This window comes from Chlorocebus sabaeus, chromosome 24 (assembly GCF_047675955.1).
Source record: "Chlorocebus sabaeus isolate Y175 chromosome 24, mChlSab1.0.hap1, whole genome shotgun sequence".
Lineage (NCBI taxonomy): Eukaryota > Metazoa > Chordata > Mammalia > Primates > Cercopithecidae > Chlorocebus > Chlorocebus sabaeus.
Genome location: NC_132927.1, coordinates 49,498,160 through 49,940,996, shown reverse-complemented (window position 1 = coordinate 49,940,996; position 442,837 = coordinate 49,498,160). Strand labels below are relative to the sequence as shown.

The window sequence follows — 442,837 nt, the reverse complement described above, 5'->3', positions numbered from 1 at the left end:
GGTTCACGCCTGTAATCCCAGCAATTTGGGAGGCCGAGGCAGGTGGATCACCTGAGGTCAGGAGTTTGAGACCAGCCTGGGCAACATGGTGAAACCCTGTCTCTACTAAAAATACAAAAATTACCCAGGCGTGGTGACGGGCGCCTGTAATCCCAGCTCCTCGGGAGGCTGAGGCAGGAGAATCGCTTGAATCTGGGAGGCAGAGGTTGCAGTGAGCCAAGATTGCACCACTGCACTCCAGCCTGGGCAACAGAGCAAGATGCAGTATCAAAAAAAAAAAAAAAATTTGTAGAAATGGGGTTTCACTATGTTGTCTAGGCTGGTCCTAAACTCCTGGTCCCAAGCAATCGTCCCACCTCAACCTCCCAAAATGTTGGGATTACAGGCATGAGCCACTGGCCCTGGTCACAAAGAGGTTTATTTGGCTCACGGTTCTGCAGGCTGTACAAGAAGCGCAGTGCCCGCATCTGCTTCTGGTAAGGGCCTCAGACTGCTTCCACTCACCACAGAAGGGACAGAGCCCTAGTGTGTGCAGATCGCATGGCGAGAGAGAAGCAGGAAAGAGGGGAAGGAAGTGCCAGGCTCTTTTCCACAATCAGCTCTCAGGGGAACTCTTGTGGGAACTCACAGAGAGGACTGCACCAAGACATTCCTGAGGGGTTGGCCCTCATGACCCAAACACCACCCATTAGGCCCCACCTCCAACACTGGGATTCAAATTTCTCTTTATTGTTTAGAGATAGGATCTTGCTCTGTCACCTAGGCTGGAATGCAGTGGCATCATCAGAGCTAGAATTCCTCGGCTCAACCAATCCTCCTGCCTCAGCCTCCCAAGTAGCTGGGACTACAGGTGTTCGCTACCATGCCTGGTTAATTTTAAAAACATTTTTAGTAGAAACAGGGTCTTGCTACTTTGCTCAAGCTGGTCTCAAACTCCTGGCCTTGAGCAATCCTCCTACCTGGGCCTCTCAAAGTGTTGGGATTACAGGCATGAGCCACCATGCCCACCTGTGGATCAAATTCCAACATAGGATTTGGAGAGGACAACATCTAAACTATAGCACCACCCTTTATATCACTTGTTTCTTAGTTCGACTATCTTTGGAAGAAACTGATTTCTAAGTTTGGCTTTTATTTTATGAAAGTTGTAAATTTTGCATAACTAATTAGGTTTCCTTCTTTGCATAAACCACTATAAGGCTGGGCGTGGTGGCTCATGCCTGTAATCCCAGCACTTTGGGAGGCTGAGGCGAGCAGATCACCTGAGGTCAGGAGTTCGAGATCAGCCTGACCAACATGGTGAAACTCAGTATCTACTGAAAAAATACAAAATTAGCCAGGCATGGTGGTGCATGCCTGTAATCCCAGCTACAGGGAGGCTGAGGCAGGAGGATCGCTTGAACCTGGGAAGCAGAGGTTGCAGTGAGCCGAAGTTGCACCACTGCACTCCAGCCTGGGCAACAAGAGTGAAACTCTGTCTCAAAAAAAGCAAAAAACAAACAAACAAACAAAAAACCCACTATAAAATACATGACTGAATGAGTTGTCAATCCAGGCAAGGGCGTAGGATTCCATAAGCACTGTTATTGTTAAGCCTCATTTCCAGTTTAACTTTATGGATAACTTTTCTCTTTCTCCCTTCTACTTCATATTGCTTTACTCCATTTTGAATGGCTTGATAACAACCTGAGATTCTTTTTGAAATAAAAATCTCAAACCAGGCGCGGTGGCTCATGGCTGTAATCCCAGCACTTTGGGAGGCCAAGGCGGGCAGATCACCTGAGGTCAGGAGTTCGAGACCAGCCTGACCAACATGGAGAAACCCTGTCTCTACTAAAAATACAAAATTAGCCAGGTATGCTGGTGCATGCCTGTAATCCCAGCTACTAGGGAGGCTGAGGCAGGAGAATCACTTGAACCCGGGAGGCAGAGGTTGCAGTGAGCTGAGATTGCACCACTGCACTCCAGGCTGGGCAACAGCAGCGAAACTCCATCTCAAAAAAAAAAAAATCTTGGAGACAGGTGGCCACATACAGTCACCTCTCAGGGAAAAGCAAGCAAATATCTTTAGTCAGTGTATGCCATTTCTAGGTTGCTTTATCTGTAAGGAAGAAATTGAGGTCTAGGGCTGTCCTGCCCTAGTGCTTTAATACATATAGATGTAGAGTCATCATCCTTCTGCATGACTTCTGGGACTACCTTTTTGGCCTTTGCTTCCTTATACTCCCTACCACTTTCCTCCTATATTCCTCCTGTGATCTCACACCCCAAGAGCATCTCTACAGTAGCAGATCCACTTGGGAGTGAGTTTAAAGCACAGGCTCCCAGAATTCACATCATAGAAAATTAGACTACACAGTCCAGGGGCAGTGGCTCATGCCTGTAATCCCAGCACTTTGGGAGGCCTAGGGGGACAGTTCGCTTGAGCCCAGGAGTTGGAGACCAGCCTGGGCAACATAATAAGACCTCATCTCTACAAAAAATAAAAAGTTAGCCAGGTGTGGTGGTGCTTGCCTGTAGTCCCAGCCACTCGGGAAGTTGAGGTGAGAGGATCGTTTGAGCCCAGGAGGTTGAGGCTGCAGTGAGCCGTGATCATGCCACTGTACTCCAGCCTGGATGACAGAGTGAGACTGAAGAAAGAAAAGAAAAGAAAAGGGAAGGAAAAGGAAAGGAAAATTATACTACATGGTGAATGACTATACTTAACACAGAGTTTAACAACTGATCAAAATTAAGTTACCTCTAAGGAACTTTTCTTTTCATCGTTAAGATCTAATGGGCACTTGCTTGGATAGACTCAAATTGGTGAAGGATTTTGTACGTACTCAGAAAATCATGGCATGTGCCATGAAATCACAGGAAAACTTTCTTATGCTCAAAGAAGACTCTCTGCTCTGGTCTGTTATGACTCTAGATAGTTCCCAGTATATTGCAGTGGGTTGAGGCAGACAGGTCCCCGTCCTTCTCAGGAGGAGGGTAATTGGACTAGATGGTTGTGGGATGAAGTCCGATTTGGTAGGTATAACATGACATCAAAGATGAAGGCCATTGCCTGCAAAGTATTGTCCTGAAAATCTTGGCAGCAAGGCATTCCTCCAGGCAAGCAATGACCACATAGTGACTGGGAATCCCCTGGCAAACATAAAGGAAGTATATCCACAGGTATAATGCTCCTGGTCTTCAGACTGAGGTTCAGAGACAAGTGTTTTTTGTTTTTTGAGACAGAGTTTTGCTCTTGTTGCCCAGGCTGGAGTGCAGTGGCGCGATCTTGGCTCACTGCAACCTCCACCTCCTGAGTTCAAGCGATTCTCCTGCCTCAGCCTCCCAAGTAGCTGGGATTACAGACGCCCGCCACCTTGCCCGGCTAATTTTTTGTATTTTCAGTAGACACTAGGTTTCATCATTTCATCATGTTGGCCAGGCTGGTCTTGAAATCCTGACCTCAGGTGACCCACATGCCTTGGCCTCCCAAAGTGCTGGGACTACAGGCATGAGCCACCATGCCCAGCCCAGGGAGAAGTCTTGAGTAAACATTCAGCAATGTGTATGGGCAAGAATGAAGTAGAGCCAGGCGTTGTGGTTCAGACCCGTAATCCCAGCACTTTGGGAGGCTGAGGTAGGTGGATCACCTGACATCAAGAGTTCGAGACTAGCCTGGCCAACATGGTGAAACCCCATCTCTACTGAAAATACAAAAATTAGCTGGGCATGGTGGTGTGAGCCTGTAGTCCCAACTACTTGGGAGGCTGAGGCAGGAGAATCGCTTGAACCTGGGAGGCGGAGGTTGCAGTGAGCCAAGCTCATACCATTGCACTCCAGCCTGGGTAACAAAAGCGAGATTCCATCTCAAAAAAAAAAAAAAAAAAGAGAGAGAGAGAGAATGAGGCAGAGTCCATTCCTTAAGGCACTCGTGTGGGCAGGTTCCCAAGACTCAGACATGGTCAGTTAGGGCCAAAGGGGATATGAGACTCCAGAGCAATACCAAAGGTCAGTCCTCAGAAAGGGGACACGAGGCCAAAGCTGGGCCAGCAACTGGGAATTGGGAAAGCACTTCTTACATCTCTCTTGCTTAAGGTGAAGACCGGTCCTACAAATAAGATCAAGGTTAAGCCTATGTGGACCCAGTGGTGAAGGAAGGCAGGTTGCAAAGGTTGAGAATCAGGGAGAACCAGACAAAGAAGCTGAGATGGTTGCTTCGTCACAAAAAAGGTTGCTACGGGCTCTGGGAAACCCAACACAGGCTGGGTGTGGTGGCTTACACCTGTAACCCCAGCACTTTGGGAGGCTGAGGTGGGCAGATCACCTGAAGCCAGGAGTTCAAGACCAGACTGGCCAACATGGCGAAACCTTGTCTCTACTAAAAATACAAAAATTAGCTGGGTGCCGTGGCGTGCGCCTGTAATCCCAGCTACTCGGGAGGCTGAGGTCAGAGAATAGCTTGGACCTGGGAGGTGGAGGTTACAGTGAGCCAAGATGACGCCACTGTACTCCAGCCTATGTGACACAGTGAGACTTGGAAGGAAGGAAGGAAGGAAGGAAGGAAGGAAGGAAGGAAGCCCGCCCAACATGAGTTGTATGAATAGGATTTTTATTAATGGTATCTGGTCTGTGGCTACAATGTTATATTTTGCTGTGCTTGACACATTTTTTACCATTGAGATGTTTACAGAAGAAAGTTTGAATTTGCTGCCAGGCATCTACCTGTGCCTTTGAGTGAGCCTTTGGCTCACCTCCATAGAATACTGTCTCACCCAAAACAGCATGCACAGAGGCTCTAGAAGGAGGAAAATAAGGTGGGTCAATACAGTGACCTGTTTCTGGGTAACAGATTATCTGGGGTCTTTCTTTTCCGTGAGCTTGTAGCCTTTCAGAGGCTATCTGAGCGTAGAATTCACTCTTCCAGTTTTGATCATCCATGCCAACAATAAACAAGAAGGGGCCCTGGGCCTTTTCCAATGGAATAAGACTTTGGTGATTGCGTTCCTCCAGTGGATTGCTCCAAGTGTCCATAAAAGTGAGAAATCCTGACTTCGTGATTTTTACTTTTCCTAGATCATCTACAAGTTTAGGAATAATCATATCCTTGTAATGTAGAGGAGTTATGGTGTTGGCTACACAGGCATTGATAAGAACAGTGGCTGTGATGCCCTTCAAGAAAGAAGCCATTGAGAGACACAGGTCACCTCCTTTGGAAAATCCAAGAAGCCCAATACTAGGACCTTTCACCTGTTGAGGAAAAAGAGAAGGAAACAAGCTTAGAGTTCACAAATGGAGGACACAGACAGTGATTTTACATTCTCCAAGTAGCTTTCTTTTTTTTTTTTTTTTTTTTTTCTTTTTTGAGATGGAGTCTCGCTCTGTCACCCAGGCTGGAGTGCAGTGGTGCAATCTTGGCTCACTGCAACTTCCGCCTCCCGGGTTCAAGTGATTCTCCTGCCTCAGCCTCCCGAGTAGCTGGGATTACAGGTGCCCGCCATCACGCCTGGCTAATTTTTGTATTTTTAGTAGAGACAGGGTTTCACCATGTTGATCCGGCTGGTCTCAAACTTCTGACCTCAAGTGATCCACCCGCCTTGGCCTCCCAAAGTGCTGGGATTATAGGCACGAGCCACCATGCCCTGACAGTAGCTTTCTTAACTATCATTTGCTTTCCTTCCTTATCCAACAATCTGCAAAGTTCAAATATGTCTTCTAATAAGCAAATCAACTGATTTCCTAGTAATGGATCATCGCCTAATATTTATGAGGACTGGGTCAGGAGTACACACAGAGGCCCAGACACCCGATACCTAAATATTTCAAAATTATAAATCAAATGAACAAACTGTTAAATACAGTATATTATTTTCTTCTGCCTTGATAAATATACCACCATAACAATTCATAAGGTCAGGCTCAAATTTAAAATCTTGGAATCCACTGGAGTTCTGTACTGGAACGTGACATACAGGAGAGGCCTGCCCCTGGGCCCTGCACCACACTCCTTCTCTTCCATCACTGGCTCCTTCATGGACCTTAAGGGGCCTCTCACACATGTGTGTGGACACCCCAGCCTGCATGTTTAAGGCCTAGGTGTATACACACTGACGAACCCAGAAAAGAGGCTTAGTGCCTGGAAGCAGGATCACAGCTGTTTGGCAGAGAATTCTGGGGTGCCAGATCCCAAGAGCATTGGGGGTTATAGGGGAAAGAACCCTGAAGAACATCTTAATATCTTAACATTAGAATGTCTGAGTCTCTTTAAACTTGGATGATAACAAAGAGTATATATCATTCAATTTTTAGTTATACCAAAATTTTTTGTTGTTGTGGTTGCTGGGTTTTTTTTTGTTTTTTTTGTTTTTTTTTTTTGAGATGGGGTTTAACTCTTGTTGCCCAGTCTGGAGTACAATGGTGTAATCTCGACTCACTGCAAACTCTGCCTCCTGGGTTCAAGCAATTATCCTGCCTCAGCCTCCCAAGTAGCTGGGATTACAGGTGTGCACCACCATGCCCAACTAATTTTTGTATTTTTAGTAGAGACGGGGTTTCAACATGTTGGCCAGGTTGGTCTCAAACTCCTGACCTCAGTGATCTGCCTGCCTTAGCCTCCCAAAGTGCTGGATTACAGACGTGAGCCACCACACCTGGCCAAAATGTTTTTTTTTTTTGAGACGGAGTCTCGCTCTATCGCCCAGGCTGGAGTGCAGTGGCGTGATCTCGGCTCACTGCAAGCTCCGCTTCCTGGGTTCAAGCGATTCTCCTGCCTCAGCCTCCCGAGTAGCTGGGACTACAGGTGCCCGCCACCACGCCAGGCTAATTTTTGTATTTTTAGTAGAGACGGGGTTTCATCATGTTGGCCAGGCTGGTCTCGATCTCCTGACCTCAAGTGATCCGCTCGCCTCTGCCTCCCAAAGTGCTGGGATTACAGGCGTGAGCCACCGCGCCCGGCCCAAAATGTTTTAATTAATTGATTATTTCTGTTATCAGATAAAGACTTTCTGTACAAAACCATAATACCATTATCATACCCAACAAAATTAATAATGATTACTTCATATAATCAAATATACCATTCCTATTCAAATGTCTCCAGTTGTCTCAAAAAATATCTCTTTATGGTCATTTTCTCTATATACATTTATGTTAATCTTATTAAGGAGGAAAATTGAACTCCAGAGAGAGTAACTGCTTTATTCAAAATCATAAGGCCACTCTGTGGTAGACATAGAGCCAGAAATCTTTTTAGTCCTGTGCTCTTTGAATTTTGGTACACAATTACAAAGACAACTAAATAGTCAAGTCTTAAGGGATCAGAGAGAGATGGGAGAAAATGGAAATAATAATCCTAGTATAAAAACTTCTTTTGAGACAGGGGTCTCACTAAATGTTGCCCAGGCTGGTCTTGAACTCCTGGAGTCAAGCAATCCCTCAGCCTCAGCCTCCCAGGTAGCTGGGACTACAGGTGCACATCACCATGCCCAGCTTCCATCCTAGTAATTTTTGAAGGAGACTTGGTATTTCCTGGCATGTTTCTAGTTCCCAGTGTTCTGGCAGGGCTTTTGGATTCCGCCCTGCGTCAGCTCTATCCCCTGTCTTCTACACTCAGGTGATCACCAGAACACACCTCTGGATGCTGCAGCATAAAGTCCACGGCTTCTTCAAAGTACTCCAGATGTACATCATTCAGATCTTCAGGGAGGTCTTCAAATCTGAAATAAGCCAGGGCAAGCACAGCAAAACCGTGTCCGGCCAGGAGGCTGGCCCTGTATTCACAAAGGCCACCGCCACTCCCAAACAGATCAATGACCCCAGGAAAGGGCCCCTCGCCTGGAGAACATCACAAATCACAAGGAGCTTTAGAGTCTCAAAAGACAGCAAGCAAACAAGTTTTTGAAGCCAAGGAGATTGGGGGTAGACAGATTGGCAGAAAAAGAACAAAATGTCTTATTTTCTCAAACAATAATAATAATATAGAGGGATAAAAAACTGCATATTGGGTACAATGTACACTACTCAGGTGACAGGTGCACTAAAATCTCAGTGTTCATCACTGTACAGTTCGTCCATGTAACCCCAAACCACTTGTACACCAAAAGGTATTGAAATTAATTTTTTTTTTTGACAGTCTCACTCTGTCGCCCAGGCTGAAGCGCAGTGGCGCAATCTTGGCTCACTGCAACCTCTGCCTCCTGAGTTCAAGCAATTCTCCTGCCTCAGCCTCCCAAGTAGCTGGAATTACAGGCATGCACCAGACACCCGGCTAATTTTTTTATATTTTCAGTAGAGACGGGTTTTGCCATGTTGGCCAGGTTGGTCTTGAACTCCTGACCTCAGGTGATCTGCCCACCTTGGCCTCCCAAAGTGCTGGGATTACAGGCATGAGCCACCGCAACCGGCCTAAAAATTTTTGATGATATAAATTATTATCACACCACTGCACTCCAGCCTGGGTGACAGAGCGAGACTCTGTCTCAATAATAATAATAATAATAATAATTATTATTATTATTATTATTTTCACAAACAAAAATAAAACAAGTTAGAAATAACATAATGAGGCCAGGCGTGGTGGTTCATGCCTATAATCTCAGTGCTCTGGGAGGTCAAGATAAGAGGATCACTTGAGGCTGGGAATTCAAGACCAGCCTGGGCAACATAACAAGACCCCTGTCTCTACAAAAAATTTTAAAAAACTAGGCTGGGCGTGGTGGCTCAAGCCTGTAATCCCAGCACTTTGGGAGGCCGAGACGGGAGGATCACGAGGTCAGGAGATCGAGACCATGCTGGCTAACACAGTGAAACCCCGTCTCTACTAAAAAATACAAAAAAATAGCCGGGTGAGGTGGCGGGCGCCTGTAGTCCCAGCTACTCAGGAGGCTGAGGCAGGAGAATGGCGTGAACCTGGGAGGCGGAGCTTGCAGTGAGCCGAAATCCGGCCACTGCACTCCAGCCTGGGCGACAGAGCGAGACTCCGTCTCAAAAAAAAAAAAAAAAAAAAAAAAAAAATTTAAAAAAACTAGTTGGACATGATGGCACATGCCTATAGTCTTAGCTACTCAGGAGGCAGAGGCGGGAGGATCATCTGAGCCCAAGAGTTCCAGTTTGTGGTGAACTATGATCACACCACTGCACTGTAGCCTGTAGATCACTGTACCCTTGAATCCCTGGGCTCGAGTGACCCTCCAGCCTCAAGTAGCTACCCTCCCAAATAGCTAGGCCCCATTTTTAATTTTTTGTAGAAACAGGGTCTCACTATGCTTCCTGGGCTAGTCTCGAACTCCTGGCCTCAAGCAATCTTCCCATCGCAATGCTCCCACCTTGACCTCTTCAAGTTCTGGGATTTTAAGTGTGAGCCACTGCACTCAGCCTGTTTTTTTTTTGCTTGTTTGTTTTTTTGTTTTTGTTTTTCTTGAGACAGGGTTTCACTCTTGTTGCCCAGGCTGCAGTGCAATGGTGCGATCTCACCTCACTGCAACCTCTGTCTCCCCCCAGGTTCAAGTGATTCTCCTGCCTCAGCCTCCCAAGTAGTTGGGACTACAGGTATGTGCCACCACACCGGGCAAATTTTGTATTTTTAGTAGAGATGGGGTTTCACCATGTTGGTCAGGCTGGTCTCAAACTCCCAACCTCAGGTGATCCGCCTACCTCAGCCTCCCGAAGTGTTGGGATTACAGGCGTGAGCCACTGCGCCCAGACTTGTTTGTTTCTTTTTGTTTCGTTTGTTTTTTGTTTTCTATCTGACAGAGTCTCTCAATGTTGCCCAGGCTGGAGTGATGTGGTATGATCTCGGCTCACTGCAACCTCTGCCTCCTGAGTTCAAGTAATTCTCCTGCCTCAGCCTCCCAAGTAGCTGGGATTACAGGCGCCTGCCACCATGCCCGGCTAATTTTTTGTATTTTTAGTAGAGATGAGGTTTCACCATCTTCGCCAGGCTGGTCTTGAACTCCTGACCTCGTGATCCACCCACCTCAGCCTCCCAAAGTGCTGGGATTAGAGGCATTAGCCACTACGCCTGGCTGCCTTGTTTGTTTTTAATGAAAGGTTTTAGTTGATTCTTAGTCAATATGTGTTCTTTTTTGTGTTTTTGTGTTTTTTTTTTTTTTTTTGAGACGGCCTCGCTCTGTTGCCTAGGCTGAAGTGTAGTGGCGTGATCTTGGCTCACTGCAACCTCGGCCTCCGTTTCAAGCAATTCTCTCACCTCAGCCTCCCTAGTAGCTGGGACTACATGTGTGAGCCACTATGCCTGGCTAATTTTTTTTGTATTATATTATTAGTAGAGGTGGGGTTTTGCCATGTTGGCCAGGCTGGTCTTGAACTCCTGGCCTCAAGTGATCCACCCGCCACAGCCTCCCAAAGTGCTAGGATTACAGGTGTAAGCCACTGTGCCTGGCCCAGATACTATGATTTATTGAACTCCTACTATAACCTTGCAAAAGCCTCTAGGAACATGGATATTTAGAAACCTGTAAGACCCAATTCCAGCCCCAGGAATTCACAGTGTAGTGGGCAGCCACGAGTTAAGGCTAAGAATTGCTGAAGAGCTGTAAAAATAAAGCAAGTTTTCTTGTTTTTGGAGAATCATCACAGAATTCAGTTTAAGGATTCTGTGTGCTGTTGCAACTCTAGAATTTTTTGTTGTTGTTGCTGTTTGAGGCAGGGTTTCACTCTGGTGTCCAGGCTGGAATGCAGTGGCGTGATCTCGGCGCACTGCAACCTCTACTTCCTGATATCAAACAATCCTCCCACCTCAGCCTCCCAAGTAGCTGAGACTACAGGCGTGCACCACCATGCCTCCCTCAATTTTTTTTTTTTTTTTTTTTTTTTTTTTTTTGTAGAGACAGAGTTTCACCATGTTACCCAGGCTGGTCTTGAACTCCTGGGCTCAAGTGATCTGCCCACCTCAGTCTCCCAAAGTGCTGGGATTACAGGCCTGAGCCACTGTGCCCGGCTCAGCATTTTTATATGGTAGAGGTTTAAGTCAGGAATTTAGTTAGAAGGGATTAATCAGGAGCCTTCTTTCTGGGCTACCTTTACCTAGCAAATATCTTGTGTTTACTTAGACTAGGGTTCCTCAACCTCAGTAGTACAGACACTTTGAGCAAGATAATTCTTTGTTCTGGCGGTTGTCTCGTGCATTGTGGAATGTTTAGCAGCATCCCTGGCCTCTGTCTGCTAGATGCCAATAGCACCTCTCCCTTCAGGAATGACAACCACAAATGTCTCCAGATATTGCCAAATTTCCCCCAGGGAAGGCGGCAAAATCACTGCAGGTTGAGAACCAAGTTCAGCAATGTTTATGATAGAAGGGAGAGGACTGTCAGGCAGTTTTGTGTGTGTTTTTAAACAATTAAAGGGTATTGCCACTATTGTGGATTTTAGCTTCTTTGGAATTTTGATGTGAACTGAGGCAAAAATCATTCTTGCACATCAGCTTAAGGTTTTGCCCATATCGTATTCAAACAAAACCACACGGCTGGCACATAGTGGCTCTCAATAAATATATAATAAGTTGAATGTACTATTCAGCACAGAGCGAAAGTGGCAGTGCCTCCAGGAAGGGACGTGAAACTTAAAAAAGAAAGACTGGAGCAGCTACTCAGGAGGCTGAGGCGAGAAGACTTGAGCCCAGGAGTTCGAGGCTGCAGTGTGAGCTACGACCCAGCCACGGCACTCCAGCCTGGGCAACAGTGGGAGCCCAGAGACTCAGAATCCATGACAGACTCTGGAGCGAAGGAAAAAGTTCAGGGATGTTCCACAATCACGTGATTCCCAGGACAGGAAAGGGGCAGGTGGGGGTCGCAGAGCTCGACCAAGTTTTGGGCAGACTACTCACCCGGCGGCAGGAAGAGCGCGGCGCGCACCCGGCCCGCGCGCACCGGCTCGCGCCGCACCCCCGGCTGGAGAAAGTCGCGCTTGTTCTGCGCCCGACACAGCAGCCGCCCGGGCTCAGGGCCGTGGCCGTCCAGCACTTCCAGCTCCACGGCAAAGGGCGTCCGCACGTCGCGCTTCACCAGCCGCACCAAGGCTTTCTCGGGCTCCAACGCCCAGAGCAGCCCCATGGGCTCGAGCCCCGCGAAGCTGCCGCCCAGTGCGGGCGCGCGCTCCAGGTCCAGCTCGCCGCGGGCGTCGGCGCGGTAGCGCGCGTGGGCCCGGAAGAGCGCGCCCTTCTCGTCGTGCAGGGACGTGCGCAGCGTGACCCGCTGTTCCGGGGCCAGGCCGCGCACGGCGATGCGCACGGGCTCGTCCCAGCAGCAGCGGCCCGCGGGCTCCAGGATCAGCGTCGCTGCCATCCCGACTTGGGTAGAACAGGGACGACTCAGCTCCCCGGAGTCAGTGGGCGGGCCTGGCGGCTTTGCCCGGTGCTTGAAAGGAGTCGAGGGCGGAACCCTTAACACTACTCCCATTGGTTGGACTTGGGGACAGGCTCCAGGCCGCTGCGTGGAGCGCCTAGAATTTGTGCAAATACACCAGTGTCCCAAATGAAGGAGTATCTGTTGAAATAAGAGTTAATGACCAATCCGGCCGGGCGCGGTGGCTCATGCCTGTAATCCTAGAATTTTTGGGAGGCCCAGGTGGGTGGATCACACCTCAGGTTAGGAGTTCGAGACCAGCCTGACCAACACAATGAAACCCCATCTCTACTAAAAATACAGAATAGCCGGGTGTGGTGGCGCATGCCTGTAATCCCGGCTACTTGGGAGGCTGAGGCAAGAGAATTGCTTGAACCCAGGAGGCAAAGGTTGCACTGAGCCAAGATCGCACCATTGTACTCCAGCCTGGGCAACAAGGGCAAAACTCCGTCTGGGGGAAAAAAAAAAAAAAAAAAGAGCGAGTTAGTGGCTATTCCTTATTCCTGCAATCCAATGTCGTGAGTGTCGAAATAGAGGCACAAAAACCACTGAGAACTAAAGGACTGAGAGAGATACAGTTCAAGAATCAAGATTGTGAAAAAGCATCCCAGCTGATTGTTCTCAGGTGACCCCTTGGAGAAACATGGTCGTAATCCATCCTTTACCCCTCAGTCCCTTACCAAGCCTTTTTTCCAGAGCTAATGGTACCTGGAGCAAAGCTGATGTTTACGGAGGCAGACCTAGCCGAGTTCCGGTCTGACCCTGATCCTTAATACCTGGTGATCTTTAGCAAGAAACATAACCCTCTAAATATCAGTTTTCTTATCTGAAAAGGCTTATTGTGACCATTAAATGCACTAATGTGTAAAAACACTACACTGACACACCTGTAGGGTTAGTACCCAGTGAAAGTTTTGTTTCTTATCTCACAAATCTAATCACTGGCAGAGTCCCTTTTGGGTTGTGTGCATACAGAGTTCTGGCAATAAGCAAGTGGCACTCTCAGCCTGTGTAATTGAGGAGAGTTTTATAAAGGTACTATCTACAAAGGCACGGGCAAGATTCAGAAACAAAAACAATGAAACAAGATTCGGTGTAGAACCCTGAATCTGAAGGTTCAAGGGAAGGGGGCAGTCTGATAGGAGATGTAGCTTTTCTAGAAGGAACCTATGGTTCGTGGCAGGAAGGAGGAGACTATAATATCCCTTGACTCTCCTCTTGTTTTTCATTATCTTGCTAATGCCTCTCTTTGGCCAAACCCAACCACACAGCTCAGCCTAGCTGGGAACATAGCAGGGTGGAGAAGGAAGAAGAGCATATAGTGATGGCCAGCTCAGTAAACATGTATACACTGAGCAAAAAGGTATTAGATTATATGAAGCAAGTTCACTGTATGCTGGTTACCAACTTGTCTGAGTCCAGTGAGAAAACACATTCATATATTTAATACAACAATTTACATGAACCGGATTTATTACTTACAGATAGGCAGCAAAGAATGACAGAAGCCTAAGAATCATTGGAAACCAGTCCCCCAAGACTCAGGAATGCTGCCTGGGTGATGGAGTCTCATGTGCGTGTGCCCCACTTGCACTGCAGCTGCCCTGAGTTTTGTACTCTGGGGTCAGGTGACTGCTGGGCTAAAGCATTGAAAGACATCCTGTTTGTAGGGAGGGGCTGAAACAGAGCCAGGGCTATTCTAGTCAGTCCGTCCCTATCTCAGGATGTTACATTCCCAGCACATTCTATGCTTGAAAACTACTAGTGAGAAAGGGGAGAACTGAGTTAGTCCAAGACCAACCAGAGAACTGCCCTGAAGTCCATCCCCAACCCAGATATCTGCTTTAGCAAACCTAGTACATTTCATATGCCCTCCAGACCCCCAGGATCTGGAAGCAGAGGTTTGATCATATTAATATGGCACCTTGGTTGGGCACGGTGGCTTATGCCTATAATCCCAGCACTTTGGGAGGCCGTGGGGGGCGGATGACTGGGGGTCAAGAGTTTGAGGCCAGCCTGGCCAACATGGTGAAACCCTGTCTCTACTAAAAATACAAACATTAGCTGAATGTGGCGGCATGCACCTGTAATCCCAGCGATTCAGGAGGCCGAGGCAGGAGAACTGCTTGAACCCAGGAGGTGGCAATTATAGTGAGCCGAGATCTCGCCACTGCTCTCCAGCCTCAGCGATAGAGCAAGACTCTGTCTTAAAAAAAAAAAAAAAAAAAGCGACACCTTGACTGACACAATCTCAGTGCAACATTATTAAACCATGGCCAGAATACATTGCACTAGGCCCAGGAGACTACTATAATAAGCGGGATGATCAGGCTTGTTTGGAGCTGTGGCCTATCCCCAAGTCCTAGTGATCCAGGTAAGAAGTTGTTAAAGAGGTCCAAGAAAGATTCTTTAGGTAGCCACTCTGACTGCAACCAGTAGGCCTGCTTCCAGATCTCCTCTACCCATGTCTCCACCATGCCTGAGGTGTTTATCCAGGTATGCCAGGAGGTGTTGGCAGTGGCACACACTTCTCCCAATTAGTCTAAAAAAAAAAAAAAGGCTAGAGGAATTCTGTTGTTTAAAACAACACAGCCGGGTGCGGTGGCTCATGCCTGTAATTCCAGCACTTTGGGAGGCTAAGGCGGGTGGATCACGAGGTCAGGAGTTTGAGACCAGTCTGGCCAACATGGTGAAACCCCGTCTCTACTAAAAATACAAAAAAATTAGCCTGGAGTGGTGATGCGTGCCTGTAGTCCCAGCTACTCAGGAGGCTGAGGCAGGAGAATCGCTTGAACCCGGGAGGCAGAGGTTGTGGTGAGCCGAGACCGCACCACTGCATTCCAGCCTGGGCAACAGAGTGAGACTCCGTCTCAAAAATAAATAAATAAATAATAAAAAATAAAAATAAATAATAAAACAACCTTCCAAAGGGAGTTGAAGGATGTCCCTGGGCTGCCAAGGCAGTGGCACTGGAAGCAGCAATATCAAGCACAGTTTTCCTATCATTTTCTTCATGAGCACTGACTCCTGTGTATGGTGCCAAAAATGTCATAGAGGACCTAAACCTAGAATCAGCCATGACCTGACAGGTTCCTAACAAGCATGGTGCAAACTTTTAGGCTACTGGCCCAATAATATGTCTTGTACACAGGGGTAATATGCAGGAGCACCCCCAGCATGCCCCATGTCCAGGATCCCATCATCTGCCAACTTTCCAGGTATGACATTGTCCATCCCATGTTTGGCTCACTCCCAGATCACCCACAGAGAAAGAGGCAGCTTTCGGATGCACACTGCATCATTTTATTCAGCGACCCAGTCATGGCTATGGAGGATTGGTATTCACCAGCCAGTTCTCACTGATGGCATAGTGACATGAGCTCAGTCTCCCCCATACAATCAATATCGTTCACGAAACCTGTACACAGAGGGCTAGCATTACATCTGATACGACTTGGCTGTGTCCCCACCCAAATCTCATCTTGAATTATAGTTCCCATAATCCCCACATGTCCTGTGAGGGACCTGGTGGGAGGAAATTGAATCATGGGGGTGGTTAATCTCACATTGTTCTGGTGATAGTGAGTGAGTTCTCGTGTGATCTGATGGTTTTATAAAGGCTTTCCCCCTTTTGCTCAGCACTTTTTGTTGCCACCATGTGAAGAAGGACATATTTGCTTCCCCTTCTGCCATGATTGTAAGTTTCCTGAGGCCTCCTCAGCCATGCTGAACTGTGAGTCAATTAAATCTCTTTCCTTTGTAAATTACCCCATCTCAGGTATGTCTTTATTAGCAGCGTGAGAAAAGACTAATACAGTAAGTTGGTACCACAGAGAGTGGGGCACTGCTGTAAAGATACCCAAAAATGTGGAAGCAACTTTGGAACTGGGTAACAGGCAGAGGTTGGCACCGTTTGCAGGGCTCAGAAGAAGACAGGAAAGCTTGGAAAAGTCTGGAACTGCCTAGAGACTTGGAGGGCTCAGAAGTAAGAAAGATGTGAGATGGCTTTCACCAAAATGCTGATAGTGATATGAATAATGAAGTCCAGGCTGAGGTGGTCTCAGATGGAGATGGGGAACTTGCTGGGAACTGAAGTAAAGGTCACTCTTGCTATGCAAAGAGACTGGTGGCATTTTGCCCCTGCCCCAAAGATCTGTGGAACTTTTAACTTAAGAGAAATGATTTAGGGTAACTGGCAGAAGAAATATGTAAGCAGCAAAGCGTTCAAGAGGAAGCAGAGCATAAAAGTTTGGAAAATTGCAGACTGACTATGCTATGGAAAAGAAAAACCCTGACTGGGCACAGTGGCTCATGCCTGTAATCCCAGCACTTTGGGAGGCCAAGGCAGGTGGATCACGAGGTCAGAAGTTCAAGATCAGCCTGGCCAAGATGGTGAAACCCCCGTCTCTACTAAAAATACAAAAATTAGCCAGGTGCGGTGGCAGGTGCCTGTAATCCCAGCTACTCGGGAGGCTGAGACAGGTGAATCGCTTGAACCCGGGAGGCGGAGGTTGCAGTGAGCCGAGATCGCACCACTGTACTCCAGCCTGGGCAACAGGGTGAGACTCTGTCTCAAAAGAAAAAAAGAAAAAGAAAAAAGAAAACCCTGCCGGGCATGGTGGCTCACGCCTATAATCCCAGCACTTTGGGAGGCCAAGGCAGGTGGATCACCTGAGTTCAGGAGTTCGAGACCAGCCTGGCGAACATGGTGAAACCCCGCCTCTACTAATAATACAAAAATTAGCCAGGCGTGGTGGTGCATGCCTGTAATCCTAGCCACTTGGGAGGCTGAGGCAGAATTGCTTGAACCCGGGAGGCAGAGGTTGCAGTGAGCCCAGATCGCAACATTGCACTCCAGCCTGGGTGATAAGAGCGAAACTCTGTCTCTAAAAAAAAAAAAGAAAGAAAGAAAAGAAAAGAAAACCCTATTTGCTGGGGAGAAAATCAAGCTGGCTGCAGAAACTTGCATAAGTAATGAGGAGCCTAATGATAATCACCAAGACAATGGGGAAAATGTCTCCAGGGCATGTCACAGAACTTCATGGCAGCCCCTCCCATCACAGGCCTGGAGGCCTAGAAGTGAAAAATGATTTCTTGGTCTGGGTCTAGAGTTCCCCTGCTGTGTGCAGCCTTGTGACTTGGTGCCCTGTGTCCCAGTCACTCCACCTCTGGCTAAAAGGGCCAAGGTACAGAGATTGAGCCACTGCAGTCCAGCCTGGGTTATAGAGCGAGACTCCATCTCAAAAAAAAAAAAAAAGAAACTAGCAAATGAAAAATCTTACAACTACTGGATTTTCTTCTGTCTGTGTAGTTGTATATATGTGTTATGTGTGTGATGTTTGCATAAAAGGACTCTAATTAATTGGCTTAAAGAAAAATAAGCACCTGCTGAGCACGGTGGCTCCCGCCTGTAATCCCAGCACTTTGGGAGGCCAAGGCAGGCACATCACGAGGTCAAGAGATCCAGACCATCCTGGCCAAAATGGCGAAACCCCGTCTCTACTAAAAATACAAAAGTTAGCTGGGTGTGGTGCTGCGCACCTGTAGTCCCAGCTACTCAGGAGACTGAGGCAGGAGAATTGCTTGAACCCAGGATGCAGAGGTTGCAGTGAGCCGATATCAGGCCATTGCACTCTAGCCTGGGTGACACAGCAAGACTCCGTCTCAAAAAAACAAACAAAAACAAAAACAAAAACCAAACAAAAAACACGGATTGAGACTCTGTCTCAAAAAAAATGAAATAAGATTTTTAAAAAAGCATAATTATATTGTTATTGTAGACCACAGAAATAACCAGATCTCCTTGTCAAAAGTGTTTTAACTATTACTATTTAAAGTCATTTGAATTCCATGGTCTAAGACAAATTACCTGTAAAAACCCGCTGGTTATCAGTGCTATGCACCTAAATTAGAGAAATAGCTGGTATTCAAGAGGACATAAGTCCAGTGTTAAGCATGGACTCATGGAGAACCAGGACGGCTGCCTTGTCCTTCCTGAGTCCCTAAAGATTTTGTTATTAAAAGTTATGCTTTCTATGATTCATCATGGAAAAGACAAAATGATCCAATTTAAATATATATTGGTGTGCTGACTTATAAATTGCTAAAGTAGTTCTGTTTTGAGACAGAGTCTCACTCTGTTGCCCAGGTTGGAGTGCAGTGGCACAATCTCAGTTCATGCAACCTCCGCCTCCCAGGTTCCAGTAATTCTCCTGCTTTAGCCTCCTAAGTAGCGGGGATTACAGGCATGCACCACCTTGCCCGGATAATTTGTGTATTTTTAGTAGAGATGGGGTTTTGCCATGTTGGCCAGGCTGGTCTCGAACTCCTGATCTCAACTGATCTATCCGCCTCGGCCTCCCAAAGTGCTGGGATTACAGGCCTGAGCCACTACACCTGACTTGCTAAAGTAGTTTATAACCAATGTTTGGTTTGTCACATCCATATTTTTGGGAAGACAGTCAAAGCTTCAGGTACATTTACCTGATGGGCCATTTAAACATTTACAAAAAGATTGCATTTAATTGTCATTTTCTTTTTTTTGGAGAAGAGTCTCGCTCTGTCATCCAGGCTGGAGTGCAGTGGTACAATCTCCGCTCACTGCAATTTCCACCTCCTGGGTTCAAGCAACTCTCCTGCCTCAGCCTCCTAAGTAGCTGGGATTATAGGCATGCACCACCACACCCGGCTAATTTTTGTATTTTTAGTAGAGAAGGGGTTTCGCCATGTTGGCCAGGCTGGTCTCGAACTCCTGACCTCAGGTGATCCGCTACCTTGACCTCTCAAAGTGCTGGGACTACAGGCGTGAGCCAGCACGCCTGGCCAAGAAGTTCTTAAACAGATTTCTAGAGGTGTATTTTGTCTAGTGGAGTGAAACCCACTGAGATTTTTAGAAAACCCCACAAAGTTTTTAAGAAAATTGTTCTGGCTGGCTGGGTGCAGTAGCTCATGCCTGTAATCCCAGCATTTTAGGAGGCCTAGGCAGGTGGATCACCTGAGGTCAGGAGTTCGACACCAGATTGGCCAACATGGTGAAACCCTGTCTCTACTAAAAATACAAAAATTAGCCAGGCGTGGTGGTGGGTGCCTGTAATCCCAGCTACTTGGGAGGCTGAGGCAGGAGAATCGCTTGAACCCGGAAGGCAGAGGTTGCAGTGAGCTGAGATTACATCATTGCACTCCAGCCTGGAAAACAACAGCAAAACTCAGTCTCAGAAAAAAAAAAAAAAAGAAAATTGTTCTGGCTGAAGAAAACTCCAGTTCCACTGTGAGCTGGAACTTAAAAGGTAGAGAATACAAAATTAAAAGAGAACTTTGAACTCCCCTTTTCCATGTAGGAGGCAGGTTAATTTAATCGCTAATTCATTTTCTTATGGAAAATAAAGGTTTCGACTCAGGAGGCAGAACCAAAAGCTACAGAGAGCAACTCACAGAGAGTAAATTGAACGCTAATGAAGGAATTGGCAGCATGTTCTCAGGTGTGTTTCAGAGTCGCTACAGGCTAGTGACAGCTGTGTGCCACATTTTCCCCATTTTTGAACAGAAGTGTCTATAGGAGTTATCTTACACTTCTCCCACCATTGTATTATGAACATGCTTCTGCGAGGATAGCTAACTTGTTTGTTTCAAAGCTGTTCAGATTGAGAAGAATGCTATTCAAGGAGCTATACCCAAGGGACTGTTCTGAGCCTCATCTATACCTGGATCTGATATAAATGATGAAATCTTGGACCTTCAGCCTGAGTGTGATGCTATAATGAAATGAGGGATTTTGCAGGGAGAGGGTTTAGAAGAGAGATGGGTGTATTTTACACGTGGAGGAATGTATGGCCAGAAGGCAGACTTATTTTCCAAAGATGGTTACAATTATTTCCCATTCCACATGCTCTTCTCCAGAACCTTTCCACTCTTCTTTCAAGAGGCAGACTATGTTCTCCTTGAACTTTGGTTAGCCTTTGACTGCCTTGTTCAATAGAGCATGGCAGACTGATAGTACCTATAATAGCTTCCAAGACAAAGCTGAACAAAGGTCAATGCAAGTCTGCCTTACTTGGTGTGCTCACGCTTGGAGACTCTACTTTTATGGCAGGGAGGTTGGTGCTGGCTGTCAATTGGGAACTCAGGAAGGGATATGATTTAGGGGTTCTCAGTTTCTCTCCATCTGGGCCTTCTTGCTAATTACTTGGGCTGAGTTTCAACTCCTCAGTCAAATTGCCCCAGCCCGTGCCACTTGGAACAGTGGTGATCCATTCCTACCAAGTCCTGTCCCATTTGCAGACTCCTGAGAAAAATACATGGTTAGTGTTTTAAGCTGCTGTTTTAGGGTGTTTGCTACACAACAATAGATAACTGAAACACACCTGAAAACAGTCACATAAAACAAAAACGATCTATTTTGCTCACAAATCTGCAGTTTGGACAGGGCTTGAGAGGGACGTCACTGCTCAGTGGAGGTTATGTGAAGTCTCCACTGAGATTTAAATGGCTGGGGGCTAGAATGATCTGGAGGTGCTTTTCACTCTTATGTTTGGCACTTGGGCTGAGATAACTGAGATGCTGACCACAACTGAGACTGTCACAGGAGTGCCTGTGGTTGGCTTATACATGTATTTTAAGCTTCCTCACAGCATCACAGCATCACATCCTCAAGGTTGTCAAACTTCTTTTGGTTTTTTTCTTTTGAGACAGTCTCGCTGTGTTGCCCATGCTGGAGTGCAGTGGTGTGATCTTGACTCATTGCAACCTCTGCCTCTCAGGTTCAAGAGATTCTCCTGCCTCAGCCTCCTGAGTAGCTGAGATTACAGGTACCCGACACCACACCTGGTTAATTTTTTGTATTTTTAGTAGAGATGGGGTTTCACCATGTTGGTCAGGCTGGTGTCGAACTCTAGACCTCAGGTGATCTGCCCTCCTCGGCCTCTCAAAGTGCTGGGATTATAGGCATGAGCCACGGCGCCTGGCCCAAACTTCTTACATAGTGGCTCAAGTTCCAAAGGCAGGTGTTCCTGGCAAACAAGGTGGAATCCTCATGGCCTTATATGACCTCGCCTGCAAAGTCAGGTAGCATCACTGCCGCTCTGCTCTACTGACTGAAATAGTCACAAGTTCATCCAGATTTGAAGGGAGGGGACGTAGGTCTCCCATCTCTTGATGAGGGAAATGCCAATGAATTTACAGCTATGTTTTAAAATTACCATAAACAAGCCTGGTGCAGTGGCTCACACCTGTAATCCCAGCACTTTGGGAGGCTGAGGCAGGTGGATCACTTGAGGTCAGGAGTTCAAGACCAGCCTGGCCAATATGGCGAAGCCCCATCTCTACTAAAGAAATACAAGGCCAGGTGCGGTGGCTCATGCCTGTAATCCCAGCACTTTGGGAAGCTGAGGCGGATGGATCACGAGGTCAGGAATTTGAGACCAGCCTGGCCAATATGGTAAAACTCTGTCTCTACTAAAAATAGAAAAATTAGCCAGGCATGGTGGCAGGCACCTGTAGTTCCAGCTACTCGAGAGGCTAAGGCAGGAGAATTGCTTGAACCCAGGAGGCGGAGGTTGTGGTGAGCTGAGATCGCACCATTGCACTCCAGCCTGGGCTACAGAGTGAGACTCTGTCTCAGAAAAAAAAAAAAAAGAAAGAAAGAAAAAGAAATACAAAAATTAGCTGGGTGTGCTGGCACATGCCTATAGTCTGAGCTACTTGGGAGGCTGAGGCAGGAGGATCACTTGAACCCGGGAGACAGAGCTTGCAGTGAGCTGAGATTGTGCCACTGCACTCCAGCCTGGCCAACACAGCAGGACTCTGTCTCAAATAAATAAATAAATAATGGCCGGTCATGGTGGCTCACGCCTGTAATCCCAGCACTTTGGGATGCCCAGGCGGGCAGATCACGAGGTCAGGAGATCGAGACCATCCTGGCTAACATGGCAAAACCCTGTCTCTACTAAAAATACAAAAAATTAGCCGGGCATGGTGGCGGGCGCCACCAGCTACTCGGGAGGCAGAGGCAGGAGAATGGCATGAACCCGGGAGGCGGAGCTTGCAGTGAGCCGAGATTGTGCCACTGCACTCCAGCCTCGGCGACAAAGCGAGACTCCATCTCAAAAAAATAATACTAATAAATAAATAAATAGATAAATAAATAATAAAATTACCATAAACAGTTTTACTGTGATAAGCATGGTTTGTCTTTGTATTTATTCTGCCTGGCATTTACAGTTCTTCTTGAATATGTGGCTTGATGTCTTTTACATCAGTTTTGGAAATTTCTCAGTCATTATCTTTTCAAATACACTTATATTAAATGCTACGTAAGCCGGGCGAGTGGCTTATGCCTGTAATCCCAGTAATTTGGGAGACTGAGGCAGGTGGATCACTTGAGGTCAGGAGTTAGAGACCAGCCCGGCCAGCATAGTGAAACCCCGTCTCTACTAAAAATACAAAAATTAGCCAGGCGTGGTGGCACATGCCTGTAGTCCCAGCTGCTCAGGAGGATGAGGCAGGAGAATTGCTTGAACCCAGGAGGCAGAGGTTGCAGTGAGCTGAGATCGTGTCACTGTACTCCAGCCTGGGCAACAGAGTGATTCTGTCTCAAAAAAAAAAAATAATAATAATAAATGCTACGTAGTGTTGATATCAAGGAGAGAAAGGAATGATTCCTCCAGGATTACCACAGTATGATTTTCCAAGGTCTATTTTTTTGAAACAAGGTCTCACTCTGTTGCCCAGGCTAGAGTACAGAGATGCAATCATGGCTCACTGCACCAACCTTGACCTCCTGGGCTCAAGCAATCCTCCCACCTCAGTCTCTCGAGTAGCTGGGACTACAGGTGTGCACCATGTTTGGCTAATTTTTGTAGGGATTGGGTTTTGCCATGTTGCCTAGGCTGGTCATGAAATCCTGAGCTCAAGCGATCTGCCCACTTTGACTTCCCAAAGTACTGGATTATAGGTGTGAGCCACTGTACTCTGCCCCAAGGTCTGCTCTTAGAGACAGGAAGTGAGAGGGAAAATAGATCGTAGTCATTCACCCTTGGAAGAGAGTATAGACTTAACTATTCTAGAGACAGGTCTCATCTCCTCCTGTCAAAGAATTCTTCTCTGACCTTTATAATGAAAAGATCAGCTGCATTTCCTCATATTAACACCCCTCTGTATGTTTCTGGCCAAAGAAAATTCTACCCTGCTACTGAAGGTTGAACAGCAAACATTAGGTGACCATTCTTTCACAGTGATGGAAAAAGTCACCAGCTTTAAAGCTCACCTATGACTTAAAGCATTAACTAAAAAAATCTAGAAGGAAACACAAATGTTAACTGGTGGGAATGCTTTTCACTTATATGTGTCATACGCCTCTTAATCTTCTACAACAAGCAAGTTACATTAGTAAAACTAATGACAAAGCTTATTCAACAAAGTTACGTAAAATACACCACTAATGACAAGGACATGGCTTTAATGTTATCCAGGAGACAGCTGATTCACATAGGGTTACTGAACACTAGAACCTGATCTGAATCTCTCATGTCAGCAATAGACAAATGCATTACAATTTAGGGAAAGCTGTTTTCTGGGTACCTCCCAGGTGTTTGCAGAAGAAGGCTAGAATCTGCTTCCAGGCATCTACCTGGGCCTTAGAATGAGCCCTGGGCTCCCCACCCCATATCACATGTTTGTTCACTAATTTGTGAAGGGAAGCTGGGCACAGGGGGAAGTAAGGAGGCTCGATGTAATGCCCAGTCCCAGGGTAACAGATGATATGGGGTTTTTCCTTTCCATGGGCCTGTAACCGTTCAGAGACTTTTTGGGCATACAACTCACTCCTCCAGTTATGGTCATCCTGACCGACGATGAGCAGGATGGGTCCCTGGGCCTTCTCTACTGGAATCATGCTGGAGTTCTCATACCCTCCTACGAGATCATTCCTTATATCCACGATGTCCATGAGGCCCGAGAAAGCTACCCTGATTCTCCTCAGGTCATAGCCCAATGGTGGAATGCTACTGTGCTTATAGTTGATGGCTTTGTTCCCACTGATCCCAGATCCATTGATGGAAACCGTGGCTGAGACATTCTTCAAGAATGAGGCCATTGAGAGACAAATATCAGCTCCTAAAGAAATGCCCAAAAGCCCAATGCCTGGGCCTTTTACCTGGAAGAAAAGAAGAGAGAAGAATCGAGTCAATAATTTATCCAGACTGGGCGCGGTGGCTCACGCCTGTAATCCCAACACCTTGGGAGGCGGAGGCGGGCGGATCACTTGAGGTCAGGAGTTTGAGACCAGCCTGGCCAACATGGTAGAACCCTGTCTCTATTAAAAATACAAAAAAAAAAAAAAAAAAAAATTAGCAGAGTGTGGTGGCATGCGCCTCTAATCCCAGTTACCCGGGAGGCTGAGGCAGGAGAATTGCTTGAGCCTGAGAGGCAGAGGTTGCAGTGAGCCGAGATCGCGCCAGTGTGCTCCAGCTCGGGTGACAGAGCAAGACTCTGTCTTTAAAAAAACAAACAAACAAAAAAAAACAACTTATCCAATTCAAAAACATTTTCCTAAAATGCAAACAGAGATGCTGCTAGCTTTAATCTGGGAATTATCCACAAGAAAATCAACCTCAGCTGACAGGGGAGTTTCTTCCCATGTGCAGAATATCTGGCTGAACACATGGTAAACAAATCTTAAAATCACTGAAAACCTTGGAAACTGATTTATAAACATTTCAGAGAATTATCCACTAGAAAATGCTGAGCCACGGAGCCCATCAAGTTCAGGACCACATTCAGGTAGGTCTGACTGAAGTCTTCATGTGGCAATGCATCCAATAGTGTGGAACCAAGTTCTGTTCCAAGATGTGAATCATTTATCAGATCATTTGCCATATGTATTGGCAAATGATTACAAAGCCAGACTTCAGAGCAAGTAAGTAAGTTCGTTCTTGGCTTCTGAAAGGGGTGGACAAGTTCTGACCAAAATCTGAGAACATACTCTGACATCAGGAAATTAAAATTAAAAAACAAGCATGCGGCCAGGTGCGGTGGCTCAAGCCTGTAATCCCAGCACTTTGGGATGCCAAGATGTGCGGATCACGAGGTCAGGAGATTGAGACCATCCTGGCTAACACGGTGAAACCCCGTCTCTACTAAAAAATACAAAAAAAAAAAAACTAGCCGGGCGAGGTGGTGGGCGCCTGTAGTCCCAGCTACTCGGGAGGCTGAGGCAGGAGAATGGCATAAGCCCGGGAGGCAGAGCTTGCAGTGAGCTGAGATCCAGCCACTGCACTCCAGCCTGGGTGACAGAGCGAGACTCCGTCTAAAAAAAAAAAAAAAAAAAAAAAAAAAAAAAAATTCATGCAAAGACAATAGATTAGAAATTCAATTTGCAATATACAGATAATATTTAATATTACTAAATAAAATCTCACGTGGATTTTACAATTAATTCTATACCACAAATTCATCTGACAGAAAAAGTGGAAATGGGCACCTTAAGCCAAGGAAGTCTCCAGAAGAAATCTTTGTGAAAGAGAAACAGAGCAGCATTTCTGCACATGGTACAGGTTACACTCTCTATGGAGATATTTTTAGAGAGACTGATTAAATAAAGGACATGAGGAGAACCTGGGGATGTTGAAGCATGTAGCATAGGGCTTCTTCGAAGTATTCCAGGGATATGTTGTCCATGTTCTTGGGGAGATCTTCAAAGTTATAATAAGCTAGAGCCAACGTGGCAAAGCCATGGCCAGCAAGGAGGCTGGCTCGATATTCCAGCAGGCCCCCTCCAATACCAAAGATGTCAATGATCCCTGGGAAGGGTCCAGGTCCTAGAGAACAAAATATTATAAATGTAAGCCATTATACAATTTAAAAAATGTTCTTTCCTGGCTGGACACAGTGGTTCATGCTTATAATCTCAGCACTTTAGGAGACCAAGGCAGGAGGATTGCTTGAGGCCAGGAGTTCAAGACCAGCCTGGACAATGTAGTGAGATGCTTTAAAAAAAAAAAAAAAATTAGTCGAGTGTGGTGGTGCATGCCTGTAGTCCTGCCTACTTGGGAGGCAATGGAGGGAGGATCACTTGAGTCCTGGAGGTCGAGGCTGCAGTGAGCTATGACCACACCACTGCACTCCAGCCTGGGCAACAGAGACAGACACTGTCTCAGGGAAAAAAAAAAAAAAAAAGAAAAGAAAAAATTGAAACGAAATTTTATGTTCTGTTGCATCAGCCCTCTGGTTTTTAGTGTACTGATATTTCAGATGTCTATGTAGAAAGGGAGGAAAGAAAAAGAAATACCCAGAGACGGTTTTAGGTGAGAAAGGCAGTGGAGTCTGAAGTATGACCTGTGATAAAGCAGGACATGAAGAAGTGGAGAAGAGACTCAGTGTGCCTAGAACACTAAAGAAGGCGACATTGGTAATAGCCTCATTCACTGTCATCATTCTGCCTTAGACAAGTCAGGCTGATGCCTGTAGAGATCTGTAGGGTAGTGATTAATAGCAAAGTGGATAATGTACCTGATGACCTGAACCTGCTTTTTCATCTGCAGAATAACAATACCAACTTCATTGGAATATTATAGAGACTAATAAAATGCAAGTAAAAACCGTAGTACACAGCCTAACAAAAAATTCTTCTTTTTCTTTTCTGTTTTCTTTTTTTTTTGTGACAGAGTCTGACTCTGTCGCCCAGGCTGGAGCGCAGTGGTGCGATCTCGGCTCACTGCAACCTCTGTCTCTCGGGTTCAAGTGATTCTCGTGCCTCAGCCTCCCTAGTGGCTGGGACTACAGGCGTGTGCCACCATGCCGGACTAATTTTTGTATTTTCAGTAGAGTCGGGGTTTCACCATGTTGGCCAGGCTGGTCTCGAACTCCTGATCTCAAGTGATCCGCCCATCTCGGCCTCCAAAGTGCTGGGATTACAGGCGTGAGACACCACGCCCAGTACCAAATCCTCTATTTTGGTGGAGTGGCCACTGACATAGTCAATGCTAGCTTCTCTGACCTTGCTCCGGAACCAAATCAGTGCTAAATCAGCCCTGGAAAGAAAGCAACGGAGACTCAGGCCACTGACGCTCACACCTCCCGCCAGCATCCCAGCTCACCTGGCGGCAGGAAGAGCGTGGCGCGCACCCGGCCCGCGCGCACCGACTCGCGCCGCACCCCCGGAGGGAGGAAGAGGCGCTCGTGCCGCGCCTGGCACAGCAGCCGTCCAGGTTCGGGGTCGTGGCCGTCTAGTACTTCCAACTCCACGACAAAGGGAATCTCTACATCCCGTTTCAGGAAGCGCCAAAAAGGCTTCTCGGGTTCCAGGGCCCAGAGCAGTCCCATGGGCTCGAGCCCCGCGAAGCTGCCGCCCAGCGCGGGCGCGCGCTCCAGGTCCAGTTCGCCCCGGGCGTCGGCGCAGTAGCGCGCGTGGGCCCGGAAGAGCGCGCCCTTCTCGTCGCGCAGGGACGCGCGCAGCGTGACCCGCTGCTCCGGGGCCAGGCCGCGCACTGCAATGCGCACCGGCTCGTTCCAGCAGCAGCGGCCCGGGGGCTCCAGGATCAGCGTTGCTGACATCTTGGAGCCGGAGCGGGGAATCCAAAGGTCGAGGCCCGAGGCCCGTCCAAGATCGTGGCAACCGCGCCGAATGTCCAGAGGGCGTCCGGCGTCCCCTGGTGCCGGGAGCTGCCGGTGGCTGAGCAGTCCCAGAAAGCGCTTGGGACTTCAGACTGGTTAACCCGGCGCTCTGGACTCGTCTGAGGCAAAAGTAGCCAGGCTGCTCTCCAGGATCGTCTCCTCGGGCCCCGGGGCGCGCAAGGTGTGGCGCCCAACCCACCCCTTAGAAAGCCTCTCTGCCTCACAGCACCCTCGGTTGTTGGAATGAAAGTTGTTGGATGATCGATTTGTGGTGAAACCAGAGGTGAATGAGATCAAGCCAAATTCCAGCCATTCATGGGTTCCATGGAAGGTTTTGTTTAACTTTTTTTTTTTTTTGAAATGGGAATCTCACTCTGTCGCCCAGGCTGGAGTGCAGTGGCGCTTCGGCTCACTGCAACCTCCGCCTCCCAGGTTCAGGCTATTCTCCTGCCTCAGCCTCCTGAGTAGCTGGGATTACAGGCGCGCGCCATCACGCCCGGCTAATTTTTATATTTTTAGCAAAGACAGCGTTACACCATGTTGGCCAGGCTGGTCTTGAACTCCTGACTTCAAGTGATCTTCCCGCCTCAGCCTCCCAAAGTGCTAGGGATTACAGGCGTGAGCCGATGCGCCCTGCCTGCTTCTTGTTGTTGTTGTTTTTATTTGAGACAGGGTCGTTGTCATCCAGGCTGCAAAGCGGTGGCTCGATCTCGGGTCACTGCAGCCTCGACCTCCCAGGCTCAACTGATCCTCCTGTCTCAGCCTTTGCAGTATCTGTGACTACAGACAGCGCACCACCAATGCGGCGCTAATTTTTAAATATTTATTTTTAGAGAGGAGGTGTCACCCTGATTCCTAGGCTGGTCTCGAACTCCTGAGCACAAACTATCCTCCCGCCTCTAATCCCAAAGTGCTAGGACTGTAGGTGTGAGCTACCTACCGTGCCTGGCCCTCCATGTCAGTTTATTTAAAAAGCTTTTTAATGAAATATAGGCCGGGCACAGTGGCTCACGCCTGTAATCCCAGCACTTTGGGAGGCCGAGGCAGGCAGATCACTTGAGGTCAGGAGATCAAGACCAGCCTGGCCAACATGGTGAAACCCTGTCTCTACTAAAAATACAAAAAATAGCGGGGCGTGATGGTGCACATCTGTAGTCTCAGCTACAGGGGGAGGCTGAGGCAGAAGAATTGCTTGAACCTGGCAGGCAGAGGTTGCAGTAAGCTGAGATCACACACCACTGCACTCCAGCCTGGGTGACAGAGCGAAACTCTGTCTCAAAAAAAAAAAAAAAGAAGAGGAAAGAGAAGAAAGGAAGGAAGGAAGGAAAAAAAAGAAAAGAAAAGAGAAAAGAAGGAAAGAAAAAGAAAGGAAGGAAGGAGGAAGGAAAGAGAAAAAGAGAAAGGGAAAGAAAGGAGAGGGAAAGAAGGAAGGGAAAGAAAGAAAGGAAGGAAGCAAGCAAGCAAGCAAGCAAGCAAAACTATTGGAGATAGTAAAAAGATAAGTAATTGCCAGGGGTTGTGGGAAGGGAAGGATGAATAGTTGGAACACAGACAATTTTTAGGGCAGTGAAACTATTCTATATGATACTATAATGGTGGATACATGTCATTATATGTTTGTCCAAAACTATAGATGTAGAACAATCACCAAGAGTGAACCCTAAAGCAAACTAGAGATTTGGGGTGATAATGATATGTCAGTGAAGGTTAATCAGTTGTAACAGGTGGACCATTCTGGTGGGGGATGTTGATAGTGGAGGTGAGGGAACTATGCATGTCTTGGGGGGCACAGGGAGTATATGGGAAATCTCTACCTTCTGCTCAATTTTGCTATGAACCTAAAACTGCTTTAAAATATAAGAGGAAAAAAAAAAAAAAAAAGTAAACCACCCAGATAGCTCAGTTGGTAGAGCATCAGACTTTTAATCTGAGGGTCCAGGGTTCATGTTCCTGTTCCTTAATTTTTTTAATCTTTTTAATTAAACACAAAAAAGAAAAGTAAATGTATTGGATGGAAAATCAAGAGTAGGTGTGGCTTAACATTTGATTGATCCAATGGCTAAATGATGACACCAGGAACCTCTTCTTTCTGTCTTCTCTGCCATTAATAACATCATAAAGTGGCTGTCAGCTAATTGTGGCCTCATCCTTTTTTGCTCATATTGAGTAGGAGGGAGAAGATTCAGATTTCTAAGAAAGGTCTAAGTCACATTTTCTCCTGTCATGGAATGTTGAAATTGGCTTAAACCAAATGGAGATTGCCACCATTGCCCCTGGGATCAGGGTGGAGTTAGCATTCCCCGGAACCCACAGCTGCAGGGGGAGGGGCAATAAAATCAGGAATTCTCCTAAAAGAGAGAAGTGTAATATATGCTGAGCAGGTACCTGACTATATGAGTGTGGCGGAGGAACTTCTCATGACGGTACTGATGGCTTTTTGAAATCCAGGGCAAGAAAGGACACTTTTAAAATTTAGAGAAATAGGCTGGGCTCGGTGGCTCACACCTGTAATCCCAGCACCTTGGGAGGCTGAAGCTGGTGGAACACTTGAGGTCAGGAGTTCAAGACCAGCCTGGCCAACATGGTGAAACCCCGTCTCTACTAAAAATACAAAAATTAGCCAGCGTGGTGGTGTGCATCTTTAATCCCAGCTACTCGAGAGGCTGAGGCAGGAGAATCGCTTGAACCCAGGAAGCAGAGGTTGCAGTGAGCTGAGATCACTCCATTGCACTCCAGCCTGGGCAACAAAAATGAAACTCCGTCTCAAAACAAAAACAAAAACAAAAACAAATTAGAGAAATAAAATATGAGTCTAATAGGAGTTATGATTATTAATGGGGCAAATTAAGGAATTTGGAAGTTGGAGACTGACTTTGACAAGACTGGTATATTTAGATTTGAACACAGAATTTGACGTAAAATATATGTTGGAAAACAAGAAAATAATTAAAGACATTAGCAGTATTTTGCTGCTAGATAATTCTCCCCCAGTTTATCTTCAATCCTCAAAATCAAGTGGGAATGGGAGGTCCCGTGGAAACAAGTCAGGGGAGATAAGGTAAATCCACTGGTGTTCCTAGCAGAAATTTTACTGATAATCAGAATAGTAATAAGTATTGAAATAAAGCAAAAATGAGTGGATGGGCCAGGTGTGGTGGCTCATTCCTGTAATCCTAGCACTTTGGGAGGCCAAGGCGGGCAGATCACTTGAGGCCAGGAGTTCGAGACCAACCTGGCCAATGTGGCAAAACCCTGTCTCTACTAAAAATGCAAAAAGTAACCGGGTGTGGTGGCCCACGCCTGTAGTCCCAGCAATGTCCCAGGAGGCTAAGGCAAGAAGATTCCTTGAACCCAGGAGGCAGAGGTGGCAGTGAACTAAGATGGCGTCACTACACTCCAGCTAGGGTGACAGAGCAAGATTCTGTCTCAAAAAAAAAAAAAAGTGGACGTTGCCAAAAGGGGAGCGGGGGGAGCAAGAAGTCTGTGTCAAAATATATCTTATTTTTGATAAATCTCCAAACAAGTGTGCAAATACTCCTGTCAGTAGGTTCAATCAACAGTCTATCTTGACACCCTGAAGCTAATGCAGAGAAAAAATGCCCAAGAATGACTGGCAGCTGATCTATTTGTTTTTTTTTTTTACACTAGGCAGAGAACCATCTAATTTTTCTATATTAGGGAGGAAATTGAGTAAACTCAATATTCTGTGGTAATATCACCATAAAATTGAGACAAAAATAGAAACAAATAATTGAACACTCGTGGACTTCAGTATGGAACTAAAAAATAAAATGTTTTGCCGGGCATGGTGGCTCACACTTGTAATCCCAGCACTTTGGGAGACCCAGATGGGAAGACTGCTTGAGGCCAGAAGTTTGAAACCAGCCTGGGCAACAGAGCAAGATTCCAGCTCTACAAAAAATTAGGCAGGTGTGATAGTGCATACCTGCAGTCTCAGCTACTCAGGAAGGCTGGGATGGGAAGATGGCTTGAGCCCAGAAATTTGAGGCTGCAATTGAGCTATGATCACACCAATACACTGCAGCTCTGGGCATCAGAGCAAGACTCTGTCCCTAAAACAATTTTTTTTCTTTTCTTTTTTTTTTTTTTGAGACAGCATCTCACTGTGTGGCCCAGGTTGGAGTGCAGTGGTGCAACTTGGGTCACTGCAACCTCCACCTTCTGGGTTGAAGCAACTCTCGTGTCTCAGCCTCCCAAGTAGCTGGGACTACAGGTGCATGCCACCACGCCCAGCTAATTTTTTGTATTTTTAGTAGAGGCGGGGTTTTACCATGTTGGCTGGTCTGGTCTCCAACTCCCGACCTCAGATGATCTGCCTGCCTCGGCCTCCCAAAGTGCTGGGATTACAGGCATGAACCACTGAGCCTGGCCTCTAAAAAAAAATTTTTTTTTCTTTTTGAGACGGAGTTTCGCTCTTATTACCCAGGCTGGAGTGCAATGGCACGATCTCGGCTCACCGCAACCTCTGCCTCCTGGGGTCAAGTGATTCTCTTGCCTCAGCCTTCCTGAGTAGCTGGGATTACAGGCATGCGCCACCACGCCCAGCTAATTTCGTATGTTTAGTAGAGACAGGGTTTCTCCATGTTGGTCAGGCTGGTCTCCAACTCCCAACCTCAGATGATCCATCTGCCTCGGCCTCCCAAAGTGCTGGGATTACAGGAGTGAGCCAATGTGCCCAGCCTAAAAAAATTATTTTAAGTAAAAATAAAAACTAAATGTTTTCCTTGAGAAAAGAAGAAATCACACTGGTTTGGCAGTTTACATGTTCTTTTTTTTTTTTTTTTTGAGACAGAGCCTCACTGTGTCGCCCAGGCCGGAACGCAGTGGCACAATCTCGGCTCACTGCAACTTCTGCCTCCTGAGTTCAAGCAATTCTCCTGCCTTAGCCTCCCAAGTAGCTAGGATTACAGGCACCCACCACCACACCCATCTAATTTTTGTATTTTTAGTAAAGGCAGGTTTCACCATGTTGGCCAGGCTGGTTTCAAACTCCTGACCTCAGGTGATCCACCTCTCTCGGCCTCCCAAAGATTATAATAAAAGTAATCTTTTTACTATAGATAAAAAGCCTTTGGGCTGGGTGCCGTGGCTCACACCTAGAATCCCAGCACTTTGGGAGGCAGAGGCGGGCAGATTGCTTGAGGTCGGGAGTTTCAGACCAGCCTGGCCAACAGGATGAAATCCCATCTCTACTAAAAATATAAAACTTAGCCAGATGTGGTGGTGGGTGCCTGTGATCCCAGCTGCTTGGGAGGCTGACACAGGAGAATTGCTTGAACCCAGGTGGTGACGGTTGCAGTGAGCCGAGATCGTGCCACAGCATTCCAGCCTGGGTCATAGAGTGAGACTCTGTCTCAAAAACAAACAAAAAACAAGGCCTATAAACTAAAGCTGACCTCTTGCCTGTGTAACTGGAGTTGGTTATGTATTTCACTGACAGGCAATGGTCATAAACCTGTTTGTTTATCAGTGTTTTCAGATGCAGAACAGAGTGGAATGAATGATCTCTATCAGACCCTAAAATGCCTAACCTTTGTCCCCACCTCATAGTCATCTTAGCTTAGCTACAGCCTCACTGAACAGCAATGAGAATCTTAAGAATGTAACTGCTGCTTCCCCAACTGCTTCTCCCACCTTTTGTGCCACACGTATCCCCGTTAGAAAATGGTGCCTCACTGAACCTCCTTCACGACATATTCTTGGTCTATGTGGAGTCTGTGTTCCTCAGCTTAAGTCCTGAAACTTGGCTCAGAATAAATCTAACTGTGATTTCTCTAAGTTCTAATGCTGTTATTTTACTTTTCAATCAACATTATAAAAGTTGTTTGTCAGAGGCCAGGCATGGTGGCTTACACCTGTAATCCCAGCACTTTAGGAAGCTGAGGTGGGATCACTTGAGCCCAGGAGTTCAAGACTAGCCTGCGTAACATAGGGAGACCCCATATCTACAAAAAAAACCACACACACACACACACACACATATTAGCTGGGCATGGTGGTACACCTGTAGTCCCAGTTACTAGGGAGGCTGAGGTGAGAGGATCGTCTGACCCCGGGAGTTCAAGACTGCAGTGAACCGTGATGGCACCACTCCACTCCAGCCTGGGCAACAGTGAGACCCTGTCTCAAAAAGAAGAAGAAAAAAAAAAAAAAAAAAAAAAAGGCCAGGTGCAGTGGCTCATGCCTGTAATCACTTCAGGAGGCTGAGGCGGGTGGATCATGAGGTCAGGAGATCGAGATCATCCTGGCTAACACAATGAAACCCGGTCTCTACTAAAAATACAAAAATTAGCTGGATGTGGTGGCCCACTCCTGTAGTCCTAGCTACTTGGGAGGCTGAGGCAGGAGAATTGCTCGAACCTGAGAGGCGGAGGTTGCAGTGAGCCGAGATCACAGCACTGCACTCCAGTCTGGGCGACAGAGTGAAACTCCATCTAAAAAACAAACAAACAAAAATTAGCAGGGCGTGGTAGTGGGCACCTGTAATCCCAGATACTCGGGAGGCTGAGGCAGGAGAATAGCTTGAATCTGGAAGGCAGAGGTTGCAGTGAGCCAAGACCACACCAACACTGCACCATTGCACTCCAGCCTGGATGACAGAGCCAGACTCCGGAAAGAAAAAGAAGTTGTTTGTCAGGAATTCTCATTGGTTTAGAGATATAACATCATTTAGTGATTGGCTATATACTGTTTAACTCTAGAGTGTATGGCATTTCTCTCTTCTCTTGAGGAGTCTCACTCTGTCACCCAGGCTGAAATGCAGTGGTGCGATCTCAGCTCACTGCAACCTCTGCCTCCCAGGTTCAAGCGATTTTCGTGCCTCAGCCTCCCAAGTAGCTGGGACTACAGGCATGCACCACTATGCCCAGCTAATTTTTTTTCTTTTTTTCTTCAAGATGGAGTTGGGATTATAGGCGTGAGCCACTGCGCCCGGCCAAAACTGCATTCTTTAGTGAGTTCCTGTGGGGTCCTTCTGACAGCATCAGCTGTCTCATTGGTGGCTGATGTGACACCTCAGTTCTTGTCTTCTTGATTTAAAAGAATTTAAACGAGACACACAGCGAAAGAAGTGCAGCATAGAGTAATTTATTGCAAAGGAAAAAGAATATTTTGAAAGTTACGTGCAGAATGGATGGCATACCATGAGAGAGAGAGGATTCAAGGCAGGCTGCTCATAAGGGTGAGCCAGCAGACACTGGCTGTAGGGAGACTCCCTATATGGGAGTCTTACATGATTATTCATAAGGTGGTGGGAAGAGGTGTTGCTAGTAGGCATATTCTGGGTGCACATGCGCAGTAGCTGTACATGCTTGTTCATATGTCACATGCCTCACTAGCATATTACATCTCCACGTAGGGCTGTCTTCTACTATTATAATGAGCAAAATATCCGTTTGAGGACAGGTAACATCAAAATGCTCATGCTGTCTATGGGGGAAATTCCCTACTGAAGATAGCTTTGCTTGAATGAGCTCAATTACAATGCGAATGCTGAGGCTCACTGTGTTGACTGTACGGGTGCCATGGTCGCTGCATCCCGAGAACACGGTCACTTCCTTAACTACCTATCCTGCCTCAGTTTCACTGGTGCGCAGGACCTGAAGAATATCTCGAATGGAAAAGTTAACGTTTTATAATGTTCAAGTTGTTATCTATAGAGTAGTGAAGGGGAACTATGACCTTGTGACAGAGTCTATGTGACTCTGGTGCAACAGGCAGCAAACAACTCTGAGCAAGTGGGTCAGAGAGCAGCTGACCCCATGACCAATGCTGTGTGTGCGACAAGCTGGGCTGATTTCCATGTTGCCCCCTCCCTTCTTCCCTGAGTAATTTTATAAAGTTGATAGGGAAGGTTTCAGTGGGATCTTGGCCAGTCTCACAAAGGAGGCTGTTCTGAGGGGCTGGGAAGGAGGCCTCAAGAGAGGAGGAAGGGCTCCCAGGGAAGGGCTTGGGCCAGGGTGCCTGATACTGGGGTGGAGTGGAGGGCACTATTAGCTTCAGCATGTGCAAAGAAGGCGGCTTGGGGATTCTGAGTGGTTGGGGTGGTACTGTGGGAGGGAGGTCACCTGCAGAGAAGGGGCAACAGGAGGCGGGAGGCCCTGGTAAAGATTCAGTTCCCCAAGTGGCCCAGATGCTCTCAAAATGGCTTGCCTCAGGGACTGTCCACCACCAAAAAAATCTCAACACTCTCTCTTGCTATTTAATCAGATAAAGCCCCAGGATCTGAAGCCCCAGGTTCAGATCCTGCCTTGCCATTGGCTTGCAGGATCTATGACCTTGGCAAATGGCTTTGCCCCCTGCTTCAATTTCTTTTTCTGCAGAATGTGACAGGAATGTTCTCTACTTCCCGGGGATGTTTAAAACGTTAAATAATCATCAGCTCTCCACGTGGTACACTTGAAATATGCCTTTAAAAACCATGCCCATTGGACTTGGGTATTGGTTACGTGGTGTTTCCCTCTAAAATTATTCATGATAGCCAGGTGCAGTGGTGCATGCCTGTAATCCCAGCACTCTGGGAGAGGACAAGGTGGGAAGATTGCCTGAGCCCAGGAGTTTAAGACCATCAGGGGCAACATAGAGAGACACCATCTCTTTTTTTTTTTTTGAGACGGAGTTTCGCCCTTTCGCCCAGGCTGGAGTGCGATGGCATGATCTCGGCTCACCACAACCTCCACCTTCCGGTTTCAAGTCATTCGCCCACCACAGCATCCCAAGTAGCTGGGATTACAGGTGCCCGGCACTGCGCCCAGCACCACACCTGGCTATTGTTTGTATTTTTAGTAGAAATGGGGTTTCACCATGTTGGCCAAGTTGGTCTCAAACTCCCGACCTCATGATCAGCTCGCCTGGGCCTCTCAAAGGGTTGGGATTACAGGTGTGAGCCACTGCATCCGGCCTTTTCATTTTTATTTTTTGAGACGGTGTTTCGTTCTTGTTGCCTAGGCTGGAGTGCAATGGTGTGATCTCGGCTCACTGCAACCTCCGCCTCCTGGGTTCAAGAGATTCTCCTATCTTAGCCTCCCAAGTAGCTGGGATTACAGGAGCATGCCACCACACCTGGATTTTTTTTTTTTTTTTTTCTTTTTTTGAGACGGAGTATCGCTCTGTCGCCCAGGCTAGAGTGCAGTGACATGATCTCGGCTCACTGCAAGCTCCGTCTCCCAGGTTCACGCCATTCTCTTGTCTCAGTCTCCCAAGTAGCTGGGACTACAGGAGCCTGCCACCACACCCCGCTAATTTTTTGTATTTTTAGTAGAGACGGGATTTCATCATATTGGTCAGGCTGGTCTCCAACTCTTGACCTCAGGTGATCTGCCCGCCTTGGCCTCCCAAAGCACCGGGATTACGGGCATAAGCGACCACACCCGGCCTCTATTTTAAAATAAATAAATCAACCATTGTGGAGCATGTGAGTTTAATGAACTTTTCTGTATATTTTACAAAGTTCACAGCGTGCATGGGTTGAAAACGAAAAGAAAGATGCCTGTCAAATAACTAATAAAGACTAACTAGCCTGGGCCCGGTTGCTCATGCCTGTAATCCAAGCAGTTTGGTAGGCCAAGATGGGCGGATTGCTTGAGCCCAGAAGTTGAGACCAGCCTGGGCAACATGGTGAAACCCTGTCTCTGCGAAAATACAAAAATGAACTGGGCATGGTGGCATGTGTCTGCAGTCCCAGCTACTCAGGGGGCTGAGGTGGGAAGACCACTTGAGTCTTAGAGATCGAGCCTGTAGTGAGCCGCGATCATGTCACTGCCACTGCACTCTAGCCTGGGTGACAGTTAGATCCTGTCTCAAAAAAAAAAAAAAAAAAAAAAAAGACAAAATATCAAGAGGCTGATAGGTAATGTGAACCCCTGTGGTGCTTAAAAAATTTTTTCATGTTATTAAAACATTTTTTTTGCCAGGTACAGTGGATCACGCCTATAATTCCAGCACTTTGGGAGGCTAAGCCGGGTGGATCACCTGAGGTCAGGAGTTCAAGACCAGCCTGACCAACATGGCAAAACCCCATCTCTACTAAAAACACAAAATTTAGCTGGGTGTGGTGGTGGGCGCCTGTAATCTCGGCTACTTGGGAGACTGAGACAGGAGAATCACTTGAACCTAGGAGGCAGAGGTTGCAGTGAGCCAAGATCAAGCCATTGTAGTATAACCTAGGCAACACAGTGAGACTCCATCTCAAAAAAAAATTGTTTTTATAAGATGGTGTCCCACTATGTTACCCAGGCTGGTCTTGAACTCCTGCACTCAAGCAGTCCTACTGCCTCAGCCTCCCATGTAGCTGGGATTACAGTCATGTGCTTCTATACCCATCAATTCATCTGTGGTGCTTCTGAATCTAAAATTCGCAAGCCCAAATTTCTAAGAATGGGCAACAGGGTCCCTAAGGTCTCAAAAGGGCTTCAGCAGACTCAAGTTTGGGATCCAGCATCTACTAATAAACTTTTGCACTTTTCTAAGAGAGTCATATATTATATAATCGCAAGGGAAAAGATAAAACAGTATGAACTGAAATTTTGTGTTGTGCCCTGGCATCTTGGGGTGGGACGTGGCCAGGCCAGCTATGGGAACTGTCCCAGATTGCATCATCTCTAAGAGTTCTCAGAGTCTCGGGTCATGTGTACTCTAAATGGGGCTCCGTGCCCAGCACTGGCATTCTTGTGGAAATTTGGACAGACAAGGCACCAGCTGCATTCCTAGGTTGCAGAGTACCACAGGAGGTAGCTTCATCTCAGGATATCAGCTCTCTACTGTGGATCTGGTTATATTCTACTGCTACAAAACCATGAATTCCTTCAGAAAAAAGGTGCCTGAAGCTGGCAGCGGTGGCTCACACCTGTAATTTCAGCACTTTGGGAGGCTGAGGCAGGAGGATTGTTTGAGCTCAGTAATTCAAGACTAGCCTGGGTAACACTGGGAGACCCCATCTGTACAAAAAATTAAAAATTAGCCACGCATGGTAGTGTATGCCTGTGGTCTCAGTTGCTAGGGAAGCTGAGGTGGGAGGATTGCTTAAACCTACAAGGTTGAGGCTGCAGTGAGCCGTGACTGTGCCACTGCACTCCAGCCTGGGCAACAGAGTGAGACCCTGCCTCCAAAAAAAAAAAAAAAGAAAGAAAGAAAAGAAAATAAAGGGTTTTTTTCCTTTAAATACAACTAAGGTTTAAGAAAACCAAGTTTATTGTGGAACTAGTTATATCAAGTGTTATAAAGATTGTCTTTTCTTTTTTTTTTTGTGACAGTGTCTTGCTGTCGCCCGGGCTGGAGCGCAGTAGCACGATCTCGGCTCACTGTAATCTCTGACTCCCGGGTTCAAGCATTTCTCCCATCTCAGCCTCCCAAGTAGCTGGGACTATAGACATGCGCCACCATGTCTGGCTATTTGTTTGTAGAGACAGGGTTTTGCCATGTTGCCCAGGCTTGTCTTGAACTCCTGAGCTCATGTAATCCACTGGTCTTGGCTTCCCAAAGTGCTGGCATTACAAGTGTGAGCCACCACGCCAAGCCTAAATTGTTTTCACATGTGCCATTATTAAAATCACTTATGTAATTCATCTAAATAATGTTTTATCAGCTTTTGAAACAATTAAATCCTGAAGGCCGTTATGTATAAACAGAAACGTAGAATTTATTTGCACTAGGAGAATCCTAATTAATTGAAGGAGAAGGTATCAAAGAACTAAATATGTATTTGTTTTGAAAATTTTTAGTGGTTTTATATCTAACTAGTAATTAGTTTATAGGCAAGATGTTAACTTCCATTCTTAAAGGAGAAACTCAAACCTGATATATTTTTTATATTATGTGCTTTTCTTCCACAGTAGGTAATCATTAAATTAATTAATTAATTAATTTGTGAGGCAGAGTCTTGCTCTGTTGCCCAGGCTGGAGGGTAGTAGTGCAATCTCTTCTCACTATAACCTCCACCTCCTGGGTTCAAGCAATTCTCCTGCCTCAGCCTCCCGAGTACCTAGGACTATAGGTGCATACCACTACGCCCGGCTCATTTTTTGTATTTTAGTAGAGACAGGGTTTCACCCCGTTGGCCAGGCTAGTCTCAAACTCCTGACCTCAAGTGATCCGCCCACCTTGGCCTCCCAAAGCGCTAGGATTACAGGTGTGAGCCACCACGCCTGGCTCATGTATACACATTCAGCAAATAACTATTGAACTCCATTTATGTACCAGACACTGTTAATTGAAGTTACTCACTTTTCCTTTCAGAACTAAAGCCTTATCAGTTGTGTGTTCAGATAGGAAGAAGAGACTTTTTCCATTTCTTGTGTTTTCTACAGTTACTCCCTTCCCAAACTGATCAAGTGTACAGTTTATAAAAATCTTAAAAACTTATTCTTACTGGTAAATTCATTTTAATAATGAGGGGGAGAAACTTTAAGTAGTTATTAAAAAGAAAAGAATGAATACACATACACTAAATGTGGCCGATGTTTTCAGGAGAGATTAGTAAGAGAGGCCACATGATCAAATAAAAATTACAGTTTTGCTGGGATTGTCCCCTCCTGGCCACCCAAGTGTTTGTGGAAGAAAGTCTGGAGTTGTTTCCAAGCATCCACCTGAGCCATGGCATGAGCCCTGGGCTCCCCTCCGAAGATAATAGCACTGCCCACCAAGGCATGCAGGGAAGCCCGGCACAGTGGGAAGTAAGGAGGCTCAATATAGTGTCCCGCCCCTGCGTAACAGATGATCTGGGGCTTTCTCCTCCCATGGGCCTGCAAGCGTTTACAAGCCTCATTAGCATAGAACTCACTCTTCCAGTTGTGGTCATCCTGACCTACCAGGAACAGGAAGGTGCTCTCTGCCCTTTCCACAGGAATGAAGCTCTTCTGGTCAGGTCCTTCCAAAGGGCTGTTCAGGACATCCACAATGTCTGCATAGCCATCTTTGGTCACCTTGATGCGATTTCTGTTGACGCCCACAGGGGGCAGGGTCTCACCCTTGTAGTGTAAGGTTCCCCCAACATTGGCCACAGAGCCGTTGATGATGACAGCAGCTGTGATGCCCTTCAGGAAAGAGGCCATGGAAAGGCAGAGCTCACCCCCTTTGGAAATTCCAAGCAGCCCAACTCCTGGACCTTTTACCTGAGAAAGGGACAAGGAAAAAGAAGAAGAATGACTCCACAAACAGTGGAATACAGTGAGTTGTGCCCACCCTGGAAGTTACTTGAACCTGAGTCTGAATCTGAGTTCTACGATTTACCACTTTGGGAATTTACCTCCCCTCTATCTCTTCCCTTCCACAATTTCTCCATCACCACTCTTGTTGATGGCCATGTGGAAGATCTATCAACTAACCACTCTGGTTTCTCAGTTCCTTAATCTCGTATCTCCCATGATCTTTTTCTCTCTCCCACCTGAGCCACCCATTCCCACTGTCATAACTAAACTGAGTCATCATCAACAAGTACATCATTTCATGGCTGGCTGTGGAGGCTCACACCTATAATCCCAACACTTTGGGAGGCTGAGGCGGGTGGATCACTTGAGGTCAGGAGTTTGAGACCAGCCTGGCCAATATGGTGAAACCCCATCACTACTACAAATACAAAAATTAGCCAGGCAGTAGTGGCATGCACCTGTAGTCCCAGCTACTCGGGAGGCTGAGGCAGGAGAATCGATTGAACCTGGGAGGTGCAGGTTACAGTAAGCCTAGATCATGCCATTGTACTCCAGCCTAGGTGACACAGCAAGACTCCATCTCGAAAAAAAAAAAAAGAAAGAAAAACATACTGGAATTAAAAATTGTATAATGCCAACTATGAGAATATTTACTAGCAGAAAATATAGTAATATAGAATTGCATAGAAACTGTCTTTAAGAGGCCAAGTGTGGTAGCTCACGCCTGTAATTCCAGCACTGTGGGAGGCCAAGGTGGGCAGATCACTTGAGGTCAGGAGTTTGAGACCAGCGTGGCCAACATGGCAAAACCCTATCTCTACTAAAAAAAAAAAAAAAAAAAAATACAAAAATTAGGCCAGGCATAGTGGCTCATGCCTGTAAACCAGCACTTTGGGAGGCCAAAGCGGGTGGATCATTTCAAGTCAGGAGTTCAAGACCAGCCTGACCAATATTGTGAAACCCCACTTCTACTAAAAACACAAAATTAGCCGGGCATGATGGCAGGTGCCTGTAATCCCAGCTACTCGGGAAGCTGAGGCACAAGAATCACTTGAACTTGGGATGTGGAGGCTGCAGTAAGCCAAGATCACAACACTGGACTCCAGCCTGGCAACAGAGTGAGACTCCATCTCAAAAAAAAAAAAAAGAAACTGTAAGAAGTGACTTAAAAAGGTAGTGTGTGTTGGGGTAGGGAATGGCTGTCATGAATGGGCCAACTTCTGTGAACACACAGACCATTCAAGAAGAGACCTGATACATCATAGACCATAAATCTGAGAGAAGAACTAACCTCAGGATGACTGAGCAAGTAGTTCACAGCTTCTTCAAAGTACTCCAGATGGAGGACGTCCATGGTCTTGGGGAGGTCTTCATAGTTATAATAAGCCAGAGCCATCACAGCAAAACCCTTCCCAGCCAGCAGACTAGCCCGATACTCCAGCAGGCCACCTCCAGTTCCGAACATGTCCACAATCCCAGGAAAGGGCCCAGGTTCTTGAGAAGAAACAAAACAAAATGCAAAGCTAAGCTATTCCTGAAACAGCTGGATGGTTTCTTATCAAGTTAAATACACACTTACCATACATGTGACCCAGCAATCCCACTCCTAGGTTATATTCCCACGAGAAATGAAAACCTGTGTTCATCCAGAAACTTCTGGCAAGTGTTGATAGTGACTTTACTCATTATAGCCAAACACTGGAAACAACCCATATGTCCTTTGACTGGTGAATGAATCCATTTAATGGTGCACCACCAAGAAACAGCAAGAAAGACTGCTACGTACAAGACACAAATGCCTCTCCAGTGCACTCAACAGAATGCACTTATTCAACAGACTCAAAAGGGTACTCATTCCGAATGACTCCACCTACTGAATATTTTTACCATTTAAAGGTTTGTATTTCATACAAGAAAAATAAATAACGCAGACCGGGTGCAGTGGCTCACTCCTGTAATCCCAGCCCTTTGGGAGGCTGAGACCGGTGGGTCACCTGAGATCAGGAATTCGAGACCAGCCTGGCCAACATGATGAAACCGTCTCTACTAGAAACACAAAAATTAACCGGGTGTGGTGGTGGGCACCTGTAATCCCAGCTACTCGGGAGGCTGAGGGAGGAGAATCACTTGAACCCAGGAGGCAGAGGTTGCAGTGAGCTAAGATTGCACCACTGCACTCCAGCCTGGGGGAAAGAGCCAGATGCTGTCTCAAGAGAAAAAAAAAAAAAAAAAGAATGTAAACACCTTATGGGCAACACTTCAAGAAATAGTTAAGTGCTGATACCCTCAAGCCATCAAAGTCCCACAGGCCCCCTACCCCCTGTGCCCTTTCCTCACTTTCCAGTATCCTGGACTTTCTATGTATCACTCTCTTGGTTTTTATAGTATTAACACTTAGATATGTACCTTAATATTTTATTTTGCCTGTTTTTTGAATTGTATCTAAATGGAATGATACTGAATGTGTTCGCCTAGGGTTTGACTGTTTCACTCAACAGTGGTTTGGAGATTCATCCATGTTCTTTTTTTCCTTTTATTTTGTATATCTTGATAGATGTTGATTCTTGTAGCTGTAGTTCAATCACTTTGACTGCTGGAAATATACCTCAGTTTATTAATCTGTTCTATTGTTGATGGACATTTGGGCTGTTTCCAGTTGGCTTTGCTCTTTTTTAAAATTAATCCAGACTGCTCATCTGCAATGGCTTTCCTCTTATAAGGAATATGTCTCCTGGTGCACATGTACCAGTAGAATAAGAGATTTAACTGTGTAAGTTAAGACACATTGTTTCCCAGAGTAGATGAATATGTTGACTCCTTCTAACAGTGAGTTTTATTTCCTCCACACACTGGTCAGCAATTGGTAATGCTGGCTTCTAAAAGTCTGCCGCCTCTGAGGGTGTGAAATGTACTCTGTTGTTTTATTTTGCATTGCTTTATTAATAAGGATAAGCATCATTTCATTTTTACATTGGCTGATTGCTCTTTATGTAATAAAAGTATCCAGTAACCTCAAATTTCCACTGGACAGCAAGAGGCCTTCATATTGTAAATGCTAATTTACATAAACCTGAACATACTGTGGGAGTTGAAAGAAAAGTTGCAAAAATGAGAAACTTTTAAAAGAGCATTTGTGGGCCCCATGCCCCTAGGATCCCCAGAAACCCCAGTGCCCCAGCAGCCATGAGCATAGCCCATGCGTGTGCTGATGGACAGGGACCGCGTGCTGGCAGCTTCTAGACGGCCTCCTGCGGGGCTTCGCCGCCCCTCCTCGGGAAGCTGCCTGTGACACTGCAGCAGCGCCGCAGCTTCCTGGCCTGGAAGCAGTACCGCACCCTGCTGCCGGACCTGGTGGATAAAGAGGCCCATGGGTGTGAAGCCCTAGGCTTTTCCCTAGACGTGGAGCCCAATCACGGAGGGCCTTGCGAGAGATGAAGCACATGCAAAACACAGAGGTCTACATACTGCACCAGCCCCTGCCCAAGTATGACCACTGTGTGCGTGAGAAGCACCACTGGGTAGAGCAGCACCTGGAGCCCCAGCTTGTGGAACAAATTATCCTGACAATGGACAAGACCGTGGTCTTTGGAGACTTGCTCACTGATGACAACCATACCATTCGAGGCCAAGAGGAGAGGCCACAATCAGTACCTGGTCCTACCCTGCACAAGGAGGCGGCTGCCCTCCTGGAGTGACAACAGGAGGGAGATCATAGACAGCCAGCGGGGAGCTAGGCAGCAGGAACGAACACGCCCTGCAGGGGGCAGCATCTGCAGCTGGAGCAAGGGCGGGCAGGCAGGCACCATAACCTCCGCGCCCTCACAGGCCCAGCCACCTGGCACCTCCTGGCTGCCATACAGTGAGAAAACCAGTGTATTTCCTCCTGGATATACAGTGAGAAAACCAGTCGGAATTCTTTTTGTTTAAAAAAAAAAAAAAAAAAATTGGTGGCTTCCTGGTCAATACATAAGAACATTAAAAAATTGAAACTACCCTTTTTTTTGGTGGTTGTGGTTGTTTTTGTTTTTTTTTTTAGATGGAGATTCACTGTTTCTTGTCCCCCAGGCTGGAGTGCAATGGTGTGATCTTGGTTCACTGCAATCTCTGCCTCCCGGGTTCTAGCGATTCTCCCGCCTCAGTCTCCTGACTGTCTGGGACTACAGGCGTTGCACTACCACGCCCGGCTAATTTTTGTATTTTTAGTAAAGACAGGGTTTTCACCACGTTGGCCAGGCTGGTCTTGAACTCCTGACCTCAGGTGATCCTCCTGCCTCAGCCTCCCAAAGTGCTACAGGCGTTAGCCACCAGGCACGGCCTGTTTTTTGTTTGTTTTGTTTGTTTTTAATATTGTAAGAGTCTTTTCCCTTTCCTTACAATTTTTTTTTTTTTTTTTTTTTTTTTTTTTGGAGACGGAGTCTTGCTCTGCCACCCAGGCTGGAGTACAGTGGCACGATCTTGGCTCACTGCAAACTCTGCCTCCCGGGTTCAAGTCATTCTCCTGCCTCAGCCTCCTGAGTAGCTGGGACTACAGGCTCCCGCTACAACGCCCGGCTAATTTTTTGTATTTTTAGTAGAGACCGGGTTTCACGGTGGTAGCCAGGATGGCCTCTATCTCTTCATCTCAAAACCCGCGCACCTGGGCCTCCCAAAGTGCTGGGATTACAGGCCTGAGCCACCGCGCCCCGCCGTTACAATGTCTTTTAACTGAACACTAGGTTGAGGGACCTCTCAGTTTTGGAGCGGCAGGGGCAGTCCCCAACCAGCCTTTCATTCCATTCCTGTCTCCTCACACTAACCTTCGGAATGTTGGAAGCTACATCCTTTCTCCGTGTGAAAAGCGCAGGCACGAAAATATAAGAAATAAAAAAGTAAGTGTAACTCCCCTCAGAGGGCCGGGCGCGGTGGCTCACCCTGTAATCCCAGCTCTTAGGGAGGCAGAGGTGGGAGGATAGCTTGAGACCAGGAGTTCAAGACCCGCCTGGGCAATATAGTCCGGGGGTGTGTGTTGGGGGGGGAGAGACACAAACAAAGTGAAAAGAACAGGGGGAAGGCGGGGGGCGACACACACACACACACACACACACACACAAAGTGAAAAGCACAGAACAGGGTTGGGCAGACGGGAACAATTAGCAGAGGTGACTCACCTGGCGGTAGGAAAAGAGTCCCGCGCACCCGGCCCGCGCGCACCGGCTCGCGCCGCACCCCTGGCGGGAGGAAGTCGCGCTCCTGCCGCGCCCGGCACAGCAGCCGCCCGGGCTCGGGGTCGTGGCCCTCCAGCACCTCCAGCTCCACCGCCAAGGGAGTTCGCACGTCGCGCTTCACCAGCCGCAGCAAGGGTTTCTCGGGCTCCAAAGCCCAGAGCAGCCCCATGGGCTCAAGCCCCGCGAAGCTGCCGCCCAGCGCGGGCGCGCGCTCCAGGTCCAGCTCGCCGTGGGCGTCGGCGCGGTAGCGCGCGTGGGCCTGGAAAAGCGCGCCCTTCTCGTCTCGCAGGGACGCGCGCAGCGTGACCGGCTGCTCCGGGGCTAGGCCGCGCACGGCGATTCGCACCGGCTCGTCCCAGCAGCAGCGGCCAGCGGGCTCCAGGATCAGCGTCGCCGCCATCCGAGCAGGAACCCTAATGATCCGGCCAACCTGCTTCATCTGTGGAGACCTCAGCAACTGCGCCCAACTCTTCAGGCTCCATGGGTACAGCCGGGACGCTCGAAGGACAGCAGGAGATGAGGCCATTTTGAATTTGACCTGGGAACAACTGAACGGGGGTGAGGAGAAAGAAGCTTGTTAGAGATCATCTAAGGCTACCGTCGCAGGCTAAGCGCCCACTAGGGCAGAGGAGTCTGCTAATCTGAGCTGGGAAGGCCAGAGTCCAGCCGATCAGCCCGACCAAATACAGACACACTTGAACTTGCTTCAAGTCTGCTGTGTTGAAACCTCCACCTTATGTTGGAAAGCAACTTCCTAGTTTTGCTTTTCAGAAGCTTGCTGGCCGGCGGAATGGGCAGTCTCGAGGCGCCAAACTCCTGAGGGCGAAGAGGAATGCAGGACTGAAGTTGGTTTTGATCACTTTGTTGAAGAATTCACACTCATTACCAATCATAGATAGAGCTTTTCTGTCAAAATCTGCACCCTGGTGTTTGGCTTGTGTGTTCTCTGTATATGCCTATCCTCCACATCAATCCCACACCGAAGGATTCTGCTGGCTTCTTCCTGTGTGACTTCTGAGCTTCATTCCTTACAGGTGTAAAAATAGTCAAATGAGGTAATAGTTATTTCTCGAACTCCTGACTTTGTGATCCGCCCGCCTCAGCCTCCCAAAGTGCTGGGATTTTCAGGCGTGAGCCACTGCGCTCGGCCAGTAGTTATTATCTTCTTACACTGCTTTCTCATTTTTGTTCCAGTCAGTCAACTTTTTAAAAAAAAAAAGAAATTAAAAAAAAAAAAAAAAAAAAAAAAAACAGGGTCGGCTGGGCGCGGTGGCTCACGCCTGTAATCCCAGCACTTTGGGAGGCCGAGGCAGGCGGATCACGGGGTCAGGAGATCGAGACCATCCTTGCTAACACGGTGAAACCCCATCTCTAATAAAAACACAAAAAAATTAGCCGGGTGTGGTGGCGGGCGCCTGTAGTCCCAGCTACTTGGGAGGCTGAGGCAGGAGAATGGCGTGAACCCAGGAGGCGGAGCTTGCAGTGAGCCGAGATCGCGCCACCGCACTCCAACCTGGGCGACAGAGAGACTCGGTCTCAAAAAAAAAAAAAAAAAAAAAAAAGACAGTCTCACTACTTTGCCAGCCTGGAGTACAGCGGCGGTTTACCATCACTGCACACTTACAAGCCCCAAACTCCTGGGCTCAAGCCATCTTCCTGCCTCAGCCTCTCTATACCTCAAGGGACTACCGGCGCTCCCCATGCATCGGGCTTTTTTCTACTTTTTCATAAGCTATTGGTTTCAACCAGAGGGTTGTTTGTTTTTTTCCATCAAACTTAAGCTTTAGACCCCTCCCAAGCCCTTGTACCTGATTTTATAATGTCCTATCTTTTTAATTAGAGAAACCTATAAATGCGTAAGCTTCAAACCCACAAAACCTGTTTGCCTCTGCTTCTAATACAGCTGTCCTCAAGGTAAGCCTTTTATATCTCATTCCAAATGCTCATGTCCCATGTCATTAATCTTACAATTTCCTGTTTGTTCTAATTACCTTTGTATAGGTTCTGTGGCACACCAAGTATATTCGGTGCACAGAAGTCTCAGGAACTAAAGAAAGTAAATAATAGTGTGTCCGGAATTGGTTCCTTCCAGTGGGTTCTTGGTCTCGCTGACTTCAAGAATGAAGTTGCAAACCCTCGCAGTGAATGTTACAGTTCTTAAAGATGGTGTATCCGGAGCTTGTTCCTTCTGATGTTCAGACGTGTCCCGAGTTTCTTCCTTCTAGTGGGTTCGTGATCTCGCTGACTTCAGGAGTAAAGCCACAGACCTTCACAGTGAGTGTTAAGAGCTCATAAAGGCGGGGCACTCCAGAGTTGTTTGTTCCTCCCAGTGGGTTCGTAGTCTCACTGGCTTCAGGATTGAAGCTGCAGACCTTCGGGGTGTTACAGCTCTTAAACGCAGTACGAACCCAAGAGTAAGCAAGAGCAACATTTACTGCGTAACACCGAAAGGACCCCACAGCAAAGAAAACCCACTCTCCTTGGGGCTGCTAGCTGGGCAAACCGATGCTGGTGACAGGGCAAGCTTTTATTTCCTTATTTGGCCCTGCCCACATCCTGCTGATTGGCCCGTTTTCCAGAGCACTGACTGGTCCGTTTTACAGAGTTCTTATTGGTCCATTTTACAGAGTGCTGATTGGTCCATTTTTTACCAAGTGCTGATTGGTGTGTTTACAAACCTTTAGCTAGACACAGAGTGCTGATTGGTGCGTTTACAATCCTTTAGCTAGACAGAGAAGTTCTCCAAGTCCTCCTAACCCAGAAGCCCACCTTCTTCACCTGTCAATAGTAACTAATTGTTAATACTTACAAGAATCCTATTAGTAAATTAAGGCCCAGATAATTTAACTAATTTTCTGAAGATCGCACAGCTAGAAAGTGGAAATTGGCCGGGCGCGGTGGCTCAAGCCTGTAATCCCAGCACTTTGGGAGGCCGAGACGGGCAGATCACGAGGTCAGGAGATCCAGACCATCCTGGCTAACACAGTGAAACCCCGTCTCTACTAAAACATACAAAAAAACTAGCCAGGCGAGGTGGTGGGTACCTGTAATCCCAGCTACTCGGGAGGCTGAGGCAGGAGAATGGCATAAACCCGGGAGGGTTGCAGTGAGCTGAGATCCGGCCACTGCACTCCAGCCTGGGCGACAGAGCGAGACTCCGTCTCAAAAAAAAAAAAAAAAAAAAAAAAGGCCGGGCGCGGTGGCTCAAGCCTGTAAATCCCAGCACTTTGGGAGGCCAAGAGGGGCAGATCACGAGGTCAGGAGATCGAGACCATCCTGGCTAACACGGTGAAACCCCGTCTCTACTAAAGAATACAAAAAACTAGCCGGGCGAGGTGGCGGGCGCTTGTAGTCGCAGCTACTCAGGAGGCTGAGGCAGGAGAATGGCGTAAACCCAGGAGGCGGAGCTTGCAGTGAGCTGAGATCTGGCCACTGCACTCCAGCCTGGGAGACAAGGCGAGACTCCGTCTCAAAAAAAAAAAAAAAAAGAAAGAAAGAAAGTGGAAATTGGGCGAGGTGCTCCTGCCTGCAATTCCAGTTTACTTGGAGGCTGAGGTGGCAGGATTGCTTAAGGCCAGGAGTTTGAGACCAACCTGGACAACATAGCAAGACTCTGTCTCTAAAAAGCAAAAGGGGCCAGGCGGGGTGGCTCACGCCTGTAAACCCAGCACTTTGGGAGGCCAAGGGAGGCGGATCATGAGGTCAGGAGATCAACATCATTCTGGCTAACACGGTGAAACCCCATCTCTATTGAAAAAAAGGAAATACAAAAAATTAGCCAGGCGTGGTGGCAGGCACCTGTAGTCCCAGCTACTCGGGAGGGTGAGGCAGGAGAACGGCGTGAACCCGGGAGGCAGAGCTTGCAGTGAGCCAAGATCGCGCCAATGCACTGCAGCCTGGGCGACAGAGCGAGACTCCGTCTCAAAAAAAAAAAAGAAAGGAAGGATAAAGAAAAACGGAGAGGATTCATACCTTTGAAATCTGATTCTCAGGCCTGGGCTCTGAACAACTATGCTTTAACTGTCTCTCACAGGATGTTGAAGAAGATTTGGAAAAGAAACTCATATATTGGTGGATGTATAAACTGGTATGACCTTTTCATGGCAATCTATGCAAAAATATATAAAAGATCCATTCTCTCTGACTCACAGTTCCACGTCTAGGAATTTCTTTTAAGTAAAGCTTCATGAATTGTGTAAATATTTGGCTACAAGGATGCTTATCATATCATTTTAATAGAGAAAAGTTAGAAACAAGTTAGCAATATGAATTTGGTTTAACTGGTTTAATTGTGATGTCATAAAGGAAAGCAGTGTAACCGTTTAAAGTTATATAGCATAAGAATATATGATGAGCATTTTTCCATGAAACTGATGAAAAAAGGTTAGAGAACAGTATAAATATACTTTTTGCCAAGATATTAACATATTTTTAAAAAAGACTAGTCAAACACTACCCCAGTTGCTGGGTGCAGTGGTGCATGCCTGTAGTTCCAGCTGTTAGGAGGGAGGCCTAGGCAGGAGATTGCTTGAGCCCAGGAGGAGCCCAATACCAGCTTGGGCAACAGAGCAATACCTCATCTCTTAAAAAAAAAAAAAAAAAAAAGCAAAATAGATGAGACATGAAAATCAAAGAACACACACATCTAACTACTTCAAACTGTTGTTTCTTGAGCCTTGCAGTTTTATGCATAGTATTTGTTTGTTTGTTTGTTTAAGACGGGTGTCTCACTGTGTTATCCAGGCTGGAGTGCAGTGGTGCAATCATAGCTCACTACAGCCTCCACCTCCCAGGCTTAGGCAGTCCTCCCACCTCAGCCTCCTGAGTACCTGGGACCACAGGCATGCACCACCACACCTGGCTAATTTTTTAGACTGTTTGTACAGACAGGGTCTCCCTATGTTGCCTGGTCTCAAAACTCCTGGCTTAAGCAATCCTCCCACCTTGGCCTCCCTGAGTTTTGGGATTATAGGCGTGAGCCACCCCACACTCAGCCACCTTTCTTTTTTTAATTCTTTTTTTTCTTCAAGACAGAGTCTTGCTCTGTCGCCCAGGCTGGAGTGCAGTGGTCTGATCTCAGCTCACTGCAACCTCTGGCTCCCGGGTTCCAGCTATTCTCCTGCCTCATCCTCTTGAGTAGCTGGGATTATAGTCACGCACCACCATGGCCAGTGATTTTTGTATTTTTAGTAGAGTCAGGGTTTCACCATGGCGGCGCATCACTTGAGGTTAGGAGTTCAAGAACAGCCTGGCCAAAGTGGTGAAACCCCGTCTCTACTAAAAGTACAAAAATTAGTGGGGTGTGGTGGTGTGACCTGTAATGGGAGGCTGAGACAGGAGAATTGCTTGAACCCGGGAGGCAGAGGTTGCAGTGAGCCGAGATCACACCACTGCACTCCAGCCTGGGCGACAAAGTGAGACTCTGTCTCAAAAAAAAAAAAAAAAAAAGACCAAAAAATCCATGAAACCACCATAAATAAGATGCAATTTCACAAAGCTCAGTTTACAAAGAAGGAAATTTAATAAATAGTTGAAGATACCCCTGACTGAACCCATAAGTTCTCTGAGTAGACTCATGGAATTCTAAAGAGTTGGTTGCTTGGAGACTGATAGAAACAGCTTTGGAACCTAAGAAACCAAGGAAGGCTTAAGATGCAGAACCTTGCTTCTCTCTGAGGACTGCCTTGTAGGAGGCCATTTGGAAAGTAATTTTGAAACACTGCTCCTTTGCCAGTGTCTGAAAGGTGCTGGATGGCGTCCCCTGGAAGATGAGAGGCAACCTGAGGTAGCTGAAAAACCTTTGGATTAGGTGTGAAAAGAGTCAGTATTACTTCAGATACTAACCAGTATGGTGATCTTAATTTTGTCTCTTCTCTCTGGGCCCCCGTTTTGGGATTTATAAAATCAGGACATTAGGCCTGGTGCAGTGGCTCATGCCTATATTCTCAGCATTTTGGGAGGCCAAGGTGGGAGGATCGTTTGAGTCCAGCAGTTCAAGACCAGCCTGAGCAACATAGTGAGACTCTATCTCTACAAAAAAAAAAAAACAGAAAAAATTTAACCGAGAGTGGTGCTATGTCCCTATAATCCCAGCTATGTGGGAGGATCGCTTGATCCCAGGAGGTCAAGGCTGCAGTGAGCCCTGATTGTGCCACTGTACTCCAGGAGAGTGAGACCCTGTCTCAAAAAAAAAAAGAAAAAAAAAATCAAGGCATTAGACCAGGTCATCTTTATAGCAGAGTTTCCAGAGCAATCTCTAGACACAGCCGTATAGCTGTGTGAGTGCGTGGTGAGACATTAGAAAGTAGAGGGGGAAAATGAGGGGAACTTTTTGAGGGCATAAAACGGAGAAAGGGGGATTTGAAACAAGCCAGGTTAAGCAGCTATTCCCTAATCCCACTCTCTCCACTAACCAGGCTTCCTTCATACACCCCACTGACACCCTTTGGGCTGTGCTTTCTTTAAATGTAATGTGTATTAAACCTGAGAGCCTGTGAAAATGCAGATTTCTAGGTCTCACTTGCAGCATACTGAATCAACATTCTAGGAGCAGGACACAAACGTCTGATGCAAAAGGTTCCTTACCCATATCTATTCCAGGCGCAGTCCCAGCATTTCGGGAGGCCAAGGCAGGAAGATCGCTTGAGTCCAGGAGTTTGAAACCAGCCTGGACAACATAGTAAGACCCTGTCTCTACAAAAAAAAGTTTTAAAACATTAGCCAGGCATGGTGGTGGGCACCTGTTGTCCCAGCTACTGAGGACGCTGAGGCAGGAGGATTGCTTGACACTGGGAGACAAGGCTACAGTGAACCATGATTGTGCCACCGCACTCCAGCTTGGGTGACAGATTGAGGCCCTGTCTCAAAAATAAATAAATAAACAAAAAACTATATCTAACAAACGCCACCCCAGAAGCTGACTGCACACTCTTGGACTCCACCTCAGAACTTTAGAATCAAAATCTGTTGGTAAAGATGAGAGTATTATCATTTATTATTATTATTATTATTTTTTTTGAGACGGAGTCTTGCTCTGTCACCCAGGCTGGAGTGCAGTGGCCGGATCTTAGCTCACTGCAAGCTCTGCCTCCCGGGTTTTACGCCATTCTCCTGCTTCAGCCTCCTGAGTAGCTGGGACTACAGGCGCCCGCCACCACGCCTGGCTAGTTTTTTGTATTTTTTAGTAGAGACGGGGTTTCACCGAGTTAGTCAGGATGGTCTCGATCTCCTGACCTTGTGATCTGCCCATCTCGGCCTCCCAAAGTGCTGGGATTAGAGGCTACTCCATAGGCAGAGCAGACTTTCTGCTTGATTTTTATGATTTCAATCTCTTTTTGAAATTGACAGAATTCTGAATTTCTTCTCTGTGTTATCTCAAAGTTTGAGCTTCTTCAATACCACAATTTTGAATTCCCTGTCTGGAAAGCTCACATATCTCTGTCACTCCTGGATTATTTAGTCCATTTCCATCCAGGAAAATAAAGTTTTCCTGGATGTTCTTGATGCTGTGGATGGTCATCAATGTCTGGACATTGAAGAGTTAGGTATTTATTCCAATCTTTACAGTCTGGACTTATTTGTACCCATCCTCCTTGACAAGGCTTTCTATATATTCAAAGGGGATTAAGTGTTGTGACTTAAGCCTATGGTCTCTGTAGCTGATGTGTGCCAGGGGGTGCCCTAAGCCTATGACCCCTGCAACTGTTGCCAACTCCTAGATACTCCTGGATCCTTGGTGGCTTTGGGTAAGATAACGGAGAATTCCCTGGTTACCCAGGCAACATCTCTCTCTTTCTTGTCTTTCCCCCAATCAGGAATCTCTCCCCCCACTGGGCTGCCTGGAGTTGGGGGAGGGGTCACATGAGCACTCCCATGGCCACCACAGATGGTAGTGCACTGAGTCACACCTGAAGCTTTGCAGACCAGTACAGTATTGGATCCTGCCCAAGACCTGTGGCCAGAACTGCTTAGTTACCACTGATATTTACTCAAAGTCCAAGGGCACTTTAGTCAGCAGGTGGTGAATCCTGCCAGGATAAATCTGACCCATCAGAGCAGTGGATTCACTTCTGGCGCAGGGTAGGTCTGGAAACGTAGTGTAGGAGCAAAGGCCTGGAATCAGGAGCCTCGGGATTCTGCCTGGTGCTTTATTTTCCTGTGGTTGAGTTGCTACTCAGGCTGCAAGACAAAGTCTCCTGAGTTTGTACTCCTTGAGTACTCTTCCCTCTCCTTTCCCCAAGCGGAAGGACTCTCTCCCTGAGCTGCCCTGCCTGGAGTTGGGGGAGGAATGATGCAGGCACTCCTTTGGCCACCACAGCTGGTGTCACTTGGGGTCATACACACCCAAAGTCCCCTGCCTCCATGACCAGTGCAGCTCCAGGGTTTGCCTAAGGAATATAGTCTTGTGACCTGACTGTCACTCGTGTATTCGGGGCCCCAGGCCACTTTGGTCAGCTGGTGGCAGAACCAGCTGGGGACTCAGGTCTGTCCCACTCTGGCTGAGGATTCTCCTCTGGCCCAGAGCTGATCTAAATGCGTCCTCTGTGGGAGCCAGCAGAATTCTATTCAGTGTAGTGCTGTGCTGTGACAGGGCAGCAGTGAGTTCCAATGCAAAATCCCACACTCCTCTCCCTCCCCCACATGCACAGATTCTCTCTCCCAGCTGTTGTGCCAGGGGTGAGGGAGGGGGGCATAGGCGATGCAGGACTGTCTTTCCCACCCTCTTCAGTGCCTGTTTTCTTGATACGATGTGAAAACCAGGTACTGTGATCACTCATTTTTTGTTTCTTATGAAGATGCCTTTTTTTTTTTTTTTTTTTTTTTTTAAAATAAGGAGTCTCACTGTTGCCCGGGCTGGAGCACAGTGGCACTATTTCATCTCATTGGAACCTCTGCTTCCCAGGTTCAAGTGATTCTCCTGCCTCAGCCTCCCAAGTAGCTGGGATTATAGGCCCCCACCACCACACCCAGCTAATTTTTGTATTTTTAGTAGAGATGGGGTTTCTCCATGTTGACCAGGCCAATCTTGAACTCTTGACTGCAAGTGATTTGCCTGCCTTAGCCTCCCAAAGTTCTGGGATTATAGGCGTGAGCCACAGCATCCAGCCTAAAGGTGCTTTTCTTGCAGGGACAGTTGTTCAGTTTGGTGTTCCTGCATGGAGACAATCGCTGGAGGGGTCTGTTTGGCCATCTTGCTCCAGCCTTTCCATTTTTAGCCAGTGGGAGTAGCCACTGTTTCAGGAGAAAACATCATCTTGTGACCACCCTCTTTCTCTTAACTTGCCTTCATGAAGACATTGCCTTCATGGTTGTGAAGAGATGAAGCAATTACATTTAGCCTTATGTACAAAAAGTCCTGGAGTGATAGCATATTAATCATGTGTCACTTAATTTGAGGGAGGTTATCGATTCTGGCCTAATAGCATCTAGATGAAAGTGGAGCCTTCGCTGAGCACTGTAGCTCACACCTGTAATTGCAGCACTTTGAGAGGCCAAAGCAGGCAGATTGTTGACCCCAGAAGTTTGAGACCAGCCAGGGCAACATAGTGAGACCCCATCTCTATTAAAAATATAAAACAGATAGCTGGGTGTGGTGGTGCATGCACCTGTAGTCCCAGCTACTTGGGAGGCTGAAGTAGGAGGATTACTTGAGCCCAGGACATTGAGGCTGCAGTGAACTATGATCATGCCAGTGCTGCACTCCAGCCTGAGTGACAGAACTACAGCCTGTCTCAAAAAAATAAAACAAAACAAAAACAAAAAAACACACACACACACACACAAAAAGAACTTGCCCTTAACAGAAAGAAATACAATATGGTCACTTTTACACATGGAAGACAATAAGAGAAATCATGCCCTAGGGAGAGAGGCTATGTGCTGGGTGTTAAGGAGGAAAGAGAAACAAGTCAGATCTGGTCTGTGTGGGCACCTGGGATGCAGGGCAGGAGTTGACACTAGCAGGATAGAAAGACATGGAATAATGGTCTCTCCTTCATCCTTATACGTAAGGATGCCTACCTGCTCCTTGGAGAGGCAAGGCCAACAAAGTGAGTGGTAGGGAGTGGTGCTTGGGCCATGGCCAGTGTGGCATGGAGGTTAAGTGCTCCAGAGTTGTGATTTAGCAGGCTAGGTTTGAAACCTGACTCCTCTGCTTACGGGCTATGTGATCTGAAGCAATTTACCTACCTCTCTGAACCTCAGCTTCTTAAAATAGGAAATGAAGATCATAATATCTTCCCTACATAAAACCCTCAGCGAGGTATTCCAAAACTATCATTATTAGGCCAAGCGAATGCTTCAAAAGGAAAACAAAACAAAACTAAACTAACATTAAATCTAAGCATTTGTTATCTACAATGTTTGCCATGCTAGCTAAAATCTGGAAACAACCCATCCAATAATTCATGAAGAGTCAAAACCATTTACCTATTTGATAAAATACGTTACAGCTATTAAATATATATACACATACATACATATATATATTTTATTTATTTATTTATTTATTTATTTATTTATTTTTTGAGACGGAGTTTGGCTCTTATTGCCCAGGCTGGAGTGCAATGGCATGATCTTGGCTCACTGAATCTCCCCCGCCCTGGGTTCAAGTGATTGTCCTGCCTCAGTCTCCCAAGTAGCTGGGATTATAGGCACATGCCACCACGCCCGGCTAATTTTTTGTAATTTTAGTAGAAACGGGGTTTCACCATGTTGGCCAGGCTGGTCTCACACTCCAGACCTCAGGTGACCCACCCGCCTCGGCCTCCCAAAGTGCTGGGATTATAGGCGTGAGCCACTGTGCCCGGCCTACAGCTATTAAATATTTTAACAATAAAAACTATGTAGCAATAGGTGTGCTGGATGACTCTGAAAGACAGAAGACATGGGAGACATGGTCACTGGGCAATGGAGTTAGAGTCTCAAATATTTAACAATGCAAGGTGTCATAGGATTAACAGTTAAAGTAAGTGGTACAGAACAGGAGTAATTTATAAACTTGGGTATGACCTGGTGGCCTGGATAGGTCAAGAAAGAGTTATGGAGCAGGACAAATTGAGCTGGGCCTGGAAATTGGATAGAATTTGTGTCAAGTATGAAAGGCCATTTCATGTGGAGGACACAGAAGGAAGCTCCATTATGTGGAGAGAGGATACTCAGAGAACAGCCAGGAGACTGGACTGGCTCAAGCAGAGGTTATACGCCAGGACAGAGTCATACACTGAGGCCAAAGTCATGGAGAACACTGAATGCCATGCTGAATAGTCTGAACTTTATGCTATAAGCCTTTTGAACAAAAGAAAGCAACATTTGAAGACAAACTGGAAGCATGGGACACTGCTGAAAAGCAGTCATCCCTCACACGGAGATGAGGGTCTGAGCTTTGGGAACAAGTGTAAGAACCAGAAACAAGGGTCTGATACATGAAATATTTAGGATGTACCATTTTCTTCTTTTGTTCTTCTAACTCACATGGCTTTTCCTTACCCCCTTCCCATCTGTTTTTCAAGTTATTCTCTTTCTGAACTGCTATGGGCTACCAATTTCGGCTGCCCTAGAGCTCTCATCAGTTCCTCCCATTCCCTTAACAGGTGCCAGGTCTCATCTCCAGGCCTTGCCTCTAGGCCAGGCAGCGTGGAAGGAGGCATTTGCTACAACGCAGTATGACCAGGACCCAGAAGGGAAAGATCTTTCTCCCCCATTGCTTCTATCAGTCACTGCCCCCACGGCTGGGATGGGGCATGATTTTAAACTACTCAAAACTGAAAGGCAAGGAGGAGTATGCCTCTGTCTCCAATGTGCCTATGGTCTTCTTCAGCTCACAGTACTGTCTACACCGCAAGAGCCAATATTTGAAAATGGCTGCTGCAAACCTTACCTTCTCTCAGGAGGTGGTGTGGCAGCGAGGACTGCCCAGCATTCCTTATAGCCAGTACAGCTTTGACCACCTCTACAACACCAATGACATCATCCATACTCCCCGGATCAGGAAGGCCCAGCCTCGGAAACCCGTTCGCTTCAAGTTCCTGGGTTCCTCGAGTCCCTTAACAGAAGACACCTCCCTGGCTGTGAAGACAGAAAGCTCTGCCAATCCTGAAAAGAAGCTGAAGAAATCAAAGCCAGCCAGCACCGTCCGGGAAGCACCCCGCCCTCTCATCCATCATCCTTGCATGCATCCAGATATGCTGGGTCGGCCACCTTCTCCAGATGTGAACCTGGAGGAAAGAGAAGCCTGGCTTCTGCCTCCTGAGAAGGAGGCCAGAGCATGGGAGGCCACTGTGCTGGAAAAGCTGAACAAGCGCACAGCCCGATGGATCCAGAACAAGCGTCCTCAAAGGCCTGGGGCATCCCCCAACAAGTGGCAGAGCTTCCTGCGACAGCAGTATGACTGGAGTCACATCCGGGATGAACTTACCTCTGCCAGCGACCTGGAGCTCCTGAAACAGCTGGAGGCAGAAGAGGCAGCAGAGTTTGAGGATCAAAGTGTCATCCTGCCCCCACAGGAAAAGAAGAAACCAGAACTGCTACTTCCTGTTTACTACAGGTATACTGGCCAGGGCCTCAAGTGCACCCTTGATAATCCCTGACTCCCCTTCAGGGACTCCCAGGGGGACTCACACTCCCAATTTTAGAATGCACTCTCCCATCAATTTCATGTTCTCCACCACCGGCCTGCTCTCTGAGAGCTCTGCAAAGTAAGGTTTCTCAATCTGCACTGCTGACATTCTGGGTTGGATAATTTTTGTTGTGGGAACCGCCCTGTTCATTATGGGATGCTAGCAGCATCCCTGGCTCATACCCACCAGTGCACAACCTCCTAGCTGTGACAACCAAAGATGTCTCAGACACTGCCAAATGTCTCCAAGAGGGACAAAGTCATTCCCAGCTGGGAACCACTGCTCTTAAAGGGATTGGTTCTCAACCTTCTCCAGCAGACTTTGCCATCAGACTGCTGGTGTAGTTACCAACCAAGTGCTCCCAGAAATGTATCCTTGGTGGAGTGAGGAAGGCAGGAACCTCATAGCATTGAGGTTTGGTCCTGCCTCACTCTGAATAAGGAACCAGTGTGTCACTGACTCAAACACTGACTAGCTGCAGGACAGAGAACCAGACAACCTGAGAGAAGAAGATGACTACATGTTTCTTAGATTGCTTCCACCTCATTTATAGTTAGAGGAAACACCGGAGCTATTACACTATCCCTGATTTCCAAGAGTGAATGAAAAATCAGTGGAAATCCATTTATTTATTCATTTATTGGACAAATATAAATTATGTTCTTGCTACTTTCCAGGTACTCTGCAAAGTGCTAGGAATACAATGTAAAAGCAATAGACACAGACATGTACCTTTAAGGAGCTTACAGCCTGTTCACAAGCAGGTAGACGGACGTTAAATAACCACACACAGAATAGACAGAGTGAGATGACGAAGGAGGGAGGATCCCTTCCCCAAGGCCATGCGGCCTCCAAGGGTATGAATGTTTAAAAAGGGTTATGCTGGAGCACAGCCACTCTGCCATGCTGCTTGGTGGATGCAGAAGGTGTGGATCCTTCAGGAGCCAGGCAGGGCGGCTGTAGACAAGCCCTTCTGACAGCTCCACATTCAACTGGCACCATGGCGACAAGGCTAAAAGTTAAACATTGGTGTTCTGCGACGCTCACGTGTATAGCAGCGGAGCTTAAAGAGGAAAGGGAACAAGCTGTGGATTTAATGGAAAAGGGGATCCACCTCCTACTCTTTCCCCCTTTTCCCTCCTTTCTCACCCCTGCCAAGATTGCCCAGTTACTTCCAACAAGCAGAGACAGTTGAAATCATGCCTGACAAGAAGACCACTGAGGATATCCATGAAAAGAGGAGCCTCTCCCAGCCCCAAACCCAGGGCCACTTTCGCCAGGTGACTCCCCGAGCTGGAAAGTTTGCCTACTGCACAGATAACACCTTTGAACAGGAGATTTACTTTGGTAATAGAGCTGGGCCCCTGTGGTAGGGGCACAGGGGAACATGGGCCAGGGAGGTGGAAGATCGCTGGGGGATGGAAACAGTTATGGGTATGGAGAGGCCCTGGATGACCCAGGTTTTCATGTCATGACCCACACCCACACCAGCACAGGAGTTGGGTCGGGGAGTGATAGCTAATAGGGAGGGCACTGCTCTCTCTCCCTGCTTTCTCTATCCCTCCATCTTACTGAAGAGGCAATGAAGGGTGGAACTGTAAAGTAGGCAAGATTTTGGGAACAATCCATCTCTTCTCTGTCCACCCTTCTCCCTTCTCTCACTTCAAGATATGATCCCACTAAGGTGCGATGTTGGAAAAAATCAGGGCTTTGGAGTCAGGCACATTTGAGTTTAAATCCTGGCTCAGTATTTTTTTAGTAAACTTCAGTAAATTACATAATTCCTCTCAGCCACAAGTACCTTATTTGTGAAGTGATGTTAAGAAAAATGCACTTTGAGTACAGTAGATGAGAAAGCATCTGTAATGCTTCTTGCCCAGTGTCTGTTTAAGGTGTTCAGTAAATGTTCGCCACCTTCTCCTTCGCTACTGCTGTCCCTTAGATGCCTGGGCTTCCGGGATACCCGATCTAGGTCTTTGTGTTCCTAGCTGTTTCTCCTTCCCAAGCCCCATCTTGTTCCTAAACTGCTGCAGCTGAAAGTCTTCTCAAAGTGTTTAACAAAATTACTCTAAGGTATTCATCACTGATGGGATTAATTAGGTGCCTCTTTTTTAGTATCTAGCTTTTCATAAGGGATAAGGCCTCTAAGTGGTTACATAGGTTCTTCTCTTTTCTTTTTCTTTTTTTATTTTTTGAGACGGAGTCTTGCTCTGTCGCCAGGCCAGAGTGCAGTGACACAATCTTGGCTCACTGCAACCTCTGCCTCCACCTCCCAAGTAGCTGGGATTATAAGTGCGCATCACCACGCCCAGCTAATTTTTGTATTTTTAGTAGAGACGAGGTTTCACCATGTTGGCCAGAATGGTCGCAATCTCTTGACCTTGTGATCTGCCCTCCTCAGCCTCCCAAAGTGCTGGGATTACAGGCGTGAGCCACCACTCCTGGCCGGTTCTTTTCTTATTTTTGAAATGGTTTCACTCCCATTGCCTAGGCTGGAGTGCAGTGGTGCTATCTCCACTGCAACCTCCACCTCTCAGGCTCAATTGATTCTCCTGCCTCAGCCTCCCGAGTAGCTGTACCCAGCTAATTTTTGTATTTTTGTAGAGATGGAGTCTTACAATGTTGCCTAGGCTGGTCTTGAACTCCTGACCATGTGATCCACCCACCTCGGCCTCCCAAAGTGCTGAGATTACAGGTGTGAGCCACCGCACCCAGCCATAGGTTCTGCCTTAGGAAGGAAAGCACCATCCTTGGCTCCCAGGCCTCTAATGAGGTGACTAGCTATGACATTTCTTTTTTTTTTCCCCACTGACACTACGGTGACTTATCACTGTGATATTTCCAAGCAATGGTCACCTTCAAGGGAAGCCCCAGAGTATGGCAGTCATGGATCCTAGGGGCTTAGATTAGTGCAAATGGAAGTTGGGTCTGATCCTGGTGATTGGGAACCCGGGGAGAAAGGAAAGAGGGAGGTCACAGGGGACTCATTGTTTCTTTGTTCACAGATGAAGTACAGATCATCCACCAGATTGGTGCAAAGAGAGACCAGATTGTCCTGGAAAACCTAAATCGGTACAATAAGCAGCTATCTAAGGTCTTCCCTGAAACTCCAGAAAAGTGGAGTGCCCAGGCAATTCCTGAAGCACGTAAGCAGGAAGCTAACAGGGAAGGCAGGGGTTAATAATGGGAATGGGGCTACTTCCCATCATTACCCACTATTCATGTGCTAGAGCTCCCAGTTCATGGGCTGAAGCACCATTAGCATCTAGGCAATCCCCTTTCTACGTACTAAAAATAATCTCACAAAATTATAAAATACTAACTGTAACTAGGAAGAGCCTCACAGGAACATACAATCATTTGAGATCTGATATAACTTAGGTATAACCAAGTGGTTTAGGGCCAATAGTTACCAATAAGGCAGCTCCTATCTCAATGCTAACAGGGAAAGTGCAGCTAACGGGGAAAGTGCATCAAACTCCTGACCCAGCACTCTGCCCTTTTCCCTGGGGCTGGCTTTACCCTCCCACTCCACACTCAGCCCACCCATACCTGAACTTTCACAAGTTCATCATTCTTCACTCTGTAAGACAAAGAGGGAAAGGAGGTGGCCAAGAAATTAGCTTATGAAACAAAATGTGCACATCCTCCACAAGACTCCATTTCCCATAACTCTTTGCAGGATTACTGTTCAGATGGGCCCAGTGGTGTGCAGAAACTAACAGCAGCTGTCACCCATTCTTTTTTTTTTTTTTTTCTTTTTTTGGAGACAGAGTCTTGCTCTGTCGCCCAGGCTGGAGTGCAGTGGCATGATCTCGGCTCACTGCAACCTCCATCTTCCTGGTTCAAGCAATTCCCCTGCCTCAGCCTCCAGAGTAGCTGGAATTACAGGTGCATGCCACCACGCCTGGCTGACAGGGTTGCCTGGCCTCCTAGCTGTGCCTTTGCACCCACTTGGCAAGAAGTCCTTCCCTGGGCCCAGTCTACCCTTGGAGGCACAGGCACATTCTGCCCCGCCAGACAGCTGTGGATAGCCACAGGATTTCCACACAAGCTGGCTTTTTTTGTTTGTTTGTTTTTGAGACAAAGTCTCACTCTGTTGCCCAGGCTGGAGTGCAGTGGCGTGATCTTGGCTCACTGCAACCTCCATCTTCCTGGTTCAAGCAATTCCCCTGCCTCAGCCTCCAGAGTAGCTGAGACTATAGGCGCGTGCCACCATGCCCAGCTAATTTTTGTATTTTTAGTAGAGACGGGGTTCACCATGTTGGTCAGGATGGTCTCGGTCTCTTGACCTCGTGATCTGTCCACCTTGGCCTTCCAAAGTGCTAGGATTACAGGCGTGAGCCACTGTGCCCAGCCTCTTTTTCTTTTCTCTCCCCTTCCTTCCTTCCTTCCTTCCTTCCTTCCTTCCTTCCTTCCTTCCTTCCTTTCCTTCCTTTCCTTCCTTTCCTTCCTTTCCTTCCTTTCCTTCCTTTACTTCTCCCTTTCCTTCCTTTCTCTCTGTCTCCCTCTCCTCTCCTGTCCTCTCCTCCCTCCCCCTCTCCCTCTCCCTCCCCTTCCCTCTCCCTCTTCTCTTCTTTTCTTGACAGGCTGAACGCGGTGGTACAATCATGGCTCACTGCAGCCTTTACCTGCCTGAGTTCAAGCGATCCTTCCACCTCACTCTCCTGAGTAGCTGGAACTATAGGTGCACACCACTATACCCAGCAAATTTTTGTAGAGACAAGGTCTTACTGTGTTGCCCAGGCTGGTCTCAAACTTCTGGGCTCAAGTGATGCACCCTGTTCAGACTCCCAAAGTGTTGCAACTACAGGCATGAGCCACTCTCCCAGCCAGGGGATTCCTTTTCAATAACAGCTTTATTGAGCTTGAATTTACATACTATAAAATTAATCCTGTCAAACCATACAATTTGATGAGGCAGGCACATCACTTGAGCCTAGCAGTTTAAGACTAGCCTAGGCAACAAGGTGAGACCCCGTCTCTACGAAAAAATACAAAAATTAGTGGGGCGTGGTGGCATGCACCTGGAGTCCCAGTCACTCGCGAGGCTGATGCAGGAGGATCAGGGCATAGGGTCTCACTATGTTGCCCAGGCTGGTCTCAAACTCCTGGCCACAAGGGATCCTCCCACCTCAGCCTCCCAAATAAAGATCTGGGATTATAGGCACGAGCCACTGTGCCCCGCCAAGAGTCATTACTTTGTGTGCTCCCTTTAGATCAGCAGTCCTCAACCTTTTTGGCACTAGGGACTGGTTTCGGGGAAGACAATTTCTCCACAGACCAGCGGGGTGGGGATGGTTTCAAGATGAAACGGTTCCACCTCAGATCATCAGGCAGTAGATTATCATAAAGGGTGCGCAACCTATATCCCTCACATGTGCAGTTCACAATAAGGTTCATGCTCCTATGTGACTCTAAGGCCACTGCTGATCTGACAGGAGGCAGAGCTCAGCGGTAATGCTTGCCTGCCCACCGCTCACCTCCTGTTGTGGTGGCCCGGTTCCTTACAGGCCATGAACTGGTATAGGCCCATGGCCTGGGAGTTAGGGACCCCGGCTTTAGATGACTGTTGATGTGGAAGGTGACTAGTGGATGTGTTTCTATCCATCTATAACCCAAAGGACTGGAACTAAAGTCAATGTTGGCAGTTGTATTTTTTATTCCCATGGGGTTAAACATCAGAGATCTAAGACTTGCTCACCACAAATCCATTTTAACTCCTTGAGCAGAGGGATATAGGAGAAATGGGGTTAATTCAGCTATTTCTCACCTCTTCAGGAGGGATTTCAAGTCGGCTGAGAGAAGTCGGGGAGGGTCACATGGCAAAGTGTGAGCTGGCCTGTCAGAGGTGGTTCCACAGCTCCTAGTTGCACATACCCTACCCTACAAAGGAGGGAGGCCTCAGTAGAGCGGCTGAGTCCCCCAGCATGTCCCAAGCTGGTGGGGACCATGTGGAGGAGATGCACTATATGGGCATCTTTGCTAAACTGCCCTGGAGTCTCACAGAAATCTTTTTTTCTTTTTTTTTTTTTTTTTGAGATGGAGTCTCTCTTTGTCACCCAGGTTGGAGCACAATCTCAGCTCACTGCAACCTCTGCCTTCCCAGTTCGAGTGATTCTTCTGCTTCAGCCTCCAAGTAGCTGGGATTACATGTGCCCACCACCACGCCTGGCAAGTTTTTGTATTTTTAGTAGAGATGGGGTTTCACCATGTTGGTCAGGCTGGTCTCTAACTCCTGACCTCAAGTGATCCACCTGCTTTAGCCTCCCAAAGTGCTGGGATTACAGGTGTGAGCCACTGCACCACGCCTCACAGGACTCTTTTTACATCAGAAGAAAGAAATGTTATGCCTTCCTTGCTCAAAGGAAAGAATTGATTCAGAGCAAATCTAAACGTGTTAAGAGTTGGAATGAAATCTTGGAAAAAACCAGGAATGGCTGATAGTGACTGATTAGAACATGAGACTAATAGGCAGTGTGAATAATGAATTTAGTATGTCTGGAAATGTTTTTATCATTTTCCCTTCCTCTTCTCCCTACAGCTTTTTTTCTGAGAAAGAGGCTTTCTAAATTTGACACCATGAAAAACATTAAGTTCAGAAAATGTAACTATAGCTTTTTTTTTTTTTTTTTAAAGAATGGAGTCTCGCCCTGTCATCCAGGCTGGAGTGCAGTGGCATGATCTTGGCTCACTGCAACCTCTGCCTCTCGGGTTCAAGCGATTCTCCTACCTCAGCCTCCCAAGTAGCTGGGACTATAAGCACATGCCACCACGCCCGGCTAATTTTTTGTATTTTATTTTATTTTATTTTTATTTATTTATTTTTTTTTTGGAGACGGAGTCTCGCTCTGTCGCCCAGGCTGGAGTGCAGTGGCCGATCTCAGCTCACTGCAAGCTCCGCCTCCCGGGTTTACGCCATTCTCCTGCCTCAGCCTCCCGAGTAGTTGGGACTATAGGCGCCCGCCACCTCGCCCGGCTAGTTTTTTTGTATTTTTTAGTAGAGACGGGGTTTCACCGTGTTAGCCAGGATGGTCTCGATCTCCTGACCTCATGATCCGCCCGTCTCGGCCTCCCAAAGTGCTGGGATTACAGGCGTGAGCCACCGCGCCCGGCCTTTTTTGTATTTTAGTAGAGACAGGGTTTTCACTGTGTTAGCCAGGATGATCTCGATTTCCTGACCTCACGATCCACTCACCTCGGCCTCCCAAAGTGCAGCGATTACAGGCGTGAGCCACCGCGCCCGGCCAACTATAGCTTTTCTAACTATATTTAATATTTATGGTTTCTTCTGTTCTCAAATTTCTGTTGTCATGAGGAAAAACTCAGAGATGTTAAAATCTTTAAATTTGCACAGCTTATAGCACCATTACTCTCCCCAAATTAAAAACATTAAAAGGAAAACTTAATACTTTAGAAATAATGGCCAATGACACTAAATTGCAATGTATCAAATATTGAATTTTATGAGCAAATCTCGTTACGTATAAACATATTTATGTTCCTAAAGATTTAGGTTCCTAAAGATAACCCTTAAACTTATAAAAAGGTTTGTGGATATCTCAATGTCCCCCCACAAATCTCTCGCCCCCATCATCATCATGGCTTACCATGTCTGTAGTCAGGACTTTCCATAATTCCCTGTGTGTTTGTACTCAGTTCCCCATATAATTATGGGGAAATTCACTCTTGAGGGTTTTGCTTTGGTATTAGTCAGGAATCAGAATGGGATGCAAGCTGGGGCCACTGTGTGGCAGGGCCTAAGGCAGTGGGGTAAGAAGACCTCACACTGCCATGTTGCACAGCTTGCAGACCCGTGCAAGGAGCCCTGCGCTGGACTGCTTTGCCCACCCCCGCCAAGGATATGCTGCAGCAGGTGGGTGAGGAGGATGTGCCTATTAAGACCAGGAGATTGAAGCAGCAGGCAAAATCACTGCAGGAGGATGTGACCTGGGAACTGGTGGTCCTGCGGAGGATGCTGAAGGAATGGAAGACTGCCTGGGCTCTGAGTGAGTGAAGGGAGGTCCTGAGATACTGTATGTTTGTGAGAAGTGGTTCTCATCTGGGACTAGGCTTTCTCAGTCTTTGAAAAATCCATCCCTCCTTTGTGAAATGTAAAAATCTGGTTGCCTCATTAAGGCTAGACAAGAGCCTTTCACACATTGGGTGTTAGATGAACTTCAGTTGACATATATCTGGGTGCTTTTTGCATGGGTGGGTATTACTTCAGTAATTTGTAGAAACTCATTACACTGAAGACTCTTCAGAGGCAGGGATCCTATCTTTTTTTTTTTTTTTTTTTTTTTGAGACAGAGTTTCACTCTTGTTGCCTCGGCTGGAGTGCAATGGTGGGATCTCAGTTTACTGAAACCTCGGCTTCCTGGGTTCAAATGATTCTCCTGCCTCAGCCTCCTGAGTAGCTAGGATTATAGGCACCCACCACCACGCTTGGTTAACTTTTTGTATTTTTAGTAGAGATGGGGTTTCACCATGTTGGCCAGACTGGTCTCGAACTCCTGACCTCGGGTGATCTGCCTGCCTTGGCCACCGCGCCAGCCCTTTTTTTTTTTCCAAGATGGAATTTCACTCTGTCTCCCAGGCTGGAGTGCAATGGCACTTGATTTTGGCTCACTGCAACCTCTACCTCCCAGGCTCAAGCGATTCTCCTGCCTCAGCCTCCCGAGTAGCTGGGACTATGGGCATGTGCCACGATGTCTGGCTAATTTCTGTATTTTTAGTAGAAACAGGGTTTCACTATGTTGGCCAGGCTGGTCTCGAACTCCTGACTTCAGGTGATCTCCTGGCCTTGGCCTCCCAAAGTGCTGGGATTACAAGCGTAAGCCACTACACCCAGGCGACCCTATCTTATTGATTTCCAAACTTTATGTAAATGATGCATGAAGGGAAGAACAAAATATGCTGTCCAACCGTTGTCCATGTTGTAGTTGACTGTGGTATCAGTAACCCCTCTCCAAAATTCATTCGTAGAGTTGGGGCTATCCTATACTTACTTTGCCTTCAAAGATAGGAGAGTAGAAGTCTGAGTGCCTGGGACAAAGTAATGGCCTGGCAAGGACTGTTGAAAGCTATGGTATTTGAGAACTCAACAGCTGTTGGCTTTCAGAACATGATAGACAAGTTTAGTTAGTGCAGGAAAAAGAGAGGCGATCCATTAGGTAAACTGGATCAGATAAACAACAACAAAAAAGACTGAAGGAAGCACCTACAGATAGTAGGAGCTTTGAAATAAAAGTCTGATACCTGCCAAAAGAGTAGTTAGCAACTAAAATGAAGAAGATGTCGAAAGCCAAAGGGAAGTGCCCTCAAAGACAAAGATCCTAATGAAAACCACAATAATTAACACTTATTGGACCTTCATTATCTTGTCAGGCATTTTGCTAAACACTTTGTCTAGTTAACTCATTTAACACTAAGAGTAACTCAATATGTGGATTCTAGTATTATGCCCGTATTACAAATAAGAAATCTCAGGCTCAGGGTTAAGTAACTTATCCACAGTCACACAGCTAATAACTGCGATCCCAAACCAGGTATGTCTGAAAACAAAGTACCCTTAACTACTTTGTTTTATTGTCCCTTTTATTTCCTAGATGGTTACAACAAAAACTTATTTAACGAAAGCGAGATAGATACGATGGGGTTGGCAGAAGTTTTGTCAGGGAACTTACCTGAAGAGGGTACATGGATCATCAGAGAAATAACTCCCTAAAGACCCCATCTCTGGGCCCTTTATTCTTCTGACCTAATGTTTTGCTTGAATTATTCTGGGTGAAGGGCAGACTTCTTGTCACCTGCCTGCAGCACAATATCTAATCCTAACTAGGTGGTTCTCTTTTTATTTCCCTCACTGTGGCTCAGTCATAGAATGGCACCATGAGACAGTGGAGAACCTGCTTCGGAGCTTGGGAGACCTGCATGATGACGTTCGGATCCAAGCTATCACCACATGTGCCACAGCTGCTTTGGAACGGCCCCGGATTGCCACCAGCCAGAGGGACTCAGGTGAGAGCTAAAGCTGAACTGCTTGAGAACATAAGCAACTCATAAAGCCATGGAACATCTGGACTGGTAGGGACCTAGGGCTTATCTGAGATTATTTTACAAATGTGGAAACCAAGACTCAGAGACTGGCCTATATATACATGCTTATCAGCAATAGACATGAGATTAAAATTCCAGACTTCTAGTCCAGTAATTTTTGAACTACATTTCATCACCTTTTGTTTGCTCAGTGGCCTGCAGGGAAGTTAACATTTCCCACCTTGAAGATCTCATTCTTTTCTTTTGTTGGTAGAGACTGTGTCTTGCTATGTTGACCAGGTTAGTCTTGAACTCATGGCCTCAAGTAATCCTCCCACCTCAACCTCCCAAATTGCTGGGATTACAGGCATAAGCCACTGTGCCCAGCCAAGATCCCATGCTTTATTGATTGACTGATTGATTGATTGATTGATTTAGAGACAGAGTCTTGCTCTGTCGCCCAGGCTGGAGTGCAGTGGCACGATCTCTGCTCACTGCAACCTCCGCCTCCCAGGTTCAAGCAATTCTCCTGCCTTAGTCTCCCGAGTAGCTGGGACTACAGGCATATGCCACCATGCCCGGCTAATTTTTTTGTATTTTTAGTAGAGACAGGGTTTCACCACGTTGGCCAGGCTAGTCTTGAACTCCTAACCTCAAGTGACCCACACACCTCAGCCTCCCAAAGTGCTGGGATTACAGGCATGAGCCACCACGCCTGACAAAATCTTAAAATATGATTCACGGGCTCAGCTGTGCCATTCCTTGGGCAGTTAGCTAACCTCTCTGAGCTTCAATTTCCTTATCTATAAAATGAGAGTAGTGGCAGACAAAGGGATAACAAACCTTTCCCATTCCTACTTGAGAATTTGAAGTTCAGTTAAATGCCCACCTGTTCCCCTAAAAACCTGATAAGAACACCTTTATAGGCAACATTGGTTATGATATAAACCCTGATTGATAAATTACATTGGGACTGAGAAGAGTTATAAGTGAAATATAAATACTTGATAGGGACACTATAGTTTGGGCCTCCCTGGATACTATAACTTATAACAGGCCGGCCCTTTGTGGACCCTAGAATTGTGTCTATGGAATTTTTATAAGAGATATTAGTTCCTGTAAAGCATAATTTCACCCAGTGAATAAACAATATGCTCCTGTGCTGTCCCCAAGACTCTGTGGAATGCTCAAGACAGCCTTAAGAACTCCAGCCAAGGCCAGGCGTGGTGGCTCACGCTTGTAATCCCAGCACTTCGGAAAGCCGAGGCAGGTGGATCACCTGAGGTCAAGAGTTCAAGACCAGCCTGGCCAACATGGTGAAACCTCGTCTCTACTAAAAGTACAAAAATTAGCCAGGCATGGTGACAGGTGCCTGTAGTCTCAGATACTCGGGAGGCTGAGGCAGAAGCATCGCCTGAACCCAGGAAGCAGAGGTTGCAGTGAGTCAAGATTGTGCCATTGCACTCCAGCCTGGGCAACAGAGCAAAAACTGTATCCCAAAAAACAACAACAACAAAAAACAAAAAAACAACTCCAGCCAATAGGGATGTCTGATGCTGCTGCCCTGTTGACAAACTATGCTCCTGTCCCATATCCTTCTGGTGCCATGCATGGCCCATGACAGTCTTATGAACCTTAATGTTTAGTTGAACCAAAAAAGACTCCCTGGTGAGCTCTACGATACCTACCTTGCCTAATTCAACCAACATTGAAAGACAATTAGATAATCAATGTGAAAACACTATATTATAAAGCACTACCTAAATATAATTGTTCTTACAAATATAAAGGCTTGGCTGGGCACAGGGGCTCACGCCTGTAATCCCAGCACTTTGGGAGGGCAAGGAAGGTGGATCACAAGGTCAGGAGATTGAGACCATGCTGGCTAACACCGTGAAACCCCGTCTCTACTAAACATACAAAAAATTAGCCGTGCGTGGTGGTGGGTGCCTGTAGTCCCAGCTACTTGGGAGGCTGAGGCAGGAGAATGGCGTGAACCCAGGAGGCGGAGCTTGCAGTGAGCGGAGATCACACCACTGCACTCCAGCCCAGGCGACAGAGTGAGACTCCGTCTCAAAAAATATATTAAATAAATAAATAAATAAATATCTCTATCTATCTATCTATATATATAAAGGCTCATGGGGCAAATTGGTTGCTTTAAATCACTAAAACTAATGGTGTAGTTCACTGTAGCATAGCTGGAAACATTCTCCTTCAGCTTGAATATAGCTGTTTAGAGGCCAGATGATGAAGGACTGGGAACTGGCATACCAGCACAGAGTTGAGCTTTAACACCTTGAGCATAAAATCCTGCCCATCTCAAGGGTTCAGCTAAACTGTAATTATATTATATAGCACTAAGCCAACTGCAACTGGGACTGAGGTTGGCCACCACGTGGCTGTAGAAAGGAAGCTGTGTGTGAGAAAAGCAAAGGGGCTAGTACTCTCTTACCCAGCTCTTTTGATCACAGACCAGACCATCCAGGACTTGCCGGAGGTTCTACTGCCTGCCCTAGAGGCTGCTCTTTGTGACAAGAATGCCAATGTGCGGATGGCAGCAGCAATATGCCAATATGCCATACAGTCACATAATCCCCTTGCCCAGAACATCATGCAGACTGCCCTTCTGAAGGGTGAGTAACTCTGTTACTTCTGACTTGGAAATATGGGATAGACATCACACTATCAGCTTTCCCAGTCCTTTCCTCTCCACTGTCATGCTCTGCAATGTCTGCTATATTGGGTTTAGATTTATGTCAGACCATTTGAAAATTAAGGCCAGACGCTGTCGCTCACACCTGTAATCCCAACACTTTGGGAGGCCAAGGTGAGAGGATCACCTGAGCATAGGAGTTCTAAACCAGCCTAAGCAATATAAGAAGACCCCATCTCTTTAAAAAATTTTAAAATTAGCCAGGTGTGGTGGTGTGCTCCTGTAGACCCAGCTACCTAGGCGGCTGAGGCAGACCTATGTATACATGCTTATCAGAGTCAGCTTGAGCCCAGGGGGTTGAAGTTGCAGTAAGCCATGACGGTGCCACTGTACTCCAACCTGGGTGACAGAGCAAGACCCTGTCTCTAAAAGAAAAAGGAAAAAAAGAAAATTTGCCCTTTCTAGGTACTTTAACAAAACAGATATACTGCCACCAAGTGGTAGCTGGACTAAATTTTTTTTTTAGACAGAGTTTCACTCTTGTTGCCCAGGCTGGAGTGCAATGGTGGGATCTCGGCTCACTGCAACCTCCACCTCCTGGGTTCAAGCAATTCTCCAGCCTCCCAAATAGCTGGGATTACAGGCGCGTGCCACCATGCCTGGCTGATTTTTGTATTTTTAGTAGAGATGGGGTTTCACCATGTTGGCCAGGCTGGTCTCGAACTCCTGACCTTAGGTGATCCGCCCACTTTGGCCTCCCAAAGTGTAGGGATTACAGGTGTTAGCCACCGTGCCCAGCCAATATGATTCTTCTAAATATGGTTTAAATAAGGAATTGTATTTCTAGACTGAGTGGGGTACAAGGAAGTGAGATATCAGGTGGCTAGCAGCCTTGGGTATCAATCCAAAGGCTGTTCTTTAGGGGGAAAACACATCACCATTCTGAACTCTTTTTTACCCAACTGTGGCAGGTAACAGTGTGGATAGCTGGGCTGCAGCTCAGTGCTTGGCTCTGGAAGGTACTGCCACTTACCCTGTGATTAAGAGGATCCTCTACCAGCTGTTTACAAAGAGGAATGAGGACACTGAGGAACAGTCTTATATCCTCCTGAGCCATCTGAGTGAGAAGACAGTATGTGTCCATTACCGGGTCAGAGAAACAGTTTTGGGGAGCAATTAGGTCTTCGAGGTCAGTGAATGTAAGCCATCTAAAATGCAGCTGGGGCCGGGGCAGTGGCTCATGCCTGTAATCCCAACACTTCAGGAGGCTGAGGCAGGTGGATCACTTGAGGTCAGGAGTTTGAGACCAGACTGGCCAACATGGGTGAAACCCCATATCTACTAAAATTACTAAAAATTAGCCAGGTGCAGTCGTACACACCTGTAGTCCCAGCTATTTGGGAGGCTGAAGCATGAGAATCACTTGAGCCTGGGAGGTGGAGGTTGCAGTGAGCTGAGATCACGCCACTACACTCCAGCCTAGGTGATAGAACAAGATTCTGTCTCAAACAAATAAAATAAAATAAAATGCAGCTGGGCTGGGCATTGTCACTCACGCCTTTAATCCCAGCACTTTGGGAGGCTGAGGTGGGAGTATCCCTTCGGTCCAGGAGTTCAAGAGCAGCCTGGACAATATAGTGAGACTCTGTCTCTACAAAAAAAGAAATAAAATTAGCCAGGCATGGTGGTGTGTGCCTGTAATCCTAGCTACTCAGGAGGCTGAGGTGGGAGGATCACTTGAGCCTGGCAGGTTGAGGCTGCAGCAAGCTGAGATTACACCACTGTACTCCATTCTGAGTGACAAAGCAGGACCCTGTCTCAAAAAATTAATTAAACAATTAATTAATTAGATAAAATGTAGCCGGTTGGGTTGATGATCTCAAGCATAAGGTAGAATAAGCATGAGTAAACCTGGGTGTAGAGGTGTATACAAGGGGAAGTCACAACAGTTAGCTGAGAGAAAAGTCAGAATTAGGTTGCAAATGATCTCTATTTGCATATGCAAGAAGAGTTGTGACATGTAGAATTTGCTTCTGCTAGAAGTTTACCATTGAAAACTGCAGAGACCTACATTTGTGTTTAGTTACTTTCAGTAGTAATGTGAAAGTCATAAGCTTGAGGTATATAAAAATCACTTTAGTGGTAAAAACAAAGTTAGGAAAGGAAGGTCCCAGTTTTCTGTTTAGGTTATTAAATTTGTATTTTGTTCCCCAATTTATGATCCCAGAGTCAGTTGGCTGAGATGGAAACATGCCCCATCTCTTGTAAGTCCACTGGTGACATTAATTATGCAGGATGCCATGTAAGAATGTACTTCAAGGTTCTAGTACCTCTAAAAGTGATTGTGAATATCCATACAAGTCTTCCATTTCCTCAGACCCTGATACACACCATGCTTGCTGTGGAGCTGAACAGCTGTCAATGGAAGAACCGGATTGTGGCCTGCCAGGTTTTCTCCCAGATCAGTGGAAACGTCTGCTTGGTAAACCTCTTTCTTTTCCTCCAGGACAGAAAGCCTAAGAGAGGCTGAGCTACAGAGGCCTTCTACTTTTTGCTATGTAGTATCCCATTCTTACCAAACAGATCTCTGTTCCCACATCACTACTTCTTACTTCTAGCCCAGAATTATCTTCAAATGCCAACATGTCTGTCTAGAAGCCAATGCTTCTCAGTGCAGTGGTGGTCCACAAACTCCTGGTAACTGATCCACAATGAAATAGCACAAAAACTGACAGGAGATTAGAAATGTTTATAGTAGGCTGAGTGCGGTGACTCACATCTGTAATCCCAGCACTTGGGGAGGCCAAGGCGGGGGGATCACGAGGTCAGGAGCTTGAGACAAGCCTGACCAACATGGTAAAAACTCCATCTCTACTAAAAATACAAAAATTAGCTGGGTGTGGTGGTGGGCGCCTATAATCCCAGCTACTCGGGAGGCTGAGGCAGGAGAAATGCTTGAACCTAGGAGGCTGAGGTTGCAGTGAGCCAAGATCTCACCACTGCACTCTAGCCTGGGTGACAGAAGGAGACTCCATCTCAAAAAAAAAAAGAAAGAAAGAAAGAAAGAAACATTTATAGTAATTTGATATTGCCTCAATATCAACAGACTTTATCAGTCAATGGCGTATTTTCCTCCCCCTAAAATTGGTTCTTCATCAAAGATCATTCGAGAAGCACTGACTTAAACCACCCAAAAACCCATCTAAATGAGTGTCTGTGCTGGTTCTCTGAGTGTTTGGCACACACATATAACACATAGTCCCGGCTGGGCATGGTGGCTCACACCTGTAATCCCAGCACTTTGGGAGGCCAAGGCAGGTGGATCAGAGCTCAGGAGTTTGAGACCAGCCTGGCCAACACGGTGAAACCCCATCTCTACTAAAATACAAAAATTAGCTAGGTGTGGTGGCTGGCACCTGTAATCCTAACTACTTGGGAGGCTGAGGCACAAGAATTACTTGAACCTGGAAGGGAGAGGTTGCAGTGAACCGAGATCGCACCACTACACTCCAGCCTGGGTGGCAGTGCGAGAGTCTGTCTCAAAAAACAAACAAACAAACAAAAAACCATCATCCCAGCTTTCACAAAATTAACACTATGGTAGGAATACGACTAATATATACAGATGATTCAAGAACAAGCAATAAATATAAGGTACTCTTTTAAAACTTTTCGGAGAGAGAGATTAGTTTGGGTTAAATTTATTGTTTAAAGTTCTGGGAAGGGGTCTGGTGCAGTGGTTCATGCCTGTAATCCCAGCACCTTGGGAGGCTGAGGCGGGTGGATCACTTGAGACCAGGAGTTCGAAACCAGTCTGGTCATCATGGTGAAACCCTGTCTCTACTAAAAATACAAAAATTAGCTGGGCATGGTGGCACACGCCTGTAATCCCAGCTATTTGGGGAGGAGAATCGCTTGAACCTGGGAGACGGAGGTTTCAGTGAGCCAAGATCACGCTACCGCACTCCAGCCTGGGCGACAGAGTAAGACTCCATCTGAGAAAAAAAAAAAAAAAAAAAACCAACTGTCAGTGAAGATGGTGGGGGTCAGCTAGAACTGAAGAGGGAATTCCAGGCAACACTTCGTTTTTTCCATTATTTCCCAATCATCTTCAGGTGTCCAAATGGGCACTTTCCCTTCTTCCTATGTGCTACTTCATCTTTTCCTTATAACTTTGGGTATCTCCAGAATAGCCTAGAACATTGCCATTCCCATGATAAGTGAACACCCTCCACTCTGTAACCCTGACATTTTGATATGGGAAGCACAAAATCTGGCCACTCAATAATCACCTGAAAACGTTTTGGACTTGAGTTAGTTCTGTCTCAAGTGCTATAGCACCCTGCTGCTAAAGTTGTGGACCAGCAGTACAGGCATCACCTAGGAGCTTATTAGAAATGCAAAAATCGGCCGGGCACGGTGGCTCACACCTACAATCTCAGCACTTCAGGAGGCTGAGGAGGGCAGATCACCTGAGGTTGAGAGTTTGAGACCAGGCTGACTAACATGGAGAAAATCCGTCTCTACTAAAAAAAACACAAAATTAGGCTGGGCGCGGTGGCTCACGCCTGTAATCCCAGCACTTTGGGAGGCCGAGACGGGCAGATCACAAGGTCAGGAGATCGAGACCATCCTGGCCAACACAGTGAAACCCTGTCTCTACTAAAAATACAAAAAATTAGCTGGGCGTGGTGGCAGGTGCCTGTAGTCCCAGCTACTCGGGAGGCTGAGGCAGAATGGTGTGAACCCGGGAGGCGGAGGTTGCAGTGAGCTGAGATCGCGCCGCTGCACTCCAGCCTGGGCGACAGAGCGAGACTCCGTCTCAAAAAAAAAAATTAGCCAGGTGTGGTGGCACATGCCCATAATCCCAGCTACTCAGGAGGCTAAGACAGGAGAATCACTTGAACCCTGGAGTTGGAGGTTGCAGTGAGCCAAGATCGTGCCATTGCACTTCAGCCTAAGCAACAAGAGTGAGACTCCATCTCAAAAAAAAAAAAAAAAAAAAAAAAAAAAGAAATGCAAAAATCTCATCTTAGGCCAGCTCAATCCGAAACTGCATCTTAACAATATCACTTTAACAACATCCGATTCATTTGTACCTTCACCTCCTTGGCACTTGGCACTTAGAATTGTCAACTGAAAGTAAAAAGACATGCAGAGCTAGCAGGGGCTGTGGTAAAGATGATGAGGACTTCATGGCAGACTGCTGAAGCTAAGAAATGCAGTATGTCAGGCCGGGCGCAATGGCTCAAGCCTATAATCCCAGCACTTTGGGAGGCCGAGACAGGCGGATCACAAGGTCAGGAGATCAAGACCATCCTGGCTAACACGGTGAAACCCCGTCTCTACCAAAAAAATACAAAAAACTAGCCGGGCGAGGTGGCGGGCGCCTGTAGTCCCAGCTACTCAGGAGGCTGAGGCAGGAGAATGGCGTAAACCCGGGAGGCGGAGCTTGCAGTGAGCTGAGATCCGGCCACTGCACTCCAGCCTGGGCGATACAGCGAGACTCCGTCTCAAAAAAAAAAAAAAAAAAAAAAAGAAAGGCAGTATGTCTATAAGTCTTTTCACTCATTCAGTAAGCATGCAGTTTCTGACCACGTCTGGCGTGCTAGGCACTATGCTACCACTGGGGTGCAGGGATAAGTCTTCCCTTAGTAAATGTTATAAGTAGCTAGAACAGAAGCAGCTATGAGGTGTTGTGGGGATTTCCTATGCTTACAAGGGGCAAAGAAGACTTCACTAAGGAGATGTTTTTATTTTTTAAAATTTTTAATAAAAGATCAGTGTGATAGGAAGGGGATGCTTTTGAGCTAAATCGTAAAGGAAGAGTACAAAGACATCAAGTACCAGGTAGGAGTAGAGAAGGGAGATACTTCTAGCAGGGAGAACAGCATGGGCACGTTTACGCAATCATCGTGTAGTAATCTTTGCCCATTCTTCTCTGAGAGAAGTGCACTTATAGAGTGACCAACTATTCTGGTTTGTCCAGGCAATGGGACTTTCAGTACCAAAACCAGGAGAGTCCCAGGCAAACTGCAATGAGCTGGTCACCTCATCAAGTATGATTTTCAAATTTTAAGTCTCCCAGGTACAGATTATGTTTGCACTGATACTATATAGTTCAAAGGATGAGCTTGGGAGAGAGAGCTGGGTTTGAGTCCTGGTTCCAGCACTCACCAGGTTAACCTTGGACAAGTTGATCAAAGCCTCCATTCTGTCATCTGTAAATGGTAGCAATATCTGCCCCGCTGGATTCTTTGGGAGAGTAAGGGATGGGAAAAAACACTCACCACAATCCTTATTAGTACAGTGATGGGTAACAAAAGAAAAAACAGCACAACGCCAAGCACAAAATTAATGTTCAGTAAGTGATAGCTAACGATCATATCTACTTATAGGATATGAAACATAAGTTGATCCAGCTGATGTGGAATGACTGGAATAAGGAAGTGAGGCGAGCAGCTGCACAGGCGCTGGGGCAAATGAGCCTTGGGAAAGAGGTGCACGACATAATCAGGTAAGACCCAGTCAACATGAGGAGACGCTCTTCTAAATTCTTAGAAGTGTTTAGGAGGCAGGCCGGGCACGGTGGCTCCCAACACTTTGGGAAGCTGAGGATGGCAGATCACGAGGTCAGGAGATTGAGACCATCCTGGCTAACACAGTAAAACCCTGTCTTTACTAAAAATACAAAAAAATTAGCTGGGCGTGGTGGCACGCACCTGTTGTCACAGCTACTTGGGAGGCTGAGGCAGGAGAATCACTTCAACCAGGGAGGCGGAGGTTGCAGTGAGCAGAGATAGTGCCACTGCACTCCAGCCTGGTGACAGAGCAAGACTCTGTCTCAAAAAAAGAAAGAAAGGAAAAAGTGCTTAGGAGGCCTGGGATCCAGCCACCCAGCATTTGTTGAGCTCCTCTGTACAGACCCTGGACCAGGTCCCACTGTAAAAAATTAACAGTCCCTACAAACTAACAATGTGACTAGAGAAAGAATCATTGAGTGCCCAGTAGGCATGAGGCAATGGTTTGGGTGTTGGAGGGTGTTCGAAAGTATGATGCAATTCTGATGACCACATGCAAAATATACAAACACCTAATTAAAAATACCAAATCATTAAAAACTAGAACAAATGGCGTATACCATAACTGCTGGAGCAGAAAAATGGAATACTTAGTGTGGCTAGAGGTGTAAGGCCAAGTTTCATAGAGGGATTGCACAGGAGGGCCAGTCCAGTGGCACACATCTATAATCCCAACACTTTGAGACTCCAAAGCAGGAGGATCAATTGAGCCCAGGAATTCGAGACCAGCCTGGGCAACATAGCAAGACCTTGTCTCTACTAAAAATAAAAATAAAAAAAATTGGCTGGGCGCGGAGGCTCATGCCTGTAATCCCAGCACTTTGGGAGGCCGAAACGGGCGGATCATGAGCGCAGGAGATCGAGACCATCCTGGCTAACACGGTGAAACCCCGTCTCTACTAAAAATATAAAATGGCGTGGTGGTGGGCGCCTGAAGTCCCAGCTATTCAGGAGGCTGAGGCAGGAGAATGGCGTGAACCCAGGAGGCGGAGCTTGCAGTGAGCGGAGATCGTGCCACTGCACTCCAGCCTGGGCGACAGAGTGAGACTCCGTCTCAAAAATAATAATAAAAAATAAAAATAAAAATAAATTAGCCAATGTGGTGGTGTATGCCTGTAGTCCCAGCTACTTGGGAGGCTGAAGCAAGAGGATTGCCGGGGTCCAGGAAGTCCAAGGCTGTCATGAGCCATCATCATGCCACTGCATTCTAGCCTGGGCAACAGAGAAAGACCCTACCTCAAAAAAAAAAAAAAAAAGAGAAACTGCATAGGAGCCAGGCAGAGTGGGTAAGTGCCTATAATCCCAGCTACTCAGGCTGAGGCAGGAGAATCACTTGAGGTCAGGAGTTCAAGACCAGCCTGGGCAACATAGCAAGACTCCTTCTCTAAAAATAATTTAAGGCCGGGCACAGTGGCTCACACCTGTAATCGCAGCACTTCAGGAGGCTGAGACAGGAGGATCACGAGGTCAGGAGATTGAGACCACCCTGGCTAACCCCGTGAAAACTAAAGTGAAACCCCGTCTCTACTAAAAATACAAAAAAAATTAGCCGGGTGTGGTTGTGGGCGCCTGTAGTCCCAGTTACTCGGGAGGCTGAGGCAGGAGAATGGCGTGAACCCGGGAGGTGGAGCTTGCAGTGAGCCGAGATTGCACCACTGCACTCCAGCCTGGGAGCCAGAGCAAGACTCCATCTCCAAATAATAATAATAATAAAATAAATAAAAACAATTTAAACAAACAAAAAGACTACATAGGCATTCTAGGCTGGAAGCTAAATGCAGAAATAATCATGGCACACGTGAGGGCGAAGGAGAAGAGAACTTGACTGTGAAAAGAGGTGCAAGTTGACGTTTTCCTTTATTCAGTCATTCAATGTAACTGAAAGCCCTGCATTACCTAATTACCGAAGAGCTATGAATTAGGGATTCAAGTAAAGAAGACAATCGAGCTCTGTACCCAGTAAAACTTACCTCATGAGCATAAGGCTAAATGGGATTGACAGCCTACAGAACTCGGATTTTATCAGGAGGGCCTACATTGGGGTTGGGGGTTAGGTACTGAAAGTTTAAGGAAGCGAAAGAAAAGCAACTTGTGCCTTACAGGATCAAGCTGGGTCAAGGAAATTCCCAGGAACGTGTGGAAGCTCTCTCCCTGATAGGTGAGCTCAAGCTTATGACCGCCAAGCTTCTCCCAAGCTTCCTGCACTGCTTCTCTGATGACTTCACAGCAGTTCGGCGGGCAGCCTGTTTGGCAGCTGGTGCCCTGCAAATCCGCGACAAGATGGTGAGTCAGGGAAACATATTCTTATCGTACCTGATTGACCTGAAGAGGGCATTACCTTCCCTGGTTGTGCACAGTATGCTCAACATTCTGCAGGGACACAGAATGAGAGATCGGAATTGGGAAGGGGGTACATAAGCCACCTCAAACAGGACCATTTCAGGGGCGTCCAATCTTTTGGTTTCCCTGGGCCACACTGGAAGAATTGTCTTGGGCCACACATAAAGTACACTAACACTAATGATAGTTGATGAGCTTAAAAAAAAAAAAGGTCCATGCATAAATCTCATGTTTTAAGAAAGTTTACGAACTTGTGTTGGGTCACATTCAAGGTCGTTCCGGGCCACATATTGGACAAGCTTGGTTTAGCTCCCAGCCAGCCCAGACTTCAGTTCTAGAGCACACCCCTGAATCCTGTTCTCACCTCAGTTAACTAGCTTCTCATTACCTGGGTGCTGATGGGCTTTAGGATCAACTCTCATAAATGGAGTTATAATTCCGTTATTAGGGAAAAATCTATTTGAAGTGTTCAAGAGAAGCCATGTGGCCACAGATCTGTAGACTGAGAAAATCAATAGCAGATAATTCAGCTAATCTACTCACTATGCATACAGGTTGGTACTTTAGGCTCCAGCTCATTTGTCACCAGAATTGATAGGTCATTTTTCAATTATAGCTCCTTTTAGAGATAAATGGTGTCCTGTTTCTGATTCATTATTTTGCTTTGTTTTGTTTTTTTTGCTTTTTTGAGATGGAGTCTCACTCTGTCACCCAGGTTGGAGTACAGTGGCACGATCTCAGCTTACTACAACCTCCACCTCCCGGGTTCAAGCAATTCTCCTGCCTCAGCCTCCAAGTAGCTGGGATTACAGGTGTGTGACACCATGCCCGGCTAATTTTTATATTTTTAGTAGAAACAAGGTTTCACCACGTTGGCCAGGCTGGTCTCAAACTCCTGACCTCAAGTGATCCGCCCACCTTGGCATCCCAAAATGCTGGGATTACAGGTGTGCGCCACTGCACCCAGTTGCTTCTGGTTCATTCTTGCTCTGGTCCTCCCCACTTAACACTGCCTTTTATCCATCCCAGGTGCTTGAATGCCTCCTGAACCTGATGCAGAGAGATCCTTACTGGAAAATCAAGGCTTTTGCCATTCGAGGTATTATAGAAGTAGTGTCCCAAACTCTTAAACCTTAAATACCTTTCCCTATGCAAGTATAAATGATCCCCAGAAACTCTCTAATAAAGGGGTGAAGTGCAGGAGAGGTAATGATCTTAGCTTTTCAGAAGTTCCTTGTCTGAGAAGAGAAAGATAATTTTCTTCTTCAATTTTTAGTGAAAGATCCTGAGTCTAGGTATATGTCAATCTTAAGTTAAAGACAGGGCTGACAAGACAGTCCCAGCCAACAGAATTAAGGATAAGATCCAAGTATGTATCCACTGCTGGATGCATCTTGCTTTCCTTGGATATCTCAACTATTACGCTCTGTAAGTCTGATCAGTTTCAAGACTCCTACAGCCCTAAAACCCTGCCCCTTAATCAGCCTAGTTTCTTTTTAGAATCTTTGGCATTGCTTCTCTTTTTGACATAGATAAATAATTGTGCCTCCTTTCCCCATCACCCTGCTGGGACTAGGTGGATCTTCCATGTTATCTGTTCTATATTTCATCCCCAAAATAGACAAATATCCTAATGGGCAAGGATGGGATGGAACATCCCTCTTCTAGGAATTCTTTGGAGGTAATGTCCCACTCTAACCTATCCTTAAAATTATAATGGTGATTACCATCCAAAAGGGAAAGTACTGTTTGCAAAACTCAATTTATTTCTGGATGCTAGAATATAGTAAGCTCAGTCTTCAGGGACATGCTGCCCTCTCATCTCTGCAGCTTTGGGACAGATTGGGCAAGTAAGTCCCAAGCTGACGGATCTTCTGCTCTGGGCTATTCACTATGAAGAGTCACCAGGTGTACGGCTGGAAGCTTGCCGTAGCATCCTAGCCCTGAAACTTCAAGGGGACCGGGTCAGGGACACCTTCCTAGACGTGCTGCTCCTGGAGAACCACGATGCTGTTCTAAAGTAAGTACTAAACCTCTGGCTCCCACCATGACCTTATACGGCCAACTCTCACATCTTTGCTCATTGAATATATTCCTGACTTTCCAGGCTGCCTAATGGCAGTAAAAGCACAGTCTCACCTGCACATTCACCACTCACCCATGTAGGTAACAGAAAAACTGGCCTAAATTAGATTGAAAGTCAAACTTACGTAGTTCATGCATCTTTTCTCCCCACCAGGATGGTTTTAAGTTGTTCATACATTCAACTAACATTTATCAAGTGCCTATTGGGACAACAAGTTTTAGAGTAAAAAAGACCAGGGTTTGAATTCCAGCTCTGGCATGCAAGAGCTATGTGAGCCTGTGTAAGGTATTTAAACTCTGTGAGCCCATTTTTTTCAATCTATCAAATGCAGGTGATAGTCTACATTATAGAGTTGTGGTGACAAGTAATGAGATGACATGTTTAGCGCCTGTCATAAAGGTGTTCAGTAAATGGTACCTATTGGCACCTTTAAATATATTGTCTTGGCCAGATGCGGTGGCTCACATCTGTAATCCCAACACTTTGGGAGGCCGAGGCAGATGGATCACCTGAGGTCAGGAGTTTGAGACCAGCCTGGCCAACATTGCAAAACCCATCTCTACTAAAAATACAAAAATTAGACGGGCATGGCCAGGTGCGGTGGCTTACACCTGTAGCCCCAACACTTTGGGAGGCCAAGGTGGGTGGATCACCTGAGGTCAGGAGTTCTAGACCAGCCTGGTCAACATGGTAAAACCCCATCTCTACTAAAAATATAAAAATTAGCTGGGCATGGTAGTGCACACCTATAATCCCAGCTACTCAGGAGGCTGAGGCAGGAGAATCGTTTGAACCTGGGAGGCGGAGGTTGCAGTGAGCCGAGATCACGCCATTGCACTCCAGCTCTGGGCAACAGAGCAAGACTCCATCTCAGAAAAACAAAAAACAAACAAAAAAACCCACAAGTATATTGTCTCAAAAACTGTGTAGTATTCCTATAAGCTAAGCATTACACCATTTTTGCATATAAGGCTCAGAAAACTGCACAGTTAGGATTGGAACTTGGGATTCTTAACTGATTCCAAGTCCTATATTTTCTACTCCCATACTTCTTTAAAGGGCAGGGTAGAATAATCTAAGAAGTCCTTCTTATCTTTCAGGGAAGTGTACCAGACAATGAAGATACTCAACTTAGGAAATGAAGGAAACCAAGAAATGCTTCAGGAGATCAAGAACAGGGTAAATAAGTGTAAGCTCTGTTTTCAAGAGAAAATTCAGGGCTCTCAAGAGTTCCTCAGACCTTGTCCCCCTCAAATATGTACATACCCTTTTTCCCACCATAGAAATACTTTCAAAAACCCCAGACACAGATGCCACATCATTTGAAGATGCAAAGCACCTGTGCAAGATTGGGTTATAAGGTCCTACTAGTAAAGACAAAAACAAAACAAAAATCCTATTAGTCCTATCAAGTAGCGCTCAAAAATCAGTTTATTGTTATTGTTTCAGAAATACTATTTCCCTCCCTTCCTGTTTTCTCCCTATCATCCCCAAACCCAAGTTGTTTATTTTTCCTTTTTTGCAAATAGGCATAGAGAAGGAATAAGGGACAGGAGCTGGCCCCCTAGATTTTCTTTTTAATTTTTCTGAATTCCTAATCTGGGTTCTCTCACCAAAGAAAATCTCTAGCTAAAAGGATTAATATAATTTTTCCTTTTTTTTTTGGAGTGGGGGATAGTCTCGCTCTGTCGCCTAGGCTGGAGTGCAGTGGTGTGATCTTGGCTCACTGCAACCTCCACCTCCTGGGTTCAAGTGATTCTCATGCCTCAGTCACCAAAGTAGCTGGGATTATAGGCATGTGCCACCATGCCCAACTAATTTTTTTGTGTTTTTAGTGGAGACAAGGTTTTGCTGTGTTGGCCAGGCTGGTCTTGAACTCCTGGCCTCAAGTGATCCACCCGCCTCAGCCTCCCAAAGTGCTTACAGGCATGAGCCATTACGCCTGGCCTGGATTGTTTTAATTTTTCAAAACTGTTAGATGAGATGAAGGAATAGAGGAGAAAGGACTTTGAAAAGGTAATTCAAGAAACCAACTTCACACCAAGCAAACATCTTTTTTTTTTTTTTTTTTTTTTGAGACGGAATCTTGCTCTGTCCCCCAGGCTGGAGTGCAGTGGCCGGATCTCAGCTCACTGCAAGCTCCGCCTCCCGGGTTCAGGCCATTCTCCTGCCTTAGCCTCCCGAGTAGCTGGGACTACAGGCACCAGCCACCTCGCCCGGCTACTTTTTTTGTATTTTTTAGTACAGACGGGGTTTCACCGTCTTAGCAAAGATGGTCTTGATCACCTGACCTCGTGATCCGCCCGTCTCAGCCTCCCAAAGTGCTAGGATTACAGGCTTGAGCCACCGCACCCGGCCTCAAGCAAACATTTCTTAGCAGGTTCCTTTCATCATGCCCAAAAAGCTGAAGTAAAATTTTTTTTTTTTTGAGACGGAGTCTCGCTCTGTCGCCCAGCCTGGAGTGCAGTGGCCGGATCTCAGCTCACTGCAAGCTCCGCCTCCCGGGTTTACGCCATTCTCCTGCCTCAGCCTCCCGAGTAGCTGGGACTATAGGCGCCAGCCACCTCGCCCGGCTAGTTTTTTGTATTTTTTAGTAGAGACGGAGTTTCACTGTGTTAGCCAGGATGGTCTCAATCTCCTGACCTCGTGATCCGCCCGTTTCGGCCTCCCAAAGTGCTGGGATTACAGGCTTGAGCCACCGCGCCCGGCCCTAAAGTAAAATTTTCATGAACAGGTATAAAAAATCTCCAACCAATATCATAAGAGAACAATGTTCTCAGGCATTTATGTACCACCTACTACTGATAAACATATGCAATTAGTTACTTCTTTTTTTTCTAGAGACAGGGTCTCACTTTGTTGCCCAGGCTGGAGTGCAGTGGCATGATCACAGCTCACTGTAGCCTTGAACTGTTGAGCTCAAGTGATCCTCCCTCCTCAGCCTCCCACAATTATTTTATTAATTTTTTTTGTTCTTTGAAAATTTGCTGCCTAGTACAGGTGTTTTGTTTTGCATTATTTGTTCGTTTTTTGATAATTTGCTGCCGAGTACAGGTGTTTTGTTTTGCATTATTTGTTCTAATTTAGATTAAAACACTAAGCCAAAAGGACTTGCTGATACAGAAAATACTCAAGCTGGAGATAGTCATGGGAAAAGTGAGGGAGGAAGCAAAACGTGTTTACTTGAAACCCAAAGGAGAACAAGAACCACTAACACTCCAAACTTTACTCCAAGAAACTTTTCAGGGTAGGTTTCCTAGGGGTGAGTTCTATGCCTTGATTCCTTTAATAAGCCTCTTCCAGGATCTGGATATTTTGGGACTTAGTAGCAAGGCTTGGGGGAAGAAAGAGTCAGGAAAGGGTCCTTCCCTCTTGGCTACCATCCACTCAGTCTTTGTTATTTTTTTTTGTTCCCCAGGTTTTTATTCATATATTTTCTCCCTTTAAAAAAAAAAGTTATCTCTACTTGAACTGATTTAAAGAGGGACATATCAGAAAAACACGAGTCTTTATAAAACAATACTACCATGTATGTTTGATTAAGCACCCAAAAAAGCCTTATGAGCTTAACCTTAATAGTGGTAGTGGCTGGTGGTCGGGCATGGTGGTGCACACCTGAAATCCCAGTGCTTTGGGAGGCCACGATGGGAGGATCACCCCAGGCCAGGAGTTCAAAACCAGTCTGGGCGGCCGGGCGCGGTGGCTCAAGCCTGTAATCCCAGCACTTTGGGAGGCCGAGACGGGCGGATCACGAGGTCAGGAGATCGAGACCATCCTGGCTAACACGGTGAAACCCCGTCTCTACTGAAAAACAATACAAAAAAACTAGCCGGGCGAGGTGGCAGGCGCCTGTAGTCCCAGCTACTCGGGAGGCTGAGGCAGGAGAATGGCGTAAACCCGGGAGGCGGAGCTTGCAGTGAGCAGAGATCCGGCCATCGCACTCCAGCCTGGGTGACAGAGCAAGACTCCCTCTCAAAAAAAAAAAAAAAAAAAAAAAAAAAACCAGTCTGGGCAACATAGCAAGACCCCTCCATCTCTACAAAAATAAATAAATAAATAAATAAAAATTATCTGGGTGTGGTGGCACACACCGGAAGTCCTATCTACTAAGAAGGCTGAGGTGGGAGGATTGCTTGAGCCCAGGAGGTTGGGGCTGCAGTAACCCAAGATCTCACCACTGCACCCCAGCCTGGGCAACAGAGTGGGACCCTGTCTCAAACAAACAAAAAATAGTGCTTATCTCTGGAAAGTGGGGTTGGGGGGAGAACTATCATTTTTACTTAATGTATGTCTATGCTTTTGTAACTTTTTTAAAAAAACCTTATAAAGTTCTCAACTTTAAACAACAGAAAACTATCCATTATGGTGATAGACTCTTAGGAGTCCCAGACACAACCTAAATGATGAAGGTGCAGAAATCAAGCTGTATCAAAATATACTTACAAAATCTGTGTGTCCGAGCATAGCAGCAACCTCAGGTCACTCAGCCAGCTGCCTACCAGCTACCACCCCAAACCCAGGTCTTCTGGTTCCAAGTCCAGTGCTCTTTCTGGTACATCAGGCACTTTTCCACCAACCATGAGAATATTCACTTGTCAGATTTGGGGAAGTTTCTTCCAACTGCCAGAATAAAAATGAGAGTGGAAAGTAACTTGAACACCAGCCTTCCTTTATGGCCAGCTGGCTAAAAGTTGGTTGCCAAAGGTCCATGAAGGCACAACTAGGTGACATGCTGCCCTTATGACAGCAGTGCCAGCCATGGATGCAAGCAAACAGTGAGCAAAAACATACCATGCTCTTAAAACTGAACTAGCTAGTATGAAATAATTTTTCTATTAGAATTGGGTTGCATAATTAAATAGCATAAATTATCCCCAAAGTTAGTGAACTGGTCCCAATCAGATGAGATTTTTGAGATCGAGTCTCGCTCTGTTGCCCAGGCTGGAGTGCAGTGGCACGATCTCAGCTCACTGCAACTTCCGCCTCCCAGGTTCAAGCGATCCTCCTGCCTCAGTCCCCTAATAGCTGGGATTACAGGCACGTGCCACCATGCCTGGCTAATTTTTGTATTTTTACTAGAGATGGGGTTTTGCCATGTTGGCCAGGCTGGTCTCAAACTGCTGACCTCAGGTGATCCACCTGCCTTGGCCTCCCAAAGTGCTGGGATTACAGGTATGAGCACTGCACCCAGCCTGCGATTCTCTTCCTTAAGAGATTAACGTGCTCCTTTTACATTCTACAACCACCCCAAGTTGCTTTTCACTTCAGCCATTATAGATTTTCCCTATCTTCCTCCTGCTCCTGCATTTCTTCAAACCATCCCACATAATAATCTAGCCTTAGAAAAGGGAAACATTCTTTGGCACTTTAATAACTTTTCTAAGGTTCATACAAATTTAACAATAACAGGATACTGACCCCAACCCTCCCCCCAAACAATGAAAAAGAACTCAGATGAAAGATCCAAATTCCAAAAAAAATCTAATGTCGGTCTCAAGCAGAATGACATGGTCAGTGCCACCCAGTACACTGAAGCCTGAGGGTGATGAAGTTGGTGCTCTGAAATGATCACGGATCAAGGGTTTTTTTCCACCTCCAACTTCTCATTTTCCTTTTGTACCTAGATGAGATGGTTCTTCCTAGAAGACCTTCTGAGGTTTGCGACATTGAAGCAGTCATAAAGGTAAATGTGAGCACACTGATGGTTATCAAGGTAAGAACATGAGTTTCAAAAAAAGAAAAAAAAAAAAGTAGCAGTGGCAGGGGAGAATCACTACTGCCTTGTTTCCAGCAATCAGCAAGAAACTAATTTAGGGCTAGAGGCATCTTGGTGAGCAGCAGCCCCTTATCATACAACATGGTTGCCAAGGAAAGCTGGTCCTCCACACTGTCACAGGGCAGGTCCCCCACTCTCACAAACTCTGGGTAAGAACGAAGCAACAGTTCCATGGCATCAGCTTGCTGGGGGTATATTTCCAAGCATTTGGGTTCTTCCAGATGATACACACGGGAGTTTTCCACTGTGTAATAGAGAAACAAATGGCCCCCCTCACCCACCAGCCGAGCTATCCCATCCTGAAGCATGTGGACTTCTGTTTCTGTTGTCAACTGGGCCCCCACGTTTACAGGTTCTCCAGCCTCCCAGCGAATTGGAAGCCCATAAACACTTAGTGCCCTCTCCCTATCAGTCAAAACAGGGGGCAGAGAATCGTGGATGAAGTCTTTGGCCCGCTGGTCGGCCACAGCATCGACAGGAGCAAAGTGTCCCAGGCGGGCAACCAAGACCCGCACCTTCTCCATGAAAGCGGTTCTTCGCGGATCCTTAGAATCTGAATGCTGGGCCCCCATGTAATCCATGAAGTCTCGGGGCAGACCCCTCCGAAACTCCACATTTTCTTCCATTGCAGCCTGCACGGCCAGAGGCAGTATGGCCTCTAAGAAGTCACCCCAGGTATTGCGCTGGTACGTGGACAAGGTGAGGTGCAGAGAGTGGACTCCATCCTGGCATTCAGCTTGGTGAATGAAGCCCCGAGGAAAATACAGCAAATCTCCAGGTTCCAGCACGGTCTGCAGCACCGGCTCACCGAGGTCGTCCTGACTGAAGTTGGGGCTGGATGTCAGAGCCAGTTCCTCGGTTGGGACTCGGGGTCGGTATACACGCCAGAGTTTCCTACCTTCCAGCTGCAGCACGAAGGCCTCGATGTCGTCGTAGTGGGGGGCAAAGCCCTGCGAGTTAGGTGGCGTGAGGTAAACGTTGGAGCCTGCCATGCTTCCAAACTGCTCTTGAAGCACAGCCAAAAACTGCCACACAGTGGTAGAGAAAGCCTGCGGACAGAGGAGGCGCAGGGAGCAGCCGGCCTGGTACAGGGACCACGCGGCGGCGGGCAGCGCGCGGCCGGGTGGGTTCAGGGTCTCGCGTCGCCCGTTGATGTAGCGAGCGGCGTCCAAGTGCTGGCCGAATTGCACCTCCTCGTTGCGCAGCATCAAGTCCAGGTCGGCGGTAGAGAAAAGTCCCTGGTAGTAGGTGTGGTCCTGCCGCCGCACCAGCACTGCCTCCCGCTCCCATAGGCGCCGGTAGAAGTGATCTGGCGGCATGGGCGCGATGAGCCACTCAAAGAGGCGCGCCGCTCGCCGCCGGCTGCTGGGGATGCGGTTCAGCTCGGCCAAGACGCGCCGCAGCGGGGAGTCCCAAGCCGGCTCCCCACCCGTGTTATCCACCTGCGGCCCTGACGCCGTCGCAGAAGCCCCGGACGACTGGGCGGCCGCCAAGTGCTGCGCGGTGCACAGCAGGGCCGAAGTCTCCATCACCCGGGCCGGCGCGGCGGGCACCTCCACCAGGCCTGCGGGCGGCGCGGAAGCCGGCACCAGGCGTGCCGGCGGGGTCTGCAGGGAGCGCGCGGCGGGCGAGGCCTCCAGCAGCTCTGCGGGCCCCAGGTGGCCGTATGGCTCTCGCCGGGCTGCGTCCGAGACGGCCGCCACCGCCGCCCCACCGGGTAGCGTGTCCCCCAGGTCGTCGGCCGTCGACTCCACCCTCGAGTCCTCCGAGTCCTTGCTAGGCAGCGTCTGCGCCCTCAGCACCTGCGCCATGGTGGGTACAACACCTCTCCATTGCCTTCGTATCTTCCTGGGCCTCAAGGGCAGGGCCAGGACCGACCCGCTGTGTGGCTGAGACTTGCGCCGGCGCCTTGGCCGCCCGCGCCTCAACGGCCCTGCACTGGCCTGGAGCCCATCCATGGCGAGATCAGACTAGATCGTCTTCCCCGCCCGGCCGGGGCCGACGCTATAGAGGTTCCTGAATGCAGCGGCTGCGGTGCACTCTGGGAAGGGGGCGCGGCCTCCAGCCACCTAGGGGTTGGCCACGCCCACCATTCTTCTATTCGGTCCCTCCCGCTCTCTTTCTTTAAATGTTTGGCTTCAAACTATAGCGGCAAGAACCCTTGCCAAACAAACAAGGAATCTACACTCAGAGAGCAATTTAAAAATCAAGTTGCGGCCAAGCGCGGTGGTTCACGCCTGTAATCTTAGCACTTCCGGAGACCGAGGTGTGTGGATCTCCTGAGGACAGGAGTTCGAGACCAACCTGACCAATATGGTGGAACCCCGTCTCTACTAAAATTACAAGAATTGCTCAGGCGCGGTGGCTCACGCCTGTAATCCCAGCACTTTGGGAGGCCTAGGCGGGCGGATCACGAGCTCAGGAGATCGAGACCATCCTGGCTAACAAGGTGAAACTCCGTCTCTACTAAAAAAGAAAAATACAAAAAATTAGCCGGGCGTGGTGGTGGGCGCCTGTAGTCCCAGCTACTCGGGAGGCTGAGGCAGGAGAATGGCGTGAACCCAGGAGGCAGAGCTTGCAGTGAGCCAAGATGGCACCACTGCACTCCAGCCTGGGCGACAGAGCAAGACTCCACCTCAAAAAAAAAATAAAAAATAATAATAATAATTACAAAAATTAGCCAGGTGTGTTGGCTTGCACCTGTAGTCCCAGCTACTTGGGAGGCTGATACAGGAGAATTGCTTGAACCCGGGAGGTGGAGGTTGTAGTGAGCTGAGGTCACGCCACCACACTGCGTCTCAAAAAACAACAAGAAGCACAAAATCAAGTTACTAGAGACTCCCCAGGAGAAATGGCTACTTAACTGTTCTTTCCTTCTAGTCTTTGCATATTGCAGTGTTCCTTAGATGTCCTGATTTCTGAACAGGATGTTCCACCGGCAACTTCTCACCAAAAAGTGCAGAATTCTTGTTTTCAAGGAATGCCCCCAGGCAGTTTGAGTTCGGCATAAACTTCTGCTCTGCAGATGAATTCGCTGACTGAAGCCCTATCTAGGAGTTCCTCCACCTAACTTCTCTCCCTCCTTTCTCCAATACAAATTCTCAAATTCATTGTCCTCTCTCCGAAAAAGAAGTTATGTTTCCTCTACTTGCATTCTTGATATCTGCCCTTCCTGCCCCTCTGGGATTTTGTTTCTTTAGCTGCAACTTCTCTGGCTCTTAAATTCGAGTTCTTAAATCTGGGCCTCTAATTTAACAGGCAATGTGGTGGCATGAGGGTGTAATTTTTGAGAACATGGTCACTGTCTGTCATGCAACTAATTGCTTTGTACATAAAGATTCCTTGTCTTCATTTGAATCATTTAAGAAATAAAAGTGCTGGGTCAAAAAGTAAGATACTTTTTGTGATTATTAATAGGTTTTACCAAACTGCCTTCCAAGAGGGTTTACAATGTTTCAAGCAATGATAAGCATATTAGACTACAGTACATGGCCTCTAGGACCTTCCTCTGTTTGAGCTTTCAACACTCCCTCTTTCTGAGTTGCACGCCTATCCAAACACTTGCCAAGGCTTTTAGATTTTGCCCTTACCCATGTCTAACATCCACCCTTTTTTATTTCTCACATGGTCTATTAAACACACAGTTCTCAACTGGGGGTGATATTGCCTCCTGAGAGACATTTGGCAATGTCATATGGGGGGCGAGGGGTTGTCTAACATCTAGTAAATAGGCACTAGAGACACTGCTAAACATTCTACAATACTAAGGACGACCCTCCCACAACAAATAATTATCCGATGCAAAATGTCAGTAGTGTAGTGTTGAGACAGAAATCCTGGTTTATTACAAATAGCCTCCCAACTAGTCTCTTTACCTTTATTTTTTATTTTTTTTTATTTTTTTTGAGACAGGATCTTGCTGTGTGACCCAATCTTGGCTCAGCGCAACCTCTGCCTCCCAAGTTCAAGTGATTCTCCTGCCTCAGCCTCCCAGGTAGCTGGGATTATAAGCACCTGCTACCACCGAAGCTAATTTTTGTATTTTTAGTAGAGATGGGGTTTCACCATGTTGGTCAGGTTGGTCTCAAACTCCTGACCTCAGGTGATCCACCCATCTCGGCCTCCCAAAGTGCTGGGATTACAGGCATGAACTATGGCGCCTAGCCATCTCTTTACCGTTAATTGCTCCTGTATTAGCCATTCTCACATTGCTATAAAGAACTACCTGAGACTGAGTAATTTATAAAGAAAAGAGGTTTAATTGGCTCGCAGTTCCTCAGGCTGTACAGGAAGCATGGTTGGGGAGGCCTAAAGAAACTTAAAATCATGGTGGAAGGTGAAGGGGAAGCAAGCTCACGCCTGAAATCCGAGCATTTCAGGAGGCTGAGGTGGGTGGATCACGAGGTCAGGAGATTAAGACCATCCTGGCTAACATGGTAAAACCCCATCTCTACTAAAAATACAAAAAATTAGCCAAGCATGATGGCACACGCCTGTAGTCCCAGCTATTCTGGAGGCTGAGGCAGGAGAATTGCATGAACCCAGGAGGTGGAGGTCGCAGTGAGTCCAGATCGCGTCACTACACTCCAGCCTGGGTGACAGAGCGAGACTCCATCTCAAACAAAAACAAAACCAACCAGATCTTGTGAGAACTCAACCACCATCATTGAAAGCAGCAAGGGAGAAATCTGCCTCCATGATCCAATCACCTCCCACCGGGTCCCTCCCCCAACATTGGGGATTAGAAATCCCCACATGAGATTTGGGTGGGGACCCAGAGCCACACCATATCATCTCCCAGGCCAATTTATACCACAGATAGCTACAAGATTAATTTTCTCAAGTTGAGGCCCCAAGCTTGTCGTCACCCTACTCAAAATCTACCCATGTGCCCCACTGACTAATCCAAGTTCCTCAGCTAGGTACTGAAGTCACATAACGTTATAGCCTATCATCCCCAACCCCTATAAACTCTACTTCTACAAGATAGACTGTTTGCTGTTGCTTACCTATATCGTCCTTCATATGTTTTCTCAGGCTGTTTCCTCTGCATGCTGTCCTCCAATTATCTTTTGTCAAAACCCTAACTAAAGCCCATTTCACATTCCGTCTCCTCTCCAAAGGCCCTACCATCTCCTTCATCTCAAGAGAATTTTGACTCTTTCACATTAATTTAACACATTGTGCTGATAATTCGTGCTCTTGTCATATTCCTTCCTAAAATTCAAGGAAAAGACTTCCTTATGCCTTTTTCTATCCTGTCTTGCATTTAGCACACTGCCCTGGGATTACAAGCATGAGCCACCATGCCCTGCTAAAAATATAGACTTTGTTTGTGTGTTTGTTTTGAGATGTAGTCTTGCTCTGTCACCCAGACTGGAGTGCGGTGGTGCTACCTTGGCACACTGCAACCTCTGCCTCCCAGATTCAAGCAATTTTCCTGTCTCAGCCTCCCGAGTAGCTGGGATTATAGGCACCCCCTACCACACCTGACTAATTTTTATATTTTTAGTAGAGACGGGATTTCCCATGTTGGCCAGGCTGGTCTCAAACTCCTGACCCAGGTGATCTGCCCGCCTCAGCCTCCCAAAGAGATGGGATTACAGGTGTGAGCCACTGCGCCCAGCCAAAATACAGTATATTTTAAACAATAAACTTTCTCTAATTCATCTCATTTTTCTTGATTTTTAAGCTTTGCTTGCCTTACTCTTCTGTTTTTTGTTTTGAATCAATAGAATTCCCTTTAAAAAAATCAAAGGAACTTGACATTCTGAATATAGATGTTAATCATTGTTATTCAGAGAAACTGCTACAGAAAAGAAGAGCCAACAGTATGTTTAAGTATACATAGTATGATTTAAAGCCTATCAGGAAAGTACCCCAAATTATCTCTCCCATCAAAATTCATCTCATCATTAGATAGTTATTCTTGAATTAGTCATTGTCACTTTCACTTCATCTATATCTAAAATGTAAATATACTGGGAAGGGTGATATATACTAAATTATAAGTTCCTTTTTTTTTTTTTTTTTTCAAGACAGAGTCTCACTCTTGTCACCCAGGCTGGAGTGCAATGGCACGATCTCGGCTCTCTGCAATCTCCGCCTCCTGGGTTCAAGTGATTCTCCCGTCTCCTGTCTCCACCTCCCAAGTAGCTGGGATTACAGGTGCACGCCACCACGCCTGGTTAATTTTTGTATTTTCACTAGATGGGGTTTCGCCACGTTGGTCAAGCTGGTCTTGAACTCCTGAGCTCAGGCAAGCCACCCGCCTCAGTCTCCCAAAGTACTGGGATTACAGGTGTGAGCCACCGCACCTGGCCTCATAAATTCCTTTAAGTGTCTTTTCTTAAAGAAGGAAGGATAGCATGAGTTGTTGAAAGGGAGATGGTGAGAAAGAAATAAAAGGAAAGTAAAAGAAAGCAAATGTCTGAGGCAGTGGTTCTGAACCTGGGGCTATTTTGCACCCCCAGGGGTCATTTAGCAATATCTAGAGATATTTTTGGTTGTCCAACAGTGGGGATGCTACTAGCATCTAGGGATGCTGTAAAACATTCTACAATGTACAATGAAGCCCCATAACAAAGGACTATCTGGCCCCAAATGTCAATAAAAACTTTCAGATGGCAATTCATCAATACAAAATTTTGATATCCTTGACCCAGTAGTAATTCTACATCTAGAAATCTATCCTTAAAAAATATTCACTGGCCAGATGCAGTGGCTAGCACCTATAATCCCAATGCTTTGGGAGGCTGAGGTGGGTGGATTGCTTGAGCTCAGGAGTTCCAGACCAGCCTGAACAACATGGCGAGACACCGTCACTATGAAAAATCAGCACTTTTTTCTTTCTATCTTTTTTTTTTGTTTTTGAGACAGAGTCTTGCTTTGTCACCTAACCTGGAATGCAGTGGCATGATCTTGGCTCACTGCAACCTCTGCCTACCCAGGTTCAAGTGATTCTTGTACCTCACCTGAGTAGCTTGGATTACAGTCATGTGCCACAATGACCAACTAATTTTTGTATTTTTAGTTGAGATAGGGTTTTGCCATGTTGGCCAGGCTGGTCTCGAACTCCTGGCCCTAAGTGATCCAACTGCCTTGGCCTCCCAAAGTGCTGGGATTACACGAATGAGCCACCATGCCAAGCTGAAAAATTTTAAATACAAAAATTAGCCAGGCGTCGTGATGTACACCTGTGGTCCCAGCTACTAGGGAGGCTAAGGTGGGAGGATGGCTTGAGCCTGGGATGCAGAGGTTGCAGTGAGCTGAGATGCTGCCACTGCACTCCAGCCTGGGCAATAGAGCCAAACCTTGTCTCAAAAAAACAAACAAAAAAAATCACCCATGTGTACAAAGGTATTTATACATAGATGCTTGTTGCTTATAATTTCAAAACTGGAAATTACTCAAATATGTACCAATTGGCAGTTATTTAAAAGAATGACAAGGAAATGTCTATAATGTGTTAAAAAATCAAATTATAGAACAATATGTTGTCCCATTTTTTGCTAAAAAATGCAGCCCATATATATAATGTATACATTTCTTTTACTTTTTTTTTCCTTTTCCCTCTCCTCCCCCCTCCCCTCCCCTTCCTTCCCCTCCCCTTCCCTCCCCTCCCCTTTCCTTCATTTTCTTCTCTTTTCCTTTTTGAGACAGTTTCCCTCTCTCACCCAGGTGGGAGTACAGTGGTGCAATCTTGGTTCACTGCACCCTCCACCTCCCAGGTTCAAGTGATTCTCCTGCTTCAGCCTCCCTAGCAGTTGGGATTACAGGTGCCTGCCACCATGCCCAGCCAATTTTTCTATTTTTAGCAAAGACAGGGTTTCACCATATTGGCTAAGCTGGTCTCAAACTGCTGACCTCAGGTGATCCACCTGCCTCACCCTTCCAAAGTGCTGGGATTACAGGCATGAGCCTACATTATATATAATTTCTTTAAAACCATGTATGTTTTGTGTGTGTGTGTGTGTGTGTGTGTGTGTGTGTTTGTCTGCCTGCACACACACACACACACAACTGTGTGTGTTATATCTGGAAAGATATAAACCAAACTGAAGACAGAATTTCCCTCTGGGTAATGGGATTATTTGTTATAGAAGAACTTTCTTGTTTAACTTTAGGATGTTAATATAAAGCTTAGGCTGGGTGTGGTGGCTCATGCCTGTAATCCCAGCACTTTGTGAGGCGGAGGCGGCCAGATCACTTGAGACCAGGAGTTTGAGACCAGCCTGGCCAACATGGTGAAACCCTGTCTCTACTAAAAAATACAAAATTTAGCCAGGTGTGGTGGCATGTACCTGTAATCCCAGTTACTCAGGTGGCTAAGGCATGAGAATTGTTTAAACCCGGGAGACAGAGGTTGCAGTGAGACGAGATCACACCACTGCACTCCAGCCTGGGCAACAGCGCAAGACTCCATCTCAATAACAAACAAACAAACAAACAAACAAAATCACAGTTTGAATAGGCCATCTGGACCCAAAAGCCTGAAATATCTGCTATTTGGCCTTTTACAGAACAAGTTGGCTGAGTCCTGCTATATCATAAAAGATGCTATCTGGGATGTTGAATTTCAACTTTTTTTTTTTTTTTTTTTTTTTTTTTTTAATATTTTGAGACGGAGTCTCGCTCTGTCGCCCAGGCTGGAGTGCAGTGGCCGGATCTCAGCTCACTGCAAGCTCCGCCTCCCAGGTTCACACCATTCTCCTGCCTCAGCCTCCTGAGTAGCTGGAACTACAGACGCCCGCCACCTCGCCCGGCTAGTTTTTTGTATTTTTCAGTAGAGACGGGGTTTCACTGTGTTAGCCAGGATGGTCTTGATCTCCTGACCTCGTGATCCGCCTGTCTCGGCCTCCCAAAGTGCTGGGATTACAGGCTTGAGCCACCGCGCCCGGCCGAATTTCCAACTTTTTTGCTTGTTCATATAACCTATAAAATAATTTTGAAAAACGATGTCACCTCTTTACCTTCTTAAATTGACATCTAAAATGAGGCCAGACACAATGGCTCACGGCTGTAATCCCAGCACTTTGGGAGGCTGAGGCAGATGGATCACTTGAGGTCGGGAGTTTGAGACCAGCTTGGCTAACATGGTAAAACCCGTCTCTTCTGAAAATAGAGAAAAATTAGCCAGGTATGGTGGTGCATGCCTGTAATCCCAGACACTCGGGAGGCTGAGACAGGAAAATCACTTGAACCTGGGAGGTGGAGGTTGCAGTGAGCTGAGATCGAGCCACTGCACTACAACCTGGGTAACAGAGACGAGACTCTGTCTTAAAAAAAAAAAAAAAAAAAAAAATTGACATCTGAAATGTTTTCATTTTAAATAGAAGCAGAGTTTAATTTCAAACATGTAAGTATTCCAGCTTTGTATATTGATATTTTAAGTTCAAAACTGAATTTAAATGCATCCATTTGAATCTAAATGCCATAACAGTTTGATAACTACCATCATCCATTTTAAAAAGTAATAAAATTTGTAAACTCTTCTTTAAAATTAAAAATATTACGTCTTAAAAGAACCGCTCACATTTCCTTTATGAAGTAACTTCCACACAGATTTTTATCCTAATATTCAATTGTGCTTGAAAGTATTTATTTTTCATCATCACATCTGCAACAAAAATCTGTATTTAAACTGAGGTTTGGGGCATGATGGTACATGTAGTTTTAGCTACATGTGAGGCCAGAGACAGGAGGATCACTTGAGCCCAGGAGTTTAAGGTTATAGTGAGCTATGATCGTGCCTGTGAAAGGTACTAGCTACTGCACTCTGGCAGCTGGGGCAACATAGTAAAAAACAAAAAAACAAACAAAACACACTTGATGTAAAAAAAGAAGGTTTAAAATGTATTTTCCATGACTAGAAGACTGTCTATATTTCTTTCAGGTAATCGTTACAATTATTATTAGTATACTTTATGTTTCAATTTTCCATACATAAATCAGAAATATTAACCCACACTCCCTTGGGAAACAATTTTATTAACTAGAGTACAGTGCTATGTGCAATTCCTGTTATATTTAGTCTTACAGATTCCACACATTTCCAAAGTTTTTCCCACTCCCTTCACTGAAGTTGTTCTATACATTTGTTTCTCTTGCTACATACAGTTCGTATTCCTTCCTAGATCCCCTTACTTCCTAAATTATTATTATTATTAATTTTTGCCTACATTTACTCTGGCTGGGTGGGGTGACTCATGCCTGCAATCCCAGCACTGTGGGAGGCTGAGGTGGGTGGATCACCTGAGGGTCAGGAGTTCGAAACCAGCCTGGCCAACATGGTGAAACCCCATCTCTACTAAAAATACAAAAACTAGCTGGGCATGGTGGTGCGTGCCTGTAATCCCAGCTACTTGGGTTGCTGAGGCATTTAAAAGAAGCTTGAATTTGGGAGGCAGAGGTTACAGTGAGCCGAGATTGCACCATTGCACTCTACCTGGGTGACAAGAGTGAAACTCTGTCTCAAAAAATAAGGTTCACTCTTCGTGTTGTAAAGTTCTATGTGTTTTAATAAATGAATAATGTCATGTATCCATCATATATTATACAGAATATTCAGAATAGTTTCACCACCTTAAAAAGTCTCCTCTGCTTCCCTTTTTTTTTTTTGAATGGAGTCTCGAAGTCTGGCTCTGTTGCCCAGGCTGGAGTGCAGTGGCGCAGTCTTGGCTCACTGCAGTCTCTGCCTCCTAGGTTCAAGTGATTCTCCTGCCTCAGCCTCCCAAGTAGCTGGGATTACAGGCACCTGCACTATGTCCATCTAATTTTTGTATTTTTAGTTGAGATGGGGTTTCACCATGTTGGCCAGGCTGGTCTTGAACTCCCGACCTCAAGTGATCTGCCTGCCTCAGCCTCCCAAAGTGCTAGGATTACAGGTGTGAGCCACCGTGCCCAGTCAATTATTCATTTTTTAAGTAATGAAAAACAAGATAAATAATACATTGGTTTTATTACTTAACTGGTAATGCAATATAATATATAACTGAAATTATAACTTATTAGTGAAGTAAAGAATATTATAAGAGATATTGCGTTCGTTCTACAAATGTGTGAGTGGACATATATCAAACTCTGGTGTTAGGCTTTTATTTTTATTTTTTAATGGGCAGCTTTTAAAGCCAGAGTAGGCTCAGAGAGACTCCCCTGGTGTTAGACTTTTGAGATTAATTAAAGAATAATCTCCGGGCGCGGTGGCTCATGCCTGTAATCTCAGCACTTTGGGAAGCCAAGGCAGGCAGATCACGAGGCCAGGAGTTCAAGAACAGCCTGACCAACATGGTGAAACCCTGTTTCTACTAAAAATACAAAAAAATTAGCGGGGCGTGGCCAGGCATGGTGGCTCACGCCTGTAATCCCAGCACATTGGCAGGCCGAGGCCAGTGGATCACCTGAGGTCAGGAGTTCCAGACCAGTCTGGCCAACATGGAGAAACCCCATCTCTACTAAAAATACAAAATTAGCAGAGTGTGGTGGCCTATGCCTGTAATCCCAGCTACTTGGGAGGCTGAGGCAGGAGAATCCCTTGAACTTTGGGGGCAGAGGTTGAGGTGAGCTGAGATCCTGCCATTGCACTCCAGCCTGGGCAACAAGAGCGAAACTCCGACTCAAAAAAAAAAAAAAAAAAAAAAGAAAAGAAAAGAAAGAAAGAAAAAAGGCCGGGCGCGGTGGCTGATGCCTATAATCCCAGTACTTTGGGAGGCCTAGGTGAGTGGGTCACAAGGTCAGGAGATCCAGACCATCCTGACTAACATGGTGAAACCTCGTCTCTACTAAAAATACCAAAAAATTATCGGGGCATGGTGGTGGGCGCATGCAGTCCCAGCTACTCGGGAGGCTGAGGCAGGATAATGGCGTGAACCCGGGAGGGAGAGCTTGCAGTGAGCGGAGACTGCGCCACTGCACTCCAGCCTGGGCGAGAGTGCAAGACTCTGTCTCAAAAAAATAAATAAATAAATAAATAAATAAATAAATAAATAAATAAATAAAAAAAAATTAGCTGGGCGTGGTGGCGGGCGCCTGTAATCCCAGCTGCTTCAGAGGCTGAGGCAAGAGAATCACTTGAACCCAGGAGTCGGAGGTTGCAGTGAGCCAAGATTGCACCACTGAACTCCAGCCTGGGCAACAGAGTAGGACTCTCTCAAAAAAAAGGAGACATACTATGGCCAAAGACGCCTTCACTTCATCTCTGTCACTCACATGAGACACGTTTGGCATATGCACTCATGTTTGCATGTTTCTCTGCAGCCTGTGAAGCCCCGCACACCAAATCCCTGGATACAAAGTTCAGTCCCAGGCCTAACCACACGAAGCAGAGTTCGTTCACCACTTGTCAAAGATCTACGCACCTCCCGGGAGAAAAGGATTGCTGTGGGACCATTTAGATCGGACTACCCAGCTCTTTAGCTGGGTAAATTCTCAGAGAGAACATTTTTTCCACATTTTTTTCTAGAGAACATTTTCTGTAAGCTGAACACTTCTCTTACTTCAAGATGCAGAAAGCAGTGGACCTGGTCACGTGGGGTCTTTTTAATTGATACTGTACAATCTTGTTGTCACTATGTTTATAAAGAAAAATTGTTTAACAGCAGACCTCATGTCTTAATGCGCACTATTTACACGGAAGGTTAAAGAAAATTGACATCACATTAGACGACAAAGCATATTTTTCCACGCCCCAGAAAGGTCATGTACTAAATATGGGTCAGAATTCCAAATCTTTCTAAAGCGGAAGGATCCAGCGTCTTTTGCAAGCAGTGCAAATTGCCCTCTGAAACCCAAATTAGGGCTGGGCACCATGGCTTATGCCTGTAATCCCAGCACTCTGAGAGGCCAAGCAAGGTGGGTGAATCACATGAGGCCAGGAGTTTGAAACCATCCTGGCCAACATGATGAAACCGCGTTTCTACTAAAAATACAAAAAAATTAGCTGAGTGTGGTGGCACACACCTGTAATCCCAGCTACTAGGTAGGCTGAGGAAGGAGAATAGCTTGAACACAGGAGGCGGTGTTTGCAGTGAGCCAAGATTGCGCCACAGCATTCCAGCCTGGATGACAGAATGAGATTCTGTCTCAAAAAAATAATAAAATAAAATCCAAACTAGAATCCCATTTGTCTAGGAAAGAAACAGCTTAGGTGACTTTTTAAATCTACCAGTCTAGTCTTGTTCTAGATTAGGTTCTTTAACTGTAGTCCACAGAGCAATGTGGAAGCCATGTCAGGGAACTATTACAAAAAAACCAGACCAGCATAATCATTTCCCCTTTTGTGTGGGTGGGTGTGAATGCATCTCTACCTCTGGGAAACAACTCCACAGTTTCACAAGGCCAATTAGCAATTCTGATGAGCCTCAATGTACTTAATATTTGAAATACTCAGGCGGATCATAGAACAGCTGTAAACTGAATCTATATCATAAGATGGGATTCTGTAAGAGCACATGATACCCAAAAATTGCCATGGAGGAGGAAAGACCCAGATTTCCAAATAGTGTGAATCCAGCTTCCTTTCCTAAATACTGATTACTGTTTACATTACACCCTAAAATGTTTGAGATATTCGTTAATGAAAATAAAGACAACGTGAACCTCTCCCCTTTTTTCTTCCCCTAATCACATCCTCTCTTCCCATGGCACTGTTACTGTGAAAAATATAAAAGGCAAGGCCAGGCATGGTGGCTCACGCCTGTAATCCCAGCACTTTGGGAGGCCGAGGCAGGTGGATCACCTGAGGTCAGGATTTCGAGACCAGCCTGGCCAACATAGTGAAACCTCGTCTCTACTAAAAATACAAAAATTAGCGGGGCGTGGTGGCAGGCACCTGTAATCCCAGTTACTTGGGAGGCTGAGGCAGGAGAATAACTTGAACCTGGGAGGCGGAGGTTGCAGTGAGCCGAGATCCTGACACTGCGCTCTGGCCTGAGACACAGAGTAAGACTCCACCATCTCAGTGTATATATATATATATATATATATAGAGAGAGAGAGAGAGAGAGAGAGAGAGAACGTGAGCGTAATATTTTCTCCTATAAATTCCTAACTGCTATGAAACACAGTGAAGGGAATCTTTGGGGATATGAGTTAACTTCGTAACAGAAACTCTTCCCTTTCCTTGACTCATGTAACCCATGGAATGAGTTACTTTCCTTCTAAGTGAAATACTAATCTAAAAAGCACTATCACATGGATCAAAGTTACTTCCTCATCCAACCTGAGGATTCTGGGATCTGGCTACTATGAGACATTCAAGACAATGAATAATTCTGTATGAGCACTTTCTCAGCCCCTCTATCTTTGAATTTGTCATTTCATAGTGAAAGGACTTTATTGTGCACTCTTCGCTTTGCTGGCAAGGGAGCCTAACTGAACCCTTCAGTCAGTCAGCCAGCAAGACCATACAGAGGGTCTGTTAGGCCATCAGCACTGTGGGAGACGGAGCAGCAGCAGAAGAAGTGGCCCTTGTCCTCGAGGAGTTTACAAGGGGTTTTAGAAGACAGACACACAAGAACCTTTCAAAGACAATATGCTTAATTTAGTGAGAATTGTGTGGTACACAGCAGATGTGCTGTAGGAGTTCAGGGAAGGAGGGCAGAAGTCGTCATGGAGACATGCAAATTTGCGTTGGATCTGAGAGGGCACAAGATTTAGGCAGAGAGGAGTAGGGAGGACCTTCCAGGTAAAGGGAGGGAAGGGAGAAAAGGCTGGGGGAAGGAAGGAGCTCAGCAAGAGTCCATGACAGTTCCTTTCCCCTCTCCTGTTTTCACAGTAGTTCGCAAGTTTCTTCACCACAGAGAGGCAGGCATCTGCTCTCCTTACCATCACGGTTTTGTTTTTTTGTGTTTTTGTTTTTGTTTTTGAGACGGATTCTCACTCTGTTGCCCATGCTGAAGTGTGGTGGTGAGATCTCGGCCCACTACAACCTCAATCTCCTGGGCTCAAGTGACCCTCCCACCTCAACCTCCTCAGTAGATGGGACCACAGGCATGCACCACAATGCCTGGCTAATTTTTATATTTTTTGTAGAGATGGGGTCTCGCTATGTTGCCTAGGTCAGTCCCAAATTCCTGGCTCAAGTGATCTGCCCTCCTAATGTGCTGGAACTACAGGCATGAGTCACTGTGCCCCGCCATGTTTCTGTTAATCTTTTTTTTTTTTTTTTTGAGGTGGAGTCTTGCTCTGTTGTCCAGTCTGGAGTCAGGGTGGCATGATCTCAGTTCACTGCAACCTCCGCCTCCCAGGTTCAAGCGATTCTCCTGCCCCAGCCTCCCAAGTAGCTGGGATTATAGGCACATACCACCATGCCCAGATAATTTTTTGTATTTTTAGTAGAGACAGGGTTTAACCATGATAGCCAAGCTGGTTTCCAACTCCTGACCTCAAGTGAATCTCCACCTGCCTCGGCCTCCCAAAGTGCTAGGATTATAGGCATGAACTACCACGCCCAGACTTGTTAATCTATTAACAAAATGTAATGAGAAAATACTCCAGAAGTTCCACAAATCCTTTATAAAGGGCCCTACTTGTCCTTCCTAGCTGAGGCATTTACAGGCGATTCTCACTTTTCACAAAGATAAATGTGTCAGGTGTTTCCTTTTCATTGCTCCTTTTGTCATCTTTCCTCTACCTTGCTTCTGCCACACTCATTAACTCCACTGGTTGATTAGACAAGGGACTGATCCCTATCCTGCCATAAAAGAAAGCTTCTGTTTGGGCCAGCATGTGGGAGAAACATGCCGACCTTCCCTTAGTCAGGATCTAGATAAATTTTTCATTTTTCAATCAAGATTCATGTTTCCATTGGTTTACACGTTCCATCTAAGTTACCATCCCCCTCGTGAACCACGTCAGCCAGACCAACAGCAAAGTGGGGGTTGTGGGTCAGAAGGAAAGCACCTCTGTTAGAATTTCCTCTCCCCCACCTGTCCCATCGTTTCTTTCTTTCTTTCTTTTTTATTTTTTAAGAGACAGAGTTTCTTGCTCTTTCATCCAGACTGGAGTACAGTGTTGCAACCTAGGCTCACTGCAACCTCTGCCTCTGGTTTTCAAGTGATTCTCGTGCCTCAGCCTCCTGAGTAGCTGGGATTACAGGTGTGAGCCACCACACCCAGCTAATATTAATTTTTTTTAGTAAAGATGGGGTTTCACTATGTTAGCCAAGCTGGTCTCAAACTCCTGGCCTCAAGTGATCCACCTGCCTCAGCCTCCCAAAGTGCTGGGATTACAGGCATGAGCCACCGCACCCGGCCTTCCCATCATTTTTTGATGGGCTATATTGTCAGCAAACATTTACCAAATACATAATTAGTAGTCACCATGGATATGCCAGCAAATATCACGTGTTTTTTCTGACTTTGGGAATTTGTTGTCTAATTGGATAAAATGGGCTTTTCTTGTTGGAGGCAGCAACAGAGCCTTTCAGAGGTCAAGAGCAATCTGGTTAGTCCTTTATTTATTTATTTTTTTGAGACGGAGTCTTTGTTCCTCAGGCTGGAGTGCAGTGGCGCGATCTCGGCTCACTGCAAGCTCCACCTCCCGGGTTCATGCCATTCTTCTGCCTAGCTGGGACTACAGGCGCCCGCCACCATACCCAGCTAATTTTTTGTATTTTTGTAGTAGAGACGGGGTTTCACCGTGTTAACCAGGGTGGTCTCGATCTTCTGACCTCGTGATCCGCCCGCCTCAACCTCCCAAAGTGCTGGGATTATAGGCGTGAGCCACCGCGCCTGGCCTGGTTACTCTTTTTTGAGACCCCAGTTATAATTTTAAAAATGAAGTGCCAAAACTGAATTTTAAAAAGTTTTGGTAGATTTTTAATGTGTATGCTTAAGGTTTTTTTGTTTGTTTTTGAGACAGAGTCGTATTGTGTCGCCCAGGCTGGAGTACAGTGGCACAATCTTGGCTCACTGCAACCTCCACCTCCCAGGTTCAAGCCATTCTCCTGCCTCAGCCTCCTGAGTAGCTGGGATTACAGATACCCACTACCATGCCCAGCTAATTTTTGTATTTTCAGTGTAGATGGGTTTTGCCATGTTGGTCAGGCTGGTCTCAAACTCCTGACCTCAAGTAATCCACTCGCTTCAGCCTTCCAAAGTGCTGAGATTACAGGCGTGAGCCACTGCACCCAGGCAAGTTATCATTTTTTTTAAAACACAAACAATTACAATGAGTTTCTTTTGAAATAATGTTAAAAAAATCGAAATTGACATGAATGCATGAATGTGTATAGCAACAGAGGGAGACCCCCATCTCTACAAAACATAAAAAATACTAGCCTGAGCAACATGGCAAAACCCCATCTCTACAAAAAATACAAAGATAGCTGGGCATGGTGGCATGTGCCTCTGGTCCTAGCTGAGCCCAGGAGTTCAAGGCTACAGTGAGCTATTATCATGCCATTGGATTCCAGCCTAGGCAACAAAGCAAGACCTTGTCTTAAAAAAAAGAATCTGGAGAGAGGATCAGGCAGTTAGTGCCTTCATTAGACCACACTATCCCATCAACACCAAACTGTTGTTTGGAGGGCTTCAGCTCACAGCACCATGCAATTCCCTAATGCTTCTGAGTTTGAGACTCCCCCACGCAGAAACTAAGTGGAGCACATCAGACTTCCAAAAGCCTCTGCAAAGCAATATGGTATTGCGGGAAAATGGTAGACGCAAGTTCAAGTTACCTACTGCTAATAATAAATGTGTGAGTTTGTGCAACTTACTTTATTCTTCTGACTTTTACTTTCATCAATTGCAAAACGAGAAGACTATCTCATGGGTCTCTTGCATGTGGTTCCCAACCAGGTTGCATGTTAAAATCGCAGTTTAAAAATGTCACAGCCTGAGTCACACCTCCTGCAACTTAAATCGGCGTCTCCAAGGGTGAGATCCAGACACGAGTAGATTTTTAAAGCTTCACATGTCATTCTAATATGCATCCAGGGTTGAAAATCACGGTGAAGCCAGGCGCGATGGCTCACGCCTGTAATCCCAGCACTTTCGGAGGCTGAGGTGGGCGGATCATCTAAGGTTGGGAGTTTGAGACCAGCCTGACCAAGGTGAAACCCCATTTCTACTAAAAATACAAAAATTAGCCTTGCATGGTGGCCGGCACCTGTAGTCCCAGCTACATGGGAGGCTGAGGCAGGATAATTGCTTGAACCTGGGAGGCGGAGGTAGCAGTGAGCCGAGATCGCACCACTGCACTCCAGCCTCGGCAACAAAGCGAGACTCCGTCTCAAAAAAAAAAAAAAAAAAAAGAAAGAAAAAAGAAAATCACTGGTGAGAATTAAATAATGTTACTGTACTTATGTAAATCAGGTGCCCTGTTAGTTCCTAGTCATTTCTCAATTTAAATATCAAACCAGCAATGGACTGTGCTTTTGGTGTGTGTTCTAAAATTTTACCACTAGATGTCACTTTGACCATACAAGTTGGTTCTTGGACGCTTCTGCTTCTCGGTTCTCAGAGTAACAACTATATAGCATCATCACAACCATTTGTTGAGCACCTGCTGAATGCCAGGCAAAGTGCCAATTTTCTTTCTTTTTCTTTTCTTTTTTTTTTTTTGAGACAGGGTCTCACTCTGTCGCCCAGGCTGGAGTGCAGTGCTGCAATCATGGCTCACTGTAGGCTTGACCTCCTGGGCTGAAATGATCCTCTTGCCTCAGCCTTCCCAGTAGCTGGAACTATAGGCATGTACCACGGCACCCAGCTAGTTTTTAATTTTTTTTGTGGAGATGAGGTATCCCTCTGTTTCCCAGGCTGGTCTCAAACTTGTGGGCGCAAGTGATCCTCCCATCTCAGCCTCCCAAAATGTTGGGATTACAGGCCACCATGCCCAACTGCCAATGATTCTTAGAACACATGACTTCCAGTCACATAACAACAAATAAGCAAAGTAGTTATTATCCCAGTCATGAAGAAAGAATCTGTGAAAGAAAGAAAGAAAGTAAGTTACAAAGAATCTGTGACTTGTACAAAGATACACAGTTAGTGGCAGAACTGGGATTCCAGCTTCATTCATTCATTCACTCATTCAAAAACACTGAACAGGCTGGGTGTGGTGGCTCATGCCTGCAATTACTGCAGTTTGGGAGGCCGAGGTGGGAGGATTACTTGAGCTCAAGAGTTCGAGACCAGCCTAGGCAACATGGTGAGACCCCCATCTCTACCAAAATAAATAAATAAATAAAAAATAATTAGCCAGGCATGATGGCACGTGCCTATAGTGCCCATATACTCAGAGCCTGAGGTGGGAGGATCACTTGAGTTCAGGAGGCAGAGGTTACAGTGAGCCGAGGTAGGGCCAATGCACTCCAGCCTGGGTGACAGAGCCAGACCCTGTCTTAAAATTAATTAATTAATTAAAATTTTAAAACACTGGACCAGGCACAGTGGCTCACGCCTGTAATCCTAGCACTTTGGGAGGCTGAGGCAGGTGCATTGCCTGAGCTCAGGAGTTCGAGACCAGCCTGGGCAACACGGTGAAACTCCATCTCTGCTAAAATACAAAAAATTAGCTGCATGTGGTGGCAGGCGCCTGTAGCCCCAGCTACTCGAGAGGCTGAGGCAGGGGAGTCGCTTGAACCCGGGAGGCAGAAGTTGCAGTGAGCCGAGATTGCGCCACTCCACTCCAGCCTAGGTGACAGAGCGAGACTCTGTCTACCCCCGCCACAAAAAAAAAAAAAAAAAGAAAACACTGAACATTTACTATGTGCAAGGTACCGTACCTGGTACCACAAATTCAAAGATGAATATAGCATAGTTCTCATTCTCCAGATTTTTTTTTTTTTTTTTTTTTTTTTTTTTGAGACGGAGTTTCGATCTTGTTACCCAGGCTGGAGTGCAATGGTGCGATCTTGGGTCACTGCAACCTCCGCCTCCCAGGTTCAAGCGATTCTCCTGCTTCAGCCTCCCGAGTAGCTGGGATTACAGGCATGTGCCACCATGCCCTGCTAATTTTGTACTTTTAGTAGAGGCGGGGTTTCTCCATGTTGCTCAGGCTGGTCTTGAACTCCTGACTTCAAGTGATCTGCCCGCCTCGGCCTCCCAAAGTGCTGGGATTAGAGGCTTGAGCCAACACGCCCAGCCAGAAGTTCATTTTTAACCTTCACCTGTAGGTACATTTGAGAAGAAAAGGTAGGCACTTTTTTTAGTTGTTCTTGGCCCCAGGTTAGCTCTGTCTTCAAAAGAACTTAAATGTTGTGTTCCCAAGAGGGCAGGATGACCCTTAGGTAGAGTTTTCCACTGTGTCCAGCCACTATGATAAAAGAATATTTCTGAAAGCTTATTGGGTAACTAAAAGACTAGGGATCACATCTGGTCCGTTTTATCACTGCCTTATTTAATTATTTATATCCTCAGCAAACAAACTATTGGCATTGGGAATGTATCTAATTTTTAATCAATAAATGTTTACTGAATAAATGAATTCCTAGTACTGTGTTAAACATTGTGCAAAAAGAGCCATGAGAGAAATATGTAAAGAAGTCTGCATCTGCCCGGGCGCGGTGGCTCATGCCTGTAATTCCAGCAATTTGGGAGCCTGAGGCAGGTGGATCACTTGAGGTCAGGAGTTCAAGACCAGCCTGGCCAATATGGGGACACTCCATCTGTACTAAAAATACAAAAATTAGCTGGGCGTGGTGGTGCATGCCTGTAATCCCAACTACTCGGGAGGCTGAGGCAGGAAAATCGCTTGAACCCAGGAAGGGGAGACTGCAGTGAGCCGAGATCGTGCCATTGCACTCCAGCCTGGTGAAGAAAGAGATTCCAACTCAAAAAAAAGAAAGAAAGAAAAAAAAAAGAAAGAAAGAAAAAAAGAAATCTGCATCTTATTCTGATAAGCAAATCTGAATATTTCCTTCCAAAAGTAGCACCTTGTTTTAAACGCCTCCGCTGATTCATCCCTAAGGTGGGAAAGACTTAGAGATCTCGGACAGGATTCCAAATGAGCCAGGGACCAGAGGATTATTATACTGCTTGATTTGATCTGTAGATTCAGGGTCTAATGACTGCGCTGGAGTCTGTTCCCGTGTTGCAAGGATACCAGCTGTATCTATTTGAGTTGTCATTCATCAACCAAGCAGTTTGACAATTAGGACCGTAAGGATGACCAGGCTGGGTCAGACCTATCCAACAGGTTAAAAGTTATTCAAGTTATTCAAGCAGTGGTCCTCAAGCCTGGTTATAAATCAGAATCACTTGGGGGAGCTTTGCAAAAATATACAGACCCCACTCCAACCTACTGAATTGGAATACCAGGAACTAGGAGAGAGACCTGAGACTTTCACATAGGACTAGGGTTGAAAATGAGTAGTTCAAGATCCATCCAGTTTTACTCATATATGGCTCTGCAATTCATAAATGTGCCCTGATTTTTTTTTCCTGTATTCTGATTGTATTCCTTCCCTGGGTAATGAGTGCCATGCATTTACTACCTACAGTTTGGAGTAGTCTTCCTTTATGTTGGTCCTAAGCTTAACTCTCCTGGAACTTTGTAAGAGACATTGAAACCTAAGATTTGGGGATTTGAGAGATGAGTTCATGTTGATCTTACCCATGCCATTTGTAATATTATAGGTTGAGCTCTCTCACAGAGTTTGCTTAGCAGTCACAAGCCCATTCTTGAGATTTTTCTTAGTTCACAAGGAGCTCTGGCTTTATCAAGAGATCCATTCTGCACAAGCTAGACAACCTTTGTCCACTTTGTGTAATAGGAGAAAAATAATATCTGTTCCTCTGATGATTGTGACCCAGGATGATTGCAGCTTAGGTCATTCAGGACAGGTAAGCACTTGTTGCCAGCTTAGATTAAAGTCCTGTTCTCAGTCTAGTCAGCCTGTTTGCTTTGGAGAGACCAGGAAGGGAAATATTCTTGCATTTAAGGGCTCAAACACAAATATATTTATTTGGAATGATAATCTAGATGGTTCATAGAACAGAGACCAGAGGAGGGAGTCAAGTGGAAGCATTTGTAGTAAAGTATAGATGGAAATAAACAGAGAAGGAAAATACTAGGGTTATGTACCTATGTACCTGCCAAATAGAAAGAAAAGAGATCTGGTTTAAGCACATCACATTCCTTTAAAAAAAAAAAAAAAAAAAAAAAAAAAAAAAAAGGCTAAGTGTTTGGAGATGAAGAGCCACAATTGGGGTGATCATTTGGGAATCTCCAAGTATTCTTTGGTGAGTTAATGTTTCTAAGTTGCCTTATGCACATGTGAAAGAGAGAAAGAGAGGAGAGAAAGGGAGGAGAAGTGTCAACAGGTCACAGCCTGTACATCATCCCCCTAGGCAAGTTAGGCCTGGCTAGAATCAGTCTGCATAGATAACTTGCTGGAGCCTAGTTGGAAATTTCTATACTCCAGTGATGAGATTGCTGATTGTATTCCTAAGGGACCTCACAACTGACCCTGTTCTCAATTGATGTTCTTTAAAAACTGGTCTTCAGGAATTGGTCTGCCCAAGATGAAAATACTGTAGCCTCTGATTCCTAGGAGCTCAAAGATGCTCTGACTGCTCTATGATCAGCCCTCAAAGTAATGATAGCTTTTTCTGGCATTTCCTTTCATCTAGAGATTTCAAAGTATCGCCCAAATATGTGCCCATCCCATAGGCAGCTGATTAAGCCACATCTCTGACATTCATCTTTCACCTGGGTCCTCCCCACAAATTGGAGACTGAGCTAGATATAGAGTGTGAACCTCTGATTCAAGGTCTCACACTGAACGCCCACTCTCTCTTTGCTACCTAGTCTTAGGCAGTTTGTGGTTCTCCCACAGGGCGTAGCTCTGTGTAGGGGCCTGTGTATCAGATCTGCCTGCTTCTTTGCTGTCATCACCTCCCACTATTTACATTTCTGGGTTCCCTGGTGTCTCTGCAACTGGGCTGTGCCTTAGCTGTCCTGTATGTGAGAATTGTTGGAGAACCTCCAAGGATTCTTCATGTCTTGTCATCCTTCATCCCAATTCATACCCCCCACCCATGTGTCCCACCTCTCCCCAGTCAGCAAAGTACAGTCCTGTGCCCTTTGGTTTCTTCTTCCTCCTCCTCTATTTCCATCCTCTACTTCCATTGGCAGAAGAAAGAGAAATCACAGACAATGAGCTTGTAAGGGAGAGAGGAGTGGGAAGGAAGAGTCTTTTCTCTTGGGTTGCCCTCTTGTTCCCAGGGAGAGGGCCAAGACCATGAACCTCGGCCTCCGTGGGAGGAGGAGATTAGCAGGATGAGTCTTTGCCTCCATCACCCATCCTCAGGGTGCTGCTGACTTATTTCTACTGGAGGCGGGATGACTCAGCGCAGACCCTTGATGGGGAAATCTGTCTCAGAGGCTGAAAGGAAAGCAGCAGAGGGCCACCACTGGCCTTGTTCTTTAATTTAATTTTCATATCAGAAAGATTTCACTGAATTTGGGGAAATGGAGCTTAATTCTCCCTATTCCCCAGTGTTGGCAACTCCAAACAGAATTTCCCAAAGGAATGACCCTGTCCACAGGAGTCCAAGAGAGATGGGCAGTGGGATTCCAAATTCAGAGTGCAAGGATAGCCCCCAACCTGGTGGAGACCTTTCTTTAGTCATACTCCACCACTGTGCTTTTGCCTACTAATTACTATAACCACTGGTGATCATTATGTGATAATTAGCACATGCCTTTTTTATAACTCCCAGAGCACCACCCCAAAATAAGTGATTGTGTCACGTGGTAAGGCTGCTCCTAGAGGCAATTCCTGACTCACTCATTCATTCACTAAATATTTAGTGAACTACTGTGGGCCAGGCCCTATGCTAGGCAGCTACGAGCAGGAAGGTTGTTGTCCCTGGTATTATAGTGCCGATGTGTTGCTGGATGGATAGGCACTGAGCAAGTTTACCCATGGGATATTTGTATCCAAAGTGGAAGTGCAGTGTGTATAAGAGGGGCACCCAACCCAGTGTGGCTGGAAGAGGGATATCAGAAAGCTTCCCCTGTAATAGTACCTTTGAAGATGAGGTCTGTAGGATAGGAAGGAGCTAGCAAATGGAATCCAACTTAGGGTAAACCTATGCTATTTATATGAGTTCCCCAAAACTTAAAGTTAAACCCAAAGTTGCCTCTTCATATAAACCCTCCAAAGTAACTAATCGGCTATGCCAACTACAGTGCAGCCAACTCTGCTTCTGTACAACGTGATGCTACTTTGGAAAAGTGTGAAATCCTGCTTAAGTGGAAGGCGTAATTATTGCAGAGTATTTCAGGGAAGAAGATGGCACCAGGGAAACAGGCATGAAAATCAGGTTCTTCCATTATTTCCACAATCTGGTCTAATTCTCCATGCCCTTGGGATGGCCTGGGTCTGTGATAGGAAATATGTTTTTCTGTCTCCATTTAAGCAACAACATCCTTCTTATCAGCTGCTCCAATGAGGAAGACACTGATGTCCTTTTGCAGGAAACTAACAGGAAAAGAAAGAAAGCTTACCACTAAATACACATCCTGAGAGTAAAATGAAATGGCTGCTGCTTTGACTGCAGTGTAGGAAAGGGCTGAATAAATAAATACACCATTCCTATTGTATAGTCAGACTTCCTGGGGGCGAGCCCTCATCTCTTTACCCTATCTTTCCCTTCTGAAATCCACTCACCTGCCAAGGGGCAGAACAAAGTTATCTCTGGCTATTAACAGGTATGGAAACATACAAGTCTCCTCTGTCTCAGACACAGAGGAAACACAGAATAGGAAGGAGAGAAAACCAGAGTAACAGGAAGAGGAACTTGATATTGGTGTACATCTCCTCTTCATGTTTACAGAACTTTCCCAGTAACTTCTGCTTTGAGCCTTTCTGTGTACAAATCTGGTAATGTTTGAGAACATTTCGGGAGAAGAAAGGGCCGGGGCTAGTGCAGCGCAGAAAATCATTCGAACGCTGTAAAATACAGCTGCACAGGTGACCTGATTTAGAGGGAGAGGTGTAAACTGTCATTATCTGTGAATACTGAGCTCTAATCCTGTAGCACTACAGTGGAGACAGCTGAGAGAAGATGATTTCTGATCTGAAAACAATCCCAGCCTAGAGGATCCCAAGGCATTTCCTTGTAAGGGTAGTTTTCTTCTGTGTGGAAAAGAAATGAAAGAACATGTGTAAATATGGGCGAGAGAAGAAGAAACAGAGACAGAGACAGAAAGAGAGAGAGACAGATAAGTTGCAAAGACTTAGATCTTTCTCTTTCTTTCTTTCTCTCTCTTTCCTTCCTCCCTTCCTTCCTTCTTTTTTTTTTTTTTTTTTGACATTGTTTCGCTCTTGTTGCCCAGGCTAGAGTGCAATGGTGCTATCTTGGCTCACCGCAACCTCCGCCTCCCAGGTTTAAGTGATTCTCTTGCCTCAGCCTCCCAAGTAGCTGGGATTACAGGCATGTGCAACCACGCCCGGCTAATTCTGTATTTTTAGTAGAGACGGGTTTTCTCCATGTTGGTCAGGCTGGTCTCGAACTCCCAACCTCAGGTGATCTGCCCGCCTTAGCCTCCCAAAGTGCTGGGATTACAGGCATGAGCCACCACACCCAGCCTGGATCTTTGTATTTCTACAGTGTTTTTAGTTTAAGGATCATTTACACTTTAGGAAGTTTTTGTTTTTTCTGTCTTTCTTATGTAATAATTATGGGTGAGCCCTGAAAATGACTCAAGGCCAAAATAATGGGGTTTTCTTGATTATAGTTCCTCATTTTTCCTGGCCACAGGCCAACCCTCAATATCCTCCACCTTTATAAGGAAGACAGCTTCAACCCAGCCCTTAAGGGTGACTCCAGCCTCTTAGTGATCTTTCTTTCATGTTGCAAACTGGACTCTCTCTTCCAACTTTCTAATTGCAAAATTGCTCTTTACTTTTATCGGTTCTTACTACTTCCAACCCAGGTGTGAAAACGTCTTCTTGGACACTCTTATCCCATCTGTAGGCAATGTGTAGGTCCCTCTTTCTCTCATTCTTAGTTGAGGATTGACTCAGTAGACTGCACAATGATGACCATATTTTGAAAGAGACAAAGGTCACATAGCCAAGTCTCTGGTCATTCTCCCAGGCACAATCCCTTCTCTCTGGATTCTGATTAGGGCCAGGCTCATGTGCATGTAGGAGGTGCGGCCATAATTAGCCCATTTTACTGGTTTTGGGAATACCCTTCTTGGTATAGGGCAGGCAGGAAATTAGACTGTGTTATGGCTTTGGTGGTCATATTTTATGAACCCCAAATCTGGAATTGTGCTCTGGCGAGTATAGGGTGCTAATGGAAAAACTGAACAAAATATATGGAAATAAGGCCACCCTGGAAAAGTAATGAGAGTTCATAGTATTTCCTTCCAGTAGCTTGGAGAGAGTATCAAATATCACACATTTATTAATAATTTTTTTTTCTTTTTTTTTTGAGACAGAGTCTCACTGTCTCCCAGGCTAGAGTGCAGTGGCACCATCTCAGCTCACTGCAAGCTCCGCCTCCCAGGTTCACACCATTCTCCTGCCTCAGCCTCCTGAGTAGCTGGGATTACAGGTGTCCGCCACCATGCCCAGCTAATTTTTTTGTATTTTTAGTAGAGACAGGGTTTCACCGTGTTAGCCAGGATGGTCTCGATCTCCTGACCTCGTGATCCGCCTGCCTCGGCCTCCCAAAGTGCTGGGATTACAGGTGTGAGCCACGGCACCCAGCATTAGTTAACAATAACTAATGATTATTGAGCATTTATTACATGTCAGGGTCCTGAATTATATATATTATTTCATTTACTCCTCATAAAAGGGTTCTTTCTAGGAGCTAGGGGAGAAAACCAGCCACTATATACTCAATAATATTAATGGTAATAATAGTTATTATATATAACAGTTATATATTACATAACATGCTGGCTCTGAATTGAACATATTCTCTAATTTGATTTTTGTATATTAAAAAATAAACACATATATTTCTTTTTTTTTTTTTTTTAAGAGATGGAGGAGTCTCACTATGTTGCCCAAGCTGGTCTCAAACGCCCCTGGCCTAAGTGAGCCTCCCACCTCAGCCTCCCAAGTAGCTGCCGCCATGTAATCTCAAATTTAAATTTTAAACAAACCCTAAATATTATTATTATCTTACAGTAGGCTGCTTCTAAAATAGCTCCGAATGATCCTCTTGCTGGTCTTTACATCCTTGTGTAACCTCCTTGAGTGTGGGCTGGACGTAATGACTTACTACTAACTCACAGGATGTGGCACCAGTGATGGGATGTCACATCTGTGATTGGATTACAAAAGACTGTGCCTTCTGTTTTTCTATTACTCTCTCTGGTGAGCCCTCTCTCTTGCTCTTGCTTGCTTGCACTGATGAAGTAAGCTGCCATGTTGTGAGATGCTCTACGAAGAGGTCCATGAGGCAGGGCACCAAGGAAGGCTTTTGGCCAACAGCTCCTGGGGAACCAAGGCTTTAGGAAGTGAGTCCTGCCAACAATAACCAGGTGAGTGAGGTAGGAAGCAGATCTGTTCCAGGTGAGCTTGAGATGACTGTGGTCTTATAAGAGACCCAAAGCCAGAGGGTTGACCCACAGAAACTGAGATGATAAATGTTGTTTTAAGCTACTGAGTTTTGGGTAATTTGTTATGCAAGACAAGATAGCTAATACATATCTCATTTTATAGATGAAGAAAACGAAGCTTTAGGGTGATGAAGCAATGTTCTCCAAATTACACAGTCGGTAAATGGCAGAGCCAAAGCTTTTGGAACATATTAAGTTCTAGGTTCTAGGTTCTGAGTTTAAGTCTGCTTTCTGATGAGGTTCCAAGTGATTGGGACACTGCAGTTCTAGAAGAATTCTATTCTCTGAAATCCTTGGAGTGTAGCCATGTTTCCAGGAAACTCTTTGTGTGCATGTAAAACAGAGATGGACAAAAGTTTAAATGGTGTTAAGTGCTTTCAGTGGGTCCACTCCCTGCTGCAGAAGAATGGTTGATCCACCCATAGATCTGGTGATAGTAACCAGGACCTCCAGTCAATAGCACAATGGCAGAACTGAGAGCTACAGTCCATCCATTTTTACAAGCACTCAAACCATCTTGCCCACAATATGTAAAGCAGGTGGAAGGGGGCATACACTTTTCTTGAGGATGAAAATGAATGCATTTAGTAATGAAAAGGCATAGCGTGGTATTTAAAAATTACACGAGCTCTGGAATCAGATAACAAATGGTTCTGCCTGAGAGACCAGAACACCTCCTTTCACTGATTTTTTTTTCTTCCCATCCCTGAAACAGAGCCTTGAACTTTGAAACCACAGTGCCTTGTTCCAGCATGGAAAGCAGCGCAGCACTTCCCTGTGGTGAAAGCACCCCAGCTTGAAAAGGTAAAAACACCTTCTCCCAGATAGTCTCCCTTTGTTTAGCCAGTGCTTTTTGCCAGTGGTCACCTTAAGGAAATCAAATGAAGGTATGCTCCTGGGTTGGCTGCATGAATCCGTCCTTCCTTGTCAGCTTTGCCCAGAGCAGCAGGCTTTGAGCTCTGGGAGGATTTCCAGGTGGTAGCAGAACAACGGTCCCATAGGCTGGAGCCTGGCATGCTTTCCCTTTTAACCAGTGGCAGAGTCTGCACTTTGCTGGTATAATTATGCAACCTGGTGTAAAGTCCACATGGGTGGCAGTAGGAGGTAGGCGAGGTAGGACGGTAAGCTGGCTCAGCACTCTGATTGGGCTTCTTGACTGTTTTTCTAGCTTTTCTTACCCTTTTCTCTCCTGCCCCCTCATCTCCTCCTCTTCCCTCCTTTTCCCTCCCTTTCTCTCTAATCCCTTCATCTTTGTCAGCCTCCACCCTCAGGGATCCCTAACTCAGGAAACTACGTCTTATCAAATATTTTGGCTTGCCTCCAACTGCTAGTGGCAGGCAGCTCTGGCCCTTGTCTGCTATCTGAGTGATTTTCTTCTCCACCGGTTGTTTATTTCTCTAATCTAGTTGGAATTGGAACCGTGCGTAGAATCCAAAGGAAAAAAATCCAAAAGTAAAAAATGGATCCTTTCTCTAGTGAGACTGCCCCTGTGGGCTAAAATAGAAATGGAAGGAGACTTGGATTCTTCTCCCTTGAAAAGTGACATTATGAAAGAGCAGGAGAAACAGCATTAGTACACAGGAAAGCCCAAGACACACTATATCACTCCTCAGATATTGGACATCTCTCTGAGTCCTCTGTTTTCTGCTTAATTGGGATTTATAAACGCTACTTTTGCCCCGAGGGTACCTGCCATTTTGGTCGTGCCCAAGTGGCTCTGAACAGATACCATCTGCAAGACCTCCACAGCCAGCCATGCAACATGAAGCTGCAGACTCTCAGACTCCAGTGTTCTTGCTTTCTGAGAGGGAGCCCTGAGAATGGTGGAGAAGCACAAAACACAGGAAAGAAAAGAGAAAAGCTGGATGGAGTAATTACATGATAGGGTTACCTTGTGCACGTGAAAGCAAAATGTAGGATATAAGCAATAACCCCTCCGGTATTGCATAGTCTTTGATAACACAATAGCCTTCTGTTATTTCAAGGCATATTCCTTAAAACCTTACTTAAGGTTTTCCCACTTCTTATTGGGTTGTAACGTATTTATTTTATATGTCCTTTCTTAACTGATATTCACAAAGAACAGGAATGATAGATGTGTGTGTATGAGCAAAAGCGTTTATGCATGCTTTTTTTCTTTTTTCTTTTTTTTAGCGTATGAAATAGTGACTGACTTTTGTGACAATTTTCCACCTAGTTTTGTGATAGTAATTTTGCTGCGTTCCTAAACTTAGATGGCAAGTCCACTTAACAAGGCTGGCCTAATTCTATGTTCTCTATGGCACCTAGTCACTATGGCTGTGCAAGAGCCATTATTACCCAAAGTACCAAAATAAGGGTCATGCCCTGCTATGACGTTATTGTTTCCTATCTGTCAGGACATTAATTGTCTTCTAACTTGCTCTAAAATTGGTAGCACGGCACACTGCCAAGACTAGAGAGAAGCAAGCTGCTGGTGATACATTAAAAGGCTGTGTAAAAGGACATACTGGTATTTGCTTTTTCTTGGGGCATCTTCACATTTGCATTACTTCATATGTTATGGGATGTTAGCTCAGGCTTGCCTTATGTTTTGGCATCTTTCTTATCATGGTCAATGTCTGATCTTTCCTTCAACTGAATGATTCAGACATCTCTAAGTTATTTTGGCTTTTCCACTTTCCTTTCACAGGCTTTTTGTGAGTCATTGAATTGAATGGGAGGTTATTTCTAAATTGGAAGGTGAGGAAGAGAGGAGGGGGAGGAAAGTTCCGGAAAATAACTAGGAAAAGGCACTTTATTGTTATGTATAGTTACTGGAGGAATAATTTCTGCTTAGTTTGGTGATAGAAGTACTTTATTTAAACTTGACTAAAAATATAGGCTAGAAAATAGACAATATTTTTCTGAATAATAAACCATACAGTTTTAGACTCCTTGTAACTTGCTCTGCAAAGAACAAGGAGGTTAGTAAATAGAAGAAATATGAGACATAGAGTTAGCAGAAAGAAGAAAGGGACAAAGCACAAAATTTCCAAAGTCCACATCCTTGAGGGGAATGCCTCCTTGACAGTGTCTTTTTTTTTTTTTTTTTGAGACGAGTCTCGCTCTGTGGCCCAGGCTGGAGTGCAGTGGCCGGATCTCGGCTCACTGCAAGCCCCGCTTCCCGGGTTTATGCCGTCCTCCTGCCTCAGCCTCCCGAGTAGCTGGGACTACAGGCGCCAGCCACCTCGCCCGGCTAGTTTTCTTGTATTTTTTTTTTTTTTACCAGAGACGGGGTTTCACCGTGTTAGCCAGGATGCTCTCGATCTCCTGACCTCGTGATCCGCCCGTCTCAGCCTCCCAAAGTGCTGGGATTACAGGCTTGAGCCACCGCACCCGGCTGACAGTGTCTTTTTTTTTTTTTTTTTTTTTTAAGACAGAGTCTCAGTCTGTTGCCCAGGCTGGAGTGCAGTGGCACGATCTGTAGAGACAGGGGTTTCACCATGTTGGCCAGGATGGTCTCAAACTCCTGACCTCAGGTGATCTGCCTAGCTTGGCCTCCCAGAGTGCTGGGATTACAGACGTGAGCCACTTCATGGCCTGATGGTGTCTTAACCTATCCCTGGGTGTTATGTTTCATGGCCCATGGGTTTATGTATCATAGGTGAAGTTGTGAGAAGGTACATTTAAATCTGATTTAGAAATTGAAAGAGTAATCAGACCAGCATTTCGTTATTTAGGAGCAGGAAAAGTGGGTGGAAAAAAAAAAGAAAAGCAAAAAGCTAATGATGAATATATTTCTAGGAGCACAAGAGTTTTTATAGCAACACCAGATTTCTCAAAAATGCCTACTGTGATTTGTACCCAACTGAATAAAAAATGCAATCATTTATTCTTGTGCATTGTGCCAAGTGAGGGGAAACACACACACACACACACACACACACACACACACACACACACATACACAACCCGGCAATTCATTCAATGGCCCTAATTTAGACTGCTAGGAAGAGAGGTTTAGAAAAAAGAAAGAGAGAGAGAGAGAAGTTTTTAAAGTATCTAAAGCTAGTAGGGCTATTTAAGAACTGCTGAACAGAAAAACAAAGTGGCAGTGAGAGGTGGGGGGAAGCAAAATTCTCATTTCCAGAGCATCACAAGGGTATATATAATGTGGCCCGCTTATTAGAAAGTTGCGAACCGGTCGTGGCGGCTCACGCCTGTAATACCAGCACTTTGGGAGGCTGAGGCCGCGGATCAACTGAGGTTGGGAGTTCGAGACCAGCCTGACCAACATGGAGAAACCCCGACTCATGCCTATAATCCCAACTACTCGGGAGGCTAAGGCAGGAGAATCGCTTGAACCTGGGAGGCGGAGGTTGCAATGAGCCGAGATAGCGCCATTGCACTCCAGCCTGGGCAACAAGAAACTCCGTCTCAAAAAAAAAAAAAAAAAAAAAAAAAAGAAAGTTGCTAATGACTGGTCAATTGGCAGGGGTCAGCCAGGAGTGGATCTGGAAGCTGGAGAACTCTCAATACGCCACTTCAGTTTATTGACGACATTTACAATTGCAACCGAAGTTGACTGATTTCTGCTAAATGAAAGTTTGCGCTTTGCCCTTTAGCATGGAGGCGCCTGGAAAGAACTTCAATGAAACTGGGTGCATTGAGACCAAAGAAAAGAAGGGGACATTTTTTATCTCTCTGATACCTTTCTCCCCAGGGCTTGGAAACACTACTTAAACACAACCTCTGCTGTTGGTGTTTTGTAAGTACTACCCCCATGAGTGAAGCTAGCAGACATAAGCTTCTCCTTGCAGGAAGGCAGCTGGAGAAGCGGAAGAGTTTACAGAGAAAACTCTACAACAAAGAGTTAACCCTTCCCGGGTAACCACGGATGTGAGCGTCTACCCCTCCTTTGCTTCCACTGGGCAACCAAACTATGCACGAGCGTGAATCAACCTTAGCCGTCACATCTCTTGCCAGTTAGCTTAACAGACACTTTTAGCAGCCTATCATAACTTCGAATTGCCCAACCCTCAACCAATTACAACTAAAGCTTGGGCTAGGACGCTCCAGGTCCAGGCGGGGGCGAATACCGGGTTTAGGGAAAGGGGCGGTAAAGAGCGATGACGGGCGGGTAAATTAAGCCAATCAGAGAGGAGAGCTGCCGCCCCATTATCCAATGGATAGGTTAGAAGTATGAAAGAGGGTGGGCCTGTTGTCATGGGGGAGGTGGTGGCGCTTGGTGGCCACTGGCGGCCGAGGTAGAGGCAGTGGCGCTTGAGTTGGTCGGGGGCAGCGGCAGGTGAGTGCCGGTAACGCGGGTAAGAGATCTGGTGGCGGTCGCGGGGCGGAATCTCCAGCTTAGCACTCCGCAGGCGGAGGTCGGAGGAAGGGGGCCTGGACTTCGGGTCTGGGCCGGGGCCGGGGCCAGGGCGGAGGCGGCGGGGGTGGCGGCGAGTTCGCGCTGACTGGGCTACAGGGAGAATGGCTGGGCTTCTGGCTGCGGAGTTCTCCCGAGGAAGGTAGGCTAGGGCCGGACCCACGCGGGTCAGGGCAGGAGGTCCCTTGGGACGTCCAGCTGCTCCGGTCTGGGGCGCTGACCGGCAGCCAGTGTGTGGGGAGTAGGTTATCTGAGGAAACGGAAGCGGCCAGGGTCCCAGAGAAGGGGGTGACCTGTAACGACCTGCTCCGAGGGCGGGGTGTGTCGGGAATACCCAGGACGGCTTGGGTGTCAGGGAGAAGGGGAACCCGGGAAGCCCGGCCGCGGCCCGTGTGGAGAGAGCGGGGTGGGGGGTGGGGGGCAGGGGAACTGGGAGTGGCCCCAGTCCGAGGGAGGTAGGAACGCCTCGGGTGGCTGGGGTCCCGGGTGACAGGGAGCAGATTTGCTCCAAGTAGGGGCGTCTGAGGAAACGCTCGGAGGGGGTTGGGGACCCTCGTGAGAAAAGCGGCTGTCCAAGGGAGGGGGCTCCTGGGGAGATGAGGAGCAGCGGGTCTTCGGAGGGTCGGACAAATAGAGATCTTGCACCGCCTGGGGGAGGAACCGAAGCGCCCTGCGCCCCCATAGCTGAACTGGGATGAGAGACACAACTGGCCTGGCCGCTCCTGGGTCTAAGGATCCCCAGGGGACCAGGAAAGAAGTCCTGGAGGAGTGGCTCGGGTTTGAGACCGGGGTGAGGAGCCAGCAGGGAAGTGGAAGTTCCCTCGGTTGGAGAGGAGTAATGCAAAATGGGACGGAGATGAGCGGAGGTGGGGAAGAATCCCTACAGGAGGGAGTAGTAGATAAGGTAGAGAAAGTAAGTTGCCCGAGGAGAGAGCAATGGTTTCGTGGAACTGGCTAGGACAGTAGATATATGAGAAATTAACAGTGGAGCCATATAGGTTCACAGGTCTTCAGAAATAGAAGAAACTTCAGTTTCATAATTAATACCAAGATGACATCTAGGACCAAAGAAACTCCTAAAAGCAAGGTTAAGTGACTTGTTTTAGAAAAGAAATTTGTTTTAGGACGATGGCAGTAATATTAGGAAATAGGTTCATTGACAGGGTGGGGAATTTGAGAGGGAAAAGGGGAGGAGTAGCTGAACTAAAGGAGTAGAAGTAGATACTTGATCAGAAAGAGGATAGGCATACTCGGCTAAATTGAAAAGGAGTTTGAGTTCTACTACTTAGCTAAGTTTCTGTGCAGTTTCCTCATCAGAATACTAACAGTAATAGTTCCTACTTTATAAGGTGTTTTTTTTTTTTTCCTTGTCAGTACTTGTAGAGCTTTTAGGATAGTGAGTGGCACATAGTAGCGTGTACTGGATTGTTAAATAGAAGATAAAGACCTGATTTCTTCAATGGGGTGGCTCCTAGATATTAGCTTGCATCAAAATCACCTGGAGGGCTTGGTAAACTGTAGATTGCTTGGCCCCACCTGGGGGTTTCAGTAGGTCTGGGGTGGTGCCCAATAATTTATATTTATCTCAAATGATGATCACGTTGGTCAGAGGACCACATTTTAAGAACCACTTACTTTAATGAAACCGGTAATAATGGTAACAACTTTAAAATACCTGCCCATCCTGCTAAAGGGACAGGTAGAGGCAGATTGCCCAAAAGATCCTATTATAAAGGATACCCATTTTTAAGCCTGTGTTTTTCAAATTGTGGATTGTGATTTATTAGTAATTTATAAAATCAATGTTGTGAGTTTTTACCAGCCTTGAAAATAAAATGTAGAACAGAATAAACTGACATTGCATTTGGTAAGGAAAAGTATTGTTTTGGGAAACTTTTCTCCTACATGTATGTACTAAGTCATAATGTAAAGTGTATTTCTTTTTTTGAGTTCCTGGCCAAAGGATAAAATATATTTCTCAGAATTAAAAAAATCTGAAAGCTGGGCGCGGTGGCTCACGCCTGTAATCCCAGCACTTTGGGAGGCCAAGGCGAGTGGATCAGTTGAGGTCAGGAGTTCAAGATCAGCCTGACCAACGTGGTGAGATCCCCGTCTTTAATAAAAACACAAAATTAGCCGAGCATGGTGGCGCATACCTGTCATCCCAGCTACTTGGAAGGCTGAGGCTGGAGAATTGCTTGAACCCCAGAGGCGGAGGTTGCAGTGAGCCGAGATCACACGATTGCACTCAGTCTGGGCAACAAGAGCGAAACTCTTGTATTACATTCCATTAAATTTCTTCAGTTTCTGATTTGGTTCCTCCTGTGTTTGTCTTGTCACATATTGTGTTATGCCTCTGACTCTGGAACTTTTTTGGATATTGAGAATCTTTGGCATGAGAACTTAAGGGAATTTGAGGCAGAGAAATTGAATGGTGTGTCTCAGATGTGGTCCGCTTTTGTTTCACTTGTGCCCTCTTGTTCACCCTTTCTTTTTTTATCACTGTACTGTAAAGCATTGTTTGTAAAAACCTGAGTATACACAGACATATTGACAGTAAACAACACTGAAATGGACTGGCTTGAGAAAATGTCATGTATAGAAAATAAGCAAAAACAAAGGAAGAAACATTGCGAAAAAGAAAAATGAAAAGATATTTCCTTTTTAGAGAGTAAAAATATTAAGTATTTCTTGTCCTTACACTAATATAAAACATATACAGATATTTTTAAAGGAACTAGATATACAATTTCTAGGTCTTTGTAGAGAAAAGAAATAGTAATAATATGTCACAGCAAAATGCACCTGGGATAGAGGCTTAACTACAAAGTAAATCATTTATTAAGCGGGAGCTTTTGTTTTGATGGTTTTCTCCCTTGAGAATAAACTGGATGTGGTACATGTTGTAAACTTGTTTGAGGAACCCAAATGTAATTTGCAGTGTATTTTTAAAAAGAATATGTATGTTTTATCTGTACTTGGTTTGATTTTTCTTCCATTGAAAGCTAGATGGTTTATATTTAGGAGTTGATTTAGATCTGTTTTTATGGCTGTTAAGAACAGAGGAAGCAGTATTGAAAACTGAAAGAGATCCTTGCAGCTTTCTTTAAAATCTTTAATCCAGGGGATTATGTAACCCCTTCATTAATGTTTTATGAAATTGTGAAGAAACTGTTGGTATAGCTTTCAATCAGGATTTTTGGATTATTTTTTTCTCTCTCAAAAATCAGTTTTATTTCAGATTATATTTCCTTAAAATTTTTATTTTCATTTGGAAGACTGCAAGGCATATAACCATTGCATGTGTGAGTTCTAAAGCAGATACAGTCTTTTCACAAAATAAATTTACTACTTTTTTTCTGTGACATAAGTTTCAAGAAGGAAAGCTTTTCATTTCTTGCATTGAGTTCAGTGGATTATTCCTACCACTAGAGTTGTTGTTTAAGTCATGGTACATTTATATAGATCATTCAGTTCTACACCAAATGATGGAAGAATGAGAAATCCAAATTGAGTATATGACAAATAGAAAAGTTCATTCTTTGTAATTGAGAACATTGGGCCGTTTGATTACCTGGTTTTAATAGGTGGACTTATTATTCATCTGATTATACTTATCTAGGAATAGCTTTGATTACACAAATAATTTTACAGTGGGATTTGGTTATCTGTAGTTGAATAAATGGTGGGCTTTAAATCCCAAAGAAACTATGTGCTCCTAACTATGCTATTTAGTGAGACTCAGTTTCACATATTGAAGTTTTATTTAGGTAAGTGATTTTAAAAAGTGGAAGTTCAATTAACACTGGTTCATTAAGTTTATTTTCTATTTCAGAGAAGTCTTGTCTTATTTTATAAGTCTCTGATCTACTTTTCTGCTTCCTGCTCTCCAACTCACTGTACAATAAATTCTAATAGAAATGTGGGTAACTGAAAATCTAGTTCTGTAAAAGTATAAAACCCGTATATGTAGTTTTTTAGTTTGCTTCAAAACTTCCTAAACTAATTATCTTTAAGAAAGTATTTTATATAATAGAGTACTTGAAAAGCTACATTTTATTTTGGACTTGCCAAAACACATCTATTGTGTGTAACAGGTTTTGATTTCTAGAGAATAGATCTTGAATTCTGCAGATTTCTGAACTCTGATTTTTTCCCTTTTTTTTTTTTTTTAAATCCAACTTTTAGTTTAGATCCTGAGAGTACATATGCAGGTAGGTTATATGGCTATATTGTGTGATGCTGAGGTTTGGGGTATGATTGGTCCTGTCACCCAGGTAGTAAGCATAGTACCTAATAGTTCTTCAACCTTTCCCCCTCTCCCTTTCTCCCTCCCTCCTTTTATGTTTTCTTTTTCTTTTTATTTATTTTTTTTTGAGACAGAGTCTCGCTTTTTCGCCCAGGCTGGAGTGCAGTGGCCAGCTGTCAGCTCACTGCAAGCTCCACCTCCCGGGTTTATGCCATTCTCCTGCCTCAGCCTCCTGAGTAGCTGGGACTACAGGCGCCCGCCACCTCACCCGGCTAGTTTTTTGTATTTTTTTTTAGTAGAGACGGGGTTTCACCGTGTTAGCCAGGATGGTCTCGATCTCCTGACCTCGTGATCCGCCCGTCTCGGCCTCCCAAAGTGCTGGGATTACAGGCTTGAGCCACCGCGCCCGGCCTCCTTTTATGTTTTCTTGATATGGTTGGGGAGAAATAAAACAATATACCCCTTAAATTAAAAAAAATTTTTGCTATCTTATTTTTTAAATCTTGACATTATAGTACATCCTTTAGTGGCAAAGAAAATTTGTTTAAGGGGCTGGGTGTGGCGGCTCACGCCTTTAATTCCAGCACTTTGGGAGGCCGAGGCAGACTGATCACAAGGTCAGGAGATCGAAACCATCCTGGCTAACACAGTGAAACCCCATCTTTACTAAAAACACAAAAAATTAGCTGGGTGTGGTGGCACGCGACTGTAGTCCCAGCTACTTGGGAGGCTGAGGCAGGCGAATTGCTTGAACCTAGGAGGCAGAGGTTGCAGTGAGCCAAGATCACGCCACTGCACTCCAGCCTGGGTGACAAAGTAAGACTGTCTTGGGGGGAAAAAAAAAACAACAAGAAAATTTGTTTTAGTAATGTGTAACATATTATAAATTTTATCATAACATGTAGAAATACTATACAAGGCTTTAGGATGTATGTTCAGCTGCGACACACAGGTAATGATCAATAGGATATCATTAAATACTAGGTACAATATTGCCATTTATTTTGGAGATTATAAAACATGCACTTTGAGGCTGGGCACGGTGACTCTGGCCTGTAATCCCAGCATTTTGAGAGGCTGAGGCGAGCGGATCACCTGAGGTCAGGTGTTTGAGGAGTTTCAGGAGTTTGAGACCAGCCTGACCAACATGGAGAAATCCTGTCTCTACTAAAAATACAAAATTAGCCGGGCGTGGTGGCGCATTCCTGTGATCCCAGCTACTCAAGAGGCTGAGGCAAGAGTATCACTTGAACCCAGGAGGTGGAGGTTGCAGTGAGCCATTACAATCACGCCATTGTACTCTAGCCTGGGCAACAAGAAACTCCGTCTCAAACAAAACAAAACAAAACAAAAACCATAAAAAATGCACTTCGAAATCTTGGGGCAAAAGGAGGATTGAAATGAAGGGAGGATAAAGAGAATACTGACGTGCTTAAGGGAGGAGTCTGGAGGATCTGCAGGAAGTGTATCTAGAGGAGTGAGTGGTTCTTGGCAGTTTTCCTGGAGTGACATACGTAAAGGAGGATGATTCTATTTGCAACATCCATGGACTTATTTTTCATTCTTTGCAGTTTCTGCTGCTTGTTATTACTCTTCCTTTGTTTTCTTCCCCTCAAGAAAGCATGTCAGAAGGCAAGGAAGTAGACTGAGAAGTGGTAGTCCTGGAGGATGAAAGCCTTGGAAGGACCATGTGGATTTAGAAGAAGGCTCGTCTTATCTCTGCTTCTGCAGCTCTTGGGAGGTCCCCAGCAACCTTAACTAGTCCAACCTTTCCCACTTGTCCTCTCTAGTGGAGTATGGGATTAGGAAGAGACCCCCTAGTCATCTTAAATGGATTAACCAAGGAGTTGCTATATTAGTAATTAATGTTCAGTGACTTCCCCCTCTCTACCCACGAAAACCCTGTTTCTCCACACTTGTTTGCTGATAAATTACATTCCTTTTTTTTTTTGAGACCGAGTCTTGCTCTTTTGCCTAGGCGGGAGTGTGCAGTGGCATGGTCTCGGCTCACTGTAGCCTCAACATTCTGGGCTCAGGTGATCCTCCTGCCTCAGCCTCTCCAGTCGCTGGGACTACAGGCTGTTCATTTTTTTTTTTTTTTTTTTTTTTTTGAGACAGAGTTTTGCTCTTGTTGCCCAGGCTGGAGTACAATGGTGTGATTTTGGCTCACTGCAGCCTCCACTTCCTGGGTTCAGGCGATTCTCCTGCCTCATCCTCCTGAGTAGCTGGAATTACAGGTGTGCGCTACCACACCCTGCTAATTTTTGCATTTTTAGTAAAGACGGGGTTTCACCATTTTGGTCAGGCTGGTCTTGAACTCCTGGCCTCAGGTGATCCATCCACCCTGGCCTCCCAAAGTGCTGGGATTCCAGATGTGAGCCACCACGCCTGGCCAATTTTGTTTTTGGGTAGAGACAGGGTCTTGTTAAACTCCTAAACTCAGGCAATCCTCCCAAAGTGTTGGGATTACAGGCATGAGCTACCGTGCCCATGCTATCTTACATTCTTTTAACCAAGATCAAAGTCTTCAATTATCTGAGTAGGACAGCGAAATCTTAATTATGGTAACTTGATTATATTAAGGTGAATTATAGTTAATTTGGAACATTTCTAGTTTAATTAGAGAAGAAGGAGGAAAAACTGTAGAATACTGCTTAGCTCTGAATAAAGGCAAAGCTGGGGCAACCAGGGACACAGAAATCAGCTAAATTTGTAACTTTACTTAAGATTACCCTTGGTTAACTTTGACTTTGGAAAAGTAATAGTGATACTTTCGTCTAGTCACTTGTGCATATGTACATCTCAGGTACATTTTGATGTATCATGTAGATAATTTGTGAAGATTTATTTAGTTAATTTCTTTTATTTAAAGATGCCCAGGCTGGAGTGCAGTGGCACGATCTCGGCTCATTGAAATCTCCGCCTCCCAGGTTCAAGCAATTGTCCTGCGTTAGGCTCCCGAGTAGCTGGGACTACAGGGGCATGCCACTATGCCTGGCTAATTTTTGTTGTGTGTGTTTTTTTTTTTTTCCCAGATGGTGTCTCCCTCTATTGCCCAGGCTTGGAGTGCAGTGGCTCAATCTTGGCTCACTGCAACCTCCGTCTCATGGGTTCAAGCAATACTCCTGCTTCAGCCTTCTGAATAGCTGAGACTACAGGCACAGGCGCACGCCACCACACCTGGCTAGTTGTTTGTATTTTTAGTAGAGACGGGGTTTCACCATATTGGCCAGGCTGGTCTCGAACTCCTGACTTCATAATCCGCCTGTCTCAGCCTCCCAAAGGGTTGGGTTTGTTTTTTTTTTTTTGAGACAGAGTCCTGCTTTGTCGCCTGGGATGGAGTGCAGTGGCGCAATCTTGGCTTACTGCAACCTCCGTCTCCTGGGTTCAAGCGATTCTCCTGCCTCAGCCTCCCAAGTAGTTGGGATTATAGGCGCCAACCACCATGCCCAGCTAAGTTTTTTGTATTTTTAGTAGAGATGGGGTTTTACCATGTTGCTCAGGCTGGTCTTGAACTCCTGGCCTCAGGTGATTCTCCTGCCTCGGCCTCCCAAAGTGCTGGAATTACAGGCGTAAGTCACTGTGTCTGGCTATTTACTTAATTTCTTTTAATATAACCAACTTTGTTACAGAGATTTTAGCTCCCAGTATCTTTTTTTTTTTTTTTTTTTGAGCCGAAGTCTCGCTCTGTTGCCCAGGCTGGAGTACTATGGCACGATCTCGGCTCACTGCAACCTCTGCCTACTGAGTTCAAGCGATTCTCCTGTGTCATCTTTCCGAGTAGCTGGGATTACAAGGCGTGTGCCACCACGCCCGGCTAATTTTTGCATTTTTAGTAGAAACAGGGTTTTGCCATGTTGTCCAGGCTGGTCTCAAACTCTTGACCTCAAGTGATCCACCTGCCTTGGCCTCCCAAAGTGTTGGGATTACAGGCGTGAGCCACTGCGCCCAGCCTAGCTCCCAGTATTCTTTAATCAAGATAAAACTTTTTTTTCCTCCAAACTAGTATCTCACAGAACCATAGAATAGCCTGATGATGACAGAAATATATTTGTAACTGCCATATTATGAAATTCAAGAAGCGTCATTTATGTCCGGAAGTAGCATGATAGAATGGACAAAATTCAAGTTTTATAATTGTGTGACCATGATTTTGAATCTTGACTTTATTGATAATTTACTAATTGAGCAGTTTATTAAACTTCTTTTAGATTCAGTTTTGTCATCCATAAAATGGAGCTTATGCTATCTTCTGTATCAGGCTGATGGTAAGAATTAAATGAAAAGTATTTTGTATAGTGTAAAGCATTTTGCCCATACTGGGCACTCAACAAATTGTAATTGTTAATTATTAATAGTTAAAACATTAGATATAGACTTCTCTTTCTAGAATGGGCTAATATTCCAGATACTGTGATTGTATGCATTGTGGCAACTAGGAAAACCAGAGTTGACTTTAAAACATTAAATGTATTTTAAGGCTGGGCGCGGTGGCTCACATCTGTAATCCCAGCACTTTGGGAGGCCAAGGTGGGCGGATCACCTGAGGTCAGGAGTTTGAGACCAGCCTGGCCAACATGGCAAAACCCTGTGTTTACTAAAAATACAAAAATTAGCTGCGAGTGGTGGTGTATGCCTGTAATCCCAGCTACTCGGGAGGCTGAGGCAGGAGAATTGCTTAAACTTGGGAGGCAGAGGTTGCAGTGAGCCGAGCCACTGCACTCTAGCCTGGGCAACAGAGCGAGACTCTGTATCAAAAAACAAACAAACAAACACCAAAACATTACATGCATTTTAAACATTTACTACTTCAGTTTGTTTTTGTGGTTGGTTTATTTTGGTGGAGTAGACTGAAACATGGGGTAAATGAAGCTAATATTTTGTTGTGTGGTCACAGGCTGTGTATCATATCATAGTCAGCCTTTATCTGTGGATTCTGCATCCTTGGATTCAACCAGCTGTTGATAGAAAATATTTGGAAAGAAAACCCAATAAAAATAAAACAATAAAAATAATGTGAATAAATACAGTATAAATATTTACATAGCTTTTACATTGTATTAGGTATTAATAAGTAATCTAGAGACGATTTAACGTATATGGGAGAATGTGCAGATTATATGCAAGTACAGGTATCGGTGGGGGATTAATTCCAGGATCCCAGTATACCAAAATCCATAGATGCACAAGTCACTTATATAAGATAGTGTAGTATTTACATATAACCTGCACACATTCTCCTGTATACTTTGAATCATTTCTCTAGATTAATTATAATACTTAATATTAGGTTGGTGCAAAAAGTAATTGCAGCTTTTGCATTAAAAGTAATGGCAAAAACAATTACTTTTTGCACCAAATAATATAATATAAACGTTATGTAAATAGTTATACTGTATTGTTAGGGTATAATGACAAGAAAGAAAAGTATGTACATGTTTATTACAACCATCCATTTTTTTTTCCAAATATATTTGATACAAGATTGGTTGAATCCTCCTGTGTGGAACCCACAGATACAGAGGGCCGACTGTACTATGCCATTATACATAACGAACTGGGATATCCGCAGATTTTGGTATCCATGGGGTCCTGGATCGAGTCCCTCGGATACCAAGATATGTGACTGTACTTGGTACTCTTCGAAATACATGTGAGTTTGTGACAACAGTGGAAACCATGAATCCTACTACTAGAAAAAAAAATTGAGCATTATATTATTTACTGATTTTGTTATTAAAATCATTGCTTTTATTGAATTATTTTATTTACTGATATTGTTAGTGATTTTAAATTAGTTCTAAATGCTAGTTAGAACCAGTTTATTTTTCCCTAGAGTTAATACATTTATCTTCACAATTCAAGTAGAAACAGTTTTTATCTCAGAATTTAAGCCCTTTATCTTTCTTAGCTAAGGATTTGGTCAAATGAAAGAAAAATCTGTATTCGTAGAAAGGTGTTAAAATTGGCCTGGTGTGGTGGCTCATGCCTTTAATCCCTGCACTTTGGGAGCCAAGGAGGGAGAATTGCTTGAGCCTAGGGATTTGATAAAAGCCTGGGCAACATAGTAAGACCCTATCTCTATTATAAATTAAAAATTAAAAAAAAATAAAATAAAGCTGTTAAAAGCTATATTATTTCTTGTCTCTGATGAAAGGTGTACAATTTCCATCACATTCATGATGTAATGGACTTGCCCCAAATCTCATCAGTGAACATAATTTTGAATGATTATTTTAAAGAGTTGATTCATTCTTGTTTTTGAAAATTATTTAGTATTGGTGGTATGAAGGAAAGATATTTCCTGTAGTAGCCAAGTCTTCTTTAACTCTTGCAAGGACAGCAGTCCCAAATACTATATTGAAAATATTAGAGGCCAGATGTGGTGGCTCATGCCTGTAATCCCAGCACTTGGGAGGCCGAGGCAGGCGGATCACTTGAGCTCAGAGTTAGAGACCAGCCTGGCCAATATGGCAAAACCCAGTCTTTACTAAAAATACAAAAAAGTAGCTAGGTGTGGTGGTGCATGCCTGTTGTCCCAGCTACTGGGCCGGCTGAGGTAGGAGAATCACTTGAACCCGAGGGTTGGGGGTAGGGTGGAGGGGGTTGCAGTGAGCCATGATTGTGCCACTGCACTCCAGCCTGGGTGACTGAGCCAGACTCCGTCTCAAAAAAAAAAAAAAAGAAAATATCGGCAAGAAAATGAACTGTAAATGTCCATTTACATGACTGGCCATTTGTAAAAATGTTAACATGTTACATCAAATGTTGTTCTTTTTTTTTTTTGTAGCGATGAGGTCATTCTATGTTGCCTGGGTTTTTTTTTTTTTTCCTTTTTAGTGATCCTCCTGCCTCAGTCCCCCAAAGTGCTGGGATTATAAGTGTCAGACACTGTGCTCAGCCTATTGTTCATTTCTTAATATCTTTCTGTAATACTCTAATTTTATATATATATATTTATTTATTCATTTATTTTTTGAGATGGAATCTTGCACTGTCGCCTGGGCTGGAGTGCAATGGTGTGATCTTGGCTCACGGCAACCTCTGTCTTTCGGGTTCAAGTGACTCTCTTGCCTCAGCCGCCTGAGTAGCTGGGATTACAGGCGCCTGCCACCATGCCCAGCTAATTTTTTGTATTTTTAGTAGAGACAGGGTTTCACTATGTTGGTCAGTCTGGTCTCGAACTCCTGACCTCATGATCTGCCCGTCTCAGCCTCCCAAAGTGCTGAGATTACAGGCACGAGCCACTGCGCCCGGCCTTTTTTTTTTTTTTTTTTTTTTTTTGAGATGGAGCCTCGCTCTGTTGCCAGGCTGGAGTGCAGTGGCACAATCTCGGCTCACTGCAACCTCCACCTCCTGGGTTCAAGCGATTACCTTGCCTCAGCCTCCTGAGTAGCTGGGACTACAGGCATGCGCCACCATGCCCAGCTAATCTTTTGTATTTTAGTACAGACTGGGTTTCACTGTGTTGGTCAGGATGGTCTTGATCTTCTGACCTCATGATCTGCCACCTCAGCCTCCCAAAGTGCTGGGATTACAAGTGTGAGCCACTGCACCTGGCCTTATTTTCATTTTTGAAAAAGTTATTTAAAAATAGAAATGGGGTCTCACTATATTGCCCAGGCTGCTCTCCAACTCCTGGGCTCAAGTGATCCTTCTGCCTCAGCCTCCCAAAGTTAATTTTATGTTTGTTTATTAATTTTTTTTTTTTTTTAAGATGTGAGGTCTTGTTATGCTGCCAAGGCTAGTCTTGAGCTCCTAGCGTCAAGTGATTCTCCTGCTTTGGCCTCCCAAAATGCTCTAGACTAATTTTAGAAACCATGAAGTTTGGCATTTTGTCATGTTAAGGATTTTTTTTAAAGTTATTTTGTAAGTCTGGTCATGGTGGCTAATGCCTGTAATCCCAGCATTCTGGAAGGCTGAGGCAGGTGGATCACTTGAGGTCAGGAGTTTGAGACCAGCCTGGCCAACATAGTGAAACTTCATCTCTACTGAAAATACAAAAATTAGCCGGGTGTGGTGGCGAGTGCTTATAGTCCCAGCTATTCGGGAAGCTGAGGTAGGAGAATCACTTGAACCTGGGAGGTGGAGGTTGCAGTGAGCTGAGATTGTGCCACTGGACTCCAGCCTGGGCAACAGAGTGGGACTCCATCTCAAAAAAAAAAAAAAGGAAAAGAAAAAGTTATTTTGCAATATTAAATTTCATTTCTTCATAAGTTGTTAATTTTTTGCAGTCAGGACTGTTCTCTTTTTTATTATTCTCTGATTTACATAAACGTACTGATGAATGATGGAACCCCTCCCCCACATTGGGGGCTGAGTTTATGATGTCAACTAAATAGGAGGTGGTATGGTAAAAAGAACTCCAATTGCCTGAATTTACCTTCACCTCTGCTTCCTTAGGCAAGTTAACTCTTTTTGCTGGTTTTCTTATCTTCAAAATAAATGGCTTTGAGGATTATATGAGATAATCCATGTAAAGTTAAACAGTTTAACGTAATGTTTAGTTCATAGTAAATGCCCAGTAAATGTTAGCTACGTTTACTGTTGCAAGGACCCGGCATTTTCACCGAAGCAGGTGGGAGGTAAAAAGCTTTCTCTGTGTTATTTTGTGGACTAAAGAGTCTTGTATATTAAATTGTACTATGAAATTTAAACTTCATTTAGACATGAAAAGGAATCTTGAATTCTTTTTGACTTTGTCACATTTTCAGTCTAGTCCATCTCTGGAAAAACTTGAATCTTTATTTTATCCAGCTATAAATCAGCTGTAAGTTGTTTTGTTTTGCTTTGTTTTTTTGAGACAGGGTCTCACTTTGTCACTCAGGCTGGAGTGCAGTGGCACATCATAGCTAACTGCAGCCTTAAACTCCTAGGGCTCAGGCAGTCCTCTTGCCTCAGCCTCCTTAGTAGTTCAGATTACAGATGCATGCCACCATGTCCACTTAATTTTTAATTTTTTTTGTAGTGTTGGGATCTCCTGTGTTGCCTAAGCTAGTAAATTCTTAAATATCTGCACCCAGGTTAGCAGTGTTACAGCTAATCTCTAAATTCTTTTGAATTATGAAATATAGCTAGGGAACCTATTAGATAAATTTTCATTAGGCTTGACCTCTTTTATTTAAGACAATATTTAAGTACTGTATTGAATTTCCTTGGCATTGGGTATCTTTATCAGTGGTTCTCAATTTGTTGCCTGCAAGTCTTTGGTTTGGGGAGGATGTTTTCTGCAGTTATCTAGAGTTCTTAAATCCATATATTATCAAATATTGCCTACCATTTTTTTTTTTGAGATGAAGTGTCACTCTGTTGCCAGGCTGGAGTGCAGTGGTGCAATCTTGGCTCACTGCAACCTCCCCCTCCCGGGTTCAAGCGATTCTCTTGCCTCAACCTCCTGAGTACCTGGGACTACAGGCGTGCGCCACCATGCCTGGCTAGTTTTTGTATCTTTAGTAGAGATGAGTTTCACCATGTTGGCCAGGAAAGTCTCGATCTCTTGACCTTGTGATCTAGAGAAAAATCTGTAGACTAAAGCAACATGTTCTAAACATACGTATGTATGTATACATAGTTTCATTCTTCAAATAAATATTGAGATGAGTTTTAAAAATCTTTATTTTAAAGGCTTGCCTCAATACAGGGTAGCTCTGGTTGTGTTTTGACTATTTTCTCCATCAATGGATGCTGAAAATTCAGCTATTACCATGTGAGGATCAGTTAAATTTTTTTTTTTTTTTTTTTTTTTTTTTTTTTTGAGATGGAGTCTTGCTCTGTTGCCTAGGCTGGAGTGCAGTGGCATGATCTCGGCTCACTGCAACTTCCGCCTCCCGGGTTCAAGCGATTCTCCTGCCTCAGCCTCCCGAGTAGCTGGGACCACAGGCGCCCGCCACCACACTCGGCTAATTTTTTGTATTTTTAGTAGAAACCAGGTTTCACCGTGTTAGCCAGGGTGGTCTCGATCTCCTGACGTCATGATCCACCAGCCCCCGCCTCCCAAAGTACCGGAATTACAGGCGTGAGCCACCTTGCCTGGCCAATAATTTTGACCTTTAAAAAGGTTTGTGATATTTAAAAGCTCTCGGCCGGGCAAGGTAGCGTGTGCCTGTAGTCCCAGCCACTCAGGAGGCTGAGGCAGGAGAATCGCTTGAACCCGGGAGGCGGAGGTTGCAGTGAGCCAAGATGGCGTCACTGCACTCCAGCCTGGGCGACAGAGCCAGACTTTGTCTCAAAAATAAATAAATAATTTGGGAGGCGGAGGTAGGCGGATTGCCTTGAGCTCAGGAGTTCAAGAGGGCAACACAGTGAAACCCCGTCTCTACTAAAATACAAAAGAAATTAGCTGGGCGTGGTGGCGGGCGTCTGTAATCCCAACCACTCGGGAGGACTGTGGCTGGAGAATTGCTTGGATCCGGTAGGCGGTGGTTGCAGTGAGCCGAGATCGTGCTACTGCACTCCAGCCTGGATGATAGATAAATTCTCCGGCTCAATCAATCAATCCTCTCAGCCTGTTTTTTCTACTTTTTTTTTTTTTTTTTTTTGAGGTGAAAGTTTGCTCTTGTTGCCCAGGCTGGCGTGCAATGGCGTGGTCTCGGCTCACTGCAACCTCCGCCTCCCAGGTTCACGCAATTCTCCTGCCTCAGTCTCCTGAGTAGCTGGGATTACAGGCATGCGCCACCACGCCTGGCTAATTTTGTATTTTTAGTAGAGACAGGGTTTCACCATGTTGGCCAGGCTGGTCTCGAACTCCTGACCTCAAGTGATCCACCCGCCTCAGCCTCCCAAAGTGCTGCGATTACAGGCGTGAGCCACTGCACCCATCCTTTTTCTACTTTTTTCTTACCCAAACATGCCATTTTCAGAAAGGCTAGTATACTTCTCTTCCCTCACCATGGCATGTGCATTTTTAAAATAGCTTTATTTAGGTACAGTTGATGTAATGGTGAAACTGCACGTATTTAAGGTAAACAGGGCTGGGTGCAGTGGCTCAAACCTGTAATCCCAGCACAGTGCTTTGGGAGGCCGAGGAGGGCAGATTGCTTGAGCTCAGGAGTTTGAGACCAGTCTGGTTAACATGGGGAAACCCCATCTCTACAAAAAATGCAAAAATTAGCCAGTCCTGGAGGCGTGTGCTTGTAGTCCCAGCTACTCGGGAGGCTGAGGCAGGAGGATCGCTTGAGCCGAGGAGGTGGAGGTTGCAGTTGCAGTGAACTGAGATTGCACCACTATACTCCAGATGGGGCGACAGAGCCAGACCCTGTCTCAAAAAAAAAAAAAAAAAAAAAGTAAACAGTTTAATGAGTTTTTGCATATGTATACACTACAACTAAGGTAAGGAACATACTGATCACTGCAAAAGTTTTCTAACTTTTGTAATACATCTCTCCCTTTCTGTTCCCGCAGGCAACTCTAATCTGCTGTCACTATGGATTAGTTTGCAATTTCTAGAATTTTATATAAATAGTATGTAGTATATGTATATATTTTGTCTGACTTCTTTCCCTCTGCCTAATTAATTCGAGATTTTTCCATGTTATTTGTGTATCAATATTTCATTATCTTTCATTGTTGAGTAGTATTCCATAGTATGGATATATTGCAATTTAAAAAATTTCTTCTGCTGATAGACATTGGATTATTTCTAGTTTTTGGCTATTCAAATAAAGCTGATATGAACATGAACATTCATGTATGAGTTTTTGTGTGGACATGTGTTTTAATTTTTTTTAAAAAACAATTTATTTTTATTATTATTATTTTTGAGATGGGGTCTTGCTCTGTAGCCCAGTCTGGACTGTGGTGCAATCATTGCTTACTGCAGTTTTAACCTCCCAGGATCAAGAGATGGTCCCACCTCAGCCTCTAAGTAGCTGGGACCATAGGCATGCACCACCACTCCTGCCCGGTTTTTTTTTCTGTCTTTTTTTCTTTCTTGTAGAGACAGGGTCTCTCACTATGTTGCCCAGGCTGGTCTTGAACTCCTGGGCTCAAGCTATTCTCCTGTCTTGGCCTCCCAAAGTGCTGGGACTACAGGTATGGGTTACTGTGCTTGACCTCTTTTCATTGTTTTTGTGTATATGCCCATAAGTAGTGGAATTGCTAGGTTATATGGTAACTCTTTTGAGGTTTTCTAAAGCGGCTACACCATTTTACATTCTCTCCAGCAGTGAGAATGAGAATTCCAATTTTTCTGCATTGTCACTAATAATTGTTATTATCTCTTATTTTATATATATTTTTTAATTGTTGTTGTTTTGAGACAGGGTTTTGGTCTGTCACCCAAGCTGAAGTGTAGTGGGTATGATAGCTCACTGCAGCCTCAAACTCCTGGCTCAAACTATCCTCCCACCTCAGCCTCCCTAGTAGCTAGGACTGCAGGCATGCACCACCATGCCCAGCTAATTTTTATTTTTTAAATTTTTTGGTAGAGATGGGGTCTTGCTGTGTTACCCAGGATGGTCTGGAACTCCTGGCCTCAAGCCATTCTTTCTCCTCGCCTCCCAAAGTGTTGGGATTACAGGTGTGAGTCATAGCTCAGGCTGATCTCTGTTTTTTGAGTAGAGCTATTCTAGTGGGTATAAAGTAGAATTTTTTTTTCTTTGAGATGGGGTCTTGCTCTGTTGCCCAGGCTGGAGTGTGTGGCATGATCTTGGCTCACCACAACCTCTGCCTCCCAGGTTCAAGCTATTATCCTGCCTCAGCCTCTCAACTGAGGCATGCACTACCATGCCAGGCTAATTTTTGTATTTTCAGTAGAGACGGGGTTTCACTATGTTGGCCAGACCAGACTTGAATTCCTGACCTCATGATCTGCCCACCTTGGCCTCCCAAAGTGCTGGGATTACAGTGAGCCACTGTGCGTGGCCCAGAGTAGAAATTAATTGTGGTTTTGATTTGAGTTTCCCTCATGGCTAGTGATGTTGAGAATCTTCTCATATGCTTATTGGCCATTTGTCTATCTTCTTGGAAGAAGTGTGTTTTTATATGCTTGCCTTTTTTTTTTTTTTTTTTTTTGAGACGGAACCTCGCTCTCTCGCCCAGGCTGGAGTGCAGTAGTGCGATCTCAGCTCACTGCAAGCTTCGCCTCCCGGGTTCACGCCATTCTCCTGCCTCAGCCTCCCAAGTAGCTGGGACTACAGGTGCCCGCCACCATGCCCAGCTAATTTTTTTTGTATTTTTCAGTAGAGACGGGGTTTCACCGTGTTAGCCAGGATGGTCTTGATCTCCTGACTTTGTGAGCTGCCGACCTCGGCCTCCCAAAGTGCTGGGATTACAGGCATGAGCCACCGCGCCCGGCCATGCTTGCCCATTTTTTAAAAGCTGGTTTGTCTTTTTATTATTGAGTTATAATATATGTTTTCTTTGTATATTCTGGATATAAGTTCCTTGTCAGACGTAACGATTTACAAGTATTTTCTTCCATTTTGTGGGCTATCTTTTCACTTTCTTGATGTCCTTTGAAGCACAAAAGTTTTTCATTTTAATAAAGTCCAGCTTTTTTTTTTTTTCTTTTTTAGACACAGGGATCTCCCTGTGTTGTCCAGGCTGGCCTCAAACTCCTGGCCCCGTGATCCAGGAGCCACCACTCTGGCTCAAGTCAATTTTTTTTTTTTTGAGATGGAGTCTCGCTCTGTCACCCAGGCTGGAGTGCAGTGGTGCAATCTCGGCTCACTGCAAGCTCCGCCTCCCAGGTTCACACCATTCTCCTGCCTCAGCCTCCCAAGTAGCTGGGATTGCAGGGGCCTGCCCCCAAGTCCGGCTAATTTTTTATATTTTTCGTAGAGATGGGGTTTCACCGTGTTAGCCAGGATGGTCTTGATCTCCTGACCTTGTGATCTGCCCGCCTCGGCCTCTCAAAGTGCTGGGATTACAGGCGTGAGCCACCATGCCTGGCCGATTTGTTTTTTTTTTTTTGCTTGTGCTTTTGATACAGTATCTAAGAACTATTGCCCAATCCAAGGTCGTGAATATTTGTGCCTAATGTTTTCTTGTAAGAGTTTTAGTTTATTTTTTCTTATTTTTTTTCACTCCATGTCAGTGTCTTCTAAGTTTTATAGAGTTGGCTCTTACATTTAAGTCTGTGATCCATTTTGTGGTAATTTTTGTGTACAGTATGGGGGAAGGGTCTCAACTTAATTCTTTTGTATATGGATATTTAGTTGTCCCAGCACCATTAGTTGAGACCATTACCCTTTGTTGATTTGTTACAAAGTTGAATAAAATTTTCTGCTTTGTCACTAATTTTTCCAATAGCAATTTGTTGGCCTTTTGGTCTAGAGTGGCAGTTGGGGTCATTGTAGGAGGGAAGCAGTTTAGTGTTGCAAGAATAGGTTATAAATGAATTCACTGATTTAAATATACAGGTTGTATAATTTCATCCTTACGTTGCCTTATACTCGAATGGTAAATGAAGTTCAGCTGCTATTTCTCTGCCTACTGGGCATCCTTGTGTCATTAGTTATTTGGAAGCTTCCAGTGGTAAGCCATTAAATAGAAATCAGGGTCAGGTCCTTAAACATATGACTTAAAGGAAGAAAAGATTCATACCTGTTCCTTTCTCTTTCTCCTCTTTAATTCACCTATCCTAGCACCCTTTTTATCTTAAGAAGACTCTTCTTTTCTATTTTTACACATAGCCTTTTTCTGAAGGAAGATCACATGTAAAGATTTTAGTTTTTAAATTGAAAATTCAAGGAAATGTTCTGTAGTGATGATTAAAAACATAGAAGTATTATAAAGATTATATTAACCTTGATAAATTTAAATCCATAATTAATATAGTTAATATGAAAGTCTCCTGTGTAATTCTAACTGAAGGTTAGAAATGGCATAATATTTTCCTTTTGATTTTCAAAATAACAAAAATATAATTATTTTACAATTTGTAAGATTTGCTTAGCATTTTAAAAGAAACTTACTGTTCTTAGAATGTTTAACTCTAAATTGGGTCTTTTTTCACCCTGTTTTTAATAGTCATTAATTATTCACTTTTAGAGATCTTAAGAGCAAAGGGAAAAGCATACATTTTTTTACAGAGTGTTCGAGTTTTATGTGTCTCATCTCTATTAGTAGAGTTGTGCTTCTTTAGAGGCCAGTACTTTGCCAAGTAAAAACTAATTTCCTAGGAAATCAGGTTGCTGGCTTGACTTCTGGCAGTCCCTTTCCCTTCTTTTGTTGCTTTGTAAAAGAGCTGAGCTCAGTTCTGTGGCAAATCACTAAATCATCTAATTATTTTCCCTAGTTTGAATTAAACATGGTTGGTATATATTTATATTGAACTGAATCTGTAACTTTTTCTTGACTATAGATTTGTTAAGATACCCTGAAGGACTTTGACTTCATTTAATAAGTTGGATATTCATATCTGAAATAATGCTAATGGTTTGTTCCTTTAATGAATGTTCTTATTCTTTTAGTCTTTTTGTTCTCCCCTCCACTAGACCTACTTAGGGATATCACTTGTGTTCTTATAATGAAACCCAGACACTTGTGAAATATAATCATAGTTTCTATGATGTTGGCCCCTAATTCATTTTTTAAAATTACATTAACATTTATTGTCTGTTTCTGATTTTTCTTCATGCATATTTTACTATATATTTAATCTTGGAGCCTGCTTTTTAAACAACATATTATATAATATGTATTTTATTGTTTTTATTACAATTATTTGAAAACAGTTTTTTTTTTTTTTTTTTTTTTTTTTTGAGGCAGAGTCTTGCTCTCTTGCCCAGGCTGGAGAGCAGTGTTGCAGTCTCAGCTCACTGTAACCTCTGCCTCCCGGGTTCCCATGCCACGGCCTCTCGTGTAGCTGGGATTACAGATGTGCGCCAGCACACCCTGCTAATTTTTGTATTTTTAGTAGAGACAGGGTTTCACCATTTTGGCCAGGCTGGTCTCGAACTCCTAACCCCAACTGATCCACCTGCCTCGGCCTCCCAAAGTGCTGGCATTAAAGGTATGAGCCATTGCATCCAGCCAGAAAACGGTTTAAAACAGCAGAGGAATATTCCGTTAATGGATATATTATTTATGGAACCAATTTCTATTGTGTTCACACTTAGAATGTTTATTAATTTCCGATTATTATAAAATAAAACACAATGAATATTGCTAAATATAACTCTTTTTCAGTATTTCTATATTCTGAGAATAGATTATTATAAGTTGAATTATCAAGTCAAAGTGTATTAACGTTTCTAGAGCTCTCAGGAGAGCAAAACATTGCACAGTTGCTTTCTAGAAAGGCTGTACAAGTTTACATTCCCATTAACAATGTATGAAATTGAGATATATGGCCTTGCCAGCATGTTATTATTTTAAAACATTTGCAAATTTGATAGGAAATAGTAACTAGTTTCTGAAATTTGTATTTATTTGGTCACTAGTGGGACGTTTAAAATATGATCATTAACCTTTAGGTATTTGCTTTAAGTGAAGTTGCTTGTTCCTATTCTTGGTCCATTTTTCTTTTGGGTGATCGCTGATTCTTATGTGGAATCTAGGGATGGATAATATTCAGAACTATGACTTAATCTGTACAAATGATCTGTAGAAAGTTGTTGTTTCATGTCCCCGCCAAGTACTTTTGCCCTCCCTCTCCCTAACTACTTTCTGATTTTAAATCTGTTCTTGGATTTCATGTAAATGGAATCATACCATATGCATTTTTAAAATTATCATCACTACTTTTGCTTAATACTTTTGAGATTCATCCATGTTGTGTTAATCAGTAATACTTTTTTTTTTATTGCTGAGTAGTAGTCCTTTTTTGTTTCATACATCTATTATTTTACTGAGGAAACCATAATCAATAGAAAATTGCAAGCTGTAAGCCACAGTTTGTTGATTACAGTATTCAATTTACCTCACATCCAGGTTATATCTCCCTATGGCATTGTTTCCATCACAGTAGTCATTTTAAGCCAGTCTTTTCTTACATGAGTAATTTCTGGAGAGAACACTTCAGTTAGATGAATATGGACTGAACATGATTAAGAGAAAAATAGGCCAGGCGCAATGGCTCATGCCTGTAATCCCAGCACTTTGGGAGACTGGATTGCCTAAGCTCAAGAGTTCCAGGCCAGCCTGGGCAACATGGTGAAACCTCCTCTCTATAAAATATACAAAAATTAGCCAGGCATGGTGGTGTGTGCCTGTAGGCCCAGCTGCTTGGGAGGCTGAGGTGGGAGGATCACTAGAGCCCAGGAGGTTGAGGCTGCTGTGAGCCATGATCATGCCAATGCGCTCCAGCCTGGGCAACAGAGCGAGACCCTGTCTCAAAAAAAAAAAAAAAAAAAAAAAAAAAGAGAGAGAGAAAATACATAGGTACCAATATATTTAAGAGTTCCTTTTTTTTTCTTTTTTCTTTTTTCTTTTTTTGAGATGGAGTCTTGCTCTGTCACCAGGCTGGAGTGCAGTGGTACTATCTCGGTTTACTGCAACCTCCGCCTCCTGGGTTCAAGTGATTCTCCTGCCTCAGCCTCCTGAGTAGCTGGGATTACAGGCACGCATCACCACGCCCAGCTAATTTTTGTATTTTTAGTAGAGAGGGGATTTCACCCTGTTGGCTATGATGGTCTCTATCTCTTGACCTTGTGATCCGCCTGCCTCAGCCTCCGAAAGTGCTGGGATTACAGGTGTGAGCCACCGAGCCCGGCCAAGAGTTTATATAGGAGTATCGCTTAATAAAACTCTGACTTATTTGCTTCTGAAAGGCACCAATTTAAAGATCCTTCAAAGCCGGGCATGGTGGCTCATGCTTGTAATCCCATCACTTTGGGAGCCCAAGGTGGGCAGATCATGAGATCAGGAGTTCAAGACCAGCCTGGCCAACATGGTGAAACCGTGTCTCTACTAAAAATACAAAAATTAGCCAGGCGTGGTGGTGTGTGTGTGTAATCCCAGTTACTCAGGAAGCTGAGGCAGGAGAATCCCTTGAACCCAGGAGGCAGAGTTTGCAGTGAACTGAGATCACGCTACTATGCTGCAGCCTGGGTGACAGAGCGAGACTCCATCAACAAAAACAAAACAAAACAAAACAAAAATCCTTCAAAACTTTCTATTGTGATAAGAAGACCCAAGTGAGTTACTAAACAAAAAGTAAGGTTATTTTCAGAATCAAAATGATCTTCAACTAGAGACTGTTTAAAATGCACTTTAAAATGAGACAGAATTTGAAGAAGCTAAAACTAAGGCATCCTCATTGTATAGTAAATTCTACATCATTATTGTAGACAACAGATAATTTCCTAAGTGACACAGTATGTCATTTTATGAATATACCACACTTTGTTTTTCCATTCTTCTATTGATATTTGTGTCGTTTTTTTTGTTTTTGTTTTTGTTTTTGAGACAGAGTCTTGCTCTGTTGCCCAGGCTAGAGTGCAGTGGTGCTATCTTGGCTCACTGCAACCTCCACCTCCTCAATTCAAATGATTCTCTCACCTTAGCCTCCCGAGTAGTTGGATTATAGGTGCGCACTACCATGCCCTGCTAATTTTTGTATTTTTAGTAGAGATGGGGTTTCACCTTGTTGGCCTGGCTAGTTTCGAACTCCTGACCTCAAGTGATCTGTCCACCTCAGCCTCCCAAAGTGCTGGGATTACAGGCGTGAGCCACTGAGCCCAGATCATTTTTAGTTTTCGGTTATTATAATGAGAAGGCTGCTATAAACATTGCTTTGCAAGTATTTTTGTGAACATTTCATTTCTCTTGGGTGAATGACTAGCAGTAGAATTGTTGTCACAGGGCACATGTATGTTTAACTTTATAAGAAATGGCCGGCCTGCTGTGGTGGCTTACACCTGTAATCCCAGCACTTTGGGAGGCTGAGGCGGGTGGATCATGAAGTCAGGAGATCGAGACCATCCTGGCGAACATGGTGAAACCCTGTCTCTACTCAAAATACAAAAAAGTTAGCTAGGTGTGGTGGTGGGCGCCCATAGTCCCAGCTACTCGGGAGGCTGAGGCAGGAGAATGGCATGAACTCGGGAGGCGGAACTTGCAGTGAGCTGAGATCGTGCCACTGCACTCCAGTCTGGGTGACAGAGCAAGACTCTGTCTCAAAAAAAAAAAAAGTAATTGCCAAATGGTTCTCCATAGAGAACCATGGATTGGTTATACCATTTTAATACTTCATCTGCAGTTTATGAGATCAGTTGCTCCACATCCTTGCCACTACCTGAGTTGTTAGTTCCTTTGATTTTAGTCATTCCAGTGAGTATAAAGTGGCATCTTAGAGTAGTTGTAACTTGTGTTTTCCAGATGATTAAATATATTGCACACTTACTTTTTTTTTGGTGAATATCTTTGACAAAGGTAAATTTGCAGATTGATAGTAAATATCTTAACAAAAGATTGTGTGTTTTATTACTACTTATGGATCCAGATTTATTCTCATTTGTAAGAGCAGAGATGGATTTATAATTAAAAGTAAAATGAAATAATTATTCCAAATAGAAGATTTCTCAGAATTTTCATGTAGTGATAATTCATGGTGATTTTTTAGAGTAAATATTTGCTATTGGTGAATATGGGTGGGAACTTTAAATTGAATGATTCAAAAGAACTTCAGGCTGTGTTTTGTACAGAGCTATGTTTTCTTCATTTTTTTTTTTTTTTCTATTACAAAATTAAAAAATAGACATGAAGTCTCGCTATGTTGTCCAGGCTGTTCTCAAACTCCTTACCTCAAGCAATTCTCCCACCTCAGCCTCCCAGAGTGCTGGGATTACAGGTGTGAGCCACTGCACCCAGCCTAGAGGTACTTTCTGAATTTGATTCACTGATTTAGGAATGTTAAAATAGTGTGATCTGGTTAGGAAACTATTGTATATTTGGGCCACTTGTGAGAGCTGATAGCCTAGTAAAGTATCAGATAATAATGATAATATTAATACTAGCAGCAGCCAATGCTATATTCCAAGAAAGATTCTAAGTGCTTTACATGCACTGACTAATTTAATTCTCATGATAACTCCAATGAGGGCAGCTACTATTATAATCTTTATGTTACTGGTAGGGAATTTGAGGCAGAGAAGGTAAGTGATTTGCCCAGTATCATAGAGTAAGTGGTAGAACTGGGATTCAAACCTAGTTTGGCTCCAGAGCTCATATTCTTAACTTTCAGTGCTAAACTGATTAAATTAAATGTAGTCAATTTTACATTTGTTGTGGAGCATATCGTTGTGTGGTAGTAGTGGCCCAAGTTTAAATTGGGATTTATTTTTTTGAGACAGAGTTTCCCTATGTTGCCCCAGCTGGAGTGCAGTGACGTGACCTCCACCTCCCAGGTTCTAAGCGATTCTCCTGCCTCAGCCTCTGGAGTAGCTGGGATTACAGGTGTGCACCACCACACCCAGCTCATTTTGTATTTTTAGTGGAGACAGGGTTTCACCATGTTGGTTGGCTAGGATGGTCTCAAACTTCTGACCTCAGGTGATCCACTGGCCTCGGCCTCCTAAAGTGCTGGGATTGTAGGCGTTGAGCCACCGCGCCTGGCCTAAATCGGGATTTCTAAGTTTGCAAATAGGCTATCAGTTTATTTCTCTTTACTACATATATTCCTGTCATATATTTCAGGGGTGATTTATCAAAGGAGATTTTTATCTGAATTAACAGACGGTGGACAAACTTAGTAACCTTAGATTGCTTTTCTAGAGAAGATAAGTCACTTCTCTCTGTAGCTTAACTGAGTCTTAGAATAGGAGCAAGTACTTTCTGACAGTTTTCAGCACTGTTTAACTGGTCTTTGTGAGACCCTGCAAATGTAATGTTTAAAATTAGCATTCCCTGGAAACGAACTGAGTGAAAAAGGAAGTTGATGAAAATTGTTGGACCTAATAATTGGGCCTACTATAGCACTATAGTAGTATAGTTTTTTTTTTTTTTTTTTTTTTTTTTTTTTTTTTTTTGAGATGGAATCTGGCTGTATCACCCAGGCTAGAGTTCAGGGGTGTGATCTTGGCTCACTTGCAACCTCCGGCTCCCGGGTTCAAGCAATTCTCATGCCTCAGCCTCCCAAGTAGCTGGGACTACAGGCATGCACCACCATACCTGGCTAATTTTTGTATTTTCAGTAGAGATGGGTTTTGCCATGTTGGCCAGGCTGGTCTTGAACTCCTGACCTCAAGCGATCTGCCTACCTTGGCCTCCCAAAGTGCTGGCTTGCTGCAATCTTGGCTTACTGCAACCTCTGCATTGCGTTTTCAAGCATTTCTCCTGCCTCAGCCTCCTGAGTAACTGGGACTACAGGCATATGCCATCATGCCTGGCTAATTTTTTTGTATTTTTAGTAGGGATGGGGTTTCACCATGTTGGCCAGGCTGGTCTCAAACTCTTGACCTCAGGTGATCCTCCCGCCTCAGCCTCCCAAAGTGCTGGGATTACAGGTGTGAGCCACCACGCCTGGTCAAAAATTCTCTTCTTTCTTTCTGAGTTCCCTGCATACTGAGACCATAGAATTATTCTTATTCTTCATCATTAGTTTGGGTTTAGATAAGATTAATCTTCCAGGAGAGGGCTAGAGTTTTTGGCCAATTTCTTTGAAAGAGGGTCTAGGCATCACAGGAAATGATAGTACTGATGGGCCATGTCCTTCATCATACCTTTTGTGGCTCCTCCACTTCTGATTTGGTGTCGTTTTTCCTGTCATGGCTGACTTAAGGAGTGAAGGAGAAGCTCTTTATGTATGTATTGAATGTTAATAAACATGATACATGAGTTTAATTCTTATCCTGCCTGTATGATTTGGCTAAATGTCTTCTGTGGGTCTTTCTTTCTCCTTTTATAAAGTAATAGTATTTGACTGGATGATCTTTAAAGTTTTTTTAATGCTGAAATATTCTAAAAATTATAGTGAATAATGAATACGTTATTTTTTAAATATACAAAATAAATAGGACCAACACCATTTATTGAATAGCATTCATTCCTCATTTCAGTGAGGATCTTAAGTCATGTATCTTATTTCTATAGAAACGTGAGCCTGTTTTCGTGCTATTTGCCTATCCCTATGTCAATATTACACTGTCTTATTTACCGTAGCTTTATAATATGTGTGGATATCTAGTGTGGTGAAGCCTCATCCTCTCCAAACTTTGTTACTCTGCAAAATTATCTTGATTATTCTTTCAAATCTCTCCTAACCTTTAAAATTCTATGATTTTTGTATATAGTACTATAGTACTGCTTATACTCTTTGGAGATTTGATTGGTAATCAGTACATTCTTACTGAATGAATAGAATTTAAAAAGTTATACTCTATAAGGGCTTATGAATAACAAAGTGTTACAAGTTAATTATTAGTAAAATTATGCCTGGACTTTTAAGAGTGCTGCTAAAATACCTGAATTTTTTTTTTTTTTTGGAAAGTGTTTAAATTACTTTGGAATTTGGGCAGGGTGTAGTACTGAATATTTCGGAGTCTACCTCTCTCTGCCCCTTCCCCTTATTTCTTACTCCCTTTGGGTAAAGATTTTAGAAAGAGTAAGTGTATTTAATATTTTTGTTTAGACAGGTAGCTTAAAACTGCCTTAAAAGTCATGATAAATTCCACATGAAATTGATGAAATTTTCTTTCTTTTTTTTTTTTTTTGAGACGGAGTCTTGCCCTGTCGCTCAGGCTGCAGTGCAGTGGCGTGATCTCAGCTCACTGCAACCTCTGCTTCCTGGGTTCAAGTAATTCTCCTGTCTCAGCCTCCCGAGTAGCTGGGATTACATGCACATGCCACCATGCCCGGCTAATTTTTGTATTTTTTTAGTAGAGACAGGGTTTCACCATGTTGGCCAGACTGATCTCAAACTCCTGACCTCAAGTGATCCACCTTCCTCGGCCTCCCAAAGTGCTGGGATTACAGGCATGAGCCACCACACCAACATGGCCAACGTGGCAAAACCCTATCTCTACTAAAAATACAGAAATTAGCCAGGTGTGGAGGCACGTGCCTGTAATCCCAGCTGCTAGGGAGGCTGAAGCATGAGAGTTGCTTGAACCCGGGAGGCAGAGGTTGCAGTGAGCCCAGATCGCGCCACTGCACTACAACCTGTGTGACAGAGTGAGACTCTGTCTCAAAAAACAAAACAAAACAAAACAAAAAACCCAAGTGCAGTGGCTCATACGTATAATCCCAACACTTTGGGAGGCCAAGGCAAGGCGGATCACGAGGTCAGGAGTTCGAAACCAGCCTGACCAACATGGTGAAGCCCCGTCTCTACTAAAAATACAAAAATTAGCTGGACGTGGTGGTGCGCTCCTATAATCCCAGTGATGTGGGAGGATTGCTTGAGCCTGGAGGCAGAGGTTGCAGTGAGCCAAGATTGCGCTACTGTACTCCAGCTTAGGTGACAGACTGAGACTGTCTCAAAAAACAAAATTCAGAAACTTTTTTTTGTTTGTTTTGAGACAGGGTCTCTCACCTTGTCACCAAGACTAGAGTGCAGTGGCATAATCATGGCTCACTGCAGCCTCAACCTCCTAGGCTCAAGCAATCCTTCCACCTCAGCCTCCTGTGTGACTGGGACTGCGGGAATGTACCACCACACTCAGCTAATTAAAAAAACCTTTTTTATAGAAAGGGCATCTCACTGTGTTACCCAGGCTGGTCTCAGAACTCCTGGGCTCAAGCCATCTTCCTGCCTCAGCCTCCCAAAGTGCTGGGATTACAGGTGTGAGCTACTGCCCCTGGCCCCGAAACCCTTATTCATTGTTGGTATAGCCTCTTTGGAAAATAGTTTGGTAGGTTGTCATATGTAATTAAATGTACAGTTACCAGAATGGTCCACTGTTTCACTTCAGGGTATTTATTCAAGTAAAATGAAAACACAGTTACACAAAAACCTATATGCAAATACAGTATAGGTTGATGCAAAAGTAATTGTGGTTTTTGCCATTTTAATGCCTTTTTTAAATTTTTTGAGACAGTGTCTCACTCTTTGGCCCAGGCTGGAGTGCAGTGGTGCGATCTCGGCTCATTGCAACCTCTGCCTCCCGGGTTTTCAAGCAATTCTCTTGCCTCAGCCTCTTGAGTAGCTGGGATTACAGGCATGTGCCACCACACCCAGCTATTTTTGTATTTTTAGTAGAGACGAGGTTCCACCATGTTGGCCAGGCTGATCTCAAACTCCTGGCCTCAAGTGATCTGCCCACCTCAACCTCCCAAAGTGCTGGGATTACAGGTGTGAGCCACAGCGCCCAGCTTTAATGCCTTTTTTTTTTTTTTTTTTTGAGACGGCGTCTCGCTCTGTCGCCCAGGCTGGAGTGCAGTGGCGCAACCTCGGCTCACTGCAAGCTCCGCCTCTCGGGTTTACGCCATTCTCCCGCCTCAGCCTCCGGAGTAGCTGGGACTACAGGCGCCCGCCGCCACACCCAGCTAGTTTTTTGTATTTTTTTTTTAGTAGAGATGGGGTTTCACCGTGTTAGCCAGGATGGTCTTGATCTCCTGACCTCGTGATCCGCCCGTCTCGGCCTCCCAAAGTGCTGGGATTACAGGCTTGAGCCACCGCGCCCGGCCTTTAATGCCATTTTAATGGCAAAAAAACACAACTACTTTTGCACCAAACTCGTAATTGCTGAAAACTGGAAATAATGCACATGCACTTCAACTGGTAAATTGATAAAGGTTGGCACATCTATATAATGGCATATGATTTGGCAGTGCATTCACTAACATTGTTCAGTATCAAATGCATTATGCTAAATGAAGGAAGTCAGACTTAAAAGGCCACATACTGTGTGATTTCATTTTTAGGGTATTTTGGCAAAACTGTAGGGAAAGAAAATTGACCAGTGGTTGCGAGGGATTGGAAGAGAGTTTGACTACTGAGGGCATGAGGGACTTTCTTTGGGTGTTCTGTATATCTTTTGTATCTGTTCTATATCTTGATTGTGGTAGTGGTGACATAGTTATGTGTTTTCAAACTCAGGAGAGTATATATAAATTATACCTCTCCAATTAAAGTTCTAGCATATATTATGATATTAAAAATTATTTTGGAAATATCTCAAAATATTTTGTTTTGTTTTTATTTTAATGTTACAGAGACAGGGTCTCACCTTGTCTCCCAGGCTGGAGTGCAGTGGTGTAATCATAGCTCACTGAAGCCTTGAACTCCTGAGCTCAAGTGATCTCCTGCCGCAGCCTTCTGAGTAGCTGCGACTCAGGCATGCGCCACCATACCTGGCTAATTTTTTTTTTTTTTTTAGAGACGGAATCTTGGTATCTTGCCCAGGCTGGTCGAACTCCTGGCTTCACGAGATCCCCTGACCTCTGCCTTCTAAAGCGCTGGGATTATAGGCACAAGGCACTGTGCCTAGCCATGTTTTGTTTTTAGATTCTGCTTATGTGACTTTGGGAGGAGAGAAAGTGGTAGATGACACTAGTAGAGTTTTTTGAAGGTGTTGAAAACACTGTGTAAATGCTGAATATGTTTACACTTAACAAACATTCCTGTCACACATTTAATAGAATTTTGTGATGTCAGAATTAGAAGAGCCCAAAGAGACCTCATAAAGTGTTCTTTTTTTAAACAGATAAAGGACCTGAAGCCTAGGTAGGTTAGCTAAAGTCCCACAGCTAGGTAGTAGCAGACATAGATCTAAGATTTAAGTGATGGATTACTGATTTGACTCATATTTTACTAAAACACAGTTTTTATTTCAAATTATTCTCTTGAGACTATTTTTAATTCCTTTTCAAAACTTTTCAATTGTGTCATCTTAAAACTGGAAACCACTCCCTTCCTACTGGTAGGAAAGTCCTGTGTCTGGTTGATAATAGGAAGGCTAAATATGAGAGATTCCATAGCACTTCAAGTTTGCTTAAGCCCACTCGACAAAGTTAGTTATAAAGACACTTTTCTCTAACTGGTAAATCTAGATGCTTATTTTTGTACTTTTCAAGGGCTATCAGTTAGGAATAGGTTTTTGTAACTTTATCACATTAAAAATTAGTATTTTCAGATGATCATGATTGTTGGTTTGCTGGGAAAGTAGAAAAGGTTTAAGCATGTTAGGTTCTTTCTGGTTACCTTAATCGCTGAGGGTTTATCCTATAAATACCGAGGGATGTGAGAGAGCGCCAGAAGCAGTCTTAATAGATTCATATTCAGGAAATGGAGATTGGAATGTTATTTAAGATATAACAACAGCTTTAGTTGTCTTCTATTCTTGAGAACTGGCTAACTTTCACTGTCCCTCTTGTGTTTTTTCTTTCTTGTACAGTAGTTTTTGATTGCCTCTAGACCGCAGTTCTAGAACAAAGTTTAGAGTTCCTGCACCTTAGAGATACTGTTGATATTGTGGATATTGCACATCCAGTCACAGCAGGTGGCTTGGTCTCTTTCTTGTTTTATTTTTTTACTTTTATTTTATTTTATTTGTTTGTTTATTTATTTATTTATTTATTTGAGACGGAGTCTCGCTCTGTCGCCCAGGCTGGACTGCAGTGGCCGGATCTCAGCTCACTGCAAGCTCCGCCTCCCGGGTTTTATGCCATTCTCCTGCCTCAGCCTCCCGAGTAGCTGGGACTACAGGCACCCACCACCACGCCCGGCTAGTTTTTTTTTTTTTTGTATTTTTTTTAGTAGAGACAGGGTTTCTTTTTTTTTTTTTTTTTTTTTTTGAGACGGAGTCTTGCTCTGTAGCCCGGGCTGGACTGCAGTGGCCGGATCTCAGCTCACTGCAAGCTCCGCCTCCCGGGTTTACGCCATTCTCCTGCCTCAAGACTCCCGAGTAGCTGGGACTACAGGCGCCCGCCACCTCGCCCGGCTAGTTTTTTGTATTTTTAGTAGAGACGGAGTTTCACCGTGTTAGCCAGGATGGTCTCGATCTCCTGACCTCGTGATCCGCCCGTCTCGGCCTCCCAAAGTGCTGGGATTACAGGCTTGAGCCACCGCGCCCGGCCGAGACAGGGTTTCACCGTGTTAGCCAGGATAGTCTCGATTTCCTGACCTTGTGATCCACCCGTCTCGGCCTCCCAATATTTTTTATTTTTATACAGAATCTCACTGTGTTGCCCAGGCTGGAGTACAATGACGTGATCTCGACTCACTGCAACCTCTGCCTCCGAGGTTCAAGCAATTCTCCTGCCTCAGCCTCCTGAGTAGCAGGGATTATAGGCATGCGCGATCACGCCAGGCTAATTTTTGTATTTTTACAAAATTTCACCATGTTGGCCAGGCTGGTCTCTGACCTCAGGTGATCCATCTGCCTTGGCCTCCCAAAGTGCTGAGATTACAGGTGGGAGCCACCGCACCAGGCCTCTTTCTTGTTTTTGAAGCTGTGCCTGTGTCATGCAACTTACGAGTTATTTCCTGTAAGCAATAGCTCCAGGCAGAGTTGGCCAGTTGCTTTCAGCCTTGTTTGTAAATAAGGGAACCCTACCCCCACCCTAGCTCTGGCAGACTCTGTCTTGTTTTTTTCTTTTCTTTCTTTTTTTTAATGTAAGAGTCTCATTCTGTTGCCCAGACTGGACTACGGTACAGTGGTACAGTCATGGCTCACTGCAGCTCGGACCTCCCAGACTCAAGCGATCCTCCGTCTCAGCCTCCTAAGTAGCTGGGACTTATAGGCATGTGCCACCATGCCTGGCTAATTTTTTTGTTGTTGTTTTGAGATGGAGTCTCGCCCTGTCCCCCAGACTGGAGTGCTGTGGCACGATCTTGGCTCACTGCAACCTCTGCCTCCCAGGTTCAAGCAATTCTCCTGTCTCAGCCTCCTGAGTGGCTGGGACTACAGCTGCCTGCCACCACTCCCGGCTAGTTTTTGTATTTTTAGTGGAGACAGGGTTTCATCATATTGGTCAGGCAGGTCTCAAACTTCTGAGTTCAGGTTATCTGCCCATTGCAGCCTCCCAAAGTGCTGGGTTTACAGCCTGAGCCACTGCGCCTGGCCCTGGCTAATTTTTAAATTTTTTGTAGAGATGGATCCTCTATGTATTGCCCAAGCTGGTCTCAAACTCCTGGGCTCAAGTGATCCTCCTGCCTTGGCCTCCCAAATAGCTGAGATTACAAGTGTGCGCACCTGTGCCAGGCCCGGTTCTGTCTTACATGGAACATTTTTATTGCCTGTTCCCCAAGGAAGCCAAACTCCCAGCTGCCACTGCCTGCTTCTGAACCAGGAGCCCAGTAGGCCTCTGGCTTCAGAGGCCTTACCACTTTGCATTTGTATTACTTATCAATGCCTGGAAGGTATTTACATTATTTTTTGAGCCAGCTGTGCATTATTTGTTTATATATTTGATACATTTATATATATAGTTATTTGGGTGAATGTACTGTATCATTTTGGCCTGGAGGCAAGATTTCAGATCTTGCCTTTTTTCAAAGCCACATTTTCTTATCTTTAAAATTAGAGGCTGGGCACAGTGGCTCATGCCTGTAATCCCAGCACTTTTGGAGGCTGAGGTGGGTGGATCAGCTGAGATCAAGAGTTTGAGACTAGCCTGGAGAACATGGTGAAACATTGTATCTACTAAAAATACAAAAAGTTAGCTGGGCTTGGTGGCGCCCACCTGTAGTCCCACCTACTCGGGAGGCTGAGGAAGGAGAATTGCTTGAACCCGGGAGGCGGAGGTTGCAGTGAGCCAAGATTGCACCACTGCACTCCAGCTTCGTGACAGAGTGAGACTCCATCTCAAAAAAAAAAAAAAAAGAAAAAAAAGTAAATAAAATTAGAATTATAGCCCCTATCTCTTAGTGTTTCTTTGTACTGATGAAATGATATTATGTACACTTATACACATTTATATGTAAATTCTTAGAACAGTGCCTTGAATATAGTAGGTGATGTATATATAGTAGTTATTATGTTTTCACGTGAGTCCTGTAATTCCTTGTTAGTATTTAGACAGTTATATAGTAACCCCCAAGTACTTGTCAATCAGTATTCAGAATGTGTAATTCTGAATGTATCTGTAAATGTGTTTGGGAATTACAGCAGGTTTTGAGGCACTTGGGTGAGACATTTAAATTTAATTTTAGGCCAGGTCAGTGGCTCACATTTGTAATCTCAACACTTTGGGAGGCTGAGGCAGGAGGATTGCTTGAGGCCAGGAGTTCAAAACCAGCCTGGGCAACATAGCTAGACCCCTATTTCTATTAAAACAATTTAAAAAATTATATTAAATTTAATCTTAATCTATATCCCAGGTACCTTGAACTGAAGGTTTTTCATGATGAATTGCAGTTTTTTCAATATAACATAGTGCTTTATTCTTTGTATTTACAGTTGCTTTCCAGAAATATTCAGGCAATTGATATTCCTTTAAACTCTATTGCATATACTTTCTATTAGCTACGAATCAAAGAAGTCAGTTTAACCTGTGTAGATGTCATAGAGACACCATAGGAGTTGGAATGGAGTGAATTTTAAGTCAGGGAAAAGGGTATAACAATGTTTATGAGGGAGAAAATAAAGTGGTGCTTGGGGTAGAGATGTTGGCTTAGGCAACCATAGTTCTGACTGAGGTAAAGATCCTTTAGGGGAAAGAAGAACAAAAAGGAGGGATAAAATATTATAGGACAAACTTCCAGCCTCTGAGTTTAGGTTATGACTTATATATTTGCATATTGCAACTCCTAAAGCCCTCATTCTAGTTAGTTAAACTTGAACCGTGAATTCAGAAGCATATATTATTATTTTTTCTTTAGAAATCAGAACAGTCAGTTAAATTAGTTTTTCTTCTTCGTTTTGGGGTTTGAATTAGTGGAGAGATGAGTGTTGTAGACCATTGTCTACTACTCTTTTTTAGGAAAACCTGAGTATATCATTCTGTCCTTTAGAGACGTGCTCATGAAGATTATGCTTGTTGATAAATGATCCTACTTCCTTATTTCTTCAGCTGAAATAATGAGACATGCCACTTCCTTTTTTCCTCTTACATCAAGCCCTGAGTATGCCTTTGTTTTTATTTTTGTCTTATATTGTAAACTACTGTGTACATATAGGTGTTTGGAACTGTGAGGATGTTTTATCAGAAGCATGGCACTGAGAGGATTGATAGTGACTCCATTAGAAGCACTTTAGTTAAGGCAAGATTTTATAAAGTTCTTAATGGTTATAATGGTTATACTTTTGTCCCCAGATGGAAAGGTTTTTAAAAAGACTGTGTTAATTCTTTGTCAGAATCAATAATGGGATTTGGAAATCTTTGATTAAGTAGAAGACATATTAGGATTCTGACCCATAACCTTTCAGGTATTAGGAAGAAATTAAACACTGCTTGTCATAGTTGCTCCTAAAATTTTACGTCTTTCTTTTTAAATGTTTCTTCCTTTTTATTTTTCAATCTAGGACAAGACTACCAATATTTAAAAATTTCTCATATTCAGAAATAACTGAGATTCTATATATAGAGCGAGAGATAGTAACTGTGGTTTTCGCAATTACTTTTAATGGCAAAAACCATGATTACTTTTGCACCAACCTACAGTACAAGTAATAATACAACCATCTGTCATATGGCAAAATAGATCGAGTTGGTTTTTTTTTTTTTTGAGACAGAGTCTCAGTCTGTCACCCATGCTGGAGTCCAGTGATGCAATCTCAGCTCACTGCAACCTCCGCCTCCCGGGTTCAAGCAATTCTCCTGCCTCAGTCTCCCAAGTAGCTGGGATTACAGGCATGCACCACCATGCCTGGCTAACTTTTTTTTTTTTTTTTTTGGAGACAGAATCTTGCTCTGACGCCCAGGCTGGAGTGTGGTGGCACCATCTCTGCTCACTGCAACCTCCATCCCCTGGGTTCAAGCCATTCTCCTGCCTTAGCCTCCCAAGTAGCTTGGATTACAGGTGTGTGCCACCATGCCTGGCTATTTTTTTTTTTTCTTTTTTGAGACAGAATCTTGCTGATGCTCAGGCTGGAGTGCAGTGGTGCGATTTTTGGCTCACTGCAACCTCCGCCTCCTGGGTTCAAGCCATTCTCCTGCTTCAGCCTCCCAAGAGCTGGGATTACAGGCGCCTGCTACCACGCCCGGCTGATTTTTGTATTTTTTAGTAGAGATGGGCTTTCACCATGTTGGTGCCAGGCTGGTCTCGAACTCCTGACTTCAGGTGATCCATCTGCCTCGGCCTCCCAAAGTGCTGGAATTACAGGCGTGAGCCACTATGCTCAGCCTGTTTTTTGTTTGTTTGTTTGTTTGTTTGTTTGTTTGTTTTTTGGTAGAGACGGGTTTTCATCTTGTTGACCAGGCTGGTCTCCAATTCCTGACCTCAAGTGATCCACCCGCCTTGACCTCCCAAAGTGCTGGGATTACAGGCGTGAGCCACCGTGCCTGGCCAGTCAAGAGTCTTTATATTGATCTTGTGCCATGAATACTCCTTTTTATCTGTATTGCCATACTGGATATTTGTAAAGCAGTTTAGTTTGGTGGAAGGAACACAGGATTTGAAATCAGAGGGCTTGAAATCTTGTCTCTGTCACTTACTAGCTTTGTGACCGACCTTTTTGAGATTGTTCACCTTATAAGTAACATGAAAAGAATAATGACATCTCTCTTATGATATCTGTCAGCTATAAGGATTAAATTGAAACAAAAACACTTCGTGTAAACTATAACGTCCTCTGGGAGTGTAACAATTTTTTTTTTTTTTTTTTTTTTTTTTTTGTGAGACAGGATCTGTTCCTCCTGATATGGTTTGGTTGTTTATCCCTTCCACATCTCACGTTGAAATGTGATTCCCAGTGTTGGAGGTGGGGCCGGGGAGTGATTGAATCATGGGAGCAGATCCCTCATGAATGATTTACCATTATCTCCTTGGTGATAAATAAGTCTTGCTCAGTGAGTTTACGTGAGATGTGGTTGTTTGAAAGAGTGTAGCACCTCCCCACCCGCTTTCCCCTGCTCTCACCATGTGATGTGCTTGCTCCCACTTAGCCTTCCACTATAATTGTTAGCTTCCTGAGGCCCTCACTAGAAGCCAAGCAAATGTTGGTGCCATGCTTGTATATCCTGCAGAACTGTGAGCCAGTTAAACCTCTTTTCTTTTTTTTTTTTTTGAGACGGAGTCTCGCTCTGCCACCCAGGCTGGAGTGCAGTGGCCGGATCTCAGCTCACTGCAAGCTCCGCCTCCCGGGTTTACGCCATTCTCCTGCCTCAGCCCCCCGAGTAGCTGGGACTACAGGCGCCCGCCACGTCGCCCGGCTAGTTTTTTTGTATTTTTTAGTAGAGACGGAGTTTCACCGTGTTAGCCAGGATGGTCTCGATCTCCTGACCTCGTGATCTGCCCGTCGCAGCCTCCCAAAGTGCTGGGATTACAGACGTGTGAGCCACCGCGCCTGGCCTAAACCTCTTTTCTTTATAAATTTCCTAGTTTCAGTTTCTTTTATAGTAACACAAACAAATAGACCTTCTTTACCAGAGTTAGACATTGGTTAGGCTTTTTATCCTATTCAACTCATGGTGTCATGCAAACAAGGGCAATCTGGAGACCATATTGAGATCTATCCTTGCTTGAAGGCTATGGTTCTCCACAAGGATAGTACTGCTACTATGATGTGTTTGGATCTTTGGGGATGCACTTTTGCTTGCCACAATGATTAGAGGAGGATGAGTTCAGTTTTGACATTCAATGAACATGAGCCAGGAATGCCAGACATCCCACAAGGTATGAGACAGTTCTGCATGACTATTTCCCCAAACCTTCTTGTAAAACATGTTTATGCTTATCTCTCTTTTTTTTTTTTTGCACAGTCTCGCTCTATCGTCTAGGCTGGAGCGTAGTGGTACAATCTCGGCTCACTGCAACCTCCACCTCCCAGGTTCAAGTGATTCTCCTGCCTCAGCCTCCCGAGTAGCTGGGATTGATTACAGTCACCCGTCACCATACCTAGCTACTTTTTTTATTTTTAGTAGAGATGGGATTTCACCATGTTGGCGAGGCTGGCCCTCAAACTCCTGACCTCAAATGATTCACCCACCTCGGCCTCCCGAAGTGCTGGGATTACAGGCGTGAGCCGCTGCACCCGACCTATACTTAGGTTATATTAATTCTGTTTTACATTTAGACACAAAGGGTTTTTTAAAACATAGTTTTAATAGACACTGAATTTTCCAGGAATGTAGTAACTACTGAGTATTAACCTGGGGCAAATTGTACTTTGTTTTGTTCAGAACTTTGCCAAGAGTTGTTCACTGTTTTGGAAAATCCTTTTACCAATGGCATTGCCCCTTATGGCATTTGATTTCCCTATTCAACTTATTTGTCTCAATCTGCATTGGTAGCTGTCACGTTCATGGTGATTCTGTGTATAGGTGCACGTGTCTAGTTCCGTAATAATATGAATTTTAGGATGGTTGTACCTGAGCATTTGCATATTAAAACATTTTATTAAAAATTACTTTTCTAGCTAGGCACAGTGGCTCATGCTTGTAATTTCAGCAGTTTGGGAGGCTGAGGCAGGTGGATCACCTGAGGTCAGGAGTTCAAGACCAGCCTGGGCAACATGGTGAAACCCCATCTCTACTAAAAGCACAAAAAATAGCTGGGCGCAGTGGTGCTTGCCTGTAATTCCAGCTGCTTGGGAGGTTGAGGCAGGAGAATCGCTTGAGTCCAGGAGGTGGAGGTTGCAGTGAGCTGAGATTGTGCCATTGCACTCCAGCCTGGGTGACAGAGCGAGACCCCATCTCAAAAAAAATAGAGAACAAATTTACTTTCCTTTTTTTCTCTTATATTACTTTAGGCAGTATATTAATTTTCAAAAACTGAGAACAGATAGGTTACCTATTTACAGTTTATTTCAGATTTATGCACTGTTGTACATTTCTCAGATATTCGTATTAATTTTATGACTGTGCAACAATTTGTCTTTTTTCCTAAAGATGGATTGTTTTACCGTATTTTGTTGCTCTTACAAAAATATTCTTGCTTGTGTCTTTAGGTTCACAAGTATTAATACAAAAGTTTCTCTACAATAATGAATTTTATTTTATTGTGTTTTTTCTTGAGACAGGGTCTGGCTCTGTTGCTGGGGCTGGAGTGCATCCATATTCATGGTGATTCTGTGTATAGGTGCAGGTGTCTATTTCCATAATAATATGGTGCGATCTCAGCTCACTGCAACCTCTACCTCCCAGATTCAAGCAATTCTCGTGCCTCAGCCTCCCAAGTAGCCAGGATTACAGATGTGTGCCGTGACACCTGGCTAATTTTTGTATATTTCGTAGAGATAAGGTTTCGCCATGTCAACCAAGCTAGTCTCAAACTTCTGGACTCAAGCAATGTGCCTGCGTTGGCCTCCCAAAGTGCTGGGATTACAGGTGTGAGCCAGTGTGCCTGGCCTAACAATGAATTTTTAAAACATTTTTGGTGGTAATTTCCCCACCTACACACACCTATACACACATGCACACATAGACAGTTGAAAGAAAAATGTTAATCAATAGTCACCCTTATACATGTGATACACTCATCTTTTCCAGTGTGTTTTTCTCTAAGTGCTGATTGTGACAAATAAATGATTTCCCAGTTCATTTTCACAGTTGAAGATAGCTGTCTTGGTTTCCTTTGGAGAGTGAGCCCATTGACCTGGCTTTCCTTTGCTTATAGATTATGTCAGACGACAGCATGTCTTGTGGTGAGTGCCTGGCTAAGCAGGAACACTGGTCTCATACCTGGGAACATCTGGGTCTTGAATGCAATAAGGTTTCAACTACGACTGGGCACCATGGCTTACACCTGTAATGCCAGCACTTTGGGAAGCCAAGGCGGGTGGATCACCTGAGGTCAAGAAGACCAGCCTGGCCAAGATGGCGAAACCCCATCTCTACTAAAAGTACAAAAATTAACTGGGCGTAGTGGCATGTGCCTATAGTCCCAGCTACTTGGGAGGCTGAGGTAGGAGAATCATTTGAACACAGGAGGCAGAGGTTGCAGTAAGCCGAGATAGCACTACTGCACTCCAGGCTGGGCGACAGAGCAAGACTCTGTCTTAAAAAAAAAAAAAAAATTTCAGCTAGAACTAAGTTTGGATTCATCCCTTAAGCACTCCCATTCCTTGATGGAGTGAATTCTGTACATGTGCCCTAACTACGTATTTTGGGTTATGCCAGAGTTATACCATTCTCTGAGGATGTTAAGGGGCAGAATGGGATTAGGTGGGAGTTTCTATTCTTGGGTGGGACTTTCTGTTTACTTTGATGCCAGACTTAGCTCCCTCTTTTACTTATTTTGACCATAAACTGCATATTCATTAAGGCTCAAATTTCGATAGTTTATTCTTCAGTTTTCTGGGGACTTTCTAATGTGAGTATTCAGTTATATCTTTTGAGGTTTTCATTCCTCTTCCTCCTTCTACTAGTTTGAAATTTTTGCCGAAGAGAAGATAATTTACATAGGAATTTATTTGACTTTGTTTTTCTTTTTTAAATAAACCTGACATTATGAACATATTTAACTTTAATCTTATGTCATTGAAAATTTAGGCAAAGAAGCTCCAAGTTTTAACTTTGATTCAGGGTTTAATTATTAGATTATGGATACAAATTGTAACTTTCATAATTATGCTTTGAACTTCAAGGGCAAATCTTTGGTCCTATTCTTGATGACTTGTATAGGGGTACTGAATAATGAGAAAGCAAAGAAAGAGGAGTCACCATAGGGACTCAAGAATAATAAGCACAGTGTTCATTCTAGTCTAGAAGTTGTGATATGGTTTGCTTTGCCTTTTTTTTTTTTTTTCTGATTGTGGTAAAATATACATAAAAGTTACTTTTTTTTTTTTTGAGACAAAGTTTTGCTCTTGTTGTGCAGGCTGGAGTGCAATGGCACGATCTCGGCTCACTGCAACCTCCGCCTTCCAGGTTCAAGCGATTCTGCTGTCTCAGTCTCCTGAATAACTGGGATTACAGGCATGTGCTACCATGCCTGGCTAATTTTGTTTTTTTAGTAGAGATGGGGTTTCTCCATGTTGGTCAGGCTGGTCTTGAACTCCCAACTTCAGGTGATCTGCCTGCCTCTACCTCCCAAAGTGCTGGGATTACAGGTGTGAGCCACCGTGCCCTGCCAAAGTTACTGTTTTATCTGTTTTTAAATGTACAGTTCAGTGGCATTCAGTATGTTTACATTCTTGTGCAACCATCACCACTGTACATCCCAGAACTTTTCTATTTTACAAACTGAAACTCCGTGCCCATTAAACAACAATTTCCTATACCCCACTCCTCTCCACAAAACCTCCATTCTCCTTTTGTCTCTATGATTTTGACTACTCTGGTTATCTCATATACATGGAATCATACAATATTTGTTTATTTTTTGTGTCTGACTTATTTCACTTAGCACAATTTTCAGGGTTCATCTTTGTGGCAGCAAGTGTCAGCATTTCATTATTTTTAAAGGCTGAATATTCTATTGTATGTATAGACTACTTTTTTTTTTTTTTTTTTTTTGAGACAGAGTCTTGCTCTCTCACCTAGGCTGGAGTGTGGTGGCACAATCTCAGCTCTCTGCAACCTCCGCCTCCTGTTTTCAAGCGATTCTCCTGCCTCAGCCTCCTGAGTAGCTGGGATTACAGGTGCCCACCACCACGCCCGGCTAATTTTTGTATTTTTAGTAGAGACAGGGTTTCACCATGTTGGTCAGGCTGGTCTCGAACTCCTGACCTCATGATCCACCTGCGTCGTCCTTCCAAAGTGCTGGGATTACAGGCGTGAGCCACCGCCCTTGGCTCAGACTACATTTTGTTTAGCCATTCATCCATCAGTGGACACTTGTTTCCATTTTTGGCTACTGTGAATAATGTTGCCTTGAATATTGGTGTACAAATATCTGTTTGAGTCTCTGCTTTCAGTTCTTTTGGGTATATACCCAGAAATGGAATTGCTAGAATATATGGTGATTCTATGTTTAATTTGAGTCACCACCATATGCTTTACTTTTTTTTTTTTTTTAACATTATAGATGTATTTTTAATCAATACGTACTTTTTTTTTTTTTTTTTGAGAGAGGGTCTCACTTTATCACCCAGGCTGGAGTGCAGTGGCTTGACCTTGGCTCACTGTGAAACGGGAGAGTTTCCTGACCCCCTTGTGGGACTTGTGGTTGGGGTGTGGCTCAGCTGCCCCTCACTCAAACCCCTTATGGGAGGGGGAGCATGCAGACGGGCAGGTGCAGGAGCCAGGGAGAGTGCTTTTGGGTTCCAGCCCCATGGTAGCATCTAGGGGTGAGTTACAGTTAATGCTTTTTTAGCAGTTGCCATCTACAGATGGCTAAGTGTTAAACCAACTCAGTAGAGAGTCAGAGTGAAGCCTTTTAAAGTCTGCCCTCTTGTTACCTTAGTCCTTGTCTGGCATTCAGGAAGGATAAGGTCACACATAGACTTGATGGTGGTGAATGCAGGGGTTTTACTGAGTGGTGGAAGTGGCTCTCAGCAGGATGAAGGGGAGCTGGAAAGGGGATGCAGTGGGAAGATGATCTTCACCTGGAATTTGGCAATCCCGTCCGTGACTGATGTCCTCTCCAACCATCCCCAGCCAAATTCCTCTCAATGTTCAGATGCTCCTTCTCTTCTCCTCTGCCATGCCATTCTGCTGCTCTTCTATTCTTCTGCTTGTGGAGCCTGGGGGTTGGGGTTTCTATGGGTACAGGATAAGGGGGCGTGGTGGGCTCAAAGGCAACATTTAGGCACAAAAACAGGAATGCTTGTTCCCATGTAGAACTGCGGGTTTCCAGGCTTGAGGGTGGGGCCTTTGCTGGAGAACTACCTTCTTCTACCCTGTATTTCCCTTCCTCCTTGTCCGTATCAACTACAACCTTTGCCTCCCAGGTTCAAGCGATTCTCATGCCTCAGCCCTTCAAGTAGCTGGGATTTACAGGCATGTGCCACCACACCTGGCTAATTTTTGTATTTTTAGTAGATATGGGGTTTTGCCACATTGGCCAAGCTGGTCTCATACTCCTGGCCTCGTGTGATCCTCCCTCCTTGGCCTCCCAAAGTGACAGGATTGCAGTATGAGCCACTGCCCCCAGCCTATACATACGTATTTGCACACTCATTTATTTTGGATAAATTTTCTAGAAGTGGAGCTGTTGAGTCAAAGGATGGGCATAATTTTGAAATGTGATTATTTTCTAAGAGCTTTTATACTGATATGCCATTGTTGGATAAAGCCCTGAGAGTAGTGACTAGGAGTGCCCCCCAACAACCTGTAAACTTATTCTAACTGGCATAGTGATTCTAGTAAAAAAAAAAAAAAGTAAGAGTATGTACTGTGGTTTTTCCAACTAACATAGTTTTTTCCCTTAAGCATATTTTGTATGGAGAATGTGTCAAATTTTGTTGTTTTGCAGGTCTCAATAAAGCTTGTATGTTGTGCTTACGTTGCTTTTCTCTGATCTGTTCCCCTAGAGGCAGATACCTGGAATGTAAACAATCTGGGTGTTCATTTATCTTCATGGAATTAACAAAAGACTTTTAATCTAGGAAGTGGCATAAAATGTCACAGTGGGTATTTAACATTTATCTATAGGGGAAAATTTGGCAAACCAAATCTTTGAACCAACAGCTTTTAATTGAGTTCTATGAATTCACAGTGCCAGCATTTCCAATTGTTTTTAGAAATCTAGATTTTTTTTTTTCTTTCTTTTGTGGTACTATTTTAGAAATAATCTGTTTTCGTATTTCCTCTTTATTGTAAAACATAGCCTGCTCTAATTCTACAGTATTGCGTCATTACTACTAACATCCATTTATCATGGCTTCTTGACTAGTATCGCTGGAATATTGGTTTTCTTGAAAATAGTTACAAGAGGCCGGACATGGTGGCTCACGCCTGTAATCCCAACACCTTAGGAGGCTTAGGTGGGCAGATCACTTGAGGCTGGGAGTTCGAGACCAGCCCGGCCAACATGGTGAAACCCTGTCTCTACTAAAAATACAAAACTTAGCTGAGCATGGTGACGCGTGCCTGTAATCCCAGCTACTTGGAAGACTGAGGCAGGAGAATTGCTTGAAGCCGGAAGGCAGAGGTTGCAGTGAGCCAAGACCATCTCAAAAAAAAAAAAAAAAGAAAAAAAAGTTGCAAGACAGTAAGGAGAAATAGTTTATTGTGCTGGTATGGAGGCAGAAAGATGTGGAGTGTAATCATAGAAAAATGTGAAATGTTACTTTAGTTATTTTGACTATATCGTTGTTCATTTTGGTCAAATAACATGTAAGGTGTTTTCACTAGTAACAATGTTTTTTTCATATCCAAAAAGCCTTTACAAGACCTATTGTTATTTCTCTGTGTTTTGTTGGTATTTAGCTCTCCTTTTAACACAGTTGTTAAAACTGAAAGCAGAACATGAGAAGCGCTACAGTCTGTTAAAGAATCAGGCCAGTGATGAAGTGAAACACATTGTTGGCTAAAAATAGCATTTTGCAAATTACATCTGAAATTGTTTTGTTAGAGCATCTATTGGTAATGAAATTCAGCTGTTCTTATTCTGTGTTTTGTGTGTATTTTTAAAACATCATTATCAGCTGGGCGCGGTGGCTCACACCTGTAATCCCAGCACTTTGGGAGGCTGAGGTGGGTGGATCATGAGGTCAGGAGATCGAGACCATCCTGGCTAACACGGTGAAACCCCGTCTCTACTAAAAATACAAAACAATTAGCTGGGCTTGGTGGTGGGCACCTGTAGTTCCAGCTACTCGGGAGGCTGAGGCAGGAGAATGGCGTGAACCTGGGAGGCGGAGCTTGCAGTGAGCCGAGATTGCGCCACTGCACTCCAGCCTGGGCGACAGAGGGAGACTCCGTCTCAAAAAAAAAAAAAAAAAAAAAAATCGTTATCTGGGGGCCAGGCACTAATGGTTCATGCCTGTAATCCCAGCAAATTGGGAGGCCGAGAAGGGCAGATTGCTTTGAGCTCAGGAGTTCAAGACTAGCTTGGGCATCATGGTGAAACCCCATCTCTATGAAAAATTAGCCGGGTGTTGGTGGCTTGCACCCGTAGTCCCAGCTACTCAGGTGGCCGAGGCTGGAGAATTGCTTGAGCTAGGAAGTGGAGGTTGCAGTGAGCCATGATTACATCCCTGCATTCCAACCAGAGCGACAGAGTGAGACCCTGCTCAAAACAAACACCCCTGCAACATTATCTGAAAGTAGATGGCCATGCAAAATGAGTTTCTCTTGGTTTTTAACTAATTTTTCCTTTAAGACCATATAAACCTTTCCTATATTCTCTGAAACTTAAGGCTGTAATACTTGGAATTAAGAGTAAATGAAGGCCGGGTGTGGTGGCTCACACCTGTAATACCAGCACTTTGGGAGGCTGAGATGGGCAATCAGTTGAGGTCAGGAGTTCGAGACCAACGTAGCCAACATGGTGAATCCCTGTCTCTACTAAAAATACAAAAAAATTAGCTGAGCATGGTGGCGTGTGCCTGTAGTCCTAGCTACTCTGGAGGCTGAGGCCTGAGAATCCCTTGAACCCGGGAGATGGAGGTTGCAGTGAGCTGACATTGTGCCACTGCACTCCAGCCTGGGTGACCGAGTGAGACTCTGTATCAAAAAAAAAAAAAAGAAAACATTGAGATAATTAAATTTAAAACAGTAAAATTCAGGTGTGACTACTTAATGTTATAATACTGCATTGGTTTGTGGGCTTTTGAAGGCAGGAACTGTATCATATCTTTGTGTTTAGCATACATGATAAAATAACTGTTTTGTTTGTTTTTGTTTTGTTTTGACTCAGAGTCTTGCTCTGTCATCCAGACTGGAGTGTGGAGTGCAGTGGCACAGTCTGGGCAATGGCACAATCTCAGCTCACTGCAACCTCTGCCTCCCGTGTTCAAGCGATTCTTGTGCCACAGCCTCCTGAGTAGCTGGGACTACAGATGCGCACCACAGGCCCAGCTAATTTTTGTATTTTTGGTAGAGACAAGGTCTTACCGTGTTGGCCAGGCTGGTCTCGAACTCCTGACCTCAGGTGATCCACCCATCTCGGCCTCCCAAAGTGCTGAGATTACAAGTGTGAGCCACCATGCCTGGCCTTATTTTTTAGAAAAAGAATCAAATCATTAGAAGCAAATATTCCCAGTTCTGGTAAAATCTGATTTTTAAATACAAAATTATTTAATTAAAAAATAGGCAGAGTGGCTCACGCCTGTAATCCCAGCACTTTGGGAGGCCAAGGCGGGTGGATCACGAGGGCCCGAGTTAAAGACCAGCCTGGCCAACATGGTGAAACCCTGTCTCTACTAAAAATACAAAAATTAGCTGGGTGTGGTGTTGTGTGCCTTTAGTCCCAGCTACTCGGGAGGCTGAGGCAGGAGAATTGCTTTAACCCAGGGGAGGCAGAGGTTGCAGTGAGCCGACATCACGCCACTGCACTCCAGCCTGGGTGACAGAGTGAGACTGTCTCAAAAAATGGTAATAATAAATAATAATAATAAAAAAAAAATAGGCTCTGGAGTCAGACAACCCATTTTATTTTACTACTCTTTTAAAAACCCCGTACCCACTATTTCGTATTTTTGTGATCTTGGAAGTTATTTGTGCCTTAATTTTCCTAGTTATAAAATGAGAGTATTTAATAGTTGCTTTTGGCTGGGCACAGTGGCTCATGCCTGTAATGCCAAGGTGGGAAGACACTTGAAGCCTGGAGTTTGAAACCAGTGTGGGCAATGTGACGGACCCTGCTTATACAAAAAGTAAGAATTGACCAGACATGGTGGCACATGTCTGTAGTCCTAGCTACTTGAAAGGCTGAGAGGCAGAAGGATCACTTGAGCTTGGGAGGTTCAGGCTGCAGTGAGCGATGATCATCATGGCTCTTGGGGCAACAGAGCAAGACCCCCCCATCTCTCTCTCTTTTTTTTTTTCTCTTGTGTGACGGAGTTTCGCTCTTGTTGCCCAGGCTGGAGTGCAATGATGCGATCTTGGCTCACCGCATCCTCCACCTCCTGGGTTCAAGCAATTCTCCTGCCTTAGCCCCCCGAGTAGCTGGAATTATAGGCATGTGCCACCACGCCCAGTTAATTTTATATTTTTAGTAGAGACAGGGTTTCTCTATGTTGGTCAGGCTGGTCTTAAACTCCCGACCTCAGGTGATCCACCTGATCAGCCTCCCAAAGTGCTGGGATTACAAGCATGCGCTACTGTGCCCAGCCAGGACCCCTCATCTCTTAAAAAAATAGTCAATTTCATGAGAGTTATTCAGGATTAAATGGGATAATCCATAGGAGGTGCTTAGAAGAGCTTTTGGCAAATAATCAGTCCCCATTAAATGTTAGCTGCCCAGCTGGGTGTGGTGGTGCATGCCTGTAAACAGCAGTTTGAGAGGCCAAGCGAGGAGGATTGCTTAAGCCCAGGAGTTTGAGACCAGCATGTGCGAGACTGTCTTTACAGAAAAATTTTTTAAAAATTAGCTGGACATGGTGGCATGCACCTGTAGTCCTAGCTTCTTGGGAGGCTGAGGTGGGAGGATCACTGAGCCCAGGAGTTTGAGACTGCAGTGAGGCATGATTGTGCCTCATTTGAGTTTGAGTTTGAGACTGCAGTGAGGCGTGATTGTGCAGTGAGGCACCATTGCACTCTAGCCTGGGCAACAGATCAAGACCCTGTCTCTGGGAAAAAAAAAAAAAAGTTAACTGCTTCTTGTCTTCTTATTCAGGAACAGCACTATTGCCTTGTCTGGTGAATTTATTTTGCTTTTAAAATATGCATGTATATTCAGATTGCAATATGACAGATGTGGGCACAAAATACACATTTAAAATTAGTTTTGGGGCTGGGTGCAGTGGCTCACGCCTGTAATCTCAGTACTTTGGGAGGCCGAGGTGAGCAGATCATCTAAGGTTGTAAGTTCAAGACCAGCATGACCAACATGGAGAAACCCCATCTCTACTAAAAATACAGAAAATTAGCTGGGCATGGTGGCACATGCCTGTAATCCCAGCTACTCGGGAGGCTGAGGCAGGAGAATCGCTTGAACTCGGGAGGTGGAGGTTGCGGTGAGCCGAGATCGTGCCATTGCACTCCAGCCTGGGTAACAAGAGCGAAATTCCATCTCTAAACAAATAAATAAATAAATAAATAAAATTAGTTTTGGATAAAAGTTCTAAGAATTTTTACTTTTAGCTAATGTAACTTTAATTTCTATAAAAATAGATTAGCCATTTACCAATTTATTCAATCAGTTTTTCTAATAAACTGTTTATTGATGCCAGCTATTTATTAGGCATTGTACTAGATGCTAGGAATATAAAGTGGTACAAACTTGGTTATAACCTTCAGCTGCTTAGAAGCTAGTGAAGAAAAGCACCACTGAGTTTTACAGTGTTTTAAACAAATACATATTTACAGTTTTGTAAATAACTCTTTTTGCACCGTGTCATTATTAAATGATTTTTTTTTTGTCTCCTGGAAGGCGTGTGAGCTGAACGTTTTCACTTTTTGTAATGGCCTCTTATAGCATCTTATCTGTGTACCACAACTCTGTGGTATCTGTAATCATTATTGTTTTACAAATAAACTGAGGTTTAAAGAGGTTATAATTAACTCATCCTACAACTACAAAACTCACTTTAAAAGCTTATTAAGTTGTAAAATTCATTCATTCAGCCTGGGCAACATAGTGAGACCTCATCTGTACCTACCCCCACCCCCACCCTCTACCTCCCCCAAAAAATTAGCCGGTCATAGTGGCACATGCCTGTAGTCCCAGCTACTCAGGAGGCAGAGGTGAGAGGATCTCTTGAGCCTGGCAGGTTGAGGCTGCAGTGAGCCGAGATCACGCCAGTGCACTTCAGGCCGGCAGACAGAGCAAGACCCAGTCTCCAAAATACAAAACAAAATCCATTCTATCATTCTTCCTCCCATGTATTGTAAGATTCATAACCTATATTAGAAGACTTAACCCATTTATATTATATTTGAGATATATGTGTCTATTTCCCTGTTAAAATTGGGAGCTTTTCAGAGGAGGGACTAATCTTAGGTTTTGGGTAGCCCAGCAACAAGTAGACTACCTGTTACATATTGGATACCTAATAAATATTAGTTGAATAGTGAGTATGTAGGATGTCAGAAGTATAAGGAATTTTAGAGTTCACGTAAATCATACAGACACTAGAATTTCTAAAAAGAATTTATAGATTGCTTACACAGAATTACAGCTCTTTATTTTGACTATAGAGAACTTTAACAACTGCTACCATCTACTGCTACTGTCACATAATCTCATAAAATAAGCCATTTTAACACCAAAAATGCAGGAAGGACAGTCTCATAGTAAGCAAAATTGGTAACTTTATAAATAGTTTTTAGTCATGGCTGGCATCTGTTCAAGAGTTAGATTTGAACAACCACTATTTAATTCAACCCTCCCCTTTTAGAGATGATAAAATCGAGCCCATAGAGACGTATCAAAGTTCTTACAGCAAGGGAGAATGATCACTGAGTTTGGAACCCAGGTCTGCTGACTCCTAGCTCAAAATTTTGATCTGGTTCCCTCAGTCTTCATCACATGATCAGACTTATGCACACAGAATTTGTTACTTAACTGAGATCCTATAGCTCTTAAGAATGTAAGGCTGGAACCTGAATTCGTATTATCCACCTCAGTTTTTAAAATTGTTATTATTTTTGCCCTGTTTCAAGAATTGCGCAGGCCAACTCTATTTTTAGTGAAACCTGTGCATTCACTTCCATGTATCCTAACCAACTCCATCAGTCCTTACTCAACTATAGAAGTGAAATTTTAAGTGATTGAAAGGAGGTATGTATATTTAAGATTTTCTTTCCTTGAAAATTTCAGATTTGAGGCTTAAGCAACTTCTTCTGGGGAAAAGTGCCAGTGCAGCTGCTGTTACAACTCAAGGTCTTGATCTATATCCATAGATTGGAATATTGGTGGGCCAGCAATCCTCAGACACCTCACTTAGGACAGGTAAGTGAAAGAGATATTTAAGGATAAGCAAAGTGGATTGAAGGCTAACAGTCTTTCTTCCTGTTTGTAGTTAGATACAAACATTTTATTGCCTTTACAAATATAACCCTTTGTCCTGATAAAATCACTTGGAATCTTAGGTGGGTAGGGCAAAACGTTTTCTTAATTGTAAGATGTGTGTCAAAATGTTTTATAGTGGTAAAACTTAGAATAATTAAAATTGTTTTTCTTTTTGTCTGTTTTCCAGATTGTATTTATGAGCTTGTGTTGCAGTTATCTATCGCTGTGTAACAAAGTACCTCAAACTTAGTGGCTTAAAACAACAGTCATTTATTTTGTTCATGTATTTGCAATTTGAGCAAGGCTTGATTGGTAGGAATACTTGTCTCTGTTAACATATAGCATGAGGTGAGATGGCTAGAAGGGTTGGAGTGGCTCAGTGGCTGGGAACCGGAATCATTTGAAGGCAGGCTTGCTCACTCACATATCTGGTGGTTAATGCTGGCTGTTGGCAAGAACACCTTCATGTGACCTCTCCTTATGGCTGCTCGGCTTCTTCACAGCATGGTACCTGGGTTCCAAGAGAGAGAGCATCCCAAGAGAGGAAGGCAAAGGTGCATGGCATATTTGACTTGGTTTTGGAAGTCCCATAGTGTTACTTTGTTCTGTCCTACCAGTTGATGTAGTTGTAAAGGTCCTCCCAGGTTTCAAGGAAGCTGTGGACGTAGACCCCACCACTTGAAAGATCAACATCACATTGTAAGAAGAGCATATGGGATGGAATCTAATGTTGTAGGCATCTTTGGAAAATATTTGCCACGATTTGTATTACTTTTAAGGTAATATAGATAACATGAAATATATTAAAAAGAGGAATATTTGCAGGATATTATGGTGTATGAGTTCAATAAGAATTTGATGTGTTCTTGTGTAGTAGAGTATGATATTGAAAATAAGATGTCTAAACAAAAAAAGTGAAATAAATTTGGAATTTTCTTTCTTTCTTTTCTTCCTTTTCTTCTTTTTCTTCCTTTTCTTTCTTTCTTTCTAGAAGGAGTTTTGCTCTTGTTGCCCAGGCTGGAATGCAATGGCATAATCTCGGCTCACTGCAACCTCTGCCTCCTGGGTTGAAGTGATTCTCCTGCTTCAGCCTCCCAAGTAGCTGGGATTGTAGGCATGTGCCACCACGCCTGGCTAATTTTGTGTTTTTAGTAGAGACGGGGTTTCACCATGCTGGTCAGGCTGGTCTTGAACTCCTGACCTCAGGTGATCCACCCTCCTCGGCCTCCCAAAGTGTTGTGATTATAGGGATGAGCCACTGCATCTGGCCTGGAATTTTCTTTTGTGTCAACAAAACAGTATATTGCTACAATCAAAAGTAGAGACAAAAGTTTATAAACAAGATGGAAGATAAGATTTGTAGTTTGGAGTTGGGTGGTTGTTGTTGTTGTTTTAAGAACGTGTTAGTTCAAAGTCTACTTGGGTCTTTTTTTTTCTTGTTTGTTTGAATAATTTGAGAATTATTTGGGAAATTGATTTCCAATATAAATTTGAGGACTGAATGCCAATATAATCATTATATACCTCCATATTTGTTTTGTCTGTCTCTGTTTCTTTAAGGGAAGTCTTTTTCAGGATTGTACAGGATTGTGTACAGCTTTTCCAGGATTGTGCTAAATTTCTGGTAAATATCTTAAGTTTTTCCAATATAAATTTGAGGACCGAATGCCAATATAATCATTATATACCTCCACATTTGTTTTGTCTGTCTCTGTTTCTTTAAGGGAAGTCTTTTTCAGGATTGTACAGGATTGTGTACAGTTTTTCCAGGATTGTGCTAAATTTCTGGTAAATATCTTAAGTTTTTCTTCTTTTTTTTGAGACGGAGTCTTGCGCTGTCGCCCAGGCTGGAGTGTAGTGGCACGGTCTCGGCTCACTGCAAGCTCCGCCTCCCAGGTTCACAGCATTCTCCTACCTCAGCCTCCCGAGTCGCTGGAACTACAGGCATGTGCCACCTCGCCCAGCTAATTTTTTGTATTTTTAGTAGAGATGGGGTTTCACCATGTTGGTCAGGATGGTCTCGATCTCCTGACCTCGTGATCCACATGCCTCGGCCTCCCAAAGTGCTGGGATTACAGTCGTGAGCCATCACGCCTGGCCAAGTTTTTTCAGTGGGATGAGAAAACTGCAAAGTTATAGAGTATTTGGTTGCCTTATTGACTGCTACCAGTTATATAAACTGCCTGTGGCAGGTTTGAATATAACTAATACTCAAATTCTGGATGTGATGGAAAATATTTTTAGAGAATTCTGTAAACATTACATGTGATTGTCGTCTGTTCACTATAGGAATGGACAATAGGCTTTAGGAAGCAGAAGACCCAGAAGATTTTCTTGCTATCTAGATACTTTCTCATTCCAAAGTGATTTACATCATAATGAGTTTAATTTAACAGAGTTGGCTCAGCACTATTTCCCTAGTATTTGCAGGTAAAATTCTATAATGGAGAAAAACTGAACCACCTAGTGTATCAATAGAGGCAATATCAGAAGTTTGTTAATTCTCAAATGTTAATGATCAGAATTGACTGATTTTTGTGAAACAATATATTTTAGTTCAAAAGGTACAGTAATTGAGAAAGCTATTTTTGTTTTTGTTTTGTTTTGAGATAGGGTCTTCCTCTTTTGCCCAGGGAGGAGTGCAGTTAGCACTATAGCCTCCACCTCCCGGGCTCAAGTGCTTCTCTTGTCTCAGTCTCCAGAGTAATGGGGACTACAGATGCAAGCTTCCATGCCTGGCTAATTTTTGTATTTTTTGTAGAAATGGGGTTTTGCTGTATTGCCCAGGCTTGTCTTGAACTCGTAGGCTCAAGCCATCTGCTCACCTTGGCCTCCCAAAGGGCTGGGATGACAGGAGTGAGTTTTGTTTTTTTCTGCATTTAAAAACAAGATGAGGCCTGGCATAGTGGCTCACTCCTGCCATCCCAGCACCTTGGGAGGCCCAGATGGGTGGATTACTTGAGGCAGGGAGTTGGAGGCCAGCCTGGCCAAAATAGGGAAACCCCGTCTCTACTAAAAATACAAAAAATTAGCTGGGTGTGGTGGTGCACGCCTGTAACCCCAGCTACTCTGGAGGCTAAAGTGGGAGAATCCCTTGAGCCCAGGAGGTGGAAGTTACAGTGAGCTGAGATCTGTGCCACTGCACTCCAGCCTGGGTGACAGAGAGAGACTCTGTCTCTAAAAAAACCCAAAAATAAATAAATAAAACCAAGATAAGGTATTTTACAATAGACAGATTAGGAATAATGATTATAGGTAATGTAAAATACTATATCTTAAATAACATATATGCATATATGTGCAAGCATACAGAAAGCCTTTAAGCATTTAACTTGACTTTTTGTTTTAAACATTTGTTTTTAGCTCCCTTTTGCTTTTAAGAAGTCAGAGTAGGTTAATTGCTGATATCTGATACAGATCTATTGAATACATTATCATCTGTAGGCCTGTACCTAAGGGGATGAAAATCTCTCAAATAGTGAAATACTGTTCTCTGAAACAACAACAAAAGTTCCTAAACACTCTTAAGAAATTACAAATATGGTAGTGTTTATTTTGGTACTTTATGTAATCCTTGGAAGGAAGTAAATGATAAAGTTCTTGGGTAAAGATACATGACTATGTAAAGTTAATTTTATTTTTATATATTTATTTTTTTAGCGACAGGTCTTACTATGTATTGCCAAGGCTGGAGTGCTGTGGCTATTCATAGGCGCGATCATAGCGTCTTTGCATAGCTGGGACTATAGGTGTGCACCACTGTGCAGGGCCTGTACAAATTATTTTAAAATGCAAAAAGGACTTTTAGTAATTCTGGAAGAAGTAAGTTATATTGCTTAGAGATTAGTGTTCTCCTACTTACCATTTTTTAAAATGAGATTCCTGGTTCTAAAATTACAATGATTCTTATTTGAAAAACAGCATTCAGTTCATGTTTTTACAGGTTTTTGTTAATACAGAAGTTACATGACTTTTTTATTACTCCTAACCCTCCTGTACCCTCTAGTCCTAATTATTAAAAGGTATAGTACCTTCTGTGAATGAAGTGTTTAACAAAAGTGTTTAACATTTGGAGTAGGGAAGTAATTAGCATATCATAAAAATTTACCATTTTAACCATCTTTAAATGTTAAGTGCATTCACATTGCTCTGCAGCCAATATTCAGAACTCCTTTGATCTTGCAAAACTGAAGCTCTATACCCATTATTATTATTATTTATTTATTTTATTTACTTATGTATTTTTTTGAGACAGAGTCTTGCTCTGTCTCCTAGGCTGGAGGGCAGTGGTGTGATCTTGGCTCAGTGCACCTTCCACCTCCCAGGTTCAAGTGATTCTTGTGTCTCAGCTTCCCAAATAGCTGAGATTACAGGCATGCGCCACCACACTTGGCTAATTTTTGTATTTTTAGTAGAGATGGGGTTTCACCATGTTGGCCAGGCTGGACTTGAACTCCTGACCTTCAGTGATCTGCTTGCCTCAGCCTCCCAAAGTGCTGGGATTACAGGTGTGATCCCCACCTCAAAGTAGCTGGGATTACAGGTGTGCACCACCATGCCTGGTTAATTTTGTATTTTTAGTAGAGATGGGATTTTGCTATGTTGGCTAGGCTGGTCTGGAACTCCTGACCTCATGTGATCTGCCTGTCTCGGCCTACCAAAGTTCTGGGATTACAGGCATGAGCCACTGTGCCTGGCCAGTTTTCTTTATATTCTGTGGAGAATATTGGTATTTTTATTTTAGTCTTCGGTGGGTTGTGGTTCCATATAAATTCAGTTTTCTGAGCTTTGGCAGTGTTATTCAGATCTGTCCCACAAGTGTTTCATCCAGTGGTCAGTCTGGGATCTGGGTGTAGGTCTATTCATTATCTCAGTTATCAAAGTTTTTATTATGCCAGTTGATATCAGATGCATACCTACACAGGTTGAGGATGAGCCCAGCAGTTCATAAACAACATTATGGGGTCACTTTCCTATGGACAGAAAGAGAAGGAAAAAAAACCCAAAACAATGGAGTTTGTCCTGCCCACTTGGAGGCAAGGCTCCACTGGATGGAGAGAAAGGTTCCCTTCCTTCAGAAGTTTTGTTCCTGGAGGTGGCTTTCCATTCCCAGATTCTTCTGCTGTTGCTGCTGCCCCCACCATGGATGACCTGGGGACTGACACATTGAGAGTATGGAGTTTTCCCAAGCTGCTGAGCACAGTGGCTCATACCTGTAATGCTAGCACTCTGCGGGGACGAGGCAGGAGGATAACTTGAGCCCAGGAGTTTGAGGTTGTGGCGAGCTGTGATTGTGCTACTGCATTCTAGCCTGGGAAACAGAGTGAGACCCTGTCAAAAAAAAAAAAAGAGAAAAAAATACCCAAAGGATTCCCCTCATCTTCTCTGAGCTGTAGGAGTTCCCTTTACTGGCCTTGAGCCAGAGCTAGAGGGTTCTGTTTCTCTCTCCGCCTGCACCATTGTGCTCAGTTCTGGGTTTTACGTTGTGTTGAGTTCAGGTTGGAGGATACTAGAGGGAAAAAAAATGATAAACTCATAGCTGGTTTGGGGGTAGTTGGAATTCTGGTGATTTCCCTGGATCCACCTGTGATATTTACAGCATCTTCAAATAGCTGTTCATGCATTCTGTCCCAGTGTTATAGTTAACTGGAAGATAAAGGGAGATGTATTTACTTCATCTTACCAAGCAAGAAATCTTCCCAACATTTTTAACTTTTTGCTTTGAAATAATTTTCTCACGTCTGTAATCCCAGCACTTTGGGAGGCGGAGGCGGGCATGTCACTAGGTCAGGAGTTCGAGACCAGCCTGGCCAACATGGTGAAACCCTATCTCCACTAAAAATATAAAAATCAGCTGGGCGCGGTGGCGCATGCCTGTAATCCTAGCTACTCGGGAGGCTGAGACAGAAGAATTGCTTGAACCCAGGAGGCGGAGGTTGCAGTGAGCTAAGATCACACTATTGCACTCCAGCCTGGGTGACAGAGCAAGACTCCGTCTCTAGAAAAAAAAAGAAAAATAATTTTAGATTCACAGAGTATTTTAGATTAGTATTTAAATTATTTTAAAAATAATTTTAGATTCACAAAGGTATACAAATAGGAAAATGAAGTCCTCTGTGTCCTTTACCCAGTTACATAGCTACATAGCTGTAGTACAATACCAAAACCAGGAAATTAACATTAACATCAACTTTTTATTATGCAATATTTCAAATGTGCAGAATGTTGTAAGACGTATGTTGAACATCTGTATATCCCCCACTGATATTTCAATATTTTTTCATATTTTCCCATACTTTATATGTGTATTCTAATATGTATGTATCCTCTTTTATATAAACCACTTGAAAGTAAGTTGCAGACATCATGATAATTTACCTCTAAATACTTGAGCATGCATCTTCTAAGAAAAAGGATATTATACTTCAGTAAACATTTATTATTAAATGCAAACTATTTTTTTCCTGTAACCCCAAGACCTGATCATACCTAAGAAAATTAACTATGAATTGTTTTGGACAAGAGTCTTAACTTTTGTTTTGAAGCATGTTATCTCTCTCTCTTTTTTTTTTTTTTTAACCTTTTTTTGTTTTTTGAGACATAGCCTTGCTTTGTCGCCCACACTGGAGTTCAGTGGCACAATCTCAGCTCATTGCAACCTCTGCTTCCCAGGCTCAAGTGATTCTTGTGTCTCAGCTTCCCGAGTAGGTGGGATGACAGACGTGCGCCACAATGCCTGGCTAATCTTTTTTTTTTTCGAACGGAGTCTTGCTCTGTCATCCAGGCGATCTTGACTCACTGCAACCTCCGCCTCTGGGGTTCAAGTGATTCTTCTGCCTCGGTCTCCTGAGTAGCTGGGACTACAGGGCCGTGCCACCATACCTGGCTAAGTTTTGTATTTTTAGTAGAGACGGGGTTTCACCATATTGGCCAGACTGGTTTCAAACTCCTGACCTCATGATCTGCCCACCTTGGCCTCCCAAAGTCCTGGGATTACAGGCGTGAGCCACCACGCCCGGCCTCTTTTTTTCTGTATTTTTAATAGAGACAGGGTTTCGCCATGTTGGCCAGGTTGGTCTCAAACTCCTGGCCTCAAGTGATTTGCCTGCCTTGGCCTCCCAAAGTGCTGGGGTTACAGGCATGAGCTGCCATGCCCCACCAATCTCTTGAAGGCTTATATTATTATTCAAGGATGTGTCCCTTCTAATGATATACTCTTGGTGATTATTTTGAGAGTCTGAGCTCTTAACCATGTGCGCAATTCAGAGCCCAGGGAGCTCCCTGATTCTGTATTCTTGTCTCTCATTCTTTCCTCAGCTCTATCTTCTCACAGCTCCCACTCAAAATAGTCCTCATCAGGAGATTGTCATTTTGTCAGACTAATTTAGGACTAGTACGTGACTTCGTTTTTAATTATTGGCCAGGAAGTTACTTACAGTTAAAATTGTGGTAGAGTTTCTGATACGGTGATATATAAGGGGTGAATCAAGCTGTAAGTAATTGAAAACCCGACTATAAAGCTTACATAAATCTGAAGTTGGCAGTTGCTCATGTTGCTTTAATGGTTCAACATTGCTGGGGCCTATGAATTTGTGATTTGCTTGGCCTTTCATGGTCTTAAGACAGCTACTGCAGCTCCAGCCTTCCACCTACATTCAAGGAAGAAGGAAAAAGACACTGCCAAGGAAAAGCTTTCTTAGTGATTCCAGCAAGTCACTTCTAATGTTCCAAGGGCCAAAATTGGGTCATATGGTCACCTCTAGCTGTTTTCGTCTTTTGGCCTCTGTAATGAGAGGCAAGGAGGGAGTAGGGATATGGGAATGACTTTTTGAGTAACCAGTTAACATCTGTCACAGTTATCAAAATTGTGTTCATTTGACTTCAGTGTGATGTTCAGCACGTAGGTGCTTTATTATTACATAGTAACATTTAACTGGATAGTGTGGAGAACAAAAGGACTAAAAATAGTAAAGAGTTTTAAATTTAGTTGTCAAAGTGAACTTTTGATAATACAAAGTGAAACTTGGCTTGAATCTTGAGACATTGGGCAAGTTACTGAATTTATAAGCCTCTATTTCCTCATCTGTAAAATGGAATTAATAATATCTGACTTTTAGGGCAGTCGTGAAGTATGAAGGAGATAATTTATGTAAAGTACCTAATACAGTGCCTAATACATTGGAGGTGCTACAATGGAAGATGTTATTGTTATAATTGTTTGGTATATGGACATTGGGGTAGAATGAAAGAGCACAGATTTTATAGTAGAAGATTATATTTGATTCCTGGTTATACTACATAGTTGTTGTGTGTTCTTAGGCAAATCAGTTAATCTCTCTGAGATAGTAATGTAGTGTGTAATCTCTGAAGATTGTTAGAAAGATTAGATATTATACATACAGTGCAATAATTTATGGGCTCTCAGTAAAAGGCATCTGCTCCTGCTATTTTTAGTTATTATTTTTATGTTTTAGGATCCATATAGCAGATAGGGAATCAATCATTTATTCTAGAAATTTATTTGTGATCAAGGAGGTATTGTTGATTAGTAGCATTTTTCTTCATCTGTTGAAGAAAAATAGCTGCAGAAACTGGATTTGAATTACGAGGTCTGTTTCCACCATGATTAAAAAGTTTTTGGTTGGGTACAGTGGCTCACGCCTGTAATGCTAGCACTTTGGGAGGCTGAGGCAGAGGAATCACTTGAGCTCAGGAGTTTGATTCCAGCCTGGGCAAACATAGTGAGACCTTGTCATTACAAAAAATCCTAAAAATTTAGCTGGACATGGTGGTGTGTGCACGTGGTCATAGCTACTCATGAAGGCTGAGGCAGGAAGATTACTTGAGCCCAGCAGTTTGAGGCTGCAGTGAGCTCTGATTGCACGCCACTGCTCTCCAGCCTGGGTGAGAGTGAGACCCTGTCTCAAAAACAAATTTAGGCCCAACACAGTGGCTCACGCCTGTAATCCCAGCACTTTGGGAGACCGAGGTGGGCGGATCACAAGGTCAGGAGATCGAGACCATCCTGGCTAGCATGGTGAAACCCCGTCTCCACTAAAAATACAAAAAATTAGCCGGGCGTGGTGGCAGGCACCTGTGGTCCCAGCTGCTCGGGAGGCTGAGACAGGAGAATGGCGTGAACCCGGGAGGCAGAGCTTGCAGTGAGCCGAGATCGCGCCACTGCACTCCAGCCTGGGTGACAGAGTGAGGCTCTGTCTCAAAAAAAAAAAAAAAAATCTAGTCTTACATATTTTGTTAGTGGTTTCCTTTGTACATATGGATGTGCTCTGGTGCCTTTTACATGAACCTTCCAGATCTGTACTTCTTTGTTTTGTTTGTTTATAGCCAGTTACTTGTTATTGTTCATGAGTACCATCCCGTTTTTTTTTGTTTGTTTTGTTTTTTTGGTTAGTTTTTGAAGACTTAATTTTTTTAGAACAGTTTCAGGTTTATAGCAAAATTGAGCAAAAAAATAGAGAGTTTCCATATACCTGTTGCCCCCACAAACCCACAGTCCTTCTTACTGTCAACATTCCTTACCAGAATAGTACACAGGAGATATAAGAAAAATCAAACGAATACAAACTCAATATAACACAGCATCTCTGGTTACCAAAATGTATAGGGATTTCTATCTACCAGCAACCACTCAATTCTTTGGCAGACACCAGCTGGGTATCCTACATTTTAACTCAATTCTGACATTATTTACTTGGAGATAGAATCAGATCCCACAAGTTGAGGGCTCAATCCCCTACTTCAATTGCCAGCCCCAGGTTGTGTCCTGTGCTTCTGGCTGATTAGCCATAAATCAGGGTTACCACAGCTCCCTCTTTTGGTTCAGTTAATTTGCTAGAGTGGCTCACAGAACTCAGGGAAACACTTCGTTTGCATTTATAGGGTTATTATAAAGGATATTACAAATGAGACAGATGGAAGAGATGCATAGGGCAGGGTATAAAGCGGCATGGATCTTCCATGCCTTCTTCAGGTGTGCCACCCTCCAGGAACCTCCATGTGTTCATCTGTCCAGAAGCTCTCCAAACGCTGTCCTTTTGGGTTTTTATGGAAGCCTCATTACATAGGCATGATTGATTAAGTCATTGGCCATTTATAATCAGCTTATCCTTCAGCTCCTCTTCCCTCTCTGGAGGTTGGGGCCTGGGGCTGGAAATCCCAACCGTCTTATGCCTTGGTCTTTCAGATGACCAGCCTTTATCCTTGAAACTATCTAGAGATCTCATTAGCATGTAAAAGATACTCATCACTCCAGAGGTGCCAGTGGTTTTATGAGGTATATGTCAAGAAAAGGGAAGAAGACTAATTATATGTTTCATAATTTGTTATAATCAATAAACCCACATTGACACATTATTTTCACCTAGAGTCCTTAGGTTATATTAGAATTTATTCTTGGTGTTGTACTTTCAGTGGATTTTGGCAGATGTACTGACATGCATCCACCATTGTAGTGTCATGCAAAATAGTTTTACTACCCTAAAGATTCTGTGTGCTCTGACTGTCCATCCCTTCCTCTCACCTAACCTTTGGTAACCACTGATCCTTTTCCTGTCTCCATAGTTTTGCCTTTTCCAGAATGTCATATAGTTGGAATCATACAGTATATGTAGCCTTTTCAGATTGGCTTCTTTCGCTTAGTAATGTGCATTTAAAGTTCTTTCATGTCTTCTCTTCATGACTTGATAGCTCACTTGCTTTCTTATTCATTTACATATTTTCACTTTTGTTTTTGTTTTTTGAGACAGAGTCTCACTCCCGTCACCCACGATCTCAGCTCACTGCAACCTCCATCTCCTGGGTTCAAACGATTCTCCTGCCTCAGCCTCCCAAGTAACTGGGATTACAGATGCCACCACATCCAGCTAATTTTTGTATTTTTTGTAGAGATGAGGTTTCTCCATGTTGGCTAGGCTGGTCTCAAACTTCTGGCCTCAAGTGATCCACTGGCCTTGTCCTCCCAAAGTGTTGGGATTACAGGTGTGAGCCACCGTGCCTGAGCTGTTTATTTATTTTTTAGAGACAGGCTCTTGCTGTGTTGCCCATGCTGGAGTGCAGTGGTGTAGTCATAGTTCACTGCAAGCTCAAACTCCTGGCCTCAAGCAGTCCTCCTGGTTTAGCCTCTGGAGTTGTTGGAATTACAGATGTGAGCCACTGCATATGGCTAAGCCTTTTTTTTTCTGGCATATTTTCTTTCCTTTTTCTCTTCTTTTCTTTCTTTCTTTTTTTTTTTTTTTTAAGACATAGTTTCGCTCTTGTTGCCCAGGCTGGAGTGCAATGGTGCAATCTTGGCTCACCACAGCCTCTGTGTCCTGGGTTCAAGCGATTCTCCTGCCTCGGCCCCCCAAGTAGGAGGGATTACAGGCATGCGCCACCATACCCGGCTAATTTTATATTTTTAGTAGAGACAGGGTTTCTCCATGTTGGTCAGGCTGGTTTCTAACTCCAGACTTCAGGTGATCCACCCGCCTCAGGCTCCCAAAGTGCTGGGATTATAGGCATGAGCCACTGTGCCTGGCTCTGGCATATTTTAAATCCACAGTTGGTTGAACCCATGGATATGGAGGGCCAACTGTATTTAATATGCTTAATGTAAGTATGTGCTTATTTTTGAAATATTTTCCTATTGTTTTATGTGTATGTGTTTTTTTTTTGTTTTGTTTTTGGAGACCGAGTCTCGCTCTGTCATCCAGGCTGGAGTGCAGTGGAGTGATCTCAGCTCATCGCAGCCTCCGCCTTCCAGGTTCAAGCGATTCTCCTGCCTCAGCCTCCTGAGTAGCTGGGATTACAGGCGTCTGCTACCACACCTGGCTAATTTTTTGTATTTTTGCTAGAAATGGGGTTTCACCAGGTTGGCCAGGCTGGTCTCGAACTCCTGACCTCAGGTGATCCACCCACCTTGGCCTCCCAAAGTGCTGGGATTACAGGTGTGAGCCACCATGCCTGGCCCTATGCGTATGTGTTTTTAAGCTGTATAATGTTATTATGCTCCGAATCTTATTTATTCTTTTTTGATCAAAAGGAATTATGCAAGCACATACTGTATTTGTAAATCTAGTTGACAAAAACTGACTGTTGTATAATGTTCCGTTGTATATGTATTTCCACATTTTACTTGTATATTTCTCTAATAATTGATACGTAGGTGTGTTGAAAACTAACACAAATAGTGCTGCTGTGTACATCCTTATGCATATATCCTACTGATGTGTGCAAAGGTTACTCTAGTATATACCGAGAAAAGGAATTGCTGACTTGTGGCCCATACACATACTTAATTTCATTAAATATTACCAAATGTTTTTTAGAATGGCTACCCAGTTTATGCTCCTACCAGTAGTGAATTAGGATTCCTGTTTCCTTAAATACTCACCAATATTTGGTCTTATCCATCTGTATAGCCTTGTCAATCTGATGGGAATTAAGAAGTATATTGTTTTAATTTCTATTTCTGTGATTAAGTGTGAGGTTGGGCATCTTTTCATTTACTTGTTACCATTTGGGTTTCCCCTGCTTAATGACTAAAAAAAAAAAAAACCCAAATAATATGTATTTGTTGTAGATATTTTTGAAAATACAAATGGGCAAATGGGCAAATATAAAAAGATCATCTGTAATACCCTAATCCAAAGATAATTGCTATTAACCTTGGCTATATATTTCTGGTCGTTAAACACACACACACACACACACACACACACACACTCTCTCATTCTCTCTCTCTGTGTCTCTGTCTCTCATATACAAATATGTAGTTTATTAATGGGATTATATACATAGTTTTCTTACATTTTTTCCTTTCACAATAATTTATGACCATTTCCCCATGTTGTTAGACATTTTAAAATATCACCATTTAATAGGTGCATATTTCATTTTATAGCTTTAAATTATTTAATCTTCTGTTGTGGGATTTTTAAGCTATTTTTGATTTTTTTCTCATTAATAATTTGGTGAACTGTTAAACCTACATTTTTATGTGGCAAAGCTAGAGGGATTATGTTCCTGCTGTTTTTGTGAAACTGGGTTTTATAGCACGTGCATTACAGGCTGTCTTAGGCTATTTTCCACTTGGATTCTAGGGCAGCTGTTAATGCTTAGTTTTGTAAACAGACACATATAGCCCTTGATGCTCCAGGGCTAGAGTTCAAAGACTTCTCAGCTGGGCCTTTACCATTCTTTCTTTTTCCACTTTGTCAAGGCCAGGTTAACACAGAAGGAGACTGCAGTAGCAGACTTGGTGTTAATGTTTAAATATCAGTGTCTTCTCTAGAGGGGTTGCAAAACTTCCAACTATACAGAACTCTTAATCCAAACCTTTATAGACATATATATATATATGAATGAATGTGTGTGTGAATATTTAATGACCAGAAAGATATAGCCAATGCAAATAACTTCATTTTTAATTGTTAATAGATTTTTATTATAAAAGTGAGAATGCTCATAAAACAGTTAAGAAAATACAGAAAGCCATTAAGAAAATTCCCATAATTCTCTTACCCAAAGATAACTGTGTAATTACCATTTTGCCTTATATCTTTTTAGATATTTTTCTAGTTAATGTGCTTGGGCCAGCTAGCACTAGCTCACCAGAGCCAATAATTAAGAAATTATGCAAGCCCAAATTGTTGGTAGGTTGATATTAGCAATGGTGGGATTAGCTACATCAGTGAATTTGGCAAATGCTACAAAGCAGGGCTTCTTTCTCCCTGCTGAATTCCTCCCCAAGCTGTCTTATCAGTACACCACTGCATGTATATATCATATCGATGAATATAGATCTTCATTTTTAATGGTTTCATAGAAGTCCATTTGTTAGATCAAGGATTCTCAGCCTGGTCCTTGGACCAGAGATACCAGCATTACTTGGGAATTTGTTAGAAGTGCATATTCTTGGCCTCCACCTAGACCTACTGAATTGGAAACCTGGTTTGGGGGCCCAGGAATCTGTGGTTGTTTTGTTTTGTTTTGTTTGAGACAGCATATCACTCGCTGTGTTGCCCAGGCTGGAGTGCAGTGGTGTGATCTCAGCTCACTACAACCTCTGCCTCCCAGGTTCAAGTGTTTCTCTGGTCTTAGCCTCCTGAGTAGCTGGGATTACAGGTGTGCACCATCATGCCTGGCTAATTTTTTGTATTTTCAGTAGAGACAGGGTTTCATCATGTTGGCCAGGCTGGTCTCAAACTCCTGACCTCAAGTTATCTGCCCACCTCAGCCTCCCAAAATGCTGGGATTACAGGCATGAGCCACTGCGCCCAGCCGCAATCTGGTTTTACAGACCTTTCAGGTGATTCTGATACCTGCTAAAGTTTGAGAACCATATACCGTAAGTTATCTGATTGGTCTGATGATTCTGTGTGAAATATTCTTCAATATATGTTCATTTTAAGGTCTTCAGTTGCATATTGTAAAACTGTGTTCTAAAAAGACTGGTGGCTCACACCTGTGATCCCAGCACTTTGAGAGGCTGAGACAGGAGTATCAGTTGAGCTCAGGAGTTTGAGACCATCCCGGGTAACATAGCAAGGCCTTGTTTCTCCAAAACAAAACACACACACAAGAACTAGTCAGGCCTTGTGGTGTGGGCCTGTAGACCCAGCTGCTCTGGAGGCTGATGTGGGAAGATCCCTTGAGCCCGGGAGTATAAAGTTCCATTGAGTTATGATTGTGCCACTGTACTCCAGCTTGGGCCACAGAGCAAGACCTTGTTGCTTAAACACACACACACACACACACACACACACCTCTCCCCTAATAATTAAAATAGATAGATTAGATAGATGGATAGATGGGTAGATGGATGGATAGAGGGGCAGGGTGGCCAGGTATGGTAGCTCCTGCCTGTAATCTCAGCACTTTGGGAGACTGAGGCAAGAGGATCACTTGAGCCCAGGAGTTTGAGGTTACAGTGAGCTATGGTTGTGCCACTGCGCCCCAGCCAGGTGACAGAATAAGTCCCTATCTCTACAAAAAATAAAAATTAAAAATTAACCGGGCATATGGCGTGTGCCTGTCTCTAAAAAATTAAAAAAAGAAATAAAAAAGACTATACTAGTTTTCATTTCTACCTGAAGTTGATATCAACTCCAATTTAGACTTATTTTCTATGTATAGAAGAAACAGCTATGTTAAGGATTTTATTTCTCTTTCAGCTGTGTCTGTATCCATCTAGCCATTCTAGAACTCAATTCTCCTTCATTGTCTTCAACAATAACATATTTTAAGGTTATTTTCATTTTTTCAAAGAGGACGGTTGAGACACAGGAAAAACTATGCTTTGCCTGTAGAATACCTGATGTCAATATGTAGCTATACATATGAATACCTACTTTTAATCCCTGTGTGAATGATCAGCCTATGTTTCATTCCTCATCTCTGGCACATTAACATCATTCTGAAATAACTCCTTTTAAATTTAATTTAAATTTTAATATTTTATTATTTTACAGATAAGAGTTTCGCTCTGCCACCCAGGCTGGAATGCAGCGGTATGATCACAGCTCACTGCAGCCTTGACCTCCTGGGCTCAAGCAGTCCTCCCACCTCAGCCCCCCAAGTAGCTAGGATTATAGGGACACACCACCTGCCAGGCTAATTTTTGTATTTTTTGTAGAGACGGGGTTTTGCCATGTTGCCCAGGCTGGTCTCAAACTCCTGGGCTCAACCAGTCTACCTACCTCTGCCTCCCAAAGTGTTGGGATTACAGGCATGAGCCACCACACCCAGCCCCTCACTCCTTTAAAATGTATTAGTATTCATTGCAGCATTTATTCACAATAGCCAAGATATGGAATCAACCTAAGTGTCCATCAACAGATGAATGGATAAAGAAATGTAGAGAGTGTGTGTGTGTGTGTGTGTGTGTATACATCATGTGTAGCCATACTTATGAATACCTATTCTAATCCCTTTGTTTTTGTTTTTGTTTTTTTTTTTGAGACAGAGTCTCGCTCTGTCACCCAGGCTGGAGTGCAGTGGCACGATCTCTGCTCACTGTAAGCTCCACCTCCCGGGTTCATACCATTCTTCTGCCTCAGCCTCCCGAGTAGCTGGGACTACAGGCGCCTGCCACCATGCCCGGCTAATTTTTTGTATTTTTAGTAGAGATGCGGTTTCACCATGTTAGCCAGGATGGTCTTGATCTCCTGACCTCGTGATCCGCCCGCCTCGGCCTCCCAAAGTGCTGGGATCACAGGTGTGAGCCACCGCGCCCGGCCTCTAATCCCTTTTTAATCCCTGTATTTATTATTATGTTAGAGACAAGATTTTGCTCTGTTGCCTAGGCTGGAGATACAGCCACATGTAACACACACACACACACACACACACACACACACACACACACACACACAATTCAACCTTAATTGTGGATGAACGTGGAGGCCATTATGCAAAGTGAAATAAGGTAGGCATAGAAAGACAATGTGGCTTTATTTAAAAACTTACAAACATTGCCGGATGCTAACGTTGACTTTTATTCTGAATATAAACACGAAAGAATAAAAGAATGTGAAATGTTATTTTTGGTTTCAAATGAAGAAATATGTAAGGAAAAAAAAAAAAGACAGACAAACATGATCTCACTTATAAGTGGAGTCTTAAAAAGTCAAATTTAGAAACAGAGTAGAATGATGATTTCCAGGTTCTGGGGAGGAAGAGAGGGAACAGGTCAAAGGGTACAAAGTTTCGGTTAGGATGAATAAGTTCTGGAGATCCTTTGTAAAACAATGGTGACTATAGTTAATAATAATGTATTATATACTTGTAAAGGAGAGCAGAGTGTGGTGACTTGTGCCTATAGTTCTACCTACTCAGGAGGTGTAGGCTAGGGGATCACTGGGGCCCAGGAATTCAAAGCTGTGGTGAGCTATGGTCACACCACTGCACTTCAGCCTGGGCAACAGAGTGACACAATCTTTTTTTTTTTTTTTTTTTAAACTGCAAAGACAGTAAATCTTAAATGTTCTCACAAAACCAAAATAAGTATGTGAGGTGATGAATATGGTAATTAGCTCAATTTAACAATTTCACAATGTATACATCAAAATATCACATTGTATATCATAAGTATATAATTTTTATTTGTCTCCCGGGATGCAGTGGCTCACGCCTGTAATCCCAACACTTTGGGAGGCCGAGGTGGGTTGCTCACCTGAGGTCAGGAGTTGGAGACCAGCCTGGCCAACATGGTGAAACTCTGTCTCTATTAAAAATATAAAATTACAGGTGCACGCCCATAATCCCAGCTACTTGGGAGGCTGAGGCAGGAGAATCGCTTGAACCCAGAGGCAGAGGCTGCAGTGAGCCAAGATCACACCATTGCACTCCAGCCTGGGCACATGAGTGAAACTCTGTCTCAAAAAAGAATAATAATTTTTATTTGTCAACTATACCTTGACAAAAAATTAATTTAAAAATTAAATTTAAACATTAAGATTAAATGCAAAAAAATGTATTAAGACCTACTTGCTATGAAAGTTGCTACTAATGGTGCCAAGCTATTAGAAGAGGGGAAAAGATCCCAACAAAAACTTGTGACTCTTCTTGGCTCAGAGAGACAATAAAATGGAAGTGCTTTATTTTAAAGAATTTTATTAGATTAGGAGCCAGAGTTCACAAGTATTGGTGAAAAGAATAATTTAGGCAGGTATGCCATATTTCATTGGCACTGGGTTATTGACACCTAGTGTTTTTTGATGATGCATTGTTATTAAAAAGCAACTGCAAACACTAAAACTGGCTCTTATTCCAACCTTCTAGCCTTCAGTGACTTTTTGCTAGAATGAGTGCTTTGGACACAAACTGTTAATTTTGTGATGGCATTAGAATCTGTCAAATTGCTAATCTTCCAGATTTATAAAGCCTCAGAAATCATGTGATTTAATTAAGCATTCCATGATTTTGTTCTTATTGCTATCTCCAAAGTTTATGTTCTTGACCTAACAATTAGTTGTCAGAGTTACTGCTCTGAAAGAAATGGTGAATATTGCAATTGAAATGATAGCCCCCTTATTTTATAACTCATCCTACCTTCCACTACAGTGTGGTAGACCGGATAGCTGTCTAGCCTTAGTCAAGCCACTTAATTTCTGTGTGCTTTAGTTTTCTTACCTATAAAATTGGGCTGCTGATAACCATTTCAGATTATTATCAGGATTAAATGCAATGTGATATATAATGTGCACAGCACTGTTCACATAGACACTTAGTAATTTGTAGATTCCTTTCAACGTCTCAACTTCTCCTTTTAATATGAGTAAGTGTTCTTTACAGGTCCCTCTTGATATTTCCTCGCCTCACCATTAGTTGTTAACCTTTTTGGGTTCTTATCCTTCTTGCAGAATCTGACATAAGCAGTGACCCCTCTTCCCAGAAAAATGCATGTGTCTATTAAACTTTGCCTACAACTTTGGGACTTCATAGAACTCCCTCCACCCCCCAAAAAAATCCCTCAGTGTCATCTGTGGACCATGTTAAGGATCCTCTTACCCTTGGTAGACTTCCTCAGTTTTCCTAGCTTTGGTTGTCATCTCACTATAGATGGTTCCTAAATCTGGTTTTCTTTCTTTTGAACTGCTACCTGCCAGATGTTATCATGGTATCTTAATATAATAGAGACTTAATCAGTGAATGGAAGAGTAAATTGCAACATTTAATTATTGTTATTACAGGCCAAATAAATATATGACACTGTGTGGCTAGATTTAGAGATCTGTTGACTGAAAACTACAGCTAATAAAGTTAAGTCAGGTTAGATATCGACTAAGGCACAACTGTCTAATTTCCTGAGGCATTGATTGAAGCTTACTTGTAAGCTTGTGAAACAGTTTCGGTCACAGTTCCAAGTGTGGTAGCCTCTTTCAGATTGCAGGCTACCAGCCAAAATGTCATCTCATCTGAAAATCTGCTATTTCTCTTTCAAATGTTATGGAGAGCTGGGTGTTATTAGAGCCTTTTGCATCAACTTTTTCACCCATTCACAGAAACCCATTTTAAGGGGGAAAAAGAGTTATTGGCTCACGTAATTGAATAATCCAGTCAAATCATTTAGGGGCAAGAATGACTTTCAGGGGCTTTTACTTTGATCCTGTATTTCTCAGCTCTGTTTTTCTTTGCCTCTTGGCCTTACTTCTCCTGAGATGAGCTTTCTTCAGGTAGTCAAGGGAAGATGGTTGCAAGCACCTCTAGTTCACATTGGTTGTATAGTTGCAATCCTACAGGAATCAAGGTAATATTTCCCTATCATGTAAAAAAAAAAAAAAAAAAAAAAAAGTCCTGGGGACGACTTTGGACTGGCTTGGGTGATTTAGTTAATGTTCCCTGCACTTACTCCTCTTCCATATACACACAAAGTGGGCAGGAGTAGTTCCCCAGTAGAATTGGTAGACAGATGTACAACAGTCTTCCAGGATTATTTTATCATAAAGTCTTTGAGTAGAACCCAATTCTGTGGACAATAGTAGTCTTTTCATCTCTTAGGACATTTAATGAGATTGCCAAAAAACAACAACTCCTCCCACCTCTACCTGTTGGTATCACTTGATTGCTGAATTACCTATATAAATAGTTCTCAAAATGTGGACCATCTAGGGGCTTGTTAGTAATGCAAATACTGGGGCCTCATCCCAGACCTACTATGATAGAAACCTTAGGGGTGAGGCCCAGCAATCTGTACATTAAGCCATCTAAGTGATTTTTATGTATTCTAAAGCTTGAGAACCACTGACCAAATCATGGATGCTCACAGCTGTCTGAAATAGGAGAAGGAATCATTGTTAGAGTAATTAGTGGTTTTATTAATTATTGACAATCACTAATAAAAGTAATTAAATAATTAATAGCCCCCTGACAGATGCAACTGAAAATGATTTTTTCTTTTTATTTTTTCTTCTTTTTAGATATTTGTGTTCCATGTGATGGAAATGATTTTTTAAAATTTAAAATTTTGCAAGATTATTATTGTCGTATAATTTCAGTCATTTCAGGTCTCTTTAAGGAGATGCAGTCATCAAAAAAAAAAAAAAATCCACTGAAAAGGATTTTTTCATTGCCATTTATATACTGGTGAGACCAAATATGTTTATACACGATGGTTTAATTCCTTATACAGTCCTATGAAATAGGTCATAGTGTTGTATCCCCATTGTTGCTGAAAAGAAAACCAAGACTGAGAGAGGTTTAAAAAGCTGGCCAAGGTAGTGTATCTAATACAGCAGAAAAATAGAGTTTGAATATATTCAACAATCCTTTTACTGAGGGCCTATAGTGTTTTGAAACCTGTTGTAGTATCAAGAGTATAAAAATACTTAAGACCAGCCAGTTGTGGTGGCTCATGCCTGTAATCCCAGCACTTTGGGAGGCCTAGGTGGGCAGATCACCTGAGGTCAGGAGTTCAAGACCAGCTTGACTAACATGGTGAAACCCTGTCTGTACTAAAAATACAAAAGTAGCCGGGCATAGTGGCATGTGTCTGTAATCCCAGCTACTCGGGATATGGAGGCAGGAGAATTGCTTGAACCTGGGAGGCAGATGTTGAAGTGAGCTGAGACCGCCCCACTGCACTCCAGCCTGGGCGACAGAGCAAGACTCCGTCTTGAAAAACAAAACAAAACAAAAAAACCCCAACAACTTAACACTTTGTTTTTGTCCTCAAGGAACTCAGTCTTATAAATAAGACAGTAGGGTAATGATTTCTATAACAAAGGTGTCTCAAGAGTGATTTGGGAAACAGTGGAGGGAACATCTGACTTTGCTTTGGAGGGTTGGGGAAGGCTTCAAAGAAGGATTGGATCTTTGATGTTTGAATAGATAACATTACAAATTCCTTTGATAAATACAAAAATCTCACTTTAATGTTTAATAAAATTTCAAAAAATAAATTAATTACTGTTTCTAAAAGCAAATCAAAGCAATGATAACTTTGGAATGTTTTTTCAAACTACATTTGCCCTCTATTCCAATATGCTAATATGTTCTTGGAGGAGGGGCTCCTCTTAGCACTTAATAATTTTAAAAGTCACATTGTATGCCGTGGTTTAGATATACCATAATCTATTCAACTAGTTCCCATTTTTTGATAATTAAGCTTATAATTTTTACTATCACAAATGTTATTACAATGAACATGCTTTTACATTCACCTTTGTGTACTTATATTATGCTCTTAGTATAGATAGCTCCTAGAAATAGAGTGTTCGATCAAATATTTCTTTTTTTTTTTTTTTGAGACAGAGTCTCACACTGTCGCCCAGGCTGGAGTGCAGTGGTGCAATCTCCGCTCACTGCAACCTCCGCCTCCCGGGATCAAGCAATTCTCCTGCCTCAGCCTCCCGAGTAGCTGGAATTAGAGTCATGCGTCACCATGCCCAGCTAATTTTTTTGTATTTTTAGTGGAGATGGGGTTTCACCACATTGGCCAGGCTGGTCTCAAACTCCTGACCTCGTGATCTGCCTGCCTCAGCCTCCCAAAGTGCTAGGATTATAGGCGTGAGCCACCATGCCCAGCTCTGCATCAAATATTTCAATTATGGATTTAAATTTTTTCTTATCTGTCATTTTCCTTTATTTTTTTAAAATGCTCTTTATATGTTACGTTTTTGTAACGTGGTTTATGTTATAGTGTTTTTTGGTGTATTTCATTTTTGTAATAAGTATATACAATGTAGATTAAATTTTTGGTGGTCTTTTGGCATATAAACCTATAGGATAAGGTGATGCACATAACCTGTGTGTTTCTGATAGTATGGTTTAAGGTAGTACATTGAAGACGAACGAATGCAAGTGGAAATCAGGAGGTATACATTATTATCCCATTTTAAACAGTGACTGTTGAATTATATAATTTCAAAGTCATTTTCTTCATGTGTGTATTTCCCTATCTTTGAACATGAGAATAGTATTAACTTTAAACTTTTGCCCTCCTTATAAAATGAAGAGATGGGCCGGGCACAGTTGTTTGCACCTATAATCCCAGCACGTTGGAGGTTCACGCCTGTAATCCCAGTGCTTTGGGAGGCCAAGGTGGGCAGATCATGAGGTCAGGAGATCGAGACCATCCTGGCTAACACAGTGAAAACCTGTCTCTACTAAAAACACAAAAAATTAACCAGGGGTGGTGGCACACGCCTGTAGTCCCAGCTACTCAGGAGGCTGAGACAGGAGAATCGCTTGAACCTGGAGGCGAAGATTGCAGTGAGCTGAGATCGTGCCACTGCACTCCAACCTGGGTTACAGAGAGCTCTGTCTCAAACAAAATTGAAAAAAAAAAAAAAAGAGAGAGAGAAGATATGTATAAAACAGAGACCAGAGACATTAAATGATATATTCTAGGTTTTTTTGTTTTGTTTTTTGTTTTTTTTGAGAGACGGAGTCTCCCTCTGTCACCCAGGCTGGAGTTCAGTGGCGTGATCTTGGCTCACTGCAACCTTAGCCTGCCGGGTTCAAGCGATTCTCTTGCCTCAGCTTCCCAAGTAGCTGGGACTACAGGCGCGTGCCACCACATCTAGCTAATTTTAAAAAAAATTTTTTTTAGGCGGAGTCTTGCTCTGTCTCCCAGGGTGGAGTGCAGTGGCGCCATCTCGGCTCACTGCAAGCTCCGCCTCCCGGGCCCACGCCATTCTCCTACCTCAGCCTCCCCAGTAGCTGGGACTATAGGCGCCTGCCAGCATGCCCAGCTAATTTTGTATTTTGTTTAGTAGAGACAGGGGTTCACCGTGTCAGCCAGGATGGTCTCGATCTTCTGACCTCGTGATCTGCCCACCTCGGCCTCCCAAAGTGCTGGGATACAGGCGTGAACCCCCGCGCCTGGCCCATTGTATTTTTTCTTAGAGACGGGGTTTCATTATATTTTGGCCAGGCAGTTCTCCAACTCCTGACTTCAAGTGATCTGCCCGCCTCAGCCTCCCAAAGTGCTGGGATTACAGGCGTGAGCTACCGCACCCAGCCTCAAGGTTTGATAGTTTAAAGGTGGCTGGTTAAATATATACCTGTCAAGTTTCTTCTTTAATATTTGATTTACAAATGATTAAAAGTGTACAACTGAGTTGTCAGATCCACAATAAAGAAACAACGTTGATTTTTAAATTACATCAGCCATGGGCCTAGCTGAAAAAAAAGATAGCAACTTTATTCTGTATAAATAACTTATTCTAATAAACACTAGATTTACTTTCTGCTATAATACAATCATTAAAAGTTTAAATTTATTTGACATTTTTAAATTAAAAAATATTTCCCCACAAAGAAGTTATATCTTACAAGGAAAGATTTTCCAGGATTTTAGTTTTAGTGATAAGGTTTCTTCTATTAGAATTCTTAATGTATTAGTCCATTCTCACACTGCTAATAAAGACATACCTGAGACTGGGTAATTTATAGTGGAGAGAGCTCATGCCTGGGATTACAGGCATGAGCCACCGTGCCTGGCCCAGAACTTTCTGAAACAAAAATGTTCAATATTTATGCTATCCAATATGGTAGCCATTAACCAGCGAGCACTTGAAATGTGGCTAGTTTGAGGAACTGAAGTTTTTTTTTTTTTTTTTTTTTTTTTTTTTTGAGACGGAGTCTCGCTCTGTCGCCCAGGCTGGAGTGCAGTGGCCGGATCTCAGCTCACAGCAAGCTCCGCCTCCCGGGTTTACGCCATTCTCCTGCCTCAGCCTCCCTAGTAGCTGGGACTACAGGCGCCCGCCACCACGCCCGGCCAGTTTTTTGTATTTTTTAGTAGAGACGGGGTTTCACCGTGTTAGCCAGGATGGTCTCGATCTCCTGACCTCGTGATCCACCCGTCTCGGCCTCCCAGAACTGAAGTTTTATTTTATTTTATTTTTTTAAAGACAGGGTCTCACTTGGTCGCCCAAGCTGGAAGTGTTATGATGAGAGTTCACTGCAGCCTTGACCTCCTGGTCTCAAGTTATCCTCCTCTAGTAGCCGGGACTATAGGTGCATGCCAGCTTATTCTTTTTTTTTTTTTTTTTTTTTTTTGGAGAGACAGAGTCTCGCTTTGTTGCCCAGGCTGATCTCAAACTCTTGGGCTCAAATGATCCTCCTGCCTCCCAAAGTCCTAGAATTATAGGTGTGAGCCACTGAGCCTGGCCTGGAGATTTAATGTTATTCCATTTTAATTAATTTAAATCAAAATAGCTACATATGACTAGTGGCCTTTCTTTCTTTTCTTTTCTTTTTTTTTTTTTTTTGAGATTGGGTCTTGCTGTGTAGCCCAGGCTGGAGTGCAGTGGCATGATCTCAGCTCACTGCAACCTCGGTCTCCCAGGTTCAAGCGATTCTTGTACCTCAGTCACTGGAGGTCTCTTTAATTGACTTACAGTTTAGCATGGCTGGGGAGGCCTCAGGAAACTTATGGTTGTACCAGAAGGGAAAGCAAACACGTCCTTCACATGGCAAAAGGAAAGAGAAGTGCCTAGCAAAAGCGGAAAAAACCCTTATAAAACCATCAGATTTTGTGAGGTTTTTTACAAAAAAAAAAAAAACAAAACTCCCCGTAGCACTTCAGTATCCTTTCTTATCCTTTTCTCTACCGCTAAAGGGGATACAATACCATGACCTAGTTCACAGGATTGTGTAAATAATTAAACCATCGTGTATAAACATATCATTTGCTATCATGAGAACAGGAACAGCAGCATGGGGGTAACCGCCCCCATGACTCCTTCCCATGACACATGGGAATTATGGGAATTACAATTCAAGAGGAGATCAGGGTAGGGACACAGCCAAACCATGTCACTTAATAAGACACCTGATAGATTGTCTTGTATCCACAGCCAAACCACGTCACTTAATAAGACACCTGATAGATTGTCTTGTATCATTTTTCCTTTGCCTTCTTACAATCTCAGTGATTAGAATTGGGCTGAAAACAATACATCAAATTCTCAGCAAAATCCTTGTGGGTTGCTGGGTACCAAGGGCCTTTAAGATCTTTAGACTTCACTATATAGACCAAATTTTGAATGGGAATTTTCTTTATTTCTATTGCGTTTTGTTTTTCTGTCAGAATTTCCTGGTAGTTAAGGCTAAGGGATTTTCTTCTTGCAAACAGGAGCCTAAGGGAGAGTTATTCAAAGCTTTTTTTCTTTGTGGTATGTGCTTACCAGGCAGAGTAGTCACTGTATTCCAGTAAGAGAACCTATTGCCAAAACGCCCACTAGAGCAGAAAACTGACCTACTTAATGCTGACAAGTTAAAAAAAAAAATCTGGAATTGTAGCAGCATTGGATAAACTTCTTTCTCTGGTGGTGTATAGGTGGGTAGTGGTAGAGAAAAGGATAAGAAAGGATATTGAAGTGCTGCAAGGGAGTAAGTAAAAAGTAAATATTTAATTACCTGCAATCTATTCAATTAAAAGCTATATATTTGTTGCAATTTGAAGGTTTCTGAAATACAGCAGTTCTTTGTTTTTTGAGATGCCATCTCACTATGTTGCCCAGGCTGGAGCACAGTGACTCTTCACAGATGCCATCAGAGCATGCTACAGTCTCAAACTCCTGGCCTCAAGTGATCTCCTGCTTCAACAATAGCTGAGAGTACAGGCTTGCACCACTGATCCTAGTTAATAGCAGTTCTTCTTAAATCACTTTGAACTGTTAAAAAAAAAAAAAAAAAGAAAAAGGAGGCTCCTAGGACTTTCGTGGTAATATTCTAGAAAAGCCCACTAGTTAAGGTTGTCAGCCAGCATTTTATTTTATCAGTGTACAATACTTCAGAATCTATAGATATTGAAATAAAAATAGTGGTTAGAGTACTTATTTGAAGTAAGTAACTGTGGGCCTTAACTATCAAACTCATTTTCTCCATTGCAACCAATTTTTCATTTACTCTGATCGTTACTACCATCTAAGTTTTAGAGCTGTGCCTTTCATTACAGAAACTACTAGTGGGCAGGCACGATGGCTCATGCTTGTAATCGTAACAGTTTGGGAGGCCGAGGCTGGTGGATCACTTGAGGCCAGGAGTTGGATACCAGCCTAGCCAACATGGCGAAACCCAGTCTCTACTAAAAATACAAAAATTAGCCAGGTGTGGTGGCACATGCCTGTAATCCCAGCTACTCGGGTGACTGAGGTACAAGAATCGCTTGAACCTAGGAGACCGAGGTTGCAGTGAGCTGAGATCATGCCACTGCACTCCAGCCTGGGCTACATAGCAAGACCCAATCTCAAAAAAAAAAAAAAAAAAAAAAAAAAAGGCCACTAGTCATATGTAGCTATTTTGATTTAAATTAATTAAAATGGAATAACATTAAATCTCCAGGCCAGGCTCAGTGGCTCACACCTGTAATTCTAGGACTTTGGGAGGCAGGAGGATCACTTGAGCCCAGGAGTTTGAGATCAGCTTGGGCAACAAAGTGAGACTCTGTCTCTTAAAAAAAAAAAAAAAAAAAAAGAATTAGCTGGTATGCACCTATAGCCCCAGCTACTCGGGGAGGATAACTTGAGCCTAGGAGGTCAAGGCTGCAGTGAGCTCTGATTATACCACTTCCAGCTTGGGCGACCAAGGGAGACCCCGTCTCTAAAAAAATAAAATAAAATAAAACTTCAGTTCCTCAAACTAGCCACATTTCAAGTGCTTGCTGGTTAATGGCTACCATATTGGATAGCATAAATATTGAACATTTTTGTTTCAGAAAGTTCTGAGCCAGTCATGGTGGCTCATGCCTGTAATGCCACCTCTTTGGAAGGCCTAGACGGGTGGATCATTGGAGGTCAGGAGTTCAAGACCAGCCTGGCCAATGTGGGGAAACCCCGTCTCTACTAAAAATATAAAAATTAGCTGGGTGTGGTGGCGTGTGCCTGTAATCCCAGCTACTTGGGAGGCTGAGTCATGAGAATTACTTAAACCTGGGAGGCAGAGATTGCAGTGAGCCAACATCATGCCACTGCGTTCTAGCCTGGGTGACAGAGCCAGACTCCATCTCAAAAAGAAAAAGAAAAAAAAAAAGAAAGTCCTATTGACTAGGACTATTCTGAAGCCTGCCACTTCTGCCATGCTTTGCTTCAGGGTTTTCCTTGGTACTGTTGTCAGCTGTCATGGGTCAGATAAATTTTTGTTGAGGAGGGCTCTCCTCGTAGAATGTTAGCAGTATCCTTGGCCTCTACCCATTAGAATCCACTGAGTCTTGATAACCAAAAATGTCTCTAGACAGTGCCAGTTATTCCCGGGGGAGCAAAAATGACCCCGCTTGAGAACCACTGATCTACTTACATATATTAGTTGTGTTACCAGTTAGCTTTTGCTGCATAAAAAGCTTAGTGGTTTAAAATACAGTAGTGTCGGCCAGGTGCGGTGGCTCACGCCTGTAATCCCAGCCCTTTGGGAGTCCAAGGTGGGCAAATCACCTGAGGTCAGGAGTTCAAGACCAGCCTGGCCAACATGGTGAAACCCCATCTCTACTAAAAATACAAAAATTAGCCGGGCGTGGTGGCAGGTGCCTGTAATCCCAGCTACTCAGGAGGCTGAGGCAGGAGAATCACTTGAACCCAGGAGGCGGAGGTTGCAGTGAGCCAAGACTGTACCACTGCACTCTAACCTGGGTGACAAGAGTGACACTCTGTCTCAAAACAAAACAAAACAGTAGTGTCCCTTGATATCCTTGGTTTTGCTGTCTGTGGTTTTAGTTACCTGAAGTCAACTGTGGCCTGAAAATATTAAATAGAATATTTACAATAAACAATGCATGAGTTTTAAATTATGCATGATGAAATCTTTTGCCATCCCATTCTGTCTTGCCTAGGACATGAATTGTCCCTTTGTCCAGCATATCTGTGCTGTTATTCTACCCACCCGTTAGTCACTTAGTCACTTATTGAAGTGCTTGTGTTCAAGGTCAATAGTGGCCTAATGCTACATCACAATGCATATGTCATTCACCTCACTTCATCTTATCTCGTAGGCCCTTTATCATCTCATAACATCACAAAAAGAAGGATGAGTACAGTAAAAAAGAAGATATTTTGAGAGAGACCACATTCATATAACTTCTATTACAGTACAGTGTTATAATTGTTCCATTTTGTTATTTTTGTTAATCTCTTATTGTACCTAATTTATAAATTAGGCAGTATATACAGGGTTTAGTACTATCTGTAGTTTCAGGCATCCACTGGGGATCTTGGAACCTATCTCCCATGGATAAGGGAGGACTACTGTAAGTCATTTAATAGCTTATTATTCTGTGGATTAGCAGTTTGATTTGGGCTATATTGATTTCTGTGCTTTGCTGGAGGTTTGGCTGGGACCAAATGATATAGAATAGCCTCACTTAGATGTTTGTTGGTCAGCAGGCTTTTTGCCCAGGGTAGTGATTGGGGAGCTTTTTCTCCATGTGGCCTCTCTAGCAGGCAGGTTCATTCACCTGATGATGTCAAAGTTCTAAAAGTATTAAGGCTGGGTGCGGTGACCCACGCCTGTAATCCCAGTACTTTTGGAGGCTGAGGCGGGCAGATCACTTGAGGTCGGGTTTTCGAGACCAGCCTGGCCAACGTGGTGAAACCCCATCTCTACTGAAAATACAAAAATTAGCTGGAAATTGCTTGAACCTGGGAGACGGAGTTTGCAGTGAGCCGAGATTGTGCCACTGCACGGCAGCCTGGGCAACAGAGTGAGACTCTGTCTCAAAAAAATACATAAATAAAAGCAAGAAAGGACAAACCCCAATGTGCAAATGCTTTTCAAGTCCCTGCTGTATCACATTTTCTAATGCTCCATTGGTCAAAGCAAGTCATAATGGCCAAGCCCAAATTCAAGGGGTAAAGAAATAGATTCTGTCTCTTGATAGGAAGAGTAGCAAAGTCACATTGTGAAGGGGTGTACATAAAGAATGAGAAGAATTATTGTGACCAGTTTTGCACACAATCTACTATTATTATTTTCTGGGAATACAAGGACCTGACAGCCCTTTCATTCAATTTATCATTTCCCTCTTTTCTTTTTGGCTTGTGTGCATTATCATTTTAAATATTACAAGGCCGGGCATGGTGGCTTACGCCTGTAATCCCAGCACTTTGGAGGCTGAGGCGGGCGGATCACCTGAGGTCGGGAGTTTGAGACTAGACTGGCTCACCTGGAGAAACCCTGTCTCTAGTAAAAATACAAAATTAGCTGGGCATGGTGGCGCATGCCTGTAATCCCAGCTACTCAGGAGGCTGAGACAGGAGAATGGCTTGAATCTGGGAGGCGGAGGTTACAGCGAGCCAAAATTGTGCCATTGCACTCCAGCCTGGGCAACAAGAGGGAAACTCCATCTCAAAAAAAAAAATTACAGTTATTTGGCCGGGCATGTTGGCTCACACCTGTTATCTCAGCACTTTGGGAGGCCAAGGCAGGAGGATCATTTGAGCTCCAGAGTTCCAGACCAGCATAGGCAACATGGCAAGACCTCATCTCTAGCAAAACAAAACAAAAAAAAGTCAGGCGTGGTGGCATGTGCCTATAATCTCAGCTACTTGGAAGGCTGAGGTGGGAGGATGGTTTGAGCCTGGGAGGCAGAAGTTGCAGTTAGCCAAGATCACACTATTGCACTCTAGCTTAGGCGAGAGAGTCAGACCCTGTCTCAAAAAAAATTATAGTTATTTAATTTTATGCATTTATTTCTTCTTTCTTGTAAGTATTCTTGATTCTTGTGGTACTGTGCTTCCATCTGGGATTATCTTCTTCATAGACAGCACCTTTCTTTTAGTGTAAGTCTATTGGTAATGAGTGTTCTATTTTTGTCTGAAAGCATTTTTAGAACTTTTGTCTTAATTTTAAAAGGATAGTTTTATTGGGTATAGAATTCCAGATTGGCAGTTCTTTTCTTTCAGCATTTTAAATATATCATTTTATTGCCTTCTGACTTCATTGTTTCTATTTTATTTTATTTTATTTGAGACAGGGTCTCACTCTGTTGCCCAGGCTGGAGTGCAGTGGCACAATCGCGGCTCACTGCAACCTCTGCCTCCTGAGTTCAAGTGATTCCTCTGCCTTAGCCCCCTCCCTAGTAGCTGGGACTACAGGCATGTCCCACCATGCCTGGCTAATTTTTGTATTTTTTGTAGATACAGGGTTTTACCATGTTGGCCAGGCTGGTCTCAAACTCTAGACCTCAGCTGATCTGCCCACCTCAGCCTCCCAAAGTGCTGGGATTATAGGTGTGAGCCACCGTGCCCAGCCCCCCATTGTTTTTATTAGAGAAGCAATGTCTTTGGTTTTTAGCAGTTTTCAGTAAGATGCTTACATGGTTTTCTTTCATGCTTTTTATGGTTTTCATCATTTAAGATGTTTCAGGTTCATAGATCCTCTAGGATTTGTAGCTTGATGTCTTTTGTCAGGTTTGGAATATCTCTTCTGATATTGCTTCTGTCTTATTCTTTCAGTTCCCTCTGGGATTCTAGATAACATCTTTCTCTGTATCTCATATGTTTCTCATGCTCTTTTCTGTATTTTCTATCTTTTTTTCTTTGTGCTCCATCTAGATATTTTCTGTTGACCTTTTTTCTGGTTCGGTCTGCTATTAAAAGCATCTGCTGTATTGTTAGTTTTATATACTTTTTAGTTCTCGATTTTCAATTTAATTTGTTCGTTTGTTTTCATAGATTTGGGTTCTCTGGTGAAATTCTCATCTTATCCTCTATTTTCCTGAACATATTAATCACAATTATTTAAAGTCTGTGTGTGGTAATTAACAATGTCTGGATCCCTGTATCCCCATTTGATCTTTCTCTTTTTTTTTTTTGGAGACAAAGTTTCGATCTATCACTGAGGCTGGAGTGCAGTGGCACAGTCTCAGCTCACTGCAACCTCTGCCTCATGGGTTCAAGCAATTCTTGTGCCTCAGTCTCCCGAGTAGCTGGGATTACATACGTGTGCCACCACGCCTAGCTAATTTTTGTATTTTTAGTAGAGACAGGGTTTTGCCATGTTGGCCAGGTTGGTCTCAAACTCCTGCCCTCAAGTGATCCACTCACCTCAGCCTCCCAAAGTGCTGGGGTTACAGGCACAAGCCACTGTGCCCAGCTCATATTTGATCTTTTCCTATTGTCTTCTTTTTTCTCTTGATTTTCAGTCATTTGGTTCTGTCTCCTAGCATTCCTGGTCATTTTTAAAATGATTGTCAAACATCGTATATGGGAAATAATAGAGGCTCTTTATGATGATACCGTTCTCCTCTCTAATGGTAGTTAAAAGTAGGAGTAGATGACATTGTTCCAATATGGGCTTGAGATGATCTGAGGCTTTGTTTTATGATTCTCAAGGGCTGGTTTAAATCTAGTTTCCACTTCAAGAGTATTGTATTTCAGATGTACCAGAGGTACCTAGGGTATGCATCATGGCCTCTCCTTGACAGGCCCTGGACTCTTAATTTTTCTATGAGACTACCTAAAGTTCTGCTTACTTTTTTTTTTTTGCGTATAAAAAATAGGCACTTTAGCTGGGCGCAATGGCACTTTGGGAGCCAAGGCAGGTGGATCACCTGAGGTCAGGAATTCAAGACCAGCCTGGCCAACATGGTAAAACCCCGTCTCTACTAAAAATACAAAAATTAGCCAGGCATGATGGCATGCGCCTGTAATCCCAGCTACTCAGGAGGCTGAGGCAGGAGAATCGCTTGAACCCAGGAGGCAGAGGTTGCAGTGAGCCAAGATTGCGCCATTGCACTCCAGCCTGGGCAACAAGAGCAAAACTCCATCTCAAATAATAATAATCATTAAAAAAAAAAAAGGCACTTTGCCTCCAAATGTTAGAATTCAGTAAATACCCCGAGGGCAAAAGCAATATAGCATGTCCAGGCTGTCTTTTCTGTGATTGCTTTTTTTCTGGGATTTTAGCCCCTCAAATCCTGCCTGTCTTGGTAGTTGTGAGCTCTAATTTCTGTCACTGTGAGGTTTCCAAAAGCTCTGGTTTGAAACTGGTTGCCCCAGCAGAAAAAAGTAGTAGAGAATGTCAGACTCAACTCTGCGTTTTATTTTTCTCTGGTATTTTGGCCTATCATATCTTAGTTGCATTATTTATTTGTTTTTATTACTTATAATTATTTATTACTAATTCATTTTTTAACAATATTATTAATTTATAATAAGACAATATTAAACATTTTAAGCATGTTTTAATCACTGCATAAGCAAAGCATATGTGGATTCTGCCCTCATGCAACTTATATTCTTGTAGGGAGGAGAGTACCTTTATTTAAAATTGTGATAAGGAGATGTACAGAGTGTTATGAACTTCTTATAGTGGTAGCTGGCTTAGTTAGAGTGAGGGATGGTCAAGGACAGCTACTTTGAGGAAGTGGTATTTGAGCAGAGCTCTGAGGATGAGTAGAATTAACTTAGGGAAAAACAATGGGTTGTTAGAACTATGGATGGCGTAGAGACGTTGAAGGGAAAAGAAGCATAGCAGGTTTAAAGCATCAAAGAAGCGTGGTCTGATGGGCAAGGGCTAAATCGTGCCAAGCTTTATAAGCCATATTAAGGATTTTTTTTACCTTTTTTTTTTCTTTTTCTTCCAATTCTGTTCTGATCATTGGTCTGACTCTAATATACCTTCTCTTCAGTGTCTTCTGTCCCAGGACAGAGATATTTATTTACCCAGTTATTTATTCCATAGAAATATATTAGGTACCCTTCATAGGCAAGGTTCTAAATTAGGTACCGAGATTGATTAAAAACAGTGTGGAATGCTGCCTTTAGATTTAGACAAACCTGAGTTTAAGTATTAGTTGTCTTATTAACTGTGTGTTTCTTTGGAGCAGTTATTTAATACCTCTGAACCTGAATTTTCTTGCTGGTTAAATACTAACAATAAAAGTGATAATAGAATAATTAAAAGAGCTAATTGAGGCTGAGTGTGGTGGCTCATGCCTGTAATCCCAGCACTTTGGGAGGCTGAGGTAGGCAGTGAGGTCAGGAGTTCGAGACCAGCCTGGTCAACATGGCAAAACCACATCTCTACTAAATACAAAAATTAGCTGGGTATGGTAGCAGGCACCTGTAATCCCAGTTACTAGGGAGGCTGAGGCAGGAGAATTTCTTGAACCTGGGAGGTGGAGGTTGCAGTGAGTGGAGATCGAACAGCAAACACTCCAGCCTGGGTGACAGAGCAAGACTGTGTCTCAAAAAAAAAAAAAAAAAAAAAAGCTAATTGATAAATGTGCCCAATCAATGGTGGTGCTTATTACTATTATCATATAACTATAAAACACAAATTCTACTTTCAGAGTACCTAGGATATATGGGATCATGGCATATACCAATAGTTATAATGTAACAAATAGTATAAGAAATGAAAAAAATTGGTGATTCAGAGGGAAGAGGTATTACATTCAGACTTGGGGATTAAGACTATTTAATGATGAAAGTGACATGTGTGCTAGAGTAGGAACTAGCTTGTCATTAAAACAATTTAATGTGACATATAACTATCTCAGTCATAAACCTTTTAGATTTTATCAAGCTAACAACCAAACTTTCAATTTGTCCCCCTCAACCTGCTCCTCCTTCTGTCTGCTACATCTCATAATAAATGGCAACTCCATTCTTCTGATTGCTCAGATCAGCAATCTTAGAGTCATCTTTCACTCTCACTCTGTATTTCCAATTCATTAAAAAAATCCTGTTCTACCCGTAAGATATGTCCAGAATCCTACCATGTGCAGAGGTCTTGGAAAATGTGGATTATTGTAAACTTACTCATTTGGCAATTTCTGTTGTAGCTAGGCTTCAGATGTGGTTTCTCCTGGAGCTGGGGGCACAAACAGGAAGTGGACCATCTCCCTGACATACCCCTGCGGTTGTCACTCTGGTCCAAGCCATTGTCACCTCACATCTGGATTAATTTAATAGTTTCCTAACTGGTTCCCTGTTTTATGATCTGTTTATGATACAATAGCCAAGGTGATTCTTAAAAACCATAAATCTCATTATTCCTCCTCTCAGAACCCTTTAGTAGGTTTCATCTTATTAGGAACAGAAGCCCAAGTACTTGCAATGGCCTCTGAAACTTTCTGAAACATTCGGCTTTCTTTCCAACCTCACTTCCTCCCCTCCCTTCTCTTAGTAAATTGTACTCACATCATCTCCTTGTTATTCCTCTGACACTGCAACTTCCATCTAAAGGACTTGTACATTTGCCTCAGGACCTGTACACTTGTTCCTTCCACCTGGAGTGCTCTCTTCCACCTATGTACTTGGGCTTGCCCTCTTACTTGGCTTGTCCTCTTACTACTCAACTGCCTTTAGATCTGTTTGCTCAAATATAACCTAACAAATGAAGCCTTCTCTTAACTATTTATTTAGAAGAGCCACCTCCTTTCTACCTTGTTCCCCAGTCCCAACACTTTCTTTTCCCCAGTCCTACTTGATTTTTCTTTATATGTCTCAGCATGTTATGTATTTGTTTCTTCATTATTTTGACAATCTCTCCAAATAAAATGCAACTACCATGAAGATAGAGGGTTTGTTTCATTTTCTGCTATATCTCTATACAAGAATACCTGTCTTTTAATTAGTTGTCAATACATAATTTGTTGAATGAATGAACATGTTTTCTGGTTCAAGTAAGAATTTTTTTTTTACGAAGTTCATTAAAAATCATTTTAAAACTAAATTAAAAAGCAACACTTAGATGCGTTCCTGTGATGAAGGAGGAGGAAATACTAGTTTTTTGGGAAATGATTTTTGATAAGATTTTGAATGAGTTGCTTGATAGTTCAGGTAGTTGAGTTAATTGGGTAAAATGCCATATATAAAGGGCAAATGTATATGGTTCCATTGCTCCTTGATCGTGGAGAGGTCTTTTTAGCTGCCTCTTTGAATCTGGTAGCAATTTTTAAGAAAATAGACTTTATTTTTAAGAGGAGTTTTAGGTTCACAGTAAAATTGAGCATAAAGTACCGAGAGCTCCCATATTTCTTCTGCCCCAGTATAGGCACAACCTCCCCACTATCAACTTCTGTCACACATCTTTATTACCCAAAGTCTGTAGTTTACTTTTGGGATAACTCTTGGTGGTGTACATTCTCTGGATTTGGACAAATATATAATGACATGGTCTGCCATTATAGTATAGTACAGAATAATTTCACTACCCTAAAAATCTGTGCTCTGCCTGTTTATCTTTCCCACATCCCTTACACCTGGCAATTACAGGCCCTTTTACTGTCTCCATAGTGTTACATTTTCCAAAATGTCATGTAATTGGGGTCATACAGTATGTAGCCTTTTCAGATTGGCTTTTTTCACTTAGTAATATGCATTTAAGGTTCCTCCATGTCTTTTCATGGCTTGAAGCCTTATTTGGTTTTTAGCACTGAATATTCCATTTTCTGAATGTATCACGGTTTATTCAACTACTGAAGGACATCTTGGTTGCTTCTAAGTTTTGGCAATTATGAATAAAGCTGTTGTAAATAACTGTGTGCAGGCTTTTGTGTGGACATAAGTTTTCCACTCATTTGGATAAATACCAAGTAACATAATTGCTGGATTGTATGTGAAGAGTATGTGTAGTTTTGTAAGCAACTGCCAAACTGTTTTGTAAAGTTGGCTGTACCATTTTGCATTCCCATCAACAATGAATGAGGGGTTCCTGTTGCTGGAACTGCTTCTCAGAATTTGGTGTTGTCAGTGTTTTGGATTTTGACCATTCTATTGGGTGTGTAATGGTATCTGATTGTTTTAATTTGCAGTTCCCTCATGACATATGATAATTTATTTTCATATGCTTATTTACCATCTGTATTTCTTTAGTGAAATATGTTCAAGTCTTTGCCGATTTTTAAATCAGGTTGTTAGTTTTCTTACTGTTAAGTTTTAAGAATTTTTTGGTATATGTGTGTGTGTGTGTGTGTGTGTGTATATATATATATTCATGTGTATGTATATATATATCTATCTCCAGGCTGGTGGAACTGGCACAATCTCAGCTCACTGCAACCTCTGCCTCCTGAGTTCAAGCAAATCTCCTGCCACAGCTTCCCAAGTAGCTGGGATTATAGGTACCCGCCAACACACCTGGTTAATTTTTGTATTTTTAGTAGAGACGGGATTTCGCCATGTGGGCTAGGCTGGTCTCGAACTCCTGACCTCAGGTGATCTGCCCGCCTTGACCTCCCAAAGTGCTGGGATTACAGGCGTGAGCCACCATGCCCAGCCCTATATTTTAGATAATAGTTTTTTTTGTTGTTTGTTTTTTTGAGACCGAGTCTTGCTCTGTCACCCAGGCTGGAGTGCAGTGGCATGATCTCGGCTCACTGCAACCTCCACCTCCAGGGTTCAAGTGATTCTTCCGCCTCAGTCTCCCAAGTAGTTGGGATTACAAGCATGCAATACCATGCCTGGCTAATTTTTGTATTTTTAGTAGAGATAGGGTTTCATCATGTTGGCCAGGCTGGTCTTGAACTCCTGACCTCAAGTGATCTGCCTGCCCCCCTTGGCCTCCAAAAGTGCTGGATTACAGGCATGACCCACTATACCTGGCCTGGATAATAGTTCTTTATCAGACATGTTTTCTGCAAATACTTTCTCCCAGTCTGTTGCCTATCTTCCCATTCTCTTGACAGTGTCTTTAGTAGAGAAGAAATTTTTAATTTTGATGAAGTCCAGCTTATTAATTATTTCTTTAATGGGTTGTGCGTTTGGAGTGTATTTTAAAAGTCATTGCTTTACCCAAAGTCATCTAGATGTTCTCCTATGTTATCTTCCAGGAGCTTTATAGTTTTACATTTTACATTTAGGCCTGTGATCCATTTTGAGTTAATTTTAGTGAAGGATGTAAGGTCTACATCTAAATTCTTTTTCTTATCCTTTCTTTTTTCTTTTTCATTTGGGTGTCCAGTTACTGCAGCACCATTTGTTGAAAAAGACTATCTTTTCACCATTGTATTGGCTTTGCTCTTTTGTCAAAGATCAGTTGAAAATAACTAACTAAATATTTTTATTTATAGAGATGGGAGTCTCACCATGTTGCCCAGGCTGGAGTGCTATGGATTCACAGGCACAGTTATAGCACACTGTAACCTCAAACTCCTGGACTCAAGCAGTCCTCTCACTTCAGCCTCCTGAGTATCTGGCATTCCAGGCACACTCACCATACCCAACTCCAGTTGACTGTGTTTATGTGGGCCTATTTCTGAGTTCCATTGATCTATTTGTCTGTATTTTTGAAATACTATACTGTCTTGATTACTGTGGCTTTATAGTAAGTCAGTCTTGAAATTGAGTAGCATGTTCAGTTGGCTTTTCTGGGTCTTTTGCCTCTCTTTATAAACTTTATTTTCATTTTTATTTGTTTTTGTTCCATACAAACTTTAGAATGAGTTTGTTAGTATCCACAGAATAACTTGTTGGGATTTTGATCAAGTTGGGAAGAACTGACATTTTAACAGTATTGAGTCTGCCTATTCATGAACATGGAATGTCTCTCCATTTATTTAGTTTGATTTCTTTAATCAGTTTTTTCATTTTTCTTGTGTAGATTTTGAACATATTTGATTAGACTTATACCTAAATATTTCATTTTTGGAGGGTGCTAATGAAAATGGTATTATGTTTTTATTTCAAATTCAGATTATTTGTTACTGGTATATAAGAAAGTGATTGACTTTTATATATTAACCTTGTGTCCTGTAACCTTGCTATAATTGGTTATTAATTCTGGAAGTTTTTTCATTGATTCTTTCAGGTTTTCTACATGGGAAGTCTTGTCATTTGTGAACAAAAACAGTTTTCTTTCTAACTTTCCAATCTGTGTTAAGTTTTATTTCCTTTTTTTTTTTTTTTTTTTTTGGTCATATTGCATTAGGACTTGTAGTATGATGTTGAAAAGGAATGGTGGGAGGAGACATCCTTTTCTCGTTCTTGATCTTAATAGGAAGGCTTCTAGTTTGTCACCATTAAGTGTGATGTTGGCTGTAGGGTTTTAAAAATGGATGTGCTTTGTCTTGTTGAGGAAGAACCTTTATGTTCCTAGTTTGTTGAAAATTTTTATCATGAATGGGTGCTGGATTTTGTTAAATGCTTTTTCTGCATTTATGGAGATGATCATGTGATTTTTCTTTTTTAGCCTGTTAATATGATGGATTATATTAATTGACTTGCACATGTGAAACCAGCCTTGCATACCTGAGATAAATTGGACTTGGTCATGGTGTATAATTCTTTTTATATGTTGCCGTTTTCAATTTGCTAATATTTCTGGTCACATTTTTTATTAATAGCTTGGTTGCATCCCTTCATGGCATGCTGATCAAATACTCAGATACAACTTTGAAAAATGGCATATATGTTGTATGATAGAATTGAAGTCCGATTTTTATTTCTACAGGCTGGATTGGCCAAATCTAATAATATGGAATTTAATATGCATTATATAAAGATTTTTTGAGAATCAGTTTAATATGCATAGTTAATGACACACATTACCTGGGATTTTGATTCCAGCTCTGCTACTTAGAAGCTATGTTACCTTGAATAAGTTATTTTTTATTTATTTATTTTTTTGAGGCGGAGTCTCGCTCTGTTGCCCAGGCTGGAGTGCAGTGACGCAATCTCGGCTCACTGCAAGCTCCGCCTCCTGGGTTCACGCCATTTTCCTGCCTCAGCCTCTTGAGTAGCTGGGACTACAGGCGCCCGCCACCGCGCCCGGCTAATTTTTTGTATTTTTTTTTTTTTAGTAGAGACAGGGTTTCACCGTGGTCTCGATCTCCTGACCTTGTGATCCACCCACCTCGGCCTCCCAATTGAATAAGTTATTTAATCTCTTTATGTCTCAGTTTCTTCATCCATAAAACGGGGATTGTTGTAAAATATAAAAGAAGTAATAAACATAAGGCTCTTAAAATAATAGCTGGCACATAGTAAGGGATGATGAAATGTTATCTGTGATTATTATAAAATTCTGTACGTGGGTGCAAACAAACTCAAATTTTTAAGGCTTGACTGATGTGATTTAGGACAACTAAGAAAGACTAGGTATCTTAGTCTTTTGTTGATTGTAAACTCAAGGAAATGATAGATAGTGTGACTTGGATAGGATAAAAGTTAATGTAGGCCAGGCTGACAAGTCATTTATAATCTCTTGAAGCCAGAGGCAGCACCTTAGCAAATAACTTAAAGCTTAGAAGAATAAGGTTTCTAGACCAGGCGCGGTGGCTCACGCACTTTGGGTGTCTGAAGCAGGCGGATCACCTGAGCCCAGGAGTTTAAGACCGGCCTGGCCAACATGGTGAAACCCCGTCTCTACTAAAAATACAAAAAGTAGCTGGGCGTGGTGGTGGGTGCCTGTAATCCCAGCTATTCAGGAGGCTGAGGCAGGAGAATCACTTGAATCAGCTCACACCTGTAATCCCAGTGCTTTAAAAAGGCCAAAGTGGGAGGATTGCTTGAGGCCAGGAGTTTGAGACCAACCTGGACAACATTGTAGAGAAGAAATTGTCTATGAACATTTTTTTAAAAAATTAGCTGAACAGCTGGGCATGGTGGCTCACGCCTGTAATCCCAGCACTTTGGGAAGCCAAGGTGGGTGGATCACCTGAGGTCAGGAGTTTGAGACCAGCCTGACCAACAATGGTGAAACCCCATCTCTACTAAAAATACAAAAATTAGCCGGGTATGGTGGCACATGCCTGTAATCCCAGCTACTAGGGGACCTGAGGCTAGAGAATCGCTTCCGGGAGGTGGAGGTTGCAGTGAGCTGAGATCACACCATTGCACTCCAGCCTGGACAACAAGAGCAAAATTCCATCTCCAAAAAAAAAAAAAAAAAAAAATTAGCTAAACATGGTGGTGTGCACCTGTATTTCTAGCTACTTGGGAGGTTGAAGTGGGAAGATCTATTGAGCCCAGGGAGTTCAAGGTTACAGTGAGCTATGATCCTGCCACTGCACTACAGCCTAGGTGACAGAGTAAGACCCTGTCTTTAAAAAAAAAAGGAAAAAAAAAAAGGAAGCTTTTCTTTCTCAGTGAGACTTAAACAAACATTCTGATACTGCAAATTATGTTTCTTCTCCCTGACCCTGATATTTCTAAACTCCTTTACCTTGTTCAAAATTGTTCTACAGCTTTTAGCTTTTAACTAGCTATATAATTTATTTATATTTATTGTTTATCTCCCACACAACTAGAATGTGAGTCCCATGACGGATTTGTTCACTGAAGTATCCTAAGCACCAAGAACAGTGCCTGGCAAGCACAGACACTCAAAAAATATTTGTGAGTTGAATGAACAAAATCTGAGGCTAAAGCCTCATATATTATACTAGTAAAAGCATAGCAGCTTTAACTGAAGACAAGGCAGGGACTTACAGTTCTACCTACTGGGTCCTGCCGTTGCACCTTGTGGCATCACTACAAGGAGCACAGTTTGAAGCTACCTTACAAGTAATGATCTATGAGGTTGCTGGAATATGGTTCAGCCATTTCATTTTATCCCTTCTTTCTATATTACCCAAAGACAGTAATTCCTAGGAAACATCTGGGCCTGGGTGGGGTGGTGGTAAATGCTTGCAGTGGCAATGGAAAGGTTCATTTTTTATGGGAAATATACTTCCTAAATTGTAAAGCTCTATTCCAACGTCAGAGAGAGAGAGAATCTTGGTTACAATTTTTATGACATCAGTTGAGAATGTCATGTTAATGTTTTATAAACAACAAAATAAGAAAAAATCAATAAAGATAGGGATAAAACCCTAAAAGTATAAACAGAATCAGATGAACCTAACTGTATTTCAGTTCCACTTAAAGGTAAGTAAAATGGTATACTCTTAAGATGAGCAGAAATATAAACAATAATGAATATATAAACTGATGAATAATGAAATATAATGAAATGAATATAACATATATTGAAGATATATAATACAATGAATATAATGAAATGAATATTGAAATATAAATAATAGTGAATCCTAGTTTCTAGGCTTTTCTTTTGTAGTGGTATGAATTAGCAATTTTGAAAGTGTTTTTTGTTCTAGGACTGAACAAATGAGTAAGTGTATTGAGGATAATGGGAGTCAAGTTTTTTCATTGTTGGAGAAAGGAGTTTTATATATGGAAAAGAGAAAAGGCTAGAATAAACCCTGTGATGTTGGATTTGAATGGGAAGTTATGGTTTTTAATATCTATTAATATCTATGTAATGTATTATTAATCTATATTTAAATATTTAATATCTATATAAATACAGATAAATACACATATGTATGTTTTCATATAGATATATGTATATAGGCACATACATGTGTGCATGCATATACACAGACATACACATTTTTATATATTTTTATATATGTATTTCAGCTTTGTTTGCTAAGAGGGCCTTTCAATTCCTTCGCCTCTCTTTTTTTTTTTTTTTTTTTTGAGATGGAGTATTGCTGTGTTGCCCAGGCTGGAGTGTGGTGGCATGATCTTGGCTCACTGCACTCTCCACCTCCCAGGTTCAAGTGATTCTCCTGCCTCAGCTTCCCAAGTAGTTGAGATTACAGGCTCCTGCCACCACGCTTGGCTAAATTTTGTATTTTTAGTGGAAACATGGTTTTCACCATGTTGGCCAGGCTGGTCTTGAACTCCTGACCTCAAGTGATCCTCCCACCCCTGCCTCCAAAAGTACTGGGATTACAGTCGTGAGCCACTGAGTCCAGCCACTTCTCCTCTTTCTTAACCCATTTAAAGTGCTGTAACAGAATACCTGAGACTGGGTAATTTATAAAAAACAGAATTTTATTTTTTCACAGTTCTGGTGGCTGGAAAGTCCAAGATCAAGGTACTGGCAGGTCCAATTGTCTGTTCCGGAGACGAGGAACACAGTGTTTTCACATGGCCAAAAAGTGGAAAAACAAGCTAGCTGAAGCTGCACGAAGCCTTAAATCCCATTTAGGAGGGAGTAGCCCTCCTGGCCTAATCACTCCTTAAGGGCTCCACCTCTTAATACTGTCACATTGGTAACACCTGAATTTTGGGGGGACCTATTCAAGTCATAAAACCCTGTAACAATGAACACACATAACTGAGTCCTATATATTTCAATATGGACTGTAGACATATAGTAAGTTTTTTTTTTTGAGATGGAGTCTCGCTCTTTCTCCAGGCTGGAGTGAAGTGGCGCAGTCTCGGCTCACTGCAAGCTTCACTTCCTGGGTTTAAGCGATTCCTCTGCCTCAGCCTCCTGAGTAGCTGGGATTGCAGGCACGCACCACCACGCCTGGCTAATTGTTTTAAATTTTAGTAGAGACGGGGTTTCACCATGTTGGCCAGGATAATCTCAATCTCCTGACCTCGTGATCTGCCCACCTTGGTCTCCCAAAGTGCGGAGATTACAGGCGTGAGCCACGGAGCCTGGCTGTTATATAGTAACTTTAACATTGGTACTGATTTGCTTAACTATACTGTGGTTATCTAAGCAAGCATTCTTGTTCCTAGCAGAACATACAGAAATATTTAGGACTAAAATGGTATATAGTGTTTACAGCTTACTCTCATATGGTTCAGAAAAAAATGTATGAGATGGACCTGGTGTGGGCTCACTCCTGTAATCCCAGCACTTTGGGGGGCTGAGATGGGAGTCCAAGAGTTCAAGACCAGCCTGGGCAACATGGTGAGACCCCATCTCAAGGAAAAATCTCAAGGAGAAAGAGAATGATACAGCAAATCAGATGAAATATAAATAATTGATGATCTTTGCAAATGTCTTTAAAATTGAAATTACATAAAGTTAAAAATTTACCTAAAATATTTTCATATATCTTAGTTGTAATCCAATTTGACTTCATTTATAGAACTCACAGAAATGACAAAAAATTATTTAAAGGAAGTAAAGTAGCAAAGGAAATGCTGATCATGCAGAAAAATTTCAAATTGTTGGCATACAGAGAAGAACCTGATTTTTTTATTTGTTGTTCTGTCATTGCATAGTAACCTCGAACACCTCATGTTCTATATTTATTTGCTTTAAATATTTTTAAAATAGGTAGTTCAAGGATTCCCTAAGCATTTCTTATTTAATAAGTTTTCTTAGGAAGGGGCACTTTGTAAAAATTAGATGACCTTTGTTCTAGACAGTTATACCCTTTTGTATTGGTGTTAATCCATTAATCTTACTCATGTGGGCAGAGCCCTCGTGGTCTAATTATCTCTTAATGGTCCCCCCCCCCCCCCCCACTACCATTAGATTTCAGCATGAGTTTTTGGAAGAGACAAACATTCAAATCATAGCAAACTGGAAGCACAAGAGTATGGATAAATTTCCTAGACATAATATTGAGTGAAAGAAACAACAACAAAAGGGTAATATTGTATGATTTCTTTTTAGTAAAATTCAGTATAGGCAAAACACATCTATGATGTTAGTTTAGTTAATTAAGATAGTGGTATCTTTGGTAGGGGAACGGGAAGTGACTGGAAGCAGGAACATAGAGGAGCTTCTAGGGTGCTACTAACGTTCTGTTTTTGATCTGGATTCTAATTATGTGTGTATCTTTGTGAAAAGTAATTGAGCGCTACGCTTTGTATGCTTCTTTCTACCTATGTTATACCTTAATAAACTATTTTTAAAAGGATTTTTGTATCATATGTAAATCTGTTACTAAGGACACTTTTTTAAGTGTATTTTTCATAAAATGCATTTGTTAAGTTCCTCTTCTGGACGTGGGAAGAGATGTGGACAAAAAATTAGGCTTCCTTTTATTAATCAGCTCTATGTAACTCATTTCACATCCCTTTGTGTCTTACTGCCTTAATTCTTAGAGTTAATTTTTGTGTCCAGTTACACTTTTTCACTTTATAAAGTATTAATAAGTGAATGAGTGAATAGTCTTATTTTAAGTCTGTTCTTTTTTTAAATTTTTCAAATTTCTTAATGTAAAATTCTAAGTACAGTATTTGAAGGTAAATGGCAATTGAAGATATGGCTATTATTGTCAAATTCCTTTTTGAAGATGTTCTAGGGCCAGGCGTGGTGGCTCACACCTGTAATCCCAACACTTTGGGAGGCTGAGGTGGGTGAATCACAAGGTCAGGAGTTCGAGACCAGCCTGGCCAACATGGTGAAACCCTATGTCTACTAAAAATACAAAAAATTAGCTGGGCGTGGTGGCGAGCATCTGTAATCCTCGCTACTCAGGAGGCTGAGGCAGGAGAATCGCTTGAACCCAGGAGGCGAAGGTTGCAGTGAGCTGAGATGGTGCCACTGCACTCCAGCTCGTGTGACAGTGTGCGACACCATCTCAAAAAAAAAAAGAAAAAAGAAAAGAAAATGTTCTATTAGATTTATTTAGTACATTTTTATTACCCACTTTCCATTTTAGTGACACCTGAGAGACAATATACACCTCCATACTAACAGAAGGAAAACTTTTTAGTTTAAGTTGTTTTTATATTCAGAAGTTAGGGTTGTTGGAATTCCACTTTACAAATGCTGCAATTTCCGTGAAGTCTTTTCTTGTTTCTTCTCTCCAAGTCAGTGATCTCATCCCCCTCTTAAGGCATGTTGCAATTTGTGCCTCTCTTAAAGCATTTGCAGTATTTTGTCAAACAGACTTTTAATATTCCTTTTCTTGATTATGAGAATCAAGAGCTTAGAGATTATGTCAGTAGTTTTCTGTACTCCTCTTAATACTGAATATTGCTACTGTATTAACACACAGTAGGTTCTCCATCAATAGTTTATCCCAATTGCTGTGTATCTTTTCAATTTTTTTTTTTTTTTTTTTTTTTGGAGACAGAGTTTTGCTCTTGTTGCCTAGGCTGGAGTGCAATGGTGCGATCTCGGCTCACTGCAACCTCCGCCTCCCGGGTTTAAGTGATTCTCCTGCCTCAGCCTCCCGAGCAGCTGGAATTGATTACAGTCACCCGTCACCACACCTGGCTAATTTTTTGTATTTTTAGTAGAGACAAGGTTTCACTATGTTGGCCAGGCTGGTCTTGAACTCCTGACCTCAGGCAATCCACCTGCCTCGGCCTCCCAAAGTGCTGGCGTGAGCCACTGTGCTGGCCCAAATTGCCATGTTTCTAACCTTGAATACCATTTCATAGTTTAATTTTGCTTGTGTAATTTTCTTTGTAAATCAAATATTTAATATATAGCTGAATAGATACTCTGTGACCACTTTTCATTTTTGAAAGCCAAATCCCAGTTCTATAACTGTCATTCTAAAATATTTACCCTCTCACCAAACACATATTTTCTTTGGGGACAGAAATAAATATGCAAAACAAATTCCAAGCCAAGTTTTGTTTTGTTTGTTTTGTTTTTAAACACTTTGCAGAAACTGCTGTTTGCTACAAGAGAATGAATGGAATTTTTCGTTTAAGTTTACGTGAAAATGGAAATAAATATAGGACTATGGGATTAAACATGGAGATTCTCTAGAGTATTTTGAAGAAGTTTCCCTTATATTCCATTGATCTTGGTGTTCATTTTCCCTACGACCTTGCCAATATGTCTCTCTCTTTCTGTTTATTTCTTGTAAATATTCCTTCCTATCAGTGCCACATGAGTCCATTCTTTTTTTTTTTTTTTTTAAACTGGGTCTCACTCTGTTGTCCAGGCTGGAGTGCAGTGGCGTGATCACATCTTGCTGCAGCCTTGACCTCCCAGGCTCAAGCTATTCTTCTGTCTCAGCCTCCGGAGTAACTGGGACCACAGGTGCATGTCACCATACCTGGCTGATTTTTAAAGTTTTTTGTAGAGGCGAGTTTTCCCTATGTTGCTCAGCTTGGTCTTGAACTCCTGGGCTCAAGTAATTCTCCTGCCGAGGCCTCCTGAAGTGCTGGGATTACAGGCATCAGCCACTGTGCCTGGCCCAAACTGATCCTTCTTGACACAGCTCTTCCTGTTTTGGGCCCCTTGAATACTAATTACTGGTCTTACTAGGAATATGTGTAGAATGGGATTTGTGGGAGTTGCTCTCAATAAATAACAATATTGTATTTGTCTCTCTATACACACACAGACACACACACACTCACACACACACACAATATTTTATTTCAAAGATCGAGTAATTTACCTGTAGATATTTGAGTTTTATATAGGGGAATTATTTATCATGTATTGGAGAAAATTGTGGTTCTACATTAGTGTGTGGATCTTACAGTTGGAGTAACTTGGAGTGATCATCTTCTGTATATCATTATAATAAAGTCTTATTTTATCGGGAAAATGGGACATCCTCTTTATTTTGTGTATAGGTATTTTGTTTGGAGTTACTATGTCAGTGCAATGCAGCAATAATTATGTTACTAACAACAATTTTGTGAGATGTTTATTATTCTCATTTTACAGATGAGGAAACTGAGGCTTGGTGAAGTTACGAAAGTTGTCCAAAATTACACAACTTGTAAAGGGCACAGCCAAGATTCAGAGCCAGGTCTGTCCAACTTCAAAACTCTTAATCATAACCATGAATCTGAAATAGCTGTGAAGTATCAACCTGTGATAAGTTGTGTTAGTATTAATATTGCTTAACTGTTGTTTAACAATTACTGATAATATTTTTAATGCTGAGTGTTTTTGTCCTTTATAATAATTTCACATATCTTTTCAATATTGTGAAAAGCAGTATAAATGGTATTTAAGGGTCTAGTCTCTGGAGACAGACTAATTGGGTATGAATCCTTTAGCCACTTCATTTACTTGTTGTGTGACATTGGAAAAATTGCTTAACTTTTCCATACTTCAGTTTTCCATCTGTAAAATTGTGATGGTAATATCCACCTGATAGGGTTATTGTAAAGATTGAACGATTTAATACATACAAAGCATTTACAACAATGCCTGGCACACAGTAAGCATTCAGTGAATGTCAGTGATTAGTGTTATCATCTCCTAGCAACCAGTAAAGAAAATTATCATAATATCTAATTCTGTATTAGGAAATTTGGATAAAGCAATGTTTAGGCAGCAATGTAGGACATGGCAAAACTTACATAAAACAAAATTAAACTCCAATGAGTTAGATCTAAAGAATATTATTCATTTGATCAAATTCAGGTCTATCTGTTATGAAGCAACTTGGGCAACTGCTTATAGATCTCACACGTACAAGAGCCTTACATATATAAGGCCCATACATAAGTCCACTAGAAGTACCCATTGAGCCTAACATGGTCATTGCATTATGAATGTGTTTTGTCTGCCTTCCCCTTCAGAATGCAATTTGTATTTAGAATAAATGTCCACATTTTCAGGTAGTTTATGAGGAGATGGTGTTTTGGCAGCCTTGACGGAAAATTATCAAGAACTAAAACCTCATGTATTATGTAAAACGCTGGCAACATTTTATCACTTGCAGGAGTGCTTATTAGAACTTGCACTATGGTGAATGTGCACACTGAATGACCTTTGAACCAGTGGGACCACTAGTTCAACTAGAACTCAGCCATGAACTGATTATGTATTCTTTTCTCATACTTGTTTATTCTAACTGTCAGAATCCTAAAGTGCTGTATTAACTGTTACTACAATTTCTTTAAAGTAAGATACCTATGATTATTTACTAATAATAAGTTTATATCTGTTGCATAAACATCCATGAATGGGAGATAATTTGAGCAAAATTATACAAAAATTCAAAAGCTATTTAAAGATTGGGACCTGCCTTGTATGAACTCCAGAGCTCTGTAGCTTTTTTTTTTTTTTTAAATTTTTAATTTTTTTCTTATAGACACAGAGTCTTGCTATGTTGCCCAGGCTGGTCTGAAACTCTTGGGCTTGAGCAATCCTTCCACCTCAGCCTCCCAAAGTGCTGGTATTACCACCATGCCCAGCCTATAGCTTTTATTCTGCATATACATTTAACTTATTTCCTTCTTTTATGGTATTGAGACTTACTATCGTTGATCATAGAGTATCTTTTTGGTTATTTAGATATTTAAAATATTTTTCAGCAAATTCTTTTTCTCTTTTTTCCATAAAGAAAAATAAGATGGCCAGGCACGATGGCTCACACCTGTAAGCCCAGCACTTTGGGAGGCCGAGATGGGCAGATGACTTGAGGCCAGGAGTTCAAGACCAGCCTAGCCAACATGGCAAAACCCCATCTCTACTAAAAAATACAAAAATTAGCCAGGTATAGTAACACACGCCTGTAATCCCAGCCACTTAGCAGGCTGAGGTATGAGAATTGCTTGAACCTGGGAGGTGGAGGTTGCAGTGAACCAAGATCACACCACTGCACTCCAGCCTGGGTGACACAGCGAGACTGTCTTAAAGAAAAAAAAAGAGACCTTATTTCTTGTTAGTATTGTAAATGGTATATTTTTCCTCTTTGTTTTCTTTGCATTTTCTGTTTTGTTTCTTTCCCGTGCTTTATTTTTTTCTCTTGCCTTAACTATGCTATTTAGGACTTTCAGTACAGTATTCAATGCAAGTGTTAGTAGTAGGCATTCCTTCGCTTGAGCCCAGGAGTTTGAGATCAGCCTGGGCAACATAGCAAGACCCCATCTCTAAAATAAATAAGTAAAAACTAGGCAGGTGTGGAGGTACAGCATACCTGTAGTCCCAGCTACTCAGGCAGCTGAAGTGGAAGGATTGCTTAAGCCCAGGAGGTTGAGACTGCAGTGAGCCATGATCGTGCCACTGCACTGTAGCCTGGACAACAGAGCAAGACCCTGTCTTAAAAAAAAAAGGGCATTCTTATGTTGCACTTAATTATTTAAAGGAAGTACTTATTTTGTTTCACTATTATGGCTAAGGTTTGCTATATATATGTATGTGTATTTATTTATTTTCATTTTTAATTTTTATTTATTTAAGACAGGGTCTCGCTCTGTCACCCAGGCTGGAGTACAGTGGTACATTCTCAGCTCACTACAACCTCAGCTTCCCAGACTCAAGTGATCTTGCCACCTCAACCTCCTGAGTAGCTGGGACTACAGGCGGGCATCACCATGCCTAGCTAATTTTTGTACTTTTAATAGAGATGGGGTTTCACCATGTTGGCCAAGCTAGTCTCAAACTCCTGACCTCAGGTTATCTGCCTTAGGTTATCCGCCCACCTTAGCACGGTGGCACAGGCTTGAGCCACCATGCCCAGCCTGCTATATATTTTTGGTAGAAAGTTCTTCTAGGTTAAAGGCATTTCTCTTCCTAGTAGCCCAAGATATTTTTTATGTGAAGAATGAGTATTGAATTTTATCAAATATGTTTTCTGCATTTACAAGATGATCACATAGTTTTCCTCCTTTATTCTGTTAATGTGGTGAATGACATTTATAATGTTGAATTGCTGAAATAAACCAAACGCTGTCATGATGAACTTTTTAGAAAAAAATATACAGTTGGATATAGTTTATTAATTTGTTTTGTTTTTAAAAGATGGGATCTTGTTCTGTCACCCAGTCTGGTGCAGTGGTACGATCATAGCTCACTGTAACCTTGAACTCCTGGACTCAAGTGTTCATTGCACGTCAGCCTTCTGAGTAGCTGGTACTACAGGGGTGCACCATTATGGCTGGCTACTTTTAAAATTTTTTGTAGAGATGAGGCCTTGCTATGTTGCCCAGGCTGGACTTGAACTCCTGGGCTTAAGCAATCCTCCCACCTCGGCCTCCCAAAGTGTTGGGATTACAAGCATGAGCCACTGCACCTGGGCTGTTTGAGATTTTTGCATTTATGTTCATTCCCAGGTGAAATTGGCCCATAATTTTAATTTCTTGTCCTTATTTGGTTTTGGTATTCAGATTATGCCAGCCTCAAATAATGAGTTAGAAACTGTTTTTTTCCCCCTGAAAAGATTTATTTAAGACTAGAATGATCTTTTTATGAAAGTTTTGTTGAACTTCTGTTCAACTGTCTGGGCATGGTATTTTTAGGGGTGATAGGTTTAATATTTTCCTGAGGAGGTATGCAGTATTCTGAATGGTTTCATTTAGGATTGTGTTTCTAGTTAAGTCAGTTTTTAGAGAGTGTCTTTTTGTAGGAATTGATCCATTTTGTCTGAGCTCTTTTTTTTTTCCTTTTTCTTTTTGAGACAAGGTCTCTGTTGTCCAGGCTGGAGTGCAGTGGTGTGATCTAGGCTCACTGCAACCTCCACCTCCCAGGCTCAAGTGATTCTCCTGTATCGGCCTCCTGAGTAGCTGGGACTACAGGCACACACCAATGTGCCCAACTAATTTTTTATATTTTTCGTAGAGATGGGGTTTTGCCATGTTGGCCAGGCTGGTCTCAAACTCCTGACCTCAGGTGATCCACCGGCCTCAGAGTCCCAAAGTGTTGGGATTACAGGTGTGAGCCACCGCGCCCAGCTTTATTTATTTTAAATTTTTCATTTTTTTAATAGAGACAGGGTCTCACTATGTTGCCCAGGCTGGTCTCAAACTCCTAGACTCAAACAGTCCTCCTGCCTCAGCCTCCCAAAGTACTGGGATTATAGGCATAAGCCACTGCACCCAGCCCATGATCACTCTTTCAAGTGGCCTTTTCTCCACTTTTTGATAACAAATTTTAATGAGTAACCAATATTCTATATCATTGAGGCTTGCCGAGGTTCTTGGAAGGCTGATTTTCTATTAATAATAGAGTGATAGGCCAGGTGCAGTAGCTCACTGTAATCCTAGCCCTTTGGGAGGCCAAGGCATGTGGGTCACTTGACCCCAGGAGTTCAAAACCAGCCTGGGTAACGTGTGGCAAAACCCCATCTCTACAAAAAATAGCTGGGCATGGTGGTGCGCACCTGTAGTCCGAGCTACTTGGGAGGCTGAAGTGGGAGGATCACCTAGTCTGAGAGGTCACAACTGAAGTGAGCCATGATCACACCACTGTACTCCAGCCTAGGTGACAATAGTGAGACGCAGTCTCAAAGAAACAAAATTAGATGATAATTTTCTTTTTCTTTCACCTTCTGTTTCTCCTCTTCCCCCTTTTCCTCGTTCTCTTTTCCCTCTTTCTCTCACACTTTAACATCTCTGGAACTGGGAATCGTCTCCCATTGGGATACTTCTTATTATTGTGATATTTCACAATAAATGAACAATTCTTAACAAACAATTTTAGCAGTTCTTTTTTTTTTTTTTTTTTTTTTTTAAGACAAGGTCTCACTCTGTCACCTAGGCTGGAGTGCAGTGGTAAGATAATGGCTCACTGTAGCCTCTTCCTCTTTGGCTAAAGTGATCCTCCCACCCCAGCCCCCCAAGTAGCTGGGACCACAGGCACACAGCACCACGCCTGGCTAGTTTTTGTATTTTTTGTAAAGATAGGATTTTGCCATGTTGTCCAGGCTGGTCTCGAATTCCTGGGCTCAAGCAATCCACCCACCTCAGCTTCCCAGAGTGTGGGGATTATAAGTGTGAGCCAGCACACCTGGCCTCCATGTTTTCTTTTTCAGTGGAACATAAAATAGTGGTGCATCTTATAATCAGTAGTATCTTAGTTTTGAGGAAACACATATTTTTACATACATAGCATGACTTTTCATCCTACCCCATTCCCTGTTTGAAATGCCCCTTTTCTGTTTCTTTTGTTGTGTTCTTATATCATTCAAGACCTTGAGGTCTTGATAAAAGTTATTTTAAAATAAAAAATTTTTCATCCTGGCTCTTCTAGTACCTAGCACAATACTTTGTTGGATACAGAATATCGTTTAATTAACAATTGATAGGAGCTAAATGATAAGAACTTATGAACACAAAGAAGGAAACAACAGTCACAGGGGTCTACTTAGTGGGGAGGGTGGGAGGAGGAAGAGGAGCAGAAAAGATAACTATTGGGTACTGGGCTTAATACCTGGGTGTTGAAATAATATGTGCAACAAACCCCCATGACACATGTTTACCTGTGTAACAAACCTTCACATGTACCCCCAAACTGAAAATAAAAGTAAAAAAAAAAAAAATTCTGAAACATCAAAAAAATTAAAGGAAGAATCTATGTATAATCATAGCACGGGCTTTGACATATTTATATTAGTGAACAATTATTTAGCTTTTTGGCCAAAGGAGAATACTTAATATTTACATTAGTTAAGATTATTTTGGATAGAAAGAACAGAAGCCAATGCTTTCTACCTTTAGCAAGTTAGATAACTTACTGAATGGATGCTGAAGCATCTGATGATCAAGGAAGAGCTGAAGCAATGAAACAAAGTAATTAGAAACTATAGGCCAGGTGCAGTGGTTCACACCTATAATCCCAGCACTTTTGGAAGCTGAGGTGGGCAGGTTGCTTGAGCTCAGGAGTTTAAAACCAGCCTCGGTAACATGGCAAAACTCATCTCTACAAAAAACACAACAATTAGCTGGGTGTGGTGACATGTGCCTGTAGTTCTAGCTACTCGGGAGGCTGAGATGGGAGGATTGCTTGAGCCCGGGAGGTTGAGGCTGCAGCGAGTGAGATTGTGCTGCTATACTCCAGCCTGGGTGACAGAGTGAGACCCTGTGTCCAAATAAAATAAAAGAGAAGATAAGATAGACCCTGTCTCCAAATAAAATAAGATAAAATAAATTGTGAAGGAAATGAAAAGAGTAGTATAATAAGGAATCATAGAGGATGGTATTTAGAAAGTAGAAAAAGACGTCAACTTTTAGGTTGAGAGTTAAGAATGAGTGGGAGACAAATGTATTGGTGAAGGGTCTGGGAGAAGAGTATTTCAGGGAGAAGGAAACAACAGGCCTAGAGTGAGAATGAGCTTGCAGTTAACTGAAAGGATCGTAAAGAGTTAGTTGGGAAGAATGCCACCTCAACGCAAGAGAGACATGCAGGGGCCATACTTTTTTTTGTTTTGTTTTGAGATGAAGTCCCGCTTTGTCGCCCAGGCTGGAGTACAATGGTGCGATCTCGGCTCACTGCAACCTCCGCCTCCTAGGTTCAAGTGATTCTCCTGCCTCAGCCTCCCGAGTAGCTGGGATTACAGGTGCCTGCCCCCACACTTGGCTAATTTTTTTGTATTTTTAATAGAGACAGGGTTTCACCCTGTTGGCCAGGCAGGTCTTGAACTCCTGACCCAGGTGATCTGCCTGCCTCGGCCTCCCAAATTGTTGGGATTACAGGCGTGAGCCACTGCGCCCAGCCGGGGCATATACCTTTATATGCTAACATGTACTGTGTATTTGTGATGTTCTGATACTATTGTAAGCACCACTTCTTGAGCAGTGTGAATTATTATGCCATACTGACTCACTGAATAGTGAGAGTTTGGATTTTATTTCAAGATACATTGGAAAGCCATGGAACTATTAAGCAATGCCATGATCCATTTTACATTTTTAAAGATTACGATGGCTAATTTGTACATAGTTGATGAGAGAGGGACGACAGAGGACATAGAAATAAATACTAGTGGCTTATACTAGTCCATGTAAGAGGCAAAGTTATCTTGGACTATGGGTGATGGAGATTAAATGCAGTGGACAGTTTTGAGATGTATTTTAGAAGTCTTTTGTTGATGGCTTGGATAAGGGGAGAGTCGGGGGTGAGGGAAAAAGAGAGGAGCAAGACAAGAGAGGACTAAAGAATTGAAGAGACATGTGTAGATATTTTGCCAAGTTATTTGTCAGTAAAGGGAAGCAGAGCTGTTTTTAACAGCTTATTTCTTATTTTTGTAATTTTTTCAGTGGCATTTTTTTCTGTCTCCTACCCCATTCCCTCTGCCACCTCCCCATTCTTGGAATCAAATGTATTTTTATTCTAGTCTCTCTCTCCAGATTGCAGCACCTTTTTCTCATCCCACACTTGACAGATGCAGGAGGAAAGCTAGTGTAAAAAGTAGGCCAGCATCCTCAGCAATTCTGCCCTTTTTCATCAAGATGTTCCTTGCTAAATCAATCCTTGCTATATCAAAGCAAAATTATTTTGTTTTATAAGTAAAGATTTAATTCTTAAAGTAATATTATTCTAATGAAGTCAGTCTGTGTATATGTGTATTGTGGAGTTTGGGGTGATGGCTATATGTATTTTTATCTCTAAAGTCTTAACGTGCTTTATTGTTATTATTATTACTATTTTGAGGCAGATTCTCACTCTGCCGCCCAGGCTGGAGTGCAGTGGCACAATCTCGGCTCTCTGCCTCCTGGGTTCAAATGATTCTCATGCTTCAGCTTCCTGAGTAGCTGGAATTATAGGCTAGTGATAATTATTCATTAAGAAGTATTAAGCAAGATATCATAATTATGTGTTTTTGTTTTTCCAAATTCATTTTTAAAAAAAGAAAGTGACAAGATACTTAGACCCTAAACTGGCTGACACTTTCAGTCTTTTCTCTTATTGGGCAACAGAATGGTACAACAATAAATAGCTGCCCAAAGAGCAAATAAACTTGTACTAGATCTATTTAGACAGACATTGTTGGATGTCCTCTTTTAATGGAAGTTGTCAGTGGTTCCTTTGTCAATGGGAGGTTGGACTATTACACCTTCAGTCTCTTCCAACATTGATGATTCTCTGGTCTTGTATGCTGGGACTTTTCCTACGTAGTGACATAGCCTCTACTGTGATGGGGGTCTGTTTTATCTTTCAATTCTTCAAATTTATAGTATGCTATACATGACAGGCAGTGTGTTACAATGCAAGGGTATATTTAAACAAATAAGATACAGTCAACCATTAAGGAAATAGGAACTTACTATAAGGTTGATGCATACAATAATAGAAGTAAGAAGAAGGTGTTAATCCGAATTATATGAAGTGGAAGGACCTAACCAAGCCAAATAGGGGCTTGTCAAAAAAAAGAGTCTAGCTTCCCTGAAGAGGTTAACTCCTGAACTGACTCTTTAAAGATGAGTAGACTTTAACCAGACATGCACAGGTTATGGTATTTCTTTCTAGGCAGAGGGAGGAACATATACAGAGGCTCTGAAAGAGGGCATGCTTTGTTTGGAGAACAGTAAGTAGTTTAGGGTAGCTGGAGGTTAGTCTGTGAATGGGGACTGGTAAGAGAAGCCAGATGAAGAAGGACTGTGTTTGCCATGCATTTGGACTTTGTCTTGAAGGTGGTGTGAAGCAATTAAGGGTTTTAAAAAGAGGGGATACATGGTCAGATTTGTGTTTTAGAACATGTTAGGATGGAGCTCTGTTAGAGCAAAGAGACTAAAATACTCGAGTATCACTTATACTTGAGTATTTTGGTCTCTTTGCCTCTACAGAGCTCCATCCCAGTATGTCTCTAAATTATTTAAAGCAATAATTTAAGGAAAAATGTCTCAGGATAGTAGGACTGAAACAGTTGGTGAGAGGGATGAATTCGAGAGCTGCTAAGGACGTAAAATCAGGCCAGAGAAAGGCTGAGTGCAGGGATGATTTTCAGGTGTCTGGCTTGGCCAAGTAGGTAGCTGAGTAGTTGTCTTTGCTAAGACAAAGAAATTAAGAAGAAAGGAATCATACAGGGTTTTTTGTTTGTTTTTTTTGTGTGTGTGGGTTTTTTGTTTGTTTGTTTGTTTGTTTGGCTTTAGGATCATTTGGAGAGTGCCAACTTGAGTAAGGAGAGAGGTTTTTCATTTTCTTGTATTTGTGTATGTTTTTGTTTTTTATGTTTATTTATTTACTTAACTTCTTTTTGAGACATAGTCTTGCTCTGTTGCCCAGGCTGGAGTGCAGTGACACAATCTCAGCCTACTGCAACCTCTGCCTCAGAAGAATTCAAGCGATTCTTCTGCCTCAGCCTCTTGAGTAGCTGGGATTACAGGTGTGTGCCTCCACGCCCAACTAATTTTTGTATTTTTTGTAGAGACGGGGTTTCACCATGTTGGCCAGGCTGGTCTCAAATTCAAATTCCTGACCTCGTGATCCACCTGTCTCAGCCTCCCAAAGTGCTGGGATTACAGGCATGAGCCACTGTGCCCAGCCAATGTATGTTTTTAAAATATGATTTAAAAGAATATAGCACGATGTATTTTCTTTCTTTCTTTCTTTTTTTTTTTTTTGGACAGAGTTTCTCTCTTTCGCCTAGGCTGGAGTGAAGTGACGCGATCTCGGCTCACTGCAACCTCTGCCCCCCAGATTCAAGTGATTCTCCTGCCTCAGCCTCGAGTAGCTGGGATTACAGGTGCATGCCATCATGCCTGGCTAATTTTTGTATTTTTAATAGAAATGGGGTTTCACCATGTTGGCCAGGCTGGTCCCAAACTCTTGACCTCAGGTGATCCACCTGCCTTGGCCTCCCAAAGTGCTGGGATTATAGGCATGAGCCACCGTGCCTGGCAACAGGATGTATTTTCAAGGAAGGTTATGGAATTCTTTTTGGAAGTCTTGTACATTAAGGTAGACCTTCATTTAGGTAGTTTAGGAATAAGTGATCTGCTTAAATTCATTTTTAGAAAATCCAGAGGTTTTTACATTGCCAGTCCTCTGTCAGAATTTTTACCTTTGAAGATATATGGTAAGATTGGCTTGTTTGTGCAAACTAGCTAGTTCTAGTTCAAACTAGCTAGTGATAGTTCTGCTGTGGCATTATGGATTTTAAAATACAAAATGACTTTCCTCAGAATGAAACTTTGATTTCCAAGTCTTTATCGATGACTTGTGGGAATTGATGTTCAATCCATTGCTATTTAACACTCCTGACAGAAAGGACAGCTTTTTATAGCTTTGTCACATCATTTTCTTGAGTTAAGATCACTTTTAGGCTAGTTGAGGTGCTTGCATCCTTCATGGAAAGAGTGAGACATGCTTCTTATGCTTCTTAACAGAAAATTGGAGGTATTAGTTTAAGATTTTGAGATTTTACTCTGCAAGGAGGTACTTATTATGTTTGTTGTTTTTTTTGAATGTTCTATAATTTCTTCTCAGTTAGGTTTCCTTTCTCTGTAGTTTTGTGATTTCTGCTGTACCTTTGACAGCATTCAAGAGGTAACTCTTCCAGTAACACAATGAAGAACTGACTATAACACTTTTTTTTTTTTTGAGACGGAGTCTTGCTCTGTCACCCAGGCTGGAGTGCAGTGGTGCGATCTCGGCTCACTGCAACCTCCGCCTTCCAGGTTCAAGCGATTCTCCTGTCAGCCTCCCAAGTAACTGGGATTACAGATGTGCACCAGCATGCCTGACTACTTTTTGTATTTTTAGTAGAGATGGGGTTTCGCCATGTTAACCAGGCTGGTCTCCAACTCCTGACCTCAAGTGATCCACCTGCCTCGGCCTCCCAAAGTGCTGGGATTACAGGGGCAAGCCACCACACCTGGCCAACACCTTTTAGTTACAAAGTTGATAATGAAACTTGTACCTTTGTCTTTTTTTTTTTTTTAATGTTACTATGATGATTATCGATATGGAAAGGCATTCTGATGTCATACTGCTTGCAAGAAATTCTTCTGGCCGTGTGTGGTGGCTCATGCCTGTAATTCCAGCACTTAGAGAGGCCAAGGTGGGAGGATTGCTTTCACTCAGAAGTTTCAGACCAGCCTGAGCAACATAGCGAGACCTCATCTCTACTTTAAAAAAAAAAAAAAAAGGCCAGGTGTGGTGGCACATGTCTCTGTAGCCCCAGTACTTGGGAGACTGAGGTGGGAGGATTGCTTGAGCCAGAGAGATACAGGTTGCAATGAGCTGTGATCACGCCACTACACTCTAGCCTTAGTGACAGAGTGAGACTGTCTGAAAAAAAAAATGTTTTTTCTCTAGATTTAGTCCTAGTAGCACATTTTTTTTTTTAAGTGTGCTTATTTATTTATTTACTTATTTTTGAGACACAGTCTCACTCTGTCACCTAGGCTGCGTGATCTCGGCTCACTGCAACTTCCACCTCCTGAGTTCAAGTGATTCTCCTGCCTCAGCCTCCTGAGTACCTGGGATTACAGGTGTGCGCCACCACACCTGGCTAATTTTTGTAGTTTTAGTAGAGACGGGGTTTTGCCATGTTGGCCAGGCTGGTCTTGAACTCCTGACCTCAAGTGATCTGCCCACCTCAGCCTCCCAAAATGTTGGGATTACAGGCGTGAGCCATTGTGCCTGGCTTTAAGTGTGTTTAAAGAAAACTTTATTTTATTCTTCATGACATCTTTTATAAAAATGTGATTGTAATCCCTGCTTTGCTCATATGCTAATAATGAGGCCAAAAGATTCCTAAATTTTAGTGTTTCAGAATGATTTTTTTTCTTAATAAGTATACAGGTTTTTAGAAACTGTTAGCAGTCTATAATTTGGCCCACATGTACAAATTTCCATTTTCAGGTGTTGGAATGGATTTGAGAGGTAGATGGGTAGGGAGAATTTCTCATTGGTTTGTTATAACTAAAGTTCTTGAAAATTCTGAGGATAATATGTCTTCAAATCCTACTAGAAGTTATTGTTGTTCTTACAAGGACCAGTATTGTAGTTGTCTTTTCAAAACGTAAAATGATTTGTTTGTTTGAACTTAGTATTACTCTAAGAGGAATTGTTCTAATCATTCATTTTCCCTTTACACTGTGGTTACATAATAATTATATATTGCTTAGATAAAAGCCAAAACCTTTAATTTTGGAAATTAGATTTTTGGTTAATGTGGTAATCCAAAGTTTAAATATGTAAGAAGGTAATATTTCTTTTAAATATTTTTTTTCCCTCTGTCTTCAGGCTGTAAAATTTAAAATGAACAAACTACGGCAAAGTTTTAGGAGAAAGAAGGATGTTTATGTTCCAGAGGCCAGTCGTCCACATCAGTGGCAGACAGATGAAGAAGGCGTTCGCACTGGAAAATGTAGCTTCCCAGTTAAGGTAAGAGCTGATGTTTCTATAAGTCTGTATGTGGAAAATAACTGACAATCTAGTGTATGTGAAATCTCATTAATAAGGACAATTAAGAGAACCCTCCAAAAATCAAATCCCTTCACAGTCTGCTTCAATGATAGAATTAAATGAGAAAGAAAGGAAAATAGGCCGGGCACAGTGGCTCAAGCCTGTAATCCCAGCACTTTGGGAGGCCGAGACAGGCAGATCACGAGGTCAGGAGATTGAGACCATCCTGGCTAACACGGTGAAACCCCGTATCTACTAAAAAATGCAAAAAATTAGCCGGACGAGGTGGCGGGCGCCTGTAGTCCCAGCTACTTGGGAGGCTGAGGCAGGAGAATGGTGTGAACCTGGGAAGGGGAGCTTGCAGTGAGCCGACATCCGGCCACTGCACTCCAGCCTGGGGGACAGAGCAAGACACCGTCTCAAAAAAAAAAAAGAAAAAAAAGAAAGAAAAAGGAAAATAATGAGAGAGAAAACAAGATAGATTTTAATTAGGGAGTTTTCTTTTTATATTTAAATATGAATTTCTGCTATATAATGTGGAGTCAGTACAAATATTCTGATAAGAATACTAATCCTGGCCGGGCGCGGTGGCTCAAGCCTGTAATCCCAGCACTTTGGGAGGCCGAGACGGGCGGATCACGAGGTCAGGAGATCGAGACCATCCTGGCTAACATGGTGAAACCCCGTCTCTACTAAAAATACAAAAAACTAGCCGGGCGAGGTGGCAGGCGCCTGTGGTCCCAGATACTCGGGAGGCTGAGGCAGGAGAATGGCGTGAACCTGGGAGGCGGAGCTTGCAGTGAGCTGAGATCCGGCCACTGCACTCCAGTCTGGGCGACAGAGCGAGACTCCGTCTCAAAAAAAAAAAAAAAAAAGAATACTAATCCTGAAATACCTAAAGATCCTAAATTATCAGGACTCAGATTTTCAGTGGAATATGCTTACTAACTGGTGAAACTGAGGGAGTGTAAGTCAGCTCTCTTAAATACAAGTCTTGCGTATTTTAGAAATCCTTAAATGAGAAGAGTTAAATAAAAGGGAGTTTTCCCTTTAGTCTTCTAACTTTTAATGGTACAGGGGTCATTTAAACTAATGCCTTCAGTTGTAAGATCAGAAAGTGGAGACTCACAGAGGTTAAGAACATAGTGAAGATACTGAGAAGGCAGTGATATACAGGTGCTTTTCTTTGTATTGCCCGAGACGGGTCATATTTTAGTGAAATGAAAGAAATGTATATGTTATTTGCTATTTAATAAAAAGAAGCAATATATTATATAATCACAGTGTGAGATGTATTAAATGTGGGGGCAAAAAAATAGAATTAGACCAAATGTTAATATCTTAAAGGAAAAATTGTAGTTTGATATGAAATGTTAATTTTTTGTCTATTTACTAAATATTCCTCTTTTTTTTTTTTTTTTTTTTTTTGAGACAGTCTCTCTTCATAGCACAGGCTGGAGTGCAGTGGCATGATCTCGACTCACTGCAACCTCCACCTCCTGGGTTCAAACGATTCTCCTGCCTATGCCTCCTGAGTAGCTGGGACTACAGTGGTGCTCCAGCACACCCAGCTAATTTTTGTATTTTTAGTAGAGACAGGGTTTCACCATGTTGGCCAGGCTGGCCTCGAACTCCTGACTTCAGGCGATCCTCCCGCCTCGGCTACCAAAGTGCAAAGTGCTGGGATTATAGACATGAGCCACTGCACCCAGCCTATTTCCTATATATATATATTTTTTTGAGATGGGATCTTGCCATGTCGCCCAGGCTGGAGTGCAGTAGCACCATCTCAGCTCACTGTAAGCTCTTCCTCCTGGGTTTAAGTAAATCTCCTGTCTCAGCCTCCCGAGTATCTGGGACTACAGGTATGCACCACCACGCCCAGCTATTTTTTTTGTATTTTTAGTAGAGACAGGGTTTCACCACATTGACCAGGCTGGTCTTGAACTCCTGACCTCAAGTGATCTGCCTGCTTCGGCCTCCCAAAGTGCTGGGATTACAGACATGAGCCACCACACTCGGCCTATATAGTCTTATAAGTGTAAATATTCTTATGATTTTCTTCCTCCTTTTTACTGCCTCAGTACCACTGACTTAAATATGGGCTAAAGCTTCAGAAAAGAAAAAAAAATCTTCCATATGACAGGAAAAGTGATCTTAAATATACAGGTTAGAGAAATGCATGGCTTTTTAAATACACTAATTTTTCCACTGTCTTTTAATAACTAGGAGTTTTCCTAATCACTTAACTTTATTTACTTAACTCATTTGCTGAGATTTTTAATAGAAATAATAAATATTTTAATTTTAAATGTTTAATATGACATTAAATTATGAGAAAAATCCTACTTACATAAAAATGAATTTTCTGTATTATCTCCCCCACCATATAGTTGGCTTACTTTAGCTATTTAAGTTGAATATTACGTATGTAGAAAGAGGCACATTGGTTGCTTGGAGTATAAATTACAGCCTCTTAGGGAGACAATTTGGAAATATCTATTAAGATTTTATTTATTTTATTTATTCCTTATTTTGAGATGGAGTCTTGCTCTGTTGCAAAGGCTGGAGTGCAGTGACAAGATCTTGGCTCACTACAACCTCTGCCTCCTGGGTTCAAATGATTCTCCTACCTCAGCCTCCTGAGTAGCTGGGATTACAGGCATGTGCCACCATGCCTGGCCTTTATTAAGATTTTAAATGCACTTTTCATTTCACCCGCAATTTTACATTTAAGAATTGCATTTAAGTACATTTATAGATATACTGGCATAAGTGGTCAGTCATCATAAGATTTGTTATATCAAAAATATGGAAACAACTTAAATTCCCATCATTCCGGATTTGGTTAAAGAAAGTGTGACAGGCCTGGCGCAGTGGCTCACGCCTGTAATCCCAGCACTTTGGGGTGCCAAGGCGGGTGGATCACCTGAGGTCGGGAGTTTGAGACCACCCTGACCAACATGGAGAAATCCCTTCTCTACTAAAAAATTAGCTGGGCATGGTAGTGCTTGCCTGTACTCCCAGCTACTAGGGAAGCTGAGGCAGGAGAATCGCTTGAACCCAGGAGGTGGAGGTCGCAGTGAGCCAAGATTGCACCACTGCACTCCAGCCTGGGCAACAAGAGTGAGACTCCGTCTCAAAAAAAAAAAGAAACTGTGACATCCATTAAGTTGAATTCTTTGCAGTTATCATTTTTTTAAAGTAAGGTAGATCTATATTATGTATTTAATAAATATTTTTTGAACATCTGTCATATGCCAGGCATATGCTAGGTGGTAAGCAAAAAAGACATAGTTTTTTTTCTTGTGGAGTTCACAGTCTTCTTGTGAGGGAAACAGACTTTAATTAGATATTTGCATTACAATATATTATTACAGGGCGGGCACAGTGGCTCATGCCTGTAATCCCAGTACTTTGGGAGGCCAGGGCGGGCAGATCATGAGGTCAGGAGATCAAGACCATCCTGGCTAACACGGTAAAACCCCATCTCTACTAAAAATACAAAAAAAAAAAAAAATTAGCCGGTCGTGGTGGCGGGTGCCTGTAATCCCAGCTACTCAGGAGGCTGAGGCAGGAGAATTGTGTGAACCAGGGAGGCGAAGTTTGTAGTGAGCCGAGATTGTGTCACTGCACTCCAGCCTGGGCGACAGAGAGAGACTCTGTCTTAAAAAAAAAAAAAACCAAACCAAAAAAACAGTATATTATTATAACCTGAGGTAAATACTTTTAAGAAAGGAAATCTGGTTCTGTAAGAACATGTAAGGAAAAAAACTTGATCCTAGACTATAGCATCAGAGTAAGGCTTCCCTGTGAAAGTAAAGTTTGACCCGATATTTGAAGATGGAGTGGGAATTAATTAGATGAAAAGGTGAATAGAGCATTAGAAAATTATGGAAAGCATGTGTAAGTAGGCACTGGGTGACAAGAGGAAAGAATGATAAAGGAAAACTGTAACGCAGAAAATTGTATGAGATGACCCTGTAGGAAAGCAGGGCAGGGCTTTGTAGGCCATGCTAAGGATTTTGGACATGGGAAGCCATTGAATGGTGTGTTCTTTTCATTATTTATTAAGGTAAAGTACATATAACATAAAATTAATCCTTGTAAGCATTTTTATTATTTTATTTTATTTTTATGTTATGTTATGTTATGTTATGTTATGTTATGTTATGTTATGTTATGTTATGTTATGTTATTTTTTGAGATGGAGTCTCACTCTGTTGCCCAGGTTGGAGTGCAGTGGTGCCATCTCAGCTCACTGCAAGCTCCACCTCCCAGCTTCAAGCCATTCTCCTGCCTCAGCCTCCGGAGTAGCTGGGACTACAGGCGCCCGCCACCACACCCGGCTAATTTTTTGTATTTTTAGTAGAGACGGGGTTTCACCGTGTTAGCCAGGATGGTCTCGATCTCCTGACCTCGTGATCTGCCCGTCTCAGCCTCCCAAAGTGCTGGGATTACAGGCATGAGCCACTGTGCCTGGCCCCCTGTAAGCATTTTTAAGTGTACAGTTCAGCGGTATTAAGTATATTCATTTTGGTGTGCAGTTATCACCACCAGTCATCTCCAGAACTTTTTCATCTTCCCAAACTCTGTAAATGGTTTTTTTAAAGCAAGAATGTGGTATCAGAAAAGCATTTTGTGTATGTGTTAAGTATCTTACTTATTTAATTTACTTATTTATTTATGAGATGGAGTCTCTCTCTGTTGCCAGGCTGGAGCACAGTGGCGTGATCTCGGCTCACTGCAACCTCTGGTCACTGCAACCTCCACCTCTAGGGTTCAAATAATGCTCCTTCCTTAGCCTCCCAAGTAGCTAGGACTATAGGCGTGTGCCCCCATGCCCAGCTAATTTTTGTATTTTTAGTAGAGACGGGGTTTCACTTTGTTGGCCAGGATGGTCTTGATCTCTTGACCTTGTGATCCGCCTGCCTCAGTCTCCCAAAGTCCTGGGATTGCAGGCATGAGCCACTGCGCCTGGCCATCTTATTTATTTTAAAAATGTATGTATTTATAGATTTAGGAGGTATAAGTACAGATTCCTTACATGCATATATTGCATAGTGGTAAAGTCTGGGCTTTTAGTGTATCTGTCACCCAAATAGTGGACATTGTATTCAACTGGTAATTTTTCAATTCTCAGCCAACTCCAACCCAGAAAAGCACTTTGAAAAAATGACTTTGGCTGCAGTGTAGTTTAGAAGTAGCCCATGCTAGATACAAGGAGCCTAGCAAAATATTATCACAGTAATTCAAAGGAGAGATAATAGTAGGTTAGACTAGGGTGGTGACTGTGAAGATGAAGAGAAATGAAATAAATTGATAGATAATTAAGAGGTAAAGGTAGGCTGTGCATGGCGGCTCACACCTGTAATCCCAACACTTTGGGAGGCCAAGGTGGGAGGGTTGCTTGAGCCCAAGAGTTCAAGACCAGCCTGGGCAACACGGGGAGACCCCATTTCTACAAAAAAAAAAATTAAAAAAGGCTAGATGTGGTGGTACACACCTGTTGTCTGAGTTACACAGGAGGCTGAGGTGCGAAGATCACTTGAGCCCAGTGAGCCATGATTGCACCACTACACTCCAGCCTAGGAAACAGCGACAGCCTGTCTCAAAAAAAAAAAAAAAAAAAAAAAAAAAGGAGGTAAAGGTAATAGAAATTGGAGATGAACTGAATCTAAGGAATGAAAAAGAGTAGTATTAAAAATGACAGGGCCGGGCGCAGTGGCTCAAGCCTGTAATCCCAGCACTTTGGGAGGCCGAGACGGGCTGATCATGAGGTCAGGAGATCGAGACCATCCTGGCTAACACAGTGAAACCCCGTCTCTACTAAAAAATACAAAAAAACTAGCCGGGCGAGGTGGCAGGCGCCTGTAGTCCCAGCTACTCGGGAGGCTGAGGCAGGAGAATGGCATGAACCCGGGAGGCGGAGCTTACAGTGAGCCGAGATCCGGCCACTGCACTCCAGCCTTGGCGACAGAGGGAGACTCCATCTTAAAAAAAAAAAAAAAAAGACACAGGCCGGGCACGGTGGCTCATGCGTGTAATCCCAGCACTTTGAGAGGCTGAGGCAGGTGGATCATTTGAGGTAAGGAGTTTGAGACCAGCCTGGGCAACACGGTGAAACCCCATCTCTACTAAAAATACAAAAATTAGCCAAGCATGGTGGTACATGCCTGTAATCCCAGCTACTCGGGAGGCTGAGGCAGGAGAATTGCTTGAACCCGGGAGGCAGAGATTGCAGTGAGCCGAGATCACACCACTGCACTTCAGCCTGGGTGACAGAGCAAGACTCCATCTCAAAAAAAAAAAAAAAAAAAAAAAAAAAGACACCTAGTTTCTTATTGCCCTGAGCAGAGACAATGATCATTGACATAGGAAACACTGACTTCAGTGTGTTTATGTATGTATGTGTATGAGACAGAGTCTCACTCTGTCCCCCAGGCTGGAGTGCAGTAGTGCGACCACGCCTCACTGCTTCTGGGTTCAAGTGATTCTCATGCCTCAGCCTCTCAAGTAGCTGGGATTACAGGCGCCTGCCACCATGCCTGGCTAGTTTTTTTGTTTGTTTGTTTGTTTGTTTGAGATGCAGTTTCACTCTTGTTGGCCCTGGAGTGCAATGGCACGATCTCAGCCCACTGAAACCTCTGCCTCCCAGGTTCAAGCGATTCTCCTGCCTCAGCCTCCTAAGTAGCTGGGATTACAGGCACCTGCCACTATGCCCGGCTAATTTTATATTTTTAGTAGAGATGGGATTTCACCATGTTGGCCAGGCTGGTCATGAAGTCCTGACCTCAGGTGATCTGCCCACCTTGGCCTCCCAAAGTGCTGGGATTACAGGTATGAGCCACTACGCCCAGCCTAATTTTTGTATTTTTAGTAGAGTTGGCGTTTCTCCATGTTGGCCAGGCTGGTCTTGAACTCCTGACCTCAGCCTGACCTCAGGTGGTCTGCCCATCTTGGCCTCCCAAAGTGCTGGGTTATAAGCATGAACCAGTGTGCCTGGTTTCAGTGTATTTATTATTAAGTGATAAGGGCAAGCTGCAGAACTATTTATATAGTATGATTTTGTTCTTAGTTAAAAGAAAAATATGAATATTGCGTTTAAGAAATATTAAGAAGACACAAATAACTGCAGAATGAATATGGAGGATTGGAGATATTTTACTTTTCAGTCTATGTCCTTTGGAACTAGTGACATTTCTTGTGAGCATATATCCTATTTATAATATTTTTTTAACACTTCATTCACAGATTCTGAGAGGTTTGTATACAGTGTTGAAATAATTGAAGTAAAGTTAATTGAAGCACTTCTAATCAGCTGTGAAATCTATAGCTTTTAAGTATGTTGTGTGAGATGAATAAGTTTTGATATCTTTCATTGTAATTCTCACTTGTCATAAAATCAGCTAGATGGGATATGCTTTAGAGCAGTGGTCCCCAGCCTTTTTGGCATCAGAGACTGATTTCGTGGAAGATAATTTTTTCATGGATTGGGGTTAGGGGACTGGGGCAGGTGGTTTTGAGATGAAACTGTTCCACTTCAGGCATTAGATTCTTATAAGGAGCGCACAACCTCAATCCCTCACGTGGGTAGTTCACAATAGAGTTGGTGCTCCTATGAGAATCTAATGCTGCCACTGATGTGATAGGAGGTGGAGCTCAGGCAGTAGTGCTTGCTCACCCTCTGCTCACCTCCTGCTGTGTGACCCAGTTCCTAACAGGTCACCGACCAGTATTGGGCTAAGGCCCCCGGTGTTGGGGACCTCTGCTTTAGAGACTGTGCAGGCAGGGCAGCTTATTTACAGTGTGTTTTGTTTCATCCTTTCCAAATGGCTTTTTGAAATCCTTTCTATAGGACTTTCAGTGTCTCTACTATGTTGTGTCATCCCTTCTCTTCGTTTCCTATGTCACTCCTTCCCTTCCCAATTCATACATTTATATACAGCTGACTCCCAGAGTACAATAGGAGAATCAGAATTTGGAATGTTTTTTCCATATCCTAGAGGTAAATGCATTTCCTCAGTCAGATATAGCAGGGCAAAAGATGCTTCATTCTGCCTTGCCTTAGACACCAGTGAGCTTGGAATACAATGTTGTCCATGGAGGCAACTAGTAGGGTGTTGGGGGCACTCACTAAAGAAGAACAAATTTGAGAGTAGAGAAAATGAAGCTTTTGAAGTTCCTACAGGACATGCACATGCAGATCCTCACTGACCAAGAAAGCACCATGAGTTTTTATTTGGGGGTTACAAATATATTTTAGTGAGTAGGTAAATTTATAGATGACAAATCCTTGAATGATACAGACTGACTATACATAAAGTTGTGGGTGGTTGAGATTACCTAGGGAAAGTGAGAAGATGGCCTAGAACAAACCCTTGAGGAATGAATACCAACATAGAGGGAACAGGCAGTGAAATAGGCTTGTTCAAAGGAGAGTAAGAATGAATAGCCAAAGAGATCGAAGGGAAACCTGGAGAGTATGGTCTTAGAAACCAAGGTTTCAACATAGGAGAAAGTGGTCAAATGTTATAAAGAGATCAAGTGAGAAATGAAACCTCATTAGATTAAAAACTTGAAAGTCTTGGTGACTTTGATGATAATGACAGCACTTACAGTGCAATCCTGAGTATTGAATCCAGATTGAGGAGTGAATGGATGCAAAATAAGGAAGAAGATAACACATCTAGACAACAAATGTAATTCAAGCTTGTCTGAAAACGTTTATAAGGATGGGGGAGGGGTGGAAGGGAAGAATTACGTGGGGCATAAGGAAACTTTTGGTGGTGGTGGCTATGTCTGTTTTTGATTGTGGTGATGGGTTTCTCAGGTATATACATATTTGAAAAACTCAGCAAATTGTAGAGTTTAAATATGTACAGTTTCTTATATAAATTATATTTCAGTAAAGCTGTTAAAATTTTTTGAATAAAAGTTTATCTTCAAAAGGCAGAGTAGTAGCAAAGATAATGTGAGGTTAAGGAACATGTAAGTGTGGGGGGTTAAAGCCAGATTTATTAGAGATAATTTACATACCATGAAATGCACTCATTTAAAGTGAATAAGTCACAGCTACTTGGGAGGCTGAAGTGGGAGGATCACTTGAGCCCGGAAGGTAAAGGCTGCAGTGATCACGCCACTGCACCCCAGCCTTGATGGCAAAGCAAGACCCTGTCTCTAAAATATGAAAAGCAAAGTTAATAAATCACCTGTGATTTCCTTTTGTGTTTTGTTTTTAAGATGGGAACTACTTGAGCATAATTAAATGCTTTTTACAAAGAAGCATGTAGAGAATGGATTAGTTTTAAAATGAAGGAAGAATGCTGCTTCTATTTTAACGGGTGCAGGTAGAAAATAGGCTGGAAATTCACCTCAGTTTGTGGTATTGGTGGCTTGAGATTGATGGAATTTTATTCTGAAGACTTGTTTTCTCAAGGAAATAGGAAGTGAAGCTAGATATAGGAGAGTGAGTAGAGAAGTTGAGGAATTGGATTTTGAGGACAATGGAATAGCTAGAGAATAGGAGAGAGAAGCTTGAAGGAATGTGAACCATTAGTAGACAATAATAAAGTGCAACTGCAGCTGGTTTGATCTTCACTGTGTATATTTAAATATATTAGTATCTATATAAGTATAATTGGTGACAGTAATGATTAATTAAAGTACGTTTCAGAGCTTGTCTTGCAATTCTATCTGCTGGTATAACAGAGATAATTTTTTTGCGGGGGGGCAGTTTTGCTCTTGTTGCCCAGGCTGGAGTGCAATGGTACAGTCTCGGCTCACCGCAACCTCTGCCTCCCGGGTTCAAGCAATTCTCCTGCCTCAGCCTCCTGAGTAGCTGGGATGACAGACATGTGTCACCACACCCAGCTAATTTTATATTTTTAGTAGAGACAGAGTTTCTCCATGTTGGTCAGGCTGGTCTCGAACTCCCCACCTCAGGTGATCTGCCCGCCTCAGCCTCCCAAAGTGCTTGGGTTACAGGCGTAAGCCACCGCACCTGGCCTACAGAGATAATTTTTTTAATGGAGGAGGAATTTTAATGTAACAAATGAAATACTACCCATAGGAAACTTAATCTAGTGCCTCTCAAAGTGAGATTCCCAGGACTTTTTCTTTTTTTTTTTGAGACGGAGTCTCACTCTGTCGCCCAGGCTGGAGTACAGTGGCCGAATCTCAGCTCACTGCAAGCTCCGCCTCCCGAGTTTACGCCATTCTGCTGCCTCAGCCTCCCGAGTAGCTGGGACTACAGGCGCCTGCCACCTCGCCCGGCTAGTTTTTTGTGTTTTTTAGTAGAGATGGGTTTTCACCGTGTTAGCCAGGATGGTCTGGATCTCCTGACCTCATGATCCGCCCGTCTCGGCCTCCCAAAGTGCTGGGATTACAGGCTGAGCCACCGCGCCTGGCAGATCCCAGGACTTTTTCAAGAGTTGTAAGGTGAGTATTAAATCACAACATGCCACTCTTCTCACTAAATTTCTTTGTTTTGGAAAATATTGTTATTTTTTATTAGAAATATGTTATTCAACTTACCACACAATGGAGTTAATTATTTTAAAATGAATTAAATATCTTTAAAAAAAATTTTTTTTTTGAGACGAAGTCTCACTGTTGTCCTCCAGGCTGGAGTTCACTGGTGCTATCTCGGCTCAGTGCAACCTCTGCCTCCCGGGTTCAAGTGATTCTCTTGCCTCAGGCTCCTGAGTAGCTGGGATTACAGGCACCTACCACCACACCTGGATACTTTTTGTATTTTTAGGAGAGAGGAGGTTTTACCATGTTGGCCAGGCTGGTCTCGAACTCCTGACCTCAGATGATCCACCCACCTCGGCCTCCCAAAGTGCTGGGATTACAGGCTTGAGCCACTGTGCCCGGCCAAATGTTCTTATTTTTAATTTCTACTACAGTAATTACTAGTAGCTATAACTGACATAAACAAAAAACTCCTTGGGATCCTCAATGTAATTAAGTCCTGAGACCAAAAATTTCGAGAACTATTGATTTTTAAAAATCTTTTTAGGTTCAGGAGTACAGGTGCAGATTTGTTACACAGGTAAATTGCATGTCACTGGGGTTTGGTGTCCAAATGCTTTCATCACCCAGGTAGTGAGCATGGTACCTGATAGGTAGTTTTTCGACTATCACCCTCCCCGCTCAGGTAGGCTCTGGAGTCTATTGTTCCCCATCTTTGTATCCACGTGTATTCACTGTTTAGCTCCCACTTATAAGTGAGAACATGCGGTATTTGGTTTTCTGTTCCTGCATTAATTCGCTAGGATAATGACCTCCAGCTGCATCCATGTTGCTGCAAAAGACATGATTTCAGGTTTTTTAATGACTTCATTGTATTCCATGGTATATACATACCGCATTTTCTTTATCCAGTCCACCACTGATGGGCATCTACGTTGATTCCGTATATTTGCTATTGTGAATAGTGCTGTGATGAACATAAAAGTGCATGTGTATTTTTGGTAGAACAATTTGTATTCCCTCAGGTATATACCCAGTAATGGGATTGCTGGATTTAAACAGTATGCTTCATCAATTAAAGTAATATACTAAGAATCTACCTGTAATTGTCTACTGACATATTTTTTAATGCTGGTATTATTTTTGGTTGTAAATAAATTGGCAGAATCCTAACTAATCCTTTAACTTGTAATTAAAATCTTACCAGATTATGCAGAACATATGGCATGCTGAAGTGGATTTTCTATTGGGTAAATTCTGGAGGTCATTTTTCAGATTTGGAGAGGTAGAGATTAAGGGGCTGAATGTAGAATTCATACTCATTTGTTAGGTTATTTGGTCTCATTATTTTAACTTACTGTTAAATGAGATGGAAGGGCTTTCTTATCCCTTTGGTTTAGGGATATAAAGTACTTATTCATTTGTTACTAGGAATTGTGCCAACATGTATAAATAGGATAGAACAGATGGAGAATTGAGCATATGGGTGCTAGAAATGCATGTGTTTACCGCTTAAACCATTTTGCTGTATTAAATGATTTGCCAAATGGTTTTGGAGACCATACCTTTCTGAGATAAGGACTGCCATTGTGCTGGAAGTTACAACAGACAGTGTTTTTAGTATTTTAATAACAAGCATTTCTTATTTTGTGTGTGGCCATAGCACAGAAAGTAGAGCTCTTATTATTTCAGTATTTCTCAGAGACAAGTTCCTAATCCAGTGGCTGACCTACCATGTAACATGTGATAACCTGTGATTTCAGAAGATTTTGGTGCAAAGTATTATGCCAAATTAGAAGTAGCTGAATATAATTTATCAGGATAAAAGCAAAGATGCACCAAATAAAAAATAAAGTGGGAAAATAATCACAAACTGAAATTTTAAATTTTTATTATATAAATTTGAAAACATGGATAAAGTTGGTAATACTCTTAGGTTATATAAATGACAAAAGCTGACTCTAAAACAAATTGAAAATATAGATAGAACAGTTCATGTAGAAGAAATATCATAAAATATTAAAGAGGTACCTTATCTTCTATTCCCTACATAGGCAACCCCCAACCCTTAACATAGGCTCTAGGCCCAGATCATTTCATTTTAAGATCATTTTAAATACTATTAAAAGCTTTACTAAAAAGACAAAATTGATGCTTTATCTGTTTCCTAAAGCTTTATAAGTTTCTTTTGTAAGCCTATAAATTCTTTTTACATATGTAGTATTTAAAAACTTGATAGCATCCAAAAAGGAGACTACAGTCTAAATTAATTTATAGATATCAACACAAAGCTCTTGATAAAATATTAACAAACAGAAACCAGCAACCCAATTAAAGAGTATGTACCTTCATTCATTAGTATCTAATGACAGAATAAAGGAGCAAATGTTTTTTATATTAGGATAAGGCAGCCCCTTACATACATACACACAGAGACTTCCCACTAATTCCCACTGACTAGGATTAGAATCAAATGCCCACGTCATAGTTGTGAGGAAAGCTAAGGAAGCAATTACTTTGTATTTTCAACCTGTACCATAGAGGGAGGTAGGTTCTTCCAGCAGGGATGCTGGTTGAAAGAATGCCTGTCATGTAGGCAACTAACAATGTCAACCACAGTTACTATATCATATTTTTTCTTCTTAAATATCTATCCTCTCTGCCCTCTTGTTCATTTTCCTACTGCCACTACTTTAATCAGGTCCTTACCTTTTCTTCCCCCTTAGACCATTATAAGAACTCTACTATTCTTGCTTCCAATCTGTCTCTCCTCCAAACTGTTATCCCAGTGTTGTAGTAGTGATCTTCCTAATTGCAGATGTGGTCTTGTCACTTACCTACCTCATGTTCTTCAGTGGTTCTGTAATAAAATCCTAGACCAGTATCTAGAACACTTTAAAAGCATACGCTTTTGTGGTCAGGCACAGAGGCTCACACTTGTAATTCCAGTACTCTGGGAGGCCAAGGCAGGAGGATCACTTGAGCCCAGGAGTTTGAAGCCTGTGCAACATAGGGAGACCCTGTCTTTACAAAAAAACAGAAAAAATTAGCCAGACATGGTGGCATGTGACTGTGGCCTCAGCTACTCAGGAAGCTGAGGTAAGGAGGTAGAGGCCACAGTAAGCCATGATCGCATCACTGCACTCCTGACTGGGTGAGAGAGTGAGAACCTGTCTCAAAACAAACAAAGCATATACTTTTAAGCTATACAACTTGAGTTTGAATTTGGGCTTTGTGATTATTAGCTTTGTACAAGTGTTCTGAGAATTGAGTGAGTAAATACAGTACCTTAAAAACAACACTGCCTGGTACGTGGTAAGTGCACAATAAATGTTAGTTGCCGCTGCTGCTCTTGTCATTGGTTAGATGCCAACTGAATACTGAAGTTTTTATCTGCATGTTTTTTTCCTTCATTGGATTTTTAATACTAGAAATTAAATGTCTTCTCTTGAATGTTGGCCTGAAGCTTTTGATAGATGTTTGGTATCTGAGTGATATGCATTGACCACACCAACCTGTTCTAGTATTAAAAATTCTATTGTTTATCCCAGATAAGACATTTTCCAGTGCTTATAATTTTATTGACTTTGTGACAATCTTCTGCACCTACAATAATGTTCATTTCAAAGCTACCTCACAGTATAACTTTTTGGAAGATAACTCTGTGTAACAAGTAGTGATCCAAACTTAATGTCAGCCATGTGTAGTACCAATGAAATAAGTAAGGTTACATTTGGTTGAGCAGATACATTGTCTTCACAGCTAAATTTTCTGGCATGCTGGCAGACATCACAATTTGCTCTTTTACCTGAAACAGTAAAAGTTTAAAGAAATGGGGCCAGGGACAGTGGCTTACACCTGTAATTCCAGCACTTTGGGAGGCCAAGGCAGGAGGATCACTTGGGCCCAGGGGTTTGAGACCAGCCTGCAATGTAGTGAGACCTTGTCTCTCTCAAACAATTTTTTTTTTTTAATTTAAAGAAACGTCTTTGCATCAGAGCAGTGAGATATTTGAGAGAAGTTCAACTTCATTTGTTACTCTTAAGGACTTATTTTCTTTGTGGCCTAGTATGCAGTAAGATTTCTGTTACATGATGTTATTAGGGAATAGCTGGAATATCTATTTGATATTCCATCCTATTTGAAGGCAGGATTTGAACTCTAGTAGCTTAGCTCTAGAGGGTTCTCTCCCTTAAGTACTAATAGTGTAGTTTTATAACATAAAACGATCACTCATGACAGTTTAAAAATTATTGTTTATTAAAACAATGTTGAATATAATTTAAACTTTAAAATATTTTTAAATCAAAGTAATATAAGCTCTTGGTTACAAAGCAACAGGCATGGTAACCTGTAGTCCCAGATACTCTGGAGGCTGAGGCGAAAGGATTGCCTGATGCCAGAGGTTCGAGGCTATAGAGGTCTGTGATCCTGCCTGTACTGCACTTCAGCCTTGGCAACACAGCAGACCTCATCAATCAATCAATCAATCAGTCAATCAATCAACACTTTTTCTACCCCATTTCCATTCTATAGTGATGCTTTTAACCATTTTTGTTTGTGCTTTTACCATTGGTAATGTTTTAATTTTTTAAAGATAATACAGTTTTACTGACTACTCTTAATTTACCCATTTTTCTACTGTTCTCTACTCTAAAAAGAAAGGATGACTTAACACACCCTTTTACCTTTGACCCTTTTCTACTTAGATTTTGGGAATTAAATTATTATTTTTAGTTCTACTGTTGGTATCCTACACTCACAAATTTATTGTTCCATTAACTTTAGGTAGTATATCTTGATTCCCTACCATGTAAAATAAAAATACTAAAACCCCTTACTCTCTTACCTTCAAACTTGTATCTGCTGTTTTCCTTTTATTTGTAACATTATGTAGGTCAGTGTATTAGTCCATTCTTACACTGCTATAAAGAAATACCTAAGATGGGTAATTTATAAAGGAAAAGAGGTGTGATTGACTCACAGTTCCACATGGCTGGGGAGGCCTTGGGAAACTTACAATCATGGTGGAAGGCAAAGGGAAAGCAAGGGCCATCTTCACATGGCGGCAGGAGAGAGAAGCTCAGTGAGAGCACAGGAAAAAGACTGCCACTTTTAAAACCATCAGATCTCATGAGACTCACTATCACGACAACAGCATGGGGGAAACTGCCCCCATAATCCAGTCACCTCCCATCAGGTTCTTCCCGTGACACATGGCGATTACAATTCAAGATGAGATTTCGGTGGGGACACAGAGCCAAACCATACCAGTCATTTGCATTCTGTCCTACAGCCATTAATTAAATCTCCCATTCCGTGTCTTGAGTTTATTGTAAAAGTTTTCATTATTATGACTCTTAATATTGTTTAGTGTGGAGCTAAGTAATGTGCTACATTTTCTTCTCTATGAGACCAATAATTCATTGATGTATTTAGCAGATATTTATGGAGTCTACTGTGTACCAGGCAATGTTCTAAGTACTGCAAATACAGCAAGCAACAAAGCAGAGAACAGACAAAATCCTTGCACCGTGCTTACATCCTAGTGGGTATTAGACTATGAATAAGTAAATATATAAAGTATCTGATATGTTCAAAGAGAATTAGGGTTGTGAGACAGGCACACTGGGGGAGGGGACAGCCTGAGGTAAACAACCACTGGGCCAGATGGTGCAATTTGCCTGGGGTGGAGTTGGTGTTTGGGCATCAGTGGATGTCCCCGCTGCTCGTTTGTCAGGTGGGGAAGCTGAGGCCCTTGGGACATGAGGTCACTGGGCTACTGTCGGCCATCCAAAGTAAGTCTCTGTCTTCATAATCTACTGTTTTCAAGGTTGGAAATCTCGTTTACACATAGGAGGCAGCAAGGAACTGCAGAAACTGGCAGCCAGGGCCCAGCATCCTGCCAGTGAGAGACCAAGTATATAGTCAGATGGCTAAACAATCACTTCTGTAACATTTGGCCTCAAATGGCCAGAGCCCAGTCAGTAACTGCCAGCTTTCCTAATCTCTGTCCCTGCTTCCAACTCTGGACCAACCAGAGAAAGCCAAGTGTGTCCCCCCCACCGCCCGCACCCCTGGCTAGTCACACAGGATGCTCTGCCTTGAGTTTCTGCCACCAGCTTCCCCAGGCCAGCAGCCTCCCATCTAGACACTCCTAGAGCCTGCCCTGTGAAGGTTTTCCACTCTTCTGCCTGCCCTCGAGTTTCTACCAAACTAACCTCATTGCTAGCAAGCTCTGAATAAATAGCCGTTGCCAGTTCTTAAAAAAAGAAGATAGGGTTTGGGGGGAGGTTTAAGTATAAAGGAGTGTGGGGGGCAGGGGTTACAGTTTAAAATAGAATGGTTAATGGCTGGGCACGGTGGCTCACGCTTGTAATCCCAACACTTTGGGAGGCTGACATAGGAGGATCACTTGAACCCAGGAGTTTGAGACCAGCTTGGGCAACATAGCAAGACCCCATCCCTTATTTAAAAACAAAAAACAAAAACAAAAAAATGGGATGGTTAGGGAATCTCCCACTGAAAAAGTAACTTTTGAGCAAAGACACAAAGTGAGAAAGCAAGCATTTCAGATTGCCTGAGGGAAGTAGATTGTAAACGGAGTGGCAAGTACAAAGGCTCTGGGGCAGGAGAGTGCCTGGTATATTGGAGGCACAGCAAGGAGGCCAGTGTGTTTAGAGCAAAAGGATAGGGAGAGATGACATTAGATAAGTAACAGGATACCACATTGGTTTAGTGCTTTTCAATACTGTCAGCCCTATCACCTACATTTTCAGTACAAACATGTTACAGTATTCCTTATACTATCTGAAATGAAATGCATACATAGTATAACCTACTTATGCTTACATAACTAAGTATATGAAGAAGAAATAACAGAAATTTTAGATAAAATTATATCCAGTATGTAAATGGACCTAATGATACTAGAAGACCTAAAGTGGTACACTTTTACAGAGAATTGCAGTGGGTAAGATACCTGCAAATGTAGACAGAAATGATGTGTTGGTAACTCATATACCACAGTGGATTGTAAATGGTGATGTTATTTTCTGAAGTGGTAAACAACTCTTGATAAAATTCTTATTAAAGTCTAACCTTCCTTTGACACAGCAATTTGTGCAAAAAATACTGTGTGTATATATGTAAAATGGAGTTACATCTAATCTAAAATAATTATGAGTAAGTTTCTAAGTAAATGTCCAGTAGGACATTCAAATGTCAAACAGGAAGCCAGATGGCTGTCATCCATGGGTCCTTGTCCACTACCCGGGAATAATTTTCCCAGTCATTGTTACCAAAAATGCCCACATACATTTTCTCAACACTCCCCATTGACAAACTACTGGTGTAGGGCCTTATAGACCATTGTAAGGATTTTGGCTTTTATTCAGAATGAATAAAAGGAAATAATTAGGAAGCTATTGGATAGTTTTGAACAGAGGAGTAGGATTATACGACTTATATGTTAAAAGAATCATTCTGGCTCCTGTGCTGAGATTCAGCTATAGATGAACAAGGGTGATAACAAACAGATCATTTAAGAGGCTTTTACAAAAGTCCAGATGGAAGATGATGTGACTTACGTTAGGGTAATGGCAGAGGAAGTGGTAAGACGGGGTCAGATTCTGGATATATTTTGCAGGTAGAGCTGATATCATTTATTGATAGATTAGATTTGTGAAGTGTCACAAGAAAAAGAGAAGTCAACTTTTTTTTTTTTTCTTTGCTTGTTTTTTAAGAGACAGGATCATCCTCTGTTACCCAGGCTGGAATGCAATGGCACAGTCATAGCTCACTACAGCCTCAAAGTCCTGAGCTCAAGTGATCCTCTTGCCTCAGCCTCTTGACTAGTTGGGACTACATACAGATGCCCAGCTGATTTTTAATTTTTTTTGTAGAGGTGGGGGTCTCGCTATGTTGTCCAAGCTGGTCTTAAACTCCTGGACTCAAGCAATTCTCCCACCTCAGCTTCCCAAAGCACTGGGATAACAGGTGTGAGCCACTGCACCTGAACTGTACCAACATTTTTTATTTGAACAATTGGAAGGGTGGAGTTCCCATATATTAATTTGGGGAAGACTGTTGATAGTAGAGTAGATTTGTGAATGGGGGATGAAATCAAGCATTCAGTTTTGATGCTGTTGTAAATGGTAAATTTTTAAATATAATTTTCTGCTTATTTCTGTTATAAAAATATTAACCACTTTTGTATATTGGAATTAGATCTAGCAACCTTACTAAATGTAGTTATTATAGTATTTTATTTGAATCTTCTTTTGTTTTTTTCTACTAATACAATAATACAGTCTATGAATATTATAGTTGTATTTCTTCCATTTCAATTTTTGTAATTTCTTTTTCTTGCCTCATTGCACTGGGCAGAGCTTGTGGTACAGCGCTGGGTAGAGTTGGTGATAGCAAGTATTCTTGCCTCATTTGCAATCTTACCACAGTTTCTCAAGTTAAGCAAGTTCCCCTCTACTCTTGGTTAAGATATATATAGATATAGATATATTTTTTTGAGACAAGAGTTTTGCTCTGTCACCCAGGCTGGAGTGCAGTGGCATGATCTTGGCTTACTGCAACCTCCACCTCCCAGGTTCAAGCGATTCTTGTGCCTCAGCCTCCCGAGTAGCTGGGATTACAGGCATGCACCACCAACACCCAGCTAATTTTGTGTTTTGAGTAGAGATGGGGTTTTGCGTTGTTAGCCAGGCTGATCTCGAACTCCTGGCCTCAAGTGATCCGCCCACCTTGGCCTCCCAAAGTGCTGGGGTTACAGGTGTGAGCCACCATGCCTGGATGGTTAAGATATATTTTTAAAACTATGAATGAAAACTGAATTTTAGCAAAAGTTTTTCTGTACTTATTGAGATGATTATTTTTTATTTATTTATTTATTTTTAAAGACAGAGTGTTGCTTTTTTTGAGACAGGCAGGCGCCACCACACCTGGCTCATTTTGGTATATTTTGTAGAGATAGGGTTTCACCATGTTGGCCAGGCTGGTCTTGAACTCCTGGCCTCATGTAATGTGCCTGCCTCAGCCTCTCACAGAGCTGGGATTACAGGCATGAGCCACCATGCTCAGCCGAGATGATTATGATTTTTATCTTAATTGTTAAGTGGTTTATTCCATTGATAATGTATTTTGAATAGTCAACCAATTTTACATTCCTGAAATAAACTCAGCTTAGTACCCATCATAATCAAGTTGAATTTATTGAGTATATTAAGGGATTCTGTTTGCTAATATTTTGTTCAGAAACTTCACATCTGTGTTTTTGAGACAGATTGACCTATAAAGTTTCCTTTCTTGTAGTAATGCCCTTGTGAAATTTTGTATTAACAGAATTGAGGCTGGATTATAGTTTTGGCAAGGCTCTGTCTTCCTCTGATTTACTTCCATTCCTAGGACATACTTTTCCAGATGTTCCAGATGAAAGCCTGGGGTGTTCAGTGTAGCCCATTCCTCTGGTAGGTCCTGAAATCTAATCCTTCTCTCCTTAGCAAGATGAGAATGCCCAAAACTCATTTTGTTTAACATGTTCCTTTGCTTTCTTTACTTCTTTTGAATTGGTAGTTAGTTTTAGAGACTTGGTTATATTTAGTCTCCCCCACCCCCAGAAATACTTCATTGGTGGTGTTCACTGTTAATCAGAAGGCACGCAATAGCTGATTGTCATTCTCTTGTGATGAAAAGAGCAATAGTTCTTTCATGATCTTTGCCTGGGTTTATTCATTAAGGGTTGCAAAATGACTATATTCCAATTCTGTCATCTTTTCTTCGTTTTAAAGAAGATTAATGATAAGTTAATATATGTAATAACAGTAAACTGTAAACCATGACTTAAATAGGAGAGTTGCAGGTAAGCTTTAACAGAGGTTGTGTGAGGTAGCTGAAAGAAGATAGATCTAGAAATCAAAAGAGCAGAATTCTATTCCTGGCTTTGTTAATTTACTAAGTTATATGACCTTGTATAACTCACTTAACTTTTTGGACACGTAATGTCACATTTGAAAATTAAAGTTTTGGGATCTCACATTTTTTTCAGCTCTAAACTTGTGTGATTAAACACATCTGCTTAGGTCATACAGTCTATTCAGATGGAATTGTAGCCCAAATTTATAGTTAAAGAATAGCCCATTTAATTTAACTACTCCTCTTTGGTTAAAGTCTCAAAACATGTTTTGCTATTATTGTATTGTGCACATCTACATACTATGTTTGCTATATAGCATAGGCTATGTATGTACATGTTAAGATACTGTAAAGCTCCTTATAACTTGATGAATATTATGTCACTTTTGTTAATGTTGGGAACTGCTGACTATAGAGTCTCTCATGTCAGAGGTCTGCATTTCTTCTGATGGATAAATCACGAAAGCAGGGGGAGGGAATCTATTTTTTAAATACTTTTTTCAAGAAAGGGAAAAATGACTTAATTCATCCGAGAATGAAATTCCACATACTAGTTTTTCCAAAGTACATTTTTGTGAATTAAAGTTTCTTACTCAGAAGGAGTTTGGAAAAGGCATACAAACAAAAGAAGTCCCAATGTCAAATATTTTAGCCATTAAGCATAAATCAGCTGCAATTCTTCAGTGAGATAGTGTCTCAGAGAAGAAAAGGGATCTCTTTAATAATGTTTATTTCAGTGGGCATGGTTTTCTCACAGTCTAATAAGACACAAAGCTTATTTCTGTTTCCACATTTCTACAATAGTCCATAAGTGAAATAATTCTTTTCCCTTCTACCAAGTCTTCCTTTTTTTTTTTTTTCTTTCTTTTTGGCTGGCATAAATAGCTGTATGTGACCAACTGAACTGATTAAGCTAAGTGATAGAATGATACCCATTGGAAATACTTTGAAACCTGTATCCATTCCTCAGATCCTACAGGTAACTCAGAGATCATAAAACTCTACTTTCTCATTTTATTATTAATACAAAATGAAAACATGGAGGGATTGAGTTGAAGGTAGCAGTAGAAATAAGCCTTAATATAGAAAATGAGAGAAAGCACAGGTATGTAGTATTGCAGATAAGAAAGTGGGGAGATTCAACCACAGACCCCAAAAAATTAAGATATGTGAATACTTGGAGTATATGCTAATACCTTTTTTTTTTTTTTTTTTTTTTTTGAGATGGAGTTTCGCTCTTGTTGCCAGGCTGGAGTGCAGTGGCGTGATCTTAGCTCACTGCAACCTCGACCTCCCAGATTCAAGTGATTCTCCTGCTTCAGCTTCCTGAGTAGCTGAGATTACAGGCGCCCACCACCACTCCTGGCTAATTTTTTTGTGTTTTTAATAGAGACGGAGTTTTTGAACATGTTGGCTAGGTTGGTCTTGAACTCTTGACTTCAGGTGATCCGCCCACCTTGGCGTCCCAAAGTGCTGGGATTACAGGTGTGAGCCACCATGCCCAGCCTATGCTAATACATTTGAAATTTTAGATTAGCTATACATGTTCTAGGAAAATATACATTACTAGTTAACTAAAGCAGGAAAAGAAAAGTTGAATAGGCCCCAAACCTTAAAAAAATAGAGCTGTTAAAAAAACAAAACCAAAAACTGTCTCTTTATCTAAAAGGAACTAATATAGATGGTTTCACAAGTCAGTTCTGTCAAGCACTCAAAGAGTAATTCCTATGCTATTTAACTATACTGGAGTATATAGGAAAATAATGGACAGTTTTCAGATTCTTTTATAGCATTAACAAAATCCTGCTACAACAACCTAATAAAGATAGTGCAAAAAAAGAAAACAATACAGTAGTTCTACTAATGAATATATGGAAAGTATCGCAGATGAGCAGTCTGGGTAAAAGAAAAGAACAAGTAGGCACAAAAATAGCAACAAATGGGAGCTAAAAGTAAATACTAAGGCGGTGGCTCACGCCTGTAATCCTAGCACTTTGGGAGGCTGAGGCAGGAGAATTGCCTGAACCCAGGAGGCAGAGGTTGCAGTGAGCCGAGATCGTGCCATTACACTCCAGCCTGGGCATCAAGAATGAAACTCCATCTCAAAAGAAAACACACAGACGCACAAAATCAAAAAATTAGCCTGGTGTGGTGGCAGACGCCTGTGGTCCCAGCTACTTGGGAGGCTGAGGCAGGAGAATTGCTTGATCCGGGGAGGTGGAGGATGCAGTGAGCTGAGATTGTGACATTGCACTCCAGCCTGGGCAACAGAGCAAGACTCCATCTCAAAAAAAAAAAAAAAGAGGATCAACAATCTAAAACCATACACTTCTTCAAAGGAAGCATAGGGTAGTCGTAACAAATTTGGATCTGGCAGTGGATTCTTAAATAAGACATTAAAAGCATGAGCAACAAAAGAAAAAATAGATATATTGGATTTCATCAAAATTAGAAACTACTGTGCATCAAAGAATATTATCAGGAAAGTGAAAAACTATAGAATGGGAGAAAATGTTTGAAAATTGTATGTCTGATAAGGATCTAGTGTCTAGAATATATAAAGAACCTTTATATCTCAACAAAAAAGACAACCTAATTTTTAAGTGGGCAAAGGACTTAAATAGAGATTTCTCCAAAGAAGGCCAGGCGCAGTGGCTCATGCCTGTAATCCCAGCACTTTTGGAGGCTGAGTCAGCAGGATCGCTTGAGCCCAGGAGTTTGAGATCAGCCTGGGCAACAAAATGAGACCTTGTCTCAAATTTTAAAAATTTAAAAAAAAAAAGAAGAAGAAATTTCTCTAAAGAAGATATACAGCTAGCCAACAAACACTTGAAAAGATATTCAACATCATTAGTCAGGGAAATGCAAATCAAAGCCACAGAGATACCACTTCACACTCACTTGGATGGCTATAATTTGGGGGGAAAAAAAAAAGTGTTGGCAAGGATGTAGAGAAATTGGAGCTCTCATACATTGCTGATGGGAATGTAAAGTGGTTCAGCTTCTGTGAAAAGCAGATTGGTGGTACGTCAAAAAGCTAAGCATATGACCCAGCAATTCACTGCCAGTTATGTACCCCAAAGAACTGAAAACAGGTACTTCAAGAAAAATACATGTTTATAGCACCACTATTCACAATAGCCGAAGATGTAAACAGTCCAAATGTCCATTGATGGTAGAATGAATAAACAAAATTGTGGCACATACCTACAATGGAATGTCACTCAGGTATGAAAAGCATTGAAATACATGTGTGCTATGGTATGGATGAACCTGGAAAACAGTATGCTAGGTAAACTAAGCCAGATATGAAAGGCCACATATTGTATGATTCCCTTTATGTGAAATATCCAGGATAGGTAAATCCATAAAGACAGAATGCAGACTGGTAGTTGCAGGGGGCTGTGGGGAGGGGCAATGGAGACAACTGCTTAATGTGTACAAGTTTTCCTTTTGGTGCAAGAAAATGTTTTGGAACTAGATAAAGGTGGTGGTTTTACAATGTTGTGAGTATACTAACTACCACTTGTTTATTGTTTATTTTTATGTTTATTTTTCTTGAGGCAATCTCACTATGTTGCCCAGGCTGGAGTGCAGTGGTACGATCTTGGCTCACTGCAACCTCCAACTTCTGGATTCAAGCCAGTCTCATGCCTCAGCCTCCCGAGTAGCTGGGATTACAGATGTGCACCACCACACCCAGCTAACTTCTGTATTTTTAGTAGAGACAGAGTTTTACCATGTTGGCCAGGCTGGTCTCGAACTCCTGACCTCAAGTGATGCCCCTGCCTCAGCCTCCCAAAATGCTGGGATTACAGGCGTGAGCCACCGTGCCTGTCCTGAATTGTTTACTTTAAAATGATTAATTTTATGTAGTGTGAATTACATCTCAAATTTAAAAGCCTTAAAAGGTATTTATTATTCAGTCCTTATAAATCTTAGCATAATAGGAATAGCATAATACATTCTTTAAATGATTGAAAAACTGTCCCAGAGTCATGCGTAATGGTGAAACATATGCAGTTAATTTGGGAGGAAGATGATGATGCTCTCAAACACCCCTGTTCAACACTGGGTCAGAAGTAGTGGTCTGTTGGACAAAAAAATAAATATTGTAAATATTGGAAAGCAAGAATAAAGTTTTTCGTATTTGTCTCTACAGATATCTATCTGAAAAACCCAAGAGAATCAACCAAAAAATGGTTTTAAATGATAGGAAATTTTAGTATGTTGGTTACTTGTAAGATATCCTGACCTAGGGGTCAGTTTGGGAACCAGGAGGTGGTGTATACATTAGTTCAACTGTCAAAATCCTGGGTATGCTAATTAGGATCAGATTCTTACCTGTGTAGCTGCAGGGTGAGCCTAGGAATTCACAAACTTCAACTATTCACATACAAATTCATGGTCTTTCTCAAGCTCCTCCCTTCCTGTGCCTTCTTTGGTACTTTCTGGTTCCCTGGAGTTCCCCTTTCTTGTTCTCTAGCCAGAAACCTGGGGCTCTGGTTGTTCTGCACTACCATGAAGTCCCACAGTTTCACTTGTATTTGGGGTCAAATGGCAGGAGATCAGAGAGAAAGGAAAAAAGCAAAAGAGGGATTGGCCCCATCTTCCTGGAACCACCCTTCTACTAAACAGAGAGGTAGGTCCCCCTGCCTTAGAGGTGTGGCTCCTACAGGTTTCTTTTGTTGCTACCTCTGCTGCCACCACACCATCACAGGATTTCCTGGTGGCTGAGATGTGAGAAAACCAATAAAAGAAAGGGGTATTCTGTACTGTCTCTGAGCTTTAGGAGTTCCATTTCCTGGTCCTCAAACCAGAGCTAGAGAGGTTTTCCCAGACATCTTTCTGTATCACAGCACTCGCTTTTGGATTTCTGGCTGTGCTAAGTTCAGGCTTGTCAACCTAAAGGAAGAAGCTGATGCAAAATTAATATAAGTAGAAGGTTTATTTGGGCCAAGGTTGAGTATTGCAACCCAGAAGCATAGATTCAAGTTGCTCTGGATGTACCCTTCAATTAGCAGTTACAGGTGGATTTTTTTTTTTTTTTTTAAGTTTTCTTCATTTCACTTTGGTTTTTAGAGGCAGGGTCTCTCTCTATCACCCAGACTTTTGTGTTGTGGCATGATCATAGCTCACTGCAGCCTTGGACTCATGGGCTTAAGCAATCCTCCTGCCTCAGCCTCCTGAATAGTTTGTACTACAGGTGTTTGCTAATTTTTTTTATTTTTGTAGAGACAGGGTCTCATTATGTTGCCCAGGCTGGTCTTGAACTCTGGGCCTCAAATGATCTTCTTACCTTGGCTTCCCAAAGTGCTGGGATTACAGGCTTAAGCCACCATACCCAGCAAGCAAGCAGATTTTTAAAAGCAAAAGAAGGGGACAGGGAGTGGGCTGATAAAAAGGTGTGTATCAGGAATTCTCGTTGGTTTAAAGAAATAACATTGACTAGTGATTGGCTATACATTGTTAAGCAATAGGTAGGGTGTGGGTTATAGTGTCTGGTGTGACATTATTAGGTTAAATTGCTAGCTACTTGTGGCAGTAGCAAGCATTTTCAGGAGAGGGATACGTAGGTCAAAGTGGGTAGTAGAGCGTGATTGTGGTCTCATTTTAATGTCTCTTATTGACCTGATAATTAAAAGGACTTGCGTTCCTCAGATAAAAGTTACTTTCTCAGTCTGGAGGTACCAAAGAGAGAAAGGGGAGGTAAATTCCTTGCCATTTCCATGGTACTTTGAATTCTGGTATTCTACTCTGATTCATCTTCTGTTTACTTTTCAGAAAGCTTAAGTACCTGTTCCATGAATTCTGTTCGGGTTTTATGGTTTCAGTCAGTGGGAGGAACAGGGTGTAGTGTGTCCACTCCCTATTTACCTGGAACCAGACCTTGAATCATATTACTACTTTGAAAAAAAAAACTTTTTTTTTGTTAGCTCTCCATTGTCTCTAGGGTTAAGTGCTGACTATTTTAGTACTTCAATTCCCCAGCTGCATAGATTTCATATTCAAACCAAACAAGAATATTCATTGATGCTGAGGAGAAGAGAACTTTCCCTCTACCCTTTGACCATTCAGTATTTGAGTATGTGAGATAAACTGACAGTAGATAAATTAGCAGGAAAAAAACACAAACAAATTTATTACATGTTTGTACATAAGAGTCTCACAAAATATCAAACTTGAAGGCCAGATGATTGACATTTTTATGGCATCCTGAGCTACAGAAAGGAATAGGGACCTTAGGGGAGGTGGTGACAACCTATGGGAATATGAGGGAAGGCAATGCACGGTGAGCAAAGCTTGCCTTGCTGTGCAGATAAAAAGTCTCTCCTATAATACAAGTTGTCTGGAGCAGCCCTCAGAAGAATAGGTGATAGCCTGTGACAAAGTCTGGGGTGTTGAACTTCAGTCTCTTCTTCTTTGATACAGTTAATCTACCCTAGTTGATAAGATTCCCAGGGAGGGCATATATAACAATTGAGCTTCTTTTTGAAGGATCTATCTTTGGGCAGATAAGAGAACTTCAGAGAAAGCCCCTCCTACTCTTCCGGGGGAGAAGGAGGAGTTAAGAGTCAGGAGGTCAAGAGAAGGTCAGACCTTGGTTCTTTTTTAGTTCAAAGCATTCGACACCATACTTTGGGATAATGTGTTCTGAGTCCCAGCACTGATACATAGTTATCCTATTCCACATCTATAACTTTATGTAATTCTCTCAGCCTAAAATAGTCTTTCAACCTTTCAATTTTTGCCTCTTCAAATTTTATGTATGTTTTACAGCTCAGATGTAATACATTCATAAAATTTGTTTTGGTAATCTGCCTTGCTCTTATATGCTCCCCATAAAAGGAGTGTGTGATTTCTTCAGTCTTTGAAAAACTATCATTTTTGTTTGTGCTTTTTAAAAGATATGTATATATACTTTGTCTTAGGATTACTTTTATGTGTAGAGACATAGTAACTGTGTCTAGCATAGGCTATTATGCTTCAGATCCAGGTAATTAGATTAAGATATTAGATTCGGGTAATGTTTAGTGCCTACTGTGTACTTCTTCACTTACTCACCTGTAACACCTTTTTGAAATAATTATTCTAAATCTTATTCCTATGACGACACTGAGAATATGTAAAATTACATTATCTGAACTGTTTTTCAATGGCTGTGTATTTCTTGAGTGTAGGAATTTCAATACAGGTGGTGTGTCTCTTATCCAACATGCTTGACACCCAGAAGTGTTTCAGATTTCAAATTTTTTCAGATCTGGAATGCTCAACCTGTATTCAATTTTCACATAATGCTTACTATATAGTAGCTACTTGGTAAACATAGCAACAGCCCTAACTTTTTATTTTTTTCTACAGTACCTTGGCCATGTAGAAGTTGATGAATCAAGAGGAATGCACATCTGTGAAGATGCTGTAAAAAGATTGAAAGCTGTATGTATTTGATGGTTGCCAGTGTTGATCTATATGCTGTCAATATTTTCTTAAAAGATTTTGCTCAGTAAATTTTAGTGACCCAGTAAAAACTGTGTTTCTGTTAAAAAGATGTGGGCTTGCTAATAAGGAGCATCTCAGCCAAGCACGGTGGCTCACTCTTATAATCCTAGCACTTTGGGAGGCTGAGGCAGGAGGATTGCATGAGGCCAGAAGTTTAAAACCAGCCTGGGCAACATTTCGAGACCCTGTCTCTATTAATTTCAAAAAATTTTTCTCAAATAATAAAATAATAATTAAAAAATTTAAAAGCATCTCATGTTGTCCATCCAGAGGTATAAATTATAAGACGAGCCGTTTCAATTTAGGGCAGATATTATCCTAAAGGTACTTTTGATTTATAACCCATGTGAAACAAAAGTTGTAAAATCTGATAGAAGAATAGTATTCTAAGACTAGGATAAAACTATTACAGTTAACATCTTAATCTAACTGTGATAACTGGGCTATAAATTATGGGTTTTAAATATACTATAAAAAGTAGCTTCCTGGGGAAAACTAGAGGGTAGAGATATCTGTGTTGATGCCTGGTGAGGTTTCCTTTTTGGGGACTTCTTACTACTATCTTAACTCCTACTCCCCAGTTTTCTTTGCTATACACCTCTAACATAAACAGTCTGTTTCTACTGCCTTTTACATAAACTTTAGCACACTTGAAGTAGAGAGCCCTTTCCCAGGATAACTAATGTTTCCTCTGCCTGTTACGCCATAGAACACATCCCAGGCACATGCCTGTGTATTCAGTGAAAGGAGAGAACGAGTTCAGGATTCATAAGGATTCAAAGTGTTAATTTCAGATTTTCTGTAGGTTTGAGGCATGTTCCATAGATCTGATAGCCCTCTTCACAACCCTTCTTCTAATATGTGGCCTTTCCCCACTTTGCTGTGAAAGCTTTAAGCATTACTTCTGCATGCTCTGTCCCCAACAGCATTAAATACATATTGCTTTGGGTTTGCTAGTATGGTGGGCTGCCACAAGTTACTAATGTGTGCTTCTTTCCCTCAATTTGCTTCGTAATCAGAACTTTTCTGCTTCTTGGCATAGTCTATATTACTTCTTATCTGTAATTCCTGAATATAGAATATATAAAATTAAGGAAGCAACCAAGTCAGAGAGGTAGATTTAATTTTGGAATAAGTACCTGAATCTGTCATAGAAGGAAAAGGAGAAAGTAACTGGCTATAATATACAAAGAACTAAAAACTTTTTAAAAAGATACAGACATATGTACACATACCTATACATACTCTTTATCTCAGATTTTGATCATTAAAATTCTTAAATGATTCAAGCCTTTGCTAGTCTTATCTATGCTCTCCAATCTGTCATTTATGTTAAGGAGACCTTGTGTTACGGTACATGAAATTATAGTTTGTAGACCTTCCATGCCAACCTAAATATATTCCTCAGTTAAACATAGTCTCAGATAATTTAATTTTCCATTTGTCAAAACCAAATTTAAAAGAGAAGTAAAAATTTAATTTTTTTAACAAAATAATTCTGGGTTCATCTAGAAGAATGATAAAATATCAGTTACTCGGGAGGCTGAGGTAGGAGGATTGCTTGAGTCTAGGAGTTTGAGACCAGCCTGGGCGACACAATGAGCCCCTTGTCTCAACTAAATAAATACACAAACAAGATGATTTTAGCGAAGAACGTTTTTTTTAAAGTAATGCATTTGCCCATTAAATATTATTTGCCCATTAAATAATATTTTATAGTAATCACTGAAAACAAATCAGTGAACAGACTAGATAGCCCTGAAACAAACTATAAATAATTATTAAAATCTTATAATTTACACAACTTATGGTAAAATGGCCACTGTGGAATGAGCCTTTAGAAAGTCTTTTGATTCAGAGTATGGCTTCATGTGCACTCTGTAAGTAAGGAAAAGCTAGAGGTGGTTTAAGTTTGCCCAGAACATATTGAGAAATGGTATTTTGTTGTTTAATGAGCAGTTAATCCTCTTAACTGTCTAGTTTTGTTTTGTTTTGTTTTTTAAATACTTTTAAATAGAAATATCTCTTTATTATATAAGCAATATGTTTATTGTATAAAATACAAATGAACCAAAAAAGTACACAAATAAAATGAAATTTCCTACAATCCCAGAGATAGCCACTATTTAACTGTCTAGTTTTAAAACTAATGTTTCAATGGATTTTTTTGTTTTATTTTACCTTTTTTAAAAAAAAAAAAAAAAAGACGATAATAGGCTATAAGCGTGATTGCTTGAGGCATAGGACTATTTAGATAATAAAATGTAATGTTTTTATATTCATCAGAATTAGGAACTAAATAGCCATTTTAAAAATTATACCTATGCATGGAACAGTGGCTGGCACATAGTTGTAACTCAAAAAATATTTCTAGAATGAATATACAGAATACAATCTGATCTGCAATGTGTGGTCAACTTGAGTCTTACAATAACCACAATCAAATATTATGTCTAATGTTTTAAGTTTACCAAAACTGTTTTGCTTATTTCTAAAGATCTTTATTTTCCTATAGTTTTTAATGACTGAAAGAAAGTTTTAAGCTGAGCACAGTAGCTTGTGCCTATAATCTCAGCTACTTAGAAGTCTGAGATGGGAGGCTCCCTTAAAGCCAGGAGTTCAAGACCAGCCTGGGTAACATAGTGAGACCCTGTCTCTACAAAAATAAATAATAAAAAATAAAGTTTTAGATATGTTGGTGATTGTTTTCTAAACATACTTAAACTTTTAAACTTTGAAGGGAAATTGACCATTTCTAGACTTCTTATCAAGAAATTATTTAAAATTTTTCAGATAAATACTAGATTTGGAGCAAATGTTATATGTAGTTTTGCACTGGCATGTATTATAAAAACATGGAATTGAAGTTTTGGGTCACTGGAGTAAATTTCCTGTTTCTTATACTCAATGAAACGTCCCCATTCTTTTTTTTTCCCCCAAGTCGGAGTCTTGCTCTGTCACCCAGGCTGGAGTGCAATGGTGTGATCTTGGCTCACTGCAACCTCCACCTCCCAGGTTCAAGCAATTCTCTTGCCTCAGCCTCCCGAGTAGCTGGGGTTACAGGCACCTGCCACCACACCCGACTAATTTTTTGTATTTTTAGTAGAGACAGAGTTTCACTGTGTTGGCCAGGGTGGTCTTGAACTCCTGACCTCGTGATCCCCCCGCCTCAGTCTCCCAAAGTGCTGGGATTACAGGCATGAACCACCACGCCTGGCCTCCCCCTTCTTTTAAATACTCTTTCTAGAGCTATACTGAGAATCTTGCAGAAAGTTGGAAGTCTTTAGGATACTGTTCTTCTCATATCATAGTGTGCCACATGTATTCCTCATTTTTGTCTTCCTTTCACATTTTTACTATGCAGAAATTTCTAGTTGCCTTTTGATTTCTCTGAGCAAACATTCATCTAAAAATCATCCATGAGGATCTACAACTTGACTTTGCCAGATACTTATATTGTGCCAAATGCTATGTTTCTGGAGACTTTTTTTTTTTTAATAGATTATAAAGCTCCCTTTTAGAGTTTCAAATAAGTGGGAGCAAATGTAAGGATACATAAGCCTGCAGAGGATTAAAGAAGAAACAGGATATCTTTGAAATTAGTTTGAATGCCAGAGCTTAAAATTTTAAAGAATAGTTCAGATGTACCACTTAAGTAACATTTTGTTTAAAACAAGCATTTTAAACCTACCATGTGAATGATCTTTGGAAGGCAGCTATGCTCTCCACTATACCACCAACTTTTCTAGTGAATAATCTTTGAACTAAAAATTTAACATTTCTAGTGCTATTTATTTATTTATTTATTTATTTATTTATTTTGGAGATGGAGTTTCGCTCTGTCACCCAGGCTGGAGTGCAATGGCACGATCTCAGGTCACTGCAACCTCCGCCTCCCGGGTTCACGCGATTCTCCTGCCTCAGCCTCCAGAGTAGCTGGGGTTACAGGCGCCCACCACCACACCCAGCTAATTGTGTTTTTAGTAGAGATGGGGTTTCACCATGTTGGCTGGGCTGATCTCTAACTCCTGACCTCAGGTGATCCACCTGCCTGGGCCTCCCAAAGTGCTGGGATTACAGGCATGAGCCACCGTGCTCCGCCTTCTAGTGCTTTTTAAATTTGTGAACAATTGAGAAAAGAGATAATTTGCAAGTGTTTTTCCCCAAAATACTCTCTTACAATTTAGAATTACATTAACTTCAATGGGAATTCATCTGCATACTTGATATGCTCAAATGAAAAACTAAACAAGGTAGGGTTTTAAAAACTTGCGCTCCTCAGAGCATAACTATGTTAATTTTTTTTAACTTTCTGTGCATAAAGTTATTGACAGCTATTTTCAGCTGATTTGTCACATAACTTCACTGATTAGCTACTTTAGTACTTAGCTTCTATAGGATAAATGACAGAAACCACTATTGCCCATTGTTACTGCCTTTATGGCATATCAGCTGCAGGATGAGGAATATTGTCATATATCAGCCAATTCCATAAAAAGTGTATAAGGCCTTTGGTTATCTTGCTTAACTCTGGTCCAAGATGCCCTTCATTTAAAAAAGGTCATTTCTTCCCATTGTTTCTTAAATGTCTCTCCCTCTGTCTTAGTTTTAGACTAGTTTCATTATACTACCAGTTTCTAATATGTTGTTTTTTTATTCACTATTTGATATATTTGTTTTAATATATGTTCTTATTTTAGCAGGTAAAAGAATGATAACAAATGTTTTTTAAAAGAACATTATTATTCTTTAATAACTGTCTTTTTATGAATTTTGCATGCCAACTTTTTTCATTAACATGTTGGGTATTTTATAAAAAGAGGGAAAGCCCAATGTTTAACAATAGCTTTTCTAGGAGCTGAATTAAATATTAACAATCTCCTTCACCTTCCTATCCCTCAAGATTGGTGAATATCTTAACTTTGGCTGCATCCTTGAAAGCTTATGGTTATTCATAGTCTAACAAAACTAGGGTCACCAAACTTGGCAGCAGAAATAATCTTAGTCTTATTGTGATAACTACCCAATTACTTTATTATTTTTCCAGTTGCAGTTCAAAATGTTTTGTGGAAATATTTTTTGCTGTTTGTGATTTTCAAAGCTTACGGGGGAAAACAAACTTTCCAGTGTCGGAGAGCATTAAACAGTTTATGGATTGTGTAAAAGAGTCAAATTTCAGTGCAATTATCTTTTCCTAGACATTTATCCAACATTAAAAACTGATGATTATAAAAAGTAAAGGCTTAAAGTATATTTCAACCATAGCTAGGAAATGTAAAGTTAAATCTAGCTTGTGTGTGTTGAAACCCATCTAATTTGTGTAAGTTCTACAGATTTTAATTGGTGGCCAGTTTTCATAAATGGTGCTTAAAAATTGGTGCTGATACCATAGATAGTTATGCCTCTGTTATTCAGATAGTTTCAGAATTGTATACTTATAAATGTCAATGCAAGTTTATTTTAAAATAACAGCTTTTAGGTTTGGCGCAGTGGCTCATGTCTGTAATTCCAGCACTTTAGGAGGCTTAGGCAGGCAGATCACTTGAGGTCAGGAGTTGGAGACCAGCCTGGCCAACATGGTGAAACCCTGTCTCTACTAAAAATACAAAAATCAGCTGGATGTGGTGGTGCATACCTGTAGTCCCAGCTACTCGGGAGGCCGAGGCATGAGAATTGCTTGAACCCAGGAGGCAGAGGTTGTGGTGACCTGAGATCATGCCACTGCACTCCATCCTGGGTGACGAGTGAGACTGTCTCAAAAAACAAACAAAAACCAAGTAATAATAAACAATAGCTTTTGTAAAGAAAACAAAACGCTGTTTCTTAAATTTCAGTTGTAGCCCACAGACATCATTTGGTTCTTAAGATACGTGTTTTCTCAGCTCTTGTATGAGCATTAGCGTTGTAACCTTAATAGATAATTTATTCTGTGTCTGGAATAGAACATACATATTATTTCCTTATGTATGTTGTGAAATTGATCAACACACATGTACATATAGATTGATACTAATGTAAGTTAATGGAAAGCCAATGGTCAAGCTCCCCTTAAGTGGTATGGAGTTTCTAAGTGACATCTTACTCACTAAGAAAAAGTATGACAAGGACCTTTGATGCATACTCATTTAATTTTATGTATTGCATTTTTAATGTGATTATGTGGTCATTTGAATGTGGACTTTTTTAAAATTGATGACTTTCACATAGTTGACCACCAATTTTAAACTTAAAAAATGTATATGGAACCAGTCTTCTATTTTCTATTCACTATTATAAAATTTAAAATACAAATCTCACCAAACCAGTATGCCCTATGTTTTCCTCTGCTGCCAAATTTGGAAGATCTCTGTTTTAAATGTAAACAGCGATTACTAAACTAACTTGGTACTCTGCATGGATACAGGTTCTGATTTCTTCTCACTCTTTCCATGGATTCTTAGGCCATACAATGTGTTTCCCTGCATTTTCATGCACCCTTCCTTTTTCCCTGTCACTCCTGGTATGGATAACTCTTTGAAACTCACTCCCACCCCTTCTCCCACTTTTTCCTTTCCCCAATTTCTGTATGTGCTTATTGATGTGAAACTCTGGGACATTTAGGCCATACAATAATAGCGCTCGACTTGTCCCCCTGTTCCTCCAGGAAAGGAAGTTCTTCAAAGGCTTCTTTGGAAAAGTAAGTTTGATGCCACATTCATGCTTGCTTTATAAGGAGTTACACCCCTAGTGTAGCACTGACATATTTTTTAAAAGTAGCACAGCTTTGGTTTCTTTATAATACAGGAATTGGTTTGACTGTATATGGAAATTAATGAATTAGGAAGTTGCTATCCGTAATGTTATCAGTGGATCTACTGATACTAAATCTGATGATTCTAAGAAATTCCAATAAATAGGCTGGGCACGGTGGCTCATGTCTGTAATCCCAGCACTTTGGGAGGCCGAGGCAGGTGGATCACCTGAGGAGTTTGAGACCAGCCTGGCCAACATGATGAAACCCTGTCTCTACCAAAAATACAATACAGGTGATGTGCACCTGTAATCCCAGCTACTCGGAAGGCTGAGGCAGGAGAATCGATTGAACCCAAGAGGTAGAGGTTGCAGTGAGCCGAGATCACGCCTCTGCACTCCAGCTTGGGTGACAGAGTAAGACGCTATCTCAAAAAAATAAAGAAATTCCAATAAATGAATCAAGTAGGTTAAAAGAGGATTATCTCCTCAACAGTAGGTATTAAAATAAATATTATTTGGTCTTGTAAACTGTTTATATTAAAATATTAGCAATATTTGTAACAAGTGGATTTTACATGATGCCCAGTATTCACAGGGAAATCGGAAGAAATATTTAAGTAAAAATTAAATATACCCCAAAGTTTACATTCAGTGCAATTTTTTTTTCCAATCTAAATTAAATTTCAGGAGAAGTAAATGAAAGTGGATAAACTTATCTTTAGGGATCCTGCTATGATTTTTAACCTGCATTGCTAATCTAAGAAAAAGTATCTTAATTATTAGCCTACCAAATATCTGTCATATGTGTAATGTTGTTTATGTAGATGCTTTTCAAATAATGATTATTCAATGTTCATATCTCCCTAAATTTAAGAATATATGGGGTGGCTGTACTAATATCAGTAAATATATTTCTGAATATATTTTGTGTCCAAGTTTATCCTTGTTTAATTTTGAGTAAGTGCTAAAACTAATTCAGACTGAGACAATATGAGAGAAAAAATACTGTCATTAGATAACAGTATAAATTACTAATGATTTATGTGATTAACAAAATCCTACAATTTTTTTTCTACTGCATGGTTTTGTCATTTTGGAAATTTGTTTTAAAGAACAAATAATTTACATTTCCTTCTCAATTAAATGTTTAAATGTAACTCATTTTTACATTTTCTTGTTCTAACTTAGGTCACCTTTATACTAATGTAAACACATTTGAAGTGTTTTGATCTAATGATTTAATTCAGTTACTCCTGTTAATCTGAAATAAAAAGTCAAATAATTCACCCACACATGTCACAGTACATTTTTTAATAGACATTTTGGGTCTGAGTCAGGTTAATAGGTCCTTAGAATATGGGATACATATCTAGAAAGAATCTTATTATTTCCTGTGTAGCATAGCATTATAAGTAGGCATTATATTTGTTAAGGAAATTGATAATTGTTAAGGACACTTTAGGAAACTTTTTGTGGTGTATTTTTTTTTCCCAAATAGTTTCCGAAAGCAATTACACATCTACAATTATCATACAATTTAAACTATTGTTCAAGTAACCAGTTTTAATAAGTCTACTTTACTTAAAACAGCAGATAAGGCTATGTACAATAAGCTATATAAGATAAGGCATCATAGATAAGATGAAGGTCAGGTTATAACAAATATTGATTTGTTTATTTATTTATTTATTTTATTATTATTATTTTTTGAGACGGAGTCTCGCTCTGTCGCCCAGGTTGGAGTGCAGTGGCTGGATCTCAGCTCACTGCAAGCTCCGCCTCCCGGGTTTACGCCATTCTCCTGCCTCAGCCTCCCAAGTAGCTGGGGCTACAGGCGCCCGCCACCACACCCAGCTAGTTTTTTGTATTTTTTAGTAGAGACGGGGTTTCACCATGTTAGCCAGGATGGTCTCGATCTCCTGACCTCGTGATCCACCCGTCTCGGCCTCCCAAAGTGCTGGGATTACAGGCTTGCGCCACCGCGCCTGGCCTGATTTGGTTTTTAGAAAGACAATTTTAAAAGTATGTATTTTAGCTAGATGCAGTGGTGCACGCTACTCAGGAGCCTGGAGTGGATTAAGGAACAAAGCTCTCCCCTCAAAGTCAATCCTGAGGTCACAGTATTTATTGCTACATATAATGGGGCCATGATGCACCTACACTGTAGCTGAGCTGGATCACACTGTGTTTGGTAGGCTTTTCACTGCATTTTTTTTTGCTACATGATGAATTTGTATAGTATAAGAAAGAGAATTATGAATCATCTCACTTAATCCTTAACCCAGAAATAATAATTCTCTAGTTTTGCAGTGAGAAAACTGAGGTTTGCAGAGGTTAAATGACCTGACTGTATTCACAGATATTTATAATAAGTGGTAAAAAATGGGATTTGAACCCAAATAATCTGACTTCAGAGCCAGAAGTGCTATACATTGTGCTATACAATAACTTTATTTTCATATTATTTTTAAGTGAAGATTTTATCTCAAAAGGTGCTAGTAAGTAAAGAGCTTCTTAGAAACTCACTTTTACTTTCTTTTTTATAGAGTAGTAATTTGACTTTAGATTTTATTTCTAATCAGTTACTTTTTATTAGTTAAAGCTTTAAATAATCATCTTTTTTAGTAGAGACGGGGTTTCACCATGTTAGTTGGCCAGGCTGATCTTGAACTCCTGACCTCAGGTGATCTGCCCGCCTTGGCATGTGCCTGTAATCCCAGCTACTACTCAGGAGGCTGAGGCAGGAGAATTGCTTGAACCTGGGAGGTACAGGTTGCAAGGAGCCAAGATAATACCATTGCACTCCAGCCTCAGTGACAGGAGACCATCTCAAAAAAAAAAAAAAAAGAAAAAAATTCCTTTTCAGTGGTTCAAACTAACATTTTATTTATTTGGAAATATTTAAATCCTACATGTTGAGTATCTCTTAATCGAAATGTTTAGGACCTGAAGGGTTATGGATTTTGGATTTTTTTTTCAGATTTTGGAATATTTGCTTATATGTAATGAGATATTTTGGGGATAAGACCCAAGTCTAAATGCAGAAGTTATTTGTGTTTTATATATGCCTTATTATACATATAGCCTGAAGATAATTTTATACAATATTTTAAATAATTTTTATAATTAATAATTTTGTATTACTTTATTATTTTATAATTAATAATTTAATTTTGTGCATGAAACAAAGTTCATGTACATTGAACCATCAGAAAGCAAAGGTATCACTCTCTCAGCCACCCATGTGGATGGAGTCTGTGGTTGTTTGGCATTACTATCATTCCCTACTTTGAATTTGTCTCCTACTGATAAGCAGTCATTTTCTTGCACTTATTCACACATAAGTACTTCGCTTTAAAAGAAAAAAAAAAGACCTACTGACTGGGCACGGTGGCTCACGCCAGCTCTTTGGGAGGCCAAGGGCGGGTGGATTGCTTGAGGTCAGGAGTTCAAGACCAGCCTGACCAACAGGGTGAAATCCCATCTACTAAAAATACAAAAAAATTAGCTGGGCATGGTGGCACACAGCTGTAGTCCCAGCTACTCAGGAGGCTGAGGCAAGAGAATTGCTTGAACCCAGGAGATGGAGGTTGCAGTGAGCCTGGATCACGCCACTGCACTCCAGCCTGGGCTACAGAGCAAGACTCTGTCTCAAAAAAAAAAAAAAAAGACATACCACTAGTAGAGTGAAAAAATAATATGTTCAGAGTAACTGAGCAGCACCATAGCATCACCAGAATACATATGTCAACTGTTTAACAACAGCAACAACAATGACAGGCTTTGCCTTCCCCTCTGAGGCTGTGTTTTGATTAAAAGATTACTTACACTGTATTTTTTTTTTTTTTTTCCCAAGGTAAAAAGAAATATCAGAAGCAGTTGAGGGGCCAGGAAATGGGTCTTCTAGGAATGAAGTTACATTCTGCTAGATGGCTTTTTTTTTTTTTTTTTTTTGGAGACAGGGTCTCACTCTGTCACCCAGGCTGGAGTGCGGTGGCACAATCATGGCTCACTGCAGCCTCAAATTCCCAGGCTCAGGGGATCCTCCCAACACAACCTCTCGAGTAGCTGGGACTATAGGCACACGTGTGCCACCACACTCAGCTATTTTTGTATTTTTTATAGAAACAGGGTTTCGCCGTGTTGCCCAGGCTGGTCTCAAACTCCTGAGGTCAAGTGATCCACCCACCTCACCCTGCCAAAGTGCTGGGATTACAAGCATGAACCACTGTGCTCAGCCTGCTGGATGGCTTGTGTGTTGTATGCCTACAATTTTTTTTTTTTTTTTTTTTTTGAGTCAGAGTCCCCCTTCATCACCCAGGCTGGTGCAATCTCAGTCATGACCACCTCTGCTTTCCGGGTTCAAGTGATTTTTTTGTTTCAGCCTCCCGAGTAGCTGGGACCACAGGCGCTTGCCACCATACCCAGATAATTTTTGTATTTTTAGTAGAGATGGGATTTCACCATGTTGACCAGGCTGATCTCGAACTCCTGACCTCAAGTGATCTGCCTGCCTTGGCCTCCCAGGGTGCTGGGATTACAGGCAGGAGCCACAGCACCCAGAATTCTTTTCTTATGTTATTGGGGAAAATTTTTCTTTTAATGTCAGGGTGATTTTATACTAATATATAATTTTTTACAGTGAGTCATTTAAAGAGTTTGGAAAACAGAGAGGGGCAAGTATTGTCCCTTATCTTACCTAGAATGTGCTTTTAAATGATAATTTTTTCTTTAATTTGGAATCTTTCAAGTTGCCGTCATTTAATTCATCTCCACACTAATCTACAAGAAGTAGACTGGTGAGAGAGACTTGATAATATTACTGAGTTTGCTAGGTCAATTGTGGTTTGATGAAAGCTCAAAATGAAGAATCTTACAGAACAGTGTATGTTACGGAGTTTTTATCCAGTAGAGTTCCTCATAAATTTTGATATTTTGTTATTCTTTGAATCATGTATGATTTAATGATCCAGGATAAATAGAACAACAGTAATCAAGAAGTGTTTTTATTAAACACTTTTATGTGAAAGTAAGTAGATAGAAGAATTGTTTGTCCTGATTCTGAATTTATGACTCATAGCCAGGAAAACTTTCTCTTTTCCATAAGTTGCCTCTTGGACCTGACCTTCCCTATTGTTACATCACCACCTGATAGGAGCAGTGCCTCCAGAAACTTTAGCAGTATGGAACAGATAAATCTGGGTCTGTTACAGGCCTGTAATCCATTGTAAGCTTACAAACATTGTAAAAGAGGGGCAAAAAACACAAGGATCTGAAATAACTTTTTCCAAACTAATTAAATTGCTCATTGCCATGGCCGGGTGCGTTGGCTCACGCCTGTAATCCCAGCACTTTGGGAGGCTGAGGTGGGTGAACCACAAGGTCAGGAGTTCAAGATGAGTCTGGCCAAGATGGTGAAACCCCGTCTCTACTAAAAATACAAAAATTAGCTGGGTGTGGTGGCAGGTGCCTATAATCCAAGCTACTCGGGAGGCTGAGGCAGGAGAATCGCTTGAACACCGGGGGTGGGCAGAGGTTGCAGTGAACCCAGATCGTGACACTGCACTTCAGCCTGGGTGACAGAGTGAGTCTATCTCAAATAAATAAATAAATAAGATAAAATAAATAGCTCATTGCCTTAGGAAAGCCAATAATGCACTCAGCTTTTTAGGGATTATTACATGCAACTCCATTAGCATAGTTGGCTGTACTGGGCAAATACTTTATTACCAAAAATTACATGGCACTTAATGTTTGAAAAAAGGTTTTTATAATTTTAATGTATTTGAGGAACCCTATGAGCTAAGTAATCTGTATTCCCATTTTATGAAGAAGCTGACTCAACATAGAGACAGCAAATACTCTTAGGCCACCCTATTAGATCTCTTTTTGAAGCCATTTACTTGTATTTATATAGAGCTTTATAGTTTATTATGTGCTTTGACCTACTTTCTAATTTGCCATTCACAACAGTTCAGTGAATTGGACAGGGTAGTTCATGAAACTTCATTTTACAGATGAATAAACAGAAGCTCAGAGAGTTCACCCAGCTAATACTAAATGGCAGTGCCTACAGTGAAACCAAGGTTTTCTGAAACTTAGTGCAAAGTTCTTTCACCTACCCCATGTTGATGTTCTGTCATTCAAAAAGCATTCCTCTGCTTTCCTCAAGTATGCCTTAATTATAATGAATGGAGAAGTGTCTAATGCAGAGGATGCTAGACAGCCCAAGGGCCTGAATACTTCCATAAACGTGGACTTTTGGCCTGCACACAGGCTTTTATATAAAAAGTAGGATATTCATCTTAAGAATTAGCAGACCTGGCAAAACAGCGTGCTTTCTATGTGGCAACAGTGTCTTGACCTGAGTAACAGCTGTGCCCTTTGCCTATTCGCCACAATCCCTGCAACTCCCTATTGTCCCTGCTTTACTCATTTGTTATCTGCCTTTAACTCTTGTACGCATTTGAGTTTGTGAACTCCTCTCTGAGTTATGTCACTTTGATTTATTTTTCTTTGTAGCAACCACTTCTGACTGTATAAAAATCACCAAAAATATTATTATATCTGTTCTTACAGCTGCTGTTAATATACTGCCAAATACAGTTTTTCAAGTTTTTATGTTTTTATAATTGCTAAGTGGCACCATTAGAAATGGTTAAGTTTTAGAGAATGCATGGTTGAAAAATAATGTGTATGTAATCCCAGCACTTTGGGAGGCCGAGGCGAGTGGATCACCTGAGGTCGGGAGTTCGAGACCAGCCTGACCAACATGGAGAAACCTCGTCTCTACTAAAAATACAAAATTAGCTGGGCCTGGTGGCACATGCCTATAATCCCAGCTACTAGGGAGGCTGAGGCAGGAGAATTGCTTGAACCTGGGAGGCGGAGGTTGCAGTGAGCCGAGATCGTGCCATTGTACTCCAGCCTGGGCAACAAGAGTGAAACTCTGCCTCAAAAAAAAAAAAAAGGAAAAGTAATGTGTAGTTACATTGTTTTAACCTAATTCCTGAGAGTAAAGGATTTCATGGCATTTATGACTCCACTCTTGAATTAGTGTATTCAAATCTCCATTCTATTTTATATTTCCTAAATTTTCTCCTCTATGACAACTTGTACTTAGTGCTTATCTTCATTCTGGATCCTATTCTTTTATTATTATTATTATTATTATTATTATTATACCTTAAGTTCTGGGATATATGTGCAGAACGTGCAGGTTTGTTACGTAAGTATACATGTGCCATGGTGGTTTGCTGCAACCATCAACCCGTCATCTAGGTTTTAAGCCCCACATACATTAGATATTTGTCCTAATGCTCTCCCTCCCCTTGCCCCCAACTCCCCGACAGGCCCCAGTGTGTGATGTTCCCCCGTGTGTGCTCATTGTTCACCTCCCACTTATGAGTGAGAACATGTGGTATTTGGTTTTCTGTTCCTGTGTTAATTTGCTAAGAATGGTGGTTTCCAGCTTCATCCATGTCCCTACAAAGGACATGAACTCATTCTTTTTTATGGCTGCATAGTATTCCATGGTATATATGTGCCACATTTTCTTTATCCAGTCTATCATTGATGGGCATTTGGGTTGGTTCCAAGTCTTTGCTTTTGTGAATAGTGCTGCAGTAAACATACGTGTGCAAGTGTCTTTGTAGTAGAATTATTTATATTCCTTTGGGTATTGGATCCTATTCTTTAAAAGTGCATCTGTGCTCATATATTGTTTCCCTCCTGTTCAAGGGATGAACTATCTGTGCTCCTTGCAGAGGCCAACTCCTCCACCAGATTCTTCTAATTCCAACTCTTACTTATTCTGGTCATGCTACCCCCTGTCTCCTCTATAATCAGTTTTCTTTCTCTAGTGGATCATCCATTAGCATAAAAGTATACCATCTTCTTTTTAAAAAAAGGTTTTTTCTTGGTACTCTCAGCTCCTTCTTCTGTTGAACCCATTTAATCATCTCCACAACTTTTACCTCCACCACACCACCACGGCTGCCCTTATCTTCTTTTGTATTACTATTCCAGTAGTCCTATTGCCTTACTCAGGCTATCAGCAGCAATTGACGTAGCCCATCTCTCACTCCCCCTTGAAACACTAGTTCAGGGATCATACTTTCCCAATTTTCCCCTTCGTCTGTGGACTCTTTTCAGCCTACACCTCTCCGTTAATGATCTCATCCACAATGTGATGGCTTTAAATATCATTTATGTAATATATGCTGATGGTTTTGAAATTTATATCTCCATACATCTCCCCTGAACTCCATAATGGTATTTCCATCTTAGAAGCAATATAGCATAGGAAGCAAGGGCCCAGCCTTTGGTGCCAGATTACTTGCACTTGCTAGCTTTGCGATTAATGCCTACTTCATGTGGTTGTTGTGAAGATTAGATGAATAAACATAAGTAAAGAGCACCAAATGGCCTGTTTTGGTAGATAGGTGTCACTATCATCATTATTAAACTTTTTCACTTTGATATCTGCTAGTCACCACACCCTTTAATATGTCACAAATCGAATTCCCCCAAGGAGAGAAGGATCTTTCTCTCCTAGTTTTTTCCAGTCTCAGTATACAGCATCTCTGTCCCTATGCACTAGCCAAACCCTGGATATGACCTTGACTTCTCTTTTTCTTATACCCTACATCCACTCCATTAACAGTTCCTGTCTGCTTTAGCCTTCAAGAACCTAATCAGTTCTCACTATCTCCACCACTCCTATCCTGGTCCAAGCCAGCATCTCCTCTTAACTGAACCATTGCAGTAGCATTCTACTAGCATCCTACTACCCCTGCTTTCATTATTGTCCTCCTGCCATCCCCTCTTGAGAGATCGGCCTGAGTGATCTTTTTAAGACAGAGGTCTGGCCGGGCACAGTGGCTCACGCCTGTAATCCCAGCACTTTGGGAGTCCTAGGCAGGCGGATCACAAGATCAGGAGATCGAGACCATCCTGGCTAACATGGTGAAACCCCGTCTCTACTAAAAATACAAAAAAATTAGACAGGCGTGGTGGCGGGTGCCTGTAGTCCCAGCTACTTGGGAGGCTGAGGCAGGAGAATGGTGTGAACCTGGGAGGTAGAGCTTGCAGTGAGCTGAGATCATGCCACTGTGCTCCAGCCAGGGCAACAGAGTGATACTCCGCCTCAAAAAAAAAGAAAAAAAAAAGACGACAGAGGCCTGATTATGTTGCTTCACTGTCCCATGTCCCCCAGTAGCTTCCTGATCTACTCAGGGTAAAAGCCAAAGTCTTTTAGGCCTTGTAGGCCATTGCATATGAATCCCTTCTGTCTTTTTCCTCTTTTATCTCCTCCTATCCTCCTTCTTGCTTCCTCTGTTCCAGCCACACTAGCCTCCTGGATATTCCTTAAACACACCAGATATGCTTTCACCTCAGGGCCTTTGTACTTGTTGTAACCTCTAGTGGAACACACATCATCCAGATATATGTGTGGCTCACTTCCTCAACTCTTTCCCTTCACTCAAAAGCCCCATTATCAGGCATTTACTGACAACTTTTTAAAAAATCCAAACACCACTCTCCACCAGACACACCCACTCCCTATTCCACTTCCTAGCTTTATTTTTATCTGATAGGGCTTATCACTGTGTGTCATGCCATACATTTTACTTATTTGTTTATCTCTTCCTCACTGAAATGTAAGCTCTGTGAGGACAGTGATCTCCACCTGTTTTGTTTACTGCAAATCTTCAGTACCTAGAATAATTTGTGGTCCATGGTAGCTGCTCCAAAATATTTGAATTAATGAATAAAGGAATGAATGAGAAATGTACTGCTCAAGTTCACCCTGTTGTGGGAGGAATCAGATAGGTAAAGACATGGTTACCAAATTGTGTGACAATAACAGGTGCTCCAGGAGTAAAGAGGAAGAGTGAATGTGAAAGGTTGTAATGAAGGCTTCTAGGAGGAGATGACACCTAAGGCTGAGCCTAAAAACTGTGAGTTCCAGTTAAACTAAGTTAGAAGAGAAAGATTTCAGACAGAAGGAACAGCACTATCAGGGACATTGGGATGAGAGAAAACATGTTGCACACTCATTCATTCATTCATTCATTCATTCATTCATTCAGCCTAGGGGTGTTGAGAAGGAAACAGAAGATGAGACCCAGATTTAATTCATGGATGACCAAGGGGATGGTGGAATCACTCATTGTGAGAAGGGATAATTTGGTTTTGGACAGGTTGAATTTGAGATACCTCTAGAATTTTCATTTCAGCTACTATATACCTTTGAAAAATGAACTTAATATTGGAATAATCCCTAGGTCTCCCCTCCCCCACCTGAAGTGATTTGGCATACTAGAAGAGCTAAATTGCCTCTCCAAACTCTCCTTTACTGTGTAGTTCATGACATGCTCCATGCTTGTTTTTTCCTAAAAGCCTTTAAGTGCCCCTCTCATTTAAGAAAGTACAGGAATAATTAACCTTAGCGTCTGAGACTAAAAGTTACTCTACTCTTCCTGAGCACAGTACAATCTCAAATCCTGAAGAAAGTTGTGTTTCTATCCTTTCGCTGCTTTGTTCTTTGGGGTATATTCACTGGATTTTGGAATTATAAGACAAAATTTATTTATTATACCATTCTGTTCAGAAATTCAAATATCAAATTATAGACTTCAAGGCTTTTCTGATTTAAAAAACAATGAAGCTGGGTTTCCTCTGAAAAAAGTCTCTTGTTTAGACTTTTTTCAGGCACACTGTATCATGGTTTCCTGGTTTATATATCACCATTACTCTGTAATGCCTGCCTCTGTGTAGATGTGGCAGAAAGACTGACCAGTGATTCTTTACACATTGGGTACCCTTGAAGACCTCTTTAGTTTGTAGCTGAAGGAACTTTGCACAGTAGAATTGCAAATCACTGTTGTTCTGAGAGTGACTTGTTCTGCCCTAATTGGTCTGCTTGCTGCTGTTGCTTCTTAACATTTCAAAGCTATGCAGAATTAGGTTTCCATGTGTCTTTATAGCATTTCTTCACTTCAGCTTACATTAGAACATCTGCTTAACCCTTTTGCTCTTACCTAGCATATGCCCAGCAGAACTGTCTTGCCTCCAAATGTCATTTTTATTTTTGCCAATGGCATGCTCTTATCTCATTGGTGATCTTGGGAATCATAGAATTTTAGAGTTGGACAGCACCTTAAAGTGGGTAGGATGTAAATACATTTGTCAGAAAAAAAAAGAAGATGAATTCAGGGACACAGTTCCAACAGGTCTAATATTTCAGTATAAAGAATTATCTTTCCAAGAACATTCAATTAATTACTTTATAGAGATTATGATTATATCAGATGTCACAAACTATGGCCCACTACTATATTTGTTTTTGTAAATAACATTTTATTGGAACAAAGTCATGCCGATTTGTGTACATATTGTTCTGGCTGCTTTTGTGCAATCATAGAGTTGAGTAGTTGCAATAGAGATTGTATGTCCTGCAAAGCCTAAAATATTTTGTTATCTGGTCCTTCACAAAAAACGTTTGCTAATTCCTAATTTCAACAGTTTAAAAACTCATTTCGGCCAGGCGTGGTAGCTCACACCTAAATCCCAGCATTTTGGGAGGCTGAGGCATGCGGATCACCTGAAGTCAGGAGTTCAAGACCAGCCTGGCCAACACGGTGAAACCCCTTCTCTATTAAAAATACAAAAATTAGCCGTAGCTGGGCATGGTGGCAGGCACCTGTAATCCCAGCCATTTGGGAGGCTGAGGCAGGAGAATTGCTTAGACCCAGGAGGTGGAGGTTGCAGTGAGCCAAGATCGCACCACTGCACTCCAAGCATGGGCGACAGAGCAAGCCTGTCTCAAAAAATAAAACAAAACTCATTTCTCCCAAGGATAACATCAGTTATACTAATGAAATAAAAGAGCAATGTAAGAATCTTTCCACCTACCATGTTTATCACCGACTTGTCATTTTCATCCTTTTTCAATTTATTTTTTAAAAGTGGTTTCAACTGGGCATAGTGGCTCACATCCTTAATCCTAATACTTTGGAAGGCTGAGGTGGGAGGATCACGTGAAGCCAGGAACTTGAGACCAGCCTGGGGAACATAAGACCCCTTCCTATAAAAATGAAAAAGTCGGCCGGGCGCGGTGGCTCAAGCCTGTAATCCCAGCACTTTGGGAGGCCGAGACGGGCGGATCACGAGGTCAGGAGATCAAGACCATCCTGGCTAACCCGGTGAAACCCCGTCTCTACTAAAAAATACAAAAATCTAGCCGGGCGAGGTGGCGGGCGCCTGTAGTCCCAGCTACTCGGGAGGCTGAGGCAGGAGAATGGCGTGAACCCGGGAGGCGGAGCTTGCAGTGAGCTGAGATCCGGCCACTGCACTCCAGCCTGGGCGACAGAGTGAAACTCCGCCTCAAAAAAAAAAAAAAAGAAAAAGTCCTATGAAAGTCCTATAAAAATATAAAAAGTCCTATAAAAATAAAAAAGCCAGGTGTGTTGGTACTTACTTGTGGTCTCCCAGCTACTCAGGAGGCTGAGGTGGGTGGATGACTTGAGCCCAAGAGTTTGAGGCTGCAGTGAGCTGTGATCACACCACTGCGCTCCAGCCTGGGTGACAAATTAAGATCCTGTCTCTAACAAAAAAAAAAGAAAGAAAGAAAAAGAAAGAAACAGTGGTTTCTGTTTAAAGAAACAAAAAGCAAACAAAAAAACTCTGGAGATAGGTAGAGAGCAATTGGTTATTTCAGTTGCCTTTTACTGTGTGTAGCTTTTATATTTAGGAGAAAGTCATCTTACAGTGTGCTGAGCTTGTTACTATTTCTGTGCCATTTTTCCAACCATTTTGTGTTCCTTCACCAGATTTTTTTGTGTTAAGATTACCTGTGCATTTCCTTCTGGTACAAGTTTCCTGATTTAGTAATTTGTAATGATTCACTATATGTTATTATTTTCTCCAGTGTCGGAACCTGCTTAATTGCTATATTGGTTTATATCTACCCATAACAAAAAGTTTTAAAGAATATAATAATTTTTAAATACTAAGCTGGATATTTATAGTGTAGAGTAATTACTTGAGAAAGTTGTACTTTAATTTTTCACTTTTGGTTAGCTTGATCCTTCTGCTCAGATTTCACCAATTTAAATTCTAAGTTACTGAAGTTCTGTCCATGTTAGATCGGTTTTCTTTGAAAAAAAGGATTTTTGTCATTATTGTGAAGCTTTTTCATAATACTTGTATTTGTCAGTGTGAATTCTATCTATAACCGTGAAATTATTATTAAAGTAGAAAGTGTTAGAGCAGCGATGATAAAATAATTCTGAATGTCTGAACATCTGTGTTACCACTTCCACATTTTTATTAGTTCCTGAAGCATATTGTCTTTTGTTGTTGTTGAGATGGAGTCTCGCTCTGTCACCCAGACTGGAGTGCAGTAGCGCGATCTTGGCTCACTGCAACCTCTGCCTCCTAGGTTCAAGCAATTCTCATGCCACAGCCTCCAGAGTAGCTGAGACTACAGGCGCATGCCACCACGCCCGGCTGGTCTTTGTGTTTTTAGTAGAGACGAGATTTTACCATGTTGGCCAGGATGGTCTCAAACTCCTGACCTCAGGTAATCCACTGACCTTGGCCTCCCAAAGTGCTGGGATTACAGGTGTGAGCCACCGTACCTGGCCAGCATGTTGTCTTTTTAAAGAGGTGTTTGTGCCACTAAGATGTATGTAAATTCTTTTTTTCTTTCTTTTCTTTTTCTTTTTTTTGAGATGGAGTCTCACTCACTCTGTTGCCCAGGCTGGAGTGCAATGGTGCAATCCCAGCTCACTGCAACCTCCACCTCCCGGGTTCAAGTGAGTCTCCTGCCTCAGCCTTCCGAGCAGCTGGGGTTACAGGCACCTGCTACCACACCTGGCTAATTTTTGTATTTTTAGTAGAGACAGGGTTTCGCCATGTTGGTGAGTGGTCTCGAACTCCTGACTTCAGGTGATCCACCCTCCTCAACTTCCTCCAAAAGTGCTGGGATTATAGGCATGAGCCATTGCCCCCAGCCTGTATGTAAATTCTACATTTCATACTTAATGTAGGTTGTCTTTTTTCAGTCCTTTGATTAGTTAACTGTGGCCTGATCGCCTAGGATACTGGTTTCAAGTAGACAGTTTTAGGGCAGACATTGTCCTCTTAGTCACTTTTATCTTCTTTTCTTAAAAATGCTCAGAAATCTTAGTTTATGTGGTCAGAATGAAAGACTCAAGTTAACAAATAATATGGAAGTATTGGCCAGGTGCAGTGGCTCATACCTGTAATCCCAGCACTTTGAGAGGCCAAGGTGGGTGGATCACCTGAGGTCAGGAGTTCAAGACCAGCCTGGCCAACTTGGCAAAACACCATCTCTACCAAAAAAAAAATACAAAAAATGTAGCTGGGCGTGGGGCCATGCACCTGTAATCGAGGCACGAGAATCACTTGAACCCAGGACACAGAGGTTGCAGTGAGCCTAAAACTGCTCCACTGCACTCCAGCCTGGGTGACAGAGTAAGACTCGTGTCAGAAAAAAAAAAAAAAGAAAGAAAGAAATATGGAAGTATTGCAACTGTAGAATTTGTGAGAGGAAGCCTGGGCTTAATTTCTAATCATTAATATTTCAGTACCTGACTGAAGTAACTGTAATGTGGCAAACTATAATGATGTACAAGAACTGACACCCAAAAGTGTGAACAAATGCAAGAATTCATATTATCTGTTTTCTTTCTTTAGAGAGTCAGAGGTCATGAAATATGACAAATATGATTCCTTACTGATACATTAGTACAATACTATAAAATTATTAAGGCCTATCTCAAAAAGCACAATTTTATTTATTTTTTTTATTTTTGAGATGGAGTCTTAGTCTATCACCCAGGCAGGAGTGCAGTGGCGTGATCTCAGTTCACTGCAACCTCTGCCTCCTGGGTTCAAGCAATTCTCCTGCCTCAGCCTCCTGAGTAGCTGGAATTACAGGCACGTGCCACCACACCTGGCTAATTTTTTGTATTTTTAGTAGATACGGGATTTCACCATGTTGGCCAGGCTGGTTTTGAACTCTTGGCCTCAAGCGATCCACCTGCCTTGGCCTCCCAAAGTGTTGGGATTACAGACATGAGCCACCACACCTGGCCACACATGTTTTTATAACCATATAATTGGGCTGTGTATGGTGATTTACACCTGTAATCCCAGCACTTTGGGAGGCCGAAGCAGGAGGATCGCTTGAGCCTAGGAGTTCAAGGCTGCAGTGAATTATGATTATGTCACTATGCTCCAGCCTAGGCAGCAGGGCAAGACCCCATCTCTACAAAAAAAAATGTTTAAAAATTAGCTGGGTGTGGTAGTGCACGCCTGTAGTCCCAGCTACTGGGGAGGCTGAAGTGGGAGGTTTACTGGAGCCCAGGAGTTCAAGGCTGCAGTGAACTGTCCTGTGCCACTTGCATGCCAGCCTGGGCAACAAGGCAAGACCCTGTCTCCAAACAAACAAGCATATAATTGGGCCAAGAAAATGTTATATTTCCCTGAATATTGTAAGGAGACTAACTGGAGAACAGTCCCATTCTAAATTGACCTTTTATTTTTCCCTTCTTCAGTCTTCCAACCTTGAAGTAGTCCTATCTGTTGCCTTAGATACTGAACACTGCAGGCTACAATTATACAATGAGCAGATTGATTAAACTGCAAATTTAAATATCTTAGAATTGTCAGTGCCATTTGATAATGTTGTATATTGACTGGTCAGCTACAACAGGAGACTGGTCAGCTGTCTCCTGTTTCCTACAACTAATATTTAGCATATTTTTTCTTTCAACAAATATTTCTTGAACTGCTACCCTGTTCCAGGTGTTGTTCAAGTTCCAGGGATACAGCAGTGAATGATAGAAGGAAGAACCTTGCCCTCATGGAGCTTACCTTCCAGCAAAATACTAATTGTTACATGAGGGTTGGTTAAATATGAGCAGTTACTGTTGTTGGTGAATGACTGTTCTACCAATTTGCCTGGAACAGCCCTATTATAACACCCATTTATTAGTTTAATAGTCATCCCTTTCATTTTCAAAGGGTTCCCAGTTTGTAGAGTAAATTATATGACCGTCCTTGTTCTAAACCTTTCGTGTACATTAATTCGTTTAATCCTCACAGTAACCCTATGAGGTATATGAGATTATTAACATCATTATACAGGTGTAGAAAGTGAAGCACAGAGAAATTAAATTAACCTGCCTTTGATGGGAGTAACTTGCAAAACCAGAATTCAAATCCAAACAACAGCTTGGTTCCTAGTCACTCTACTAGACTGCCTCCATACTACTGTTCTAAATCTTTACTGTTTTACTCTGCCTGTCATCTTTCCTCTCCCCAGCAAAGTAAAGCAGGTAAAGTAATACCACACATTCGCAGATGAATTTATGGTTCTGCAGAGTGAATTTTCTCCACTTGCTACTCCCTCCTTTACAAATCTGTCTTCCTATCTACTCGGCCTCACTTTATCCCTCCATTTCATAGGAATGGACATCTCTCCTCCTGTCTAAAACTTGTATTCTAGCGCCATCTCACCCTGCATTTTGTTGGACTTTGTCCTCTAAATTACTCTTCTTTTTTTCTTGGGCCTTCCATTTCCATTGTTCCACTAGCTTTTCCCATTCAGCACATGAAGAGGATTTTTTGTTGTCATTGTTGAAAATGTGTATCACTCTTTTAAGAATTCTGCTTTACTACTGGGAAAGGTTTTTAAAAGTTTATTAATAATATAATGATGATAAATGGCTGCTAATTTTTACCCTATTTAAATTCCAGGTACTGTATATAATCTCTAATCCTTTTAACAAACTACAGATATTTTACAGATGAAGAGATGGAAGCTCAATGGGCTACATAACTTTCTTAGCTTATGAATAGTAGCACTGAATTCAGTCTCGTATTTGTCTTAATCCAAAGCCCATTCTATTTCAAGTATAACATGCTAGTGTATCACAATTCTTATAGAGTTCCCTTGATCCTCTGCCTGTGCCTTATTGCCCTACAGCTCTCCTTTTTATAGAAAAGCTTTGTAAAGAAAGTATTTAATACTTGTAGACTCTTCTTGCCTTTCATTTACTTATCGATCCATTCTAGTCTAACTTCTACTTCTGTATCAGGATCCTCCAAAGAAACAGAATCTCTAGGAGGTTTTATATATATATATGATATAATATATATATAATATATGATATATATCACATATTAATATATATTATATATTATATATTTTAAGAATTCACTCGTGTGATTGTAGGGGCTGGCAGGCTGGCAAGTCTGATACCTGTAAAGCAGGCCAACAGGCTGGAAACTCAGGCAGGGTTTCTTCTCCAGGAAACCTGTTTTTGCTCTGAGGCCTTCAACTGATTGGATGAAGCCTATCCATATTACCAAGGCTAATCTCCTTTACCTAAATTCAATTTATTGTAATAATATTTACAGAGTAGCTTCTAATTACGCATAGAATCAAGATCAAAGTCCTTATCAGGAATAGAAGACCTCCCGTGATTAGGCCTTTCCTACTGTATCTCCCATTATGCCTCTCCCATTGCCAAGTCTACTTACCAAGCCATACTAAAATATTTATAGAGCCCCAGAATTGCCATGTTGTTTGCTTCCATGTCCTGTACTGCTGTTTCTTTTGCCTGGCATGTCCAGTACTTCTGTTACTTCCCTGTCTCCCTGCCCCTACCTAGAGCATCAAGAAAAATTATTTCAGCACCCAGTTCAGTCTTCTCCTTTGTATAACCTTCCCCAATTTCACAAAGAGTTTGATTATACCTCTTTTCTGATATCACTGTACCTTGTTCTCAGCTCTACTGTAGCACTTACCTACGGTATTCTTTATTTTTTGTCTGATTGTTGCCTTTCAGTAACCGTCCAGGTATTTCCACTGGCCGGCATATTATAGGCACTCATCAAATGTATGGCGGTGGTGGAGATGATGAGGCCTAAAGGATCACAGGTTAAGTAAGGCCATGTCCCCATATCAAGTTTTCGTAGGCTTGGATCACATATAGAGGAGAGTGGTAGACAGTTCTGATAGTCTCCCTTGTCCCTTCTAGAGGCTGCTGCGCCAACCTTAGCAACAGATTCTTTTTGATCTGTATTTTTTATGATAATCTGATACCTATTCTCAGCCTTCATATTGCTTTTGTTTTATTTTGCTGTATCCTTGAGGCAGTTAAAAAGAAAGGATACTGTTAAATTACTATTACATTCCATCACAAGAGGAATTATGCATCAGCTTGTTCTCATGTGATTCTCATGTGCCAAAAAGTATTTTCTGAGCCAGTAAAAAGAAAGTTTTTTTTTTGGGTAGTTTTTAAATCTTCCTGTGTCCCCAAAATGTCTCCATGCATTTAATGTCAAGTTAACCCAAGCCAAGGCTAGGTGCAGTGGTGCACACTTGTAGTCCTGGCTACACATGAGACTGGGACGGGGGGATCACTTTAGCCCAGGAGTTCAAGGCTGTAATGCTCTATGATCATACCTGTGAATAGCCACTGCACTCCAGCGTGGGCAACATAGTGAGACTTCGTCTCTAAAATTATTAGACGCTGGGCACAGTGGCTCGCACCTGTAATCCCAGCACTTCAGGAGGCTGAGGTGGGCAGATCACTTGAGATCAGGAGTTCCAGACCAGCCTGGCCAATGTGGTAAAACTCCATCTCTACTAGAAATACAGAAATTAGCCGGGCGTGATGGCAGGAGCCTGTAATCCCAGCTATTCGGGAGGCCGAGGCGGGAGAATCGCTTGAACCCGGGAGTGGGGAGGTTGCAGTGAGCCAATATTGCATCATTGCTCTCCAGCCTGGGCGACAGAGTGAGACTCTGTCTCAAGAAAAAAAAAAAAATTATTAGGAAAAATGTCAGTGTTAACTCTGAGAGAACAAATAATGGCTTTTTGAAGATTGTTAATAGAATAATGAAGACTTACTGTGTTTTTAACACGAAAATTTTAGGTGACCAAGGGTCCTGCTATAACATACTGGGGTCATAGGATAGTAGAATGGTCAACATCTCAATTTAGACATGTTACTTCTTGCTCTAAATACACTTGTAGATGCTACTTGTGGTGTAACTCCTTATGTGTTTAATATGTATCTGACTCTTGGTTTTCTTGATTTTTTAAATGGGTGAAGAATCTAGTTATGAATTCTTTGCCCTTTATGGAATGTGATATCTTGGGTTTTATTCCATCTGTTACTTCCCTTTTACTTACTTTTATTATTGTTTTGCATTGTGTTTGTAAAATAATGGCTTTGGCTTATTTTTTCCTGAACTTTTCTGCAGTTTGGTTTGAGTATCTGGCTTTGGGTACCACTCCTGAACTTGGACTCCATCTGTACTTGTGACTTTTGGAAGGCAGAAGTGAGTGTTTTCTGTGGAAGATGACTTTTTTTTTAATATTGTATATGTGTATCTTCCCCTCCCCTTTTTCGTTTCTCTTAAAAGACTGGAAAGAAAGCGGTTAAAGCAGTTCTGTGGGTCTCAGCAGATGGACTCAGAGTTGTGGATGAAAAAACTAAGGTAAGATTCTTTGATTTTGATTTATTTTATTTTTTTTTTGGAGATGGAGTTTCACTCTTGTCGCCCAGGCTGGAGTGCAATGGCGCGATCTCAGCTCACTGCAACCTCCGTCTCTCGGGTTCAAGCAACTCTCCTGCCTCAGCCACCCAAGTAGCTGGGATTACAGGGGTGTGCTACCACGCCTGGCTAACTTTTCTATTATAAGTAGAGACGGGGTTTCACCATGTTGACCAGGCTGATCTCGAACTCCTGACCTCAGGTGATCCACCGGCAGCTTCCCAAAGTGCTGGGATTAAAAGAGTGAGCCACCATGTCTGGCCTAAGGTAAGATTCTTATAAGCATAAATAGGACTCCTCATATGTTTTTAAAAATCTCTAATGATCAGATATAATACCCTTAAGCTGTTGAAAGGTATTATATTGTTGAAGCTTTATCCTTCCACTTAGTCCAAAGTACAATCTTCTGAGAGACTATTTAACGTTCAGGAAACCACTTTAGTTACTCATTTACTTTATGAAAAATAGTATTCTCTCAACATTTTGTTCTACATGACATAGCATGTCTAAGGTACTAAGCATTAGCATTTAGTGTTAAGATCTGAGTTCTATTTTTTTTTTTTTTTTTTTGAGATGGAGTTTCACTCTTGTTGCCCAGGCTGGAGTGCAGTGGTACAATCCCAGCTCACTGCAACCTCCACCTCTTGAGTTCAAACGATTCTCCTGCCTCAGCCTCCCAAGTAGCTGACTACACACACGGACCACCATGCCCCGCTAATTTTGTATTCTTTGGTACAGACGAGGTTTCACCTTGTTGGTCAGGCTGGTCTTGAACTTCCGATCTCAAATGATCTTCCTGCCTTGGCCTCCCAAAGTGCTGGGATTACAGGCATGAGCCACCGCGCGTGGCCTATTTTTGTTCTTACATTTTTTTAAAAAAGTTTTCATTCTCAGCTGGGTGCGGTGGCTCACGCCTGTAATCCCAGCACTTTGGGAGGCCGAGGCGGGCGGATCACAAGGTCAGGAGATCGAGACCATGGTGAAACCCCGTCTCTACTAAAAAATATAGAAAAAAAATTAGCCGGGCGCAGTGGTGGGCGCCTGTAGTCCCAGCTACTCAGGAGGCTGAGGCAGGAGAATGGCGTGAACCCGGGAGGCGGAGCTTGCAGTGAGCCAAGATTGTGCCACTGCACTCCAGCCTGGGTGACGGAGCGAGACTCCGTCTCAAAAAAAAAAAAAAAAAAAAAGTTTTCATTCTCACAAATTTGATATAAAAGATGATAGACTATCTTTTTACCGTATTTTAAAATTAAAAACAGATGGACTCCACATCTGAAATTTCTTCTTGCTCTGAAGAAAACACTATTTTAAGAAAATGATATTTGAACTAATTAACCTGGCTTTTGACTCAAAACTCAATTTAAGTGATGTCTTAAGGACTAGTAAATGGCTCTTTGGTTAACATTTACTTAGAATCCAAATAATATCTCAAATCATAGGTAGCATTTTGCATTTGAGAAAACAGTGATCCTAAATGCCTAAATAAGAATAGACACACAGATCTACCCCTAGAAAGCATAAGGTGTTATATAAGGACATTTAATTATTAATTAAAATTTCCTAGAATACCTAAAGTCAGGAAAAAATTTAACAAGAAGATAATTTTTTTAAAAATTCAAATGCCACTGAAAGGGGAGAAAGTCTGGCAGGTAAAAAGCAGTTTTGATAGGCAACTTGCCTGGTAATTTCAAGTGATTTAATATAGCTGCATTTTAGTTATTTGACCTTATATTGCATACTTTTTTTTAAGTTCAAGAGAAGCAATAGTCTTCAATTTTAGTACATTACTGTTGGAAACAGTGATCATTTTAATTATTTTTTGGAACTTGTGTAGTTTTCATTAGTGTTTGGATGAAATTTGTTACACTTGAAAGCTATGTATTTAATTGTTTTATACAATAGTTGGAAAGTAATATTGCCCCCTTGTGGCTACTCACACCACTGGCATTCATTAGTTTAGTTTTTTCCACACTGAATAGTAGTGATTAGTAGTCATTGGTGGCTTGTCACCATTGGGACCATCTTCCCACCTTGTATTTCGCTATAAGCAGGAACTAATACTATGTTGGGATCAGTATTTGTGATAACACCATGCCATGATCTGCACAAATTTTTGTGGAACAGAAGCTGAAATCTGAAGCCCTTAACCTTTGAGCAAGAAGCTCTGTCAGATTGCCTTGCTGTCCCATCTCCCAACTCATGTGTATCTTGATTCTGATAGTGTTCCTACCTTTTTTTTTGTTTTGTTTTGTTTTGTTTTTTTCTTTTTCTTGAGACAGTGTCTTCTTACACTGTCACCTAGGCTGGAGTACAGTGGCACAGACATAGCTCACTGCAGCCTCAGTCTCCTAGACTCAAGGGATCCTGCAACCTCAGCCTCTCAAGTAGCTGGGACTGTAGGCACACACCACCATGGCCCAGATATTTTTTTCTTTTTTTAGAGATGGGGTCTCACTATGTTGCCCAGGCTGGTTTCGAACCCCTGGGCTCAAGCAATCCTCCCACCTCAGCGTCCCAAAGTGCTGGTATTACAGGTGTGATCTACTGCACTCAGCCTAGTGTTCCTATTTGAGTATAGTAACTCTTAGTTTCTTAGAAAAAGAGATAAATGAATGGCCGGGTGCAGTGGCTTATGCCTGTAATCCCAGCACTTTGGGAGGCCGAGGCAGGCGGATCACGAGGTCAAGAGGTCAAGACCATCCTGGCTAACACGGTGAAACCCCATCTCTACTAAAAATACAAAAAATTAGCTGGGTGTGGTGGCAGGCGCCTGTAGTCCCAGCTACTCAGGAGGCTAAGGCCGGAGAATGGCATGAACCTGGGAGGCAGAGCTTGAAGTGAGCCAAGAACGCGCCACTGCACTCCAGCCTGGGCAACAGAACAAGACTCTGTATCAAAAAAAAAAAAAAAAAAAAAAAAAAAAGAGATAAATGAATTGCAAATGGAAATGTAATTGAACTAGTAGATGGAAATGAAATTTATGTTACAAAGAAAAATATTAGAAAAACAAGTTTCAAAATGACTGTTCAGTGTGTTTCACTTCCAGCAATAGCTAAATAGAGCTTCTGTTGGACTGACCCTCTAGCAAACAACTGTAAATTCTAAACAAAATAACCCAATTATTCAAAGACACTAGAAAATAACCCAAACAGATAGATTCTAGAGAGAAGCCGATACTTAGAAGAAGGAAATTGTATTGGGTGATTTCCCATTTCACAGCTTCTAGCTTAAGGATAGGTCCTAGTCTGTACCATATAGGGTAGCTCTAACTTCAGTGAGAAACACTTAGTCTTTTGGTCTTAAAAACCAAAAGACATAATTTTTTTGTGTGTTTGTTTTTTTTTTTGAGATGGAGTCTGGCTCTGTCGCCCAGGCTGGAGTGCAATGGTGTGATCTTGGCTCACTGCAACCTCTGCCTCCTGGGTTCAAGCAATTCTCCTGCCTCAGCCTCCCGAGTAGTTGGGATTACAGGCACCCGCCAGCACACCCAGCGAATTTTAGTATTTTTGGTAGAGACGGAGTTTCACAGTGTTGGCCAGGCTGGTCTAGAACTCCTGACCTCAAGTGATCCACCTGCCTCAGCCTCCTAAAGTGCAGAAGACAGAATTTGAGGCAACAATAGCCACTAGAAGGTAAAAAGAGAGGCTGAGCGTGGTGGCTCACACCTGTAATCCCAGCAGTTTAGGAGGCCAAGGCAGGTGGATCACTTGAGGCCAGTAGTTCAAGACCAGCCTGGCCAACATGCTAAAGCCCTGTCTCTCCTAAAAATACAAAAAATTGGCTGGGCATGGTGTTGTGTGCCTATGGTTCCAGCTACTTGGGAGGCTGAGGCACGAGAGTCACTTGAACCTGGAAGGCAGAGGTTGCAGTAAGCTGAGATTGCGCCATTGCACTCCAGCAGCCTGGGTGACAGCGCAAGACTGTCTCAAAAAAAGAAAGTAAAAAGAAAATCCTGAAAATAAGCCAAAAAGGAGTAATTCTGTCCCAAATTCTGTTCATAAATTCTGCCCTAATCTCTGCCCCTTTAGCCATGTAGATTCAAGGCAGACTCCAAATAGCCCAACTAAGGATATAAAAACTGATACTTGATTACCTACGTATGGTGACATGCACCTGTAGTCCTACCTACTTGGGAGGCTGAGGCGGGAGGATCGCTTGAGCCCAGGAGTTGAGGTTACAGTAAGCAGTGATTGTGCCACTGCACTCCAGCCTGGATGATGGAGCGAGGCAGTCTCAAAAAAAGAACAAAAACACCCTGATGTCTGAGGTGCTGTTCAAAAGATAGAGTTTTCCATTTGAGTATAATCAAATAAGCTACTTGATAAAACCAAAAACATAACATTTCCAAGGAATATAATGGAATCCAGACTCTCCACATACAACATTCACAATGTCTACAATGCAGTTACTCAGCATACAACAAAACAGACAAGTCTGACTTATTCTCATCAAAATAACAATCAATAAAGACCCAACTTCAAGTTGACTCAGATGTTGGAATTAGCAGACAGATTTTAAGTACCCTCCTTCATTATTTGACCAAGAAATAAACATCTCTTGTCTTTGAGTCATTATATTGTTTTGTATTTATAGCATCACCACAACTAGTACAGAAAATGGCACACTGAAGTAGAGTGCTACCTTAACAGAAATGAAAATAGTGTATAGTAGGGATTATAACTATACTCAGTGGCAGAAAGGAAATATGTTCATATTGAATGAAGAGATAGAAATATTGGCAGAGAATAGAAACTATGAAAAAGAAACAAATGGCTGGGCGCGGTGGCTCACACCTGTAATCCCAGCACTTTGGGAGACCGAGGCAGGTGGATCACGAGGTCAGGAGATTGAGACCATCCTGGCTAACACAGTGAAACCTGTCTCTACTAAAAACACAAAAAATTAGCCGGGTGTGGTGGCACATGTCTGTAGTCCCAGTTACTCGGGAGGCTGAGGCAGAAGAATTGCTTGAACCCTGGAGGCAGAGGTTACAGTGAGCCAAGATCGCGCCACTGCATTCCAGCCCAGGTGACAAAGTGAGACTGTCCAAAAAAAAAAAAAAAAAAGAAAGGAAAAGAAACAAATGGAAATTCCACACCTGAAAAAATATAGTATCTGAAGTAAATTCACTGGATAGGGTATATCTAATGTAAAAAAGCAAGGCGCAGAACTGTGTGTGTATGTGTGTAGTGTTCATTGTGTAACGAAGGTAGCATAAACATGACTATTATATGTATTTGCTTATATTTGGAAATAAACCCAAAGGATTAAAGATACTGATTTACATATATTGTTGAATGTGGAACCTACCATGAAAGAGATGTAAAACTAGAATCAACAAGCATATGCTTTAGAACATGTAGATGAGAGAGGTATCTGGGTAAAGTGCCTCTTAGGATATCTGCTAAGTCCAATTCTCAGTATTTAAACTGCTGGACACATATCTAGCTATTCCATAGCCTAGTTGTATCAGATGTATGGATTGTGCATCATGAAATGAACATCCTGTGTTCTGAGAAGCTCAAATAACCTCATAAGTCTTCTCTTTCTTTGTGTGTCCTATTTTCTAGGACCTCATAGTTGACCAGACGATAGAGAAAGTTTCTTTCTGTGCCCCAGATAGGAACTTTGATAGAGCCTTTTCTTACATATGTCGTGATGGCACCACTCGTCGCTGGATCTGTCACTGCTTCATGGCTGTCAAGGACACAGTGAGTCCAACAAATACGTATTTCATGATGAGTATTCTCAGTTAGCTGGGCTCTTTCTGGGTTTGCTCAGCCAAGCGGTTTCTACTACATTTTTAACAAGTATGTGCTGCTACAGCTGCTCTTGGAAGTGCCTAAACTAGCCTACTTTCAGCTCCTTTTATTCAAATATTTTACACTCTTATTGTAACCCCGGGAGTTGCAACTCCCTGAACAAAATGATTGGCTGAAACCAAAGATCATTAAAGGAAGATAAAAATGGTCTGGTGATAGTGGTTGCTAAACTTTATTTGAAACTTTTACTTATTGGAAGTATTTTCAGGGTTCTTAAATGCATTTGTTTGCTAACACATATGGGTATGGTATTAAAAATGTATTTGCAAAGAGACTACTACAAATGAAAGAACTTGGCTGGGCCTGATGGCTCACCCTGTAATCCCAGCACTTTGGCCAGGGCGGGAGGATCACTTGAGACCACAAGTTGGAAACCAACCTGGGTTATGTGGCAAGACCTCATCTTCACAAAGTTAAAGAAAAAATTAGCCAGGCATGGTGGCACATGCATGTAGTCTTAGCTACGTGCCTTGGGAGGCTGAGGCGAGCAGATCACTTGAGACCACGTGTTGGAGGCTACAGTGAGTCATCGTGCCATTACACTCCAGCCTGGGTGACAAGAGTGAGACCTTGTCTCCAGAAAAAAAAAAAAAAACTGAGTTGGAATATACTTTCAACTATTATAAAAACAGAAATACTGGCCAGGCACAGTGGTTCACACCTGTAATCCCAGCACTTTAGGAGGCCGAGGCAGGCAGATCACGAGGTCAGGAGTTCAAGACCAGCCTGGCCAATATGGTGAAACCCCCGTCTCTACTAAAAATACAAAAAAATTAGCCAGGCATGGTGGCACATGCTTGTAGTCCCAGCTACTCGGGAGGCTGAGGCAGAAGGATTGCTTGAACCCAGGAGGCAGAGGTTGCAGTGAGCTGAGATTGCACCACTGACTCCATCCTGGGCAACAGAGTAAGACTCCGTCTAAAAAAAAGAAAAGAAATACTGGCCGGGCATGGTGGCTCACACCTGTAATCCCAGCACTTTGGGAGGCTGAGGTGGGCAGATCGCCTGAGGTCAAGGGTTCAAGAAGAGTCTGGCCAACATGGTAAAACCCTGTCTCTACTAAAAATGCAAAAATTAGCCAGGTGTGGTGGCGCACGCCTGTAATCCCAGCTACTTGGGAGACTGACTCAGGGGAATCGCTTGAACCGGGATGCAGAGGTTGCAGTGAGCCAAGATTGTGCCACTGAACTCCAGCCTGGATGACAGAGTAAGACGCCATCTGAAAACAAAAAACAAAAATAGGCCAGGCACGGTGGCTCATGCCTGTAATCCTAGCAATTTGGGAAGTCGAGGTGGGCAGATCACTTGAGGTCGGGAGTTCAAGACCAGCCTAGCCAACATGATGAAACCCTGTCTCTACTAAAAATACAAAAATTAGCTGGCCATGGTGGCAGGTGCCTGTAATCCCAGTTACTCAGGAGGTGGAGGCACGAGAATCTCTTGAACCCAGGAGGCAGAGGTTACAGGTGAGTAAAGCTCTTGCCAAAGTTTAATCTGGAAGATAAGTAGTGGCCATGCTCTAAAAATTGACCAAAATTGTTTAAAGATCTTTGAGACACTGGTGTAAACAAATGCTAAGAACTCAGGCTCTGAGTCAGATATGGGTTTCAGTTCTGATTCTGGTTCTTACTAGCATGGGATTTGGGGCAAGTTACTTAACATTCTCTGTCTTGGTATATACTTCTATAAATGGAGAAACTGGTTATGAATACTAAATTGGATAATGAGTATAAGCACACTTAGCATAGGGTCTGGCCCACATTACTCCAAAAATTTTAGCTAGTAATGTTTAAGCTGTTCTTCCTTGGTTTGATACAGGTGCTTTGAAAATGAGTTGAAGTAACTGAACTATGCATTTGTCCTCTGTTTCTCAGACTCTAAGTAAACCACAAATTTAGTATATTTTGCTATCACTACACTTTAAAAATCTGGAGTTCAAGAGTTTCCAGATACTAATTTAAAAACCATTTTATTGTCAAATCATGGCCCGGCAGGCTGTTTGAATCTCCTAGGCCAATAGTTCTACTGTATCAAAATCACCTGGAGGACTTGTTTTAAAACATAGATTGCTGGGCCCCATCTCCAGCGTTTTTCATTCAGTGAGTTTGGGGTTGGGACTTCAGAATTTGCACTTAAAGTTCCCAGATGATGCTGTTGGTTGGGGATGAGGTCACTCTGCAACAACTTCTGCCCTAGGCCTAGGAGAAAGAATAAGCTTCCTTGACCTGTAGCTCTGTCCTTATAATAGAGCTGCGTTCAAATGCAAACACATTCGAAGAATCTTTCAGTACTCCTGTTTCATGCTTTAACATCTGGCCTAATATCGTCCTAGTGGGAAGTTAGATGGAAACTCATGTGGATACATAGAGTAATTCTATCAGTCTTTAAGTAGTCAAAAGTTTCTTTAAAAAGTTTAAAAGTTTTAAAAAAGTAAAAAGTAGTCAAAGATAGTAAAATCTTAGGGACATAAAGCATTTTAAACCTCTACCTGTCCTTATGATAACTAATACTGTCATGCAAAATCCAGTGAAACAACTTGTTCAGAGCCGTGTGTAGGAGCAGCTGCCTACGTGGTGTGATTTTGAGAACACCACAAAAGACTTCCTGTTCCCAAATATCTCTTCTCACTGTGAATGATGCCAACAATTATACCATCTCTAGATTTTTTATTCCACAATTAGCAAAATGGTTTAAAATACAGATAACCCTGCTAAAAATAATCCATTAAATTTATTAAATTGACTCTGGGTAATCCAGTGTATCTATATAAAGCAGTGTTTTGTTCATATACATACGTCCTCCACTCCTCCCACACACAAATCAGTTTTCTCTGCTTAATTCTTTTATAAGTAGACAGTGTGGATGAAAACATGCTTTCGCTTTTGCCTGTGTTTGGTTGGGAGGTAGAGTTGGGAATTAGAGAGAGCTAGAGGAAGATAGGAAAGGTATGGGGGAAAACCTAAAAGCACTGAGGGCCATAAATGAGGAGGTTTGCTTAGAGGGAGGTTTCAGAAAGGGGAGACAGCAAAGCGTTTGTCTCATTGTTAGTGTTTTTTGAAACAGGGTCTCACTATGTCACCCGGGCTGGAGTGCAGTGGCACAATTACAGCTTACTGTAGGTTTAAGCGATCCTTCCACCTCCCAAGTAGGACCACAGACACACACCACCACCACACTCGACTAATTTTCTTTTCTTTTTATTATTATTATTATTTTTTAATTATTTTTTTTTTTGAGACAGAGTTTTGCTCCTGTTGCCCAGGCTGGAGTGCAGTGGCACGATCTTGGCTCACCGCAACCTCCACCTCCCGGGTTGAGTTCAAGTGATTCTCCTGCCTCAGCCTCCCGAGTAGCTGGGATTACAGGCATGCGCCATCATGCCTGACTAATTTTGTATTTTTAGTAGAGACAGGGTTTCTCCATGTTGGTCAGGCTGGTCTCGAACTCCTGACCTCAGGTGATCTGCCTGCCTCAGCCTCCCAAAGTGCTGGGATTACAGGCTTGAGCCACTGCACCCAGCCTTTATTTTTATTTTTATTTATTTTTTGAGACAGAGTTTCACTCTCGTTGCCCAGGCTGGAGTGCAATGGTGCCATCTAAGCTCACAGCAACCTCTACTTCCCAACTTCAAGCAATTCTCCTGTCTCAGTCTCCCAAGTAGCTGGGATTACAGGCACCCACCACCACGCCTGGCTAATTTTTGTGTTTTTAGTAGAGATGGGGTTTTGCCATGTTGGCCAGGCTGGTCTCGAACTCCTGACCTCATGATCCACCCACCTCGGCCTCCCAAAGTGCTGGGATTACAGGTGTGAGCCATCCCACCTGGCCTAATTTTCTTTTTCTTTTTTTTTGATAGAGACAGGGTCTCACTGTATTATCCAGGCTGGTCACAAACTCCTGGACTCAAGCGATCTGCCCACCTCGGCCTCCCAAAGTGCTGGAATTACAGATGTGAGCCACCATGCCCAGCCGCATTCCTTTTTAATCACTGGAATTGTATTTGTTTATCAGAAGTTTTAAGTTTGCACCTTTTTTTCCTAGACATACTAACACTGCATTAAGCTCCTGAAATATGCCTTGCCTTTCCAGTAGTTTCTTAGAAATGGCTGGTAAATATTCCCTCTCCTTCCCCAAAGGGCAACTAGAAGCTTGCATGTCAAGGCTTGAAACCTTGCATAGAGTCTTCTAAACTGTTGGCCAGGGCTGACATGACAGAGCCTAAGTGATAAAGAGTTCTCCATGGCTGCTTGCAAAAGCGCAGGTTGCTGGTTATCACTTTACTTCAAGGTTCGTAACAGTGAATTGAACCATCATAACCACTACCTAAGAAAATTTATTCATTTAAATTAATTTGGCATGTGAATATATTAAAACAATTTTAAGTTGGAATTTGCAACATCTTGCTTTCATAAAAACAGACTTATTTGGGCCAAGTGTGGTAGCTCACGCCTGTAATCCCAGCACTTTGGGAGGTTGAAGCAGGTAGACCACTTGAAGCCAGGAGTTGGAGACCAGCCTGCCCGACATAGCAAAACCCCATCTCTAATAAAAATACAAAAATTAGCCAGGTGTGGTGGTGCGTGATTATAGTCCCAACTACTCAGGAGGCTGAGGCACAAGAATTATTTGAGCCCAGAGGCAGAGATTGCAGTGAGCAGAGACTGTGCCACTGCACTCCAGCCTGGGTAACAGCAAGACTCTGTCTCAAAAACAAAAAAAAAGGACTTATTTCTATGTAATTGTTAGTAATGTAATTCTGAAAAGCTTTTAAAACCTGCTCTCTACAGGGTGAAAGGTTGAGCCATGCAGTAGGCTGTGCTTTTGCAGCCTGTTTAGAGCGCAAGCAGAAGCGGGAGAAGGAATGTGGAGTGACTGCTACTTTTGATGCTAGTCGAACCACTTTTACAAGAGAAGGATCATTCCGTGTCACAACAGCCACTGAACAAGCAGAAAGAGAGGAGATCATGAAACAAATGCAAGATGCCAAGAAAGGTACAATCTGTTCTACAGTGTGTATTTATGGAATGCAGTTTTTCCCAACAAGGTATTATTTTGAAGCTACCAGGGATAAGTTTTCTCATAATCAAAGAGAACCCTTAGCAATATAAAACCTTATAACAAAGCTGAAAATCTTAAAAACTGCTTCCTTTAGAGTGGCTAGTTTAATGGCTTCAAAAATATTTACTCCATTCTAGTAAGCTGTCTGAGGAATCAGAGTGCAGTTGAAGAAGCTGCAGAGACATCTCTTACCCTCTTCTATCCTGAAATACCTTTTTAATTCGGATGCATCTGATCTCTATGAGAAGCAAATGAAGCAAGTACCTGCATCTTAAAGAAAGCAGCACAGGTCCCAGGGCTTAAGGCTGCAAAGCATCCACGGACTATGATGCTAGCAGAGAGATTTAACAGTAATATTGCTTACATGAGATTATTGCTGGTTTTTAGTGCTTTCTAGTCACAAAAGTCTATAGATTTTGAGAGGTAAGCCTATAACTCTTTTTCCCATAGCTCTGTTAATTTAATTTAGGGTATGATTTTATAGAGTGTTTTATTTAGGTACACATGGCATCACAGCAGAAATGCCTGTACAGCCGGGCGCGGTGGCTCAAGCCTGTAATCCCAGCACTTTGGGAGGCCGAGACGGGTGGATCACGAGGTCAGGAGATAGAGACCATCCTGGCTAACACGGTGAAACCCCGTCTCTACTAAAAAACACAAAAAAAACAGCCGGGCGAGGTGGAAGGCGCCTGTAGTCCCAGCTACTCGGGAGGCTGAGGCAGGAGAATGGCGTGAACCTGGGAGGCGGAGCTTGCAGTGAGCTGAGATCCGGCCACTGCACCCCAGCCTGGGCGACAGAGCGAGACTCCGTCTCAAAAAAAAAAAAAAAAAAAAAAGAAATGCCTGTACAAACATTCAAGTTAGTCGGCAGTCTATAAATGTGAGTTGGGTATATTTTAGAACTAAATGATAGGGCTTGAAAATATTTTTGCATTCTTGTATATAAGTAGGGTTAAAACCAACAAGACAAGCACAAACAATTCAGGTTAACTAATAGACATTAATATAATTTTGAGGCCAGGTATAGTGGCTCACAGCTATAATCTCAATACTTAAGGAGGCTGAGGAGGAAAGATCACTTGAGGCCAGGAGTTTGTGACCAGACTGGACAACATAGACCCTATCCCTAAAAAAAAAAAAATTAATTATCCATATTTAGTGGTACACATCCATAATCCTAGCTGCTTGGGAGGCTGAGACCAGAGGATTGCTGGAGCCCAGGAGTACAAGGTTACAGTGAGCTGTGATCATGCCACTGCACTCCTCCAGCCTGGGTAACAGTAAAACCCTGTCTCTTAAAAACAAACAAATATATATATATGATAATGTTTTTACTATAATCTTTTAGTTCTAAACTAGTCTTTTGTTGTTGTTGTTTTGGTTTGATTTGGGTTTTATTTTTTCTTTTTTTTTTTGAGACAGAGTCTAGTTCTGTTGCCCAGGCTGGAATGTAATGGCGCAGTCTCCACTGACTGCAGCCTCCACCTCCTGGGTTCAAGCAATTCTCCTGCCTCAGCCTCCTGAAGCTGGGATTACAGGTGCATGCCACCACACCCAGCTAATGTTTGTATTTTTAGTAGAGATGGGCCAGGCGGGTCTCAAACTCGTGATCTCAGTTGATCTGCCTGCTTTGGCCTCCTAAAGTGCTGGAATTACAGGTGTGAGCCACTGCACCTGGCCTTAAACCAGCCCTTTTAGATAGCAGCATTGACTAAAATACTGACCCAAACAGCTCTAATTCTTAACCCCCCTCCAAAAAAAAAGCATACATATTTTTATTTGAAATGAAATTATTGATAGTGATTTTTTTCATTTCTTGTAAATGTTTGCACCAGGAAGCCAAAGGGGGAAAAAATCATGCTATCTATACTAGAAAATTTAACCTGTATTACTGTTATTTAATATGCTTTAGTGGTCTTCAGACTGTTCACTAATTAAGCATGTTCTTTAATACCACCAAATAATATTCATTGTTATGTACAGCAACTGCAAAGAGATTGAGTCCCAAGATCTACAAAGGATTGTGAGAGTTGGTGGTTGAGATTTGTCACAATCAGAATGGGACTCGACTGGTACCCACAGTCTTATATTTAATCAAATTTAATCCAGTTCAAAATTTTACTACTGCATGCTTTTATTCAAATGAACCACAAATGCATGATTTAAAGACTGCTTTAGGTTGGGCGTGGTGGCTCACACTTGTAATCCCAGCACTTTGGGAGGCCGAGGCAGGTGCATCACCTGAGGTCAGGAGTTTGTGACCAGCCTGACCAACATGATGAAACCTCGTATCTATTAAAAATACAAAATTAGTTGGGTGTGGTGGCATGCACCTATAATCCCAGCTACTTGGGAGGCTGAAGCAGGAGAATCACTTGAACCTGGGAGGTGGAGGTTGCAGTGAGCCAAGATCATGCCATTGCACTCCAGCCTGGGCAAAAAGAGCGAAACTCCATCTCAAACAGTAAATAAATAAATAAAGACTGTTATGTATGACATTCTTTGACACCTAATCAAAGATACATGGTTAAACTTATGCTTATTTATCCCAAAGTTCTCCTCCCCTAACACACAAGCATTGAAAATCATGAATCATTCTTTAAAAGACCATATATTAGGAATTCATAGGAACTGAGTTTTTAAGATCTTGTTCACAGTCTTAATTTATAAATCACTGAATGAGAGTAAAAGATCTAACATTTCTGTCTTAGTAGATGTGCTGTGTGACATACAGTACGTTACTAAGCCTTTTATCTGTCTGGAAAATGGATCTGAACCCTACTTCTAACTTACCTTTTAAGAGACATTGGGAAGGAAATGGGTAAAAGGACCTAGAGGGCTTTCACATTTGTCAGCTCTGTAAACTCAAATTATTTGAAGACATTGCTAAGGTCTTCATTCTCTTTATTTTCTTGAGCTGAAACAGATAAGATAGTCGTTGGTTCATCAGTGGCCCCTGGCAACACTGCTCCATCCCCATCCTCTCCCACCTCTCCTACTTCTGATGCCACGACCTCTCTGGAGATGAACAATCCTCATGCCATCCCACGCCGGCATGCTCCAATTGAACAGCTTGCTCGCCAAGGCTCTTTCCGGGGATTTCCTGCTCTTAGCCAGAAGATGTCACCCTTTAAACGCCAACTATCCCTACGCATCAATGAGTTGCCTTCCACTATGCAGAGGAAGACTGATTTCCCCATTAAAAATGCAGGTAATGTAGCATCTACCTGACTCACTGGGTACTCGAGCACTGAAGCATTCTCATCACTTCCCATGAAGACACTGATCCCATTAAACTAGGCATTCCTCTTTCCCTGAGGTTGGTTGATAGTTGTATCTTTTGTCATTTCCCATAGTGAGAAAACTAAGGTCCATGGAGGGGTATGTGAATCCATAATTTCTCTTCAACAAACAGGCATCAGAGCCATTGTGGAATTTCTAGCCTAAGCCTCAAGATTTGTGGTTTGTCTCGATGTAAGGGCATTCACTGCCTCTCAGCCAACCTGCTTCCAAACATCAAGGGTCTCAAGTTTCTATTCTTATTCTGCCATTTGGGACCCAGAAGGGAATTAATTAAAGAGGCCTTAGAAACACATAGCATTACCAGCAGAAGAAATGGATATGTGCTCATTGTCCTTCTGGCTGGTTGGCTCCATAGGGAGGAAACTCTAGAGAGGTGTCTCGTGTACATCTAAGATCTGTTGTTCTTCACAGACAGTGGACTTGTTCACAAATATTCATTACCTTTCAGAACTGTCCCACAGGCCTTCGTGTGGCCTCTGTACAGCTATGCCAGCCCCTATAGGTCTATCCTCATCATAAAATCTGTAGCTAAAGTATTAGATCTGGTCAGTGGTTTTGTTGGGCTCTATTTTACTTCGCTCTGAGACATATCAAGCCATTGTTATAACAGAATATGAGGAAGCTGTCTCAATAGGCCATTCCTACTGATGCTATAAAGTACAGAGTTAAGTTCATCTGACAGATGAAACTAGGCCTAAAGAATAGTTGGACTAGATGATTACAGAGGGTCTTTTCAGCTCTCAGCTCAGGTACCTCATTTCAGCTCAGTCTCCTTCTAGGGCAGACGGAATAAAAACTATTATTCTCTTTACAGATGAGCAAACAGAGCTTTAGCACACATAATTAGCTTCCTTAGTGATACAAAAGTATCCTAGAGTCTGTATTAAGATTAAAGGCCCTAGCGTCCTACACCTCTGCTCACTTTTCCATGTTATCATAGATCATATGCTTAGTACTAGAGACTTTGGAGAAAAATGAGATTGATGACATTATCATAGTTGTTACAGAGAAAAGCACTAAGCATCCACTAGTGTCCCAGACTTTAACCCATTTTCCTGACAGAATTACTAAAGGCTCCAGAACCTAATTCAGATCACAGCCTTGAGAACATGTTGGAAGGCATACAGGTTGCATATGTCTTCTAGAAAGATCTGGCTAGCTAGACATCTTGGCACAAAAAGGACAGATTCCCAACAGTGTTATAAGAGGAGGAAATGAAGAAATAAGAGAGGAAGATGTGCCTTAGTACATTAATTGTTGACATTTTATACTTTCCCATCTGAAAAGCCAATGAAATTGTGGCCAGTAAATTTTTTGAAACTGGTTTTGTAGCCCCGCCATACAGTTAATTGAGCCTTTTTTTCCATAAACAAGAGATACTGTATAAAATTCCAGCTTGCATCATACTGTCAAATTTCAGGATTTTTCCATTTTTGTGTCTGGAGCCATTTTCTGTTTGCCTTGCAGTGCCAGAGGTAGAAGGGGAGGCAGAGAGCATCAGCTCCCTATGCTCACAGATCACCAGTGCCTTCAGCACACCTGAGGACCCCTTCTCATCTGCTCCGATGACCAAACCAGTGACAGTGGTGGCACCACAATCTCCTACCTTCCAAGGTTGGTGCCCTCTGACCTGCTCAGCTGTTCTCTTTACAACCAGTACTTTTAGTACACTGTTCACTAACTGTAAGTTGGCATCCTGAGCTTCCCAACACCTGGTCAGACCCATTAATTTCTCTATTTGATGTCTTAGATTCATTGATTTATCTATTCAACAATGTCTTTGTGCTTTGTTCCCCTTCCTGTTTTCTAAGATGTCTGTGTTTGTCATTCTGCATGTGCCCATCTTTCACCCCATTCTATAAGAAATTTCTATAGTCCCAACCTACTACTTTATTTCCCACTTGATTGTTAAGGATCAGCATACCCAGCCAGTTTCCCAAAAGCAGTAGTCATCAGAATTGGTTCAAAGGTTATGCTTTCTTTAGTGTAGTTGTTCTCAACCAGGGGTAAAATTTGTCATTCACTGTCTGGAGACATTTTGGGGCTTTACAAGTTGGGGGTTGGGGGTGTTACTGGCATGTGGTTAGAGGCCAAGAATGCCACTAAACATCCTTCAGTGTAAAGGACAGCACCCACAACAAAGGATTATCCAGCCCAAAATGTCAGTGGTGCCAAGGTTGAGAAGCCCTGGACTGACCTAGTCTCTGCCCTGTCAGAGAGGCTCATAAAGAAAAAGGCACTCCTTTGAGCTCTGTAGTTCATCTTCTATAACAAGTATCTTAAAATTTGCGTTTGTGGCATTGAAGAGTTAAAAGTTGTTTTCAGAGATACTAAATAGTGGATATTGACTTGGAGGTCAGCAAGGAATTTATGTAACTTAAATTACAGACTTGTAGAATTTCAGCTGCTATAATTGCTGTTTCTCCGTTTCTTTCGAAAGGAGCTCAGAGAAAGTTTTACTCTGGAGATAGTGCCCTGCTTCTACTGGAAGAACTGCACGCTTTTCCTCCAAGGGTCTTTTTCTTTTTCTTTTTAATAAACCTTCATAGTCATGTATACCAAATGACTTTTCATGTCATCTAACAAACATTTATACCAGTAATAATAGGCACAATTTATTGAGCACTTACACATTGCTTGCCACATTGTGGTAGGTATTCATGCATTATTTCATTTAATCCCCACAACAACCCTGTGAGGTAGGTGTTACAGATGAAAAAAAAAAAAAGAGGCTCAGAGAGGATAAGTAAATTGCCCAAATCATACAGACAGGATTTAAACTCAGGTCTTCCTGAATATAGTACCCATTACATTCTGCTGATTCTGCCTGCCTACAAGGCACTAAGTGCACACAATTGAATATTTCAGTTTCCTTTCCCTGCCTTTGAAGGGCTCCCAGTTTCTAGGTGAAAAAAAATTTTGTCAACAAAAAAGCAAAGGCAGTCTTTTAGACAAATCCTAGGTAAATAGTACCAACACCAGCCAGGCGCAGTGGCTCACGCCTATAATCCCAACACTTTGGGAGGCTGAGGCAGGCAGATCGCCGGAGGTCAGGAGTTTGAGACCAGCCTAGCCAACATGATGAAACCCCGTCTCTACTAAAAATACAAAAGTTAGCCGGGCGTGGTGGCAGGCACCTGTAATCTCAGCTACTCGGGAGGCTGAGGCAGGAGAATCGCTTGAACCTGGGAGCCAGAGGTTGCAGTGAGCCGAGATCATTACACTCCAGCCTGGGTGACAAGAGCGAGACCCCATCTCAAATATATATACATAGTGCCAACACCATAGGCATAGGCTGTCCAGTCCTAAAAAGGACATAATTATATTGTCGGTCAGGGGAAGGTGCTTGTCTACACCATACTAAATGTTATTGAGAGTTGGGCTAAGGAGTAGAAACTAATATAGATATCTGGAATAAAAGGAACAAGCGTTTGCAGATTTTAATAAGGGGAGATGAGGAAAGAATAGTAGGTACTTTGTGATATTGTAAACATCACAGGGGGGAAAAACATCTTTGTAAAAAGTTGAAATTAATTCTGTAGCAAATTACAAATTTATCAAGCAAATGAAAACATACCAACTTTGATTTCTCATCTGTAATAGGGGGATAATACCAGACTCATGGGGTTTTCGAGAGAATTAAATGAAATGATGCATGTAAAATATTAGCTTAATGACTAGCACATAATAACGAATTATGTACACATTTTAACTTTTGAAAAGGAAACAAAGAGTAATTTTTTTTTTTTTTTTTTGAGATGGAGTCTTACTCTGTTGCCCAGGCTGGAGTGCAGTGGTGTGATCCCGGTTCATTGCAACCTCCGCCTCCCAGGTTCAAGCGATTCTCCTGCCTCAGCCTCCCTAGTAGCTAGGATTACAAGTGCACACCACCACGCCCAGCTAATTTTTGTATTTTTAGTAGAGACGGGGTTTCGCCATGCTAGCCAGGCTGGTCTCAAACTCCTGACCTCAGGTGATCCACCCACCTCAGCCTCCCAAAGTGCTGGGATTACAGGCGTAAGCCACCACGCCTGGCCTATTTTTAACCAGTATTATTGTTAACATAATTTGACCTTTTGGAAAAGTGAAGAAGAGGGAAATGCTGTACCTACTTCATTATGCCAAAGGCTAAGCTATATTTAGAATAGTTAGATGTTTTTTGCTACTCCTAAGACAGAGCAGCTCTGTTCACCTTAATTTGAAATTGTTGTTGTAGGTTTCATTTCCCCTCTCCCCATGAACATATTTTCCTAGGACAGTCATTTGACTTTACTATACAACCATTTAAAAATTACAACCTCTAATTCCTTCTTTGCCTAATGGTATGTACATCCAATGCAAGATATCATGGTTTTCCCAAATATCAACTCTTCTCTCTCTCCATTCCACCAGTATTGTACATTCACTTGACTGACGCAGCTCCAAGGGATCACTTGTACACCCTGCATGAATTAACTCCATTGATGTTGTCTGCTCCCATTGTAGCTAATGGCACTGACTCAGCCTTCCATGTGCTTGCTGCTAAGCCAGCCCATACTGCTCTAGCACCCGTAGCAATGCCTGTGCGTGAAACCAACCCTTGGGCCCATGCCCCTGATGCTGCTAACAAGGAAATTGCAGCCACATGTTCGGGTAAGGTGGCCACAGATGGTGTTGAGGATTTCTGGGATCAGATAAGTGACCCTGGTTCCAAAAAGTCAGCCAGTTAGCTGAGTGGGAACTAGGGAGGAATCCTTTCAGGAAACCTACGTTCCCTCCTGGAAATAAGCTGCTTACATAAGGATGGTGAAGGAGAACAAAAGAGATCAGACTGATAGTCATTAGGACTGTGGAACCAAACCATCCGTAGAGCTTTTATAAAATACAGATTCCGGCTAGGCGTGGTGACTCATGCCTATAATCCCAGCACTTTGGGAGACCGAGGTGGGTGGATCACGAGGTCAGGAGATTGAGACCATCCTGGCAAACATGGTGAAACCGTGTCTCTATTTAGCCAGACGTGGTGGCACGCACGTATAGTCTAGTCCCAGCTACTTGAGGCTGAGGCAGGAGAATCGCTTGAACCCGGGAGACGGAGGTTGCGGTGAGCCAAGATTGCGCCACTGCACTCCAGCCTGGGCGCCAGAGCAATACTCTGTCTCAAAAAAAGAAAAAAGAAAAAAAGCAGATTCCAGGGCCCCACCTCAGAAAATCCATCACTGGATTTGGTGATGTGCAGACATGCCTGTAGAAAGAAGAGGCCCTGCCTCGTACAATAGGAGGCCTACAAAAAGTGTTACAAAAAGCACTTCATTTTTGCTTTTTTGTACCTTCTAGTTTTTCTGTAAAAAACATCTATTAATTATAATAACCAAAAAAAAATTTTTTTTTTTTTTTTTTTTGAGACGATGTATTGTTCTGTCACCCAGGCTGGAGTGCAGTGGCACAATCTTGGCTCACTGCAACCTCCATCTCTAGGGTTCAAGCAACTCTCCTGCCTCAGCCTCCCGAGTAGCTGGGACTACAGGTGCATGTCACCATGCCCAACTCATTTTTGTACTTTTAGCATAAATGGGGTTTCACCATGTTGGCCAGGCTGGTTTTGAACTCCTGACCTCATGATCCACCCACCTTGGCCTCCAAAAGTGCTGGGATTATAGGTGTGAGCCACCACGCCTGGCCTCAAAAGGTTTTAACATAAGTAATAAAGGCAGTTCACCACAAAGACAACATATTTCTGGAAGCCAGGCAGGGGCCAGCAAGATATGACCAGGTTACTGGTTATTTTCTTTTTGCTCTGTTAGAGCAGAAGATGAATCGCCTTGGGCCCTTTAGAGGATGTGCAAGCTAGGTTTTTTTTGTTTGTTCGTTTTCTGAGACAGAGTCTTGCTCTGTCACCAGGCCGGAGTATCTCGGTTCACTGCACCCTCTGCCTCTCAGGTTCAAGCAATTCTCTTGCCTCAGCCTCCTGAGTAGCTGGGACTACAGATACATATCACCACGCCCAGCTAATTTTTGTATTTTTAGTAGAGATGGGGTTTCATCATGTTGGCCAGGATAGTCTCGATCTCTTGACCTCAGGTGATCTGCCCACCTCGGCGCGCCTGGCTTTTTTTTTTTTTTTTTTTTATAAAGACAGAGTTCTCACTGTGTTGCCCAGGCCAGAGTGCAGTGGTACAGTCATAGCTCACTGCAGCCTCGAACTCTTGGGCTCAAGTAGTCCTCCTGCCTCAACCTCACAAGTAGCCGGGATTACAGGTGCGAGCCACCACAACCAGCTAGTTTCTGTATTGTGGATGAGCCATACCAACAGGGAGGGGTTTCTGACATCAGTCAGCTGCCTTGGTTTAATGCATTTGAGCTATATCTAGACAGTGCTTCAGTGTGGCTGACACAGCAGCATGGTCTTGACAAGTTTTCTTCATCCTACCACAAAATCCCAGTTGGTAATAGACTTTCCTCCTACCTATCAAAACCACAAAATGTCCCACTGGGGTGACATGTTGTACATGTTAGGATCATTCAAATAAGGTGAGGAAAGATGCCCCTAACTGATTCTTTTGTCTCTCATCTTGTTGGTTCCAGGGACCGAGTGGGGTCAATCTTCTGGTGCTGCCTCTCCAGGTCTCTTCCAGGCCGGTCATAGACGTACTCCCTCTGAGGCCGACCGATGGTTAGAAGAGGTGTCTAAGAGCGTCCGGGCTCAGCAGCCCCAGGCATCAGCTGCTCCTCTGCAGCCAGTTCTCCAGCCTCCTCCACCCACTGCCATCTCCCAGCCAGTACCACCTTTCCAAGGGAATGCATTCCTCACCTCTCAGCCTGTGCCAGTGGGTGTAGTCCCAGCCCTGCAGCCAGCCTTTGTCCCTGCCCAGTCCTATCCTGTGGCCAATGGAATGCCCTATCCAGCCCCTAATGTGCCTGTGGTGGGCATCACTCCCTCCCAGATGGTGGCCAACGTATTTGGCACCGCAGGCCACCCTCAGGCTGCCCACCCCCATCAGTCACCCAGCCTGGTCAGGCAGCAGACATTCCCTCACTACGAGGCAAGCAGTGCTACCACCAGTCCCTTCTTTAAGCCTCCTGCTCAGCACCTCAACGGTTCTGCAGCTTTCAATGGTATAGATGATGGCAGGTTGGCCTCAGCAGACAAGCATACAGAGGTTCCTACAGGCACCTGCCCGGTGGATCCTTTTGAAGCCCAGTGGGCTGCATTAGAAAACAAGTCCAAGCAGCGTACTAATCCCTCCCCCACCAACCCTTTCTCCAGTGACTTACAGAAGACATTTGAAATTGAACTTTAAGCAATCCCTATGGCTGTGTATCTTGTCCATACCAGACAGGGAGCAGGGGGTAGAGGTCAAAGGAGCAAAACAGACTTTGTCTCCTGATTAGTACTCTTTTCACTAATCCCAAAGGTCCCAAGGAACAAGTCCAGGCCCAGAGTACTGTGAGGGGTGATTTTGAAAGATGTGGGAAAAAGCATTCCTAGAGAAAAGCTGCCTTGCAATTAGGCTAAAGAAGTCAAGGAAATGTTGCTTTCTGTACTCCTTCCCTCACCCCCTTACAAATCTCTAGCAACAGAGAGGCAAAGTATCTGAACAAGATTCTATATTCAAAGCACATTTACTGAAATATAAAACACAACAGGAAGCAAAGCAATCTCCCTTTGTTTTTCAGGCCATTCACCTGCCTCCTGTCAGTAGTGGCCTGTATTAGAAATCAAGAAAGAACAGGGTGGTTTGTGCTCAGGCTAGGGAAGAGAGAGGCAGGCTATGCTGCCAGAATTCCCCGGAGGGCATATCAGCAACTGCCCAGCAGAGCTATATTTTGGGGGAGAAGTTGAGCTTCCATTTTGAGTAACAGAATAAATATTATATATATCAAAAGCCAAAATCTTTATTTTTATGCGTTTAGAATATTTTAAATAGTTCTCAGATATTAAAAAATTGTATGAGTTGTAAGTAATCTTGCCAAAGGTAAAGGGGTTAGTTGTAAGAAATTGTACATAAGATTGATTTATCATTGATGCCTACTGAAGTAAAAAGAGGAAAGGCTGGAAGCTGCAGACAGGATCCCTAGCTTGTTTTCTGTCCTTCATTGTAAGTAGCACATTGCAACAACAATCTTGCTTATGACCAATACAGTCATTAGGTTGTAGTTTTTTTTAAATAAAGGAAAAGCAGTATTGTCCTGGTTTTAAACCTATGATAGAATTCTAATGTCATTATTTTAATGGAATCAATCTAAATATGCTGTATAGAGAATGTATCTTTTATATATTGCTGCAATTTCCTTATGTTAATCCTTTAACACTAAGGTAACATGACATAATCATACCATAGAAGGGAACACAGGTTACCATATTGGTTTGTAATATGGGTCTTGGTGGGTTTTGTTTTATCCTTTAAATTTTGTTCCCATGAGTTTTCTGGGGATGGGGATTCTGGTTTTATTAGCTTTGTGTGTGTCCTCTTCTCCCAAACCCCCTTTCGGTGAGAACATCCCCTTGACAGTTGCAGCCTCTTGACCTCGGATAACAATAAGAGAGCTCATCTCATTTTTACTTTTGAACGTTGGCCTTACAATCAAATGTAAGTTATATATATTTGTACTGATGAAAATTTATAATCTGCTTTAACAAAAATAAATGTTCGTGGTAGAAGCTTTTGCCCATGAAGGGCTATTCTTTCCCCTTTCCTTTATTAGTAAATGAATGTACTTTTCATTCTTTTGGTCTTACTGTCTCTCTATTCTACTGCTGCTGCAAATCCCCAGTTTAATGACTAGAAAAATACCCTTAAGATTAATATTTTCATTCATACTTTAAGGTTAAGTTAATCCTGAGTGTATCTCTAAAGTCAGATTCTTGCTGCTCAAAGTGTGGTCTGGAACAGCAGCATGGATGTCACCTAGGAGCTGGTTAGACATGCAGAGTCTCAGCCGTACCCCAGGACTGGGGCAGTGCCTCTCAACCTGGGCTATGCAGTAGAATCACCTGAGGATACTGTTTTAAAATCCTAACGCCTGGCCTATGTTCCAGACCAATTAAATCAAAATGTTAGTGGGGCAGGGGGGCCCCCAGGTTGTGTTTTGGATTTTTTTAAGCTTGCAATATGGTAGAAAGTTGAGAACCACTGTCCTAGAATGAGTTTTACCTCTAATCTTAGCCCACTATTCTTTGACTGGTTCTATTAGAACTAGTTAGCTGCTAGTTAACCTCAAACTTACCTTCTGACGTGTTTATACCAATAGGCCAAAATCTGGTTTAAACAAACTAGGGAGTCCAAGGAAGTGGCCTTTATTTTCCAATTTCTATAGCAAAACCAGCCATAAGTGAACATGGATGCTCTTCAGTATTTTTCCAGTATTAAATGAAAAAAGACCTCTGCCCCAGCCCACATTTCCTTTGTTGAATGAGTAGTAGACTGAGAAGTGTCACTCACCCATGATGTGGTTTGTCCCTTTTCCAGCCAGTGTGTTGGTAATAAAAGTCACCCTTCAGAGCTTTGGTCCCTGTAATGCCTGTCTTTCCTGTGTCCAGGAATAACCTTTGCTACTAGGCAGTCCTCTGGAAAATCTGTAGACGGTTAAAGTGGAAAGGGACTTGGAAGCTCATAGAATCCATGCTTCTTGTTTTAGCATCAAGGAATTAGAGGTCCTGAGAGATGAAGAATGTTGTCTTCCAACTCAGACCATTTCTGAAACCATTTCCCTGTTACTGCATTGCCCACCACCCTTCCCCATTCGTATCCTCATCCTGCTAATGCTGTTTTTAATGACAGTCTGATTTTTCTCTGGCAGCAAACATTTTGCTTCACAGATTCCTACTTAAGGAAGAGAGGGGTTCCTCATTGTCACTGTACAGAGCAGGCTGGTCAGCTTTATACAGGTGCAGGTGAACCTTCACAGCCAGATTTGCATGTTGGCCTCAGGAGGGCTTCAAGGTCCAACATCTTGATGACGTAAGGAGCTTTTCTAGTTCTTTCATGCTCAGATAACAGTGCTAACTGCTGCTGTCTCATCACAAATCCCTGTTTGAGGTCTTACATCTATTCCATTTTGCCAACAAGGGTTATGCAGTTAACCCTCTGCACCGGATTTAGAGCTGACTGAGGCACTGCCTAGAAGGGTGAGAGAGACTAGAGCAAGGAACCACGGCTGGTTGTAGCACAGAATACTTCCCTGATACAGCAGGAGTTAGCATGCCCCTTAAAAAACAAGTGTTAACTTTGAAATCATTACACATCTCCCTGTCCAGCTTTAAATTAAGTGGAGCCCTGACAGCTAACTTTAAAACACACTGATGGGCCGGGCACAGTGGCTCATGCCTGTAATCCCAGCACTGTGGGAGGCCGAGACGGGTGGATCACCCAAGGTCGGGAGTTCAAGACCAGCCTGACCAACATGGAGAAACCCCATCTTTACTAAAAATACAAAATTAGCCAGGCATAGTGGCACATGCCTGTAATCCCAGCTACTCGGGAGGCTGAGGCAGGAGAATCTCTTGAACCCAGGAAGCAGAGGTTGCGGTGAGCCAAGATCGCACCATTGTACTCCAGCCTGGGCAAGAAGAGTGAAACTCTGTCTCAAAAAAAAAAAAAAAAATTAAAAATCAAAAAATGTATTGATGGCTGGGCATGGTAGCTCATGCCTGTAATCCCAGCACTCTGGGAGGCTGAGGTGGGCAGATCATCTGAGGTCAGAAGCTCGAGACCACCCTGGCCAACATGGTGAAACCCCGTCTCTACTAAAAACACAAAAATTACCCAGGCGTGGTAGTAGGCATCTGTAATCCTAGCTACTCAGAAGGCTGACACAGGTGAATCACGAATCCAGGAGGCGGAGGTTGCAGTGAGCTGAGATTATGCCATTGCACTCCAGCCTGGGCGACGAGAGTGAAACTCAGTCTCAAAAAACAAACAAATGCATTGAACTATTCCTGTGTAACAGAAATTATAAAGGGAAGCTGTAAAGTAGAGGTTATTCTTATCCAAACAGATTGCTCTTCTTGACAACAGTAGCCTGTGGTTATGTCAGAGATGTAAACTGCTGAAGGTTACAGAGGGAAACTGGTACTGGCTGCTGTTGTGGCTAAATACTGGGTGGGTTTTTGAAAGAGCCAATGTATTCCAGAAGATAACTCCCTTTGCCAGCCAGAGAGAGGAAGCCAAGAGTCCATCTTCCTTTCTTCCCAGCTCTATGAACTATTTTGGACTGGGGCTGGAACTAGCCTTCATCCCTACTGCCAGATGGGCTGAGCGTGAGGCTGGAAACGTGAACAGCTGGCACAGCAGAAGCTGGAGTAATACTCGTTGCCACAGAGCTGGGCCTGTAGGATCAAATCACAGTTGGCCAGCTCTGGCTGGTCGATGCACTCCTTGCCAGGGTCCCTGGGCTGGATGGTGGGTGCTGCGGAACAACAGGGGAAAGAGAAGGTGGTGAGGAAGCTCTGTGTATGCTGAAAATTCTCACCTGCCATTTCATTTCCTCAAAGGAACACAGCATTATAACTGCCAGAATCAAAATGAAGTGCACTTACCCTGTAACCTTTTAACAACCATACGTACAAACTCTATGAGGGATGATGATTTCTACCTGTTTGTTGACCTCACTCCAACATGCAGTGGTCCTCCCGTTATTATTTGTGGCCTCAGCCCAGTGAACAGCTCTTCCTAGACTCCCAAATATTTACTGACTGGATGATTACACATCTCTTGCAGTTAACTCCTTACTTTTGAGACCTGAATTACTAAATGACAACTGGTTTGGCCTCTGGATTGGGAGAGCAGGTAGGATCAGCCCCAAGTAAAATTTTGAGTTAGCAAGAGCTCTGTTATCTTTTCCCTTTCTCTGCTGGGTTCCTCCAACCATCAAAGTTTTGTCCCTTCAATATCACCAGCTTATCTTAGTCACCTGGGTCCTCATCATTCCAGTTTTTCACTTTCCCCAGAGGAAGCAATGCATATTAGACAAAGTAATAGGAAAACAGTCCTTTTAACGGTGGCTCTAATGCTATACTGAGAACAAAGCCCTTATTTTATCTCCCTCTGTACTTACTAGGAACATCTGTATCTCATAACTCCCTATTAAGGGTTTCATTCAGCTGGGTGTGATGGCTCATGCCTGTAATCCCAGCACTTGTGAGGCCAAGGCGGGCAGATCACAAGGTCAGGAGTTTGAGACCACCCTGGTCAATATGGTGAAACCCCGTCTCTACTAAAAATGCAAAAATTAGCCAGGCATGGTGGCGTACCCCTGTATTCCCAGCTACTCGGGAGGCTGAGGCAGAAGAATTGCTTGAACCCCAGAGGCAGAGGTTGCAGTGAGCTGAGACCACACCACTGCACTCCAGCCTGGGTGACAGAGCAAGACTGTCTCCAAAAACAAAAAACAAAAAACAAACAAACAAAAAAAAACAGTTTCATTCTACTGCTTCATCTCTCTTCTGAAAGGAGTTCTTAAAACTCAGCTTAGACCAGAGCAGTATCTTCCCTGAAGTCAGACCTCAGGCAGCCAGAGAAAGCTTATCTTTCTCCTCTCTCCCCTTGTTTCCTCACAAAATACCGCTAAAAGACTGTACCTAGCAGCAAACAACCTTACAAATGTTTGGTATGTTGGTATAACCAGAATATTACCTACCTAAGTTTACATAGATAACAAAGCCATTAATGCATATTGTTTCTAAAAATCTAACTTGGGTATCAACTCTGTCTGAGCTGGTACAGCCCAAGACCTATCATATCATAGAGGGAACTCAGCATAGTGATTAAACACACCAGCTCTGGACCCAGACTGCCTGGGCTCAGTCTGGGCTCTGCCACTTGCCAGCTGGGTAACTCTGGGCAAGTTGCTTAAGCCCTTTATGCACATTTCTTCATCTGTGAAATGGGACTAATAATAGCACCTACTTCACAGTGATGTTGAGAAGTCCTCCCAGTAGAGCTATGTCCCTTTTACCTCAGCCTGACTACCCCAAGGCCTCTTACCCTGGTGCTAACACTGAAATTCAATGTGCCACCCAACCACGAGTAGGGCAGGGTTAGGCAGCCTCACACCGTGTGACCCAACAAAAAATGAACAGGTGAGAGCAGCCAGCAGAGGACCAGAAGACAGTGGCCAGACTGAGGCCATGTCTGTCTCACCTGGGCACACATCTCAGGTCATTTCAGCTTGGTGACCAGGTATCAGGCAAGTTTCTCTTTTTTTTCTCCATATAATCCCATCTGGAGGTAATCGCAAACATAATGTCTAGATCCTCTTAACAGTTCTCTCACTGTGAATACTTCAGCAAATCCAAATTGCCTGTAAGATGCATTATTTTTGTACCAAGAAAATAACACTGCCAATGAGATGTAATATTCTGATACCATCAATTAGGATGCAGACCAACTTCAGAGATGTGAAAAGATGTGAAATCTGCATTTTGCTTTGTCTCAGAGCCTTGATTTGGTTATTATGTAGACAAGGTCAACTTTCTGGACATGATACAGGTGAAAAGTAGTCCCTGGAGTGTGGTGCTCCTGCCAAGGTTACTCCATCATTGTGCAGGCAGGCACTTAGTCACCAAGTATCTGAGTGTTGCGGCTCTTGTAGCTCAGCAAGCAGGAGGGAATGGAGGGAAGAACGTGCTGTAACGCTCCCGTTCACCAAGCTGCGAGCGGCGGGAACATTTGCCCCTGTAACACCCCCTTGGGGCTCCGCGGTTGCTGGCATCTCCGAGTGCGCCACCCTGTTCTCCTTGTCTATACGTTAGCACCCAGCGCGGAGCTGCCACGGGCGTGGATCCGGGCAGGTAGCGCCAGCGGAGCACAGCCTGCGGGGCCGAGTGGGCAGAGCAAGACCGTGGGCCGAGCGAGGCCCGGGACAGAGGTCAAGGCGGCGGGCTGGCGAAGCGGCAGGAAGGAACCCTGTAACCCTCCCTCCCGCTCGGCGGAGTAACAAGTGAGAAGCCGCTGGGTACCATTTCCTGCCACAACACTAGCACCTAGTGATGCCAAGCACTGAGCTGGGCCCTGGGGAGGCAAGTCCCAACTGCTGCCTAAAGAGATCATAGACAGGAAGCCAACAAGTCAGTCTCACTCACAAAGCAACATTTCAGCCACAGACATTCAACTTCTAGTACTGGCCAGTCTCCACCCTCAGCCTGGCAGCCAGGAGGCAGCCAGGCCTGCCCCTCTTAGTGTAGCCATGCTCCTGGCATGGCGCTACAGCCCTGATTGTCAGGAATGCCCAGAAGACCAGGCAGGAAGGGCCCTGGCACCTCTAAGCCTGGCATACTCCACCAAGGCCTGTATCAGGCCTGTGAGAACTGGCAGCTTGGCCCGAGGTACCACTCTGTCTTCAGTCCCTCAGTGAACAAAAACCAAGGACACAAGGAAGCACAGGCTGGGGGGTGAGCAAAGCCCTTTCCCCCTTTCCCTCTTGCTTATTTGAACATCTCTCTTGTAAGTATGAACACTGAGCCACAGTCTGTTTCATCAGTTCTGATGTGGACTTATTTTCACATCTCTCAAGTTGGTCTGCATCCTAACTGATAGTATCAGAATTGTGTCATTTCATTGGCAGTATTTTTTTCTTGGTACAAAAGTAATGCATCTTACAGGCAATTTGGATTTGTTGAAGTATGATAGAGTAGTAGCTAGAGGAGGTAAGGCTACAATATCAAATATCAAATGATGCAAGTAAGAGGCCACTTAGGTACAAGTATAGTAATTTCGTGGGGGGGAAAAAAACATGGGGAGTCAAAAGATACAAGCTCTAGTCCCAGGTGGGCCTCATTTGCTGTGTGACCAGTGGAAACACCACTTAGGCTCTCTGCATACCTGTCTCATTTGTAAAATAGTGGTGATAATCCCTGCCTTTTCCTTTCTGGGTTATATGGTCAAATGGCCATAAAGGCACTTTTCAGTCACAGAACCACCTTTTTGCCACCCTGATTACAGTGGACGGATTTTAAGTGGTCTGCCTTAAGTTTTAAGTTTTATAATGAAATTCCAGGCAGCCATATGTCTCAAAATCGGTGAGTCTGAATGTCCTGCATGCATTAATGTCTATTAAGCTATCTCCAGGGGCCCAGCAGAGCATCATTTCCTTCATCTCCATTACAACCCTCTCAGGTGGTAGAGCAGTCCCACTGTAGACAGGAGGAAAATGAGGCTCAGGAAGGTAAGCCCCTTGCCCCAAGTCACACTACCAGCAACTGGCAGGGTGAGCCAGGATTCAAACCAGAGTCCCTCAGACTGCAGAACCAGCCCTCGAGAACCAGTAAATTCTGGGGAATGCCCTTCCCATCCCCAGATATAGACCTTTCCTACCTGGTGAGACCACCTTCACCTCGGTGCTGCGGCTGACTGCCTGACTCCCCTGGTAGGCGCTGCATGTGTAGGAACCCTCATCCCTGACCCGCAAGTTGTAGATGAGCAGTGTGCCATCTGGGGACTGGTGGACACGGCGGCCGTCAGCCTGTACAGGTAGCCCATTCCTGGAGGAGAGAGGACACTGGGAGAGCTATCAAGGGCCTCTGGAGGCCTGGGAGACAGAGGGAAGAGGTAATCAAAGGCCATTCTAGAGTCAATCATTCCCACCCCTTGAGGGCAAAGAGGTGGAGGAGAGGGAGAAATAAAAAGTGACCAAGGTTTCTAGCTTAAGCGGGTTACTGGGTGACGGTGGTGCCCCTCCAACCTTGGGCGATCCAAGGCTGGGGTGAATGGTGAGGTTATTTTCTGCTATTTCAAATTTGAGGTGCCTGTGAGATAGCAGGAGGCCTCAGATTTGAAGTGTGGCGCTCAAGAGTCCCAGACCCAGATAGTGTGTCAGCATCGCACTGACTCAGCAAAGTGCATGTCTATGAGGTGATCCAAGTCACACAGGAAGAAACCAAGGACAGGCCCTGAGGCACATCAGAAGACAGTGGTTCCTGGAGCCAAGGGAAGGGAGAATTTCAAGGAGGAGCATACGGCAAGCAGAACAACACTACAGGTCACGTAAAGACTGCCAGGTGTCCAGTGGAGTTAGGGAAAGAGGCAGTGACCTTGGCCAGGACAGTGTCCTGGAGCAGGGGCTGATGTGCGGCCCCACTGCAGGCCCTGAGAAGTGAGTAGGGAGATGAACAGGCAGAGGCAATCAACATGGACAGCTGTAAAGGGGACACTATGTCAGCGTAGGGTCTGCAGGAACGTAGAGGCTCAATGGAAGGTGGTTGTGAAGAGGGGAGTTCTATGCATGTTTGCTGCTGGAAAGATCCAGGAGAGGCCAATGTGGAGAAGCAGGCCTGACAAGCTGATCAGGGGACGGCTAGACTGAGCACACCAGTGGGGAAACCTCTAGCAGCTCCCACTGCCTTCCCTGGGCTCGAGGCCACACAAGACACAGATGCCCTCTGCAACCCCATCACCTCTCCTGGCCAGTGCATTGGCCGGTTCCCATCCTGGTGTCCTCTCTCAGTGTCCACCTTTGGCACTTGCTGCTTCCTTTACCAAGAACATCCTTTGCCATCCTTAGCTATTGTGGTGCAGCCAGCGTCATTTCCTGGCCCCCACTTCCTTGACACTCCTCTGTGCACACAGGGCACTTACAGCAAAACACATCTGGAGCTCCTGGGATGCTGGGCCATCTGCCCGGGAGTACCCTGGGGCTCAGGTAACCCCAGGATTCCCAGAACCTAGCCTAGTCCTGACACATTACAGGGAGGGCGGGGGCAAAAAATGTCTACTAAATGAATGGACAAATATAAAACCGATTGATCTGGCGTAAAAGACCACTGAAGTCCCCAAAGCTGAGTGTAGTCCAATGGTTCACAGCCCCAGGAGAGATTCTGCCATGAGGGGACATTTGGCAGTGGGTCTGGAGACATTCTTTATTGTCATGACTTTGGGGAGGGTGCTGCTGGCATCTAGTGGGTAGATGCCCTGGATGCTGCTAAACATCCTGCAAAGCACAGGACAGCCCTCAGCAACCAAAACTTACCAGCTCCAAACTGTCAGTGGTGTTGAGGTTAGGAAACCCTAGTGTAGCCCAACCAGCAGAGAGCCAGTGGCCCTACAGAGCCAAGAGGGTGCTGCAGCCCTGTCCCCTGGCACCAGGCCTGGAAGCCGGAATGGAAGCAATGGTGACAGTGACATCCCTGGCAGAAAGGCAGACATCCACACCGGAGGTTGTGAAGGTCTGGGGGTGGGGACGGCTTGGAATAGAGCCTTTACCTGGACCACCGAATGTTCACACTTTCTCCTGCTACCACACACAACAGCCTGGCAGTGTCACCTTCTGCCACTGTCACAGTAGGGGGCAGTCCTGAGATTGTCAGCTCCCCTGGGCACAAGGACAAGTCATTGTCAGCCACTATGAAGATCCTGCCCTACCCATGCCACCTGACCTCAAAGGCCACTCAGGACTGCCACTTTACCCAGAACTCTGAGCTGGACCCATCGCTGGTCTCGGTCCCGCCCATTGGAAGCGACACAGGTATAGAAGCCGCCATCTTCTACAGCCACTCGGCTGATGACCAGGGATCCATCAGGCTGCAGCTGGTGTCTGGGGACCAAGTACAGCCAGTTGGCTCCAGCCCAAGGAGCCTCCCCTCTCCTCCAGCTCTGTCCATCGAGCATGGGGTCAGGGAGGGAACACAAGGTCTTCCAGGTCCCTGGTGAGAGGCTAAGCATCCCCTAGTGTTTGGTGGGGTCTGATGGAAGGACCATTTGGCCTCAGACTTTACACCTGCAGCTGCTGGTGCTTTCAGTGGTGCAATCTCGGTTCACTGCAACCTCTGCCACCCGAGTTCAAGCAATTCTGCCTCAGCCTCCCGAGTAGCTGGGATTACAGGCATGTGCCACCACGCCTGGCTATTTTTGTATTTTTAGTAGAGATGGGGTTTCAGCATCTTGGCCAGGCTGGTCTTGAACTCCTGACCTCATGATCCACCCATCTCGGCCTCCCAAAGTGCTGGGATTACAGGTGTGAGCCACTGCACCCGGCCGAAAATGTCTGGCTTTTAAGCTTCGCAATACAAACCATTTCAAGTTTTCTGAAACAAAATTTCAATTTGGGTTTCTAGTTTTTGCTATACTCATTTAGTGGGCTCAAATACTGGTTCTGCTGCTTATAAGCTGTGTGATGTTAAGCTTCTGTGTGTAAAATGGGGGAAAAACAGCACCTGATCAATATGGCTTTTTTTGCAGGTCACGTGATAGAGAACAAGCCTCACGCTCAGTGCCCGCTCAGTAAAGGGTAGCGATTATGATTACAGCTGGGAATGTGTTCCAACTCCATTTCCTCCTTCCGCCATCACCTCTGTTAACTGGCCTCTTATTTCTGTCCACTAACCACATTCTGGAAAGGCCCAGAGACTCAAATGTTAGCCAACCCAAGGAGCCCTTTGCCCAGCTGCTCCATCTCTCGAAAGGCCCTGGAGTCCGGCTGAGAACTGGCCATGACGATGCCCAGCAGCTCCCTTCCCTGGTGGCCTCCACGGGATAAGGTGGGGCTGGAGGCAGAATAGGAGGAAGGGGAGAGGAGTCAAATAAACCTGGGAGAAGAGACAGGCTGCCCATCTCTCTGCCACTCAATGGCTGGGGGCGGGAAGCCTTCGGCACGGCAGGTCATCTGGATCCGCTGACCTGGACTGGCGTCCACCACCCGGGGCTGGTTCTGGTCCAAACGCAGCCTGCCAAACGAGCAGCCCACAGCATGAGGGGCCCTTGCCACTGCCCCCGCCTACTCCCATGGGAACCTCTGCATGAGCCTGGTGGCCCCTTCTCCCTCTCCAGCCAGATTCAGCTTCCTAAAATCCCCTGCCTTGTTCTGGTTAGAAAGTCAATAACTACCTGGGGTGAAGTCTAAAGCTAACTCTCCACCACCACTCCCTGCCCGTCTACCATGGCTGGCCAGACACACCCACCAGCCAGGATCCCCATCTGTCACCCCCCACCCTGCACACTTGCCACTAGGTCTCTGAGTTGGGCACCCCTCCGGTCCTCCACATCCCCCCTGTAAACTAACCACTCCTCAAGGCCAGCTCAAGACGCTCCCCAAAGAAGCCGGCTCAGGCCCTCTAGCTCTGTGTGCCCTTCCCCTTCCTCAGTTCCTGAGTCCTGAGCCTGTGGAACCGTTCCCAGAAGCTTCCTCCTCAAGAGGCCCAGCTCTAGGAACCTGTTTTTCTAGGCCTGGCCTCCCAGAGCCCTGAGCAGGGGCCAGCAAGGCCTGATCACAGCAGACCTTCCCCTCCTCACCCACTGAGACCCCCGGCCCTGGCCCTGGCATGGGGGAGGGCAAGATGGCATTGCTGAGTTCTTACCTGTTTGCAGGCTGTGTGTGTGAAGAGGGGATGGCCCCCAGGGCCCCAGCAGCCCCCGCTTGGCCAAAGTCCTGACCTGGGTCCCTGGGCTGAGGGATGCGGCTCAGCTCAGCCTCAGACAGCACGGCCATGTCATTCCCTGTCATGAGGCCAGGAGAAACAAGGTGTGAGCTGTGGGGAAAAGGGAGTAGAAGGGAAGGTAGGCCATGAGACCAGCAGGGACTTATGGAGAAATGAGGGCTACAGGGTGGTCCCTGCCAGCACAAGGAATTGACTCAGGGAGACACCCTGGGTCCCTCTAGCGTGAGGCAGCCCTCGAGTAGGCGCCCCATCCTGGCCTTCCCACTTGGGCCCCTGAGAATGCACTGGTGGATGGGGTGGAGACAGAGACCTATGATGCGAAGCTGGATCTTCTGGGAGTCGTGGCCTGGCCGGGTGCTGCCACAGCTGTAGGTGCCCTCGTCCTCTGCCTGCAGGGGGTGGATGATCAGGGAGCCATCGGACTGCAGCCTGTGCCTGAGTGGGGTGGTGTGGGGGTGAGCTCTGGGCTCCCAAAGTCAACAGTGAGTCTTCCCTCAGCCTCAGTGCTCCTGCCAGAGCAGATCAGAGTCCACAGGGCACCCTCCCACCCCAAGCGAGCCTGGGGGAATGCTTCAGGGAAGGCTGTCACACACACCTGTCAGAGGAGGTCAGAGGGCTGTCACACACACCTGTCAGAGGAGGTCAGAGGGCTGTCACACACACCTGTCAGAGGAGGTGGGGGGGCTGTGACACCTGTCAGAGGAGGTGGGGGAGCTGTCACACACACCTGTCAGAGGAGGTGGAGGAGCTGTCACACACACCTGTCAGAGGAGGTGGGGTGGCTGTCACACACACCTGTCAGAGGAGGTGGGGGAGCTGTCACACACACCTGTCAGAGGAGGTGGGGTGGCTGTCACACACACCTGTCAGAGGAGGTGGGGTGGCTGTCACACACACCTGTCAGAGGAGGTGGGGGAGCTGTCACACACACCTGTCAGAGGAGGTGGGGGGCTGTCACACACACCTGTCAGGGAAGGTCGGGTGGCTGTCACACCTGTCAGAGGAGGTGGGGGAGCTGTCACACACACCTGTCAGAGGAGGTCGGGGGGCTGTCACACACCGGTCAGGGAAGGTAGGGGGCTGTCACACCTGTCAGAGGAGGTGGGGGACTGTCACCCACCTGTCAGAGGAGATGGGCTGGCCATCTTTCTGCCAGGCAGCCTGAGATTCCGGGGCAGTGTCGTCTGAACAGGAGAGCCGCACCAACTGCCCCAGGGCTGCCTGCACCAAGGAGGGCTCCACACCTGCCAAGCTGATCCTGGAGAGGTGGGAAGACCTGCTGACTGGCACGAGCGCCAGGACCAGAACCACCCTAAGCAGTGTGTTCCACGCAGACAGCTTGGGGCCCATCCTATCACAGGCACTTTCGGGGTTAGAGGGTCCCTATGGGAGGCAGAGCCCCAGAAGCCCATGGATTCAGGAATCCACCCTCCCCAACTTGCCCCAGGTGCCCCCATGCATTGCTGCCTCAACCTGTTATTATAGCGGCAACAAGGTAGGTGCAAAGCCCAGGGGCTGGGGAGAGGTCGGGAGGGACGGCACACACCGGGTTCATGTGGGGGCTAAACCACACGCTCGACCCATGTGGAACACAATGTTTTTAATTTTGTTTTTAATCTTCCCAAATCCCTCATTAATATGACCCAGTCCCCAAGAGTCATCTTGACCAGAACCCACACCTGTGATGTACACAGGACAGGAGGTAATGCCACCATTTTACAGGTCAAGAAACTGAGGCTTGGAGAAGTTGGGTGACTTGCCAAAAGTCATGAAGCCAATAAGCTTTTCCGGCCAGACAGGCCCCAGGGTATACTGGTGAGCTCTGATGCAGAACCCCGGAGCTCCCATCTGTACAGATGTCTATTAGACATCAGAGTAGCCTCAAGTCTCTGAAGCCCCAGCTTCTCCATCCGTAGAATGATGGCAACAAGGCCCACCAGGCAGGGCTCTCAGGAGAAACAGAAGTTAGGGATGGGAGGGAGGGCCGGCTGACTTCAGGTTTTAGCTCCAACTGGTGCACTCCTGGCCTGGGTGTCCTAACCCCCCGTCTACCTGGGGAAGGTGGGCCTTACCTGTAGGAGGAGCTGTGGAAGGGTGGCGCTGGTGATCCGGCATCTCCACCCAGTCCAGGGGCCCTGGGCTCAAGCTTCTGCCCCCATGGCCATTCTCCAAAGGCCTGGGCGTGGGGGGCCTCCCCTTGCCCAGGCTGTTGGTCTTGCCGCCAGAGACCACCAGAAGGCCAGGACTTTCTCTGCACCACAGCCCCTGTCCTGTGCTGGCTGGGTTCCTGCTCGCCTGCAGGACTGCCGCTGCCACCAACCGTGTGGGTGCTCCTTCCAGAAGCCCCAGGCTGGGGACGACTGGGCCCGTGGGGAGATCCCTGGCAGCTGCTCATGCACTCTTGCTCCGAGGCAAAATTATTGGCATTGCCATGGCAGCCGCCATACCAGAAGCGGTTACATTGGCCCACAGAAGCAACGAAGTACCAGCGGGCAGCCCAGTCTGCACAAGAGCCATGGGCACTGGGCAGCAGGCACCGCACGGGGTAGGCTGCGGGGCACAGGTGTGATGTATGTCACTGAGGTGTCCAGTACTAAGGCTGCACCCTCCATCCCCTCAGCCTCCGACTCAGGAAGCAGGCCTTTCCCCATTTATAAAGCTTGTCTACACCCCTGGCTGGGGGCCTGACCTGACCCTGGGATGCAGGACACTTCCACCGGAGTCTGTCCACTGTGCAGACCTGCCCCAGGCTGGTGCCACAGCAGCCTTCACCCACAGAGCTAGAGCCTCTGGGAGGTCAGGGCCAGGGCCCTCTGGGCCAGCTCCCTCGGACCCTTGGCCTTTCCTGCCACCAGACCACCTGGAGTCACATGCAAAGTGAGCCCAGAAGGTGAACCTGCCTGCTTAGCTTGTGATAGGGACACAGGCCTGAGCCACCCAGGGCGTGTGAAGATGCCCAGGAAGGGCCTGCCCTTGTCCCCAGGATGCTGCACTGACTGGCCACTGAGCCCACCTCCGGCACCCAGCCTGCCATTCCAGCAGCCCTCGCCAGCATGGCCTGACCCACCTCTCCACATTTAGACATGACCACAGGTGCCTCCTGCGAGCCCTGACCACAGCCCTAGCCTGGCCTTTGAGGTCCTCGAAATGGTTCCCAGCAGCTCTACTCATTCATGCAGGGCTGCAACCTCAAAGACCTCCCTGCCCCCTACCCTCCCTCCAGCACTCAGCTCCTGCTACTCCACGCACATTCCAGGCAGGGTCAGGGCACTCCTGCCCATCCCGGCACTAACTGCCCTGCACCGGCTCTGCCTCGAAGGGACTGACTCCCAAGCATGAGACTGGCATCCCAGCCCCTTGGGATTCCCACCTCCCACCCTCCCCAGTTCCCAGAAGCAGCCAGAAGGCCACAGGCTCAAACTGCTAGATGCAAGAACACTCTGGCACTGCTCTCTGGCCTGGTACCTAGCAGGTGCTCAATCAACATTTGTGGAAGGAATGAATAACTGAGCCAGCAGGAAGGTCTTGGTTCTGGGTGGGGGCTGGAGGCATGGTGGGAGCAGAGTCTACCCATCAAGAAGGAGGAGAGGGGGCGTCCACTCACCATGGCTGGGCTGGCCCACACAGCCTTCCCCAAGAGGACCGGCTGCAGCGGCCACGTTGTCATAGCAGCAGCCAAACTGGGAGCCCTGGCACTCACTGGGCTCATTCTGCTGGGCCTGGGGCTGGTGGGTGTTGTGGACCTGGGGAGGAAACCCATGATTGGGAAGTGGGCAATGGATCTGGCCATTGTTGGGAACTCTGGGCTGCCATGGGGAGGATGGCAGGAAGGAGAGGCCAGAACCCCAGTCCAGGGGAGACCAGAGGCCAGGAGAATGTTGGATGAAACCGTTGATCCGCCCCAGGCCCATCTTTGAAGCCTGGTGCCCTCCAGAGGATGACCCAAGCCAGCAGGTTTGCAGGAACCCCCTTTCTCTGAGGCCAAAGCAGCAAAGATCCTGGGTCACAGTGACACTGAGCAGGCTCAAGGGCTGGCCTCCTCCCCTCCCACAGGCCTCCTCCCCTCCCACAGGCCAGACACTTACTGTAGAAGCCACTGCCCTTGACCTGGGCCTGCTCCTGGCGCTGTCACTGCCGTACAACTTTGTGCAGCCAGTGTGATGGGGCCCCTCAGCGACAGATACCCCGTCAGGGCAGCACCCGTACCTAGGCAGACATCACACAGCCCCTCACTGCCCAGCCTGTCCCCATGCTCCCTGCATCCCAGGACCCAGGCTCTGAGGCTCCCCATGGTGGGGGCTGACAGGGTGGGGACCCGGGTGGGAGAGGGTGTGTCCCCATGTGCAGGGCAGGCCATTTTGTGTGCCACAATCTCTGCCTACATCCACCGGCTCTTAGCAGCGACCAGGGAGGGCAGTCGTAACACAATAAGCGGTGGCTGTGCCCCTCATCACTGGCAGAGCGTCAGTTGCACAGCCCACAAAACCAAGAAGGGGGATGTTCATCCAAGTCTGACCAAATGTCAGTTCTCAGCGGGGGTTACAAAACAGAAGCAGACGGGAGACAGGGCAGAAGAGGGGGTTCAAAGGAACCCACCATTTACTCCACACCCACCCACCAGGTGCCAGGAGGCAAGGTGAAAGGAGGGAGGGTGCCCGGCGCCCTCTCTGTGCCAGGCATACTGTGATGCACTTCACCCTCACGGGGGCTCCATCATGACTGTCATCATTCCCAGTTCTCAGAAGATGAACCGAAATCACAGAGGTTAAGTCATGTGGCCCAAGTCACCCAATACACAGCCGGCGAGTGTCTGAGCTGGGAACTGTCCCCAGGCCACTGGCCACAAAGTCTGGGTCCAGAAGCACCCAGTCTCTGAGACAGCACATTGGGGATGCGTTCAGGGCAGGCCATGGAACGAGGAGAGGCAGAGGGAGGACACTTGCAGGAGTGGGATGACTCGGACCCAATCCATAAGGCAGGCGTGGCGGGGGCTGTTACGAAGACTGTGAGGAGCTGGTCGGCCCTCATCCAGCCTTTACCATGGGTTCCCTGAGCCTGGTTAGATCTGAGACTAGAATCTCACCTGGAGCCTTCTCGGAGTCTCCGTCTATGTTTCCACAGGCTGACACTGCAGCAAGGTGGGGGTTTGTGTCCCCACTCGGCACAGCAGGAAGCTCAGCCACAGGAAGCCAAGTCCCCAAGATCCCATGCTCAGGGCAGCGCAGGGAGGAAAGCGTGGGCATCCTGTTCCTGAGCTGTGCACGCCCACCCCAGCCCTCTTCTGACCAGAGATGTTGGCTCACCCACGGGGCCTCACCTTCCCTCTTTGATGGGGCAGGAGGAAGACCTGTCTCCAGCACCCACCTGCTCTGCTGACAGGGGACCCCAGGGCAGCCTTGCCACTGTGGCCCGAGAGACGCCGTGTGGCCATCGGGGCAGCACCCATGAGGACTGTGTCTGCAGTCATGGGGCCCTGAGCCCGACTGTAGGGGTTGCTGGTGTAGGGGCTGCTGCAGAGAGGCAGCGGGGCCCAGGGCTGACAGGTCGGTGCCTCGTTCTCCCCTGTGGTCACCCCCGGCTGAGGGGTGTTCGTGGGCTGCCCACCACTGGCCTCTGGAGTCTACAAAGAGGAGGAAGCAAAAGACACACAGTGCCTCCACCTGGCTCCTCCCCTCCAGCCCTGACCATGCTGGACCCACCTTCCTCCGTCCCCTGGACCATTCTCCCCTTCACCATGGCTGCACCCAACTGTGGCCTCCACACCCCCACGGACCATCCACTCAGACACAAATACTACAGGGCTGTGAGTGGGGGATGGGACTGAGCTCTCACCTGAGGCAGAGGACTCCTGAGGGCCCAATGGCATTCGGGGGTTGCTGGCAGGGGTGTGCACATCCTGCATGCTGGGGACCTCTGCAGGGAGCCAGGAGGTCCATGCGGGATGGAAAGGGAGGAAGAGAGGATGGACCTCAGCTGTGGCCAACCCTGCCCAGCACTGGCTTCTACCCCACTGCCCAGGCAGGGCCCAGGAACCTGAGACAGCCCAAGGGAGGAGCACCACCCAGGATTTCAAAAACCGCCCAGCCACTCTTCCAAAGTCTCCAGTCACACAGAAAATGCTCATCTTTTTTGAGACAGGGTCTCTGTCACCCAGGCCGAGATGCAGTAGTGTGATCACAGCTCACTAAAGGCTCAACCTCCTGGGTTCAAGTGATCCTCCCACCTCAGCCCCTGAGTAGCTGGGACTACTATCTTTTTTTTTTTTTTTTTTTTTGTAGCGATAGGGTCTTCCTATATTGCCCAGGCTTGTCTCAAACTCCTGGGCTCAAGTGATCCTCCTAACTCAGCCTCCCAAAATGCTGGGATTATAGGTGTGAGCCACTGCACCTGGCCAAAAATGCTAATCTTACATGTTCAGCAAAAAGTACCAGATATAAAAATGTGCATGTGTTATGATCCCAGCCACATAAAACAAAAAACGGAACATACTTTAAAAGAAAAATTGGATTGATGAAAGGCAAACCATCCAATTTTAAAAAGTGGGTAAAGAACTTATGCATTTCTCCAAAGATGATGTGCAAATGGCCAACACACACATAAAAAGATGCTCAACATCATTAGTCATCAGGGAAATGCAAATCAAAACCACAATGAGGTCCTGCTTCCCACCCACTAGGATGTCTAACATCAGAGATTGAAATAACGCACTAAATGCCACCAACCTGTACACTTTAAAAGGGTTAACTGAATGTTATGTAAATTTCACCTCCATAAAAAAATTCCATATTTTTAAAAATTGGATGAATAGACAAAGGGATAGGAAGAGACTAGATAACGAGCCAAGCATGGGCTCACACCTGTAATCCCAGTGCTTTGGGAGGCCGAGGTGGGCAGATCACTTGAGGTCAGGAGTTCGAGACCAGCCTGGCCAACATGGTGAAACCCCGTCTCTACTGAAAATACAAAAATTAGCGGGGTTCAGTAGCACGCACCTATAATCCCAGCTACTCAGGAGGCTGAGGCAGGAGAATCACTTGAGCCTGGGAGGCGGATGTTGCAGTGAGCCGAGATCACGCCACTATGCTCCAGCCTGGGCAACAGAGTGAGACTAAGTCTCAAAAAGAAAAAAAAAAAAAAAAGACAACAATGACAAAAGAGACTAGATAATGAAAACACAAGGCCGGGTGCGCTGGCTCACACCTGTAATCTCAGCACTTTGGGAGGCCAAGGCGGGTGGACCATGAGGTCAGGAGATCGAGACCATTCTGGCTAACATGGTGGAACCCCGTCTCTACTAAAAATACAAAAAATTAGCCGGGCGTGGTTGTGGGCACCTGTAGTCCCAGCTACTCGGGAGGCTGAGGCAGGAGGATGGGGTGAATCCAGGAGGTGGGGTTTGCAGTGAGCCAAGATCGCGCCACTGCACTCCAGCCTGGGCGACAGAGCGAGACTCTGTCTCAAAAAAAAAAAAACACAAATATAGCAAAATATTAGTTGTGGAATTGACACAGTGTGTGCGTGGCTGCTGACTATGCATTCTTTCAACTCTTTGGCATGTTTAAAGTTTTTATCATGGTGTCCAACTTGTAAATTTACAAAACATCATTGTGCCATTAGAATGGGTGGGTTTTATGGTATATGGATTTATTTAAACAACATCCCTAAAATTTTCAAAAAGATTTTTCATGAAAAAATACTGTCGGAAAATGCAAATGGATAAGTAGATAAAATTAGGACAACACGAATGTTTTTTTAATGCTACATAAGAGAAAACCTGTAGGACATCCCCCAAAACCATGCTCATCGTGAAAGCTGCTATGAGTACTTGGGAGGCAGGGTGCCCTTCCCTTCTATTTGTGTGCTTCAAATTTTCCAAAATAAGCAGATCACTATATAATGGAAGAAAGGTATAAAGAATAAAATAACTGGGTCAGGCACAGTGGCTCACACCTGTAATCCCAGCACTTTGAGAGGCTAATGTGAGAGGATCGCCTGAGCCCAGGAGATCAAGACTGGCCTGGACAACATAACAAGAGCCCATCTCAACAAAACAATCAAAAAATTAGCTAGGCGTGGTGGCCTGCACCTGTGGTCTCAGCTTCACAGGAGGCTGATGTGGGAGGATCCCTTGAGCCCAGAAGGTAGAGGCTGCAGTGAGCTATAATTGTACCATTGCACTGCAGCCTGGGCAACAGAGACCCTGTCTCCAAATATAATAAAGTGAATATTCCATTCCCACATGGACTACATCTTGCCAAAATCCCTACAAATATTTATCTATCTATCTTTTTATTTCTGAGATAGAATCTCGCTCTGTCTCCCAGGCTGGAGTACGGGGGCACGACCTCTGCTCACTGCAACTTCCATCTCCCAGGTTCAAGTGATTATTGAGCCTCAGCCTCCTGAGTAGCTGGGACTACAGGTGCCTGCCACCACGCCCGGCTAATTTTTGTATTTTTAGTAGAGATGGGGTTTCGCCATGTTGATCAGTTTGGTCCTGAACTCCTGGGCTCAAGTGATCCACCTGCCTTGGACTCCCAAAGTGCTGGGATTACAGGTGTGAGCAGTTGCACCCAGCCCCCAGGAATATTTAAAACAATGATAATTTGGGCTTGGAAGACTCCAATAGACATGTGGTGAAATCTATTTTTTTTTTTTTTTTTTTTTTTTGAGATGGAGTCTCACTCTTGTTCCCCAGGCTGGAGTCCAGTTGTGTGATCTCAGCTCACTGCAACCTCCGCCTCCCAAGTTCAAGCAATTCTCCTGCCTCAGTTTCCTGAGTAGCGGGAATTACAGGCGCCCGCCACCACACCCAGCTAATTTTTTGTATTTTTAGTAGAGATGATGCTTCACAATGTTGGCGAGGCAGGTCTGGAACTCCTGGTTTCAAGTGATCCTCCCACCTCAGCCTCCCAGAGTGCTGGGATTACAGGCTGGGATTAAACTTCCCTGGCCTTTTTCTTCCTTTCTATGTGAGTCTGCTAGTCACTGCGACAGGCTTAAGATCACCTCTTTTAGAAGCCAGCAAGGCCCTGGGGAACAGACTGGCTCCATGGAGATCTGAATCCCTGGGAGTCCAAGGTTCTCTTGCTGGTGAACCCCAAGGGCCAGGCCCCGGCTGAGGCACCAGGGGCCCTCAGGATGGTCAGTGAGGCTGAGCTCCCCCGCAAGGCCTCACCACCACTCCTTCCCACCCTCTGCTTAGCTAGCAAGCACTCCGTGTGGCCAGCCATTGTGCCGCATGAGCCACCACGGTCTGGAAAGTCCCTCTTTTTAACCACTGTACAGATGGGCAAACTGAGAACCAGAGAGGTGGGGCACTGGTCCGAGGCCACATAACTGGTCAGCAATGGAGTGGATTGAAACTCAAGCCTGCTGGTGACGCTGAGGCCACTGGTTCTTAGCCACACCTGTCACATGTCTCATAGAAATTCTGCCTTCCTTCACCTCAAGGTCCCTACGGCTCATAGAGTCCCCGTCACGAGTGAGTCAAGGCCAAACATGCCTCCCTGCAGTATTGGAAGGCCACCCCTCCACCCCCATCCCAGCTCAGCCACCACCCACATCCTTTTTCCATGTGGCATCCTCATGCCAAGCAAACGCCGGCCTCAGTGCCCTTTCTCCAGCAGGCCCTCCTGCCTGGGAGGCTCCCTTCACAGTGGGACGGGGATGAAGGGAAGAAGACAGAGGCAGAAGTGGCATGTGGAGACACTCCTTCCTGGACTGCTTCCCTTCCCTCCCTCAGCACACAGTCAGTCACTCAGTCATTCAACAAACATTCACTGAGTACCTAACCGTATCAGGTAAGTTCTATGGGGGTATAGAGAGGCATATGGAAGCTGGGGACCCAGTCCTCAAGAAGCTTATAGTGGATAGGTCTGACAAGCCATATACAACCACAGCAGCACAAGGAAACAAATCTAAGAGTCCCACAGAAATGACAGCATGCTATGGGGGCGGGAGGGGCAGGGGGCACGCCACTGCTGAGTGGAGGAACGCAGGGCTGCCTCGTGGGTTGCACACCAGGCGGGCCTTACAGATGGCAAAGGGTTCAGCAGGGGAGACGTGGGAGAAGTGGGGTCCAGAGGGATGACAGTGCAGGCAGAGGCCCCGAGGCAGCACATGCTTGCTGGGTTTATAGCCAGTGGGAGAGAGGTTGGGCCAGGCTCCTCCCTGCCCTCCTGTCCTTACCCTGGGGGAGATGACAGGGCTGCGTGTTACAAGGCTCCACATCCACAGGCTTGGAGTGCTGCAGGCTCCCGCAGTGGCTGGGCGGCCCAATGGCACAGATGACCTGTCGCCTCCGAGTGCCCGAGCTGCAGCTCTTGGAGCACTGAGGCCCACGGGTGGGAGAGAGAGACCCTGAGGGTGAGGCTAGGGGTGGGGACCCACATGGAGAGAGGCAGGGGAAGGTGCGCAGTGGCCCGTGTTAGGTCCAAGGACGGTGCTCGTGTGCAGCCACCTGCTGGAGGCCAGGCTCAGGCAGCAGATGTGGGGTGGAGAGCGCTCACCAGACCCCAGGCGCCAACATGCCAGGCCTGGTCCCTGAGGAGGGGGCAGTCCTCATGCACACAGGGCTGACTGAGAGGTGGCCGGTCTTCCAAGGAGCACGCTGCAGTATGGAGCAAAGAACCCCCATCACCCCGGCAAGTCACGCTCCGCCTCCGGACGCCAACACCACAGCTGACAGAGCACTGCAAGGACAAGGCTGTCAGCAGGAGCTCGGCCCTGCCCCGAGGAGCCACACCAGGTCGGACAGCTAGCAGCCCACCAGCCTGGCATGGAGGCAGATAGCACCCAACTACCCAGGCCCAGAGAGGCTGAGTCACTCCCCTGAGGTCACACAGCCTGAACCATGGCTACTGACAACAGACTGAGGTTGTCACCCATTTATATTTTCCACCCGTTTGCAACTTAAATATACGTAGGTGCTAGAAGCAATGACTGACACCTTGACACTGCCAACCCCTCCCTTGCCCCCAAACAACACACCCAGCTTCTTCCTGCCCTGGGATCCTGGAGAAAAAGGAAGAACCCTGGACCAGTCATCCAGGTACTTGCTTCTGGTCCCAGCCTTGGCCACAGCTTCCAAGATGACCTGACAGGTCACTTTACCTCCCAGGACCTCAGTTTCCACAGCAGAGGACAAGACCCCAGCCCTTCCCTGCTGCTGCCCAGGCCCAGCACCAGCCCCATCCGGGCCAGGGGCCTCACCTCTCCCCAGGGCTCCGGGCTCCAGGCTGCGCAGCGCTGCAGGTTGCAGGCCTGAATGGCAGGGGGCTTCCCAGGCAGCCCGGAACACTCAGCCTCCTCCACAGCCTCCTGGACGCCGGTCCCGTCAGACGAGATGCAGTACACAGAGCGGGACTGGGAGCCTCCTCCGCAGGAGGCCGAGCAGGGTGCCCATGGCCCTGCCTTCCAGCTGGCAGGAGGGGGAATCAGGTAAGGCTGGCCCAGGAGCATGGGCAGAAACCCAGCCCTGAGAGGCACAAGCCCTCACTCACACAGGTGGCCTGAGGATGCCCACCCCTGCCCATCCTCTGAACCTCCGGCCTGAACAAAGGCCACAACCCAGGCGCTCCTTAGCATCCCCACCACCGGGCCGGGCTCTCTGAGCGCTCCCCACAACTCGGAGCCCCGCGCCAACCCCTTGGCTTTCCGGTCCTCAACGCTATCCCCCTTTCTCCTTCCCACCAGGTCCCCGTCTCCCAGTCAGACTCCATTCCTCTCAGTCTGACCTTAGTCAGGCACAGCTCCTGGAGAGGGTGCGCTCACCCACGCGTGGAGCAGCTCTGCCGGGCCCCAGGTGCAAGGACCCGGAGGAGAGAGCAGCCCTGTGGCCCCATGCAAAGCCAAGCCTGCCACCATCCCAGGAGGCCCGCTGCCACCAAGGCCAAGCAGTGACGAGGTGGCACCAGCCCTGCGGGGAGCCTGTGACCTGCAGGTTACCTGTTCCCACACACTCGCTGGGCCCCAGCAAGGCGCCACGCTCCAGGCCGGTGCAGGTAAGAAGTCCTTTGTGCACGAACAAAGGCATGGCCGATGCCAGCAGACCCTTTGGCCCGACCCCTGGCCCACCCCTCGGCATCTGCCAAGCCAAACCCTCTGCTGGCTCAGACAGACAGGGACCTCTAGAACCTTCTCCAACCTTCCTGCCACCAAGCCTGGGTGTTCTGAGTACTTCGTGGTCACAAGAGGGCAGAGAGACCAGACCCGGGCTCAGGCCCATTCTCTGCCTCCCCCGGGGACAGCTGCCACCTCTCCCACACCCCAGTAACAGTGTGGGGGGCCCTGGACCCCCGCCTCTTTGTTCTACACCTAAAGCAGCTTGGAGGCCCTGTTCCCTTCCCACCCAAGTTCTTGGGCCCCATCATAGGTAGAGGGGCTGGCAAGGCCTCACCGCTTGGTCTCCGGGCAAGGGTGAAGGTTGCAGGAGCGCCGGTCGGCCGGCCGTGGCTGGCGCTGGCACATGTGGTCAGGGTAGGCCTCATGGTCGATGGTGCAGAACACCAGGCGGGACTGGTGACCTGAGCAGAGGCCCGGCCACGGCGGGCAAACACCAGTCAACATTCACTAAGCGTGTTCCCCGGGCCAGGCGCCATCCTGCAGTCACCCCATAGGTCATCCCCATTCAGCCTTAGATGACCCCCCAAAGGCAAGTGCCACCATCATCCCCAACTGGCAGATGAGGAAACTGAGGCTCAGAGAGTTTTCGCTGTGAGTGAGAGAGCCCTGCTCTGGCACCTGATCACTGACCCCAGGCCCAGTCTCCGTTCCTAAGGGAGTCTGTCTCCTATGAGATGCCGCTGCCTCTGGGAAGCCCCCTCTGGTTCTATTCACTTAGGCTGGGGTCCTTCATGGAGTCCCCCAGATCCCTGGGTTTTCCTCAAAGCCACCCCCATAACACAGAGATTTCTCGCCTGCTCATCCATCTCCCCAGGAGGGACTTGCTCACCCATGGCCATGGGACCCGGCACACGGGGCCCACACCCTCCCCTGATCCATCCACGCCCGCACCTCCGCCACACTCCACGCTGCAGTCACTCCATGAGCCGTGGCTCCAGCTGAAGCCAGGACCAGGGTGGCGCAGGGGCAGGTGGTACTCGTAGTGCACGCCGGGGTTGGGCTCCTGGCTGATGAGCTGCCATGGGAGAGTCTTTGTTGGGGTTTGCTGCTGGGGGGCACTCCCACACCCTCCACAGCCCCCTGCCAGGCTCAGACCCAGAGCCACTCAACCCCCCATGTACAGAGCTTGGCAGCCTCTTGGGGACCATGAGCCACCCACTCACCCTCTCTCCCCACACTCCTACTTACCTCAATGACCAGGGGCTCCGAGGTGGGGCCCCGGGCATGGAGCCACTCGGGGGCCAGGTCCCCCTCAGCACCCCGCTCATAATGCAGGATGGTGCTGGCTGCCGGCAGGGCCCGGGCCGCCTCGATGGTCCAGTGCCCATTGAGGTAGTATTCCCCGCGAACATTCTTCACGGCTGCGCAGAGGAGACCGCCTCAGTCAGCTGCAGGGGGCACAGCCACACCTCCCCCTGCAGCCCCAGACCTGCCAGGACCTAACCCCAGGCTCTCACCCAGAAAGTTCCTGCTGGCAGCAGCCTCCTCGATGAGGATGCTGGTGGCACCCGCGGGAACTATGAGGATCTGGTTGTAGCCTAGTGCGGGCAGAGACACAGGTGCTGAGGGTGCTGGGCTATCCCTCCCCCGGCACCACTCAAACAGCAGGAAGGAGCGGCCCCCAAGGACTCCAAGTGCCACACAGCACAGAATGGGGGCAGGGAGGGTACGCAGGAGCCAGACAGGGCCGAGCTGCTGGGAACGGCAACCCTGGCAGAAGAGGCTGCAGTACAAAAGCCAGGGTGGCGGGAAGGCTCAGGGCACCCGGAGCACACCGGGAGCGGGAAGAGATGGGGAGAGCATCCAAGCAGTGGCAGGATGTGGGACTGCACAAGTGGGCAAGGGTCCTAACCAAAGGCCACATGGGGCCTTTCAGACGTGACCTGATATGGTCAGAGCCTTCGGGTGCCATGAGGGCCACTTGGCCTGGAGCCTCGGCCAGAGCAGGGACAGGCAAGGAAGGGGCAGACAACAGCCCCTTATGGGAACCACCCCCACCTCGGCTGAGGTCATTAGCGTCAAAGGTGCCTGTGACAGGGTAGCAGGTCGTGCCATCACCCCCACACTGCAGACACTTGTCCTCCTGCTTGGATGAGTCCAGCTCGTGATCACAGCCGACAACCTGTGGGCAGAGACGCGGGAGGCATGGGAGAGGGCATCATGGCCACATCAGGCCTTGGGCCTTGTCGCACCCTAACCCCAGCACCCGCGCAGCCCAGGCAGAATAGGGTGGTCAGGAGTGATTCAGTCACAAGCCAGGGGACTGGCCTGTGACTGACAATCCATTTATCTGTCTGCTCAGCTCCCATCTCCCCTTCTGGTAATAACGCCCTGTTTTCCTTGAGGGGCCACCTCTCTCCCGCAGAGTTTGAATGGAGCTCCCCAAATGTGGGTCTGGGGAGGCTGGAGTGGTTCAGGGTAAGTCCCAACCCCTGGTGGCTGAAACTCCTGGGAATGAGGCCCCCTTTCTCTGGGAGAGGCCAGGCTGCCACAGCAGAAGTCTGGAGCAGCTGGCGGCCACCTCCACACCTCCCGGGAAGAACAGGCCCGATCCTGCTGCTGGACCCACGGAGAGGAAAGCCGAGTGGCACCTCATTCATGCACCTGCGGCTGTCCCTGTTGTTTGTTTTTCTGAAGTCGGTTTTAGCTGGATTTCTGACACCCAGAGGGTTTCTCTTATTGTAGGGCTAGCATTCTCCAAGAATGAAGGTGAGGGGCCACAGGGCATCTGTGATGCCTGCAAGGTACCGTAGGAGCTGGGCTTGGTGTTCTGGTAACTTGAGAAGACACCAAGCTCATGGCAGCTACGTGGGCCTGTGGGTGATGGACAGGGAAACACCCGCACTGAGCCCCCAGGCAGCCCGGAGGCAGGGAGGGGCTGGGGGACCACTCACCCGGCAGCTGCCATCCACACAGACATCCCTCTTGCCAGGCTCGCAGGGCGTCCCGTCGACCACAGCCTCCCTGTGCTTGTAGTAGAAGTTCTCCCCCTTGGGAATGCAGTTCAGTTCACACTTGTTTGGGGCTGGGGTGGGCAGGAAGGCAAGACTGAGATCCTGGGGTTGGATGACGCCCCTCCCCAGGGCCCAAGGCTTACCCTAGCGACAGGAAAGCATGGGTCAGAAAGCCCTGCAGCAGCCCCACCCGAGGAGAAGGGGCCGTCTCCATGAATCTGTCGCACCTCTAAGGATCAAGTCGAAGAAAAGTCCCAGGATAAAGAAAAAGCAAAGTACTTAAAGAAGTCTACCTCAGCATTGTTTACCACAGCTGACCAGGATAAGGAAAAAGCAAAGTACTTAAAGAAGTCCATCTCAGCATTATTTACCACAGCTGACCAGGATAAAGAAAAAGCAAGGCACTTAAAGAAGTCTACCTCAGCATTATTTACCACAGCTGAGGTGGTTACAACAGGCTATTTTGTTTTGTTTTGTTTTGTTTCGTTTTTTTGAGATGGAGTCTCACTCTTATTGCCCAGGCTGGAGTGCAGTGGCACGATCTCGGCTCACTGTAACCTCCGCCTTCCTAGTTCAAGCAATTCTCCTGCCTCATCCCCCCCCAGTAGCTGGGACTACAAGCACGCGCCACCACACCTGGCTAAGTTTCGTACTTTTAGTAGAGATGGGGTTTCACTATGTTGGGCAGGCTGGTTTTGAACTCCTGACCTCAGGTGATCTGCCTGCCCCAGCCTCCTAAAGTGCTGGGATTACAGGTATGGGCCACCATGCCCGGCCATAACAGGCTACTCTTTAAACAAATTATCAATGGAATATTACACCTGCTGACTATGCAGTTGCAAATGATGATTGTGAAAACTATACGGTGTGGGAAGATGCTTAAAACACAGAATGCAAAATGGTGATTAATATGCAATAATTACAAATATGTAAGTGTGTATGGAGAGAATAATGTGAAACGGGCTAAGATGAAATGCTAACAGTGATCTTGTGAAAGGGGCAGGATGAGGGTAACTTTTTCCTGGTTTTAATGTTTTTCAGATGGGATCTCACTCTGTCTCCCAGGCTGGAATGCAGAGACACGATCAAAGTTCACAGCAGCCTCCACCTTCCAGACTCAAGTGGTCCTCCAGCCTCAGTCTCTCGAATAGTTGGGGCTATAGGCACATGCCACCATACCCAGCTATTTTTTTTTTAATTTTTTTTGTAGAGACAGGGTCTCACTACGGTGCCCAGGCTGGTTTAAAACTCCTGGGCTCAAGTGATCCTCCTGCCTCAGCCTTCCAAAGAACCAGGATTACAGGCAGGAGCCACTGTACCTGGCCTGGTTTTAATTTTTTTCTTTTGGAGACAAGATCTCACTCTGTCATCCCGGCTGGAGTGCAGTGGTGTGATCTTGGCTTACTGCAGCCTCAACTTCCTGGCCACAAGTGATCCTCCCACCTCAGCTTCTTGAACAGCTGGGACTACGTGTGTGCCACCATGCCTAGCTAATCTTTGTATGCCTGGCTAATCTTCGTATTTTTGGTAGAGATGGGGTTTTACCACATTGCCCAGGCTTATCTCAAATTCCTGGACTCAAGTGATCCTCCTGCCTCAGCCTCCCAAAGTGCTGGGATTACAGGCATGAGCCACTGCATCCAACCTTAATTTTTATATTTATCTAAATATATACACATTTTAAAACAATCCAAAAGTACAAACAGGATCATAATCATCTCCACACCATGGAAGGTATCCCTCTACTATCTTTTTAGACTTTCCTCTGTGTTCCAATTTTTCTATCATGTGAATATACTCAAATTATTCTTGACATGTGTCCACTTCAGGATCCAGAGGGAATACTGAAAGCTAGAGTCCCACTGGGTCACACGCACAGCCACGATCCCCACCACACACACACACACACACACACACACACACAGGATATGAGACTCCCACTGAGCCACGCCCACAGCCACGATCCCCACACACACACACACACACACACACAGAGGATATGAGACTCCCACTGGGCCACGCCCACAGCCACGATCCCCATCTCTCTCTCACACACACACACACACACACACACACACACAGGATATAAGACTCCCACTGGGCCACAGCCACGATCCCCACAACACACACACGCACAGGATATGAGTGCTCATTGATCTGGAATCCAGAGTGCCACGGGGTCTCCAGAGGTCATGCGCAGCAAGCAGGGAAAACGAACACTCAGAAGACCTGTCTTGAGGAATCTTCTGATTCATCTAAAGTGCTTAATGACATACATGTTGGTGCTTACGTGGGTGTTTTTTCCCTGAACTGTATTTATCTAAAAAGTAATGACTTATACCCTCCTCAGACCATCTCCTCTGGCCCCCGGATCCTTGGTAAATGAAGTCTTGGTGTACCAAGTCCCTTCCAGCCCCTCCTGCAGGATGACCAGGGGACACCACTCCTACCGCTCCCGGGGCTCCCCACATCCGTCTCTGTGTGACAGGAGGAACGCTTCCCATAGCAGACTGAGCAAAAACAGGGCTCAAAATGGTATAGACACACCATAGCTCCGTTTGAAAATATACACACATAAGGGGAGAAAGGATGGAAAGACCTCAAAACAGCTGCCATTGTGTCGCCACGGGCGTGTGCTGGGGGGAGCGGGGGTGACTGGTGATTGATTCATTATGGGTTGATCGATGGGGTATTTGACAAATACTGGCTCTGGCAGCACATATACTAAAATTGGAATGATACAGGGATTAGCACAGCCCCTGACCCCTGAGGAGGTATGGTGTGCAAATTCATGAAGCATTCCATATTTTTTTAAAAAAATTATCTGGGAGGCTGAGGTGGAAGGATTGACTGAGCTTGGGAGTTCCAGGCTGCCCAGCTGACACTGCACTGCTGCACTCAAGCCTGGGCGAGAGCCTATCTTAAAAAAAAAAAAAGAAAAGAAAAGAAAAAAGAAAGGAAGAACAGGAGAGAAAGAGAGAATGAGAGAAAGAAAAAAAGAAAAGAACAAAAAGAAAAAAAATAAAGAAAAAGTAAGACCTCTTGTTCTCTCATGAGGGACCTCTGCAGACCCTCTCCTCCCCAAAGGTGGGTCCTGTGGTCTAGAAGATTCCCTGTACATTGCGAGCCACCGCGCCCAGTCAAAAAAAAATTGGCCGTGTACAGTGGCTCACGCCTGCAATCCCAGCACTCTGGGAGGTCGCTGCGGGCGGATCCCTTGAGCCCAGGAGTTCAAGACCAGCCTGGGCAACACAGCGAGACTGTCTCTAATACACGTGTGTGTGTGTGTATATATATATATTTGACGACGCCTCTATAATACGGCAATAGGAACTGTGGCATCGATGTATGTATACAAGAGGCCCCCGAGAGAGGGGTCCCGGCCGCGCTCACCGCCGTAGTAGGGCAGCCACCGGTACCGCCGCCCCTGGAACTCGGCTCCGTCGAACTCCGCGCACTGCTCGGCCCGGAAGTCCCGGGCGCCATCGGGGCAGCTCTGCGGGGCAGAGGGGAAGTCGGGGTCCAGGAGGCGGATTCGGGGTCCGCCCACCTCCCTCCCCGCCCTGTCCCCCTCCCCGCCCGCCCCAGCCCAGGGAGCCCAGGAATCTCCCTCGCCTGCCCCGTCCGAGCCGCCGGAGGTGGAGTCTGCCCCCCAGACCCCCGGACTCCTGTGCGCACCCCTCCATGGTGCTCTAGGCTGTGGAGGACAAGGCCAGTCCCCGCGGGCAGGGTGAGGAACGGGCTCCCACGCAGCCCTGCTGTGGATTGGCAGGAGGACCCCAGGCTGGGCCAACCGGGCAGCCCCCGGCCAGAGGCGGGCATCCCTGTGGGGACGTCGGCCGGGAGGGGTTGGGGTAGCTGGTGCCCTCGCCCGCGCCCCGTGGGCTTTACCTCAGTGCGACAAGAGCGGTGGCTCCGGGCGGGGCCCACGCAGCTGGCGCCTCCATCTCTCCTGCGGGACCAGAGCACCGGGAGGACCCGGACCGAGACCCAACGTCCCCGCCCCCGTGCTGGGGCTCCCTGCAGGCCCCAACTTCTGCGGGGCTCTCCAGTGGGAGCAGCAAGGTGAGAGGGTGCCCCCCGACCCCATGCCATAAATCCCCTGGCGGGGCGTGAGCGACCCGTGTTGGTACTCGGGAGAAGCGGGACTCAGAGCCCTATCCACCCTGTAGTTTGAATTTAAGGCGGGACCACTCCACTGCCTCTTACGGCAGATTCCCAGAGAAGACTCCAGGTGCCTGAGATGTAATACCCACCCGCCTGGCACAGCCATCCTGCGAGCTAAGCAGGACATCAGTATAAGGCTCTTAGGATCATTCCTGGTCTCTCATTCCTCCTCACACAGGGTTCTCAGGAACAACCCCTATACTGGGACAGAGGCACCTCACTACCCCTTCTGTACCCCACCTTCTCCACTGACTCTGCCAGAGTGCAGCGCACACAGCAAGCACTTAATAAATCGCTTGAAATGAGGAACATCTATACTTGGCAAAGAAGCCACAGGAATTGGGAATTGCCGGTTGAAGAGTGTTTACTGGTTCCACCAAAATTGACTGCACCTGCCATAGGTCTGGCAGCATCAGGAGCTGGAGACCAGGGGCAGCAGGCAGCACGTGTGCTCCAGCTCAGAGTGGAAGGCCCTGGGAAATGCTTTGATTTCCTGCGTTGAACTGATGCTGCTTCCAGAATGAATCTGCTGCTTGGTGGGTTCTGCTGATGTGGCCAGTGCTAGCCTAGGCTGCGACCACCTAGCTACCACCCAGAAGCCAGCATCCCCTGCTCCTGCTTTAACAAGCTGGCCCATTTTCGTCTCTCCTACCTCTGGGAGTAACAGGGGCGCTCCCGGAAACTGACGCCCCCTCCACAGGTCCGGGTGCAGGGGCTCCACTGGCCCCAGGGTCCCCAGGTGTCACTCTGCCGCCTCACCTTGGGAGCCTGCAGAAGACAGGACCATGTATCAGCAGTACCCACTCAGAGCCTGAGCCCAGAGGCCCCTCCAAAGGATGCTCTGCCTAAAAACACTCCCTCACCCATCAAGGAGCTTGGGATTCTCCCTTCCAGGGCCCACCTTTAGGACTCAGCAACACTGCCGGGCACCCCAAAACATATTCCTTTTCAGAATTAGCCTGCTTTCCTCATAAGCAGCTGAGAGCCAGGCCTGGAGGGCAGGAGCAGGAGCAGCTGGGAAGGGTTTGGAGTTTCAGGGACCACTGAGGGGAGGGACCCTACAGCCAGGGGCAGTTTGTGGGTCCAGGCATTTGTGGGTTAACTATGATGTAGGGGAGGGGGCCCTAAAAGAAAATAAAGGGAAGCAGCATGGGATCCTGCTAATCTGGCAGAGACTCCCAGGAGTACCCCAATATTCATCCCCTCCTTGTCCCATTGTGAGAGAACCCTTGAAAACTTGACTCAGCTGGGTACCTGGCTGCCCAAAATTTAAAAAAAAAAAAAAAAAAAAAAATACACTTCCTAGACTTCCTGCAGCTAACTGTGGCTACATCACTTAGTTCTCATCAGTAAGATGTAAATACAAGTGTTGGGCAGCTGCCGCTAATAATCTCCTTAAGAGAGAGGCTGCATGAGCCTTTGTCCTTTTCTCCTTCCTCCTGTACTCTTTCAGGCTGTGTGGAAAGCAGATGTGATGGCTGGAGTTGGAGCAGCCTTTTAGACTGTGAGGTAACTTGGCAATAGAGGCTTCAAATAGTGAAGCAAAGATAGAAAGACTCTAGAGACTGGAGGATTTTGTGCAACAGAATAGCCCCAGACTTCTGACCCCTGGGTGTTTATATGAGAGAGGAATCATGTCTGTCTTATTGAAGAACTGCTATTTGGGACTCTACACAGGATTATAATCCTAGTAGATACATTTTCCCACCAGAAAGACTGGACCCCTTGTAGCTGGCATCAGGAATCCACATGCCACACACACATTATCTCATTTCATCCTCACAACAACCCAACAGACCCCATTGCATGAATAAGAAAAGTGAGGCAGAGAGAGGAAGCCACAGAGGAAGAAGTGGGCACAGGAGCCGGCCAGTCTCACTACAGGCCTCTGCTCCCCTGCCGGGGCTGTGCCCCCACCCACTTGGGGAATCAAATGAGACACTAGATGATTCCCTGCAGGGTTGGACAGGGATTAGATGTAACTTCACAATTTTGCCAGGAGGCATACGGTGTACATGCAAACATTTGCTGGAAGGGGACTTTCTTTTAGGGTATCACCAGATAAGGCTGTCAAGGAAATCAGAGAAAGAGCTCAGTGGTCACATAGAAAAGCGACTGGGCGCAGTGGCTCACTCCTATAATCCCAGCACTTTGGTCTCAAAAAAAGAAAAGAAAAGCAGGCTCTTCCTTTCATGGTGATCCCTAAGCAGCTTCGCTGGATCTCAGGTGAGGAAGGAGGTTTACTCATCTCTGGTGCCAAACATCTAGTTATCCTTGTCTTATAACAAAACCCAGAACCCTGAGGCAGAACCAGCCATGCACAGACCACGCTAAGCTTGCCGAACCACACACACCAGCAAGAAGGAAGGGCTGGCCGGATGAAAGGTCTTAGCTTTCACTTTGTAAAATCATCTACTCCTTCAAGTCTAACTTGAACACAAATCTCTAAGCTTTCGAAACCGGTGAGCCAAAACATCAAAGTGTTCTCTCAATGAAAGTTCAACTGAAATTTACTTGGATCAAGTTTCTGTTTCACAAGGAAGATGCTGAGTGTTGAGCGTGAAGGGTGACTTTCCAGAGACAGCCTGCGGCCCCAGCTGGGATTCTGGCACCCGCCCCCCCACACAGCCTCAGCCCACATTTTAAGTATTCAGGAGACATCTTCAGGGGTGGCTGCTTTCTTAGCTGCTGGCCTGGGCCTGGTTGTCAATTACCCTCTGACCAAGGCCTGTTTGGATGTCTGTCTTGGCTCCTTGGCACAGCAGCCAGCAAAATCCACCCTTCCCCGGAGCTGAGCTGGACATACTGGTGTGGCCAAGGCAACGAGGGGTACCCCTGCCATGGAGCCACCACCTGGCCATGAGGATAAGGCAGGGGCAGGACTGGTCTGAACAAGGGCCCCCTAAGAGACGTGCTGTTTCCAGAATGCCCTCTTGCCTCCTGTGCCCAGCCCCTGTGAGGCAGGTGTCCACTAGCCAAGTCCATCCGCCCCATTCTAGAACCATGCTCTGTCCACGCACTCCACACCGTCTCTCCAAGGAAGGAAAGCACCTTCAGCCACAGGCAGCATGAGCACACTGTGGCTCTGTAATTACCCAAACCATGAACTGCCCGATGTGGTGTGAAGCCGGAATGAGCTGATCCAGCCAGCCTCACCTGGGGCCTGCCCTCACCTGTCTCATGCTGCTCTAGGCGCCCCGCCCATGCCTCCTTCAACTCCCACCTGGAGCCACTCAGGGGTCCCCTTTCCTGCTGCACTGTTTCCAGGGGAATCAAGTGCCCAATGTGCGTGTGTGTGTGAGAGACAGAATGCATGCACACCCGCGTGCAGGTGGGAGCAGAGGCTGAGGCCCAGGAACACCCAGGGCACCGCCTTTATTCATCTGCTCATTCTGTTCAAGCTGACCGTTGGCAGCATAGGTGATCCAGAGAAGGTGCTCGGACTGGGTGGCTCCTGCCCCAGCCACGGAGGGAGGCAGTGGAGCTGTGAGCGGGGCCACACCCCTGCAGAGTCACAGACAGCAGGGAGAGAAGAATTATCTGCCCAGGCTGCACCCAGCCCCATCTGAGGCTCACACTAGGAGGAGGTGGCAGCTGGATGAGGCTACTCAGCGCAGCCTTAAGGGAGAAAAGGTTTAAGAGAACCAAGGGCACTTTGGAAACCTTGATTTGTTTCATCTGCATGAAAACCTCTGGGGTGGGCATTATTACCCCCAAATTAGAGCAGTCTAAGGCTTGATTATTTGCCTACGGTCATGCAGCTGTCAAGGTGGCTCTGGGATTTAATCCTGAGGCCTGGACACTGTCCTGGTGCCCCCTCCACCTGGGCTTTGGCCTTCATGCAGCTGGGCCACCAGCATGTGCTGAAGGACCTGAGAGTGGCATTTAGGAAGCAAAGTTCATGGGGTGGCAGAGGGGACCGCGGGTAGCTGGCAGGTGGTCCAGAGGACATGAAAAAGGCTGGCTCTGGCCCACCCTCCGCTCCAGCTGTGGCATATGTTGGGTTCACAGGGCTCTTGAAGTGCCCAATCCCAGCTATGGGATCCACTTCTAGTGGGAGAAGTGCCCACTGCCATCTATCCTGCCTGCCCCACACACCCCTGCAGAGGAGTCCTTCTTAGCCTCCACCCACAGATGCCAGACGTGGCATTTCCCCCTGACCTCCTCAAGGCAGAAAATAGTTTGGGTCCTTTCTCAGGGAGCCTTCCTTTCTCACCTCCTACCTGCCTCACACAGGGGTGGGCAGGGCTGTGGCTCACCCTGGGAGATTTCTCCTGGGGCAGGACAGGGCCCAGCTGCCTCTGCGGCTTCTATTCTGCCAGGCACCGAGCCAGGGCAGTACCCAGCTCTGCAGACCCTCTCCTCCCCAGAGATGGGGCCTGTGGTCTAGAAGATTACTTGTACATCCTCAAGACCCAGGGACCTTCTCCAGAGAGCCCTGGCCTTTGGGCCCCTGTTAATGAAACAGCAACTCTGACCACCAGCCAGCTTCCTGTGTCCACTGTCTTAATTCGCAGTCTAATACGGTAGTCACTAGCTGCATGTGACTGTTTAAATTAATTATGGCCAGGCGCAGTGGCACACGCCTGGAGTCCCAGCTACCTGGGAGGCTGAGGCAGAAGAATTGCTTGAACTCAGGAGGTGGAGGTTACAGTGAGTGGAAATCATGCCAGTACACTCCAGCCTAGGTGACAGAGTGAGACTCTGTCTCAAAAATAAATAAATATTTTAAAAATTTAAAAAAAAATTTAAGTTAATTAAAGTCAAGTAAAATTAAAACTCACTTCACTCACTTTCAAGTGTTCAATGGACCTAGGGGCTACCTATTGGACAGCAGAGAAACAGGACATTTCCGCCATCTCAGAAGGTTCCATAGGACAGCCCTGCCCTAGGTGCTACCCCAAGGGGAAAGCAAATGACTGGCACCCCAAACCTCTAGGCCCAAACACCCCAGCTTAGGGGAAACTGGCTCCAGGCAGAAGACAGGTGTCTAGTGGGATGGGCCACCCAGCCCTGCACCTTGACTGGTTCCAGCATTGCGCCCACCTGTCCTTCCACCTTGGAAAACCACCTGGGGGAGGGGGTTCTGCAGCACTGGCGGGGACTCCATGGAGTGCTCCCACCACCTTCTGAAGGAGGGAAGCCCTGAGAAGGTGCCATTCCTACAAACTGCGCCCTGCAGCCTGACGGGCCGTTCTGAGCACCCTGGCCAGCCGGCTTCAAGGGCCCAGCCCTTTCTGAGGGAGCTCAGCGGGGCGGGCTCGCCTCCTCCCAGCCCATCGTCGCTTTTCTGGAGACGCTGCCTGCGGGCCCGCGTGTCCCCGTCCCCGCCTCCCCTGCAGGGTCTTCCCGGGGGCCGGGCAGGGCTGCACTCACCGAGGACCCGGGCGCTGGAGCCAGCAGCAGCGGCACGAGCAGGAGCAGCCGCATCTCAGCCTGCAGGAGACGCTGCGGGTTAGAGCGGCCCGGGGCTCCAGCAGCTGTCCTGGGCGCGGGCGCGAGTGTGTGGGCGCGTCGCTCCCTGTGGCCCACAAGTGACCAGGAGACCCGCAACGGGACCGCCGGGCGCGCCTCGGTGCACCGCAGAGAACACAGCGTGCGGGCGCCCCGCCGGACAGCTCAACATGTGAGCGAGAAACGAACGGCCCATCCGCAACTGGCAGAAGTTCAAGAACAACTTGTTTCAGGGTTCCAGAGGGATAAAAAAAGACAGAGCAATTAAAAATACTTCTATGTGGTTGAAAAACAAGGAGTTCAGAATCCAAGTAATTAGACTCACTATTTTAATTCAGCAAGATTCCTTTTAAAAAAGCTAATACATCAGATGTTTAAAAACTCCTAATAATGGCTAAAAAAAATTCAAGTCTCTGAAGACACTTTGAAAACTCAAATGTTCTAAAAATGTTAATTGTATCCCATTTAAAACCCAGGCCAGCATTTCTCTGCACAGGGAAGATCCATAAGCAGCCTCCATAACCAGCGTGTGTATGCAGTGCAGCATGTGCGCCGTGCAGTGTGTGGTGCAGCGTGTGTACAGTACAGTGCAGTGTGTGGTGCAGCATGTGCGCCGTGCAGTGTGTGGTGCAGTGTGTGCCGTGCAGTGTGCCGTGCAGTGTGTGTGCCATGCAGTGTGTGGTGCATCATGTGTACAGTGCAGTGTGTGGTGCAGCGTGTGCACCGTGCAGTGTGTGGTGCATCATGTGTACAGTGCAGTGTGTGGTGCATCGTGTGTACAGTGCAGTGTGTGGTGCAGCGTGTGCGCCGTGCAGTGTGTGGTGCATCATGTGTACAGTGCAGTGTGTGGTGCATCGTGTGTACAGTGCAGTGTGTGGTGCAGCGTGTGCGCCGTGCAGTGTGTGGTGCAGCGTGTGCACCGTGCAGTGTGTGGTGCAGCGTGTGTACAGTGCAGTGTGTGGTGCAGCGTGTGCACCATGCAGTGTGTGGTGCATCGTGTGTACAGTGCAGTGTGTGGTGCAGTGTGTGCGCCGTGCAGTGTGTGGTGCAGCGTGTGTGCTGTGCAGTGTGTGGTGCATCGTGTGTACAGTGCAGTGTGTGGTGCATCGTGTGTACAGTGCAGTGTGTGGTGCAGCGTGTGTGCCGTGCAGTGTGTGGTGCAGCATGTGTACAGTGCAGTGTGTGGTGCAGCGTGTGCGCCGTGCAGTGTGTGGTGCATCGTGTGTACAGTGCAGTGTGTGGTGCAGCGTGTGCGCCGTGCAGTGTGTGGTGCATCGTGTGTACAGTGCAGTGTGTGGTGCAGCGTGTGCGCCGTGCAGTGTGTGGTGCATCGTGTGTACAGTGCAGTGTGTGGTGCAGCGTGTGTACAGTGCAGTGTGTGGTGCATCGTGTGTACAGTGCAGTGTGTGGTGCAGCGTGTGCGCCGTGCAGTGTGTGGTGCATCGTGTGTAAAGTGCAGTGTGTGGTGCAGCGTGTGCACCATGCAGTGTGTGGTGCAGCGTGTGCCGTGCAGTGTGTGCTGCATCGTGTGTACAGTGCAGTGTGTGGTGCAGCGTGTGTACAGTGCAGTGTGTGGTGCATCGTGTGTACAGTGCAGTGTGTGGTGCAGCGTGTGCGCCGTGCAGTGTGTGGTGCAGCGTGTGCGCCGTGCAGTGTGTGGTGCAGCGTGTGTACAGTGCAGTGTGTGGTGCAGCGTGTGCACCATGCAGTGTGTGGTGCATCGTGTGTACAGTGCAGTGTGTGGTGCAGTGTGTGCGCCGTGCAGTGTGTGGTGCAGCGTGTGTGCTGTGCAGTGTGTGGTGCATCGTGTGTACAGTGCAGTGTGGTGCAGCATGTGCGCCATGCAGTGTGTGGTGCATCGTGTGTACAGTGCAGTGTGTGGTGCATCGTGTGTACAGTGCAGTGTGTGGTGCAGCGTGTGTGCCGTGCAGTGTGTGGTGCAGCATGTGTACAGTGCAGTGTGTGGTGCAGCGTGTGTGCCGTGCAGTGTGTGGTGCAGCGTGTGTACAGTGCAGTGTGTGGTGCAGCGTGTGCGCCGTGCAGTGTGTGGTGCATCGTGTGTACAGTGCAGTGTGTGGTGCAGCGTGTGCGCCGTGCAGTGTGTGGTGCATCGTGTGTACAGTGCAGTGTGTGGTGCAGCGTGTGTACAGTGCAGTGTGTGGTGCATCGTGTGTACAGTGCAGTGTGTGGTGCAGCGTGTGCGCCGTGCAGTGTGTGGTGCATCGTGTGTAAAGTGCAGTGTGTGGTGCAGCGTGTGCACCATGCAGTGTGTGGTGCAGCGTGTGCCGTGCAGTGTGTGCGCCGTGCAGTGTGTGGTGCATCGTGTGTACAGTGCAGTGTGTGGTGCAGCGTGTGTACAGTGCAGTGTGTGGTGCATCGTGTGTACAGTGCAGTGTGTGGTGCAGCGTGTGCGCCATGCAGTGTGTGGTGCAGCGTGTGCGCCGTGCAGTGTGTGGTGCAGCATGTGTACAGTGCAGTGTGTGGTGCAGCGTGTGTGCCGTGCAGTGTGTGGTGCAGCGTGTGCGCCGTGCAGTGTGTGGTGCAGCGTGTGTGCAGTGCAGTGTGTGGTGCAGCGTGTGTACAGTGCAGTGTGTGGTGCAGCGTGTGCGCCGTGCAGTGTGTGGTGCATCATGTGTACAGTGCAGTGTGTGGTGCAGCGTGTGCGCCGTGCAGTGTGTGGTGCAGCGTGTGCGCCCTGAAGGTGCAGTGTAGTGTGCAGTACAGTGTAGTGTGTGCTCAGGGCAGTGTGCAGTGCAGTGTGTGTGGAGTTTCTGTGGTTGGATGTGTGTGTGCATGGAATGTGCATGTGCAGTGTGCAGGGCGGGTCTATGTGCAGTCTGGTGTGTACTAGTTGGTGCAGGTGTGCAGTCTGTATACACACTGTCCGGTGTGTATGTGTACATACATGTTGCTGTATCGCAGAATGGCATAAGCAATGTGCGCCATTCAGTGCAAAACATTAAAACAAGTACCAGTGTGTAGATTTGAACTTTAAAATCTGTAATTCTACCAATGTTCTAATTTAAGGTATAAAATGACTTCTGCTTACAAGGATAAAAGAGAGTATACAGAAGCCAAGTTCAGCAGAAATGTAACCTGGCACATTGAACAATGTGCACACTCGTTAATTTGGCACAGTGAGTCATCGAGTCATTATTCTTGTGGTCAAGTTCGAGATTCCTGGGGTTGGAGGGTGAGGGAGGGGAGTTGCTGCCGGGGCCCTGCCTCTGCTCTGTCGGGGGCAGTTCCCAGAGCAGGAGCCCCCTGCTAGGGCTAGGCTAGGCCTGCTAGGGCGGGCGAGGCTGAGGTAAAGACGGGGAAAGAAGAATTTTACTTGTAATTACTCAGAACACCACCGCCTCCACTGCAATTGCACTGAACTCCAAGCCTGTATCTGCCATTCCAAAGTCTGAAAAGTTCAGTTTTTTCGGTTCATTTGGTGGCAAACAACCCCTTCGACTCCAAGACCACTCCGGGGTCTGGTCACGGAGCTGCTCCGAGGGCCGTGGAACCTCGACCTCTCCTGCCGCCCGAGGGCAAGGGCCAGGTGGTCCCGGGCACGCAGGGTGGGCGCCCTCAACGTGATGTTCCTGGGGAATGCGTCTGCCTTGGGCTAGGGCCGCAGGCGGCGGCCGGCACACAAGGGCGCAGAGGGCGGGAAGGCGGGTGGCCGCCGACCGAACCTCCCCCTGCACGGTCCCCAGCCGACTCGGGGACCGCCGCAGTCCGCAGACGCCCGTCCCCGTGGTCCCCGCGCACGGCCCTCCTCTGCATCGGTCCCGCCCTGACCAGGCACCCGCGTCCCCACCCCAGGAACTTGCCGCGCACCCCCGAGGCGGCGAGGCGCGGTTCCCACGGGAGGCCCCGGATGGCCGCGCAGGTGCCGGCAGCCGCAGGGGCTCCCGGACGCTCCAGGCCCGCCGCCCAGTGGCACCTCCCGGGAGGGGCGCGCAGTCTCCAGGGCCTCGCCTTCACCACGCGCCCGGAGCGGCGTCCGCATGAAGGAAGGTCCCATTGGGTGGGAGGGTGGGCGCCGGGACCGCCCCGCACCAGCTCCCCGGCTCCCGGCATTGCCTTCCCTCCTGGCCGGAGGCGCGCGGTGCCGCGCGATGTCCCTGCGCCCACCTCGGGAGAGCGAGCCGAGGCGGGGTCTCCTCTGCGGACCCCCACTTTCTCCGACACTCCAGTCGCCGTGAGCCAGGCAAGCAAATTCCTACAGAAGCCCCAGGGTGCGCCGCCCCCGCGTCTGGTCGCCCGCGGGCTTCCAGTCCCTCCGCCTCCCTACCTGTCTTCGCGGGCGCCGGGAGGCTGCACCCAAGGCCGCTCCGTCGGTGCCCGCCCAGGCCCAAGCCTGCGAGGTCGGCCGGCCGGCAAGGAACGCCCGCAGGGGTGGGACTTTCTCTCTCCGCCGCTGCCTGGCCTCATCCTCCACCCCGCCCGGTCTCCCTTACCCACCTCCAATCCCCGTGGGAGGACAGAGCCCTTAGGAGAGGCCCTCGTGGTGACTGGTGTTGCCCGGGGCCTCCACCCGCTTGGGTCTGTGCCAAGGCTTGGCTCATCCTTCACTCTGGTCACCCTGTCTGTCCTGTCTTGGGTCAGCGCCAGTCACCTCTCCAATCCCATTTCCCCTTGCCCAACCCTTCTAGCTTTGCCCTATCCGCTCCTCTTCATGCCGACCCTACACACAACGCACCCCTGTGCCCAGCCACTTCCTTCTCCTCCACCCCTCGACCCTGTTCTTAAGCCACAACTGAGTTTCTCCACACACACTGCTGTTACCTATCTCCCAGCACCTTTTCTCACTCAGCATGCATTCTCCCAATCCCCTCTACCTCTCAAACCCCTATTCAGCCCTCAAAACCTTGGTCAAATGTCCCTTTCCTTCCTTTCTTCTTTCTTTCCCTCCCTCCCTCCCTTCCTTCCTCTTTTCTTTCTACTTTCCTCCCTCCCTTTCTTTCTCTTTCTACTTTCCTCCCACCCCTTTTTTTTTTTTTTTTTTGAGACGAAGTCTTGCTCTGTCGCCCAGGCTGGAGTGCAGTGGTGCTATCTGGGCTCACTGCAAGCTCCGCCTCCCGAGTTCACGCCATTCTCCCGCCTCAGCCTCCTGAGCAGCTGGGACTACAGTCGCCCGCCACCACGCCCAGCTAATATTTTTGTATTTTTAGTAAAGACAGGGTTTCACTATGTTGGCCAGACTGGTCTCCAACTCGTGACTTCAGGTGATCCGCCCACCTCAGCCTCCCAAAGTGCTGGGATTACAGACATCAGCCATCACGCCCAGCCTTCTTTTTTTAAATAGAAACAAGTCTCGCCATTTTGCCCAACCTGGTCTCGAACCCCTGAGCTCAAGCAGTCTTCCCACCGTGGCCTCTCAAAGTGCCACCGTGCCCAGCATGTCACCTGCGTTCGAAGCCATCTCCACACCACACCAGGCCGATGGGGTGCATGTCCTGCCCCCTTGGTTTCTGTCCCTGTTGCTGTGGTTTGCTCAGCTGTGAATCTTGGAGGTCAGGGCCTGCCATGCAGCCCGACCTCCTGTGCCAGGGCACTCATTAGCATCAAGGCAGGGGCTCAACATGTGATCAACTTAATTTGTTTTCCTGGTTGTCCTTTTTCACAACCAAGACACTCTTTGCCTGCCATTCCTTTTTTGAAACTGGAATTCAGTCATCTTTGGAAACTGGTCCTGGGCACGAGGGAGGTTGGGGGGAAGTTGGGGAGTGGTTGGGGGGGTGGCGAAGGCTGATCCCCTTCCCCACGGTCTTCTGCCTTCAGCCCCTTGCTGGCCCTGCTGCTTCTCCCTTGGCCTCATTTGGGCAAAGAGAAGTCACCAGTGGGAAGCTCAGCCCCGCTTCAGCCCCCCGATTCCTGCAGCTCCCTGTTTGGACAAAATGCTTATTAAAACATGGCCAGTTTAAATCAGTTTAAATCAGGCGCATTTCTTACCTATCAATGAAGACAGGAGGAGCAGCAGCTGTAGCAGGGCCCCTGGAGAGTTGTGTGAATTCTTAAGCAAAGATAAAGCTTGGCAGAGAAAGGGGAGTGGAATCATGCAGCCTCTCTAAAAAGGAAAAGCACTTCTTCCATTCAACAAGCCCCACTCCCTGCCCCCACCAGCTGGGACTTTTCTGAGCTTGGTCAAAGGTCCTCTGTCAAGTGGGAGGAAAATGCTTCTCCCGCTGCAGGGTGGAGGAATCTGAGGCCCAAGGAGCTCACTTTCCTGCTGTGTCCCTGCTTTTCCTATGATCCTTTCTTCTCAGACACCCAGGGCTGTGATTACTTACACCTCACCCCAGCTGCAAAGAGGACCCTGAGGTTGGGAGGCAGAACCCACACGCAGTGGTAAGGGGCTGTCTTAGACCCACCAGCCAGGCCCTACCAATTACTGGCTCGGGCAGGAATTTCTCTTTAAGCCTCATTTCTCCTCTGCCTACCTCACAGAGATGTGGTGAACAGAACTGATCCATTACAATAGGGTGGTTTAGAAAGAATAGTCCAGGAAAAAGTGTAAGACCTTCCTTCCCATTGTCAAGTCCCCTCTGCACTGGCCCTGTGCCACTCACTGGCTGCACCTGAGACCCCCTTGCCTTGGGGGTTTGGGGAAGCCTGGGGTGGAGGCAGACCTACACTGGAAGGCTGCTCTGCTTCTCATTGTATGTGCACTTGGGCAGGTCAGGTCACCTCCTTAAGCCACAGCTTGCTCACTTGAGACTCATACAGCAGGTGGTGGAGTGGGGAACTTCCTACTTCCATAAAATTCCTACTAGATGCTGAATAAAAGTTCTGATCTGGGCGCAGTGGCTCATGCCTGGAATCCTAACACTTTGAGAGGCTGAGGAGGGAGGATTGCTTAAGTCCAGGAGTTCATAACTAGCCAGGGCAACACAGTGAGACCCCCCATCTCTACAATGTTTTTTTAATTAGCCAGGTATATGGTGGCAGTTGCCTGCAGTCCAAGCTAGGGGTCACCAATCCCCAGGCCGCGGACGGGTACCTGTCCATGGCCTGTTAGGAACGGGCACACAGCAGGAGGTGAGCAAGCATTACCGCCTGAGCTCCGCCTCCTGTCAGATCAGTGGCAGCATTAGATTTTCCACAGGAGCATGAACCCTATTGTGACCTACTCATGGAAGGCTTCTAGTTTGTGTGCTCCTTATGAGAATCTAATGCCTGATGATCTGAACAGAATGAGGCTTTAGACTGTAACAGTTTCATCCTGAAACCATCCCACCCCGCCCCCAGATCTGAAAAAATTCTCTACCATAAAACTTGTCCCTGGTGCCAAAAAGGTTGGGGAATGCTGGCCAAGCTACTTGGGAGGCTGAGGCAGAAAGATCAATTGAGCCTGGGATGTCGAGGCTGCAGTGAGCTATGATTGCATCACTGAACTCCAGCCTGGGCAGCAGAGGGAGACCCTGTCTCTAAAAAATTTTTTGTTAAATTTCTCTGTCCCATGCTTCCCCTATGTGTATCCTTAGTTCTCTACATTTTCATCATCTCTGCAGATTGTAGATCTAAGGATGAGGCTAAGAAAGAAGTGGCCAGATCTCTTTGTGTGGTGGGTTGGGATGGAAGGCTGGAGAGAAGAAAGAGGGCAAAATGCCAAGAGCCTCCAGGCTCCCAGGATTCACCTTCTCCAGGAAGCCTCCCTGTACATCTGCCTCTGTGCTCCCACTGGCTTTGCCCTAGCACTTTCTCTCTTTTTTTTTTTTTTTTTTTTTTGAGACGGAGTCTCGCTCTGTCGCCCGGGCTGGAGTGCAGTGGCCGGATCTCAGCTCACTGCAAGCTCCGCCTCCCGGGTTTTCGCCATTCTTCTGCTTCAGCCTCCCGAGTAGCTGGGACTACAGGTGCCCGCCACCTCGCCCGGCTAGTTTTTTTTTTTTGTATTTTTTAGTAGAGACGGGGTTTCACCGTGTTAGCCAGGATGGTCTCGATCTCCTGACCTCGTGATCCACCCATCTCGGCCTCCCAAAGTGCTGGGATTATAGGCTTGAGCCACTGTGCCCGGCCTGCCCTAGCACTTTCAAACTACTGCAGTGATACAGTTGTTTCTCTTTCTCTCTCATAATTGTGAACATTGCAAGGGCAGAGATCCATTTTCATGTTATACCCCGTACCAGAGGTTCGTGGCAGGCCTGAAGGTTTGCCTCAGGAGAGGGGCTATGAGAAGTGTAGCTGGTGACTAGCTTCCAGTGGCTGCACTCAGCCCCACACCACGTTCTGAAGGCTCCCCTTGCACCTCCTCCTCCCTGCAGTTTAACTTCACAGACACTCCCCTGTAGATCTCTCACACATGGAGTCCCATCTCGGCCTCGGCCTCAGAGGGCCTGAACCAACCCTCGGGGTTCTTGGTTGCACACCACACAAAAAGACTGAGTCAGCTTAATCAGGAGAGTTGCTTAGAGGAGGGGCGTTGGGAGATCGCAGATTGAAAGGAGGGCTGAAGAATCAGGCATGGGCATGGGCCGAACCCCTGACAATGTCCTAGTTGTGGTCTAGGAGCAATTCCAGTCAGGATCTATGTTGCCCTTCGGCTGCACGCCGAACTCGTGTCACCACCACTTTTAGGCAATGCTGACACATGCCATCCCTAGAAGAAACCCTGAAGGGTCCTCTTAGACTCACCCCCCACAGGAACATGCCTGTACCCTGATGGCCAGGACCTGAGAAACAAGAATTGGCAGGGTCCCCAGGTGGAAGTTCAGATGGCAGTTGCCCCAGAAAACGCATGTCCACCAGGACAGGGTATTTGTTGAACTCCCATTGAACTGAATTTAGAGGATGTTGCTTCCCTCTTCCTTCATTTGGAGGTTGTTCATCCAAATATCTGAGTGCCTACGCCATGCTAGAAGCTGGGAGAGACCTGTCCAGTGGTGGCAACCATTTCAGCTTCAGCTCGCTGCAGGAGGCAGCACTGCTGTGCAGGTGGATTCCTTCTCACAGTGTTTGGTGTAGGTGCTCCCACCATGGCTATTTTCCATCTACCAAGACGTGGAGTTGGGAAGAGATACAATCACCTCTCCCAGGCGTGGGCTCCAGCACACTAGGTCTGCTCTCAGGGAGTTTACAGTCTAGTGGGGACTTGCTTTCTAGTGCTGTGTGTGTCAGTTTAGACTAAACTGAATTTTACAATCAGAGTATTCAAACATTTTTACTATAAAAGTCACAGAACCGATGCCACAGCCCACTAGGAATCCAAAAGGAAAAAAGACAAGACACTCCACATCTGAGGCTGTCTGCGTTTATTTCTCTAACTTCTCCCCGCCCCCCAATACATATATTCACTTCCCTTAATACAGTCATTCAAATGCTGGGAACAGCGGGAAGGCGAGGGTCAAAACTCCACTCTGTGCTGTGCTTCTAGATGCCACCTCAACCTTCCTTTCCCCATCACGTTGCCATATCCAAGTCAGCTCTTTGAAGCACCGTGCCAGACCACTGGAGTGGGAATCCAGGGCTCAGTGTGTCTGACAAGTGGCTGTCAGGAGAGAAGCCACCTGGCCTTTGGAGGGGAGTTTTACCCTTAAAGCTGAGGCAGAAATACACAATAGCTCCTCCCACCCTTCCCGCAGACAAGAGGGCCATCCAGAGGGAAAGAACAGGAATTCCTGGGATGTTTCCTCAGTGACATCAGGCCCACGCTGACTCGGATCCTGGAAAGGGCACCGGGATGTGGGAGAGGCTATGTGGAGGCAGGACAGTGCCTGGGGAAGGAGAGCAAAGACAGTGGGAAAGGAAGGGGCTTTCCAATGCTGATTCTGACTAGATCCCAGCCAGCAGCTCCAGCGGGCAGAGCTCTCGTCCCCTCTGCCCACAGGGGAACACAAACTCTGACCACAGGGACCCCAACCACGGCCTCCTTTGGAGAAGCTGGTTGAGACACTAAGGGAGCTGCTGTGAGGAACCCACCCTCACTTCCCAAAGGGGAGAGCAGCTCCTGGCCTAGACCCCACAAAGGTCAGTGTAAGGCGTGGAGCCCGCTCAAGAGCACAGGCCTGGAGGGTGTCCCCAGGCCTTGAAGCTCCAGGTGGGTACCCCAGCCTCCCAGGCAAGCCTGGTGTCCTGTGGCCACGTGGTGGCCCCATGGATGGTTGCAGAGGGCAGCAAGTCCCTTTTCTCTTGTGACGGATCCTGTGAGCCAGGCTCCGTGGTCCCTGGTGCTGTCCCCGGGGGGCTGTCATGGAGAGGGGCCCTGGATTAGTAGCCCCAGAGGCCAGCAGTCAAAGCCGTTTAGATCCTTTCCTCTTGGTCTCACCCTCTACCATGCTCCTGGGGCACTTCTCATCTACCCTGTGACTTCAGCCTCTGTACCTGAATGGTTCTCAGCCCAGACACTGAGAGAAAGCCTGTCTTGGGCCAAAGACCTGGAAACACAACCCAGAGGTCAGTGGGCCAGCGCCTCGTAATCCTAAAACAAGACTTCCCTGAAGCTGAAGGGAGGGGAAATAATTTTTTTCTTTTTTTTTTGCAGTGCTTCTCTAGCTCTCATTTCTGTGGGGACCTGTTATCCTAGACCCCTGCTTTATAGTATAATGCCACGGAAAGATGTACAGACGCAAAACTGGGTCTAAGCTCTTTATTTTTACAGCTTTCATATCACTGTAATTCTATATATCTAGGTCCCGATCCCTTATCAGAAACTCTTGGGGCCAAACGTGTTTCAGAATTGAGAATTTTCCAGGTTTTAGCAGTTACTAAACTGCATATTATACAATACTCCCAGCAGGTTGGAAGCCCTCTTTTCATGATCTTGGCTCACTGCAACCTCTGCCTCCTGGGTTCAAGCGATTCTCCCGCCTCAGCCTCCCCAGTAGCTGGGATTACAAACACACGTCACCATGCTCAGCTAATTTTTGTATTTTTAGTAGAGACAGGGTTGCACCATGTTGGCCAGGCTGGTCTCGAACTCCTGACCTCAGGTGATCTGCCCACCTTGGCCTCCCAAAGTTCTGGGATTACAGGCACGAGTCACTGTGCTTGGCCAGAAGCTCTCTCTCTTTTGTTTTGTTTTGTTTTGTTTTTTGAGATGGAGTTTTGCTCTGTTGCCCAGTCTGGAGTACAATGGTGTGATCTTGGCTCACTGCAACCTCCACCTCCGGGGTTCAAGCGATTCTCCTGCCTCAGCCTCCCGAGTAGCTGGGACTATAGGCGCATGCCACCACGCCTGGCTAATTATTTTGTATTTTTAGTAGAGATGGGATTTCACCATATTAGCCAGGATGGTCTCAATCTCCTGACCTCGTGATCCACCCGCCTTAGCCTCCCAAAGTGCTGGGATTACAGGCGTGAGCCACCGCACCCGGCCACAAGCCCTCTTTAATCAAAATCAACGAGCAAAACAACCACACATACACACTCATAGCTCTGCTGCAAAACACAAATGTCCTCCTAAAGGGCATAATCAAGACTCTAAATGGCTTCGCAGCAGTTCAGTCAGGTATTATGGACAAATTTATAAGAAACCTTTCGGTTTTCAGAGCTTTGTAAATTTTGTACATTAAACACAATATAACGCAGAGCAGATGGGATTCAGATGAGCAGCATTTGCGTGATGTGGTGGGCGGGGTGGCCTACTGCAATCACGGCCTGGTGGTGCCGTGATTGTGGCCCAAGCTTGGGGGCAGGGAATAGGGAGGCATGAAGCCTGGGCAGTCTTGGGTCTGCCACTCATTGGCTGTAACATCTCAGGCAAGCCAACCTTCCTGCATGGCAGTTTTCTCATTTTTAAAAGACAATAGATCGATGTAAATAAAAATAAATACAAAAATTGAAAATTCCCAGGAATCCACCACCCCTAACTCTGAGAACAAAGTGAGGCAGCAGAAAGCTGGAGGTGGCATACTCTCCGAAGGGGAGCGGCACACACCCGTGTCCACCAGGGCCTCCAGCACAGGCCTCCAGGCAGCACCGGCACTGAAAGGCAGACTGATGGGCTGTCCTGCTTGGCCAGAGCTGGGAGCTGAGGCCTGGCTGGTCAGTGTCTCTTGCACCAGGGCTTGTGACCTTAGGATCACAGGAAGACACTGAATAAATAAGACACAGCTCCTGGGAACATCAACTTTGAGATTAGGAGTGTGTATGGTGGTGTCAAATATTTTTGGTGATGGTTTATTATTATTATTTTTTTGAGATGGAGTCTTGCTCTTGTTGCCCAGGCTGGAGTGCAGTGGCACGATCTTGGCTCACTGCAACCTCCGCCTCCCAGGTTCAAGTGATTCTCCTGCCTCAGCCTCCTGAGTAGCTAGGATTACAGGTGCCCGCCACCATGCCCAGCTAATTTTTGTACTTTTAGTACAAATGGGGTTTCGCATGTTGGCCAGGCTGGTCTCGAACTCCTGACCTCAGGTGATCTGCCTGCCTTGGCCTCCCAAAGTGCTGGGATTACAAGCGTGAGCCACCGTGCCCAGCTGTTTTTTGTTTTTTGTTTTTGATCTAGGCTCACTGCAAGCTCCACCTCCTGGGCTCACACCATTCTCCTGCCTCAGCCTCCAAAGTAGCTGGGACTACAGGTGCCCACCACCACGCCCGGATGATATTTTGTATTTTTAGTGGAGATGGAGCTTCACTGTGTTAGCCAGGATGGTCTCGATCTCCTGACCTCGTGATCTTCCGGCCTCGGCCTCCCAAAGTGCTGGGATTACAGGTGTGAGCCACCGCGCCCGGCCTTTTTTTTTTTTTAAAACACTAAAACACGTCTACAACAATACGCATGAACCTCAAGGACTTTACGCTAAGTGAAATAAGCCGGTCACAGAAGAATGAACAGTGGGTCATCCCACTCCTGTGAGGTTCCTGGAGTAGTCAAATTCACAGAGACAGAGCTGGAATGGGGGTGCTGGAGGCTGGGGCAGGGAGGGGGAGTTGTTTTGTGGTGAGGAAGGAGCTCTGGAGATGGGCGTGTGATGGCTACACATCACTGCGAAGGAACTTAATGTCACCAAATGCACACTCAAAAATGGTTAGGATGGTACATTTTATGTTGTATTTTACCCAGTAAGATAACACAAAGCAGACATTATGAAATAAAACTTCTGGTTTTGGTAAAACTCCAGAGAACTCTCCACCTGAGGCTGCCACCTTGGACTGTGTCCACACCCCTCAGTGTTTCTGTTCTCTGTCACTTGAGCAGCTTTAGTGAGAAAGTTGAGAGAGGTTGTCAGACTGCGCTCCCAAGACCCACTGAGACGAAGATTCGGTTCCACAGAAACAGGTCCAGTGCCCCCGTCCTGGACAGTACCTGTGGGCAGAGATGCTGGGAGCGCTCCTTCTCCTCCTCTGTAAAATGGGGCTAACAGGCCCTACCCATAGGGTGGGGTGAGGACAGGAGACAATGCCTGTGATGGGCTTGGCATAGTGTCTGTGGCATATTAAGGGACACGCTCAAGGGACATTGGTTTTATGAAGCAGTACCTTCCTCTGGGGCTTTTCTTGGTTAAATGCGGGGTATTAACAACCGCACTATTCTTTATCTCCCCTGTATCCCATGTGGTGGCATTGACCCAGGACAAACCCATACATTTCTCCAGATGTCACAATCGTGACCTGTGGGAGGAATCCTGTTTGGATTCATCCTGACCACCATTTATAAATTCAGGTCTCCTGAGGGGATGAGGCTGGTTGACTTCGGCTCCGCACTTAATAGCACAGCCTTGTAAATAGGGGCAAAAGCTGGTTAATGTTTGTTCTCACAATTCCCACACACATGCCCTATTGACATCATTCTGCACGGAAATCCCCTCCCGTGGACCCCGCAGCCACCCTTACACTCCTTCATTGACTCACCATTTATTGAGCAACTGCCAGGAGTTTCACAAATGGGACGGCGCTCAAGTTCCCTGGAGGGTCGGGCAGCGACAAGGTGGCCCCTCGGTCTGTATTTGCCATCATTAGCTCCTGTCACCAGGCTCAGAGGCATCAGGGTGACCCAGGCATTTCCCTTTGCCTGTCCAGGGAGCCAGAGTCTGCAGACAAAGGCGGGGCTCGCTCTGAAAGCGACAGAAGCAAGGGAAGACTCGGGAATGCCAAACCACAGGGAAACGAGAGAATCAGGCCCCCAGCCCCTCCCAGCCTGGGACAGAATCCTCCAGAATCCTCGGGCAAAGCAATCTGGCAAGGAAGGAGCTTGGAGTGAGGAAAATGCGCTGGAGATGGGCCCTGTCCAGGGAGCGAGGAGTGGAGGGAGGGGCTGTGGGAACATCTGGGTTGGCCAAGTTCCCAGTGGGGAGATGGGGCCAGACTTGTCTCCAGCATTGGGGCGGGCCAGGGGGCCCTCCGCGGGGTGGCGAGGCCTCACCCTCTTTCTCACCGCCATGGAGCACTGCCAGGAAGAGATAGGGTAAAGGAGCCCATCAGCTGGCTGGCAGAGCAGCGGGGCCCCAGGCAGGGTCTTGGTGGCACTCCAACTCTGTCTCAGACTTGGAATGGGCCTCCCTTCACAGGAATGTTTACCGAAGTGTTTTGACTTAAAAACAAAAATCAATTCATGCAATTATTACCAAATACTTGGAGCATCTTGGGGAACCGTGTTATTACATATCTTTAATGAGAAAAGTTACGTAATCACTTGTAACATGTCTATGCCTTTATCCATAGCGCAAGAGGGGAAAGAGGGAATTCTGGTCCTTGACAGTTGAGAAAACAGAGTCCCCAAAGGATGACCTGCCAGGTGTGGACAGGCAGAGAAGCCAGGTCCCTGTCTCCTCCCTCAAGTGGGCTGCTCTGGCTCCGTCGCCATGGGCCCATCTGACACAATGGGGCGCCCTGGCTCAGTGGGCAGCACCCTACATCGCCAGTGCAAACAGCCTGTGCCATCAACAGCACATTAACCCAGGCAGGCTGGCTTACTTTCAGGTCTGACAGAGGCCGAAGGATCTAAAACATCCTGAATTAATTTCTGGATGCCCACAGAAGTTACCTGAGAGCCAGAGAAGCCACATTTACAAAACGTGAAACACTGACCAGGCACAGTGGCTCACGCCTGTAATCCCAGCACTTTGGGAGGCCGAGGCGGGCAGATCACCTGAGGTCAGGAGTTCAAGACCAGCCGTCAACATGGCGAAACCTTGTCTCTACTACAAAAATTAGCTGGGTGTGCTGGCGGGTCCCTGTAATCTCAGCTACTCAGGATGCTGAGGCAGGAGAATCACTTGAGCCCAGGAGGCAGAGGTTGCAGTGAGCCGAGTTCACGCCATTGCACTCCAGCCTGGACGACAGAAGGAGACTCCATCTCGGGAAAAAAAAAAACCATAAAAATAAATATAAATAAACAAACAAACAAACAAAAATGTGAAGCACTGGCTCAGCTCTCCCAGCCCCAGCCTAGGGGGCCGATATGAAATAAACCAAAGTGACCAAAGTGACGGCAGACACCCTTGCAACCAAGCATGGCCTCAGACTGTGCTTGGCCCTGTGCAGGTTCCCCAAGATAAAAAGCCCCTCCCCTTCTGCTGGGATGTTCCAGTCCTCAAGCCTGGTGACATTTTAAACTAGATGACCTTGGAGCTGGGTGATTATAGAGAAGATCCCCGAACTGGGAGCTAGGGGAAAGGAAAGCTGGGTTAGGAGAAACCAAAACAAGGCCTCCCGAGCAGATGTCCCCTGAGGGAGGAGGAGGCATGGAAGCCATTTTTGACATTTCAGAAAATCTGAAGAACTCTCATATTCATGTATAAATTTATAAACTATACATCAATTATACATTTATAAATCATACATCTAGCCCACGTAAATTAAAACTCAGTTATCTCACTAAACAAGTTTAATACTATTTTATGATATATGTGGGTAAATCTGATTAGTAAACAAAAAAACCAGTTGTTACCTAGTAAGTCATAGGACAACATTTTTGAAAACCTGAATGCAAGATAACGTTCCAAATTTCTCTCCTCGGTTTCTCATCGAGCATTTGAAAGACCACTCTCTCTCCATCCCTGTATGCAGACCCACTAGCCCTGAAAGCACTCTCTTCAATTCAGGTATTTAAATGTGGCATCATGTTTATCTAGCTCCAAGTCTCGTTTCCTCTTTACATCATACATGTACCTCTATCCTTGACTTTAGTCTACTACCGAGAAAACAACTCACAATCAGACTTTCACCTACAGGTCCCACCTTGAGGTATGCTATAGGTTTACTCCGTAAGGATAAGAAAATCCTTTCCTCTTATGCACGAGAAATTGACCTTGGGTTATGTATAGTCTATATCAAATCCTATGCTATTAAAAAAAAAAAAAAAAGCAGGCCAGGCATGGTGGCTCATGCCTGTAATCCCAGCACTTTGGGAGGCCAAGGCAGGCAGATCACCTGAGGTCAGGAGTTCGAGACCAGAAAACCCCCCAAAACCTTAGCAGGGCGTGGTGTAATCCCAGCTACCCAGAAGGCTGAGGCAGGAGAATTGCTGGAACCCAGGAGGCAGAGGCTGCAGTGAGCTGAGATCGCAGCACTCCAGCCTGAGCAACAGAGCAAGACTCCATCTCAAAAAAAAAAAAAAAAAAAAAAGGTAGAAGAAACAGAGGCAGCAAGAGCATGTCTCCCTTTCTGCCAACAATTAGGACTTGAAACAAATCTGGTTCTTGAGGCTTTTCCTGTCTCTCCCTTTGAAGGGCGTGGCATACCAGGCACAGGACAGTCCATGCGAGCAAGTCAACCTTCTCCAAGCATGGGACACTCTACATGTTGAAAGACCCCTGTGGTAGATTAGGTCATCATCCTCTAGGTCGCCACAAGTCATGTGCTGAAGGAGATATATTCTAAGTAAATATGAAAACAGATTTGGTTAGCTAACTGAATTTTCCTCTGAATAAATCATCACCTTTATTCAAAAACCAATTATCCATAGGTGTCTCCCAAATACTTCTGTCTTCCGGATTTTTAGTACAGTATATGTCCTTTGCCTTCTTGGCCAATTCAGGCTTTTCCCCTCTTTCCAAACTCAGTTCAAAACTTTATTTCTGGCCTGGCACAGTGGCTCACTCTTATAATCCCAGCACTTCGAGGCGCTGAGCTGAGAGGATCACTTGAGCCCAGCAGTTCAAGACCAGCCTGGACAACAAAGCAAGACCCAGTCTCTACACAAAATAAAAAATAACTAGCCAGGCATGGAGGTGTACACCTGTAGTTCCAGCTACTCAGGAGGCTGAAGTTGGGGGATCATTTGAACCCAGGAGTTCAACAATGCAGTGAGCCATGATCATGCTACTATACTCCAACCTGGGCGACAGAGCCAGACCTTGTCTCCAAAACAAGAAAAACCTTCTGAGAAATTTCTGATTTTAAACCCCTGCTTTTGTGGATCTCTCCTTTACTCTGCATTTTTACTCGAATGACAAGTCAACATTACACTCGTTGTACTCCAGTATGCTGTCATTTCACTTTTAACCAGATCCTAAGCTACTCTCCACACCGCACACAGAAGGGTCCCCAGGGAGAAGGTGTGGCATGGGCTGACGGAAAGCTACGGAACTTACCCAGAGACACAGGAAACCCAGCCTTGTTATCCTTGCTTCTCAACCCTGCTCAAAGTCCCTCCTCATTCTCATCAAAAACACCATTGTCTGGACCCCTAAAAATCAGAAACCTCTCCCAAGTCCTGATGCCTCTGTAGGAGTCTCCACAGACACTGCCTAAAAGACCCATGAAAACGAATGATGCCTCCAATTCTCAAAGGAGGGAATAAACACTCCCTGCTTCCTGAGGCCCTTAGCAGATGTAGCCGGGAACACATCAATCTCTTATCTGCCCCTTCTGAAGACCATGGCCAACTGTGGCTTTTCTGCCATAAACACACTTCTGATCATTTCCAACATTCTATGTTACTTACTGTTTAGAAACAAAAGGTTTTATCAAGTTTGGGGATGGAGAGGACATTCTATGCTCTACCAAGTCAATAAAAGTAATGTTGCTTTTTCTCATTAGTGTGACCTACATAATTTCTTTAAAAAATAATCCTCCCGCACATATCTGCATTGTACAACATACATGTCTTCTAAGTTTATAGTTTGTTCTGACATATTTACATTAGTGTGAAAGTTGTTAGAAAAAGTATCTTTCAGAATGTAAAGGACAGCTGCTTTGAGGTTTTTATAAACAGATTTAATATTACACTCTTCAGAGGTGTGGCATGCTATAATCCACACCACTTTCTTATGAGTTAAGAATAGAAACAATGCATTTGTTTCTAATTTTTTTTTTTTTTTTTTGGAGACAGAGTCTCGCTCTGTCGCCCAGGCTGGAGTGCAGTGGTGAGATCTCGGCTCACTGCAACCTCTGCCTCCTGGGTTCAAACGATTCTCATGCCTCAGTCTCTCAAGTAACTGGGACTACAGGTGCCCGCCACCATGCCCAGCTAATTTTTGTATTCTAAACTGTTTCTTGATAAGTGCTAGACAGTTCTCCGAGTTACAGTTATACATTATGATACTTTCATGTAAGAAAACTAGCACAGCTGGATTCATGCGGTCTTTATTCATCTGACAAATACAGAAAATCTGCAACCAGCTATCAAAATTATATCTTACCAAGAATTTGAAAGGTATTTGTAAAAAAGGTGTATTCACAGTCTGTCTGAATTAAGTGCAAAGCAGTGTCCACAGAAGCAGAAGCCAAACAACATGTGAGAGCAAATGATCCCGCTGAAACCCTCATCCCAGCACCTCCAAGGGCACCATGAACAAGACAATCCTGTACGTGCTACTATATGCAGTTGATTTTGAAACTGCCTCGTTTCAACAATTACGTATTTCAAAAGGAAAACTGCTTTCTGGGAAATCGTCCCTGCTATGCAGACCAGCTGGAAATGCTGCCACCACATGTCGGGGCCCAGGGTGGACCCAGCATCCACTAAGAGGCACCCTGCTGCCCAAGGCTGTGGGAGACAGCTTTGATGTTCAAGAAAGGGGTTCATTTCAGCACCAGGGTGCTTTTTTATATGCAAATCTGAGGTGTTTCCCGTTAGAGGAGAGGACTGTGGAGATGATCACATGCAGATGACTCTGAGCTCTGAGCCCAATGACAGCCTTGTTGGTACACTCTGGCCAGCAATTTCACAAAGCACTATGAAGAGCTGAAACCTCTGGTTTTAATCTCCTGTGTTGGGGGAATTTAAAGAGGTGAGAGGATCACAAGCATCACTTCTAGGCTCACACTAATGATTATATGATAGTTTCCATCCCAAGGGCAAAACCAAATGTACAATTTGCAAGTCTCTTTCCAAATTCAATGTTCAGAATGCCCTTGGAGGTGAGGAGAAGGGCAGGTCAAACCGTTCCTTATGTCTAACAGCAAATTTAGAGAAAAAAGAGTACTTTACTGAATGGATTGGCTTCTGAATCAAGTCACTTTCTTACGTAACATCAATGTATAAGCCCTCAGTAAAGGTAACTGTTAAAAGTGGTTATTGACAAATATCCAATATTTTAGAGAAGTTAAAGAAAGATGGCATATACCAGAAAACAAGAGATTATTAACTACATTCTGAGAATTTATCTTATTCACCTTTACATTCTTAGACTCCAGAACCTGCAGGATCACAGAAAACACTGAACAAATCTTTTCATAGTGGTTTCTGAGCTCTTTTTCTTCCAGGGTTAGATCACAAATGATCAAATATACAAAGCCTTGGGGGTTGGGATCAAAGGCTTCCTGCAGTACTCTAACCCTGGGAGACCTTATTTGGTAGTTAAACTTACATTTCACATTCTACAAATTATATCAAGAATACCTACACTGTTTGAGGCCAAAGAAGAAGTAATAAACATCATCTGGTTGGGCATCTATTGCAAAAGGAGGGTTTTTAAAAGTAGAGAGACTACAATATGGGAATCCTGGAGCCGAAAGGTAAAAACGTTGCCTCTTCAGTTGTTGCTTCTGTAGTAAAATCAACAAATTGCTTACTTATGACTGTTTTCTTCCAAGTTGCTTAGAAAGCTTCTATTTTTTCTGATTGAGAAATTTAGTCGTTTGGAGTCAGAGCTGTGATTCTAGGAACACACACTAACCTAGTGAGAATCAAACACAGGAAAGTGAGCCTTTCCTCTCTGAAGAAAAATCTGCAAATCTTCCAAATATGACTGGTATTCCCATAGGCATGTAATGACATTTGGTACATAAATACCCTTTATTCGGTAGCCCAGTCAGACTCAGACTCTTAGTGGCTACCTTCCTTCCTTACTGTCTTCCTTCTTTTTATTAGGCAGATTGGCTTGGCTGGTCATACTCTATTGCTGGTTTTGCCCGACTCCATAACCACCGCCTGTCCCGTGTGAGTGAAGGCACATCCCTATGGAAACTGCTACTGTTCTTTCCAGTGACAATCTATTTTTCATGGTGGAAGACTAGCATTTGGATGTTTTAGGAACAATTGAACTAATTCTAAAAAGAATGTTTGACGGAAAAGTTCTCTGCCTAAGATGAATGATTTAAAGAAATAAGATGGGCTGTAGTCTCAGCTACTCAGAAGGCTGAGGTAGGTTACTTGAGCCCAGGAGTTCAAGTCTAGCCTGGGCAACGCAGCAAAATCCTGTCCTTAAAAAACAACAAAAAAAGGAAAGATAGGTTCTCTGTACACTGGCTTATCATGTGGCTGAGATGTGGCTCAAACTTGGAGAAAGAGACAGAATAACTGCCATCTTTCTACAAAGACAATCAGTAATACACACGATGGATTTAAATACACACACCCCACGTACCCTCTTTAGAGAAGAAACTTATCATGAAAGGTGCAACACATTTGGGATCCTTACACAAGTAAACTACTCTAGATGAGGGATCCCTCAAGAATGCTTCCAATCACAAATTGCTATTCGGGTGGCTTTGCTGTAGCTGTGCTTTCTCAACGATAATACCCATGCTGGCACATGTCTGAGAGAAGGAATGAATCTTGGAAGGGGGTTTCATGGAAAAAAATGAATTGAGATGACAGAACCTACTACTTTAAATCCTCTTTTCTTTGCATAGCTCCTATTTTTCCTGTCTTTGACTGCCTAATATAAGCCAATTTTAATTTAAACTCAGATCAGTACTCGCACACTACTCTTGAAGTTAGGTTCTTATAAGAAATATCCTGGGACAGAAAACAAATATTCTAAACGCCAAAGAGAACCCCAAACCAGGTCACATCATATCATAGATTGGGAGGGAGAACAGCAGGCAAAAGAGGAAAAAGCTGGCCCCTCCTCAGCCACAGGAGGAAACTAAGTTTCTCATAAACGCTTATGGTCTGATCAGCATGGCTATGGGCTCTCTGTGGTGAAGAAGGTTTTGCCCCACAAAGCTTGGTCCAGAGGTGCCCTGGGCCCACAGGCTGATGGCTGTTTGTGTGTTTTGCCTGTCTGAGCTGCCCAGAGCCTGAACTCCATGGTAAGTGCAGCAGGCACCTCCACTGCCCAGTTCACACAAAGGTACATTGAGAGGAAAGGTAACACAGGCAGAGACCACAAAGCACCCATTGTGGAGCTGATGAGAATAACCTGACACTCCCCCTTGACATCATTAGCTCACTGTATCCCCTTCGCTGCTGGAGGCCCCTTCTCTTTCCCCTCAGCAGTTGGTTCTCCTTCTGCCACCAGGTTCTCTCACAGTTCACCAAATTAAATATGGCTTTCCCCAAACTCTTGCTTTCTGTTGATACAACTAGTTCATAATTCATCAACCACCAGCTTTTGGCTATTAGTTCGAATTCTGACCTACTGTGTAGCAAAAACAAAAACAAAAAACGAGGACAGAAAGTGCTTCAACAGCCATTTTACTCTTCTTTAATTCTACTGTCTTTGGGCATACATCTCATTTGCTGTGGAAGAAGGTCTGACAGCAGGGCTGACAGCACCGATTCGTAACACATTCTTTTCATCATACAAATAGTAAAACCCTAGAATAATGGGACCATCTGCTACCACGACAAAGCTGCCTTACTGGCTGTAGAAAAGGACGGCTTGTGTGGGGGTGAGAGAAGAATGAGGACAGAGGAGGCATCTGGGGCAAGTGAGCCTACAAGTATGTCTACAAATTCAGAATTTGGTGGAAAATCCAAATTTGACTTCAAGATGATAGAGAACTGATGAGAAATAGTTGTATTATTTCCAAAATTTACTGAATTTGGAACCTGAGGTTAAAACTTTTAGGATGAAGCAACCTCAGGTTCAGATTGGCCTTGGGAAGAAATGACAATCACAGATGGTAATGAGTGTCAGTGCTTGAGAAGAATTGCCAAAGTCAATCTACACATTTGACCTGACTCAAAGAGGGGGGAAAACGAGTCTCATTTAAAAAGGATGAGTCTGCAGCAAAAAATCAAAGGGAAGCTGGAGCCCCTGCCCACTTCGCCATTCTGCTGCTGGTGCCTGCTCTTCCTCACAGTACCTCCTGAAAAGTTCAGAATTCAGTTAATACAGAATTATTGGGATGATTTTCAACGTGTAGTTTAAGATGAAGAGTTCTGTTTGGTTTAAACCACTTCACCTAACCTCTTGGTAACGGTAGTCCTGAGAGTCCGCAGTGTCGGCGAAATCGTCCTGTGACCAAGCATCAAGCTGCTGACAGGGCACAGCAACTTCCGGGCCCATCATGTCTCCTTGACCTCGTCCCTCAAATCTGGTAGTTTCTGCACCGAGGGACATAGTCCACTGCGATGAAGTATGTTCAAAATCGTTTTCTATAGGCACCTCCTTCCAAAGTCCAATAGTGCAGGTGGTCAGGAAGACTTGGAAGGAAGCTGTGGAAGTCCAGCTGGGAGTCTTGACTTTGTTAGATGTGGACACAGGAAAATCACCTTTGTCCTCCCCAGATTTTGTTATAGTCAAAGGAGAAACATCCATGGGATTCTAACCGCAAATATGCTAGATATAAAATTGATGGAATGCTAATTGGTCCATAAAAGGCTGTACAAGATAATCTGTGGCAAAGTAGAAAACAAGCCCAAAGGTGATGGAGATTGGAAGAGCTGGCAATGCTTTCTTGAAAATGGCGAGGAGTAATAATGTAAGGCACAAACCCTGTGGAGAAGATGGGAAAGACACGCATTCACACATAATTATGAAACCATTTTCAGGCAAAACTCAATCACAAGTCTTGGTTCTTAACATAGTTAACTGAATATTTTCCTTTGGGGTTAAATTTTAGAACAGATGTTTCATTCAATCTGGAAGAAGAGCTATGAAAAAACCTAGCTTTTGTTTGTTTCATAGGGTTCACTATGCACACATTGTTATTTTATCCCCTAATTCTAGGAAAGAAATAGAATCTGAAAATAAGTAAAACTATTTTGAAAAAAAGTTAAGGCCGGGCGCGGTGGCTCAAGCCTGTAATACCAGCACTTTGGGAGGCGAGATGGGCGGATCACGAGGTCAGGAGATCGAGACCATCCTGGCTAACATAGTGAAACCCCGTCTCTACTAAAAAATACAAAAAAAAAAACAACAAAAAACTAGCCGGGTGCGGTGGCGGGGGCCTGTAGTCCCAGCTACTCGGGAGGCTGAGGCAGAAGAATGGCGTAAACCCGGGAGGCGGAGCTTGCAGTGAGCTGAGATCCGGCCACTGCACTCTAGGCTGGGCGACAGAGCGAGACTCTGTCTCAAAAAAAAAAAAAAAAAAATAGTTAAAAGACACAGAAATTTCTATCTTAAATACTGTGTTGGCCTCTGTGATTTTAGTTTGGCTAGTTAAAAACCCAGAGGTGAAAAGCATTCTTTATGCTGAGCGGGAGCATTCTTCCCACGCAGGCCCCTCCATGAAGCATGCCGAGGCTGCAGTGTTTAAAAAATAAAATAAAATAAAATAAAAGTTTATTTATGAGGAGTATACTACTTTCGTGAAAACACAGAGCAGCCATGTAATAGAGTTCATTTTTTACCCTAGTTACAGAAACACTAGAAAGTCTTCACCCAGCCAAGATATCTTTAGTAAAAATCTTTAGTAAAAATAGCAGTAAGAAATATTTTATGGGTTGTTTACTTAAATCATAGTTTTTAGGTTGCACACAGTGGCTCATGCCTGCAATCCCAGCACTTTAGGCGGCCGAGGCAGGCAAATCACTTGAGGTCAGAAGTTTGAGACCAGTCTGGGCAGTGTGGCAAAATCCCATCTCTACTAAAAATACAAAAATTAGGCCGGGCGCGGTGGCTCACGCCTGTAATCCCAGCACTTTGGGAGGCCGAGACTGGCGGATCACGAGGTCGGGAGATCGAGACTGCCCTGGCTAACACAGCGAAACCCCGTCTCTACTAAAAATACAAAAATTAGCCGGGCGCAGTGGCGGGCACCTGTAGTCCCAGCTACTCAGGAGGCTGAGGCAGGAGAATGGTGTGAACCCAGGAGGCAGAGCTTGCAGTGAGTGGAGATCACGCCACTGCACTCCAGCTTGGGCAACAGAGCGAGACTCCGTCTCAAAAACAAAACAAAACAAAACAAAACCAAAAATTAGCCAGGCATGGTGGTGCATATATGTTATTCCAGCTACTTGGGAGGCTGAGACAGGAGGATTGCTTGAACCTAGGAAGCAGAGGTTGCAGTGAGCTGAGATAATGTCACTGCACTGTAGTTTGGGCGACAGAGCAAGACTCTGTCTCAAAAAAAAAAAAAAAAAAAAAAAAAAAGGCCAGGTGCAGTGGTTCACGCCTGTAATCCCAGCACTTTGGGAGGCTGAGGCAGGCACATCACTTGAGGTCAGGAGTTCAAGACCAGCCTGGCCAACACGGTGAAACCCTGTCTCTACTAAAAATACAAAAATTAGCCAGGCATGGTGGTAGCCGCCTGTAATCCCAGCTACTCGGGAGGCTGAGACAGAGAATCACTTAAGGCTAGGAGGCGGAGGTTGCAGTGAGTCGAGATTGCACCCTTCAACTCCAGCCTGAGCAACAGAGACTCCGTCTCAAAAAAAAAAAAAAAAAAAAATCATAGTTTTGAAAGCTTCAGGGTTCATGCTGTAGCACTATCAGCAAGATCTATGTGGGATCATGCATGGCACTAGCTCCTCTCACTAGATGCTTGGTGTCTTAAGTAACACTGTATGCTACAGGCTGTGTCATTAAATGCAAAACCACCACCAAACTCTCAGTGACTAAGTCTGGGGACTAAGGGACGATCTGTTTATCCCTGTAAGACCGACCTTACAGAGCTAATTTGCTACATATCTGTGCTGCTAGGCTTGAGGCAGCGGTTCCCAAACAGAAATACCAGAATTTCCTGGGAAACTTTTAAAAACTACACAATTAAATTAAATAAGAATATCTCAGGGCAGAGCTTACAGTTTTAAAAGCTCCCAAGTGATTCTAATATGTGGCCAGGGTAGAGAACTACTAAGGTGAGGTCCAATGATCAAAAAGCTCCTCAGATAGCTGGAATATTTAACCCACCTGGGGTTAAAACAGAACTGCCTTAAAGGGACTGTGTAATCAAAGTTTTGACATTAAGAGTTCTGACACATTCTTATTAGTGTATACTTACAATTAATATGGCTACAAAACAGGCTATGGTTGTGTTCCAGTCTCCACTGGCTGTTGCTGAGGCTTTACCAACCAGAACACTGTAGAAAATGAAATCTCCCAATCCAAGTTTTACTCCCCCTAAAAAGGAAAGATTACAAGTATAAAAAAGTTGGTCACTCTTTGCTATGATTTCACAATTCAAAAATATCACTGCCCTATTCAACCCCACAATGAATGAGAGAAGTCAGTAAATGATATACAAAATTAGGCTTCAGCTGTGTCTTTCTTTTTTTGTTTTCTACAATAGGAGTTCCAGATTCTATGTGACTGACTCTGGAGTCTTAACTGTAGATGCTGCTGTTATTTATCAATAACAAGTAATAATCGTCATCTATTGAATATAGAGTTTATACCCAGCACTTGTACTAAGAAGTCCTTATAAGAATTCTCAGATAGGCATCATTTTATCATCTTATTAATTAATTAACATATATATATTTTTTGGGATGGAGTCTTGCTCTCTGGCCCAGGCTGGAGTGCAGTGGCATGATCTCAGCTCACTGCAAACTCTGCCTCCCAGGTTCAAGCGACTTTCCTGTCTTAGCCTCCTGAGTAGCTGGGATTACAGGCACATGTCACCATGCCTGGCTAATTTTTGTATTTTTGATAGAGACAGGGTTTCACCATGTTGGTCAGGCTGGTCTCAAACTCCTGACTTCGTGACCCACCCACCTTGGCCTCCCAAAGTGCTGGGATTACAGACGTGAGCCACCGCGCCCAGCCTATCATCTTATTTTTAAAAACAGCTTCATTAGGCTATGATTTATCTCATACAATACACGCCTGGCCTATTTTACTTAATATAATGTTTCTGAGGTTTAACCATGATACTGCATGTGTCTACAGTTTCTTGGAAGTTATTGGAAGCTGAATGGTTTTCCATTATATGGTTTGCTTATCCATTTACCAGTTGATGGACATCTGCATTGTTTTCAATTTGGGGCTATTCCGAACAATGCTGCTATGAACATTTATGTCCATGTCTCTGTGGGGACAGATTGTTTTCATTTCCGTTGGGTAGACTCCTGGGAGTACAATTGCTGGGCCATGTAAGTTTAGGTTTTTAGCTTTTTAATAAACTGCCAAATCACGTTCCACACTGGCTGTTCCAGTCTGCATTTCCACCAACAACAATTGAGAGTTCCAGTTTCCTCACATCTTCACCAACACTTGGTATTGTTAGCCTTTCTGATTCTAGTTACTCTGATTAATGATGTTGAGCATCTTTTCATGTGCTTATTAGCCATTATGTATCTCTTTTGGTAAAATGTCTAGTCAAAGCATTTCCCTATCTTAAATTTGGGCTATCGTCTTATTAAGTTGTAAGCATCTTTTATTTATCCTAAATACAAGTCCTTTAATGGGACTTCAATATGATTTGCATATATTTTCTCTTAGCTGGTAGCTTATTTTCTTTTCTTTTTTTTTTTTTTAAGTGATCTCAGCTCACTGCAACCTCCACCTCCCGGTTTCAAGCAGTTCTCCTGCCTCAGCCCCTTGAGTAGCTGGGATTACAGGCATGCACCACCACGCCCGGCTAATTTTGTATTTTTAGTAGATATGGGGTTTTACCATGTTGGCCAGGCAGGTCTCAAACTCCAAACCTCAGGTGATCCACCAACCTCGGCCTCCCAAAGTGCTGGGATTACAGGCGTGAGCCACCACACCTGGCCTTATTTTCCACTTCTTAATGGTATTTAAAAAAATTTTTTTTGGCCGGGCATAGTGGAGGCCGAGGTGGGCAGATCACCATGTCAGGAGTTCAAGACCAGCCTGGCCAAGATGGTGAAACCCCATCTCTACTAAAAATACAAAAATTATCCGGGCATGGTGGTGCATGCAAACCCAGGAGGTGGAGCTTGCAGTGAGCCAAGATCGCGCCACTGCACTCCAACCTGGCAACAGAGAGAGACTGTTTCAAAAAAAAAAAAGCACTATTAATGATATTTCCAAATAAAAGTTACATGTGACACAGAATTAGACTGTAACACTCTGAATTCATTTTATTCTCAAAAAGGTTGATAATGTAGCCGCCTAAAGGAATCCATGACTTTGCAACATAGAGGAATGTACATACTTTCCTCTGGATCTTCACCAGCAAGGATGCTGCTGGAAAGTTCCTGGACAGCAGCTCGTGACTCAGGTGTAGAGCGATGAGGCCCTAGATGACTGTCCCTCTGGGCTTCCCATTCCTCACTGAAGCCGCCATCATCATTCTCTGCAACCGTGTCTTGTGACTCCCTTTCTGTGCCTTCAAGAGAAAGTGAAAGTTACAGCTCTAATATTTAGAAAAATTTAATACCTTTACGAAAATTACATGGAACCAGTAACTAGCTAACTGTCATTGTAACTAGCTGGCCCTTAAACCACAAAGCATGGGCTGTAGCAGTGCCTGCTGGTAGTTTATCCAATAGCTATTTTCTCTCTTATTTCCTGAGGGCAGAATGCTGAATTGTTTGGGTTCCCATCCCTCTCCCACATGACTCTGGTGGTAAATCCTGATCAATCCAAGCCAAGCATGGTAATCCCACCAAGCCTCTTCCTAACAAAAGCTCTAAGGCTGTGGGGTTATAACTTGGTATGAACCTATGAGTGGTGAAGCAAAGTCCGCTGGGATTCCTGGGGAAATTTTTCTCACTCTTTAAGAGACTAAAGGAAAAAATAAACAGTCCCCTTCTATGCCTGAATGTTGCCTTATCTAGATATGATGCCTAGAACTACAGCTGTCATGACCACCAGGAGCAGTGGGCTGAAGACCAAGCTTATACACTAGTGATGGCAGAGTAGAAGTTGGGCTACTTGAAAACATCCCTGAGCCACCAAATTAACCAACTTTACAAATTTCAAATGCCTACACCTCAGGCCTTCCTGTCACGTGAAGAATACATTTCTTCTTTGCTTAAGGCAACTGAGTTGGGCTTTTTATCTTTGCAACTGAAAGCTTCCTAACTGTTGGCACTCATCCCTGGATTTGGTGACAAAGTTATAAAAGTGGCTTCATTCTGGAGGGTGGATTGGGAAAGGAGCAGGAGTGAATGTCTTTATGGGCCAGTCATTTCATTATAATGACTATCAATCTCATTGAAAATGGTGAGCACCATTTTGTAAAAAATGTCTTAAAAAACATTTTAAGTTTTTAGTCTTAAAAAACTTCAATACATTAAAAATAAAACATTTAAGTGAAGTTCAAAGTACTTTTATTCTTCCTTCATTTTTTACAAAAGTAATACACGTTCAGAACAGAAGTAGATTTGCCATGAATAAGTACAGCTTGTGAGCTTCAGAGCCCTTCCTTGCATGGCTTCCTCTGGGACAGCCCTCACAATTTTGCATTGGTAGTTTTGTATTCTTTTTATTATCCAGGTCTCCAAAACACCTGAGTCTTCTCTGGTTTGGAGTTGATGAAATAATGTAAGAATAAGATTTATAAATGAAAACAGCAGTCCCTTTTCTGCCCCCTCCCTCCTCACTTCTGATACTCATTCCTACTTTAAACTCTTTTAGCCATTCCTTTTGGTATTTACCTCCATAATTAATTATAAGTAGTATGCTCATTGTGCCATAACTTGATGTTTTAATTTGGGGTACTTATTCGCCTCCTATAGAGAAGATAAAGCATTAGGTCTCATACTCTTCTGCATGTAAATGTAACTCTCCCTATCTTCCCAGTGCCATAACTTTATATTAAATTCAGTTTTATATTCTCACTATGCAAATAATATTCACAACTAAACTACTTTGCTACAGCCAGAATATACTATAATTACATTTGCTTTTTTGAACAAGTTTTTGTTTTCCTTGGAAAACTGCCTCATTTTTTTCCATTGATGAATTTTATATTATTATCTATGACTAATTTATCCTGAAATGCTCTGACAGAGTTCAACCACATCAGGTAATCTCTCAGTTCGTGTTTTTGTTTGTTTTTTCCTTACACAGATATCCCTCTCGGAGCCCTACGCCCTTTTGTTCCAATGTAACTTCTAGTTCCGTTAACACAGTGATTTAACTAGGGATAGCACCTCCCTTCTGGGGAGTGTTTGGAAATAACTAGGATGGAGGAGTTTTTGATTACCGCAAAGCCTCAAAGCCATTATTGGCATTTAGTGGGTGAGCGGCCAGGGATGTTAAATATCTTGCAATGTGAGGGGAAGTCCCACACAATGAAGAACTGTTCCCCCCAAAATACCAGCAGCACTCTCACTGAGGAAGCCTGCAGTTCATCCAGCCTTCCCATTTCAAAGCCCTTGCTCATGTTGTCCCTCTCTTGGAAAGCTCTTCCTCCATCCTTCAGCAAGCCATCACCTATTATCACTTCCTCAGGGAAGCACCCCTTGACTTTCTAGGATATGTAAAATTCCACTATTATAAACTTTCACAGCAACTTATATGTCTTCTTTGCAGTACCTATCACAACTGTATGAATTATTTATGTAATAATTTGTTGATCATCTATCTCCCCCAATAGACTATAAGCTCCATAAGGGCAGGGGAAATCTTGTTTAGTGCTATATCCCCAGGGCCTAGCACATAGTCAGGTGCTCAGTCAACATCTGTAAAAGGAATGAAATTCTGTTGTATCACTCACTCACTCATACATACATATATACCTACATGCTCACAACCATCAGATTTTCTTTAGCTTAACACAGGTTAACTCTGTAGATTTCCTGGCTTTATAAAACATAAACTCTCCCTTTCCTGACAAACAGCGCCTCAATTAAGGCCTTTTTTCCCTCACCAATATTTATTTTGCCTGTTGTTTTTCAGATTCCTCATAAAAGTTAGCCCTTTTTTGTTTTTCTTTCAAAAAGTAAGCTTTTTTAACTGTTTATATTGTGCTATTATTCCTCAATCCTTTTTTATCCTTTTTTTTTTTTTTTTTTTTAAGTGTGTGGGAACGTAGCCTCCATTCCAGAAAATTGAATTAAAGCTCCCCCTCAACTCCATCTAATAACAACTTCTAACTTGTGTTCTCCTTAATACGTTCTGTAGTATCCTTAGAGGACTTTTCACTCTCATCCTAAGTTATTATTATTATTCATTATTATTATTATTTTTGAGGCAAGATCTCACCAAGTTGCCCAGGGTAATCTGGAACTCCTTGGCTCAAGTGATCCTCTTGTCTTGGCCATGTAGCTGGGACTACAGGCTTACATAACAGGACCCAGCTCATCCCAAGTCATTCTTAACCAAGCTCATCCTAAGTCATTCTTATCCTCTTCTAAAAAGTCATATCCACTTAGAATATTTGATCTTCTCAGTATAAACATTAGCAGATCTCAAATCATATTTCAGTTACTCTGGCCATGTTAGACAAGAAGTTCCTATTGTTATGTTGTTTATATGTTGCTTTTTTTTGTTTACTTATATTCCTTTATTGTCTGTATCTTTTTTTTTTTTTTTTTTTTTTTTGAGGTGAAGTCTCGCTCTGTCACCCAGGCTGGAGTGCAGTGGCCGGATCTCAGCTCACTGCAAGCTCCGCCTCCCGGGTTCACGCCATTCTCCTGCCTCAAGACTCCCGAGTAGCTGGGACTACAGGCGCCTGCCACCTCGCCCGGCTAGATTTTTGTATTTTTTAGTAGAGACGGGGTTTCACCGGGTTAGCCAGGATGGTCTTGATCTCCTGACCTCGTGATCCGCCCGTCTCGGCCTCCCAAAGTGCTGGAATTACAGGCTTGAGCCACCGCGCCCGGCCATATTGTCTGTATCTTTTCGGAGGTTCTTACTTTTACATGTTTGGAGAGAGTTTATTTTTTCTTTTTAAAATCATGACTTCTAAAAAACAAACAAAAAACAAAACCAAATCATAACCTCAACCTGAACCTTTCCATGCTGGTGTTCTGTATTTAATGGGAGGTGTCTTAACCTAGGGGTGCCTTGACTGTATTGTTGGGTTATGAGTATATGAACTCCTTAAATATTTATCTGTGTATTTACTGGGCATCACTATAGTTTTCAAGAGATTCTCAAAGGAGTCTATGACCAAAGAAAGATAATGAAAACATTGCTATACTGTTAGCTTATAAGATAACAGTGACCCTGAAAAACCAAGATATTATCTAATAAAAGTTACCTACTTTCTGCATTATACTTGGAATTTTTGGATACTCTCCTTTGAGCTTCCGGGTCTCCTTCTGCCATATTCACCAACCACACCATTGTTGCTATTGAGAAAGACAAAATTCCAGGTAAGCACTGGATACACAAAGTATGCACAGACAACAACAGGCCATCATTTCTCCACACAAATCAGAAGTAAAAATAATAAAAGGTTCTCTTTGGTTTTAGCAGATAAGAGAGAAAGTTCTGAAACTGAATGTTTACTGTAGTGCTCAAACTGCACCTGCTATCACAAAACTCTTCATCATCATTTTTAGTCCATGAAAAGTAACCAGAAGGAAAACTCTTCAGGTCAGCAAGATTCCACTGAAACAATAGCTGGACTAGTTGAATGTTCTAAATTCCAGGACAAACTGGAGCTCACAAAAGCCTCAGATGGTGATTATAATTCAAAAGATGCACAGAGTAAATTTCCTTCATAATATGTCTCACTTCTAGAACGTTCAATGATGCTAAACCATGTTTTAAACTTGAAGTGAGAAAAAACGTTAAAAGCAATAAACATAATAGGGATAGTCAAGTGGCCTCCTCTGTGACCCTTCTACAAAAATACACATCTATCAATATATCAATCTAGACCTAGATGTACACATGCGCATCTCTACCACATATTAGTTCAGAGACAACGTGAAAACTTTAAAATGGTGCTTCTCTATTTCAGGCAGGAATGAAAAATGGTATAATCCCTATTGGTGGGAAATTTGGTAACATCTAATAAAACTACATGTCCATTAACCCTTTAACCCAGCAATATTACATTTTGGAACTTATCCTGAAGATACATCAACAATAACACTACAGTACATATAAACAAACACATGACATATGGGGCTACGGCGGGAACCAAATGCCAGCAGCAAGCTGAGTCCAATCTGGTCACAGTAATTTTAAACAAGATACTTAGCATTTATGTCTCTCTGGCTTTTTATCACTATAATTTTATCCATGTTTCTAATACTTAGGCTTCTTGAAGAACTTATGAAAGAAATACACAAAGAAGCTGAACGACCGCCTTGTTATTTCTGAGGTCAACCAAGTTTCATTATAGGATAACACAACCAAATGATCAAAAGTTAACAGAAACCAAGCAGGCAATACACTGTTTAACTAAATCCAGATCTAAAGAAGAAAAACTGAAGGGCAACCACCAAGTATGAGGTTTATGGATTAGTTTTTATGTTCATTTTTTCTAAAACCAGGGTCTCACTGTGTTGCCTAGGCTGGACTCAAACTCCTGGGCTCAAGCAATCCTCCCGCCTCAGCCTCCCAAAGTGCTAGGATTACAGGCATGAGCCACTGCACCCAGCCTGTTTATGGATTTCTATAGCCTTTTGGAAATGAAGGCACCAGCAATTTATCAGGTTTTCATTCTTTATGTAAGTATGAAAAAATATAGCTACAAGCCCCTTTGTTTTAAGAGTTAATAGTATCATGAAAATCAATGGCCAGCTAACTTTTTCTGTAAATGGCCAGGGAGTAAACATTTCAGGTTTTGTGCATCACATATTCTTCCTTGTTCATTTTTTTTTTTAAATGTAAAAAGCATTTTTAGCTTATAAGCTGTACAGAAAACAGGCAATGGGCCACATTTGGCTTCAAGCAATAGTTTGCTAACCCCATGTTAATTATCATAAATAGTATATTTGTTAAATAGTCCTAAAATAATATTTTTTAAAAATCACTTTTCCTTTCACCTTAACACCAAACACCTTAGATCAATAGGAAAATAAGCAGATTTCTTGTTTAAATTTAAAAAAAAAAAAAAGGCCTGGCACGGTGGCTCATACCTATAATTCTAGCACTTTCAGAGTCTGAGGTGGGTGGATCACCTGAGGTCAGGAATTCAAGACCAGCCTGACCAACATGGAGAAACCCTGTCTTTACTAAAAATACAAAATTAGCCCGGTGTGGTGGTGCATGTCTATAATCTCAGCAATTTGGGAGGCTGAGACAGGAGAATTGCTTGAATCCGGGAGGCGGAGGCTGTGGTGAGCCGAGATTGCGCCATTGCACTCCAGCCTGGGCAATGAGAGCAAAACACTCTGTCTCAAAAAAAAAAAAAAAAAAGAAAAGAAAAGAAAAAAAATTTTTTTTAATGTAGCCTAGGCTGGTCTTGAACTCCTGGGCTCAAGCAATCCTCCTGCCTCTACCTCCCAAAGTCCTGGGATTACAGTCATGCCCAGCTGGAAAATATGCAGATTTAAAAATTAACATAATACACCCTCCTCCAACTGATATGAAATCAAAAAGCTTTAGGTAAAATGATCTACCTCAAGGAATTGTTAAGTTTCCCTTCTAGTTAAGCTCTCAGAGTGAACCACTTCTACTAATGACCACTAGGTAAGAGCTCAAAAAGTAGGTGTATAATTTTTCTGTCAAAGGACAGAAGTAAAAAACAAAAATGCTCATACATTTCCTGTCAGTAAGAGCATTTTGCAAACTGAATACCCTAAACTGGGAGACAGTATTAAAATGCATCAAAGAATTATATTTATTGATTTTTAGAGAACAAATAGCCAGGATGACTGATTTAAAACTTTTTATATTCATGCTTATATTCACTTCAGGGAAAAAGTACTCATTGGCATTGCTGCTTTTTACAGTTAAAAAACAGAATATAAGAAAAAAATGTAAGAAAAATGTAAGAAAAAATTCTTACATTCTGTTAAAAAAAACAAAATAAAGGCCGGGTGCGGTGGCTCATGCCTGTAATCCCAGCGCTTTGGGAGGCTGAGGCAGGTGGATCACCTGAGGTCCTGAGTTCGAGACCAGCCTGGTCAACATGGTGAAACCCCATCTCTACTAAAAATACAAAAAATTAGCCGGGCTTGGTGGCAGGCGTCTCTAATCCCAGATACTCAGGAGGCTGAGGCAGGAGAATCTCTTGAACCCGGGAGGCGGAGGTTGCAGTGAGCTGAGATTGCGCCACTGCACTTCAGCCTGGGCAACAAGAGCGAAACTCCATCTCAAAAACAAAAAAAACAAAACCTCTCAAACTCAATGATTTATAAAATCCTCAAATCTTCACCAGACATTTATTATTGCAAAAGAACAGATGCAATCTTGAACCTACCTGATCTACACAGGAGGTAAGGGTTTATACTCCTATTTTCCCACGTATGTTGAACTGTTTCTAAAATATCTCAGAATGTCTTAAGTTCTGTGGTCATTAAATAGACTTGAGAGCTTTTTAAAAAACACATGCTAATCATCTCTGTATCATTCCAATTTTAGTATTATGTGCTGCTAAAGCGAGCACAGATGTTTTAAAAATATTATATATGATAGATATTTTAAAACACAGTAAATACTTCTGAGTATTAAATTAACATACATGTTTAATGTTTAATAATTCCTCACCCATCCCTGTACTCACACTCTTGACATGGACTCACTTTTAGTAGAATGTATTTTCCCTTCTCCCAACCTGTGGCTCAACTAAAAATATGGAAAAAAAAATTAGCCAGGCATAGTGGCACATGCTCACAATCTCAACTACTCAGGAGGCTGAGGCAGGAGAATTGCCTGAACCCAGGAGACGGAGGTTACAGTGAGCCGAGACTGCGCCACTGCACTCCGGCCTGGGCGATAGAGCAAGACTCACCTAAAAAATAAAATAAAACAGGTTGGGTGCAGTGGTTCACATCTGTAATCCCAGCACTTTGGGGGGCCGAGGCGGGTGGATCACTTGAGGTGGGGAGTTCCAGGCCAGCCTGGCCAATCTGGCGAAACCTCATCTCTACTAAAAATACAAACATTAGACGGATATGGTGGTGGGTGCTTATAACCCCAGCTACTCAGGAGGCTGAGACAGGACAATTGCTTGAACCCAGGAGGCGGGGGTTGCAGTGAGCCAAGATCACGCCACTGCACTCCAGCCCGAGCAACAGAGCAAAAGACTCTGTTTCCAAAAAACAAAAAAAAAACAAAGAAAACAAAAAAAACCAGGCCGGGTGCGGTGGCTCATGCCTGTAATCCCAGTACTTTGGAAGGCCGAGGAGGGTGGATCATGAGATCAGGAGATCGAGACCATCCTGACTAACACGGTGAAACCCCGTCTCTACTAAAAGTACAAAAAATTAGCCGGGCACAGTGGTGGGCGCCTGGAGTCCCAGCTACATGAGAGGCTGAGGCAGGAGAATGGTGTGAACCCGGGAGGCGGAGCTTGCAGTGAGCCGCGACTGGGCCACTATACTCCAGCCTGGGCGATAGAGCGAGACTCTGTCTCAAAAAAAAAAAAAAAAAAAAATAGAATCTTCCCTCTCCTTGAAACACCTTTCCTGAAACCTGTTCTCCTATCAGGTCACCACCTGCTCTGCCTACGAGACAGGAATCTTTGATGTAGTGCATGACATTTACTATACCTCTCCTTCTTCACCACCCATTCTCTGCCTACACTATCACTTCCACTGCCAGCACTGGCAAACCCCTGACGCATGCATGCACACATATGCACCTTCCCTTTGGAGTATTGCTTCTGGTTCTATCACTCTACTGAAACTGCTCTCTTCAATGTCACTAATGACATCTTAGGGAGCAAATACTGTATGGTTTACAGTCCTTATTACCTTTGACTTCTTTATAACATTTGATACTCTCTTTTTTTTGGGGGGGGGGGGTTTGAAGCCTTGCTCTGTCACCCAGGCTGGAGTGCAGTGGCACAATCATGGCTCACTGTAACCTCCGCCTCCTGGGTTCAAGTGATCTCCCACCTCAGCCTCCCAAGTAACTGGGATTTTATATTTTTAGCAAAGACAGGGTTTCATCATGTTGGCCAGGCTGGTCTCGAATTCCTGATCTCAAGTGATCCGCCCACCTAGACCTCCCAAAGTGCTGGGATTACAGATGTGAGCCACCACGCCCAGCCTCTCTCCTTGAAATTGTTTTTCCAGTTACTCAACAGAAAAATTGGCAAAAAAAATCTACAAGGATATACATCAAACTGATAACAGGGGTAAGTACTTGATAAGGCATTAAGATTAGAGATGATAGTTACCATGAAATTTATTTTTATCTGTAATTTTTATCCTTTTTCAAGGATAATGTATTACTTGTATTATTAAGATTAATTTTACAGGGCTGGGAGCAGTGGCTCACGCCTGTAATCCTAATGCTTTGGGAGGCTGAGGCAGTTGGATCACTTGAGACCAGGCTGGCCAACATGGTGAAATCCCATCTCTACTAAAAATACAAAAATTTGCCAGGCATGGTGGCATGGTGGCATGCGCCTGTAATTCCAGCTACTTGAGAGGCTGAGGGAGGAGAATTGCTTGAACCTGGGAGACAGGTTGCAGTGAGTTGAGATTGCACCACTGTACTCCAGCCTGGCTGACAGGGAGAGACTCTGTCTCACAGAAAAAAAAAAAAAAAAAAAGATTAATTTCACAAATATGAAAAAGATTATACCAAGCCCGTTACAAAATAAATTCAGATCTGTAGCTAAGAAACACATGAAAAAAAGTTCAAATAATCACCCAAGCATTAGACAAACAATAAAAAATAAAACAAGATGTTATTTTTTGCCTATTAGATCTCCCTCTCAGACATACATACGTGCAGGTATGCACAGACACAGGCAAGGATTAACAAAGGGGTGGCCAGGCATGGTGGCTCACACCTGTAATCCTAGTATTTTGGGAGGCCTAGGCGGGCGGATCACCTGAAGTCAGGAGTTTGAGACCCAGCCTGGTCAACATGGTGAAACCGTGTTTCTACTAAAAATACAAAAAATTAGCTGGGCATGGTGGCACACGCCCGTAATCCCAGCCACTCTGGAGGCTGAGGCAGGACAACTGCTTGAACCCGGGAGGCGGAGGTTGCAATGAGCTGAGATCACGCCACTGCACTCCAGCCCGCGTGACATAGCGAGACTCAGTCTCCAAAACAAAACACCAAAGGTGTAAGGAAACTGGTACTTTCGTATTACTGAAGGGAATGTAAACTGGCATAGCTTTTTTAGGAGGTAATATGGTAAACTATCAAAATTTAAATACACACATCCTTTGACTTAGCAACTCTAAGAATACATCTTATAATAATATTCGTAAGTTCATTGATGCCCTCTGTAAGTGCTGCCTGTGATAGAAAATAAATTGAAATGATCTAAACGTCCATCAATGAGGATATCCACCACTGAATATCTACATAAGAGAACACTATGCAGTCATTTCATGTGCTGACATCAAAAAACAGTCATGATACTGTAAAGTGAAAAATACTGGCTTGCCCAATTTTCCAATATTTTCTTCTACTTCCTGTAGTATCCTCTCGTTTCATTCTCTAAACATAATAGTTGACAAAGTTTGACCCTTGTCTTCCTCTTCTCTTCTGCTTTTATTTGAATGGCTCGACAGTTCACAGAGCTTAACTACCACCTCTCTGCTAATGTTCTTCAAGTCTCTATCTCGAATATCAACTTTTTCCCAAGCTCTAGTACTTCATTTCTAAACTTCTGCTAGCAATGTCTACCTCAGTGACCCACAGGTACTGTCAACTAAATTAGATATGAGCCACAGAAAGATCTAAAACTAAACAGATTCCTCGCACAAGAAAACATGGCCAGGCATGGTGGCTCATACTTGTAACCCAAGCACTTTGGGAAGTCAAGGCAGGAGGATTGCTTAAGCCCAGGAGTTCAAGACCAGCCTGGGCAACATGGCAAAACCCTGTCTCTACATAAAATACAAAAAAAATTAGCCAGGCGTGGTAGTGTGTGCCTGTAGTCACAGCTACTTGGGAGCCTGAGGTGGGTGGATCACCTGAGCCTGGGAGGTCAAGGCTGCAGTGAGCCGTGATCAGACCACTGTACTCCAGCCCAGGTGGGAGTGAGACCCTGTCTCAACAATGGCAACAAGAAAACACAGGAAAGCATTTTTTCTTCATCACCTTTTCTTCAAGCTTACAACTTCTCTCCTCAGTTGCTAGAACTATTGATTCTACCTCTGAATCCTCTCATCAACTCTTTCCCTTGATTGCTACTGCCACTATCATAATTCAAACCCCATTAATTTCCACCTAGATCATGGCAACATCATCTTAATTATGCCTAGTATGCTTCTCATGATCTCAGTGTCCACCCAACAATTCATCTCACACAGTGCTGCCAGCTTACGAAGGCACAGCTCTGCTCACATTACCCTTCCGCTCAACAATCTCCGTTCCCCAGTGATCACTGAATAGCAGACAGACATCTAAACCAGTCACTCAAAGGAAACCTTGAGCTTGCCCTAATCAATAACTCCTAACAGGTTTTAAAATGGGAATGCTGGTTCCCCAACATCTAAATATTTCCTTTCTTTCTATTCATATTGAAAACTCTCTTGAATCAACATCAGGTAGAAGACAATCATCTGCAAGGAAACAAAGAGATCTGCAGGAGTTTCAGGAATGCTGTGCATTTAAGATGAGAACAAGTACCATGAAAACGACCACAGTTACATGTGCTTCAGTTCCAATAATTTCTACGCTGATTACTACTTCAATATCATTCTCAAATACTTACAGGAGTAAATGAGAGCTGGAAAAAGTGTTTCATTTCTCTCCTGAGCTGTCTCAACCAGCATACGAAGTGGACCTTTCGGACACAAAACAGCGACTAAATCTAGAAAAAGAAAAACAGGAAAGACGTCTGATAAAATGTATGGGCTAAACTTGTAAATAGGTGTTAGGGAGGAATTAACGAAGGGAAAAGGTTTAATGTTTTTTGTCTCTTTTTACACAAAAAGATGTTGAATGAATATGAAATAAATCGCAGGTGAACTGGTGGGGATGGGGGGACAACCTAAACAATATAAAACCACACAGAACATCTGTAAAAATTTCATTTGGGTTTCACTGCTATTTGCTTAGTGTACAGTGTATCGTTACTGGGGTATAGGAATAAGTCTTCCCAGTTTAAAGGAAAGCTGCAGAGATGATGATGAGCTAGACTATTTTAAGCAGTTGTCAACCTACAGTGAGCAGAATCAGGGAGAAGTCACTTCTAAACTAATCACAGATATGAACTATAAATAAAAAGATTACTCCGAGATGAATTTAATATAGGGGATTTGACTGAACTTTTCAAAATATGAAGAGCAGAGTAGAAGAAATTCATCTCTTCTCCTTTTTAAAAGCAGTATTATGTACTACTGAGAAATACCTGAAATAAGAGGGCAGTAAATTTAAAACAAAATGGTAACTCTCTGCAAGATAAAGTTTATTACTTCTTTACTCTTTGGTCACAAATATTCAGGTCTCAGAACATATGTGGTGCTGAAAAGTAGCTTATTTTACAAAAATAATAAATCAGAGGAAACAATATGCCTAAGTTATTCCTGTTTATACCACCATTTCTTTCCATCAACTGCAATTTTTCTTTCATTTTCTGTCATGAAAATTCAGAATATAGGCTGGGCACAGTGGCTCACGCCTGTAATCCCAGCACTTTGGGAGGCCGAGGTGGGCGGATCATGAGGTCAGGAGATCGAGACCATCCTGGCTAACACGGTAAAACCCCGTCTCTACTAAAAATACAAAAAATTAGCCGGGCGTGGTGGCGGGCGCCTGTAGTCCCAGCTACTCGGGAGGCTGAGGCAGGAGAATGGTGTGAACCCAGGAGGCAAAGCTTGCAGTGAGCCAAGATCATGCCACTGCACTCCAGCCTGGGCAATACAGCAAGATTCCATCTCAAAAAAAAAAAAAAAAAAAAAACCTCAGAATATAAAAATATAGAAATAATTTTAAACACTTAAAAATATAAAACAGGTATAGCTAAACTTGTAAAGGAAGAATTGATAGCTTGTGTTGACATTATTGTCACTTAGATGCATTTAAATTTAAAAATTTCATGTCTTGCCGGGCACAGTGGCTTATGCTTGTAATTCCAGCACTTTGGGGAGGCTGAGGCAGCAGATTACTTGTGCTCAGGAGTTTGAGATCAGCCTGGCCAAGATGGAAAAACCCCATCTCTACCAAAAATACAAAAAAATAGCAGCTCACAGTGGCAGGTGCCTACAGTCCCAGCTACTCAGGAAGCTGAGGTGGGAGGATTGCCTGAGCCCTGGAGGTGGAGGTTGCAGTTAGCCAAGATGGCGCCACTGCACTCCAGCCTAGGTGACAGAGTAAGATCCTGTCTCAAAAAAAAAAAAAAAAAAATTCATGCCTCGAAGTGGTCATGTCTCTTTGTATAATAATATACATATGTACAATATAATATAGTATACAGAGGACCATAAGATAGTACAGTAATAAAACACACACACACAGAAATCTCTACTCTCACCACTTCTACTTCAATTTGTTTGCATGAGAAGTCTGCCCTGCTCTAAAGTAATGAGATTTTCAACTTGTTTGACTCTGCTACATTCTGCAACTATTTCAGTTTTATTCTTTACTCTCCCTTAAAGAATTGCTAAATGATAAATCTGTTTATTTTTGTTTTGTTTTGAGACGGAGTTTCACTCTTGTTGCCCAGGCTGGAGTGCAGTGGCTTGATCTCGGCTCACCGCAACCTCCACCTCCTGGGTTCAAACGATTCTCCTGCCTCAGACTCCCGAGTAGCTGGGATTACAGGCATGAGCCACCAAGCCTGGCTAATTTTGTATTTTTAGTAGAGACGGGGTTTCTCCATGTTGGTCAGGCTGGTCTCGAACTCCTGACCTCAGGTGATCCTCCCTCCTTGGCCTCCCAAAGTGCTGGGATTACAGGCCTGAGCCACCGCGCCTGGCCAAATCTGCTTATTTTTTAGAGTAATTAAATTAAAATTGCTTTTGCTTTGAAAATTTCAGAACTTTTGTGACAAATTAAATCTTGAAACCTTGTAAAAATGGAGCCGAGAATCACTACTCTAAACATTGGGTACAAAAATCTCTTTTGTTTAAAAGGAACTCAGAGCTCTGTAGAGATACTCATTTGTATGATGTGCAGACAGAATGGAGGGCTGATGGTAAAAATATTTTAATACGGTGAAAAGAATATTGGACTTGGGATTCATATTCGAGATCAGAGTTTAAGCTTGGGCAAATAATTTACCTCTGTAAACTTCAAGTTTCTTAGCAGTAAAACAGGGATAATAACTGCCTTGATATTTCATAGGATTATATAAAAATGTAACACTGGGTTGGGTACAGTGGCTCACGCCTCAGCACTTTGGGAGGCTGCCTGAGGCCAGGAGGTCAACACCAACCTGTGCCTGTAGTCTTATCTACTCGGGAGGCTGAGACAGGAGGACTGCTTGAGCCCAGGCTTCTGAAGCTACAGTGAGCTATAATCGTGCCATTTCACTCCAGCCTGGGAGACACAGTGAGATACTGTTTCTTAAAACAGAAAAAATTTACTGATAGACACTGTTCTAAGTGTATTATTGTATTAAATAGATCATTTAATTTAATCTTCATAACTGACTTAGGAGTTGAGTAACTTGTGTGGTCAAATAGCTAGCAAGTGATGAGTAGCCCAGGCGCAGTGGCTTACATCTGTAATCCCAGCACTTTGGGAGGCTGAGGCGGGCAGATCACTTGAGGTCAGGAGTTTCAGACCAGCCTGGCCAACATGGCAAAACCCCGTCTCTACTAAAAATACAAAAATTAGCTGGGCGTCGTGGTGCACACTTGAAGTCCCAGCTACTCGGGAGGCCAAGGCAGGAGAATCACTTGACCCTGGGAGGCAGAGGTTGTAGTGAGCTGAGATCACACCACTGCACTCCAACCTGGGTGATAAGTGAGACTCCATCTCAAAAAAAAAAAAAAAAAAAAAAAAAAGTGATGAACCCAGACATTCTGTCTCCAGACCCGACATTCTTACTCACAGCTAAGCAAGAATAGATGGTTACTTTGCAAACCATCAAGTACTATACAACATTAGGTAATTATGAAAGTCAGAGAGAGTATATGACTTCTATAGTTCCACAACTGATTACTCAAATACAAGAACAGAACCAGTTCAATCCTATTTCCACAGACTTCTTCGTCAATCAAACGAGGATGATGTTTCCTATTACACGCCACCAAACATTTTAGTAAGTATGTAAATAGTGATAAAAGTGTATGGCCAGGCCGGGCACGGTGGCTCACGCCTGTAATCCCAACACTTTGGGAGGCCGAGGCAGGTGAATCATGAGGTCAGGAGATCGAGACCCATTCTGGCTAACATAGTGAAACCCTGTCTCCACTAAAAATACAAAAAAATTAGCCAGGCGTGGTTGCAGGCGCCTGTAGTCCCAGCTACTCGGAAGGCTGAGGCAGAAGAATGGCATGAACCTGGGAGGCGGAGCTTGCAGTGAGCCGAGTTTGCGCCACTGCACTCCAGCCTGGGCGCGACAGAGCCAGACTCCGTCTCAAAAAAAAAAAAAAAAAAATGTATGGCCAGGTATGGTGGCTGATGCTTGTAATCCCAACACTTTGGAAGGCCAAGATGGGAGGATCCCATGAGGCCAGGAGTTCCAGACAAGCCTGGGAAACACAGTAAGATCTCATCTCCGAAAAAAAAAAAAATTTTTTTTTTTTTAAAATTAGGCATGGTAGTGCATGCCTGTAGTTCTATCTACTTTGGAGGCTGAGGTGGGAGGATTGTTTGAGCCCAGGACAGGGGTTTGAGGCTGCAGTAAGCCATGATCATGCCACTGTACTCTGGCGTGGATAACAGAGAGGGATCCTATCTCTAGAAGGAAAAAACAAAAAGAAAAAAAAGAGTATGGCCATGGCCTTATAAGATAGAAGGGGTCACATATTAATCTCTGAAAATGCATCTCTTTTTGGCTTTCAAACAGGGCAATAGCCCCAGAATACGTACCTGAAAGCTGCCTGGGTTAATGGTTAGAGTATGTTCTAACTGTTCAGGACCCATGTCACACTGGTGGTAGAATGTGTATCTCACACTGTCCAAATTGGTTTTATTTTTAAAAGAATAATTCCATACATTACCTTATAAAAGTAGGTAACCTAATTTTGATTTTAAGTGAATTGAGGCCAGATGCAATGGCTCACACCTATAATCCCAATACCTTGAGAAGCCAAAGTAGGAGGATTGCTTGAGTTCAAGACCAGCCTAGGCAATATAGTGAGACCTTCTCTCTACAAAAAATAAAAAAGTTAGGCATGGTGGTGCACACCTGTAGTCCTAGCTACTTGAGAGGCTGAAGTGGGAGGATTGCAAGAGCCCGGGAGTTCAAGGTTGCAGTTAGCTATGATTGCACCACTGCACCCCAGTCTAGGTGACACAGCAAGACTTTGTCTCAAAAAAAAAAAAAAAAAAAGAAAAAAGCTTATGCAGTAACATATAAAGGAAAAAAACATTTAAAAAATGAATTGAGCGTTTTATGTGTCTACCACTCTGTGTTTTTTGGTTTTTTTTTTTTTTGTTTTGTTTTGTTTTTGAGACAGAGTCTTGCTCTGTCACCCAGGCTAGAGTGCAGTGGCACCATATCGGCTCACTGCAACCTCCTCCTCCTGGGTTCAAGCAATTCTCCTGCCTCAGCCTCTCAAGTTGCTGGGATTAAAGGGGAACGCCACCACACCCAGCTAATTTTTGTATTTTTAGTAGAGACAGGGTTTCACCACATTGGCCAGCTTGTCAAAACCTCAAAATCTTTTAAAAAAACAAAAATTTTTTTGAGACAAGGTCTTGTTCTGTCACTCAGGCTGGAATGCAGCGATGCAATCATGGCTCACTGCAGCCTAAACCTCCTGGGCTCAATCGATCCTCCCACCTCAGCCTCCTAAGTAGCTGGGACTACAGGTGTGCACCACCAAGCCTGGCTAATTTTTGTATTTTCTGTAGATACGAGGTTTTGCCATGTTGCCCAGGCTGGTCTTGAACTCTGGGCTTAGGTGATCTGCCCGCCTTGGCCTCCCAAAGTACATGGTAGTACAGCTACCATGCCCAGCTGAAATCTTCAAATGAAAAAGTTATTATAGCGAATTAATGATTTACTGAAGAGTTATGGGATGTACATTTTACCATTTTCTGTAAATCAAGATGAAGAGATGAGGAAAGAAAACACTCCAGTGGGGCATTCCTGTGACAAACAAATTATCAGTCTTGGGTTTTACCATATACTGAAATCACAGCCAAGATGAGCCACGCAGTCCATTCAGGAAGGTACTTGATAAACACCAGGGCCATGAGGGCACTAATCATAATGAGATATGCCTGCTGGAGTCGAAGTGGACCTTTCCAGTGAATGGAAATCATTCCCACCACACCAAAATTCCAGATCAGGAGTGCAACAGTAATGTAGTCCACGGCAACGTTATAGGTTTTAAACACTTCCCTGAAAAAAAATTAAACAGATTTTAAAAGATTTATGTACAATTATTTTCATCAAAACATTATTTAGGCCGGGCGCGGTGGCTCAAGCCTATAATCCCAGCACTTTGGGAGGCCGAGACCGGCAGATCACGAGGTCAGGAGATCGAGACCAACCTGGCTAACCCGGTGAAACCCCGTCTCTACTAAAAAATACAAAAAACTAGCTGGGCGAGGTGGCGGGCACCTGTAGTCCCAGCAACTCGGGAGGCTGAGGCAGGAGAATGGTGTGAACCCCGGAGGCGGAGCTTGCAGTGAGCCAAGATCTGGCCACTGCACTCCAGCCTGGGCAACAGAGCGAGACTCCGTCTCAAAAAAAAAAGAAAAAAACATTATTTAGAATAATGTGATAGCTCCCAAACATTAGATATTCATATCCCACCTTTATAATTTTACCATAACCTATTATCAACTGTGCTATTATTTATTTAATACTTTCCTTTAAATTAATTTACTCTTTTTTGGTTGGGTTTTTTTTTTTTTTTGAGCCAGGGTCTCATTTTGTTGCCCAGGCTGGAGTAAAGTGGTGCAATCACGGCTCACTGCAGTCTTGACCTCTGGAGATCAGGTGGTCCTCCCAGCTCAGCCTCCTAAGTAGCTGGGACAATAGGTGTGTGCCACCATGCCCAACTAATTTTTCTAATGTTTTTTGTAGAGATAGGGTTTCACCATGTTTGCCTAGGTTGATCTAAAACTCCTGGGTTCAAGCAATCCACCTGCCTCAGCTTCCCAAAGTGCTGGGATTACAAGCATGAGTCACGGTGCCTGGCCAATTAATTCACTTTTTTCCCTCAAGTTGAACAATTCACTTTTTTTCCCCAAGCTGAACTTTTTCTTAACAGGAAGGTCTGTATCATTCATATAAATGGGAAATCAGCTGCACAGGCCATAACTATAAAAATAATTACAAAAAGGAAAAAAGATCATATAATACCTAAAATACCACACTATACTTTGGGAAATATTAGTTTAAAACATCTGAAATTAGAAAAAATTAAACACGTGCTAAAAAATTTTATAGCTAGGACATAAATTTTCATACAATGAGATTTAGCAGTCATTAAAAATAGATATATGCAGGATAGGCAAAGTGGCTTACGCTCTAATCCCAGCACTTTGGGAGGCTGAGGTGGGAGGAACTTGAGGCCAAGAATTCCAGACCAGCCTGGGCAACACAGTGAGACTCTACCACTACAAAAACATTTTAAAATTAGCTAAAGGTGATGGCACATGCCTGCAGTCCCAGATACTCAGGAGGCTGGGGCAGGAAGATAGCTTGAGCCTGGGAGTTGGAGGCCGCGTGAGCTATGATGACACTACTGCACTCCAGCCTGGGCAACAGAACAAGACTCTAACTCTAAAAAAGAAAAGAAAAAATATATATATATATCTACACATATATATATATACACACACACACACACACATATATATATATATATGTATTTTGGAATTTCAAAGTGGGAGATAAATCATCTTTCCGGATAGTATCTGAAACCCAAAGTTTATGCTTAAAGGTGTGCTTTCTTTCTCCTTCAAAGCGGGAGAAGAATCATCATACACACAAACACACACACGTTTTTATATATACACAATATAGGATCCCATTTATGATCCCATTTGTGCAAAACAGTGTGAGAGAAGAGTAGATGAGAAATTGACATATTAATTCCTGAAAGCATGACAGGACTTATCTTTAGGTGGTGGGAATCTGGTCATTTTTCTTCTTTATCATCTTACATAATGTCTTTTTAAAAAAACAATGACTATTCAGTATTTCTATAATGAAGAAAACGCTATTTTAATTTTGGGGAGGAAAAATCCACCATCTAATAACAAAGAGATTGCAACTATAGAAGATGCCTGAGGTAACTGAGGAGAAAGCAAGCACGCCTTTAGGCATAAACTTTGAGTTTCAGGTACTGTCCAGAAAGATGATTCCTCTCCCACTTTGAAATTCCAAAATAGAGTAAACATTGAAATTTCTGGACAATGTAGATATTTATATTAAGCATTTCCGGTATCCTCGAACTAAAACAAAAACAAACAAAAAAACCTATTTATTAATCTTTGCCTAGGTAACACATGAATAAGATATAAAATTCACAACAGACACTGTGAAAAGTAGGTTTTCTCCCCATTGTGCCCCATGGTTCCCCTCTCTAGAGGAAAGCACTATTTTTTCTTGAGATGGGGTCTTGCTATGTTGCCCAGGCTGGCTATGAACTCCTAGGCTCAAGCAACCCCCGTCTCCACCTCCAAAAATGTTGAGATTACAGGTGTGAGCCACCGTGCCTGGCTGGAAAGCACTACTATTAATTTCATGTACATCCTTCCAGAAAGTCTATACATATCACACATATACTTTTCTACTTGACACAAATGATAGCATATTTTAATTTTTTTAATAGAGACAAAGTCTGTCACCCTGGATAGAGGGCACAATCATAGTTCACTGCAGCCCCAAAGTCCTTGGCTCAAGTCATCCTCCTGCCTCAGCCTCCCAAGCAGCTGGGACTATAGGCATGCACCACCACGCCTGGCTAAGTTTTGTATGTTTTGTAGAGATGGAGTTTCACCATGTTGCCCAGGCTGGTCTAGAACCCCTGGGCTCAAAGGATCCTCCCACCTCGGCCTCCCAAATAGGTGGGATTACAAGTGTGAGCCACCACACCCAGCCTTAAAATTTCTCAATAATAGATCTTGCATATTATCTTTTTTTCACTCCTCTAAGTTGTCACTTTATTCACTTAAAATATCTATTTCTTCAGAAGCAGGAACAGGGACTGCTGGCCCTCAGTTTTATTCACTTAAAATATCTATTTCTTCAGAAGCAGGAACAGGGACTGCTGGCCCTCAGTGCCCCTGCCTTCCTCTGCACGGCCTGAGTACAATGTACATAAGGAGGGGTAACCTGAGCTGGAGAGGGCCTGGAGCCACATCAGACCCATCCACCCAGTTGTTGGCCTACAACTGGCTGTGGATCCAAAGGAAGGTAGAGGTCAGCTCAGTCTACACATGCTACTGCTCAGTGCCTACCTGGTCACGGGAGACCAACACATGGTAAAGGTCAAGGGCTTCTTGGAAGGCAGTCAGCAGCCTGTGCAAGATGTTCTCCACACTGATCAGCTTAAGGGGAGCTGGCGGCAGGACCTCAGCTGGCACCTCTGCTTCACTAGTGTCCAGGGCTTGCACAATTCTTGTTTACTCATAGATATTTAATATTTTTTGCTGCTATCATAAATGGGACTCGTCCTTTTCTTATGTTTTCTAACTAGTTGTTTATGTGAAGGTTATTGATTTATGTTTTCATTTTATTTTACTTTTTTGAGACGGAGTTTCGCTCTCGTTGCCCAGGCTGGAGTGCAATGGTGCAATCTCGGCTCACTGCAACCTCCACGCCATTCTCCTGCCTCAGCCTTCTAAGTAGCTGGGATTACAGGCACCCACCACCACGCCTGGCTAATTTTTTGTATTTTTAGTAGAGGTGGGGTTTCACTATGTTGGCCAGGCTGGTCTCCAACTCCTGACCTCAGGTGATCCACCCACCTCAGTCTCCCAAAGTGCTGGGATTACAGGCGTGAGCCACGGCACACAGCCAGGGTATTTTTGTTTAATTTTGTAATCAACTGCCTTACCAAACTTACTGAGTAATTTGAATTGGTTTTCGATTAGTTCTAACACAAAGTAAACAATCATTTTATCTCCAAATATTGGTAATTTAACCTTCTTTTCCAAATTACATAGTTCTTATTTCTTTCTCTTGTTTAATTGTGTTTGATAGTCCCTCCAGAGCAATGCTAGATAATTGGTGATAAAGAAAACTTTCATCTCAGCCAGGCACAGTGGCTCACACCTGTAATCCCAGCATTTTGGGAGGCACAGGCAGGAGGATCATCTGAGGTCAGGAGTTCAAGACAGGCCTGGCCATGGTGAAACCTCTGCTCCACTAAAAATACAAAAATTAGTCGGGCATGGTGGCAGGTGCCTGTAATCCCAGCTACTTGGGAGGCCTTGAGGCAGGAGAATTGCTTGAACCCGGGAGGCGGAGGTTCCTGTGAGCTGAGACCACACCATTACACTCCAGCCTGGATGACAGAGTAAGATTCTGTCTCAGAAAAAAACAAAAAAAGAAGAGAAGAGAAGAGGAGAAAAGAAAACCTCCATCTCATTCCTGACCTTAGTAGGCAAGCTTCTAGTTTCCCTATGAGGATGACATTGGCCTTTAGAATGAGATGCATACATTTTATAATGTTAGAGATTTATTTATTTATTTATTTTTAGAGACTGGAGTGCAGTGGTGCAATCATAGCTCACTACAGGCTTGAATTCCTGGGCTCAAGTCATCCTCCCACCTTAGTCTCCCGTGCAGCTAGAACTACAGGCACACACCACAATTAGCTAATTTATTTTTTGTAGAGGCAAAGTCTTGTTACGTTGCACAGGTTGGTATCCAACTCTCAACCTCAAGCTATCTTCCTACCTTAGCCTCCCAGAGTATTGAGATTATAAGCATGAGCCACCACACCTGACCCCATCTATTTGTTTTATTAAGGAATCTGATCAAGAACACGTGTGGAATCATCAAATGCCTTTTAGCACGTACAGAGATGATGATCTAGTGATACGGCAACTTATAATGAAGCAGTCTTCCATTCTGCAAACAAACTCCACTTGGTCAAATGTATTATTATGGCAGGGTGCGGTGGCTCACGCCTGTAATTCCAGCACTTTGGGAGGCCAAGGTGGGCGGATCACGAGGTCAGCAGATCAAGACTATCCTTGCCAACATGGTGAAACCCTGTCCCTACTAAAAATACAAAAATTAGCTGGGTGTGGTGGTGCGCACCTGTAGTCCCAGCTACTTGGGGGGTTGAGGCCTGAGAATCGCTTGAATCCAGGAGGTGGGGATGGCAGTGAGCTGAGATCATTGCCACTGCACTCCAGCCTGGGCGACAGAGTGAGACTCAAAAAAAAGTAGTATTCTTTTTATCTATTGCTGAATTCTCTTAATATTCTGTTATTCTTTTGAGATCAATAAATGTAACTGACCAATAGTTTTCTTTTACTTGGTAACTTGCAAGGCTTTAGTTATCAATGTTATGCTGGCTTCTTTAATTAATTAATTAATTAAATTAAAATTAATCTGGAACCTGTTTTCTTTTTATATGTTCTGGAACACCTAGTATTAGAGTTACCATTCCTTAAATAAATGTTTAACAGAATTTCCCCATGAATCCACTGGGGCCCAGTACTATTGTTATTTGTGCAGGTGGGGTGGAAACTTCTTTGTAACTTTCTGTATTTCTTCTTTGCTCTGTTTAAATTTTCTCTCCCTTCAGGGGTCAGTTTTGATCATTTTTTTTCTAGAATATCATCCATTTCACATAGATTCTAATATTTGCTTCTTTTGTCTGTAGTTATTTCCTTTAACCCTCTACCAAAGAAATAACTCTCCAATTTATTTATTAGTTTTACTGCCTCTTTGAATTTAAGAGCTAGTGCAATTGTTTACAAACTGTATTCTGCCACTTGAGCTGAGAAAAAGGCCAGGCTGGCACATCTCTGAGCTTCACTATTCTCTTTGACAGACCAGATCCACTTTTTTCTATATTATATATGAAAATTTCATATAAGATTTCGTTTGAAAGAAAAAAGAGTCACCGAAAAAAAATATAGAAGTATGAAAATCAATTACTCTGGTTTTTATACATTCTTTTTTTTTTTTTTAAATTAATTTATTATTATTATACTTTAAGTTGTAGGGTACATGTGCACAATGTGCAGGTTTGTTACATATGTATACTTGTGCCATGTTGGTGTGCTGCACCCATCAACTCGTCATTTACATCAGGTGTAACTCCCAATGCAATCCCTCCCCCCTCCCCCGGTTTTTATACATTCTTAAAACCCTTTCTTAACATTCTAATTCAGACTTCTACTAGAAGAATATATAATCTTCAAAAAGGCTTAGAATTAACTGCAGTCTTAAGTTCTTTCAGTTCTACTTATTATAAGCAAGGAGTAACAGAAGAATGTCTCAATTAGTAATACTGACTTGTCTTTTATATACCAAGTATGACCTAAATGTGGAAACAATTAAAACTTCAGAGTAATTCTTCAACAAAGTACATGACTTTAAGTGATGGCTACAGAGCACAAAGGCAGTTAATTCTGAAAGACCAAAAATTTCACGACTTACCCCAAATAAATGAATGAAAAAAAGAACAGCAACAATAGAGATGATATAATAAGCCAGGCATGGATGACCTAGAAAAGAAAGCATTTCAATATAATTAACAGGTCCCACGACCCTTAAAAAGTACACATTTTTTTTTTCTTTTTTGACACGGGGTCTCACTTTGTCGCCCAGACTGGAGTGCAGTGGCGTGATCTCAGCTCACTGCAACCTCTGCCTCCTATTGTGCTTAAGCCTCCTGAGTAGGTGGAACCACACGTGTGTGACACCACCCTAGGCTAATTTTTGTATTTTTAGTAGAGATGGGGTTTTGCCATGTTGCCCAGGCTGGTCTCAAACTCCTGACCTCAAGTGATCCTCCCGCTTCAGGCTCCCAAAGTGCTGAGATTACAGATGTGCACCACCACGCCTGGCCCACATCTCTCTTTAAAACAACTTTATAAAATAGTACAACTTGGGAAAGGCCAACAGAATGGCTTTACCTAGATATTGGTACTTCGTGGACAGGTGAATATTCTTTTTTTTTTTTTTTTTTTTGAGACGAAGTTTCACTCTTGTTGCCCAGGATGGAGTGCAATGGCGTGATCTTGGCTCACCACAACCTCTGCCTCCTGGATTCAAGCAATTCTCCCACCTCAGCCTCCCAAGTAGCTGGGATTACAGACATGCACCACCACGCCTGGCTAATTTTGTATTTTTAGTGGAGACAGGGTTTCTCCATGTTGGTCAGGCTGGTCTTGAATTCCCAACCTGAGGTGATCTGCCTGCCTTGGCCTCCCAAAGTGCTGGGATTACAGGCATGAGCCACCGTGCCTGGCCAACATTTGAATATTCTAAATTAAGTTGACTATCCAATACAACAAAGTTGTTTCTGGTGTTCTTCCACAAAACTTTTCCAACGTTTTGTTAAAAAATGTTCAAACACACAGCAAAATTTAACAAATTTTACAGTATATACTCATATATCACCCAGAGTCTACCATTCATATTTTGCAGTACTTGGTTTATAAAACTTCTTTCTAGCTCCTCATCCATTAGTCTTTGTTATTATTAATACATATCAAAGTAAACTGAGAAGTCAGGCGTGGTGACACACGCCTGTAATTCCAGCACTTTGGGACGCCAAGGTGGGCAGATCATGAGGTCAGGAGTTCAAGACCAGCCTGGCCAATATGGTGAAACCCCGACTCTACTAAAAATACAAAAATTAGCCGGGCGTGGTGACACACGCCTGCAGTTCCAGCTATTCAGGAGGCTGAGGCAGGAGAATCACTTCAACCTGGGAGGCAGAGGTTGTGGAGAGCTGAGATCGCGCCATTGCACTCCAGCCTGAGAAAGAGAGCGAGACTCCATCTCAAAAAAACAAAAAAAGTAAGCTGAGAACACTTGCATATTTCCCTCCAAATACTTCAACTTTAGCCTAAATTTTATCTCACTCTTTAAAACTTGTCTGTCTTGGCCAAGACAGACATTAACAGTGGGAGATGTATGCTGGGATTCCATATTAAGCTTTAAATTAAGGACCAGAATAAATATTAAATAATTGAAATTCTCATCTTTCTTGAGAGATGCTTTTCACCTTGGTTTTTTGGCAAGGGAAGAAGGAGATGTTCTTATTTCTTTTTTTAATTTTATTTATTTATTTTTGGGAGATGAAGCCTCATTCTGTTGCCCAGGCTGGAGTGTAGTGGCACGATCTTGGCTCACCACAACCTCCACCTCCCAGATTCAAGCAATTCTCCTGCCTTAGCCTCCCAAATAGCTGGGATTACAGGCACCCACCACCACGCCCAGCTAATTTTTGTACTTTTATTAGAGACGAGGTTTCACCATGTTGGCCAGGCTGGTCTTGAACTCTTGATCTCAAGTGATCCACCCTCCTTAGCCTCCCACAGTGCTGGGATTACAGGCGTGTGCCACTGTGCCCGGCCTAATTTTAATTTTTTTAAACTGTACCTTATACGAGCCCCCAAATTTTTATTTATTATTTTTTGAGATAGGGTCTCACTGTGTTCGCCCAGGCTGGGGTACAGTGGCATGATCATAGCTCACTGCAATCTCAAACCACTGGGCTCAAGCCATACTCTCACCTCAGACTCCCTAGTACCTAGGACTATAGGCGTGGGTACACCACCATGCCTGGCTTTTTAAAAAAATTTTTTTTTGTAGAGGTGGGGGTCTCACTCTGTTGCCCAAACTGGTTTTGAACTCCTGGCTTCAAGTGATCCTCTGGTCTCAGACAGATTGGTGAAAATCACCATGCCCAGTCTTGTTTATTTTAAAAATAGCATTTTTCTGAATCAAAAGTAACATATGCTTATAACATTTAAGAAACACAGAAACACTAAAAGAAGAAAACTATTCTAACGGGCAGTGACAACCAAAATTAATACCAACATTTCCCTTTCAGGCTAGGCACAGTGGCTCACGCTTGTTATCCCAGCAGTGTGAGAGGCTGAAGCAGGTGGATTGCCTGAGGTCAGGAGTTTGAGACCAGCCTGACCAACACGCCAAAACCCCATCTCTACTAAAAATATGAAAATTACCCAGGCGTGGTGGCGGGCTCCTGTAGCCCCAGCTACCAGGGAGGTTGAGGTGCGAGGATTGCTTGAACCCAGGAGGTGGAGGTTGCAGTGAGCCGAGATCGCATTACTACATTCCAGCCTGGGTGACAAAGTGAGACTCTGTCTCAGAAAAACAGTATGAAACAAAACAAAACCATTTCCCTTTCAGACATGTTTTCTATCTGCATGTATAGGCGTGTGTAAAGACCTTTTAACAGTGAGAATCAACTAGTGTACTGTTTACATTCTGCTTTCACAAACGTAATGTTTTGTTACAAACATATTCTCATGCCACCAAATATTATTTGAAAATATGATTTTTTAAAAGAGACCGGGGTCTCACTATGTTTCCCAGGCTAGACTGGAAAACCTGGGCTCAAGCAATCATCTTGTCTCAGGGTCCCAAGTAACTGGGTCTACAGGTGTGTGCCACCGCACCTGGCTTGAAACTTTTATTTATTTATTTATTTATTTATTTATTTATTTATTTATTTATTTAGAGATGGAGTTTTGCTCTTGTTGCCCAGGCTGGAGTGCAACGGCGCAATCTCACCGCAACCTCTGCCTCCCAGATTCAAGCGATTCTCCTGCCTCAGCCTCCCGAGTAGCTGGGATTACAGGCGCTTGCCACCATGCCCGGCTAATTTTTTTGTATTTTTAGTAGAGATGGGATTGCTCCATGTTGGTCAGGCCGGTCTCGAACTTCCGATCTCAGGTGATCCGCCCACCTCAGCCTCCCAAAGTGCTGGGATTACAGGCATGAGCCACTGCACCCAGCTGAAACTATGGTTTTTAAATGACAAAATAATAGTCTACTCACATGGATAAACCCACAATTGAACCTTTGCCTTATGCATGGAATCTGTATTGTTTTCCCTTTCTTTCCCCAATTTTAATTTACGCTAAAATGAACATCCTACTTCACAAATATTTTTCTGCATTTCCAATTCCTTCTTTAGAATATATCATAAAAGCAAGATTACTAAATCAGTGTACAAACTTTTTCTAATTACTGATTTAATTTGGCTTAGTTACTTGACAAAAAAGACTAATCTTGACAAAGTCAATATGCCAAATATGTTAATTTGTTATTTTCACATGCATTTCTTTTATTACTATGTTATACACACACACTAAAACAGGGCTTTCTCATCTTGCAGAAATCCCTAGTTCTGCTTTCCTGTGCTAAAGGATATGAAAGAAAACAGCCTTGCTTCAGTACACAACAGTATCTTCTCTAAACCCTAAACCGTCAAGGCTAGAAATCATCTGACTTTAATAAGTTATAGTTCCTTTTATAACAAATTATGTATAATAATTAACTGCCTTTTCTGTTTCTAACATTTTAAGGTTTGGCCTTTTAGCTTCTAGGGCTTGCCATAGACACTGCATAACCAACTACTGATAGGAGAAATCCTCAGGGTTTATTTCCAAACAGGCTCTGGCAAGTTACTGATCTCTGACTCAAAAGCTCCTTTTACTAATATTGGGAGTCAAAGTAAACAACTTGTTTCTATATAATTGTTTGTGCGTGCTAAGACTTGAACATTAAAAAACATCACAACACAAATGAACAAGTCAATGTGGAAATCTGGCTGAATACAAACCTCTTAAACTGTCTAAAATGAAGGATAGGGCTGGGCGTGGTGGCTCAGGCCTGTAGTCCCAGCAGTTTGGGAGGCTGAGGCCAGTGGATCACCGGAGGTCAGAAGTTCGAGACCAGCCTGGGCAACATGGCAAAACCTCGTCTCTACTAAAAAGGCAAAAATTAGCCAGGCATGGTGGCGGGTACTGGTAATCCCAACGACTTGGGAGCTGAGGCAGGAGAATTGCCTGAACCCAGAAGGCGGAGGTTGCAGTGAGCCAAGATCACACCACTACACTCCAGCCTGGGCAAGAGACCAAGACTCCGTCTCAAAAAATAAAATAAAACAAAATGAGGATGGATAAAAGATGCACAAATGTGACAAAAAATATATTAAGAAAGATTCCAGATAAGATGGAGTAAAGCACATTCCACTCTCTCTGTCCCACTGAACACAGTTACAAAACCTGGGCAGAAAGCAGGCAGCAGCTGGTTGCAAAAGATGAAAAGTAACTAGAGGTAGGTGGGCTGGGGAATTAGAAGCACTAGCAGTGAGCCTACCATTTTTTTTTTTCCTCCATCTGTACTCAATACAACCTGAGTGGGCATTAGCAAGACAATGGGAGCTCCACAAGACCTCTAGTTCTGGCTTGAGGATCAGGAAAGAGCTCTCCTAACACCCAGAGAGTGTAAAAATCCAGTTTTTCTTCCTTTTTTTTAGAGACAGAGTCTCGCCCTGTCACTCAGGCTGAAGTGCAGTGGCACAATCTCAGCTCACTGCAACCTCCGCCTCCCGGGTTCAAGCAATACTTCTGCCTCAGCCTCCTGAGTAGCTTGAACTACAGGCGCCCGCCACCGCACCCGGCTAATTTTTTGCATTTTAGTAAGACAGGTTTTCACCGTGTTGCCCAGGCTGGTCATGAACTCCTGAGCTCAGGCAATCCGCCCACCTCAGCTTCCCAAACTGCTAGGATTACAGGCATGAGCCACAGCGCCCGGCCTTCTTTTCCCCTTTTCTCCATTCTTGTACGCGCAGTCCTCACACAATCCTCTGGTGATGGTAATGTGGGTGGCAGAAGCCTAAAATTCAGAGGGAGGGAATCCTTTTTCTCTGACTGGAGGAATGGCAGTTTCAAGAGAGTGGGGCAAATAGCCCTTGCTTTATTTCTCTCTCTCCTCCCACATTTTGGCCCTGACTTTAGGAAGATAAAGTCCACTTTGAGCTGCAGGAATGGAAAAGGGAAGCCCAAGAAACCACAGGGAGATCACAGAAAGAGAGAAACTCATTAAAGCAATCTCTTAAAGCTGTTTATAAACTTGTGGGTCCATTCCCAAGGTGAGCGGGTATGGATGTGATCCTCAACAGCACACACCGACCCTGACGACCGAATTAAAAATAGAACACCACTATACCAGTCCCAGACTGGTGACTGGGTGGCATATACATGGGGCAGATCTGAGCAACACTGCAAAGGCTTTGAAAAATGAACTGATAATGTAACCACAGTTCACACAAGGCTGGCTGGACCTAACCCAGTCAGATCAACTGGCCAATAAAACAAAAATATCAACATCCTCGGAGCATAAAAATGCTCCAAGAAGTAAGGGCAAACACTCTTAAAATGAAAGGAAAGTTTTAAGTTTCAGAATAAAAAAATGTAAAGGACTAAATAGGAATTTTAGAACTAAAAATAAAATAACCAAAAACATTTCACTGAATAGGTTTAGTAACAAAATGCAAATGTCAGGAAACTTGAAGACAGATCAATAGAAATTATCTAACCAGAACAATAGTGAAAAAAATTGGAAAATAAACAGAGCCTCAGAGACCTGTGGAATAAAAAGTCATTTGTGTCGCCACTCCCAGAAGAGGGTAAAGAGCCAGGCGTGGTGGCTCACATCTGTAATCCCAGCACTTCTGGGGGGCTGAGGGAGACGGATCACTCAAGGCCAGGGGTTTAAGACCAGCCTGGCCAACATGGTGAAACCCCACCTCTAATAAAAACACAAAAATTAGCTGGCCATGGTGGCACATCTCTGTAATCCCAGCTACTTGGGAGGCTGAGGCTGCAGTGAGCCGAGATCACATTACTGCACTCCAGCCTGGGTGACAAAGCAAGACTCAGCCTCAAAAAAAAAAAAAAAAAAAAAGAGGGGGTCGGGTGTGGTGGCTCACACCTGTAACCCAGCACTTTGGGAGGCCCAGGCAGGCAGAATACTTAAGGCCAGGAGTTCAAGACCAGCCTGGTCAATGTGGTAAAACCCCGTCTCTACTAAAAATTAACAGTATTAGCCAAGCATGGTAACAGGCACCCATAATCCCAGCACTCTGGGAGGCTGAGGCAGGAGAATAGCTTGAACCAGGGAGGCAGAGGTTGCAGTGAGCCAAGATTGCACCACTGCACTCCAGCCTGGCTGACAAAGCAAGACTCAGTCTCAAAATAAAAAAAAAAAGAAGAAGAAAAAAAGCCAGGTGTGGTGGCTCACACCTGTAACCCAGCACTTTGGGAGGCCCAAGCAGGCAAAATACTTAAGGCCAGGAGTTCAAGACCAACCTGGTCAATGTGGTAAAACCCTCTCTCTACTAAAAATTAACAAAATTAGCCAGGCATGGTAACAGGCACCCATGATCCCAGCACTTTGAGAGGCTGAGGCAGGAGAATTACTTGAACCAGGGAGGCAGAGGTTGCAATGAGCCAAGATCGCAACACTGCACTCCAGCCTGGGTAACAGAGTGAGACTCCAACTCAAAAAAAAAAAAAAAAAAAAAAAAGAAGAGAGTAAAGAATGTGGTACAGAAAAATTTTGAAGAAATAATGGTTGAAAATTTTCCAAATTTGGTAACGACATAAACCTAGAGATTCAAAAAGCTCAGTGAACTCCGAACAGAATGAACAAAGAAATCCTCCCACAGTTCCATAACTGCTGAAAAGAAAAAGAAAATTTTGAAAGTGACCAGAACAAAACAATGTATTACTTATAGAAGAACAGTGATTCAAATGACTGATTTTTATCAGAAACCAGGGAAGCTAAGAGAAAGTAGAATAGCATTTTTTAAATGCTGAAAAAGGGAAACATCAAGACAATTTTCTGCCCAGTAACAATATCCTTCAGTAATAAAGGTAAAATTAAAGCATCCTAAGGTGAAGAAAACTTAAAACAAATTGAGGCCAGCTGACTTGCTCTAAAAGAATTACTAAAGGAAGATGTTCAGACAGAGGGCAAATACTACTAGAAGAAAACAGCTGTCCTGGCATAGCGGCTCACGCCTGTAATCCTAACACTCTTGCTTAGGTGACAAAGCAAGACTTCATCACACACACACACACACACACACACACAACCCCAGCAAAGCAGTCCTACTGATGATAATGAAATGGTATAAAGGATAAGTCGTTCAATTTACAAGCTACCAGGTATCTGAGTAGAAGAGATATGCAAAGGAGAAAACAAACCAACCACAGGCCCTTCTGGGCTAAAAATACTACATTAAAAGTTATGTTTAAGAATGAAAATTTAAACCATGAGATTAAAATATAATTTCCCAAGAAGTAATGGGAGAGACGAAAAAGTCCATCATCTGAGAATCATGGCTGGTTAGCTTTAGGAAACTGCAAAGAGGACCAAAGTAGGAAGAAAAGCAAAAGCCAGAATCAATGTGAAGCGGGAGGCAATAAATAAGTCAAATGGCAATAAGGTCCAGAAAAATCAGGTTCAAAAACATCAGCAGATACGACCAAAGGAAAAACTGGTAACCACATGATACGCAGTTTCCATGGAGGCATGAAAAGAGAACCCACACTTCAGGGAGCTGAGGACTGAATGTGAGAGGAATCTTATGTAATAGCTATGTGTGTCAATCCAGGCCAAACTCTGTACTCAAATATCCATTCTGACCCATTAGGTTCTGACCCACACTAGCTGTGTGACCCCTGCCTCAGTGCCTCATCCATAAAACTGGGATAATAGTAGGGGTTACCTCAAAGAGTTCGTATTTAAATTAAACAAGGTAGATGTAAAGCGATACTTGTCCTGTACATGTCACTGCCCAAGACTGGGAAAACCCATACATGCTTAAAACAGAGAAAAGAAGAGGTGGTTTAGAGATGGTGCTTTCTCTTTTATGTGTGAAAATATGAAAATACAGAAAAATTAAATAATTTCCTAAGATTACTAGGAGAAAGAACTCTGAGTCCAGAGCTCCACCTATCCAATTACAAAGGTACTTTGTAAGGGAAAGGCAGGAAATCTGTATGTAAATTCTAAATTATAAGAAAGAAAAAGTAGAATTCCACCCTCCAATAAAATCTGAGAAATAAACAGAAGAACAAAAGTATAATGGGATCCTGGTAAAAGTCACAAGATCAGTCTACTAAAGCAAGGAAACCAAAGGCAAGTAAACACATGCAGACAAAATATATATGGTGAAAAAGGGATAAAGAAAAGGAATTAAGAAACTAGCATTTTTAAAGTGGGGGAGGCAAATGCTTCCCAGCATGGGTTTATATCACTTGCTTTTTGGCCTTCTGAGTGTTGGTAACAACCTGTCATCATCACGCATACCTGTCATCTTTAATGGTATCCATACATTACTAACAGATTATACAGACGGCCATCACTTAACACTTCCACTCACTCAAATGTTCAACAAGCAAGGTTAAACTCTGTATAATTTTAAAGTTTACAAGCATTGAAAGGTATTGATATTACTAGTAACCAACTAAATGCAAATTAAGACACTTTCTTTACCTATAAAAACCAGCACATAGTTTTAAAAAAGAAATTCAGCACTGGTGGGGTATGAGAGATACTCTCATTCACTACCGGTGTTAAGTACAAACTGATATAAGCTTTTTGAAAATGGGATTTTGTAACCCAAGAGAGTTACAAATACGTAGATAATTTGCCCCAGAAATTCTACTTCTAGGATTTTACCCGAAGGAAATAATTTGAAAAACTGAAAAAGCTCTAGGCATAAAGACAGACATTACTGTTTTTTAAAATAGTGAAACACTAGAAACAAATGTGCAACATCAGGGACATTTGAGAAGTAAATTATAAGGTACCTGAGTCAAATACCTCATAGCCATAGAAATATTTTCTAAGAATTTATAATAGAAAAAATGCTCACACCAAAGTAAAAGGACACATACTGATTATACATTTTAACCATGTTAGAAAAGTATACAGAAATAAATACTAGAAAGAAACAGAGTAGATTCCAACATTTGGAAAGTTAATTTTTTTTTTTTTTTTTGGTAGAGACAGGTCTCACTATGTTGCTCAGGCTGGTCTCAAACCCCTGACCTTGGCCGGGCACAGTGGCTCACACCTATAATCCCAGCACTTGCAAGGCCGAGGCGGGTGGATCACCTGAGATCAGCAGTTCTAGACCAGCCTGGCCAACATGATAAAAACCAGTCTCTACTAAAAATACAAAAATTAGTTGGGCGTGGTGGCAGGTGCCTGTAATCCCAGCTACTCAGGGGGCTGAGGCAGCAGAATGGCTTGAACCCGGGAGGCAGAACTTGCAGTGAGCCAAGATCGAACCATTGCACTCCAGCGTGTGGGACAAGAGCGAGACTTCGTCTCGGGAGGAAAACAACAACAACAAAAAAACTCCTGACCTCAAGCAATCCTCCTGCCTTGGCCTCCCAAAGTGCTGGGATTACAGGCATGAGCCACCATGTCTGGCTGAACATTTATAATTTCTATTATTTGAAAATGATCTTAAAAGGTGCATGACTTGTGATAATGTGTAACTTTTTCTAAGGTATGAGTCTGAAACGTGCTAGTTGGCTGAAACTCAGCAGTAGGCCACTTGGCAAAAGAGCGAGCTAGGGGAGGAGAGGCTGAGAAGGGTGTGTCTGTGTCTTTCCTGTACAACCTCCCAGCGCCCCACTTTCCGAGGAATGAAGTAATACAGTAGAGGTGGTGAGGGGGTGCATGATGGCTACCAGTTTAGGCAAGGTGTGACCAGTCACCAGTGAGTTTAATACCAGCATCTGAACATGGCTTTATTGTTCTGTACTCTAACATGAAAATCTGATTTTAGTTATACCATATTTTATAGGGACCATTATATCCTATAGTGTTATTTGTGAATGAGGAGATTCACAAAGGTCTTAGAGTGTATTTCTTCAGTATACTGTCAATCAAAATATTAAAACCACTTAGGGCCAGGCGCAGTGGCTCATACCTGTAATCCCAGCACTTTGGGAGACCAAGGCAGGAAGTTCACTTGAGGCCAGGAGTTTGAGACCAGCCTGGCCAACATGGTGAAACCCCATCTCTACTAAAAATACAAAAATTAGCTGAGTGTGGTGGTGGGTGCCTGTAATTCCAGCTAATGGGGAGGCAGAGGCAGGAGAATCGCTTGAAACTGGTGGGTTGAGGCTGCAGTGAGCCGAAATCGCGCCACTGCACTTCACTCCAGGCTGGGTGACAGGGCAAAGCCCTGTTTCAACAAACAAACAAACAAACAAAAACCCACTTAGATTGTGCTATTATATGAAAATGTTTATTTTTCAGTTATACCTTTTTTGTTTTCTGGTTTTATTGTTTAAGACAATGGCCTAAAAAGGCATTGAAATCCAAAATAATATGAATTATCACTAACTCTTGATAATTAATCATAATAAATATATTTTACACTACTTTTTTCATGACATATAGATTCCATGCATATAAAATACTTCCAATATTTGTTTTTTTGTTTTCTTTAATACAGACAGGATCTTGCTATGTTGCCCAAGCTGACTGTGAACTCCTGGGCCCAAGCGATCCTCCTGCCTCAGCCTCTGAGCCTGGCATTACACATGCACCTGGCTTCCTTTTTATATTTTTTGAATGTTCCACAGTGAAGAGGAACAAAACTAAAAACTAACTTAGCTCTAGAAGACAAAACATTTTTTCTTTCCTAGATCAGTTAAGTTACTATGACAGGAATACCCAACCATAATAACAGGGTGGAAAGCAAAGATCTGTGTCTCATGCTCACCTTATAGCACCTGTATTTATACAGAACCACCAGGAGGATAGTCATGACAACAATGACACTGATCATGATGGCCGCATTCAGAATTGAGTGCAGGGCTCTCTGGCCCACAGTCTCGGTATCTTCTGTGAATGGGGTATAGATTCTACAATAAAACAAACACAAAAGCCCTAGGTGTTAATGGAGATCCCCAACCACATTACCACCTCCAATACAGAATTTTCTTTTTCTCGATTCAATTCATATAAGTCACTTTTCCCCAACTCACCGATCTAGCTAAGAATTTTTCACCTGAGAAAAACAGCTACACTCTAAAATAATTGCTTCAAAGAAAATATCTAACATATGGAAAGGACTTACATATGAACCAGACACTGGCTCCATCTAGTGGGTGCTTTATATTGAAATAATTATAATACCTCATCAAATGTTTTTTGGCTACAGCTTATTAGGAACTTGTTATAGAACCAGATTCTGCCACAGAAACCATGTGGGCTGACAAGTGGTTGTCAGAAGAAAGGTAATACGGCTTATAATTAATGCCTCTCATCTGTAGAGTAATTGCAACTGGAGTTGTCTTAAGATAATGTCACATATCCATCTTCCCCTTGTTTCTCATTCACAGAAAAACATTTTTATTCCAGGTGCCAATATTCCCAGCCAAAAAGACTTTACTTCTGACTCCCTTATATTTATGAATAGCTATGAGAACAAGTAACGGCAATGACTTTTAGGGAATGTGTTGTGTATGGAACTTCTAAGAAAGGAGTGAATTCTGCTGACATGTCCTATGTTCTTTTCTCCCCTACTCCTTCCTACTGTCAGAATGAAGGCTAGGGCTCCAGCGTGGACCCTGAAGTAACCTAGAGGTTAGAAGCTAAAGAAGAAAGAAGGAGACTGAGTCCTTGATGAACGTGAAGCCACTGTACTAATATGGACTGCCTACCTCTGCACTACTCTACGAGAGAGAAAATACGTGCATTATTTAAACCAGTTGTTTTGATTTTCTATTAACAAAGTCAGAAACATTTCTATAAAAAGTCAGATAGTGAATATTTTAAGCTCTGTGGACCATATGGTCTCCAGGGCAACCACTCAGCTGTGCTACTGTAGTGTGAAAGCAGCCACAGACAATGTATAAACCAAGGAGCATGGTCAGGTTCCAAAGAAAGTTTATTCACAAGTTTGTGAATAACTTTGTTATTACACCTTTGTGGAAAGCTAGCAGGCAGATCTGGCCTGTGGCTGTAGCTTGCCAATGTTTGTTCTATAATATGTTGCCAAACCTAACCCTAACCTATATGGATAATATCGTTCAATCCCTCTAGTTCTAACCCCTGCCCTTCATCTGCTGTCTCAGATGCTCTACCAAAAGGCTAAAAGTTTGGTTTTCAGAACACCATATAGTTTTTCACACACTTCACAACTTCAAATTCTAAAACTCAATTGCAATTCTTCTTTGGGCCCCATGAGAGTCCTAGAGATGGAACTAGATGACATTTGATTCAAGCATTTTTCTTGGAGGCCAAGGGCTGACAGCAGCAGCACTGGGGAATCCACATGACAGCTCCCCAAGAGTCTAGAGAGTGCTGGCTTGAATTAGTTATCCATCCTTCCAATTAACAATTTGTTTGGCCACTTATTATACACCTCACCCCGGAGACACAGTACCCTCACAGGCCTTGCAATAAAGAAGGAAATCAGGCATTAAATAAATAATGTAAATAAATATATATTTGCAAATTGTGACAAGTGAGAAAGAACAAGTTGCTATGAGAAAAGATACCAAGAAGGACCTAATCGTGTTAGGAGAAACAGGAATGTTATCTTTGAGGATTTAACACTTAAGTCAATGTTAGATGTGAGTTCTAAATTTCAAACAATATGTATGTTCAATTATTTGCCTTCTACTTTTAAACTTAACTTCCCTGTAAAGCAACCTTTTTTGATTACCTACTCCACCCTCATTCTGATCACCTGCTCCATCCTCATTCCAATTACCTGCTACCTGCCCTGCCCTGACTCCAGCCAAAGCACTCACCCCATCATTCTCTTTAAATTAGCCAATTGGAATTAGTTTAGCCTGTGCGGTCTAACCCTAGCCAATAGGGGAACGACATAGCAGCAGGGACCACGTGTGTCAGGGTAAGAACCCCTTCCCCTCCCTTGTCCAAATGTGCGCTTGTCATTGTTCCATCTGTAAGGGCGCACCCTTCTTTAGAGAAGTAACTTGCCTTGCTGAGAATTAAAAGGAAAATTTTATATTCTAGTGCTATTTATTTTGCGGCACCGAAACTTTATACATAACACCAAGAGGAGAGGGATGACAGGAATTCAACCCACCAAAGTCAGAAAAGGAAAGAATACTCTAGGCAGAAAAGTAATGGGCGCCCAATGGCCTTGAGGTGGAAAAGAATTTATGTGTTCAATTCAGCCTAACTTCAGTCCTATCCAGTAATACCATACAGGAAACATACTTCTGCAGTGTTCCTTTTCTCCACTTAAAACATCAAGTAATAACCCCTTGCTCTCTCAACTGCTCCTGACCATCACAGAGGATGGACTCTCTAGCTAAGTCCTGCCCCTCCAATGCAGAGGCCTTCAAGGTGATGATGATATGCTGTAAAGAAAAGCCACACTGGCTTTGAGAATAATAAAACAAAACTTATACGTACAGCTGCCCATCCTTCCGGGTATAAAAGCTGACTGACTTGATGGTAGCCACGACCACCACCATGCAGAGAGTCACGGGGACAAAGAGCATGATCACATGTTTGGCGCCATATTTCAATGTCAGCTCCTCATCTTCTTCCTCATCTTGCTCCACCACCTGCCGAGAGTTACCCTGGGGTCGTCCATTAGATAATGGCTCAGGGTGGCCAAGGCTCCGCCTGTCGCTGTGCTCCTGCCGTTCTCTATTGTCATTCTGTAAGTACAAGAAAAACGTTTTCAGTAAATCAGATTCTCAGCAGAATCAAGGTAACGGTTAGACCTGGGATTAACAACAGACCCGTCACTACATGAGTTCTAAAAACCTGAAGCAAGAAAAAACTATTTACAAGAAGTATGCAGTTTAAAAGTCTAGATTATCACTGTTCACTGAAGGCACTCAGGTCCTCTCTTTTACCTGGGTCTTGGCTTGCTCCATTCTCTCTGTTCATCCCAACAAAATACAATTGTACTTATCCTTTGAGATGTAGCTGAAAGACTGACACCTGCATTAAACCTTGTTTATTGGCTGCAGCTCCAAGCACCTTTTTCAAACTCAGCTTTCTGTGATTCAGACCACTTACGCAAGGAACTCTCTTACCCTAATTAATAAGACTTTAAAATCCTTGTGTCAGAGGCATTTGGACCAGAGCAACTCTATCTTGAATAGGGGCTGGGTAAAATAAGGCCGAGACCTACTGGACTGCATTTGCAGAAGGTTAGGTACTCTTAGTTACGGGATGAGATTGGAAGTCAGCACAAGATACAGCCCATAAAGACCTTGCTGATAAAACATGTTGCAATAAAGAAGCTGACCAAAACCCACCAAAACCAAGATGGTGAGCAGAGTGACCTCTGGTCATCCTCACTGCTCACTATACGCTAATTATAATACATTAGCATGCTAAAAGACACTCCCTGCAGGCACCATGACAGTTTACAGATGCCATGGCAAAGTCCAGAAGTTACCTTGTATGGTCTAAAAAGGGAAGGGATCCTTAGCTCCGGGAATTGTCCACCTCTTTCCCAGAAAACTCATGAGTAATCCATCCCTTGTTTAGCATATAATCAAGAAGTAATAGGCCGGGCGCCTGAAATCCCAGCACTTTGGGAGGCCAAGGTGGGTGGATCACTTGAGGTCAGGAGTTTGACACCAGCCTGGCCAACATGGTGAAACCCCGTCTCTACTAAAAATATAAAAATTAGTCGGGCATAGTGGCACATGCCTGTAATCTCAGCTACTCATGAGGCTAAGGTAGGAGAATCACCTGCACCTGGGAGGTGGAGGCTGCAGTTAGCAGAGATTGTGCCACTACATTCCAGCCTGGGTGACAAAGCAAGGCTCAAAAAAAGAAAAAAAAAAAAAAAGTGGTAAGGTCAAAGAAGTGACATAATCAGCTGTTTCATTTTTAGCAAACTTGACTGAGTGGCAATGAATGAGATTTCTAGCATAAGGAACTAGCATTGGTAGAGATATGGAACATAGTAAGATAAGCAGACTGGAAGACAGAAGTACTTTAGTTAGAGATGTAACCAGGCAGTCAAGTCCAATGGCAGTTACCAATAGGACTTTCAAGCTCAGAAGGGTCAGAGGAAGTCAATGGTCTCTATAGCCTCAGAAATGGATGAAATCTCAGGCCTCAGAAATGGATGAAATAGCTGTGGAGGGAAAAATACAGTAAAAAGATGACCAAGGAGAGAAGTGTAAATAACCCCTAAGTTTAACCAGCAGGTGATGGGAGAAAACCAGAAAATGAGATTAAGAGAATAGAGGAGAGGGAAGAAAACTCAGGAATCAATATAACACAGAAGCCAAAAGTGGAGCACAAATCAAAGAGGTGTCATCAACAGTATGGCAGGATGAGAGCTAAAAAGACCCTGAACTGGCAATGGGAAGTTCATCAAGGGTTTTACAAAAGTAAAACAGTGAAGAGGGAAGTCGGGTTGAGATGAGACGAGATAACTCCCTTGACCCCCTCATGGCTCAGAGCGTGGCTCGTTTACTCGGCCCACACACTCAAACCCCTTGCAAGAGGAAGTGTGCAAGCGAGTGAGTGAGTGTGGGAACCAGAGCAAACGAATGCAGGAACCAGCCGGTTGCTCCTCTCTGGCAGGAGCAGGCTCTGCGCAGGCCCGTGGCAGCATCCAAGTGTGTTACAATCAATGCTCCTTCAACTCTGCCATTCAGGGATGGCCAAGGGCCAGCCAGCTCAGTGGAGGGTCAGGGTGGCAGCCCCTGCTCTCTCCTCTTGGCACCCAGGTTCTCTTCCAGTGTCCAGGAATAATCAGGTCACACGAACAGATCGAAGGGTAGTGTATGCAGATTTTACTGCGTGATGGAAGTGGTTCTCAGTAGGATAGAGAGTTGAAAAGGGGATGGCATGGGAAGAAGGTGATCTTTCCTGAAGCCAGGCCATCTCTGGCTGGGCCTATTCTCCAAAGCTGCACCACCTGAAGTTAGCCACATCCATCCATAGTCTCCAACGCTCAGCTGCTTTTCTGCTCACTGCTCAGCCACTTATATCACCAACGCTCAGTTGCTTGTATTTCTGACAATCAGTCGCTTGTATTTCCAACACTCAGCCATTTATATCCCTGACGTCAGCTGCTTGTATTGTTCTGCCAGCTGCTGAAATCTTTTTTTTTTTTTTTTTGAGACAGCGTCTTGCTCTGTTGCCCAGGCTGGAGTGCACTGGCACAATCTGGGCTCACTATAAGCTCCACCGCCTGGGTTCAAGCAATTCTCCTGCCTCATCCTCCCAAGTAGCTGGGATTATGGTGCCCAGCACCACGCCCAACTAATTTTTGTATTTTTAGTAGAGATAGGGTTTTGCCATGTTGGCCAGGCTGGTCTTCAACTCCTGACCTCAGCTGATCCACCTGCCTCAGTCTCCCAAAGTGCTGGGATTATAGGAGTGAGCCACTGTGCCCAGCCCAGCTGAAATATTTTTATGGGCACAAGATAGGGGCATGGCAGGCCAAAGAGGCAACATTTGGGTGGGGAAAAATGGGGTCAGCTGTTTTCACTTAGGGCTGCAGTTCCAGATTTAAGGGTGGAATTTAGCCGGGAGCCCAGCCCTTCTGTATCAATGTCATAAATCACAATGGGCTGGAAAATGATTGAGAATTGAGAAGGTAAAAGCAATCATTCTTCGAAGCAAAAAAAAAAAAAAAAAAAAAGGTGGAAGAGGCTTGCAATAGAGAGGGATTTAACTTGAAAAAGTTATTTTATCCAACCCCACTGGAAAGGAAGACAAAACCAGAAAAGGTTATTTTAGAGCTCTTATAAACTTGAGCATACCTATCACGTCAAAGCGCAGACTGAAGACTAGAGGAAGAGACAAAGTGGGTATTAAAACTAATGGAATAGGGTAAGGGATAAAGGAGGGTGCTATAGTTTGAATGTTCCCCCGGAAAGTTCATGTACTGGAAACTTGGTTGCCATTGTGGTGGTATCAAGAGGTGAGGCCTTTAGGAAGTGACTGGGTCATGAGGACTCTGCCTTCATGAATGGATTACAGGTTCAGTATCCTTTATCTGAAATGTTTGGGACCAGAAGTGTTTCAGATTTTGCATTTTTGAATATTTCCATTATACTTACAGGTTGAACATACCAAATCTAAAAATCCAAAATCTAAAACGCTCCAATAAGCATTGCCTTTGAGCATCACACTGGTACTCAGAAAGGTTTGGATTTGGGAGCACTTTCAATTTCAGACTTTCAAATCAGGGATACTGAACCTGTTATGTCGCTATCGCAGGAGTAGGTTAGTTATCGTGGGAGTGACTTTGTTACAAAAGCAAGCTCTCTCTTGCCCTTCTGCCTATCCACCAAGGGATAATCCTCCTCAGGTGCTGGTACCATATACTCTGGGACTTTCCAGCCTCAAGAACCATGAGTTGAATAAATTTCTTTTCTGTATAAATCACCCAGTCTCAAAAAGATAAAAAATAAATAAATGATACAAAAAAGAAGAAAACAAACAACAAATAAATAAATAAATAAATAAATCACCCAGTCTGCGGTATTCTGTTATAGCAATACAAAATGAACTAAGACAGAGGGGAACAAAAAAAAGACAGAGGCTGGCGATATAAAGGCATGGTGCCCTCTTCTTCAGTCTGGAAGTCAGGATTTCTCTTCAAACAGTTATGAAGACCCAATCCCTACGAGAAATGGAAAGGAAACTATTCTAAAGCATAAAAGGTAGAAATATCTATACCACCCATCAAGAAAGATTATTTTTGCTGAACACAAGTCACCAGAGTGGCTAAAGCCCAGTAGAATGGAAATGGTTATACAGAAGGTGAGGCCAAAGGGACCAGAACATAGTGTAATAGACAGCAAGAAGCAGGAGAATTGAGAATTCATACTTTTATTCTTCCAGAGAAGGAGGTGACTAAGTCATCTGCCAAGAAAGTTATATCTGCAACTGATGTTCAGCAGTACAAGTCTGAACAACTTGATTGGCTGATTAATGTTCACAATAAACATACAAGTAATAATAGCTATCTCTATATAGTATTTGATATTTACAAGGCACTGTCACATTATCTCATTTATTCTTTTTGTCTGGAGAAGTTTTGGTAAATGAACACAAAAGCAACTGATCCAAAATCTCACAACCAGAAAACAGCAGAGGTAGGAATCAAACTAAAGTCTCTTGCCTCAAAACTTGTTTTCTTTCTATGGCACCACAGCCATCAGTTTAGGTCATATGAATAGTTTAATTAGCTAAGTCTAGCATGAAAGGGGCAATCATATGCTCACTCACAGTCCCCAACCGGATGATCTGGTTTATAATGAACATTAGCCAACTCAACCCTGCCCTGCCCTGCCCTGCCCAAGGCTGATAATGAGATGGATACTAGAACACTGTTTAACTTAACAGTAATATACACATTCACAAACCCTTCCTCTTTGTAGTATGTTGGACACTACTTTTATTATTTATTATTATTATTATTTTGGAGACAGAGTCTCATTCAGTCGCCTAGTAGTGGCACAATCTTGGCTCACTGAAACCTCTGCCTCCCAGGTTTAAGCGATTCTCGTGCCTCAGCCTCCCGAGGAGCTGGGATTACAGGTGTGCGCCACAACACCCGGCTAATTTTTGAATTTTTGTAGAGACGGAGTTTCACCATGTTGGCCAGGCTGGTCTCGAACTCCTGGCCTCAAGTGATTCACCCACCTCTACCTCCTGAAGTGCTAGGATTACACACGTGAGCCACTGTGCCCAGCCATGGACACTTCTTTTTTTTTTTTTTTTCTTTCCGAGACAGAGTCTTGCTCTGTCACCCAGGCTAGAGTGCAGTGGCACAATCTTGGTTCACTGCAACCTCTGCCTCCCAGGTTCAAGCAATTCTCCTGCCTCAGCCTCCCGAGTAGCTGGGATTACAGGCATCCGCCACTGTGCCGGCTAATTTTTGCATTTTAGTAGAGACAGGGTTTCACCATGTTGGCCAGGCTGGTCTCGAACTCCTGACCTCATGATCCACCCACCTCGGCCTCACAAAATGCTGGGATTACAGGCATGAGCCAGTGCGCCTGGTCAGATATCACTTTTTTTTTTTTTTTTTAAATGGAGTTTTGCTCTTGTTGCCCAGACTGGAGTGCAATGGCGTGATCTCAGCTCACCACAACCTCTGCTTCCTGGGTTCAAGCAATTCTCCTGCCTCATCCTCCTGAGTAGCTAGGATATACAGGCATGCACCACCACGCCCGGCTAATTTTTTGTATTTTTAGTAGAGACGGGGTCTTATCCATGTTGGTCAGGCTGGTCTTGAACTCCTGACCTCAGGTGATCTGCTCGCCTCAGCCTCCCAAAGTGCTGGGATTAAAGGTGTGAGCCACCATGCCCAGCCCAGATACTACTTTCAAAACTGATTTTGTTTTCAGGAATGGTGGCACACACCTATAGTCAAGTGCAGCCCAGGGAATGTAGTGAGACACCATCTTTAAGGAAAAAAATACTGTTTTAATTTCTTTATTTAAAAAAAGTACAATTTGGGCTGGGCGTGGTGGCTCATGCCTGTAACCCCAGCACTCTGGGAGGCTGAGGCAGGCGGATCACCTGAGGTCAGGAATTCAAGACCAGCCTGGCCAACATAGTGAAATCTTGTCTCTCTTAAAAATACAAAAATTAGCCAGCGTGGTGGTGGGCACCTGTAATCCCAGCTACTTGGGAGGCTGAGGCAGGTGAATCGCTTGAACCCGGGAGGCAGAGGTTGCAGTAAGCCAAGATTGTGCCACTGCACTCCAGCCTGGGTGACATAATGAGATTCCGTCTCAAAAAAAAAAAAACAAAAAAAAGTACAATTTGGTGACAGAAGTGTTGGTTACAGACAAAAAAGGCAGATTCATTGGCTGTCCAGATTTAATTTACGAATAAACATATATATATGAAAATAAAAGAAGCAAGTTCCTAAAGTATTTTATAGGGTACTCCAATTAATCAGAAGACTATGGCTGAATCACTACATTTTATGGGTGAAATCATAGTGTGTGAAGTTTGGAATTAGAAGTCTCTAACTTATGTTATCGTATCTTGGGTTTACCCCAGTGACACTGTATTATATAGTGGTAATTAGCCCAAGTTCTGGGGTCAGACTACCAGGATTTGGATTTCTCTTCTATATAGTGTGATTTGGGGCAAATTATTTAACCTCTTTGAACTTCAATGTCTTCATCTGTAAAATGGTGAGAAAAAAGTATCTCCTGATAGAGTTGTAAATTCTACTGGGATAGTACTTGAAAGACATATCTCATGGTGTCTGGCACATATTAAGCATTCAGTAGTTTTACCATTTATTCTACATATAAACATTCCTATGGCTACTAACAGGTGCCAAGGTATAACTGATCTCCTCTTAGGGTACAGTCCAGATGAAACTGCATATAAAATCCCAGACATTTTTAGTCTATCAACAGAAAATCATAGGCACTATGGAATTAGAAAAATCTGTTTCCCAAATGTTGATCTCCATCTCTGACCTCTCCCAGAACTCTATTCTAAGCTTCTCCTCTGTCTTCTCCATTTATCTCAGTAAACAGCAGTACCATTCTCCCAGTTTCTAGGAAGTCCCAAATCTACGAATTATTCTTTATTTATTTCTCTTCCTTAGTACCTCTGTCCAGTCAGCCAGCAAATTCTGCCAGAATACCTCCAAAACACCTCCTGGACCTATCTACTTCTTTCTATGTCCACAATCTTTGTGGTTCAAACCACTATTACCTGTCATTTGGTTTACTGTTAATAGGCTTCTAATTTGGTCTTTCTGCATTTATGCTCTCCTAGTCCATTCTCCACACTATAGCCAGGATGATTTTTTTTTTTTTTTTTAAACAAAATGAGATCATGTCATTCCTTTAAAACTCGATTAAATGGCTTCTTGTCATGCTCATAACAGAATCAAAACTTCTTAGGCTCGTGAAGTCTAAAACGGTTTGTTCCTTGCTCTGACCACAGACTGTTCCTCCTCTCTCCATTCCTTTTCTCAAACTGGCCTTCTAGTTCCCCACTCAGGGCTGGTTCATCTGGAATGCCCTATCTCCCACCTGACTGTTCCTTGTCATTCAGTTCCCTCCTGGTAGAGAGAGAATTTCCTGACTATCGAATGTAAGGAACCCTTTCTCTACATTGATCTGCTGGTTTTAATTCTCTGAATCGTACTTGTGATCATTTGATGTAGCTCCTGTTTGTTACTTGATTATTCATCTTTATCTCCTTCGAATATAAATTTTCTCCAAGGACAGCACAAGTTCTTGATCTTTGCTGGATCTCTAATGTCTCCTGTACTCAATAAATATTTGTTGAGTTAATTAATGAATGATTCCTAAAAGACTGTTTGTGAAGCCTGGCTAATTTTTTGTAGAGACAAAGCTTCACCATGTTGCCCAAGCTGGTCTTGAACTTCTGGGCTCAAGAAATCCTCCCAAAGTGCTGGGATTACAGGCATGAGCCATCGAGTCCAGCCGTCTTGTACTTTTAGATTGGAGTTTTGGGTTTCAGAGATTTGTAGTTCACTGAAAATGAAGCACCATGTAGGTGTGCCTGGGAGGGAGTATGCTAAGAATTCTTACTAAATAAAGTTCAATCAATCAAATGTTATTGTACTTCAAAAATTCTCCAGGGAAATAAATTGTCAGCTTCCATTTAAAGACTGTATTCTGTTTAAATGTTCTATTAAAGTAAAATGTGACATAAGAATCTACAGATAATAATTGAAAGGAAATAAAAATAGGGCTCTTCAAAAAAAGAACAATTTATTTGTTAAAAGCAGGTAAAGCAAAAATTAAAAATAAATAAATACACAGGTGAAACATTCACATGGTTTCAAAGAAAGTATTAAAAGGTATAGAGTATAAATCTCCCTCTTAATATATACCTAGTTTCCTAATCCCCCTGCTTACTACTGTTATTGGTCTCCTGTGAATCCTTTCAAAGTTTCTTTCTACATATGCAAGCAAATACAAACACATACTCTTACTCCCCCTTTTCACACAAATGGTAGTACAGTAAACGTACCATGCAGCATTTTGTTTTCTCCACTTAACTATGTATCTTAAGAGATTTTTCTACACATCAGTACATAAAGAATATCCTCATTCTTCTTATTTTTGAGATAGATTCTCTGTCACTAGGCTGGAGTGCAGTGGCATAGTCACAGCTTACCACAGTCTTGACCTCCCAAGCTCAAGCAATCCTCCCACCTCGGCCTCCTGAGCAGCTGGGACTGCAGGTATGAGAAAGAGAAAGAGAGAGAGCAAGCGAGAGAGAGAGAGAGAGAGAGAGAGAGAGAGAGAGAGAGAGAGAGAGAGAGAGAGAGAGAGAGACAGAGCATGCCACATTGCCCTCCCTATGGATTACACCAATTTAGAGACTCATCAATGCAAGAGATTGCCTACTTCACCACACTGTTGCTAACACCTTATGTTAGCAAGTGCTTAGATTTTTACCAATCTGATGGGAGAAATATGGAATCTTGGCATAATTTTAGTATCTATTTCTCTTATTATCAGGACAGTTGAGTGCTTTTTCATCTATGTCCTTTTTCTATTTGACTTTAACTTTTTTTTTTTTTTGAGATGGAGTTTTGCTCTTGTTGCCCAGGCTGGAGTGCAGTGGTGCGATCTCGGCTCACTGCAACCTCGGCCTCCCAGGTTCAAGTGATTCTCCTGCCTCAGTCTCCCAAGTAGCTGGGATTACAGGCGTGTATCACCACACCTGGTTAATTTTTTGTTTTGTTTTGTTTTGTTTAAGTAGAAACGAGGTTTCACCATGTTAGCCAGGCTGGTCTCAAACTCCTGACCTCAGGTAATCCGCCCACCCCTGACCTCCCAAAGTGCTGGGATTACAGGCGTGAACCACTGTGCCCGGTCTTAATTTCTAATCACTAATTATTAATTAATTTTAAAAATAAGTGTTACAGCTCTTTTAAAATTTGTCTAGCGATTTTTCTAGTTTTCACTGGGAACTGTCGCCCCTAAAAAAGGTAAGTGCCAGCTATGTGCCAGACACTGTGCTAGGTGCAGTGCCAGGGATATAACAGGGAGCAAACAGATAAGGTTCCTGGCTCTCATGAACTGCTTTCAAGCAGAGGGAGACAGACAATAAACAGGATAATTACACAGTGGGATAGTACTACAAAAGGAATAAACAGGCTGCTCTCAGTGTACTGCCTATGGGCTAGCCCAGCTCCACAAGGAAGTTAAAAAAAAAAAAAAAGGAATAAACAAGGTGATATGATAAAAAACACCTGGTATGGGACTACTTTTAAATAATATGGTCAGAAAATACCTGGCTGAGGAAGTACCACAACATGACCTGAAACCTGAAGGATGAAAAGATGTACAAGGCCCGCTATACAGTAAAGGGAGTAACTCAGCACATCAAGGTTGTTCAAACTCTGCACAGGCCAAAAAAGGATTTTTTCCCTTCCCAGCTCCTGGAAGACAACCTCTAAACCCTTAGAATATCCGGCCTGTTAAGACTTCCTGGGTGGGTGCAGTGGCTCATCCCTATAATTCCAGCACTTTGGGAGGCTGAGGCGAGTGGACCACTTGATAAGACCAGCCTGACCAACACGGTGAAACCCCAGCTCTACTAAAAATACAAAAATTAGTCGGGTGTGGTGGTGCATGCCTTAATTCCAGCCACTGGGGAGACTGAGGCATGAGAATCGCTTGAACCTGGGAGGCAAAGTTTGCTGTGAGCTCAGATCACACCACTGCACTCTAGCCTGGTGACAGAGTGAGATTCCATCTTGAAAAAAAAAAAAATTAAATTAATTAAAAAGAAAAACAATTTCCCTTGTTTACATGAGGCACTGGGTCATGCCAACAAGTTTCTGCTAACAATGTGATCTATGGTGAGGGCCTTGAGTCACACAGTATCTGCCTGGCCTCTGAAGAAGCCAGAGAACTGAGGTCAGCCACGTGTGACCCGGACACCACGGCTCAGCGAGCTTCCCAGGTTGCCAATATTCCACGTGTGTTGTCATACACTGTTGCTGGAAAAATTAAGCACTGTGTGCACAACTCCACTGGGAGAGGACTATTGACTGCTTGTGCCTGGTGGTGTCTCCTGGACGCTGCCCTATGTGTCTTTTTCTGTTGCTAATCTGTATCATTTCAATGTATTAAACTACAATTTGAGTATGAAACCTTTTCTGAGTTGAGTCTTTCTAGCAAATTACTGAACCTGGGGGTAGTCCTACAGATCCCCAAATATCCGGTACAATGAAATTTACAAAATATTGTACAAAATTTACAAAATATTGCTAAGAGAAATTAAAGAACAAAAAAATAGACAAATGGATCTACACCAAGTTTTAAAACTTCTACACACCACAGGAAGCAGTCATCAGAGTGAAAAGGCAACCTATAGAACTGGAGAAAATATCTGCAAATCAGGCTGGGTGTGGTGGCTCAGGTCTACAATCCCAGCACTTCGGGAGGCTAAGGCAGGTGGATTGCCTGAGCCCGGGAGTTCAAGCCCAGTCTGGGCAACATGGTGAAACTCCGTCTCTACAAAAAATACAAAAATTAGCTGCGTGTGGTGGTGTGTGCCTATAGTCCCAGCTACTCAGGAGGCTGAGGTGGGAGTATCGCTTGAGCCTGGGAGGCGGAAGTTGCAGTGAGCCCAGATTGCATCACTTTACTCCAGGCTGGGTGAGAGTAAAACCCTGTATCAAAAAAAAAAAAAAAAAAAAAAAATTGCAAATCATGTATCTGGTAAGAGATTAATATCCAGAATACATTAAAAAGTCCTACAATAGCATAAACCTGGGAGGCAGAGCTTGCAGTAAGCCAAGATCGCACCACTGCACTCCAGCATGGGTGACAGAGCAAGACTCCATCTCAAAAAAAAAAAAAAAAAAAAAGTCCTACAATTAAACAACTGGAAAAAAACAAATAATCAGATTTTTTAAATGGGCAAAGGACTTGAACAGATATTTCTTCAAAGAAGATATACAAATAGTCAAGAAGCATATGAAAAGAAGCTCTACATCTGTGTAGTATGGGGGAAAAAAAAATATGCTCAACATCACTAATCATTAGAAAAATGCAAAAAAATACTACAACTGTTAGGATGGCCACTACCAAAAAACAGAAAGTAACAAGTGGTGGTAAAGTCGTGAAGAAATTGGGACCCCTATGCACTGCTGGTGGGAATGTAAAATGGTATAGCCACCATGGAAAACAATATGGAGGTTCCTCGAAAAATTAAAAACTACCATATGACCCAGCAATCCCATGTGTGTATATATATATACCAATGAGTATACATAAAAAAGAATTGAATTACAAACAAGACCTCAAACAGGTATGTGCTTAGCCACTTTCACCACAGCATTATTCAGTATAGCCAAGAAGTAGAAGTAACCCAAATGTCTACTCATAGATATGTAGTATATACATAACACAGAATATTATTCACCCCTTAAAAAGGAAATCTTGTCACATGCCACAATACAGATGAATCTTGAGGACCTTATGCTAAGCAAAATAAGCAAGTCACAAAAAGAGAAATAATGTATGATTCCACTTATATGAACTATCTAGCCAGCTGGGCATGATGGCTCACACCCATAATCTCAGTATTTTGGGAGGCTGAAGTGGGAGGATTACTCGAGCCCAGGAGTTTGAGATCAGCCTGGCCAATATGGTGAGAACTCGTCTCTACAAAAAAATTTAAAAATTAGTGACGCATGATGGTATGCACCTGTAGTTCCAGTTACTCAGGAGACTGAGGTGGGAAGACCGCTTGAGCCCAGGAGGTGAAGGCTACCATGAGCCAAGATCATGCCACTGTACTCTAGCCTGGGTGACAAAGCGAGATCTTGTCTTTTTTTTTTAAAAAAAAAAACAACTCAAGTAGTCAATGTTATAGAAAAAGAAAGTATACTGCCACAGGCTGAGAGAAATGGAAAACAGGGAGTTGTTCAATGGGTATAAAGTTGTTCAATGAGTATAGTTTCAGTTTTTCAAATTCAGAAGCCTCCTCATGAGACCCATGACTGATGGAACAGATTGACACACATATGGACAACTGATTTTCGCAAAGGTACAAAGGCACTTCAGTGGAGAAAATAGTTTTTTTAAAACAAACAGTGCTGAAACAACTGAATATCCATATGCAGAAAAATGAACTTTGATCCATACCTTGGACCATGTATATAATCAACTTGAAAAGGAACACAGACCTAATGTAAAACATGAAACTATAAAGCTTCCAGAAGAAAATGTAGGAAAAAACTCCTGAGAACTTGAGGTAGGCCAAAGTTTCTTAAGATGCGACACCAAAAACGCAATCAATGAAATACAAACTGAATTAGCTGGGTGCAGTGGCACACATCTGTAGTCCCAGCTATTTGGAAGAATGAGGCAGAAGAATTCTTTGAGCTCAGGAGTTTGAGGCTGCAGTGAGCTATAATCACACCACCAAACTCAAGCCTGGGTGACAGTGCAAGACCCTGTCTCTTTAAAAAAAAAAAAAAAAAAAAAAATCTGCCCTTCAAAAACCACTGTTAATAAAAAGAAAAGCCGCAGTCTGGGAGAAAACATTTGCAAATTATATATATTACAGAGGACTTGCATCCAGACTATGTAAATAATTCTCAAAATCCAATGAGAAAGCAATTTTTAAATGGGCAAGAGATTTCAACAGACAAGTCACCAAAGAAGGTATCAGGATGACAAGCACATGAAAACATACTCAACACCATTACTCAATAGAGAAATGTACATTAAAACCAAAATGAGATATAAGTATATACCTTTTATAAGAGCTAAAAAATTTAAAAGACTGACAGTATCAAGTACTGACAGGATGTGGAGGAACTGGAACTTGAACTGCTGGTAGAAACGTAAAATTATACAACCAGTTTGGAGAGTTGTTGGGTAGTACCTTAAAAAGGTTAAATATAAGGCTGGGCATAGAGGCTCATGCCTGTAATCCCAGCACTTTGGTAAGCCAAGGCGGGAGGATCACTTGAGGCCTAGAGTTCAAGACCAGCCTATGAAACATAGAGAGACTCCATCTTCTATAAAATATTATAAATAAAAACTGGCCAGGTGTGGTGGCTCACACCTGTAATTCCAGCACTTCGGGAGGCCGAGACAGGTAGATCACTTGAGATCAGAAGTTCAAGACCAGCCTGGCCAACATGGAGAAACCCGGTCTCTACTGAAAATACAAAAATTAGCTGCGCGTGGTGGCAGGCACCTGTAATCCCAGCTACTGAGGAGGCTGAGGCAGGAGAATCACCAGGAGGCAGAGGTTTCAGAGAGCCAAGACTTCGCCACTGCACTCCAGCCTGGGCGACAAGAGCGAAACTCCATCTCAAAAATAGATAAGACAGATAGATAGAAAGACAGATAGACAGAAAAAAAAAAAGCTAAATATACACCTAACCATATTGGATCATATTTTACTCCTAGGTATTTGCCCAAGATAAATTAAAGCATATGCCCATACAAAGACCTGTACATGAGTATCCATAGCAGCCACTATCTGTAATGCTTCAGAACTGAAAATCCAAATATCTACCAACAAATAAATAGATGAAAAACTGTGGTATACGACTCAGCAATAAAAAGGAACCACATAACATTGACGAATTTCAAAATAATTATGCTGAAAGAAAGAAGCCAGACAAGAATCTGTAAGTTTTTTGTTTTGTTTTTTTGTTTTTTTTCAGACAGAGACTCACTCTGCTGCTTAGGTTGGAGTGCAGTGACACGATCTCAGCTCACTGCAACTTCTGCCTCCTGGGTTCAAGCAATCCTGTCTCAGCCTCCCGAGGAGCTGAGATTACAGGTGTACGCCACCACCCCTGGCTAATTTTTGTAGTTTTAGTAGTGAAGGGGTTTCACATTGGCCAGGCTGGTCTTGAACTCGTGGCCTCAGGTGATCGCCCATCTCGACCTCCCAAAGTGCTGGGATTACAGGTGTGAGTCACCGTGCCAGGCCTGTATGATACTATTTATAAAAATTACAGTAAATGGCTGGGCGCAGTGACAAAACATGGTTGCCTGGGGATGGGGAGGAATCGGAGGAGAAAGAGAGATTACAACAAAACATGAAGAAACTTCTGGAGGTAATGGACATGTTCATTATCTTAACTGTGGTGGTGGTTTCAAGAGTATACATATTGGGGGAGGGGGGAGGGACAGCATTAGGAGATACACCTAATGTAAATGAGAAGTTAATGGGTGCAGCACACCAACATGGCACATGTACACATATGTAACAAACATGCACGTTGTGCACATGTACCCTAGAACTTAAAGTACAATAAAAAAGAAAAAGAGTATACATATATATCAAAACTTATCACACTATATATTTTAAACATGTACATTTTACATCAATTATACCACAATAAAACTGTTTCCAAAAATGTATCTTTCTTGGGCTGGGGGTGGTGGCTCATGCCTGTAATCCCAGCACCTTGGGAGGTTGAGGCGGGCGGATCATCTGAGGTCAGGAGCTTGAGACCAGCCTGGCCAACATGGTAAAACCCCATCTCTCCAAAAAAAAATTAGCCAGGTGTGGTGGCACATGCCTGAATCCCAGCTACTCAGGAGGCTGAGGCAGAAGAATACCTTGAACTCAGGAGGCAGAGGTTGCAGAGAGCCAAGATCGTGCTACTGCACTCCAGCCTGGGCAACAAGAGTGAAATTCTATCCAAAAAAAAAAAAAAATACATCTTTCTCAAAGGAGTGCGTAGGTGCTTTCAAAAGTGTCAAATGAGAGGAAAGTGGTACTAGAATACCAAGGGATTTCCAAAAGGAAAACTCTTGGTAGCTAAATATGAGAATGATGACTTAAGCACGGTATTATCTGTAAAGCTATTTTAAAGAAAGGCCGGGCGCAGTGGCTCAGGCCTGTAATCCTAGCACTTTGGGAGGCTGAGGCGGGCAGAACACGAGGTCAGAAGATCAAGACCATCCTGGCTAACATGGTGAAACTCCATCTGTACTAAAAATACAAAAAATGAGCCGGGCATGGTGGTGGGCGCCTAAGTAGTCCCAGCTACTCAGGAGGCTGAGGCAGGAGAATGGTGTGAACCCACGAGATGCAGCATGCAGTGAGTTGAGATCGTGCCACTGTACTCCAGCCTGGGAGACAGAGGGAGACTCCATCTCAAAAAAATAAAAATAAAAACCTTTTTATCATGGAAAAAATTCAAACAAACATTGTTAGAAATGTACAATGAAGCATGTGCAATTTATTCAACTTCAATAATTATGAACTCATGCTAATCTTGTTTCATCTACTCTCCCCCTCACTTTGCCACTCCAGTATTATTTTGAGGCAAATCTTAGATATATCATTTCCTTCATAAATATTTTAGTATGTATTTCTAAAAGATGGGAAATTGAAGCCTTTTGTATTTGTGGCTTGATAGCTCATTTCTTTCAAAATAGTCTTATTTTTATTTATATTATTTATTTTATTATTTTTTTTTTGAGACAGGGTCTGGCTCTGTTGTCCAGGCTGGAGTGCAGTGGCATGATCAATGCTCGCTGCAACCCCCACTTCCCAGGGTCAAGTCATACTCCCACCTCAGCCTTCCAAGTACCTGGGACTATAGGCACATGCCACCATGCCCAACTAATTATTATGATGATGATTTTTTTTTTTTTTTTCCGTAGAGATGGGGTTTCACCATGTTGCCCAGGCTGGTCCCAAACTCCTGAGCTCAAGTGATCCATCCGCCTCAGTCTTCCAAGGTGGTAGGATTACAAGTATGAGCCACCATGCCATAAAATATTTTTAAATGGAGTCTTAGATCCACAGCAAAATTGAGCAGAAAGTACAGAGAGTTCCCACATACCCTCTCCAACAGGCACAGCCTCTGTCAACATCCTGCACCACTGTGGTACACTGTTACAACAGAAGAACCTACATTGACAGTCCAGTTTACCTTATGGTTCACTTTTGGTGTTATACAGTCTATGGGTTTGTATAAACAGACAATGACAGGTTTCCATGATTACAATATCATACAGAATAGTTTCACTGCCCTAAAAAATCTGTATGCTTCAGGAGGCCAAGAAGGGAGAATTGCTTGAGCCCAGGAGTTCAAGACCGGCCTTGGCAACATAGCGAGACCCCAGCTCTACAAAAAAAGGAAAACTAACAACAAAAAATATTAGCCAGGCATGGTGGCACACACCTGTACTCCCAGCTATTCACAAGACTGAGATGGAAGAATCACTTTAGCCCAGGACTTAGAGACTGCAGTGAGCTATGATCACACCACTATATTCTAGGCTGGGTGATAGAAGGAGACCCTGTCTCAAAAAAAAAAAATAATGATAAAATATATTTGATTCTATGCTGGACATATAAATATACCTCATTCTTAAATATGGCAATTTTGATAAGAAATGTTAATATTTATTGAACAAGTATGTGCTAAGTAGTGTACTAATTCAGGTTATCTCATTTAATTTAAATAAAACTCTAAGTTAATTGCTATAAACTTCATTTAACAGATAAAGAAACTGAAGTTTAGTGAGGCCAGATAATTTGCCAAATATCATAGTGCTAAGAAGTTCTAGAACAGAGATTCAAAGTCCAACTGTTTAGTCAAGAGACCCTACTGTTAACCACTACCTTTACATTACTAACTGGGTAAACCATAAGCAATTAATGATAAAGATTGAGATTATTGCCACATTCTCACTGTTATAAATAAAACTTCAATAAAAATTCTTGGCAATCCTCCGGTAATATTTTTATAGGATAAACCTCTAGAAGTAAAATGCTAGGTCAGATTAGATTAGGTTAGATTTAATTGCTAAATTATTTCCAAAAGGCATGTGTACCTGTAGATTCAATTAACAGCTTGCCTCCAAATAAATACTAACTCCAAAGAACACAGCATACAAGAAAGCCTATTTCCCTACAACCTCAGTAGCAGTGTATCAATTTTAACTCACTGATAGGTAAGAAGTGAAGTTTTAATTTTTATCTCTATTAGTAAGGCTGATCAACTAGGCTTTTCATATATTTATTGCCATTTCTATTTCTTACTCCATAAATATTGCTTGTAACCTTTGCTACTGAGTTCATGTTCCTTTTTAATTTCATAAGAATTCTATGTATATTGGGATATATCTGTCATGTATTTCAAGCCGTTGTCCTAGTTTGTTTTGGACTTTGTTCATGGTAGTTTTTGCCACACATTTTTTTCTTTTTTTGAGGCAGGGTCTCACTCTGTTGCCCAGGTTGAAGTGCAGTGGCATGATTACAGCTCACTGCAGCCTCGACCTCCTAGTCTCCAACAATCCTCCTGCCTCGGCTTCCCAAGTAGGTGGGACCATAGAAGCACACTACCACACCCCACTAATTTTCACATTTTTTTTTTGTAGAGACAAGATCGTGCTATGTTACCCAGTCTAGTCTCAAACTCCTGGTCTGAAGGGATCCTCCTGCCTCAGCCTCCCAAAGTACTAGGAATACAGACATGAGACACCACACCTTGCTCTACAATTAAGTTTCTAATTGTGTGTTCTTGAATATGAACTTAGGTAATTTTAAAAAGAAAACAGTAACTGATTTTTATAACACCCCAAATCCTAATGTTTTTCAATATATACACACATATACATAGTTATAAGTGTTTACAAATATTGTATTCTACCCTTTTCCCTTAATATTTCATGCACACATGTAAGCAGTTAACATGCCTACGTGGTTATAATGTATTCAATTATGTTGATATATTTATAGTGTGAATATTTACTTAAAATACATGTTTTCAATAATTAATATTTATAAGAAAATGTATTGGCAGGCATGGTGGCTCATGCCTGTAATCCCAACACTTTGAGAGGCCTAGGTGGGCAGATCACTTGAGGTCAGGAGTTCGAGACCAACCTGACCAACATGGTGAAACCCCATCTCTACCTAAAATGTTAAAATTAGCCAGGTGTGGTGGCACACCCCTCTAATCCCAACTACTCAGGAGGCTAAGGCAGGAGAATCGCCTGAACCTAGGAGGCGGAGGCTGCAGTGAGCTGAGATTGTGCAACTGAACACCAGCCTAGGCGACAGAGGGAGCCTCAATTTCAAAAAAAAAAAAAAAAAAAAAAGGAAAGAAAATGTATTAATCCTTTAAGACTTAATGGGGGAAAAAAAAAGACTTAATGGATATTGTTTGAATTTCTACAATGAGAAATGTGGGGCTCTAAGCCTGCTCTATAGGACAGAACTAGAAGAGTGGCTTAACCAAAGAACTGGCAAGTTAAGTGGAAAACTTGAAAACATTTATTAATCATAGGGAACATGTTTCCAACAACACACATAATTCCATTCAGCATCTGACCAAGCTTTGTGATTCCCTGGAGTCAGAGGTTTAACCATTCCTCTAATGCCAAGAAAGGCTGTCATTTCCACAAACAGTTGACATACCCGGTTAGAAATAATACTGAACATTTATGGGGCTGTTATGTTAGGCTTAAGCCTAAAGTTTCTTAATATGTATTAAGATTTGTGCCTAAGAGATTTTACTCATGCAAAAGCTAGCATGTTTCTCTGGAGGTCACTGAGATTTTAAGTTCTTTTTTGCCTTACTCCACTTTAACACAACTGAGAAAACAAATTCATAACTATAAACGATACAATAACACTGTCAAAGGCTAACTGGAGCTGCAGATTCTATTTAAATTTAGATCACCCCTTTCATTTATTTTTTATCTCCTCAAGGTCCTTTAAAAAGCTTCTAGGTTTGCTTTTTGTTTATTTTTATGTATTTATTTGAGACAGGGTCTCACTTTGTCACCTAGGCTGGAGTGCAATGGTGTGATCTCGGCTAAATGCAGCTTTGACCTCCCCAGGTGAACCTTGAAAGCGATCCTCGTGCCTCAGTCTCCCAAGCAGCTGGGATGACAAGGGCACACCACCATGCCTGGCTAATTTTTGTATTTTTAATAGAGACGGGTTTCACCATGATGGCCAGGCTGGTCTGGAACTCCTGGCCTCAAGTAATCTGTCCACCTTAGCCTCCCGAAGTGCTGGGATTATAGGTGTGAGCCACTAAGCCCAGTGAACATTTTTTTCAAATGGAGGCTAAGAAACATAACTGAAGCTTTTATTGATGATGACAAGGGCACAATATACACTGCAATTACCAATAAGAACATAAGAATGCTCTCAAAGATCTCATGCTAACCAGCTTTTTGGTTCTTTTTTTTTTTCCAGTAGTACAATCTCGGCTCACTGCAACCTCTGAATCCTGGGTTCAAGCAATTCTCATGCTTCAGCCTCCTGAGTAACTGGGACTACAGATGCATGCCACCACACCCATTGACTATTTTTTTTTTTTTTTTTTTTTTTTAGTAGAAATGCGGTTTCACCATGTTGGCCAGGCTGGTCTCAAACTCCTGACCTCAAGTGATCTGCCCGCCTCGGCCTCCCAAAGTGCTGGGATTACATGTGTGAGCCACCATGCCCAGCCTTTCTTGGTTTCTTTTGTATCAGCTGTTCTAACTGCATGACTTTAGTCAGTCATCACAGAAAACCCTGAATGCTTGATCCCTTTCCACAGATATTCCACAGGAAGCATACTATTCTTTTGTGACCTTTCTTCACATTAAAAAATATAAAAAATATTTTAGGTTGGGCATGGTGGCTCACCCCTGTAATCCCAGCACTTTGGGAAGCCAAGACAGGTGGACCACTTGAGCTCAGAAGTTCGGGACCAGACTGCGCAACATGGTGAAACCTTGTTTCTGCCAAAAATACAAAAAAGTAGCCGGGTGTGGTGGCATGCGCCTGTGGTCCCAGCTACCTGGGAGGCTGAGGTGGTAGGATCACTTAAGCCTGGGAGGTCGAGGTTGCGGCGAGTTGAGATAGCACCACTGCACTCCAGCTTGGGTGACAGAGTGAGATTACTTTTTCCAAAACAGCTTTTTAAATTATTAAAACATTTAATATTATATTTAGTATTATAGAACATTTAGTATTACATTTAGTATTATAGAATATTTAGAAAATGAAAGGGGGAAATCACCAAGATCACCCTTGCTTTTCTTCTCTTATTTTTCCAAGATAGGTAATACAGCCGTGAACCTGGCCTGCAATATACTCTTGGTGCATAACCACTTTGGAAGAATCCTAGCAATCTCTAAAATAGTTCTAAGATCCAAATATCCAATCACAGCAACTATCTTTGAGAAACTCACACAAGTGCACACAGACTAATGAATTAGTATGTCACTGCAGTACTGTCAGTTACTGTGAAAAACTGGAACCTACCAAATGTCTGTAAACAGCACAATTTTTATATATCCACAAGAGAAGACGAATGCTAGAGCTACATGCATCTACGTATACATGAATGCCTAAAATTCTACATAGGAATGTCTCTTTTGCGACATATACTAACATATATGTGGAAATTCTCTTCAACCTTCAGACACAAACTATATAAAGTTTTTTGAGTTTTGTTTTTTGAGATGGAGTCTCAGTCTGTCGCCAGGCTGGAGTGCAGTGGCGTGATCTCTGCTCACTGCAACCTCTGCCTCCCGGGTTCAAGTGATTCTCCTGCCTCAGCCTCCTGAGCAGCTGGAACTACAGGTGTGCATGCGCTACCACACCCAGCTAATTTTTGTATTTTTTAGTAGAGATGGGGTTTCACCATGTTGACCAGGATGGTCTCAGTCTCTTGACCCTGTGATCCGCCCTCCTCAGCCTCCCAAAGTGCTGGGATTACTTTAGAAGTGAGCCACTGCACCCCGCTGCCATTTTTTTTTTTTTTTTTTTTTTTTTGAGACAGAGTCTCACTCTGTCACCCAGGCTAGAGTGCAGTGGTGAGATCTTGGCTCACTACAACCTCCACCTCCCGAGTTCAAGCAATTCTCTGCCTCAGCCTTTGGAGTAGCTGGGATTACAAGCGCCCGCCATCACGCCCAGCTAAATTTTTTTTAGTAGAGACAGGATTTCACTATGTTGGCCAGGCTGGTCTTGAACTCCTGACCTCATGATCCACAAGCCTCGGCCTCCCAAAGTGCTGGGATTACAGGTGTGAGCCACTACGCCTGGCCTAAAGTTTTAAAACATGCCAAGTGTATTACATAATGTGATTGATTTATGTACATAAACATTACAGTAAGCCTAATACCCAATTTTATTATAGTAAACATGATAAACACCCAATTCAGGACAGTAACTATCCTGAGAAAAGAGGAAAAGGAATGGGGGAGGGGCACTTCAATTTTATCTGCAATTTTTTTGTCATATAACTAGTCTCTTTTCAAATTAAATGCAAAATCTTGTTTTGTTTAGTTAGGATTTCATTTAGCGTAGGATCAATAAGCAATAGAAGCAAAAAAAGCTTATCAAAAAACCAGCAAATAAGATGTTAAAGTTTAATAAAGTTGGGTGATAGGTACATGGGTGCCTGTTACATTATGTGCCATACTTTCTGTATGTCCTTGAAACATTTCACAACAAAAACTTGAGAAATAATATTTGGGCTAAAAAAACAAACACAACTTCAGTTCTCTGACTATTCTGTCATCAAACTTCAAATCCCTTTACTATGAATGAGATTATGCACAGCAGCCCACAAAAAGAAAACTATTTTCTAGGCTATAGCAGCTCGTCAGAGTATGTGCTTAGAGTTGAAGAAATGAAGCTAAAGGCAACATTTAACCTTTGGAACAAGAAATGCTTTAGAGGTTATATTCTATTTGAACTCTAACAATATAGAACTGTAATAGTACTCGAAGTTAAACAAGAAAGTCAACTAAGTGAATAAGACTTGGTTAGTCAGATCCAAAATTGTTTCAATTTGATTACACACTTCTGGTAGATAACTGACTTGATCCTATTGCTCAGGACTGTCCCAATTTTAAAACTGAAAGTCCTGTGTTCCAAAACCTCTAGTTTTAGACAAACTGGGACAACTGGCCATCCTAGCTTCTAGGCACATCAAAACTCTCCAGCTGGGAAAGAATTTTCAAATTATCTAGTAAATTATCTAATTTTACTGATGAGAAAAGTGAAGAATCCTAAATCTTCAGAGTGTAAAAGGAAGTTCCAGGCCATCCAGTGCTCTAGTTCAATTGCTGAATTCACAGACTAGTCCTCTACAGATTTTGCTAGAGTGGCCTTTCAGCCTTTTGTGACTGTTTGTAGTAAAAAGTACACACAAGCCTACAAGGCAGCCCAGATGTACAATAACTGTGGGAAAATTTAAAAAATAAAAAATACAGAGCCTCTCTATGTTGCCCATGCTGGACTCAAACGCCTAGACTCAAGCAATCCTTGTACCTCAGCCTCCTGAGTAGCTGGGACTACAGGCATCCACCACCAAGCCAGGCTATGAGAAAGTTCTTTTTATTGATTCAGACCTTACTGCCTGGTAACTTCCACCACTGTTCCTAGCTCTGCTCTCTGGTCCTAACAGAGGAAAATCTGACCCCACACCTAGTGCAACTGGATAGGTTACAGTTGGCCTTGTGTTTTCCTCTATTCTGGTTCCGCCTCTAAAAATCCTACAGATACTTGCTGGGCGCAGTGGCTCAAGCCTGTAATCCCAGCACTTTGGGAGGCCGAGACGGGCGGATCACGAGGTCAGGAGATCGAGACCATCCTGGCTAACACGGTGAAACCCCGTCTCCACTAAAAAATTTTACAAAAAATTAGCCGGGCGAAGTGGTGGGCGCCTGTAGTCCCAGCTACTTGGGAGGCTGAGGCAGGAGAATGGCGTGAACCCGGGAGGCGAAGCTTGCAGTGAGCTGAGATCCAGGCACTGCACTCCAGCCTGGGCGACAGAGCGAGACTCCGTCTCGGAAAAAAAAAAAAAGAAAGAAAAAAAAAAAATCCTACAGATACTCCAACTGCCTCACAGAACATCCATGCAGTCTGCGCTCCTTTTCTTTCTTTCCTTTTCTTTCTTTTTCTTTCTCTATTTATTTATTTATTTATTTATTTATTTTTTGAGACAGAGTTTCGCTGTTGTTGCCCAGGCTGGAGTGCAATGGTGCGATCTCAGCTCACTGCAACCTCCACCTCCTGGGTTCCAGCGATTCTCCTGACTCAGCCTCCCAAATAGCTGGGATTACAGGCACCCACCACCAAGCCCAGCTAATTTTTGTATTGTCAGTAGAGACAGGGTTTCTCCATGTTGACCAAGCTGGTCTTGAACTCCTGACCTTGGGTGATCTGCCCGCCTCAGCCTCCTAAAGTGCTGGGATTATAGGCATGAGAGCCACTGCGCCCCAGCCTCTGCTCTCACTTTATAATGACTAGCTAGCAGAGTTGTAGTCAGATTTGATGTCTGTGTATGTAGCTGGTGAGGAGTCTCTTTGTCCCACAGCACAGATTACATTCCTTTCCTGAATCCCTCTTTGAACTCTTAGAATTTCTACACTTATTCTTGCATTGTACAATCATAATGAATATTTACTGAGCACTAACAGGAACTGTTAGGTACTGAATACAGTAAATAAAATAAACTCAGCCATAGAAGAAGAAGAGTAAGATAGGTAAAATAATAAACAACATGAAATCTGAGGTGCTGCACACCTTGGGATGCTGGAGAAGGCTTCACCTGAGGTGGTGATATGTGAGTTAGGTAGGAACTGTATCAACACCTGTGTGTTAAACAGCCCTGTGTCCCCCAACAATCAGCTGAAGTTCAACAAATATATTGTAAATTTGGTAAAGTAGAGAAAGCCTGCTCAGCCCCCTAAGCATTTCTTAGAGGTAAGGGAAGATGATAAGTGAATCCAGCCTGGCAAAGGCAGTTTCAGAGACTGACACTGTACCTGGCTACGTACAGTATTGCTCAGGTGGTTGTCCTCGGACATCTGTGCATTCTGGAAGTAGGACAACGGTGCAGGTAACTCTGTCATTGGAGCAACTGTATAGAAATACTGTTTCACAGAAAACAAAGCCTCTTGAGGTTCTGAAAAGGGAAAGAAAAACAGAACTTTGTACACTACAATTATACTATTTTAAAAAACACTTTCATAGATTACATTAAGCAGAAACAAACCTTTCTTTCATGTGTTCTCCTCCAGGCCAAGCTGTCTAAGGACCTCAAAGGCTGTTGTCACTTGCAGGCTCCCAGATTAGGTCTGAAATAGGATTTCACCAGGTCATCCATTATTAGTTAAATCCTAGTAAATTCATTTAAACCAATCAAATACTTATAAGACCAATTTGTAAACCAGGAATGTATTAATTTATCACCACCTTCAACTAACTGACAAATTTACTATGAGCTCAAGGTAGACCTCTTTAGCAATAAGTAGAACCACCTGAGACACCAAACATTTTTCAACCACAAAGATACTTAATGACTTCCAATTTCTAGCCAAGGAAGCTGAGTAATCTTAAGGAATGTTCTCCTCAACATTCCTTTTTCTATGAAGACAAATTCAACCTAATCTTTATATTTTCATAAAATCGTTTGTCTAGCACTTTTAATTTTGTAAAATTCTACAATCTCATCTTATCCTTATCACAATGCTCAAGGCAGGATGAAAAGATAACATGCTTATTTTACAAAAGGAGAAGGGAATCCAGAGAAGTTCAGTGACTTGCTTAAGATGACACAACTGGGTAGAGTTGGCAAGAACTGCAGACTTGGCCAGGTGCAGTGGCTCATGCCTGTAATCCCACCATTGTGGGAGGCCAAGGCGGGTGGATCATGAGGTCAGGAGTTCAAGACCAGCCTGACCAACATGGTGAAACCCCACCTCTACTAAAAATACAAGTATTAGCCAGGCGTGGTGGCATGCACCTGTAATCCCAGCTACTCAGGAGGCTGAGGCAGGAGAATCACTTGAACCCAGGAGGTGGAGGCTGCAGTGAGCTGAGATGGCGCCATCACACTCCAGCCTGGGCGACAGAGCGAGACTCCATCTCAAAAAAAAAAAAAAAAAAAAGAATGGCAGACTCCTGACTCCCAGTCTCAGGCCTCTCCTTTGAGCTTGGGACAGCCTTATTTACAGGAATGACTGTATCTCTCAGAGTTCACCAACCCTCCTGGGGGGCCACATTTCCATTTGCCTGTCTACCTTAATTTCCATCAGCCAATTCTTTATGATTTCAACTTCTCCTTTTCACAGGTCTTCAGAAATACAGGAAAAATCCATGTACATACCTAACGCTAATTAATACATTACCATATACATATTTACATTAAAAAAATTTTCTCAATGTCCTATTTCATTTTCACTTTTAACATCAGGATACTCTTTCCTCTAAATATTCCATTTTTTTTCTTCTAATGATTTTTCATAAAAAATGCATATAGTAACTTTTCCTCTAGCAAAGGTATCAAGTTCAAAATAACTCTTAACTACTTATATTTGTATCATTCAAATCATTACACATTTTTAACCAAGGTGACGTTCTACTTTATCATACATGCTTTTATATACCATGTCCATCTTTCTCCTCCCTTCACCTTCAGCCCATTGTCAGCTAGCATGAGATCAGTGAAATGCAAATTCATATTAACTGAAAACATGCTGCAAATCTGCTTAAAAAATAAAGTGGTTAAGGCCAGGAGTTGCAGATCAGTCTCCAGCCTGGGCAACATAGCAAGACACTATCTCTAAAAAACACGAATTAGCTGGGTGCAGGCGGGATGCATATGTAGTAGTTCCAACTGCTCAGGAGGCTGAGGGGGGAGGATTGCTTGAGTCCAGGAATTAGAGGCTGTAGTGAGCCAAGATCTCGTCACTGTAATCAGCCTGAGCAACAGAGTGAGACTCTGTTTCAAAAAAAAAAAAAAAAAAATTTTTTTTAAATGAGATTTCTGTGGGAATTTAACCTATATTTAGAGTTACTGATACCTTTGTTCCTGTCTTTATTTTGAGACACAGTCTTGCTCTGTCACCCAGGCTGGTGTGTAGTGGCACGATCTTGCTCACTGGAACCGCTACCTCCTGGGTTCAAGCAATTCTCGTGTCTCAGCTCCCCAAATAGCTGGGAACACAGGTGTGCACCACCATGTTCAGCTAATTTTTGTATCTTTAGTAGAGACTGGGTTTCACCATGTTGGCCAGGCTGGTCTCAAACTCCTGACCACAAGTGATCCACCCACACCAGCCTCCCAAAGTGCTAGGATTACAGGTGTGAGCCACCGCGACCAGCCCTGTTCCTGTCTTTTAATAAGGACAAAATTAAGATTTCACAATACAGACAGTCCCTGATGACAGTTCAATGTAAAACTGTTCAGCTTTAGTATGATGCAAAAACAGTACGTATTCAGTAGAAACTGCACTTTTTGAGTATCTATACAAGTTCACTTCAGTGAAGTAAATAGTCAATAAATTGCATGAGGCCGGGTTCGGTGGTTCATGCCTGTAAACCCAGCACTGTGGGAGGCTGAGATGGGTGGATTACTTGAGGCCAGGAGTTCGTGACTAGCCTGGCCAACATGGTGAAACCCCGTTTCTATTAAAAATACAAAAAAAAAAAAAAACTGGTTGGGTGTGGGTGGTGGGTGCCTGTGGTCCTAGCTACTTAGGAGGCTGAGGTGGAAGGATCGCTGGAGCCAAGAAAGTTGAGGCTGCAGTGAGCAGTGACTGCATCACTACACTCCAGCCTGAGTGACAGAGTGAGACCCTGTCTCAAAAAAACAAATAATAAAATAATAAAAGTACACTCTATGATGGAAAAACCCATAGAAATCTCATATAATCCCTCAGAAACAAAGCAAGTAAACAAGACAATCTTAGCCAAATGAAACAAGGCAAACAAAGGGTAATGCAAGCAAAAACAAAAGGTAAGTAGGCTGGATGCGGTGGCTCATGCCTATAATCCCAGTACTATGGGAGGCCGAGGCAGACAGATCACTTGAGGCCAGGAGTTCAAGACCAGCCTGGCCAACATGGTGAAACCCTGTCTGTACTAAAAACACAAAAATTAGCTGGGTGTAGTGGCTCGTGCCTGTAATCCCAGCTACTAAGGAGGCTGAGGCAGGAGAATCGCTTGAACCTGGGAGGCGTAAGTTGCAGTGAACCAAGATTGCGCCACTGCACCCCAGCCTGGGTGACAGAGCAAGACTCCGTCTCAAAAAATAAAATAAATAAATGGTATATAAATAAACTATATTACACTTTCAGGTTAAATATGAGAAGTGATTACCGTGCACTAAACAAGATTAGTATAATCTTATACCATAACTTTAGTAGAAATACTATTAAATAATAAGACTGATTATTCACTAAACAAGAAAGACACTGTCTACTTATACGTAAAACTTAAGAGACAGACACTATTAAACTAAGGCTTAATAAACTAATGTATTATATTCACTTTATCCTTTTACAGAGGAAAACAACATGGCACACAGAAGTTAACTTGCTTAAGGTCACATCTGGCAAGCAAGGAGTTGGAATTCACAGAGTACACTACATAGCCTCTTTATAAAACTCCACACCTGCCCCATAGGAGTTTACAGCAATGAGGATTATGGTATTTTGAAGCGATTTTGATTACTAGTAAAACTATTACTTGGAAGTAAATGAGATCTTAAACTTCAAAAACTGCTCTAAGTATAAATTAAAAACTGAAGCACCAAAAGCATTGTCAATAATCTCAATATCCGAGTATTTATGTTTTTTTAAAAAAGGATAAGCTGGCCAAGCGCAGTGGCTCACACCTGTAATCCCAGCACTTTGGGAGGCCGAGGCGGGCAGATCACAAGGTCAGGAGTTCCAGACCAGTCTGGCCAATATGGTGAAACTCCGTCTCTACTAAAAAATACAAAAATTAGCCAGGCGTGGTGACGTGCACCTGTAGTCCCAGCTACTCAGGTGGCTGAGGCAGGAGAATCGCTTGAACCCAGGAGGCGGAGGTTGCAGTGAGCCAAGATTACGCCACTGCATTCCTGCCTGGGCGACGGAGTGAGACTCCATCTCAAAAAAAAAAAGGATAAGCTATAATGCAATTTTTTTCTTTTTTTTTCTTTAAGAGATAAGGTCTCACTCAGTCACCCAGGCTGGAGTACAGTGGCAATCATAGCTCACTGCAGCCTTGAACTCCTGGCCTCAGTCGATCCTCTCACCTCAGCCTCCCAAGCATGTGGGACTACATGGCTGGCTAGTTTTTTATTTAGAGAAAGGGTCTTGCTGTATTGCCCAGGCTGGTCTTGAACTCCTGGCCTCAAGCAACCCTACCACCTCAGTCTCCCAAGTAGTTAGGATTATAGACCTGAGCCCCTGCAGCCACTGATCATTTTGAAAGAAGTAGTTTCCATTTTTACCCTATGCTAATAGGACCTGTTCAGTTATTACAAGAAACCATACAAGCTGGTACAAACTGGTCATACTGCAGCTTTCTCAGACAAATTCTGTAAAAATCATCAATAATAAAGTAGTCACTTTAGCATTTTCCAATACTATCTTCAAAGTTCTTTTCACATCTATTCTTCCATTTGAGTCTTAAAGAAACCTCATGAGGGGCCGGGTGCGGTGGCTCACGCCTGTAATCCCAGCACTCTGGGAGGCCAAGGCAGGCGGATCACAAGGTCAGGAGATAGAGACCATCCTGGCTAACATGGTGAAACCCCGTCTCTACTAAAAATACAAAAAAATTAGCCGGGCATGGTGGTGGGCGCTGGTAGTGCCAGCTACTTGGGAGGCTGAGGCAGGAGAATGGCATGAACCCGGGAGGTTGAGCTTGCTGTAAGCCAAGATCACGCCACTGCACTCCAGCCCAGGCAACAGAGCAAGACTCCGTCTCAAAAAAAAAAAAAAAGAAACCTCATGAGGAAAGGAATCTGAATTGACATGTAAAAAAACTCAGAAAAGGTAAAAGATTTTGCCTGCACAGAGTTACAGAGCGAGTGTACACCAATGTCGGTTCTAGAACCCAAGTCTTCTGATGCCCAGTCCAGGTCTTTTCCAGTTCACTCAGAGAAATCTTGTGCCTCCCTTGATGCTTCCAAAGATCACAATGCTACAAGGTGAGCCTCCCTGGGAGAGCTGCTCTTTACAGGGGGCTCAGTAGGAAGCACAGGCAGGCAACAGGGCTAGGTCTTCAGTGAGGCCTGGTGAACAAACAAGCGCTACTGGGACAAAGAAAGGGGCAGGCAAAGCTAGATTTGATTTTGGTCCAGTAACAGCTGAAAACAATTGAGGCCTGCAAGGAGGTCAATGACCCCACTGTTTAGGCTGCATGGCAAAAGACACCAGGAGACTTTTTAACATTCTTAGCTGTGAACATTCTTAGCCCTGTAAACAACAACAACAACAAACAGTTACTGGGATCTGAGGATCTTTCATGGGACCTGAATTGAGGAGTAGGTGGGAGTAGGGACAGAATCTACTTGGGTGTTTTTGCTCTCTGGTCACCTGCTGCAAACTGACAGAGCACAACACTTGAATTCACTGACATCCATTTCCTTAATCTCAAGACACTTGCTAAATCAGACAAAAGGAAAACGAAATCCTTCTCTGACGAGAAACTAGAATTTATCTGTTATATACAAAGAGATTAAAAAAGCCCCAGGAGAACTACAAATAATCTCGAAGCTCAGATGTGCTGAACACAGAAGTCTGTCTAACCAGAAAACCTTCTATCCATTAGCACTGCAGAAATTATCACAGGAGCAATGTCTAGAATCTCAAAATAAGTTTATTAAAAATCTCATTCAAGAAAGTACCAACAGAAAAGTATTAATACGTCTTTTTCTCTCACTGTATCCCAATGTAACAACAAAACCTCCAACTCCTACAGAACATGGTTACTTATTGATACATTTTCTTTTTTCACCCTCAGACATAAATATAAACAAAATCTGTACTGTGGAAAAACATCTTCAGGAGACTTTTAACCATGATCTCTAGCACAAAGGGCTTGTGGCTTGTTTTAATGTCTCTAAGCTACTAGACTAGTTTCTCTTTCACTGAGAAAACTGCTACAAGTATTTTCTGCTGCATCTGCACTGCAATGCTAAGTTTTCAAGTGTCAATGAGCTTGTGATTTATTCTTTATTTTACAAAAGTATTTAATCACCCTTAGTGTTACTTTGAAAGCTTCTCCCTGGACAGGCAGCCCAAGTTCTGATGTTATGAATGGGCTGGAAAAGCCTCTACTTGAGTTTTTAAAGGTTCACATCCAATAGTAAATGTAACCGAACTCTAAATTCCAACCTATAATTGAAACTATTACTATTATTGAGACATAGTTTCGCTCTTGTCGCCCAGGCTGGAATGCAATGCCGAGATCATGGCTCACTGCAACCTCTACCTCCTGGGTTCAAGCGATTCTCCTGCCTCAGCCTCCTGAGTAGCTGGGATTACAGACGCCCACCACCATGCCCAGCTAATTTTTGTATTTTTAGTAGAGATGGTGGTGTCAACCATGTTGGCCTGGCTGGTCTTGAACTCCTGACCTCAGGTGATCCACCACCTTAGCTGGGATTATAGGCATGAGCCACTGTGCCCAGACTATACTTGAACAATTTTTTAAAACAATTTTTTAAAACTAATTTTAAAACTTTAGGAATACACCCTCAAAAGACTCCTCTGGTTTTCAAGAGACTAGGAGCAAATCATTTCTCCAGCCCTATAAAAGGCTTTGTGAAAGCAGTAGACGCTAAAAAGAGCAAGGGTAGTGATACATCCCATTTGGTGATTTTTTTTCCTCCTCCTCCCATCCCACGCCACCTGTTAACCATCTGTGGTAGATTAGATTATTATTCAGCCAATATTCACTCCCTCCCCCAGCCTGGCCAAGGGAGGAATACACCTCTCTCCAGTGATGTTATAGGCTCTGTAGTTTGCTTGGCTGCATGGTGGTTGCAGTCTACTACCCACTCCTAAGTCTTTGGGTATGATCATATGACTCGCTTTGGTCAATGCAATCTTAGCAGATGTGGCATAAGCAGACACTTGAACTATGCTTGTGCAGTTGGGCTTGACTTCTGGTACTTCTGCTGGTACCTTGAGAAAAGCTTACCATGGATAGCCACTGCCCCTTCAGCCTGGGCCCCAGAATAAGGCATACAAATAAGAATTGCCCCCACTGATCCACAGACCTACCTACATTGAAGCAGAGCCTTGAGTGAGAATACATGCTCTGAACCACTGAGTTTGGGGGAGGTCTGTAATGCAGAGTTACTATAGCAACTTGTTTTTAAATAATGGTTATGTTGGCTCAGAAAATGCAATAAAAACGAACAAAGACTTAGAACTGCTAGTCCAGAATCCCTTATCTGTAACCCTTAGGACTAAATGTGTTTAGAATTCAGATTTTTTTGGATTTTGTAAAGGTACTATGCAAATATCAGATGTTATATAATGTCCCTACAGGGTCTTAGAAGCAGAAAAGCAAACACATTATTAAGCTATAGTGAAACAAATGAATAGTTTTGAATCACACTAAAAAAAGAAAATAGAGACTATAACTAAGCCAGATGTTGCTGTCAAATTAGTTATGAAAAACCTTGGCCAGGTGCGATGGCTCACACCTGTAATCCCAGCACTTTGGGAGGTTGAGGCAGGTGGATCACGAGGTCAGGAGTTCGAGACCAGCCTGGCCAATATGGTGACACCCCCCCGTCTCTACTAAAAATACAAAAATTAGCCCAGTGTGGTGGCACACGCCTGTAGTTCCAGCTTCTTGGGAGGCTGAGACAGAAGAATTGCTTGAACCTGAGAGGCGGAGGTTGCAGTGAGCTGAGATTGTGCCACGGCACTCCAGCCTGGCTGACAGAGCGACACTCCGTCTCAAAAAAAAAAAGAAAAGAAAAAAGAAAAACCTTTTAGTTTCTGGATTTCAGAACTGTGGATATGAGACTATTGTCCTACATACCTTTGTATAATTATAAAGAATCTTTCCCAATAAGTTATTTAATTTCAATAACTGTAAAGGAGGTATGATTATTCAAAATTATTGTCTAAAATTCTCTGTGGAAATGGACAGAATACAACTAATTTTTAATGAAAAACTGATTATTTATGTCTAATTAATTTGTAAATCACTGGTTATATTTAGCATTGTCTGCAAACGTTCTTTTGTTTTGATCAACTTAAAACAAGAAACCATACAAGGCGTTGTGAAAAGCCAACACTAATACCTTTTTCCTCACTCTGTTACCCAAGCAGGAGTATTAATGCCTTTCAATCAACAAACACTGGGTTTCTTCTTTATAACTACACACTGTGATGACGGTTGGGAATTCTAATGTATCAGGTATTACTTCTGTTTACTTAAGGAGCTTACTATCTAAAGAGCAAAACAAGTACATTTTTATACTGGTTAGATGTTGAAATAAAAATGTTAGGTATATTATGTTAAAATAAATTATTCACATTGGTTTCATCTGTTTCTTCTTACCTTTTTTTTTTTTTCTGATGGAGTCTCGCTCTGTAGCTCAGTCTGGAGTACAGTGGTGGGATCTCGGCTCACTGCAACCTCCCCCTCCTGGGTTCAAGCGATTCTCCTGCCTCACCTCCCGAGTAGCTGGGACTACAGGCACCCGCCACCACGTCCGGCTAACTTTTTGGATTTTTAGTAGAGACGGGGTTTCACCGTGTTAGCCAGGATGGTCTCGATCCCCTAACCTCATGATCCGCCAGCCTCGGCCTCCCAAAGTGCTGGGATTACAGGCGTGAGTCACCGCGCGTGGCCACCCAGCCTCTTTTTATTTATTTACTTTTTTTGAGACGGAGTCTCGCTTTGTCGCCCAGGCTGGAGTGTAGTGGCGAGATCTGGGCCTGTAGCTGGGACTACAGGCGCCCGCCACCACGCCCGGCTTTTTAAAATTTTTTTTATTTTTTAGTATAGACGGGGTTTCATCGCCTTAGCCAGGATGGTCTCGATCTCCTGACCTCGTGATCCGCCCGCCTTGGCCTCCCAAAGTGCTATGATTACATGCGTGAGCCACCGCGCCCAGCCTCTTTTTACCTTTAAAAATGTGTTTATGGGCCGGGCGCAGTGGCTCACGCTTGTAATCCCTGCACTTTGGGAGGCTGAGTCGGGCGGATAACGAGTTCAGGAGATCGAGACCATCCTGGCTAACACGGTGAAACCCCGACTCTACTAAAAATACAAAAAATAATTAGCCGGGCGAGGTGGCGGACGCCTGTAGTCCCAGCTGCTGGGCAGGCTGAGGCAGGAGAATGGCGTGAACCTGGGAGGCAGAGGTTGCAGTGAGCCAAGATTGCACCACTGCACTCCAGACTGGGCGACAGAGCGAGACTCCGTCTCAAAAAAGAAAGTAAATTAAATAAATAAATAATAGTATGTTTATTAGAAAATTTAAAATAGGGATAATAACCATGTGGTTCTCCCAATGTGCATGCTAATAAATTTGTATGCCTTTTCTCCAAAAGAAAAACAAAAAAGATTATTATTATTTTTTTGAGACAATCTCACTCTTTTGCCCAGGCTGCAGTGCAGTGGCATAATCTTGGCTCACTGCAACCTCCTCCTCCCGGGTTCAAGCGATTCTCCTGCCTCAGCCTAGCTTGGGAGCAGCTGGGACTACAGGCGCGCGCCACCACGCCCAGCTAATTTTTTGTAGAGACGGGTGTTTCGCCATGTTGTCCCAGCTGGTCTCGAACTCCTGAGCTCAAGTATCCGTCCCGCGGCCTCCCAAAGTGTTGGAATTACAGGCGTGAGCCACCGCGCAGGGCCTCACATTGTATTTCTATTGGCTAGTGCTGCTCTAAATCTTCTGTTCCTTCTGCCACACCAGGCCTAACAAATCCCTGCCAACCTTTTCCTTCCTGAAGCCTCCCTCCCTTTCTCAGCTCTGGCGATCCTCCACTGTGGTGGTTCCCCAACTACACTCATTCTCCTCAACTGGCTCCTTGCTCTTCTTCCAGCCCCTCGTTAGAAGTGTTCCTAAGAGTTTGCCTTGGCCTCCTCTTCCCCTTTCTTAGCTTAGACTTCTCCACTGCTCCAACATCAACTGGAAATCTATGGAATTGACTCCTATTTTCATCTCTAGTCCTGTTGATAGGACATTTTCACCTGCTGGCACTCGCAAAGTGACACTTCCAAACCACTTCCTCGCCCTCCTCTCTAAACCAGTTCTTTCTTCCTATTTCTGAGAATGTCTCTGCCATGTTCTAAACTGAAAACTTCCTAGTCAACTTCACACTTTATTCACTGGTCCTCAATTGGTTACCATGTCCCGTTCGTGTTTCTTCTAAAGCCTCTGCCACCACCGCAAATCGAACTCTAATCATATCTCACCTGAATTATGGAAAAGTCACCTCAATTCTCTCACCCATTCCAGCCTCCACTATAGATTAATGTGCCTAAAGCAGAGCTGACCACAACGGTGAGAAGAATCTGAGAGGGAAGTAGCAGCAAACACAAGAGGCACTGGACCTGCATGCCTCGAGACAGCCCCAACCAAGGAGAAAGCATAAGACCCCGTTTTCCGCCTCGAACGAGAGGCGTGCGGACTTCGCCCAGAGTGCCCGTCGCCCCTGGACAAGGACACACCCGGGGCGTGAGGCGCGGAGTTTCACCAGTTGCTCAAGCAGACCCAGCCCAAAACGCTTCCTCTTTCTCCTGCTCCACTACAGTCCAGACGGCTACTAATCCCGGCCCAAAGCACCTGCGCCCTGAGATATCTTTGAGCAAACAGCATTTCCGGACCAAGGCTCCGCGGAATCTCTCTCCACCCGGCCGCCCCTCCCGGTTTCCCACACGGGGTTCCCTGGCCCCAACCCGGCCACGTCCCGCCCCTCATCTTTCAGGACACCGGCTCCGCGGCCCAGGCGGCGACAAAGGGCCGGGCCCTGCCCGCGGCCGCCCTTGTCCGCGGTGCCTTACTGTCTTCCCCGGACTCCCCATCATGCACATACGCTTAGCCGCCGCCGCCGTTGCCGCCGCCGCTCGCAGTTCAGGTTCCTTCCAGACCAGCCGCTGTTTTGTTTCCGATGTGAAACCGCGGACCCCGGAGCTGCCTGTCCCAGGCCCCGCCCGAGAACCCTCACCGGTGTCGTCATTTCCGGCTCTGGCGTCGTTGGCTGCCGGCCCACGGGGGAGGGGAGGAGCCAGGAGGAAGGGGGCGGGGCCTCCGGCCTGGAGCAACGATTGCGGGAAGAACCCAGAGCTCCACCTTGGCGGTCCCCACCTGACGGAATCCGCCCAGAGCGTTGGCGTCGGTTGTCGGGGTTCTGAGGCTGCTCTTGAGCTGAGGACGAAAGCCCCTATATAAATTGGGTCCAGCGTGTGCTTCTCCCGGCATACAAGCGATGGCCATCCTAAATTTAACACCTGCCATTTCTGTAGGGTACCTATTTGCGAATCAGCTGCATCACAATCAAGAGAATGCTGTTAAAATTGAAAATATCTCTGCCCTCTCCGACCACCCAATGAATCAAAACTTCTGGTGGGTGGTGAGAACCTGAGAAACTGCATTTTAAACATCCTCCGCGACTCCTGCACTCCAACTTTGACAACCAGACTCTCTAGGTGGCAAGCTAACTGAGAGCAGAAAATATGTCTGGTTTGCTGGGTCACTTGATTTTTGCAGCTGCCAGTTCTTTGTCCAGTTTTGGTAAAGACAGTACCAACATCTAATTCATTAGGCAGCATACCACATTTACACATATATCCGAAAGCTAAAACTAAAAAAGGAATACTACCTTATTTAACCAAGGTGAATGGAGAAATGTCAAACACGGGTATTCAAAAAACCAAAAATGAAATTAAACGGTACATGGTATCTGGGCAAGTTACATTCTTCTGAAGTTTCTTTTAACATCCACCCCCAAGCGGCTGGGCGCAGTGGCTCACGCCTGCAATTCCAGCACTTTGGGAGGCCGAGGCGGGCGGATCATGAGGTCAGGAATTCGAGACC

At 43.9% G+C, this 442,837-nt stretch overlaps 7 protein-coding genes, 1 long non-coding RNA gene and 1 other non-coding gene across 29 annotated transcripts; 4 read left to right on the top strand and 5 right to left on the bottom strand.

Moving 5' to 3' along the window:
- Positions 1-4,571: 4,571 nt before the first annotated feature.
- On the bottom strand, positions 4,572-12,327 carry ACOT6 (acyl-CoA thioesterase 6). Of its 2 annotated transcripts, none has more exons than XM_007987228.3 (3): positions 11,816-12,327; positions 7,607-7,809; positions 4,572-5,226 (listed from the first exon to the last, which is right to left on the bottom strand). In XM_007987228.3, exons 1-3 carry the CDS (start codon positions 12,270-12,272, stop codon positions 4,621-4,623), a joined length of 1,266 nt encoding a protein of 421 aa, XP_007985419.3. In that variant the 5' UTR covers positions 12,273-12,327; the 3' UTR covers positions 4,572-4,620. The 2 variants fall into 2 exon arrangements, with proteins under 2 accessions (XP_007985419.3, XP_007985420.2); XM_007987229.3 differs by having other exon boundaries at positions 7,607-7,691; positions 11,816-11,905.
- An 11,437-nt stretch (positions 12,328-23,764) lies between these two features.
- ACOT4 (acyl-CoA thioesterase 4) lies at positions 23,765-48,311 on the bottom strand. 2 transcript variants are annotated; one of them, XM_037984686.2, is made up of 5 exons: positions 46,249-48,311; positions 42,393-42,595; positions 40,735-41,065; positions 25,941-26,143; positions 23,765-24,480 (listed from the first exon to the last, which is right to left on the bottom strand). In XM_037984686.2, exons 1-5 carry the CDS (start codon positions 46,829-46,831, stop codon positions 23,875-23,877), a joined length of 1,926 nt encoding a protein of 641 aa, XP_037840614.2. In that variant the 5' UTR covers positions 46,832-48,311; the 3' UTR covers positions 23,765-23,874. The 2 variants fall into 2 exon arrangements, with proteins under 2 accessions (XP_037840614.2, XP_007985410.3); XM_007987219.3 differs by lacking the exons at positions 40,735-41,065; positions 42,393-42,595; positions 46,249-48,311 and adding an exon at positions 27,422-34,932.
- A 161-nt stretch (positions 48,312-48,472) lies between these two features.
- HEATR4 (HEAT repeat containing 4) lies at positions 48,473-101,324 on the top strand. 4 transcript variants are annotated; one of them, XM_037984683.2, is made up of 17 exons: positions 48,473-48,579; positions 57,897-58,849; positions 60,082-60,269; positions 61,928-62,068; positions 66,728-66,931; positions 68,802-68,945; positions 71,438-71,599; positions 72,591-72,751; positions 73,997-74,101; positions 78,018-78,136; positions 80,303-80,483; positions 81,570-81,639; positions 82,371-82,560; positions 83,727-83,805; positions 85,714-85,873; positions 88,251-88,309; positions 100,658-101,323. In XM_037984683.2, the coding sequence occupies exons 2-17, from the start codon at positions 57,969-57,971 to the stop codon at positions 100,814-100,816; spliced, it is 3,003 nt and encodes a 1,000-aa protein (XP_037840611.2). In that variant the 5' UTR covers positions 48,473-48,579; positions 57,897-57,968; the 3' UTR covers positions 100,817-101,323. The 4 variants fall into 4 exon arrangements, with proteins under 4 accessions (XP_037840611.2, XP_037840612.2, XP_037840613.2 ...); XM_037984684.2 differs by lacking the exon at positions 71,438-71,599 and having other exon boundaries at positions 100,658-101,324; XM_037984685.2 differs by lacking the exon at positions 85,714-85,873 and having other exon boundaries at positions 100,658-100,765.
- RIOX1 (ribosomal oxygenase 1) lies at positions 75,305-93,880 on the bottom strand. 3 transcript variants are annotated; one of them, XM_073011143.1, is made up of 4 exons: positions 88,045-93,880; positions 87,070-87,246; positions 80,301-80,462; positions 75,305-75,614 (listed from the first exon to the last, which is right to left on the bottom strand). In XM_073011143.1, the coding sequence occupies exon 1, from the start codon at positions 90,358-90,360 to the stop codon at positions 88,432-88,434; it is 1,929 nt and encodes a 642-aa protein (XP_072867244.1). In that variant the 5' UTR covers positions 90,361-93,880; the 3' UTR covers positions 75,305-75,614; positions 80,301-80,462; positions 87,070-87,246; positions 88,045-88,431. The 3 variants fall into 3 exon arrangements, with proteins under 3 accessions (XP_072867244.1, XP_007985415.1, XP_037840616.1); XM_007987224.3 differs by lacking the exon at positions 75,305-75,614 and having other exon boundaries at positions 78,545-80,462; XM_037984688.2 differs by lacking the exon at positions 75,305-75,614 and having other exon boundaries at positions 78,545-80,462; positions 88,247-93,880.
- A 14,365-nt stretch (positions 101,325-115,689) lies between the features above and the next one.
- NUMB (NUMB endocytic adaptor protein) lies at positions 115,690-306,241 on the top strand. Of its 12 annotated transcripts, XM_073011136.1 has the most exons (14): positions 115,690-115,858; positions 116,652-116,740; positions 170,270-170,401; positions 216,752-216,836; positions 228,950-229,090; positions 256,877-256,951; positions 263,658-263,690; positions 283,220-283,294; positions 288,922-289,062; positions 293,961-294,165; positions 297,149-297,442; positions 299,002-299,148; positions 302,020-302,166; positions 304,099-306,241. In XM_073011136.1, the coding sequence occupies exons 5-14, from the start codon at positions 228,965-228,967 to the stop codon at positions 304,812-304,814; spliced, it is 1,959 nt and encodes a 652-aa protein (XP_072867237.1). In that variant the 5' UTR covers positions 115,690-115,858; positions 116,652-116,740; positions 170,270-170,401; positions 216,752-216,836; positions 228,950-228,964; the 3' UTR covers positions 304,815-306,241. The 12 variants fall into 12 exon arrangements, with proteins under 12 accessions (XP_072867237.1, XP_037840151.1, XP_037840148.1 ...); XM_037984223.2 differs by lacking the exons at positions 115,690-115,858; positions 116,652-116,740 and adding an exon at positions 121,096-121,205 and having other exon boundaries at positions 297,158-297,442; XM_037984220.2 differs by lacking the exons at positions 115,690-115,858; positions 116,652-116,740 and adding an exon at positions 121,096-121,205.
- Positions 306,242-306,795: 554 nt separating this feature from the next.
- Positions 306,796-346,474, bottom strand: PAPLN (papilin, proteoglycan like sulfated glycoprotein). Of its 2 annotated transcripts, none has more exons than XM_037984219.2 (27): positions 345,869-346,474; positions 341,506-341,806; positions 336,782-336,897; positions 335,854-335,914; positions 335,356-335,458; positions 331,903-332,033; positions 331,007-331,130; positions 330,466-330,546; positions 330,197-330,369; positions 329,900-330,023; positions 329,283-329,409; positions 328,097-328,304; positions 327,394-327,576; positions 327,074-327,215; positions 322,715-322,795; positions 322,247-322,502; positions 320,968-321,088; positions 320,487-320,625; positions 318,955-319,432; positions 318,003-318,140; positions 317,193-317,317; positions 316,802-316,940; positions 316,034-316,171; positions 314,915-315,042; positions 314,712-314,820; positions 312,828-312,994; positions 306,796-308,922 (listed from the first exon to the last, which is right to left on the bottom strand). In XM_037984219.2, exons 2-27 carry the CDS (start codon positions 341,557-341,559, stop codon positions 308,753-308,755), a joined length of 3,816 nt encoding a protein of 1,271 aa, XP_037840147.2. In that variant the 5' UTR covers positions 341,560-341,806; positions 345,869-346,474; the 3' UTR covers positions 306,796-308,752. The 2 variants fall into 2 exon arrangements, with proteins under 2 accessions (XP_037840147.2, XP_037840145.2); XM_037984217.2 differs by having other exon boundaries at positions 341,506-341,565.
- Positions 335,549-337,534, top strand: LOC140710103 (uncharacterized). The gene is made up of 2 exons (XR_012090998.1): positions 335,549-336,027; positions 336,308-337,534. It is a non-coding gene; the product is annotated as an uncharacterized lncRNA (long non-coding RNA).
- Positions 346,475-360,026: 13,552 nt separating the features above from the next.
- On the bottom strand, positions 360,027-441,989 carry PSEN1 (presenilin 1). Of its 2 annotated transcripts, none has more exons than XM_007987197.3 (12): positions 441,837-441,989; positions 431,045-431,126; positions 430,827-430,954; positions 406,486-406,736; positions 403,814-403,955; positions 392,668-392,735; positions 386,210-386,430; positions 380,683-380,781; positions 373,139-373,225; positions 369,136-369,309; positions 367,018-367,136; positions 360,027-364,568 (listed from the first exon to the last, which is right to left on the bottom strand). In XM_007987197.3, exons 3-12 carry the CDS (start codon positions 430,899-430,901, stop codon positions 364,413-364,415), a joined length of 1,392 nt encoding a protein of 463 aa, XP_007985388.1. In that variant the 5' UTR covers positions 430,902-430,954; positions 431,045-431,126; positions 441,837-441,989; the 3' UTR covers positions 360,027-364,412. The 2 variants fall into 2 exon arrangements, with proteins under 2 accessions (XP_007985388.1, XP_007985386.1); XM_007987195.3 differs by having other exon boundaries at positions 430,815-430,954; positions 441,837-441,968.
- Positions 415,941-415,999, top strand: LOC119619122 (U7 small nuclear RNA). The gene has a single exon (XR_005235560.1). It is a non-coding gene; the product is annotated as a U7 small nuclear RNA (small nuclear RNA).
- Positions 441,990-442,837: the final 848 nt, after the last annotated feature.

Coding starts and splice junctions, on each gene's coding strand:
- ACOT6 (XM_007987228.3), bottom strand. CDS start 12,272: ATGGCAGCGACGCTGATCCTGGAGCCCGCGGGCCGCTGCTGCTGGGAC. Junction 7,810..11,815: donor CGCGCTCTTCCTGCCGCCGG/GTGAGTAGTCTG, acceptor GATGTTCTCCAG/GCGAGGGGCCCTTTCCTGGG. Junction 5,227..7,606: donor TTATGCTGCAGCATCCAGAG/GTGTGTTCTGGT, acceptor TTTCCTCAACAG/GTGAAAGGTCCTAGTATTGG.
- ACOT4 (XM_037984686.2), bottom strand. CDS start 46,831: ATGGCCTCATCTCCTGCTGTCCTTCGAGCGTCCCGGCTGTACCCATGG. Junction 41,066..42,392: donor ACTTGCTCAGTCATCCTGAG/GTTAGTTCTTCT, acceptor TCCCTTTCTCAG/GTAAAAGGTCCAGGAGTTGG. Junction 26,144..40,734: donor GGATGACCACAACTGGAAGA/GTGAGTTCTATG, acceptor TTTGTTCTCTAG/GACCTGGACCCTTCCCAGGG.
- HEATR4 (XM_037984683.2), top strand. CDS start 57,969: ATGACCAGGACCCAGAAGGGAAAGATCTTTCTCCCCCATTGCTTCTAT. Junction 66,932..68,801: donor GAAGACTGCCTGGGCTCTGA/GTGAGTGAAGGG, acceptor ACTGTGGCTCAG/TCATAGAATGGCACCATGAG. Junction 88,310..100,657: donor ACATTGAAGCAGTCATAAAG/GTAAATGTGAGC, acceptor GTTTCTCTGCAG/CCTGTGAAGCCCCGCACACC.
- RIOX1 (XM_073011143.1), bottom strand. CDS start 90,360: ATGGATGGGCTCCAGGCCAGTGCAGGGCCGTTGAGGCGCGGGCGGCCA.
- NUMB (XM_073011136.1), top strand. CDS start 228,965: ATGAACAAACTACGGCAAAGTTTTAGGAGAAAGAAGGATGTTTATGTT. Junction 256,952..263,657: donor CTGTAAAAAGATTGAAAGCT/GTATGTATTTGA, acceptor CTGTTCCTCCAG/GAAAGGAAGTTCTTCAAAGG. Junction 302,167..304,098: donor AATTGCAGCCACATGTTCGG/GTAAGGTGGCCA, acceptor TGTTGGTTCCAG/GGACCGAGTGGGGTCAATCT.
- PAPLN (XM_037984219.2), bottom strand. CDS start 341,559: ATGCGGCTGCTCCTGCTCGTGCCGCTGCTGCTGGCTCCAGCGCCCGGG. Junction 336,898..341,505: donor CTCCAGCGCCCGGGTCCTCG/GTGAGTGCAGCC, acceptor TGTCTTCTGCAG/GCTCCCAAGGTGAGGCGGCA. Junction 330,024..330,196: donor CGGAGCCCCTGGTCATTGAG/GTAAGTAGGAGT, acceptor CTCCCATGGCAG/CTCATCAGCCAGGAGCCCAA.
- PSEN1 (XM_007987195.3), bottom strand. CDS start 430,901: ATGACAGAGTTACCTGCACCGTTGTCCTACTTCCAGAATGCACAGATG. Junction 403,956..406,485: donor ACCCGGAAGGATGGGCAGCT/GTACGTATAAGT, acceptor GTTTTATTGTAG/AATCTATACCCCATTCACAG. Junction 373,226..380,682: donor TCCAGCTCTCATTTACTCCT/GTAAGTATTTGA, acceptor CTTTCTCAATAG/CAACAATGGTGTGGTTGGTG.